This window comes from Sinohyriopsis cumingii, chromosome 1 (genome assembly GCF_028554795.1).
Source record: "Sinohyriopsis cumingii isolate HCF-2022 chromosome 1, ASM2855479v2, whole genome shotgun sequence".
Classification (NCBI taxonomy): Eukaryota; Metazoa; Mollusca; class Bivalvia; order Unionida; family Unionidae; genus Sinohyriopsis; species Sinohyriopsis cumingii.
In genome coordinates, this window is record NC_142961.1 from 52,252,048 (window position 1) to 52,748,026 (window position 495,979).

Here is a 495,979-nt window from a genome sequence, read left to right on the forward strand (position 1 = left end):
GCTGTAAATAACAAACTTCATGCAATCAAACCAGCTCTAGGAGAATGGACTCCTTCCTACAGAACCGTTCGTAGGGAGGAGGTAGTCATTGCAAGAATCCGAATTGGTCATACTTATATCACCCACACTCACATACTAAAAGGTGAAGACCCACCAGAGTGCGTTTCTTGCAATGAACCATTCACTGTCAAGCACTTTATGATAGAGTGCTTCGACCAACAACCTAGGCGCGATCGTTTTTACATTGTGCATGACATGAAAGAACTTTTTGATACTATAAACATCACTTATATTATAGAGTTCCTGAAAGCCGTAAATATTTACTCTAAACTCTGACTTTTATGCTATCACCTTGTGCAGTTTTATGCAATATATATACTGTCCCATTTTAATACATATTCATCTTTTTTACATCTCCCGTTGATCGGGAAGGTTTATTTTGCACCGTTACCATCTTACCGTTTTAATTTCAACCATTTGTTCTTTTATATCGCTGGTCGATATAGGACCTTTTATAAGCTTTAAAAGATTATTCAAATAACACTTTGGCGCTTAATAGCCTAACAGTGCTGATGCGCCGTTAGAAAACAATCAAATAATCAATCTTCTGTTAGTCAGATATCAAAACATTAGGGGTGAAATGAAACACCTGTGCCCCATATTGATATGATTCATGATACACAGCATGCGATATGATACATATCGATAAACATATGAACTTCATAGTTTTTCCATCTTTGGAAGGTAGGTAGTGCCCATTCATGTATGTTGACATTCAGGTCCTATTTCTTAAATGCAGACTACAGATAGAAATACAGTTATCACATAAAAATATGCAATTCTCATTGATGAAAAGATAACAGTACTTTCAAAGAGACTACCAGTATGTTGCAGTGAGTTCTATCCAATGTTTCAGGCAATTTAATGGTGGCTTCATTTAACTCTTTGTTTTGTACAACATGGATGATTTGAAAACATCTTATTACCAAATTTCATGTCTCAGTTAAACTTAGAAGATTTTACGATGTTATCTTCAAAACAGAAGAAATAATGCAATTTCCTCATGCAAAGAAAATCTCATCTAGAACAAATCCGGGCATGGGAATAAGGTTGAATGCCAACTAATCTATCACATTTTACTCCCTGCTGATGCAAAAGACTGCTACAGCCACAGGTACTTGCATTTGTTAGTGAAGAAGGAAAACTATTGACTCAGTCCTATTCTACAATTTTTGTTTAACTTACACAAGGTGATAAACTTGAACAGTTTGAAATTTACCCCATCGCTCATTCTATGCTAATTTCATTTTTTTCTATCAGCACCTTCATTCACTTGTTAAATATAAAAAAAAATGCGACATTCCAAATTTGTTCCTCATGTACAATTTAAGGAGAGATGAGGATTTTATCTTAAGGGAGACCTCCCCTTTTATCAAAGAAAAAAATAGGGGGAGGAAGAAACAGTTTTAGGTCAATATTTATCTAAACTTCAATATCTGTCTCTATCTTCATACTTCACTTTCTTATAGCTCTACTGAAATCAACATCTTTGACAGACATCTCTAGTTGTTTAAGCATTAATCTGTTAATTATTCCTGAGCATACTCTGCTCGTTTTCTTTGTATCACTATTGTTCTGTGCTTCTTTCTGAAGAGGCATATAGCTAGCTTTGTCAGCTTGACTATGTTGGGAAACTGATCTGTTATGCACAATTTTCCAGAGCTCACAGATATTATCTTTTGGATTCATCTGCACCAAAATAGGATTTTTCACTAACATAAACTTCTTTGTTAAATTGGTAGTTTACTGGCTACCATGCCAAATTCCTTATCTGCTCCATAATGCTGTATTACAGTATTTAGTCCATCAGTGCTTGTATAGACAGAGGTATTAAAATATCTTTACTTCTTAATTTAATTGTTTTAACCCTTATTTTATTCTGTTTATCTTAACCCTGATATGGATACATATATGTGCAGTGTCAAATTTTGAATTGCAGTGAACTTTAAAGTTGAATGCATTGAGCATTAAAATTTTATCGCATTTAAGCCAGAAAGTCTTTGTGAATCGTCACTTCGACCTTTCTTCGTTCATTTCCCCCCATGTCAGTGTAAACTTCAAATGGGCAGCATTCCAACTCAGTGAAATTGACCGGGGTATCTTAACATGGTCCTTAGAAAGTAAACATTTGAGCTACCAACTCTAACTGCTTGGTAGGAACCTATATTTGCTTATCATTTTTTGAAAGGGAAATTGTTATTTGATGAAAGGAATTATTTCTTTGGGAAAAATTAGGGACCACTGCCTACGATTGGGCAGAATAAATTAAGGCTTACACTTTAGAAGCAATCAGACTTTAACCCTTTCATCACTATGGACCGCTTTACTGGTTTGGGGCAGTGTTCTTCTCTAATGTTATATATACATTTTGGGGTACCTCTAATAACTTCCTTCTTGTAATGTAGATATTATATTTGGATTATTTTGTGAGTTTAGCTTGTATACAACTAGAAATATCGAACAAATTATGCACTTTTAATGAGTTTTCCGAATGGTGAAATTTGTATCCAAAATGGCGGAGTTATAAGAAAGATCAAATGAGAATGAAGTGTCAGATTTTGAATTATCAGAGGATTTTACCAGTTTTGACTTAGTAAAGTTGGATGAAAATGAGAGAAGGCATCTGGAGAGGCAATGAAATGCACTTGTAGATGACAATGAAGAGGACTATGAAGGTTTTGAACCGGAGGAAATGTATGCTTCATGTAATTTTGTTTGGACGAAGTTGGAAAACCAAAGAGATTTGTTTCATTTTTCTGAGAGAGTTGGACTCGCCCGAGTGTTGGATGGCTCCAAGAAAGCTTTGGAATATTTTCAAATATTCCATTCAGATGAAGTTTTTGGAAACATTGTCCGTCTAACGAATTTGAATGCGACGATCAAACGTGCCAGAGGCGATACAGGTGTGTGGACAGATCTCAAGGCATTTTATGGAATTTTAATTTCTACCTGTCAGATACCAGAAAGAAAGACTTGTGTTGCTACTGGAATTGTTCATGAGTACATCTAGGGTCAATTGAACAAGTTTTTTGAACTTTCTAAGTTTTCTATGAGGTAAATAGATAATTACTTGTATTTTATCTGTTGTGTTACCTGTTGGCACCTGTATTTTAACAGTTGTAATAGATATGCACATTTTAGTCGGTTAGTCATAAAATTTTATTTTTAACCTTGATTTTGACACCTAATCCAGCCAGATATCTTTAAAATTGGCAAAGTTAGGTTATTTCAAAATCTGCAAGTCATTTTGCTTTACAAATCCAAAGTTATTTAGTGTTGAGGACTCTATGCCCCCAAAGTTACTTAGTGATGAAAGGGTTGAAGTGATGACCATAGTTGAAATTCTTTAGTCTGAAAATTTCCTGGAAGAGGAAAAGTAATTGACTCCATGGGAAGCCTAAAGAGAATAGTGCTTTCCTCGTTAAACAAGAAAGGGATCAGGTGGCCGTCTTGTGAAATGAAAGACAGGTTTTAGTGCTAGAACGCACAAGTTCTGAAAGAGAACAACAGCAAAAAGGAACAGCTTTCTGGGAGAGAGATGGGACAGTCTGAAGACAGAAGTCTGAGGAAAAAGAAGGACAAGGTCAGAATAAAAGGACCAGGAAGTCCATGAAGGGACAAAGCATAGAGCTTAGGAAGGATGGATTAGGATGTTGATTTATGGTCAAGAGTGGAAGGTGATGCAAATCAATCATAGACATTGCGCTCTTTTCACCTCTCGTTATGAGGATGAAATAAATCCAAATTGGACACTCCTGTTAAATTCTATTGATATAATCTGACTTGAACTGGAACTGGCTTTATTAATTTGTTCTGATTAAATTTGTTATTTTTTTGTCAAAGGGAGCTCGTATTGCTTTATTTTTTCCCAGCATTCTCGCTCAGTTCTCTGTTGAAAATCTATTCTTCTTTCACTCCTGCCAGGCTATACTATCAAGGAACGTCATCCTCTAGATAACGCCAGCCAAATCCAATTAACCACCCCTCTTACTAAGAGGGAGACATTACAATATATATGGTTTTGTAGCATACGATCAGTTGGGCAAAATTCGTTTAATTGCACACCCTGACAGCATCTCTCCTTAAGTACTTGACATATCTAATGACTTTCCCATAAAGTCTCTCTCTCTTGCACTGCCAACACTTCCAGTTTGTCACACACAGAATAAGCTACATTGTATTTGATTGGTGGTTATTTTTTAACCTGGACCTGAACAAACAATAACCACAAATGAGAATTCAGTGTAACATATTTCACTGTGCAGCACACGGGTAGCTTAGCTTTCAGATTGATCAAAGGAGTCCAGATACAATTCAAAGTAGAAACTAAATGTGAAAGTGCTTATTATATGATGAATAAAGTACTTCATTATACATGTGGATCACATTTGGAATATATTGTACGGGTATATGCTGAACATACTTATAGGTTAAGATAATTAGCATGGAATGGGTGGGGGACATTTTTTGACCCATGTCACTTTGTGTGAACTTGTAGACAGTGAGTGGGTATTCTCAAATAGTCTTTTTCGTTTTTAATAATAAACATGAGTGCCTATGACTGCAAATGCTGTTTCAGATGGATTATAAATTTACAGAATAACAAAGGCAACTAATAAAAATTATTCCTGACTACTGAAGACTAAAATGACTTACATACGGTAAATATTGTCTCCATCTCTTGCATCAATATGTGTATTGTTTCAGCCAAAGTAATGATGCATCGATATATCTATGAATCGTTTCACCCCTACAAAACACGGTTGGCACTTAACTAGGATCTCAGAGAAATGCATAGCTGTTACAGTAGATTGACATATTTATTTTAGGTTTATTTACAAGAGGACACATTGCATTTATGACAATTACACTTAAAAGAAACTAAAAGATAGCACCAGAACACAGATTTCGGTTGATAATTTTTTAAAATTTGTATTTATTTATTAAAGTACTGCCTCCACTAGACATAAGTGACATTTTCATTAATCAAAATTTCCTTGAGTATTGTTAATTACATTGTACTTAGAAAGTCATTTGGAAAGAAAGTGTAACAAATTATGATTTCTTATTAAAAGTAGATATTTCAGAATGTTGATTAAAAATTCCAGGTCTTATCTACCATTTTTGACAATAAATGAGAGATACATCAAAGTTTCTGTCACCAATTTTGATCTTGATTTTCTTCAGGTTCAACAAATAAGGATACATTTTTGGGTATTTTCTGGTTTAAAGAATGGGATCCACCCTTAACCCATGTTATAAGCAGGTTTGCAAGTTATCAGAGCATGAGTTATCGAGGGAGTGGTTTATTAAGATGTAGAACAAGTAATATTTAATTTAATTTGAGTAATAGTGCCTACTTGACTATGCTGATATATATATTTAGTAAACAGTTGACGAGAAAAATCAAAACGGGATATTTTTGCTTTTTATTTCAATGATCAATAACAGTAAATTAATAAATAGCATATTTTGATTAAGTATTTCTTGTTCAATAATGGTGTAACAAAGCCATACAAAAATGCAAACTTTGGCTCGAAATGGACATTGTTTGCTATTTGTTGTTAAATAGCAACATGTGTTACGAAGTCAATTACAGCGTCAATGGTTGTCTGACACCATAATGGGCAGAGCATGTTATGTTGAAATTCTTTAATTTTCTTGGGCTGAATCTGTAATGAGCAGAGCCTGTTAATGGCCAACTCTGTTATGGGCCTCTCCAATTACCTACTCTTTTCATAAATAAGAGCAAGACAGTTCAAGCTATCAAAAAGAATCCTAAATCCAATAACAGCTGGGAAAATTAAATGGTCTGTCACTAAGAGGGACTTGGCTTCAGTTGATGTTCTTAAGAAAAGCAAATCAGTAGCCATTGTCAACACTGTTCTAAAATATTTACAAGAATTAGCATCAAACAAGGATGTAAGTTTTGGTGTCATTTAAACAAAGCCATCAGTCTTGAAGAAGCATAGCTAACATGACAAGGTTGTTTTTTACCCTTAGTTAAACTAAATTTACTGCTGAAATGAATAATAATGTTGGAAAATTTAATGATCATAAGACTGATGTGTATGTGTGTGTGTGTATGTTTTCTCTCTCTCTCGTGCGATTTGGCATACATTATACAGTGCTCAAGACTAACAGATCTTGGTATCCAGATTATTTCTGTTGTCAGTGATGTCAGTATCTGGTCGTAGACCAGCATAACTAATTGGATGGTTTGTTGTCTGTCTGTCTGTTAGAACAAGTTTGTCATTACTACTTATCTGAAACTATTTTAAGGATTGCCTTGAAACTTTATCAACACATTTATGCCCTTCTTCGCTAGCCAAGGTTCTGATAACCCTATCTACATCTTAACATATCGAGCAGATATATCTGAACTTCGAGTCTGTGAATTTGAACACCATTCCTACATGAATGAGACAAGGGGAGCACAAAACTTGAATGGACTGATAAATAAGCACTTTTACAGTGCTGGTCCATGTTTGCACAAATACCTTTCACTCAAACAGACATGTAATGGCTTTCCTCGGAGTCATAGTCATAGTTTGAATGTTAACCCTTTACCTCGTAGGTATATAACAAAGGATTGCAGGTGAGATAAAAGATGCATATATGCTTGTATGCCATCTTACCTGTAGTTCACTTATATTGCAGAATTTTGATGATACTGTTTCATCTTAGTCCAGTTATAGCAAGTGTACAGAGAGACAGTTGAAATTAACAAGCCCTTTTTCTGTTTTAGAATACTGCTGGCCTAGATGACTTTGATAGAATAAAGACCCTTGGAACAGGTTCATTTGGTAGAGTTATGTTGGTGCAACACAAAGCAAATAAGGAGTACTATGCCATGAAAATCTTAGACAAACAGAAGGTAAGTCATTTTTTTTATTGCTTTCCATCCTCAAAAGTAAAATTTGTAATGTGCACATAGCCATGCCCACTTCTAAAAAGATCATGGTCACTTCAAGGTAGAATATTATTCTGTGACTTGTATTCCTGTTTGGAGTACAACTTCTGAACCACTGAAGATATAGTGTAAAAGAAAACAGTTGCAGAAAATATGAAAATACAATCATTGCAGTCAAATCTGGATATTGACTCATCTTTGTTCTGTCTGGTTAAGCACTTAGTCTGGATGTGTGTTTTCATATTGGATTAAGCTGACGATGGTAATGAACCAGACTAACTGAGCAGTGAACACTTTCTTTAATCTACCTATATTGTTCAAAGAAAACACTATCCTGGACATGACTTCATTGCATGTTTTAGCATACAATCCTCTGAGAATGTCAAAAGGAAATGCATTGGAAGTGTAGAGGGACAATCAGCCTTGTGAAAAGTTGAAACATTTCAACAGTGGTCACCAAAAAATAAAAAAAGATTTTTCAGATAATTGGTTATATTTAGGATAAAGAAAGAAAGGCGACTTCAGCATTGCCCATGGCAGGCAAGGTGATTGTCACGGTAGTAGTCAGCTTAAATGGGGTTTCTAAGCCAAACCTCTATTTTGTATCAGGATGACTACATGATTACCCCCCTCCAAGGCTTCCCATATTAGTCTAAACAAAAACAAAAACAACTATTAATAACTAGCTGGGATTTGCAGGTCACATGTCTGAATGTTAAATGCCTATGTGCTATTAATAACTCACTGTGATTTTACAAAATAATAATTGTACATTTTGCAACAGATGCATTAAGATGGTCTTGTACACATGTAAGATCCTTAGCGTATGTTTGATTTCACAATGGAGGCTCTTTACGATTTTTGACACAACCACCTGTCGAAATATTTTCATACACTTCAGAGGAGACTTCATCATATCTGATATCTATTAAAACTGAGAATGAAAATGGAGGGTTAAAATGTGTTGGTAATTAAGTAATATCATTGACTTGATCACGAGATCTTCTGTTCCATCAATATAACTAACAACATAACATAACTGACCCAGTTTAAAATTTTTAAGTACTAGATGCTGCCTGAGAATCGCAAATGATGTTGCAAAACTCAAAAGACAGTGAATATCCGCTTGCCCTATATCTATGGTGGGTAGATTACAGTATCCAGCAATCAACTATTTGATATTTCTGTATCTTGCTTCTGTCAATAACTTTCCAGCTTCTTTTGTATTGTTTTTCAATGCATTTTTTTTTTAACTATTATGTATTTCATAGTCTTTATCAATAGTTGGTTCACAATTGCAATATGGTCAATCTTTTAATAAAATGTATCTCGTTTGACATCATCATATAACTAAGTTCTAGGCTAAGTTTCTGATAATCTGTTTAGTGCAGCATTAATACGTCATACTTTTCTTCATCACTGGTGAGAGAGTCTATCAAAACTAGATATGCTGTTGTTAGCAGGTTAGCGTCAGCATTGTTATCTACTATTTCCAGCGGCATCTTTTTATCATAATAGTCCATACTGAGTACATGAAATACTAGTCATTTAGCAAATGTGTCCTTGAGCTTATGATTTTTAAGAAACTTGTGTTTCTTTGTTTTAACTAGTTTGTCAAGCTGGTCATAAATCTTCTGTAGTCGCTCTTACTCCAGTTCCTTACCACCATGAAATTTTGTTTTTACAAGGTTAGATTTATCGTTAGTCAAAACATTTTCTTTATTTAGCTCAAGCAGTGTATTTCTCCGATATTTTTCATTTTTAATTGTTGCACCTCAGAGTCACTTACAGTACCGCTCCAGTGGCCTAGTGGTTAGAGCGTGTGCCTCAGATGCGGGAGGTCGTGGGTTCGATCCCCAGCCAAGTCTTACCAAAGACTTACAAAAACGTTTATAACAGCTGCCTCACTTGGCGCTCAGCATTATGAGGTTAGTGTTAGGATTGGTCGGCCTTGTGTCAGGATAATGTGACTAGGTGGGACATCATGGTGCATGTCTGCGGCATGATGCCCCTAGTGCTAGGCAGCACTACAAACTACCACACTGCAGACATCTTAGTGATGTGACTGAAAAATTGTTAAAGCTATGTTAACAATCCAAATCACACACACACACACACACAAAAATTTCACAGCACACTCAATTACAGAAATGTGCAACAGTAGATAGAAAGATAATGGGCCACAAAAATGTCAACCGCATTTGCCAGTTTTGATAACAGTTTTCAGTTCGATAATAAGCGTTTACTTACAGATTTCTCTACTGCAAAAAAGCGTAATGGCTGGCATGTATGCAGCAGCACAAACAGCTTTATACACTGTTCCACAGGGAATATGCTAATGTATTTTTCTTGTCAAAGATTTGTCCGGGTTATTTTCTGCTACTTGCAATGTAGGCAACAATATTTTCAATGACTTGTATAAATTTCATTTCTTGTGATAGGAATACATATTTGGTACCATTGTAAAGAAGACAAATTCATGTTTATGAAAATATTCTTATAAGCAAGTTTAGTCTCACACATGATTACACAGGTAAATCAAAAGGCAAGTTAAAGGTAAATTTCGCTGTATTCTCTATAAAATGTTGAATAAAAGTGTTTAATTAAAGAGTAATATGTGGTCTGTTTTTGATCCATTGTGGTGTTCTTACAAATCAGGACTTGAATAAATGTAATGTTATCTCAAAATTAAAGCAAATGCAAAGGTGTATTAATGGTATTTAAAAACTAGTATACAAGGTTTTATGTTCATTTCATTGGAAATAAATATGAAATAAAACATGGATTGACAGTGAACCAGATTAATTTAGCAAAAATCCACGACAGTTCCTTGGCAAACACATCAGTATGTTCTCAGTCCCATCTTTGTTGCTTTGTGCTATGGTCAAATCAGGTTCAACAGGTGCATAGAAAGATGACAGGTAGTGTACAATTCTGTGGTCCTTCCAATAAGATGCAAGTAATGGACCACACATGAGCCAGTCTGATGATCCTCTGGCTAGGTGTCTTGCTACTGCATTTGACAAGACTAAGTCCTTTGAATATTCCTTTCGATTTGCATGCACATGCTTGCCACAAAGGTAGGTATTTATGCAATAAAGGTAATCTGCTAACTGAGGACTGGTGCAAAACTTGTCAGTGTATATGACATAGCCTTTCATTTGCAAAGGTCTTGTTAGTTCAATAACTACTCTGGCTGCCAAACCTAGATTGCTGTTCACAAGAGTTCCATTTTTTTCAAGGTAGACATCAAAATTGTAGCAATATGCTGACACTGCTTCTGCAACTACCCATAACTTGATGCCAAACTTTACAGGTTTGTCTTTCATGTATTGTTTGATTCCAAGTCTACCGTTAAATGGTACCATAGCTTCATCCACAGATATTTCTCTGCTTAGAACATATTGACTTGAATTGCCAACATCAGTAGTCTAATATGAATCTTTATTTTGTGCAATTTGTCACCTTAATGATTTTGACTGGTATCATCACTGAGATGCAGGTAGCGTTTTACCTGGACAAACCTGTAATGTGACATAATTTCTCCGAAATTTGATCCAATAAGCCAGAATTTCTCACTTTTATACCAATACAGTTCATCTCTGTTGAATTTCATAACTTCCCATCAATATCAACAGGCCATAAAATGTCTTTATTTCTGAAAACTTGCCATCAGTCAAAACACCTTTGTCTTGATTTGGGTCAGTCTCTCGTGTCATGTGTGCATTAGGATTTGTAAATCTTGCTACTTCTGAAAACACATACTGGGATCGTCCTGGGCTTCGCCAATGTCGCAAATTGCGATTTTTTTTCCTTATTGGCGACAAAAATATCCCATCTGGCGATTTTTTTGGCGACATACCTTTTGGTTATTTAATTTGTACATACAATCATGGATTTGGACTGGATAAATTAAAAGGCAGATCGAAAGGAAGCCACAAACTTGACTAAGCAATGCATTGGTATCAATCTGTTACACAAACAATCCTTTGTTCTTATTGACAACCCCATCTTTACAGTGCATTGTTACATCATAATCTGGGGGCCCCGAGTGGCCGAGTGGTCTAAAGCGCTCTCCGTTACAGATCACTGCCATCTCACCTCTGTCTGCGTGGGTTCGAGTCCAGGATTCGGCCAATGTGGGTATGTGAGAAAGCTTGCCAGTAGCTTCTCGTGGGTCGGTGGTTCTTCTCGGGGTTTTCCCGGGTTCTTCCTCCACCATTAATACTGGCCGCCATGCATAGCCAATCGTGTGCTGAAAAATGGCGTTAAACCCCACAACAACAACAACATCATAATCTGCTTATGCTGACATCTGGGCTGAGTACTGTATGCTGCGATACAGTCAATCATGCTACCGCACTATACCTACAACTGACCGACTTCTGAAGATGCGAGTAGAACAGATACAATTAATTGAATGGCTAATCCTTCTGTTTTTTTTATACATATACCAATACAATAGTTTTGCTGAACCTTCATAGAAAACTGATAAGCTCTGAAGTACCGACAACTGTGTATAAATACAAAACAAATGGAAACAATCTAAATCACAATTACATCTGTCGCCAGTGCAGCATTTTACTCATTGATCTTTTCCTTTTGCCATCAGTCCTGTGTTATGGCTGCAGAGACTTAAACTCCGCAACAAAAAATAGCAAAAAAAAAAAAAAAAAGTTTTGCATAATTAATAATAATTATTTATTTCTCAAAATACAGGAGTGAAAGAATCCCTTAGTTGGGTGTGAATTTATGCTTATATATACGGTCCAATATTGCCAGGTGTTGACTCGTGTAAGTTTCATTCGTGGGAATGGAGATCCTATTTTTCTTGTCGAGAAAATTTATACAGCATTCAGTGATCATTCTTGGGATTTAGGAAGCAATTCGCTACAAGCTTTGTGAAGCTAGCCATAAAGGGGGGGGGGCTGCTGAGAGACTACTGGTGTCACCTGTCAGCACTGTACACTGTGAACGTGGATTCAGTAAGATGAACTTCATAAAAACTGACATCAGAAATAAGCTCTGCATCTCATCTCTCGAGAATTTAATGAGAATCAGCATGTACAGATGTGAAAAATTAGACTTTGAAACTGCATTCAACAAGTGGGCAGCCCTAAAATCGCGACGGATCTTCATGTAACACTTTGTAACATTTTGTTAATGCTTCTTGTAATTAAAATATTAACTAATCCATCTTTTGTCATTTTCATTGCCTGTTACATTAATAGACTAAATTAACACTTGGAAAAATGTACACTACTTTTTTTGGCGACACTTTTTGAAAATTGGCGACAAAATATTGAGGTTGGCGATTTTTTTGGCGACAGCTTTTTAAAAGCCAGGACCATCCCTGACATAGTTGCTATAAAATAGCTGAAAATATTCAAGAGGATTTCTTGATTCATCAAATACTCGTGTTGGACCTACACATTGGAAAATATGTAAATATTACGTTCCGATGGAGATTTTGTCCACTGACAAAATTCACTGTCTCGTATTCATAAGCAAGTTCAGAACCTTCAAATTTCTCATTGTCATCACTACTGCCAACATCACACCATTTTTGTTGTATATGTTCCCTCTCTTCTTGATTTATCTTTATAAGATCAAAATTGCCGATATTTTCAATTATTGCATCCCCAGATAATTCAGATTCATTATCAGACAAATCTGCCATTTTTGGATGTACTTAGGCTACTTCGAAGATTTCCATTTATAGATCAGAACCCCCCCCTTGTTGTAAAGAACCTATCTTAAAGTCCGAATGCATCCAAATAGTATGCAAATGAATCAGTGTATGAATTAAATATTACTATAGGGGAATCCCAGACATTGACCAATCAGAGAATTTATTGCCCAAACAAGACAGGTATGTGAGACGGGAATACTGGACTAGTGTTGAGTGGGAGTTATTGTTCCTGGACCGTTTTACTGGTCTTTAGTGTTGAAAGGGTTAATATCAGATTGGAATTTTGTGTGAATATTAGGTGTATTAATTTTGTGTGAAATATAAATATAGATTGTCAGTGAATTCAAGTAAAAAAATGCAGTAGTGAGCTTAAATGGTCATTTCTAAGCCAACCCTATTTTGTATGATGATGATGAATGATTCAGTGGTAGGTCCTTGACAGGTAATCAGCAATGAAATTGATGCTGTTCCCTCTGCAAAAGTTGTTTTCATATTTTATTTAGACTAACTAGGGGGACCTTGGAGTGGGGGGGTAATCATGCTGTTGTCCTAATACAAAATAAGGGTTTGGCTTAGAAACCCCATTTAAGCACACTACTGCGGTCATGTGAATTCCAGGAAACATAAAGATTATGTTGTAATGAAATCTAGGTTATTGACTCCTGGGATTTTGGACCACTGTGCTAGAAACTGAAATGGAGGTCATAAAAGGCAGGTGTATTATATACAAACCATCTGGTTGAGCATAACGCTGCAATTGCTAAACTATTTAGATGCATGTTTGGGTGGTTCATCAGTAGCTAACAATTATAAGTGTGGTAGTACGAAAAGTACTTCCATTGTATTACAACACTTAAGTCAGTTCAGGAAGATGCTGTCAAAAGTATTTAGTGATCGTTCAGTATAGCAAGTGATGTTAGCAATGATTCAAAGCCATACCCATTTGTTAGATAATTTGATTACACTGGGGGTTGTAAATGAAGCTTTTCTTTCAGTTCCAACATGTGTTATGAAATCACTACTGCAGAAAATATTTTCACATTATTAGATGATGATTTGGAAAAGATGTAAATAATTGAATAATTGTATTATATTTGAATCACACATTGCTTCAGTGATGACAGGTTGCAATAAAGGTGTTACATCACATAAATAGGTTGAGTAGATGTTCATTCCATTTGATATATTTAGCAAGTTAAAAGAAGGATGATATACTTCTCGTGAGCTTTTATGGCTTGTTAGTAGACACGTAATATTATTCGGCTAAAAGTGTGAATAGACAAAATGGAGCTGAATGGTGTTCATAATCTGGGGAAAAGAGCAGAAAAAAATATTGAAGCATAGTTTCTACAGTAAATTGTGTGTGTATGTGTGTGTGTGTCTGAGAGAGAGAGGTCTCATTAGAATTTTGGTGAAAACAGGAGTTCCATCAGCATGGTGCTGTAGGGGGGATGGGCCTGTCATAAAGGTGGCAGTGTTTATTTGGTCGAAAAAGTTAATTTGCATTAAAGTCTGTATGTAAATCTGATGTAGAAATTTAAAGCTAGATATTTGATTACAGTTTTCGATTTTCATTATGAAATTATTGATAAAGGTCCCTTCAGATAAAAAAGACACCCCTCCCCCCTTCCAATTTTGGCAGGGACATGAAGTCTGTGCTCTAATTCCTTCTGTAGATTGCTACTTCTACCACCCACAGACAGTTTAATGAATAAACGGAACTCCTCCATACCTTGTCATACACTGCAAAGACTTTGTAAGGAAGTTGATGCTTGAGTAGGCCAGCCAGTTTTCAGAGACAATTGATCATGAGTGAAACACTGACAGAACTACACATAACAAGAGTGCTGCAAATATTACACCAGACCCATCTTTTGACCTTTTCCACCATGTAATGATCTTGACCTGGAGTTAGAGTCTTGGAAGTGTATGAAAATTTGCATGCAAAATAATAAGTAAGCATTGCAAGCAAAGTTTTCCAGTAGTAGATGATGCCTTACCAACATGGTAGCATACTGATTGGACTTGTCGCAGTTTAATTGATGCGTATAGAGTCTAGGCATTATTATTGTCAATTTTGGATAATTCATTTTCACTTGTTCTGTTAACAACAGTATTTAATATTAACTCTTAAGTTTAAAATATTTTTATTGTAGGTTGGTTCTGCCTTTAGTTCTGTTTGCTTTGCACATTCAGCCTAAAGTTCAGGTGTTGTCTGATTCTACACAAGTCATGGTATATTTTCTCCAAGCTCAGATTTTGTCCATGTGTGGAACAGTAGTTAGATTGTTTTACAATAGCTGAGTTATTGAGTGACATGTTTTTATGCTGAAGACGTGTTTTTGTCACTCATAAATGGCTTAATCTATTTGTTTTTGGTGGCAGTATTGCATAGTATCAACAAGTATGTCTATACTGTTTGAAACTGAATTGGAATAAAAAGACTACTATGCATGATTTAGGTCTTCAATTTGCTAAACATTATTAACTGTTTAGACTAGAGCTGGCTTTACTGGTAATGCTGTATGACAGTATGTACCAGGGTAATTATACAGGGTTCCCACGCTACTGGGAAATTGGGAAAAAGTTGGGAGAAATGATAATTTTTTCCCCAAATGTAAAAAGTCCTTGAATTTCACAAATATTAATGAAAGTCGGGGAAAAACCTGGGAATTTTCCACCACCACTTGATGCTCGAAACAATCATGTAATTTAGTCGTAACTAACATTTATCAAGTTCTAACCAGAATATTCGAAGGGTGCAGTATGGATCATTTGGTTGCTTGCAATAAAAGAATATGCTGAGTCAATCCAGATGCCCAGTGGATTAGATTTGTCTAATAGACTTTTATTTTCAAAGTCTGCTTGATATCTGTATCTTTCCTTACTTGGAAGGTATGAAAACCAGTCTAGCATCACAAGAGGCCAACATGGTGGTGGCAAAGCGTAGCCGCTTACTGGATGGCCTAGCAAACTTTAAACGTTGTTAGATCGAGTGATGTATGCATGAAATCGATATGAAAATTACTTATTTTCTCAGAAATTGTGAGTATTAAAATTGTTATGTCTTTAATCTGCTGAAAGACAAGATAAAACTACGTCGTGGATGAAATGTAACCTGGTGCTTGTGATTTGCATTGCTAGTTGCATTAGTATGCAAATCTAACAACAATTATTTTCAAATGTTATAGAGAGAGAAATAAAATAAATATTAAATGAAAGTCTCGTACTGGTTGTAATAAAAAAGATAAAAAAAGAACACAAAATTCTCGATATTTTTATATTCTGAGAACAACTTATGGAGTTTTGTTGTATCACGTGACTACCATGTTGACATGTGCTCTCTGCTTGAGCAGACTGGCCAGATTGCTGGTTTTTAGAAAAAATGTCTGACTTTTTAATTTACTATAATTGAAATTTCTGTACAGCAACATTATAAAGGAGTTTGTTGTTGGTATCATGTGACTATTGGACTTCCGATGTTGTCATTTGAGATTTGTGAAGTCATGTGACTATTCATACAAATGGTGAGTACCGGGTCAGGTTTCATCTACGCCATAGTTTTGTCTTGTCTGTCAGCGGATTAACGACATAACAATTATATTACTTGCCATTTCCGAGAAAATAAATCTTTTTCCTATCAATTTCATGCACGTATGAGTTGATACAACATAAGTTTAAATTTTACATACTAGTATTTTTGATGTAGCAAGTCTGCCTGTACTCACTGAATATTTAATTTTTATAAACAGTGTAGTGGAATAAAATACAATGGTTGCATACAATTCTTTATTTTAGTGCTTTGAAAGAGAAAAAACTTTAAAAAATATATAATTAAATTAGTATATAGGTATTTGCATAAATCCCCCTTTGTTGTACCATCTACCAATTTCAAGAATGAAAATCTTTAAAGTGATAAAAAAATGCACAGAACTTTATCATTTCATTCACTGATTTTTAATTTCTAACCTGACTGTGGCTAGTTTCCATTCTAACATGGCGACATATTGCTTACACTATGGGTGAGTATTTTCTGCTGGATAATTCTGTAAATTGCCATAAGGTTATATCCCTTTGCGCACATGTAAATAAAAATTGTATAATCGGAAGCAGACAACATAGTATTGACCTTCTATGTACATGCATGTGTGAGTGTGTGTATGTGCAGTGTTTCCCTTTACGCACATTTGTGCGTCAGGGACGCACGCTGGAGAAAATTGACGCACACATTTTGTTACCGTGCATTTTTTTGATGCAAAGGATTTTCATAATATGATCATGATTTATTTAATACCCAATGCATTGGACGATGGCTGGCATCGTATATACTTCGCATATAGGCATTGACTGGTTCCCCGCTTTGTTTGCTCCCTGCCTTGCATTGCTCTATTCGTATAGCAAAGTGCAATGCAGGGAACATATAAAACAATGAACCAGACTAGCATAGGCAATGTTATGACGGAGTAGCTTCCCCTAATCTCGCAAGCTTCTCGCGATTTCCATTGAGCTCAGCAAGCTGTTCTTGATATTTAACATCAAGCCTCATTGCACTAGAAAGTGATCACCAGATTAAAACGTCATGCACTAAAAACATTAGCGAAGAAAGTGAAAGAAGCAGAACACAAAAGAGTAACTGTGGATCTGACTTTAATGAAAAATGGAGAAAATTATTCCCTTGACTGGAATATTCATTATGATTACCGGTGTGACTTCTGATCGCGTGATTGTAAAGACTGCAAAAGTGAATAATCCTTTCGTGACAGGATTTTAGAATTTTTAAAAATAGGCCCTTGTTCGCCATAAGATATCTGGAGAACACATTATAACCTAAGACATTATTTCACAACATAGAAATCAGTAAACTTGCAGAGACAAATGCATTATTTGGATTACAAAGTCAGTGGGTCATTGCAGATTTTGTTGGTTTTTAACTTTTACTGCAATAAAGGAAAGATCTTAAAGTTCAAGTGTAACTTATTAGAAAGAAGATGAATCAGTATCCTCCTTGATATTTGGATAAATGTGTTCTAGGACAAAGTACAATGAAACCTATGAAAGTACACATTTGATGAAAGGCAGTAAATTAACTCCCATTTGGTTAAAAAGATTTATTTGGCTTTTTGTATTAGCTTATATGTAATGTGTTGGGCTATAATATTGTTGAGGAGACTCTTAAAAGTATGACTTTAAAAGAAAAATGAACTAATACAATTATTCTTTGAATGGACAATGCATTTGTTTGTTAATTGTGCATGTTGGTGTATTTGTATGTTTAGAGAAAGAGAGAGAGAGAGTATGTTGTGCAAGTTGCAATATCCTATTTCAAGCTGAAAAAGTGCGACTCGTATGAAAATTTGTCAGTACATTTTTGACCCCCACATTTTTTATTTGACCCCCAGTTTTGACACCTAGTTTTTTTTTTGTACCCTCAATTTTACACCCCTGGGGGATACACTCTGTGTGTGTGAGAGATTTGGATTTTTAACATAGCTTTAAGAATTTTCGGTTATATCACTATGTTGTCTGCAGTGGGGCAGTTTACAGTGATGCCTAGCACTGGGGCATCATGTCGGAACATGTAGCATGATGTCCCACCCAGTCCCATTATCCGGACACCAGCCTAACCAGTCCTAACACTAATCTCTTAACTCATTCGGCCCCAGCACTGTTTTCACTATCTCTGCTGATATGCCTCAGAAGCACAAAGCTGTGTCTAGCTGCTTGTGCCCCCAAAGTTTTTACCTGTTTGAAAACGTCGTGCACATGCATTCACTCTTACCTTAATTTCTCTTCTTATATCCAAAAAAATCCACGAAATTTTCACCATTTATTTCAAATGAATTTGTCGACACATTGGTGTAATTTTTTCCCCGTTTGACAAAGTCTTTCACAACTTATTTATACAGTATTTACAAACTTATGTGCAACGTTTATCCGCAAGAACTCCGTCATCATCGCTGTCAGCATCATCATCTTCGGACGATTCAATCTCAGAAACTTCTATGTCCAAATCTAAATCTCACAAAATATTCAACTGCTGAACATATCTTTCCTCAGCTTGCTCAATAATTTCAAGATCAAACCCGAGAAACTCCACATTTTTGCTCTCATCAAAAATCACTCTTCCATCCGCCACCATTTACGATTTTTCACGAACAGAACACGTGTAGTTAAACCGCTCTCAAACTTTAGCCTTTTGCTTCTGAACAATTCACATTTCCACAAATGAAAGTAAAATCATTTCTGATTGGTTTAATAGTTGTTTAGTTCTTGGAATAAACCATTTCTAACCAATCAGAGACGTTGTATCTAACACACATTCATCGCGCCTGGAGTTGGGATCGGCCAATGAATGCAGAAACCGGATCACGCCTACAGACGGGATCGGGACCGAATGAGTTAATGCTGAGCACCAAGTGAGGCAGCTGTTCGTACCAATTTTGTAAGTCTTTTGTATGACTCGACCAGGGATCAAACCCACGCCCTCCAGCATCCGAGGCGGATGCTCTAACCACTAGGCCATCAGAGCGGTAGTTGTACATCTTCCCTTTTGCTGAAAATGGACTTCTTCAGGAAGTGGATGTCACCAGTGAGCAGAGTCGTCTTTTACACAGAAAATTTGCATTTGCACTGAAATGCACAAACAAAGACAGTATTTCGGCTACCCTGATCGTAATTAGATTTGAAATTATAAATCAAAGAACGAACAAAGTTTTGTGCTTTTTTGTCTCATTTATACTTTCAGTTTTTAAATGGGGGTTAGGGGTGTACAAACAAGCAGACCATAGTCCTTTGCCTCTCAGTCTTTTACTGTCTAGGCAGTTGAAACACAGGTGCTCGATGCAGGCTTAATATTAAAAGAAAAGCAATAACCTGAATTAAAATGATCAAAACAAGTGACCAAGTTTCGTCAGATTACCCCCATGAGCCATTGTGACAAAAGGACCCTGTCGATCATACTGTAAAAGAGGCAAGGTATTTATATTCCAAAACGTTTGTTCCACGCCTGACCTTTGATCTCCTTCTGCTGTTTCCATCTTTATTGGCACAGGACCATAATAGGGCTTGTTTTACTGTTGAGATAATTTTCTGTTCATCAAGCTATCATTGATTTTATTGTGTTGCACCAGACTGAAGTTATGAGCTCCACAGTGTACAAATTGCACGAAATTTTACAGTCAGGACACCGCCATGTATAGCCTATCGTGTGCTGAAAAATGGCATTAAACCCCACAACAACAACAACAACAACAACAACAGTCAGGACAAAGTTATGCTCACATGCAAACTGCTCTGTTAATGAGAGATGTGGTGTTTGGGTCTCTATGAAATATGATTGGCTCAAAAGGTAACATCATGAACCAAATCTGTTTTGTTTTGTCTTCAGGTTTTTCTTAACATTAAGCTTGCCCTGAGCACTTGTGTATTGATATACATGTACCAAAGTCAAAAAGTGCAGTGTACTATAAATAGAATACATGTTTACCTGTATGACCAGCACATAAACCTGCCTGTTAAATTTGTTATTGCATAGTACATGTGAAGTTTAACATTAGTTTTAACCATTTAAACTTTTTGGTACACGTCTATAATCAATATAAAGGTGCAAGAGTAAAATCTGAACTTTATATTTGTATAATTATTTTTCATTGAATTTTTTTTTAATATGCTTAAAAGTCTTGTTCATAGTTTAAGCCAGTGAAGATGACACAATGTGACCAACCATAGCTGACATTTCTCATCCTTGAAATGTACCAGTTTATTAACCAGTTTGGACAGAATTGAGACAAGCGAGAGCTGAATAGGGATAAGCGGGAGCAAAGCAAGAGAAACAAATATATATATATGTTGTTTTCATTCTCTTATTTGAATTTTGGCCTCTGTTTCCCAGTTTGCATTGATTTAAGCAAAACTTTATTTTTGGTTTGAAAATTTTCTGTGTTGTATGTATATTATAAACACATTTGGTATGTGTTTAAATCTATCACATTCATATGCAGTGTACTTTGGCCATATGACTCAACTCATTAACCCTTGAGGCAATCATCTCAGTGTTTCCCTGCAACATGCATGCAGAGAGATTACCTTGACTCGAGCAGTGTTAGCCTTACCAGTACCTGCATCTCAGGGAGTCACTGACAGCTCCTGACTTCCTGATTTTTACAGAGGGGGCTATTTGCAATAAGTTAGTTATTTTTTTACTTATATTCCTTCAGTTTGCTGAAATTTGTCATGTGTGTTCTCAGTAAAATTATGTACATACTGGTATAAATTTGATATGACATGAAGAAATAAAACTCAGCATAACAGTAAAAATGAAAGATTTAGTTACAGATTTGATTCTCTTGTCATTTATAATCCATAAAATCCATTATGAATTCAGTGAATAGTTCAACTTTCAACACATGAAATAATTTTATTAAGCATAGACAGAAATTCCATGTTGTATCATAGACAGAAATTGCACATCATATGACTTGCAACCTTTAACCTTGTGTGAAACCAGGAGACGGGGGCATACTTTTCTTTCCCTTTATGTACCTTTCTTAGAATTCTCCACTGAACATTTAAAATATAACAAAACATTTTGAGAAAACTCAAAATTATGTACATTCACGCTAACTAAATTCATTTTCCTAAACATTATTTACTATTTCTTCAAAAGATCTAGAAAATTCTCTATCATAGTCTAAATAATTTCTGGCGCTATCAAAATCATTTTTGTTTCTTCTCTTTTGTGCTGATGTGTTTCCTGTATCTATGTAAGCTTAAATTTGATTGGTTAAGATGCCTGCATAATGAGGAAATGGCTTCAAATCAACCGGTGGTTTGGACCACTTGTAGTATAGTCTAATACTGCCACACAGAAGCGATGCCCAAGATAGAAGCAAAGTAAAGTGCCACATTATGGCGGCACTGTGGAGATGATCGAGGTTGTTGTTGTTGTTGTTGTTGTTGTGGGGTTTAATGCCATTTTTTCAGCACACGATAGGCTATGTATGGCGGCCAGTATTAATGGTGGAGGAAGAACCCGGGAAAACCCTGGGAAGAACCACCGACCCACGAGAAGCTACTGGCAAGCTTTCTCACATACCCACATTGGCCGAATCCTAGACTCTAACCCACGCAGACAGAGGTGAGATGGCAGTGATCCGTATTGGAGGATGAGGGAGGTAAAGTATGACAAGTTATTGTGGTGGCAGGTGTTAATGAGCTAAAAAGAGAACAATGGAAGCTACACGTTGTAATGACTTTTAGCCAGGTAACTAGATTACAATATTTTAATTTCGGTTAGTAAAAATGTGTAATTAACTACCCTTAATCAAATTTTTTAAAATTTATTTACTGAAAGTGCACCATAAAATGGTACTTTAAAAATATTTCTAAAGTTTGAAACAAGCCCATAAGAGCAAATGCATTGGCTTTCAGATCATATTGTTCATTCTGATATCTTTGTTGCTGAATAAAGATTACCATAACTATTCATAGACAACACACTAAAGAATTAAAGCCAGAATATGAATGAACTAAAAACACTTCTTTCCAACTGAATTGACACAGCCAAGACATTAGTGCATCTAATTTTAGAAAGTTTTTTTTATGTAGCCACTGACGTTACAGCTTTGTCACAATGATCCATTGATAGGATTGCAAGTTTTAAGTTTTTATTATTTGTCTATCTGAAGTGATGTTAGGCATTGGTTAAATTGTATTTGCTTAGCTTTATTTCTTTGTATTTTCGCAAAAATGAGTCAGTGAACAACTTTGATCCTACAGCGCCACTTAAACTCCACAACATATTATTGTCCCATATGTTCCTGACCTACATAATTACTTTTTCAAGCTAAGTCATAAATAATGTATTTAGACTCTGCTTTCTATGAATTGTATATTTTGCTGAACATATTTGCCCAGTGGTTTATAAAAATAGACAATCTTATAAAGTGGTACTTTCCAGACACAGTGATATCTGCCATTATTGTCCCATGACAGGTTCACTTACAGTTCCAGACTGATTTTATGAAGAAAATAATATACACGTGATAGTTAAAATATTTATTTTGCCAATTCTATTCTTAAAACACAAATTGCTATTTACATACTTTTTTTTAAGTTTCAAAATCCAAATATATATATTTTTATCATCAAAGGATAACTTCAGAAATTAGGCAGTGATAGGCCTGTAGTTGCAGACTACTCGGGCAATGGTCAATGGTCAGACAGCTATCAAAACACATGCCTGTGAATGTTGAAGAGTTTGTTTGTCAGTGCAAATGATATCAACACCAACTTTTTGATGGCTTGAAGCCTACATTTTGCCTTGAGCTTTGACATAACATTAAAACTAATTTTGCTAAGGTGAGGGATCATCTAAAAAAACAATAATCATTCAGTGTACCTCTAAAATGTGACAAGGTGAAGTTCTTTTCACTTTTCTTATATAAGAAGGCATGGTTTACATTTTTTAGGAAACTTAGTTGCCCACTTTGCCGGGTAGCATGACCCCTGATTGCAATTTTATACGATATTTTAGAAAATCAGCCTTGGCTACATCAACATCAGAGTCTAAACGTATATCTAAGTAATTCTGCAGTATTAAGACACCCTCACATTTGTTTGCACCGCGAACACTGATTTTAAAAACAAAAGTATCAAGGTTTTAAAAAAAATGCATAAAACTTTGTCATATCATTCATCAATTTATAATTTTGAACATGAGTATTTCCTGGGTGCCCTAAACACTGTCAACTTATTGGTGTTTTGAAATCAGATGGGAGTTTTATTGCAAGACAGTCGCCATATTTGCACAGACGAGTCTGTATTTTCAAGCAACAGATGAGATGTAGTTCAATGTCTTTGATAATCTTAAAAACGCCATAAATTTTCAAGTTAATCTCTTTGAATACATGTATGCAAGAGTTCCTTCTCATTTGGTTTCAATTTTGAAAAAAAAAATATATTTAAAATAGACAGTGAACATATTGGATGCAGACAGAACAGTTTTAACTGGTATGGACTGTCCTAGAAACCAGTAAAGGACAATCGGCATGTTTACATTGAGAGCTTCCATTAGGTTTTAAATGACAGTAAGTTGACAGGGGTAGGGATACCTTGGTGAGAATCAGGTCAGAAATTATAAATTAATGAATGAATTGACAAGTATTGTATATTTTTTTTATATCCTTGATACTTTTTGTTTTTAAAATTTGTAGTGGGTACAGAGAAGAAACAACAGTGTGTGAATATTATAGACATCCAAACTCAAGGAAGTACTCAATGAAATCTGCAGCTGCCATTTTGGAGATTCAGGAATCAGAACCAGTTACTTTAAATAACACATTACAACAAGATCTTAAATAGCAACCATGTGATTTGATGTAATAGTCATTTATGTCAGTGCCTCTAGTATATGGCTTTATGAAAACCAGTTTAAAATAGCTGATGTTTACAGTAGGTGTGCAAACATGCTTCCGTATGGATGGTGCAGAGGCATCCAAACACTTGCATGTGAATTGAGTAGAGGTGTCCACTAGCACTTCCACAAGAAGGTGGTTGAGGTATTCAAAGGTGCTTACCTGAGGCAATGGGTTGAGAAGAAACCAGTGAATCATGATAATACAAATACTAAAATGACAGGAAATCCAGAACCGAAAATGGCACATTTTGTGGTACATTTGTATGTTACTTATAGTAACCTTTGCTATTTTGCCACAGCTTGTTCATTTTAATGTTTTTATATTAAATTTCACAAATATATGACTGCCACATTAATATGCAATATATAATGAATGTCCAGAAAAGCCACTGATTTGATATGCTGTTACACACACACACACACACACACAGTATTCTCAATAGATTTCAGAACTGAAGAGCTGTTTGACCCTGACAACAATTGCTCAAGAGTCAAAATGAAAATCTTGAGATTGAAAACTGAACTCGAAAGAGTTGTTTGTTTTTGAGTTATGATCTCACTGGTGGTATTGTTTGTTATTTGTGGAACAAACTGATGCTTAAGATTTCTTGTCTCCTATTGAAAAAAAGTGAAACGCTTATACAGCATTTTTTAACTGATGTTAAAGATTACTTTCAACTTGAAGAGATTGAACAGCTATTTCTTTGGAATCTGATGGTTGGAATGATCATCCCTGGCAGGTCATTTCTGAGACTGAAGAAAATATACTTATTGTGCCATTGTGATTAATTAATACTGTTACTTATATCTGATTTAATATATATATATATATATATATATATATATATATATATATATATATATATATATATATATATATATATATATATATTTTAAAAAATTTAATTGTCAGTTTAAAATTTCTATTTTCTTACATGCAATTGTAATGTAAATTTATTCACTAGAGATGATACTTTTTCAGAAAATTGCTTGACCTTGACAGTTAGTTTATAAACAACAGGTGTTGATCTAAATTCTGACCTGGATTCAGAATTAGTTAAAAAAAGTTCTTTTTTATTTTAAAATGATTGGTTGTTGTCAAGGTCATGATGGGACTAGGTTGGTTAAGAAGTAAACACTTTTTTTAATATTTTTATTCTGGGAATAAAATCATTGGTCTAATCAAGACCATATTCTGTGCATGTGATATAAATATGATCACCTGACTTTCCCTGCATTTGATTTCGCAGTTCTGGTTTTTCCATAACTATGCATTTGTTAGTTATAATAGTGATGTTTATAGAGAGATTTCTCAGTTTTGGGGCTTTTCATACTGATGTCAAGTTAATTTGTTTTAGCCAGATTTTGAGCAATAATTTTCTTCAGATCATTTGGATTTCAAAAAGATTTTGTCTTTATTCTCTGGAAATATTTTGTGGAGTGCTCACACATAAATTTTTGAAAGACATCACTTACAAATTTAATTTGGATTTCCAACACTGGAGTGCCATTATTTGTATTTCTACAAGTAACTGTAGATAAGCACAGTACTGACTACAGCATACGTCATCATCATCCATCTTGGATTTTACATCAGGATTCGAATTTGAAATTATTAGAACATTTATTACTTGGACTTTTGCAATTTAATTCATGGATTATTCTTAGATTAGTTTTGGATTAGATTCTTGAAACCTAAGTTCTTCTATTTTTCATTTTCACATAATTTTCTTGGAAAATAAATTATTTGTTAAATTTTAAAAAGTTTGTTGTTTTCACTCTTTCTGTGTTGCTGTTTATTTGAGCCTAAACACATAACAATACCAGCCAGTGTATGACAGTTCAATGAAGAAAGAAGAGGTTATATCACATAGTTCACTGCCAAGATTTTAAAAAAATGAAATAAAAATCCACAAATATATTTAGTTTCATTTACAAGATTATTGAATGGTGACCATTGATGGCAGCAATTGTAATTGTAAAGTTTCACACTTGCCAGGCTTTCTTGAGAATGGAGAATGTCTTCTTTCTAACAGCACAATAATGGCAATTATTAAACCACCATGCTCAGCCTGCAAGAAAGATCAAACTTCATTTTCTCTGTGGCTGGGGTTTTAAAGTTGCTGATTGCTCACCAATACTTCTTCAGTCCAGGTTCATCCAAAGAGACAGTTTCAGCATTGAACATGGATGTATTCCAGAGTTTCACATTTCTTAGTCTGGATGTGATTTTTTTTTGTATTGGGAGAAAGCTTATGTTTCAGCATTTTGATCTGAACTAAAACATGTATCAGTCATCCTTAAATGTTCCTTTATAAACATTTTGAACAGTGCAAGAACAATTCAATGATACAAAGCATCGGAGGTTTTCCAGTTCTTATTGAAAGACTTGAAAGCCTTCATGAGTCTCATTTGAGACATTTTATACTTAATACACCTTGTAAAACATCCTGCATTTGGCCTTCATCTCATCAGATCATAACAGTAAGGTTTAACAGCTTGCTGCATACATGTCAGCATTCATAACCTGATTACCACATAAACTGCATCAGTATTACATTTATGGTCTCTAGTATACTAGACAGGTTCCCACTGGTTACTGTAATCTGGAAAAAGTATGCACAAATATATAGACATGTCAGAATTTATGGAAATTTCTACTAGGTACCCGATCAAAGGGAAATTGTATTAAATGCGAACCTGAACTGCATTGATGTAGGTTCACACATGCCAACCCCCAAGAGAGGTATAAGTGTAATTTATTACTAATGTAAGTGGCAAAAAGTGTAAACTGAGCATAAAAAGAGCAATCTTTATATTACATGTCATAATTACAGACAACTTATGAAAAACATACGTATTTATTTTATTTAATGTACATTTATTTTTGCTTCTTGCCAGGATCTGCAGTTAAAATTTTTGTCACAAATTGGCTAAATCCATGTGGATTAGTAGTTAGTACAAGTGTATAGACAAAAAAAGAAATGGATAAATTATTTATGCAAAACACTCACTTTAAATAGTTTACATGTCTATAGTAACTTTAGTGAATATTCCTAAAGTCCACAAATGAAGTCTGTTGTATCCTCGACCTGTCATGGCACATCTCTTAACAACGGTATGGGGCAACATATTTTTAACAAAATCCCTTTCTGACATTTGTCACATATACAACATCGAGCAGTCACATTGATACAGTCCCTTTTTTATGATATCTGATGCCACTTATTTTCATTTTAGACTGGTCCACTATGTATGTAGTATCAAAATAGAATGAATCTGTGGCACGTGGTTTCCCATGTTTTCTTGGAACTGTTTTAAGTCAAATTAGTGTGAAAATTACCATTTTTAAACACTTACATTTTTATTAGCTTTTGTTTCATCGTTATTAAATAACAAAGATTTCCCTTATATTTAAATATTTCATTGAAAAATTTCACTCTGTATAGTTGTCCATTTTGTTCATTTTTTTCCTAACATGGTATAAGTGCATGTCACGGTAAGCAAGTTTTTGTGTTGCTTTTGCCATGATAAAAATATGTCTTGGGTTTCCCGCTAATAAAAAGAGAGTTCAATAAACAAACCTGTGAACAGCAGCACTGATTTGAACAACTAATACTTGCTCCAGGGCCACAAACTTGAGACAAATGGCATTAGTTAAACTGGACATTTAAATTGTGCTTTCTTTTATTTGTATTGTATAGTATGTATTTTAATTTTATTTTATCGAATAGTTCTTAATCACTACTTACTGTTGCTGTCAAGGAAAGGTATTGAGCTACCCTATTTACTATCATCAGGATCTCAAAACAAGTATGTTTAAGTTGCAAGAAAAATGGCATACGAACCACGGACATGCACGAAGTTAGGACGGTCTAGCTTTAAATATCAGCATTGATTCTTAAATAGGGCACGCAAGAAAGGAGTGAAATGTCCTCTCATGTATTATTATAATAGTACATGTATGCCAAGTCAATTGTAAGCAGCCATATGAGCCACTGTGATTATAAATAAATGCACACATGACATGAGCCTCAATCTGTACTCATTATTTTGTGTCTTGATCTGGACTAGGAATACTTTAAAAAAAGGGTAAATGGTTCTTCATTTTATTACCCATGTTATTATGAATAGGCGGGTATCAAAGTACTTGGGTACTCATTGGCATCTTTAAAAATATACTGGACCACTCCGGTGGCCTAGTGGTTAGAGCATCTGCCTCGGAAGCGAGAGGTCGCGGGTTCGAACCCCAGCAGAGTCATACCAAAGACTTACAAAAATGGTACTGACAACTGCCTCACTAGGAGCTCAGCATTAAGAGGTTAGTGTTAGGACTGGTCGGCCTGGTGTCAGGATAATGTGACTGGGTGGGACATCATGCTACATGTCTGTGGCATGATGCCCCAGTGCTAGACATCACTATGAACTGCCACGCTGCAGACATAGCGATATGACTGAAAAATTGTTAAAGCTATGTTAAAAATCCTAATCACACACATACATACACACAAATATAGATTTTTCTCGTCTTTAAAATTTTTAAAAAAAAAAGTGATAGATTGTAACTAGAAAATGGTATGTGCAGTACATACTTAAAATGTTATTTTTGCTGTACACCATGTAAATCACATGTATATTGATTAGTAATCAAACAAAGACAGCTATTTGATTAAAAAGTTGATTCCATCAAGTCATAATTGATACCCTCTTTTTCTATCATAAACATCAAAGATAATCTCAAATACTGTAACCTTGACTCATCTATGACCACCTAAGCATGACATCAGTCACCTGTTGGCTCTGCCCAACTCAGTGATTTGCATAGGGGCTGAAGGTGTAAGTAGTCTAGCAAATGTATGCTTGGTAGGAAATTATGCCAGAGACTAATCAAGGGTAATTAACACTGATGCTCAAGTCCAAATCAGCCTGGTCATAAAAACATATAGGTTTGAATTTCCATGCATTAGAAATGAGTAAAATTTAAATATCATGTGTGAAAATCTGAGGGTACATGTCTGTTGAGTTCTACACATATACATTCAGCTGGGGACATTCTTCACTTCCTCAAAATACTGCCCATTGAGTGAAATCACAGATGAACTGACTGAGAATGTGATATTTTAGGTATTAGAGCTGAAATGAATACTTTTTCCTTTTTTGAATATTAATCAGCTATACTACATGTATACATGTATTTGGATACAATTAGAATATTCACGAAAGCAAATGAAGCTATAAAATCTATAATTTATCCCCACTCTTTCTTGTTGTGGGGTGAAGGCCATTTTTCAGCACATGATACATGTTGTCTTCTTTTTTTGCAGGTTGTAAAATTAAAGCAAGTTGAACACACCCTGAATGAAAAGAGAATCTTGCAAGCCATCAATTTTCCATTTCTTGTTAGTTTAGAATATCATTTTAAGGTGAGTAGAGTTTGTTTTTCTTTTCTATTTACAAAATCAATGTGAATATTAGACCGGAGATTTCTGCTACTTGAAAATTAGATGATAATAGAGAGGGAAATCAGATGAGTCTTATAGACTATTATACAACTTATTCTACTTGTTGAAGGTTACATGTATTGTTTCTTAGCTATGTTTTTGAAAGGTCTGGTATTATTAAAGATTGGCCATTTATTTTTCAGGGGTGGAGGGCATCTTTAAACATATGCCCTCTACTGATTCTAAGATTTTCTTTTCAGCTGGGAAATTCTTTGTCTCAATTACTCAAGATAATCTGTTATTTCAAAAATAATATAATGGATATAATTGGTTTGTTTTATCATAACCAGAGGTCATGGACAAGAACTTACAAGATGGTCTTTTGTCTCTCGCCCAGCTTCTGTCCATCCTTTTACAATTATTCATTATTGCTCTTACTGCTAAACTGCTTGGAAGATTACCGTCAAATGTTGCACACACATTCATCCGAAGGTCTAGTTGGTCCTGAATGAAAATGGTGTTGCTGTGACAGCCAGTATAGCCACGATAGTATACTCCTCCTGAATGGATAGCCATCTTGAAAATAATGTTGCTGCAATTCCTGATCAACGGAAAGTTGTGCCAACATGAGGTTTTCACTGGAAGGCTTAAGGAAGTCCAGTTGGTCTCATTTGAAAGTGATTCTGTTCTGACCTCCAGTATGGCCACCCCAGTGGCTATCTTGAAATATCACATCTAAATTATGATGATTAGTTATATTGATTTGGGGGTATTCCCTAATATCTATTTGGCCCTGAATGAACATGGTGCTGATCTTGTATCTAATATGGCTACCATGGCAGCTGTCTTCAAAATGTTGTTATTGTTATTCCTCATGAACAGAAAGTCATGTCAATATGGTGTTTTCACCAGAAGATTTCCCCTATGATATCTAGTTCTAATGGAGGCATTCTGACCTCCAATAAGGCCATCAAGGTGGTCATTTAAAAAATCTAGGTAGTGCTTCTCCTTTTAGATGGATAGTTTAATTGGCATGGAGTTTTCACTGCAAGACTTATTGTAATGTTTATTCGGTCCTAAATAAAAATGGTGCTGATCTGATATCTATTATGGCCTCCAAAGCAGCCGTCTTGAAATTGTATTGGTACTCCTCATGAATGGATGGTCATATTCACAAGGGTTGTTAGCAAAATACCTCTAGTGATGTCCAAGTTTGTCCAAAATGAAAATGATGATGATCTTGTATCCAGACTGGCACCACAGTAGCTACTTTGAAATGCTTGTTATTGCTCAAAGCAGAAATGGTTTATCACTCAAACGTACGGTAATCACTTTGTCTTCTCAGTTGGAGGTGTATATACCTGATTCTACTGATCCTAACCTGTCTTTACTTGGTCTTCCTGAGGCGAAGTTTGATAGTCTTGCTTGCTTGCTTCCTGTCAGCTCTTGGGAGGCAGGGTGCTCTGGCAGTGTTAACGCTTAAGTCCAGAAACAATTCCTCACCAAGATGTAGTCAATCTGGTAGTGATGTTTTTTATCTGGACTGTGCAAAGTTCATCTTCTAGATAATTTTTGGGGGCCAAGGGTGTTTGTTATGACTAGGTTATTGTTGGTGACAATGTCCAGGAGCTAGAGTCCTCCCTCACTGGTCTCTTCATTACATTATGGACCACAGACTTCTCACCAGTCTGCCTGTGTATTTTCTCCTATCTTGGTGTTCCATTCTCTTGAACACCATTAATACTGGCCGCCATGTATAGCCTATCATGTGCTGAAAAATGGTGTTAAACCCTACAACAACAACAACAACAACAACAACAACAACAGTTTCTTGAATAACTAGAATATCCTTGGTCAATCCTCTGAAATATGGCCAAGTACATTCCAAAGTGACAATGTTTCTGGTTTTTTTTAAAAACCCACCCACACTGAATTTACACTTAAATGCAAACCACTAGCTTCGTCCTTAAGCAGTAATGGTATACCATTAGACCATTATCTGCTACTTAAAGTAACTGAGTCATAATCTCCACTCTCCAAAATGGCGGTCGCAGATTTCATTCAGTACTTACAAAGTTTTCATGATTTGAATCACAGCTATGAAGGATTCAATAACTTACGTAAAGGCCGTGATATTTATGTAGGCAGCAGTTAGTTTTCGTAAATGATCAAATTCAGATGACTTTGTGATGTAGACGCAGATGAAAAACTTCGAGTATGAGAAATGGCAGCTAGAGTTGGTCACACGGCCTCACTGACATGGCAGTGAACGAGTTCTCTCAAGATTTTAAAGCACAAAAAACAATTCTTCCGTGAAAAGTAATTACACAGCTATAACAATTGGACTTTACTCCTAAATTTCTCCACACATAATAGATGTGTACCAAAAATGTAAAATGGTTAAAACTGCTGTTAAACGTAACATACACTACATTGCTTAACAGTTAACAGGCAGGCCTATGCGTATGGAGTCGAATAGGTAACAGGTGTTCTATTTATAGCGCGCTGCACTTTGTAACTACACTAGAGGAAACAAAGTTTTTAGGTATTGTCATCAACAGAAAACTCACCTTTATTCCACACATAAAGAGCTTGAAAGCTAAATGCTTGAAATCTTGAGATCTACTTAAAGTAGTAACTCACACTGATTTTTTTGTTGTTGTTGTTCTAGGGTTTAACACCATTTTTCAGCACAAGATAGGCTATACATGGCGGCCAGTATAACTGGTGGAGGAAGAACCCTGGAAAACCCAGGGAAAAACCACCAACCCACGAGTAACTCACACTGACTGGGTGTTGATAGAAGAGTCATCCTCAATTTATAAAGAACTTTTATTTGATCCAAACTGGGCTATGGTTGTGTTGTTTATGGTTCAGCCAGAAAGTCATACTTATAGATGCTTGACCCATTTCACCACCAAAGAATAAGACTCGCTCTGTGAGCATTTAGGACATCCCCATGTGAAAGCAGTCTCATTGAAGTGAATGAGCTGCCTGCATCACATTGTGGGAAATGCTTTCAATACAGTATGCCAACAAATTAAGATTGAAACCTTTGAACCCTACTTTTTCAGCTGTATATCAACCCAAATACAAAAACATTATACCAAAACAAACCAAATGGCATACCTACCTACCTTTGGCATTAGAATACCATCCAGCCTAGGCAATACACAAATTCAACTTTCTAAAATCCAGAAGACATCCATTCCTGAAACACCTCTCTGGCTATTAAAACAACCAAAAGTACTTTTTACGCTACACAATTGAAAAAAGTCAGAGACAATCCATTCCATCTTCCACAACTCATATCATGAACTCTTCACTGAATATAATAAATTCACAAGAATTTATTCTGATGGGTCAGGATGAGGAAAAGGCTGCTGCAACCTTCGTTAGTGGAAATATACAACTAGACTTGGCTTTCCAGATGGTGCATCAGTTTTTTAAAAGCCAAAATTAGAGCAATAGACCTTGCCCTGAAATGCCAAAAGCAAACAATTTTAAACTACATCGCCTTCACCGATACACTATGTGTATTTGAATCACTACACAATAGGAAGCTAGAAAAGCCATTAATGACTGGTATGCTCATGAAACATTCTGAGCTGTGTACCTCCCACAATATAGTATATTGTTGGTTACACAGCCATGTCAATATTTGGGTTAATGAAAAAGCAGATTGCACTGCTAAAATGACCCTATCTCTTAAACCATTTGAATTTAAAATTGCATACACTTGATATTAAAATTAGTATTAAAAAGTCTTTACTTTGTAAGTGGCAGGCATCATGGAATGACGTAAATTATGTAATCAAACCAACCCTGGGCCACTAGGCTTCATCCTACAGAAACATTTGTAGGCATGAGGTAGTAATTTAACAGCTGAGCTAGGTCCTGATAATACTACATTGGAGTACGGCACCAGGGATGTGTATGCTTCTTATCAGCTGACTAAGGAGGGGGAGAATGGAGTAAACATGAACTCTTGATTTCTTTTCAGCCATAACACAAGATGATTAATTTATTAAGAAACATTGAATAAAGTAAGTTCATAACCATAAATGTCTTGTTGTTTTTGTACTATGCCAAAATACTATCATTGTCTTGAAGTACAGTATGGTATATGATAATTTCACATAAGGTTAGAGTGCACATTAACATTATACTATTATTCATTATATTATTACTTCTTCTGATGATTAAAAATTAATAAGATTTACCATATTTGGATTTAGTTGCAATAAAGTTTACTATTGAAGAAGAAAAAAAGTATGACTTGATTGTAATTGTGAAATGTAAACATCTGCAAGGAAAACACTTGCTTGACTTTACACTTTAACTATAGCATAATACTTATTTGAAGTGAATTGATATAGATGGAAGTAAATTGGCTGTCAAGTCCATGAGGAAAACACTCACAATGACTTAGAAAACTAGTAAATTATAAAATAGAAACATAACTTATGTTTTATAGATTGCTAGAATAATCAAATATTGTTGAATTGAATTTAGAATGTCAGGTCGTTGAGGAAAACACTCACAGTGACTTAGACATTCTGTTTCCCATAGAACTTTGTTGGACCTATAATTTAAGAAAAGGAATTATATATTTGTAATGTAGAGAAACATTTCTGTATGTCTTTAGCGTTATAAAACTAATTAAATAAAAATAAAGAAATAATAAAAGTATTGGTCTGTGAGGACAACTCCCACTTGACCATATAACTGAATTTGAAATAACAAATGATATAATAATATCTGGTTTGATTGTAAAAGTAAGTTAGAAATGACTAGAATGCATATAATTTGGAAAAGAGAAAGGAATTAAAAATTTAAAAAATAAATTCCTTAAATAAATTTTGATTTGTACTTCAATAAACTTTTACAAAAATTTGCTGTCCAAAATATAAAGTTACATAACTCTATAATACACTAAAAAAATATAAAAAAATTATTTAAAACAGCGCACAATAACTGTGATGTACCTAGTTTGGTTGCTGCTAGCTGACTGAACCCCCACAAGCAGCCCACAAAGCCTTATATACTCTGACAAAACCCACAACCAACAGAGCCCACAAAACCCACAATGCCCACAAAATAAGTTCCAACAAAACCCACAACTGACAGCCCACAAAACCCACAGTTCTAACAAAACCCACAATTTTTGTTGGAATATTCAAACAAGCATGAGCTACTATTACTTGTGTATATTTAGTCACTTTCACAATGATTATTTATTGAAATTACCAGCTTGATATTTTACACATTACTACATTGCGATTGTATTGCCCCAAGAAAAGAAAAAAAAATTAGTTTTGTATTTCACAGCACATACCGTGTTAAGCTGTCGCGCATAGCAATGGTTCGAAAACCGTGTTATGCACTCTTACAATATTACCGAGGTAGTCAACATGTGTATGTACCAAAGAAATAAAGAAGAGAAAAACCAAACTTAAATGCGATGATGTATACAATTGAAGTATCAGGGGCTATAAACACATTGAGTATGTATCATACAGTCATAAATGATTAACTAGAAATAGTCATTAATCATATTATTATGGATACCACCCACCAGCATGATACTCCCTGTTTTCGCTTACTCAAAACATGTAGACTATACCAACTAACTATTAATTGACGAAGTATGCAAAACAGAGGATCCTAGAAAATATTAATTTGAGCAATTCACTGGTAATGCACTGTTTTAAAAAAATTGAGACCAAATTGGGTGGCTTGTATGAATGTAAGCATGCACACCTCCCTAAATGCAGGTTATTACAATAATATAACCCACTCCTACATACTAAAAGGTGAAGACCCACCTGAGTGCATTTCTTACAATGAACCCATTCACCATGAAGTACTTCATGCCAGATTGTTCGATCTCAAAACCATACATGATCGTTACTACAATGTTGAACACATGAAGGGTCTTATTGATACAGTGTAAACGTGTCTTGCATCTTAAATTTCTTGAAAGAAGAAAATATTTATTCTAAAATAAAAAAGTATCTGCTATTGCTTTGAGTATTTTATTTAATATATGTAGTCATTCATCCTAAGTACAGTTTTTATATCTAATTATTCTTTGACACACACTATTTACATTCCCTGTTGATTGGAAATCTTTATATATTACCCTCACCATCTCATCTTTTTGCTTGTTGTTGTTTGCTTTTATTATCGCTGATCGATAATTAACCTTTTATCAGTTAAATAATGATGCATGTAACCTTTTTTATGGCACTAAATAGCTTTAGAGTGATGGAGTGCTGTAAAACCACAATCAGTCAGTCAGATTATATCTCAGTAAATGATTGCACAGACTGAAAACGGGCACAAATAATTATTTACCTAGTCTCCTTTATATACAAACTGTCACTGTACCTATGGTGGATAGTATAAATCCATCAAATTGTAAAAAGTATAGGGCTTGTTTTTAAATTTTAGTAAAGATCTTGGTTACCACTTACATGTATAATCATGACAAAAGACAGGTAGGCAAAAACTATCCCCAGTACACAATATAAATATGCATAACAAAATATGCATAGTGTCTGAGACCAAATAAATACTAATAGGTGGTGGTTTGTAGGGTTTAAAAACCTGATGATCATTATTTGCTTTGGAAAGGGAAGGGGGCATCAATCCCCAATGAGTTCCATATCCCCTAATTATTTAGAATTTTGAGCACTTGAAAAGTCAAAGCTCAGTGTGTGAGTGTGTGTGATTTAAATTTTTAAATGTAGCTTTAACAATTTTTTAGTCGTATCGCTACAATGTCTGTAGTGTGGCAGTTTAAAGTGATGTCTAGCACTGGGGCACCCAGTCACATTATCCTGACACCAGGCTGACCAGTCCTAACACTAACCTCTTAATGCTGAGTGCCTAGTGAGGCAGCTGCTGTTAGTACCATTTTTAGAAGTCTTTAGTTTGACTTGGCCAGGGTTTGAACCCACAACCTCCAGCATCTATGGCGGGCGCTCTAACCACTAGGCCACTGGAGCGGTGTCATTGTGACTAAAAGCATAAAAATAGTTTCCCTATAATGACATGAATTTCTGCATTACATATCTGGGTGAAACAATGGATGATTTGCAGTAAAAGTAGAAGCTTGCAGATTTTGGGCTCAAGGTTTGATGGTCGGGGTAGCTGACTGAAAGAAGAAAAAATTGTTTCTACATAGTAATTATATTGACCATATAATGTTATGACTATATGATCTTAAACTATGTAACAAAAAGAAGCAAAACCAACAAGAGTTGTAAAAAGTAACAAACAGATGCATGTAATTCCCTAGAATAAAAAGTGAAAACTTAATAGGAACTTAGAGTATTGTGAATTAAATCCCAAATAATCCTAATTGTTCTATCACAAATCCTGAAGTCGGTGAATGTTCCGAATGCATTCTGAATGTCCTGGTGCTATAATGATGTAATCCAGAATGTTTTTGAATGACTTGACATAATCCCAAAATACTGTTAATCCAGTTTGTGAGCACTTTAGTAATTTCAAGGAATGATAGAAATAATTATTCTAGAATATCTGTACACAACAGTAAATGACTGAACAGATTTATCTTAAACGTCATCAGCCATACTCCAACATTTTTCTTTTTACATCAGATTTGCATTACATGTTTAAAAGTAGTTATACTCACACATAAAGAATACAAAAATTATCAAGTGTAAAGAAGAAATAATAATTTAATTACTCGAAATAGAAGTATACATTGCTGTTACTTCCCCTTAGCTACAATTTCCCACCTATAGAGGATGCCAAACAGAAATGACGTACATTTATCCCAACAAGATGAAGTATGTGCTTCTTGTTGTCAAAAAGTAACACTTTAAACTATGGATAGGGAACATTTAGATGAAACTACTGAAAACTAATTTACTGTTCAGCCTTGTATCAATGTGTCTGCACGACGCACTAGATTGTATTGCTTTCAAAACTGTTCCATTGTTTCAATTTATTTTCAAAATTCCTGTTAATACAGGTAAAAAGGAATTAATGCTGGCTTCCCTATGTTAGCTGACTTTGTAATAAGATAATCTTTATATTTGATATCATGTTGGTAAGTTTAAGCAAGGGGTTTATTGCTCACTGCCAGTTGTGTTTATTCATCACCTGGACCTCTATTTGTTTGCCATATATAATCATAATTGATGTTTGCTGGGTAAATAGTATACACAGTAATAACTTGCATCCCTAATACTTTTGTTACCCATGTTAGTGAAAAGATTATCATTTGCACTCACAGTGAATGATTTTTTTTTGCGAGATATCGTCGTATAGTTAACCCGGATACAATACAATATTGGTCATTTTGCACCTTATAACTTATCATGTGTGATTGGCAGGTGCCTTCAAGCAATTGGGTGATATTCTCATCTCTTGTGTGATTTTGTTATCTGACATAAGCGATACATACTAAAGTAAGGATTTATAAGCCAGCTGGCATCCAATACATATACAGAGTTCGTGGATATATGTTTTTGTTAATAAATTTCGACTGATGAAATAAGGAAAAAATGATAACATTGCAAGGTTAGTTTCTTTCATCTTTCATTTTATTTTCAATTAAGTGTTTAACTATTTTATTGTACCATGTAGTGGCCACAATTCAACACAAATTTATTACTTTTCTGATTTGTTTGGAATAATGGAGCAAATATAATTGATGATGTTGACTAGTAATGACAAGCTTTCAGTTTACGTGTGCACACACAGACCTCAGCTTGAAGAGAAAAGAAACCAATAAAACTAATTAAGAGCTTCATATTGCAGCAACTAAACACTGACAAAATGCTTAGCATGATTCTCTCTCTCTCTCTCTCTCTCTCTCTCTCTCTCTCTCTCTCTCTCTCTCTCTCTCTCTCTCTCTTGTGTAATCGAGCATGTACTATATGCAGCAATGTTTCAACCTGAAGCCTAAAGTTAAATATATTTGTTATAATATCTCATGTAGAAAAATGCATACGTATTCTCTAGAATATTATCTGTTAAGTATTGATGTTTTATAAATCAATATTGATAATTTGATCAGAAGACTTAAATTGGGAATGTCGTTGTGCAGATGCATATATGTTTTTAAAAAAAAAAATGTATATGAATATTTTAATTAGAATGAGCAAGATCTGTCTGTGTTTTCTCTCGTATATATGTACTTTGCGAAGTATAATTATTTTCTTTTAAAGAATATCATAATAGTTTAGTTTAAATTTCTTCACTATTTTCCTAAAGCCTGTTCTAGTCTACAACCTGTAAAAATTGTCAGAAACATTGTGTCATATGTATATATTTATAGCATAGTATCTACTTGTTGTTTGAAGAAAAAGAATTTGTTCAGACTATTGTTATGTCTTTCTAGTTGGCAAGAATTTTCTTAATTTCGGCCTAATTTGGGCCAAATCGATTATAATCCAGCATAAATGGTACAACTTCCCCATCCCTCATCCTATGTGATCCCACAGCTTCAGTCCACTTTTTGTCTTCTGTTAAACAGGGTCTTTTGGAAAAGGAACCCTTTTTCCCATCATCACTCTTTTGGTTGTATCCATATGCAATGCAGTGAACCATATTTGCTGTATCAAAGAATGATTGTAAGATATATCACATAGACATTTACATGGGGAAATTAAACACTTGAATGGCTAGGTTGAAGAGAAGGGATAAATGTACATCATATCCGTTTTTGGCATGTGGAAACTACTGACTGTTTATGGAGATTGCAGAATAAATTTTTCAGCCGATTTTTAAATTAAACATTTGTATGGTGTGCATCCATAACAAATTTGTTTTTTATGACTATAATAATATCACAAATTTGTACAATATAGGTGGCTAGTGACCTTTAAGATAGGAATAATAATATTTGTTTACCTATACCTTGTATAAAATCCTAAGACACAACAAGATAAACAGGATATGGGTCATAAGTTTGCTTCCAGAACATTCTACGGTCAAATGACCATGTTTGCAAATTACCATTGTCTTCAAGTGCAATCTAGAAACATGGACACAAGTTAGCTACATATATCAAAACCTGTTTACAAATGACCATTACCTTAAACTACAATCTTACAACCTTGGATAAAAGTTAATCACACATTATAATATACATAACAATAACTAGACCAAACTTTGTGGATGACTTACAGTTTTGTAAGAGAAAATCTACTGATTTTGGGTTCAAAAGATCGAAGAACAATGCCACTGACTGAAAGAGGAAAAATACATGTGTCATATATATTGTACCTTGACCAGAGCTTGTGGAGGGCATGCATTTATGGTATGAAATAGGTCCATTCATTTGGGGTCAGAAGGTCAGTGGTCATGATCATCATGGCTTTGCTGCGAGAAAATCTTTGCCATAAAACTTGGGGCATGTTCATGGATGAAACTTGAGGAATATCTTGCACTTGGTAATAAAGAAATATATACTTTTTATGGTCTACAAGGTCAGCAGTCATGATCATGGTACGTGTACATGTAAGTCTTATTTGAGAATAACGGTTTCTGCACATTAGGCTTAAGTTGAATACCTTTGGCCAAAGGTTAATGTCACAGACATTTTGGCCATTAATCTCAAGAGTCGACCATGTCTTTCCAGTGCCTTCATGGAGGACTGTTATACATGTGGCAGGCATAAAATGTAATTCACAGCACTCTTGTTGACTACTTTTACAATAATCATTAGTATTTTTTTTTCTTTAATCTATGTTCATTTAGATATAAATGTTCCTCATTTTCTGTGACATTTTAAACTCACTCATGTATCAGTAAATTTTACTATTGCTTCTTTCATTTTCATTTTCACTTGGAATAGACCAGGTCAGGTAATAAATTCGTTTGGGCATGCAGGTCTTATGAGAACTTTTTTGACTGGACAAGTGATCTTAAAAATTAATGTCAGGCCCTGACTTGATATACATGTATGTTGTTTCAGATGTTTCCAAGGTTGGTATCAGAATAATTTAGCACTGGCTTTTGCACACACACACACGTACGCACACACGCATGCACAGGCACACACACACACACAAACACACACACACACGGTTGTGTGTGGGAAAACTTGATGTGTTAGCTTCTAGGTTATTTTAATAGAAAGTAGTTAAGGAATTGGTCTTCAGAGCTTATATTTCTCTTGAATCTTTGAAACATACACAATTCTAAGATAATTTAACAAACATTGCACAGGAAAAATTAACCCTTCCTCAATCAGAGCATTCTTTCAAAAATTATTTCTAGTTTTGATAAATTAATTACTCCCATGTGATAACCTCATATTTTTCAATTTCAGGATAATTCCAATTTGTACATGGTGTTAGAGTTTGTGACAGGTGGTGAAATGTTTTCACATTTGAGACGAATAGGTAGATTTAGGTAAGTACAGTATTGGAACTTCTGTTCATATTTTGTGCTGAAATGAGGGGGGAAAAAACTGGTAATTATAGAATAATACAGGGCTCGAAATTAGGATTTTTTCCACTAACCCACAGGATCACAAAAATAAAAGTTTTACTGATCCTGCGTAAATTTCTCTGATCCTGCTAAAATCATACAGAAGCCTTTTCCATTTTTAATTCAACATTTTTTTATTCATTAACATTAAATCAAAACAATAAAATCTGCATTTCACCACCAAGAATCACTAACAATGAAGTACATGTACATGCACACTTTTTGTATTTCTCAGAATACTTGGTAAAAATAAAAATGCAGAACATCACAGCCTCTCTCAAGTCATATTTCAGCTTCGTATCAGTTCTGGTAGTTAGTTTCTTTTGATAAAAGTTGCAATTGCAATCTTGCTTGTAATCTAATTTCTGCAGTTTTGGATGTGGCTGTGCACCTTGCAAAAAGCTTCCACATGTTTACAGTTGTTGCTGCACAATGTATTTAATATTTATTAAAACACATTGTTAGGTATAATTAAGGATTATGATGATGAGTTTGTGGATGTGACAATTCTGATTGGTCTATATTAGCCTGAGACTATATACATTTTGTTATTATCAGTAATCAGATTAGTGCATGAGGGCAGTACACCAATAGTGTTCCCTGTGCATGAAAACTGTTGACAACAATCATACAAATTTACTTGATGGGTGGAAAAAGTGGTTAAAAACCTATCCATTTGCACTGTGAGCAATTGTATGTTGTCAGGATTTTGGTAGGCACTGAATTAACATGCTAATCAGATCAATTAACAATTAAAGGAATTCTGTCTTGTGACCACTTAACTGTTGCTGCAGTGACCAGAGGTAACTTTCACTGCCATGCTGGATTAGTGCTGGCTGGATTTTAGTGATCCATAAGCAAAATCACAAACCTTGGTATTGTGGACTAGCATTAATTTCGGGCCCTGCTTTTACAGAAAGAATACATATTGATATAATTTTTTGCTTGAACATAAACATTTTGATAGATATTTTCTTTGTAACTGCAAATTATAATTTGTACCTTTGTCCATTATTTTTACATCATGTAGTTGAGACATGAACATGCTTATCGTGAATAGTGTACTAGGATGGTCATGGAATTTTATTATATGTTTATGTTCTTTACATATTTCATTTTGCTGACATTTTCTTGTTTTGTTATTTGTATTCCTTGATATACATCCTGTTAGTTGGTTCAATGTTGCACACCTATTTGACTCTAAATAGAAAATTCATAATTCTTTTACTAAGGAGATAAAGTTGATGCAACTGGGTTTTTTCAAGTGTCTGGAATATTATGCTATACACCTTTGGTTGTCTGCTGGTAAATTTTTCTCTAAAGGAATGTTCTCCAAATGGAAATGGTATCAGATTGCTATACATCTTTTTGAATCTCCTTTCCAAATGGATTGTGAAACTCCAGCTTTCTTAGTGGAAGGAGTCCAAGACTTCAGTCTTCAAAATCTCAGTGAGAATCCTGAAATGGTGATTCTAAGTGTTATATATATTTGATTTGCATTGTTTGTTCTTTTTTATTTATTTATTCATTATATGCTATGGATAATTGTATTTTGGACTTGAACTCATCCAAAATCAAGTTCATTTTCTACCTGACCTGAATCATTGATTTTCGTTTTACGAATATGTTTATCTTAATCTTAGTCCAGAACATCAGAAATTCCCCAATAAATGCTGGTTCTACCTGTTGTTTACCTCATTTTATATTACAGTTATATGAACGCACTTTCTAATTATAGCAAAGATTTTATCTTAAAACATTTGGAAACTTCAGAATGATATTTTCCATTAGGTAATAATTTGATTTTTTAAAAAGAATGTGATAATTGTGACCTGAGGTCCAGCAGAGGACTATATAATCTAGTTTAGTTTGAAATTATTCATTTTTGCTGTAAGTTCTGAGCAGAATCAGTTGCATTATTGTTATGTGTAGTATTTCTTTTGGGCTGGAATTTATATATTCAAATTTAATTCAAACTATTCTTCTCTGGAAATAGACTCAGTAATAACTTTATTGGAAATAGAGGCTTGAATTTACAGTGACATTCAAACAAGGATATATTCTTCAATTATATGATTGCGATTCATCAAAAGACTGTTGACACATAACCATGACAGGCCTGATCGCTCTGGTGGCCTAGTGGTTAGAGCATCTGCCTTGAATGCAGGAGGTCTTGGTTCATACCCTGGCCAAGTCATACCAGAGACTTTAAAAAAATGGCACTAACAGCTGCCTGGCTAGGTGCTCAGTATTAAGAGGTTAGTGTTATTAGGACTGATCTGTCTGGTGTCAGGATAATGTGACTGGGTCGGACATGATCCTTCATGTCTGTGGCGTGATACTTGTTGCTTCTCACTCTTTTCCATTACTTAGTTTTAGGCCATATTCATAACAGAAAATTGGACACTCGTCCCTGGGATAATTTAAAATACTTAGGAAAACTTTGTTTTTGAAATTTAAATTAACTTGTTCTGGAAATTTTGTATTATTTCACATAAATCTTGAGTGAATCCAACAAGGTGATACAATGTCATCTAAAGTGCAGAACTTGATTTTAAATCCTACCCATGAATGGTTTGACTTTTTGAAAAGGATGAATGACTTCAGCTTGCCAGAAAATATCATCTTCCTGAGGCAAAGGCTTCTTTTACAAAGTAAAAATAAAAATAATATTTTGGTCAAATAGTGGGCAGAAATGTTTTGATAAAAATGCTTTGGATTTGATTACTGAGTCTCTATCTGGCTTTTACTTAAAATTCATGGAATTTAAATTAAAATACAAAGAATGAAATAGTTAAGAAAGTTCAGTTTCAGAAAGAAGAATACAAATGCAGTTAAAGAAAGTAGAAAAACAAATACAGTTGGAGAAAGAGGAGAGAGAGACAAATGCAGTTTCAGAGAGAGGAAGGAGAAGACAATTACAATTGCAGAAAGAGGAGAGAGAGAAAGAGAAGATAGGTTAATGCAAATAAAGATGCAAAGAGAAAAGAAAAGAAAAAAAGAGAAATGCATATGCTGAGAGAAATAGAAATTTAGATTGAAGGAATTAGAGCCAGCAAGTGAAATGCATGTCCCCACTTTACATACAAGTTCAGGCTTTGATGGTATTAAAAATATTAGGTTAGTTCAGACTTTTAAGGGAAAATAAGTACATAACTATTTCCCTCTTTTAGAGAAAATTGCTGAAAATTTGAAACGGCCAGAAAACATTGGACTCTGTTATTACAAGGTGCACTTTTTGTCAAAGCTCATGATATCTACACTAATCTGTCAGCACAGCAAAGTGCTGAAGGGTTATGAGTTGGTGCCTGAGGCTTATCAACAGAAGTTTAAGAACTATAAAAAGAAACTGGAAAAACTCGTGTTAATTTGCAAGAGAAAAAGAACACTTATTTGATAGGTGGTGCCTAGTCAGAAAGTTGGTCAAGGTTAAGAAAATCTCTATTAGTTGAAGAGTTCAAGAATTGAGTTTCCAGTGTCCTTGATCTTTTTCTAGCTACAGGTACATTGGATTCATCTAATATACCAGCATGTGCTGATTTGTTGTAGAAGCTCTCAGAAGGCCTGTATTAGAAGGGATATACCCATTGGGTTACATTATACATTGACTGTGCCTGTGGAAGTTATTTACCAGGGACATCCTAAAATGCTTGTTTGGAGATATGGCAATAGCATCACATACATTGCACTTAAATTGAAATGCAGTAAATGCATATAATTGTGCTTGAATTGAAATGAGGTATGGGCATCCAGATGCACTTGTATGTGGGAAAGGGTTAAATTGTGCAAAGCAGTGAAGCTCAAGATTCTGCTTCCTTTGGCTTTGGACGGTTCTGCCTGTATGTGTTTAGCAACTTGGCAAGGCAGTTCAAGATTTGGAGATCTGCCCATTGTGAAGTAGGGGTTACATATGAATGTTTTTCTGCAGGATAGAAATATTTATATTTTTGGTTCATTTTTCACAGCAACCTGCAGTTTGACCATAAATGTCTCAAAGAGTTGCAAACTGTTAGGTATGAAGGCAGGTATACCTAGTAAAAATAGTGCCCCATAAGACCAGTTCTTTTTGTATTGTAATAAAATTCATGAATTTTAACATTCTGTATATACAGTCAAACCAGAAATTACTTGATAGGGTTTGAAGTTAGATGTGAAATGTGAGAGAAAACTAATCAATGCCAAATTGAAGGGAGGAGGTTCATAACCACCAGCGATCACAATCTAATTGGACATGTCACAATTGATCACATTGAATGTATTAAATTGAGGGCCTTTCAGTGCATCATGTATACCTTACCCTTTTTCTGGAATAGGAATGATTTGAATCTTTGTAAATGAATAGTACTTGCAGCTTTCTTTCTTACAAAACAAAAATATCTATGGTTCAGATTACTTTGTATCCAAAGCTTCACTGAGCAACTAATTGGAATAATTTTAACATTGTTTTGGAACAAAGTGAGTCATGTTTCCAGATGAATGAGTTCTGGATCATTGTGTGTGAAATACATTTTCTTGATGCAGATTGTCCTGGATTTAGGAATCATGCTTTAGTGGCCAAATTTTCTTTTTAGGGATCTTCTTTTCAAAAATATTTGGATTTTAAGGGACGTTGTCAGATTTCCAGTACTGAGACCCTTCATTTTAGCCCCATGATCATAAATTTTGAGACCTTATGGTGACCAGAGGACCCCATGTTCTGTATGCTAATGAAAAACCTTGTACTCTTGTTGTCATGTGAGTAATTTTTCTTAGCTATAGTACAACTGTAACACGATGAAGAGTGTTGGGATTGGATTTAGCAAAGACACTGATAGAAATTTTTTGAATAGATGTTTATTCACAGTGTAATTGAATGTTGAATAAATCTGATATCCTTATCATGTGCATATAGTTCAGCAGTGGGTTTAATAGAATGATGCATACAAAGTTTAACAGCTGATACAAGAAAATTATATCTTTCCTAAATGAAGCTGTAACTTAAGAGAGTAATCAAGTGAGAATCAACATATGGAACTTGTCAACATATATGACTGATACATGGATCTATCACCATGGATGATCAGGGGGCCCCGAGTAGCCAAGTGGTCTAAAGATCTCAACATTATGGGTCACTGCCATCTCACCTCTGCCTGCGTGGGTTCGAATCTCGGATTGAGCCAGTGTGGTTATGTGAGAAAGCTTGCCAGTAGCTTTTCATGGGTCAGTGGTTCCCGGGTTCTACTCCACTATTAATACTTACTGCCATGCATAGCCTATTGTGTGCTGAAAAATGGCGTTAAACCCTACAACAACAACCATGGATGATGAGTGTATAGAGAATTTATAAACAAATGTTAACATGCATCATTCAGTAACCAAGGATGATCGAAGTATAGGATTTATACACAAATATGAACAATGTATGATTTTCTTTTCACCGAGGGTCATCATTGTATAGAATTTAAAACAAAAATGATAATAATGTATTTTAATCCACAAGTAAGATGCATGTAATTACTCATTTTCACTCATATAATATTATTGAATTAATGATTTAACTCATACAGTAATATTAAATAATATTGATTCGAAAATGAAAGATAAGTATCGCGTAGCATCCAGTTAGTGATCATAATGTATTTCTGGTACCACAGCATGTCAAATGGTCAAATGGTCAGAGAGCCACCACTCATGGCCCACTCCTCCCATTCTGCTGAAGGATCCCATGAGAGCCTCCTTATTTCATTCAGACCAGTTGGTCTTGAAGCTTTGAAGCTTAGGTATCTCACTGTGAGTAACCCATTACCATCCTCCCAGCCAACTTCACCATTGTCCCCAGCACTCAGCCTACCTGAACCCCTTATTGTTATGCAACTCCCCTTAAAAAAAAAACTTCACAGCTAAAGATTGCTCTCATAGAGTGGACAGCTTCCAAACTAAACTTGTATTGGGATAAGACAATGAGAATTTACAAGTACCTTGGTTCTGGTGAAAATACATAGCCAGAGAACTTGAGGTAATTGGTTTTGTCACTGCAGGCACATTGCACATGTAGCAATCGGTAAACTGAAATCAGTGTTTTGAAATAGGAAAGCCTAAAAATAAACTACCCTTGAATTATGCTGTATGTGGCAAAGAAACCCAAGTGCATTTTTGTTCATATATAATGCATAAACATTTTGCTACACAATTCCATGATAACAGCTGTGATAACAAGTCATGAGTCATATATGGTGCAGTTTTGTACAAGTTTATATACTACTTTGAAAGTTGGTAATTTAACTCATTACCTCATGTAAGCCTCTGTTGGATGCCTCTAACCCATTCTCATGGAAGCATTATTAGATGCCTGTACCTGATTTATGTACAAGCATGATTTAATGCTTCTGCATTATCTGCATGGAAGAGTATTTGGATGACTAGAGTAAACATCAGCCAATTTTAACTGGTTTTCATAGTGCCACCTTTGGGGAAAACCCCTTATTAGATACTGCATTCATTGAGACGAATGACCATTATGCCACATCATGTGGTTACTGTTTAAGATCTAGTCATTCAGTGTATCTAACTGGGCTGAATTCTCCAGTCTCCAAAATGGAGGCCAAGCATTTCATTCAGTACTTTATTTAAGTTTGGATGATAAGAATCATGACTGAAAGCTTCAGTAAGTTGGATAGAGGCTCAGATGCTGATGTAAACAACACTTTTTTGTATAATTTATCAAATTTTGAGGATTTAGTGATTTAGACGTATACAAAGAGCTGGTAGATTTTGAGGTTGAGAAATGGTGGTTATGGTTGGTCACATGGGTTCACTGGCTCAGTGGTGAACAAGGACTGTCAAAATTTTAAAGCACATAACAGATTCTTCTGTGAAAAATAATTGTACAACTGTAAAGATAAGATTTTACTTTAAATTCTTTCTACAGATAATGTGTACCAAAAATGTAAAATGGCTTAAATTGATGTAGAAATTGACATATGCTACACTGCTATTAATTTAACAGGCAGGTATGGGTATGGAGTCAGATAGGTAGCAGGTGTTCTGTTTATAGCATAGTGCACTGTGTGACTTTGGTAGATGTATATTAGTCTGGTTCCCTGCTTAGTATGCTCCCTGCGTTGTACTCCGCTATACTAAGTCAGGCGAATGCCGACGCCTTACTGTCACGTGATCAAAATAAATGGCCTCACATGGAGAGATCTAATTAATCTAACCGTGGCACATCTATTCCTTTAATATTCTCTTTCCTAGCGACACAATATGAACTTTACTAGTACTTTTGATTTGAAGTATAGCAGTCGTTATCTTGTGTTCAAGCTTAACCACCAATTCGTCATATAATGTTTTTTACAAATATTTTTTACTAATAGCCGAAGATGAAGGAAAAGGGTACACACAACGATATTTTGATAATATTGCACATTTTACACTGTGTCATCTCAGATATTCCTTCTCCAATCGATTCCTTCATACATTTTACGTTGAAATTGATATGAGGTGATGTGTGACAGCCTAAATATAGCCAAAGATTAAGACGAAAATATCACACTCTTTTCTGAGGGGGTGAGGGTACCGATTGTTCTGCAAATATTGCACACTTCACACCATGTCATCTACAGTAGTCTAATTGCGATAAATTCCTTGATTAATTTAACATTGATATTGATATCTCGTTGTACATGACACCCCAGACATAGCCAGATTTTAGGATCGAAATAGCAACCCTATTCCACGAGGCGGTGAATATAAAGATATTTGGTCCAATAATGTACTTTCTGACTGCATCATGTAACAAAAATCATTTTCAATCAAACCCTTGATATGTTTCATGTCGGAATTGACGTAAGGCAACAGATGACAGCCTTCATTTGCCAAAGATATAAGACCAAAATACCATCTCTAAAATGTTCCATTTGCAATTGATTCCTTAAACAAAGTGGCTTATCAGCCGCCCAACCAACCCTCAGAACTGGGGGTTGGAGCTAAAATTACCATCAAACAACATTTTTGGGGGGAGGGGGCCCCATACTCAAGTTTGGGTGGATTGATGTTAGAATTTCTTTCTATGCCACTACTTGAACAATTTTACATTTATACTGATATATTATTTTACATAAATTATATTCATAATGTGTCATTAGGCAAGGCACACTACTTACCTCAAAAGGATACAAATTTAATGTGCTGCTGTGTTTTTTAATTAATTTTAAATTAATTAAATTTAATTAATTAATTAAACATACAATAATATTAAAGTTCTCATTTATACAAATGAATATTTAATTTATTTAACTTAACACCATGAAGATTTGATCCTAAATTTTGGCATGTACGTGTAGTTTTATTTAATCATTAGTGTTTTGCCCAGACAACCCACTCCAGACCCCTTCCCCCAACCACCCGCTTTCATTGAACAGATAGTATTTTGGTCTTAATCTTTGGCAAACGAAAGCTGCCATCTGTCGCCTTTAAACAATTTTGATGTAAAAGGTATCAAGAGATTCATTGCAAATGGAATCTTTTACAAATTACATGATGCAGTTGGAATGTACAATGTTGGACCAAATATCGTCATATTCACCCCCTCATGGAATAGGGTTGCTATTTTGATCATAATATTTGGATAAGTCTGAGATGTCATGTACAACGAGATATCAATATCTATGTTAAATTAACCAAGGAATTTATTTCAACTAGAATATTTTAGATGACATGGTGCGAAGTTTGCAATATTTGCAGAACAATTGGCACCCTCACCCCCTCGGAAAAGAGTGTGATAATTTCGTCTTAATCTTTGGTTATAGTTAGGCTGTCGTACATCACCTCATTTCAATTTCAACGTAAAATGTATGAAGGAATCGATTGGAGAAGGAATATCTGAGATGATGCTGTGTAAAATGTGCAATATTATCAAAATATCGTTGTGTGTACCCTTTTCCTTCATCTTCGGTTATTAGTAAAATTATTTGTAAAAAACATTATATGACAAATTGGTGGTTAAGCTTGAACACAAGATAACGACTGCTATGCTTCAAATCAAAAGTATTAGTAAAGTTCATATTGTTCAGTATAAAAGAGAATATTAAAGGAATAGATGTGCCATGGTTAGATTAATTAGATCTCTCCATGTGAGGCCATTTATTTTGATCACGTGACAATATGGCGTTGGCGTTCACCTGACTTAGTATAGCGGAGTGCAACGCAGGGAGCATACTAAGCAGGGAACCAGACTAGATGTATATCAACTGCCTACAGGGTCACAGACTCTGTGAAGTAAAGGATTAAAAGTACCCCACTCCTACCCCACCCACTCCAGATAACATGGGATTTCCACTAAAAGACTTCTTATGATGTCTAGTTGGTCCCAAATGAAAATGGTGCATATATGATGTCCACTATAGTGCCAGTGCAGTCATTTTGAAAATGTTCTTATTTGCTACTCATAGACATGGGGTTTTCATCTGAAGGCCTTTTATAATGTCTACTAGGTCCTAGATGAAAGTTGTGTGTGTGTGTGTGTGACTTGGATTTTTAATTTAGCTGTAACAATTTTATAGTCATATCGCTATGATGTCTAGCACTGGGGTATCATGCCGCATACACATAGCATGATGTTCCACCCAGTCATATTATCCTGACACCAGGCCAACCAATCGTAACACTAACCTCTTAATGCTGAGCGCCAAGTGAAGCAGCTGTTAGTACCATTTTTGTAAGTCTCTGATTTGACTCGGCCAGGGATCGAATCCACAACCTCCCGCATCCGAGGCAGATGGTCTAACCACTAGGCAACCGGAGCGGTGGTGCGAATCTGAGTCATTCTGACCACCACAGCAAACAGCTTGAAAATCTTGTTAATGCTTATTTCTCCTGAATGTAAGTCATATTATCATAGGGTTTTCGTTGGAAAACTGATGATGTTTAGTTGGGGTTAAATAAAAATTTTTCCCATCTGATATCCAATACGACTGCCATTGTGGCCATCTTGAAAATATTGACACTTTGCCTCATGGATGGAGAAGTCATATTGACATTGGGTTTTCACCAGAAGACTTGTGATGTCTTGTTGGTACTAAAGAAATAGATGCTGATCTAACAACCAGCATGGCTACCTGGCAACCATTAAAAACAATATCATGTTATTCCTGCTTCTCATAAACCAGCATCGGGTTTCACCAGAAGACTTTTTATGATGTATGGTTGATTCCAGCTGAAAATAATGCAGATCTGACATTCAGTATGACCACCACAGCAACTGTATTGACATGAAGTTGATGGTGCTTGCTTGGTCTTGAATAAAAATTATGCTGATCTGACATCCAATATGTCCATCATGGTGGCCATCTTGCAAATCTTGTTATTGCTATTCCTCCAGAATTGATGGTAATATTGACATAGGTTGTCACAAAAAGACTTGTAATATCAAGTTTATCTAGCTTGGCTGAAATGAACTTGGTGCCCAGCTGACATTCAGTATCTCTGCCACAATGAACATACTGAATACTTTGCTACTACCGGTAATTCTTAATAGCTCGTGCTGTTGGCATGGGATTTTCAGCCAGTGTCATCTAGTTGTGCCTAGTTTGTCTGATATGAAAATGGTGCAGATTTTGCAGCTAATTTGAAAATTCCCATTGAGGCACTCCAGTTTCTATTAGTACAAAGAAAATGAATTCCTCAACTTTTTATAGCGTTATATTACAGAAGAAAATCTGCTCTAAATAGGTGTGTAATTTGAACCATTTTCAACTTTTTCTTCTTATAGACATGTATTTTATTTGTCTCTCACAATAGCAAAGCTATTACATTTGTATGTGCAGTCATCATCAGGCATTGAAATACAGTCTTTATCAAATTTTCCCAGCTGTTAAACAAACTAATAGTGGCCATGTCGAAGAAGATTTAATTCATACAATATGATCAGAGAGCATTTGAACAAAAATGTTTTTCTAGATTATAAGTATGGTCTGTGTGATTTTAACTAGCTATTGGTTCCCTTTGGTGACTGCATAGACTAATCTGTGTCAAAGTTTATTTATATTCTTGTTCTGTTTTTTTTTTTTCTTCTTCAGTTTATTGTAGGATTAGTATAATTTTAACGCACCTGACAGCATTAATGGTGAACCACTCCCAAGGCACCTCCATATTGTGCTGAGCTACAGTACAGGTCACACAATTTTTCGTTTCTCTGTGCATCATGGTAGGGGTGGAGAGATCATTAAAGGGGTTTAAGAAAAAGTCCCTCCACCTTCTTTCATTGCACTCTGATTGAGCTGCTGTGACCCAGCAGGGCTCAGGAATCTTTTTTCAAGTACTCTTCACTGAGATGAGTGAGTTGCAAAAGATACTTGTCCCTGTCCTCGCTTTACTTAACAAGGTACACTGATCTACACTAACTTAATGAGAGCTTGATACTAAAATGGGCACAAATAATGACTATATTATGAGCATAGGCAGCAGGTTTCAAACCTTTCTAATAATTGGCCCCCTTGATAATAAATATATAAGATACAAGGTTTGTAACTCCAGAAATTGTAGTGTTACACCTAGCTTGCCATTCTTAATTTTGTTTTTCAGCTTTTCTGGTTCTAAATGAAAATGGTGCCATTTGTAGATCCAATATGGCTGCAATGTATAATGTTAGAAAGATAATGTTGTCACTACACCCCTGAATATGATCATTATGACAGGGTTTTCACCAAAGAAATTCTAATGATGTCTACTTTGTCCTCAATGAAAATGGTGCCAATCTGACAGCCAGTATATGTACTACATGACCTAATATGGAACTCTTCCTATCACTGTTGAATATCAGAAATGGTTTAAACACTCAAAAGTTAAAAGGAAGAAATGGTTTTATTTAGAATTCCTGAAAATTCTTTTTGTTCAATAAAGCGTCAGTCTTTTTTTTTTTTTTTTTTTTTTAAATACCTTTTAATAATCTACAGTAGGTTGTCATTTTAATGTGGTGAAGTATTGCTTTTCAGCAAGCACTTGCACATCTTTTAAGTTACATACAAAGGAAGGTATGAGCGGGGAAAAATCAACAGTTAATTTTCATCTCGTCAGACTGTTACATTTTGCAATGGTAATTTTTATCATTATGTAATTATATTTTTCTTACTGTCATTTTGTTATGTATATCTATGTTGTGTCTTTAACATTTGATCCATGAATGTGGATTGCAATGAGCTATAAATTGAAATTTGAGTTATATATTAGGCAAAATAAAATATGTGCCTTTCCTATCCTATTACGCTGGTTTTTAAAATTATAGTAGGTGTGTGTGTGTGTGTGTGATTTGGAGTTTTAACGTAGCTTTAACAGTTTTTCAGTCATATCACTATGATGTCTGCAGTGTGACAGTTTATAGTGATGTCTAGCACAGGGGCATCATGCCGCAGACATGTAGCATGTTGTCCCACCCAGTCACATCCTGACACCAGTCCTAACACTAACCTCTTAATGCTGAGCATCAAGCGAGGCAGCTGTTAGTACCATTTTTGTAAGTCTTTGATATGACTCGACTGGGGATCAAACTCATGACCTCCCATGCAGATGCTCTAACCACTAGGCCACCGGAGTGGTCATTATAGTAGGTAGTCTTGTTTGTTGGGGTTTTTTTGTAGTTTTTTTTAACATTATATATGTATTATAGTAATTAGTATGTATATATCTAATGTATACAAAGTGCTTCAAGTACTGAGAAAAACCGGCTCAGTTAGATGCACAAATCAATTATTTTTTAATTGGGTTGGGGGGGGGGAGCACTAAGGTTGGCAGTATAAAAATAAGACGGTTGACTGACTGGAAGCACACACATTTTTTCGCCTTATGACCTTCACAGGTTATTAAAAAGAAGAACATATTTACATTTTAATATTTTCTGATTGGATGAATGATTATTGTGACATATGTCATGTATTGTGAGTTATGTCACTGGGATGTATTGTGGCATTAAGTAGGAAAATATTGTGACGTAGAGCAGTAGGTTGTATATAAGGACTAAGAAATGGACAATTCATTCCCGTTTCCTATGCTCTAGTTTTAAAATCATTCTGCAGATGCATTTAATGTTGTGTTTAGATATAATTTGAGAAGACTCATTTAATTGGATTATTCATTTGAGTCGCAAAGTGTTCATTGAATTTGGACTAAAATATTGTTCTCAGATTATTGTGGATTTGTTCAGAGGCATTTTGTAAAATTCCATTGTGATACATCAAGACTGTTGACACTTGAGCATATTCTAGGATATTGGTATATGAACATATTCAGGACCTAAAATTCATTCAAACACTATTCTTTTTGGACATGTGATACACATTTTTAGGATTATTTTGGATTTATTTCACAATACTGCAAGTTTCCCTTGAATTTCTTTTTATAATTAGAAAATTATTTCTGTAGAATAACATTCACCAGTTGTCACAAAGTTTATGTGGTGTTGTTTATATAGGTGTGGTTTACTCTTTATGATCCCATTAAGCATACACTGATGAGTAATAGAGAGAGAGTGGGGTAGAGAGAGAGACCATGCAAGCATAGTTGGGCACTGGATTGTCTTTATTGTTGCTTGTAAAAAGAATTATTGACATTAGCATAATCTTATGTTTTGTGTTTAGGCTCAAATAAACAGTAACAAAGAAAGAGTGAAAACAACAAGCTTTGAAAAATGAAACAAATAATTTATTTCCCTGGAAAAATGGAGAGAAAAAAAGAACTTAACACATAAACCCCAGGAGCAGCCCTGAGTGGCCAAGTAGTCTAAAGCGCTCTCTGTTACAGATCACTGCCATCTCACCTCTGTCTGCGTGGTTTTGAGTCTCAGATTCAACCAATGTGGGTATGTGAGAAAGCTTGCCAGTAGCTTCTCGTGGGTCGGTGGTTCTTTTCGGGGTTTTCCCGGGTTCTTCCTCCACCATTAATACTGGCCGTCATGTATAGCCCATAGTGTGCTGAAAAGTGGCATTAAACCCTACAACAACAACAACAAAACCCCAGGTGACGAGTTTACATGGCAGGAGGTAGTAGCCTACTGCCGAGCTCTGTAGCATCAAGGTCATGTATGATACACTAAAGTGGGTGGTATTATAGAAAGGTAAACAGATCTAGATCTACAATGATACCAAATAATCTGGAATTTCTAGTTGCACTACAAAATAAAGAAGGAAAAACCTCATTTTTTGGACTTAATTTTTTTTCTACCCAAAATTTGGCTGTGGTCGGAATCCGATTTTGTGTCCGGATTTTAGACTTTTTGGTCTCAGATGTAAGGCAGACCAGTATGAACTGCAGACAGACAGATGAACCTTTGCAAAAAGTAGGATAAGATGGGCATTTGGAATAAAGAGTGGTCTCGATATGAAAATAATCGGTCTGTTAGGCAAACAAAAAGAGAAAAAAGAACTCCAACTTTTACCCTTCTGCTTGTGCGCAAGCCAAATAGCCAATGAAAAACAATATTTCTAACACAACTAGGCAGTATGTTATTGCAAGATCACCTGGAAGTTGGTGTTTTAGGATGTATTCAGAAATAGCTTTCAAAATGTGTTTCCTACTCTATTTTCAGACAAAAACGAAAAAAAACTCCAAGGGTTAACGTGTTACGGTTTTAAGAATCAAATCCAAAAGTAATCCAAGAATAATCCACAAATTAAATTTTAAAAGTCGTAGTAATGAAATGTTCCAATGAATTCAAATTCGAGCTCGAAGAAAAATCTAAAATGGAAGGCAATAAAGTTTACTGTAGTCAGTAAAGTACCAATGTGTTCTTTGTGAACCACAGAAAATAATACTTAGTGTTTGAATTCTGAATAAAATTTAAAGAAATATCTTTGTCCAAGAATTCTGTATGAGCACTCAAATATTTCCAGGAAAAAGGATTAATCTTTTAGAATCAAAATAATTTGAATAAAAATTAAAATGTAACTTGAAACTGGTAACAACAAAACACTTTCCAGTGTCCAAGGTAGAAGCACAAACTGAGAAATATCTCTAAACATCACTATTAAATCTAACTACGACACAATTTCAGAAAACCCAGATTTGTGAAATAGAGGCTGTTTACATATCTAAAATCGCGTATTCCCAGAATAACCTTGATAAAAACCAATCATTTTACTGAGAAGAAAATAAAAGTAGAAAGTTGTTTACTTGTCTCAGTGATTTCTGAATCAAAGTCGAGAACTAAGTAAAAAATAGAAACTGTTCTTATTGTTAGGGGTTTATGAAAAAAGTAAAGTCAGACTGAATTTTCTGAAAAAATGCCATCAAGTAAACAAGAGTGCATTACTTTGACATGTAAAGAAATGTAAAAATATTTTTTTAAACTTCAAACAATTAAATTCAATCAAATATAAATTAAATATACATAACAATAACAAGAACAATGCCAATGAAACACAAAATTTATGACAGATATTACTAAAGCAAGAATTTTTTGGTTAAAATTGTACATTATTGGAACCATAGGCAATTTTTTTATCATCAAATAATTGAGAATATTAAATGCAATTCTTTGATTGTTAAAAAGCCATATATATTAATTTGTTAAAATCTTTCTGTGCAAAAACTGGAATAAGCCAGGCTTGCAAGTCATAGGAAAATTTGAACGCAGAATAATAGAAATTGTATTAAAAGTATAGTTACCATATATACACAAATTGCTTTCAGTACCCCTCTGCAGAGCAGTCTCAGATGATGACACTATTTTAATATATATATATATATATATATAATTGTATGACTTACTAAACTCATAGGGACTTATAAAAAAAAGTTACTAACAGCTGCCTCGCTTGGCACTCAGTATTAAGCGGTTAGTGTTAGGACTGGTCATCCTGGTGTCAGGATAATGTGACTGGGTGGGACATCGTGCTAGATGTCTGTGGCATGATTCCTCAGGGGTATTCCTCACTATAAACTGCCATACTACAGACAATGTATGAGGGAAAAGTTGTTAAAGCTATGTTAATAAATGCCCCTCCCCCTTTGGAATATTAGGTAATTTATAGTAATTACAATTGTGGAGAGAGAGAGAGAGAGGGGTTGATGAGAAAGGACATGGGTTATGAGCGGTTTTGTAGGGTCATCTGCTCTTGTGTCCAAATGCAAAGCACCCTTCCTTAATTCTCTATGCAAGAAACATTAACAAAAATAAAATCTTTATGTTGACATGACCCACAGTACAATAGCTTAAATAGCTACACATCTTTAAATTAAAAAAGTGAACTAAAAAAGTAACTCAAATGTTGACTTAACACTAAGGAGAGAGAAAGTGAGAGTGATTAATTTTGATTTGGGTACCGAAGTCTATCTGGTGTTCACGAACATTGTATAATTTTAGGCCAAAACAAGGATATTTTTCCTTTGTTGAAAAAAAAAATCACAGGGAGAGATTAGTTTTGAAATCAGGACAATCTGCACACAATATTTCAGCAATAAATTGAATCCAGTTTATTTATCTGCTGTTAATTGCTGGGCTATTAATTGTGCTTTAAAATATGTCTCTCCAAGATGATTTTGCATAATAAAAATTCAATAATGTGTACCAAACCCACCTGCGATGGTGTTGTATAACACATGCCAGATGAGGCATGGTGGCAGTTTGCTAGGTACTTAATTCTACTGTAGTGTGGGGGGGATTAACTACACCAGCGATGGATGGAGGAACGAAAAATCATGCATTTTCTGTACATTTTACATTTTACATGCAAATACATGTGTGTGTAAATATATATGTATATATCATATACAGTACATGTATATGGGTCGTGAAGCATGAAATATCACCACAGGCAGTTTGACATCATCATACAGATGAACTTTAATGCATAGAATTGTTGCATGGCAAAATGTTAGTTTTATGCCCAGAGTGATGTTTTCTCATGACCTGGTGTGTTTGGGTGTGTGTATATATATATATATATATATGAGAGTCTGTTAATTAAATTTTTGCTGTCGGAGGTTGTCATCATCTTATTTTACTTCTCTACATGTTACTAAATGTATTTTCTTCATTAAGTTATGGGAAGGCTAGTGTCCAGGTTGGGTTGTTGCTGAGGTTCACAAATGCTTATAAGTATAATGGACCTTGAATTTATACCACCTGTTTAGAAAGAGTCCAACATATTGCTGAGTGAGAACCTTGATTATCTGCACTACCTTCGTCTGAATTATTGTTTTTTATGAATCACATGTATATCCCCATAAAATGCAAACATGATCCCCATAAAATGCAAACATGATGTATCCAAAGTCTGTTCAAACATTTTTGTCTACAGGTGTTTCAGGTGGGGTTTTAATAGATAGATGTTTCTATTGTATTGTTGTATTCACAGAATTTGCAGCTCATGAGGTAGGAGACCATGTTTGCAGTTTTACTTAAATTTCAATATTTTATGCATACATGTATATTTTTTTTCAGATATTCTCTGTGCTTGAAGATTTGGGATTGAAAGATCCATAAATTGCAGATTTTATACATTCTGACCAGAGTTTCTTGCATCAGTTTTCTTACTGTTTTCACCATGATCTTCATAGAGAAGAAATGATAAACTATTTACAAAATAGACTTATATGCTGGATGCTAATTTCTGGTCATAGTGTGTAAAGAAATGCCCTTATATGAGAGAAGTGATATTTGCTGTTAGTCATGAGTACCAGATACATACTGTTTTGTATAAGCATAATTCATATCCCGTGTCAGTCTAATTAAAATAATGCCTGAAGGGAGGATTGAAGAAAATTGATTAATTAATTAAATTTGCATTAGGTAATTTATAGTCTTGCACTAAATTTGTACATACAATGAAAGCTGTACAGTCTGTTATGATCGAGACTGAATTCTCCATCAGATTTAAAAAAAATAAAAAAAGCTGGAAATCAGATTTATGCAATAGAATAAAGTAAATGGTTCCCAAGAAAAATGCCTATTTGATAATCTGGATTATTGTATAACATAAGACTAAAGTACACAAGAAAATTTCTAGATTACAGTGAAAGGGGAGATGGATTTTATAAATTGATTCAAAGAATGCAATGAAATGATGACATGATAAGAAATTTAGAACTTATTTTATTTTTTGAGCTTTTCTGTACATGAAAAATGAAAGAAAGTATTAACTTGCAAAAAGACAAAATTGAATTAAAGCAAGGTAAAACCCCACTATTCATCAGAACCATGTTCCCACAGATTAAATTAAAAAATATACCATAAGCTTGTCTTTTGTTTATTCAGTTTGACATATTTTGGCAATTCCTTGCAGCATTAGGCTCACAAAGCTCATACTAACATAATATGGATATATTCCAGAAAGTAAGTCAAGGTAATATTTCCAAATAAAATTATGTTCTACTGGTCAAACATTTTGCACTTTCAGGTCACTTTTCTTTCAGCAGCAGAATGTTGTAATGAGTCAGATCTGTCAAATTGTCCAAAAAGTATTCCTTAGGTATTTATGGATTTCCAGTTAATAACAGCCATACCTATTAAGCCTAGATAATATCTTCATGTCCTGTCCTGCCTTCAGCATGGTTCAGTATGTGTGGAACATTGAAAAGTCCTGTTCTAACAGCATCACAGCATTACTCTGCACATTTACAAGTAATGCATTAATTACAGATTAGAAAGTGGCAGGAGCATGATCTCAGTAGATTTTCTACACTTGTTTGGATGATGCAACATTTAGAAAATAAAATGGGATTGCTTGGCAGAGAGGCACATAAGGGAAGCACATGACTAACATGCTTTATGATACAAGAATTGAAAAGAAAGAGCCACAGTTACACATTAAAATCCATATGACAGTTTTCTCTTGTTTGATATCAGCTATATTATAAGGTAGGGGACTCTAAGGTTGTTGGCAGAGAACACTTGGGGTACTAAATCATCTATCTTCAGAACCATGTTAGAATTCCTCATGACAATTGGTAAGTATGGGTATCATGACAACATTTCATGTCACTTGTAACAGTAGTCATTTGTCTGAGTATTATTTTGAGAGCAGAGTGTATTCTGTAAACACTGATAGGTCCTATGAATAGGAGTGACATTTTTTATTTCAAACTTTGGGAAAGTTTGACTTTTTTTAACAACTTGTTGAAAACTTTCTAGCCTTACTGATCTTAGACCAAACAGTGTACAGGATGGCCTGTTGTCCATTGTACATCATGTATCCAGCTGTTGGTTTGTTTTTGCTACTCCAAAACTACTTGGAGAATTGCCATCAAACTTTACACAGATGCTCATCATCACATTGACTGGTTGGACCTGAATGTAAATGGTGCTTGTCAGACATTCACTATGGCTGCCACAGTGACCTTCTTAAAAATCCTGTTATTGCTACTCATCCAGAATGAATAATCATATCAGCATGGGGTTTACACATAAAGATTCTTAAGATATCTTGTTGGATCTAAATGAAGACCTCCAATATGACCACTACAACATCTTTCTCAAAATTCTTGTTAAGTCTCCTCAGTGAAATTGACATTTCACCAGAAGACTTGTCATGATGTCTCATTGAACCTAAATGAAAAATGATGCCATTCTGAGATCCATTATGACCAACAGTGGCCATCTTGAAAATCTTGTTATGACTACACCTCCATTAAGGGATGGTCATATCAGCATGGGGTTTTCACTGAAAGATTCACAAATGCCTAATTTGGCTTTTATGAACATGGGGCTGATCTAATGTTAATTATGGCTGCCATAATAGCCATTTTGAAAATCTTGTTGCTACTCCTTCAGTATGGAATGTCTGTCAGCATTGGGTTTTCACCAGAATGCTTCATGTGATCTCTATATCATCCAGATTAAAAATGACGGCTTATTGCCTCTACAGAAGCTCTCCTGATAATCTTCTTAATGCTTCTCCTCCTGAATGGAATATCTCATCGACATGGGGTTACCGCTTTTAAGAAGACTTCTTATGATATCCAGCTGGTCCAAAGTGAAATTGTTTCTATGACCTCAAGTGGAAGGAATATGTCAGCTTCCTTGAGTGAACGGTCCTTGGGACTTCCGGTGGAGGCATATTATTGTACCAGCACCCAGTAGTGAGTCCTGCCATCTTGGTTTTCTTCTTACTTGAGTGTACCTCTGCTTTACTTGAAGGGTCACCATGTAATGTCCAAAGTGACAATCACAGTGTCTTACACCAGGTGCCGATTACAGAGCGCAAAGTGCCACTCACTGGGTACGGTAATTGGTATTGATCTACACTTTTCAGTAATCTTTTTCACTGAATGTCTAGGGCCATTGGATACCAATCTTTGGAATAGGGAATTGGTTTTGCCACCCCCCCCCCAACTATGTTTCAGTTGAATCCCACTGGGAAGCAGGCTTCAAGCTGTGATTACCTTTCCTGGGGAAGGGATCAGGTCACTTCTGTTCTTGCGATGTTCCTGTTTAACCCCTATGGAGCTGTCATATGGTAGACAGTTTGTATCTTGACACCATAGAGGACTTTGCCATGATTAAATTGATTGGTGGATGGTGGTGGTGGGGGTATGCCAGTGATCATCCTCAAGGAGAACTTGAATTCGCCACATACTGCATTGAGAGGAAACTGTCGGTTCCTTTCCCCAAGGATAGAAGAACAATGAGTTAGTCTTGTACTCCTTTCAATCATAAAGTCCCTTTTTTGAAGCATGGAGATGAGACCAAATAGCCCTATCATACCCTAAGAGGAAGATGCCTTCCTTTCTGTCTAGCTTCTGTTTCCAAAACCTTCACCAGGATGAAGATTCTGAAAGCAGCTCATTTAATTTCTTAGGGGTTTTCATCTGCCAGCACTTTGATGACTTGTCTGCTTAACTTTATCTCTTTTACCAGGGAACTGAAATGTGGCAACAAACTAGTTCCCAGAAGAAGGCTTTATATACATACTTTACAGTTCTTACATCTGCAAACTGGACACCTCACAATGACCCCTAGTTTGCTTGAACTTCTTTGGAGTCTAGAAATGTGGTCTGGTTAACTAGCATAAATCAAGGGTGCATCAGTCATATACAACATCGCCATGATAGGTCATTACAGACACCATGTCAGTTTTAATGTCTGTGGACATGTTAAGCTCAACATTAATTTGAACCATTTTGGCTTTGTTCTGTACATATGTGAAATCTATAGATATGTTTAAGGCTAAAATAAAATCTGTATAGATAACTAAAGAATTTTGTATATGCTTTAAAATCTTGAGAGAATTCATTTACTATGAAGCCGGTGAAACTGTGTGACCAACTAGCTGTAGCTGACCTATCTCAACCTCAATGAACCAGTTGTCTATGTATGTGTTTCTAAATTGCCCAGATTTTATAAGAGTAAAAAGTCTGTTGTTGTGGGGTTTAACGCATTTTTTCAGCACACGATAGGCTATACATAGCGGCCAGTATTAATGGTGGAGGAAGAACCAGGGAAAACCCCGGAAAGAACCACCGACCCACGAGAAGCTACTGGCAAGCTTTCTCATATACCCACATTGGTTGAATCCGAGACTCAAACTGGCGCAGACAGAGGTGAGATGGCAGTGATCCATAATGGAGAGCGTTTTGGACCACTTGGCCACTTGGGGTCCAGAAAAAAGTTTGTGTTGCCTGCTTTGATATCTAGTTGCTTTGAAAACGGTGACAATCATACATCCAACATAATTGCCACAACAGCTGTTTTAAAATCTTGCTGTCACTACTCCCTCTGAATGGATGGTCATATAGAAATTAATTGGGGTTTTCACCAAAAACTCGTAACAATATCCACGTGGTCCTCAATAAAACTGGCCTTGGTCTAAAGCGCTTGCCTTTATCGATCACTGACATCTCACCTCCGTCCGCATTGGTTCGAGTTGCTGGTTTGGCTAATTTGGGTATGTGAGAAAGTTGCTAGTACCTTCCTGGCAGTTGGAGGAATTAAGAAATAGCATAAAATTCAAATAGAAAACAGCTGCGCTCCTGAAAATCTTAGAATGATTTGAGGTCATACAAAGGAATGCTTGTACTAAACACGTGTACAGATACTAGTAAATAACTTTAAAAATATGACATTTTTGGTTTATAATCCAAATTTTTGTCTAATGTATTTGGTCTGAATAACTTCCACAACTTTCCATTTGGTCACTACATCAGCATAATACGCAACACGTGTCAAACATGGTTAATGGATCATAAATATAATTTTACTTTTAGTATTCAGATTTAATTTTGATATTAAGTTGTTTTATAAAAACAAAATTGTAGGAATTATTTTGTCACAAAAAATTAAAACATTAACATGCTGTTAATATCATTCATTTCTTAGCAATATTATTGAGAATATCCATACATTCCTTACTGACAGAAACTAATGAAGTACATGTACCAGTACATTGAAAAGTCTGATGGTACATACTACAGGAAAATAATGCTTTGGTAAACTGGTATTTCAGTAATGCCACATACCTCTGCATTACAGCTAGATCTTTTCTGATATGCAGTATTTCTCCATGATGAATCATGAGGGGTGGAGTGACTAGTGAATTTTGTCATAAATAGGAGATGGATCAACTTTCTTTTAGCTCATCTGGTGAACTTTTGGTATGGCAGTGGTCACCATTTCTATTTTCAACTTATTAACACATTAACTCCTAGCGACGACTTTACAGGGCGGGAGGTAGTAGCCTACTGCCGAGCTCTGTAGCGACATGGTTATGCATGATACACTAAAGTGGATGGTATTATAGAAAGGTAGACAGATGTAGCTCTACAATGATACCAAATAAACTGGAATATCTAGTTGCACTACAAAACACAGAATGAAAAACCTCATTTTTTGGACCCGACTTTTTTAACGCAAAATTCGCCCGTGGTCGGAATCCCATTTTTTGTCCGGATTTTAGACTTTTTGGTCTCAGATCTAAGGCAAACTGGTATGAACTGCAAACAGACAGCAGATGAGCCTTTGCAAAAAGTAGGATAAGATGGGCATTTGGAATAAAGAGTGGTCTCCATACAAAAAAAATGGCTCCGTTTAGCAAAAATAAAAAATAAAAAAATAAAAGTGCAACTTTTACCCTTCTGCTCATGCGGGAGTCAAATAGCCAACGAAAAATGATGTTTCTAACACAACTAGGCAGTATGTTATTAAAAGATGACTGGGGATTTGGTGTTTTCGAGTCTATTCAGAAATAGCTTTCAAAATGTGTTTCCTACTCGATTTTCAGGCAAAAATGTCAAAAAGCTCCAGGGGTTAATATGTTAAAATAACCTCAACTAATTTCAACCAAGCTTGGCATTGAGCAGCCTAGCTTGAAGGTCTTCCAGGCTTTTACAGATGATGCTGATCCATGTAAACATAGTTCCATTATTAAAATCCTTTACATTTACTAAGAAACCACTGAACAGACTTGAAAGAAAAGATACTGCTATAGCAGTATTTAAATTGTTTTAATAGTTATGCTTACCTGCTATCATATGTGGCTACTATTACAAGACTTCTTTTGAAAAACAACTAAAAAAACGTTAAAGGAAACACTGCTATAGGAGGATTTAAATAGTTTTACAAATTATGCCAATCTGAGGTAAGATGCAACAACTGTTATTAAAATGTGAAAAGCCTTTAAACGAGTTCTTCTCAAAAACTGCATAACCAAATTTGGCTAAATTTAATGCTGTTCCAATATCAGATATTTCTATGACTAATAAAAGAAAATCCGTTGAATGGCTTTTGAAAAACCATTCAGAAGTTACCAGATGTGACAATTTTATTGTTGCATTAGGACCCCAAAATTGTCTCTAAAGATTCTGATCTGCAATTTGTACATCAGATATTGTCACTGCTAATAAAAATAGGAAGCCATTATATAATATCCCAGAAATTTTACAGAATGATACACCAAGCATTCTGACATGAAAGTTTTAAAGCCATATGCAGTATGTATAATGGCCACCATTACTAAAATTAAAAGCTCCATTAAATGACAACCGAAAACACCAAATCCCCAGTGATATTTATAAAAAAAATACTGCCTAGTTGTGTTAGAGACATTATTTTTCATTGGCTACTTGGCTCGCGCACGAGCAGAAGGGTAAAAGTTGGAGTTCTTTTTTTTCTTTTTCTTTGCTAAATGGAGCCATTATTTTTGTATTGAGACCACTCTTGATACCAAATGCCTATGTTATCCTACTTTTTGCAAAGGTTCATCTGTCTGTTTGCAGTTCATACTGGTTTACCTTAGATCTGAGACCAAAAAGTCTAAAATCCGGAAACAAAATCGGATTCTGACCACGGGCGAATTTTGGGTAGACAAAAATAGGGTCCAAAAAATTATTTTTTTTAAATCTGTATTTTGTAGTGCAACTAGATATTCCAGATTATTTGGTATCATTGTAGAGCTACATCTGTCTACCTTTCTATAATACCACCCACTTTAGTGTATCATGTATGACCATGATGCTAGAGAGCTCGGCAGTAGGCTACTACCTCCTGCGACGTTAACTCGTCGCTAGGGGGTAATGTTTTAATGGTTATGAAAAGTTGATGGCAGTGTCACAGGACTAGCAGGATGAAAATTATTACTTGCCCAGAATTTTCATAAACCAATTTGATGCTGGATAAGGTTGTTTTTTTCTTCTAGTCACTGCTCCGTTGGCTTAGTGGTTAGAGTGTCAGCCTTGGATGCTGGAGGTCATAGGTTAAAATCCCAACCTAGTCATATCAAAGACTTATAAAAGTGGTACTAACAGCTGTCTCACTAGGCACTCAGCATTAAGAGGTTAGTGTTAGGACTAGTCGGCCTGGTGTCAGGATAATGTGACTGGGTAGGACATCATGATACATGGTCTGCAGCATGATGCCTCAGTGCCAGACATCACTATAAACTGCCACATTGCAGACATCATAGCAATATGACTGGAAAATTGTTAAAGCTACATTAAAAATCCAAACCACACACATCACACACATTTTTTTCTAGTCCTTTATTGACAAATTAGTTTTGGAAGAATGTAATAAATACAATGTAAAGGTTATTCAAATTTCATTTATGTTATAATGTAGGCAGTGATATAGGTTAATGTCTGTAAATTTCAGTCTTCAGCCTAGGTAAAATTGCCTTTGTTACATCTTACACAATGATTTTAGTGGAAAAATGAAAAAAGTATTGTGCCAAAATTGATTTTCTGCTTGAAATCTCTGTATGAAATAATGGTAGTCTCTGTCCTGGAGATCAATATCAACATAGCCGTTTACATTACAGATTCTTACTGTCATATCTTAATTTTGTTACATTGCTAATTGTACAGGTTAATGACTTGTTATCAACAAAATTAATGTTATTTTTAAACAGATTTCAAATTACAAAGTGTTAACAATAATCATGTTGAAGATGATTAAATTCAATCCTGTTTAGTAAAGGCAAAAAATATGGAGAGAGATATGTAGATATAATCAGTGACTTCAGTCTGTTTATTTGATCAGAATGCATAAAATAATTTTGAACAATTGTTACCATACCACACACACACATACATTGCATTATGACTATGATCTTGAAATAAGTAATAGAAAAGAGTGAGAAGCAACAAGCTTTGTAAAATTCAACAGTTTTTTTCCCTACAGTATAAAGTGAAAATGTAAAACAAAAAAACTTGCAGTATTGCAAATTAAATCCCAAATAATTCCTCGAATTATAGACACAAGCCCGAAAAATTAAAGTTCTGAATAAACTTTATTAGAAATCCAAATTAAATCCAACAGTGAAGGAGTTGATGTGCCTGTGTTGGTCCATATCTTGCTGATGTGCCAAAAGTCTTGTTGGATTGCAATAATACAATCCAAGAATTAAATCTTTATTTGAAATTTTACTTTAAATTCAGGTCTCTATTTCAGATAATGTTATTTTTGAAGAGCACTTTGTACTTCCAGAGAAGACTCACTAGAATAATTTGAATAAATAAAAAAACCCAGCCTAAATGAATTTATGAACACAACAATAATACAATTGATTCTGCTAAGATTTTAAAACACAACTAATTTTCAAATAAACAATATTAATATTTTAAACTAAAAGATGTAAAAAAGAAACCCCAAATAAGGGTCAAAAGTACATTGTTTTAGTAGGATCTTAGTTCTAATTAGAGGGTCCATCACCAAAATTGGAATAAAACATAGGACAATCATCACCAGTCTAGCTAAACAAAATACAGTGTTCTTAACTCTGCTTAATATAATGATCCTAACTTGGAGAGAGAAATAAATTGATTACAATATTGTCACTGATTTTAAAAAATGTCAGCTACTTGGTGCAATTTTATGTTATAAACAGTGAAATGAAATTTAAAAAAAAATAACACAAATTTTGAATAGACATAGCTATTTAAAATAATTTTAATAATTCTGCTAGCAAGGCAGGACTTCTGGTCAAAGGTCTCGCCTTTACAGATCATTCACATCTTGCCTCTGTTTGATAGGTGTTGAGTCTCAGTTAAGTTAATGTGGGTTTCTGAGAAATGTTGTCAGCAGTTTCCTGTGGATCATTAGTTCTTCCTGGACTCTTCCTCCACCAACTATGCTGGCTACCATGTATTGTCTATCATGTGTTGAAAAAAATGGCCTTAAACCTGCAAAACCAAGATAAACATTAATCCATTAAAAAATTCATTATCCTGTCAGTCAAATGGCTATCAAATGAGTCAGTGTCCAACTGGTTGAACTAATGTTGCAAAATGTAGATGGATTCATGTTGATCATCTTGCAGCTGATTGATTATGCACAAAGTTAAGTTGAAGATAGATTTAGACAGTATGATTTAATTGGTTCATGTTATCTTGTATTGATCATTCACATTGCTGCTTACATATTTCATTCAGAAATAGCCAAGCTTTTACCTCACAAATAAACATAATCATTGCAATGTAAAGACACCAGGGGAAAAAAAAGCAAATTATAAAAAAAAACACTTATTTGTTTTGTTTGGCTATTTTTTGTTGCCAAAATGAACCAGATGTATATGGACAGGAAAATGTAGCCAGCCAGGCAGAACAGTCATTCTGTACATGATTTTGGGCTGTTTTGAACACTGCATATTTTTCAGATGCAAGCACTTTTCTCACTGAAAGGAAATTCACATTTCATACTAATTGAAGGAAGGAATAATCTCATTGTGACTGCTGGTTGGCACCAGGAAAAGATAACAGCAATGCAATAAATAGGGGGTAAATAATACATAATTGAAATTACACACCTCCAACTCTCAAACTACATTTTGATGTGTTAATGAAAAGTAACACTTTCATAGTCAAAACTGGCTTTTGAAAAGAGTAATTAATACATTGTCTATCCATATTAATGACGCTGTACATTTTTACACTAGAATCTATCTGCTTCAGGCACAATGACTTGAAGCAAGATGTTTGATACCTAGGAACAAAACCAGATTTGGCTGAAAATCTATATAGTTATTCAGTTTAAGAAGATGGACATTTTTATACATGGCTTGACTTGTATGTCTTTCTATGTTTCTTCCATTTTTTCAGCATAAAATTCAGCTCTACATCAACTACTTAACATTTTTCTCTGCTTTCACAGCGAGCCACATTCCCGGTTTTATGCAGCACAAATAGTTTTGGCATTTGAATACCTCCATTTCTTAGATCTCATATACAGAGATCTTAAGCCAGAGAATTTACTAATAGACTCAACAGGTTACCTTAAAGTAAGTAGACATTGTCAGTAGATAGTAGTTTAATTATTTTCCTGAGTATCTCCCTTCCCCCCAAATTATATATATATATATATATATATATATATATATATATATATATATATATATATATATATATATATATATATATATATATATATATGTATGTATGTGTATATATATATATATATATATATATATATATATATATATATATATATATATATATATATATCTTCATTGAGATGTCATTTTATATGCAGAACTGATCAATAAATTGAATTACCAACTTTGGTTCTTTTCAATATTCATTGAGGAGGAAGAATTCTATTTTTAGTGATCTGACCTTAATTTCTCATTTTAAGTCTGAGATAAATTGGCTCTGCCCAATAGATATAGAATTTTTTCCACAAGAAAATTTGATTCTTCAAGGAATGTAAAAAGTTGCCTTTGATGAATTTTCAAAAAATGTGTTCCATATGCATTAATGCAGTATCAGTTTTTCATATAAAGTAACAATTCTGCTACATGTTATAACTTTGTTTTTTTTCTTTTCTTTTCTTTTGACAGCAAATTCAACCCTAGACTTTGTATCTTGAATCAATAGTGTAGGGTTGGATTTAAAAACATATTTTAATTAAGATATCTTAATTTTAAATTCCTTTTTACACCCTGTTTATTATGATTTTTTATGTTGTGCTTTTCTTGACAGCGAGCCACATTCCCGATTTTATGCAGCTCAAATTGTCTTGGTCTTGGAATACTTGCACCATTTGGATATAATGTACCGTGATTTAAAACCTGAGAATTTACTCCTTGATTCAGTGGGTTATCTCAAGGTATAGTGTGGTGTTGTCCTAGGTTTATGTTGCCACTAGCAACATTCTTCTATATCTTACTTGCTGTTGGTCCTGGGTACTAAGCTTTATATGTTCCTTGAGCAAATACTTCTGTTGCCTTTGGTAAGTGTTGTACAGAAAGACAAGAGAATGTAGACTTGAGTACAGAATCTGATAATAACTGTGTGCATCATTTTTCTTCATCTCTGTGACCTTTAGCAAGGTTATACATTCTTGTGTATATTCAGTATTAAATGCTTGGTAGCTACTTTGATATTGTTAAACATGAAATGGGGCTGGAAGGTTGTAGGTCAAAAACTGGAACTATGAGATACAAATGAAAGAATATTTCTAAAGTTGACCATTTAGGTAGCTTCTTTACCTATGTACACGTAATATATTAAAAAATCTTTTAAAGTGTGTAAAGATATTATTAGTCTAAAATACAGTGACTTTAATTCAAACGAATATTTAATAGAAAGAATGAAGCATAAGTAGATTAAAGTTATTATAAATGGACTTTATACTGTGTATATGAAACTTTAATTGTATCTCATACTCATATATTTATACAATTAACCCTTACAACCCAGGGGATCTGAAACTTGAAGTGATTTGCACATAAACTTTATGGAAACCTCTCTAAAAAATACCCCACCCTAGGGCAGTTATTTTATTAAATGCTTTTCAATGGAAGTCTTTTATGCAGTTGTTATATATTCAGTATCCAAAATTCAGCAATGTAAAACTTTGAACTTTACTATAATGTAAAAGTTAGCCTTTTTTAGAAAAAATGTTCGTTAGTATAAATATACTTAAAACTTATCTTTAAAAACTGATAAAATGGAATGTTGAAAGAAAATGATTTGGTCCATTCATGTTGACCCCATGAAGCAAACATGTCTACATTCATGGGGCAGTTAATACATAGATAGGTGCAGGGTCGCAAACGTAGGTCTTGTTAAATTTTAAATGATGAAGTCTTTAAATGTTGCATAGAATACAAACCACTTCATACAGATATCTATAAAAGTTCTGAATGTCTACATTCTCATGTTAAAGCTACACTCACTGTACATCACTGCCACTGTCTGCTCTAGCCATTTTTACCAGAGGTAGTGGGCTCCTGTTCTGTTTCTCCTCTCTATCTCTCCCATGTCAAAAACAATTGTACTTGATGTAAAATACTTTTTATCCTTCATATCTGTGCTTTTCTTTGTTATTGAGATCTTCATCAAGTACATAGCATTTGACAAAATGTACTGTTGGAACTAGCTCTTTCTCTTAGAACTTGGGGAAAATGTTACTAAATTTACCTATGTATAAGATGTGTCCAGTTGCAAATAACAGAGACCCAGATCATAATAACACAACAGGTCAGAGTCTGTGTTATTTGCTTGAAATATCAGTGGAATGAACTGCATGGACCCAGATGTTCTGGTACAGTATTGCTATTTCAGTTTTTGCATGTTATACACAGGTAAAAAATACATGTCCTGATTACTGGACTTTTATGAACATACACGCTTCTGCTGAGAATGCCAGTAAAATTAATGTTAAATTTAACTTCTAGCCATTTCTTTTGAGTGCCAAAAGATTTTTTAACTTTCAGAAAATAATCAAGATTAAAATAAACAAAAATACCAAATGGCTGAAGAGACTCAGTTTTCTCAGTTTTCTTTGACTCGGAAGGATGTAAACTTTTTTCTCTGAAATATTCATGAGATATCAGTAGAATAAATAATATTTGATAGTCTGTTTGTTGTCCTTTAACTGACAGTAAAATTCAGTTTTCTCCAAATTGTGATGTCCATACAATTCTAGCTAACTTTATATTTTATTCATTCTTGGAACTACTATTTATTTTTCCAGTATATAGTTCTGTCAGTTACAGGCAACACAGCATTCTGCATTAAAAATTGCATCATCTGTTATCTTTCCTTTTACTTTCTAAATCCTTTGCTTTTGTGGCAGAGCTAGTTCAACCATATACATGTATCTTACTAATGGTAAGCCTTGGTTTTAATGTAGATGCCATTGATCCAGATTTGTGGTTTTTCAATTAGAGTCCTACACTGTGATGCGGGATCCTTATAGCAATCACCTTTTCTGTCTGTTCACCAGTCTGTGTTTCCATATATCCACCCCATTCACACTTCTTGTAACCAGCACAGCTTTGGAATCCTTGCTCATAATTTGGATACCATTTCATAGGTAAATTGCTTATCACTTGCATATGTACCTTCTACATTATTTGTCAATTAAGGTCCTGTTTTGATGGAGTTTTGGTCTTTTTTTTATATGACCACCATGAGACAGCATATTATGTTAGTACAGTTGTGTCTGCACAACAGCTTAGGTTGAACACCATCTAGTCATACCAAACTTTGTGGATGGCTTGCACTTTGGTAAGGGAAAATGCTTTTGATCTTGGGCTCAGAAGTTTGAAGAATAAGATCACTGAATATAAGAACAAAATGGTTTCTGCACATTAACTCCACCCTGTATTATGAATAGCTTGCACTTGGGTAAGAAGGAATCTGTTGATTAAGAGGTTGAAAGTCAAAGATTAAGTTAACTGTGGCAGTGGGAATGAAAATTGCTCCCATGCATAAACATTAGTTCCACATCACCGGGCTGGACCAAACCTTGTGGTACTCTTGCACATGGGGTAAGGAAGAAGACTATTAATTTTGAGGTCAGAGTTTAAGGTTGCTATGACTGAACAAAGAAAAATGATTGTTGATTTGGTTGTTAAAAGTCAAGGTCACTGTCTGAAAGTAGAAAATTAGTTTCTGCCAAAAAAACTTCATTTTTTCTGCATGGAGGACTGTTTATTGTTCACAGTACACTTGTTCTATCAACATTACAGCTCTGCTGCAGGTCCTTGTAACCAGAATGTCAAAGAAACCATTCAAAATATGATGATTTATTTGGGTTTGTATACTGTCTCATAGTCCTAGATGTGCCTTTTATTGGTTTTGTTCCATCAGCTTCTTTTTGGACAGAGCTATGGTCCTTGACAGTTAACTTACTGTCTTCATATGTGATGTTGATTGTAACCAGCATAGTCAAGAACCATTCAGCACATTATGATTTGAACATTGTTTCATAGACTTTCATGGGCCTTGTATGGGGTTAGGATTGTTTAGAAGAGTTATGGCCCTTTGCATATTTAGCCTCCTGACTTTAGTTTCCATACAACTACTTGTAAATGATTTGCTGGATTTCAACCAAATGGAACATACAACCCTAGGGTGTTTGAGACCTTGAGTTGGACAATATTGAATGAGCTGGATTTTCAACATGGTTACATCATCATTTAGAAGAGTTATGGTTCCTGATTGCACACTGCCAAATATTTTCAGTTTAAGACCCCACCAAGCAAGAGCAGGTCTTTTTGCGATATTGAAACTAGCTGAAGCTTGCAATTAAGCCAGAAATCTTTGAATTTTGTTCCATTGTAAAGATGAACAATATTGATTCTGACATTGATTTTATCTTCATATAGCATGTCTGGGTCTATGGTGTTTGCAGAATTGCATGGTCTTGCAAATAAATATATAATGGTAATCGGGTATAATTTGTTGTTAATGATTGTGTTGAGTATGCTAAATCTAGCCGATTATTTTCCCTTGTGATGATAGGAAAGTGATTTGGCAATTCATTATTAGGAGTAGTAATTAGGGCTAATTTGCATCGAGATTACACATGGGGCTGCTTTTTTCCCCCGTTCATTATGATGGAGAAATTTCTCAGTATTCACTCTCTATTCAGCATGATCCATTCAGTAGATCATTGTTATTCCTTTTGGTTAGTTTTAAAGTAAATGCAAACCATAGCCCACGAGTCTAGTTAATGTTAACATTCTTATTGAATGTTACTGGAAGGAAAAAAAGGTCCTGAGTAATTACAAGTGTAAAAATTGAATCAACTGTTGTCATACATGTTGTGATGTAAAATTTATACTTGAAAAAAAAACAAAAAAACCTTCCATGTATTTTGTCTATTGTGTAAGCTTCAGTTGTCTTGCATGCATTCTTCAGTCGAAATATCTTAGAACTGATGTTATTAAGCAGCTCCATGAATGAGTTTCTACTACAAGTATGTTCTGTAGGTTTTAATTCAGTTGCAATAGGGAACTGTTTTATTGTAGTTTAGAAATCCTGGTTTTATTTATAATATATTTATCTTTACCATACTGCTTTACTTTATTTATTGTAAATTAAGCTGGTAATAACTGAAAATATGTCAATACAGTATTAATAAACACTGAAAATAAACTTTTGGCCATAAAAAGAATAAGAGTTCCTTTTCATATTAAAAAAGTGTCTCTTTATGGATTCATAAAGTGCAGTCAGAGTGACTAGAGCTACCACCTGCATCTACAGGAACCAGCTTTTTGTAAAAATCGGAGTCAAAAGAACCCATTAATTTGTACCTAAATATTGTAAGCACCTATTCATTAAGATGCTTCTAGCTGGTTCAGTGACTGGACTTTATGCCCAAGCTTGATTGTGCTATTAAGGAATGTTTTTTTTAAATGGTTTTATTTTTACAAGTAGTTAACTAATTTACTAATACATGTTGCTTGTTGTTTTGAAATCTTAACACTCATTCTTAACAAATAACCAGAACAAATATCTGTTTGAAATCCATGCATATTAATATTGTGTAGTGTATGCAGCACAATAGTTCCGATAAATGAAAATGAAAAAGTTTATAGAAATTTGTGTGAATTAATTGAACAATTATTATTTCCTTGTAATATGTAAGCATTCCATTTAGGCAAAGTGCATAATAAATGTTATGGAAAAGTTTATGTAGTAATTACTTGCATAGAAAGAACTTTTTGACTAATTCCAATGGATTATACAATCATGCCCATTCAGGACCATCATTTATAAAAGGGCAGTTCAGATGTGTTTAGAGATTTTTAAAAACTACAACTTTTATTAAAATTTTAATAATGCTGACTTGTACCCATAATATGTATTTTCATGAACACTGTGTATGTTTTGGTATTTTGGTAATGGTTTTAGTGGGGTATTGCAGGTTTAGATCTTTGTGTGAAAACTATGCAAATCAGATTTTTCACACAAATGTGATACTATTTAGAGCATGTATTACTTAGATGCATCTATGGTCAACATCATACGTACAGTCTACATGTATTGCTTCTGCATTGATATTGTGAATGCACTATACATGAATGTTGTTCATAACAAAGATTGGCTACAGAAGCAGGTGTTAATCATCTAACTAGTTCAGGTCAGACCATCATTTTAAAATATGCTGACTCTAAAGAAATTTCCTTGATATTATGTAAAGGGAAAGAGATAATTTTGTTGACCTGGACAAAATATCAAGTCAAGGTCAGTGTGAAACAGACAGTAATGTAAAATACACAAGTGGAAGAATTATCTTCCTATGTAAGTTTGTGGGGATCACTGGTCAGGCCATACATCCCGACTCTTGGATGAAATTGACAGAGGCTCCAATAAGCCATGAAGCCAACCATCTTCCTGGATCTCCAGTGCTGCTGGTATTTCTTCTCTTTCTTGTAAGTAACATGTATTTATGTATGTATGTAACTACAGTACCGTTGTGCCATACCAGAACCAAGCAGTATTTTAGAAAGTACTAAGAGATGACATGGGCGAATTTACAGAAACAGTTGTTGCCATGTTTCCAGTCAACAAAATCAGCATAAAGTCAAGAATTTTCTCTTGAACACTTAAAATCGATGTATCGAAACAATGTGTGGGCCTCTGCTAAAGAATGAACCAACAGGAAATTCTTCTGAATGATGTCTGTGTCCTACTTTGCCAGTACATAATCCAAAAGCTCAACATAGCCACTTGAGCCCAAAAGTATGTCATTACAAGCACCTATAAAGTGTCTGAAGTACCTCCAAAGGCACAATACAGTCTATGTCCGATGTCCAAAAAGCAGACAAGATCAATTATATGTGAAGCAGATTTAAGATTTTTAAACTACAATTTAGATGCACCAAAAGTATATATGCACATGAAGCAGAAAGAAGACATGTCATCTATAAAAAAGATTCTTGTCAGGTACAGTGCTCCCTATTGATTGTGCTAGCTGGATGGATATATTATTGTCTTACTTTAGTAGTTCCCAACCCCTTTTTGGCATTGACCCTAAAAAAAAATTCTGAGGTCATGACCCCATTTCCACATTTTGACAAGTTTTGCCACCCTCTAAAATAAAAATACTGGTGACCCTACAGAATGTCCTCACAAACCTGATATGGGTCACAACCTGGTGGTTGGGGACCACTGGTCTTGTATTCAAATAACAAAGTAAATTAGGATTACACAGAAAATTGGGAAACATTTAGTTACTGATATGCAATATACCATGTATTCCCTACTTAATGCCCCACGGCTTTGTTTTCCAAATGGAGAGCCTTTAGTAGAGTACAGTAATGAAAGCTAAATTTGTTCTTTTGATGTACATGCACATTTGCGGGTCATTCTACCACAGAATTCGGTCATTGTACATATCAGCACAGTTAAATGATCAATCGATGAACACATTTTCCTGGATACCTGATCAAAGGGAGATTGTTAGGCCTAACCTGAACACCAAGGACTTCTGAATTTGTGTTATACTACATCTTTTTAAATTGTCTATTCATGAAAAAGGGGATGGGCTTAGTTTTATATATATATATATATATATATATATATATATATATATATATATATATATATATATATAAAAAATGGAAAATGATAAGAATTTGTAATTACTCTGGTAAACTCTCGTGTAGCATTATTGTGATGGGGGGCGGATGGAACTTTTGAACCTTCCTTTGTAGTAGAATTCAGGATTGCAGGATTATTCAAAGCTTGTTGGAAGAAAAAAGATTAAGTGTATTTCACTGATGCATTGTGCAGGTAATTTTATCTTATTTACTGAAGGAATCTAACTGATACCATCTTTCCTCAAGGACAGCAGTTTAACCTAATGTTCTTTGAAGTTGATTGCTTCAGGTGATCAACTGTATGGTTGTAACCATTGTCTGGGTGACACTTTACATTGGTAATTTGATCATGTGAAAAAATTTTAATCAGGTATTTTCTTGTCTTGAAAGCTGTCACTCAGATGGAGAAAGATCAGTTTAAATAACTGCTGGACATAAATAATGTACATTGTGACGCCGCTATAACACGGTAGTTGGGAGCCATAGAACCCGACCGTGTTATAAGCAACCAGGTCAGTTCGCTGAAGAAAATGTTGCATGTGCCCCCAAAAAATTGCAAGGTGGGTGGGTAAGGTAATATATGCGGGTGGTAAAACCCCGGAAAGAACCACCAACCCAAGAGAAGCTACTGGCAAGCTTTCTCACATATCCACATTGGCCGAGCCCGAGACTCGAACCTGCGCAGATAGAGGTGAGATGGCAGTGATCCGTGACGGAGAGCGCTTTAGACCACTCGGCCACTCGGTGCCCCCACAGAGATTTAAAATAATCAGTAATTTTGTCACTGGTCATATAGGTCTGAATTCAGTGGAAAAACATAGCACAATCACACAACGAATGACGAAGCACATAATTTACTTTTCGGTACGTCCCAGGTCGGTAAAAGTTAGTTTGTGTTTTAATTCACCGTTGGTAGCGTTCGTAAGCATAAACTTTTGTCCCTGCAGAAAGGAAACTTTTATGGCACAGTTAACGTGTTGCAAAAATCCATCCGATTCCATTGCTTTTATTTAAGTTTGGTACTGACTTCCTTTGAAGAAAGGTTCTTTTTTTATTATTGAAGATTGTAGTCGGCTTTCTTTGATGAAGGGTGCATGCATTATTGAATTCACCGCTTAAAAACAGCTTTGGAGAACCAAACAAATGCCCATTTCTTATTGTGGTGGCAACATCAAATAATTGTATTGCATGATTGAGACAGCTGGTCTGGTCTGATGACAGGGATTATTACAGAAAATGTGAACGTTCTGAAGGATTTAATTCTGAGTGAGAAGAAGAGGAATTTTATTTACCATACACATACAAATGTCAGTCTGTGTAAAAATATTAATTGCTAGTGAGCGGCTGAAAATTCAACAAAAGTTAGATTACAAGATTATGCCTTGTCTGGTTGATCTCCATTACCAGAAATGTCAACAACAAAAAAAGTGGAAATTTCACAACATACAGTACTCATACTAGATGTCAAAATCTGCAGATTATGATATAACAATGCATTGTTTAGATGGTTTGTCATTATGGACAAAGAATTTGTTTATGTAATAATAGATAAATTTCAATGCATTTTATATCAAGTTTGCAGCTTTCTTTCATGGGGCCTCTGAATTTCTGCAAACCAAACCAATGGTTGTATATACAAGTTTAAACAGCCAACATTGTCGCCAGTAACAAAAAAGTCGCCAGATGGTATATTTTGCCACCAATAAGGAAAAAGAAATCCAAGTTTGTGACATTGGCAAAGCCCTCTGTGATTCGAAAATAAACTTTTTACACTTTATTTTTCATCCTTTTAGGAAGAAAAACTATTTTTTCGTGTACGAGAAAAATACATATAAAATTTCAGGAGCCACACCATGATTGTCATGTATTATTCGAACGCGATCTCTTCCCCAAAATGATAAACTTTTACAGGGTTTTTTATGGTACTTTTATGGAAAAAATTTCATGTACAAGAAAAATAAATGTATATGAAATTTCAGGAGCCACAGCATGACTGTTATATCCAAATTCATGTTATAACAGAGTGTGCTATAGTGGGGTCAGACTGTATCATCAAAATCAAAGCAGCTAAAAAGACCACATGAGAGCCAAAAGTAAAGATAAGCTATGTCGGTGTGAATTGGTCTTTGTACACGGCAGTTATTTTAAAATTCAGATTTCAGATTTTTCCAAGTTTGCAGTAACCCAGTTACTATAAAATAGGGCAGGTTATCAATTAGGCAGATGTGATGACATGTTTCATGACATTATGCCTAAAAAATATCCTTTGTGGGCAGTGTCTTAAACCCTATGGAGAAACTTAGTAATAGGTCTAAGTTACAGTATATAGAGTAAGATATGTTCTCAGGTGAAATTATGTTACAGGTTAAAATAAAGTTGTTCTGTTAAATAACTAAATGGTTGGTTACAATGTCAGCTCTTGTGCAAGTGGAAATCAGTAAATGTATATTCTTTATTTCAGTAACCTGGGCTACTGTCTGATAATACATACAAAAAGGTCACTGTATTGTAGTGCAATGCACATCTTACAGTAAAACTGTCAGACATTAAGTATAGGTTTTTGTCTAGCTGACAACTTATGTATTAACTGTGCAAAGATAATTCTGATCAGTTTTTGAGTAAACTTGCTAAATAGATTCATGTTATCAAGCTATTGGAAAGATTTGGTTTTGCACATTATTAATGAGATAAGCAAATATCAGATTGGCTGAGCATTCTGCCATGCTGAAGACTAAATTCCAGTTGGATTTTTTTTCTCCAACTTATTATTGACGTAGAAAGATCCTATAATTGTTAATATTGATTGAGAAATGGGGAGATTTTGTGAAGTCAGAGAGGCATTATTAACAAAATACTTTGCATCTGATTGGCTGAGGTTGTGATTTCTTTGGATCTTAAGACTAGATTTCTCATCCAGTTTTTAATCAGACATGGTAAATGAGTTTATATCAAGAGCTTTGATGAGTTAAATTAAGAACAAGAGCAGTGCTCAAATTTTTTATATTTCAGATACAATCCTAGGGCTTAGTGACTTAAAAAACAAAAATAAAACCTTGCCTGGACTCAAATTTCACTTGCCACTTGTCTGACATGGACACATCTTTTCACTTTAATGACACTGGTACTATGTTGAAGGGGCCCCAAGTGGCCGAGTGGTCTAAAGCGCTCACCGTTCCGGATCACTGCCATCTCACCTCTGCATGGGTTCGAGTCCAAGGCTCGGCTAGCGTGGGTAAGTGGGAAAGCCTGCCAGTAGCTTCTCGTGGATTGGTGGTTCTTCCCTGGGTTTTCCAGGGTTCTTCCTCCACCAGTTATACTGGCTGCCATGTATAGCCTATCTTGTGCTGAAAAATGGCGTTAAGCCCTACAAAAACAAACAAACAAACAAACAAACAAGCACCATTTTCATATCGGACAAACTAGGCACAACTAGATGACACTGGCTGAAAATCACATGCCAATAGCACGATCTATCTTGTGCTGTAAAATGGCGTTAAACCCTAGAACAACAACAACAACTATGTTGAAAATGAAGAAAAAATCTTTAAATTGACTAATTTTCTGTGTGTATTTGCCGCTGATAATAATGTACTTCGTGTTTTTGCCAGGTCCTCATGTAAAGCAGTACTCGATAGTTTTGTTTTCTAAATACTGCAAAAGTTAATTTGATAAAAAAAAAACTATAAATATATCAGTTCCATTAACATGAAAACCACTGAATTGGATGCTTCTGAGAAGTCAATTACCCATTAGCTTTGCCTAATTATAAAAAAGTTGCATAGGTTTTGATTAATATATTAAACCAATGGTACATTACTTAGTCTGTACAATCAGGGACAGATAATTGTTATTCATACAGTATAAGTGAGAACTAATTACATGTAACCAATGAAGTAAAGAGAACAGAAACGGTACTGTTTCCCTTTTGGTCATGTGCATAACTATGCAAATAGTTTATAGATTACAGTACTCGTGAGCAGACAATTTTCACATGGTGGAAGAACCAGCAAATGGAGCACCAGCAAGTAGCTGAATATCAATAATATACCAGTGTCATTCAAGAACATAAAAGGATAATGCCATGTACTGTTGGCATTCTCAGACAAATTAGGTAAAAAGAATTTAAAAGACCGAGAGGCTACTCACTTAGAATTTGGGAGGGACTTCATCTAGATTTAGAGGGTCTCCTGAGCATAAAGCTGTCACATTTTTTTTTTATTTGTGAAGAGACTATGAATAATAATTATACATTAATCTTTATAACGAATTTTGTATCAAGATATATTAAAATTGGTGAAATCAGTATGATACAGATTTGAGTTAGTTCATGAAGGTTGTGTTCATATGGTGATACATAAATCTGCTTCGTGAAATGATGAACTGTTATGCAAGTGAGGTGAGCAGTGCAGGCCTGCTTGGGTCTTTTTTTCATGTTTTTATTAGAAAAAAAACAGGTAAAATCTAGATTGCAGAAATTTTGAAACTAATGAAAGATAAATCAATATGGAACAATAAATGATGATAGTATTGTTTTTTGATATTTTATATATGATTTGATTAGAATTTTAATCTCTGTGTAAGTGCCTTGTACAAAATGAAAGAAATGTATGATGTATATGAAACACTAATATTGATCTTTGATAACTTATGGGCTTTTGATATTCTTTTTTTATTCCATCCATTACCATATGCTGCTTTTTAAAGCCCACCATTATTAATTTTAGGGTCAAAAGGTCAAAGGTTGAGGTCATTAATTGAAAGAAGAAAATTTATTTTCCATAAAGTGGCGTTCTCTGCCACAGACCTGACCAGACATGTGGATGGTTTGCAATTGGGGTAAGGAAGAAGCATATTGTTTTGGGAATCAAAAACTCAAATGTCAAGGTCTCTGTTACTGAAAGAATAAAAATGGTTTCTACACGTTAGTTCTACATCACATATTACTGCCAAACTTTGTGGATGGTTTACATTTGGGGTAAGCATAAAGCATATTGATATTGTGTCATAATGTCATGGGACAGTGTCCAAACATGAGAATCTTTATGGATTTCCCTGGTATCAGGGATTTGCCTCCTGATTAATGATTGAAAGCTGTTCTCAATTGGTACAAAATGAACAAAATTTAAGGATTTTTTAAAGGGGGATACATAGTGTCAGGCAAATATACTGACACATCAGAGAATGTTGAAATTTGCCATTCTCAGCCTTGCAAGGTAACTGGCTGAAAGAAGAACCATGGTGTCTGCACAATAGCATCAGTTGTAGAAAATAGACCTGGGCCAAATTGTGTGGATAGCTTGCACTTGGTATAAGGCATAAGCCTTTTGATTTTGGAGTCAAAGGTTGTCACCACTTCTGCACAGAAATGTAAGTTGACTCTATGGAGGACTATTAAAAATGGGGTGTTTGTATAATGTACCATTATTAATGTTCTTTTGAAATCTTGCAACAGATTATTAGATCTGTTTGTTCAGATTTGATAGGATTGATCATTGGACATGGAGTGTAAAATTTTGTAAGGGATGACTTCTTCAACAGCATTGTGGTTTCCAATTAACAGTGTGAAGATCCTGTTAGAACTATAGAAATAAACAGCTGGGTCAATTTTGATCACACATACTTTTCTGAATTTAATTGTCTGGGTTCAGTTCCTTAGCAAGTTTTGCTTTTAACCTGTTATGGCTGCTGTTTGTAAAAGTAGCACAACTTAAACTGTTTTCTCATGAAGATTTGTTGTTGTTGTTGTTGTTATTGTAGGGTTTGAAGCCATTTTTCAGCACAAGATAGGCTATACACGGTGGCCAATATAACTGGTAGAAGAAGAACCCTGGAAAACCCAGGGAAGAACTACCAACCCATGAGAAGCCACTGGCAAGCTTACTCACTTACCCACGTTAGCCAAGCCTGAGACTTGAACCCAGAGGTGAGATGGCAGTGATCCATAACAGTTAGCACTTTAGAACACACTGCCTTTTCATGAAGAGCTAAACTGTTTGTTACATGTGTCATATTTGATCTTTGAATTTTGATCTGGAAATCAACATCGGTAGTCATACTTAAAATAAGAAGAAGATGTGAATGCCAAGAATGGGTTTAATCAGTTGTGATAGTTTGACAAGGAACTTATTTGGATTGGATTTTAACTAGGATCTTGTCAGGTGATGAACCTTACATCTACTTTCAACCTATTATTATTCTTTATTTAACAAGGTGAATAATTTCCATGTGTAACTTGCTATATTCAGTCAGTCAATGCAATGTTTTCATATTGCAAGCAAATCATTTTGCTCATGCATTTGGCAGAACTTTTGATACTCTAGTAATGAACGTTTTCACCAGTAATCAGGAAGTATGCTTGCAGGTCTAGATGCAGTTTTGCTTTCAACCCAGAGTTTTTTTGTTGTTTTTTTTTTAAAGAAAAGAAGTAAAATGCTGATTTTCCAGCTCAATCAATATCATAGTTGGGTCTTTTAGGCATACTTCAGAAGTGAACATTATCATGTAGTTGTAATTATAAGCTGACTTTTATATTGATGTGAGAAGACTTGATTCCAACTACTTTGGTTACATCTACAGTACCAGTCAACATGGAATTTATACTTTTTATCCTAATCATAGTACAGGTTGTAGTAGCATAATTGTATTACAACATGGCTCAATTATAACCAGATTAGATGTAGCTAGGGCTAAATATGAAAATATAATATATATACAAGAGAGAGAGAGAGAGAGAGAGGGAGGGGCCTTTTGGCTTATGGCAGACTAAGGATAATCATAGAATTTATGAGTGATAAAATATTGGAAGCAGGAAAAATGTGGTGGGTTATTATTAGTTCTGTTGGCCATAAGTTGCACTTGGAATATGGATATAAATCATCAAAATCTTGCACAAGTTCAATAATGAGCATGCAGATTAATAAATGATCTTGCTTCTATCTTTAGTGGACTTGTGATCCAAGTTTTGTGGCTCCTTAGTGACACTGGAAAAGGTGGTATTATAGCCAGTAATGTGTTAAATTGCCTTTAAAAACCATTCAGCTAACCAATATCTCTCTTTGACCTTATAAATAGTCCATATTTTGGATCCAGTTTTGATCAATATTGGATTATATGCATATGTTGTTGAAGTCTTGAATGAATTTGATATTGCATATGATTGGCTGAGCTTGTTACAATGTTGGAGGCCAAGTTTCTGGTTGGATTTTGATAAAACCTGGAATATGTGCTATATCATTATACATTATGATTTTGGACAAATTTGATTTTGAGCAAGATCTGTGCATACTGATTAGGTGATTTGCAGCTGATTGGCTGGGTTTCTTGTGCCTGTGGAGTCCATATTTGTGATCTGATTTGATAAAATTTTAAATACAGGCTTATCAGATAAAGTTTTAATCAAACTTGGAATATCATCAAGATCTTGTGCAAGTTCAGCAATGAGGAAGATGCACACCAATTAATGAATTGAGCTTCCATCTGATTGACTAAGCTTGCTGCCACTATGGAAACCAGATTTCTCACCCCATTTTGATCAAACCTGAAATATTAGATCATGTCATATCAAGATCTTGGATGGGCATGGTAATGGGTGAAGTTCATGCATATTAATGTTGTAATCTTTATCTGATTGGCTGAACTTGTTACCACTTTGGAAGCCATATTTGTAACTGATTTTGATCAGACTTGGAATATATCCTAATAGTTTCAAAATCTTAATAGATAAGACCCCTACATATTTATGAGGTGATTTTATAAATAAGATCCCTTCATATTTATAAAGTGATTTTACATGTTTGTAAGAGCTTATTATGACTTGGGAAGCTACAGTTTTAATCTGATTTTGATCAGAAAAGTGGGATCCATGCAGATCATTAAGGTGACCTTGCATAGATGGTTGACCTACCACTCTTGCAACTATAGTTTTGATTTGTTAGGGAATTCTCATCCAGATCTAGCTGACTTCAAATACAAACAAAGGATTGTGTATATTAATTATGCCTTTATTTTTTTAAATTTTTTAAAATCACATTGTAGTAAAATAGGTCAAATAAAAATGGTAGCAAGTTTGAGAGATAGTTTCCATAGGATGTGTTCTTACAATGCTACAGTTACATCGTGCCTAGTGAAGTGGTCAACTGTTAACTTGTATAGAACTGATGAGTGATATCAGGCTCACATAGGTCTGTTTTTTATACAGCTTGTTAACATGTTAATATAGATCTCCCTTTTGTCTTACACCTTGTTTATCTTGCCCTTGCCCTACATCCATCTGGGAAAGCTGCAGTTACAGCCCCTTTTAACACATTAACCCTTGGCGACAAGTTTACATGGCAGGAGGTAGTAGCCTACTGCCGAGCTCTGTAGCGTCATGGTCATGTATGATCTACTAAAGATGGTGGTATTATAGAAAGGTAGACAGATGTAGCTCTACAATGATATCAAATAATCTGGAAGTTCTAGTAGCACTACAAAATACAGAGGGAAAAACCTCATTTTTTGGACCAGATTGTTTTTTTCACCCAAAATTCGCCCGTGGTCAGAATCTGATTTTGTGTCTGGATTTGAGACTTTTTGGTCTCAGATCTAAGGTTCTTTTTGCACAAAAAAAAAAAAGAACTCCAACTTTAACCCATTTGCTCAGGTGCGAGCCAAATAGCCAATGAAAAACAATGTTTCTAACACAACTGGGCATTAGGTTATTGGAAAATCACCTGGAAGTTGATGTATTAGGATGTATTCAGAAATAGTTTTCAAAATATGTTTCCTACTCGAATTTCAGGCGAAAACGGCAAAAACCTCCAGGGGTTAATGTGTTAAAAAGAATATACCAAGCACTGGTAAGTGAATTGTGCTTGTTTAGTCACAGACTGTAGACCTTTTAGATGGGCTTCAAATTTTTAGAAAGAATGCCATCATGGCTCAGAAGGAAGCTTTAAAGGTGTAGTTTTATGAAAAAGATTCTTGTTTAATTTTGGGAGCTCTTAAAAGGATAGTTTTATCATCATCTGGATGTATGTCTAATTTTATTTTGTTTATACTATTTGAAGCAGAACTTTTTAGAATTTACATTGCATCTTTGATTAATTGCATTAATTGGGAGATACACATTGAGTGTGGGTAATTGTTGGTCTGTGTAACTGAGAAGGCCTTTGCTGCAAGTCAAGCCCATACTAAAGTAAAATTCTCAACCAAAGTTTTAAAAAAGACCCAATTAAGTGGCAGCCTAGGTAGATTTAGGGTTCTCACCAAAGGACTTCTTTTGATGTCCAGTTAGTCATAAATTAACACAGTGCTAATCTGATACCCTGTATGCCTGCCACACAGTGTCCACCTGAAAACTCTTGTTATCCTTACATCTCCTGAGGATCTGATTAAAATCAGATCTCCACTGTCCTATGTGAAGATCTGACAATGACTGCTTATGGGTCATGTTCTGGTGACCTTTGAATTTGGCAATGGAAATGCAGCTTTCAAAAATCTAAAAGTGAATCAAATTGTTACACACATTCATGCTTTTCATCCACACTGCTCATTCTCCAAATGCAAAGATATAAGACTTCATCTGATTGGCTGATAAAATTAGCGATTACGGTAATAACATAGGTTGCCAGAACATGACCCCTGAACAGTCGCAAACAATCTTCATATTTAACATTGGAGATCAGATTTTAATCAGATTGCATCTCCTGAATGAATAGTTGCATCAATATGAAGTTTTCACTAAAATGCTTGTGATGTCTGTTAGGTCTTGAATGAAAATGGTGTTGATCTGACACCCAATATGTCCACCACAGCAGCCTTGTAGACAGTTTTTTATCATACCTCTTCCTGAACAGAAATACATTGACATGGGGTTTTCACCAAAAGACTTGATTGACATGGGGTTTTCACCAAAAGACTTACCATGATGTTTTCGTAGTCCTAGATGAATAATGTACTCACCTGGGCTCAAATATGGCTGCCACAGTGGCCAGCTTGAAAGTCTTGTTATCACTACTTCTCATGATTAAATGATCATATCATCCTGATGTTTTCATTAAAAGTCTTCTTATAATCTTTTGTTGTCCTTGGATTAAAATAGTGCTGATGTGATGTCCAACATATGACCATCTTGAAAATCTTGTTTTAGCTATTCCCCTGAAAGGCAAAGTCATTTAGACATAGGGGTTTCATCAGGGGAGTTCATATAGTGCTTGCTTGTCCAAAATGAAAATGACTAACCCTGAACATTTCCACCATGTTGTCATTTTTTAAAAATATTGTTATCTCTATTCCCAAATGGATGGCAATATCAACATGGGATTTTTGCCAGTAGACTTTTTTTTTAGATGTGAGATGAGTTGGTCTTAAATGAAAATGGTGCTAGATGTGCATACAATATGGCTGTGATGAAAATCTTTTTGGTACTACACCCCCTAAATGGATGATCTTTATGACATGGTTTTTTTATATCAAAAGACTTCTAATGATATCTTTTTTTTTCCTAGATGAAAATGATGCAAATCTGAAATCCATTATGTTTACCACAGCAGCTTATTTGAAAATCTTGTACCACTGGAGAATATCAGAGATGCCCACTTGACCATTAAAAGGAAGAAATGATCTTCTCATGAATTCCTGGAAATTCTTTTTGCTTAGTAGAATGTTGGTCCCTTCATAGGACTTTTGTTTATTGTTTTGCAAGCAAATTGAGATCTATTTCATCATTCATAATTGTTATATACATAACCTTTTTGACAGTATTATGCAGTGATCCTGTCTGTATTTCAAGCCATTAACTTGTTCAATTCTGCATGCTAAATTTGGTTCTATATATACAATTAACAAATCTATAGGATGACCAACAGATGGGCTAAGAAAAAACGTTACTGATTTTTATTTGAGAAAAAGTTAAGGTCAAAATCATTAACTGAAAGAAAGAAGAACAATAATTTCAGTACGATAACAGAAGTTCTACATTGCCTACCTAGACCAAATTTATGAAAGGCTTGGACTTGGGATAATAAGGGAGAATAATTTATGAGGTCAAAGGTAAAGTTCACTGACAGGAGAAAAATGATGGCTTGCACTTGGAGTGAGGGAGAAGCCCATAAATTTCTGCATCAAATGTCAAGGTCACTGTAACTCAGTGTTTCCTTTTACACTCATTTGTGCATCAGAGATCTGCAAATTTTTAATTTTCCTGCCAGTTTTGACACCATGGGGAGTTTTTACTCTCAATCTTGTACCCCTAGGGCATACACTGCTATAACTAAAGAGGAATGAAGGGTCTCTGCACAGTGACATTAGTTGCACATAACCAAACCTTGACACACCTTTTTCAGCAGTTTGTACTTGGTGTAAAGAAGAAATCTTTTGATCTTGGATGATATAGTGAATGGTCAAGATCATTGACTGGAGGAAGAAAAATGGTTTCTGCATAAAAATGTCAGTTCTTAACCATGTATGGTAATACAGTTTTGTTGATGACTTGTATGTTGTGAAAGAAAGAAGCATATTGCTATTATAGGGAAAAGTTGAAAGTTCAAGATCACTTTGAAAGAAGAAAATTGGCTTTTGCAAAAGTAGCTCTAGTTCTAGACCAGGTTCCTTGCCTAAAGGATTTTATGGGGACCCATACCTGTCGACTCTCATGCTGGGAGAAAAAAAATCCAAATTTTTGGGGTTGTTCCATACCTAGCGAACCACAACAAAAAATAAACCAGAACAAATTGTCTGCCATTAGTTTCACTAAAGAAACTTACACGAGTGAACACATGGCATTACTGTACCGTATATTCAAACTTAATTACCATCAATAAATTAAAATAAGGAATGAAGAAACGTACCATGCAGTTTATGTACCCTCAAAAACCTAATTCAGAATAAATATGTTATTTACTAAACAATGTTGAATGCCTTTCAAGTTGAGAATAAGGTAATAAAGTGAGATATAAAACGGGGGAAAAATAGTTGCCATATGAATGGTAGCTTCAGACTGCATATTTAGGCACCGCTAGTTGCAACAAACAAGGGAATAGTTTATTTGCCAATTCCTGGTGCTTACATAATACACACGGTAGAACATAGTTTCTTTGAATTACGTCCGAGGGCCAGTCCTTTTCACAAGATAATTGCAATAATAAGGATTCTGTTAAATTGGTCGTGCTAACTTTCTTGCATTTTTACTAAAGACTAGCCTTTTGATATTGTGAAGTTTGGCCACTGCTGACAAGAATATGCAAAGAGGGCAGATCCTGGGGCAAAATAAGGCACATCATAGGGAGAAACGGCATGTCCTTAGAGAATTTAAAATGTATTAGACCCGGAAGATTGGTTAATATTTAGTGAAAATGAGGATTAAAAAATGCAGTGAAAATCCTCTTGATTTTAGGTCCCAATCTCCCTATTTTGTTTATTCAGTCTCCCTAATTTGCTTTTGACAAGTCGACAGGTATCCCTGTGGAATGAAATGAACGCTGGTAGAAGAATGAGATGTAAATGAAAACAGTTAATAAAAGCAACATGATTATATGTTGTAAATGCCTATGTGTTCTTGGACATTTTGTATTCCAGATAATTTTGTGGTGCAGATAGGTACTGAAAACTAGTAAAACTAGCATTCAGTATTGAATAAACTGGGAATGATGGTGTAAATAAAAGTTTACTTTCTTCATTTGTATTACAGTAATAAGAATTCATTGGAGTCCCAGGAAGATCACTATAGAATTGAATCTTCTTGGAGTTCATTTCAGTTCCATCCATTGTTTGCATTGACAGTCATGGCACAAGTTGATAGTGTCTTAAAAGCAGTTTTGAGTTTTCAGCTTTTTCTTTAATCATCTGATTTCATGCTTGAGATCATGTGACTACTATTTCATAATTTACGATTAATGTAAGGTAAGGTCACCTTGCTCATAAGAAAAATAACAGTTCAAATTGTGACATAGTGCGAGCTAGTCAGATTTAATGTGAATGGTATTAGGTTAGCCTATTTTTTTATATCTTAACTCATAATACTCAAAAGATAGTAAGCCACAGTACATGTAATAGATGTTTGAGGAAGGAATTAAAAGCATTTTAAGTTCTGGCAGGATATTTTTTGTTCCATTGCTGAAAAACGAAAGTCAAAAGCTGTTTGACTTGCCCAAGGTGAGAATCAGCTGTTAGTCACGTGGTCAGAGGCCAGTTCAAAATGATGCAGATGGGAATGCCATCAGTAACGGCATGGAAAGAGAAAATCTGGCTAGTTTCTTTATAATAATGTCAGCCCAGGAGAAGAAACTTCAACAATGGCAGAGGCATGGTTTACACCAACAGATACATGCACCTGGTACAACCACATTGTACTCTGGGAAGAAAATATGTGTTGACTTGGCTGATCAGATTAGAATGCAATATGGTACAAGCAGAAAAGCTAGGAAATGGTGGAAGTACATGTACCTGTTTTCATTTTTATTTGACATATGCCTTTGTAATGCTGTCCAGATGATGAAATAGTCTCCAAACCTTCAGACAGTCACTTGGAGGGGAAGATATAAAAATTGGCGTCAGTTTGATATTTGAATGAATCATGGAAAGCTGTTCATTGCAGGCTGCAGGGGAATATGGAAGTGGTTACCTGTATCAGCTATAGATAGCAAAGTAACTACCACTGGCCAGTCAAATTTGAGAAGCGCGATAAATGCAGACTTTGCTTGCTCAGTGGTAGTGGACATGAAGTCTTTATAAAGTGTGAAATTTGCCAAAGTAAAACTTTGGTGAGTGTTTGAAATTTATTTCTCATTAAATTACATGGTTTGAATGAGACAACATTCATGTAGAAAATGTAGACAGCATGTGAACTAACTTGAGTTGCTTTCACTCATGCAGCTATTATAATGCACGGGGTCTCAGCCTAGCAACAGCTGCTAAGAGGCAGGCTTAGTAGCCAGGGTTCTCAGTATTTGGAAAAGGTAAAAGTATTTGTTCATGCAACTTGATTTTTAGTTGAAAGAAAAATCTTGCATCTATAATTTATATTGGAGAACTATATAGACCAGAAGAGTTTATGGGATCGTCTGTTGTCTATCATCCATCTGTCTTCAGTTAGTCTGATACCCTTCTGTCCATTAGCACAAGTTTGTTATTGCAACTTCTACTACACTACTTGGAGGATTGCCATGAAACTTTGCACACAAGTTTATCCCTTGGTTTAGTTGGTCCTGATTGTAAATGGTACCGATCTAATGTCCAATAATGCTACCACAACAGCAATCTTGAACATTTTGTAATTGCTACTTCTCAAGAATGGATGGTCATATCAACAGTATATTTCATGTCTAGATAATCTCAACTGAAAATTAGGCTGACCTGATGTTCAATATGGCCACCACAGCAGCTATCATAAAAATTTCATCACTACTACTTCTGAATTGATGGTAATATCAACATTGAGGTTTTACTAAAAGACTTCTCACTTATGTCTAGTTGGTCCTAATTGGTGCTGAGTTGACATCTAGTATGGCATGGTAGCCATCTTGTTATTGCTACTTTCATTGAATGGATTGTTATATCAAAATGGGGATTTTACTAAAAAAAATTTTCGTGATATTTGGTTGTCCCTGAATGAAAATGATGCCAATATGATGTCCAATATGGCCACCACTGCAGCCATCTTAACAATTTTTAATTGCTTCTCACAAGTGAATGATCATATCAGCATGAGGTTTCCACTTGAAGACTTCTTTTGAAGTCTAGTTGGTGCTAAATAAAAATGGTGCATATCTGATGTCCAATATGGCCACTGAGATGTCCATCTTGCTTGAAAATCTTTTCATCGCTATTCCTCCAGAATGGATAGTTGTATTAGCAAGGGTATTTCACAGAAAGACCTTTTATGATGTCTTACTGGTCCGAAATGAAAATGATGCCAATCTGACATCCAATATGGCTGCTACAATGGCTATCTTTAAAATTTTATCACAACTCTACTTGAACAGAAAGTGATGTTGATGTTGGTTTTGACCAGAAAATTTCTGATGCCCAGTTGATCTTGAATGGAAATGGCTCCAGTATGATTTTCGGTATGGCAGTGACATTAACCATCTTGGAAATCTTGTTTTTGCTACTCCTGAATGGAAAGTTATATCTTGAAAATATTGTTACATGTATCTCTACTTCCACTCCATGTGGCTGGCTTCACTATCAAACTTCTTATGATACTTAGTTGGCCCTAAATAGGTGCCAGTCTGACATCCAATATGACTGCCATGACAGCTGCCTTAACAATTCTGTACTCCCCTTCAGTTTTTGATAATTATGATCTGGGGTTTTTATCAAAGACTTATAATGATGTCTGATTTGTCCTAAATGAAAATGGTGCCAAGCTGTAATTGAATATATCTACCACACCAACTAATTCAAGAACTGTTATTGCTGCAGAATATCTGAGATGGTTTCAACACTTGACAGTTAAAGGAAGAAATGGTCTTCTTTTTGTCCATTAGTGGCACAGTCTTTTCGAAGGACTCTTTATTTATTAAAAGAGATGTCTTGCGTTTTACATGGAAGACTGATCATATACATATAAGTTTTTGTTATTCTTTAATTAACATTTGTCTGAGTGTGGTTTCTGCTTGGTTGTTCCAGGTTACAGATTTTGGCTTTGCCAAGCGTGTGAAAGGACGTACCTGGACATTGTGTGGTACGCCAGAATACCTGGCCCCAGAGATTATCCTCAGCAAGGTCAGTATTAGTTTCTCCCCCAGTGTAATTATGAGAACTAAAATTTACATGAAGTGATAATTACTTAATCCAGTGCAACCAAGTCTTTCTATGTTATCAGCAAATAATATGTAAGGTAATCTAAACATTCCAGTTAGCGAAGATGATTTTGATTTGTACAGCCTGCATGCCTTGAGAAAAGATAGTCATTTCAAAACAATAGCTGCAGTTGGAAGAGATGACTGCATTAACTTCCACATAGGTATCTGCCAGAAGTACAGTTCATTCTATCACCACAATAACAACATTACTAATCTATGCAGTCTGTAATCTTTACTTGGCAGGGCAGGAAGGATTTAAAAACTCTGCACAATGAATTGTGAAATTGTGTTGCCAGTGCTGCAAAATATAGTATAACCAAATTGCAACCATAGTAAATAATAAAAGATCAAAATACTATCTTATTTTGCTATTACATAAGTCCTCTACCAATCTTGTTTTTTTCAATGAGTAAATTCAATGAAATCAGAGTCTTTTGTTAAAGAAGTGGTTTGAAAGATGGAGACAATGCTGCCATTGCAGCACCTTAAAGTACCATCTTAAGTATTTGCTGATAAAGTCTCATAATTTACCATGGAAATTATAGTCATACCTTGCAAAAAGAAAATATAAAAATTTCATCATCTTTTCAGATTCCTTTTCCAAACTGAAAGCATTACAAATATTTAATTTGACAACCTTCTAATATCCTAAATCATACAGAATTTTTTTTTGCACTAAATATCTGTTAACAGTATTTGGCAATTTGATAAAAAGCAAGATCTTCGAATAATGGAGATCTTAAGACACCTCTTTGAGGTGATGCTCTCTTGAACTTTCGAATTGCCAATCATATTTTGATCTAAAATTTTTAAAAATGGAAAACTTATTCAGAACATATCATATTTAATGATAACTTGCATGTAATGCAGTACTTTATAGGATAGTTCACTAATTATTTGTGGACCTGGAATTCCATTGGTCAGTAAAACATTAACCTGTATTGTTGCCTGTCAGATGTACATAATATGTGGTAAGTTGATCTCGGTTTTAATCAGATTGAGGTATTTTGTTCTGTTTGGCTGCCTAGTTACATTGGTATTAAGTAGAGATATGCATTACTTCCATTATACCTGTTTAAATTGTGTTTTTTCTTCTGGTTGTTCGTACCATGATACTTTTTCACCGTACTTGTATTTTGGTAGTTTCTGTCAGTAAGGAATCAATGGAAAATCCCAAGCAATCTTGTTATGTATTTAATGACATTAATAGCATGTTTTCATTTTTCGTGACAAAATAATTACAAACAGTTGATTTGTAATTTTTTTAAAACCTGTATTTTTTGAATACTACAAATATAATTATAATTAATCACATGTTTGACAAGGGTCACACATGGTCAAATTTGATGCTGTAAAATGATATTCAGGCCAGATCCATCATTTTGAAAAATTGCGCATTTAAAAATTGTCATATTTATTTACTATCTTATGTTGAGGCCCTGAGTGGCCGTGTGGTCTAAAGTGCTCACCGTTATGGATCACTGCCATCTCACCTCTGTCTGCATGGGTTCGAGTCTTGGATTCAGCCAATGTGTGTATGTGAGAAAGCTTGCAAGTAGCTTCTCATGGGTTGGTGGTTCTTCCTGGGGTTTTCCCAGGTTCTTCCTCCACCATTAATACTGGCTGCCATATGTGTGGAAAATGGCGTTAAACCCCCACAACAACAACTATCATATGTTAATGTGTCAAGTACAGGTCAGGAGGCAGTTTTCTGTTTGAATTTTGCATAATTTCTCAGTTCCACCATATATTTTCTCTTTTATTCAGTGCATTTGTTTTATGTTTACTGGCCTTGTCTGATAAATATATTCCCCAAGTGTTGGCTCCCCACTAGGCTTCATTGTCACCACTTTCTTTTTCAACAAGCTCTACAATATCAGCATGTCTTTCACAGGGTGTCAGCATTAGTGTAAACTTAATCATCCCACTTTAGTTAATGTATTTAGATTAAATTTGTGACATTAGGGGAGAGAAATTCTAAATGAAACAGTTAGGAATTGAACCTAGTTCGTGTGCCTCATGGTCAGTTGCACATACCACCAGAACGGGGGTGTCAAACAAATGGCCCACCAGACTGATCCAAATGAAGTACATTAATATAAAATCTGGCCCACCACAGCAAATGAGTTTGACACCTGTACTAGACTAAAAGGTCTGGCTAGCTAGACTGGTTAGTAAATGATCTCGTATATCAAGGCCACTAGATAATTTGTACAACAGTTAATACATGCATAGCAAATTCATCTACTACAGTATGCTTTTTTATGCTATTTTATATACCCCAGGGAGCACTGGTCTTAGCCTGAACCATTCCATTTACGAAAAGTTATAAATATTTCTCCAAAATAATTGTTTAAACGATCAGAATGGTATTTTCAATACTGCATCTCGTGTGTTGATCACTCTGGTGGCCTAGTGGTTAGAGGGTCCACCTCGAATGCGGGAGGTCATGGGTTCGTTGCCTGGTCGAGTCATACCAAAGACTTACAAAAATGGTACTAACAGCTGCCTTGCTTGGCACTCAGCATTAAGAGGTTAGAGTTAGGACTGGTCGGCCTGGTGTCAGGATAATGTGACTGTGTGGAACATGATACTATCTGTCTGTGGCATGATGCCCCAGTGCTAGACATCACTGTAAATGGCCACACTGCAGACATCGTAGTGATATGACTGAATTTTTTTAAAGCTACATTAAAAATCCAAATCACACACATTCTCATGTGTGTTGTGGACATTGTGAATATCATGTTGATTCGTTTGCTTCTTTGAAGGTTTCTTTTTTTAATTCATAAACTCATCTAGATCATTCAGTTTATCATCTTTACTTTCAGTTAGATGAAACAGCTTTAGTTCATCCACAAACAAATCTAATCAAATGAAACCTAAAAGCATCTTCTACATAAGTGTGTATGTTTTGTTTACAAAGTAGTTCTAATACACTATACTATTTGCAGTAATAAAGTGTTCAGTATCACAAAATACTGAATGTTTCTTACAATATAAAGTTATTGGAGAAAAATATGTATATAATAATTATAATTAAAATAAAATATTGCATAGTATTCTTGAAGAATAATCTGTTGTTTTGCAGTGTACATAAAATGATCTTTCCTGGAATTTGTATTATACACATATGTATATTTTTGATTATGTGTGTGTGTGTCTGTTTACATGTATGTATATGGGTCCCCGAGTGGTCTAAAGTGCTCTTCATTACGGATCTCACCTCTGTCTGCGTGGGGTCAAGTCCAGGATTAGGCCAATGTGGGTATGTGAGAAAGCTTGCCAGTAGCTTCTCATGGGTTGGTGGTTCTTCCCAGGGTTTTCCCGGGTTCTTGGGTTCTTCCTCCGCCATTAATACTGGCCGCCATGCATAGCCTATCATGTGCTGAAAAATGGCGTTAAACCCCACCACCACAACAACAACAACATGTATGTATGATTGTGCAAACATTTGCCAGAGAAGAAAACACTGAGTATAATTCTCCACAGAAATTATCAAGATTTTTTTTGCTGCACTGTGATTGTTTACTAAAATTTCACTTTATGTGAAAAAGATAATACTACTTTAAACTGGTCTCTGGCCCCAGTAGTTTAATTATGGAAGTCGTCAAAAACAATATTGCTCCCTCCACACACACCACACCCTTCCCTTCAGCCAATGCAGTGCTTATTATTTTATCCCAACAGCTTTTTCAGCATAAAGGAGACATTCCAAATGTGTTTCACATGTAAATCAAGTATTTTGCTTATCATTTATTAAACATTTTTATGTGAAGTTTCTTTGTAGACTTGTATCTTGCCTACTTTTGTCGAATTTGAAAGCTACACTACTAGTGCCACACAGAAAAATATGTTCAACTCGGTTCTCATCAGTGGATATTTTTTGTTTCATTCCAGGGTGAACAATCACTAGTAATTTAGGTATCTTATTCGACATTCAGGAAATGTTGGCAAAACTACAGCAAAACTTGGTGTAAAAGTTGATCATTAATTGTTATGGAAAGTATGTAAACGGAGACGATGCCAGAGCATGCGAATCACAAAATTTGTACAAATTCGTTCACATGGAGCTGCGATGCACAAGAACTCCCACAAATTAATTGAAAGCCGCGCACATGAAAATGTACTCGGCACAATATAAAATTTTTCCTTAACCATTCACCGTTAAAGTGCTTTTCACTATGTTAGTCATGCCAATATATGTAGCGCTTGTAATGACATCAGTTTTTCAGGTAGGCAACTATTTACGCATATGGGCTTTTTTTGACAAGAACAGTTGTTAAGACAAAATTTGATTGCCACATTGTGCCTGGGAACAAGCATTATGTTGTGGTTTGAATCTCGTATCAACAAAGTTTTTCAAATGTGTGTTTACAATATGGGTTACCTAGGAAACCCTGAATTACTAACTCCCAGTGTGGTTCTTCGGACGGCGATTTCATTCTGCAGATACTTGCTGATGATAATTATAATGACAATAATTTTTAAAGTTATGACATCAAATTATTGGAGCTGGAAAAGTGTTAGTGGAGGAACCATTGGGTGATTTTTGAGCCAGAAAATGGAGTTAAATATGAGTCCGATGTACATACTGGGTGGACAAAAATTGATGGCATGCTGGTCAATCACCCATTCAGCAGATGTACAAAAGGGCAGAAATCCAAATTAAAATCCCAAAAATTTAAAAGTAGAATGTGGTTTTCATTTCTTTTCTCAAGACTGCTCCAGTGACCTAGTGGTTAGAGCACCTCAGGTGCAGGAGGTTGCGTGTTTGAACCCCAGCCAAATGATGTCAAAGACTTATAAAAATGGTACTAACAGCTATCTCGCTAGGCACTCAGCATTAAGAGGTTAGTGTTAGGACTGGTCGGCCTGGTGTCAGGATTATGTGACTGGGTGGGACATGATGCTACATGTCTGCAGCATGATGCACCAGTGCTAGACATCACTATAAACTGCCACACTACAGACATCATAGCAATGTGACTGAAAACTTGTTAGAACTGTTTAAAAGATCTAAATCAAACTCGCACATTTCTTTTCTCAAACAATTTAGCCCTGCAGGATCATGTGCTATAAAACCATATATTCCTATTGGGATTAATAGCAATTAAAGAAATAAGAATTTAGAGAAAAAAATGGAATTAAGAAGTAAAGATAATTATTTGATCAAAACACCTCTGTCAGGCAGCAAAAGTGAGTCCTGCATCTGATCAAATGAAGCAGCCTTAAATGGCCTAGAATGTTGAATGAAAATCAATGACAACAGGTAGTCTGTTTGAAAGTGTTTTTGTTATCTTGTCATGAACAAGATTTGCATCTAAATAGATGCTAAGGATATGCCTGTCTGTAATCTATATACTGGAAATGCTTCCAGTAAATCACATAAAAGGGCACCACCTACCACTGACAAACATTCTAAAGATGGAAAGACCACAAAGTTCTTGCGTGTATCAATCATGTATTGTATTGTGGGCTATGTTTTGTGAATTATATTGATATGTGGCACAGGTGTATCATTTTCATACCTATTGAATTCTCAGGGTACTCCTTTTGCTTTGTTGGCTTGCTATCTTGGTTCACATTTGTGAATGTCTAGGATAATTTATGGTAGTTCAATTGTTACTTACACAATAAGATTTTGAGCAGTGTTAGGTCAGTTGAAAAAAAATTGACCTGATACATGATCTTGATTGCTGACTCTTTAAGCTGGTAGCATTTGCATGCCCAACTTTTTTTTATTCCATTTTGTTTTATTATGCTTCCATTTTAAAATAAGGATTGTTTATGGATAATAATTAAACAAATTATTACATATAATATGTATATGAGATTAGATGTCACAGCACATGTACCATTGATAGCATCAAAAAATGAGTACAGTGGCACAAATAGAATGTTATTTATTCAATATAAAGAGCATTAAAATGAATGTGTGTAAGCATCACCAATAAAGCGTACAGAAAATATATCATCAAATTGACCTTTGGTTCGTTTAATGCACAATATGACAAGGATAATATATTTCAATCTTAAATTGAAGAGAGATAAATGGTGATAGGAAACAGTAATTCTTGATTAAATTTATTTTAGTATTTCTTTTAATTTTCTAAAATGAAGCTCAGATATTTGAATATTTCCTGAAGTGCTCTATTGCTGAACCTGGTATATATGGACTTGCAATATATTTCAACATTCACTAATGTAATCTTTGACAAGCAGAACTACCACACTGTTTATTTGTGCACTCTACAACTATCCGAAGGTCCATCAAGTAAATCAAGAGTGGATACAAGGCATGATAACTAATTATACAGAGACATTTAAATGATGGTAAAATGAATTATAAATATGTTTGGAAGGCCATGTTTGTTTGATAATGAAAACATTTTTTTTCAAACAGTCTTTTTAAATTGTTTGTAACTGAAAAACAAACCCATAAACATTGTTCTGTTCATGCATTTTCAGTCTTTTTAGACTTAGGAAAACTTAATACTGAAAGTAGCACCAAATTCATTAAGTGCAGATTTGGAAACATTTTTCGAGCACATGTGGATAAATAACAATGTAACTCACGTACATTTTGACAGGCAGTAGCTTGCATCAAGGATGGGTCTATTCTGATAAATACAAGTTTGATCACTAGGTGTTAAATGAACTTTCTGTAATATTTTCAGCTTGCAGAAAAAAAGCTGTTTTCAGTGAATACTATCTTATTCATATTTTGAATAAAAAATATCACCAGCAAGAAATGTGTAATTCATTTTTTGGGCTAGTAATTTACTGGCACATCAGAATTTTAACTTAAATAAATGCTAGCTTGATAGTGTCAGTTTCAAGCCCATTATCATCAGCATTTAGAAATGTTAAGTAATTTTTATTATGATAGTGTTTCAACTGGTTTACCATTACTCATACTGTTGGAGTTGAATTAGTTCCTCCAGATTTGCTGCTGTTGGCAAGGGGATTTGTATTGATAAGTAAACACCATATTTAAAAAGGCAATTATTTATTGTGAACTTTCAGAGCTGGGGTGAATGGTCTACCTAGAAATTATGCATACCTAATTTGGCAACCTCAATTTCACATGTATTGACACAGTTCAGTACACCTAACATAACAGATAGAAGAGATCAAGGTAGATTAGTTCTGTAACTAATTGAGTTACCTTCTCTAAATAAAGTCTTTATTACCCACTACCCTTCTGCACTTTGGGGCCCCCGCAGCTTGTGTAATTCAATATCAAGTCAGTATTGTCAGAGTGGGGGCTTTTTAGCTGATTAGTGTACACAAGTAATAGCAAGTTAGGTTGAGCATTGTACCAACTATATGTGGTTGTCTGAGCTCTATAGTAAAAGCAGATAACAATCCCTGGATGTTGATACATGACTACTTGCAAGAGTGAAATTGGCCCCTGTGATTAGACTAATGTATTCTCTGCCTAGGATTGTGGCTGCTCTTAAAGTCTGTAAACATTTCCAATGATTTATCATGGAGCTTTTAATCAAAGATTGCAGTGCTATAATATTCTCATACCCTTCCATTTGTTCGCACACACCCCTCCCTAACGATTTTATAATGAAAATCTTATGTCACTAGTTCAGGCTCGAATAAACAGTAACACAAGAAAGAGTGAAAACAACAAGCTTTTAAAAAGTATTTTATTTCCCTGGAAAAATTCTGTAAAAATGAAAAATATGAACTTAGTTTTATAGTATCAAATCCAAAAATAATCCGAGAATAAAATTTTAGTAGTCCTAATAACAAAATGTTCTACTGATTTCACGTTCAAATCCCTACAAAATATCCAAGATGGAAGATGATGATGTATGCTACAATCTGTTGTGTTGAAGTCTACAGTTCCTTGTAGAAATAAGAATTATCACTCCGGTTTCTGACAGCCGAATACATTTTTATAAAAAAAAAACTCTTTGTTCCACAATATTACATAAGCACACTTTACTGCATGGCAGTTTTAAAAATTTGTATTCAGTAACTGTTCAAGCTGTGGCATTGTTGTCAACATTTTTATATGGGTTTAGCTGAAGTTTTTCATTGCTTATATTTCCTAAATAATGGATTTTCTTCATACTTAGGATGAATTATTGTGAAGCTGAGACCAGTCTGCCACACGAAAACTAACCCCTTTTACTTTTGGTTGAAGTCACATTGAAAATTTGCTTTAAAATTATTTAATTTTTTTTTTCAATTTTTATTCTCGCAGTGTAACAAAGACATAAAAATGGCACTTAGAATTGGGAGGTTAGTGCTAGGACTGGTCAGCCTGGTAGGATAATGCAACTGGGTGGGACATGCCCCAGTGCTAGACATCACAATAAACTGCCACACTGCAGACATAGTGACATGACTCAAATTGTTAAAGCTACATTAAAAATCTAAATCACACACACACACACTTTCTAAATAAGCTCCTTTATTAGCCATAGTGAACATCTATGCTGAAAGCACCCCTGATGAGGAACACAATGCGGAAGTTATAGTGGGCATATCAAATTAAAAATGTTCATTATAATGCAACAGCTATGCTGACCGAATGCTACATTGCAAACTAAGTGCTCTAAACCTTTCTTCCTATTCCATGGATTTAATACATGTCTGAATTTACTTTCACAAGCTAAATATAGATCTGTGAAAATTTTAGTAAACATCTACCTGGGTACCTCTCTGTCTAAATGATATCTGGGCACCCAGATCAAAGGAAAATTGTATTAAATGTGTACAGCCTGAACTGCTTTATTGTAGGTTGACACTGGCATGAACAGTATGTAAAAGTGTACTTTTTTCAGTGGTCAAATTTTACAAGTCGGGGTGTGTTTTGCATGTCTCTCTATGAATGGGTGACTTGTCATTAGTGAGTCAAAGTTGCAATTTTGGAAAAATAAGTAAGCCCAACTGGATTGATAGATAGGAGGATAGGAAAATTAAGAACAAAACTGTACAAATATACTTTTATTATTGAATAGAATATGTCACAAATAAATTAATAACTTACAATTTGTTAAAATTCACTAAATTCACAATGCTTGACATTTTAAATCCATTAACATGATAAATTCAGTTACAGGTCACATGGTGGTATAAAAATAGTTAAGATTTATATGATTCACAATATCCCGAATATGTTAATTCCATGTGTCTCTTAAAATAAACAATGAAAACTTAGTTAAGTCCACATTTTTTTAGTTCACAGTTTCCTATAGATGTAACTTTATAATGTCATCCATTACAAAGTCAAAGAATTAATCCTGATTTTCTGTTAAAGTTTTGAAATCCTTCATTATCGTCTAGTAAATCATTGTTATCTAGACATCATAAATAATATCAGGCTCCCTTTCCTTAGCCTCACTATAATATATAAATGCTTATATAGAGACTGAGCTTGGGCTCTATAAATAACACTTTAATCAAATAGTTTCTGAAATATATTGAAGTTTGCCAATGAACACATCAGTTGTGTAGCAATATCAAATAACCACCCTGTTACTTGCCACTAAGCAAGTATAACTCGCTGCTCAGTCAGAGGGTTGTCATGTAGGAAAACAGCTTAGAGATTAAGCTAAAACATTTACGAAGAGGCAGAACTCTACTTGGCCCTGAACAAGTATATGTATTATTTATGCATCTTCATCAAAAGGATTGTCAACTTGAAAACAATGTGAGGGCTGCCTTTACAAGCCAGTGGTTTATGGGGCCACGTACACTGTTAGAAAACTTGTATACAGTAAATAGGTACCCCAATGGCTCATTTTATTTCCTGGGTTATTATAAATGGGTGGGTACCTGGGTACCTGTTCACAGCATATCAGTTGAGGAGTCACAGTGACACAGTAGTGAGGGGGCCTGACTGGTGCCTGAAATGGTTTGGGTTTGAATCCTACAATCCAGTCATCCAAGGATGGTTACATTGTTGTCTAAACATGTCAGTTATTCAGGTCTTAAACTTTTGAAAAAGAATCGCTGCTGTTTTGTAAGAATTGAAAACCAAAATACTTAAGCTTGCACTAGAAGATTATTTGCATATACATGATCTTTGAATTTGTCTTGGTTTTAAGGAAGTTTATGAAACTTCAGATGTGTTATCAAACTTATCAGAAAAATTAGCTAATATTATCAGTCACTTTAATGTTCATGGATATAAAATTTAAAATTTCAAGGTTTTGTTAGAAAATGCATATTTGTGGGTACTTAATTTCATGGAAATGTCATTAGAAAAAAATAAAAATATTGTGCAACAGTGTTAATTCAAAGATATACCATCATTTATTTCCATGCATTTCTGAGCAAATAGTACTTGGGATCAGTTGAATAAAAATGTAGAGATTGCATTTATTATTTGTGAAATGACCGATATTTGAATCAGACACAATAATTACTTTCACATTAATTTCTTCAGTATCAAGCAGTGCCTGAATGTAGATAATAGTCTGTCTGATCATATTTTGGATATTTGCATGAGTAAACAAGCATTAGCATTATTCAAGGATATGTGCTTTCAAATGCAAATTGTGACATCATTTTTTTTTTGTTGAACATTTTATGTTTTCACATTTCTCAAATGTTTCAAATATAATTGAATTACATAAATTTTATTGATTGTTATTATACATTATTATGACTCTATTGTCTTAGAATATGTAACAGAAAAGCTTTGTTAAATTCAACAAATAATTTATTTCCCTATAATACAGTGAAAATTTAAAAAAAAGGAACATAAGGTATTGTGAATCAAATCCCAAATAATCATAGAATTACAGATGCAAGTCTTAATGATTAAAGTTCTGAATAAACTTTATTGGAAATCCAGTGCTTGAAGTTTTGATGTGCCTGTGGTGACCCATGTAGTGCTGATGTACCAACAATCTTTTGTTGGATGACAATAATACTATCCAAAAATATATTGTTATTTGAAATTTTGCTATAAATTCAAGTCTTAATGCCCAAGAACATTATTTTTGATGAGCACTTTGTATTTCCAGTGAATAAATAATTTAATCCTTTACCTCATAGAGTGGGGCCCCAAGTGGTCTAAAGTGCTCTCCATTACAGATCACTGCCATCTCACCTCTGTCTGCGTGGGTTCAAGTCTAGGATTCGGCCAATATGGTATGTGAGAAAGCTTGCCAGTAGCTTCTCATGGGTCAGTGGTTCTTCCGGGGGGTTTATCTGGGTTCTTCCTCCACATTAATACTGACCACCATGCATAGCCTATTGTGTGCAGAAAAATGGCATTAAAACCCACAACAACAACAACCTCATAGAGTGTATGGTTTTTTAGCCCTTCGATATACATGTAGCAAAGTTACCCAGTGCAGTGTGCTGTAAATAGAACACCTGTTACCTATTCGACTCCATACACATAGGCCTACCTGTTAACTGTTAAGCAGTGTAGTGTGTGTAACGTTTAACAGCAATTTTAACTGTTTTACATTTTTTGTACACATATATTATGTATTGAAAGATATAAGGGTAAAATCTGATTGTTATAGCTGTATAATTATTTTTCACAGAAGATTTTTTTATTTGCTTTACAATCTTGAGAGAACTCGTTCACCATCAAGTCAATTGACCAACTGTCACTGACATTTCTGATACTCAAAATTTACAAGTTCTTTGTCTGCGACATCACTAAATCATCTGACTTTGATAATTTATAAAAACTAATTGCATCAATATCAGTTACTTTTCATAAGTTTTTGAAGATTTCATAGTTTTGATTCTAAGCATGAAAACTTGAGTAAGTACTGAACAAAATCCGCCACCTCCATTTTGGAGAGTGGAAAATATGACCCAGTTACTTCAAATAGCAGATTTCGACCAAAGATTAAACAGCAACCGCATCATCTGATGCAATGGTCATTCATGCCAATGAATGTAGTATCGAATGGGGGTTCTCCCTGAAGGTGGCACTATGAAATCCTGCTAAAAATGGCTGATGTTTACAGCAGGCATCAAAAAAGGCGCTTCCATGAGAATGGTGTAGAGGTGTCAAAAGGTGCTTGTATGCGAATCGGGTTGAGGCGTCAAAAGGTGCTTCCATGCAAATGAAGTAGAGGCGTCCAGAGGCGCTTGGATGAGGTAAAAGAATAAATAAGTAAAATCTCCAACCAGACTTCTGGACACAACAATAATACAATTAATTCTGCTCAGATCTTAAAGCACAAATGAATAATTTTTCTAGAAAAACAAGATTATATAATCCTCTACTTGACCTTGGGTCACTATTAGCAGTTTTTAAAAATAAGACTATTACCTAATGGAAAATAACCTTCAAGAAGGTTCCTAATGATTACAAAATAAAGTCTTGGTTATAATTAGAATATAAAATGTGGTAAACAATTTTCCTGACTCGGGCCAAGAAAATAATCATAATAGTTAATCCATGCTCATAGGAAATTATTTGCTTTGTATTGTTTATAGAATTTAAAAAAAAAAAATTCAGGTCTATTTGGAAAATGAACTTGAGTTTGGACAACATACAATAACGAAGTATATAAAAATATTAAAAAGATTAACAAACAATGCAATTTAAATATAAATAGAGGATCTCAAATGGTTAATAATTTAATATTGAATTTATCAAACTCATCCAACATACAATAATGAAGTATATAAAAAAATTAAAAAGACTAACAAACAATGCAGTTTAAATATAATAAATAGAGGATCTCACAAAAGGTGGACATTATTCAGCGAGTTTCATAAATTTAATATTAAATCATTACTCATATGAGATTCTTTTTATCACATAGTTGTTGTTTCATGGGAAATTATTGAGATGGAAAGAAGAACAAATAATTTTGTTCATTCTTACAGACATTGCACCTTTCATATGTTGTGCATAAAAAATAGTCCCAACCAATGTGAACTAGTATTGACGTTTGAAAGCAGATTATGCTTTTCTTACAACTACAAATCAAAGAACAAGCGTACTTCTGATTAAACAACATTTTGCACAGACAAAATCACTTTCAACACAGAATGCCCAATGCGCTTGATTTCACATTGTTTGATACACAACACTTAGATTACAGCTGAGGATCCATGATTACTTAATCTGTGGTGTCACTTTTACAACCAAACATTACACTGTAGCAATATTCATGTGGAAATGAGGTTTACTGGATGCAGAAATGAACAATTTTACTGGAATTTATTTGTGACCAGGTATTTGCATTCTTTGTTTTGGAACAGTAGACTTCAGAATATGTAAACAAATTTCATTTTTAACTCTGGATAAACTTCTATCAGTATGGAGACCGGTTTATGTCCACATTCTTCTGTGAACAGACATGAATTTATTTACTTCTGTAAGTTAACATTTAAACCAATGCTTGTATATATGGTGGATTCCATACTACAGATATACCACCTCCCTCTCCTGCAACTCTCACCCCACACAAGCAATACCAGTAGTTTTACTTGTTATTATTTTTGTGTTGTGGTTTTAGCCATTTTTCTGCTACTCCACTTGTTCTACTAGGATTGCCATGCAACTTTACACATACATTCATCCTGGGTCATGTTGATCCTAAATGAAAATGGTGTTGCTGAGACATGCATTATTGCCACCTTGGCAGCCATCTTGAAAATCTTGCTGTTGCTATTCCTTCTGAATGGATAGTCATCTCAGCATGGGGTTTTCACAAAAAGACTTCTTATAATATCTACTAGGTCCTAAATGAAAATAGTGCTAATCTGACAGCCAGTATAGCTGCCATGGCAACCAGCTAGAAAATCTTTTTATTGCTGCTACTCCAGAATGGAAAGCCATATCAACATGAAGTTTTCAGTGGAATACTTTGATGTCTAGTTGGTGGTAAATGAAGATGGAGCTTTATCTTGCTTCCAATATGGATACCACAGTGGCTTTCATGAAAATCCTGTTGTAGCTTTTCTTTCTGGATTGCTGATTATATTGACTTTTTGTAAGATACACTTGAACCTAAATGAAAATGGTGTTGGTCTGGCATTGAATATGGCTGCAATGGCAGCTATCTTGTAAATCTTGTTATTGTTGCTACTCCTCGACAGAAATTCGTATTGATGGGTTTTTCACTAGAACACATGTTACAATATCTAGTTGGTCTTTTATTAAAATGGTGCTGCTCATAGAATGATGGTCATATTGACATAGGGTTTTAACCACAAGACTTCTTAAGATGCTTACTTGGCCTTTAATGAAAACAGTGCTGATCTTATATTCAACATGGCCACTACAGCAGCATCTTCAAAATGTTATTACCATTCCTGAATGGCTGTCTTATTTGCATAGGGTTTTCATCAAAGGACATGTAATAATGTCTATAGTCTTGTTTGTTTGTATAAAAAAAATAACGATTTAAAAAACGAAAAGCACAAATGAAATAAAAGATGATCAGAACTTAATCAGTTCATTTATTGATTTATCATTTCAAACCTGATTATGCCCAGGGGGCCCTAACATTGCTTTCACTCCAAATGGAAGTTATCAGTGTAAAAGACAACCATTACTTCCAGTTCCTGGACAAGTCCATTTTCAGCAAAGGGGTGTATTTGCGACTACATATATATGTATATAGAAGGAAAATAGTATGTCGTCTGCTTTCCATATTTAGAATGTCAAATCAAGCAAAGGAAAAGAATGACAACTACAAATTTGCCTTTTCCCTGGATTTAACGAATCTTTGTTCATGTATATAAAGACATACAACCCTAAACTTTCAACGTTTTGGTAATTTACAGAATTATCCGGTAGTTACCAAAGAGGATTTGGATTTTTAACGTAGCTTTAAATATTTCTCAGTCTTATCGCTTTGATGTCTGCAGTTTTTTCAGTTTACAGTGATGTCTAGCACTGGGGCATCATGCCACAGACACGTAGCATGATGTCCCACGCAGTCACATTATCCTGACACCAGGCCGACCAGTCCTAACACTAGTCTTTTAATACTGAGCGCCTAGTGAGGCATATGTTAGTACCACTTTTGTAAGTCTTTGTTATGACTTGGCCGGTGATCGAACCCACCACCTCCCGCATCTGAGGTGGAAGCTCTAACCACTAGGCCACCGGAGCGGTCAGTTACCAAATAGGATGAAATACATCATAATGTTGTCTGAGGAAGGAGACTTACCCATAGTGTTCGCAGTATGACACCATGTTAATATGGAAAGTCTGTTAACCCTTTACCTCATAGAGCATAGTGACAAAGTGCAGCACGCTATAAATAGAACACCTGTTACCTAGCAGACCGCATCCGCATAGGCATGCCTGTGAATTGTTAAGCAATGTAGTGGTGTTACGTTTAACAGCAGTTTTAACCATTTTACGTTTAAGGTAGACATCTATTATATATGGAAAAATTGAAGAGTAAAGTCCGATTGTTATAGCTGTGTAATTATTTTTCACAGAAGAATATTTAATGTGCTTTAAAATCGAGAGAGAACTCATTCACCGTCATGTCAGTGAGGCCGCGTGACCGACCGTAACTGCCATTTCCCATACTCGAAATTTACACGTTTTTCGTCTGCGTCTACATCACTAAGTCATCTGAATTTGATAATCAATAAAAACTAATTGCTGCTTACATAAATATCATAGCCTTTACCAAAGTTATTGAATCTTTCGTGGTTGAGATTCTACTCGTGAAAACTTCGTAAGTACTGAATGAAATCCTGCCTGTGAACTGTTAAGCAGTTTAGTGTATGTTACGTTTAACAACAATTTTAAGCATTTTACATTTTTGGTACACATATATTATATGTGGAAAAATTTAAGAGTAATGTCTGATTGTTATAGCTGTGTAATTATTTTCCACAGAAGAAATTTTTTATGTGCTTCGAAATCTTGAGAGAACTCGTTCACCGTCATGTCAGTGAGGCCGCGTGACTAACCGTAGCTGCCATTTCCGATACTCGAAATTTACAAGGTTTTCGTGTGCGTCTATATCACTAAGTCATCTGAATTTGATAATTTATAAAAACTAATTGCTGCCTACATTAATATCAGAGCCTTTACCTAATTTATTGAATCTTTCTTGGTTGTTATTCTAATCTTGAAAACTTCGTACGTACTGAATGAAATCCGCAGCTGCCATTTTGTCGAGTGGAGATTACGACCCAGTTACTTTAAATAGCAGATATCGACCAGTGCATGAATAGCGACCACGTGATCTGACGTAATTGTCATTCGCAGAAATGAATGTAGTATGTAATAGGGGGGTTTTCCCCGAAGGTGGCGCTACGAAAACTATCTCAAAATGGCTGATGTTTACAGCAGGCGTCAAAAAGCGCTTCTATGTGAATCTTGCAGAGGCGTCAAAAGGCGCTTCCATGCGAATGGAGTAGAGGCGTCCAAAGACACTTGTATGAGGTAAAGGGTTAAGCATGAAAGGTGTGGAGGACTCTAGTGTTAGGGCCACTCTGGTCACAGTCAGGTTAGAAATTATAAATCAATGAATTGACTAATTTCTGGGCACATTTTATTGCATAAAAGATTCCTATTATTGAAATCAGTATGGGGGTACAAGCAAATGGCAAGGTATATTCAGACTATAGTTTGTCCTTAATGAAATCATGCAGATATTACATAAAATAAGGCTGTCAAAGTGGCCTCTTTAAAGTTCATGTTATTTCCTCAGAAATATCGGAGATGGTTTCAACATTAAGCAGTTAAAGAGAAGAAATAGTTAATTGAATTCATGGACATTTGTTTTGGCCAGCAGTATGTCAGTCTCTTTGGAGGGGCTCATGTTTTTATAATGGATCCTGTTAGCAAGTTGTCAAAGGAAAAGTGTATTACAATTGGTTGCCTCAAAATTTAAATCAAGAGATGCCAGCAAAAACGCAATATTTGGGTGATTGCAGAGGTTTTTCTTATTCTTCAGTAAGTGGAAATGTTCAATGCAGTGTCTTGTAAATATTTTGGCATCAATGCAAATTTGTTCCGGAGACTGATGAATGTAATTATTAATTGTAATTTTCACTGTTGCAAACCCATATACATACTTTAATAATATAAAACTACCAATATTTCTAAGATTTTCTTTTTTTCTATCTCTTGCACCATGATGAGTGCAACAGTTTATGGCACCATGCAGTCAATGTTTGCATCTGTATAGTTAGTGTGTTTGTCTCCTTGCCAACAGGTGCATGAAGTTGAGTGAATTAACAGTATCTGTTCATTTTAACCAGTGTCACAATCAGTTCATAAAGTGGTTAGTTTTTTCTTAGAAATTATTTGATGTATAAGCCCAATCTTTTTAATAAGTGTACCTAGATTTTTCAGCCATAATAAACAAAATGTTAGACTTTATACTCTCAGCATGTACAAATTTTACGATAAAATTGAAACATTTGTGACATGCTAACTCAGCTTTCTGACAGTTTAGTCAAAGTCTCAATTCTGTTTCTTTATGTACTGAAATGCAGATGATATGAAACGGTGTAAAGGGGGTGAGGTGTATTATTAAAGAATGTTTAAATTAATTATAGTACAGTATTTCATGATGGTTCAACATCTGTCTTTCAATCCCATTCATTAATGCCTAGAACATATAATGTTCCTTACCCAAGTATTCAGTAACCTGTCAGAATTTATACATTTCTGTGGTCTGAAAGATTGATCTGTTTAGACGTTTGTACTTTAATTACATGAGAGCAAAATAGGTCTTCTTTTCTTTTTGCATTTTCCCCTAAACATGATATTGTATATTCCAGGGATACAACAAGGCTGTTGACTGGTGGGCACTTGGAGTCCTGGTGTATGAAATGGCAGCTGGATATCCTCCATTCTTTGCTGACCAGCCCATCCAGATATATGAAAAGATTGTGTCTGGGAAGGTACGTTGTACTTGGATTTAGGGTGATCTTAATAAGGTGACTTTGAAGAAAGTGGTGAAATTGAAGTCCCCCAGCAATATTAGTAATTTACAATGTCATGCCCAGAACCTTTGGATTTCAGGTCTGGGCACAGATCCCAAAGTTTTATTAGCCAGCTAGTTAGAAATTGTGAATTTCTTCAGTTTCTGAAAGTACTTCTGGCAGATATGTTATGAAAGAATATTTTTGAATGTTGGCAGTCCAAGACATCCAGCTGGGAGTCCCAACCCATTAAATAGAAGCCCAACTAAAAAGCATAATAAATCTTCCAAACAGTATTATTTTGTATTTATAAGTGTAGTTTCTAATATGTGAGCAACAAATACATTATTTCAAGTGCCTAGTGTATATATATATATGTATAATAATAAAAAATATAAACTTCAATTATTTTGTAAATTTTCTTATGATAGTTCACAACATAGTCATAACACCAGGCATGAAGATCATTTAAATAACAGTAATAAAAAGAACCCAGAACAGTAATGAACAACATATTACTTCATTTTCTTTCTTTAATGGTCTTCATTTTTCAGTTTTCCATTGTCAAGATGTCTTGTATACATTATTGCTTGCTTAGATAAGTAGCACGAGTACTTCCACCAGCAAGTCTTGAGAGGAATTTAGTGGAATTCAGTCTTTCCCTAACTTCTCTCAAGACTTGATTAATTGATAGAACAAAGTGTCTTGTCCCAGAGGCTGTTCACATAATTAGTGTCAGGTGTTCAACTTTGTTCTTCTTCCATAGAAAACACAACTTTGCCTTATCTGAATCTAGTTTTCCATACTCTGCTAGGGTAGAGGCTGTGTTAAAGGGAAATTCCATTTCTTTTCTTTTTTAAAATTTCATTCTCATTTAGTTAAAATAGTCTTTCCTACTGAACAAACTCTCCCTTCATGGATTTACTGCACATACTATATACAGTGTTGCATGCAGGCTTTATGAGGTTCAAAACGGTCACGATACTCATTTAAATCCTGAATCTGTAAATGCCATTGACAAATACACTGGTTGAATTTCCAACCAGTGCCAGTTTGGATATTGTTTGCAATAACTAACTGCAGATTATCTTTTCTTTTCAGTAATTTTTTTATATGGACAATTATAAACCCAATATGGCTGAAACTTTTTCTCTCGTAGTTGTGTCATATTGGACATAAAAGTTGCCACAGTTTAACTTGAGTATCTTTGGAGAAATAATTACTTCCGACTTGGTAGCAGCCTTGTTTTATCCCTCCACATTCATGTGAGTTTTCCATTTTTGAATCTTCATTATTACCTTATTATTACTCATTTTATCCAAATAATAAAGATAACCTTTTCTGACAACTGCCTATAAAGTGATCACAGGATACATATGGATGTTTAAATGTAGAAACAGACAGCTCATCAGTTTGCATAAAAGTTTTACTTCAAACACACTACTGCATGTGGAGTTTCATCCCCTGTAAATTAATGAAAGAAAATTAAAGAATCATTGCTGTAATCTAATCAGTTCGGCTTCAGCTTCAGTACAGTACTGTATTTAGAGGGTTGCCTTGAAACTTGTTGCGCACATTCATCCCATGGTCTAGTTAGTCCTAGATGCAAATTTTGCAACTTTTACATCCAGTATATCTACCACAGCAACCAGCTTGAAAATCATATTGCTACTTCTCCTAAATGGATGGTCATATCAACATGGGGTTTTCACTAAAAGGCTTCTTATGATGTCTGATTGGTCCTATATGAAAATTATACTGATCCAACATCCAGTATAGCTGCAAAGACAGCCATTTTGAAAATCTTGTTATTGCTACTCCTTCTGCATGGATGGTCAATTCAAATTGGAGTTTTCACTCAAAGACTTATTATGATATCCAGTTGGTCTTAAATGAAAAGGGTGCTGATGTCCAATATGACCACCATTGCAGCCATCTTGAAAATCTGGTTATTGCTGTTCCACCTGAATGGAAAGTCCTATCTTGAAATTATTGTCTCTGTCTCTACTTCTCTCCAAATGGATGACTTTTATTAGCTTGGGGTTTTCACCACTAGATTCTTTAAGGTACCTGGTTGAGCCTAAATGAAAATGGTGTCAGTCATACATCCAATATGGTTGCCATGATGCCTGTCCTGAAGAGAACTATGTCACTACTCCCCCCAAAAACAAATCCCCCAAAACAACCCCATTATGATAGGTGTTTCATGTAGTCTAAATGAAGATGGTTTCAGTTACACATCCAAAATGGATATCATGGTGACTATCTTAAAATGTTGTTGAAACTACTACCTTTGAAGGGATGATCATTATGATGGGATTTTCACCTAAAGACTTCTAATGGTGCCTGTTTTGTCTTAAATGAAAATGGTGTCGTGCTAGAAACCAGAGCTATTAATTTGAAAAGTTTTTTTTATTGCTGAAGAATACAGAGATGGTTTCAACACTCTGCAGTTAAAAGGAAGAAACATTGTTATCTTGAATTCCTGCAAATCCATTTAACCCAGTAGAATTTCAGTCCCTTCAAGAGACTCGTTATTTCCTGATACTTCATAATCCCCTTCTTGGGTTTTCTTCATAATTCGGATGAGTCAATCTACATTCATTTTTGGACATTGGATGAAGTTCACAATCAAAGGGGTAGGTTGTTGATTGATAATACTCTCGCAGTTAATTGACCAACATTTTATAAACTTAAAATTACAAATTATTTTTATAAATTACTTAATATGACATAGGCATGTGCTCAGGGTGTCACATTTGGCTATACAGATGCCATTTTGTGCTAAAATTGGAGCTATATTTACAAACTTAAGTTGGTCCACATGTGACAACAAAATTTCTGTTTATATATAACATATATACATGAAACCTTCTTCTAAAATATTGTTTTGGTTGTTACATGGGTACCTTGTGAAAAAAGAAAATTTTAGTCCATTAGTGTTCATTGGTACCTTGCACATCTATGACTGTAAAGTATTAAGTATATCTAAACTGATGTTTCTGTTATAATGAATGTTTAAAAACATGTTAACATATACCATACAAGTCCACTGTAAAATGTATAAATATGGTGTACAGTGAAACAATGAAATAAACATTTAATTTTGTTCAATTGTAAATGGGCTGATATTCGTCAAAATGCAAACATGTCACCATATTTCTTCATCTGCAATGTCCTCAAAAACTACTAGAGCAATTGAGAACATGTTTTTCTCTTAGAAGACACTTTTCAAACCTATCAGACACATGAAAATTTCAAACTTATTCTTGTTTGCATTCCTTCTTAAGAGAAAGAAATTGAAGATGAACTGTGTTCTTAGCTTGCCTTTTATATTTCTTGCCATATGAGCCACACAATGCAGGTACAAAGTTTTTTTAAAAAATTAAATAAAGTGAAATTCAGATGTTGCTTGTCATTTGTATTTTTGTCTAATTGCATTTTGGGACATTCTGAATACTAGGACGAGTGTAGTTAAATACGAATGAGGTGCGTGAAGGAAGTCGACCCACAGCAACAACAGAAAGCAGCTTACGTTATCATTCATGCCAGCCATTACGCTTTTGGCATAATCATTACACTTTTTTCAGCGAATTATGTTTTATGTGAAAGGCTGCATATGGATTACACTTTTTTGCTGCATTAAAACAAATAAAAATATAGCAGTAAAAAGTCGTTTTTGTCATTGTATTAAAATCTATTACATGTAATTCCACTCTTATAAATTTGAGAATATTCTTAAAAAGATGATTGCTGTGTAAGAAGACTTCTCCTTTTTTGCGCTTTATAGCAAATGTATATGACCTCATTTCCAAGAAAACATAGGTTTCTTCAAAAGTTTACTTTGCCTAAATCTGCCTAACAGATTCATTTTGTTGTTAAGTTAGGTAGTGAATGAGTCTATATTTTATAGAAAATGGCACCAGATGCTAAGTGAAATGCTTTACGCTGTGGATGTTATGTGATGGAAAATGTCAGATCAGAAAAAGTGACAAATCAACACTGCTTTACAAACTTTAAAAGAAGAATATGCAAGTAATGTAATACAGATCCCTGAGCACCCGACCATGATCATTGCATAATTCCAGTTCACAATCATTCAGTGAAAGTTGTACATGTAGACTAGTTGAAGTAAATGCTGAATATAAATAATTTTTCAGTATATTCTGTGTTTGTATTCTTGTTCTGATCCATATGGATTTTGCTGTTTGTGACAAAAATTTCATTCATTTTGTAGACTATATTCTACATTACAGCCTTGTAATCCAGATGACAAAACTCTTCAGAGTATGACAAAATAATGTGAATCATAATACATAAAGCTATGAAAGAACTTGCATCAGCACTAAAAATGCAATATGTGTTAGAATTAGTATTCATTCGTTTCCCATTTGATGATCACTTCAGCACACAACTTTACAGTATGCTCTGCTGAAGACAAGATTTTGGTCTTCAATCTCAATCTCTCACATTCTCTCTCTCTCTCTCTCTCTCTCTCTCTCTCTCAATTTTTTTTTATAGAAATATATTTTAGGATCAATCAAAATCATAGGGAATATTTTTGTGTGGAATTATTAATGACATAAAGTAAGCTTTTCCCTCTAGCAGTACATATACAAAACTGCTTTCGTTTCTGATATTTTGAACATTTTAAATTACAAAACATAAGCATTAGGCTATTATTAATGCACAAAGTATATGCACTATATTTTTGTGGAAGCAGATCAAGAAATATATACGTTGACTTTCAGAAGTAATTCAGGCAAGATTTTGACAGCTATTCATGCTGAACATTTACATGAACGTTTTAAATGAAAATAGGTAATAAACGAAACCTAATGGAAATATACACATCATTTATAGATTGTTTCATAATGAAAATCGAGTTTTATAAGTCTTGTCATTGTTTTTTATGCACATTGCATGCAAATGCACAGGTTTTGATGTATATTGTTTGGCAATTTTTAGCCAACATATATATAAACTGTGAATGTAAGTACCACAACAGAGAAAAAACCAGAGGCTATTTAACTGTTATTTCCTTTATTAAATTGGTCTTGGATACAAATGAGATATATGTTTAAAGGAAGAGAGGCTTATTTTATCTATAAAAGTTACATCTAGGCTGAAATTGACTCCTAGAGTACCTACCCCTTTGTGCTAAGGTTTTGGTTTAGTTTTTTCATTTGCCTATATTTCCTAAATCTCCTGATGGATTGTCATATTTGTGTGTGTGCGTGTGCTTTGGACTTTTAACATAGCTTTAACAGTTTTTCAGTCATATCGCTTTGATGTCTGCAGTGTGACAGTTTATAGTGATGTCTAGCACTGGGGCATCATGCCGCAGACATGTAGCATGATGTCCCACCCAGTCAGTCTAACCACTAGGCCAGCAGAGCTAATACAATTCATTCTGCATTATACTTGCTGAACCTTCTGACATTTTGGGTGCGGAGTGACTCATTGTACACCAATGTTTTGATCATGAGCTTGACATGAGGCATTCTTGTTAGGTCAGTCACAGCTGTTTGCCTTGTCAAGTCCTTCCAAGACTTTTTTTTTGTATTGTTTTCTGCAGTAACTTTTGGTAGAGTAAAGGAAATATTGCTTAGGTTATTTTCTGTCTGATTCTTCTTGGACAGATGCATAATTTCATTTGGAAGCACAAACTGCATTATTATGGCTACAGAAATGTTATGTCCAAAATCTTAAACCTTGTGATAGACTGGTCCAGTGGCCTTGTGTTTAGAGCATCTGCCTTGGATGCGGTTAGGTCGTGGGTTTGATTCTCAGCCAAGTCATACCCAAGACTTAAAAATATGGTACTAACAGCTGCCTCACTTGGCACTCAGCATTAAGAGGTTAGTGTTAGGACTGGTCGGTCTGGTGTATGGATAATGTGACTGGGTGGGACATCATGCTACATGTCTGCAGTATGATGCCTCAGTGCTAGACACCACTATAAACTGTCACACTGCAGATATTGTAGCGATATGACTGAAATTTTTTTAATACTAAGTTAAAAATCCAAATCACACAAAATCACAAACCTTGTGATAGAACTTTATTACTGACCCATCCAGTATGCAGAAATAGTAAACACAAGATTTAGTACCAGTGTTCTAAAAGAAGCATTTTTGAATATTATTTTAATAGTAGTACATGGTCTTCTACATTTGCATTGCTTGCCTGTTTGATGCGATGTCCCCAGTCTAGGCTCAATATTCCCTCCAAGAAACAGTAATTAGAGGCCCAGAATTGAAAAGAATGTTATCCAAGTCTGATTCCTTAATCATAGCCTATATATGAAATATCGTTCTTCTTTTCCTTAGACAGCTATGTGAGTACATATATGCACCAGGATGCTCCAGAAATTTTTCCTTTGTTGCTGTCTTTAACAAGTATTTTGGCCAAACATATTCTTTTGCTGAAATTAAGTATTTTTCACTGTGCCCTACTTGATACTGGTGTCAGGGTAAGTATCACCTACCCTTTTCTGGCTCCCAGTTGTATTGTGCATGTAATTTTTCTGTTTCAGCATATTCATATGTTGGTAAAGTGTGGGCACAAGTATGTCCCTTGCGATATTCAATCTATCATGTACTAAATATACCTGCATGGTATGTTGTTCTTTTTGTTGCCTGTGAACAGATAAAGTGTGTGACTTTGCAGAAAGCAGCAGCACATATCACAAGAGAAAGGTCATTCTTCCTACTCTTCATCCCAGGATGGATGAATCCCTTAATTATCATGGTAGGATCACTTCTGGTTTTAAAGAAGTCTGCCCAGAGTGGAGCAGGAACCAGAAGCAATTCCCTGGTTCAGAGATTGCCTAAAGGCCTCTGGTCAGCTCATTCTGATGTCATCAGTGCCTGTTAGAGATAGATCCTTGGTTCCTTCCAAGGGTGGAAAAGTATTTGTGCCTGAAAGCTTGTTACACCTCCCTGAAAGGTATGAGTTTCTTCCTCTTGGAAAATTCTTGTTTGCCAGAATGATTTTTTTTGGTCAGATCTTCTCTGGTTTGATCTTTAAGCAGAGATGGACCTGCCAACCCTGACGATTTTGCTGTGAATTTCATGACTCTCGATAGTGATTCACGCTGCATGCAAAAAATCATGAATTCACGATCAACTAAAGTTGTGAATAAAATAAATTTTACCCCATTTAGTGTTAGTCAAAATAGCAGCAGTGGTCACTGGTACCCATAATGTTGGTGTGTTGCTAGTCGCGTTGTTAGTAGAAATATATCAAATTGTTACATTTTGCCCTGTAGCAAGCATTGTAAAGTATATAGTCTGAATTTGGAGCAGAAGTTTTACAAATAATCTTGAAGAAAGTCAGGCTCGAATTGATTTTTTTAAAAATGGCAGATGTACATACTCGTAGCAACTGTAATTTCTATTAAAACAAACACCCAATGAAGACAGCTTTTAAAGTGTAGGAATTTTTCAGATACTGAAAGATTAGCATTCATCATAATTTGCTTGAGTTCGCGCATTAGGAAGAACATTTCAAAATGGAGGTTACTGCCTCAGTCCAGAATACCATAAGGCCCTACAACTGGGCAGTCTCCATAGATTTGTAGAACATGTGCCTTCACATGCACCTCTTCATGCGTCACAGTAATGCTCTGGTTTTGTCTCTTTGACAAAATTTATCAATTTTGGGATCTTCTGTTTGGTCTTGCCTGTGCTCCAGAGTCTTTACCAGGGTGATGTGGTTAATAGGGGCCAAATTGAAGTCTTAAGGGATCTCCATCATCCATTATATGCATTGCACAGGCTAGAAGGCAATCCACTTCTGAAGTTTACAATGTAAAGTGGAGAATCTAATTTAGAAAGTGACGACTGAAAGGATACAGAAGCTACCATTCCATCTGATATGGGTGATCTAGTCACTCCAGGTCCCTGACTAGTTTCATTAGTATTGCAACTCGTAAGATGGAATTGATGTGGTTGATATATTTGTTCAACTAATCCAATTGAACAAAATGTTTCAACCACATCAGTTCCCTCTGATGAGTTACAGTAGTAACAAAACCAGTCACTGACCAGGGGTGACTAGATCCCCCCAGCAGATAGGTTTGCCTCCACATCCTTTAAGTCTTCACTTTCAATTTCAGTTAATATTTTATTGGAAGTGATACCAAACTGATAGATCCCAAAACCACAGAGAACCCGATGAATCTCTACAGAAGTGCATAAGCTTTAATATCTATCCTCCACAACTAATGATTAGACAGGATGTGAATACTATCCAAAAAAAAAGAAAGCTGGACATTACAGTGTCAAAACACTAACATGTGAAGCATTTGATACTAAGTGTCTATAAACTTTAACCTATCTGAACATGGTAAAAACTCTATTCTTTTTCAGATAATATAAATTTTCTAATTCGATACTAAGCTCTCTAGTAGCAATATTAATTGGAGAGATGGAGATTTTGATTGGATTTACCAATTACATACTCTACAGCTGTTAGGGATCAACATCTCTGTTTAAATGGGAGTCCAGGCTTTTTAAACTGAGAATCTAAATTAGTTTCTAAAGTAGGAAGTACGTTGATCCTAGCTGTCAGTCTTTAACTCCAGTAGCAGACTTTCTTCTTTGAGGAAATAGAATGTTCTGGATCAACCATTGAAGGCAATATGACAGATCTTTCTAACACTTTCAGGTTTTTAAGGGATTCTGCCATTGGTTCAGATCCACATCTTTTTCATAGGTATTTTGAGCTTCACAGACTGGTACCTCATTCATTATTGCCTAGTTAGAACCTTTTGTGGAACCTTTTGTGTGTTATGTGGCATTATGAAAACAATTTTATGAACCACTGAGTGAAGCTTCCTTTGAAAACTTTACCCTTAAGACAGTTTTCCTGCTTTTCTTAACTCATTTGGCCCAATCCCACCTAAACTTGTGATCTGTTTTCAGCATTCATTGACCAATCCTGCCTATGGTTGTGGTTTGTTTTCTTAATCAGTGGCTGATCCTTCCTACAATCATGGTGAATGGGTGGTATCAAAAAAGGTCTCTATTGGTTGCAGACTGGGTTTTTCCAAGAAACTGTTAATTTTAAACCAACCTGAAATGAGTTTACTTTTCTTTGTGTAAATTTCAACTATTTATAAGCTAAAGTTTTGAATTGAGAGCACTTTTACTACTTGCATTTCATTAAGGAAAAATAGGAAACAGTGGTAGAGTTCAAAGTGATATTAGAAGATTGTGAGAGCAAAAATGAAGAGTTTCTCAGGTTTGATTTAGAAAATATTGGGCAAGCAGAGCAATGATGTTTGGCAGTTGGATATTTGTACAAGATTTATATTTGGACATCAAAGTTTCTGAGACTGAACCATCAATCTAATGAAACACATAATTTTGTAGTTTATTAATAACTTATGAAAGACTTGGATAAGTAACACAAAAAAATACACGACTGTAGACAGATTTGTGTGGTACAATTGGGTAAAAATTTCATGGATTTTTCTTGGATATAAGAAGAGAAATTGAGTAAGAATGAATACACGTGTTTCAGGTTTACAAAATTTTTAATTAGTTAAAAACGGGGGCACAACCAGCTATAAACAGCTTAGTGATACTGGGCATAGCATCAGTGATGCTGATAATCGTGCTGGGTCTAAATTGAAGACATGGGGTTTGCTTTATACCTTGTCAATGGAAAAGTGTTGTTTACCATTCAATGGTAACTGTAATGGTTTTTCTTGTTTGCTAACCTTCTTTAATCCCTTTAGTAGTCCCTGTTCCTGCAGAGATTCACAGTATTAGTTGTATCTTCCACAAATGATCAAGATAGATTTCTTTGCCCATTTGTGATATTAAGACTTCATTTGACTTCATCAATAAATTTAAGGACAGATCTGAATCATCTGTTTTTCTTTCAAGAGTTCCTATAAGATTTCAGAATCCACCATTGCCAGTTCCACTGCCCTCTCTATCAAAAGAGCTTACCAGTCCCTCACTGAGCTGGATCTTTCTTGTATGAGGATTAAATCCCATGAGGCTAATGCTGCATCTTAGGCCTGTTTAAATCACTCCTGTTCTGATTACATCATGCAAGCTTCCTTCTGGTGATTGCACTGTACATTTTTATCCTTTTACCTTAAATCTTGGCCACACCAGAGCAAAGGCACATACTCGGTCGGTCCAACTGTTGTATGACCAAGTCATCTACTAGGCTTCAGTAGGAAAAGTTTTCTCTTTTTGGAGCCATCAGCCTCCCTCCAGATGACAAACTCTGTAAAGTAATAGTAGCTATTAAGTATTACAAAACTAACTTAGTTTTACTGACTTGGTCCCCAAACTACATATTTCTTAAACTATTTACAGTATTCATGATGTTCATAACATGTCGTTTGAGCACGTGAACAAGATTTTATTGCAATGCAGTGTTGCTTGGTTTTAATGTCACCATGAGATGTGCACTGTTTAACAAGACCTTATAATGCTAATAAATGCAAAAATGTATGCAATAAATTTGTACTGCAAACGTTTTGGTTTTGTGTATTTTAGGTACGATTCCCCTCCCACTTTAGCTCTGACTTGAAGGATCTATTGAGAAATCTGCTGCAAGTGGATCTGACAAAGAGATATGGCAACCTAAAGAATGGTGTCAATGATATCAAGAACCATAAATGGTTCTCCACCACAGACTGGATTGCTATCTACCAGAAGAAGGTTAGTTCACATTTTAGACACTTTTAAACTTTATATATTGTACATCAATTATACAGCATCTGACGATTTGAAACATGAACTTGGATGTGCTTAGTTGTTTGGCTACCTTATATGTGGAGGAGACTAGAAATAATGACTTGGAATGAGTGATGTTGCAAGATTTGCACACGTGACAGAACACTGAGGTCAACTTGTGTCACATTAGGAGATTTGCAAAATTTGGTAAGGAGTTTGACTTGAAACTGGGGGGATTGTCATCAGTCAGATTTTTAGCATTCAAATTGATGAAAATGACAGCTGTTGAACAAATTTCCTTTTTCTCTTTCAAAATACGCACATGATCTCATCACATCAGGCCTTTCATGCTGTCCTTATAAGTATGAACATTGTTAGCCTTTCATAGTAGATCATTACCAGGATAATAAAAAAAAAGTTATTGTTTCCTGCCTGTAGGCAGATTTTGGTTACTGACTGCATACCAGAAGTACATGAGAGTGGTACCTTTTGGATTGAATTTGGGAAGCTCTTTTTAAAATAAACTTTAATGGAGTGGCAGACTGCATATTCATGTCCTTCTGAACTTCATTTTGTCTGCTAAAATTCCTGTTTCTATCCATTATTTAATTTCATGTGATATTTTGGTTGTTTGAATTTGGGCATTTTAGCATTCAGAGATGCTTGCTTGCATATCTCTTCTAACTTTCAATACTGAAGCCAAACTGACCTGTTTATGCCACAAGCATTTAGTAAGGACTAATCCAACCATATTCCATTAAGGACTTTAATCCTTCCCAAATTACTTATTATTACACCTTATATAGGCCATCTTGACAAATTTTAAACATGTATGTTCTTCAAAATTTGTTAATGACTTGCATGTTTGGTAAGAAAGAAGCCTGTTGACCTGGAAAAGTCAAATGTTACGGTCACTAATTGCATGAAAAATCATTTCAACATAATATAACTTTCTAGATAGACCATGTACCTTGACCAGAGTTTATGGACATCTTGAACATTGTTCATCAAAGAAGCCTATTGATTTGGGAGTTAGAAATCATCTAGGCATAAAAAAACTTTCCAGTTTTGCACAAAAGGTGTTGATGAGGTGCTGATCTATTGTTCAGTATGGCTTTGTTACAGTAAACCTTTTAAATGACTTCTCAGAACAGATCAACTGACCTTGACAAAATTTCACTGAAAAGATTTTGGTGAAATTTGCAAAAATTAATATTTTCTGCCATCCAGTATAGCAGCCATTACGAAACAGAAATATAAACCATTAAGTGTCGGAAATTTTTATGGTAATCCAGATTTGTTGGTGAACACTTGCATTTCTTGAACAGAATGTCCTATCTGCATTGTGTGTTCACCAGCAGACTTCCATGGTTTCTGCTTGATATTAAATAAAAATCATGCTAATCTGATACTCAGTCCACAACAACAGCCATCTTGAAAATCTTGGCACTGCTCTGCTAAGATGGAAAGTCATAGAAGCATTTATTATTGAATAAAAGCAAAAGATTGCATATAGCAGAGCATAGGCGTCATTTTTCTTACGGTTCTCAATAGTTTTAGGATTTTTATTTTATTTTTGTGTTCAAGACTGTGAAAGTCATGTAATGTATAGCATAGAATGGTTTGCAGGTGAAATAGTATTCCAGGCAGCCCTTGTCTATTAATGGGAACTTGAAAATTCTTGCATATATGTTTCTACGGTTCATTTTTAGACATATATTGCAGGTGGAGGCACCATTCATACCAAAGTGCAAAGGACCTGGAGATGCCAGTAACTTTGATGACTATGAAGAGGAGCCACTCAGAATATCTTCAACAGAGAAATGTGCCAAAGAGTTTGCAGACTTTTAGAGATATTTTAAGTATAATTGTGTCATTAGTGGCATTGACAGACTGTGTAGCAAGTAATGGTGTCTGTTCTTTGATGAACAACAAGTTCTTGCAAAGTTGGAGGAGAATTGCAATGGAAAATGTTCTGATTCATTCATCAGTGACTCCTGGTCCAGTTTATAGGCAAGACCAGATTGTTTGCAGGTAGTATTGGTAGATAAATGTTCCGAAGAAATGTGTCATCCTCATCAATTTTGGTGCAATATGCAACAGGAGGCAATCACAAGCGCACAGAGGATACTGGATGTTAAGTACACAACAGCGGTTACTGCTTTTTTTTAAAAGAAAAAAACCCTACCCAAGATCTGTTGGCACTCTATCTTCTCAATAACCTGGCCACATTCATTTTACATTGACATCAAGTGCATGTATGTGTATATGGATTATAGTGGGAAAATCACTTTTTTTGTCAAGTGTGCTTTCCCTCTTAATTTTGATTGTCTTCATTCTTCCAGAGAGAAAAGTTTTATTATATCTTGAAAGGTTTAAATGGTAGATGTGATCAGTAGTAACATGACAAAGGAACAAAATATATATTTACTGTTGTCATTTTAGACTAGTCACAGCCATGTTCTCTTTAGCATTTTGTTTTATTGTTTTTGCAGTTCTTTTAAATTATAGTGGAAAGTAGCAGTTGTAAATGTTTAACAATCTTTTGTTTTACTAAGCATCAGATACTTTTAAAGACATGATAAGCAGTTTGTTATTTGCATTAATTTTACCCAAGTAATCAATAAGGTTTTTAGTTTTATACTGTAGCTCAAGAATGATGTTGCCACACACAAAGACCTTAATTTTTTAGTCTTAAAGTCTATGCATATTCCATTGAAGTTATGGCCTTGATCTTGCATTTTAACTGTATTCGCTTTTATTTGCTGAATGGTAAATTTTGCATACATGCAAATATAACTGTCAGAGAAATGAACAATAACATATTATCACCAGGAGGTCTTGATCTGCTGATGGTGAGAGCACATATCTGGCTTATGCTGCAAGTATTAGTACTCATTGTTATGGAGTACAAATGTCCAACTTAGTAGATATAAGGCTTTATACACAAAACCCAATGTCCATGAGATTTCCTGTAATCTTGATGGGTGTTCAGGTCTGATAAAAGGTTTTTAATATTGTGTACAAAGTTTCATCTTTCTGTATGAGTTTAACATTTAATTGGCTCTTGCCAGACATAACTGTCAGTTGTAGGTTCAGGATTTGCTGTTGTTTAAGTTTTAATGATATCTGCCATACTTCTGTAGTTATCTCTCAAACTAATTATCTTTTAAAAATGATTTTATGTTTCAGAAAAAAAAACTTTTTATTTTAACCTAAAAACAGCATTTTACTCCAGTTTTATTTTCAATTGAATCAGGTCCTGAAACAGGTGTTAAAGAATGAAAAAACTTGTTGCTAATATTATTTATCTTTTTAATTGGGCTAAATATTTTATTCATAATATGTTGTACTTGCTGACACATAGCCAACTCAATATAGTTAAAAAGCATATTCTGTGAGAGACTGATCTAATGATTATTGTACAAGCCTTGGGGTCAGTTGTCAGGTTTTGGCAAGTCCCTGAGATGAGCTTTCACACCTTTTATGTCATAAGATTTGTGACCATAGAGTCTTTTAACAGTTGGTAAACATAAAGTCCAAACAGTTGTATGGGATAATTATTGGAATCTTGTATCCAATGCCCTGCATGTCAAGTTATGGTAGGGTCATTTGAGTTAATGCCCTGCAAATATGGCCATTGTAGGATCTCTCTCTCTCTCTCTCTCTCTTTTTCTTCCTCTCTATTTAAAATTTCTAATGTGATTTATTTGAGAAGCTAGCACTGTTAGATATTGATGTTAATCTATCCCTCTAAACAAAGATCAAGTCTTATTATGAATCTTTGCTCCCAAGAGTTTCATTTTAAGGATTGCATAGCAAGTTCTTGTTATTCTAAGATCAGCCTATGTGATTTGGTATGTGTGAGTTCAGCCTTGAAACAATTATGCTTCTTTAGTGTTGGAAAATTTAAAAATTTATAAACCTTCTATGGTGCTATTCTTAGCAACCACCAAAAGAGCAGTACATCAGCATGATTTAGTTAATTCATGAGTGTTTTGAAGTGAGATCAAACTTAACCAGGTATATAGACTGTTGATGATCATTTTCGATTATTATGGTTTACACTTGCAATTTAATGGGTAACATTAGGAGTTGGCATTATTTGCCTGGTGCTAGAGTTAAAATTGTAGGATTGCTCATTTATGTTGAAATTCTTCACTTATTTTTATCCACTTCTTCAGTCCTATCAAAGATAGGTTGTTCTGTTTGAAGAATGTTTTTAATATAGCATTTTATTCAAGAGACTTGTACTTTAATATATCTATACATTTTTATTGCTGCTGTACAAGAAAATTTATATTAAGCACTTGTACACTGTGGTCACCTGGATATAAAAATAACTTTTAAGAATTTAATGATTTTGAACTAGTATGGCAAAATATATGGTATAACCCTGTGTCCATTGTGTGTCATTTGTGGTGTGTTTTGCATCCGTCAATATTGTTACCACTATATAGTCCATATTTCTGATATAATTTCAATAAAATTTGGAATATAGGTTTATATCAACAAAATCTGGGATGAATTCAGTCATGAGGAAGTTCCCTGTATATTGAGGTGATATTATATCTGATTGGCTAATCTTGTTTCCACTCTGTAGGCCATATTTCTGATCGGATTTTTATCAGACATGGTGTATATATGCTTATACCATTAAAACATGACGTGTTCAATAACAAGCAAGATTCACACATACTAATGAGGTTATCTTGCATCTGATTAGCTGAGCTTTTTACAATACAAGACTGTATTAATGGTCGTATTTTGATCATACATTGAATAAATGCTTATATCATTGAGATCTATGATGAATTTGATAATGAGCACGATCCTTGCATAGTGATGGTATGATTTTTGTATCTGATCGTCTTCGTCTGAGTTTGTTTACTCTGTGAAAGCTCTTATTTCTGATCTGATTTTGATAAAGCATGAAATGTGGCTTATATCATCAAGATCTTGAATTGGTTTAATAATGAGCAAGATCTACATATAATAATGGGTAATCTTGCATCTGATTTGATGAATTTCTTTTACTTTGGAGGCCAGATATCTGATGCAAATTTGTTCAGACTTGGAATATGTGCTTATAGATCTCGGACAAGCTCAGTAATGAGTGAGATCCATGTATACAAAAGAGGTGATCATGCATCTGATTCACTGAGCTTGTTACCACTCTGGAGGCCCGATTTGATCAAGCTTGTAATATATATTTATATCAAGATCTTGGACACGTTTGATAATGAACAAGATACGTGCATAATTAATGAGATGCATCCATTTGATCTTATGTGAGGTAATGGATTGTGCGGCCTACAGAATCACGTGGCATGACCTGTTTATCTATGAAAAACATTCAGTATTTGGCAACAATATCTTATACAAATTTGATAATGAGCAAGATATATGGGATTATTAATGAGGTGATCTTGCATCCAGTTGACTTTATGCAAGGTAATGGATTGCTATGCCTGCAGAATCACATGACATGACCTGTTTACCTCGGAAAAACATTAAGTATTCTGCAACAAATTTGTTTCAATTTCAGTGATTGGTTAATTAAAATTGATTCTTACTCATCTTGAAAATGTAAAATTACCAAGTTGCATAAATTAAACTGCAGTAGGCAATATTTGTATTTGTATTTCAAGTTTGTATGGTAATAATAAGCTGGGGTTTTTTTTCTTTCTTTAGTAAATCATTAAAGTCAAATTTAAAGCAGCCTACGAACATATTCATGGAAAAGGAAATTCATTTCACAAGATATTATTGACTTAGTTTAGTAATTTCTTGATAAATTATAACTCATTCTTTTTTTTAAAGGTTTAAATGAATTAAATATATATAACAGAAGTGTAAATAGTTGTTGTTTAGAAGTATACTGTCATACATAATATTTTTGAAGTTCAACTATGTTAATGAGATGGAATTTTGATCAGTTATGTGTGTTGATGTAAACATGTAAATACATGCTTAATATATCGGAAGATAAACATCTGAAACCTTTTTCTTGATATTTCTTAATGAATAATTACTATTTCATCTCCCACCCCTCCTTCAGATCAGTGACTTAAAGAGTCAATCATGTTTCTAAAGACTGAGATGAGGATGCATGAAATTTTGGGCAAACCAATATTAAAATGTAAATTTTTATATCTAAAATTATGCAATTTTGGGTTCAGAACTTCCTATAGAAAAAAATAAAAAGCACACAAAGCCCAGTGGTGACGTTAGGTCAATTGGCACATTTTATTGTCACTATGGAAGGCACATTTTTAACAAAAATCCAATTTAGATCAAACTTCAAATATAGGATTATATTCTCAAGATCTACGATGAATTAAATAATCAGTGAGATTGATGTATGTTACTGATAAAATTGTGCATCTGATTGGTTGAACTTGTTACCTTGTTTGGAGCCATGATTGTGATCTTATTTTGCTCAGAATTGGAAGGTGGGCTTATGTGATCAAGATCTTGTATTGTTTTGAAAGTCAGCAAAATACACATTAATCATTTTAATGAGGTAATTTTGCGTCAGATTGCCTTGGCTGCTTAACTCTCTTGAAGCGATATTTTTTATCTGATTTTGATCAGACTTGTATATTTTATGATCTTATGTTTGCAGGAGTTTAATAATGTGGAGGATTCATGCATATTAAATAGATGATCTTGCATTTGATTAACTTGACTTGTTACCACATGTGAAACTCAATTTCTGATCCAGGTTTGTTCAGACTTGATTAATAATCTTAAATCATAAAGATCTTGAATGAGCATCCATGCATATTTTGGGGTGAGATGTTGTATCTCATTGGTTGAGCTTGTCAACACTTGAGCATTTTAGTCTGGTCATAAGATTGTATCAAACATTGATAAATAAGTTGGTATCATCAAGATATAAAATATTTTTTATTATGAGCAAGATTTGCACATTGTGAGCTGATCTTGCTCTTGATTAACTGAACTTTCTACCACTTGGGACTGTACATCAAAGAATAAAAATTGGTTCTAAGTGAAAATGGTGCTGATTTGAAAATCTTCTTTTACCACTTCTTCTGGATGGATGATCATATTAACATTGGGGTTTTCACCAGAGGACTTCTTATGGTGTCTAATTGGTCTGAAATGATAAAGGAGCAATGGTAGCTTGGTGGTTAGTGTGTCGGACATGTGATCAGGTTGCTGCTGGTTTGAATCCTACCATCAGTGCCTTGGCACTTGTTGACCTACCTTTGTTGTTTTGCCATAAAACACCAAACCATAACATAAACAAGATAGTGCTGATCTGATGTCCAGTATAGCTTCCTTTGGTGGTCACCTTGAAAGTCTTGTTATTGCTCTAGAATATTATGATTCCAACCCTTCGCACTTAAAAAGAACACTCTTCACTCTGGCATCTGGAAATTCCTTTTGGCTATTAAAGTGTCAGTCTCTTTGAGAGATTCTTGTTTGATAAGGCATTTGTTTTGAAAAGGTAGGACAGAGAAATAGTTTTATCCAATTTATTTTCAGGTTCTATTAACCCTTGAAATTTCATCTTGCTTCAAGGTGTACAACTCAAAATTATGATCCATGAATGGTTATCATACATGCCAACCATTGTGCTTTGTTTTTACTAAATTGCATCTTATGCATAAATATATTCGAATTATGCGTTTTTGATATATCCCCCTCCTCAAAAAAATGTATTTGTTTTCTCATTTTTATTAACATCCCATTAATCCCACAGACAGAAAAGACAACTACTATCTATGACATAAGAGTACGTTTGTCCGTAGACTTACCTGCATTTTCCTAACAGTATTATGTTCTATTTATATCAGCTGCCCTATTTCCAAGAAACTGGCTAGTTCTACTTTCAAACTTTTAACCTTGGTTTCTGTTTATAGCAGCCATATGGCTTAGTTAGGAGAGAACAGACTGGTTTTCTAACTTGTAATCTTTGCTTGCAGATTCTTTGTTCTAATTTACATCTGGTACAGAACCAGTCTAGGTATTTGGCACTAAAAGTCAAGTTGGATTTATTCTAGTCGATGTGTGTGTTAGAGCAAAAATGTTTTTCAAATAATTTTACAGATGGATTAGAAAAGACGAAAAATCTATTCAAGGATGAATACATGAATTACGTATTACAGTTTTCCATTCTAAAGCAGCTTCACGCCCCTTGCAGGCTGTGTGGAAAGGATTTTAATATTGGTTATGGTGGTTAAACAAAGAAACCTTGAATTAGCTCATTTTAGTAACTACAATACTAAGGAAACTTCTTTTTTTTACAGCAGAACTAAATTGTGGACGCAAATTTTATAAATAAAGAGGCGTTACGTACTGAGTTCTTAATAGAACACGGACTACCCCTAGCGGTAGAAGACTACATTGGTCCTTTGTTCAAAGGTATATTTCCTGATTCCAAAGTTGGAGAAAATATGCATGTGCAAGAACAAAATCATCTAATATTGTTAGGTGTTTAGCAGAAGATACTTCACTTAAAATTGCAGAAGCCATGAAAATTGGCCATTTAGTATTGGAACAGACAGGAGTAGTGATTAGGACAAAAGTTGTATCCAGTCAGTCTATGTAAGAGACTTTGACAATGAAAAAGGCAAAGACAGAGTGCTCTTCCTTCATTACCAGAATTAACAGTAGATTCCACTGGAGAAAACAATTTTTTATTTGCTTGATACTGCTTTGAATAAATATAAGTTGGCAGAACTGTATGGGGTTTTCAGCTGATGCTGCACCAGTGATGACTGGAATTCATAAAGGAGTTGCATTTTATATTTTGAGAAATGTTTCCATCATTGTTCATATCAGGTTGTCTCTGTCCTATGATGCACCATGCTGCAGGAAAGGCTGCTGATAAATTAGAAGGAGAACTCCTGAAGTATCAAGTTGGCACTGTACCTGACAATGTACTTCATGCGGACAGAGTTGATTTTTTTTCCATCTTATTTCCCAGCTAAATGACCCAATAACTGGAAGATATAAATTTCCTCTTCTTTGTCAGGTTATGAAAGGTATATTGGTTCTTTACCATTCTAATGCTGACTGTGAGAGATTGTTCAGCATTAAGAAGAGTAAAACAGTTCAGATCCAGGCTCTGTTGTTGTTGTGTTTAACACCATTTTTTAGCACAAGATAGGCTATACATGGCGGCCAGTATTAATGGTGGAGGAAGAACCCGGGAAAACCCCAGAAAGAACCACCAACCCACAAGAAGCTACTGGCAAAGCTTTCTCACATACCAACATAGGCTGAACCCGCAACTTGAACCCATGCAGACAGAGGTGAGATGGCAGTGATCCGTAGCGGTGAGCGCTTTAGACCATTCAGCCACTCAGGGCCCCTCCAGGCTCTGTAACCCAGTACTTAGTGCTCTACTGGTGTGCAAAACATTTATAGTCTCAACTGGTACAAAGTGTTTTGAAATGCAATATGAGAGTCTGTTGCTTTTTAAAGCTCAAAGTGTTATATATGAAAACTTGAAGCAGTAGTTGATGTTAAAAGTCTAGAGGGATTTTAAAAAATCATTTTGTACATATGCTCATTGAATTTTTATCATGTTATATATGGATTACTCTTTTTTTCTGCTCGGATTACTCTTTTTGTCCACTTGGATTACACTTTTTCCTCACCAGGGGTTGGCATGTAAGGGTTATCTTGCTGTGTATGTCGGTTCTATTAAATTTATTTCATAGACCTGTATATTTGCTTGAGGTATGCAGTATGGCTTAAGCTTTCTTCAGATACCTCAAATTAGTCAAAAAAGGATGGTATAACAGTTTAAAAAACTAGCTACCATTTGTTCTTATTACAAGTCCATGGGTTTTCACAAAGGTCTTAGACTTAATGGTTTTCTTTCTTTGGATACTATCTTTAGTTTTCAGCAGGGGCCTATCATGAAAGTGTTCCAGAGATGCTGCTAGTGTGTGTGATTATTGTGTAAAATTTACACTTGGATAGAAGTGATGTGCAAGAGCTTCTGCAAGTTTGGTTAAAGTTGCACATATGACAATGTTCTCTGCACAGTATAGAAGTTTTATTTAACTGTTCCCCCTTAATGTGCTTGTCACGACATAAGTCATGTCGGTAGAGGTATCTTGGTGCTTGTCACGACATCTTTTTCTCAGTTTGGCAACTGTTTGCACATCTGGGTTCTTCAGCTTGATATGACTGGATGTTAAACTAAATTTGATCTTGCATCAAGGGAGTTGTACAGATGCATGTTTAATGTGGGCTACCTAGAAAACCTAAATTGTCTGATTCCTAATGGGGTTCATCATCAGATGCTTATTTTGTTTTGGCAAATACTGGCTGATCAGAAATTGTTACTGGAAATATCAGTGTGTGATTTTAAAATAGAAAATGATGTTGAATACAAGTTGAGTGTACATGTTGCATGTACAAAAATAGCATACTGGCCAAACAGCAACTCGCCACCCCATTTCCAGCGGTATTTAGAAATTAAATGGAGATAAACCAGAATACCAAGCCTAAGTCAAATACAATTTAAAAGTAGACTGTAATTTACATTTCTTTGCTTAAACAATTTTACCTCTACAGGATCTTTTGCTACAAAACTACACAGCCATAAAAGTGTCAACATAAACTAATAAATGAGAATCAGCAAGTGAAAATAATAAGTAAAGACATTTATTTGATCAAAACTACTTCTGTCTGAACAAGCAGTCTATGGCTTTGATGGACTTAAAGCCCTAATACAGCATTATGGAACAGGTGAGAAATCTGGCATCTTACAGCACTTATTCAAGAAAGTGACACTTTGGCAGAGCTTATGTTAGTGAAACTTCTTATTTTGGAGAAAAGTATACAAAATAATAATACCTGTGAGCTGTGGAAATTTTTACACAACAAGCTTAAAGAACAGTTTTAGAACTAGTTTAGGCTGGCTAACAACTATGTATGTATCCTTTTAGACAGCAGACTGTGAAAGTGGTGTTCTCAACACAGAGTAATATTTATACATAGATAAGGAACAGATTAATCTCATCAAAAATCAACAAATTAATGATTATACACCCAGAACATCTTTTAAAGATTTTGATTTCATTGGAGCTCTAAGAGAGTGATGTAGGAAGAGAGATGGATATTTAAATCTTAGGTAAATATGAACTACGGCTGTTTTCTCCTTCCCCTCCCCTTTTTTTAATACTACCTCTTTATTTTGGTGTTGAAAATGGAGCTCCCCACTTTAGATAAAAATCCTGGCAGCATTTCTGATGTTCTTTAAAATACTGCAGTTTTACTCTGTGACATGAATAATTTCATTTTTGTTTTCCATTATTTGAAGTTTTGATCATCGTGGAGATATTAACCAAGTTATCTTTCCATGCCATCAGTTTTGAGCTGGAATGTGTTACTCATTTGAATTTGATAAGTCTTCCCTGGAAATAAATTCATGGAATTGACAAATGGGCGAGGCTGTTCTATCAAAGAGATTTTGCCACAACTGAACATGGCAGCTAACCTATTGCATTAAAATTTACTGTAACCCACATTTCATGCTTTACTGACTTGGGTTCATCTTGAGCACTGTGCATACCAGAATCATCAAACTTGGTGATTGTATGCATTCCAGGTAGTACCACACCCTTGAAACTAAAGAAGATCAATGTGACCTACATTTAAAATTATATTGGCATATGTTTGATTTTGCATTTAGATCACGACCTCATTATCATATTAGCAATCCATCCCACTACATATTTTAAAAACAAAAAACATCAAGGATATAAAAAAAATTAACAAAATTTATTCATTTCATTCACTGATTTTTAAATTCTAACCTGATCATCTCCAAGGGGTCCCTAACACTGTCAAATTATTGGCGTTTCAATGCATATGGCAGCTGCCGATGTAAAGACACAAACAGACTGCTCGCTGTCCATTTCTGGTTTCTAGAATAGTCCATTTCCATAAAAACTGTTGTGTTTCTCCAATATATGTAATGTCTGCTTTAATATTTCTAAAACAAAACTGAACAAAGAAATGGGAGGAAGTCTTGTATACATATGTTCAAAGACATATATATCCAAAATTTATGGAATTATTGAGATTTTCAACAAAGTGAACTACATCACATCTGTTGCTTGAACAAATAGACTGGCCCGAGCAGATATAGTGACCATGTTGCTAAAGAAATTCCCTTTTGATTTGAAATGCCAACAAACTGACGGTTTTTGGGACTCCTGGTGTTGATCAGTTTAGAACTTGTAAATGATTTGACCAAGTTTTATGCATTTGTTTACATCCTTGATGCCATGTATTTAAAATTGGTTGGAGGGGGTACAAACAAACTGGATGGTTTGAGAAACTATGGTACTTCTGTATAATGCTGTTGTACCTTGAACCAAAATGTGATGATGCATCATGATTACTACAACTTTGTCTTAATCATTCCATTTATTGTTCATGATTGTATTGCATCTCTCTTAGTACTGCATCAGTATCAGCAATGGTCACTGTGACCTATTTTTCACATTACTCCTTAGAGTTTGCTTTTAAATTTAGCTCATGGCTACATCTTTATTTGACATACTACTGTATGTACATACAGTCCTCAAGCACTACTCCCTTTTCAGTAAGATGGCTTTATAACCCATATTGTATGAATCACTGACTTGGGTTCAGTTTTGTTCATTTCTTGGGCAATGCTGATACAGAATTGTGAAATTTGTGATGATGTGCATCTCTGTTACTACCACACCTTTGCAAAATAATGATCTGCTTATGAAATATATTTCATCTTTTGCTGGCTTATTGAGCAAATTTTTGCACTTAACTCGTGACCACACAAATTTCTTGGCATGTTATATGCATACTAAAATCATGACACTCAATGATGCATCTTGATATGTTTTACTTTTTTGACAACAGAGCTATCTTTGACAGATATATCGAACTTCAGTGGGTTTTTGTTTAAATTTGGTGTTAAAAGTTAATTTATTGGGTGCCATTTATGTTCCTGTCATGAAACTTGAGAAGTGGATGCATTTCTGTTACTACTACACTCTTAAATGGTCATTGTGACCTACATTTTATGATATGGGTTAAGTATTTGTTTATGACCACGTTGATTCATCCATGCTAGACATATGTATGTCCTAACCTAATCAGAACATTCTTTCCATCCAGTGCAGTTGGAAGAAAGAATAAATATGTTTATTCTATTGTAAACTTTCAATGTTAAATAAATATTGCATGTTATGATGTTACCCGTAGCAGGTTAACTGTATATTGTCAATAGAATGAATATAGGAATTAGATCAGTGGACATGCTGCATGCTTTCATCTGAGGCCTTATCTGTTCATAGAATAATTGATGCATGAAGTATTACTGTGCTGGTTGTCAATCCAAGGTTACTTGAAGTGTCTGACATTCACCCAGTAAAACGATTTCAGCTTCTAGGAGTAGACAATGATAATAACTTCTAAATTAATCAAAAAAAGAACATTATCGTTTTGTGTCATTTATGCCCTTTCAAATTAGATAGGTAGCTCAGTGCATGGGTGGTTGGATAGGGATAGGGAGATGATTTCACTTATACGTCAGCACAATACTGGCCATATAGTACTAATCAAAAGTTGTTGATATTTGATGAAACAGAGGCATAGTTGGTTTGCTACATGTATAAGATCTGTGCAAGTCTGTCTTTTCAGATAATGTTTTTTAAAATTTTTAGAATTAATAATAGTTGGCAGATTGTATGGAACCAAAATATAGTATATCCTTGACCTGCCTTTGTTCATTAATTTCAATTTGCATTATATTTTCAGAAGTTATCACTTTTGAAGGTATTCAGCAATATCTACTTACTTTATTCATCTTTAAAAATATTTGACATCCTTCAAAATCATTTGCTACTAGATTTTACCTAATTGCAGAGGTTTTGTTTTGTGCCACTGACATAAATGTTAGCAGATGCAAAATTGAATTATGTTAATTAGGTCAGTGTACTATTTATGGCAAGGTGTAGACATTATATAAATATGTATGTATAGTGATGATTATAAAAAATATTAAGATTGAAGATGTTGCATTTTGTAAAGTCTTTTTCAGGCAATTTCAAATTAATATTAAAAATTACTTGACACAATGACTTTTTTCATCTTTAAGATTCTCCTGTGAAGAATTCCTTACTATTTAGTTTTCCAATGAATTTATTGTATTCTAACATGATATAAGAAACATACATGATAGTAAGAAATACTTACACAGTTGTTTCTGTCTCAGAAATCGCTGACTTTGGTTTCTAATTAATCAAGATGTAAGCAATGCCAATGTGTGAACATTGGGCCTGGTTTGAACAGGTAACACACACTTAAGTGCTACATACTCCTAGGCAGATATGGCATTGGGTAAATTCTCATTTGCATTCTTTGATACAATTTCTATGAATAAAATTGAGGAACCTATTTACCGTTAAATCTAATTTCCTCAAATATTTCCTACTCATCACTTGCTGTCGTGAAACAAGCATAGGAGATTGTGAGAAACATGGTGCATGAATCAATGTCCGGAATGAAGTAAGGAAGGTCAATGATAGCAAACACCACCATCTATTTGCTTTTGTCAGGTGGTGGCCATGTTGAAACATACCATGAGGTCAAACAGATATTGGAAAAGCTTGGGTCTGTGGCAAAAATGACTGAAGACACAATGGCCTATGTTTATGCAAAATAACATTAATTTCACAATGTGCACAATTGTTGTCATTATTTGGCTGATAGACCAGACTACTTTTGTTTCACTCTTCTGAACTGATCTCTGCACTTATTAAAGAATGAGAAGCTCCCATTGACAATGGAATCAATTTCTGTTAGAAACATTGTTTAATTTTGCATGTGGTTTTCAAAAAGTATTACTGATTCACCTGGTCTATATTGTGATGGTTTCAGAATTTAATTGTAGCCAGTGGCAATAAACACTGTACACTGTAATTGCATAAATTTTATTTCTTAAGTTTGACCTTGCTAATATTTGGGTAATCATTGAAAAAAAAAAAAAAAATTGTATTAATGAGTTTCCAGAATTGTGACCACTGTTTAATAGCACTTGTGATCATGTGCTGTTTATTTTTATTTTTTTTTTCTTCATATAGATCAAGGTACTTTTCTTCATTTCATTTTGAAATTATAGGCTTATCTACTAACTGCTTGTGCTCCATGGCTTTGAGCTTATACTTTCTTGGTGTAAGGCGTCAAAAAAGGAAAGTTAGTTGACTAAAATTGTCTTGGTATGATTTATTTTCTCCAAACAAGACCTTAAATCTGATTAGTTTCTTTTATTTAATGAGCTTATTGCTGTGTTTTTTCTTAATGTGAGTGTTTTCTTTATTGATGCATTGGGCACATAATTAGTTGTTAAATATTAATCTTCTTCACATAGTATATAGGCATGTTGCAGACTGAAAGATTTTTATGCTTATTTGTATTTGTACACTATGAATTCTTTAATGCTAGATTTTTTTCCATTAAATCAGCTATTTTAAATCTGTTAAACTTTAGATCTGAATAAAGTAAAAAGTTAAGTGCATTGATTTTGTTTTACTTTTTCACTTTCATTTTGTAAAAATGGCAGTGATACCACATTTTATGGCCCCAAATCAGGATGCAAGAGTCCTAAACTAATTGTTACATGTTTAGGTTTGAATAAACAGTAACACAAGAAAGAGTGTAAACAACAAGCTTTGAAGAATATAACAAATTATTTCCCTGGAAAAATACTGTAAAAATGAAAAAATATGAGAACGTACAGTTTCCAGAATCAAATCCAAAAGTAATACAAGAATAATCCATGAATAAAATGTTTGAAGTCATAATATTGAAGTGTTCTAATGATTCCAAGTTCGAGTTCCGATGAAGAATCCAAGATAAAGGGCGATGACTTATGCTGTAGCCTGTTCTGTGTTGACATCTACAGTTCCTTGTAGAAAAAGAAAAGAATTAATCCTCCAGTCTTGGAAATCCAAATAAAATTTTCAAGAAAAGTCCCTTGTTCAAGAGTTCTGCATGAATACAATAATATTTCTAGAGAAACGAATTAATCTAATAGAGTCCAAATAACCTGAAGAAAAACTAACATATAACTAAAAAATCTTCAATACTTCAGTACTGGACACAACAGAAGAAAACAACTTGACATCAAATGTTTAAAAGCCCGGACTCTTTCTCTAAACATCACTATTAATACTAAGTATTTTTGCAATATCGGAAATGCCTAATTGCGAAATAAAGGATGATGTGATCATGTTTACATGTAAAAGTGACATAGCTCCTGTATGTCCTTGATAAGAACCAATCATTTTACTCCAAGAAAAAAGTTGTTTACTTGACCCTCAATCAAGGCCAGGAATTAAGCCAAAAAATAGAAACAAGTGTTTCTATAGTTAGATATTGAAGGAAAACTGGTCAAACTGAATTTTCTGGAAAATATCAAATTCCCGGTAAACAAAAATTACATTGACATGTAAAGAAAATAAAAGACTCCAACACCCACAAACAAATAAAATCAAACAACTTAAATATATATAACACTTCCCCCCATAAAGAAAAAGAAAGATTTATATGATAAAGTTTTCTTTTTACCATAGATTAAAGAAAAACTTAAGAACTCATATGAATTACAGTGTACGTGGAATAATACAATGGTATACACGAGGAAAGTGCGTCTTCTAGTAAATTATCTTTTCCTTTGATGTGCCTGATGTCAAGATTATATTCCTGTAACAACCAACTCCACCTTACAAGTCTTTGATTTTTATTTTTATCATGCTGATCAAAGTAAGGGGGTTGTGGCCACTAAACACAATAATCGAAGGAGCTGAATTAAGGTAGCATTCAAAATGTTGTAATGCCAATATCAAAGCCAAACATTCCTTCTCGATTGTTGAATAATTTCGTTGGTGCTTATTTAATTTCTTAGAAAAATAGTACACTGAATGATCAATACCATTTTCATCATTTTGAATCAAAACTGCTCCAACCCCAACATCAACAGACAATTTAAACGACTGGTTGAAATTTGGAGCTGTAAGAACTGGCACGCTTTTAAGTATGGCTTACAACTTATCAAAAGCCTCCTGACATTTTTCAGTCCAAAATTGAACTTGTTTTTCTTAATAAATTTGTCAGGGGTTCAGCAATTACAGAAAAAATAGAACAAAATTTTCGATAGTATTCGGGCATACCCAAAAATCGCCTCCGTTGCTTTTTATTTACAGGCAGAGGGAAAACAGAGATAGCCTTAACTCTAGCATCTACAGGTTTAACTTGTCCATGTCCCACGATATGTCTTAGAAAAGTTACACTAACATGGCAGAACTCACTTTAAGATAAATTGTCAAACATGCATTTGTGAGTCTGTCAAAGAATTTCCGAAATGTTGCTAAATGTTCTTTCCAGGTGTCATTGTAGATGATGACATCATCGACGTAAGCATCACAATTGTCTAGACCAGAGGTAATCATATTCATGAGACGTTGAAATGTACTTGGCTTTCCTTTCATCCTAAATAGCATTATTTTATATTGGTAAAGTGCATATAGAGTTTCAAATGCCGAAATTTCCTTTGCTTTTTCCGTTAGTGGAATTTGCCACAATCCTTTCAGAAGGTCAAATTTGGTGACATACTTGCCTTTCCCGACCTTATCAATACAGAATGGGAATGATTCTGTTTTGCCACACTATTCACCTTCCAATAACCAGTACGTATACGGAAAGTTTTATCTGGTTTTTGAACAAGTATGGATGATGAAACTCCAGGCACTTTTACTGGGCTCTAGAAAATCATTCTCCAGCAAATATTGAATTTTCTTTTTCAAGTATTCCTGTTTGAGAGGGTTCATTCTGTACGGTTGTTGTTTCACAGGTTTGGAATTTACAACTTCACCGTCGGGGGCCCCGAGTGGTCTATAGCGCTCACCGTTACGGATCACTGCCATCTCACCTCTGTCTGCGTGAGTTCGAGTCTCGGGCTCGTCTGATGTGGGTATGTGAGAAAGCTTGCCGGTAGCTTCTCGTGGGTCATTGGTTCTTTCCAGGGTTTTACCGGGTTCTTCCTCCATCATTAATACTAGCCGCCATGTATAGCCTATCTTGTGCTAAAAAATGGCGTTAAGCCACATTACAACAACAACTTAAAGGTCATAGAAAATTTTGTTGGTTCTTGTAGGAACATCTGGAATAAGTGCTCATATTCAAATAATAACTGTTTGAGTTCATTTCTTTATTGCTGTTGCAAATGTGAAAATTTCTGGTCCAGAGCTTTCATAATTTCTGAATTCCAAAGATTTGTCACTCCAATATCAGTAGAATCCGATGATATTCCTTCACATAAATCTTCACTGAGTGGGACAGGTACAACTAAATTAAGTGCATGTTTAACCTGGCTATCTCTTTCAATATACTGGTATTTATTTAGATCCCAGGAGCACTAATATTATAATTTAACTTATTCATTTTCTTCTAATCTTGTAAGGGCCGTAATATCTAATCTGAAGAAAACTGTGAAGAATGAGCAAGAGAGACAGAACTCCATTACTACCAGACTCAAAAGATCTCTCCACTGAAGTACTGTCAAACCATAATTTTACTTTTGACTTGAATTGCCGAATGCCAAATTAAAGCATAATAGGCTGGAAAGTTCCAGACCTAAAATTTGACCCGTGATCATATTGGACATAGTTGGGAAGGCCAATTTGAGCAAAAGACTTTATCATAGCTTCTACTATTATTTTAGATTTTATATTTCTCAAAGGAGTTGCCTCTGGAAACCTTGTTGACGCACACATAATGGTCAACAGGTATTGGTTACCTGACATGGTCTTAGGCAAGGGACCAACACAATCTACCATAATTCTACCAAATGGTTCGTCAAAGCAGAAATAGGTTGTAGAGTAGCCTTGGGAATTTTCTGATCTGGTTTTCGTACCATTTGACAGGTATGACAAGATCTACAGTATTTACTAACATCACTTTTGATTTTTGGCCAATGAAAGGGAGTTAAGATCTTGTGATAAGTTTTATTGATCCCTAAAAGACCAGCCAATGGAGTTTCATCGGCCAGACTAAGTATTTCCTGTCTGTAAGGTTTTGGAACTACAATTTGATAGTTCACTAACCATTCTTCATCAGCAGGTACCTCGGGAGGTCTCCATTTTCTCATAAGAATTCAATTTTTAATGAAATAACAGACAGGAACTTCAGTAGCTCCAGTTTCACTAATGGCCTTCTGAAACAAACAAGAGATCTCACGATCTTTTTCCTGTTCGACGACAAGTGATTGTCGTTTATCACCCTGATTAGAAGAAAGAGAAAGAGTCGTTAAAAGAGGATCACTGTGATCAATACCTTCCGACTGATCCAAACAAGGAGTGAAAGTGACCTCATCAAAAGCCTGACCAATACATTGTCAGCTAAAGGAATACATTCCTTATCAACATCGTTCTTAAGAGCATTCTTTGCCATAGCTCTGGTAACTACATAAGCTGGAAATAAATCAGGGAATTCTTTTTCAATTGGATCGACTTTCTGATCCAAGCAAGGCTTGTCATTTACAAGTGGATCAAACACAACGTTGTCTCCAGCTAGGTCGTTCCATAGTAATATATGAATGCCCTCAACGGGTAAAACATAGACTGTTCCGACTGTCACGGGTCCTGAGACTAAGTCTGATGACAAATGTACACAATGGAGAGGAACATTAACAAAGCCGCACTCTACTCCCTGAATAAGAACACTCTCATTAGAAGAAGACTTCTCAGAAAAAGGCAAAGTACCTGACAATAAAAGACTCTGAGAAGCTCATGTGTCCCTTAAAATATTATTAGGGATGGATAGGATTGGCCAAATCGCCCAAGAGTGTTATAGAACCCTTCGATATGAATGGTTCATAATTCTCCATAATAAAATCAGACTGGGGATTGTTAGACCCAACAAATGTATTGCTTTCAATACCTGACCTCTTTGAAATACGAGCATTGGGAATAGGTATGATGCTCGTCAAGATAAGACTTAATGTCACTGTGGACACAGTTTTTGAACTCTTCATGTAATATAAGTTGTCTGAGACTTTGATAATCTTGTTCAACTTTCTTGGCTAAGCACCACCTATCAAATAACTGCTCTATTTCTCTAGCAAATTCGACATGAGTTTGTCCAGCTCCTTTTCTAGGTCACTCATGATTTCCTGTCCAAGTTGAGGCAGTAGCGGTCATTACATGCTGAGCTGGAACTGATAGGGCTATGTATGCTCTCGCCTCTGGGATAGACAGTGTTTACAGCGGACTAGTTCATTTGCCTTTAATTTTATCTGCGATCTTATCCCTAATGGCTTTTTCAGCTGAAGATACCGCAGAGGTCGCTGATGATTTTGATGCTTCAAACGTGATGGGGGCTACTTTTCTGGCTAATCCTGGTAATGCTAAGATGATCTTGGAGAATAAAGTCGACAAAAACCCTCTTATGCTTTTTGTCATTGAAGAGAATCTCGTCTTTATATTACTGGACTACATGTTTTTACACACTGGAACTGTAGCAGGGTTAAATCTGTCTGAGGTGTGTATGATGTGCTAATATATTCCACACTGTGCTTATATCTGCCTGAACAAATCAAATTTGCCTGTCGCAAGTTACACTCGTCTCAGATGTAGATCAAACGTGACACATTCGTTATTAAAATCCACAGCTTGTCCGAACTGGTTGGTGATCGACATGGTCATGGCGGGAATGCTATGGGAATTATTTACCAGATAGTAAATCAGCGGAGAAGGCTGTACTGTCATTAACGCTTCAGGGAGTTTATTTAGAGAAACACTGTAAATGACACTGCTGGAACCACCATGGGTATCGTAAGATCACTCAGCGATCGATCAATGGATGACTAAACTTTTGTTGTTGCTGAAGTCCACCAGGGACTCTCACTCAGTGACCGCGGTGTTACCAGTATCGACTTCACTAGTAATCATTTGATGTTGTGTAAAACTGAGAATCGACCCGATGGAGTTATTCAAGTTACATAACCTCCTGCGAGTGTGATTTGAGTTTTGAATGTGCTGTAGTTTGTTTGGCTAAATTTTAATATTATTCGCGTTATGGTTGTTAGTGGTCATCAACCTCCGGATTTGAAACCGTACTGGAAAACGTTTTTGCAGCTCTTGTGATGAAAGCCATGAGAGAAATTGTGGTTCTTGTGATGAAAGCCATGAGAAAAATTGTGGCTTTTGTGATGAAAGCCATAAGAGAAATTTTTGCTCTTGTGATGAAAGCCATGAGAGAAATTGTAGCTGTGGTGATGAAAAGCCATGAGAGAAATTGTGACTCTTGTGATGAAAGCCATGAAAGAAATTATGGCTCTTGTGATGAAATCCATGAGAGCTAAGCTTATGTGATGGTCTGTCACCTTCTGCCTGTTGCCCATCTTGAGGCAGAAAACCTCTTACAGTCTTCATACAGCATTGGTTCATATGCTACTGTTTGTTATCACTACTCCCTCCTCTTCCACAGTGAGGACTGTTATGAAACCAAGACTTCAGGTCATGAAACTCAGCACAATAAATGAAACTTGCACTGAAGACTATAAAATTTGAAAACAAATTTAGTTTTGACACTGATAAAATAATGCAGATAGGATGAACAATACAAAGCTTATTTTAACATTTTCATGTTCATACCTAAGTTTTTGTCCACGTAAAAAGTCTGTTTTAGCATAGGTGAGACATAGGTATTGTTCAGTTTGCAACAACAGCTATATTGTTGTTGTAAGATATATTTAATATCTCCACTGAAGATTTAGCCTCAAAGCTTTAGATGAATAGCTGTTATATTTAGAAGCACTGCCTTTTCATATCCATGCCCTCATGCCCTACAGAAAATGTCAAGGTCATTTAGAATGTTAGCTATGTCCCAAACCATGTGAGAGACAGCTGTGATATTTGAACTGTGGAATTAATCAACACTGTATTTCAATACCCATGTACCTTACACATATCCCCCCCCCCAATCCTAAAAGAATGTCAAGGTCATTAAAAGTTAAGCATATCTAACAAGGGAGTAGGCAAGACAAAAAAAAATTTGGAAATTATCTCATTATCAAGATTATTATATCTGCAAATGGAATCCCAGAATTGTGCTGACACTAGAATGGTCAATCTGTCTTGAAGTGTAACATAGTCTTAATTAAGTCAAAGGAATGACAATAAACACTAAGGAAAATAAGGGTTAGTGTTATGTATATTTAATTTGTTAGTTTGTCTACTAGTTTTAATTTTTTTGTTAAATTTCATTATATGTTATTGTAATGTAATATTGTTTGCTGGACTTGACCTAGTCCAAAATGGAGTTCATTTCTGCTTGGCCTGATTGACTTTTTAAAAATTTCATTTATGTAAACAACTAAAAATAGCTTCATTATACTCTATGTGCATGAGCTCATTATATGAATATTATTCGGGTAAACAAGAAGTGGTAAATATGTTGATCAGGGTCAGAGTTTTTGGAGATTCCCATGTGAATTTAATATGTTATTGTGTTGTAAATAAACAAGGCCCATTAAGACCATTCTAGAAGGTTATTTTCCATTAGATAATGGTTGTTTTTATAAAATGCTAAAGTGACCTGGGGTCAAGTAGAGAACTATATTATCTTGTGACTGTGAAGATTTTATCAGTCATGCTTTAATACCTCGCACTTTAAGTTGTATTATGTTGTGACCAGTTTGGGCTGAATTCTATTTTCTTCAAATTATTAAATTTGAGTGATTATTTTCTCTGGAAATACAAAAGTGCTCTGACAAAATTCTTGGATCAAGACATTCATTAGAATTTATACTGAATTCAAACCTGGATTAATATTCATGTGATTCAACAAGAGACTGTAGACACATCAGCACTTTGCTGACCATAACAGACACATCATCGCTTTCAATTTTGGATCTCATTGGGACTTGAACTCAAGTTTCATTCAGGATTTTTATTACTAGGACTTGTGTTTTTTATTGGATTACAATTAGGATTTAATTCACAATACCGTTAAGTGTTTTTCCCGTCTCATTTTTCACTTTGTATTATAGGGGAAAAAATTATTTGTTAAATTGTACAAAGCTCGTTGTCTTCACTCTTTTCTGTCACTTATTCTAAGAGCATAGACTTGTAACAGAAAATTGGGCGCTCATCCTTGGTATACGAATTTTGCTAAAATATTTCAGAAAACTTTACATTTCCTTAGTTTTGGAATTGTAAATCCCAAGTATTATTTCACATTTCAAAACTCTTTAGTGAAATCAGCAAGCTTTTTACAATGTCATTAAAAGTAGAGATTTTTATTTCAAATCCTACCCTGGAGCAGTTAGAATCCTTGAAAAAAGATGAATGGCTTCAACTTGCCAGAAAATATGATCTTTCTGAGGCAAAAGCTTCTTTAACGGAGCAAGAAATAAAAAATATGTTGGTCCAATATTTGGTGGAAAATAATGTTTTGGATAAAAGTGCTTTGATTTTGATCAGTAAATTTGTATCAGACTTTAACATAAAAGTAAAGGAATAAGAATTAAAATACAAGATGGAATTAGAGTAAAGAAAGCTTGAACTTCAAAAAGATAAAGAGGAAAAACAAATGCAAATGCAACTGGAAAAAAGGAGAAACAACCGCAAATGCAATTAGATAAGGAGGAAAGAGAGAGAGGAAAATGTTATTGGAGAAAGAGGAGAGAGAGAAACAAATGCAGTTAGAGAAAGAAAAACAAATGCTGTTGGAGAAAGAGGGGAGAGAGAAACAAATGCAGTTTCAGAAAGAGGAGAAACAAATGCAGCTACAGAAAAAAAGACAAACAAATGCAAATTCAACTAGAATTGCAGAGACAAAGAGAAAAGAAAGAAAGGGAATATCAATTTAGATTAAGAGATTTACAGCTGGCAAGTGAAAAGCACGTTCCCACTTTACAAACAAATTCAAGTTTTGATGTTACTAAGAATATCAGGTTAGTGCCCCCTTTTGGAGAAAAAGTAGATAAATATTTTCATAATTTTGAAAAAAATTGCTGAAAATTCGAAATGGCCAAGGGAGCATTGGAATCTATTATTACAGAGTGCACTTTTTGGCAAGGCCGAGATATCTATGCATCCCTGTCAGTAGAGCAGAGTGCTGACTATAATCTGGTGAAGGAATGCATCTTAAAGGGATACGAGTTAGTCCTTGAGGCTTATCGGCAAAAATTCAGTAACTATTAAAAAGATGGACAAACTCATGTTGACTTTGCAAGAGAAAAATAGCAGTTATTTCATAGGTGGTGATTAGCTAAGAAAGTTGATCAAGGTTATGAAAATCTAAGACAACTCGTATCACTTGAGAGTTTAAGAACTGTGTCCATAGTGACATTAAGACTTATCTTGATGAGAATAAGGTTGAAACCTTGGAAAATGCTGCTCGTGCTGCTGATGAATATTCATTAGCTCATAAAGTTTCTTTTGTAAGCAAGTCTTCCACTCAGCAGTCTTCTGGTAAGAAAGTATTTCAGCCTATTATGATCCCTTCTAAATTTCAATCTGGCACAACGTTTAGAAATCAAGTTTCTAATAAGAATGATCAGAAATCATTATCTCTTCCAATGTGTACCTATTGTAAGAAGAAAGGACACATTGTTTCTGATCGCTACATATTGAAAACTAAGCATCAGGATCAAGACAGATCTATTCCAAATGCTCATATTTCTAATAGGTCAAGGTCATGTATTGAAAGCAATAAATTTGTTGGGTCTAATAAACCCCAGTCTGATTTTATTATGGAGAATTATGAACCATTCATTTCAAAGGATTCTGTATCACTCATGAGTGATTCAGCCAATCTCATCTCTATTCAAATTTTAAGGGACACAGGAGCTTCTCAGAGTCTTTTATTGTCAGGTACTTTGCCTTTTTCTGAGAAGTCTTCTTCTAATGAGAGTGTTCTTATTCAGGGAGTAGAGTGTGGTTTTGTTACTGCTCCTCTCCATTGTGTAAATTTGTCATCAGACTTAGTCTCAGGACCCATGACAGCTGGAACAGTGTTTTCTTTACCCATTGAAGGCATTCATTTATTACTAGGCAATGACTATCTGGAGACAAGGATGTGGTTAATCCACTTGTAACTGACAAGCCTTGTTTGGTTCAGAAAGTCTATCATATTAAAAAAGAATTCCCTAATTTATACCCAGCTTGTGCAGTTACTATAGCTATCACAAAGAAAGCTCTTGAGAATGATGTTGATCAGGAATGTATTCCTTTAACTGACACATGTATTGGTCAGGCTTTGATGAGGTCATTGTTACTCCTTGTTTGGATCATTTAGGGAATAAGAAAACTTATCACAAGATCTGGAATCACTTCTCATGGCCAAACATTAAAAGTGTTGTTTGTAAATACTGCAGATCTTGTCATACTTGTCAAATGGTAGGAAACCCCAATCAAAAGATACTTAAGGCTCATCTGCAACCTATTCCTGCATTTGATGAACCATTTAGCAGAATTATGGTAGACTGTGTTGGTCCCTTACCTATGACAAAGTCAGGCAACCAATATTTGTTGACCATAACGTATGCATCAACAAGGTTCCCAGAAGCAATTCCTTTGAGGAATATTAAAACTAAAACAAAAGTAAAAGCTTTGATAGTTGTTTTTACTCAGTTTGGCCTTCCCAAATCTGTCCTATCTGATCAAGTGCAAAATTTTATGTCTGGAATATTCCAGCAAGTTATGTACGAAGTAGGCACCCAACAATTCAAATATTCTATCACCCTGAGAGCTAAGGGGCTTTAGAAGGTTTTCAACAAACTCTGAAAAATATGATTCTGTTATGTTGTTTTGATACAGGTAAAAATTGGGATGAAGACATTAATTTACTTTTGTTTGCTGTAAGTGAGTCAGTTCAAGAATCTTTAGGATTCAGTCTCTTTGAACTAGTTTTTGGATATACTGTGCATGGACCACTTAAGTTGTTAAAAATGAAGATACTGAAATTAATCTTATCGATTATGTTTCCAATTTTAAGAATAAGTTGTCAAAGGCTTGTGAGGTTGCAAGAACTAATACGCACTCTACTCACTACTCAGTCAAAAATTAATTTAATGTATGATAAAAAATACCAAGGAAATGAGTTTTGAGCCTGTTGATAGAGTTCTGGCTTTCTTGACCTTACCACAAAGTCCTCTTCATGCCAAGTATTATGGTCCTTACACAGTTGAAAAGAAAGTAAATGAATTAAATACTATTATAAATACTCCTAGGAGGCGAAAACAAAAACTTTGCCACATAAATATGTTAAAGGAGTATGTTGAAATAGCCAGGTTAATCATGCAATTAATTTAGTTGTACCTGTCCCACTCAGTGAGGATTTAAGCGAAGGAATACAATCAAACTCTATTGATTTTGGAGTAACAAATCTTCGGAATTCAGAAATTATGAATAATCTGGACCAGAAACTTTCACATTTGCAACAACAAGAAAGGAATGAACTTAAACAATTATTACTTGAATATGAGCATTTATTTATTTCCAGATGTTCCAATAAGAACAAACAAAATCTACAATGACGTTGAAATTGTAAATTCCACACCTGTGAAACAACACACGTACTGGATAAAACCTCTCAAACAGGAATGCTTGTAAAAATAAATTCAGTATTTGCTGAAGAATGATTTCATAGAGCCCAGTAAAAGTGATTGGAGTTCACCATGTATACTTGTTCCAAAACCAGATAATACTTTCCGCATGTGCACTGATTATAGAAAGGTGAACAGTGTGACAAAAACAGATTCATTTCCATTACCAAGAATCGATTATTGCATTGATAAAATTGGAAATGCAAAGTATGTCACCAAATTTGACCTTCTGAAAGGATTTTGGCAAATTCCACAGACGGAAAGGGCAAAGGAAATTTCGGAATTCGTGACTGCAGATGGACTTTATCAATATAAAGCGATGCCATTTGGGATGAAAGGTTTGACAAGTACTTTTCAACGTTTAATGAACATGATTACATCTGGTCTATGCAATTGTGATGCTTACATCAACGATGTCTTCATCTGCAACCACACCTGGAAAGAACATTTAATGACGATTTGGAAATTCTTTGACAGACTTACTGATGCAAGTTTGACAATCAATTTATCCAGAAGTGAGGTCTGCCGTGCTAGTGTAACTTTTCTAGGACATATCGTGCGTCATGGACAAGCTAAACATATAGATGCTAAAGTCAAGGCTGTCTCCGAATTCCCTGTGCTTATCGGTGATGCAGTTTTTGGGTACGGCTGGACATTAATGAAAATATTATTCCAATTTTTCCATAACTGCTGAACCCGACAAATTTATTGAGCAAGAAAACAAAGTTTCATTGGACTAGAAAATGTCAGGAAGCTTTTGATAAGTTAAAGGCCATACTTAAGAGTGCACCAGTTCTTACAGCTCCAAAATTCAATCATTTAAATTATCTGTTGATGCAAGAGATGTTGGGTTTGGAGCAGTATTGATTCAAGAAGATAAAACTGGTGTTGATTATCCGGTGTGCTATTTTTCAAAGAAATTAAATAAGCACCAGAGAAATTATTCCACAATCGAGAAGGAATGTTTGGCTTTGATATTGGCATTACAACACTTTGAAGTTTACGTTAGTTTAGCTCCTTCTCCGATTATTGTGTTTAGTGATCACAAGCCCCTTACTTTCATTGGCAAGATGAAAAAAATCAGAGATTATTAAGGTAGATTTTGTTATTGCAGGAATATAATATTGACACCAGGCACATAAAGGAAGCAGACAATTTAATAGCAGATGCACTTTCACGTGTATAGAAATATATTATTTCATGTATACTTTGTGTCATTCATAAGATTTCATTTTATTTTTTTTTATCACGTGTATTTGACTAATTGTAAAAAAGAAAGCTTTAATGCATAAATCTTTCTTTTTCTTTGTGAAGGGAAGTGTTATATTTAATTTGATTGCCTGTTAGTTTTAATTTTTTATATATTTCATTACATGTTATAGTACTATAACATTATTTGCTGGACTTGACCTTGTCCAAAACTGAATTCATTTCTGCTTGACCTGATTGACTTTTTAATTTTTAAAAAATTTCATTATGTAAATAACTAAAAATAGCTTCATTATACTCTATGTATATGAGCTCATTAACTGAATTATTATTCAGGTAAACAAGAAGTGGTAAATATGTTGATCAGGGTCATAGTTGTTGGAGATTCCCATGTGAATTTAATAAGTTATTGTGTTGTAAGTAAACAAGGCTTATTAAGACCATTCTAGAAGGTTATTTTCCATTAGGTAATGGTTATTTTTATAAAATGCTAAAGTGACCGGAGGTCAAGTAGAGAACTATATTATCTTGTGACTGTGAAGATTTTATCAGTCATGCTTTAATGCCTAGCACTTTAGGTTGTATTATGTTGTGACCAGTTTGGGCTGAATTTTATTTTCTTCAGATTATTGAATTCAAGTGATTATTTTCTCTGGAAATACAAAAGTGCTCTGACAAAATTCTTGGATCAAGACATTCATTAGAATTTATACTGAATTCAAACCTGGAATAATATTTCTGTGATTCAACAAAAGACTGTTGACACATCAGCACTTCACTGACCATAACAGACACATCATCACCTTCAATTTCGGATCTCATTGGGACTTGAACTCAAGTTTCTTTCAGGACTTTTTATATCTAGGACTTGTTTTTAATACTTGGATCACAATTTGGATTTAATTCACAATACCGTTAAGTTTTTTTATCTTCTCATTTTTCACTTTGTATTATAGGGAAATAAATCATTTGTTAAGTTTACAAAGCTTGTTGTCTTCACTCTTTTCTGTTACTTATTCTAAGAGCATATGCTCATAACATATAGAATAAATAGGTGTCTGATGCAAGAGATTTGTTAATGCTTCTGCCAAAAATAAAACATAAGGTCCTTGAAAAAGATGTTGCAGCATTATGGCTAGTCAAAAATAGATTTACTTTCTGGAAGATTTACAGCCATGTTTGACATCAGACCAGCACAATCTCTATTAGGAACCAACTAAGTGTCTTAAGAAAAGTTTTGGTAAAATTGCTCCTATAATGTATTACTGAGTCAAGTAAGACCAGAATTTCACCAAGTACACTGTCATTGTAAGCTGCTTTTGCCATGGAAGATGGTTTATTAACTAGTATCCCTTTACAGTTTAAAGTTACAATTTAAAAAGCTTGTAAACTATGCAGCCAATAACTAAATGAATATTTCATTCTTCAAGACAGAATAGACAATTTTTCAACCAAGTTTTGTAGATTTACTTTTGTAAAGTCGAGATAATATATTCAGATAAGCGTTATGAAATTGAATATGAGTAACCTATATGTATTGTATTCCATTATCAATGTGTTTCATGCACATATAATCACAAACAAACAACCAGACATCAATTGCAACTTGATTCTCATCCAGTGTAGCTGAGTAGCTTCACCTGAGATTATTACTATCTTGTCAGATTGCAAATAAGCAAATGCGGTTTGTAATGGCTCAACTGTTGTTGGGAAGTGAAAATTTAGTTTGCACCTACAAGGGATTGATACAGCACAAATGTAAAACTGTTGTCTCACCTATCAATTTTGAAACATTCAGGAAAACCTTGCGCAGTATTAAAAAACTTGGTCATTTGTAATTAATGCCTGCATGATGTTATCTACAGTGATGCCGAGGCAAGTGACTTTACCTGTGAAAACCGTAGGCTTGAACACAGTAATTCAAAAAACATTAGCAGACAAGATTTTCATTCTTTTGCATATAGTAGTGAACACGCATAATATTATTCAGAAGATATGACAATATGGGATAGGTTCTTTAAGTTAAATGGTTTCTAAGTTACTTGGAAATAAAGAGTGTCAGGTGGGTACTTGATACAATGCTTGTGCTGAGTGCAGGTAATCCTTTTTACAACACTGTATCACTCCATACCATATTACAAGGATAGTATAAAATCACAATGACTGTACTTCAACTACAACCCTAAATAAAATTTTGAAATTTATTTTCACTGGATGCTGAGAACTTGTCAAGTACAGTAAAACCTTTCAAAAACAAAAACCCTAGGTACCCAAAATTTATTTCAGCTTTGAGAAATTTTTGGTTTACTGAGTTTATTGTAAAAGAGAAATAAAAGATATTTTGTAAGCGCTTGTGTAATGAGAGAGAAAGAGAGAGAGAGAGAGAGGGAGGAGGGGTGTAGAGAATCCAATGCGAGCATTTGTATATGTGTGTGCATGTGTTTAAGAATGCACAAAATTTATAAAGCTGTAAAAAAAATACAGAAACATTTAGTGAAGAATGCGCTGAACAATGTTTCTTCCAAAATTCACATCCTGTTACATAAATATAGCTGGGACACTGAAATACAGTCCTCATCACAAGGATAAAAATTAGTTTTGGTATTCAGAGCTTTTGGCTTACTGAAAGAAAGATAATAAAAACAAACAATTTGTGATAATGGGATACCGAGTTTTTGTTTTGAGGAGTTTCACTCTGTTACTTAATTGATATTCTTTAAAACTCAAAACCCGTCTCATCAAGGCCATGAAATGCTGTACAACTTTAGGACAAAATGAAGTCATTTGGGATATCACACTACTCAGGCACAATGTACTTGCTGTTAGGACAAAATGAAGTCGTTTGGGATATCACACTACTCAGGCACAACGTACTTGCTGTTAGGACAAAATGAAGTCATTTGGGATATCACACTACTCAGGCACAATATACTTGCTGTTAAGACAAAATGAAGTCGTTTGGGATATCACACTAATCTGGCACAATATACTTGCTGTTAAGACAAAATGAAGTCTTTTGGGATATCACACTACTCTGGCACAATATACTTGCTGTTAAGACAAAATGAAGTCGTTTGGGATATCACACTACTCTGGCACAATATACTTGCTGTTAAGACAAAATGAAGTCGTTTGGGATATCACACTACTCAGGCACAATGTACTTGCTGTTAGGACAAAATGAAGTCTTTTGGGATATCACACTACTCTGGCACAATATACTTGCTGTTAAGACAAAATGAAGTCGTTTGGGATATCACACTACTCTGGCACAATATACTTGCTGTTAAGACAAAATGAAGTCGTTTGGGATATCACACTACTCTGGCACAATATACTTGCTGTTAAGACAAAATGAAGTCGTTTGGGATATCACACTACTCAGGCACAATATACTTGCTGTTAGGACAAAATGAAGTCGTTTGGGATATCACACTACTCAGGCACAACGTACTTGCTGTTAGGACAAAATGAAGTCGTTTGGGATATCACACTACTCAGGCACAACGTACTTGCTGTTAGGACAAAATGAAGTCGTTTGGGATATCACACTACTCTGGCACAATATACTTGCTGTTAAGACAAAATGAAGTCGTTTGGGATATAACACTACTCTGGCACAATATACTTGCTGTTAAGACAAAATGAAGTCGTTTGGGATATCACACTACTCAGGCACAATATACTTGCTGTTAAGACAAAATGAAGTCGTTTGGGATATCACACTACTCAGGCACAATATACTTGCTGTTAGGACAAAATGAAGTCGTTTGGGATATCACACTACTCAGGCACAATATACTTGCTGTTAAGACAAAATGAAGTCATTTGGGATATCACACTACTCTGGCACAATATACTTGCTGTTAGGACAAAATGAAGTCGTTTGGGATATCACACTACTCAGGCACAATATACTTGCTGTTAAGACAAAATGAAGTCGTTTGGGATATCACACTACTCAGGCACAATATACTTGCTGTTAGGACAAAATGAAGTCATTTGGGATATCACACTACTCAGGCACAATCTACTTGCTGTTAAGACAAAATGAAGTCGTTTGGGATATCACACTACTCAGGCACAATATACTTGCTGTTAGGACAAAATGAAGTCGTTTGGGATATCACACTACTCAGGCACAATGTACTTGCTGTTAGGACAAAATGAAGTCGTTTGGGATATCACACTACTCAGGCACAATATACTTGCTGTTAGGACAAAATGAAGTCGTTTGGGATATCACACTACTCAGGCAGAATGTACTTGCTGTTAGGACAAAATGAAGTCGTTTGGGATATCACACTACTCAGGCACAATATACTTGCTGTTAAGACAAAATGAAGTCATTTGGGATATCACACTACTCAGGCACAATATACTTGCTGTTAAGACAAAATTAAGTCATTTGGGATATCACACTACTCAGGCACAATGTACTTGCTGTTAGGACAAAATGAAGTCGTTTGGGATATCACACTACTCAGGCACAATATACTTGCTGTTAAGACAAAATGAAGTCATTTGGGATATCACACTACTCAGGCACAATGTACTTGCTGTTAGGACAAAATGAAGTCGTTTGGGATATCACACTACTCAGGCACAATATACTTGCTGTTAGGACAAAATGAAGTCGTTTGGGATATCACACTACTCAGGCAGAATGTACTTGCTGTTAGGACAAAATGAAGTCGTTTGGGATATCACACTACTCAGGCACAATATACTTGCTGTTAAGACAAAATGAAGTCGTTTGGGATATCACACTACTCTGGCACAATATACTTGCTGTTAAGACAAAATGAAGTCATTTGGGATATCACACTACTCAGGCACAATATACTTGCTGTTAAGACAAAATGAAGTCATTTGGGATATCACACTACTCAGGCACAATGTACTTGCTGTTAGGACAAAATGAAGTCGTTTGGGATATCACACTACTCAGGCACAATATACTTGCTGTTAAGACAAAATGAAGTCATTTGGGATATCACACTACTCAGGCACAATGTACTTGCTGTTAGGACAAAATGAAGTCGTTTGGGATATCACACTACTCAGGCACAATATACTTGCTGTTAGGACAAAATGAAGTCGTTTGGGATATCACACTCCTCAGGCAGAATGTACTTGCTGTTAGGACAAAATGAAGTCGTTTGGGATATCACACTACTCAGGCACAATATACTTGCTGTTAAGACAAAATGAAGTCGTTTGGGATATCACACTACTCAGGCACAATGTACTTGCTGTTAGGACAAAATGAAGTCGTTTGGGATATCACACTACTCTGGCACAATTTACTTGCTGTTAGGACAAAATGAAGTCATTTGGGATATCACACTACTCAGGCACAATGTACTTGCTATTAGGACAAAATGAAGTCGTTTGGGATATCACACTACTCTGGCACAATATACTTGCTGTTAAGACAAAATGAAGTCGTTTGGGATATCACACTACTCTGGCACAATGGACTTGCTGTTAGGACAAAATGAAGTCATTTGGGATATCACACTACTCAGGCACAATGTACTTGCTGTTAAGACAAAATGAAGTCATTTGGGATATCACACTACTCAGGCACAATGTACTTGCTGTTAAGACAAAATGAAGTCATTTGGGATATCACACTACTCAGGCACAATGTACTTGCTGTTAGGACAAAATGAAGTCGTTTGGGATATCACACTACTCAGGCACAATATACTTGCTGTTAAGATAAAATGAAGTCGTTTGGGATATCACACTACTCAGGCACAATATACTTGCTGTTAGGAGAAAATGAAGTCGTTTGGGATATCACACTACTCAGGCACAATATACTTGCTGTTAGGAGAAAATTAAGTCGTTTGGGATATCACACTACTCAGGCACAATGTACTTGCTGTTAGGAGAAAATGAAGTCGTTTGGGATATCACACTACTCTGGCACAATATACTTGCTGTTAAGACAAAATGAAGTCGTTTAGGATATCACACTACTCTGGCACAATATACTTGCTGTTAGGACAAAATGAAGTCGTTTGGGATATCACACTACTCTGGCACAATATACTTGCTGTTAAGACAAAATGAAGTCGTTTGGGATATCACACTACTCAGGCACAATGTACTTGCTGTTAGGACAAAATGAAGTCGTTTGGGATATCACACTACTCTGGCACAATATACTTGCTGTTAAGACAAAATGAAGTCGTTTGGGATATCACACTACTCAGGCACAATATACTTGCTGTTAAGACAAAATGAAGTCGTTTGGGATATCACACTACTCAGGCACAATATGCTTGCTGTTAAGACAAAATGAAGTCGTTTGGGATATCACACTACTCAGGCACAATATACTTGCTGTTAAGACAAAATGAAGTCATTTGGGATATCACACTACTCAGGCACAATCTACTTGCTGTTAAGACAAAATGAAGTCATTTGGGATATCACACTACTCAGGCACAATGTACTTGCTGTTAGGACAAAATGAAGTCGTTTGGGATATCACACTACTCAGGCACAATATACTTGCTGTTAAGACAAAATGAAGTCATTTGGGATATCACACTACTCAGGCACAATGTACTTGCTGTTAGGACAAAATGAAGTCGTTTGGGATATCACACTACTCAGGCACAATATACTTGCTGTTAGGACAAAATGAAGTCGTTTGGGATATCACACTACTCAGGCAGAATGTACTTGCTGTTAGGACAAAATGAAGTCGTTTGGGATATCACACTACTCTGGCACAATATACTTGCTGTTAGGATAAAATGAAGTCGTTTGGGATATCACACTACTCAGGCACAATATACTTGCTGTTAAGACAAAATGAAGTCATTTGGGATATCACACTACTCAGGCACAATATACTTGCTGTTAAGACAAAATGAAGTCATTTGGGATATCACACTACTCAGGCACAATGTACTTGCTGTTAGGACAAAATGAAGTCGTTTGGGATATCACACTACTCAGGCACAATATACTTACTGTCAGGACAAAATGAAGTCGTTTGGGATATCACACTACTCAGGCAGAATGTACTTGCTGTTAGGACAAAATGAAGTCGTTTGGGATATCACACTACTCAGGCAGAATGTACTTGCTGTTAGGACAAAATGAAGTCGTTTGGGATATCACACTACTCAGGCAGAATGTACTTGCTGTTAGGACAAAATGAAGTCGTTTGGGATATCACACTACTCAGGCACAATATACTTGCTGTTAAGACAAAATGAAGTCGTTTGGGATATCACACTACTCTGGCACAATATACTTGCTGTTAGGACAAAATGAAGTCGTTTGGGATATCACACTACTCAGGCACAATGTACTTGCTGTTAGGACAAAATGAAGTCGTTTGGGATATCACACTACTCAGGCACAATATACTTGCTGTTAGGACAAAATGAAGTCGTTTGGGATATCACACTACTCAGGCACAATATACTTGCTGTTAGGACAAAATGAAGTCGTTTGGGATATCACACTACTCAGGCACAATGTACTTGCTGTTAGGACAAAATGAAGTCGTTTGGGATATCACACTACTCAGGCACAATATACTTGCTGTTAAGACAAAATGAAGTCGTTTGGGATATCACACTACTCAGGCAGAATATACTTGCTGTTAGGACAAAATGAAGTCGTTTGGGATATCACACTACTCAGGCACAATATACTTGCTGTTAGGACAAAATGAAGTCGTTTGGAATATCACACTACTCAGGCAGAATGTACTTGCTGTTAGGACAAAATGAAGTCATTTGGGATATCACACTACTCAGGCACAATATACTTGCTGTTAGGACAAAATGAAGTCGTTTGGGATATCACACTACTCAGGCACAATATACTTGCTGTTAAGACAAAATGGAGTCGTTTGGGATATCACACTACTCAGGCACAATATACTTGCTGTTAGGACAAAATGAAGTCGTTTGGGATATCACACTACTCAGGCACAATATACTTGCTGTTAAGACAAAATGGAGTCGTTTGGGATATCACACTACTCAGGCACAATATACTTGCTGTTAAGACAAAATGAAGTCGTTTGGGATATCACACTGCTCAGGCACAATATACTTGCTGTTAGGACAAAATGAAGTCGTTTGGGATATCACACTACTCAGGCACAATATACTTGCTGTTAAGACAAAATGAAGTCATTTGGGATATCACACTACTCAGGCACAATATACTTGCTGTTAAGACAAAATGAAGTCGTTTGGGATATCACACTACTCAGGCACAATGTACTTGCTGTTAGGACAAAATGAAGTCGTTTGGGATATCACACTACTCAGGCACAATATACTTGCTGTTAAGACAAAATGAAGTCATTTGGGATATCACACTACTCAGGCAGAATATACTTGCTGTTAGGACAAAATGAAGTCGTTTGGGATATCACACTACTCAGGCACAATATACTTGCTGTTAGGACAAAATGAAGTCGTTTGGGATATCACACTACTCAGGCAGAATGTACTTGCTGTTAGGACAAAATGAAGTCGTTTGGGATATCACACTACTCAGGCACAATATACTTGCTGTTAGGACAAAATGAAGTCGTTTGGGATATCACACTACTCAGGCACAATATACTTGCTGTTAAGACAAAATGAAGTCGTTTGGGATATCACACTACTCTGGCACAATGTACTTGCTGTTAAGACAAAATGAAGTCGTTTGGGATATCACACTACTCAGGCACAATATACTTGCTGTTAAGACAAAATGAAGTCGTTTGGGATATCACACTACTCAGGCACAATATACTTGCTGTTAAGACAAAATGAAGTCATTTGGGATATCACACTACTCAGGCACAATATACTTGCTGTTAAGAGAAAATGAAGTCGTTTGGGATATCACACTACTCAGGCACAATGTACTTGCTGTTAGGACAAAATGAAGTCGTTTGGGATATCACACTACTCAGGCACAATATACTTGCTGTTAAGACAAAATGAAGTCATTTGGGATATCACACTACTCAGGCAGAATATACTTGCTGTTAGGACAAAATGAAGTCGTTTGGGATATCACACTACTCAGGCACAATGTACTTGCTGTTAGGACAAAATGAAGTCGTTTGGGATATCACACTACTCAGGCACAATATACTTGCTGTTAGGACAAAATGAAGTCGTTTGGGATATCACACTACTCAGGCACAATATACTTGCTGTTAGGACAAAATGAAGTCGTTTGGGATATCACACTACTCTGGCACAATGTACTTGCTGTTAAGACAAAATGAAGTCGTTTGGGATATCACACTACTCAGGCACAATATACTTGCTGTTAAGACAAAATGAAGTCGTTTGGGATATCACACTACTCTGGCACAATATACTTGCTGTTAGGACAAAATGAAGTCGTTTGGGATATCACACTACTCAGGCACAATATACTTGCTGTTAAGACAAAATGAAGTCATTTGGGATATCACACTAGTATGGCACAATATACTTGCTGCTCGGCTTGTGGGTCTTGTAACAGGTGATGTACTTTGACCAATGAAAATACATGAAACTTTTCAGTGCTGTGGTTAATCATGTTGCATCTTGTGTAAGCTTGATACATAAGATACTGCATTTTCAAATGTTAAAATAGTTGTTTTTTATTTATCAATGTCTGCCTTTTAAATGAAGTTCAATATATCCTGGGCCTGCATGTGAAGTCCACGATCAAAGCATTGCTGAAATTTTTTAAACCAAAACCATAATAGTGACAATGAAACTGAAAAGTGACTGCTGTCTTGCTTTCCATTAATGTGGCCTGACATAAGGTTAAGTACTTCTGAATCTAAAATTCATTATATAAGCCCTAATAATCATAGATAACTAGGAAAGATAAATATACAATAGAAACAACTGTTACGTATATTTAATTATATCTGATTTAATACATATTTATTTCAATTTAATTGTTTGTCAGTTTCAAATGTTTATTATTGTTCATTACATGCTATTGTAGTGTAAATTTATTCACTAGAGATACTTTTCCAGAAAATAATTTGACCTTGACTGTTCATTGTGTAAACAACGAGGTGTTGATCTAGATCCTGACCTTGATTCAAAATTAGTAGCAACCACGTAAATAAGTTATATTTTTATTTTAAAATGATTGGTTGTTGTTGAGATCATGATGGGACTTCATGTTTAAGACGTAAACAATTTTTTATATTTTTTATTTCTTAGAGCAAAAATGATTGGTTTTCATCAGGGCCACACTGGGAATATGTGATCTTTAAGAAATACATAATTTCAATGAGGTTCTGGAACATGATCATGTGACTCCCATTTTGCATTTTAGAATACAATATAACCTTTGTTTTGGAGAGATATTCTGAGTAGTAGGAATCGGGTCACAATTAATACTTCCAGTTCAGTAACCACAAATGTAGTTCTAGTCTATTTTTAGAACATTTTTTCCTCTCTCATTTTGATGGTGACAGAAGAGCTTTATTTATGCATTTTTGGTAGGGATTTAAAGGTAACTGTTTATTCTTGATAATATGAGCTCAGGGTGTTGTTGTCTGTATGTATTTTGGCGACAGTGCACAGTGAGTAATAAGGCCTTGGTGATGATCCAGAAGTGAAATCTGTGTTCTGTTTACATGCTGCTATGTTGACAGTCCAGCATCTCAAAAAAAAGCAGGTCAACCTTTGAAAAGAACTTTACTTTTGAAGGTATTTTAGATTAACATATGATTTGCATTGATTATCACACAGTGGAAAGGTCAGCACTGAGAAAAAAATGTAGTGAACATATAGTAAAATTAATTGTGTTCTATGTCCTGTCAGGGCAGTATTGGAGTAAAGTTTAAATTGGTATAAAATATTTATTATTAAAGATAGACACATGAAATTTGAATATGTTATGTATATTGACTTTGAAAATATAAAAATGAAATTAAAATTAAAAAAATACTTTTATTTTAAAAATTTAATAAAATTTAAAAAAAAATAAAAAAATAAAATAAATTCCCCCTAAAATGCACATATATAATATTTTTGGGAATGATATTAAATGTTATCAGCTTGTATATATTCCTACACCATATACAAGCTCCAATGTTGGATATTTGTCACATTTTGTCAGAGAAAATATCTTTGTAAGTCAAAATGAGACCTTCATTTAAAATACACAAAGACAAAATTATAATTTGTATTGGCCATTCAGACTAAATATTAGGGGTCCAAGCAGTTAATTTATGTGTTTATGATGGGGTCACTTCCTGAGTAAAACACATCTGCTTGTATAGCCTTCAGAATTGTTTATAAACATAGTTATAAGGTATTTAGTGAGAGGACAGCAATGAAAACTTCATACTAGAACCTACTCAAGTTCTCTACTAAATCATTTGAAACTGATAATGAAATACAGGTCAAAGGAATAAAATATGCTTTCCCCAGGTATATTTACCCTTGGATGTAAGAAAACAGCAAAATGATGCAAGTTGAACACAAAATGCATTCCATTTTATTGTTCAGTTTGGTTAAGATAATGATTGGTGTAGTTTGGCATTGTGGCCTATATGATGTTATGGGAATTCTAATGATCAATCTTGCTTTATGCATTAAGTACTAATAATATTTGTTAACTGACACTTTAAAGATTACATAAGAAATATTCACACAGATTATTTGAATTTAACTTTGTACAACTGATCTTAACATGGTTACGTATCCCACAAAAACAAATATCTGTACATTTTAGAATGTTTGGGATCAAACGTTCACATTCAATGCTTCATATAGGCTGACATTGTACCTATAGTGAATATGTGAGGCACATTTCTGGCTGTATGCACTGAAAATATCCCAAAATGTTATTTTCATCATGAATATTCCTATGTATGGTAACATATTTCAATTTAGTACTCTGACAGAGTGCGGTATTGAAGCATCAGCTGATATCCGATTCCATTGAATCAATGAGCTTAATAATTGATAACCAACACTCTTAAAAATACACTATAAATGTTCAAACAGATCATTTTAATTATGTTTGCACATTTGATCTTAACAAGTACATTGTATATGTCCCACATATGCAAATTTCCATCCTTGTTTACAAGTTTTGGGGATCAGAATTTCACATTTAGTTGATAATATAGATGGTACCGATAGTTGATCTGTGTGACCACATTTGGTTGTATTCACTTGCAATATCCAACATTGTTATTTCCCTCATGAATAAGATTGTTATAGTAATATATTCTAATTTAGTACATTGTCACTTGACTTTCCTGTATACTGGTATGTACTAATGTTTGCATCAATGATCAAACCTCACCGCCCCAACATTGCCTTAAACTTTATGATACATAGTCTACCTGATTAATTATTTAACCTGTAAATGGCTAAATATGCTTTTAGAAACCTCATTTATTTTTAAGAAGAATTTATCACTTTAATACATAGCCATTGCTTCACACTTCTGAGTGTCACTCTGTCAAGTATACTATTTTTCCCCATGCTTGCAACCTTAATGTTATTTTGAAATCACCATATCTAACACATTTTAACTTCATTTACCTAGATCTTACTGTTTTCTAAAATTAGGTGAAACATATTGTATCTTTTCAGGTCTAGCCTGGTATCTGGAACAAAGTGTAAGAGTTGGATCAGCTTGGAAGCTCTCCAGTAGTCCGGTGGTGATAGCAAGGTTTCATAAGGGCATGTGAAGTGTACTGCCATAGGTGACCAAGATTAGTTCATATCACCACATTGATATATAGCACCTTAAAGACATGGCTTAGGTCTTCACCAGAGAGATCAGCACCATTTTTCAGTAAGGTAGAACCTCCCTAGAAACTATTTTCCTATCCCATTATCACCTTTTGTAGTTATCGACATTGAAATGGAATGCATTTTTGCTATAAAACATGGTAGTGGTCCCATCAGAACTTAAAATCTGAATGTGATATTAGTTATGGAAACAACTGCTTAAGTACCTGACACAATAAATGTGGAACATAGCACCTGTCATTGTTTCTTTAGTGTGTACACCTATATGCATCTGGACAGGCGTATTGCGGTTTGCTGCCAAAATCACTATGAGCTATGTTGCTTCACTACCCCTGGGAAAAATGTTAACAGTTGTACAGACCCAAACTACCATTTGTTTTAAATACCATTCATTAGTCAACTCTTCTGTCTAAAATTTGTCAAACTGTGTTTCAAAACTTGTATGAAAATTTAAGTTTTCAATAAAATTTAATTTTTACAATTTATATGTTTATTTAAATTGCCATTAAAATTTAATTTATCAATATTTGTAACTCTCAAACAAATTTTCAGACAGCTTTTATCTTGTATTACAATTAGGTTTTTACTGCATTGAAAAATTCCTATAATTAAGGAAGATATAGCAAATTTAGTTTAGGTTTTTCAAGACCACTTGGACCAAAACTTGCACCCCGTGGAAAACCTGAACTACATACTTTCTGACAGGTGTCACATGTTTTGTTTGCAAGGAAATTCAAAAAGACTTCATGTATAAAGTTGAAATAGGTATAGCATGCAAATGTAAAAGTTTGACTAAAATTGGCGTAAAACATGGGGCCTGTCAGGAATCGGGTCACAATTAATACTTCCAGTTCAGTAACCACAAATGTAGTTCAAATCTATTTTTAGAACATTTTTTTCCTCTCTCATTTGGTGGTGATAGAAGAGTTTTATTTATGCATTTTTGGTAGGGATTTAAAGGTAACTGTTTATTCTTGATAATATGAGCTCAGGGTGTTGTTGTCTGTGTGTATTTCGGCGACAGTGCACAGTGAGTAATAAGGCCTTGGTGATGATTCGGAAGTGAAATCTGTGTTTTGTTTACATGCTGCTATGTTGACAGTCCAGCATCTCAAAAAAGAGAAGGTCAACCTTTGACAAGAACTTCACCGTGAAGTCATCTTTGAAGGTATTTTAGATTAACATATGATTTGCATTGATTGTCACACAGTGGAAAGGTCAGCACTGAGAAACAAATGTAGAGAACATATAGTAAAATTAATTGTGTTCTATGTCCAGTAGCTTGGCTTTTTCTTCACACTGGAAGGTGTATGTTGTGCTGTTTGAAGTTATTTCAAATTACTTGGATTCAAAAGGATTAATTCTTTTTTTCCTGGAAAATACGTGTGTTCATGTAATATTCTTAATCAAAGACAGTTCTTATAAAAAATTTATTCAGATTTCCAAAACCGGAGTGATAATTCTTGTTTCTACAAGGAACTGTAGACTTCAACACTACAGGTTACAGCATACATCATCGTCTTCCATCTTGGAATCTTTGTCGGGATTCGAATTTGAAATCAGTGGAACATTTTGTTATTAAGACTACTAAAATTTTATTTGTAGAATATTCTTAAAATCATAAGTTCATATTTTTTCATTTTTACAGATTTTTTCCAGGGAAATAAAATTATTATATTTTTTTCAAAGCTTGTTGTCTTCACTCTTTCTTGTGTTACTGTTTATTCGAGCATAAACACACAAGACAACTTGTTACCCTTCAATGGCAAAAGACAACCGATATAATGACTGGCAGGCAACAGGTAAAGACATGGTGAAGGAATCTACTGTATCCACCTGTGTACCGAATACAACCAACTGCAAGCAGCTTAGACGCCAAAGTGTGTGTACTGTTTGTTCTATGATTTTAAGCAACATGTAAACCCTGATCTACTACTGTATTATGGGATGGCAAATCTTAGTCAACACTGTTTATAACTGGATGCAGGAAACACAAGTATCAACCCAATTTTACATTACATTCTGCAATTTTGGATAAACGCAACTGTTGACAGAATCAATTAAGCAGATTTTATAAAAAAAATGAACCATTTAAATTGCTGCATAACAAGTGTAACCTTAAAAGGAATCATATATTAAAGCAACGGGAAATTAAATGGAATTACATAAACAACAAACTTCATGAAAAATGATGCTTGAATGTCGTATCTTAATATGTTACTACAGTGGTCATGTGGTGGTCTTTGTCATTATACATGAAATTTCTAAGGGATTTATATTTATGCCAATTTCAAAGACAGTTATTACAACCATTTCAGCAATCTCAGTCTTATAGTATCAGTCTTTTTGGTCTAACCCACCATACAGTATAATCCAGAGTTGTTCCCTGTATTTAATGCATCTATTTTACCAATGGGGCTATGTGCTTCCATTGTGACATCATTTACATTTGGTTATTACTGCACATATTATAAATGCCAATCAAACATGCACTTTACATATTCTAACATATTTCTGATGAAAAATGATGCATGTAATAGACAAGAAAAAGAACTTTCCGATGCATAATACTAGATAAGGAAGTCAAACCTTTGGGTAGCAAGATTTGTACCAGGGGCTCAGCAAACCTCATACCCGACACAGATTTTGTCCCCTCAGGTTAGATTTTCCTATCCTGCCCATATACTTTATATGCTTGCATACAAGTGAGAATCAACTTCTAATTACATTAACCCAGAACTGGCATCACACAATCTGTTGGTAGAGCCTGATCTATGCAGTTTGTTGGGAGTAATAATAAAAACATACAACAAAAAAGCTAGATCTCCTGCATCATTTTCATCAGGGTTTCTCTTGTTTGCAATTGGACTTGACTTGCATGTTAATATATATGGTACATGAAGGAGATTAAATTCATTCACTGGTTTCTCACTAAAATTTAAAATATAGTTAAATTTCAGCCCTCAATGTAATCTGAAGCAACATTTAAGCTCTTATATCTGTCATAAACTATTAATCTTCAGAAATTACTGCACATGATTTTCTTGATAAACTGCAACATGCAAGTCCTAAATGAAATCCCAGAACTGGGGCCCAGAGTGGCCAAGTGGTCTAAAGCACCCTCCATCACGGATCACCGCCAGCTCACCTCTATCTGTGTAGGTTCGAGTCTCGGGCTTGGCCAATGTGGATATGTGAGAAAGCTTGCCGGTAGCTTCTTGTGGGTCGGTGGTTCTTTCCAGGGTTTTCCCAGGTTCTTCCTTCACCATTAATACTGGCCGCCATGTATAGCCTATCTTGTGCTAAAAAATGGCATTAAACCCTATAACAACAACAACAAATCCCAGAACCTGTACATATCCTAAATGAAATCCTAGTACTTGTATAAGTCCTAAATTAAATCCCAGTACTTGTACAAATTCTAAATGAAATCCTAGTACAGGTACAAGTCCTAAATGAAATCCCAGTACTTGCACAAGTCCTATATGAAATCCTATTACTTGTACAAGTCCTCAATGAAATCCCAGTACTTGCACAAGTCCTCAGTGAATTCCCAATACTTGTACAAGTCCTAACTTAAATCCCAGTATTTGTACAAGTCCTAAATGAAATTCAAGTACATTAATAAGTCCTATATGAAATCCTAGTACTTGTACAAGTCTTAAATGAAATCCAAGTACTCTTACAAGTTGTAAATTAAATCCTAGTACATGTACAAGTCCTAAATGAAATCCCAGTACTTGTACAAGTCCTAAATGAAATCCAGACAAATCCTCTGGAAATAAAAATCTCTGTTATTGTGTCCTTTTATAGAAACTTTAATTGCAAAGTAAAATGTTCAGGGTTTCACGCTTTGATCAAATTTGCTGGACTGATTTAAGGAATAATACTTTTAATTTCTGAATCAAGCCATAAACCACTCCCAGTACCATTTATTTTATTTGCTGTTATGGTGATATGTAACGTCTCATACACTTCATACATGACCTATAGGATACTTGTCAGTATTTTTATTTATACAAGAAATCTGCCAACTTGTTAGCATTTTTTGGTAATATCGAAATATACAATTTAGCACAAGACATCTCACTGGGTGTTTCCACAAGAGCTTAATAATAGTAAAAAAAAACAATGTCATTTCTTCAATAGGTAAAAAAATTTGCAGTTCCATTTTGAACCAGCACTTGAATTAATCTCTTTAAAGATTCAACTGTTCTACAAGCCTTCAGTAGGAAGTTCTTCAATAAATGCAACTCTGACAGACTGGAGCAATTACAAAACTTTTGTTTCTTTTTATCATTTCTAATGAAGCAAAGTCAAACTTTCTAACTTAGATCACCTTTTATCTTTATCTTCCATAAGAACGTTTGGTACATACTATCTTCGCATACTACTATAAGCTTGGTTCATTTAACAGCATGTTTACCTGACTGCATCCTTTCAAGAAATGAAAGTACTTTTCTGGACCCAAATCATTTATGCCTTCATTACAGAAAGTTACTGTGAAATTGATCTTTTACAATGCAAATACACGTACAGTACAAATGTTCATCCTTGATATCTTGCAATGCACCTTTTTTCAACAAGATAGATATAAATACATAGCATGGACAATAAAGGGAAATTACTCTTATAATATGCACTTTATTTTTTTTCTATAAGTACACTATTTGTTTCCATCATAAAAAATTGTACATTTACATAAATGTTTTTCATAGGCATTAAAACCAAGGTAGACCAAGGTAAGTGTATATGAATGTGCAGAGTTCTACATATTTCAAATATACAATGAGGGATGTGTATCCGAGATCTACATTGCTAAATTTGTATCCTGAATATTAAAGAAGTGACAATGTTGCTCCTACTTCATTTAAATACCAACATAGCCATATCAATGCAGTCATTTCATTTAAGACTGCAAATTTTTCAATAAAAAATACCCCAGCAAAAAATGTATAATATTTTTATGTATCTTTCGTTCATATGTCCATTTATGTTACTTGAACACTGTGTGATTATCTTAAAGAGTTATCTTTTTCTTGTCATTTGTTGATCCTGATTGGCACACTTCTATTGCACTCCTACTGATCTCCTTAAGTTTGTGTAATAATTAAAACTAATACCCTTATCATCCTTTCTTTCCATTTAAAACTATCACATCCATGTTCTTTAGAATATTTGTTAATTAATATATCCATTCCATTTTGCCTGAACTCTAAACAATCCTCTTAATAGTGAAATTGCTTTCCCTCAGGTTGTGCATTTTCCATTGATGTGTCATGAGTTTTCCATTTTCTGTTGTTCTCTTTCCTCTTGGGTACTTTGTCCTTCTTCTGGTGGACCATGACTGCTGTCTCGTCCCTGCCCCTCCTCTTCCAATTGCCCATGCCCCTCTGGGCTTTCCTCCACTCTTTCACTCCCTGAATCTGGGTTGCTGTTTGTATCCATCTCTGCATTAACTGCCTCCAACTCACTAAGTATGGCTGTAGCCTCTGCCAAGGTATCCTGAAGCAAAATCAATATTCTAGCATCAAAGTTAAAAATGGCAGTTAAAACCCTTCTGTTGAAATCACACAAGAGATCAAATTTAACTCTGTGTTTCATAGTATTTTTCTTTTAAGATCTGATTTGGTGATAAAACTGTACAGACTAAAAGAAAAGGAATTCAGACTATCAAAATAAAGACAAAAATAAAACAAGTTGAAAGTGGAGGTAGATACTGTCTACAAGTAAATTTTTGTAGTGTTATGAGTGTTATGTATTTTAATTTGTATTGTGTGTTGGCTTTTGTGCATATATATATATATATATATATATATATATATATATATATATATATATATATATATATATATATATAATTCATATTGTGTGATTGACTTGTATGACATTTTTAATAACTAATGTCATCATGTAAAGTAATTTTTTTTAACCAAGGTCAGAATGCTAGATATAGCCTTGATTCTATTTTAGAATTTTCAAGAAATGAATTTTGTTTACCGCTGGATGAAATTTCATTTAAAATTACTGTTATACTGGTTCTTTTTTTTTTATAGTAGGGTTGTTATAACAAGTTCTATATCTTCACATCAGTCTTAGTCGAATCAAATTTATTTGTGCTTCAGTTAATATTTGAGAGCATTTATTTATTTAGATTATGCATTGGAATGAAAAGATGCCCTTTGACTTTAGGACTTAATCGCTATTTTGAGATTATTGTGAATTCATTTAGAGACATTTTGGATTATATCATTGTGATACATCAAGACTGTTAGCACATCAACACTACTGAATGCCACACCACCAATTCTCTTTACTTTTGGCCTTGTGACAGAACTTTTAGAACTACTGGGGATTTAATTCACAATAGTGTAAGTTCTGTTTAAATTTTCACTTTGCATCGTATGGAAATAAATTCTTGATTGAATTTTACAAAACAATTGGTTTTGGCTCTTTTCTGTTACTTAGTTAAAGACCATAGAGTCATAAAAGTAGCAATGTATAATATCAATTACTGTACATGACAGTATACCTCTATAATTTTCTTTAGTTTAGCTGGTCAGTACCTTTTAATTTATCAATAAGTGCATCTAATTGAGATTGATGAACCAGGTTCAATTCCTAACTGCTGTTATAAGTTATTACATTTAGGGGTCCTGAAGAAAGAATGGGTTTCAACTGCTCTGCAGTGAGTCAGGGTGACATTGAAGTATGAACGTCTAAGTAGTGTGGATCAGTATAACAGTTAAGGTACATTAAACCAATAACTAACCAGCCTAGACTTTTTAGTTTAACACTATGTGTCTGACTGCGAGACTGATGATATGGGTTTGATTACCAATAAGGACAGATTTTTTATCCAGTTGTGTTATATATAAATCCAGCAACTTACTACTCCTGAGAGATATTAAAAAACAATAAATTTGAATTACCTGGCCCTTTTTTGTGAATGCATGTTCTTCTGAAGAGATGGAGGCTATTCCTGAAGAATGGTCACTGTGGTTTCAATGATTCATAGAATGGAATTAACGAATATCTGACCTTGTGTGTTTTATGTTATATGTTTAAGACAAGAAATTATTATTGGGGTAAATTACATGAGGTTTAAGCTAATCATAATTATTATACACAATGCACATTAAACTAGAAGGGTTAGTGCCCTTTCATTTATATAGGGGGAGCTCTCCACTTTGGGGGTGCATGGTCTCTCCATATGATCACACTGAATAAAGCTAGTCTCATTCAACCAGACTCTTGCATGACTTCATGACATTTATATTGAGCAAGAGTCTGGGAACGATCTGTACAAATAAATATTACTGTTAGGTGTCACTCATTTCTTTTACCTTGCTTCTTTTTTTTTGTCTGAAGAAAAATCAATAAAACACATTGCATAATCCATCAACACTATCTTTGCAATATATTTTAACATAATTGTTATGTACTGCAGAAATGGTAGATTGGCTCAAAGTGGGAGATTCATGTGCCTTTATGTACTCTATCAGGGTATGATAATTTGCATGATTTTTGTATGTCAATACCGATTACACCTAACAGCTGCACAGGTCTGCTGTCAAATAATGCAATGGCAGATCTGGGGATTTGCAGTAGGACTTGACATAAAAGTGAATACAGATGGCAGTTATTTCTGGCATACTGATCGATTTTGATACAAACTGTCATCCAAAGAACCCCTACTACAGATGTTAGACTATTCAGTTTAAGTCGGAAAGTTAGCATTTGGAGTTGAATTCTTACATCTGTAGCCAACACGATAATAATGTATGCCAACAGCAAAAGTAGATGGACACAACAAAGTAAATAACTTTATATTTCTAATGTTAAGTCCATGTTTGATGATGTATGATAAGCCAACCCCAAATTTTCAAATCTGACCATTGCCATCAACATTACAAAACACATTACCCCATGTGCTTATTCATATGTACATTTCCCAAAGGACATAAATCTCCTTTAATTCCTAATTTGTAACTAAAATTTCAAGCTTTCCTAACTTATAAAATTTCCAAACTTTTCCCAGGCTTTCTTGAAAACAGAAAATTTTCCTGACTTTGTCCTGAACCATTAACAAAATGTCAAAATTGTGTATTTTAGTGATCTAAGCTTTCATTATGAATGCTGACAAACCAATCAGTGACTTGACCAGATTTTTGGTAAGGTTTTTTTCAAGTGTAACAATCACTTCTATGGACCTCAACTGGATTATCACTTGAGGATGGTCTCACAGTCATGTGCAAATCTGGTTGAATGAAGGATATCTGAAAGTTTTCTTTGAGACTGATTTAATTCATTAAGTTACCAAGACATGAGACATGCAGAGTTCTCTCTGAGACTGATCTAATTCATTAAGTTACCAAGACATGAGACATGCAGAGTTCTCTTTGAGACTGATCTAATCCAATAAGTTACCAAGACATGAGACATGCAGAGTTCTCTCTGAAACTGATCTACTTCGTATAGTTACCAAGACATCAGAGATGCAGAGTTCTCTCTGAGACTGAGCTAATCCATTAAGTTACCAAGACATAAGACATGCAGTTCTCTCTGAGATAGATTTATGCTAAGTGCTACTGAGACAGATGTAATAATTACCTGTGCACTGACAGTCCTCTGAAAGGACTTCCTACTGGAGTCTTCATTAGAGAGAGTGGTTGCTGTACTTGAGCTCCAGTAGCTGTACTCTGACATCTGAAATAGGACACCATTTCAATAACAAATACAGCAAGTATGTTTCTGATTATACAGAGAGGGGATTAGAAATGCATATATATACCTGAAAGTCTATTTAACTATCAATTGTCCAGACTGAAATGTTTATATGATAAAAGTAACACATTCTCTTTTATATCTAGAAAAGAATCGATTATGCTTTCTGTACAATATTTGTAATACGTTTTTTTGGCAAAACTGTATAAAGAACTTCTATAAGAAACAAAGGAATAAAAATGTCATTATGACTAGGAAGGTTTGTATTTATGGCATGTATCCAAAAACCACTGAGACAGCTCATTTTTCTATCTGCATTACTCTTCTACTTGCTACTGCCATTTCAAACACACACAAATAAGAGGTGAGACTTACCTTTTTCTTGAGCCAGTTGACTGCCCACTGCCATTTTGACTTGGTTTGTTGGAGGTAGTCTTTGACAACTGGACACTTGTTGGCCAGATTGACTAAGAACTTGATGCATCCATATGATCTCTTGCTGTCCTGCACATGGTTCAATCTTACAACAGCTGGGAAAAAGAAAATAGTGAGGATTATCATCATGCAAAATTGACAAATCTGATAAATTGTCCTCTCAGCTTGGGGAACAATAATTGGGGTATATTCTCTTTAATAGTCTATGGTATTTTCTTTTCAATACTCTGTGTTATATTCCTTTTAAAAGTCTACAGTTTGTTCATGATATCCAGGGACAAAGTTTGTTTTTCTTTTGGTTTAGACCCTGTCAATTTCACATAAAGCTGCATCTACCTGTAGTGTAAGCCTTAATCTAATTAGCTTTGTAATATCACTTCACAGTAAAAGTAATCAGATATTCCACACTCAATTAGAACTGATACACACCAACAGTTGGTTTATGTTATACATTCACTAGAGTTTATGTTCCATGGGAAAAATACTCTCAGGGCAGTCTTTACTCCCCTTCCTAGCTGTACTGATGTCTTGTATTTAATAAATAGTGTAGAATGCCTTCTGCAGTTATTCTTCAATAACAAATAACATTACATAGCCTTAGCTCAAATCAAACCTTCACACTGTAACTCATGGATGGAAAGACCATTTGGAACCGGAATTATATGACACCTTATAATCAACAACAGATGTGCTATTCACATTTATTACCAGTGTATTGATATTAAAAACACCGTACTAAATTTGTAGGTGGATTTAAGGCAGATTTCAGATGGGATTTTTAAGTGCTTTCTGCCTAAACCAAATTGCTCACTTAGATGAATTTTAAGTGGAATTCAGCTGGATTCAGGGAGGAGCTTTAGGCAAAATATGCAAATTAGTTGTCCTAATATTCTGCTTGAATAGTAAGATTTCCGCCTGAAATAAAAATCCACCTGAAATCCTGTAAAAAAAATTCCAGGCAGACTTTAGGCAGATTTCAGATGTGTTTCCTAAGCATTTTCTGCCTAACCATAAACTTAAAGAAGCTTAGGTGAATCTCAAGCAGATTCGTTGTAGTAAGATTCTGCTTAAACAACAAATTCCATCTAAGATTTCCACCTGAAATAAAATTCTACCTGGAAAAAAACCCACCTGAAATTTCCACCCGAAATAAATATCCGCCTAAGGTTTCTGTCTAAAAAAAAAGCTGCCTAAAATGTCTACATAAATATCATCCAATAAATAATCTGCTTCAGATTTCTATTAAACTGCCAAATGATTCTTAGACATTATTGGGAATCAATGATAAAAATTCACAATAATTTTTTTAATGGATCATAAATTTTATTTTGACAGACATTATCAAATAAGATTTAGGTTTTTCTTGTCCTCATTTTCTTTTCTTGCATAAAACCTAATCCATGATGGCATCATTCAAGTCTTTTTCATTTCTCTGAAAGTCTGTTGAGATTTCACAAATATTGACCAAAACTTTCATTGAAATGTTGGCAAGATCTCACTAACATTTCACTGAAATAACTGTGAGATTTCGAAAAACTTCTGACCAAAACTTTCACCAAAATTCTGGTGAGGTTTCACAAAAATTTTGGCCAAAACTTTCACTTAACTTTTGGTGAGATCCCTAACATTTCCCTGAAAGTTTTGTGAAAATTTACTAAAACTTTGGTGAGATTTCACTAAAGTTTTGATCATTACATAGTATTTTACTGAAGTTTCAGTAATTTTTCAGACATTTCAAAAGGTTTCAACTAAATAATGGATATAAATTAAACAGGATTTTATTAACCAAGGTGATATTTCAGTGTACATGAAACAAAATTATACTGATGTTTAGTGTTGTTCCGATTATTGATTATAATCGATCATCAGTTGGTTGATCAAACTGATATGATAATTGATTGTGAAACTCCATAATCGATTGTGTGTTGAGAGAGACTACTTATTTTTAATTGCATGCAAAACACAAAGGTTAATAAAACTCCTGTATAAATGGTAAGCTAACTTGGGCTTAAAATCCACTAAAGTTCTGAATTATTTATTCCCTTTACAACTTACAAATATAAAACCATACCATATTTCTTAGATGCAAACCTTCATAATTAGAAACATGGTCATAATCAAGCTGTTAAATTGTCAAGTTAATAAATTCAAACAAATTCTGATGATTGGCTTCAGTTTAAATGTAAAGCCATTTGTAGTATTTGCAAATAATGACAAACAAGAAAACCATGTCCTTCTATACTTTGAATTATAGACACATCACATGAATGAAATGGTTTTGTGGGATTGCAACAGTATTGCAATTACATATGACTAATCAACCATAAAAATTTGCTAACATTTAAGTTGGAAAACCAAAAATAATACAATTAAATGTTTTTACTGTTTTTATCAGGTAAAAGTGTACATGTCATTAAAAAAGAATACTCCTGCAAATTTATTAATAGTTTGAACTCTTGAGCAAAGATATAACTGTATAACAAACAAAAACTAAATTTGCTCTTAGTAACCAATTATAATCAATCATCAGATGGTTCAGTGAAAACATTTATTGATTATGAAATTCTGACCGATTCCCATCACTACAGATGTTGTAATTATATGACATCCAAGGCAAGAGATATGGTTAGTAATAATAACAATAATATAAATAAAAAAGACCTTACTTAGAGAAGGTAACTCAAATAGTTACAGAACTAATCTACCTTGAATTATTCTATCTGTTATCAGTTTGGGTCCCTCCTGTGATCTAAGTGAGGTGCCCGTCAAAAAGAAAAATCTAATCTGCTGAGAAAACTTTGGTGCACTGATGAAATACAGAAATATATTTTCAAGATGATGAAAGACTAGCAAATTATTAATATTTCTCCTTCTGCATGTTCCTACCCCTAATGAAGATCACCTACTTATCATACATCTACTGCAAACTTTGTGTTCAAAGCAAAGTACAAAACTCCCTTGATAAATTGAGCCCTTATACCTTGCAAACCTGTCATAATGTCGGGTCAGTCATGGATATTATTTCTTTTACTAGAAAGTACCCCAAAAACTGAACCTTATTTACTGAAAATGAAGAAAATCATGAGTAAAATTGGTAACTGAAACCTTGATATATTGTTTGTTTTATCATCTAAAATGGTTGAGATGACCTGGAAATATGAATCAACATTATGAAACTATCAATATTTAATAAGTCATGTATTTTGTTAAAAATTGCTTTCCAAAAAACATCTTAGAACACAGTAAATAATAGCATTCAACAAAATATTGTTCAATGAAAATGGCACTAGCACCTTGTCAAGGCAGCAGTTTTATAAATAAATACCAATTTAAGTTTTCTAATCAAGTGAAATTTGCATATTAGTTGTATCTTTTAGTTTTGGTTTAAGTGCAACGATCATAAATACAATGTGCCCTGTTGTATTCAAACGTGAAATATATCAATCTATCAAAACAACTATGTCTGCAAGTGTTTCTATGAGAACCTAATTAAGTGCCGATGATGTTTTGATACCTGATTACCACGTTAATTCTGTTTTTTGTATCAAATAAAGGGGGTGGAGTACATGAAAAGTTAAAAGACAAGCAAATCCAACCTGCATAAGAGCTAGCGGCCCTGGTCGAGTGTCAGGTCTACTCATTTCAAGTGATCAGTCGAACACTGTTACAACATTTCTGGTGAACGTAATATAATTAAACTACCTTAAATTAGCAAACTTATTCACAAATGTGATCAAAAATTGAAAAACAATTAGGCAAAAAGAATACTTGATGAAATAAAATTATGGTTCACACCTAAGTTTTATTAATGAGAAGCTTGTTTCAGAGTTTGATGAAAACTTGTAATACCTGAACTGGTACTTGGAAAATTCCTCACAGTTGAGAAGAAGTTTCACTATTACTCTACTTGCAATGAAATCATGACATCATTACTAATAGAACAATACAAAAATGAGGATGCTCGCATAGTGGGGTGGTCGGAAGTGTGTTTAAGTAATGTGACTGGGTAAGTATGCTTTCTCCTTTGAATACATTCCCCAATCACATTACATTAGGAGAATAAATCGTAGGTGGAGGGGTAGGTAAGCATCCTACCCTACCTCGGGTATCCTTCCAGGGAAGAATGGCTGAATTCCCCATGGGAACGATAACCCGTTCTCCTAACTACATAAGCAACACATCTTGGGGTCACTTGACCTGTGACCCTAACATACAGTTAAAAAGATTATTATTGAAATCTTACCTACAAAAAATTCACCAGCCAATTGAGTGAAGCGAACAGGCTGTGTTGATTGATTGATCCAGTTGGGTCTGGTGGCCATCTTTGCTGCCACCACTGGACCCACAAGATTCCAGGTTGCCTCTGAGATGCCAAATCTCTGAAATGGAGGCTTGAGAAGGTTGGCTCTGCCTGCCAGCCAAGAGCTTCAATTATATCTCAGGTTGGAATGTTGCATTCGAATGAGAGGCTCACAGAGATTGCTACAAAACTTTGGGGCAGTAACATACATGAAGCTACTCTGATCTGGTGAGATGTCAAAGTACACCAGGCAAATGACCCACTTCAGCCCTGAAGAATGGGCTTTAAGGGAGATATCCTGTGTTCTGTCTCACACCAAAAGGAAGAAGCATTTGTGCCTGCCATGGCTTGTCTCTGTACACTTTTAAGTTAGTGCTTGAAAGTGCGAACAGGATCTTGCATTGCTGCTGTTCTTGACCTGGCTATGGAGGACAGAAAGCAAGTGATGACTGCTTGACTACCGCCAGTCAGTAACCTATTTTAGGCTATGAAGCCCAATGGTGTCATGCGAACCACAGAACCCTCTGATCTGATCTGAAGGGAATTCGGGTCGACATAAAGGGAAAGTTCTCTTTGCCTGCATGCAGAAGCTAAAGCTATCAGAAAACAAGATCTGTATAGTGACTTTAGCGCAGATTCGGATTTGTTAAGAACTCCATACCCAGATGGCGCTTTAGATCTGACCATGTGTTTTTGTAGGATGCTGCCCAGGTACACTGTTGTTGCTGTAGATGACATTGGCCTGAACAGGGAGAATGATGCAATCCACAGTTTGAGTGAAAACACAGGGGCTGATGTTGAGGCCAAAGGAAAACTGGTAAATTAATAAATGATGTGGCGGTAAGTGAAACAAAGAAAGTTGCGAGAGATGGGGTGGGTAGGTATGTGAAAGTATGCATCTATGAGACTATTCTCGCCCTAACTGATGGACAGGCAAAATGACCTCACCGTCTCCATTTTGAATTGAGGATACTCCAGTTGATGGTGGGCCTCAACCTGCTTTTTACATTTCGAAAAAGAAACAGCCTTGAGTAAAACGCTGGGGATTGTGGCCTTTGCACAATTTCCCATGATTTTTTTTGTTGATGAGGGACCTTTTCTCCTGTTGTTTAAAGGTATCCATCTCCTGATCTGATGGTGTATTCGTGAAGAGAAAAGAGGGGATTGTTGATGAATGAAACCCAAAGCCCCTCCAAATGACCTGGATCAGCCACCCCCTCCTCTGTCTGAATGACTAGGAAGGTCCAGTGAGCTCAGAAATCGGTTTCATACTGCCACTGTACAATTAATTCCTTGATACTGATGTTGGTGCATGTGTGACTAAGGAGATTCCCTGTCTTGAGGCCATTGAAGATCCTTTCACAATGACGAGGACTGAGTGGTTCCAAACACCAGTGTGGGTTGAGCAGTGAAGTGGAGGGGCAGTTCTTGAGCTGCCTGTCACAGATCTTTCTCTATTATTCCTCCAAGGCAACACTGACCCAAACAGGGTTGTCTGGAAAGGGAGGGCATGATAAGGTAGGAGCGATGTGGATCACAAACATGCAACAGGTGATATCAAGAGTAGGCTGGCCGAAGCCATCAACGAGTTGGCCATGGTATGGTGAGCAGACCTGGTCATTGGCTCTAGCAATCCTGCCAATTGCCTCCCAAGTGTGGCTGTTACCAGGTGTATGTGACAATATTCCTAACCAGCTCTGATGACCATGGATTAGATTTGTCCACCCTAAAAAACAGATGAGTGCACTTATGAACCACTACTAGATTCTAGTCTGTCGCCATAAGTCTGTCTCTTTCCCCTCAATGAGATCTACCAATTCTTAAGAGCAGTGGTAAGGTGAGAGCATTCAGGAATATCCAATACTGGAAATAAGAAAATGTCCTAGACAGAGGGGTTTGAAAGCTAACTTTAGTCACTTCCATGGTTGATCTGAAAGAGTACCGTTGCACACACTGTGCACTGAGGCCTACTTGCAGTGCTAAAGAAAACATACCAGGTGGTACTGAGACTCAATTCAATCCTCAGTAAAACATCCCTAGTTCTCCCTTGTGGACAAGCAGTGAACATATGGAAGTCGGGCACTGCGGTAATGCTGACTGGTTTGCCTGACAATTGGTCAGCCTGGAAGCAGGTGGTATAGAAGACGGTCTGGCTATACCTGGTACTGGCTGCTACAAAGGCCTGGCTGGACAGATATATTTCTCACTGAAATCTCTGTTATAGAAAGAGCATTTCACTGACAGTATGGTTGATGGACACATCTGTTACTAAGATTCCCAAAATTGTTGGCTGTTCTGATCTGAAAGACTAGATGGCTGGTGATGGTGAAGTTCTAATATGCATTAGATCCAATGGATTGGGCGTGAATGGTGTGTGGTTGGACTGGATGCTGGCGGTATACAAATGGTCTGGCAATCATTGGTACCGGCCGCATGAAAGGCCTGGCTGAATGCACAGATTTATCACTTAAATCTCCGATATAGTAATGATAAGATGCTGATGGCATCGCTAGATGGATGGGTCTATCACTAAGATGCCCATATTAACTATTTGGCTGGACCATTTCAATGAAAAGGTCCCCATGCTGGGACGGCTGGACTGCTGGTGTTGACTGGATGGTTGGCAATGCCAGGATGGCCATTGACTGTTGGATGGATCTGGCTGCAACCCTATGTGCCTGGACTAACACCGGATGCACCTATGGCCTGGCTGAATGGACAGATTTCTCAATGAAATTTCCAGTATAGTAATGATAAGATGCTGATGGCATCGCTAGATGGATGGGTCTATCACTAAGATCCCCATAAGAACTATTTGGTTGGACCATTTCAATGAAAAGCCCACCATGCTGCGATGGCTGGACTGCTGGTGTCAGCTGGATGCTGGTGATGTCAGGACAGCCAGTAATGGTATGGCAGTATTAAGAGTTCGATCCAACAGATCTGGTATGAACCCCATGCACTTACAGGCCCGAAGGCCATGCTTGGAGATGCAGGGGGTACTTTATACCTTGTGGGCTGCCTAAAATTGGGGAATATTCCCCAATGAGTCTGTATCACCAAAATCGAACCATGGGTTAACTGCCCTGATTTATTCTGTCTTTCCTTCCCTTTAATGATAAACAGATGATCGCTGTGAATGTGCATTTTATGTGTATAGTAAACATTCCTCCTGAAACGACACAAGAGAAAATAAAGTATAGATTAACAAATTAGTATATGACTAACTAGCTAATAACATAAATTGCCAATCACTAATTACCTAAAATGGAAGCACAGACTTCCACTGACTATGTATTACAGATGCTGCATATCAGTGTGTGTGTGATTAAGATTTTTATTGTAGCTTTAACAATTTTTCAGTCATATCACTATGATGCCTGCAGGGTGGCAGTTTATAGTGATGTCTAGCACTGGGGCATCATGCTGAAGACATGTAGCATGATGTCCCACTCAGTCATATTATCCTGACACCAGGCCAACCAGTCCTAACACTAACCTCTTAATGCTGAGCGCCAAGTGAGGCAGCTGTTAGTACCATTTCTGTTAAGTCTTTGGTATGACTCAACCGGGGATCAAACCCATAACCTCCTGCATCCGAGGCAGACACTCTTACCAATAGGCCACCGGAGCGGTTGCTGCAAATCAGAAACAATGTATACGTAATACAAACAAAACAAGAATCATGTTAGACTTCCATGTTCTGAAGTTGCATATAAATCATTTAAATTGACATTCTGCTGAAATGACACAAAAAACACAAACTAAAACAGAAACTAGTAATGTGTTGAAATTACTAGGTCACCAAAACAGTCGTAACTGAGAGATCAGTTAAAGTGTCATAACAGAAACCTATGTCCCTGCTATAAACTTATGCACAATGCTTAGGTAATAATTAAGCCATAATTCCATCAGAATAGCATGAATATGAATAAACTAAGCATAAATATCAAGCAGCACCTAATAATTTCACTAATATAAGCTCTATAAAGGATGGAGTAAGCAAATAAAATCAAAGGTATGCTAACTCATAATGACCTTCTATAAGGTCAATGATAGTGTGGTGGGACAGTGGTCTTACAATATGAAGTCCCGTCAAGTGACAAATCACTCAAAAATTGGCAGATATTGTAAAATAAAGCATACAACCTGCAGGAAATCAATAAACCCACATAATCCAAAATGAATGTTGGATTGCTCATAGGAACATAAAAAGGGTTAGATTGTCAGAAGATAAATTGTATGACATGCAGTCTGAAAAGCAGCAAAACTAAAAAACTGCCAACACCTGGTGGTATCAAGGAGAGGTAATGGGCAGGAGTTATTGCCCTTTGTCTATTGATATAGATAGTGAAAGGATTTTTCGTTAGTTGGGCTGGATTCATGAGGAAGAAGGCTAATATTCCTAATGTAATGTGATTGAGGAATGTATTTGAAGGAGAGACGGGTTGATACATGAACATGTTCAACAAGTCAAATGAAATGAACTGACCTGACACATGAAAGTGTTCAAAAAGTTAAAATAAATGAGTTGTCTTGACACATGACTGTTAAACTAGTCAAATGAAATGAGTTGACTTGGCACATGGCTGTTCAATTAATCACATGAAATGAGAGACTTGACAAATGACTGACCTTTAGCTCTTACAAAGGTAGGATTTATGTGCCTTTTAACTTGTAAAAACTTCTAACTATATTACTTGATTTGATACAAATGATATAATTACATGAAAATACAAAGCAGGTCTACATGGGGTACTTGAAAAGTTTTGAATATTTGGTTATAAAAAATTTTGTGTAAAATTTTTAATGATGACTGAAAAAAATAACACTATAAAATGATCAGCAGTTTTATGTTCGGCACACCGGACACCTCAAGATAAGTGTGTGTGACAAGTAAAATTTAGGACCCCTACAGTATTTGACAACTGATATCAAGGCCTACATGGTTTATGTTTAGGGATATAATTCTCTGCATATCCGACAATTTCGTCATTTTTAAGATGGCCATGAATCCATGGAAAATAACAAACATTCCATAAAACTGTTGTTTGCAACTCAAGTGCCAGAAGTGGCTGCTGTGAAGGAAGCAACTGAGGAAGATCTAAATATACAGCAGAAAATATTTCTATTTTCATGAGTATTAATTCATTAGCCATTTATTCATCTGAAGCTCAGAAGGTTTGTGCAAGTTGGCACCCACATTTGTTGACGGCTGATCCAAAACACAATCAGGTTGAAATCACCAAATACTACTCCACACATATGAAAAGAACGAGTAGAGATGTTTGAAAGAAATTTTCACACTGATGAAATGTAGATTTACTCTTTTGAATCAGACTCAAGAGAAAATAACAAATCTGACATCAAAGAAAACAAGCAGAGACATATTGCTGCCAAAGTTTGTGTTGTAGTTGTTGTAGGGTTTAACGCCATTTCTCAGCACACAATAGGCTATACATGGTCAGTATTAATGGTGGAGGAAGAACCCGGGAAAACCCCGGAAAGAACCACCGACCCACGAGAAGCTACTAGCAAGCTTTCTCACATACCCACATTAGCCAAATCCAAGACTCGAACCCATGCAGACAGAGGGGAGATGGCAGTGATCCGTAACGAAGATTTCTTTAGACCACTCGGAAAGGTTGTGTAACACTACTGAACCACCAGACAATGTACCAATACTCAAGGTATCCTTTTACTCCATGACACTGATTTATGGCTGAATCTTGTTATCAAGGATTTGTAGAGAAGGATTTGAAAGTGCAGTTTATGATGTATGAACATACTAACAGGTGAATATAAAATGGCACTTAGTAATTGGATAAGCAGACTGTAGAGGTGCATGGAGAGTACTCTGAAGGGATATACTGGTGTACTGTTGACCAATTAAGTGCTTTGTACTGTAGTGCATTAATATTTAGTACATTTAAATACCATTTGTACTTTAAAATTCATTGTAACAATGCCCATTCTTCTTCAAAGCAAAAATAAATAACAGCATTAATTATGTTCTCATGAAAATGCTTGCAGGCAGTGCTTGGATTGTGAATTGAAACTTTACATCTGAATACAAAACGGGACACCACATTTATGATGACTGCACTGAAACTAAGCATAAAATGAAAACTACAACATGCAAATTTCACTTTGGTGAAAGCTTAGCTGTGTAGTATTATTATTCATATCTTACAATATTTTTAACTACACAAACGATATAGAGAAAGCTAACCCGATGTTTACAGTCAGTAGAGATTAAATCTGTCTGCTGCTGAAGTCCTTAGCATGAGGACAAAAGCTTCAGGTTAGTTTTTTCTATACTGTTTGTGTATGTGACTGAAAAGTTAAAAACATTGTCAAAATATGCAAATTTCACTTTAAAAGACTATTTTCATCAACTGATATTTTGCTTTATATTATTTACAGAGAATGAGCTTTTGTTTAAAATAAAATTGAACAAAATGCATGATTTCCTATTAAAAATTGTACATTTGACATGTGACATGACAATATTGCCTTTATCACTTTTGTCATCAATTTTTTTTCACTTTCAGCACATAGGTGCCTATTGCTTTTACACTTCACTTCCTATTTAAAAGAGTGCAATCCAAACTTTACTGGATCACAAGTTATCTGGGTGTGCTAAAGAAAAGAAAATTTTGGCCAAACAAAACTTATCAGATTAGTTGGATGATTTTATCAGTGCATTTAACACATACTCGTTATATCATTGTCACGTGCCTCCTAAGGTATTATTTCTAACACCATAGAAAGATGGACAATTAAAAATTTAGATAGCTCCAAGCCTCTAGTCAGCAATGCCGATGGTCAAGGTATATAAAAGACTCAAGGTGAAAGGTATAACAATTTAATAAATATCAACATATTCAACTATTTCAAAGACAATTTCTCAACTGTAATTCTTTCGACCAATACAAACAATGACCTAATCACAGATGCCAATTACTATCCTCATATTAAATTAAAGTCTTAAGAGAGTTTGTTTCCTTTCAGTGTTGATTCTGTTACTAATCTGTCTGCCTCTTTTTTCTCTCCTTTGGTACTTCCAGTACTCTCAACTCTGTGCTCTCTTTGCACTTAAAGAACTCTCTTTCACACTTCCTTCTAGTAATATAACTCCACTTATGTCACAATAGACCTCCCATGTGTTCTCAACGTGTCTTTCTTCTCTCCAAATCACATGTGTCGCCTATCGCTCCCACCTGAAAAGCTTCCTGTGAAATTAGAAGGGAAGTATAATCTTGTCTCCATGCTCTAATCTCAGAAGAATGAACCACACTCTCATAGACCTATCATCAGAATAATGGTGAATAAATTATCAGGTCAACTCACACATTCACATCTAAATATTCCATACACGCATGGTTCTAAAATAAATGTGCTATAATAATTACAATATTATCAAGGACTTCTGATACATACATACATACATACACATACCTAATTGTTAACTTCTCGATATTGTAAACTCTCATCATCAACAATAATCATACGCATTTCCTACCCTACCAATTATAACGACACATAAAATATACTAATACCTAATTTTATGTGCCTAAGTGACAATGACTAACCCTGCATAATTCATGATCTCTCTCTATATATATCCATACATTAATAAAGCAAGAACAAAGTTCTAACACAGTTTAATAATAAATTCAGTTATGCATTATGATGCATCTTAGTAAATTACACAATCCAACAATCTACATTTGTTAATCTTACATGTCAATAATTTGCTAAACAATGAAGATTCCATTTCTAATAAATAAAAAGGTACGTAATAAAGCATCAATCTTACAAACCTAGTTAGAAGAGTAAGGCAAATTCAGGCAAAGATATATTACCTCAGAAGCCTTTTGTTCCAAATCCAAACAAGAATTTCACAAGAATTCCTTCCTGCCCTTTTTTGAGTGCACTTATGCTCTCGGAGTACATCTAACGGCTCTCAACTTCGTTGTAATCTTCTACTTACGAGAGTCACATCTGTACTAATTTTCCAAACTGAATGTAGACGAAATAGTGTCTTGATTGCGCGGGAAACTCTGCCCTAAAGTTGAATCTCTCGGTTTCAACTGGCTACAGCCCAGTCTCTTTGAAAACTGCCCTAGGGTAATTTCTCACTTACCAGTCACTCTGAATTACCAGTCATGGCGTCCCTGACTGAGTGCAAACAAACAAAGGCATCTCTACTCAAAGAATTCCTTTTGAATTTAACAGCAAACAGTTCATTGCATAATGGTTATACAACAGACAGGCAGTTTCTATGTCCAGAATTGGGTTTATAGTCGTAACCTTACATAATACATATTAACATATCCAGGTCTCTCACTACAAAGTAACTATAAGAAAATATGTGTATAAATGAAGCCTGAACATCAGCAAATTTTTCCCACAACATGACAATCATGCTGAGGCAGTGGGATGTAAGTCCCTTTCCCAAGGGCACACAGACTGACCTGGGAGGGTATTGAACCCCTGACCCTTGCATTGTGTCTGATGCTCTACCAACTTAACTTCTATGGCTCCCAAGTGAAATGTATAATCAAAGAATAATGGAATCTACAAACTGTGGAACTGTGAGCGTGATCAACTTTATATCCTAATAAGCAGAGAGCAGCAAGTCCTGAACCAGTCATGTGGATACTTTTTAATGAAATAAGTCCCATATTTTAATATTTTGTGAATTTACTCAGAAAAACAAGTTAGAACACTTGATTTTCAAAGTATATTCTATAACATAAAGTTCTGACATACTTAATTATGGTGATATATAAACTATACCCAGTAATCCCTCAAACATAAAATATATTCCCATATATCTAATACATGTTTCAAAACTAAACCCAGCAAACACTGAGACACGTATATAAACTATACCCATTATCAATGAAACACCTACATAAACTATAAAATGTACATAACATACACCCATTAATCCCTGAAACATGTCCATACCCTGCATCAATTAATCCCTGAAACATGTCCATACCCTGCATCAATTAATCCCTGAAACATGTCCATACCCTGCATCAATTAATCCCTGAAACATGTCCATACCCTGCATCAATTAATCCCTGAAACATGTCCATACCCTGCATCAATTAATCCCGGAAACATGTCCATACCCTGCATCAATTAATCCCGGAAACATGTCCATACCCTGCATCAATTAATCCCGGAAACATGTCCATACCCTGCATCAATTAATCCTGGAAACATGTCCATACCCTGCATCAATTAATCCCTGAAACATGTCCATACCCTGCATCAATTAATCCCTGAAACATGTCCATACCCTGCATCAATTAATCCCTGAAACATGTCCATGCCCTGCATCAATTAATCCCTGAAACATGTCCATACCCTGCATCAATTAATCCCTGAAACATGTCCACAACCTGCATCAATTAATCCCTGAAACATGTCCATACCCTGCATCAATTAATCCCTGAAACATGTCCATACCCTGCATCAATTAATCCCTGAAGCATGTCCATACCCTGCATCAATTAATCCCTGAAGCATGTACATAACCTGCATCAATTAATCCCTGAAACATGTCCATACCCTGCATCAATTAATCCCTGAAACATGTCCATACCCTGCATCAATTAATCCCTGAAACATGTCCATACCCTGCATCAATTAATCCCTGAAGCATGTACATAACCTGCATCAATTAATCCCTGAAACATGTCCATACCCTGCATCAATTAATCCCTGAAGCATGTACATAACCTGCATCAATTAATCCCTGAAACATGTCCATACCCTGCATCAATTAATCCCTGAAGCATGTACATAACCTGCATCAATTAATCCCTGAAACATGTCCATACCCTGCATCAATTAATCCCTGAAGCATGTACATAACCTGCATCAATTAATCCCGGAAACATGTCCATACCCTGCATCAATTAATCCCGGAAACATGTCCATAACCTGCATCAATTAATCCCTGAAACATGTCCATACCCTGCATCAATTAATCCCTGAAACATGTCCATACCCTGCATCAATTAATCCCTGAAACATGTCCATACCCTGCATCAATTAATCCCTGAAGCATGTACATAACCTGCATCAATTAATCCCTGAAACATGTCCATACCCTGCATCAATTAATCCCTGAAGCATGTACATAACCTGCATCAATTAATCCCTGAAACATGTCCATACCCTGCATCAATTAATCCCTGAAGCATGTACATAACCTGCACTCATTAATCCTTGAAACATGTACATACCCTGCATCAATTAATCCCTGAAGCATGTACATAACCTGCATCAATTAATTCCTGAAACATGTCCATACCCTGCATCAATTAATCCCTGAAACATGTACATACCCTGCATCAATTAATCCCTGAAGCATGTACATAACCTGCATCAATTAATCCCTGAAACATGTCCATACCCTGCATCAATTAATCCCTGAAACATGTCCATAACCTGCATCAATTAATCCCTGAAACATGTCCATACCCTGCATCAATTAATCCCTGAAACATGTCCATACCCTGCATCAATTAATCCCTGAAACATGTCCATACCCTGCATCAATTAATCCCTGAAACATGTCCATACCCTGCATCAATTAATCCCTGAAGCATGTACATAACCTGCATCAATTAATCCCTGAAACATGTCCATACCCTGCATCAATTAATCCCTGAAACATGTCCATACCCTGCATCAATTAATCCCTGAAGCATGTACATAACCTGCACTCATTAATCCCTGAAACATGTACATAACCTGCACCCATTAATCCCTGAAGCATGTACATAACCTGCACTCATTAATCCCTGAAACATGTCCACAACCTGCACCTATTAATCCTGAAACATGCATTGTACAGAACCAGCACCCATTAATCCCTGAAACATGTCCATACCCTGCATCAATTAATCCCTGAAACAAGCCCATAACCTGCACCCATTAATCCCTGAAGCATGTACATAACCTGCATCAATCATGGTTCCCACATTTTTCTAAAGAAAAATTTCCAGGTCATTTCCAGGACGAAATTAATTTTTTCAACGTTTACATATGACCATTACTGAATGGAATTAAAGAACATTTTAGATTATAAAACATGCATTTTCTAAATCTAAAAATGTTTCCCTTTCAACAGTCTCCGAAACATTGAAGTCAGAAAAGATGACCATGTACAAAACCACAAAATGTATCACATGAAACAAGTTTGATTATATTCCTATAAATTGGCATGTAAAGTCATTTCAATTCACAGAATAAAATTCCAACTTTACTTTGCTGACCTGCATTATGTTGTCAAGTGGGAACAACATAAAGAACATAAATTAGTTTTGTTTCCTTTCAAACCTTTAATTCTAGAGAATTCTAAAGCAATAAATATATATATATATATATATATATATATATATATATATATATATATATATATATATATATATATATATATATATATATATATTTGTCTTATACAAAGTAAACATTTCCTATTACAGTATAAAAAAACAACAAACGCAAAGAATTAGAATATTGTCTTGTAACAAAAAGAGTTTAACCCTGAATTTATCTGTGCCAATAAAATCCCAAACAAGATATTTCATTTTTCAAACAACCTAATCTCCTTAAGACAATCTAGTTAAAAATCCGTCAGGATTGATTTAAATTTTGACAACATGACCTTCAAAATTATATATTGTTGTATAAACAAGGACTGAATTTTCTGTAAAATCAACTTGTCTTCTTGTAATTCGTCAAACCAGTCCCCAAACCTTTACTAATACAAGGGCTTGTATCGGTTTTTAATATATAATACAAGGGACGACAATATCTCATTTCAGCTCTGAGATTCAACATTTTGGACAACAAATTTGGCTTAAAACGAATAGCAGTTTGTTTTCTAATCCGGATTTCCTCCGAATATTCCCACCCCATATTTCACATTTGGACATTTATGCTGGGGTAAGGGGTCATTCCAATTGCATATTGAAAATTTGGAATTTGTTGCCACTGTGAGGTATTGGCATATGGTAGTCACTTACCATCGGGCCATGCAAATTTAAACATATTTTATATCAACTCATACCTCCATTAAATCTAAAGGAAAATGATTTATTTTCTCAGAAATAGCAAGTATTATAATTGTTATGTCTTTAATTTGCTGACAGACTAGATGAAACGATGGCATAGATGAAACCTGACCGGGTACTTGCCATTTACTAGTCACATGACTTCATAAATCTCAAACGATGCCATCAAAAGTCCAATAGTCACGTGATATCAACAAGATGCTCCTTTTTAATGTTGTACAGAAATTCAATTATATTAAATGAAAGTCAGATACCTTTTGTAAAAACCAGAAAGAACATATAATTCTCAACATATTTATTTTGGGAACAATGATAAGAAGTTTGTCGCTGTTGCAGCAATCTGGCCAGTCTGATTCATCAAGCACAGAGCACATGTCAACATGGTAATCATGTGATACAACAAGACTCTGTAAGTTGTTCTCGGAATAAATATGGAGAATTTTGTGTTCGTTCATATTTGTATTTTTATTACAACCAGTATATGACTTTCATTTAATGTTTTTTTATATTTTTTCTCTACAACATTTGAAAATGTGGGTTGTGAAATTTGTATACTCATGCGACTAGCAATGCAAATATCAGGTCACATTTCATCAACGCTGTAGTTTTATTTTGTCTTGCAGCAGATTAAAGATATAACGATTTTAATGCTCGCAATTTCTGAGAAAATCAGTAATTTTCATATCGATTTCATGCATGTATAACTTGATTTAACAACATTTAAGTTTGCTAGGATATCCGGTAAGTGGCTATGCTTTGCCACCACCATGTTGGCCTCTTATGATGCTAGACTGGTTTTCATCCCTTCGATGTAAGGAAAGATATGGATATCGAGCTGACTGAGAATAAAAGTCTACTAGATGAATCTAATCCACTGAGTGTATAGACTGACTCAGCATATATGTTTATTGCAAGCACCCAAATGATTCATACTGCACCCTTTGAATATTTTGGTTATAACTCGATAAATTTAACTCATGATCAGTTTAGTTATGACTCAATTATGTGATTGTTTCGGGCGTCAAGTGGTGGCAGAAAATTCCTGTTTTTTCCCCAACTTTCACCAATATTTGCGAAATTCAAGGACATTCATGGATGGAAAAAAAAAAAAAAATTCTCCCTACTTTCCCCCCGATTTCCCGGTAGCGTGGGAACCCTGATTAAATTAATCCCTGAAACATGTCCATAACTTGCACCCATTAATCCCTGAAGCATGTACATAACCTGCACTCATTAATCCCTGAAACACAAATATGAAATGTACATCAATTATACCCAGTAATCCCTCAAAAATGAATGTCAACTATACAAAAAATCAAATAAACAGATATATGAACAACATTCAATAATGCCTAAATTTTTTTTAATAAACTATACCCTGTAATTCCTATAATCTGTACCCCAATACCCCTGAAACATGTACATGAATTACACACATCAGCCCCTCAAATATGTAGATAAACAATACCCAGTAGTCCTTCAAACTGTTGTCCATTATCATCAACATGACCATCAATAATCAGTTGTAATCTCTTGAGCTGGAGGGAGTCTTCCAGAGTCTGAAATGTAGCAGAGTTCAGTTTGTCAAATAATAAAACAGTGTTACTCATGTGCATGCAGAGTAAAGCAATATGTTTCGGTCAAACAAATATAGCAATCCACATATAAGATCCAATTCTTAATTCAATAAAACCCATTTTAACTTGATTGCATGCAATAAATATCATTATCCTCAGAGTTATACGTATTTTCATGATTAAACTTTGCTTATCATCTGTTTATTTCACCTCTGTTATATGGGTTTTCACAGATCTCATGGTACATCCATGTTTGTCAAAATGAATATGTTTATATCAACATAGCACAGTATTGTGGGAACAAACGTCTGATAGTACATCATGTTCTGTCAAAATGTAATTATTTATATCAACATTGCACATTATTATTGTGATTTTTTAACTACTGAATATATAAACTGATTTTTTAATTACTGAGTATAAACTGATTTTTTAACTACTGAGTATATAAAGCGATGAACTATCTTATTCGTCATTAAGAAACCTCATCTTGGCATACATTTTATATTGAACTAAAGCTTCTCCTTCAAGTTTGCTTTTTTTGGAACAATATAACCAGGACAACAATTACTGTGGGCTGGTACAGTGATATTTGGACCACAAAATATGCTATGTGTTTCTGTCCCATGGTTAAGCTGTGTATATTTCCTGGCCCAGTAATACTGATTTAAAGCAAATGTGTTGGCTGTATGAAGTGATGTGTGACCCATCTCAGTGTTTGAAATGTCAATGTATCATTCTCCAGCCTCTAGGTGCAAGTGAGGTTCCAGTGGATTCTTTGGTGGATGGAAAGAATACAGCGTATGGGATCATTCCTTCTGTTATGATCTATTTTAGAATGAAATTGGGTGACTTCATGTTCATTTATATGAACATGGGTCCATAACTTCATGTGTGTTACATGAATGCTGTGGTAACAAAAATATAATTAAACATGTCCTTTTGTTGAACAGAGCATCATCATAAATTGATAGCTGTTCTGTGAACAGTATAACTTCATAAATTCATACTGGTGTGAGCCATGTAGTTTCATACATTCATACCAGTTCTGTGAACAGTATAATTTCATAAATTCAAATCTGTACTGTGAACAGTATACTCTTGTAAATTCATATAAGTTCTGTGAACAACATAGCTTCAGAATTTCATGTTGTCAGAAAAGTCAAACAATTTTGTGTCCATTATGTAAACACAGTTTATAGCTATCAAACTGAACTGAATAGTTTCATATCTGTTATTATGAACTCAACAGTTTCATATCTGTCAACATGAACCGAATAATTTCATATGTCAATATGAATGGAATAATTCTAGTCTGTTACAAATAAAGCTAAAAGTTTTGTAGCACACATTTTAATCTAGGTATAATCCTCAACAGCCATTACCTTAAACATCTTTCTTGAACTTTTGGAGATAAATCAGGGCTTCTAGCTGACATTATTTATTTTTAGTTAATATTCAGTTTTATCTTGATACAAGCATTAATATACAATTTTTATAAAAAAGAAAAAACATTTGTCTGGTGTTCGAATTGATATTACAAGCATTTAAGTCATCAAGATATACTGGTGTTCAAATTTACAAGTATTTCAGTCATCAAGATATACTGGTGTTCAACTTGACATTAAAAATGTTTCAGTCAATAAGATATATCAGTGTTCAAATTTACATTACAAACATTTCAAAGATATACTGGTGCCTGGTGTTCAAATTTACATTAGAAGCATTTCAGTCATAAAGATATACTGGTGTTCAAACTGACACCACAATGTTTCAGTCATCAAGATATACTGGTGTTAAAATTTACATTATAAGCATTTCAGTCATCAAGATATACTGGTTTTCAAATTGAATTACAAGCATTTAATTCATCAAGATATACTGGTGTTTAAATTTACATAAAAGTGTTTCAGTCATCAAGATATACCGGTGTTCAAATTTACATTACAAGCATTTCAGCCATCAAAATATACTGGTGTTCAAACTGACATTACAAGCATTTCAGTCATCAAGATATACCGGTGTTCAAATTGACATTATAAGCATTTCAGTCAAAGATATACTGGTGCCTGGTGTTCAAATTTACATTAGAAGCATTTCAGTCATCAAGATATACTGGTGTTCAAAATGATATTACAAGTGTTTCAGTCATCAAGATATACCTGAATTCAAATTTAAACTACAAGCATTTCAGTCATCAAGATATACTGGTTTTCAAACTGACATTACAAGCATATCAGTTATCAAAATATACTGGTGTTCAAATTTATATTACAAGTGTTTCATTCATCAAGATATACCAGTGTTCAAATTTACATTACAAGCATTGCAGTCATCAAGCTATTCTGGAGTTCAAATTGACATTACAAGCATTTCAGTCATCAAGATATACTGGTGTTCAAACTGACATTACAAGCATTTCAGTCATCAAGATATAGTGGTGTTCAAATTGATATAACAAGCATTTCAGTCATCAAGATATACTGGTGTTCAAATTGACATTACAAGCATTTCAGTCATCAATATATATTGGTATTCAACTTGACATTACAAGCATTTCAGTCATCAAGATATATTGGTATTCAACTTGACATTACAAGCATTTCAGTCATCAAGATATACTAGTGCTCAAATTGACATTATTAAGTATTTCAGTCAAATATATACTGGTGTCTAGTGTTCAAATTTACATTACAAGTATTTCAGTCAACAAGATATAGTGGTGTTCAAAATGATATTACAAGTGTTTCAGTCATCAAGATACCAGTGTTCAAATTTATATAGGCAGACACTCTAACTACTAGGCTACCGGAGCGGTCTATGTTCAAACTGACATTACAAGCATTTCAATGATCAAAGATCAAGATATTCTGGTGTTCAAACTGACATTACAAGTGTTTCAGTCATCAAGATATACTGGTGTTCAAACTGTGGTTCACCTGCATAAATTTTATCTGACCACAAAATAAAAATCTGATGGAGGTGATCATAATGGCGTAATCTGAGTTTAAAAACTGTAATGATTCATCCATATCTAAAATGGTTGGCATCCATACATATTACAGAAAGCTTACCAAGAGATCAGTTAGTATAGAGAAGATGGGCTTCAGTTCATTGGATGGAGCATTCATGTACTGCAGCTGAAATAAAAATCATACAATGAATTCATAAAAATTGGGAGGTAATCAACAATTCATGCATGGAAAAATTAATACAAGTTGATACACCTGGTAAAAGAATCATATATGAAAAACTAGTTAACATATTTATTGGTATTTGTATTGTATGGTAATTTGCTTTTAGAATCCTTCTGAAGTACAAACATCTTATTCGAAAATTTAAGTTATCATGAAAGCAAGTGAGTAAAAGGTTAAGCAATTTACTACATGTACTCAAAAAGCTACAAGTTGATTCTCTTTATTCCAGCACTCATTTTACAAGTCTTGTTTATGCTATAAATTCAGCTGATTTTTATATAAAGTACTCTTCTCACTGCCCATATAATTTGTGTGCATATTAAAATTATAATTTTGCCTGAATATCCTGTCTGGAAAATTATTTTAAAAATTGTTATTATGATGTGCCCAGCATGTTCAATGCTGGTTGGAAGTGTGCTAGGTAAACAAAGTTGCATTATATTACTGCATGTACACAAGGAACATGTACATGATAATGTTTTGGTGTTTTCTTTTACAAATAAAGAATACTGGCTGATGTTCTAGTATATTTATTGTTTTTGTTCACAGATATACTGCAAATGGAGACAAGTATGAACAAAGATCAAGTTGTGTTAGATGTTCATTTCCAACTGAATTATCTTTCTCAAAAAGCAAATTTTTAAGTAAATTATGTTTCTCTGAGAATACCTACCCAATCACATAGGAATACTAGCCTGCTACCTTGCAAATTCAGCCGTACTAAAAGATGAAAATTTGTCTTTTTCTGTTGATATCAATAGACAAAGGGTAATAACTCTTGCTCAATAGCTCCCCTTGATACCAACAGGAGTTGCCAGTTTTTAGCTGAGTGAGATACTAATGAGAATTCTCGTATGGCGGGGTGGATAGGAGGGATTTTAATGTAATGTGATTGGATAAGTATACTCAGAGAAACATAATTTACTTAAAACTTTACGTTCTCCTTCAAATACCTTTTCCAATTACAATACATAGGGGGAATAAGTTAAAGGAGGCTGGAATGTTGAGCATCCGACCTCTACCTTGGGTATCCTTCTAGGGAAGAATGGTTGAATTCCCCCAAGCAAATGATAACCTATTCTCCTAACTACATGAGCAACACAGCCTGGGGTCATTTTTGACCTCTGACCCTAACATATGGTTAAGAAATGATTACCGTATTTGCCAGCTATAAGTAGATGCTGAGTACAAGATGAGGCCAGATCAACACCTCAGATTGTGTTTTTCACTTCATTCCACATAGCATTGTGAATTTTATCCTACTTGTAAGTCACTAACCTTTCCAGTCAGGATCATTAAACGTAACTAAAAGTACCTAATTTATTTCACAGGAAGTATATTAAACATATTATGTACTTTTAGCTACATATATTGATGCTGACCCGAAAATTTAAAGATAGGATAAAACTTGCGATGTTGTGTGGAATTAAATTATAATAACTTCTGCATTCATGAATATTAAAAGTATCACTGTATACTATTTCAGATTACCAGCAATAGGGAAATTGCATCATTAATACTAAAATGCATTTTCTGGGGATGGGGGGTGGGGGTGGGGATGAGAGATACAAAGAGAAGGATGCATATGTATTCCATCACATTTTTCTTTTTGCACCTCAGGATCAAAATCAAATATGGTCCAATATATGAGAGAGAGAGAGAGACAGAGAGAGAGAGAGAGAGAGAGAGAGAGAGGAGTGAGAGAGAGAGAGAGAGGAGTGAGAGAACTCTGCTCTTTGTGGAATTTATGTTCTTTTTTTAAAAACTTATCCCCCCCCCCCTTGCTGAAGCCTTTGTCAAAGAGAGAAAACATTAATAAATTAAAGAGTAAACATAAACTATGAAAATACATACCATACTCCTTCTGGGTTTAAAAAGACAATAGTTGTATCCATATAGTCTCTATTAGGTTAAATCCCAAGAATGACCATTTTGTATGCTAATTTTCTTTTCAAGTATAATGACTTCTCTATTCTCAACAATTAACATTTTGTTTCAAGTGCATGTACTCTTCTTGTACTTAGGCGACAACTGTTTTTGATGTTTGCTCATGCTAGATGTATTTGAAATTGCTGTCTGTTCTGTCGGCAAGTTAAAAAATGTCACTGGCTGAGAAATTTACAATAGTAACCACCTGGCATTTCCTTAACCTATATGGTATGGTATTCATAATACCCATGGGTAGCCTCACTTACCTATTAGTAGCCTCGCTAATCTGATCTGGTCTGCATAATCTTGACTTCAAACAGGTGTTATCTTGGAATGACTGAATACAGCTGTAGCATATTTAATTATCATGTAAACGCCACTACAAATCCATTTGATTGTTGTAATAATGGAAGTGGAAACAAAAATTAGAAGGAATCACTTAACTAGTGGTATTAATTGATAATGGAATATGGTACTGCACTTGTACACAAGTAAAATCAGTCATCAGGTAAGTGAACAAGATTTACAATCGTCAAGACATCTGTCTGTCTGTTTGTCTCTCTCTCAATGGGGCATATGGATTATTTGATCATTAGGTGCAAGATGAAAATTGTGATGGAATATGTCTTTGTCATGGTTATTCATCTTCTAACTTGTAAATTCTAATGCACATATATGTAATTAAATTTAAACTATGTATATTACAAACAATTATTTTCCATACGAAAGATATGATAAAGCAGTTCGGATGACATAATCCATATATAAGTCGATTCAGAGTATAAGATGAAGCTAAGATTTTCTGGCCAAAAAAGTATTGTCTTATAGGCCAGCAAATATGGTATTGAAATCTTACCCACACAATTTCACCAGTGAATTGAACAAAGCGAACAGGCTTTGTTGATTGATCCAGTTGGATCTAGTAGCCATCTTTGCTGCCACCACTGGATCCACCAGATTCTAGGTTGCCGCTGTGATGCCAAATCTCTGGTGAGACGTCAGAATACACCAAATGTATGATGACCCACTTCAGCCACAAAGAAAGGGCATGAAGTGTGATATCCTGGATTCTGGCTCATACCAGAAGGAAGAAACATTTGCGCAAGCCATGACTTGACTCTCTGCGCTTCATGTTAGGATCTTGCATGGCTGCTGTTCTTGACCTGGCTATGGAAGAGAGCAAGCAAGTCACAACTGTTTGATTACCAACAGACAGTAACCTATCGGGCTAAGAAACCCGATAGTATCATGAGAACTACTGAACAATTCGATCTGAACTGAAGAGACTTTGGGTCAACATAAGGGGCATGCAGCTCTGCAGAAGCTAAAGCTATCAGGAAACATAATCTGTATGATAGTAACTATAGCAAAGTTTAGGCTAGAGGTTCCAATGGATTTGAATCGAGCCATCTTAAAACCCAGGATTGGTTCCATTTGGTGTTGGTCAATAATGACGTTGGTCGAATGAGACCAATGTTATCTAAAAGATCCTATATGATTATAATGTGCCCAAAAACATGTTTGCCATGATGCTGGAATGTGTCTAATATCATGGGGTGGTAACCTTTGGTAGTGATTGGAGCCTGTTTCTTCTCAGAGAGCCAGATGCCATGAAAATGCACAAATCTGAATGAAGACCAACTGATGGGGAGATCATTCCGTGTCAAGGATGTGACCAACTCTAGACTGATTTGCATGGTGATATGGAGATAGTACCTACAGAGAAAATGCCAAATCAGAACACGCAGGTTGAGTGAGTTGGTGCCTCCCTGCTTGGAAAGATAGGTCACCAGCAAAGTTGTCGGACCTACTGAGGTCCATTATCACCTCAGAGTCGAGAAATGAAAGGTAATGATGACAGCCTTAATTTCTTGGATGCTGAAGTGTAGAGGCTATTCCCCGGGTTCCCGGGTGTCTCTGATGGTAGTGTAGGTTAGCAACAGTTGAATACCCCCACTGTGTGCACTGGCGGAAGTACCTACCATTATTTCTGCTTGGGGTTTCTCCAGTGGGATTCCAATGGTCAGCCTACCTGGACTGCCACACTGACGTGGGAATGGTCGAATCTTGGGCATGAGCATGACTGTTTGATTTAGGAGACATAAAACGGGGCATAAAATGGGTCACTAATGTGCTGGCAAGGTCCGCATGAAGAGATGGCCAAGCGGGCTCAAGTCCGCTACTGTATTTAATAAACCTGGGAAATGCAAGAACTCTCCCACTGAAATCCAAGTCTTGTAGGAAACACACCAACAAGTTCAATGATTCTGGTAATGTGAACACAAGGGAGCTGCACCAGATTCTGATTGGTTTAAAACTCCATAACTAGATGGACGAGGTTCTGGGATGGATGGAGGTCTGACTTTTCCAGTTCACTATAAAACTTAGATGAAACTGAAGAAAAAGAAGATTGTTCCTGCCTTGCAGTAGGATAGAACTTACCATGTGTTTCTGTAGGATGCTGCCCAGGCATGCAGCAGTCAATGTAGATGATGAATAGGGTCATCTGTAAAGGCCGGGTATGATAAGGTATGAGCGACATGTGTTGCACACATGCGACATGTCATATCAAAAGTAGATTGGCTGAACCCATTAAAGAATTGGCCATGGTATGATGAACAGCCTTGCTCACTGACCCTAGCAATCTGGGCCCAAGCGTGACTATTGCTGTCTGTCTGCAATGACATCCTGAACCAGCTCTGACAGGCATGAAATAGATTTGTCCTCTCTATTAAACAGACGCACATACATATGAACAGCTACTAGATTCTTGTCAAGTGCCAGGAGATTGATTTTGAATGCATCTGTTGTCATAACTAGATCTACTAATTCGTTTCAGTAACGGTAAGGGTGGGGGCTTCTGAGGCTGTTGTTGTTGTTGTAGGGTTTAACGCCATTTTTCAGCACATGATAGGCTACACATGGCAGCCAGTATTAATGGTGGAGGAAGAACCCGGGATAAGCCCGGAAAGAACTACTGACCCACGACAAGCTACTGGCAAGCTTTCTCACAAACCCACATTGGCTGAATCCAAGACTCGAACCTACACAGACAGAGGTGAGATGGCAGTGATCCGTAATGGAGAGAGCTTTAGACCACACCTTAAAAATAGAAAAATTTTCCTCATTGGCAGCTTGAAGCTAACTTGAGTCCATTCCATGGAAGGATAGTGGATTTGAAGGAGTTACATTGCACTCACTGTGTGTTGAGGCCCAAATGGGTCTACTTGCAGCCCTAGAGAAGACATACCAGGTGGTATGAAGACTTGATTCCATCCCCAGTAAAACATAACTAGTTCTCCCTTGTGGACAAGTAGTGAATATACGGAAGTCAAGCACTGCTGGCATGTTTGCTAGCGAATGGTTGGCCGGGAAGCTGGCAGAATAGAAGATGGTCTAGCTATTTTCAGTACCAGCTGCATCAGAAGCCTGGCTGGACAGAAAGATTTCTCACTGAAATCTCCAGTATAATAATGATATGTTGACAGCATGGCTAGACAGATGGGTCTGTCACTAAGATACCTGTATCAACTATTGGCTAAGACCATTTAAATGAAAAGGTTCCCATGCTGGGACTGTCAACTGGAATGCCAGGGTCACCTGTATGATTGGCGATTTTGGTGATGGCTGGATGGCCCGTATTAAGAGTTGGATCCAACAGATCTGGCACGAACCCCATGCGCCTGGACTTACAGGCTCAAAGGCCATGCTCAGACACGCGGGAGGACTTATGCTTTATGCCTCATGCGCTGCCTAAAATTGGGAATACTCCCCAATGAGTTGGTATAGACAACTACGAACTGTCTTTCCCTTGCTTCAATGTCGAAAGGACAAAAGCTGTTAAGGTGCATTTCATGCATATAGTAAACTTTCCTCCTGAAATGACACAAGAAGAGAAAACAAAGCACAGATTAGCAAATCAGTATGTGACTACCCAGCTAATAGCATAAATTGTCAAATCAGTTGTTGTTGTTGTTGTTGTTGTAGGGTTTAACGCCATTTTTCAGCACACGATCAGCTATACATGGCGGCCAGTATTAATGGTGGAGGAAGAACCTGGGAAAACCCTAGAAAGAACCATCGACCCACGAGAAGCTACTGGCAAGCTTTCTCACATACCCACACTGGCGGAATCCGAGTTGTCAAATCGGTATATTACTAATTATAAAAATGGAAGCCCCGACTTCTACCGACTACATTTTATAGACGATGTGTATCAGAAACATTCTGTACCTAGTATAAAGAAAACAAGAGTCATAGTAGACCTTCATGCTTTTAAATTGCTTATAAATCATTTAAATTGACATTCTGCTGAAATGACACAAAAAAACCCCCCAAAAAACAAAACCATGAACTAAAGCAGAAACTAGTAATGTGTTGAAATTACTAGGTTCCTAAAACACTATCACTAACAGAGCAGTGAAAGTGTCATAACAGAAACCTATGGCCCTGTTACAAACTTATGCACAATGCTTAGTTAATAATTAAGCCATAATTCTATCAAAACAGGATGAAATATGAATAAACTAAGCATAATTATCAAGCAGCACTTCAGAATTTTGCTAATAAGAGCTCTGTAAAAGACGGGGTATGCAAATAAAATCAAAGGTATGCTAACTCATGACCTTGTATAAGGTCAATGATAGCATGGTGGGATGGTGGTTTTACAAGCTGTAGTCCTGACAAGTGAGAAATCACTAAAAATTACCAGAAATTGTCAGAAATTGTAATATAATGCATACAACCTGGAGTAGATCAATAAATCGAAAATGAAGGTTGGATGGGCCCATAGGAACACAAAAGGGCTGGATTGTTGGAGGATGAATTGTATGACGTATAGTTTGTACAGCAGCGAAGCTAAAAACTGGTGACAACTGTTGGTATCAAGGGGAGGTAATGGGCAAAAGTTGTTGCCCTTTGTCTATTGATATAGTCAGGGAAAGAAAATTTTGTCTTTTAGTAGGGCTGGATTTGTGAGGTAGCAGGCTAATATTTCTAATGTAATGTGATTGGGGAACATATTTGAAGGAGAAAGAGTGTCATCCCCTTTGCACATGTGTTCATGGAGTCAAAACAGTGGTGATGGTAAACAGACCCAATAGGTGTCAGTCCTGAAAATATGATGGCCTCTGCATAGGCAATGAAGTCAAGTTTGATTCTTATTGTAGTATAAACTGAAAGTAAAATAACTTTGGCACTTTCCACATACTAGTCCATTAAAGGTGACAGTGGTGTTAATATGTCGATCCTTCTGATAAATAACAAACTTCAGATCTTTGACTTTCATGGCTAGTGGCAAGATGAAAAATAAAAAGCTGGTAGGGCCAGGTAAAGTCAGGTTATGATTAGGATAATCACAGCAGTTTCAAGGTCTGATTGTTATCTATTCAATCACCTGTTTTTGACTATGGATAAAACATTTAGTTCACATTCCAAGTCAAAGTTTTTGTTTTTGTCCAATTAATCACCATACTTGGGGTCAAGAAATGTTAAATACTACTGACAATTATTGCAAATTTTTGAAAATATGGTCATGGGGATTGGTGAGTCTAGGTTTTAATTAATCATGGTATGTTGCATTTTTGGCACACTGACTCCGTTTGTAAAACTTGTAAATATTATCAAATTACATTACAGCCAAACCCACTTATATCTACCTCAGTTATCTTGAGAACCCGTGTATGCTGAGCATGTTGGTCTGGTCCGCAAAAAAATCCTTCTTTGTTATGCAAATTTTTTCCCACTTTATCTCAACCCCAGTAAAGTCGATAACCCTGTTATGTCGAGCATAAGTTTTGGTCCAAAGTAACATGTGGACCTGCTTAATTTGATGAAATGCAACTTTTACTGTCCATCTCAGAGAAATTTTAGAAGAAATGATCTGGCCTTTCCACTACCTCATACTGGCAAGGATGGAAAAAAAATCACTACAAGACCAAATTTTACTGGTACAAATGCTAATCAACCAATCTCATCAATGCATGGTTCATCACTTGCATAGAATGGAGATAATTATTTTGCAAACAATTCTTTAGAGTAAGGAAACTGAATGAATGCATTTCTGATCTTTACAGAAGCTGCATTCATAATGGCCATTATCACATGTCAACACCACGACAATATAGTTCCGCCCACACAGTATCACAAATTTGATCATATCCGTAACTCGGAAAATTATCAGGTTAACATCATTAAATGTACCTAACAATACCATTTGTTTTACACAATATATTTCAAACGAATTCAGTAATAGTTAAATTTTCCATGTTTGGTGGGAGTGTAAGCCTTCAACTTCAGCATGGATAGATCACGTGACACAACAATCTATAAACAGAAAACCGCAAAATTCCAAACCATGCTGGTTCCCCCACACACCTGTTTATTAATTTGTTTTGAAGAGTAAATAAAAGCACCAGTGGCATTATAAAAAAATCCATAGCACCCATATCTTTTTTTTTTAAAACTGTCGATCACTGTGCCATGATTACATATTCTTCAACACAAACGGAATGAAGCAGAAAGTGACTGATAGGAGTAACATCTGTGAAACAGAAAGAGGAATGCTTTCATTTGTATTGTTTTTATCTTGAATATCAAAGTCTTGCAATCCATCAAAGAGATAAGCCAACTCTCCTTCTGGTGCTGTGTACATGTCGATGGTCACTGATCAAAGTCAGGAAGAATATAGGACTACACCTGTATAAATGGAATAAGTTGACTTCTAACTGTATGAATGGAATAAGTTGGCTTTTTACAACATTTGATGTTGAGACAGTTAACTTTAAAGACTTGAAACACATTTTATAGCTTGTTGGTACATGAATAACGACAGCCTCATCTTTCTCCAGTACATATACCGGTGTAAAGGAACCTATGACGATCAACATAAATGGTTGATTTTCACGCACAATATTGGTCAGTTACATTCTGCTGCTAGTCACAAGTCAACACTCACAAGAGAATACTTTAGTCCTACATGTATATGTACATAAATTGGCCTAGATTTTGGACAGCATGAGATAATCATTGTCCTGCTGAGGCTACTAAAGGGATGAGGCTATTCACAGGGAAATAAAAACAACTTTAAACCACTGATATTGTTGCAGTAACTTAAGTGTCGTAAAAATGTTTGACTTGTTACTTGATCTCATTTAAAAGACCTCCAATCTTCTTTTTTCTGCAACCAGGCATGACTGACTTATTATTTTGATTGTGCATTAGAAATGCCATTTGTTATTAGAAACAAAACTCCTCATTTTTGGTACTTTAGATGCATAATCATTGTTCTGCAGTAGATTTCTCAACTAAACCCTGATATTTTGGGACCCGGTTATGACGATGATTTTATATTTGGCTGTATTAACTATTAACGTGTTTTGTCAAACTATCTTACATTATTTAATACATGCATTACATATGATGTTATGATGTCAAGAAAGGTAAAGGATAAATCACTGAGCAATGAAACTGTACTGCAAAGTAAAATCATTATGTGACTATCAAATCTACTAAAAACCTGATGGTCAGAACCTATATTCTGAGTCCAGTGTACTGTAAACATGATGGACAGAATTTATATGCCAAGTCCAGCCTACTGAAAACATGATGGACAGAACATTTATGCTGTGTCAAGTCTACTGAAAACATGATGGAAAGAACCTATATGCCAAGTCCACGATCATTACATTGCCATAAAATGTGAGAATGTTGGAGAAAGACTTGCCTTACCTTCATAATGATTCATTTCAAATTTGAACAAACTCCATGAGTAGGTTTAGGAAACGATGCAAATGAAATAACTTAAACCAAAGTTATTGCTCCTGCTGCCACTGGAACAAAGTGAACTTGGGGGAAAAAATCCGGGATTTTCATTACGTGATAAACAGGACATAAGAAATGTGTTCATTTCAAAGATTAAATAATTATCATTTCAAAGATTTCTTTTCCTTGTCCCTCTGGCACGTTGGTGAGTTTATATAGGTGTTTATGTCAGTCCTTGTCACACTGTGTTGTTGGTAAATTGATATAGGTGTTTATGTCAGTCCTTGTCACTTTGGAATGTTGGTACATTTATACATGTGTTTATGCAGTCCTTGTCACTTTGGCATATTGGTACGTTTATAGAGGTTGTTTATGTCAGTCCTTGTCACTCTGGCATATTGGTACGTTTATACAGGTGTTTATGTCAGTCCTTGTCACTCTGGCATATTGGTACGTTTATACAGGTGTTTATGTCAGTCCTTGTCACTCTGGCATATTTGTATGTTTATACAGGTGTTTATGTCAGTCCTTGTCACTCTGGCATATTTGTATGTTTATACTGGTATTTATGTCAGTCCTTGTCACTATGGCATATTGGTATGTTTATACAGGTGTTTATGTCAGTCCTTGTCACTCTGGAATGTTGGTAAGTTTATATGGGTGTTTATGTCAGTCCTTGTCACTCTGGCATATTGGTACATTTATACAGGTGCTTATGTCAGACCTTGTCACTCTGGCATTTTGGTATGTTTATAGAGGTTGTTTATGTCAGTCCTTGTCACTCTGGCATATTGGTACGTTTATACAGGTGTTTATGTCAGTCCTTGTCACTCTGGCATATTGGTACGTTTATACAGGTGTTTATGTCAGTCCTTGTCACTTAGGCATATTGGTATGTTTATACAGGTGTTTATGTCAGTCCTTGTCACTCTGGCATATTGGTACATTTATACAGGTGTTTATGTCAGTCCTTGTCACTTTGGCATATTGGTACGTTTATACAGGTGTTTATGTCAGTCCTTGTCACTCTGGCGTATTGGTACGTTTATACAGGTGTTTATGTCAGTCCTTGTCACTTAGGCATATTGGTATGTTTATACAGGTGTTTATGTCAGTCCTTGTCACTCTGGCATATTGGTACATTTATACAGGTGTTTATGTCAGTCCTTGTCACTTTGGCATATTGGTACGTTTATACAGGTGTTTATGTCAGTCCTTGTCACTTAGGCGTATTGGTACGTTTATAAAGGTGTTTATGTCAGTCCTTGTCACTTAGGCATATTGGTATGTTTATACAGGTGTTTATGTCAGTCCTTGTCACTCTGGCATATTGGTACGTTTATACAGGTGTTTATGTCAGTCCTTGTCACTTTGGCATATTGGTACGTTTATACAGGTGTTTATGTCAGTCCTTGTCACTTTGGCATACTGGTACGTTTATACAGGTGTTTATGTCAGTCCTTGTCACTCTGGCGTATTGGTACATTTATACAGGTGTTTATGTCAGTCCTTGTCACTTTGGCATATTGGTACGTTTATACAGGTGTTTATGTCAGTCCTTGTCACTTTGGCATATTGGTACGTTTATACAGGTGTTTATGTCAGTCCTTGTCACTCTGGCATATTGGTACGTTTATACAGGTGTTTATGTCAATCTCTTAAATCTGTATAAATTTACAGTAGCCTGAAATGTAAAATGGTTTGTATTTGTGTTTAGCTGATTTGCTTATCCAATTTGGTACATTTTTATCCAATATGAAGAGCTTTTGATCTGTAGTATTTGTCATTCAAGTATTTGTATCAATTTTTATGAAATTATGGATCTTGTTTTGATGTTTTACCTCTATGCATATAGGAGGCATCCAAAATCTGCAATGAAAAGGCAGCCTTTTCAAAGGGATCATTTCTCAAGATGAGGACAGGATGATAAATAATATCATTTTGGGCAAGATGACCTCTGACCTGGGTTGGCCTCCATTTAGATGTATATCATAAAATGGGGACAACAGTACTGTTTCAGTTAGATCAACCTGTCCCTGATTTGGACCTGGTCATTTACATGAGCATCCGAGTCCAACTTACCATCAGCTGTTTGATCAGGGTTGTGCTAAAGGTGTCATTACAGAAGCTACAGTATAACAACATATCACAGATAGACTGCAGTGGGCTGCCAGTCTCACGAATTGCGTGGACAACCTGCAATAGAGAAAATTTTATTTACAGTACATGTGTCAAAGACAACTACATATAAGAATACAATCAATATCAAAGAATGCTTTCAGTAATTCTGATGAAAATCCAAGGATAATTTCCCTCTGATTGAGAACATCTGTCTAATGGGTACACAGCTACTTTTGGACCTTATGTTCATTCTAACTGACTGCTGATTCAGGTTACCGTTTTTCATGTTATTTTTCGTACACGAAAAAATAAATATTAATTTCAGTGTACGAAAAATTATAAGTAAAATAAATAATTATCATTTGGTGATACTGACCATGTACGAAAAATAAAGGAATCGTACCTGAACAAGTTCTATGGAACACATGCTACTCAACAACCTAACGGTACAAACATACAAAGTTAACATATATTTTCTGTCTCAAGAATCTAATTACAATGAAAATAAAAGTACTCAAAGATTTTTGTTGTTATTGGTGAACAAGAGAGACAGAGACAAAGAGAGAGAGAGAGAGAGGGGATTATGTCTCAGTGTGCAATCTCATCTGCATTTAGAGCATATGTAGCCATTATGTTGTGTAATGTTGGCAAAATGATTAAGATGGTTTGAACATGTATTAGTTACGGGTATTATTTATTGGTAAATTGTACATAACAATACAAGTCCACATTGCCATTAAATTAATTGCAACTTGTATTTTTACAGCAACAATTATCTTCTTTATCAAAATGCAATAAAAATTAAATAACTTGAAATCACATCTTAGTTAATACGCGTCTGTGTGAGAGGTAGAGATAGATGAAACAAAATTTTGTCAGTGTACAAGACTGTATTTATTCAGGGTGGTTTTTATCTGCAGCGTTTGCAAAGAGAAAACAAAAGACTGATGATTGTGATAATCTTCATGTATTATGACCCTACTATATTCCATTGTCAATAAACACCACTAAATCAACAATTCATTCTTGTTTTAATTACAATGTACATTGTCTCAACAACCACATGGCTACGCAGTGTTATTAACACGGTAATTAAATATGCTGAGTGCTTTGGGTTATTCCAGTTGAAACCAGATTGAGTGCAAGAATCGACAGAAGAGGTCAAATCAGTGAGGCTGCCAGTAAGGAAATGAGCCTCTCTTTAGGGATGCTATTGAAGCCGTTGTCCCTAAAAAGACAAGCGATCATACACATTACTTGTCATTTGAACTCACCAATAAAGATAATTGTGGGATATATCATAGATTTGCAATAAAATGTTGATTATATCCAAGTCAAAACAGAACACTTACTTAAAAGATAGTATATGTATATATACGAATACATTCAACTGAGTCCGTGACTTTCATATTTACGACAGAAATTGACTAAGTTTTTATATTTTATATTTGTATGATTATACTGAAACAATAAGACTAGTTGACCTATGGTCTGTGGTCTTCACTCTGGCATGTACTGAGATGTAATTTCTGTTGAATAAGAAAACATTAAAGGTCTTCCAAACTCATTTTAAAATGCATGTGGTGTTTTGTTATGGTGACGGACTTAATAAGGAAAACTAATTAACGGTAATATTTAAAAGTATGGTCTATGAAGTCCTTTGTCCATCTGTTAATAAACACCAGTTGATACTGCAATGGCAATAAGAGAGCTTATGCACATGGGCACCTGCAGAACTGTTTGCAGGGGGGAGGATTCAGTCAGTCACGGTCAGGAGAGTTAGTATAGTAAGCAGTCTGGAACTAAAGCTAATATTTGCTAAGTGTTTTGAACAGAATCTTGTGACACATTTTCAGCTTCATTTGCATGATTTAACTTGTCTGAATATATATATATATATATATATATATATATATATATATATATATATATATATATATATATATATATATATTTGCAGTACGATTTGGGGGGGGGCCATGTGACCCCTTTGACTTATGCTGCGGGCACAAATGCTTATGCATAAATATTTGTATTTTCTCACCAACTATTATCTAATTTTTGTAAAAACAAAATGGCAACATGCTATTTTCGATCTTTTTTGCAAACGTAAATCTTCTTAGTAGAAATTTTGTGTCCGATAATTTAATGGATTTTTTCAAAAATACAAAGTGATATGTATGAAAAATTATTAAACATTTAATTAATTATTATTTTGATAACTTGGTTGTGTACGAAAAATTACTGGGTACAAAAGATACATGAAATACGGTAAGTTACCTTGTCATGGATTTCTGCAAGTTTTAAACTTCTCACAGAAGACTGACTTTTGTGCACCTGTTGGGATTTCTGTGAGATTCTGTAATATTTAGGACCTCACCACTTAAGCCAAAAGTGAAAATATAACACAGTTATCAGATTATGTTGGCACCTTATAACACAGTTATCAGATTATGTTGGCACCTTATAACAGTTATCAGAATATGTTGGCACCTTATATATAACACACAGTTATCAGATTATGTTGGCACCTTATAACACAGTTATCAGATTATGTTGGCACCTTATAACAGTTATCAGAATATGTTGGCACCTTATATATAACACACAGTTATCAGATTATATTGGCACCTTATAACACAGTTATCAGATTATGTTGGCACCTTATAACAGTTATCAGATTATGTTGGCACCTTATAACACAGTTATCAGATTATGTTGGCACCTTATAACACAGTTATCAGATTATGTTGGCACCTAATATATATAACACAGTTACCAGATTATGTTGGCACCTTTTATATAACAGTTATCAGACTATGTTGGCACCTTATAACACAGTTATCAGATTATGTTGGCACCTTATTACACAGTTTTCAGATTATGTTGGCACCTTATATATAACACACAGTTATCAGGTTATGTTGGCACCTCATGAAACACAGTTATCAGATTATGTTGGCATCTTATAACACATGTGTAACAAATGCACAGAAGACCAGTTTAAGACATTAAACAAGTTGGCTGACTCAAACCTAGTACAATTGAATGAGGAGAATAATTCATGATGCCATATTTTCTATATGTCTTCTGATACTTTCTAGATACCAAATTATTTTGCAGAAATAATTTGTTGTGCCTTATAGTTATCACATATAGTTTAAATAGAGTATGTATTCATGCACTGACACTTTTATGCAAAACTTTAATTCCACAATGGTAAGATAGTACAGACGGTCTAATGACACTTTTGGAAAGTGGAGGGATCATTTATCATTGGAAACAGCCTTGACAAGTTATATGTATGAATGAACTGTTGCCTACTGAGAGAAGCACATTTCATTAGATCAATGACATAATGACTAGCATTTGTTTAAAACTAAATCATACAACTGTTGAGAAAAATATAAATTGTGAAAATATAAGACTAAAAGAAGACTATGTCTTTAATAGTTGTTGTTGTTGTGGGGTTTAACACCATTTTTCAGCACATGATAGGCTATGCATGGCGGCCAGTATTAATGGTGGAGGAAGAACCCGGGAAGAACCACCGACCCACGAGAAGCTACTGGCAAGCTTTCTCACATACCCACAAGCAGACAGAGGTGAGATGGCAGTGATCCATAATGGAGAGCGCTTTAGACCATTCCGGGCCCCATGTCTTTAATAGAATGGTTAAATTAGAGTATTTTCAAATGTGTACAAATTTCATTGTGCATAATGCTAAAACAGTCAGGTATCAGGAAATTAGTTTCAGTGGATAATAATCTATTTTTACCCCAAAAAATAATCCAGCTTCAAAACAGGTCATTATGTGTTTTATATATCATTATAAATTTTTAAGTATTGGAATGTAACTTAGTTTACTATTATAAGTTATGGTACTGGACCACACAAATTGACATCGGTTCATAGGTTCCATTAGTAATACTGGACCACACATCTAGCACTGGTTCATTGTTTCCATTAGTAATACATACATTCCAACTTCCCAAGAGGTATTAGTGTAATTACTGTGATTATAAGTGCAATTATTGTTATTATAAGTGGCAAAAAAGAATAATTTGTGCATAAAATGTGTAATATCTATATTACATGCCTGAATTACAGCACGTATTAATAAGATGCATTTTTAATACTAAGCTGGTTCTCCAGCTGGTCAAAATTCTCATCACAAGGGACAAAGTCCATATGGATTACAAGCACAAAATATAGTGAAATATTATTTATATTCAGCACTCATTAACTATTCTACATGGGTAAATTTCGCTGAGTGATAGTGAACTGGAAATCTGCAATTAGGTCAGGTGCTCAGAGTGCTGTATTAGATTACTCTTGTATAATTTGTTTGAAGAAACCGTCTGTTTTCTTGGAAGTGGGTCATATACACTTGCTATAAATAGCAAATAAGGAAAACTACTCAGCTATTCTTAAGCAGCAGTCACTGTTTTAAGAATATTCTCAAGTTTATATGAGAGGGATTAAGATGATAATAAAAATGAAGAAACAAAACCCCCAACTTTTTATTGCTTTATTTTGATTTTACTTTTAATGACCAAAAACATATAATCCATAGTCATTCCTGTGGAAAACGTAATTTAATCGAAAAAGAGTAATGATTAAGCCAAAAGCATAATGGCTGGCATGTGTGGTAATAGTGGACCACACAAACTGGCATTGGTTTGTTAATTCCATTAGTAATACTGGTAATACTGGACCACACAAATTGGCACTGGTTTGTTAATTCAATTAGTAATACTGGTAATGCTGGACCACACAAATTGGCATTGGTTTGTTAATTCAGTTAGTAATACTGGTAATACTGGACCACACAAACTGGCATTGGTTTGTTAATTCTATTAGTAATACTGGACCACACAAATTGGCAATGGTTCATTGCTTCCATTAGTAATATCTGTGGTTGACCTTATACTCTTAGCTTACTAATAAAATTGACTATTGCTTTAGCTATCAGGAAAATTATATTCATGATTCATCCTGTCATATCTATTTTCATTTTGTTTTAAAAAATTAATGACAAACTCCAAGACCAATCTGAGTGATGCCAATTTTCAGAGGTGGTAGATGATGGCTGAGAGTTTCTTTTGATTTGGTGTTTTATGGTACAGCAACACAAGGAGGTTATTGAGTTCAGAGACAATGACACACAAAACAGTAGGTGACCCTGGCTGATCCCATGGTAGGATTCAGACTTATACCCTTTTGGTCTCGAGTTCAGTATGCTAAAAGGTAAGCAACCATGAGACATCTCTTACAACATGCTGGATGGTGTCACAAACCTATTTTATATCCCAAGTCAACAAGTGGGGGATAATGTAATGAGATTAAGACATGGTGGATTTTTTTGCTTCACATGTGAAGTTGTGCTATTCAAGATGTCTGCAGTTTCCAATGAACTAAAACAAGCAGCACACAACAAGTAATGTTGATTTTAATTTATTAATGTACTGGTTAAGTGTGATTACTTTATGACTTATTGGATTGCCTTATATTGTATGTGTAGATGGTTAGGATTGTATTTTGCACATTTCTTTGTTTTCAGACAGATGAAATGAATTGGAATGTTTTAGGATAGAAAAAAAGTACGAAACTACTTTTTTAAAGTTGAATTAAGGTCATATGTGCCCAAATGACAACTTTTGTACTTTCTGTAACCTAGCAAGAACCTACAGCAGGGGTTTCAAACATGAACCAAGCCATATTTCTGTGCCCCTCAAAATGATTGGTGTCACAAGGTGTCATGAGAGACAACAAAGGTGGTGCAGCACTTGGGCCATCAAAAATACCCTCATGCAGCCCTCGGGGTGGTTTGAGTTTGAGACCCCTGATCTAAAGAATGCATGTGAAGTCTTGGCTGTGCACCAAATTTGCATCTCTGACAGGCACCCATGCAATATCCAATTAAAATCTGAGGGCACTAGAGTCTATAAATACGTGTCTGAAGTCCCTCTCCCTCCACTAATTCTGAAATTCTCCTTACAAAGTATGCACATTTTATGATGCAAATATTCTGCTTTTGCTAAATTTGCAAAAATCTTTTGATAAATAGGGGTGCTATGATATACCCAAAACAGTATTGTGATATACCAAACCCATATTGCAATATGTATTGCAATACAGTAACACTTAATGAAAACATACTAAGCTCAATAACATTTACTACTTGAAAAATACAACATATCTAAGTGATGTTACCTTGTAAGACTTCAAATGGTAGTTGAGGTAATAAACATACACCTCTGCCACGATAAATTGCACACAACAGGGTCAACAATTATAGACTGCACTATAAGTAAGGGCGTGAGCTATTGAGGGGCCTCCAAAAAAACAAACAATTCCGCTTATATATCGAGAAAACTGTGGGTGTGTGTGTAGGGAAATGGGCTGTTGAATGAATCCTCTTTTTACAATCATGTCGATAGTAATTGTTAATAACACGCTTTTTCTAATAAAATTGTTTGTTATTCTGTATAAACATTTATTTTCAAAATTTCCAACATGTAAAAGATCGTTCCAACTGGTTTCAACAACCAACACGTGTACGCGAAAACATGTGTATTATGTCACTGCTTTTTGATTTGTTGATTAGTCTGGTTCTCAGAGTGGCATTAAATAGTATACTAGTAAGTCGGGAGTCAAAGTAGTCGGAAACTAGACTGTCTGTTGATATACCACCAAACAAGTTTCCTTTTTTTTAAAAACTACAGACATTTATTTTGTAAGACAAATGCCTACATCAAAACCCAATTTTTGTAATGTTCAATTTGTACAATATTGATTTTATGATTTCATTGAAAGTAATAGTGAAACTTCTTATCATCCTTGAGGATATCTCTAAGTGCCAGTTCAGAAATTCTCAGAAAATTGCTTGCCCACAATGATCCCTATCTGTGAAAACAAGCTCTTTATTTTATGACGTATTTGTTTTGCTTGGTTGCCTTGCTATCTTTGATCACAGTTATGAAAGAGTCAGTTAATTTAAGGTAGTTTATGTTACATACACAATAAAATTTTAATAGTGTTCGATTGATCAAATGAAGTGAGTTCAATCGACATACGACTGGGGCCTCTATATTTTATGTATGTAGGATTTGCGACCGGGGCCGCTAGATTTTAAGTATGTAGGATTTGCATGTCTTTTAACTTTTTTTTACATTCCACCTCCTTTACTTAATTCAAAAGACATAATTAACGTGATAGGGCCTAATAAAAAGGAGGCCAGCTGTTAATTTGTTGCAGCAATACAACAAATACTGCCACAAGTCAGTTATCAAAACACAGTCGGCACTTAAATAGGTTCTCAGAGAAATGCTTGCGGACATAGCTGTTACAGTAGATTAAAAAATTTTATGTTTAAATACACATTGCATTTATGATGATTACGCTTCAGTGAAACTAAAAGATAGAATTAAAATACAAATTTCACTTAATAAAAATCATTTAATTGGCATTTAAATATTAATATGCCTACACTAGGCATAAGTGAGTTTCATTGATTGAAATTTCCTTGAATATCTTTAATTACGGTGTACTAAAAATGTCGTTTGGAAAGAAGATGTAACCAATTATATGACTTCTTATCAAAAGCTTATAATTTCAAAATGTTAATTAAAGTTTCCAGGTCATATCTACTGTTTTTGTCCATAAAACGAGCAATATATCAACGTTTCAGTTACCAATTCTTATTGTGATTTTTTTCAAGTTCAAGAAATAGGGACAAATGGGATCCACGCCTGACCCCGCATTATAAGCGGGTTTGTGAGTTATCAGGGTGCAAGTTATCGAGGGACCGGTGTATTAAATTAACATAAAGGTGAAAGAAGTCTACAAACACCTAAAAACAGTTAAATTATCAGCAAATAAAAATCTCACTGCCATTTCTAGTCAGTCTAAGTTTTAAAATTCCCAAGCTGTACATTTTGCTTTTTTTTTGCTGGGAATAATTTCAAAATCCATTTTATGGAAGAAATTTCTGAAAATTAAAAATTCAGGTCTACACACCTGTCAAGTAATTTGAAAAATTGATGTTAATTGATATTTGGAGAAAAGAAAAGGAAGTTAACGTAATATAAGCACTTTGATCTTGCCAACCATGCATGTCACATAAAAAAACCTAATTTGCAACCACTTTTTGTTTAAATGTTTTGCTTACTTTTTATTCTCTGAAGCTAAAATATCAATCATAACAGCAGATGTTGCAAAAATAGGTTATTTTAGAGGAATTTATATATTTGTATTTACGAACATGTTCATTTAGTGTCGTTTCGAACAGGACATAAATAAGACAAAGTGAAGATTGAAAATTACTATTTATAATTGGAAAATTATCCCCTGTCTTGACTTGTCACCCCCCCCCAATCAATCCCTCATCCCCACCCCAATAAACTTTGTCTGAATAATGGTATCATGCACCTCATTTTACATTCTCTTGTAATCTCGTGCAAAGCATGCATCTAGGAAAAAAGAAAATATGGTTTTTGAATTAAATTGGAAAAATTGTATGGTATACATAGATTTGTTGGAGGAGAGCAAGACTATGAACAAATTACAGTAAAGAAAACTATTGTGGTATGTATTGCCAGAACAGCAAACCACAATATATCGATATATTGTTGCACCCCTAGAAATAGAGTCCCAACTTATAGTAATTAAAATTATAAATATGAAGCTGATCTTATGCTCTTTTATGTTTGTATTTCATTTACTGACCTCTCTGAGATATTGGACAGACTTTGTATTATGTTTTGTATAATTTACTGACCTCTCTGAGATATCAGACAGACTTTGTATCATGTTTTGTAAAATTTACTGACCTCCCTGAGGTACTGGACAGACTTTGTATTATGTCTTGTATCACTTACTGACCTCCCTGAGGTATTGGACAGACTTTGTATTATGTTTTGTATAATTTACTGACCTCCCTGAGGTATCGGACAGACTCTGCACCAAAAACATAGTTCTCCATATCTGTAGACATCTTTAGGTAAGTTTGAGGGATGACCATTTGGGGCTTTTTCACTGGGTATGATCCAACATCTAAAATTAAAAAGCTAAAAGGTACATGGATGGATACATTTCCATTAAAGTTATACAGAAAACTGAAAGGTACATGGAAGGATACATTCCCATTCAAGTTATACAATAAGGTAAAAGGTACATGGATTGATAAAAGTTGTATAAAAAGGTACATGGATGGATACATTTCCACCAAAGTTATATTAAAAGCTAAAAGGTACATGGATGGATACATTTTCATCCAAGTTATACAGAAATAACCATGTGTATCCTTCTTTGCTGAAATGATAATGATAAGCAACAAACATGTGCCCCTAAACTTCCAAGATAATCTGATAATGTAAAGGAATACATTTTAGGGTTATCTAGAATCTGTTTCAGCTCCAACTTGTTCAGTACAAGAAGTGGAAAAAGGAATCACTCTCAGTAAGTTTGATGTAGTTTTCAATTAATGTTGGCAGAGTTCCTACATTCTTCAGGGTTAAAATATTATTAAAATTTTGACAACTTTTTGGGGTCTTTGGTCTACAATTGAACTTTTTAATTATACTACTTGAAACAGATGTACCTAAGGACTGTTGATCAAAATGCTCACATAAATATACCAGTACCCAATCTAGGCTATCCCACTATATATGTCCATGTTCAAAATATACCCAATCTAGGCTATCCCACCATAATGTCCATGTATGAAATATATCCAATCTAGGCTATCACTATCCCACCCCTATGTCCATGAGGAAATATACCCAATCTAGGCTATCCCACCATAATGTCCATGTAGGAAATACAGTAGTCCCCCTCTTGAACAGACCCCTGACCAGTGGCCACTCGCTTCTTACATCCAGAATCTCTTGGTATGGATGAGTTTGTATTCGAAAGTACCCCTCGAGAACGGCCATGTCTCTAACATGACCAGCGGCCAGCATATGATTACAAAAATGTAAAATGTTCCCCTCATAAGTGGCCACTTTTTTCTTTAATTGTATCCAGAACCAATAATTAATTCATATCGTGACGTAATATAAGTAATCCAATTATCTCTATCATCGATACATGTCTCCCAATATCATGCTTCCGTTACTGAAAGAAGTTTTGACTAAAGTACATGTAACACTAAGATTAATATTATATCATTGTCTATAAAAGCCAACGTTTACAGGAAATGGGCTCAACAATGTTATGATAGGGTTTTGGGTTTCACACATCTGAGTTCTTCTCTCTGATGATTACAACCGGACATAACTGTCAAGATCCTAACAGGGTCAACATAGGTTAAAAATGGATTTTGTACATTAACACATACATAGAGAACTTAACCTTGAACAAAACAGAGTACCAGACAAAGACCGAAAGTTCACATGACAACACATTTATCACTTCCATTAAGAAGAAGGCATTTCATCCATTCGACAAAAGTTTCATCTGCATAATTAAATCGCATACAGTTAGCAACGTCCAAATAAATCATTACTAAACATTAACATGTCATCACGTAAACGGAGACATATTATTTGAGAAGAAAGTCAGTTATTCTACTCAACAACATTGGGTGAGTGGGGAGGGTAGACTTGCCTAACAATTATTTGTAGAAAAGACTTGAATAAAACAATTTTATGTTGAAAAGACTCGAATAAATGTTGTAACTAATAAGGATTTTATTCATCAAAAGTGGGAAAATGGAGCAAGTGGAAAAAGAATTATATATGTACCAAGATTTAAATGATGTTTTTGAATGGTTTTGTGCATGACAACAATACTCGCTCGCATATCACGCTTACGCCAAGAATAGAACTATTACTGTATATTCAGTTGAAATAAATCTATTATTATAACAAGAAGAACCTTTTAATAATTAATGTTACTTTTAAATGAAGAAATTAAATGAACTGAAGTATGTTCCTTTCTTACTACGTACATTACATATACTTTTCACAAAAAATTGAGTCCCCTTCTGGAAAGGCCACCTGTCTTATAAGGCCACTTTCCCGGTGCAGAAGGGGTAGCCATATAAGAGGAGGACCACTGTTTACCCAATCCCAACCCATGTCCATGATGGAAATGAGTACATGGATGCCAAAGTGATCACAATCTCAAGCTTCTGACAAGGCAGGCACAAGAAAAAATATTGGGGAAAAAAGTCAGTGAACAATGGGCACATTTTCAGATAATGAACATCATATGTACCAAGTTTCAAAGAAATTCTGCAAAAAGAGGTCAGAGTGGGCCTGTAATCCCTCATTATGCTGTCAACTGCCTAACAGCCAATGCTTGCCTAGTAGGATGCTTTCTGTTGAAATTTCTTCCAATGTTGTTGACTGCTTATGTTACGAAAACAGTTGTTTCAAGGTTTCTTTAAGTATTCTGTGTTCAAACATATTTTATCAAACATCAGCATAATTTGTCATAAGCAGATAGGCACAATGGCAGGACACCTTTTGTCAGAGTAAGTCAATTTTCTGTTCAGCATTTTATTTAAAGATATAGTTGTGTGAATATGTTTCTACTTTTAAATGAACAAGCCGTATCTAGTGGAGCAGCATCATTCATACAAGTCTGAATGGTGTTCAGTTCTACTAACTTTTTAGAATTCATGCAACAAATTTTCCATTTTTAGTAATGCTAGACATATTTAATTTCAAACTGGCCAATATTTGTATAAAATTTGAATGCCATGAATACCAGAATGCTGTCAAATTTTGTCAAATTCTGCCAAGTGGTTTCTCTAAAGAATTCTTTTATACATCTTTTCTATTCTGAATAATGATGGGTAAGCATCATTTGTAAAAATTTGAAAGATCTTCATGTTTATGTGCTTTCTGTCAAATTTTGCCTAATTCTATTCCAAGGTTTTGAAGAAGTTTTTTAAAAGGTTTTCTATTTTTCGTAATAGTGCTTTCCTTAAAATATATACGAATTCTGTTCAGCAGATTACTTTTTGTAATGGCAATCGCACTTTTTATGGCAAATCTGTATAATTTGCAAAAAATTGAAAAACCTTAATGCCAAGTTAGGATGTAACAGGTCTGGCAGGTTTTTGTCAGCAAGTTGAAAAAATAGTACTTGCCAAAGGATGGACAGTTTTTAAATTTTTTGTAAAGGCAGCCATATTTATGCCAGATCAGCATCATTTGTAAAATCTTGAATGGTTTTCTTTCAAATATGACCTAAATCTGTTCAGCATTTTTTGACAAGTTGTTTAAAGGGCTTCCTAATTAGGGCTATTTTAAGGCTATTAGCATAGCCTGAAAAGCCTTAACATCAGGATGCATTGGGCCAAGTTGGTGTGAAATTGGTGTATAGGTTTTTGAGAAGATGTTGAAGCAAAATGTTGACAAACAAAGGAAGATGAAGAGTCATACCATAAGCTTAGTAGGCCTTTTGACCAGGTGACACCAGGCCTTATGACCAGGTGACATCAGGCCTTTGACCAGGTGACACAAGGCCTTCTGACCAGGTGACATTATGCCTTATGACCAGGGGAGCCAGAAATTGCAAGACTAGTTGCAGACACAAAATTGTTATCGATGCACAGACAGATGATAGACACATGAGGAGATAAACAGACAGAAGTATGACAGGCTCTGTAAAGTACCTTCAGTCCTGAAACTTGACACATCACAGTTTAGTAACAGGGTAGCCAGTGTTGTGTGAAGGTTTGCAAAATCTCTTGACTGAATAGAGCTCCATCTGCGTACGTTAGCTTCCTGTGTAATAGAATAATGTATAACCTCTAAGACAGGTAAGGATCTAAAGCTAACATGGTTTTAGTGATAAACAAATTCTGAAGTCCAAAATTTTTAAAAATATGTAATATTTGCATATTTCACACTTTTATACATTCTAAATAGCATGGCCATTTCAGGTTTCATGCTTCCAAATGACAATACAGATGTGGAAAGATAATTTTCTATCCTAAGAAAAATTAAACATGATTTTTGGTGAAGTTTGAACAACAGTATCATTCAGTCTTTGATGAACACAAATATGAAATTGAATAACACATCACCTTTAATACTCCACCCCATTAAACTATTGAGATCAACTAAGACTGCATCTATTTAAGACTGTATTCCTCTGTCCACTGGACCTTAAAAGACAGAAACTTAGTGTATTTTTTAAACAAGTGTATGTCTTATGTGGTGAGTGCGCATATGCTTCTTATGATATTTGACGATGCTAAATCTATACACTATATTATGTTTGATACAGGGATTGATGCCAAATCCCAAGAATACTTCAGTTACTACTGACGCAGGGCACATGCTCTCTAAAACAATGCATCTCACAGAGTCTGGGAGGGTGTATGTGGATTATATTTAGGTAAGTATTATTGGTAAAGACATAATTTTCTATATACAATCTTACAATATATACAATCAAATTCAGTCCATCCTTCCATTACCTCTTTGAGACTGAATTTGTCAGGAAGGATAGACTGAATTTGATTAAGAAATATTATTACATATGACCAAATATTTTGAAATATCAACATTTAATAACAAATAAGAACAAAATACTAGTGACAATTTTAAGCATATCAATTACAGTAATACCTTGAACATTCGCGAGGTTAGGTTCCAGAACCAGTCACGGATCAGAAGGAATCGCGAATGTTTGGTACGAGTCACTAAAAATGCTAATAAATGCTTATTTCTAGGGTTTAAACCCTAAATATGACCCAAATCATGCTCCCAAAGCACTTTAATTTCACTTAAAAGTTAGCTTAATACATTACCCTTAAAAAGAGAAATAAATGGTTGACGTAAAAATAGAGTACAGTATCGCCTAATGGGTATTTGCCACACTAGCGCATTTACAGTACGGTACATGTATACATGTACTAATATTACCCCTATACTAATTCATTGGCTGCCGTTTTCTTTTGCACTCACAGTAAGGTAAAACCAAGTAACGAATGGGACTGTAAACTTAATGACTGACGTTTTCTTTGTCATTGTCAGGAAGGTAAACTAGGTAAACTTCATATGTCACAGAAGTCATATAATGAAGGTACAATTCAATAAAATAAAGAAAACATGTAGGTAGAGGGTACCAATGAAAATTTCGCGAATCCATGAATTCGCGAATCCAGAAACGCGAATGCACGAGGTATTACTGTATCCAAATTATGAATGAATTAGAACCTGAATAGCGGACTGGATAGCTATCTATGCTGCTTTCATATTGCAACTGTTTATGGCTTTTTAAATATTTGATCATTTTTTTCTTTCTTTAGATATGCCTTGGATTTAGCATTTTCTTGTTTCTCCCTCATATATACATTATAACTTGATGGCTGCATATATAACAGAACTATGACTGTACTCAACTCTTATGCTTACATGTATGGCCTGATTATGTTTTTTCTTTTTCAATAAAGTCGTGTTCTGTTCTATTTCATTCAGCAGCATTACAATATTTTTTAAATGCTTTAATCTGGTTAGTGCTTAGCGACAAGTGAACTGAAGAAATATAGCAAACCCTCAAATCCAATGAAACCCAATTTAACTTGGAACATAGCTGCCAACCCCAGAGTACAAAAATACTGTCTGCTTATGACAAAAATGCTGATCTTCAGGAACACTGATTTTTGAAACTTTAATGAATAGGTAACTGTTTACAACATCTACAACCATTAGTAAAGTAGGGCAATAAGTTAATTATTTAATGTCTAAATGCATGTGTTGTACTCTTGCATCTTCGAGTAAGTCATCAGGCACAGGTTGTTAATAGCAGACTTTTCCATGCCTTGTTTTTTCAATCATTGTCAGTTCCAATGTTCTATCTTTCACTGACAATCTGAATTCTAAATCAATTTTTTTTACTGAACTAAAAATCCTCTCACAATCAGCATTAGCGTGTGATAAAGAATGAAGTCAAAGAAAAAATAACTCAGACAATGGTAAAGAAAGTCTCCAAATGAATTCTTCATTTTGACATCAGAATCCACTGTGTGCAAAATAAATTACCAGCATCACACCCGACTGAAAGAGGAAGGCTCCTTTCTAAAAGAAATTTAGTAAAAAGAACTTCCAAATCAAATTACATCAAAGTTCTCTCTGGTATTTATAAACATTTTCATTTCAGGCTGTACTGATGATGATGAAACAGCAAGCTGATGTTTATTAGCTTTTTCTTTCTGTTTTTTTGTCATGGGCTCCACCATCCCCAATAGCAAAATCACAATTACACAATTTTCTTAATGCAAAGCTTTTTCCTTTTCTGGATGGTTTCACAAATTTAAACATGATGGCATAACTGTCCTTCCAGTTCTGTTTTCTCTTCTTTGTTGAAGAAAATTCTGAATCTTCTGCTTCCCTTTTCGACATGACCAGAAGTTGATTTAACGAAGATGAAATTCAGTAATAGTGTCAAATACTTTGCACAATCCAATATTGTTGTTAAAGACTGGCATGGTAGCCTCGATTTTGAATAAACCAATCACATTTTTGAAGTCTATATCCCTATATATATGCAATACATTTTCTAGAGGAATGAAACCAGGTGCCTGTTCTAAATAAAAAATTGCAAGGAAACTTTTATTTAATTTTTTTATGAAAACAAGGATTTTTAACATTAAAATATGGGACAAATACAGGAAAAACGGAACACTTGGCAGCTATGTTGTAATGCTTTTTCTCTTTTCTGCAACTTTTGATCATGAAACAGTTAACTGTCGCAGTATCTAAACAGCATATACACGATGATGTCCATATCATACTTATTCGCTTGTATTGCCTTGACATTTGTGAAAAGTCTAATTATCAAACAAAGTGTGCTGACTGAGAATTATTCAAAAGGGTCTCAATATCAAAGGAAATTTCAGCTGACAAGATAATTTTACATTATGCAATCTATTTTTTTGCAAACATATGAAACAAAATGAATCTAAAACCAGCTATGCCTATTTATATCATACAAAGAAATAGTATTTACTGCTATACAGAACATAAACAGTAAATGTCTGAACCTCAATGTGTTTGGCTCGCTTTAATTAGGGTATTTCAGGTTTTACATCTACTCATGATAACATGAGAGATTCTGGGTATCTGGAGCAATAGTCCCCAGAAGTTGAGGTGGGCATGCACACTGAGTGGATAGGAGAGTTCCAATTCAATGGGAGTAACTTTGTTCCTGAAAAAGCCCATTACATAAATTATGGGTACTTGAATTCATGGACTGAATAAGAAATCCTACTATTTCCACAGAAGAATCACCGTCTGTTGGGTCTTTAAATTTGTGGTCTGTAGCAACCATGAAATCCATTAAAAATGTTAACTGAAAAATAGTAACTTCACAGTGAATACTGGTAGATCCAAAAGTGTCTAAATCATCCAAGATCCATCCACAGGGAAAAGATCAAACTTCAAAAACTAAACTAGTACCAATTATACCCCATGGTTTCAAATCTCTATCTATCAGGCAAGATAACATAAACCATACCTTTTTCTTCAAAATGCATAGCGGTAAAAAAAATGCCCTTAAAGAATCAATCTGATTAGAACTATTTATGCTCCAAAGTGCATGCAGAATCTGTGCATGTGAAAAGGAGAAAATTATCACTCACCTGATCTCTGGCAAAATTACCAAGCAGAAAAACGGCAAGTCTTTTGAAACCATTTAGTTTGAACATGTGTATACAGGCCTTAGTTCCCTGTAATGAGGAAAAGAATGTGTACAACAATAACATGAACAGCTATTTATAAGTACCTATTTCTACATTAAATATTTGAAAGTTTTATTAGTTTTACCTCCCAAATGCATCTGCAACTCAGGGTCTATGTTGTTAATTCTACTAGTTACTCCTAACAAACTGCATAAAACCCAGATCTGCCTGCACATTATGTGACAGCAACTCTGGGTCTCTGCAGTTTGTAGATGGTGTTTACTAAGAAGCAAGTACATATATTCACTTAAGGATGATAAATGTGCTTGTAAAAGAAATTATGCCAACATGAACTTTCAACAAACAGCAGTCACGAATCTCCTAACAAATGAATAGATACTGTGCACAATTATTTTCTTCTAAAGGTAGTTTCAATTAAAGTCTTTAAGAATAACAAAAACTACTGTTTGAACACCTTCACTGGTAATACAAAATTATTTTAAAAAAACTGATATTTAAAAAAAACCAATCTCATTCAATGGTTAAAGCAATCTATTTAATAAATTCTCATGTAAAGTAAATAGTGATCATTATTATCTGTATTTATTTCAAATTAACTAAATTATCAAATGTTCAATATAATTTATTCTTATTATCAATACATTTACCATATTCTTACAAGTTACAGACTATCTTTTATCTAGTTGAATAAATACAGCAATCCTTTGGATATCTTCACTTCTGAACACACTATTGTATTATTTACAATGTAAAACAAAAGGTGACTTACCAATTGAACATAACTCTTTTGAACCAGGAAGTAAAGGTGTGTGATTTGGATTGTTAATGTAGCTTTAGCAATTTTTCAGTCATACTGCTACAATGTCATGTAGCATGATGTCTCACCCAGTCACATTATCCTGACACTGGGTCAAGCAGTCCTAACACTAACCTCCCAATGCTGAGTGCCAAGCAAGGCAGCTGTTACTACCATTTTTTATGTCTTTGGTATGTCTCAGCTGGGGATCAAACCCATGACCTCCTGCATCCGAGGCAGACATTCTAACCACTAGACCACTGGAGAGGTCTGGAAGTAAAGGTGACTTACCAACTGAACAAAACTCTTTAGAACCAGGAAGTAAAGGTGACTTACCAATTGAACATAACGCTTTAGAACCAGGAAGTAAAGGTGACTTACCAATTGAACATAACTTTTTAGAACCAGGAAGTAAAGGTGACTTACCAATTGAACATAACTCTTTAGAACCAGGAAGTAATGGTGACTTACCAATTGAACATAACGCTTTAGAACCAGGAAGTAATGGTGACTTACCAATTGAACATAACTCTTTAGAACCAGGAAGTAAAGGTGACTTACCAATTGAACATAACTCTTTAGAACCAGGAAGTACTGCACGCTCTGCTTACACTGATCAATCACTTCCTTGTTCAGAAGTAGCAACAGGTTTTCCAAAATTGTATCAAGAGATTTGTGAATCTGAAAAGGAATAATATTTTAAAAGAAAAAGGAAAGAGTTTTTTTTAACTTAGGAGAAACTAGAAATACGACTTTGGATGCCATAAAACACCCCACCCCCACCCATGCAACTGTGCTTGAAACAGTGGTGAAAGGAAACAAGAACAATGAGTCTCACAAAATGTATGAATATGCAAAACTTCAATTAAAATGAATGATTTATAACTCTAAAAAGAAAAAGTGGAATCAATGATTACATAGCTCATCTTGGTAAAGCTTTTATTAGTCTCCAGTAGCACAAAACAAGTTCATACTAAAGTGATCTTGACAATGTAATGTTGACCACCTTTCAAATTAAAGCTTTTCTTTATTTTCTTTACATTTCAACTTTTAATCTTTTCAATATTTTAAACACACTTTTAATTGTACTATATAGCCAATATTGTGCTGACATACATACATATATGCATACATGTATACAAGCATACATACATACATACATACATGCATACATACATACATCCATATATGATTACATGCATGCATGCATACTTACATACATACAATCATATTTACATACATACATATATGCATGCATGCATACATGTATACAAGCATACATACATACATGCATACATGATTAAATGCATGCATACTTACATACAATCATACATACATACATATATGCATGCATGCATACTTACATACATACATACAATCATACATACATACATACAATCCCACATACATACATCCATACATGCATGCATGCATGCATACTTACATACAATCATACATACATGCATACATACATGCATGCATACATACAATCATACATACATATATGCATACATACATACATACATACATGCATGCATGCATACTTACATACATACAATCATACATACATACATACATGCATACATACATACATACATGATTACATGCATGCATACTTACATATACAATCATACATACATACAATCATACATACATACATGCTTACATGCATGCATACTTACATACATACAATTGTACATGCATGCATGCATACATGCATGTATACATACATACAATCATACATACATATATGCATACATACATACATGCATGCATACTTACATAAATACATACATGCATACATACATCCATACATGATTACATGCATGCATGCATGCATACTTACATACATACAATCATACATACATACACACATGCATGCATGCATACATGCATGCATACTTACATACATACAATCATACAAACTTACATACATATATGCATACATACATACACGCTTACATGCATGCATACTTACATACATACAATCATACATACATACATGCATGCATACATGATTACATGCATGCATGCATACTTACATACATACAATCATACATACATACATACATACATGCATGCATGCATCCTTACATACATACACACATACATACATGCATGCATACTTACATACATACAATCATACATACATACATACCTACCTACATGCATGCATGCATACATACATGCATACATACATACTTACATACATACTTACATACATACACACATACATACATACATACATGCATACATACATACCTGCATACATACATACATACATGCATACATACATACTTACATGCATGCATGCATACATACATACATACATACTTACATGCATGCATGCATGCATGCATACAAACATACGTGCATACATACATACATGCATACATAGACATACATACATACATGCATACATACATACATGCATACATATATGCATACATACATACTTACATGCATGCATGCATACATACATGCATGCATACATACATACATGCATACATACATACATGCATACATACGTACATGCATACATACATACATGCATACATACATACATGCATACATACATACATGCATACATACGTACATACATACATACATGCATACATACATGCATACATACATACATGCATACATACGTACATGCATACATACATACATGCATACATACATACATGCATACATATATGCATACATACATACTTACATGCATGCATGCATACATACATGCATGCATGCATACATACATACATACATGCATACATACATACATGCATACATACATACATACATACATAATCTGATGTATCTCTTTTTTAAGAGGAAATAAAGTCAGTCAGTTAGTCAGTCAGTCATACATGCATACATAGACATCCATACATACATACATACATACATGCATGCATGCATACATACATGCATACATACATACTTGCATACATACATAAATACTTACATACATACATACACACACATACATACATACATACATACATGCATACATACATGCATACATACATACATGCATACATACTTGCATACATACTTACATACATACATACATGCATACATACATGCATACATACTTGCATACATACATACATGCATACATACATACATACATGCATACATACATACATACATACATACATACATACATACATACATGCATGCATGCATGCATGCATGCATGCATACATACATGCATACATACATACATACATACATACATACATACATACATACATATATACATACATACACATAAGGTTACATGTGCATCCTATGGCCTATGGGCCATATCTGGACTGTGACCTGATTAATCAGGTCACACTTACATCATATGAAACACTATGAGTTTTTGAAAAACAACAGAGTAATTTTGCTTAAAAATTATTTTCTTAAACAAGAGTCCAAAGATTACTAAGCCAGTAAAAGTGAAATATAGGCCACAGTGAACTTCTTGTTTAGATGGGTGTGGTACTTATAGAGATGTAAACAATCATCTAAATCAATGATTCTGTGTGTGTGTGTGTCTGAGTTTTTCAGTCATATTGCTACGATGTCTGCAGTGTGGCTGTTTAGAGTGATGTCTAGCACTGAGACATCATGCTGCATACATGCAGATCATGTCCAACCCTGTCAAATTATCATGACACCAGGTCAACCAGTCCTAACATTAACCTCTAAATCCTGAGTGCTGAACTGTTAGTACCATTTGTTTAAAAAGTCTCTGGTATGACTCTGCTGGGGTTCAAACCCACAACCTCCTGTATCCTAGGCAGATGCTCTAACCACTAGGTCACCAGAGTGGGCAGAAATATAGGTTAGATTGACCTACTTTTGTGATGAAAGCGTAGTACTCATATATAAATTTAACCAAAGCCAGTAAAATGTGAAATGTTGGTAACAGTGACCTTCTTTTGTTGTAAAAATTTGATACAAATATAGATGTAAACAATCAACTAGTTTGATAATTTTTGTCTGTAAATAGAAAACATATACACATTTTTGCAAGCATACATATATAGCATTTTCCAAAAGTTGCATATTACTCAATGCAATGCTTGAACTGGAATTGTGACACTTGACATGTCACATTGAGACTCTTACCTTCTGCAAAATATGTGTGGCATCTGTATACTTACAGGTAATCCTGAATGGGTTGTTAAGAAACAGCAGAATAATCTCTCTAAAATTTTGGCCATGGTCAATCTCACATCTCTGTTGGGGCAGTCCAGTAAAAATGGTCTATGACATGAGAAAATGAAGTTGTTACTACCACTGCTTAATTGTCCCAACACACCATAAATCATGCAAAAATTATCAGTGATATTGTCATTGACATGGCTACAGTGTCACCAACACAATATAAATCATGTAAAACTCATGAGTGATATTGTCATTGACATGGCTACAGTGTCTCCAACACAATATAAATCATGTAAAAATCATCAGTGATATTGTCATTGATATGGCTACAGTGTCCCTGCACAATATAAATCATGTAAAACTCCTAAGTGATATTGTCATTGACATGGCTACAGTGTCCCCAACACAATATAAATCATGTAAAACTCCTGAGTGATACTGTCATTGACAGGTCCCCAACACAACATAAATCATGTAAAACTCATAAGAGATATTGTCACTGACATGGCTACAGTGTCCCCAACACTATATAAATCATGCAAAACTCCTGAGTGATATTGTCATTGACAAGTCCCCAACACAATATAAATCATGTAAAACTCATAAGTGATATTGTCACTGACATGGCTACAGTGTCCCCAACACAATATAAATCATGTAAAAATCATCAGTGATATTGTCATTGACATGGCTACAGTGTCACCAACACAGTATAAATCATGTAAAACTCCTGAGTGATATTGTCACTGATATGGCTACAGTGTCCCCAACACAATATAAATCATGTAAAAATCATCAGTGTAAAAGATTTATATCAATATTATATAAGTCTACAGAATATGAAAAGAATCTATAAAACAAAGGAACTAATTCCACCAACAGAAGTGTATTATTGCTTCAAATAAAATAGAGACAAAACTCTCATAAAAATCTTGAAAATCTTAATGTTGAATAAGATGCGATGCTAAACAACAGCCATCAGAGGAATGATGATCATGTCCACCCAAAATGACTGTAGATATTATAGATGTACAATTAAAACTTGTACAATTTTACATCCATCCAACTTGATCACCAAGATAGGGTGATGCCCTTCCTCAAATGCACCGTAAGTATTAAGCTGATAAAAACTGATAAGAAATTTGAATAAAGAAAACTAAAATGTGGAACCCAAAACTACAAGTTTAACTCATGTGACCTTGACCTTTGACCTCAGGGCTCAAGAATTAACAGGAAGTTGCCTCTACCCATGTGCAGACCACCAATGAGCTGAAAATTGGATGCAAAAACTTGACTTACTGCCATGATTACTGATTCTTCAATCAAAACAGAATGAAGCAGGAAGTGACTGATGGGAGTTACATCAATGAAACTAAGAGGAATGCTTTCATTTGAATTGTTTTATCTTGAAGTTCAACAGAGTATCAAAGCCTTGCAATCCATCAAACTGACATACCAACTCGCCTAAGTGCAGTAGTCACTTTTATAAACTTTTTAAAGCTGAACATATGTACAATTTCATACCCTTTCAATTTCCAGCTAATAAAGTGGACATTATTTACTGGTCAACTGACTGCATCTAATATCACTGCCATGCCCAGCAAACATGTTGGCGGCTTTCATTTTTTGATGTTTATTAAACTGTGAGAATCTTTTATCAACCACTGCTGCTTGGTTGTGTATACAGTTAAAAAAGAAATACATGTTGGCTATTGTTTAAGCAACGATTGTATACAGAATTAACTGAAGACAATCACAAAGACGACTTACTGGATTTACTTATGGATCAGTAATAAGTAACATTTCTGATAATGTTTATTATGGCACAACACTTCAAGAACCTGGTGAAATTGTTAAATTTCAGAAGCTAAGCCACGATTGTATTATATTGAAATTCATATGTGACCTCTTCCCCCAAATAATAATAAACATTTTACACACTATTTCTTGTACTTAAAAATAAATAGTTCTTCCCAGTACGAGAAAAATACACATACAGGTATTTGAAATTTCAGGAACCATGCCACGATTGTATTATATTTGAATCAATATGCGATCTCTTCCCCAAAAATGATAATAAAATTTTTTTATACACTATTTCACGTATTTCGAACAAAAAAATATTTTGTCATGTGCGAACGAATATATGAAATTTCGGAAGCCATGCCACAACCGCGTTATATCCAAATTCGCGCAATCGTGGGGCACTTTATGGCAGGGTTGCACTGTAGTTATAAAGGATTTTCAAGATGGCAATTGTGGCAGCTATATACTGTATGTAAGATTGGAACCATTTTAAATTTAGGACCAACTAGATATCATTATAAGCATTGTGATGAAAACCATATGCTGATGTGGCCATCCATTCAGGAGAAGTAGTATTAAGATTTTCAAGATGGCTGTCACGGTCAGCACCATATCTCATCAGGACCAACTAGACATCTTAAGAAGTCTTTTTGTAAATATCTAATGTTGATATGACCATTGAAGAGTAGCAATAAGATGATTTTTAAGATGACCATCATTGTGTCTACTTAGGAGATTAGATCACTTTTGATTTGATTTAGGTGCAGCTTGACATCACAAAAAGTCTTCTGGTGAAATGCCCCTTTTAATGTCTTGCCATTCAGAATGAGTAGTGATAAGATTTTCCGATTTGGCACCATTTGTTTCAATAACCAGTTAGACATGCTAAAAACCTTTAAATAAAAAACTCATGTTGACAAGAATATATCTTTAGAAGTAGCAACAAGATTTTCAAGATGGCTGCTGTGGAGGCCATACTGGATGGTACCCTTTTCATGTGGGGTCAATCATACCTTGGGATGAAAACGTGTGTGTGGGAAGTTTTATGACAATCCTCCAAGTAGTTTAGGAGAAGCAGTGATAGAAGTATGAATGACAGATGATGGACAACAAACAAGCCAACCCATTAGATATTCTGTCTATGACCAATAGAACTAAAAAGCAGCAAGTTTTATTTCTACACATGTATACTGATATAAAAAATATAAAAGAAAGAAATCTTAAAACACTTTTCATGAACTGTGTCAGCAAATGGTATATTTTGGTTCACATATTGTAGATATTCAGCTATGACTGCTATAATCATCAGGACAGAGTTTTTACTGAAACAACCTCAAATATCAAGATGACTATAATTGCTATACTCACCAAGACTGAGGTTTACATTACTGAATCATCTCAAATACTAAATATGTCTATGCTGTAATCATCAGGACTGAATTTTTACAGGAATACCTCAAATAACAAGATGACTATGACTGCTATAACATCAGGACTGAGCTTTTACTGGAACACCTCAAGTACCAAATACCAAGATGACTAGAACTGCTGTAATCATCAGGACTGAGTTATTACATTACTGGAGTACCTCAAAAACAAAATAACAAGATGACTACGACTGCTATAACAGCATGACTGTGCCTTTACTGGAACACCTCAAATACCAAATACCAAGATGACTATGCTATAATCATGAGGACTGAGTTTCTACAGGAACAACTCAAATACCAAGGTAACTGTGACTGCTATAATCATCAGGACTGAGTTTTTACTGGAACACCTCAAATATCAAGATGTAAAAACTATGTATGTCAGGCTGATGATAACAATTCTTCCTGGAAACATAGTGATCAGTTGATAGTGTGCTGGACTGTAGACCAAAAGAGTATGGGTTTGGAACCATCCTGAGTTTGTTGCCAATATTGTGTCCCTTGAAAAGACACTCAATACCTGCCACATCATGATTAAATCTTCCATCTGCTGACGGGCCATTAAAGACATATCAATTAATCAGTCAAATTTACCTGATAAATCCAGAGCCCTCCTCACTGGCTAAGTACTCTAACAACCAAAGACAGGCTTCCTTACAGTGTGTAAGGATGGTTTCTATCACCTCCACCCATTCATCCAGCTCAGGTCTGTAAATATATAAAAGAAATACAACCATTTAACAAAAGTAGGAACAATCTGTTAAGTCTAATAACTGATGCCATGAACAAGTGACTAGTAGTGAATGTGGTAAGCTTATTATAAGCTGTTCTCTTTTTGATTTTAATTGTATATGCAAAACAATAATACATGCACCAGTCAATTTCTTTTTCATTGTAAATTATGGAATAAATCATTCTACTGACTGACATTAACAACCAATGCTCAAATATATATATATATATATATATATATATATATATATATATATATATATATATATATATATATATATATATATATATATATTTATATATTTATATATATAAAACAAGACTGAATACACATCTTATACAAATATTTATATATTATAAACACAACATGTAATTGTTTGTTTCTTTTTATAAGTTAAATGCCACTGTTTGGCACATGATAAGCTATACATGGTGGCCAGAATATATTGTGGACAAAGAACAGGGTGGGGGGAACCACCAACCCACTGGCTTCTCACACACCCACATTGGCTGAGCCCAAGGCTCAAGCCTATGCAGAGAGAGGTCAATGCCAATGACCTGTGAAAGAGAGCATGTTAGGCAACTTGGCCACCCAGAAACCCGAATCTGTAATTGAAAACAATTTCATATGTAGTAGCTACCATTTTTCCTCTGATCATAGAAGTGTAAGGGGAGGATAGTAAGATTTGCTCCTTACCTGTGTATTCAGAAAAGTAAACCATAACAAAAATTTTGTTTGTGTGGATAATGAAAAATAGATCTGTTTAAGATATACAGTATTATGTGCCTTTAATGTCTGTCAATCAGTGGTTTTGTCTTTTGACTTGCACTAATCTACATGTAAGCTACAGTGCACATGAATATTATTGGGAAGTAAAATAATTAGAAGTTGCAGTTCAAAAGAAAATACCACAACACAATCAGCAGTTCTTTATTTTGTAGAAAATAGAAACTTGAAACAGATTTTTATTTCACTTGCATCTCAAAAATCACAATTATCATCTTGAAAGAAAGGTAAACACTCTAAAGTTGCTGCCTTGAAAGTTTAAACCCCTTAAAATGTGGCTAAATTAGAATAATTATGGATGCAAGGAAAAACATTCCTCTGACATTACAGTCATTATTCTTGGGTTGTTTCAGCTTTCAACTGATTTCTTGATGGTATGATATTTTTCTTCTTTTTCCCTCCATTGTAAAATCCAGTTCTTTGTTGGAAGTTTCACACTGGTTAACTTTTGTCTCCGTTTCTTCACTAGGGTCATCATATTTGCAGTGATTTTCATCCTTTTCATAAGAATAATAATGTAATAAACTGGGGTAAAAAAAATATGTTATCATTGATGACAACTGATTTTACAGTTATCAAAGTGATCCATTAAGTTAGTCCAGTTTCTTGAGATGAAATGTAGCTTTCTTTATCTTAACATTTAACAAGCTCACAACTCTCTGTGTCTTGGGTGCTGCTCGATGATGAGTGGACATGCTGTGTCTAGGGAACTCTTTGATCATAAGATGTGGACATGATGTGTCCAGGGAACTATCTGATCATAAGATGTGGACATGCTGTGTCCAGGGAACTGCCTGACCATGACATATGGATGCATTCTGGCTAGGGAACTGCTTGATCATGAGATATGGACTTAGTGCATCTTGGGTACCACTTGATCATGAAATATGGACTCAATGTGTCTAGGGAGCTGCTTGATCATGAGTCAAGGACTCAATATGTCTGGGAAACTGCATGATCATGAGATCTGGACTCAATGTATCTAGGGAACTGCAAGATCATGAGATCTGGACTCAATGTGTCTAGGGAACTGCAAGATCATGAGACCTGGACTCACTGTGTCTTGGGAGCTGCATGATCACGAGTCAAGGACTCAGTATGTCTGGGGAACTGCTAGATCATGAGTCAAGGACTCAATATGTCTGGGGAACTGCTAGATCATGAGTCAAGGACTCAATATGTCTGGGGAACTGCTAGATCATGAGTCAAGGACTCACTGTGTCTAGGAAACTGCTAGATAATGAAATATGCTTCATATTAGCATGTTCAAAGGGAAATTGCTTGATCATGAGATTTGGACTCACTGTGTCTAGGGCAATGCTTGATCGCGAGATTTGGGCTCACTGTGTCTAGGAAAATGCTAGATCATGAGTCAAGGACTCAATATGTCTGGGGAACTGCTTGATCATGAGATTTGGACTCAATGTGTCTAGGGAACTGCTTGATCATGAGAAATGGAACATGTTAGCTATTCTTACTGCTGCCTCTCCACACCAGAGCTGCTAACCCTGATAAGACTGTCTCAGTAAGGCAGGTAATTTATTTCCATAACGTTGACCAGTTTTCAGTAAGGTGTAACAAAATGTTATAAACTGCTATTGTAAAGCTGGAAAATGTATTTAAAAGTCTGATAATCAAAACATGCAGTGATAGTAACCATTATGTTCAATTGAAAAGTTTTTAAAGTACACGTAGACATTATTTACAAATAGTACAGTTGCAAAAACTTCAGTCCCAAACCCTATGGAGCTCCATGGCTTGTAGTTATCTCTCAACATGATGTAATTCTTGGAATTTTTTCCATTTCATATGATGACGGCAAACAATAACTATGTGCAAGGTATTTTGAAAAATGCATTTTCAGGGTGTAATATTAACTTCTTTGGATTTATCATGGTCTCATTATTAAATATTTATATTTTTTTTCCTCCATAAATCCTAAGATATTACACCAGGAGCTGTCCAAAAATTGAAATCTAAAAATAACTGCTGGTCAAAATTTTAGACTTTTGGAGATCAACAGTTTTTGCCTCAACAAAGGGGAATTTGCAAAAATGTAAAATGGAAACATTTTTTAATATACCTTAAACTAAATAAATGCCAAGATATTAATAAATTTATAAAAGTAAATTTAAAAAAATCAAAAATACAAAAAGCATGTTACTATCCATGTTTCAATTTCATGGATATTTCTTCCAAAATGCTCAGGAACAAATTATGAATTGGGATCACACTTAACAATACTTTGTCAAGACAATGAAGGGATAAGTCACATTTATAAGAATGTAGAAATGGTACTGAAAATCGCCGAAGTAGCAGTCCAAAAGTTTATATCTCTTAAGCTGGTGATCAATCCTATTAAAATCATGTATCACATGTTTGAAAAGTTATGAATTTGTTATATGGTGTGCTGATTTTGTTCAAAAAGTTGACATTAATTTGCAGTGTAACATATTTTCAAGCTGTTAAAATCACGTCACTAAGTATCTGTACTACTTCCATTGTGCTGGTAATGCATCTTCTTGTTTGGACTACATGCCTGATTCACTTAATTCAAACTTCAATTCAGGCAATCCGCATCAGCTAAAATTTTAAAAAATATCTTAAAAAATGGCAAAGTCATTGCTCTTTCTATAAATGTATGTGTAGATTATGTATTTGGTTGAATAAGAGGATACGATGCAATTTAATATTTCACCATGCCTTTACTAATCTTGAAATGTGTGCTAATGTGCTAAAATTAAAATAATGCGAGATACACAAGATTTTTTTTTTGTTACTTGACATAAAAGACAATAATTCCATCCAAGACATTATCATTTTAACACAGGGTGTGGTGCAGAAAAGGACCTGTTTTGATCACCGTGTCTAATGTTAATTTTCAAAAGCATATTAGAATTATCCCCGCTTTGCTTGCACAAAGCTACAATCAAACCTCCCATCACAAGACATACTCAAATTGACACGTGATGTGCAATAAACATAATTGTGTCCTGTCCTGCTTTTATTCACAAGAATCTGAATATTCCTTTTTTTTGTTTGTTCTGATTATTAACACTTTTTAAGAGGCTTATTTTCCATTTCATCTTCAACATGCATCGCTTGCTGGATGCCAATTTTTAAAAATTCTATAATCAAGTTAGTTTGATGATACAAATGCTTTGCATGAAAAATGTGCAGTTTAAAGTATCTGCAGTACTGCTGTAAAGTTAGTCTGGATCCCTGACTAATTCCACTATTCTAATATGAAATCTGGATCCAAATCAAACACGGATGAACCAGTTATCCTGATTTTCTGACAGCACTCATTTTTCAGTAGTTTTGCTTGTATTCCGTAAGGTGCGTATTTTACGGGTAACTTTCATTAGATTTACAGCAAAACTGTAACATTTGGTAGGTCTGCTTCACACCCCAAATTAACCCATGTGATAATTTTGGGTTTATCAAAGCAGTTTCATGGCCTGATGACAGACTACTCAATGCTGGTTTTTGAATATGGATTAAACATTCCTTAGTTGGCATTCCAAAAAATTTTTTTATTTTATATTGCCTTTAAAGCATTTGGTTGGTGTGGAAGTGTTTTGTTCTACTGAAAATTGTTAAAAGTTTTGAACATATGGTGTCCAGAAAAACAAAAGGTCCAATATTTAAAGGCAATTATGGTTACATAAATATATAACACAATTACTCTGCACATTAGGAACATGGTTTTATATGTCAGGTGGTCACTAGGCTTGCTCGACTTTAAAGTCTGGTTTAACTGTTCTTATTACTGACAAAGTCCGATCAAAAACAATACATACTGCTCCAAATGGATTCATCATAAACTAGTTTCACAGAATTATTTTTTCAGTAAGTAATAACACGATTCTGGTGGAATGGATGAAACCTCCTTGACAAATTTCAACCCATCTGTCATTACATATCAGTTAATTTATACTGTAAATTTGTATGGACAACAGACCAGTACAGTGTATTATCACAGGCTACATAAAATGTATATTCAATTCCCAAATACCACTAGCCCATTTTAATATGCAGTGCACAGTATCAGTTCTCAAAATCTGAATGGAGTATGTGCTCTAAATGTTATGTGTAGGATGGTAGGTCAAATGAACTCATTAAATATTAATTTCATTTTTGTTCTGTGTTTGCAGATACCTTGTTTTGATCTTGGTTCTGAAATAGGTATTGAAGAGGAACTTGATTCCCAGCTGGATAGACCATACACTCATCTCAGAGTATTGTGGGCAGGTCACCTGATTCTACAGGTAAAAAAACAAAAGAAGTCACACAAGGTATGATTTTAACATAAGAGGTTTTCAAATGTACATAAATCAATACCAATAAACTACTAATGTAAAATAATGGAAATCAAATTCATTTAAGGTTTGATCTGTATAAAGCTGATTGAAATATAATAATACTTCATAGAGTAATGTTGAACAAACGCATGTCATTGGGTCAGACAATCTGGAAAAACTCTTGAATATGATCTGGTGAAATGAGAAATTTGAAACCATTTCAAGGTCTTAAGGATATCAAGCTGAAAGTTTAAATGAGCTGAAAGTAGTTAGGAGGATAGGCAGCCTGTTGGGGATGAGGTGTGTGGGACAGGGAATAATGACCGCAAGTGATGTCATGAGGAAATGGGGCTAAGAGAAGATATAACAGACAGGAAAATTGAAACAAAATGTAGAAATTGGCAGGAGGCTCTAGGGAAAAGCCATTTAAACATATATGAAATAAAAATATTTTAAGAAAAAAAATGCAGGTTTTACAGAGATTTATTTAACATATTTTGTAAACTAAAATTAGTTACTAAAATTACACTTTCCAAAGAGTGATCTGCCTTTTTCCTAAATGTATTTATAATTATTCACCAAGATAGCAATCTAGTATGCTAGTCTTTTCTAGTAATTTAAATCCTCACTCTAACTAGTTCCATTTAAACTTACTTTGTACATCTTTTTCCATTTTCTTTAAGTGAAGATTGTCCTTCCTATCAAGTACTTTCACCATTTCTAGCTATAATCAATCAGCAATTGAACTAGAATCAACTCTTCAGAGCCATTTTTTCAAACACTGTCATGTTACAGTAAATGCATGCAGCAGCTGAATCTTTTGGTCAATGTAGGAATATTATCTAACCAATGAGCACTTTTAAGAAAAAAGACCCAAACCCAATCATTAAGGTCAATTTCATCAGATCATTCATAAGTGCTTCAACCAATCAAAAAGTGTTAAATTTTTCTTTGTGAACTTGATCAACACGGGTTTAGGTTTTACTTACAAGCAGCTTGTAATCTATGATGGTGCTCTTTATGTCCTACAACTTCCAGTTGCCAATTATCATCTCAAATTTATCCAATATCAACAGAAGTGAATTTGCACTAAAATCATACAATTTTGTGCCTGTATGTACCTTTCACAAAAACCAAATAAGGCGGCTAATGAGCTACCATGGGCTTACAGGTGGCAAAGCTCCAGTAAATGATGTCATGTAATGTTGGAAATTTAACTCATTCATGGTCTCATCTATAACAAAATCCAGATCGCAAATCTGACTGAAAACCAACATACCTTGAACAAATTATTTTACAAATACCAAAGTAAGAAAGTCAGGCAATCAGGGGACATAACTTATGTAAATGATAGCAAGGAACACTGTAAATGAAATTCACTCAAGGTCCCATCAATATGAACCTGCATATCAAACATCGATGAAATCCAACAATCTTCAGTAAAGTTATGGTACAGAAACAATGGGCAAACTGGGGCCTTAACCCCACCCCAATTATGATAAATAACTCTAAACTGAACTCTTATGAGGTCATAAATATAAAGCTGCATACCAGTTCTGACTATGATGCCACAATTCCCAGTAACTTTATCTTGCAGCAACAAAATTGATGACAGACATATATGTATGCATGGACAGAGAAGATGACTGTCATCAGGCTCCACGGACTTCATCAAGAATGGCATTGATGAGAGACATATGTATGCGTGGACAGAGAAGATGACTGTCATCAGGCTCCACTGACTTCATCAAGAATGATACTGATGACAGACATGCATGTATGCATGGACAGAGAGACTTCATCAAGAATGACATTGATGACAGACATATGTGTGGACAGAGAAGATGACTGTCATCAGGCTCCACTGACTTCATCAAGAATGGCATTGATGACAGACATATATGTATGCATGGACAGAGAAGGTGACTCATCAGGCTCCACTGACTTCATCAAGAATGATACTGATGACAGACATGCATGTATGCATGGACAGAGAAGATGACTGTCATCAGGCTCCACTGACTTCATCAAGAATGATACTGATGACAGACATGCATGTATGCATGGACAGAGAAGATGACTGTCATCAGGCTCCACTGACTTCATCAAGAATGACATTGATGACAGACATATGTGTGGACAGAGAAGATGACTGTCATCAGGCACCACTGACTTCATCAAGAATGACATTGATGACAGACATATGTATGCATGGACAGAGAAGATGACTGTCATCACGCTCGACTTACTTCATCAAGAATGACATGAATTATATTTCTAAGATGTGAGTAATTTGCAACTGTATATAATTTTGTAAAATCATGGACCTTTGGGGTAATCATGGACCTTTGGGGTAATGTTGTGTACCCGGTACAAGAACTCAAAGGTCAGTATTATCAACATTAAGGCATTCACAACTAAGTAAAAAAACTGTGACAGCATCACAGATGAATCCAGAAAGAGTGATACCTATGTCCTGACTATGCTAATTTAAAGAGAAAATAAACAAAAGTTTTTAAATAATGGCAATTATTTAGAAATTCAAAACTTGTGCACTATTTGGTCTTTTTATACATTTAATTTAAAATAAGCATTTATTTAGATTTCCCTAAATGTTTTTCAGCTGTGCTAAAAAAAATGTTGCAGACTTTTATTTAAGTCAAATATCATCCATTATGATAATTAGAAATTCATTAATGTTTAAATTTCATTGGTCAAATACAACTTGAGATGGCACCAATTTAAATGACAATTTCCATTCAGGGTTAGTTGTCAAAAATTATTTTGACATTAAAAAAGTTCACAATAACAGCCAAAATGTTGTGTGTTATAGCTGACCATTTAAAAAGAAATGATTCATTGGCAGAGTAAATATTTTTGTCTGAAGTTCATGTGTAGGTGTAGTAAGACTAAAGATCAGCTTATGATTCTTTTTAATATTCAGTTCTTGCTATAGATGACAGCATGAGAATGTTCTTAAGTGCACTTCCACTTTCTATGTTTTTGATAAATCTTTTGTAATATTTACTAGTCATTATTTAATTATCTGATGTGATTCATCTGTAACTGAAGTATTTTCAAAATAAATTTAAGAAACATTTTTTATTTTATGTTAAGCAGTGAATTACTTGATTTTCTAATTAAAATAATATTGATATTTCACTGTAGTGAAAAAATAACAATATTTTTTCACTACAGAAACTACTTTTTTTTGCTCAGAACATACTTACCTCCCTTTGATTTTCTATCAGTGAACTACTTTTTCCTATGCACAAGTCATTGTCATTATTAATAATCCCTGTATGTTATCCTTGAAACTTGTAGTTTGTTATTCTGGAAATATCAGTTAATTTTTATCAATATGATGTGGAACTAATTTTGTGCGCAGGTACACATAGCACAGCATAACATGTATGATAAACAGCTGACATTACTGTAAGAAATCTGCTAATTCACTGTGTCACAAACTTTAGGTAGCCAACGTATGTGAGCATAAAATAAAAATACATTTCATATCGTGGGTGAAAAACTCTAGCATTTTCACTCGTGGCTTTGCCACTTGTGACAATGCTGAGTTTTTCATCCACTCGATGAAATATATCCATTATTCACTCATTTCAAGCAAATATCCTCTATATTTTCAGTTTCTGAACATTCATGGATAAATGTAACCAACAAAAATTTAAACTTACAGAATTTCTTGCAACATGGTTCTTGACAAACTTGAAATACTCTTGATTGTACACATCACGGTTCTTGACGAATGTCAAATTTTCTGCATGGATCAATCGCTGAATGCTTGCTGGCATTTTCTCCATGAAGATTCCCCTCCGTTCTCCTTTATGAACTAACTCTGTAAGCTCCATCAAGCTGTCTGAATCTAGTCGACTCCTCCTGGATAGAAAATGATACTACTTGGTAAAATTAAGCACAAGTCTAGCTGATTCCTAGTATATAATAATGCACAATTCTTTTTGATAAAATTAAGTTCTAATCTAGCTGACAATTCCTTGACAAAATGTGATCCATGCGGAAAAAAGTCTAACCTAAATGACTCAAGCTACCTAAAGGACTCCAGCTACCTAAATGACTCCACCTACCTAAATCCTACCTAAATGACTCCACCTACCTAAATGACTCCACCTACATATCTGCTTGACAAAATTAAGCTCTAATCTAGCCAACTCCTCCTAGCTAACGAGTGTCATGAATGGCATATTATACACCCGATAATGCTCTATGCAGATTCTGAAACTTCTGTAAAGAAACCACTTTTCTTCTTTCAGTCAGTGACCTCGACATCTTGATCACAGGACCAATAGGGTTATTATTTTCCCCATGTGCAAGCCATTAACAAAGCTTTATCCAGGTATGTGATGTAGAACTATTGTTTTTTTCTGGAAACTATTTTTATTTGTTCAGTGACAGTAACCATAACAACTGACCTTTTTTTTAGGACTCTATGGTCTTAAACAGAGTAATAGAAAGGAGTGAAAACCATCAAGTTTTGTACAATTTAACAACTAATTTACTTCCCAATTATACAAAGTGAAAGTGTTAAAATAACTTACAGTCCTAAAAGTTCTATCACAAGTCCAAAAGTAAGGAGAAAAGGGGTAAAACAATTCATTGATATATCAATGCCTCAATACTTTTGCTGTAATGATACACACATATTGATACAAAAGATGGAGAATTGACACAAAACAATATTTACCTTATGCAAGTTATTTTAATTTTCAGCAGTCATGAATAATTATTATTAGTTTGGCTTCATGTTATTATTTAAATTTAGAATTCACCTGAAACATGATTTGCAGTTGCAGGCACTCATTTTTATTAGTAAAAACTAAAGAAACTATTGAGAATACTTACCTGCCATGTAAAAAAAGTAACACAAAGTGACATGGTTTGTAATCTGCCCCCCCCCCATCCATTGCTAATTATGTTAACCCAGTAGCATGTTCAGCAATGTGTTCCACATGTATAATTAAGTACTTTGCTCATCATTTAATAACCACTTTTAGGCTAAGTTCTACGTTGAATTGTATCTTGTCTACTTTGGTTGATTTGAAAGCTACACTACCAGTGTGTCACATGGTGAAATATGTTACACTGAACTCTCATTGGTGGTTATTGCTTGTTCCAGTCAAGGTTAAACAGTAACCAACTATCAGAAATTAATGTAGCTTATTCCCTGTGTAACAAACAAGTAGTATTGGCAAAGGAACACAGAAACTTTGTGCAAAAGTCATTAATTGATATGTAATGTACTTAAAGATGCAGTCAGGGAGATCAATTACTAAATTTGATTGCAAAATTGTGCCCTGGAATAAGCATTATGGCATTGTTTGAAAATGATTCTAAATTTAAGCAAGACACGAAACTGGTTATAAGATATTTTCAAAGTGTTCATGCCATGCAAAATATGACATAATCCACAATATACTTGAATAAATTCATGATAATTCCAAAATACTGAATTCGTCCTAATAGCATTAATCAGCACTTAGTAATTTTAATGAATAATTTAAATAAATCCTCTCAAATATTAACTGAAACACAACTTAAATTGATTCCACTAAGACCAATGTTAAGATGTGGAATTCTGAAGTAAACACCTTCATATACCTCTCCTCCTGACCTACGTCGCAATAATCATTTTCTGAAAATACTGTAGTGTCATCATAATAAAAATTTTCATCAAATTTATAAACAAGGTCTGGTCACTGTTAAGTTTTAGCAAGCATGGGAAAGTGCAGGTAGACCATGTTTTTCCCACGGGAACACCAGTGTCCTGAATTCAGATCCAAGTAAACATGTTTACCTCCTAATTATAATAATATTAAAACAAAATCTAAAATCATCGACAAATATTATCTATGTAATATGTTACTGACAAAATAACAAGACATTAGTCAGGTAGGCCCTAAACTCAAGTACTGACTAAGGTCAGTCACACAGAATAGATATAAATAACATATAACCATGGAGAAAAGCCAACATACAATACAAATTAAATACACATAACACTTTAAACCCTGAATCAACCCAGTCCTTCCTTACCCCAATTCATCTTTAAAGTTTGGTAACTGGTTATGATGGAGAAGTTTATAGTGCAGAACCAATCTGGCCTCTTTCAGACACATGACCATGATCTTCTGACTCTAAAATCAATACAGTTCTTCCTTAGCCTAAGTGCTAGTGGAGAACTCAAGTTACTGTGCTGAATTCAATAGGTTTTGTTGCTGTCACAATGACCTTTGACATTTTGATGCCCGACTTGACAGCGTTCTTTGTTACCATAAGGACAAGTTATCTGCAAAGACTGGCAACTTTAGACAATTGAGAACTTGAGTCAATGTGCAAATATTATTTTCTTCTTTCAGTCACAGTGACCATGAACTAAGACCTTTGACAACAAAGTCAACAAGGGTATTTTTTACTCCAAGAACAAGCTATCCACAAAGCTTGGTAACTCTACATTGTGGACATCTCAAGTTACTGTGTGGAAATGAAGTTGCTAACAGACATATGGACAGAAGGAACTGGCATCATGATGTAAACTTCACTCTATGATGGGCATACAAAATGTATTTTGCTTCATAAAATTCAGTTCTAATGAACTGACTTCAATGGTGATCTGTCTGATAAATTAAGTTCTAATCAATTGACTCCAATGGTGATCTGTTTGATAAATTAAGTTCTAACAGCTGACTCCAATGGTGATCTGTTTGATAAAATTAAGTTCTAATCAATTGACTCCAATGGTGATCTGTTTGATAAATTAAGTTCTAATCAAATGACTCCAATGGTGATCTGTTTGATAAAATTAAGTTTTAATCAACTGAATTCAATGGTGATCGGTTTGTTAATTTAAGTTCTAATCAATTAACTCCAATGGTAATATATTTGATAAAATTAAGTTCTAATTGACTGAATTCAATGGTGATCGGTTTGATACAAATTAAGTTCTAATAAATTGACCTTTACCTTTACAGAACCTATAAGACTTCTTTAGCTTCTTCATTCTTAGGTTGAACACTTTCAATTATACAGATACATGAAAATTTTTATATCTGAATTTAAAGTTTTAACCTTGCTTCTGAGATTTGTGCCTTGAAAGAAAGTTTTGAAAATACAGTGCTCATAAATTTCCATATTTGATACTTACTTACCAATTAAACAGTTAATTTCAGAATGGCTTTATACATTGTTTACAATGAGAATCATCCATGCCAAATTGGCTTGACTGACTTTCAGAATTATGCAGCTTGACAGGCATATAGCAAGCTCCCTGAACATAACTCTTGATGGATGCTTGTCACATCTCCATGTAAAACAGGTCAATGGAGATCAGATTTTACTCAAATTGCAAACTTCATGACTTAAACGTTCTGACTTATATGTACATTTAAAAGCAGATTTTATCAAACAAATCTGATTGGTTCTTATACGTTATCAGGTTCTAATAAATTTAACAAATGTTATATTACTATATTAACACTAAGAATCTTACAAACAAGTTGCTCAGTACAAACCCATTTACAGGCAGCTTTTTTGTGATTAGCTTGCTCTTTTTGGATGACAAGGGAGTTTTTGATTCTTCCATTCTCTCATAGAACAACATGTAGCCATTCCAGTACCGTTGTCGTTCTTCTGGATATGAATTTGCTGCAAAAGAACAGAAAACAATCAAATAATGTACATAGGGTGAGATTAAAATTTTAAAAAATGAACATATATTCTTTTGGCATTATATTTACAGCACTCATGTTAATATGTTAAAATGCCATTCACATTAGACTTTGCTAGATTAAAGAGATGGACACTGTAAGAAAAAGTGAACATGCTGTTATTCTCTCTCTCTCAATTAAGACCACAGCAGAGATGAGACCTTGCAGCATGAATACCATCTGGCCATTCTCTCTACCAGATCCCTGTCATGAATTCTACTTCTACGGTAGTACATGAAAAACTAACAGAAGCTTCCACTTATTGCAGGCAGCTCCACTGCCAGCAGGTGGTCATTAATGCTAACAACACAGCAGGTGGTCATTAATGCTAACAACACAGCTGGTGGTCATTAATGCTAACAACACAGCAGGTGGTCATTAATGCTAACACCACAGCTGGTGGTCATTAATGCTAATAACACAGCTGGTGGTCATTAATGCTAACAACACAGCTGGTGGTCATTAATGCTAACAACACAGCAGGTGGTCATTAATGCTAACACCACAGCTGGTGGTCATTAATGCTAACAGCACAGCTGGTGGTCATTAATGCTAACACCACAGCTGGTGGTCATTAATGCTAACAACACAGCAGGTGGTCATTAATGCTAACAACACAGCTGGTGGTCATTAATGCTAACAACACAGCAGGTGGTCATTAATGTTAACAACACAGCAGGTGGTCATTAATGCTAACAACACAGCTGGTGGTCATTAATGCTAACAACACAGCAGGTGGTCATTAATGCTAACAACACAGCAGGTGGTCATTAATGCTAACAACACAGCAGGTGGTCATTAATGCTAACAACACAGCTGGTGGTCATTAATGCTAACAACACAGCAGGTGGTCATTAATGCTAACAACACAGCAGGTGGTCATTAATGCTAACAACACAGCAGGTGGTCATTAATGCTAACAACACAGCTGGTGGTCATTAATGCTAACAACACAGCAGGTGGTCATTAATGTTAACAACACAGCAGGTGGTCATTAATGCTAACAACACAGCTGGTGGTCATTAATGCTAACAACACAGCAGGTGGTCATTAATGCTAACAACACAGCAGGTGGTCATTAATGCTAACAACACAGCAGGTGGTCATTAATGCTAACAACACAGCTGGTGGTCATTAATGCTAACAACACAGCAGGTGGTCATTAATGCTAACACCACAGCTGGTGGTCATTAATGCTAACAACACAGCTGGTGGTCATTAATGCTAACACCACAGCTGGTGGTCATTAATGCTAACAACACAGCAGGTGGTCATTAATGCTAACAACACAGCTGGTGGTCATTAATGCTAACAACACAGCAGGTGGTCATTAATGCTAACAACACAGCAGGTGGTCATTAATGCTAACAACACAGCAGGTGGTCATTAATGCTAACAACACAGCTGGTGGTCGTACATTAAAAAACAGCAAATTTACTTGGTTTTGCCAAAAACTCTGAAAGTTCAAGTTTGTCATAATAGCTTTGGATGTAACTAAAGGTAGCATATATTTAGCTAATATTTTACTTCTGGCTTGAAAAGAAACACCATCCAGCACGAACATGTAATAGTTGAGCAACAATTGGTGGATCTGTGCTTGCTGGCTTGCACCTTCTCTCTCTCCTCAATCCCTTCCCCCAAATCCCTAAACGAACTACCTACAGCACCAGTTGATATGCTTTGTTTTTGTTGATTATAATGGTACTTTCAACGTATTATTGGCTGTATCAAACTTAGGAAATGGAAACTAAGTGCCATTCCCAAAGACACAGCGAAGCTGCTGAGCTAGGCTGTCCAGGGCAGGTATTGAACACATGACCCCTGGATTATGAGCCTATCCAGGGTAGGTATTGAACACATGACCCCTGGATTATGAGCCTGTCCAGGGCAGGTATTGAACACATGACCCCTGGATTATGAGCCTGTCCAGGGTAGGTATTAAACACATGACCCCTGGATTATAAGCCTGTCCAGGTCAGGTATTGAACACATGACCCCTGGATTATTAGCCTGTCCAGGGTAGGTATTGAACACATGACCCCTGGATTATGAGCCTGTCCAGGGCAGGTATTGAACACATGACCCCTGGATTATGAGCCTGTCCAAGGCAGGTATTGAACACATGATCCCTGGATTATAAGCCTGTTCAGGGTAGGTATTGAACACATGACCCCTGGATTATGAGCCTGTCCAGGGCAGGTATTGAACACAACCCATGTTTATTGACAGATGAGGTTGATGGATAGCTGGAGAAATATACACAGGGTATCAAAATATCCCCCTGCTCGTTTGCACAGTGTTGCCAAAAATAAGGTCCATTCAAACAATCACTTTTTAGTGAAATAAGCTGGATTTAAAATTGAGTTCAGTATTATCAGTATTTACAAGTGAATTAAGGTATTTAATATCTCATTAGAGACATCCAGGAAAAGCAAATCTTTATTCTGTGAATAGGATTGTGATTTTGAGGGATTCACAAAGGAGGCTGTTGAAGGGGTTGAAGCTGTGCTATGGGGACATTTCAACTCATTTGATGCACTAGATCAAAACTGATGAAGATGGCCCCACTATTGAAAGTAAAACTGCAGACATTGTCCAGTTCTTCAAAGATGACCAACAGAAAAACTTAGATCCAGATCAACACGAAGTAGAATGTACTACTGATTGAGACCAGGAAGACCAGCTGGAAATACCCTATGCTGTTTACATTCGAAAATAACTGATGTGGCTAAAAAGCCAGGAAATTGAGCTCTTGAAAATTATACATTTGACAAAATATCACAAACTTTGCTTTAACAAACAAACAAGAATGAACAGGTTCACAAACAACATAAAATCACAAAATACTTCCAGCAGAGAATACATATCATGTGAGTGAAGAGCACCTAATCTATTTGGATTAGTACTTTTTGTGAACAAATGTGTTTTGGACATAACTGGATTTTAATTGGATTATATATAAGTAAGTTTGTTAATTTGTTGTCTTCTTACATTCTGTATTCTGGAATTGCTAAAAGCATGCTGTACATGATGTGATATCACTCAGTTGCTAATTATCACATGTAATTAATATTTTTAATGAATGACAAAAATGACTTGACATTACTCAGTGCGCTTGTTACAGATAGACGGTCACTTATTTAATTGCAATATGGGTGTAGAAGTGGTAAATATGTGACCTTGAGTTCTTAATTATAAAAGAATGAAGATTTTAATGTCAAGATGCACTGGCCTCAAGTGCAACCTAAATTTAATCCTTCACTGTTACTCATGACCTGATCTACCATATGTACAACAATATGGGTTGAAAGAAATCAACCTGAAGCTTGGTATATTTTTTTTTACTTCTTAAAACATTATTATTATTGGACACAAATGTATAAATACCATGCTATGAAAAAAAACCCCCACTAATTTACATAAACTATTACTGTACACTTGACTGGCATCTTGTTAACTTGCACACACCCCCAACACACACAAGTATACTTATAATTTTCAATCATTTTCGCCTTACCACTATACCACTAGGTGTTAACATTATTAGTGCTCAGTAATAATATCACCTGAAAAGACGGTTTGGACTAGGCATTGGGAAAATATGAAAAATCTATACATGTGCATTTCATTCCCAATCCAAAATGCACGCTTACCACATGCTTATAACCTGCGAGATAACTGAAATCACAAAGTTATCATGTTGGTGAGTAAACTCAAGAGTGTGTTGTATTTTGCCAGTTTGCCGGGACTGTAGATTGGCGGTAGCGTTCTGTTTCACTTTTACGATTTAAATACATCAAAAAATGACTTTATAATGTTGCTTCACCCAATGATCGAGATGATTAACTCATTAGATTTTTATTATTTATTGCTGTGCTTGCCAAACTACAGTAATCGATGCAGTGCTTCAGTTATCGACAATAGGGTTATGAGATTATAAAATTACACGCATGCTTGTGAATCACGTTACCGTTTTTCTAAGGGTCTTTTTTTCCTCTTGCATATCAAATTCAACAATTGTTCAGAGGTTGTTACATTTAATTCTTTTCAGTCTCAAAGAAGATGGCAGTTATTTTATTTCAAAATGTCTTCAGGTACCTAATCAGTTTTGTCTGATTTTTTTTGTTTAAAGCTTTTCATTTCAGTGGATGATACCTGAATCACACCAGAAGCAGAGGAGGATGCAGAATTTTATTCTGAAGATTTTGTTTAGAAGAGGTTGTTCAGAGTAATTCAAATGGCAAAGATTCTTGTTTTTCACCTAATAGTTTATCATTTTGACAGATGAGATAGGGAACCTAACCATCTGACACCATCCTCCCCCAAATTAATTTCTATGTGGAAGTAAATTAGTAAAACATTTCCAAAGCCATAAAGAGTTTCCTCACACAGACCACATTCATATGCTTTTATTTTTTTATCTGATTAAATATTATTAACTGATTTGATGACTATATTCTTTTCTTTCTATGTGTCAGTAAGATCTCATGCTAATTAATGTACACCATATATTAACATTTTCATTTTAATATTTGATATTACTCATACTTTTCACACATCAAGAGCTAGAAAAATGGAGGCATGTGACCATGCATAGAATAATTTAATCAATGTCAAATCAGTTCTTTTGATGCAGATAGCTAGGTCAACTTTGTTTGCAAGCTTGCAGTTGGTAAGCTTGCATGGTTTCAAATCTAAGCTTGTGCAAGGTTCTATTGCAAGCTTGCTGCAATCTTAAAAATAAGCTTGCAAATTTTGGTCTGGTAGCTAACAGTTAATGAAATAAAAAGAAACAATTATCTCATCCATAAACAGAATCATTTATTCAGAGACAAAAGTCAATGGCTTAATTCAAAGAAGACATAATAAGATGAACTCTATAAACAAGGTGTGTAAACTGGTTGCACCTACTTGAACAGACAGCTTGGTGTGTGGGATGTAAGCAGTCTAACACTGGGGGGGAAGCCATAAACATCACAAGTCTTTAACACTATCAATAAAATCCTAGAAATGATTCTCACTAGCTTGTTTAATGGACAAAGACCTTTTACACTTACAGGTAATACGGATTAACTCTAAGGACAAACAATATATGCAACCACTACCTTAACTTTGGCTATACAATTACATCTTCAACACTACAGTGCAGTTCGTGACATGTGCAATAGCTTGGTTTACCATCTATAATAATATGTCACTATCTATTTGACTTGCCAAATTTACTAACCAGTAGCCATACACCTTCCCTCTTTTTATATTTCATTTATTTTTGTTTTGATCAGAACAATCTTTACTTTTCAAGCAGTCATTGCCACAAATTAATACATAAAGGTCAGTGGTGTATGTCTCTATTCTCACAATATGGTTGTTTACAGGGCTGGATAGACTGGTCCCTTCCTTTACTTTTACATAGGGCCAGTATCTATGTAAGGCTGGGTACCAGTCTAAGTACTGGAACAATCTACATGTATTTTAGTCTGGTTTACAATCAAAACTATAAAACACTCTAGGCATACATAAAAATTAAGACATTGGAAGCCAGTCTGTGTTTTTAGAATGGTATAAGTGGCCATTGTTACAAGGCTTAAATCAGAAGTCATTTATCCCCGTTTCTATGATGCAGTTATTTATATCAGTGATGAAATGCATATTTTCCCCAAGATGTCATGGTCACAGTCAACTTCAGCAGGTGGTTGCTCACAACAGAGCGTTTATATAATAAAATCAATCCATGCATTGTGAGTGTGGTCATAAATGACAGGTGGTTGCTCATAGCAGGTTTGTACTGTAAAATAATATTTCAGCTCATACACCAGCTAATAACAGATACAGTGCTTCCTCTATATAACATATCCACAAAAGTGATCCATGCTATAATTGAGACCATCTTATTTTGAGGCAATTTACGATAAAGATGTATCATAATAATGCTATTTAATGATGTAAATCCACATTAAAATTGCTTCTCATTAGATAAGAGCTGAAATTAAGTGAAGTAACATTAATAAATCAAAACTGACCTAATTTAACGAAACCATAACTCATTTAATAATGATTTGGATTTTTATTCTTTTCTGACATGCTGAAGTTAGACAATAGCTTTCAACAGCAACTACAATAAGCTTGCTGGTATCTCCATTAACATTGTCCCAGCTCCATCACTATGATCAACCTGTATTTGCTGAACAAAGTCTGCATCCAAAGATGAACCATGCTGGGACTCCACCATTTTGGATCTTCTAGATAGCTTGTATTATAAACGTGCATTTGTAAAACTTCCTTGATGCAAGGTTTAAACTATGATGAAATGCTTGTTACAAGATACAATGTGCCAATCAAATTTAGTTTAAAACTCATTCGTGTCAAGCTGAAAAACCAGATATGTAAACAGTTATGAAAAATTACACATTGCAAGAAGTGCTAGAATATTTCTACCGGCTTGACTTATTTCACAACAAGCACTTTAAAAATAAATGGCTGAATAAAATGTTATATTGTGCAGAGTACATTTCATATGTGTGACTTGAGTAGGGTTCTTGCTCATCGCCAGTTTCCAAGTGTGCATTCATACAACTTTTGCATGAATGACGTCTTGCACCCTTGGAGCATCTCTGCAGCACTGCCTACTAAACTGCAGAATCAGCCTGTGCACTGTTTCTGTTCTTTTTTGTGAAAATGCAGCAAACGACAGCATGTTCTCATTTAGTGGCAGTGTTTTTGTGCAGACAATAACAGCAGCCAATATGCTTATATGACTTCAGTTAATCGTACATAGTCACATCTTTTCTTGTGATCAGTCACGGGCTTGAAAATTCTGTGACTTCTGATACACGCTGTACTCAACATTCACTCTGCAATGGCCAACTTGTACTGTGATCAATCCAAATCCATAGTACAAGAAGAATGGTGATACAGTGATGGACTTTGGGGTGATGGACTACCGTTCATGGTATAAAAAGAATGGTGATATACTGACAGGCTTTAGGGTGAGAGACTACTATACATGGTATAAATAGGACAATTATATACTATGGGGTTTTACAGTGAAGGTCTTCTGTACCTGGTATAAAAAAAGATGGGGATTTACTGAAGGGTTTTATGGTGAGAGACAACAGTACTTGATATAAAAAGGATGGTTATATACCAAGGGACAGGTAAAGGAGAACTGTACTTACACTGATCATAGACCTTTGCTTTGTAAGTTCCTCCAAAACACTCAGACTCAAGACTAGTGTCATTCATCTCAAATTCCTCAACAATAGTGTCATTGAATCGGAACCACTTTCCCTTGTTTGGATTGTTCAACACTGTGCCACTAAAAAGATTATTGGTAAGTGATAAATTAAATATTAAAAATAAAAAGCAGTGATGGACAAACTAGAAGTATGTTCAAGTAACATTAATGCCCCACCATCATACCTGAAAACTGACAAAAACACAAAACTTAGCCTGATGAACATACAGACGCACAGACAGTCAAGGGGCATACATATGATTCTACCAGTGGTAGGCCCTCTAATGCACATACCATTTTAAAGCTGAATTCTCCTGCTCTTGAAAATTAAAGGACACTTTGCATTTTTATGTATTATATCCATACATTACAAAAAGTCAGAACCAGTCAAAGGTGGTCAGTGATGGCTTGTAATTCTCTGATTCAGAATTGGCCAACTGTTGGTGTAGGTGTGATAAAAATGAGACTGATCTGTGTGTTTTGAATTTTTTTGTCATGTTGAATTGTTATAGATTTTTAAGCCATTTTAAGAGGAAAATTTAATGGGAAACTCTTATGTTTTTTTTTTGTGTGGTCAATTTTTGTCCAAAAACTGAAATGTGTAATGCTAATAAACCATTGGCTAACAAATATATGTTAAGATAGTACATGGGGGAAGAAATGATATCTCCAAACATGATCACATTGGGAAATCTGGACTATGAAACTATTAAGAGCCTGTTAAATATGGAACTTAATAATCACAATGAATGTCATCAATATACACCAGGTTTTGAACTATTGAAAGACACTAAAAATGCCTGTGAATTTTATTTTTAAAAATATCTGCAGTGAAATATAAGTTATGCAACTCATCAATTTTCATTTACTTGACAATACCCTGACTTGTATTAAGTGAGCATTATTGTAACATTGCCATCAGCATCTCGTTCATGTTTATAATTTACTGTTTTATTATACTATGAAGATAATAATATCATGTCAAAAATCCCTGCCATATTAATTGGGAGACAACCCCCCTCCCCTCAAGGAAACAAGAAAGGCATACAAGTAAACAATGAGAGTGACTTTTTTTTCGCTTTATGAACTACAATGCAATTTCTCTTTTAAAAACCAACGAAAAGATGGAATGGGATATACTGTTTAAGAAGGGTGACTGAGGGAGGTAAAATATTAGTGGAAAACTGCATGTGAGATAATTACCACAAAGTTAGGAGACCTACAGTACATGCATCATGTTGTATGGAAAATTCACCTTCCCATGTTGGACCTTAATTCTTGACATGCCACTGTGTCCATCATGGACAGGACATAGTGACTGTCATGGATTTTCCATGTCATGGCTTGTAGTAGATGGATTAAGTTTTATTGCCACAGCAAGATCATTATGCCATTGTGGAACTTTCTTGTCAGCTCAGCTGTAGCACACGTGAAAATGTACAGTTGTACACGGTACTGTTTAATATTCAAAAACTCGCCCACTAAAATGCAATTACGTAATGTGTTTTGTCAGAGATGAAGATTTCTAAGCAAAGAATGCTGAAACTATATAGGTGTTTCACAAAATATATAAAGTTTAATTATAGTAATTTTAAAATGAGAGAGAGAGAGAGAGAGTATCTGCTTTTAAACAAACAAAAGGAACAAGAAATCACACATACATATATTAGCAGGCTTCATTCTGCCAGTGACTTTTAAACTGTTTGCATAACATAGTTTCCTTAAAATATTCCCACATGATGAAATAAACACAGCACAATCCAATATGCAACTAATGCAAGTCCAGCCTGTTCAGCACTTGCAACCCAAATATACATGTCCATACAACACATTTTCTCAGGAACTTGATGTGTTTCCTTTTACCATTAACCTACTGTTTTTACACAGGCTCTATGGATTGCTGGTTTGGTCATCTGATAAGCTTACATGTATTATTACAAAATGGACAGGCAAAAGTGATGAAAAAGTGTAATCACTTAAATAGTTTCAGTAGGAGATAAAATTCTATATATATTTTCAATCTACATGACAATTACTGTAGCTGCATTTAATTTCTCATGGACGTCCATCATATTATCATCTTTTGCAACTCAATGGAAATGCCTACTATTATGCAAACTTAGTTGTGAAATAGGTATATGTGGTAGATTACTGTATTTACTGTACAATTAATAGCCTCCATGTCTATTTTGTAAAGCTTACTAATCTAAGTGTAATTTCTTTTTGTTCATACCTATTTTTCCCCTTTGTAAAACTTCTACTCTATTATGCATAAGCAGAACACACATGATATCTATCAATAATGCTTTATCTATCACCCAAAATAGCTAAACCACTTGTTTGCCAAAGTTATAAAATCTCCAATTACAATGACCGTTATTAATGTGGCTTCTTATTTTTCACAGCTTTAAACAGGTATCGCTTGCAAAACTTAGTTTACTCCATACTGGATGTGGATGAGGTTTGGCTTCAAAGGTTGTAAATCCCTAACTTTTCCTGTTATCTTGAATCATATCTATTACTTCTAAGGTTGTAAATCCCTAACTTTTCCTGTTATCTTGAATCATATCTATTACTTCTAAGGTTGTAAATCCCTAACTTTTCCTGTTATCTTGAATTATATCTATTACTTCTAAGGTCATTGTGAATGTTATTGCAGTAATGCTCACTCATGTGACTTTCCGTCGTTTAAAATTCTGAGGCATTTAGTTTGTACATATTATTTATGACCAGATTTTACAACAGATGAGAAAATGAGAAGCAAACTACTAACAGGTTAACGATGCAGTTTATTATACAAATTTCTCCAGTACATCCATCATCTTTTGGCTACTATTATGCACTTGTTTTGGACTTTAATGGCGCTTTAACAATTTGAGTCATATCGCTATGTCTGCAGTGTGGCAGTTGATACTGATGTCTAGCACTGGGGCTTCATGCCACAGACAAGTAACATCTTGCCCCACCCAGTCACATTATCCTCACACCAGGCCAACCATGTAAAAAAACTAACCTCTTAAGCACCAAGTGAGGCAGCTGCTAGTACCATTTTATAAGTCTATGGTATGACTTGGCCAGGATTAGAACCCGTAACCTCCCACATCTTAGGTGGACGATATAACCATTTATGTCACTGGAGCAATGAACAATTATGCAAACTTTGTTGTGAAATGGGTATCTGAGGTTGCAGTTGTGAGGTTTAATGCCATTTTTCAGCACACGATAGGCTATACATGGCGGCCAGTATTAATGGTGGAGGAAGAACCTGGGAAAACACTCAGTACTTATTTCCTCTTGTGCTTGTAATGCTCTATTTCTAATGGTATACGAGAAAAATGCAAGTATTAAAAACATCAAGGAAGGATTTAATGCAAAAAGGGCTAAACTTATACTGGGGGAGGAGATTATGTCCTATCTTTCATTTTTTTTTTTGGGGGGGGGGAGATTTTGTCCTGGGGTATTTTGTCTGTGGGTGGATTTTGTATGTACCTGCTTTAACCTGTATGGTGTTAGGTATCAGCTGAATATATATCTATGTATGTCAATAATGCCTTCTAAATTGCCTGTAATGGATAAGCCATGTGTTTCCCAAGGCTATAAAATCTCTAATTGCACTTAATATGTGGCTTCATAATTTTCACGGCTTTAAACAGGTCTGTATGTGTGTGATTTGGAATTTTAACATAGCTTTAACAAGTTTTCAGTCCTATCGCTACAATGTCTGCAGTGTGGCAGTTTATAATGATGTCTAGCACTGGGGCATCATGCAGCAGTCATGTAGCATGATGTCCCACCCTGTCACATTATTCTGACACCAGGCTGACCAATCCTAACACTAACATCTTAATGCTGAGTGCCAAGCGAGGCAGCTGTTAAAACCATTTTTGTAAGTCTTTGGTATGACTCAGCCAGGGTTCAAACCCATGACATCCTGCAGCAGAGGCAAGCACTCTGACCACGAGGCCATCGGTGTGGTCAAGTAGGTGGTAACATTTTTCATACAATCACTTGGTTTATGACATGAACAGCAATTGAGAGCACATCCTTGAATACCGTGAGGACGAATTTGGAGCATTTAAAAATGATTACTAATATCTTCTTTGTCTCAAAGTGTTTTATTTTGTTACAGCAAGAAACATTTTCATTCAACAGTGCTTATTTTAAAATAATGAAGCATGACATTGACCAGTAGGTCACTTGTCATAATTTAAGCACTATTTGCTTATTATGCTAAGGAGTGGAGAGGCTAAGAGACAGAGAAAGAGGGGATAGGATATAGTTTGAAACAAATATACTTGTTCGGATTTCAGAAATGAAAGAGCAAAGTCTAGACATGCATCAAGGCCATTACACTCTTTTCAAAACTGAAGTTAAACACTAACTGTACATGATACTATGAGAACTTAACACCAAATGCATTTCTCTATCCAAATTTTTTTCACAAACTAATATCATTTTAACAGCATTTCCCTTTGCGCACATTTGTGTGTCAGAGATGCACACTGGAGATGGCTGATGCACACATTTTGTTGTTATGCATATTCTTGATGCAAAGGATCTGCATAATGCAATCAGGATTTATTCAATATTGAATGCTTAGAATGAGGGATGGCATCATGTACGCTTCGAGCATAGGCATTGATATGACGGAGTAACTTCCCCTAATCTTGCGAGCTCTCGTGTGATTTCCATCAGCTCAGCAACGTGTCATCCAGACAAACTAACCTTATTGCTTGTCTGACTAGAAAATGATCTCCAGATGAAAATGGCATGCACTCAGAATCAGTAGCCAAGAAAGTGAAAGAAGCAGTACACAGTGGAGTAACCATGAATCTAACTTTAATGAAGAAAGGAGAAAATAATTCCCTTGACTAGAATATGGCACATCCTTTGGAATTATGAGTGAAATTCTGATCGTGTGATTGTGAAGACTGCAAAAGTGAATAATCCTTTCATGACAGGGTTTAAGAATTTTCAAAAATCAGCTCTTGTTTGCCACAAGATATTTGGAGAACATATTATCATTGAAGGCATTCTTTCACAACAAAGAAATAAGTAAACTTGCATAGACAGATGTGCTATTTGGATTACAAAGTCAGGGGGTCACTGAAGATTTTGTTGGTTTGTAACTCTGCTGCAATAAGAGAAAGATTTAAGAATTTAAGTGTATCTTACTAATAAGAAGACGAATCATTAGCCTCTTTGATTTTTGGATAAATGCAGTTTTGGACAAAGCATAATAAAACCAATGAAAGTACACATTTTATGACAGGCAGTAAATTAACTGCCATTTGGTTAAAAAGATTTATTTGGGTTTTTGTATTGGCTTATATATGCGTTATGTAATGTGCTAGTTTATAATATTACTACAAAAAAATAGAGACTGTTAAAAGTACGACCATAAACTAAAAGGAAAATGAACTAATAAAATTAATCTATGAATAGAAAATGCATTTATTTCTTAAACGTGCATTTGCTTATTTGTATTTTTTAGAGAGAGATAGAGAGTATGTAGTGCAAGTTGAAATTTCCTATTTCAAGCTGACAAAAGTATGGGTCAGATGAAAATTTGTCAGTACATTGTTTACTCCCACATTTTTCATTTGACCACAAGTTCTGACACCAATTTTACACCCCTGGGAGATACACTGGTTCTAAGGTGTATAGTGCTGCAATATTTTCATTCAACAGTTAATGTACATTTTGAAACATCAAAGCATGACATTGAACAGTAGCTTGGACAAAGTAGGAACTGTTCTGACAAAATGATGTTGACTTGAGACAGGAAGCTGCAGTAGCAGGTGTAGCAACTGACTTCAAAGTAAGAATGTCACTTCTCAGCTAGTATGTGGTGATGCGTGTAGATTTGTGTAAAAAGTCAGGACAGAACGAAACTGTTTTTTAAAAACTGAAATCACTTTGTTCATGATATAAATGGCTACTGATAGATGCAACAGTCAATACAGTGTACACAATTCTGCTCATTAAAAAAAAATGTGCACTCTCTCATAAACAATGTTATAATCAACGATTAAGGGTAAAAGTACTGCAAAACCCTTTTGTAGCAAAGCTCATGTATCTTTTTTATTTTTATACACGATGAAACATTATTCCTGAAGAACAAATGTTAGAATGTGTTAAGATATGCATGTCATAATGTTCAAGTGTCCTTGATTATATATGTCTGATATAAAATAGTACGGTATTTGTTTGTAATCACTTTTCAAAATTTATAATAGTGCTTTCAATAATTTCTTTAAAAAAGGTCTTGGAAATAGTATGGAAATAAAAGACAAACTACGACAGATTAATTGATAATGCCACACAAAATGTTACCACTGCATAATTTGTACAGGTGAAGGTATGAAATTCAAACCTGCTTGGGTCAGGTCTACAGTGTCAGGGTTTTTCCCAACTGTTTGTTTCATGAGTTGACTTGCAGAGTGAATACAATGAATTGCAGAGGTGTGCAATAAAACCTACTATGGTTGCAATAAAATCTGTGACAGACATCCATTAAATTGAGTGAATTTTCACTAGTCTGGCTGGAAAATCCACCAGACTGAGTGGACTTCCACTACTCATAGTGGGCACTTAATCCCCTGCCTCTCTGTTAATGTCCATCAGACTAAGTGGGCAATCCATAAAACACAATGCATGTACTGTAACAATCTTAGTATACGATAATAAATATGTGCAATGAAACACTCCAAATGCAGATTAATACAATGAATAAATTGGATTTATGTTAAATAACTCATGTATAATTAAGGAAAATGTTTAATATTTTTTCTGAAATTGTTTAGTAAAAACCACAAGTTAAAGATTGTTATGTATGTATGTATGTATGTATGCATGTATGTATGTATGTATGTCTGTCTGTATGTATATATGTATGTACGTATGGTATGTATGTATGTGTGTGTGTGTATGTGTGTATGTATGTATGTATGTATGTATGTATGTATGTATGTGTGTGTGTGTGTGTGTGTGTATCTGTATGTGTGCATGTATGTATCTGTATGTAGTTTAATAGTACATTAGCACAATCATGGCTATACAGTAAAGAGAAAGTTCAAGTATGCAAAAAAAGCACAAAACAAAAACAAAGATAAATAAGGGTAAAATCCTAAAAATATAAATTGCAATTTGTTTTTCTATAAACTGCACCCTTTAAAAATTTCTCAGAGCTTTTCAGCTCAGACATGATAATGGGATGCATTCCACAGAGACTACTTCCATTGGTCAGATCTTACAACACTGGTGAGTATATTGGGCCAATTCCACATACACACAGTCACTGTGTGATATTTAGCCTTACTACTTAAAGATCTGAATTACACAACTTTTTTTAAACTTACCGTCTTTCTTTAATGAAAGAATAGTAATGTCCAGCATTGGCTTGACCACTATGAACCACAACACCAACAAGTTCATAGTTTATTGGCTTGTGGTCTGGATAAGAGGTGATGACTATATCAGGGGGCCTGCTGTCTCCTGCTGCTCCTGCATTACCTCCCACTCCTTTAGCTTGTTCATCCTCTGAGGATAAATCCTGTTCCATTGTACCATTCATATTTGCACTTTCACATCGAGCCATGCCCTCCGCTGTATATGGTTCCATGTCCAGTATCCAAGGAAACTAAAATGTAATACTGCTATATACATTTAATTTGCTTTGTTTTTTTGTCAGTTGTTTTTTTTTTATTTTTAAAACTTCATTATATGCTATGGGTAATGTGTGTGCATGTGCGTGTGTGTGTGTGTGTGATTCAGATTTTTAATGTTGCTTTAAAAAAAAAATTCAGCTATATCACTATGATTTCTAGAGTGTGGCAGTTTATAGTGAAAACTGGCAATGAAGCCTCATGCTGCAGACATGTAGCATCACGTTCCACCCAGTTACATTATCCTGACACCAGGCCAACCAGTCCTAACACTAACCTCGTAATGCTGAGCACCAAGTGGGGCAGCTGCTAGTACACTTTTTATAAGTCTTTGATATGACTTGGCTGTGGCTCGAACCTGTGACCTCCCATATCCTAGGCAGATGCTCAAATCACTTTAACCATGGGAGTGGTTGTTATGTAAAATTTGATCTTGTCTAAGATCAGTGACAGTTATATAAACAATATTTGATTAGAATTATTATCTTAAGACGAGTCAAACGTGTACATGATGTATGTCATATGCTTTATTGTCAAAGACCTAATTGTTTTAGAACAATGAATATTTGACCCTCATCTGAGTTTTCTTTCAGGTCTTAGTATTTTTAATATAAATCTTATTTACTAGAAAATTAGTCATTTGTGTGATAACATCTGAGCAAAATCAAGTATATTATTGTTGTGCACTAATTTGATTTTGGTGAAATTATTTAATTCAAAGTATTCTTCACTGGAAACACAAAGTGCTCAAAATTAATAATCCTGGACACAGAGACTTGGATTTATAGTGAAATTCAAATAAGGACATATTTTTGTATTGTACGATTGTGATCCAAGAAAAGACTGTTGACACATTGCCACAACAGAAGCCATTGCAGGCACACCAACACTTCCAGTGATGGATTTATTTTGGAATACCACTAAAATTTATTCAGAACTTTAATCATTAGGACTTCTAGGATTATAATAAATTATTTGTTGTATTTACAAAGCTTGTTGCTTCTCACTCTTTATATTACTTAAAGAGCATAAAGTAGTAAAAATACATACTTCTAACATAAAAACATCATGAATATATAATAATTACTCATTTATCAAAATCAATAAATTACTTTGATGATGGTGGAAATATTGTTTCAAGCTTCATGTTGAAACAGAATAGTATATTGAAACTTTGAACCAATCTGAAAATTTCTGAGCATTATTTATAATTGCTACATGTATCACTGTCTGAATTAGCTTTGGTTTCACCATCATGATGGAACCATTTCTTTCTAAGCATGATAAAACCTAAATGGAATCTTAAGGAATGGAGGGTATCTTTCAACATATATTTTCTATGCAATAACTTTATTTCAGTGCTGTAAAAAGATCTTGTGGAAAAAATGTAAAATTACTGAGAGTCAATTTACTGAGTGAAGTTTGAAACAATTTCATGTTCAGGATACACATCTACAAGTTAAGGGCTGGCTAATTAGCAAAATCTTATAGAGATTATATTGAAATGGTGGTCTTATTTATTCATTATAATGGTGCTTCAGCCAATCAAGGGCCTCAACTAGTATCATGTAACAAAAGAGTCTTGGGTGTGTGAGAAAGCTTGCTAGTAGCTTCTTGTGCATCTGTTGTTCTTCCCGGTACTTTTTTTGGGGTTCTTCCTCAACTAGATATACTGGCCACCATGTATATGCTGAAAAATCATGTTAAACAATAAACAACAACTGAGAGTTTCAGTTCAGTGCAGCTTAAGTGATTATAAAATTGTGTCTATCACAATGTAGAAATTTATCCATTTGGGTTCAATGTATCATTTCACATTATCTTCAACCATAGACCAACATAAAGTTATATTTATAGACATAAGGTGGGGAGTATAAGTCATTAGAATAGTATGTTATTTATTGGATTTAATGGCATTTCAGCACATTACTGGCCATAAAGTGCCAAATAATAGTTAAGTTCTAAAAAAAAATGCAAAGATAAGAGATTAATAGAAGAAATTTTAGGATGATAAAATCCTCACAAATAAATGTATACACAGCCAGCAAGAGAAAAGGTCAAGATCTTAAAAGATAAAAGAAAAGAAAAATAAATCCTTAAAATAAACAGTCAAAATATGTTATATAAACCATATTTGTCAAAAAGATTTTCTCAGCTGGTATGTCTAAATAAAGACCCTTTAAACCACTAAATAAAGACCCTTTTACTCAGTTGAGGGAACATAAAAAAAATGTCTCACCTGGTGTAAGTCAATACATTTTACAAGAATGTAATCCCCTGTCAGTGAATCATGGTAGGGTATGCAATCTGGTCAAGGTTCTCACTTCAGAAGGTATGAACAAGTCATGTAAGTGTGTCCTATACAAGCTAAACACATCATGAGTCAGGTGTGTCCAATACAAGCTATACACATCATGAGTCAGATAAGTGTGTCCTATACAAGCTATATACATCATGAGTCAGGTATGTGTGTCTAATTCAAGCTATACACATCATGAGTCAGGTATGTGTCCTATACAAGCTATACATATCACGAGTCAGGTATGTATGTCCTATACAAGGTAAACACATCACGAGTCAGGTATGTATGTCCTATACAAGGTATACACATCATGAGTCAGGTATGTATGTCTTTTACAAGCTATACACATCATGAGTCTGGTATGTATGTCTTCAACAAGCTATACACATCACGAGTCAGGAATGTATCTCTTCTACAAGCTATACACACCATGAGTAAGGTATGTATGTCTTCAACAAGCTATACACATCACGAGTCAGGAATGTATCTCTTCTACAAGCTATACACATCATGAGTCAGGCATGTATGTCTTCAACAAGCTATACACATCATGAGTAAGGTATGTATGTCTTCAACAAGCTATACACACCATGAGTCAGGCATGTATGTCTTTTACAAGGTATACACATCATGAGTCAGGTATGTATGTCTTCTACAAGCTATACACACCATGAGTCAGGCATGTATGTCTTTTACAAGGTATACACATCATGAGTCAGGTATGTATGTCTTCTACAAGCTATACACACCATGAGTCAGGCATGTATGTCTTTTACAAGGTATACACATCATGAGTCAGGTATGTATGTCCTATACAAGCTATACACACCATGAGTCAGGCATGTATGTCTTTTACAAGGTATACACATCATGAGTCAGGTATGTATGTCTTCTACAAGCTATACACATCATGAGTAAGGTATGTATGTCTTCAACAAGCTATACACATCATGGGTCAGATATATATGTCTTTTACAAGCTATACATATCACTAGTCAGGTATGAGTGTCCAACACAAGCTCAGCAAAATATCACCTCTTGTTTTTTATGTGGATTGCCACTCTCCATTGATGGGTGGTTGGTGTTACGAAGGCTGTTCTGGAGGTTTCATGCCACATATTTTGTCAAGTATATAGAAAATGCTAATTTACACAATGTGCAAGGCAGTCATAGGTGTTTTACCTGCTCTTTCATTACCCTTAATATCTTCTGTAACAAGACATCAAACATTACAAAATGCTTGTTCCAGACTATCAGTAAATCATGTTTCTCTAAGATCATGAATATAAATGGGTTGTCATGGTTAAAGTATTGCAAATCTTTCATGTGGAATGGAAATCCAAAATGATGGTGAAATTTCTTGTTTGAGAGGTTTCCATGTCGTTCAAAGATTTCAGTATGGCTATAATTTTATGTGGTAAGAACAGAGACTTTTTATGTCAATATGTCCCATTCTGTAATAGCATTAAAACTGTCAAAGGGTACCCAGGTACTCGCCCATTCATAATTACATTGGTAATAATATCATACATGCCAACCCCTGGCGAGGAGAAAGTGTAATCCAAGTGGATAAAAAGAGTAATCCAAGCAGAAAAACAGTAATCCACATATAACATGATTAAAATTCAATGAGCATATGTACAAAACTATTTATTTACTGCTTCAAGTTTTCGTATATAACACTTTGAGCTTTAAAAAGCAACAGACTCTCATACTGCATTTCAAACAGTTTGTACCAGCTGTCTCATAGTCTCTATGAATGTTCTGCGCATCAGTGGAGCACTAAGTGCCGAGTTACAGAGCCTGGATCTGAATTCAGTTTTACTTTTGTAAACAATACTGAATAATCTCTCACAGTCAGCATTAGAATGGTAAAGAACCAATATTCCTTTCATAATCTGACAAAGAGGAAATGTATAACTTCCAGTTATTGGGTCTTTTAGCTGGGAAATAAGATGAAAAAAATCAAATCTGTCCACGTTAAATACATTGTCAGGTAGAATGCCAACTTGATACTTCAGGAGTTCTTCTAATTTATCAGCAGCCTTTCATGTAGCATGGTGCATCGTATGACAGAGACGACCTGATATGAACCATGATGCTGACATTTTTGAAAATACAGAATGCAACTCCTTTATGAATTCCAGTCATCACTGATGCAGTATCAGCTGAAAACCCCATACAGTTCTGCCAACTTATATTTATTCAAAGCATTATCAGGCAAATAGACAAATGTTTTCTCCAGTGGAATCTACTGTTAATTATGGTAATGAAAGAAGAGCACTCTGACCTTGCCCTTTTCGTTGTCGAGGTCTCTTACACAGACTGGCTACGATGTTTTGTCATAATCACTACTCCTGTCTGTTGCAATACTAAACATCCCAATTTTCATGGCTTTTGCAATTTTAAGCGAAGTATCTTCTGCTAAACACCTAACAATAGGTTGCACATGCCTGTTCCCACATATTGAGGCACAAACTTGAGATATATAGTAATGATCTAAAATAGATGCATGAAAACAATACATAACTTTCAAAAACCCTAAGACACCACCTAAACAATACTGATTTTGGCACCATTGCAAATGCTACATGTATCTCACCATTTACAGGTGGGACAGTGAATTCTGCTTAAAACACATCCTGCAAAATAACTTACCTTGAAATAATCATCAAACTTAAGGGCTCTATTAGCTTCCCAGTCATACCCAAACCTCTTCAACTGAATGCACAAGTGTGGTGGTATGGTTTTGATGCACATTCTTTTGATGGTGTTCCTCTGAAGGAAAAAACAAAGTGACAGCAAACACTAATTTCTACTATTATAATAACTGTGTGAAACCACACACTTATTAATCAAAATTCATTACTATTGCATACTCATGTACCAAAACTATTATAAACTGATATGTATTTGACCACTTTTAGCTCAACCAATTAAAATAATTGAAATCTGAAAAGTACAGCTATCATATTCACTGCACCTCTGCAGTCCTGGGTTTCATCATTATTTCTGACATGTGCAGGGGGTATGTTATTGTTCATCCAAGGTCAGGGATTTCGTCCGCTTTTAAGACCACATCCACCCACATCTAAGTGGATTTTGTCCACTTTTAAGACCACATCCACCCACATCTAAGTGGATTTCATCCACTTTTAAGACCACATCCACCCAAATCTAAGTCATCAAGAGCATGGCCCATAAATTTTAAGATCTTCTGTAACTGACATAAAATAAAGTTTTAACTTAAAACAAGGTATTTACTTGTATACACAACTCCCCTCACCAACTTAAAATAAGTGACAATATAAATACAGTTATGGAAAAATATACAAATGTTACTCAAGCATAAAAATTGGGACACCATATAGTTTTGGTATAGTTGTGTTACTTTCTCTGACCTGGATCCACAAAATCAATTTTCATGAGTGGCCCATGATACTAAAGATGTAATGAACCAAAAGCTGAAAATACAAAAGGCAGTCAGGCCACAGTGAACTTCCGTTGATATGTTTTAAGTACTTTCCTTATAGGGTATCCACATATTTTATGAGAGTGGATGACATTAAGTCCAAGATATTGACAGTGTAACATACTGATAGCTAACAAATAATAAAGTCACTTTAGTAAGGAACTTAAATCACAGGTACTGAATTTTGGGAATTGTCGAGTAACTCTACTTAAATTTCATAAATGTTTGTGGCATAGGGTCCAAGATATTACGCATTTAAGAACAAATAGATCACAGCACAAAAGTCACTAAAGTGTGAATGGTCACAGTCACCTAATTTTGATATGGTGTGATTGTGAGTGTAGGTGAAATGGGTTCCAAGATATTAAATGTGTAACAGCAAATACAAAGTCAATCCAAAATCAACACTGAGTCACACTGACCCAGCTATGGAATGGTTGAATTACTAATGCTCTTTCTGTAATGTATCCACATACAAAAGTTTATAGGCACAGTAGTTTAAGATATGGTGGGTATAATAAATGAACATCTGAAAAGACAAAAGTCACTCACTCATGAAAACTAGGCCAGTGACCTAGTTTGTGTATATGTGAGTTAATCTCCCTGAGAGTCATTTACATTAATATTCATGCAAGTGAAATAAGGTCCAAGATACTGACAATTAACAGAAGACTGAAAAAATATTGGAAACTCGAGGAAGTAATTGGTTCACATTGACCTAGTTGTGTTACTCTTTGTCTTCATGGGTGTATTTGAAATCATTCAAGATAATGAGGGTGTAACAAATTGAGCACTGAAATATAAAAGTTCTTCAAACTTGAATTTGGGTCACAGTGACCTAGTTTATGTATGGTTAAGTTACTTTTGTTCAGATGTATGAATGTAAAATATTTCAAGAGTGTAGGTGAAACAGGGTTAAACAAAAATTTGGTTACAGTAACCTAGTATTGCTATGGTTGAATTCCTGTCTTTGAGATGCATCCATGTATTCATAGTGTAGGTGAATAGGCTCCAAGATACTGAGGGTGGAACGAATGATGAATATACAAAAGTCATTCAGTGTGAACTTGGGTCACAGTGAGCTAGTGTTGCTATGGTTGCATTACTTTTGTCAAGATGTATCAATATACCAATTTTTAATACAGTCCAAAATACTAATGGAGTAGCAAATGAACAGCTGAAACTATTAAAGTCACTCAAATATTGCATATTTAGTCACAGTGACCTCATTCTGGTATGACTGATTTACTCTTGGATGCATCCACATACCAAAGTGCAAGTGAAAATAAGTCTCAAATCTTAAGGGTATAATGAACAAATGAACAAACACAAACAAATGGGCAAACTGTTATATCCCTTTCCATCTTTGTTGGTAAGGGAATTACAAGTAATTTCATTAAAAAAAATTCCTTTGCTAAATTGTCATTTGTATTGGATACAATGTCTTAAAAAAAAAAATGGCTGAAGACCATGATTTTGTGTTGTAATGAGACTGCATTAAAAATGTCAGTACCTTTTCCTCACATTTCTCACAGTAATATGCATTATCTCCCTCAAGTAACTCTCCCTTTACAAACTGATCCAGAGAATCTTGCAATGTGGCATTCTTCACTGTCAAGTTCAAGGCAAGGAATGCTTCCTCTCTTTCATACCTTGAACAGAACAAAACAGATAATCAATTTCACTGCATGCAAAAACAAGGAATGTGTCCATACAATATAGTGAACTGAAGACTGCTTGCTTCATGTCAAACAAGTTTCTTAAACTTTTGTCATCAAATGTAAGCAAGAGGTCCAAGTGGGTCTTGCTTCTGCTCATGTGGCTTCACTAAGCAGGCTTATGTAGTGTTGTAAGAACACATGCTATATAAACTATCTCCCACACTTTATATCATGTCAGCTTCAAGAGTGGTAACAAGCTCTACCCAATCAGATGCAACATCATCTTATCAACATTAACTAGCAAGTTGGACTGATGTTGCAAATCTGGCTATTTAATTCCAAGTGGGACTGATATTGCAAATCTGGCTTATTTAATTCAAAGTAGGACTGATTTTGAAAATCTGGCTTACTTAATTCAAAGTGGGACTGACATTGCAAATCTGGCTTATTTAATTCAAAGTAGGACTGATTTTGAAAATCTGGCTTATTTAATTCAAAGTGGGACTGATACTGCAAATCTGGCTTATTTAATTCAAAGTGGGACTGATATTGTAAATCTGGCTTATTTAATTCCAAGTAGGACTGATTTTGAAAATCTGGCTTATTTAATTCAAAGTGGGACTGATTTTGAAAATTTGGCTTATTTAATTCAAAGTGGGACTGATACTGTAAATCTGGCTTATTTAATTCAAAGTGGGACTGATATTGCAAATATGGCTTATTTAATTCAAAGTAGGACTGATTTTGAAAATCTGGCTTATTTAATTCAAAGTGGGACTGATACTGCAAATATGGCTTATTTAATTCAAAGTAGGACTGATTTTGAAAATCTGGCTTATTTAATTCAAAGTGGCACTGATAATACAAATCTGGCTTATTTAATTCAAAGTGGGACTGATATTGCAAATCTGGCTTACTTAATTCAAAGTGGGACTGATATTGCAAATCTGGCTTATTTAATTCAAAGTGGGACTGATATTGCAAATCTGGCTTATTTAATTCAAAGTGGGAAAGATATTGCAAATCTGGCTTATTTAATTCCAAGTAAACCATTTCCCTAACAAGACTTACGTATTACTGTAAGAATATAGCCTATGTAAATTATCTCCCAAACTTTATATCATGCTGAACTATATTACTATATACTGACAAAAACTATTTATTGAGATAAAGGCATAATTAATATGATCTTGAAGATAAACCCAACAGAACAAAAATATGGCTTTAAGTAACAAGCTCTAGCCAACCAGAAGCACAATTACGTTATTAACACATGCTAAATGAGCTTTCTTTTGAAACTGCCCTAGATCGTGATGATATAAGCCCATATTTGATAAAAAATACTGGATCCGAGGTTTGGATCCCAATGTGGTAGTAAATCCAGCCATTCACATGCATGATCACATCATAAATATGCATGGATCTTACAAATTATTATGAGACAACCTGCATGATCTATGGATTGTTGGGGCAATTTTGGTAATTTATTAACTTGGGATTTTTGAGATTATTCTCCTACTCCTATGGTATTATAAATGGGAAATGTATTTGAACAAGATATACTGAATCATGGTAAACAAAAATGTCAAATTTTCTTTTATTTATGGCAAATAAATGAAATAAATTTTTAAAAATATGACTGAAAAAGCATTAAAGTTTGTAAGTGTATGAATTTTTAGCTTGCACTAATTTTCTTAATGTTTCCTGTGTTTTGCTTATGTTAAAAGAACGACAGTAAATATCCACACATCAGACTTGACCGTTGGACCAATCCTTTAATTATGCATACCTGGTCAACAGCGTCTTATTGGTCCCGAAGCAAAGAGTCAGAAACTATATTTTCAGACTGTGTAGTGCCAGAGAAACAAAGAGAAATACCCAAATTTTATCGAAATCACTGATGTAACAGTCATTTTTCCACCACCTAACATGGTAAGGTCTCAAAAATTCTAATAATTTGATGTAGCTGTGACGTTTAAGACAACAGCTGCAAAGTTACTAAGCAGGCACAGATAGCAAGCAAGTTTCACCGCCCTATCTCAAAGGGCATTGGTGGAAAAGCACAGAAAAAGGGTAAAAATATTCATCAGTGACCTTGACCATGAAGATAATCTGTACTCCCTGATATAAAATATAAAATTTGATATAAAAGATGTAATTAGTATGATAATGCAGGTCTGCTTTTAACTGAATGTAACATCTGCATGCCCTGGCAGCATCTCTGATGCATCAGTTCATAAATGTATATACTACAGTATCAGTGAAACAATTCTGAATGCATAATCTTAACGCTGATTCTCATGCAGCCACCACCAATGCCATCAGTCATATGATACCAATGTTTTGCCCATGGTCCATGGCTTTCCCAACTGGCAGTGAATTACGGGAAAAAATACCCACCAGTGGGCTTAAACAACATCATCTCACAATTCTTTTCTATACTTCATCAATTAACTCTACCTCAGACATATTTATCAATTAACTGCATTATATTATAGTAATACATTCAGTCAATGCTATCGGTTTTTGTACAGAATATACAAATTGAGAACTGTAAAAGACATTAATACATGTAGCATGTGTCTTACCTGTGTGGGCATTCCTTGCAGATCTTCTGATCAGAAAAAATACCCTGAAACATTTTCTTAAAAATTTCTTCTTTCCCTTTGTTCTGTAATACAAATGAAATGGATAAATAGACAGTGTAAAATGTATTTACAACTATCAATCAATTATTGCTTATGAGTAATCTTGGTGGATCACTGGCCAGTAATAGGATAAGTCATCTGACAGTCTCTAAATCTCTACCATTTATTTGTCTGAGTACTAAATGATGGAAATCTGATTATGACTGGAGGTAATTTTCACTGCCACAACGGATTAGTGACTGCTGGGTTTTACTGATCTACTGGCAACATCATTAACCATGAGATAGCACATCAGCGTTAATTAAGGTGAACATTTTCATAGAAATCACAGGAAAAATTGTAACAGTAAACAACTCTGCTTTTAATATGGAATTCAGGGTGGGAAAGCATTACTTATACCTCATATTGCACTGTCAGGTTGCATGAATGAACCCATATACCTGCTCTTCTTTCAAAAACTACTTTAAATATTACTTGCACATGTGTGTTGTAGCTGTAAAAATAAAATGAACAGTTCTGAATTTTCACAAGTTACCATTCAAAAAGCAAATGAATCGGATGTTCTTACAGTGTGAAATGACTCCTTATATATTTGCCTTTAAAATATCACTTATAATTCTCTTGTGAAATAAACGGTACTAAAAGTAGAAACGTGTTCATGCAGCATGCATGCCCAACCATAGTGTTTTAAAACTGACCTAAATTTAAAGTTTAACCAGATGGGTGGACAGAGTTAACATTGACAGGCATAAAAAAATGCAGCCTAGAAATGTATTCATGGACACATAACCAAAGTTTCTGAAAACTTGTCTAAAATCCAAAATTTAACCAGATGGGTGAACAAAAGTTATGTTGTGAAGCATGGAAAAAATAAAAATGTGTTCATGGAACATGGATGCCCCACCACAATGCCTGAAATGACCTTAATGCAAAACTTGACCAGGATGGGACAAACAGATTGACATACAAACAGACTGTTAGACAGACAAGGGCAACATTATTATGCCCCTACAAATTTCATGGTGGGGCATACAATTCCACACAATGCTATATCCCATCTAGCCTGTCAATGTATGATCTATAAGCCCTGAGTAGTCATTAGAAAATTAAAAGTAGGTGACTGTGACCTTCTTTGAAGGGTGTGAATGATAGTCCCCAACATGAATATAGCCATTTGATCTGCTGACTAGTGTGAAAAGGGGCTTTTGACCTACTGACCTCTTGGGTCCACTTTCACCCATCCTTGCCTCTACCCCCATGACACATTAAGCCTCTATGTGACTGCTGCACATTAAGCTTGCCTGTGGGAGTGTTTGCACGCCCACCCACGTGACATTAGTGATCCAGTTATGGGGTCTCAATTCTTGTCCAGATGTCAGTGTCCCGAGAGCTCCAGTGGGGATAAAACAGCAGCCTTTCACACTACTCTGTTGTGACTGTATACAGTAAAAACCCGCAGAGGAATGTACTACTTCAGGTAAGCATATGGTAGTATCAATATATACACACAGCTAATGTGTTTTTGATCAATAAGCAGTTGTCTGTGTGAAGATTATTTGGTTTTCTCTGTCTGTACTGAGACTATGAGCCAGGGCAATGAATGAATATACTGTGTTTCAATCAATCGTGCCTACAGAGAGGCTTGTATTGATTTTTCTTTACTGTAATACTACACAGTTTCTATAGCATGTCTTGATTTTGTACTGACAAAGAGAGACATATATTAGTTAAGTTGTGAATATTGTATTAAAAAATGCTATCAGTAGCTTATATACCAATGTTAAAAAGTAGCAAAGCTATTTATTTACAAACTATACTGAAGGAATTTATGGTAGTTTCAAACTGTGGCATAAAACTGCCAAATGATTAGAATATAAAAAATATGACAAAATGCGATCCCTGTATCATCTCAATGCATCATATGGGTTTATCAAAGAAGCACAAAAGATGTAGAACACAGTCTCCAAAATAAATCTTGAAGACATTGATGAGTTACCTTTGAATTGGAAGTACATAAATTGGGGCAGATTTTTTGAGGCAAATGAAACTAAAAAGAATCTTCAGAATATTGTGCATGATAGAGTATACCCTAAAAGAAACGGAACTCACTCTGAATCAAGTGAACATTTTGATGAGGTTAGTGACAAAGATGTTCAAGAGCTGGCTAATTAAACAAATGCTTTTGGGCCATAAGTATAAGAATGCTAAAAATACAGGGAGTGGAAATACCAAAGACCAAGATTTATGCCAAAATACTATAAAGGAATAGTAGTCAAGCCACCCACCCGAGAAAAGAAATTTTTGTATGAAGTAATATACAACGTTACTGAGTTGCAGCAGTGTGAGCACCAAGAACAATTTGCAGGAGCTGTTGCTAAAAGCAATGAAGCAAAATATCTCCAAGATATTTAAATGCATTCCAGAAAATTTTATGTTAATGTATACCAGTACATAGACTTTTATACATCCTGAGTTGGTATAATACTCAGTGATGGGTCATTTGAGCTTGTCTGGTCTGGAATCAAGATGGGTACAATTTTATCTGACTTCTGATAACAAACAATGAGGTACTTTATTTGAGAATACTAGTCTAAAAACTTTGATTTACCATATATTGTGATATTATGATGTTTTCTATCTGCCCTGCCTTAACAACATTGCAGCAGAGGAGACAGTAAGGGGGTGACAGACACATCTGCACTCTGAGCAAGGTTGTTTCAAATAGATACACTTGTGCATATGTATAGGAAGCTCCATGGCATTGGGATGCAACAAGTGCAAAGCTGTATGCTTCTTTTTAAATATGAACTCTGTGGCAGTACATGTCATTATCAGTAGTTTAAGATACACACATAAATATTATGTGATGGTCTAGGGATCTGACCCTGCCTTAAATCTGGCATCGGAGTTAAATCATGTAATCAACTTTATCAGCCTTGTGGATCTGTTCATGAGTACTATAAAGGGCACAGAAACAAATCAAAACTACAAACACCTGTGGCTGCCCATGCACAAACAGATATACAAACAAAACACAATAAAACAGAAACAGATGAAATAATCACTAGGAATAAAGTGATTGCAGTTTCTGATCCTGACAAAATAACATGTTAAAAAAAGCCACTGACAAAATTTCCAATTTAGAAAAGCCACTTTACCCTTCCCTTAGTATAAGCATGCCTACTGTGCCACAGCTAAAACAGCTTGCATGGCAGCATGGAATATACATACTAAGTCGTATGAGAAAAGCAGAACCATATTTGTAACTGAATCAATAGCTATCACCACCACCAGTTACCACTGCCACTGCAGCAGCAACAATAACAGCAACAATCACCAACAAAAAAACAACAGTAAAATAACTAAAACAATTTGCTCATAAGCAAACTATCCAAACACCCAGAGGTGTGAGAAAAGCTGACATCCTTGCAGCAGCAGATGAATATGAACAATACCATCATCATCTTGCCTTTGCTTTTGCTACTGAAGCAGCTGAGTATGTTCCTGCAAAATCCCAACAATCATAAGTACCAGAATTCAAATTTGAAAAGCATAGTGGCAAGTTGGAAAATCGTGTGGAAATTATTTCGCCCACATACAAAAGCAAAGATGCTCAGCAGCTATTGATAAATATGATTCATGGAATCATAACGATGTTACAAAACTTTGGTCTCACAGGGGTCAAAGCAGACATTGTTCGTTAGTGCCCACAGTTATGCCACATAGTACTGACAAGGACTGATTTAAAACTACTGCATCGTGTATTCACAGTGGTGCCCACATAATCCTGAAGTACAAGGACCTCAGCACTATCATTGATGAAATTGGCAGAGGCACTGAAAAATGCCAAAAACATGAGAAATATACCAATGCAGGATTGGGATGGACTCTTGACAGACGTTAGCAAGTCGAGGTTCATCTCTCACTGTATCAGCCGTTTCATGGATCCAGTTACATACCAACACCAGATTGGGTACCACTTAGGTCAGTTATAAATGTAAAAAACGTTGATAATCATCATTATGAATGGGCAATTTTCTCAGTGCTATATCTATCTAGTGATCACCAAGACGTGCCTCAAAAATATCAGCAACACTTGGGTGAACTCAACTTTGATGATAAATAATTTCCTGTGCAGGTTACCAAAGGCACACTGGACAAATCTGAAACACTTAACCCAGGTATCGCTGTTAATATGTTCAGTTATGACAATGGCTTTTATCCACTGGCATTATCCCCTATGGACAGAATGGTCCAAATCTCAAATTGATTTGTTGTTACTGAGTGAAATAAAGAAAATCAGAATCAATACTGAACTACATATGGATAAAGAATCTTGCTGTGTGCTTAACCAGCACAGCAAATACAAGTGTAAAAAATATTTATGCAGACACTGCATGCATGTATTTATGACTCAGCAACTGCTCACCAGTCATGACTTTTACTGTGGTGGTTTCAGTGAAAAATCACAATGCACAATTATGCCTGAGCCTTGTAAAATCAGTAAAATTTACTGCAGTACAACAAAAGATGAAAGTCCTGTATATCATCTATGCAGATTCTGAATGTTTGAATGGTTCAGCAGAAAGCTCTGCTTTCAAAGATGCTAACAAAGACACAAATATACCTGATCCTGATCAATCAGTGCATGTCACTAAACAAATTGCATGCAGGTTTTGTTATGTAGTAGTACGATGTGAAGGCAAAACAGAGACACCAATCCTTCATTGGGTCCAGAGTGCCAGGTTTTGTTATGTAGTTGTTCAGACCTATATGACCCATGACAAAATTATTGAACATTGATTTGCATGGAATTAAAGAAAATCAATTATGTATAGTTGCAATGGTGCAGTTCAAAGAGGAATTTGATTCAGTGTTTGACATGGGAGTGCCCGTGTTAGTGGATTGAAGCTAGAGCGATTCCCAGCTAGAGACTGCAACCAATTAAAAACAGAATTGCAAGTACAAGCCACAACCATGTTTTTCCTTCTCTGTACTCATATTCAGCACTTTACTGTACTGACAGAGAAGCATAGATATCTCGGGATTTGCCAAAGCTTTCTTGGACATTTCGAATTTTCAGCATTTGTTTTTCAAAATAAAGACAATATTTGATCTACTTCTTTTTCTCTAAAAGTGGGCACTAACCTAATATTCTTAGTAACATCAAAACTTGAATTTGTATGTAAAGTCGGGATGTGCTTTTCACTTGCCAACTCTAATTCTTTTAATCTAAATTGAAATTCTCTTTCTCTTTCTGCATTTGCATTTGTTTTTCTTCTTTCTGCAACTGCATTTGTCTCTCTCTCTCTTCTTTCTCCAAATGCATTTTCCTCTCTTTCCTCTTTATCTCATTGCATTTGCATTTGGTTTTCCTCTTTCTCCAATTGCATTTTCCTCTCTCTTTCCTCTTTAATTGCATTTGCTTCACCTCTTTATCTAATTGCATTTGTTTTTCTTCTTTCTCATTCATAAGCTCAAGCTTTCTTAACTCAAATTCCATCCTGTATTTTAATTTTAATTCCTTTACTTCTACGTTAGAGTCTGATACAGACTTACTAATCAAATCCAAAGCACTTTTATCCAAAACACTCTTTTCCACCAAATACTGGACCAAATTATTTTTTATTTCTTGCTTCATTAAAGAAGCTTTTGCCTCAGAAAGATCATATTTTCTGACAATCTAAAGCAATTCATCTTTCTTCAAAGCCTAACTGTTCCTGGGTAGGATTTGAAATAAAGATTTCCACTTTAGATGACGTTGTAAAAAGCTTGTTGATTTCACTAAAGATAAAATGTGAAATAACACCTGAAATATTTTAGCAAAATTTGTATCCCAGACAAGCACCCAATTTTCTGTTGGGTCTATGCTCTTAAAATAAGTAACAGAAAAGAGTGAAAGACAACAAGCTTTGTAAAATTTAACAAAAAATGTATTTCCCTAGAATACAAAGTGAAAATGAGAAAAAAACCTTATGGAATTGCAAATTAAATCCCAAAATAATCCAAGAATTACAGATGCAAGATCTAATAATTTACAGTCCTGAATACAACTCAGTACAAGTGTCGAAGAAATCCAAAACTGAAGTGATGATGTTTCTGTTATAGCTTATTGAGTGTTGATGTGTCAACAGTCTTTTGTTGAATCACAGTAATACAATTCCATGTTTGAATTCAGTATAAATTCCAGTGAATGTCTCTATCCAAGAATTTTATCAGAGCACTTTTGTATTTCCAGAGAAAATAATCACTTTAATTCAATAATTTGAAGAAAATAAAATTCAGCCCAACTGGTCACAACATAATCCAACTTGAATGCGCTAGATGTTAAAGCATCAATGACCAAGTCCTCACAATTACAAGACTATATAGTTCTCTACTTGACCATAGGTCCCAATTAGCATTTTCTAAAGAAAAACCATTACCTAACGCAAAATAACCTTCTAGAATGATCCTGATGTTTACAAAGCAATAACCTGGTTTATGTACAATTCACTTAAGAAACTCCAAAACTCTGACCCAAATAAACATATTTACCTCTTCTATTACTAATGATCCTGATATTAAGCCCATACAAAATGAGAATACTTTAGCTATGTATTAGTCATTTACAATGAATAAAAGTCAATCAAGTCAAGCAGAAATGAACTCAATTTTGGACAAGGTCAAGTCCTGCATACATTGTTACATTACAATAGCATGTAATAAAATACATTTTTTATTTAACCTAACAAACAAACAATTAAATGAAATATACATAATATTATGCAGTTGCCACTCCTCACAGTGCATGTGGATATCACGATATGTGGTTCTACAAAGACCGACATCAAAGCATGATACCTGGTCTGCAGATTTCCAGCAAGACTTTAGCACATTGTACTCCACTTATTACTTTTCACTGGAACACTTGGAGCTGTTGAGACAGTCGGTCATTGACATTTATTTTCTTGCACTTGTAGAAACCTGCTTGTGCTAATTATAAATGCTATGCTGTGATACTTTCTGACAAGACACTGTTATTGGAGGTTGCTGATGGCCAAATGAGAGTGAGTAATGCATCTGTGGAAATTTAATTTAAATTCATAATTAAACCTGCTATGTATTTTATTAATAACGTCTCATCATGAAGCAAAAGACGGCCTTATTGAAAATCTACTTGTGAAAACTAAATGCAATAAAAAAGGTGGGGTCACACGAAAACTTTCTCCAGCAAAATTAACTGGAAATATCCCTGCATGGTTGACCCAAACACAGCTCGCTCAGCTTAATGCAGCCAAACATAATAACACATAAGTAATGCTAAAATTATCCAAGTCAGTGGTGCCACAAATGCAACACACTGGTGAAAAATTTCCATTCCATGCAGAAATTACAGCATTGTTGGTAGTAGCAGCCCAGGAGCTACAAAGTTGTGGTTCTAGTGGCAGTTGGAACTGCATCTGGGATGGTACTGAAAAAGGAGTTTGGCAGTCACAAAAAAATGGATGAGCTCTTTAATTACCAGGCATGAGTCATTGAATACCCTCAGGACTTCTCCTTTTGGACACAACAGGGAGAAGTGGACATGAAGCAAGATATGTAATATATATATATATATATATATATATATATATATATATATATATATATATATATATATAGTGTATAAGATTATATTTCTGTCACTGTATATAAGTAATGGAATTAATTGTGGAATTTACCAATGGGCTGTTGGACCAATTGGCAGCAGATGTTAACATCAATAAAAATTCTGCTCCACTTTTCGAGGAATATCTGCATCAATGTGATGTTACCAAACCCACATATGAACTGTCATATAATTCTGTTAAAGGTCAAGCAGAAATTGCCATTTGGAATCACCCTGATGTACCACAACCAACTTGAGGCTAGCATAGAATCATTGTGTATGCACATGAAAATATTGAAGTGTTAACTGCAGCAGCAGCTGCAAAAGCACTCTGGGATTGTTTTGGCAATGGCAAAGTGGCATTCACCAATGTATCCACTCCAGTTACCAACAAATAATTTAATCCAACATTGTCTCAACTGGGAAAAGAAAGACTGCTTATCAACAAGGATACACTTGTTCGGGTCACAGTTACTGGACAAAGACAATCATTAGATGTAAAAGGTTCTGGCATAAACAGTGTCTTTTTTAATGAAAGGGGTGCCAAACCACTCGAACATACAATCGCTGTATTTTGTGTTTAAGTATTCCTGAAGCAGATTTTTTTTTATTTATAACTGCATGAAAATTGTGTCAGTAAAAAAGAATAAAAGATTAGAAGTGCATGTGATGATGAGACCCAGGCAAGGTCTGCCTGTCATGCAATTAAAACATGTGATTGTATTATTAATAGAATAACTATGACATACCCTCAGTCTTAACCATCCTGAAGAAATAATCCAACCAGAACAACAGCAGCAAAATGAAATTACCAAGAGAACCGTGCTGATCTGATTGTGGAATCAAAACAAGTGTGTTTGGTCATAGATGCTATTTGTGGGCTTGCTGCAGCAGCAACTGTGGTCTTGGTGTGACTGGAATCACAACCACATCAACCATTTTAGGTGCACCAACCTGTATGATCCTCGAAGCTATATTGATAGTAACTGGTGTCTCTGGCGGTCCTGATAAATTAATTTCCATGTGATGGCTTTCCAAAATAAGTGTACACTCCAAATTGCTTGTGGCCACACAAATCAGCCTCAATATGATCAGTAAATTGTACTTTGTTACAACTGAGATAAAATAATCAGTGCAGATGAGTTGTAAACAGTTCTGGCAGAAATGGAAAATCACTGACAGTTACAAGCACATATAAGAAACAACATGGATTTACAGACACAGAAAACCAAATAATCTTCATGCAGACAAATATCTAATGATTAAAAGCACTTTAGCCCATAGTGCACCTTTATCGCTACCGTAGGCTTGCCTGAAGTGGTACATTCCTATGCATGATTTTCTTTTCTAAAATAGCAACACAGTAGTGTGAAAGGCTGATGTTCTGGACTCACTGAAGCTCTTGGGACACTGACATCTGGACAAGACTCTATCCCCCATGACTGGATCACTCACTTCATGTGGGTGGGGGTGCAAACACCCCCGCGGGACAAAGGTAACATGCAACAGTCACACAAGGGCTGAATATGTCATAGGGGTAGTGGCAAGGACTGGTGAGAGTGTACCCAAAGAGGCCAGTTGGGCAAAAGCTCTACTTTCACACTACTACTGTATATGCAACAGTGTCAAGAAATGTAGTTGAAATGTAAAATCTTTACAAAATTACCAAATCATATATATTAGGTATTAGTTACCTACTTTTGCTAGCACTGATTAGTACTTCTCCATTTAATGTCATGGAAGATTGTATGTGCCTGTTTTGGAGGAATGGTGCAGCATTCTGACTTTTATTCAACACTGATGCATGTGGCCTTAACACTGATAATGAAAACAATCAAAATGCTGACAGGAAAGTGATACATAAGTCTTAAGACTGAAAACAAAACATATTATACATATTATAAGATAAAGACCTTCATATGTTCATCCATCTGATCAACAAGTGCCTGGAAGAAGTCAAATGCATCCTGTTGCTCCCTGATGTTGACTATCTGCCCCCACAGCTGGAAAACCCTCCAGAATTTCTCAGGCTCATAGTACTGCAAGTGGCTGTCCATTAAGTGACCAAATATTGTCTGCAGCTGGTAAAACACGCTAAAGAAACAACAAAAAGGTCCATATCACGTACCCAGTATACAATGGTCTAAAAGGCAAATGCAGTAATAAGGCATGTGCCTTAAGTTGAAATATGTATATGTAGATATAATTTCCATTTATTTGGTAGAATTTGGAGTTATTTGACATGTATAACTGTGTTTCTACTTTGAGTCACTTCAGCTGCACAAAGATATAGTACTGGCATCTTGTGAATGGATGTGAAGGTGCTAATGCTAGGACTCTATCCATCTCAGCTTGTTTGATATGATGATGCTGTTTTGTAAAGTTTTTTTATACTTTAGTAAGAGCTAGCCATACTTGAAACTTATCATTTGTAGGTTTTCCAACTAGTTACAATGGAAGCTACATCACTGCCTGCAGAACCACCCCAACCAACTTTAACAGAGCATATCGTAAGAAATATTCATACCAAGTTTGACCTAAACTGGCATGGCTGTTCTGCTGAAGAAGTTAAAGTGAGTTTTTTTTTTTTACATAATCATTAGTAATTTCCCATACTCAGAGCATAAACATCTTAAGAATTCAAAATTTTCTGCAATATCACACTGCCTTCATCTGCGACAAATGTTGCTCATGTGAATTATAATGGTCACGTGATATGAGGAGACTGGTGTAGATGGGTGGTAATTTAAGCCCCTCATCCCTGTTTTCCATGTGGGTGCTATGGAAGCCATACAACTGCTATGGGATCCAACCAGGAAACAGCTTTGAAAGAGTATATCCTAATGAACATTCCTAGCAAAGTTAATTGAAACTGGCTTAGTTATTCTACAGAAGTCAAAATAGGTTTTCCAAAAGACTGCTATGGAAACCACCGTGCTGCTAAGATATCTATTCCAAGAACACATTTAGCATGTTCTATTTAACATTCCAACCAAGTCCAAGGCTGAGTCATTCGGGACTACAAGTCAAAAATATAGTTTTTTGGGTGGGTGGGTGGGTGGTAAAATGAATTTTGATTATGTAATGCTTACCTGCTATTATTGTATCAATGTATCTTTTCCCAGCAATAGTCCTCAGTTTAAGGTGATTATTCCCTCCACCACTTATTAATTGGAGGTCAGAATTAAAAATAACTTGATCGCAGTCTAATAACTTAGTCAACTTCTGACAATTATAATATCAGCCTTCTTCAACTTAGACCGAGAGTAATAGGATAACAGAGCAGGAAGGGAGGAGGGAATTTGGCAATGATAGGAGGTAAGTGTTATGCAATTAGAATTAGTTTTATTCCCTGAAAACTACATTTTAACAGCATTTTTACATTACCTGCTATTACTGTGTTGGTGAATCTACTATCCCAGTGGGACACCAAATGACCCAAGTTAACGTGTCAAAGTGAACTTTACTGTCAGTATGGAGAACTACCGAAGACTGGAAGATGGCTTGACCTGTTGTGTTGATAAAACTGAGCCCAATGCATAAATGCCCTCACTCTGGTGTGCCACTGACTGAAGGTAAATTATAAGATGGTGGATTAACAACACCCAACATTCAGCAATAGCTATGACCTTGCGTGCTCTGATTTTCATGAAAGATCTCTTTCAAAGAAAGATTGACCAGATCTTAACATGTCTGGACAATACACCTCAAGAAAGAGATGGTTTTGGCACTTTATTTTCTCAGCTGAGTTGGGCTATGGGTGAACACCTAGCCTGAACAAGGGGAATTAATATGTAAGAGTTTCTTCCCATTGTATATATTATATACAGATTGAGAGACATTCCTTTGTCTTCCAGTGAGGGCTTGATTCAGCAGCAGCAGAGAGTAATTTCCTAATATTAATGTGATTGGGTAATGCATTTGAAGGTGAAACATAATTTTCATAGTTGTTATACCACAGTGTGCCATAAAAGTTTGTTATATATATATATATATATATATATATATATATATATATATATATATATATATATATATATATAAGTCTAACTGCTGAAATACCAATTTTGAGGTGGCATGAATATATCTTACTGTTCTTCATCATTGTTTTCCTCTTCATCTATACACAGGATTGACTCTGGGATGTTGGGCATCATATATAGCTGTTGGATTACAGAATTCATGTAACAGGTGGCCCCTCCATTCTTCAAGCCCACATAGCCACATGAGGCACGCCCATCCACTGGAGGCAGGTACTGGAAACAAGAAGCCCAAAAGGGTATTTACTTCTCATATGAACTAAGGTTTGCAGTCCATACACAGCTGTTTTGAACCCCCCAAAAAATACATTTTTACCAGCTGCTCCTATTAATCATTTTAATATTTCACAAACTGAACACGACATCAAAAATAAATGTGATCTTTTTGCTGTCTGCCTCCAATCCCCTTCCAAACTGTATATGGAATTTTCAAACTTTCTGGGCACATAACTTGAACCTGAGCTCCAAACTTAAAACTCAAATACCTGTGTAAAAGTTAGGAGCCAAAAATTCTAAATTTCACAGTATTCTGGATAAAGTAGAAGAATACCAAAACTTGCATACTATGAGTTAATTCAAGTTACCAGCTCAATGAATTTGGAACTATAAGGCCTGGCCTGCATCAATAAGCATATGTAAACACTCACCTCCCACTCATTAGCACTGTCAGGATTTGGAAGGTGATGCATCTGTAAAAGCTGTTTGCAGATATCGGATAGATTGGTCACACTACCATATGCCAACTCTGTCAAAAGCTCATATGCTGCCACCCGGGACTCAGCAGAATTACACCTGTAATATTAAGTGACCATTTTTTATCTCACGATTTTATCAGTATGAATTTAATGAAGAATTACAATAAAACCTTCAAATTAAGACAAGCCAGAGGAATGAGGAAAGTAGTTTTAATTTGGGGGTGGGCTCATTTCAAAGGCCATGTCTAAAGATGTTGATGGCTTGAGGTGGTCACCATAAAGAATTCTTATGAACATTTTATAATGGTTATTCATTTGTTTTGATTATAAAGCACTCATATCCTGACTCACCAGACTACTTCCCTTTCTCTAATTGGCTTGCCTTTGATGAAGAATGACACCACATAATGGTGGATTAACTACATAATGATGGATTAACTACATGTCAATAGGCTGCCATGCATAAGTTTCTTATCTCATGCACGCTGTTTGCGTTATGGCTCAATGCTAATAGCTGGGAAGTGCTCGATCCCTGCTGGGACTGAAAACTGTGGGTTGCTGTTTTGAATTGGGGGTTTGAAAGATTAAATTACATGTAATACATCAAAATTCAAAACTCTGAAAAAGTGGTTGCAATAGGGTGGTTGTGTCTTATTTTCAGATGGTTGGAAGATGAGATTTACAGCCTATCTGTTCAATGAAATTTGACCAATAACTGTAACAATTAATACCAGGTCATTGTGATAGCCTGTGTTACAGATTGTGGACAAATTGCCACTAACCTTTCATATGCAAGCTCTCGAACGAAACTAAGTACTACAGAGGTCAAAAGCGAGTGGTTCCACTGCATTTACCCCATCTTTACAATATGATGAGAAACTGAGAAAGGAACTAATAAAACTATCAGACAAAACAAAAACTCTGAACTGTTTGCCATTACAGCTCAAGCCACTTAAGCAAAGAAGCTAACTACAGTGGTCACGCTAATGAACAGCCCCCTTGACCAGCGGCCACCCACCATTTATGGCCAGAATCCCTTGGCACCACAGAGTTTATGTTCAAAAGTATCCCTCAAGAAAGGCCACCCCACTAACGCAACCAGCAGCCACCATATTAGTGCACAAATGTAAAATTTCTCCTCACAAGTGGCAACATCTTATTATTAATTTGTCCAGAACCAATATTTAATTACAGTGAGGTAAATAATCTGATTATCTTTCCTGATGTATGTTTGCGGACGTCACGTTTTCATTACTGAAAGAAGTGTTGGCTCAAGTACATGTACCACTAAGGTTATTATTATATCATTATTATTATATCATGAATGCTGATGTTTGCATGATATGGGGTCAGCAGTGTTTTGATAAAGCTTTGGTTTTCACACAGCGATCTTTTTTCTTTATTGATGATTATGACTGGACATTTTTAATTGTCAAGCATGCTTTAGGGCAAGGCGAAATAGGCAACCGCCTTGGGCCCTACACTTTCAGGAAATCAACTCCACAATGCAATTTTTTTTGCTTGGGACCAAGCTCTTTGCTTTTGCTGCCTTGGGCCCCGCACATCCTAGGGACGGGCCTGTTGTCAAGATCATAACATGGGCAGATAGAAATGGGATCAGCAGAGTTTTGATAGAGCTTTGGGCTGTACACAGCAGATTTTATTTTTAAATTGACAATTATAACTGATGTAATTGTCAAGATCATAACATGGTCAGATATGCTAAAAATAGATTTTGTGGATTAATACACACACACAAACACACACACACACACACAAAAACAATTATTATTTTAAAAAAAGGGGTACCAGATACAGACTGAAAAATCATGTGACAGTTCATGTATCACTTTCTGTATAATAAGGCATTTCGTTTACAAATGTTTTGTCTGCAAAATTAAATTGCAGTGTTGTACGAGTAGCCACAAATGAATAAATCATTGCAAAATTTTAACATATCATCATGTAAACAAAGAAATATTATTTTAGAAGAAATATAAAAGTTATTTGGCTTGATGGCAATGGGGAGAGTTCAAATGCAGAAAAATGTATGTTGGGAACACTCAAATAAACAACAGCACAAAAAATAAGGAGAACTTTCTGTAGCAGTGGGAAAATGGAGTAAATGGAAAAGAGAATTATTTTAAATACAAAACAGCATATAAAAGACAAGAACATTTTAATAATTAATGCTACTTTTAAACAAAGACAGTAGCTGCTTCAAGTTATATTTAGCTTTCCTACTCTATATCCATATACATACTGTTGCTGTTGTTGGGTTTTAACGCCATTTTTCAGCACACGATAGGCTATGCATAGCGCCAGTATTAATGGTGGAGGAAGAACCAGGGAAAACCCTGGGAAGAACCACCGACCCACGAGAAGCTACTGGCAAGCTTTCTCACATGCCCACATTGGCTGAATCCGAGACTCGAACCCACGCCGACAGAGGTGAGATGGCAGTGATCCGTAACGGAGAGCGCTTTAGACCACTCGGCCACTTGGGGCCCCTTCCATATACATACACATCTCACAAATGTAGTCCCCCTCTGGAAAGGCCACCTGTCTTATAAAACCACTTTCCCGGTGCAGAAGGGGTGGCTGTATATGAGGGGGACCACTGTACTATAGGTTCAGATTGAATGTAGCATTTCTCTCTGCCACAGTATGAAGTAGACAGCATGTCCCTATGTAAAATTCAGCAGGAAAATCAAACACACAAAATTATTTTCAGTTATTTTTAATGCTAGTGTTAAATATTTTAATTCATGCCACTTGTTCAGGGCTGTTCCATTAAAAACATACATGGGACCCGGGGGGATGGCAGTTTAAAAAAAAAATATATACCAAGGTAGTTTGGTTTCAAAATTGTTTCTGTCCCTGGTTGTTTATTCAATAAAATCACCTCTATAGGTGGTTGAAATAACTAGTTTTGAAGGTCTGCCTAAAAGTGCAAGCTAAATGTAATCAAAAACTTCAACTTCACAAATCCAGTCATCAAATTCATATTTATTTTATTTATTTCAGTGAAAAGTACTGGTGTCAGTCAAGAGTATCTGTATTTCAATCACTTGTATTGGGTGTATACTATAAAAAGTTCTCATTGGTCAGCTATAAATAGGTCGTGGAAAGCATAGCACATGCATTTTTACTAATTAAAAAGAAAGTGAAAATCTGTGTCATTATTTCCTTAACTATAAGGAAAACTAGCAGATGTCTGAATAAATCTCATTACAAGTTGAAAGTATAAATTCAGTGGCCACATTAATTTTGGTCTTGTGAGATGTGGTTTGCATCATTCTGATCTAATATAATGTGCACTGCTAAAAGAACTGATTGTAGCCAGATAGTGACAGTAATGGTGGTTTGCACATGTTTTCATACCTGGAAGATGTCATTATTTTGGTTGAGAAAGCACATCATAGAGAAATAATGTGACTGACTTAGAGGTAAGTTCTGTTATTTGTTCAAAAAGCTTATCAAAAAGCGGTAAAAAATAAGTGAAATTCCATTAATTCATCAACTGCAAGCATGGTTTCCATAAAAACGTTTCTGTTGGTCCAAAACAACACTTCTCTTCTTCCAATTAACACAAGATTATTGACATGCACAGAATTGGTGATGGGGCAGATTTAGTGTTAGTTACCTTGAGTTAATTGGTTGATGGGGTGTTGACCAATTTTCTTTTCTTGCTTCTTATTTCAAAGGTTTTTTTCTTCTTTTCTTCCAACAGAAAAATATTCCTGTGTGTAAGCAATGGAGCCTCTATTGGAGATTTTAACTCCAACATGCAATCATTCCAAATTCAGTTTCAGCAGAGGATTCTGATGTTTTGGAATACAGCTTCATAAAATTTGATTATTTAATGGTTATTTGAAGGAAAATAAAATTGATGATGCTTTACAGTTGGAATGGAGGTAGTGCAGAGCATAATAACATTGGCATTACCATAGTATGGTATGTGTGATTGATTGATTGATGCTTTAAAGTTGGTATGCAAGCAGTGCACAGCAAAATAACATTGGCATTACCATAGTATGGTATGTGTGTATTATTGATGATGCTTTAAAGTTGGTATACAAGCAGTGCACAGCATAATAACATTGGCATTACCATTGTATGTGTGAATGGTTGACAATGCTTTAAAGCTGGCATGGAAGCAGTGCAGAATATAATAACACTGGCATTACCATTGTACGTGTGTATCATTGATGATGCTGTAAAGTTGGCATGGAAGCAGTGTACAGCATAATAACACTGGCATTACCATTGTATGTGTGTATCACTGATGATGCTTTAAAGATGGTATGGAAGCAGTGCACAGCATAATAACATTGGCATTACCATTGTATGTGTGAATGGTTGACAATGCTTTAAAGCTGGTATGGAAGCAGTGCAGAGTATAATAACATTGGCATTACCATTGTATGTGTGTATCATTGATGATGCTTTAAAGTTGGTATGGAAGCAGTGCACAGCATAATAACATTGGCATTATTATTGTATGTGTGTATCATTGATGATGCTTTAAAGTTGGAATGGAAGCAGTGTACAGTATAATAACATTGGCATTACCATTGTATGTGTGAATGGTTGACGATGCTTTAAAGCTGGCATGGAAGCAGTGCAGAGTATAATAACATTGGCATTACCATTGTATGTGTGAATGGTTGACGATACTTTAAAGTTGGTATGGAAGCAGTGCAGAGCATAATAACACTGGCATTATCATTGTATGTGTGTATCATTGATGATGCTTTAAAGTTGGTATGGAAGCAGTGCACAGCATAATAACATTGGTATTACTGTTGTACACTTGTTTGAAGTGTAATATGTGATACTTTAAATTAACTAGTTTCATTGATTCAGTTGCATTATTTATGTTTAATTACAGCAACTGTTTAAAATAAAGTTTGGAACTATTGTAATAACTGGCAATATATGGAAAGGAAGTTAAAGTTTAAGAAGAAAATTAAGAAACTTACCTTGAAGCCAATGAGTTGGTGATTAATAGATTATTATTCACTCAATTTTACAATTATTTCTACATTGAAATGACACTATCCATACATAAATAAAATGGAACTTTTGGGTGATCTATGTGAAAATGTGCTGGGGGTTTCTTTACTGATGCTTTAGTTTCTTAATAGGCAAGTTATAATAACAGTTCTTGTTGTGGTGGTGGTCATAAACATGCAAGTAGTTAGTAACAACATGGTCAGTTGCGGCTTTCATACAAGTGAATTCTTGTTACAACTTTCTACTTAGTATCCTGCTGTCTCATTTTCTCCGTAAAATTTAAGCACAATAATAAAATTGTAGCAGGTTGAATTAAATATTGTTGCCTCATATGTTTAGATTTTCTCTATGTCAGGTTCTAAACCTTTGGACAGTACACCAATGTTTTGGTATGTTTATAATCTCCAAAATAAACATAGCATATTGCTGCTTTACATGCCATTTTTATTCACGTGAATAATGTACATAATGAAAGCACTAGAGGACATTTTGAGGTGATACGTGTTAGTTTCACTGTGATTCTTATGTTGGCTTTGGAATAAACTTTGTTTTGTTAGGGTCTGCCCATTTAGTATGTACACATGGAAGAGGAGGTAGTTTTAAGTTTGCATATGTTTGCATGGCGGAGGGGGAAATAAGACCAAGTAGTACATACACACCTAATGACATAAACTTTATTATAGCTACAATAAAACCTATTTGCCATAGCCAAAAACAAAGAACTTATAGTATCTGCACACCTTTCAATTTGTTTGTACCCCCCTTACCAATTTTAAAAATAAAAAACAAGGAAATAAATTATAAATAGGTGCAGTGTTGGTCAATGAGAGGGCAGTCATCCATCCAGCACAATGCAATTCCTTATTAAACAGGTGTGATCATGGCCAAGTAAGCTGCACAAGAACAGAGAGAATTTTCCTCCATTTCAGCTTTTTATAGTAAATATATGAATGATAAATTGTGAGTAACAAGACCAGCTTCTATGTCCTTATCTGCTTTCCAGGATGATGCGTAATGCATGACTAAAACTGTTCTCTGCAGGCAATATTTGCAATATAGTTTTAAAAAAAGGAAGAAATGAAAAAGAAGAACTATTGTACATATTTGATCAAAGAGATGTAACTCCAAAATTTATGGAATATGATTATAAAACACAGAGAATAATTGCATCGGTTGCTTGAAAACAGAGACTTGTTCATGCAAATATGTGTTAGAAAAGAAACTTGATTTTATTCAAAATGTGAACACACTGACAGTGTTTGAAGGAGGGTACTATGCAAAAGCATACATACCCACTTGGGGGGGGGGTTAGAAAAAAGTACACTATGCAACGGGGGGAGGGGGTTGAAAAATTACTGGGTACATACTAAATGGACAGCCCCTTACCTTACCTGGAATAACAGCAATGATAAATAGTTTCAGAGTATTTTTGCTTTTCTTCTTTAATTTAAAGATTGCAACAGCTGCACAAAAATTTTATTTTTAGAAAATTATTTTACAATTTATTTTATTTTAGATAGTACAAATTGTTACTGTCAGGAAGTGAATAGGAATTTTGCCCCATTTTTAAAAATATAAATTTAATAATGGGTAATCCCATGTAGTTTCTCAAGATCAATGAATTGATTTTCATGGGGAACAGAAAGAACATAATTGGAACAGAGATATTTAATCAATGGTTGTGACTTCACACTAAGTTGTTCTATCTCTAGTACACATACATATCCATAGTATATGCACACACACACCACTTGAGCTGAAGTTAAAATTCCTTTTATTCCCCCCCTCCAGTCAATGTAGACATCGACATTCTATTTCAATGCCAAGGTGCTATATCACTAAATAACAGGTGCAATATACACCAAAACACACCACTTGTGCATTATATGGTTTCAGTACTCAGCAGAGAAGTACAAGAAATATTTTTATCATAGATTCCTGGACATTTTTATTGGTCAGTAGAGTGTGTATCTGTTTGAAAGACTTTGTTATTAAATTTTCAAAATAGAGCTACTTCTTCTGTCATAGCCAAGATGACATTTTATTGCTTTTTTCTAGACAGAAATCCATGACATACTACTGTTGTATCCAGTAACACCTGTGTTGGACCAGTTGGTACCATTAGTAAAAACATCAACTTCTATTTATTTTGACAATAAGATACAGAACCGAACTTATGTTTACTGAGGAAGAAAATGCCATCAATGCAAGTCCCACTCTTAACAATGGCCACCAAGCAGTGTTCAAAACTTGATGCAGAATGGAGTAATCCAGAAAGTAGCCAACAGGTACAAAGTCAAACAGTGGTTGTTTTATTTAGATGATGATAACAAATATGTACAAAATATCATTACATTTTCTTCTGAAGGATTTCCTGTTAAAAATTCTACAATAAAATATTGGTACACCTCTACCTCGATAACTCATGCACAACGGGGTCCACAAACATAGACCACACTATAAGCAAGGCACGAGTTACCAAGGGACCTCCAAAAATTGGAGAAAAAAATTCACTTTGACAGCGAGAAAACCATGGGGGAAGGGGCGTTAGGGAACTGGGCTATTTATTGACTGAATCCTCATTTTATAATCAAGTCAATAATAATTTGTAATAATGCACTTTTTCTAATGAAGATGATTGTTATTCTGTTTAAATAACATTGATTTTCAAATTGTCCAACATATGAAAGATCGTTCCATCTGGTTGCAACAACCGTCATGTGTACAAGAAAAATCTGTGTATTATATCACTGCTTTTGTTTTCTTGATGAGTCTGGTTCCCGTAGTGGCCTTTAATATTATCCTGCCAAATCGTGAGTCACATTGCAGGGAACTAGACTAACTGTTGATACACTACCAAACATGATTCCTTTTTTTCAAAAACAAGCGACATTTATTTCATTAGACAATTGTCTACATTGAAACTTTCTGCACTGTTCAATTAGTACAATATTGATGTCGTGACTTCATTGGAAGTAATAATGAAACTTGTTATCATCCTTGAGGATATCTCTATGTGCCAGTTCAAGAATTCTCTGAAAGTCTCTTGCCCACAATGGTTCGTATCTGTGATATCAAGCTCTTTAATTTACGAAGTATTCATTTCGCTTGGCTGCCTTGTTATCTTTCATCACAGTTATGAAAGAGTCGGTTAATTTAAGGTAGTTCTTGCTACATACACAATAACATCTGTAAGTGTTCGATTGATCAAAGGAAGTGAGTTCACCCGACATAAGACCAGGACAGCTAGATTTTAAGTTTGTTGGATATTCGTGCCTTTTAACTTTTCTTTTATTCCACCTCCTTTATTTTATTTAAAAAACATAATTAACATGATATTACAAAGAAGTCCATCTTTTAATTCAGTGCAACAATACAACAAATACTTCCGGAAGTCGGTTATCAAAACATGGTTGGCACTTAACTAGGTTCTCAGAGAAATGCTCGCGGACATAGCTGTTATGGTAGATTGATGCATTTTACGTTTAATTTCAAGAGGACACATTGCATTTATGACGATTACACTTAAAAGGAACTAAAAGAAAGAAGTAGAACACAAATTTCAATTGATAAAAAATTATTTAATTTGTGTTTATTTATTAAAGTACTGCCTCCACTCTGCGTAAGTGTCATTTTCATTGATCAAAATTTCTTTACATATTGTTAATTGCAGTGTACTAGCAATGTTTATTTGAAAGAAAATGTAAAAAAATGTATGACCTATTTTTAAATTTGATATTTCATAGTGTTCATTACAACTTCCAGGTCCTATCTACCGTTTTCAATGATAAAACAAGCGATTCATCAAAGTTTCCATTACCAAGTTTGATCACGATTTTCTTCAAGTTCAACAAATAGGGATCAATTTTTGGGGTATTTTCTGGTATAAAAAATGGGATCCATGCCTTACCCCGCATTATAAGTGGGTTTGCAAGTTATCAGGAAGCAAGTTATCGAGGGAATGGTGTATGTGTATGTGTATCTGGACAAAATAATACAAAGGTCTGGACAGAGTTTCATCCAACAGCAAGTAGTTTTAAAAGCCATTCAACTTGCACATTGACACATTATGTGACATGTAGATAAAATACAATTAAGAGTGGGTTATTTGACACATACTGTAGTATCTCCTTCTATTCTACTGAAATGTGGGGTAAAATTTTAGTATCATGACATGAAACAGTTACAACACTGGTAACCATTATAGAGTACTGTCTGATTATGTTCAGGATTTAAGTATGTAAATGTTTAGAGGTTGTCTCATATATTTCCAATTTTTAATAGTGCTTAACAGTACATTTCTTATATATTTTTGTACGGGTATCTACCTCTGTGAGTTCAAGGCATTATGTGGTTGTTGTTGTAGAGTTTGACGCCATTTTTCAGCACACGATAGGCTATACATGGTGGCCAGTATTAATGGTGGAGGAAGAACCAGGGAAAACCCCGGAAAGAACCAGCGACCTTCGAGAAGCTACTGGCAAGCTTTCTCACATACCCACACTGGCTGAATCCGAGACCTGAACCTACGCAGAGGTGAGATGGCAGTGATCCGTAAAGATCTCTCTTTGAATTCAGAAGATGTAAAATGTTAAAAGAAAAAGTTTTACTGGTTTTATTCTGTTAACTTTGTTTTAGCTGTTTAAAGTACCAGAGTACATGTTCAGAGCTGAAAGCTTGCCATTTATATATGCCATTTTTATAGATGTTTTATGGAATTTAGACTGAGCATTTGTAATTTGTACTCGTAAATGTCATACATATAACTGAAGTCCCACCATATCAATTGTCCTGAGGATTCTGTTTTTAAAATCACAAATTTGCTGCCAAGAGCCTGTTGCTATGATATAGGTACATACCCTTGTATTTGTGATCAGTAAGAAGACAAATGTGTAAGTAGATACAACAGACAGTATCAACACTGCTTGCTAGCTTTGTTTCAGATGGAGTTGTCATGAACAAAATACTCAGTTCAAAGTATGTTGGTTAACTTCACAGGGTTTCAGATTACACATGGACATGCATATTCTTGACAAACTTGACAACTTTTTTAAGGGAAGTTTGGAAATTTTTTTGTCTTTATCCTGTTATTTGTATTTATGTAAAAATGACCTTTATTTTCAATATGTCCAACTGTGGAGAGTTGTTGTTGTTGTTATAGGGTTTAACGCCATTTTTCAGCACAAGATAGGCTATACATGGCGGCCAGTATTAATGGTGGAGGAAGAACCGGGAAAACCCCGGAAAGAACCACCGACCCACGAGAAGCTACCGGCAAGCTTTCTCACATATCCACATTTGCCGAGCCTTGGAAACTGTGGAGAGAATCGTTAACATTATTCCAACTCATATACACAATTTTGTGGATGGTTGTACTCACCTCCTCCGAGAAAAAAAATATATTGGTGGGTAATTTTAACATTATACAAATTCTATCAGTGGGGCCTTAAAGGCCCTAATAACATAATAGGTTGGGTAGGCAAATTCAAAACTGCCTTCCCTGGTCTCACATATGTTTTAATGGAACAGCCTTCAGGTAATGAGAATTTGGACCAATTTAAAATGCTCTGTAGTGATAAGGTCAGTGAAGACAATCCTTAGAAGTTGTAAATTTAGTGTCTGACAAAGGCAAAAGCTGAAACACTCAAACCAATTGCTTATTATGATATATACATACCCTAAATGTTACATTATCCTTAAGCACAAGTTCAGCATTCTCCATGTATCAAAATCAGACTTACTTAGGATTGAATTCTGACAGGTTATCAAGGTTTCCTCCATTCAAACTGTCCATCATTAACTTGGAAGCTGGGAACAAGAAGTCATGAAGCAAATCATACACCAGCATCTTGCCTAAAAGGATGAAATTTATAATGACTGTGATAAGTATTTACCTGAAAGGATGATTATTTAAAATGATGGTGATCAGTATTTACCTGAAAGGATGAAGTTTATAATGACTGTGATCAGTATTTATCTGAAATGATGAAATTAATAATGATGGTGATCAGTATTTACCTGAAAGGATGAAATTTATAATGATGATCAGTATTTACCTGAAAGGATGAAGTTTATAATGACTGTGATCAGTATTTACCTGAAAGGATGAACTTTATAATGACAGTAATCAGTATTAACCTGAAAGGATGAAATATATAATGATGGTGATCAGTATTTACCTGAAAGGATGAAATTTATAATGATGATCAGTATTTACCTGAAAGGATGAAATCAATAATGATGGTGATCAGTATTTACCTGAAAGGATGATTATTTATAATGATTGTGATCAGTATTTACCTGAAAGGATGATTATTTATAATGATGGTGATCAGTATTTACCTGAAAGGATGAAGTTTATAATGACTGTGATCAGTATTTACCTGAAAGGATGAAATTAATAATGATGATGATCAGTATTTACCTGAAAGGATGAAATTTACAATGATGATCAGTATTTACCTGAAAGGATGATTATTTATAATGAAGGTGATCAGTATTTACCTGAAAGAATGATTAGTTATAATGATGGTGATAAATACTTCTTGAAAAAGAACCTTTAGATTGGATTACTACTGATTTTGAAGATGTTAGTGTCTGCAACTGATTTTTTCTTCCAGGTCTCTGAGTTAATAGGTATCCTGACTATTTTCTGAAAACTGCCTTCCTCAAGTGTCAGTGAAATTTCTAGAATTTATCAAAATGGTGCCATCTTAAACTTTAAAAAAGGATCAAACCTGCAAACAATTGAGTCAATTAATGCAGGACTTTAAAAAAATCAAATAAAATTCTTCAAAACCCTGTGGTATTGTACTATATTTACTGCAACTTAAAAAATATGACATGACTATTTAAGTTTTTACTTACCAAAGGAATAGTACCATACAATGAAATCTTCATGATTCTTTAATGTCTTTGGGACAAAAATCATACTTGAGAAACAATTTGTTTCTAATATTTTCACAAGGACACAGAATTATTATTCAGTTTTCTGTTTCTTGTATCTAATCCCTCAAAATTTAAAATGTCTTTTCTGTCGAAGTTTACAATTTTTTAATTTTGCATCTCTTTTTACAAAACTCTTTCTACTTTGAATATTCTTCTCTTCTTTCTGTTTCCATGAGAGCACAGCTGGAGAAAATTCAAAATCTTCGATAGGCCATCCTTCATTTTTTTATGCTGATCAGGTATTCAATGACTTGTCCTTTAGCGTAATTCCTGAAACATTTAGCCTAGCCTAGATCAGGTCTGATATAACGTCTCTGTGATATGTCAATAACTTTAATAAAAGCTTGGTATAGGATACATTTGATGTAATTTTCTTACCTAGTGACCATTCCATATGAAAGTTGCCACTATTTATGATGCTTTTACTTATACATGTCCTTTCTGGCTTCATAGAATTCAACATGTATTTCATGTTCCTTCTTGCCAAACTCTTCCTCTGCTCTTCAAACAAAACATCAAGTACTTCATTCCAAGAATAATGAAAGCTGTCAAAGCATCAGTTGCTTCATTGGGAAATTTGTCATCAATATTTTTCAAACATTTTCTTGCATAATGAAATTTTGAGCGCTGTTTCTTTAGTCAACTGTTCAACACCCTCTACTAGGTAAAGCTTATGTAACTTTGAATTTGATTTCTTTAACTGTATCAAAACTGCCTTTTTTGATGACCATCTTGTCCATAAATATTCTGTTGTTGCAAGTGTTTCTTTCTTGGGTAGTTTGATTCTGTCTTTTAAATCTGCAAAACTTGGATTCATTGTTGCAATAGCAATATATATCTTGCTTCTGCAATATGATAAACATCGATCCATTGATGGAAGAACATCCATTAACATGCACAAAATGGTTAGAAATCTGGAGTCAGCTCATCATCATCATCATCATCATCAGTCCCACAAACTGGTAAACTGTTGGGGCACTGCACAAGACTGATTAACCAGCTTCCTCCATTCCTCTTGATTTTCCATTTTTCTCAGTGAGTTGCTTAATGTCAAGCCTGTCCACTCTCGAATGTTATCTTCTCACCTCTTTCTTTGCCTGCCTCTCTTTCTTCTTCCTTGTACAGTGCCTTGCAGGATTGTCTTGGCAAGTCCTGATGATTGTGAGATATGCCCATACCACTGCAGGATTGTCTTGGCAAGTCCTGATGATTGTGAGATATGCCCATACCACTGCAGGATTGTCTTGACAAGTCCTGATGATCGTGAGACACACCCATACCACTGCAGGATTGTCTTGGCAAGTCCTGATGATTGTGAGACACACCCATACCACTACAGGATTGTCTTGGCATGTCCTGATGACTGTGAGACAAGCCAGGTTTATGTAGTCGGCTAGCTGCTCTAACAATTACTTTTTTCCTTTTGCTTTTTGATACAAGTCACTAAGGATGCATATGATTTAGGAATTACCAACACTGCCATAGATAAGGCAATCCAACTGATCTTCTGCCTCTTTACAATGTCTAGAACAGGGAGACAAATGTGGGAACTTTGTTGTTCCACCTTGTCATGACTAATTCTACCACTGGACGACTCCATATGCAGCAGACTAGGTGGAAGATTGATGGTGAAACTACTCCATGTGCAGCAGTTGACCTGTCCTTGATAATGAAATGGCCAGAACACTAAGCCTGCCTTGGATATGTCAGATTTGTGTATTCATCTGATTATGGGCACATCAACGAAGGTACTCCATGTCAAAATTCCTTTGATTTTTATTTTTCCTCCTTGTTCCAGTAGGTAAGCCACCAAAGCTGACTGTGAAATCCCGCTACTAAATACTCCATTTTGGAATTGAGACAGGAAGTATTTAAGTTCTGTTAAGACAACTATCTGGTGATCACTACTCTGATAGCGGGTGCAAAGAGAGGAAGCCATCTGCAAAGGGCCATGGTATATGAGGTCTGTTACTGTGCTGAATAGGACAAGGAGTTCAAAAAATCCCTCACATAATGAACTGCTTGGAAGAGGTCTTTTTGCACAGTACTATCAATGCATTTGGGAGGAAAGATAAACCAGACTGATATCAGTTAGGAACTCAATAAGAACAAAATAATGAGATGGAACATAGCCTGACTTCTCCACAATGACTGTTCACCCATAAATAATAATGAGGTAATAAAGATTGTTAATGGAGTGAACCAAAAGTGAACTTACCAAATGTATCTGCAGAATGTTGTCAAGGTACACCTCCACATTCATAAGATGGGCAATGGGGAAAGCCCAAGGGCCGAGAATGAGGCTGAATGGGAGTATATTGAATTGACACACTACTCCACAATTTAGCCTAAAGAAGGTATTTGCATGATGTTATGTGAATTGGGATATGGAAATATGCATCATATAGGTCAACATTTATTGTGCATTCATTGCATCAAGGGATAAGTGGAATTTGTGAATGAAATTCTGTAACAAGGAACAGCCTGGAAGAGAAACCCAAAGTAACTTTCTATTTTCATCTGTAATGTGTCTGCCTTCATGGGTTCAAATGGAGTGGCTATTATGAAGGGGAACAATTAAAGTGGAGGAGGATGGGTTAAAGAGATCCCAATAAGGGTTGTCGGAGGGCAGTAGGAGTAGCAAATTGGTGCATATTAGCAGCAGCTTTGGAAGAGTAAAAACAAATTTGTTTTCTCTCATCCTTTTGTGGCTGCCTGAGATAAATAGTGGGGTTTGACTGCCTATTGCTCACTTAGCCTCTAAAAGTCAACCACGGTTAATGATAAACCCTGCAATTCTTCTGCATCTGTCTTCCTTTCTCTGAAACAGTTCTTGATGTGGATGTGCTGGGAAAGTAGTCTGAATGGATAATTCCTGCACAGCCCATTTTCCTACCTCAAAAATTGTCCTCAGAAAAAAGGGGAAAAACAAAAGGGACGGGTGAAGGGTCTTTGCATAATTTCTCTTCAAGAAGAAGACCAGAAGAGAGTTTCCTTTCTCATGATACCAAAATTAGGACATTTATCATTGTGTGGTGAGCCTCTCTACTGAAGACCTTGGCAATCCAGCTGACAGCATTGCAAAAGTGATCATTTTTACCCTTCTCTGCTAAACAGTAAATAGTCATGGAAGCTAAACAAAGGAGGAATGAAGCGAAAACCATATTCCTTACAGACTTTGACATGGCACTGAACACTTGCATTCATGCCAACCATTATGCTTCTGGCATAATCATTATGCCTTTTTTCACTAAATTATGCCTTATGCATAAATGTATTTGGATTACGCGTTTTCGGTATGTCCACCTCCAAAAACAATTAATAATTTGTTTTCTTATTTTTATTAACATCCCAATGATCTTTCAGACTGTATTCTAGACAGGACGGTTTCTACGTAACTACGACATAAGAGTATGCCTGTCCATAGCCTTGCATGCACTTTCCTAACAGTATTATGTTCTGTTTATAGCAGCTGCCCTATTTCCATTAAACATGCTGGTTTCAACTTTCAAACTTTTGACCTCAGTTTCTATTTATAGCAGCTGTATGGCTTAGTTAGGAGAGCACAGACTGGTTTTCTAATTTTTCATCTTTGCTTGCAGATTATTTGTTCTAATTCATTTCTGATACAGAACCATTCTGTAGGTATTTGACGCTACAAGTCAAATCAGATTTATTCTAGTAGATGCATGTGTTAGAGCAAAGATGTTTTTCAAACAATTTCATTGATGGATTAGAAAAAGATGAAAAATCAATTCAAAGATGAATACATGAATTACACAATACAGTGTTCCATTCTAGGGCAGCTTCACGCCCACTGCAGGCTGTGTGGAAAGGATTTTAATATTGGTCATGATGGAAAAACAAAGAAACCTTATAGCTTGTTTTACTAACTCCAATACTTAGGTAACTTGTAAATTCTTTTTTAAAACAGAACTAATAAATGCAGAGGCGTTATTTACTGAGTTCTTAATAGAACAAGGACTACCCCTAGCAGTAGAAGACTATGTTGGTCATTTATTCAAACGGATGTTTTCTGATTCCAAAATTGCAGAAAATATGCCTGTGAAAGAATAAAATCATCTAATATTGTTAGGTGTTTAGCAGAAGATAATTCACTTAAAACTGCAGAAGCCACGAAAATTTGGCTGTTTAGTATTGCAACAGACAGGAGCAGTGATTATGACAAAAAGTTGTACCCAGTCTGTGTAAGAGACTTTGACAACAAAATCGGGCAAAGTCAGAGTGCTCTTCTTTCATTACCAGAATTAACAGTAGATTCCACTGGAGAAAACAATTTTTTATTTACTTGATAATGCTTTGAATAAACTTAAGTTGGCAGTACTGTATGGGGTTTTCAGCTGATAATGCATCAGTGATGACTGGAATTCATAAGGAGTTGCATTCTATATTTTGAAAAATGTCTCCAGTGTACATATCAGATTGTCCCTGTCATATGATGCACCTTGCTGCAGGAAAGGCTGCTGATAAATTAGAAGGAGAACTCCTGAAGTATCAAGTTTGCATTCTACCTGACAATGTACTTCATGCACAGAGTTGATGTTCAGTGGCACCTATATTCTCAGCTAAAAGATCCAATAACAGGAAGATATATATTTCCTCTTCTCTGTCAGGTTATGAAAGGAATATTGGTTCTTTACCATTCTAATGCTGACTGTGAGAGATTGTTCAATACTGTTAACAAAAATAAAACTGCATTCAGATCCAGGCTCTGTAACCCAGCACTTAGTACTCTACTGATGTGCAAAACATTCATAATATCAGCTGGTACAAAATGTTTTGATATGCAGTATGAGAGAATGTTGCTTTTTAAAGCTCAAAGTGCTATATATGAAAATGTGAAGCAGTAATTGATATTAGAAGACCAGAAGGGGTAAATAAATCATTTTGTATATATGCTCATTGAATTTTATTATATGTAGATTACACTTTTTCTGCTTGGATTACTCTTTTTGTCCACTTGGATTACACTTTTTCCAAGCCAGATGTTGGCATGTATAGAGATGCATCTGTGCATCTCAAATAAAACTGGTCAGTGATTTTGAGTTAAAGTGAACACTTGGTATATCTTGGTCAGTGTTAATATCAAAAACTAAATATGCAATGTTCAATTATGTGAACTTGCATTCCCAAGGTAACCAAATAATTTTTAAAAAACAGCCTGCAAACAATGCAAAGGTAAATAATGGCATTACTGATTGAATTACATGGACATTAAAGAACTGGTTACAGAACATGATTCCTTATGTTAACATGATCATGTAATGTATTTGATAGAAAAATATGATGTTTGGTATGTCAAATCAGTCTCCATGTTTAAATACTTTATCATGAGCAAACGACTAGAAACCCAGCCAAACATAAGACTATTTTGTATGATAATATAATAAATTATTGCAATCAATCCCTATAGCCATATATTCTTAAATAGGGTTCTGTTTTATAATAACATTATGAAATCAAATTTGTACTAAACCCAGCAAGATAGAAATCCTAGCACATTAGGGTGCAAAATTTTGGCACACAGTAATATTACACCAAAATATCAGTTGAATAACACAACCAATGTGGAAATTAGGCAACCTTTAAAATTCTGACACAAAATCTCAACATTGTTGCAAATGATTCATGATGTCATCATTGTCATTAGTACCAATATCCAAGTATCATTCTTAAAACAATATGCAAGTATTATGCTGAGAGTTGTAATGAATTAACTGATGGTTTTAAAATATTAAACTTACTTAACATCTATTTACTTTCGTTATCTTTCTACAACAAAGAAGCAGGCTAGTAGCTGATGTCTTTCTTCATTACAAAATATTAGATAACAAAAAAATAAATTAAGAAAACACAGTTTCCATATTGCTTGTAGTATCTTAGGAGAACTACTACTACCTTGCAAATCCACATTCCCAGATAAAACTTTGAGCTAAAAGGAGCTAAAAGTTATCTGCCTACCTAGGTGGTGGTCGGGCAGAGTGATCTCCCATTGATATAGGGATTGGCAGCTAAACCCATGAATATCTCAGTTGTTACTGGAGCATAGGAAGCACACTCTCAATACGGACATAACTGCAGGGAGGCTGTATGTGTCTTTTGATTGGGTAAGTATTTGCAATGAAATATATTACAAGCAAAAATTAGATTTTTTAAAATATATTACCCAATCATAATACCTTAGGAGAAGAGGTGAGAGGTGGAGGGAGGTACATCCCATCATCCTGAGATGCCATCTCCAGTCTCTTAAGGTATGTGAGACAGCTTCTAGGTATCCCAACTTTCCCTCATGCAAATCCATCAAAATTGTGAAGCTACATCTGAAAAAGCTGTTGAAAGAACTGGAAACATGACCTGTTGCAAGAACTGGAAACATGACCTTTTGCACCATGACTATAGGTCCCACCAGACTGAGTTGAGCCCTTTGGGATGAATGATATCTGAGGTAAAAACTGGAGAATATGGACTAAGATCCAACTGCATGGATAATATCAGTTAGTGAAGAGTTCCTGTCAAAGGCAATGATTCTGGTAATCGCTCCAAACTTGTGAGCTGAAATGCGTGACAAATTCATCTGATTTGGAGTTATTTCTCTAAAACAGTGAGAATATCCTACTTAATCCAGGATGAATGGGTCTGAGTGTTTATATCATCCTGTTCTTGTCTGACAGGTAAAAATAGGCGTGATCTCTCTCATTGAAATGGCTTGGTCTTTTTAAGATTCCACTTCCAGGCTCACACTTCCAGGTTCATACTGGATCCTAAAAAGTGGCCGTGAGTGGAGTATCCAGAGTAGACAATGATTTCAGTACAAAGGTCCGGTTACCCATAGATGGAAGCCTGTTCTTGGCAATGAATGAGGGAACCATCATACGTGAAACTGTAATTCAGGTCCCCTGATAGGGCATGTATTTTACCGATTCTGCCTGCTGTTGCTAATGTGAAAATGAAGCGGGTCTTTTATTGTTGGTTTTCTGAAACGTTTTTGTATCAATGGCGTGGTTAAGGAACGGGAAAATTCACCTTCTTAGTGGCTTGTTTGTGTACTTCGCTGATTGAGCTGTTAAAAAGTAGATTAGAAGATAATAGCTGTGATCATGGCTTGGCCTTATGATGATCCTTTTGGAATCTGGAAGCGGGGAGCACAGCATCACAACTGAATTAAGAGTCCCTTCTACTGTACTAAGGGCTGACAAAATTGAGGTGCCAGGTACTAGGCTTGGCATCATAAATGGAGAATGCAGTGAGGCCACATGTAGGTTAGACTGGTCTCCATAATTGCCTGTATACACCAGGTTCAACAGAGTGGATGACAGATTGGTTTGTATGAACTTATTGTGTTAAGGTCTTTGTCAATGAAGACCCCTTGTCGTAGGCCTAGGCTGGTTGAAACGGAAATAGGCCATGTTAGTAGAGAGGAAGTCATCAGAGTTATAATACTGGGATGTGTTATGGGATGTTTGATCCACATGACCAGTCTGTGTATCGGTGGAGCGAAAGGATACTTTGTTTTGTTCATCTGTTCACCGTTTATCATCAAGAGCTGTAGATTAGAGGTGACAAGGCTTAAAGGTATCGCCAGCAATGTGTGTGTGTGATTTGGATTTTTAACATAGCTTTAACAATGTTTCAGTCATATCACTACGATGTCTGCAGTGTTGCAGTTTATAGTGATGTCTAGCAGTGGGCATCATGCTGCAGACATGTAGCATGATGTCCCACCCAGTCACATTATCCTGACACCAGGCCAACCAGTCCTAACACTAACCTCTAAATGCTGAGCGCCAAGCGAGGCAGCTGTTAGTACCATTTTTGCAAGCCTTTGGTTTCACTCGGGTGGGGATCGAACCCACGACCTCCCGTCTCAGAGGCAGACACTCTAACCACTAGGCCACCAGAGTAGTACTGCCAGCAATGAGGACTCTTGTGAGGACATAGGCACCCAGGGCTGTATATATCATATAGGTTTCTGGCATTTTGCAACTCGAGAGCCCTCTGTCGATTTATCTTCCTTTAATGCCAAAGAGTTCCCATACAGAGGACATGTCAGCATGTAGGATTGTAGTGTCTTCGTCCTTAGTTGTATATTTGTTGACTTTGCCCATGGTCTAATCTGTTGGACAAGTAAAGCAGAACATATACAACTGTTGTAGCTCTTTTTATTGAACATAAAGATGGTGCAGAGCTATGCCTTATAGCGTTACCTAGAAAATAGCAGACAAAGGTAATTCATCATACTACCTGTGAGAGGTTCAAGAGCAACCTGTATAAATTTAATGTAATGAAATGTGGTGTCTGGACACTAAATGTATTAGCTGTGAAAACTCACCTTTATACACACATTAAGAGTTTTCTACAGGTTGCAAGGGCTTGCATGTTAACATAATTAAATGTACAGTCAAACTTATATGTGAAGCTGCACAGGCTACCTGTATAAGTACCCAAGTACAATTAATGTGTAAAGAGGGCAAAAATTTAAAAGGTCCACCAACTTCTATCAACAATGATTCTGGCTTTTGCGAGCTCTCTTGTGGTTAAAGCCTGATTCTCAGCATGAGCAGAAGTAGAAACCGAGATAGTCATGAGTTTTGCCACCAATCCCTATATCTAGGGGAGATCACCACCTAGGTGGGCCCATAACTTTTAGCTCTTTTTCGCTAATAGTTACATCTGGGAGGGCTTGCGTTACAAGGTAGTAGTAGTTCTCCTAAGATATTACAACTGGGTAACATATTTAAAGAAGAAAGAATCACCACCTAGGTGGGCCCATAACTTTTAGCTCTTTTTTTGCAAATAGTTACATCTGGGAGGGCTTGCGTTACAAGGTAGTAGTAGTTCTCCTAAGATATTACAACTGGGTAACATATTTAAAGAAGAAAGAATCCATACATCTGCATAAATTCTGACACATTATTAAAGATCCGTTTTCAATCAACAAGTGAAGACAATTTTGGAACTATAAATAACATATTTTAATACCAACCAAACTCCTCCTTGTTCACATTTTCACAAGTGAAGAGTGTTCTGATTAACTTGAGATGGCCTGCCAGCAAACAATTATCTGTATCTTTCAGCTCTTGATGGGTTGAAGGAACAAAGTTGGTCAGCCAGTTGATCTCGTCTTCCAACATTGAGTGGACATCCACCTGGAGATGCCGTTGATCTATGACTAAAAAAAAATACAGTATTTATTTATGGATCAATGTATGCAAATGTGTGTGTGTGTGTGAACAGAAAAAAGCATGACAGCACAACAATGGTCATTTGGTGGCAACGAAAAGTTCTAAAAGTAAAAAGATAAAGAATTGCCAAAGAAAAATAACAGTAAGATAAAGCCTTCCAAAAATAATTATAAACATGTCATTCTACAAGATAAATGATAAAAGGTAAAGATGTTAAAATACTGTAAAATGTGTATAAAATAGAAGGTAAAAAAAATACAAAATCCTTAAAATATATGGTCAAAACTTCTTCATGAAGACATTCAACAAGTTCACATTTTATCTCACTGTTGATTTGCACCATCAGACTGTCATGAACTCAGGCTAAGGTTCACCCTACAGGAGACATACATAAGTCAGGCATGTGTGTCATATACATGACCAGCACAATATCATTTCATCCTTGCATTTTGTTCTGTATAAGGACTCAAAATCTCCAATGATGGGTTGGAGTTTTCAAGACTTGTTTGTAGAGTTCATTCTACCTATTTTACCAAGTGCTATAAAACATACCAATTTATATAATATCTGAATTTAGTTTATGGAGTCTTCAAAGAAGAAACAGGTGTCTTTAGGGCAGCTTTGACTGCTTTATCTGCCCTTTCATCACCCTAATGTGACAATGCAACCAAAGTTACAGAACACTTCCAGATTGTAGGAGCAAATCATGTTCCTATTAGATTTGGGATATTAATGGGTTGTCAAATTTTAGGTTTTGTGTAAATGCAATTTCTGCTATAAAAATAGAGGCATTTTTTGGCAACTGGCTTGAGATGGTGAGATTGAGTGACCCAAGCACAGCTCCAATCTTGTCTCCCTATTTAGAACCATCTGCATTAAGAATTTTTGGCCACAATATGAGGTTCTGATTTCAATGAATTTACTCTGAAAAACAAGAGACTTGTTTGAGGACTTTCTGAATTGCCGAAGATCAAATATTATCTAGGTTTATTTTCTTTTAAAACCAAGGTTATTTGGGTACATAGTATTTAGCAGTAATACTCAGATTATTTGCCTCTTCTATATGAGGATAAATCTGTATGCCAAACGGTATAATGAAAATTGGTTTTCTCACATACAATGCTTGGTATTCAGGGCAAAGAAGACAGCATGTGTGGAACTGTTTTGTTATTTAATGAAAAGTCCATTTTATGTTAACCTGTCTTTAAACTTGTTTTAATCAGATGATAGTGATCTTAAAACTCGATAGAGGCACTAGTACCAAATTATTTTAATTATCAGCTACTAATGCAGTGGAAATGCACACTGCTCTCCATGTATGTAACTCCAGGTAGGGGTTGAGAGGGTGTGTCCATATTATGATCAGGTTAGTATTCTTGAATATAAATATTTTACTTCAAAACCTGATTTCTTTTTCAAATACATTACCCAATCACAAAACAGTAGGAGAATAGATACAAGCTGGAAGGAGTTACATTCCCTAATTCCATAGTTGGCCTTGGCTCAGGTCTTCTAATTATGTGAAGCTTGAAGTATTGTACAAGCAGCACATTAGGTTTGCAAAACTGAAATGAGCATATACGGTTTGAGAGAAAATGTTCACCCCTGTAAACTCAGAAGAAATAGAATAACCTGCATGATTGCAAAGCTGCTGAGTAATCCATCATTTCTGACCTCGATTCCATGGCCTGAATGATGTCAGTCAGTCAGGAGCTGGCTGTGCTTGAATACTCATTAGCTGACATGAGTATGAAATTCATTGGGTATTGGGCGAGTTCCTTGTTAACTGAACAGATAACCTGACAAATCCATGACAAAAAAGTCTTGGTGGAAATATGGTAATCCTCCCATGAAAAAAATAACAAGCAGAATCTCCTGCTTCTACTCAGCTCAGTTGGGTCCTACTGACAAACTTGGGGAAAAAAAGGTCCAACCAAAGAAGACAGCATCTCAAAACAAAGAACTGATTTCCCATGAGCTGAAGCCTATTCCAAGCTTTCATGAAAGAAACCAAGCTTTTGTGGTATAACTGCTGAAAGGTTGGGTTAACCAATAAGGTGTGAATTTCACTGAATCTGCCAATGTGACTAGGAAGTAGGTATTATACAAAAGGAGAGTCAGTGAGGCTTTAGACAATAGTTCAAAGGATACCTTGTTCAACCATATCAGAACTCACAGCAGCTTCTATTTCAGACAATGCACCAGGGTCTTTGGTTGAGACAAGTTGAAGTTGAATAGAAAGTCTGAGGTCTTTGTTATAATCTATGCCCTTCACTTCCATGGTGGCAAAATGTGTCTGGAATCATTGAATGATAGCCCTTGATTGTGATTTTAGCTAACTTCTGCTCAAAAACAAAGGAAGGAATTTAAACATTACTGAAGCTTTTAAATTTTGTTTGCACCATTGGGTGGAAAGTCTCAATTTCTTCTCATGGACATTCAGAGTATTTGGTGTTCTCAGCAACCACTTGTTTGGAGAACTGTTTCTTTCTGAGGTATTGTTTAGTACAAACCAGGCATGCATGTTCAGCAATAGCAAACTCTGTACATTTGGTGGTTTAAGTTGGAGAAAGAAGGCTAGGTTCCAGGAGTTGATCTATGAGTTTTTCAACTTGAAAGGAGCAATCATACTTAACCTGCACTTGGATTCCCATGCTTTCTGAAGAACTTTAGTAATCAGAAAGGTTGTACTTCTCCTGGCATTCACTTCAAGTGTCATCAAATGTTGGAGGTGAGTAATGGGTGGCCTGGAATGAGTAACAGCCATAGACAGTACTGGGTTACTAAGGTGTGATGGTGCTGGGTCGGGTGATGGACCTGTCTACTGCCAATCTGTGATGCTTTTATAGGTCTGGAACCGGATATTGTGGGAAACTTATTTCGCAAATCTGGTGCCAGTTGTGCTGAATGTTGAGAGAGAACTATGGATGAAAACTGCATGACTGGGTTGTTGTTCATCCTTTGAGTCTGAACATGACAATGACATCAATAACTGGGTGGTTTCTGAGTACAAGAATGGCTGATAAGGCCAATTTGTGCTCTGAACTGTCTGTAGCATACTGGACAGGAGATGTTTTTTTGGGGAGGCAGCCTGTGTGAAAACCTGTGTCTGGGACCCTGTCCTGTCATCTTATCCTCAGGCAATCCAAGTGAAACAGCTTCTTGGTATGGCATCTGGACACCATCTGGGTTTCACATGCATACAGCATAGTTGGCATGCAATTGCTTTATAAACATTCCCTTTTGTCTCCAGGCTGATGCCTCTGCATTCCCAAACACATGCACATAGTCTGACAAAGGCCACATTGCTGTAGCAATTCTGGCAGTGTCCTCAGATTGAAGAACATGCCATCCATCATTTTAGTATTTTCATAGTGATTGAAGGCATCAGTAAACATGACAGAGAAAATAATACTAAAGTGGACAGAGTCCAGCAAACAGCCTTGCTTGATTTCACTGGTGACTGGGAATGGTTCAGATGACAGTATCATTCACAACATAAGTGAACATGCCATCATGGAATTGCTGAACCATTACAATGAATTTTTCTGGGAAACAAAATTTTGCAAATTTTCCAGAGGCCCCTACAACTGGTTGTGTCAATGGCTTTTGTCTAGCCAATGAATGTTATATACAGTGTTATGTATATTTGATTTAATTTAATTATTTGTTTGTTAGTTTTAATTTTTTTATATTCCATTACATGCTATTGTAATGTAACTTTATTTACTGGATTTGACATTGTCCCGAAATTCAGTTCAGTTCTGTTTGACCTGACTGTTATTGTGTTTGTGATTGATTAGGATTTGTAACGTAGCTTTAACAATTTTTCAGTCATATCACTAGGCTGTCTGCAGTGTGGCAGTTTATAGTGATGTCTAGCACTGGGGCATCATGCTGCAGACATGTAGCATCATGGCCTATCTAGTCACATTATCCTGACACCAGGCTGACCAGTCCTAACACTAACCTCTTAATGCTTAGCGCCTAGAGAGGCAGATGTTAGTACCATTTTTTGAAGTGTTTGGTATGACTGCCAGGGTTCGAACCCACGATGATGAAGTATCATCTTCTAAAACATGCCTTTTGTAGTTGATATTTCTTATTCAGTAGTCTCCATATGGCAGCATCTTTCTCATCAACTCAGTCTGGATGCAGCCAAGTACAGACTCTCTGCAGGATGAACAGATTTCCATGAGTTCACATCAACCGTTTCTAGTTGGCTGTAAAGTTCCTCCAAAATATGCCTGTTTTACATTCTCCTTTTTCAATTTCTATACATTGATCTTTGGGGGCACTTTTCTTTGGGCAATTTGTGTGCTTTCCGATATGCTGTAAGTTAATGGCAAACCCCAACACCAGCATCACACTGCTCTCTTTCACTCCATCAACTCCAGAAGGTGTAACTTAGCTCAGTTACCCTTCCTCAGCTAGCAAGTTTAACTTACAGCTTGATGTTGAATCTGGCCAGTTCTCAGTCAACTACAGCTGTTCTTCTGCCCGGAGTATATGCTGATGTTACTGTCCATTAGTCTAAGCGAGTTGTGACACTTTTGTCTTCTTGTAAGAATTTTGGCTGCTAAGGTGGGATCCCTTTCAGCTGCAGCAAGCTGAATTTTGTTACAGTGAAGCAGGTAATGGTCAGGGCACGTTTTTTCCACTTTCAAATGGTAAAGAAGGTATGTTGCAAAAAGGGGTTGCTGAATTCCACTGCAGCTTTGGTCCAGTGAAAAGTGACCGGGGTTGCTGAAATCCACTGCAGCTTTGGTCCAGTGAAAAGTGACCCGGGTTGCTGAAATCTACTGCAGCTTTGGTCCAGTGAAAAGTGACCCTATGCCCTGAGCCACCTAAGTACAGATCTGCAGCTACAGCTCCAAGTGTATACAAATCTGCTGCTTTGACATTGCCACATGACTTGAAATGTATCTAGTGGGGTAGAGGAATAATGCAATGATTTGGGTATGAGTTTGATTTAAGTTTGGGAAAGTTATCCAGAGTCACTCTCCCTCTCTCATCCAGACCCATTTGAATTCATTGGCATGACAATGTCCAGATGTCTGGAGACAAGTATGGATGCAGTGGATGGCCATTTGGTACTACCACATGTCCAGATGTCTGGAGACAAGTACGGATGCAGTGTATGGCCATTTGGTACTACCACACATGACAATATCCAGATGTCTGGAGACAAGTATGGATGCAGTGGATGGCCATTTGGTACTACCACACATGACAATATCCAGATGTCTGGAGACAAGTATGGATGCAGTGGATGGCCATTTGGTACTACCACACATGACAATATCCAGATGTCTGGAGACAAGTATGGATGCAGTAGATGGCCATTTGGTACTACCACACATGACAATATCCAGATGTCTGGAGACAAGTATGGATGCAGTGGATGGCCATTTGGTACTACCACACATGACAATATCCAGATGTCTGGAGACAAGTATGGATGCAGTGGATGACCATTTGGTACTACTACACATCACAATATCCAGATTGAGATAGCATCAACAGCAATAATGATAGTGTCCACATCATTGTGGAAGTGCTTCTTGGCTCCCCCACTAGCCCAGGTTAATTGTCTGAATGTTACTGCTGCCCATCTCTGCCGATCGATTTCAAACAAATATCACAATTGTGGCCAAAATGAACTCCCTTACAGCTAATACAAGTGGGGTGATTATCACCAGCCAATTGGAATTTATTACAGACCCCATACATAATCCTACCAATTGTTACCTGAAATTAGAGATAGCAAAACAATGGCAAATTGTTCAATCATTCAAACATTATGCCACAGTTAAAGTGAGGTGGATACCAGGAATGAAGATCAATGTCATGAATGATCTTATTACTGGATATAACTTACAAAAAAAAGGGTTGAGTACTGAAATGGAATGCAAGTACAACTGACCATTAGGGCTGGCAACAAAGATGGCACTGATCAGCTTCTTGTATGACAAAGTAGACATATGACGTGCATTTCCAAAACTTAAACTAAGGTCTGAAAATTGACAGAAGTGACATCTCCCACCAGACTTAAACGGAGAAGTGAAAAAATCAAAACAGAATTAGGAAGAAAAACACACTAAAAATGACCTTAAACAAACAAATTCAGTTGGAAATCCAAAGTCTGGAGATAATAAATGTTCAGGGGCGATAACTCTTCTAAATTATGAGACAGAATGTTCGAAATCACATCATTCAAGGGTGCATCAATATGAAGGTGAATTACAACTATGGCTGAAATCCAGCTTTCCTTAATAAAGTCATGGCACGAAAAGGAAAGTCAATCAGTGGTCACAGCTATTATAAATGATTTTTAAAATGCTGGAAATCAAACTTGTTGAAGGTCGTATCTATATGAAGCAGCATGCCTCATTTTGGTTGAAATCCAACAAAGCTAGTAAAAGCTGTGGATAATGTCTCTACCAGTCTTGGAGGACTGGATGTTTGAGTTAGTGGGTATTATCACAATGTATTATGACTATGTAACCTATCTGAAGAAGACAACAATATCATAGCGATATGACTGAAAAATTGTTAAAGCTATGTTAAAAATCCAAATTACACATACACACACACACACAAATATCCTAGGATTTTATGGCTACCCACAACAGCATCGCATACATAGACCATGGTATTTACACACTGCTTGTGAAGGACTGGACAAAGAAACAACCAAAATACTTGCTAGTGTCATTATACATGAAAATTCCTACATTACCTCTACATAACTACAGCAAACATTCTACTAACCTGACAGTTTCTCCAATAATTTGCACCTGAGATCAAAATACTGTGAACACTGGTTTAAAAGCCTGGAAAAAAACAAAAACAAGACTACATACAATGCCTTTGAATATTCCAAGACTTGGCCACTAAAATGCATTAACATTATGGTCTTGAGCAAAAAAGGTCCACCACCACCCCAAAAAAGAATACACAAAAGTACAAGAAAGTCGATAAAAGAATATCTTTGACTTTTATTCAACCAGTAACTTTACAATCATTTGTTTTGAATGTTCCCCACAAAAAGAAATACACATACCAATATCCAAGATAGGAACGAACTAAATTCATTAATTTGTGGTGGGGTTTGGGGAATATGCAGTTCTAAAATAATTAAATAACCTGATACTTGGGCCTATATAATTTCAGATCTTGTATTCTAAGCAAAGTGCCTGTCATGCTTGCCATAAAAAAAAACTTCTAATTTGCCTGAGAAAACTCCAATTGCACTGCCAAAATGCAGTTTTATTTTCAAGTTGTTCAAAGACTAGTAAATTATTAATATGTATCCCTTGTATGTTCCTTACCCATATAAAGATTGTCTATTTACTGTACTTCTCTATAAATCTTTAACCTTTGTGTACAAAGTGAAGCATGTTACCCATGAATGGGGAACAGATTACCTGCATTACCAATAATAAATGCTCACTTGGCTTTAACATATATGTGGCTCTGCTAGCAGTAGTGCTCACTAGCCTTTAACATACATGTAGCTCTACTGGCAGTAGTGCTCACTAGCCTTTAACATACATGTAGCTCTACTGGCAGTAGTGCTCACTTGGCTTTAATACTCTGCCAGCAGTAGTGCTCACTTGGCTTTAACATACATGTGGCTCTACCCACAGTAGTGCTCACCTGGCTTTAACATACATGTGGCTCTACCCACAGTAGTGCCCCCTTGGCTTTAACATACACAAGGCTCTGCTGGCAGTAGTGCTCACTTGGCTTTAACATACATGTGGCTCTACCCACAGTAGTGCTCCCTTGGCTTTAACATACATGAGGCTCTGCTGGCAGTAGTGCTCACTTGGCTTTAACATACATGTGTCTCTACCCACAGTAGTGCTCTTTGGCTTTAACATACACAAGGTTCTGCTGGCAGTAGTGCTCACTTGGCTTGAACATACATGTGTCTCTACCCACAGCAATGCTCTTTGGCTTTAACATACATGTGTCTCTACCAGTAGTAGTGCCCACTTGGCTTCAATATACATGTCTCTACACACTGTAGTGCTCCCTTGGCTTTAACATATGTGGCTCTACTTGCAGTAGTACCACTTGGCTTTAACACACACATAGCTCTACTGGCAGTAGTGCTCACTCGGCTTTAATACTCTGCCAGCATTAGTGCTCACTTGGCTTGAACATACATGTGTCTCTACCCACAGCAATGCTCTTTGGCTTTAACATACATGTGTCTCTACCAGTAGTAGTGCCCACTTGGCTTCAATATACATGTCTCTACACACAGTAGTGCTCCCTTGGCTTTAACATATGTGGCTCTACTTGCAGTAGTACCACTTGGCTTGAACAAACACATAGCTCTACTGGCAATAGTGCTCACTCAGCTTTAATACTCTGCCAGCATTAGTGCTCACTTGGCTTTAACATACATGTGGCTCTTCCCACAGTAGTGCTCTTTGGCTTTAACATACATGTGGCTCAACTGGTTGTAGGACAAAAATATCATTTATAAGGCCATTAACTGCTACATGGTCACTTTATCTCCTTAACAAATGGAGGTAGTGATGTGCTGGGAGGGTATTCAAGTCAGAAGACCCCTTACTTTCTTTAATAAAGAAGCCAGAGAATTCAGATGAAGAAGGAATATGAAGTGCTGCTTGATTCTGCAAGATTCCAGCTTTCAGCCGACCATGAATTACAAAATGTATGCTCAGCTAACATGGGTACGTGAGAAAGCTTGCCAGTAGCTTCTCATGGGTTGGTGGTTCTTCCCAGGGTTTCCCAGGGTTCTTCCTCCACCAGTTATACTGGCTGCCATATATAGCCTATCTTGTGCTAAAAAATGGTGTTAAACCCTACAACAACTACAACAACAAAATGTATGATTATTTCTTGTACATTTGGAATATTTAATACAGTCCAGATGAATGTCCCAAGACAACTTATTGTAGCCACACTTTCCCACAGACTGTATTGACATTATTCCTTTATATAGTACATGAATTAAAATATTTATAATGTGATGCATAACTCACCTTGTTTGTATGTACCACATATGGACTGCACCAGTTTTCTCTATAGATCTAGTAACCAGTAGTATAAATTTACCAGTCTTTTTTTCCATGTAAGAAAAAGTGTTCTGTGTTTGATACAACTTTTATTGAATAAAGGAAGTATACATACATACTATAGGAATGTGAAAAAATTCAATGCATTGAATCAAATATCTAGTAGAGACACCACATACAACATACATTTGTAGTTCCTGTAGTGTCAATCAATAACTGAAGAACACGCATCAAATGAGCAAGCTGTTGTTACTCCTTGCATACAATGACTTACTGGTACCTAGACATAAAATGATTTACATGATTTACAGAATGCAGCACCATTAGAGATAAATTATTGTAGAAGCCAGGCTGCAATTGCAATTAAGAACACTGCTACAGGCAAATTTTGTGACGTGAACTGGCACATGTCTGATGACAAGATGAGTTTCATGAGGAATTGCATCATACTGACAATTCTTCACTCTAAGGGAGATGTATGCACATCAACTGGATGGTGTGCTTTTTCAGCACGAAAAAGAAAGCTAAACAATAACTATGGGTTAGCTATTGCTGCTATTATGCAAATCCCTTTGTTAATGACATTAATGGTTATTTACTGAGTGCAGCTGTTAATACAGTTTACACAATTAGGTCCATTTTAACTGTTATTTTCTCTTAAAAACAATGCTATTTTTGAAAGTTTACAGATAATGTTATAATAGAAGATGTTCTAGCATAGCCAGCATATCTTTGCTAATCTAGAATACCTTTTTATTCTTACTGAATAAGCTTTAGGGAAAACTATGACATACATGTCTTTATGTCCCATGTACTTCATCATACACTCGAGGTATGAACAGTACGGTGTTTGTAATCTCATTTTTCTATTTGTATACTGCTTTCAATAATTTGTAATCTCATTTTTCTATTTGTATACTGCTTTCAATAATTTGTTCAAAGTGAGTCGTGGAAATAGTATCAAAATTAAAGGGAAGCTATGACAAATTCATAACCAGTACAACAATTACTTATCATTTACTGAGAAATAACAAAGAAGCTTAAGCTGAACAGAACACAAATTTCTGCAGGTGTTGTGTATATGCTAATAGGTACATGGACATGTAGTCAATCAAGAGGGATGTACTTGTAGCTAGGTAACAAGTATGATGTATGCTCTATAACTTTGGGCAGGGGGTGCTCAAAAAATGTAAAACATTTTTTCTTTCTTTCTTCTACAATACACATTTTCATCTCCACATGAGCCAGGCCACTGCTAAATACAAGAAATGTTACTACTCTATACTATGTACTGGGAATGGTATGACTGACTTCTGTCACAGTGGGTATTATGGTTCCAATTATGATTTCTCCAATTTGTTAGTTTAGAATATCAACTAATGAGATAAATGCATGAAAATCAGGGAGGGGTGCCATAAAACCCACTACAGCTGCAATAAAATCTGTGCTGGAATTCCACCAAATCGAACAGACATCTTCTATGCTAAATGGTTATTCAGTCATTCACACTCTGAAGTGGTCATCCACCATCCATAGTGGATATAATTATTCAACAATCCATAACCCGCAATGCATCTCATGTATGTCTGGCACCATTCTCATCTAGGACCAACTAGTTATCAGAGTGATAAGATTCTCAACATGGACATTACAGTGTTCATATCCAAGGTGAAATCGTCATTTTCATTTTGGACCAAAAAGACATAATTAGAATTTTGGTAAAAACAAAATGTCCATATGATTTTCTGTTCAGGAGGAATAGTGATAACAAGATTTTTAAGATGACTGCTGTGGCCGTTAAATTGGGTGTCCTAGTGACAGTCAAATTGGGTGTCCTAGTGGCAGTCAAATTGGGTGTACTTGTGGCAGTCAAATTTAGTGTCCTAGTGGCACATTTTCTTTAGGGCCACAAGACCCCTTCTAATGAATGTGCATGTAAAGTTTCATGTCAATCATCCAAGTAACAGTGATGACATACTTGTGCTGATGGATACAATGAATGAACAAGTGACAGATGGAGAATGGGTGGATGACAGACAACAGATCATCCCATGTACTATTCCGGTCTATGACCAATAGAGGTTTAAATAAAAAACACAATAAAAAGAAAAGTGTTCATGGAAGACAGATACCCCACCACAGTCCCTGAAATGACCTAACTGCAAAATCTTTACCAAGGTGCGAGGAATGTATGATTTGGTGTTTAATGGCAGATCATTTCATGAAAGATTATAATGCAGAGGCAATGTTATCGGACTCAAACTTGCGACCTCTTATTTGCAAGACTTGCATGCTGACTAGAGAATGAGCATGGTTCCCAAGATGGAGGTAAAAATGTATGGACTGACAAGGATAACACTATCACAGAAGGACATTTTAAAAAATGAAATAAGAGGAGCTTTGAATTAATCTGTGCTGGTGTTTTCCAGAATAGAAATAGACTGAATTCACAATCTAAAATCTTTTCTCAATTATATGACATCCACTTTTACAACAATCACTTTTATACTATGCAATCAATGGCAATGGTTTTTTAAAAGTCATTCATAATTTAAATTAATTCAACATACAATGTTTTAAGATGTCTGAATGGCAATGATTTGTGCTCCATAAAAATGATTAGCCTGTAGGTGGATTTCAGCGGAGAGATGATAACTTTTGCAGGCAGGAATCTTCAAAAGGGTGTTTGGAGGAAATTAGCTTAAACTGAAATAAACTGACCCAACATACTATTGAGAAAAAAAGAAGAAAATGAATCATATAGTAAATCGTTACACGACTGGACCAGATTTATCTGGTTTGTCAAGTGCAGTTTGACTACAGCAGCCATATTACTTAAACACTGGATTTGCTGTAGCTGTTGGAATGCAATTTTTTTTTTTTAAGAAATGTCTTTACATAGGTAAATTGTATCATATTTATGTACTCAGTGCTTGATGATTTTAATTTAACTGATTACTTAGCCTGAAGCTCTATGCCCATGCTACAAACTTCCAGCCTAAATTATTGTTAGTTATATTCTGTATTGTAACAGTATTTACCTTTGACTAGCACCCCTGGTTGAAGTAGATGAGACCCAAAAGGGCAGATAAGCCTTAAGAAGTACTTGTAAGAGGAATTGATGAGGATTCTGTTGGTGGGTACCTGCCCCCTCCATCAGAGAAACTTCTGTTTGGCTCAGAAGATAGAACTGGTCTAATGCTGCATTGCGTATGTCAGCCTGTGAACAGCCGACTAGGATGTCAATTATGAAGTCACTCACACAAGGTAAGGAGTAAAAGGTTGCTGAAAAAAATATTCATGATATGGTTAGAAAAGATACAAGATGACAATCAGTTAGATATGATACAATTCCAGAAGATAAAATATGAAGGTCAATTAGATATGATACATTTTGAGAAGATAAAATATGACAATCAGTTAGATATGATACAATTCAAGAAGATAAAATATGAAGGTCAATTAGATATGATAAATTTTGAGAAGATAAAATATGACGGTTAATTAGATATGATACAGTCTGAGAAGATAAAACATGAAGGTCAATTAAATATGATACAGTTAGAGATTGTACAACATGACGGGTAAATTAAATATGATACAGTTAGAGATTGTACAAGGTGAAGGTCAATTAAATATGATACAGTTAGAGATTGTACAACATGATGGTCAATTAAATATGATACAGTTAAAGATTGTACAACATGACGAGTCAATTAAATATGATACAGTTAGAGATTGCACAACATGACGAGTCAATTAAATATGATACAGTTAGAGATTGTACAACATGACGGTCAATTAAATATGATACAGTTAGAGAATGTACAACATGAAGGTCAATTAAATATGATACAGTTAGAGATTGTACAACATAAAGGTCAATTAAATATGATACAGCTTAAGAAGATGAAACAGGAAGCTCAATGAGATATGATATTCATGAATAAAGTAATATGGTGAAATTATTTTTCTTTTTTATATTAAATTTTCATATGTAACTTTGACCCACACAATGATCTGTTTGATACACATTGTGAAAAAGAGGGAGAGAGAGGAAGGTTAGAGAAATCATACCTGTGTCAACTGCATGAGAATTGTGTCTTACAGTAAAACAATACACATAAATAAAAAGATTCACAATTTTCAAGAGGAAAAAACCCCAAGGTCAATTCTACTAAACAATACAAGGCCATCCATATGTGTGCACATTATCTTTTTAAAAGCACTGATGCTGAAAGTATAACTGTAAAGCTTAATGATTTTCCATTCTGAATTTAATCTTTATTTGCTCTCCCTCTCAGCATATGTACATTAGCTTTTCTCACATGACACATATGAATGAGTGGATGTTGATGTTTGTGTATTGATCTTCATCTTACCTTGTGGTGGGACCCAAAGTTTGTGTCGAGAGTAAACATAAGTAATGTTATAGAAAGTGAAGTATGTTTGGAGGTAAGACTGTATGGAGGTCTGTACATGAAATTTTCTTACTGGTGTATGTAGTCTAAGAATAATATACTTATAACAAAAGTAAATGGATTGTTTGTGCCAAGGTAGGTCTTACTGGTGTATGTAATCTAAGAATAATCTACTTATAACTGAAATGTACACAGACTGTTTGTGTCAAGGCAGGTCTTAATGGTGTATGTAATCTAAGAATAATCTACTTATAATTGAAATGTACATATTGTTTGTGTCGAGGCTGCATTTTAACATAGGAACAACTATATACTGCAAGAAAATAGTATATTTTTTTTTAGACCATCTGTTCTAGAGTAGTAGCTGTTTCAAGATCTGACAAATCTTGGGAGATCACATTGGTATCCATTTGATATAGGACCAACTACTTACAGTCATAAGAGTTTTACTGAACACCCCATGTCAATATGACAATCCCTTAAAAAGGACTAATGACAAAAAAACAACCAATGTCAATATGATTATCTCTTAAAATGGACTAATGACAACAAGAACACCCCATGTCAATATGACGATCCCTTAAAAAGGACTAATGCCAACAAAAAAAACCCATATCAATATGATCCCTTAAAAAGAAGTAATGACAACAAGAACACCCAATGTCAGTATAATGATCCCTTAAAAAGGACTAATGACAACAAGAACACCTCCATGTCAATATGATGATCCCTTAAAAAAGACTAATGACAGCAAGAACACCACGTCAATATGACAATCCCTTAAAAAGGACTAATGACAACAAGAACACCCCATGTCAATATGACCCCTTAAAAAAGACTAATGACAACAAGCACACCCCATATCAATATGATCCCTTAAAAAGAAATAATGACAAGAACACCCAATGTCAATATGATGATCCCTTAAAAAGAAGTAATGACAACAAGAACACCCAATGTCAATATGATGATCCCTTAAAAAGAAGTAATGACAACAAAAACACCCAATGTCAATATGATGATACCATAAAAAGGACTAATGACAACCATATTTTCAAGATAGCCACCATGTGCATCATGCTGAAGGTTTGATCAGCATTGTGTTTGTTTAGGATCAACAAGGTATCATAATAAGCCTTACATGAGAACTTTTTGTTATTATCACCATCTGTTTAGATCAAGTAGCTAAAGCAAAATTTTCAAGATGGTTATCATGGCAGCCACACTAATCCAAAAACACAGTCTGCACTATAAATGATGGCGCAAGTTACCATGGGACCTCCAAAAAATTTAGTGATCAATCCCTGTTGGACATCCAGCAAACCAAAGGAATTGGTGGGATGATGAGTAATTGTACTGTTTAATGGCTGGTAACTTGTTTTATAATCATGTCGAGAATACTTGTCAATGAAGCACTTTTTCTAATGAAGTTATTTGTTATTCAGCATAAAAACATTTATTTTCATGATGCCCAACATATTAAAGATCGTTAATATTATTTCAACCAGTTTCAAACAACATTCATGTGTACATGAGAACATTTGTGTATTATGTCATTGCTTTTAGTTGTTGTTGATTAGTCTGGTTTCCTGCATCATAAATGGATACAAAGTTCGAAGCAGGGAAGTAAGGACCAGACAAACTTGTTCTTTGACAAAGTATTCATTTTGATTGGTGGCCTTGCTATCTTTGATTTGATCACATTTATGAATGAGTAGGTTAATTTATGGTAGCTTAATCAATTATGTACACAATAATATATATATAACTGTGTTCGATTGATCAACCGACATGTGTTCAACCGATTTATGATTTGGGTCACTAGATCTTATGCATGTAGGATTTAATGTGATAATACAAAGAAGGCCAGTGTTTAGTTCAGTGCAACCACACAAAAATACTTCCCTAAGTCAGATATCAAAACACGGTTGGCACTTAATTAAGTTTTCAGCAAAACACTTGCAGACATATCTGTTACGATCAACTGGCGCATTAGCAGCAGAGGGGACGGACAGACCGAAACTAACTTTTTAAACAAAAACCCTTTATGAAACTATTCTTCGATTTTGACGAAATAAACCCTTCTATTCAGAATACAAAACAAAAAAAAAATGTCCCCCGAAAACTTGAAGAGTTGCCAGGGACAAACTCGTTGAATTTCCGCTGGCAACTTGGTTTACTTCAATAAATCTGAAACAGTTTCCGTGGCGGGGTCGTCATTGAAAAATCCATGGTCGGTCCAGCCCCCTCTGCTGCTCTACGAAATGAGTTTCCAAGAAAACATTTTTATGTCGCAAATAGTGTATCAAGGCCGACGCGGTATCGTGTACGCGGGTCGTGTAAATTTATTGTCACAAATCCGTGATGTTTTCTTTGAGCGTGACTAAAGAAATTCTTAAATTTATTTAAATCCATATCGCCACCACACCAGGTTTGATGAATATTTCTCAGCGTATGAACATCAACTCCATTAAACACAGCAAGAAGATTACAGTTATCCCTGATTACTTTTGGTATTTGTGTGTAACGTTGAGTAACATAAATGACATCAGTGTTTTTGTGACGACCCCGGGAAAATATTCTTGCAGGATTTTTTTGCTTGTCCAGCATCACATCATCATACACTACTAGGTTATTTATTTCCCCGTTAAGGTCTTCAACGCTGGGAGCTTCTTCAATATCAGTTATAAATTCAACAACATCCTCGCCGTCTTCACTCAGCGCTTTTGCACTCTCATTAAAATCTTTTATAACATCATAACAACGTTGATCATCTACAGATGGTGCTACCAAATACAGCTTATCCCACTTCATCCACTTCATTATCATGTTCAGTAGCAGTTGCGTTTTACCCGATCCTGACGGTCCTATGATGATCATTCTGATAGAATTTGGTAGCACGGAATTATGCTTGACTGGCTCCTTTCTTCGCGTCGCAGAAAAATCAGTGATCTCCATTTGTATATAAGGAATAATAATTATGGATTTATATTGTGTGAAGTGTAAGGCACGAACCCCTACAAACGACATAACAACCATTACAACAAAAAATAACAGACAAGCACTTTCTGGTAAGTGTGCGCGATGTGGCACAAAAAAATTTAGATTTCAAAAAAAAAGTCTGACAAAGTCAGCGGAGGTGACATTGCAGCAACCCTCGGACGACTTCCAGGTACCCCTTGGGCTAAGTATCCCGGAGAAAAGCATCTCCCAGGATACAATTACTGCGGTCCAGGGACCCGACTAGATATCAGACTTGATGAACAGTCTAAACCAAAACCGGGAGAGTATCCGATAAACGCTATCGACGCAGCGTGTCACATACATGATGTTGCTTATCGAAGTAAAGATCTACAAGACAGGCATATCGCGGATGTGAAATTAATTCATGCACTAAGCGCCATAAAAAATAAATCATTTAAGGAGTCACTCGCTAATTGGTTAGTAAGATCAGCGATGAAATCTAAATTAGCATTAGGCGCTGGATAATTAAATAAAAATGCAAGCGATTTATTATTCCCCAATCGGATACTGGAGAGGTAACTCAGCAATTAATAAACTCGCCAACGCGGCATCAGTAACACGCGAGGTTGCTAAAAAATGGCTGTCAAAACAAGCAATATGGCAAATCTACTTACCACCACCTCGACAAATCAACTTTGCACATTTTGATGTTAGTACCCCCAATGAAGTTCATCAGGCTGACATACTATTCCTGCCTCATGATACTGTCCGTAGAAAAACATATAAATACGCGCTAACAGTAGTTGATGTTGCTAGTAGATACAAAGAAGCAGAACCGTTAGCGACTAAAACAGCTGCTGAAGTTGCCTCTGCGTTTAAACGAATTTATCAGCGAGGACCTCTAAGCTGGCCCCGATTATTACAAGTTGATCCTGGTAAAGAATTTCAGGGCGCGGTATCATCACTGACAAAGCAGCATAACGTTGTTATACGACGAGGGCATACTGAAATTCATCGGGATCAGGCAATTGTTGAGCGATTTAATAGAACACTCGCTGAGAGATTATTCGGATACCAGTACGCGAGGGAATTCATTTACGATACGAGATCTCGTGAATGGGTTGCAAGACTGCCAAACATGATAGCCGCGCTGAATAATGAAATTACCAGAACAACAAACATGAGACCTGTAAATGCAATCACAAAAAAATATATACCCCCCGTCAGTGAACGCGGACATGTTTCAACGCAGCTAGGTACGCTAGCGTCCCCACTGCTGGGTAATGTCACCGTTAGGTATTTATACGAACCCGGCGAACTCGAAGGAGGAAAAAAAAGGGCAACTGATCCTATATGGAGCGTTACAACACACAGGATATCTAGCATAACCAGATCAACTGGGAGAAACGCAATCTACAGATTAGATTCAACTGCTCCTCAGCGTGGATTTACACGCGAGCAACTTCAGGTGATTCCCACGGATACACAATTACCACCCCGATCACTGAAGTGATCCACACTTAAATAACTGCAGCAGCACCTCTGCGTCGATTACACTCAAGACAGGTCAGCATTACATTTTCACGCGTATGACCGCGATTACTATCTATTCTATCTACGGTAAATTGCCTTGGATTATTTTTCGAATACTGCCACAGCAATAAACAATTACAACTCGCGCAGTGATTATTCTGCTGTTGTTGTAATTGTATAATAAATGCTTCGTCGAGATCAAACTCGTTACCATTTTTTTTGTCGCTCTGTTTGTAACCGGCTAATTTCTTTCTTATTGTATCATCAGCGATTGATCTGTTGATGCTGTCATTGACAACATCATCTAATACAATTCTTTGTAACTGAGCTATCCTTCTTACTCTTGACACGGCTAAATAAACTAAATTTGACCACTCGATGCGATCATCAACAATCCAAACTGTTGTATCTGAAATAGTTAGTCCCTGCGAACTGTGGATGGTCATAGCGTATCCTAGCGTCCACGGGGATTTGCTCATTTTCAGTGCCTGTTCAACAGCATCAACATCAACTGTGACAATATCATTTAATACTAAATTCTGTTTCTCCGGACCCGACGCAGATACGCGCGTTGGAATATCAACATCAATATTCTGCAATCGCGTATCAGCTGGTCTATAACACAACGGCACGCCCAACATGGGAAATTTCTTCTGATGTAACTGAAATAACCGCTGCTGAAGTGTGTCCCTGACTATCTTTCTACTTGCCACAATTAAATCACCTGGTTTCCACGTTTCCCAAAAGTCGCTCAGCGAAGTCTCTGGAATTATTTCACGCATTATCTCACACTGGACTTTATTGGTTTGTAGCCTGATCAGTGTCTTAAACTCTTTCAGCGTTTCATCGAGTGCTCTAACATCGTTAGTTATTTCCTCATAATAATCCACAAAAGTTTTCAGCCACTCGTGTGGAGATTCACCTGTAAATGGCGGTGGTTGACCATGATCGCCGCACATCACCACTGCGGTATTTTTCTTTAGCAACCAATCCAGAAACTGTTTTAATATATCTAACGGCACAGTGTCTATCTCATCCCAGATGATTTTCTCGGGAATATATTTCGTTCCCATTCGTTCAGGTGTCCACGTGCCGCCGCTGTATTTGAAAAAACTGTGATACGTGCACGCGTTAACATCCCGTTGTCTCATCTCCCTGGCAAGTCTGTGTGTGGGAGTCAGCACGACCAAGTCAGAACCGCGAAATAATTCAATCGCCCGAGTTGTTTTACCAGAACCACCAGGGCCGTTTAGATAAACTGTTTTGTGTCTTGTAACAGGATCGTGCACCGGCGGAGACAACGAAACCGTCGAAGACATTTCTGCGCTGCGATACTCATCCACGATTTCAACGTCAGCTGATTCACAATATCCCTGTAACATTTCATTCTTTATTCTCCACGAGCCCCACGATGGATCATCCGATATAACATTATCCAACACCGCTAAGTGTTTTTTATCGATATAAAATGAATCCGTTGCAACTCTCACTGCGACAACAGGGAATCTATTAATCATCGACAACAAATTTATGGATACATAAGCTAGCATCGAAGATCTCAAATGTGTGTACTGAGATGATTCTCCGTCGATATAACTAAAAACAGTCCCTAGTTTTTCCCCGTTTGACAGAAACACATCTTCGCGGTTACAGAACATGTTGTTCGTGGCTGCATCAGCGACAACAAGATCCAATTCAGTCTTGTCCATGATTAATCGACTGTGATGTTGTTTATGATCATACGCTCCACCTTGAGTGAATTTCCCTATTATTCTTCGTCCTAGATCTTTTGCTGTGCTTTCGTCATTTCTGAGTTTGTTTTTAAGTACTTCAGGAGCTTCCTTGATGATAGCGTCGATAGAAGTTTCTGGATGTTCTCGTGACCAATCTTCGATGACTTCTTCTAACGTAACCGGCGTTGGAGTTGGCAACCAAACTTCGGTTTGACGACAATAACATATAATCGCTTCGCTGACCGTCAGTGACAACAGTATTCGACTGTCAAGCATGTATCGCAATAACACTATCGGTGCCCATCGCTTCTCAACGAAATGTCTGCCAAACCAAACATAACACACAGGATGTAAATCCTTAGCGAATTTAAACGACGACACACAAGCAAATCCGGTCAGGTCAAAATCAGGCAATGGTCCGTTTACAGCAACTCTTGTCATCGAGTTTGTAACGTGGCCAAACCGTTTAAAATATTCGCTGCATTCTCCACGCCCAAGGAAACTTCCTGGATAACACGCCGTCATGTCCACGGATATCATACCGCGGTGATCATACTGAGTATTCCACAAACCGCCGTGTCCGTATTCGACACAGCTCTGCTGGATATCCCCAAGGAAACTTTTCGGAGTTGGTCTCCATGAATTTCGTTCCCGGGCTACATGCGCGACAACACCCGGGACAGTAAAACAGTGTGTCAGTAACGTATCAGTGTTGCCCGCATGATATTTTTCTGCGAGTTTTTTCATTTCCTGCTGTAACGCCGTTGTTCTGTATATTTCCCCGTCGGGTCTCACAAACTGATCATATTCTCCATCTTCACTACTTCTGAATAACCACACAGACACTGGATCGGTTTTACTTATCTGATAAATAAAATCAAACATACCCGTGGAGTGCCTTGCACTCTCCCCGCTAGCGGTTCCCATGCTCGGCAATTCCGGATAATACTTCACAACACGGTCTCGCGGGAAGATCCTAACCGAGTCAGTCCAGGCGTGACTGTTATGATCGATAATAGTTATTGGTGTTCCACGGGAATTGTATTTACACGTATACAATACCGTACCGGTTAACGATGAAACCGTTATAGGAAATTTTAGTAATCGCTCTAGCTCAGCAACATCATTTATTGACGCTCCTTTATCCGCTACGTGTGTCGCCCACGCTGTTATTTTAGTTTGTCTTAGCGGTGTTAGGCCGTTTCCTCGCATTGCATTTTTAAAATGTTCCATTACTCGCTCAGCTACACAATTCATCTTTGACTCTGTCAACGGCGACACCTTCATCGGTTTGAGTTTATCAACGCGTGGTTTCTTCATCGGATAAATTCCATAAATGACTGCGGTCACAGGATACGCTCTGGCATAATATGGTATATCAATCCCAACAAGTACTCCCGGGTTTGAGTCTTTACTTAACAGAACGGTTTTTCCACGAACGCCTCTGGCATCAAGAACAGGGTCTAGTTTGTCTCTGATAATCCACTTTCCGTCGTCGACTCCAACAATAAATTTTATCCGTATGAAATATCTTCTATCGTCGAGATACCCAATTATGTTACGCGCGATTGTATCGTTCATGGTAGCATCAATGATACGGCCACGAGAAATGCCCGCATCGGGGATAATTTTATACGAAGACCACGTGTGTGCGGCACCATCACGACGAAACTCTTCTTTGGCGTTCTTGATAACACCAATTACCGTTGCTAACTCTCTTCGTCGTGGATCAGCGGTTAACCGGTCAAGATCGAATCGAGAACCTGATACGGGTTTTATTCTGGATAGTCTTTCAAATTCCTCCATATTATAATTAAGACAAGTATTTAAATAGACAAAAATATTATATATAATGAACGGAAACTCAAAGAGTTTCTCATGCAAGTGGATTAAACTAAATTCATCAGCGCCGTGTAGCAGACGTTGCAGAGGCGAATACTGTGGACAACATGCTCAACAGGTCCGCGGTGGGAGTCTAGGACCGATACCGTGTATCAGATGCGGCATTGGAGTACGAGGAAAAACGCAATTATGTTCAGCGTGTGGTGGAAAACGCTATCGAGAACTAAAACGGTATTATGATAAAAAAAATCCAGACTCGAACACTCTCTCGGAGCGTGATTACATAAATAAGTTTTCAGACAAATTATGAATTAGACAAATGATTTGCTTATAGTATAATGAATCAAGAATTCGTCCCCGAACAGGAATTTGTTCCACATCCAACTATTCCAAATTATGAGGCAAACCGAGATGGCATAGTACGACACTGCACGCGAAGACGACCAGTTGGTGGAGTTAATAATAATGGTTATTTAAGATTTACTGCCACGTGCTCAAAGAGGTATTTATGTCATCGTTTCGTCTATGAATGTTTCTTTGGAGTGATCCCTAAGGGGTTTGTCATTGATCACATTAACGGTAACATACTTGATAACTCCATAAACAATCTTCGCATGGTCACTCAGAGCAAGAACTGCCTACTGGGTAACACAGGGCGTTGTAAAACAGTTGCAAGAAGAGTTATTAAATCTATAAACGCAATTACAGGTGAAGAAATGATATTTCAATCAATGGCCGCAGCCGGTAGGTATTTCGGTATTTGTCCACCTGTTGTACAGCGTGTCGCAACCGGGATCTACAAAACAGCATTTTCCAAGAAGCTCAAACAGAAGATTTCATTCTGTTATAACTCCGCCGATGTTGTAACCCCCCCAAAAATAAACGGTAACATGAAGGTCTAATATTAGACCAGGAAAAAAAAACAAAGCATCGTCGGAAAGTCTTCGATGAGAAATGCAAAGCATCGTTGGAAACGCTAGCGTTTCTCTGTGGCGATGCTTTGCATCGCTCATGCAAAGAATTTCCACGCATTTAAAAATATGAAAATATATAATAATATGAATCACGAAAATATAAATACCATACTTGTTGAAATTAAAGAATTACAACAGCGAGGTTTTAATATTTTACTAGACACTGAAACAATTATGTCAGATTTTGAATCCCTGAATGAGCTATCACGGTCCGGGAAGAACAATCTCCCTGCGTGTTATAGGTTCATTAAAAATATACAGAATCACGTTTACAAATCACTTGCGTCGATAACGTCCAATCAGGTATCTGAATTTATTCCACTGTGCGTTGCAGTTGAGAAGATCAGGCTTGAATTGTCATCCGAGTATGAGACTCGAAAATTAATTAACACCAGGGTGAGACTGTTAAAAGGGTTTATAAAGAATCTAAGCGTGGTGAACCACGTCGACGCGGAAATGCCTACGAATACTAGTATTTGTGACGCCCAAGTATAAATACCACCGCGTGTGACCCACACCAGGGAATTATATTCCGCATGTGTAAAGCACATCGGGGGATGAATTCCCGGTAAAAAAAAAGTGTATTATTTTTTTTTGCCCGAGCGATGCTAGCATCGCCAATTTCAGATTTTGGAAATGTTTTACATTTTCAGGATTAACTCGAGCGCGGGCGCATCAATACAACAATGAGAATAGTTCATAATCTGTTCTCGTTGACACCAAGCTGTGATCATATGATTTTGCTGTAGCTCTGTTAATTGCGACGGAGTTAACAAGAAGTCTTCGTCGCCATACACGTCAACGATTATTTTAACGGGGAAATACTGTCCCGAGAAACTCTTTGAGTTTCCAAATGCGGTTTTTATTGCCTCGTAAAGAATTTGCTTATCATGAATATGAACTCGTGCGTGAATGTATTCACACATTATATACAACCGTTTTTTTTAAATGCGCGCCTGCGTGCTAAGCACTCGCACGAGAAACTCTTCGATGAGAAATGCTTTGCATGAGCGATGCTAGCATGAGAAGTCCCTTGGACTTCCAGAGAAACTCTTTGAGGAGAAATGCTTTGCATTTCCAACGATAACTTATGAACCACCTGGCGATGCTAGCATCGCTCGGAGAGCATTTTAGGATTTCACCAGTAAGTTCACGGAGACAGTCTCGCCACGCAGGTCCAACAAATTCCCCCGTTGGTCGGTGAGTTTAAAATTTATCGTTGACAACCACGGATTATTACACCGCAGATAGACCACATTGATTGGTTCTTGCACAATCAGAAAACCGGGGGGGTCTTTTGGTGTGAACGTGTACAGGATAAACCCCTGTTGGGCCGTCGTTGTGTCAGCGCTAGCGCTGCCAGCGCTGTAGCTACCGTCGATGACGTCACATACAAGATTGACCGCGATAACATCTGTGATATTTACGATCCCCGGTGAGATGTGTCTGCCATCGGATGCTATACTGTTGTCGTGTCTTAAAATAACAGGTTGTGGTTTTGTTCGTGTGTACGTGGCAGAAATATCTTCGAAAGATTCCGCGATGAGATCCTGGACTGATTTTCTCAGCGTGTGCGCGTTATATCCAGGAAGTTTAAAATCTAAAATATCCTTCACGGGAATACCAAATCGGGCTGCAAACTCCGATCTTTTTTGGTTTCCGTAATCGCCCTTGAGATTCAGTAGATACTGAATTATTTTTAGATTTATAATTTCCATCGCGGATGCGAGTTTGTTTAGTTTTTCTATGGCTGTGATAATTTTATTGCGAGAACTGCTTGTAGAAACGCTAGCGTTTCCAGTTCCAGGACTTGTTAAATCAGAAATATAATCCTGAAAATATACTCGCAACAGTTCTAGCTGTTGTTTATGTGCTTGTTTGATCGGATTAAAAAAATGAGCTTCTATATCCTCTATAAGGTATTGACGGTATTCCCCCCCCGTGAAAGCTGCCTCTATATCAAAGGGGGGATCTGATTTTGCAAACCAGGCTTCTCCTGATTGTAATTGATCTGAAAATAATAAATAATTGCCGTACACGAGGTCGTGTAGTTCTTGTTTATCGGTCATAAAATCCGATTTTTTAGGTTTTGGTGGACCCGGTTCGACCTCGGGTCGTTTTTGTGGCCATCCTAATACGGCCCTGATTGAGCTGCTATAAATATCCACGGCGTATCCCGGTGTTGAGATTTCAATGACCGTAGACAGCGTTGGTTCGTGCGCGGTCACAGATATTTTGGCTTCCTTGCCGGTGATTTGTTTTATTTGGCGTTGTATCTCATTGTTGATTTCTTCGATCTGATAACTCCCAGTGGGTAGCGTAATTGTATCCCAGTCGAATTCGTCAGAGTCGGCTTTGGTTTTCCACGAAAACACAAACGAATTATTTGGCTGCTGACCACCAAATGATGCCGCTCTGACATTAGGCCAGCTGTGATATGCACTGAGCTTTGCTAATGCGATTTCACTCACACGAATTGGAGTTCGAAAATTAATACCGAATTCTGGTGTCGTCGAGGACACTGAGATCATTGTGGTCCTTACCGGTGTTGTGTTTGTGACTATTTGCTGAAGCAGTTCTTGTGACATTATTTATTTGTTTAGTTTTCAAATAGTCATTGTACGCATCTGACATTAGTTTGAATTCAGAATCTGATATCAACGCAGCATCGCTACTTTGCACGTCTAACGATGATGATATCAGCGATGATAATTTCTGATATGCGGTCGTGGCTGTATTTAATTTTGTCGTGTAATCGTGTAATTTTGTGTTAGCACACGAGGATATTTTTTTTGCTATGATGCCGAAAACTCCTGCCGTGGTTGTGGTCGCACAAACAGAGATCGTGGCAGCGACTACTGCTGTTACCGGAGTGACCGCTGATAGTATTACTCCCGCGGATGCAACAACGGCAGATACTGAATAAACCATAATGTCTAACACTGTTATGCGTCTGCGGTATTTTTTTACCTTTCGACTGGTTACTTCGATGACAGTTTTTAACTCAGATTGCCACTCACGGACTTGATTATATCGATATTGTTGAGCATCTGGAAATGTTTCGGATTTCAACGTTGACATTTATTTAAAAATCGCTGCCGATTTTCAATTACGCGGTCACCAACTCAGGCGTTGCAGCGACGAATTCCAAACACCACCAGTAAGATGTCGCGGTTAATTTCTTGTCTGCGGCTTCAAGCATAAATGTTTCCTCGGTTCCGCTGTTTAGTATTATAGTTACAACCCCGGAATACTTATCGGTGGAATGTCTCCAGGGAAACGTTGTGAAGATTTCAAATTTAGCGGCTGAAAACACAGACAACCTGTACACGCCAGTGACCGTTGCTGTGTATTTGATAGTGTTATTTTGTCGGGACCATGTTGCGAATCCCGATGATACCGTGAATACGATGTTGGTGATATGCCCGGGAGTAACTCCAGTGGGAACTTTAATCAAACTGGTTTTGTTAACGATCTCAGGAATTCCCGATACGATATCCTGCTGTGTTTGTTTGATCGTGCTGATGTCGGTCTTTACATCAGCGAGTTTCACATCGACGTCTGGGGGAGTTCCAAAGAACTTATCCACGGTCTCATCAGTTTTTGCGAAGTTTCTTTGGAGTCTTTTAAACCCGTTTACGTGAACATCATACTCTGACCGCAGCGTATTTAGTTTACCGTTGATGATGTCCACGTATTGTTTGTTTGACGCATCCTGGTCGGATTCGGGATTCGCTAACGCGGTTATTTTGTTGCCGCTCATGCTGAGTTCGCCGGTCATTACGTCGCCGGATTTTATTACTCTGTCGATGATTAGGCCAGCAACGAGTTGGTACTGCGTGTCGACGTATTGTTTATTTGCGGCATCTTCGAGACCTTCCGGATTTTTTAGAACGGTTATTTTGTTGCCGTTCATGCTGAGTTCGCCGGTCATTACGTCGCCGGCTTTTTTCACGCACTTGTCAACACCTTTATCAATACTGTCTTTGATGCTTGCGATTGATATGTTCGAGTCCTTGATCCGGCCGCCATCACTAAATGCAACGAAGTTATCCTTGGTAGCTCCAAGAACTCTGCGAATTATATCATTCCACTTAATGTTGCTCGTTCTTAGTTTTCCCTGCTTGTCCTGAAAAATAGCAACTTCATCTGGGTCAACTCCAGCTATATTCAAAAGATTATCGACTTCATCTCGGGTCGCATATTTTGAGAGATCAGCATCTGTGCTTGGTTTACCTCTTCGTGTGAAAGGTCTTCCGTAAATATCCACCATTATTCTTATTGCTGTTTTTCAAATGCGAGCATGAAAATGCTAAGCATTTCTCGATGCGGTATATTCATACACTACTCGATGCGGAGGAGTTGCTGGATTTCTTGAGATTGCATCAAGAACATTTAAAACCTCGTTCCCACAAATGGGCGGATCAATTAATGTTTGTGTTGGTAGCGTCGACTGCCACACTGGAACATTAAAAAATCTGCTGTTGAGAGTGCGAGGCACTCCGCGGACATACCTGAGAAACTCAGTTGGCGGTGCTAAACCGTACGAATCGAAATAGATAATTCCACGTGGATCGATCGCGTAAGCAACCCAGTGAGTTCCAGGACCGTCTTTGTTGTCGAGATTGATAATGCCAGTTTCTGGATTATTCGGTTGTTGCGGTAATTGATCTCGCATAAATACTCCTCTGAAATGTTTTATACGCAATCGCTTAACTGCATCGAGTAAATCAAAATTAGAAGCTGGAAGCTTCAACATCGGGGACACTTTGTGTTTCAGCGTTAGAATTTTTTTGGATACCATGATGCGGGAGTTCCCGGTAGTCTTAGCCCTGATCCGCGAGCGGATCTCCCCTTTTTTTTGTATCCTTTTCCCGTTGCCTTTTTTAGTGCCATTCCAGCTGCAGTTCCAACTGCACCGAGTGCTGCGGCTTTTGCTACGGCTGGTGCTGCCGCGGCAATCAACGCCGGTATTGCTGCGAGAAGAGGAAATATTCCACCGGTTTTAGTCATGTCCTTGATAGCTGCAGCAGAGAAATCAAGTCGGACACCGGTTTTTGCTGTTAGTGCCTTATTAAAATGTTTAAGCTGAGTATTAGTCAACGACAATTTGTTTGGACCACCAGTAATCTGATCTCGTTTTAGTGTTATTGATGTCCCGCACGTGCTTGCGTTCTTTGATTGCAATTTCTTCGTTTGACCGGAAGTCAAGGTGACATTAACATGACTGTATGACATTATATCCTAAGTTTGATTTTAATTGCGTTACATATTCTCGATTGGAGCGTCGATGACCCTCATTCGTCCGCCAACACCTTCAAGCAGCATTGCTTTATCGGAGAGTATGACAGCGATCGCTCTAAAACCAGCAGGCGGGCCGGCGGGAAACTCACCTACACGAGCTTTGAAGTGTATATCAACGACAGATTGTTTTGTTAGATCCAAATGTTCCAGCGAAAAGTAATAAATCGGATACAGCGTTGTAAAATCCAGTTGTGATATCTGCAACCCGGTATCAATATTTTGATCACGTCCCATAAATGTCATCAAACGATGATACGCCCGTGCAACTTCATTTCGCTCATAATTTATTAATATATCCTCGGACGGTTCCTGATGCCCGTTTATCCGCAGCGAAACCTCAGAGACATTAAGTTTGTCAAATATCATATGACTCTGTAGTTGGGAAGTCAACCTCGCATTTTGCTGGAGTGCAACAAAAATATGTCGCGGCGCTGATATTCCCTGTTGTGATGCTATGTGCCACGTAAACTGCCCGAGACCGGCACCTTGAATGGAATCTGTTGTTGTTGTTAACCACGATATCAGTGATTTACCGCCTGTGTCCATGAAAGAGAGTAATCGTTGCTCTTCAGTGATCGATGGGGACATCACTGGCATCCACAAAGCAAGCTTGAATAATATTACTTTACCGCCAGCAACACCGTCTTCTCGCCAGATAGCGTCAACGTCATCACTTTTTCGGTTAAGTACAACTGTATGATTGGCTCCAAAAATAACCTTTCTGACATGTCTGCAAAATCCAAAGATGTGAGACAGTGGAATTGCGCATGAAAATCTCCTACGTTCACCTGATAACATTAATTTACGTGTAGCAAAACCTAAATTGTAATCTGGACTAGGCCTTAATATTGGAAATGCAGCACCTGGTCTGGCCGGAAATCCAGCCGGTTGCGGGTCCGTAGCAGTGCCTTGTGCTGTTTGTACTTGAATAGTAGATCTGTGTTCAGGATGATCAGAATTATCCTTAGCGAACATCATAGTCGGACCAGCTGATCTAGTGTAATCATCTGAGTATCTCGCTAATCCCAGGATTGTTGTAGCAACGTCGACATTATCCTGAATTATTTCAATTTCTCTTCCGTCAATGCTGTATGAAGCACTTTTGAACAGCGCCATGATACCGTTATTAACAAAACCAACTCGAACATTTTCTCCGTATGCTGTATTAGCGACAACATCTGTTACAAGTTCACCCGTGACTTCAAGAAATGCTTCAGCGGGCAGGAAATATCTACTTGTATCCTGGACTCGTAATTCAATTCGTCCGCGTTGATTAGGTACTGTTGCCTCATAAGAATAATACTGATAATCGCGCACGGACTCATCTTTTAGTGTTGGTGCATCCATGTCGAACGCTGGATCAGATATAGGTTTGAACATTATATAAAATTATTGTCTTCTAAAACGAAATCCGCTTCCTGATATCAGGCTTGTATTTATTTGTTCGGGTGTTTGGGTTACAAGCTCTGCAAGTTTTTGATTGGCAGCCTGATTTATTACTTTACTGACGTCCGCGGGCATAAGTTCAGTACTGGCCAGTTTCACCGGTGGCGGTTTTTTTGATCTACGAGTTAACCGTAACAGTCTATCCTTGATTGACGCGAATGCCTTCCCGGCGAGATCACCAACAGATCCAAGGGCTTTATCCTTGACAACATCAATAGCTTTCATCGACAATTGTTTTGCAATCGGTAACACCTTAGGGGCTATTCTTGAAAACAAACCAGTAACTGTATCACCGAGACCATCTCCGTAGGTTGCTCTGTAGACTGGTAATCGCGAGTTCACTACGCGGACTGGTAACACACTAGCGTGTCTAGGTTGAGAATTGTGCACGATCATTTTATTTAATTATTGTTTCTCTAACTAAATTTATTAGTCGCTGTAGTAACCATCCGCAAGTTCATCAATGAGTCCCCGGTAAACGCCAATATCCATAATACCACGCTGAAATAGTCTCTGACAGATATCTGCGGCCTCGTTTATAATTTCCGGAGAGTTGTTTCCGGCACGTCTTCCTCCGATGAGAACTTCTAGCCGAGACACATCGTTGATGACGCTATCAGGACAGATGTGGTTATTATATCCGTGACCGGTGTAACCTTTTCCCATTTTCTTTAGTTTTTCTCTTGTTCTAACAAATTCATTAAATACAAATTCTCTCCTTTTTTCTGCCTTTTCTAATTTAGTGTAAGCATGCTTATCACTCATTCCCTTTAATTTTTTTATTTCCTCGTTTAAATTTTTTAATTCATTTTTTAATTCATCTAGTTCCTCTTTCAGTATTTCCTCTTCTGATATATCGGGGGGAATGGGCGACGAAACAGGAGTGGAAAAATCATTATCGTCATCGGGAGCGCTAGCGCCCATTTGTTCAGGTGATAAAAATTCAGGCACTGGATCGGGCAGTGTCATTGCGGGGTCTGTTTTTAGAGCTGGTGGTTTCTTCGCCTGTATTCTTGCCTGCCTTTTCATTTCCATTTCCCGTATTTTTGCCTTCCTTTCTTCCTCCTTTGCCTTCATTCGTTTGTCTCTTAGTTCCTTATTAACCCCAATTACGCCAGTTTTTATAAAATTATAGGTATCATCAGTGCTAGATATTCGAGGAATGTCTCGGTTTACTTTATAAACATAATCCCGCCACTCACCCTGGGTCATACCCAAGTCAGCTCCTGGTTTTAGAAAATCCTGCCGGTTAGGATAATTTACGACAATCCAAGTAGAAAATTTCCTAAGCTCATCTACGTTAGTAAGCGGAATATTTTTTATTTCAGTAATACCATCTTCGGTAAATTTATCAATAAACGTTTTCTTAGCAACTGTCACTACTCCGGCGGCACCTGGATCAACTACAACACCTGCATCTGCCTCTTGCTGTTTAAGTTCTTCTATTGCTTGAAGTAACCCTCGTTTTGTTTTGGTAGGGTCAGCAGGATCAGTTTTTCCCATAATTGCAGTTTTAACTTCACCAGTAGCTGCTGTAATAGGCTTAAATAATTCCTCCGCAGATGTTGCAAACTCAACTCGCGATTCTTGTCTTGCTCGTAATTTTTCTTTAACGGAATCATGGACCGGAATAAATTTTTTAATCGCGGCTAGTCGTTGTCGTGCCAATCTAGTTGTGAGTGCTTCTCCGATATTTGCCATTATTTGATAACCTGCGATTTAATTATCGGGCACGGATTTGTGACAATAAATTTACACGACCCGCGTACACGATACCGCGTCGGCCTTGATACACTATTTGCGACATAAAAATGTTTTCTTGGAAACTCATTTCGTAGAGCAGCAGAGGGGGCTGGACCGACCATGGATTTTTCAATGACGACCCCGCCACGGAAACTGTTTCAGATTTATTGAAGTAAACCAAGTTGCCAGCAGAAATTCAACGAGTTTGTCCCTGGCAACTCTTCAAGTTTTCGGGGGACATTTTTTTTTTGTTTTGTATTCTGAATAGAAGGGTTTATTTCGTCAAAATCGAAGAATAGTTTCATAAAGGGTTTTTGTTTAAAAAGTTAGTTTCGGTCTGTCCGTCCCCTCTGCTGCTGCATTTTATGTTCGAATACAAGAGGGCACATTGCATTTATGATGAATACACTTAAACCCAACTAAACAGAGAACTAAACCACAATTTTTGCTTGATGAAAAATTATTTAATTTATATTTATTAAATTAATGTTTCCAGCAGGTGTTAGTTACATTTTCATTGACCAAAATTTTGTTGAATATCGTTATTTACGGTGTACTAAGAAGGTCAGTTGGAAAGAACATGTAACAAAATATATGACTTCTCATTAAAAGTAAATAATTTTATAATATTGATTAAAATTTCCAGGTCCAATCTACCATTTTCACAGATAAAAAGAGTGATATATCAATGTTTCATTTACCAGTTTTGATCACAATTTTCTTAAAGTTCGACAAATAGAGCTAATATTTTTTGTATTTTCTAGTTTAAAAAATGGTGTGCACGCCTGACCCTGTGTTATAAGTGGGTTTGCGAGTTATCATGGCACGAGTTAACAAGGGAGTGGTGTACATTTAAAAAGAATTCTTTTTTTTGTGAAAACATCATGTTGTTACTATTTTCCATTCAGGAATAAAAAGATTTTCAAGTTGGCCACCATTTACATTTAGGAACAACTAAATATTAGAAGCAAATTCTTCGTGAAACCCATGCCAATATGATCATCTTTTCAGAGGAAGTAGTTGTAAGAGGGTTTTCAAAATAGCAACCATGTTGGAAATATGCAAGGTCTGACTGGTATTAATCTCACTTAGGACAAACTAGACTAAAAAAGAGAAGTATTTTAATGAAAACCCTACATGGTTATGGCTATCTATTCAGGAAAGCAGCTATAAGAAAATTTTCATGATGGCCACTACAGAATCCAGAACTGATGTCAGACTGGCAGGTTTTTCATATAGGACCAACTATGCATCATAAGAAGATTTTTAGTAAATTTTTTTATACAAAATTCACTACAGCCATCATTTAGTTCAAGTAGCTACAAGAGTTTCAATACAACAATTATGCTGGACATATTGTATTCAAGTTCAACATTATATTTCAGTATAAACCAACCAGGCAAAATAAGTCTTTGGTGAAAACTCCATGTAAGTTGTGGCTAGGTATCAACTAGGTATCATAATAAGCCTTATATGAGAACCCTTTGTTGTTATGACCATCTGTTTAGATCAAGTAGTTATGGACCAATGCTAGTGAACACTTTTTCCAATGAGATGATGTCATCTCAAAACAATGCAATCAATATAATAAAACTATATATATAGAAGCATTGTTTAATTACAGCATTTTAGAGACTTAAAATCTGAATGAATTAGCAAAGATATAAATATCAAATTTGGGTTGTAATGCTTTTTGTAAACACTACACAGCTAAAATGTATTTGCTTTATACATGCACACAGGAGCTGTCAAACCAAAAATAATAGTAATCCTGTGCGACTGAGTAATATTCAAATAAATTTCTAAACATAATATCATTCCAGTAATTTAATTTTAATAATACCATAGGTCAATCTTTTCACCTGTAAGTTTGACATCAAACATATAACAAAGCATTCATAAAATGGTAGCTACAAATTTAAAAGTTTAACCATATATACAATTATCTAGAACTGCCCTTCTGGGTCATCAGTATTTATTTTATAATCTTTTATCACTTAATTTTGAATGAATAAAATTTGAGCAAGGACTAGTTTTCTCTCAGATTTCAAAAAATTTGCATGCACTATTATTTTATAGTAAATATACTTGAACTATTTTGCAATGCTTATCATAAATGCCACAGAATGTCAATTATAGTCAAGTACCTATAATTACAGCACTGTATTTATAATCACAGTCATTACCTATAATTACATAATGTATCTATAATTACAGTATTTTTCATATAATTTTACAGTACAGCACCTATACTTACAGTACAGTACCTATAATTATACTTGTGTACCAATAATTATGGTACAGTATATATAAATACAGTACAATACCTATAAATACGGGGCCCCAAGTGGCCAAGTGGTCTAAAGCGCTCACTGTTACAGATCACTGCCATCTCACCTTTGTGTGGGTTTAAGTCTGGGGCTCGGCCAATGTGGGTATGTGAAAAAGCTTGACAGTAGCTTCTCATGGGTCAGTGGTTCTTTCCAGGGTTTTCCTGGATTCTTCCTTCACCATTTATACTGGCTGCCATGTATAACCTATCTTGTGCTGAAAAATGGCATTAAACCCTTCAACAACAATAAACTATAAATACAGTAGCATACCCATAATTACAGTACCATACCTATAATTATAGTATAGTATCTATAAGTACAATACCTATAATTACAGTCATGTATCAATAATTACAGTACAGTACCTATAATTACAGTACAGTATCTATAATCAAAGTACTGTACCTGTAATTAGAGTCCTGCACCTGTAATTACAGTACAATACATATAATTACAATACTGTACCTATAATTACAGTACAGTACATACTTATATATATTTAATTTGCATTGCTTGTTTGTTAGTTTTTTTTAATTAGTTCATTACATGCTCCTGTAATGTAATATTTTATATGTCCAAAACTGAGTTAATTTTCTGCTTGACCTGAAGTGACTTTTTCCTTTTTTCCTGTAAACAACTAACACATAGCTACATTATTCTCTACGTGTATGGGTTTAAAATCAAAATTATTATTAACAGAAGTAAATATGTTTATCTGGGTCAAGGTTTGGGTTTTGGAATTTCCTTAGTGTAATTGACATAGTGCTGGTTTCTAATAATAACTAATATTTTTATTTTGTAATCATCAGGATCATTTTATAAGGTTATTTTCCATTAGGTAATAGTTTGGTTTTTTTTAATAGAAAATTCTAACTGTGCAAGAGGTCAAGTAGAGAACTATATATTCTTGTAACTGAGAGGAATTTTCATTTGTGCTTTTAAGTTCTAGTACAATCAAGTTGTACTGTAAATTGTGTCCAGTATTATTTTGGGCTGGAATCTATTTTCTTCTCTGGAAACACAAAAGTGCTATGATAAAATTCTTGGATAGAGACATTCACTCTCCAAGCTACCACAGATACATCACCTTCAGTTGTGGGTTTAATTTGGACTTTTATTTAATTCTATTCAGGACTTTAAATTATGACGACTTGTGTCTGTGATTCTAGGCTTATTCAGGGATTTAATTCGCAATACTGTATGTTCTTCTTTTTTCATTTTCACTTTGTATTCAAGGGAAATAAATTATCTGTTGAATTTTACAAAGCTTGTTGCTTTTCACTCTTTTCTGTTGCTTATTTTAAGAGTACAGACTTGTAACAACATTTAATTACAATACTGTACCTTTAATTACAGTACAGTATCTAATTCTAATCCTGTACCTATATTTACAACACTGTGCCTATAATTACAGTACAGTACCTATAAGTTCACTTCGTAGCTGGAGACAAGTGACAAGGATTTCCAATGCTTCCTTGGCTATGTTGCAATCCTTGGTGGATATGACCTGCTGCTGTACACAGACTCCACCATGGAGACTCTGAGTATCACTCTCACTCCCAGTACTCCCAGTGCTGCCTGCAATATGATTAATTACACTACTTTAAAAATAAATATTATCTAATGGTCAAGAAAGTACTCTGATCCCTGTGTAATCTGCAATAGACATTCACTCCCAGTACTCTGAGTATTCCATGGAATGTAATATATAGAATTTTATATTCATATTCATTAAAAATACAATTAAGAATTGAATATAATAATATATAGCATTTGCTGTTTGCATTTTGTATCACAAAAGTGTAATAAATCTAATATCTAACAAATATGAATCAACATTTCGTCAAATAGCATAGAGTTTGCATAGCTTAAGAAATTTGCTATACAAAGTTGCTAGGTGCTAGTTTATACTAAATCACAATGTAACATTACATACATAGTTCAATGATATGGTACTAATAAATGTTGATTTAAGAGTAACATATTTTCTTCATGTTTTACAGACCTGAGGCAAAATAATGTATCATAATTGTTTCAGACATACACATTATTCTTCAAAAAGGTTGCAAATTTGTCACAAAAATAATCTGAATGGGATAGATATATCTGATAATAACCCAGACCCTATACTATCCAGGACTACTCTGATAATAACCTTAACCCTATACTAACATGTACTTTGATAATAACCATAACTCTATACTAACATGTACTCTGATAATAACCATAACTCTATACTAACATGTACTCTGATAATAACCTTAACCCTATACTAACATGTACTCTGATAATAACCTTAACCCTATACTAACATGTACTCTGATAATAACCTTAACACTATACTAACATTTACTCTGATAATAACCCTAACTCTATACTAACATGTACTCTGATAATAACCTTAACCCTATACCAACATGTACTCTGATAATAACCTTAACCCTTTACTAACATGTACTCTAATAATAACCTTAACCCTATACTAACATGTACTCTGATAATAACCGTAACCCTATTCTAACATGTACTCTGATAATAACCTTAACCTATACTAACATGTAATCTGATAATAACCTTAACCCTTTACTAACATGTACTCTAATAATAACCTTAACCTATACTAACATGTAATCTGATAATAACCTTAACCCTATACTAACATGTACTCTGATAATAACCTTAACCCTATACTACATGTACTCTGATAACAACCCTAACCATATACTAGCCTGTACTACTTTGCCGACTCCTTTTTCCACAGCTATAGACAACCGTATTCTCCCTAACAGGCTGAGCAAAACTAAGGAGATGGAGTTTTCCTGCTGCTGCTGCCCATGCTACTCTCATAAAACATGATACAGTCTCTGTGAAATCATGCACTCCCATTGTCTGTAAGAAGAAAATAATTTAACTTATTTCCATATAAATTTCTTAAATGTAAGGAGTAACTGTGAAGATGTGCTTTTCATCTGCTGCCACCCGATTCACCATGATGGCCATGGTCTCTGTAGTCATATACACACTACCATTTTGTGTTCCAGTCATTAATTTATGAAACAACAGTCTTGTGTGGGAGAATTTGAGGATGTTGATGATCTTTGTGCTATCACAAATTGTGTGGTAAGATGGACACAGACAAGAAACTATTATGCCCATTCTAAACATATAGTGGAACAAGTCTTGAAAGACACCTCATCTGCCAAAAAATAATGGCTTGGTTTCTCATAACAATTCACTAGGGAACCCTGGTGGCTGAGTGGTCTAAGGAGCTTGTCTTTTCTGATACTCACATATCTCACCTCTGTTCGCATTGGTAAAAGTCTCAGGCTAGGCTAATGTGGGTAAATAATTAAGCTTCCTGTGGGTTGGTGGTTCTTCCCAGTGCATTCCTGAGTTCTTCCTCCACCAGATATACTGGATGCCATATATAGCTTGTCATGTGCTGAAAAATGGCACTATACCAATAAAAACAAACAAGCAAACAAGTCATTATGTTATATAATCAGTAAATCTATGCACTGAGGTTCTGGTTTCTGAAGACAGGTGGTCTCTCACAGCAGTGGTCTTTCAAGACATGTTTTACTGTATAAGAGAATTTTGTTGAAGATTGTCAAAAATATAATTTTCTATTGTATTACATGACCAATTTCATTATAATATCACAATGCCATCAAAGTTTTAAATGTTAGCAATGCCTAGTGGCAACAACACTTCAAGAAATACTGTAATAACCTGCATATAGGGAGTGAAATATACATGCATGTATATGGTAAACACTATTCATACAATCCGTCCAATTCAGTCTCAATGTCTGAATCTGAATCAGCCAGTTATGGGATAAATCTGAATGTGTACAGTGCAGGGCCAGTTATGGGATAAATCTGAATGTGTATAGTGCAGGACTGGTTATGGCATAAATTTGTACTGAAAGAGAGAGAGCCAACTAGAAAGTTAGTAGTATTGTTAAAGAGCTGTCTTGAAGCTCTCCACTGATTGTGTGCACACAACTGTCACTCAGATGATTCCAGTCCAACTATTATTTGAAACTAGTTTTTTTTTACAATGTTTATACTTTCAAAATTTGGAAAAGATCTGGCTTTAATCTAGCATTTTTGTCTTAATGGTTTTAAAAATATATTTGGTGATAGAGCCAGCACTAACCCCTCAATTACTTTAGAGAGATATGTCAAACAAATCCTACAATGCCTGTCTTGGAGCGCTGGTGGACCCAGGTCAGTTAACATTTTGGTGACGCATATTGCTTCTCTGATTTTGTAGTCTACAGATATAAATCTTGCTGCCTGGTATTGAACCTTCTCGATTCTATCAACATCCTTATTGTAGTACAGATCCCAGACAACACAATCATATTCTAACACTGATCTAACTAGATAGTCAGTTTGTCTACATGTCTGCAGACAGTGTATGAGGTTTCTTTTTAGAAATGCTAGTGTAGTGTTTGCTTTCTTGGTTTAGCGCATTATCAATGAATTGCTCAAATGAGATGACATTACTATTTTCTATGATCTTCTGTTTGTTTACTTTGTCGATTAATTGTTAGCTGGTATAGTCTACATGTTTTGAGTTAGCAAAAACTAGGAAGTATCAATGTCGGCCCAAGGCATCCTTGATAATCTGATTAATGACTATTTCTAGTTAACTGTTTAAGAGTAGACTGTACAATACATACTCAATGCGTTTATAGCCCCTGTTGTTTAATTTGCATACACCACTGCATTTAAGTTTGGTTTTCTCTTCTTTATTTCTTTGGCACATACACATGTTGACTGCCATGTCATGTGGTCTGTCTCAGTAATATTTAAGAGTGCTGCAAAATACAAAACTGACTGGGGTAATATAATCGCAATGTAGCAATGTGTAAAATTTCAAGTTGGTAATTTCTATAAATAATCATTGTGAAAATTGACTAACTATACACAGGCAATACTAGCTCATGCTTGTTGGAATATTCCAACAAAAATTGTGGGTTTTGTGCGTTTTCTTAGAACTTGGTTTTGTGGGTTTTGTTGGATTCGTTGGTTTCGTGGGCTCTGTTGGTTGTGGGTTTTGTTAGTATATAAGGCATTGTGGGGTGCTTGTGGGGGGATCAGTCAGCTAGAAGCAATCAAGCTTGGCACATCACAGTTATTGTGAGTTTTATATTTATTTTTTATTTTTATTTTGTTTTGTTTTGTTTAGTTTATTATAGAGTTATGGAACTTTAGACAATATTTTGGACAGAAATTTTTTATTTTAGAGTTCATTTAAGACAAAAAAATATTTATTTAAGGAATTTTTCTTTCTTTTCTCTCTTCTAAATTATATGCATTCAAGTCATTTCTAATTTATTTTTACAAGCAAACTTGATATTGTTTTATCATTTGTTATTTGAAACTCAGTTATATGGTCAAGTGAGTGTTGTCCTCACAGACCAATACTTTTATTTATTTATTTATTTATTTAGTTTTATGAAGATAAAGGTATACAGAGAAGTTTCTTTACACTATAAATATATAGTTCCTTTTCTTAAATTATAGATCCAAAATGTTCTTAGGGAAATAGAATGTCCAAGTCATTGTGAGCATTTTCCTCACCGACTTGACATTCTAAATTCAATTCAACAATACTAGATGAATCTAGCAATCTATAAAAAAATGTTATTTATGTTTCTATTTTATAATTTACTAGTTGTCTACATCATTGTAAGTGTTTTCCTCACTGACTTGACAATCAATTTAATTCCATTTATATCAATTCAATTCAAATAAGTATTATGCTATAGTTGAAGTGTCAAGTCAAGCAAGTGTTTTCCTTGCAGATGTTTACATTTCACAATTACAATCAAGTCATATTTTCTTCTTCTATAGTAAACTTTATTGCAACTAAATCCAAATATGGTAAATCTTATTAATTTTTAATCATCAAAAGAAGTAATAATATAATGAACTAACAGTATAATGCTAATGTGCACCCTAACCTTGTGTGAAATTATCATATACCATACCATACTGTACCTCAAGACAATTATAGTATAGTGCTAATGTATACCCTGACCTTGTGTGAAATTACCATATACCATACTGTACCTCAAGACAATTATAGTATAGTGCTAATGTATACCATGACCATGTGTGAAATTATCATATACCATACTGTACCTCAAGACAATTATAGTATAGTGCTAATGTATACCACGACCTTGTGTGAAATTATCATATACCATACTGTACCTCAAGACAATTATAGTATAGTGCTAATGTGCACCCTGGCCTTGTGTGAAATTACCATATACCATACTGTACCTCAAGACAATTATAGTATAGTGCTAATGTATACCCTGGCCTTGTGCGAAATTACCATATACCATACTGTACCTCAAGACAATGATAGTATAGTGCTAATGTATACCCTGACCTTGTGTGAAATTACCATATACCATACTGTACCTCAAGACAATTATAGTATAGTGCTAATGTATACCACAACCTTGTGTGAAATTATCATATACCATACTGTACCTCAAGACAATTATAGTATTGTGCTAATGTATACCCTGACCTTGTGTGAAATTACCATACACCATACTGTACCTCAAGACAATGATAGTATAGTGCTAATGTATACCCTGACCTTGTGTGAAATTACCATATACCATACTGTACCTCAAGACAATTATAGTATAGTGCTAATGTATACCACGACCTTGTGTGAAATTATCATATACCATACTGTACCTCAAGACAATTATAGTATAGTGCTAATGTATACCCTAACCTTGTGTGAAATTACCATACACCATACTGTACCTCAAGACAATTATAGTATAGTGCTAATGTATACCATGACCTTGTGTGAAATTATCATATACCATACTGTACCTCAAGACAATTATAGTATAGTGCTAATGTATACCACGACCTTGTGTGAAATTATCATATACCATACTGTATAATCAAGTCATATTTTCTTCTTCTATAGTAAACTTTATTTCAACTAAATCCAAATATGGTAAATCTTATTAATTTTCAATCATCAATAAAAGTAATAATATAATGAATGAATAGTGTAGTGATAATGTGTACCCTGACCTTGTGTGAAATAATTATATAATATACTGTACTTCAAAACAATTATAGTATAGTGTTAATGTATACCCTGACCTTGTGTGAAATTATCATACACCATACTGTACCTCAAGACAATTATAGTATAGTGCTAATGTGTACCCTAACCTTGTGTGAGATTGTTATATACCAAACTGTACCTCAAAACAATGATAGTATTCTGGCATTGTATACAAACAACAAGACTGTCATGGTTGTGAACTCTGACTTTATTAAATGTTTCTTAATAAATGAATCATCTTGTGTTATGGTTGAAAAGAAATCAAGAGTTCAAGTTTACTCCATTCTCCCCTCCTTATTCAGTTCACAAGAAGCATACTCATCCCTGGTGCCGTACTCCAAAGTAGTATTATCAGGACCTAGCTTGCCCATTACAACACTAAGTAAATAAAGTCTTGTCATGTGAAATTCATGTTTCACTTTTATCTTTTAATTCAGTTTCAGTGTAATCATAAACGTTATGTGCCCTCTTGTACTCAAACATGAAAAATGTCAATCAACTGTCGCAGCAATGCCGGGAAGCATTTGTGTATTTAGAACCTAAATAAGTGCCCACTGTGTTTTTATCTCTGGTTTGCATTAAGTGTTTGTTGCATTTGTACAATCAGTGAAATGTAGACCTATTTGTACTAGACATTAATTCTTTTGTATCCAATCAAGCAAATTAAAAGGCATGCAAATTCTATCTGCATAAGAGCTAGAGCTCATTTCAAACTGAGCAATCGAACACTATTTAAACATTATTATGTAATATAATTAAATTATCTACAGATAACATTAATCAGTGGTTTATCCCAGTCATTCACAAATGTGATCAAGGATGGCAGTTAAGTCAAGCAAAATGTATGTTTTCATAGGTTTCATTATGTAGAGTCATTTCCAAAGTTTACAGTGAACTTAAAATTCCTAAACTGGCACTCAGATATTTGCTCAAGGAGAAGCAGACATTTTGCTATTGCTTGCAATAATATTATACTAACTGAACAATAAAAATAGGAGTTTCAACAGTATTGTTCTACAAATAAATCTCTTTTTTTAATTAAAAAAATAAGAATCCTGCTGTTTTTCTGAATCAACAATAACACCAATATCATATTTACCATACATCATATACAAAAGGATAAAAACTGGTCTTCGTTTTTTTAATTACATTTATTTTTATATAGCCGACAATTTTCATGTCTTGGCCCCTTTTCACTTCAAATCTCAAAGATATCCTATGTTTTGCAAAGGTTCTTCTGTCTGCATGCAGTTCAAACTGGTCTGCTCTAGATCAAAGGGCAACAAGTCTAAAATCTGTATAAAAATTAAAGTTACAAAACTGGTATTTTTGGCCTAAGATAAAATCTGATTTCAGATATTATGTTTATTCCACTTTATTTTTAAACATGACTAGAAAGTCTATATAATTCGGTATCATTAAAGGACTACATCTTTCTCCTTTTCTGTAATACCTCAAATTTTAATGTATAAAGATGCCAATGGGTACCCAGGTACTTGCCCATTGACAATAACCAAGGTAATACAATAGACAACCAGTGCCTGTTAAAAAAAGTTTCCACTTTCAGATTGATACACAGAATAACAATTACACTAATATCAGTGTTGCAGTTCGAGGCTCGAGTCATGTGCACATTTATTCATCATTACATGGGCTTGTACCATTGGTTACAATTTACCTGTCATACATATACTATATACTGTAATAATACAAGGGAGGACACTTCTCTCCTTTCTCAAGCAACCAATCTGAGAATTAATGCTGATATTTGAAGCTAGATTTTGCATAATATAATAAATTTGGTATCAATGCTTAGCTCAGGCATTCAACCATGTATGCCTGTCCAAAGTCTGGCTGCTATCATGCCTTCAATGAATGCCAGACCATTTTCCCATGCTACCCCTCAACACTGCCATGATCGCTCCCACTTAAGTGCAAGTGCAACTCGCTGAATGGAATACTGCCCTCTCATTGGCCAAAGGAAAATGACATACTAAACAAATTTACAACTTATTTTTGTATTATCATATAGTACATATATGACTGATCGTAAAATTGGAAACGAGCTGAGCCACTGTGTTCATCGTTAGACTTCCATCTACTTTCCTTATTTTCTTTTTATAGTATCCACATCAAACAGTTACAAGAAAATAGAAAAGTTTCTTGAATGGGAAACCACGTGTCGCAAATTCATTCTATTTTGATACCACATACTTAGCGGACCAGTCTAAATTGATAATAAATGGTGCTAGATATCATAATAAAAGGACTGATGGATGTTACATGACTGAAAAATGTTAGAGGAGAGGGAATTTTGTTAAACTTAAAAACATGCTGCATCTGAAAAAGGACAAATCAACAGCAATTTAAAATTTATGAAATACGAATTTGAAAGTGATGTAATACAAGTCAATTTTTTGTAGAAATTATGACTATTCACAAAAGTTACTGTAGACATGCAGACTAGTTAAAGTAAGTGTTATGTACAAACAATTTATGAATTTCTTTTGTGTCTATATTTTTGTACTAACTTCTAATACACATAGACTTAGTCGATCTGTGACAAAAATTTTAACTGCAGATCCCGGTAACAAAATTAAATGTACGTTTTTCATACAGTTTTTGGTAATTATGGCCTGAAATGTTGAAGGGATATTTATTGTTGAGACAGTCTGCAATGGTGATGGGATATTTATTGTTGAGACACTCTGAAACAGTGAAGGGACATTTATTGCTGAGACACAGTTTGAGCTGGTAGAAGGGATTATATTTATTCTTGACACATAATCTGAACTGCTAAAATGGATATTTATTGTTGACACACAGTTTCAGCTGGTAAAAGGGATACCTGATGTTAACATGGTGGTAAAGGGATATCTGCAAAAATGACCACACAAAAAACAGCCTAAAATTATACATTTTTCTTGTTCCCTTATAACACACTTGACAAAGTTTGAACATCAGATATTGTTGAAATGTAATTTTGAATACCTCCCATAGACAGCAATGACGTATACATAACACTGATGCCCTCAACTGATTTTAATGGATGTGACTGCCAGAAATCTTTAAAATTTATAAATCAGATAATTTTCTGGAATATGGTGTAAAAAGTGTATCAACAAATGTACATTACTGACCTCTACAGCATGCCTGCCAGCTTTCCTATTTTCTGCAGCCCAGGAATCTGTTATGCTGATACTGGGTACAGAGTGGGGAGTGGCTCCTGCTGCTGGTGCTGAGGCTGAGAATGGAGTCTTGGGTTCTTCTGTGATGGATGGAGTATAGGTCACATCCCCTGTCACTGTCTGACCACATAAAAGAAACCTGGAAAAACCAGAAACCTTTTCTACTGAGACTGATTTACCTCCATACAGAGGATAACAAGTTGCTGACACAAAGCCATATAATTGGTGTTAAAATGCTCCTTGAATAAATTATTACTTACCAAAATTAATCCAAATATAAACTGATCATACTTTACCACAATGCCCTTGCAGACTTGTGACATATTTTGTTCCTGACAATGATACTAATTCTCAATAAACATCTACATAAAACTGAGAAAAAAAATTATATCATGAGTGTCGAGTAGGGATGAAACAATACAACCTGCCATGTAAAATATGATTCATGATACAAATCCTATGATATATGATATATTATCTATATACATATCAAATTTCATGGTCTTTTAATCTACAGAAGTTGTCAATGGTAAGGTGGTGCTATATTTTATGTACTGACATATTGTTTGTATTTCTAGTCAGCAGATCACAGACATACACTTCATGCATTCATACACCATTCTCATCTTTGACAATGTATAAAAAGTAGTTCCAAACAGACTAACAGTTAGGTTTCAATGATTTGTATTCAACCTTTCAGACCATTTCAGGCTGCTCCATTTGATCAGGTGCAGGACTCATCTTGGTCACACCCTTTGTTTTGCACAGAATGAATGTTTTAAAACATCTTATTACCAATTTCATGTCTCTACTTAAATTTATAAGTCAATACAGTGCTATCTTCAAAACAAAAGAAATAATTCAATCTCCTTGTGGAAAGGAAATCTTATCTAGAACAAGTTTCAATGTGGGAGTGGAGATGACAAACAACCAAATCTTTCATGTTCTACTTCTGCAGATGCAAAACACGGACTTTTTTCACATACACTAATTTCTGCCAGTGAAAAAAGAAATTGTTGACAACACCTATTCCGATACTACAAATTAAAAAGGTGATTATAACTTGCACATTTCAGAATCTGGCCCCTTGCCGATTCTGTACTAATTTTTTAAAAAATCCTGTAGCATGTTCAGTATCAGAATTAAGGGAGACATGACAAACTTGTTCCCCGCATTTAAATATCATTTAATAGCCATTTTTGTGCAAAGTTTGCTTTGTATCTAAATGGACCTAGTTTGTGCAAAGTTCCCCTGTTGCATTGTATCTAAATGGACCTAGTTTGTGCAAAGTTTCCCTGTTGCATTGTATCTAAATGGACCTAGTTTGTGCAAAGTTTCCCTGTTGCATTGCATCTAAATGGACCTAGTTTGTGCAAAGTTTCCCTGTTGCTTTGCATCTAAATCAAAACCTAATTTGTTTGCCAACATTTACAGTGTGTTACACAGTGAATACACAGAGTTCTGGAATTTTTTCATTATGCTGATCCATGTTATTAGTGGCTGAATGGATAAAATAATCAGAATGGAATTTGTGGGGTTGGGACTTTGGGGTACATTTAAAGCAGTGCTAGGTTGGTGGCAACTGCTCTAACCTCTGCAGCCAGAGTGTATAAATGTTCATTGAGCTGGGGTTATTTCCCTATATGCTGAGTGAATAACCTCATTACTCCAGGACATGATATTCTCTTCCGATTAATATTCCCGTCCTTCTATGACAGTTCTGTGGGTACTAATGTATCACCTGAAAGCTCAGACTGGGTCTTGTAGGTGGCCTTTAGATGATGTGTCCAGAGGAGACAGAGGGTTTGTGACAAAAGTTTAGCTACCCACTATAGAGAGATGGTTCTCAGCAATGAAAGAGAATGTCGTCGTGAATAAGACTGACTTGTCTTGTCTGAATATGCATGTAAATCGGGTCTGCTGGTACAGCATGTATTTTGAGAGTTCTGCCTGCAGTTGCTAATGCCATGAGGATGCAGGTCCTGTAGGAAAGGAGCGCCAAAGCTGCCACTGAAGATGGTTCAAAAGGTGTCTTATCCAACCAGGTTTATACCCAAGATAGGTTCCCCTTTGGTCGTAGGGTTAATGTTTTTGGCCATGTAAACACAAAGTTGGTGAGTAGGTCGGATAAGTCCTGGGTTTGTCCAATATCCTCTCTCCAATGATGATGAAAAGTGTGAGCGATTGTGGAGTGTTAACCTTGGATTGTACTCGTTGCTAACTTGCTCTCTTTGAAGAGCCAGAGGAGGAAGTTAGCTATCTGCATTATCAATGCCTGAAGAGGTAAGATATGTGCGTTTGCTCCATTGATTTCAGATACTTTTGGAGTGGAGGGCCATTGCGCCTGAGTGATTTACTCCATTAGTGGTTGCGAAAATGTTGAAGTTTGAAGACCTGTTTGAGATGATCTAGATGTGCACATTTGGGGCTCCGCACAAGGATGAAACAACTACCATTGCGGTTATATGAGCAGATGAAGGAAAACCCGAATTTTGCAAGATGCAAGATTGATGGAGTGGTTAATCCACAACTCTTCCTGATGGAGTGGTGTGATGAAGATAAGGCTACAGGCTGACTGCCTTGGTTTCTGTATCACTTTGGAATGAGAGGTGTTGGGAGAATTGGTGTATGAGTTCATGTTGGTCCAATCCAATGATAGTGTCCAGAGCCCAAGCTGTTGGGTCCAGGATGTGAGAGACAAAGGATGTGGTTTTTGGCATTCCCTATTGTTACAAACAGCCCACCAATGGTCGGTCCCATTGGGTACAGATCTGACTGAGAACCAAGGGATGGAGAGACCATTAATTCTGTGCTAGTAGATTGTGCTGTAACGAAGGGTTGGTCAGTGCATTTAAGAGTCCTGGGATATGGTGAACCTGTATCGCTTGTTGATGACAACACTACTTCAAAAGGTCCTACACCATGATGCAAATATCTGGGGATTTGGGTCCTCCTTGTTGTTGAATATAAATCACCACTGCAAGATTGAGTTCCTCCTTGTTATTTGAGTTAAGTCCCACATCATGATGCAAAGGTCTGGGGATTGGGGTCCTCCTTGTTGCTACAGATAAATAAACTTTGTAGGATTGAGATAATCCTTGTTGTTTAGATATGTCACCACTGTAGAGTTGTCAGACAGAATGAGAACTCCCTTGCCATCTAAATATTCTTGCCCCCAATGAAAGGCTTTCACAATGGCCATCATCTCCAAAATTATTGATATGAAGAAGTCATTCCTAGGGAATGCATGCACCACTGGTGTCCTGAAATGACGGTAGTGGGCAGGCTCTCCAGCCTTTCATACTTGCATCAATACAGACTGTAATCTTGAGCAGGTGGATGCAGAGATGCATACCAGCCATGAGCCCAGTTAGGTTGCTCCCAATTCTGCCGATGGTGCCTCAACTGGGTGCAGATGTTGAGAGGATGGTCCAATGGGCAAACAAAATGAGTCCATTCGTGTAGATAAAAAAAAAAACAGTAGAAATGCAGTAGGAGACCTAGGACCATGATGTCCGCTGCCACGTTGAGCAATTCTTTGTGGATAGAATTCCTTGAAAGTAAGGTGCTACTATGGGTTGTTTCAGTGCCTGATCCTAAGGGAGACAAAATATGGTGGCAATGTATTGAAGTCCATACCTAGGTGAACGAATTGTTGAAATGCTACTAGGTTGGATTTTTCCTTGTTGATGAAAGTCCAGATTGGTAACAAAGGCTATCATGACTGGTTAGAACTAACTCGCTGATGTTTATGTTATCCAGGTAATTTGATGTTGCTGCCACAGAAATGGTCCAGACATGTGCCATTACTGGATTCGTCAGGTAAGGGAAGACCCCAGGGCTGATCTTGAGCCTCAACTGTGATGCTGTGAATTGATATACGATGTTGTAGGTGAACTGCAGAAATGTCCTGAAAGTCTTATGAATAGAGACATGAAGATATGTGCCATTTAACCCACAGTGATGGCAAAGTCTCCCTCATAGATATTTTTCAAACTGCACTGTGGCATTTCCAGTGGGAACCAAGTGGCATGGATAAATGGATTGAATGTGCTTTAGGCTGATGAACATACATAGAGAGTCGTTTCCCACTGGGACCAAGAAAAAGATGTGGAACAAATGATAGAACCATCTTGGTGCTATGTCCACATGGTATGCAACTGTTGGGGCTTTGATAGGATGACTTTCAGAGGTTCATGTCCTATGAGTGTCCCTTGAGTCCTTTTGTTGATTCCCCCTACTATAACTGTATCGATGCTATGGTTGTGGAAGGAAGGGAATTGTGTCTCCTTGATGGCTTGTTAGCGTACTTCATCCATCAGGACATTAAACATCAAGTAGAAGATAAAGGCCATGCACTTAGCTTGAGACTGACTCCCATGCATGCCCTGAGGTATTCCAAGTGGAAGAAGATAAGCTATAAGCCATGCATGCCCTGAGGTATTCTGAGTGGGAGAGGATAAGCTATAAGCCATGCATGCCCTGAGGTATTCTGAGTGGGAGAGGATAAGCTATAAACCATGCATGCCCTGAGGTATTCTGAGTAGGAGACGATAAGCTAAAAGCCATGCATGCCCTGAGGTATTCTGAGTGGGAGAGGATAAGCTATAAGCCATGCATGCCCTGAGGTATTCTGAGCGGGACAGGATAAGCTATAAGCCATGCATGCCCTGAGGTATTCAGAGTGGGAGAGGATAAGCTATGTGCTGTCAGTTTGAAGATAGCCAGAGAGAACAAAGTCCAACAACAAAGTGACAGTAATGATATTACTCACCAACTGTGCAGTGTCAACAAAGGCCATCCACTCCATACATATGAGTGTGGCTATGCCATCCCAAAAATGGCGAAATCACTGTCAATGCAGGGGTTCTGAATTAAAAACTGTTTGGACTACAAATGTTAGAACTGCCGACAAACTGATGATATAGGTGGGCCAGAAAGTATGTAACTCTCCCAGACTACGAACATAACTAAAGTCAGAAACTTCTGTTCGTTGTAAGATCAACAGATGCTGGAGCACTGGTGCATGTTGTTGATGAAGTCGTCGGAGGACAAAACCCCGGGGGTAGAAAAATGTCCTCAGTGGAGGTTCAGAAGGAAGAATCCTCCCTCATGTAGGGTAGAATAGATGATGGTACTAACAGAATAAGTAATATCATCTTGGTTGTGTGGAGTGAGGCTAAGGTTTCCTGTAATGCATGAGACTTACCTGGGGAGGAGAGACAAGGTCTGTTGCTCACTAAACTCATAGAAAGCTCTGATTTAGAAACCACGACTTCAAGACAGTCGCTGAGTAAAGAGGCTCTTCTACTGACAAAGTGTAGAGAAATTGTGAAGTGACATCTGAATGAATATCACAAGGTGGTATGAGTTAAAATGGTCCCTGCACGTATGCAAAAGTCAGGTTCGACGTACTGGAAGCCCAGGCTGTTATTGATTGAGCCTGTAATATTGATCCTTCATGATCCCTAGTATATGGCCTAGGCTGGTCACAATGGAAATAGGCCATCAGTGTGAGGAGGATATCATTAGGATCATCAGTTGGGACAGGTTATGGCATATTTTATTAACGTAATTTGTCTGTATGTCTACTGAATGAGAGGGAGCTGTTTGTTCGCTCTGTCCCATTCTGTAGGAGGAATCATTGTACATCAGATTACTACACACGGTGCTGGCAAGTTTTCAGTAATTACATTGTGATACTTTTATTATAATTCTGTGCCTTATCATTTTTTAATTGTCTGTGTGTGATAAATTTGTTTACTTTTCATTATTTATTTTTATTTTTCCTATGTATATGTTGTATGTCTTCTTCTTTTTCTTCTGGTGATTCATTTAGTCATCATCAAATCTGATTAAAGTACAATAACAAACGGAGATGTAACTTTGACATTTCTCCCATATACCCACAACAAGTATTACAGTTACCTTAAAAAGGTGATAGCAGATGATTTCAGTTATAATGCTTACCTGTAGGTAAGGTCATTTACAGCCTGTACAGGTAGATTCACTGAAGCATGGTGTTCCAAGGCTAAACTTGCTAAGAAAAAAGAACTCACTTTTATATACAAGAAGGGACAGAATTATACATATATAAAGAGTTCTTCTGAGCATAAAGACATATGCACATGTAAATAATGTAGCCGAACCTAACTTATGAAGTCACATAGGCTACAAGTGCAAGCGATTAAGTCCTCCATAAATATGATCTCAAGATTTTGCATATGAAAGACATGACTCAATTGTCGCCTATAGAAACATGCATGTGCAGTAGGTGACCTGTACTTGTCTAACCAGAACGAAAGAAATACAGAAATGCACCAGAGTGTCTACATTACACACAAAAAACCTTTGCATAAAAGAGAACTGAAGCACCATTATACAGACGTACACAGTAGGTGCGACAAAATCCATTATAAGGCAATAGTTGTAGGGATAAAGACCCAGAGCCTGCTTGTACAAGTAAATACATTAAAGTTGGCGCCTGGATGCTACGAAAGCCTTGGATAGAAACTCGCCAATATGTACCCGTTTGTAAAGAAATTACACATACATAGGAGCTATATGAGCACTAGAGACTTGCACATACAAAATAAATATAGCACAAACTGTGAAGTCGCTTTGGCTTCATGTGCATGTACCTAAATGTGTGACGATGACAAAGTGTGGCAACTTGTAAAGGCAGAACTTTGTTGTTATAGAAAGAGAGAAAAAGCTGGAAATATAGATGGGAGTATACTTCCATTAGAAGTGAAAAACTCATCCAACTTGTAGTGGTATATCTTCCAAGCAGCTTCTGGCTTTTGTGAGCTCTCTCATGACGAGAGAGTGCTTCTTGGCATGATCAGAAGTAATAACTGGGATATTCTTACACTCTGCTACAAAGGCTTATATGCAAGGGGAGATCACTCTGCCTGACTTCCCCATAGGTCAGCAGACAACTTTTAGCTCCATTTAGCTAAATGTAGTATCTAGGAGGGCTGGATTTGCAAGACAGTGGTAGTTCTCCTAGGGTATTATGATGGAGTAACATATTCGAAGGATAAACACTGGAATGTCAACACTGCACCTTAACACTGATGAGGATAACACTAGAAATGAGATATCTATGTCTTGCTATTAACAGGAAATCAAATCTGCTTTAATAGACAATACTGATACAAGTCCCTGTTCAGTCTGTTAAACTGTACCTTGCCAGCTGAAGGCAAATGGAATAGCATCCCTGTCTAATCTCATAGATTGTGTCCTGTGGTAGTGCTTCAGGCTGTAGCACATTGACCACAACTGACAAGCCCCCTGCATTCAGGAACTCCTCAAAAAATGTCTGAGTACTGGACCGAGTCACAGTGTCTTGGGATGTTGGCACAAGTTTACTGCTTAAGACCTGAAATAAATGAGAATAAACATGCATTTAGCATGAATCCTGACCTAATTGATACCTGAATTTAACAGACTGTAGTTCACTGTTGACAACTTTTCATGGTGATACTCCTAACTTAATATCCTAATGCTGTTCATGAAAACAATATAGTACACTGCCTTACTGCGACACCACCTTATAAGTATACTAGGATACATGTAACTGTATTACCACTAAATGAAACTGGATCCATGAATATCCTTGTCTTATACCAACAGCTATGCTATAACGAAATGCCTTATAATGTGCTGTATGTATTATATATGTATTATTTTCAGTCAATTTATCATGTACACACATATGTATTATTTTGAGTCAATTTATCACGTACAGGCATATGTATTATTTTGAGTCAATTTATCACGTGCAGACATGTATCATTTTGAGTCAATTTATCATGTACAGACATATTTATTATTTTGAGTCAATTTATCATGTACAGACATCAATTATTTTCAGTAAATAGGCATCTGTTTATAATGAACAGACACTGTATTATTTTCAATAAAAAGACATCTGTTTATAATGGAAAAATTGAGTTGGTCACTCACCTGTCTGCTGTATTCAAATTTTGCCCTACTTGCACTAATCTTGTTAGTCTTGTTACAAAGTTAACTCCAGCATTAAACAACAAGAATAAGAGAGAGAAAGAAATGTGGATGAAAAACAAGATTAAACAGCATTTTCTTGAAGGTAATTGGTTATAAGCCCTAGTATAGAAGTTCCATGTATGGGGTAAAATAACCAATTTATTAAATGTTTATTCACAGTGTACAAGTATATGAAATTTGTATATGTCAATGAAACATACATTTTTAACAATATGTGCATCTTCCTATCTTTTCAACTGTATTACATACAAATTGTAAATACATGTATACAGCATATACAAAATTTGTCACTTGTGTAGAATCAATCCTTGTGCATCTTTCCATGATCAAAAGGGCAAATCATAAACAAAGTAGATATTTTTTTTAATTTGCTTTTGTCTCTTTGTGTACTCAATGAATAATATTATTGCTTTTTCAATCTTAAACATTTCTCTTTTCAGCATCGAGCTTTTAAAAAAGGAGCAAATATTCCTATACCCCAGCTTAAATATTACTGTGTGATAAATGATCAAGAATTTTCACTCAAAGTAACAGCTGTGTACGAAGAGCAAATACTTAATAATGATGCTTGAGCTCACCTCCATGTTGTAGAGAACTCTAAATGCTGACATGTCTGGTGCAGAGGCATCAAACAGGTTGCTGAGGACTTCCTGCGGAGACTGAGGAGGGCTTGGAGAGGGGGCAATTTTTCTGGGACTTGCTCTTGGACTCAGATCCTCATTGGATGATGAATGTTTCAAGACCTATCAAAGTGGAAATGTTATCCTACTATGAAACCTACATAGTAACAGACTCCGGCAAAAATTGATTTAGTCTGGAATTTCATCTCAACTAAATATGGATTGAATTTTCTCAAACATTCAATAAGAAATTGCCACTAACATGGCCACTGTCCTCTGCCATCTGCCAAAAGTCAATCATACTTGGCAAAGTATGACAAATTGTAATTTATTTATTTCCTGAAATTGATATAAACAAATGTTTTACTAATATACATCTTTGCTAGCCAAGGATCATTGATCCACTAAATTTCACACAAACTACTGGTAACTGATATGGCATCTAACACATTCCTCTATCAGAAAGAAAATGATCCTAACAGATTTCTTGTGACACATACCTATGATGACAGTTGGAAATAATTACAGCAGACTTCACAGTCAATAAAACACATTACAAATAAAATTCTCCAATTTAACATTGCACACACAGGTTTTTCTTTTGAGTAAAGACATGTGGACATTAAAGACGTCAGCAAACTGAATCCCAAACAAGTTACATAATTAGTTCTCTCATTGGTCAATTGATTTCCTTTGTACCAGCATTAACTCTATCATCCACAAGAAGCAACTTGTTCAAAACACTGATCTAGCAACATGTGGCAAGGGTCAATGTGGAATGAAGTGAATCAACCACCCTTTGCTACTGTCCATGGCTAATATTCCAGTTGGCTGGAATGCGATGAAGCCAGGAATACCAAAATCGGTCAAAAGGATGATAAGAATCTTGAACGAAACAAAGCTATCTCAACACTTTCTTCAATATTAATATATTTTTTATTCATTTAGTTAAAGAAGTATCCTTCAACTTTACCCAACTGCAGCATTCCCGGCTTCCATCATATTCCAGCTAAATGAAATGTAGGCCAACGAAACTTCAAACAGGTCCATTTCTTTTGTCCGAATTTGAATTTATTTGAGAAAAGACATTAGAGTAAGTAAAGTCTGACTAAAACATTATGACTTTACTTTGTTGAAAAGCACTGTTATTGGCTGCCAGTTGTGTAAGATTTTCTGAAAAATGGACTTTCATTATGATGTTAGTCAACATCAAAACACATTATACAGCACTGATATTTAGGCAGTATGACCTAGATGCCAAAAACATAAATATCAGCATCGAGGTCTTACATGTAGGACCAGGTGAGAACAAGCAAAATCTCCATCTTCTGATCAGTTCAGTCAACAAATAGTATCACTTCAGACTCCTGATAGGGTCCTGGACATTCCCTTGGGACAAATGGGACAAAGACAGTGGTTTCAAGACAAAGAACTAGCCCCCACCACCAACAAATGAGCGGGAACCTGTTCTCTCAATGAAAGCAGGATCTGTCATGAGAGAAAATGAACCTATCTGGTGGAACAACAGATTATTTAAAGTCAACCGTGTAGATAGTTTGGGTCGACTGACAAGATATGTGTCATACTGATTCTTCCTGTCGTAATTAAAGTCACTAAGAGCCAAGTCTTGTATAAGAGATAAGTCATAGAGTCTCTGGATAGTGGTTCAACGGGTGTCTCAAACTACCATGTCAAAATCAAAACAAGATTCCATTTTTGTACAAAGGGTCAAGGGTCTTGGTTGCAACAAGTCAAAATTCGCAAGAAGGTTGGGGAAGTATTTATTCTAGCCAAAACCCTGTCTTCCATGAGGACAAAATATATCTGAGATTATAAAATAGTAGCCCCTGAGTGTGATGGGAACTAACGTCTTATTTAAAGATTATAGGAAGTTATCTATATATGGTATTGAGGCTTTGAAGGGAATGATTTGTTTCTGCTGTACAATTTTCAGATGCTTTTTTTTATTTTAAGAAATAACTGCTATAAGTGGTTTGGGGAGAGGTTCTTCCATCAGTCAAGACAGGGCCTCATATTGTCCAAAACTATGATGCTGGGGTCTGGTAGGCAAAATGTTAGCAGCCACTGAGACTGGAGGGTGATCTATTAAAGTCTCATCAGCTAGCAGCATAAAGTGCGAGGGTTCACTGCTGCACTGACAGGACCCAAGAGGTAAAGACATTCACAGACAAAGAATAAACTCTCTAAGTTATGAACCTCAAGCGACCTTCTAAAAATATTGCTGATATGGGTTTAACGCCATTTTTCAGCACATGACAGGCTATAAATGGCAGTATGTATATTTGGTGGAGGAAGAACCCAGAAAAACTCTGACATACCCACATTGGCTGAAACTATGTGGACATAGGTGAGATGTCAGTGATCTATCAAGAAAAGCGCTTTAGACAACTCAGCCACACAGGGTCCTCTGAAAAAATGTAATGAATAATGGTCATGGAATGAGATAATCCTTATTGACAAGGAATCCAACATTAAAAGTGAAACTGAGGATTTCATGTCATGCTAGGTGTTATATGCTTCTGGCTTATAAGGTCTCCCTCCAAAACAGCATTGGAAACTGATCTTGGGGTTAGTGTTACTATACTCTGGTGACTCAAAGTTTTGGTTGATATAGCTTTGATTTAGAAAAGGCCTGAAGTAAGATTCTGGTGATGTTTTGTAAAGCACACTTTTCATGAGAGTGTTTATTTCTAGCAAAAGCCATGGGTATACAGAGCAGGGCCTCTCCCTTTCTGGATTAAACGCTGGTAGGATAAGAACTGACCTTCCCAATTCACTAGAAACCTAGCTGAAAGGGAAGGGGGAGGTTGATTACTGCCCTTCATCAGTGATAACTAATCATGTGTTTGTGTAGGATGTTAATGACACAGCTGATTGTCTTTTTGAATTCCCATGACTGAACATTAAGGTCAAATGGGAGCACATAGAATCGATATGCAGTTTCTTAGAAGCCAAACTGATGAACCTGCATAAAGCCAGGTAAAAATATGCATCAGTTAAATCTCAACTGGCAGAAAATTCAGCCCTTTGCCAGAAAGCCTTACTGATCACACTATCACCATTCTGTACTGTAGCACTGCTGTACTTATTCAGCCAGCTGAAATCTCTGACCAGACTATTCTTCCTATTTGTTTTGGGTACTAGAAAAACCCGTGAATATAACCCTAGACAGTTTAGCTTGCAAAATCCCTCAACCTCACACATGTATAGTAGAGAGTAGATCACTTTTGATAAAATTCTCAACTTATCTGGATCAGATGGAATGTCCATGAAGGAAAGTGAAAATTAAAGAGGAGAAAGACAGATACATGAGTCCAAAACCCCTTGGAAACGACTTTGATCACCCATTCATATTGTGGAAAAGGGTTCATTCAAGCCAACCATAAAGTAAGGATTCTGGTGCCTAAAGGCAGGTTGTCAGGGTGGCAGATCACTGGTCATTGTTGTGAGGCTTGGGGAAAAAAAACAGATCATCAAGGGTTGATATTGTACTCCATTCACCCAGACTCATTAAGCCCGAGGGCCAAACTCGGACATGTGAGAGGACTACTGGGATCCCACAGAACTGGTGGACAATCTCCTGTCCACTCCAAGCCTGTATTGAAGAGACATGATTTAAGGGATAGAAATTCCCCGAAACCAGCAATGTTTTCTGTCCTATTCTCTGAATTACTGACTCTAACAGTGTCTGGGTGAGTGCGGCATTGGCATCTCCAATTCAAGATGGCCAGTTGTAACTGGTTGCATGATCTTTTCTTGGGGGACTATCATAGTGTCCCACACAAAACTAGTATCTGACAACATCCTTAAATGAAGACTCAAAATGTTGTTTTGGTCAACATTAACATTATCTTCTCTCTCTACTTTTCAAAGTCTTTTTCAGAACTGTGGATCATATTTCCATTGACTATTTAATAGACACTGGACACTGAAGCTGATGAACATATAGTTAAGCAAGGCATGTATCATGTGTAAATCTTTGTTTACTTATTTAAATCTTGTGCACTTCAAATGTTTGGTGGCATTTTACCTGGGCATGCATTATCAATGGTTAGGTGTGAAAAAAAAGCATTCAAAATGCCACTGTGGTGGTCACATTGCATGACTGAGTGGCACCATTTTTGTTTAGGACCAGCTAGATTCTTAAATGAATGTGTGTGCAAAATTTTATGGCAATCCTCCAAGTAGTTTTGCAGGATTAGTGACAACAAACTTGTTGTAATGGATGGACAGGTGACAGACAACAGACAAAAGGCCATTACATAAAGCTCTTCTTTAATGACCAGTAGAGCTAATAACAACCTACACATTTTTACAATAACAATAAGTGTACTTAGAAATAAAAAAGTTACAAGTTAAATAACTGCATATGTGTAAGACAATAAAAAATCAGTACCGTGTTGGAACTGTAAAATTTTCACTTAATGATTGATCAAAATACAAAAATAATGATGCCAACATGTAGCAAATACATTAATAATCAATAGGTAGGTAGGTAATTTTCTTGGATACTGAGATGCAATGGTGTGCAATGCTGATTGTACTGTAACAAGAACTTGAACTAGCAAATATCTGGTGGATAGGTGGCCACCTAGTGGTGATGGGTTGGTAAGTTTTTCCATGTCCCTTTCCCTATATTGTATAACAGACTGATAAAACAAAATCATCATCTGTACAGGAAGGCTGGATTTGAGAGGTAGCTGATTTTATTTTGTAATGTTAATGTGATTGGGAAACATATTTGCCCGAGAAAACAATTATTGTATATGTGCAAATATTTGGTTTGGTGGGGGGGGGGATAAGTCATTCAGAGCCAATTGGTCTTTGGATTTAATATTAAAAGTCTGAAATTAATCAAGGCTCAAAAGTAAGCCCACCTTAAATGTAACTTTACCAAATCTTACAGAAGTTTTCATTCAAAAATAAACCACCTCATATTTTTTATTAATACATCTTTTCTCCACAGACATAACATTTTACAATTCTGAGTTCTATTTTAGGGATTTCCAATTTAACAAGGAACTGATTTATAAGACAGGGATTGCAGATCTAAGGAGGAACTGACTTATAAGACAATATATTCTTATGGGATGTTCACATTATCCTGACACCAAGCTGACCAGTCCTAAAACTAACCTCTTAATGCTGAGCACCTAACAAGGCAAGCAGCAGAGGGGGCGAATCGGACATTTTGTCCAATCGTTATTTTGCTTAATTATTACTTTCTGCAACTCAACGATCTAGTGTCGTCAGCGCCTGGTAAAAAAAAAACGACGACGTCGTTGGGGGATCGTCGCGTCGTCATTTGGTTTAATTAACACCTTCTGCGCGCCGATCCCCAGCGTCGTCAGCGTCCGGTAAGCACGTCGACGACCGCGTCGATGTCATTGCCCCCTCTGCTGCTAAGAAGTTATTTACAATGAAAATTATTTACAACTAACCGAATATTTGGTCAAGTCCGATACGATATCGTGTCCGAGGATCATGTAAATTTATCGTTATGAATCCATGTGGGGTCGACTGAGCATGACTAAAAAAGTTTCGAAAAACATTAAAGTCCATGTCACCGCCGCACCATGTCTGCCAAATATTTCGTAGCGTGTGTGTATCAACGCCGTTGAATACAGCAAGAATATTGCAGTTATCTCTGATTACTTTTGGAATCTGAGTGTATCGTTGAGTGACATATATCACGTCAGTGTTTTTATGCCTGCCTCTGGAAAATATCCTAGCTGGGTTTTTTTGATTGTCTAACATAACATCATCGTACACGACTAGATTGTTAACGTCGCCATCAATATCATCAATACCCGGTGCATCATTGATATCCGTAATAAACTCAATAACATTTTTTTTAGCGATCGCTGATGCATTCTCGTTGAAATCTTTCAACACCTCGTAGCATCGTTGATCATCTACGCTAGGAGCAACCAAATACAACTTATCCCACTTCATCCATCTCATTATTAAATTGAGTAACAATTGCGTCTTGCCGGATCCAGATGGTCCGATGATAATCATCCGGATCGAGTTTGGTAACGCTGCAACATGCTTAACTGGTTCTCTTGTTTTAGTCGCCGAAAAATCAATTATATTCATATCTCTATACATAAATTATGGATCTATATTGTGTGAAGTGTAGAGTACGTACTGGCACAAATGATATGACAACCGCTACAACAAGAAATAACAGATCGGCGCTTACTGGCAAGTGTGTACAATGCGGTACAAAGAAATTTAGATTTATTTCTATTAGACCCGGAGATGTTTTAAAAAAAAGCGAGGAGGTGACATCGCAGCCAAATTGGCAAAACTCCCCGGAACACCGTGGGCAAAGTATCCAGGAGAAAAACACCTCCCAGGATATAACTACTGTGGCCCCGGAACACGATTAGATATCAGACTCGATGATCAAAATCAGCCCAAACCCGGTGAGTATCCAATAAACGCTATCGATAAGGCGTGTCATGCTCATGATGTTGCTTACAAAAGTAGCGATCTGCAACAGCGTCATATCGCGGATGTAAAATTAATTCACGCATTAAATGCTATTCCTGATAAATCCGTCAAAGAAAAATTGGCCTCATGGTTGGTAAAATCGGCTATGAAAGGTAAATTAATGGTGGGCGCTGGTAATTAATAACAACATGGAATCCATTTATTATTCTCCGAGAGGATACTGGAAGGGGAAGGCTGCAATTGGTAAGCTTGCAAGCGCTGCAAAGGTAACAAAGGCCACTGCGGCTAATTGGTTATCCAAACAGGCTATATGGCAAATCTATCTACCACCGCCTAAACAAATCAACTTCTCGCGCTTTGATGTCAGCGTACCTAATGAAGTTCATCAGGCTGATATACTATTTTTGCCGCATGACAACGGTTACAAATACGCGCTAACCGTAGTTGATGTTGCGAGTCGATACAAACAAGCGGAGCCGTTAAAAACAAAGTCAGCAACTGAAGTAGCCGCTGCGTTTGAAAGAATTTATCGAAGAGGCCCTCTGCGCTGGCCAAATCTATTACAAGTTGATCCCGGTAGTGAATTTCGCGGCGCTGTTTTATCAACGCTGAAACATCATAGCGTCGCGATACGACGAGGTCATACTGCGCTACATCGTGATCAGGCAATTGTTGAACGATTCAATCGGACTCTCGCTGAACGGTTATTTGGATATCAATACGCGAAGGAATTCATCCAAGAAAAACGATCTCGTGAATGGGTTAAAAGGTTGCCAGGCGTAATTGCAGCGTTAAATAACGAGATTACCCGAGCAATCAACATGAAGCCCAGCGACGCGATTAAATACGAGTATATACCCGGAAAATCAAAAATAAATAGCGTTTCCAAGCCGATTCTTGGCGATGTCACTGTTAGATATCTATATGAACCAGGAGAGCTTGAAGGCGGTAAAAAAAGAGCTACTGATCCTATTTGGAGTGTTACCACACATAACATATCAACGATAACACGATCAACTGGTAGACCACCGATCTATAGACTGGATTCAACTGCTCCTCAGCGCGGATTTACACGCGAGCAACTACAAGTGATACCTAACGATACTCAATTACCCCCACGTGGTCTTAACTAGCGCCGTTGCGTCTATTGCACTCAAGACAGGTCAACCTCACATTGTTTTTGACATGACCGAGACTGTTATCGATCCTATCCACGGTAAATTGGCGAGTGTCTTTATCCGAATAACGCCAACTCATTATACAATTGCAACTCGCGCAGTGATTATTCTGTTGTTGTCGTAACGCAATTATTAATTCGGCATCAATATCAAAACGCCGCTGTTTTTTTTTATCCTGTTGGCGGTAACCCGAGAGTTTTCTATCAATGACGCTTGCATCGATGACTCCGTCACTGGCTTCGTCACTGACTCCGTCAATAACAATTCTTCGAAGCTGATTTATCCTTCGTACTCGGGACACTGCAAGATAGACTAGATTCGACCATTCGATGCGATTATCAACCATCCAAACAATTGTGTCCGTGATGGTTAGTCCCTGCGAGGAATGTATTGTTGTTGCGTATCCTAGCGTCCACGGGGATTTATCAGCACGTAGCGCGTCCTCGACGACGCTGATATCAACGAGCACGATATCATTCAGCACGAGAATTTGTTTTTTTGTCCCTGACGCTGTCGGGGCTGGAATTTCAACTTCAATGTTCTGCCGCCGTGTGTCCGCGGGTCTATAACATAACGGCACTGGGCGCGTTGGAAACTTTTCCTTATGCAACGCAAACAACCTCCGCTGAAGTGTGTCTCTGACTATCTTTCTGCTCGCTACAATTAAATCGTTTGGTCTCCATGTTTCCCAGAATTCATTTAACGGCGTTTCCGGAATCACCTCGCGAATTATTTCACATTGAATTCTATCCGGCTGTAATCTGATTAGTTTTTTAACCTCGCGCAGTTGTTCATCAAGTGCTCGGTAATCAGTATCGGTTTCTTCATAATAGTCCACGAACCCGCTCAACCAATCATGTGGACCCTCGCCGACAAATGGTGGTGGTTGGCCATGGTCCCCACACATGATTACCGCTGTATTCGCGCGCAGCAACCACTCAAGAAACATTTGTAAAGTATCTAACGAAACAGTACATATCTCATCCCAGATGATAATGTCGGGAATAAATTTTTCCCCCATTCGATCAGGAGTCCACTCACCGCCGCTGTATCGAAAAAAGCTGTGATAAGTAACGGCGTCAACATTTCGTTGTTTTATCTCTCGCGCTAGTCTATGGGTCGGTGTAAGCACGATCATACTTGCCCGCGTTCGAAATAATTCAATTGCCCGAGTCGTCTTTCCTGACCCGCCACAGCCGCTTAAATAAACTGTTTTGTGTCTACAAATTGGATCAGAACACGATGGTGCATTAGACCATTCTGATAAATTATTACCGCGTAGGTAATTGTTCTCAACGATGACATTTGCTGACGGGGAATAATCGCGTCGTATTTCTTCTTTAATTCTCCATGTACCCCAACTCTCGTCCGGACTAGTAAACTCGGTTACGTTTTTCTTATACGCTACGTCTATATAAAACGAATCAACGGCTACTCTAACCGCGGTATCGGGGAATCTATTTATCATCGAGAATAAATTGATAGCGGCGTAACCCAGCATAGACGCCCTCAAATGTGGATACGCGGGGCTGTCTCCATCGCTGTAGGAAACAACTGTACCCAACTTTGTTCCATTGGACAAGAAAGCTGTTTTGCAGTTCACGTATCTATTTTTCGCCACTGCGTCCTTGATTACGAAATCATATTCTGCGTCATCTATAATCAGCCGTGAGCAATATCGTTTGTAATCGCAGTTTTTTCCACCTTGTGTAAACTTACCAATTATTCTTCTACCGAGATCTTTTGCCTCGTGGTTTCGTTGGTTGAATATCCTCCTGGACCATTCGATGATATATTCCTCGTCGGCATCAATGTGTTTTCTGGATTCATCAATTATGCTATCTAGACGCTCTGGTTCTGGTAACCAGACTTCAGTCTGCGCCCGGTATGATATAATCGCGTCACTGACAATCAACGAAACTAGCATGCTACAATCAATCATATACCGTAGCAGCGCTATTGGCAACCACTTCTTTTCAGCTATGTGTCTACCGATCCAAATATAGCAACAGCGATGGAGTCCTGCCGCGAATTCAAATGATACTATGCGAGCGAATCCGGTTAAATCAAAATCAGGCAGTGGTCCATTAATAGCAACACGAGTCATTTCATGTCTGGGGTGTCCAAATCGTTTGAAATACTCAGCGGCGGATCCATACCCGAGAAAACTCGCTGGATAACAGGCAACCATATCAACCGAGATCATAGCGTCGCGGTTGTATCCAGTGTTCCATAATCCACCGTGATAATACTCCAAACAACTGGATTGTACATCTGGTAAAAATTCCTTGCGCGTTGGTCTCCACGCATTTTTCCTTGCTGCAACATGAGCTACAACCGATGGAATCGTAAAACAATTTGTTAGCAGTTGTTCATCATGCTCCACAAATTCCATGGCGGTTTTTTTCATCCTGTTGTGAAATGCTTCAGTGCGATATAATTCACCGTTTGGCCTTACAAACTGATCAAAGGTATCCGCATCGTTTTCAGCGCTGCGAAGTAACCACACTGATACAGGGTCGTTTTTACACAAGTAGGCAATAGCATCAAATAGTTTCCTCTCCGCGAGAAAACCATCCCTGGAGAATTGTTCTCCTAAAAATTCTTCGGGTATATACTTTACTGTTCTATCCCGTGGAAATATTGTGATCGCGGGCGTCCATGCGTGTTCGTTATGATCAATAATTTTGATTGGGGCTCCCTTCGATTTATACTTTGATTCGTATAATACTTCACCGGTTATCGTTGTAACGGTTATTGGAAATCTCAGCGATGTTTCTAATCTCGCTATGTCGCTGATGGTCGCTCCACGCTCTTTTACGGTTAGTTCCCACTGGTTGATTTTGCTACGTCGTAAATCAGTCAATTTGTTTCCTCGACACGCATTTGTAAAATGCTCTATTATTCGTTCTGCTACACAATTTATCCCCGTTGACTGTTTCATCGGTTTCAGTTTTCCGATATCAGGTTTCTTATTTAACGGGTATATTCCATAAACAACTGCTGTTTCAGGATACGCTCGTTCATAGTATGGTCTGTCAATTCCGGTTAACAACCCCGGCTTGGAGTCGCGGCTGACAATGACTGTTTTCTTGTCGCTGAGAACCGGTTCAAATTTATCACGTATGATCCAATCGCCTGATTTCACCCGGATAATGAATTTTACTCTGAAGAAATATCTTTTACCGTCAAGTTGTGATATTATCGTTGCTGCGCGGTTGTCGTTCATGGTAGCATCAACAATGCCATCAATTCGAAATGTTGACCAACTGTGAGATGCGCCATCACGCTTGAATTCATTGATACAATCGCGTATTTTATTCAACAGGGTTTTATCGTTTATTAACGCTTTTGGTGTGTCCTTGAGGACTCTATCGAGATTGAATTTAATATTTTTCCGGGGCTTAATTGCTGCCAATCTCTCAAACTCATCCATATAATTAAAACAAGTATTTAAATGAAAGAATATAGTATAATGAATCACTGCAAATGGTTGATGATTGGGTCGACAACCCCGTGCAATAAATCATGTAGAGGTGAATTCTGCGGATACCATTTACAAAGCGTTCGTAATGGTTCTCTTGGCCCCCTCCCGTGCTTGGTTTGTCACGTCGGTGTAAGAGGAAAATCGCAGTTGTGTATTAATTGTGGCGGAAAGCGATACAGGGAACTAAAACGCTATTATGACAAGCGAATTAAAAACGCCGTCATTGACCCCACCGCCGATTTCGTCATTAAAACCCCCCAAGACTACGTTGAAAGATTCATAATTAAACCAAATAATAAATTAGACAAGTAGTATTATTATACAAATGGACCAAGAATTTCAGCCGCATCCCCTGGTCGTCAATTACGAGGCGTCTCGCGACGGCATTGTTAGAAATCGTAGACTGAAGAAACCAGTTGGCACCGTAAATAATCACGGGTATTTGATGTTTACTGCTGGAGGGAAAAAATATCTCTGTCACAGAATCATCTATGAATGTTTCCACGGATTAATCGAGAATGGACTTGTGATTGATCATATTAATAGTAATAAGACTGATAATTCTCTTACAAACCTGCAAACTGTCTCTCAGAGTGAAAATAGTAAAAAAGGCCAAACCGGTAAATACCCAAAGAAAGCAAAACCCGTAAGGTCATTTGATACAACAACTCACGAGGAAAAAATATTTCAGTCGATGAATGAAGCAGGAAAATATTTTGACATTTGTATCACCTCAATACGATTTGTTGCAGAACGAGTATATCAAACAGCAATCTCAAAAAAGACCGGGTATAGAATTCGATTTTCATATGTAGATACGAAGTCACCAGCGCCATAGGCGCTGACAAGGCCACCGGCGCTGACAATAAATTGTCCGTTCCGGAAGAAAACAAAGTATGAACACCTCGGAATTGATACACGGGGTTTCATTTTTTTTATTTAAAAACAAGATGTTTTATAAGAATAATGAATATCGAAGACATCAATAATATATTAACTGAGATTTCAAAATTAAAAAATCAAGGAATTGAATTATCTGATGGTCTCGACAGTGAAAAAATATTATCCGATTATGAGATTATTAACGAACAGTCGAAACGGGGGCGTTTTACCCTGGCCCGCGAGTACTTTTTTATAAAACGATTGCAACATACGATTAATGAAAACTTGTACCACAATGACGCAAATGCATTCATTGGACTATTCACTGCCGTTGAAATAATACGAAAAAAACTCGGACGTGTTTATGAACGACGCCGGGAGATTTCTAGTAAAATCAAAAACATTAGAAGGATTATAGACGAAAACTCCGGCGAGAAATTAGAAATTGCTTCGCAATTGCAATAATGGTAGGCGAATCACTTACTACTCGGCTAGCCAGAGAGCGACTAGCAGCGCTTAAAAAGTTCATACCGTTACGAGACAGGGTCCGAGAACAACTTCAAACGCGGCAACAAATGCAAACTGATTTTACTGTTGGAAGCGAACAACTGTTTGCCCCGGTAACTAAAGCGACCAAAGATGTTACGGCGGCAACTGTACCCGTTCTTGGTGCGCTTGAAAAGATAGCGGCTCAGACCGAACAAACAAAAAGGTCTTTAGAAACACTCCCTGCGAAAATAGCGGCTGCTACAACACGGAGGCCACCACCACTCGCTATAACCGAACCACAAGAACCTTATGTTACAATGGCCGACGAGGAAGAACTAGGCGCCACCGCAAGAGAACCAGAAGAAGAAATACCGGAAGAAGAAATACCGGAAGAAGAAATACCAGAAGAAGAAAAAGAGAGGAATATACCCCGTAATGTACTTAAGAAGAGCACAATAGATCAAATTAGAGACCTCAGGGACAGGAGGAAAGAATTAATTGATTTTACTGCCTCCAATTTTGCTAAGAGCATACGAGATAAGGAGCATATCAATAGCGGTTACAAGAAAAGTATAAAGTCGTTAAAGGATTGGACAAGAATAGTGTATTTAGCGAGTAAACACGAGAATGCATTACTACGTGGTGATGGCCCCGATTACGACGCATTCCACAATAAAGTAAAAAGTAGAATACCAAAAAAAGGAAAAGGATACTCTGTTGGTAAAGAATCCTACGGCGTTACCTGTCCTAACAGTGTTCTCAGTGATATATCACGGCTAGAGGTACTAATCGGAGGAAAACGAGCCGGAAATAACTCTCCGGAAATAATCAATGAGGCCGCTGATATTTGCAAGCGGTTATTTACGGGTGGTATTATGGACATTAATGCATATCGAACGCTCATAGACGAACTCGTGGATGATTAATTGGAAAACTGGTGTTTTTAATAAGGATGATCATACACTACAACCATGATAAACCAGTACTCGTCTACGTGGTAAACTCGCGATTGCCTGTTTACCGCGCGTGGTACGGAGATGGTCTCGGTAGCACCATTGCGGGGTTATTTACAAGAATGGCTCCAAAAGTAGCGCCGTTAGCCAAACAATTAGGAATGAAGGCTATTGATGTTATTCGTGATAAGGGAATCAGCGCTATTGGAGATGTTGCCGGAAAGGCGCTTTCAGCCGCGCGGGACAAACTAATGTCGTTGGTGAAATCCAGGAGAAAAAAACAGAAACCACCGGTAATGCCATCAACGACAGTGATGCCTGCAAATGTCAGTAAAGTAATAAATAACGCCGTGGAAGAAAAACTAGAGTCGTTGGCGACGACTCAGTCGTTGGCGACTTCGCCATCCGCCGATGCGGCAACCAACGCGCTCATGAACGCGATAGCGGGGAGTGGTTTAAATTCGAAGAATTTACGACGGAAAAATCGCAATTGAAAATATCAACATGATAAATAATAGAATGTTTGCGCGAACCGCTGATCCCGCGTTTGATATGGATACCCCAGTGCGCAGGGATGATTCTGTCCGTGATTATCAATATTATTCTTATTATGCAGCGCAACCTGACCTACGATCGCGAATTGAACTTCAAGTCCAAGATACCAGTAAATACTTTCTGCCGTGTGAAGCGTTTATCGAAATCGAGGGAGAACTCGTGACAAATGCCGCCGATAATGCACCGTACGCAGATGACCATCGTGTTCGAGTTGGCTTCGTCAACAACGGTATCATGGCGTTATTTGAGAGCGCCAGATATCTTATTGACGGGCGAGAAATTGAATCAATAGAACGCGAGGTTGATGTTGCAACAACGATAATTGGGTTGGCGAGATACTCGGATGATTATACAAGATCGGCGGGCCCATCTATGATGTTTTCGAAGGACACCACCAATAACGCTGACCATATTCAGTACATCAACGTGCTGGCGGAAAGAGATACCGCAACTGACCCACAGGCTGAAGCAGCCAATCCAGACCGCAGAGCAAGACCAGGTGCTAATTTTAATATTATAAAAAGCACCAACAATGATTACAATCTAGGATTCGCAGCACGAGTAGGAATGTTGCAAGGACCACGCCGACAGTTTTCATGCGCGATTCCACTCCATCACATATTTGGATTCTGCAGAAATGTCAGAAAAGTTGTCTATGGGGCTAAGCATACAATCGCGCTGACGCGAAGGGGCGATGATAACAATGCAATATGGCGTGCTGCTGGCGTCGCTGCCGGTAAAGTCGTTTTAACTAAAATGGCATTGTGGATGCCGGTGCTGACTCCATCAGTTACCACGGAAGCACGATTGTTAGCATTTATGGAACAGGGAGGGAAATCGTTGTTGAGTTGGCTAGCGGTAACAACTGATGCTAAAGAGGATAACGTCGCCGATACGTTTACATGGCACTTGGCATCAAAACAAGGCGTTTCGGCCCCACGTCATATATTTATAGCGCTACAGAATAGGGAACGATTGGGCAGTCAAGAACACAGCCATATGATATTTGATCAATTAGGAGTCAGGGATGTTTCGCTGAGAATAAACGGACAACAGGAACCATCCGAGGATATACAGCTTAATTACGGCGACAACCATATCGCACGTGTGTATCATCGATTGCTGTCGTATATGGGTCGTGATCAAAACGTCGACACTGGTTTGCAAATATCACAACTTGATTTTAAAAACCTGTATCCGATTTATTATTTTTCGCTGGAACATCTTGATTTAACGAGACAATCCGTCGTTGATATACACTTCAGAGCTCGTATAGCCCCAGCTGGTGTTAATTACAGAGCGGTTGCTGTCATTCTCAGCGATAAATCAATGCTGCTAGAAGGCGTTGGTGGACGAATGAGAATCGTTGATGCGCCAGTGGAAAACATGTAATTGAAAGCACAAAACGCGTTTACAATAAAATGTCGTATAGTGTCGTCAGTGTAGAGTTGACTGATGGTCAAGTCAAGAAATTACGATCAAAGTCGGCTAAGCAATGCGGGATCACAATAACGCTGAAGCCGTCACAGATGGCGGGTGGTAATCATAAGATATCGTTGACGGCGCGTCAAATAAAACATTTCAATGATGCGATGAAGAATAAAAAGGGTGTTCAAATAGATTTTTCAGCCGCAGCGATTAAAAACATGGAAAAGACCGGTGGGATATTTCCGCTGTTAGCCGCGATTCCGGCATTGATTGCCGCGGCCGCACCAGCAGTGGCTAAGGCGGCAGCGTTAGGAGCCGTTGGTACCGCGGCGGGGATGGCATTGAAGAAGGCAACCGGGAAAGGCTACAAAAAAAAACGACCCGTGGCCGGAAAGGGTCTAAGACTACCGGGAACCCCGTATTCATGGTACTCGGGAAAGGGTCTAAGACTACCAGGAACCGTTTATTGACTCGGGAGTCAATGACTCCCATGTCTAATTTTGATTTAATAGGCGCCGCAAACGCGCTAGCGATAAAAAACTTAAGAGGTGTTTTTATGAGGGATCAATTACCGGCGGCCCCAAGGAATACTGAAACAGGCATAATTAACCTCGATGGGTCCTCCGGAGCGGGAACTCATTGGGTTGCGTACGCGATTGATCCGCGTGCAATCGTCTATTTTGATTCATACGGGTTAGCCCCACCAAACGAATTCATGCGGTATATCCGGGCGTGTTCAGCCCGGGTTTTTTATTCCACGCTGCCAACACAGCGATTAAGTGACCCACCGATATGTGGCCGTGAGGTATTGAACGTACTCGCGGCGATTTCATCATCGCGGAAACCACCTCATGTGGTTGTAAACGAATACACTAGTGGGAAATTTAGAGACAATTACATTAGATAATAATGATTGATATTTGGGGACGACCGGTTTCGGCGCTGAAAGAATCCACGGAAACAGCCGCCACCGATGACATAAAAAAACTAATTGAGGATGAAATCGCTGATACGTTGAACTTAACCAGTGTTGACCCAGATGAAATAGTTGTATTTCAAGACCGCCAGGGTAAATTGAAATCCGGTAATGTGTCGCTGAATGACGTTTTAACACGACAGCGTGACGCCGCCGAGGGCACTATCGCGCTGTATACCGGCGACGGACGACTCAAACCGGGTGAACATATATCGGCGGTAACATTAGTCAAAGACGGTTTTATAAGGTTGGATAGATCGGTGACCGAACTTGACGCGCAGGTGAAAAAATCTGCCACCGAGGTGAAAAAATCTATCACCGATATACAACTCACTACCGCTAGTTTTTTCGGGACCCCGGCGGTAACCGAACCAAATCTTGCAGCAATAATGGGTGCTATTTTGGATTTTGCAACGCTGTCGGGCCAATTTGTCTCGTTACGGAAAAATATTAACAGGATCGATGACAACTTTGATAAATTCTTTGGTAAAAAAAATACCAAGCCGGATGAGATTACAATAACTATAAATGATATCACTGCGTATGGACAGGAAATAAAAACAATCAAAACTGATGTTGCAACAAACAAAAAGAGTGTAGACGCGCATGAACGGGAAATAGAAATAATCGGCGCTAATGTTGCAACGATCATAAATAATGTAGACTCGCATGGACGGGAAATAGAAATAATCAAAACTGATGTTACAACGATCATAAATAATATGGACACGCATACACAGGAAATAGGAACAATCAAAACTGATATTGAAGCGAACAAAAAAAATATAGACGCGTATTGGCGGGGAATAGGATTAATTAAAACTGATGTTGCAGCGAACAAAAAAGGTATAGACGTGCATACATATGAAATAGGAACAATCAAACTTGATGTTGCAGCAAACAAAAAAAGTATGACCGAGAATACACGGGAAATAGAAACAATCAAAACTAATGTTGCAGCGAACAAAAAAGATGTGGACACGCATATACAGGAAATAGGAACGATTAAAACTGATGTTGAAGCGATTAAAGACGGACTACCGAGAGTAGCAGAGCAATTCGAAAAAATAAAAATCCCTCATGAGAACATCATCAACACAGTATACACAATTCGGCATGGATCATTCGATTGGACTCCTACACAGAATACAGTAAATATCACCGCAACTGTTAAGGGCATTTATCGATTGACACTGGTTTCAATGATGCAGTTTAATATATTATCGTCGAGTTCATCCGGGTTTAACAATACAATATCAACAATTATAGACAAGAACGCAACTGAACAGTTTACAATTTATGCCGTTGATAGAAATCTAGCCCGGGCAAACATTACATGGTATGTGGAATTTGCAGCGAATCTAAGTAATTAAAAACACTAGCTCTTTTAAAATAAAAATGACCACCAAGGAAATTGAATCAGAGGTATCACCGACGTCACATCAATATCGATTCGATACCGCAAAAGAATTTTCCGCGAACTTGAAAACGCTTTCCGAACAATACCGTGCAAAAATAAAAAAATACCGCCGAAAAATAACCGCCATCGACGCGGTCGTGTACTCGGTGTCGGGTATAGTAGCTGGCGCCGGTGTTATTTTATCCACGGTGACCACGATAACCCCGATCGCTGTTCCAATCGCTGTCTCCGCAATGACAACAGTTGCTGGAGTTGCCAACGCAATCACTAGGAAGATATCATCGTGTTTTCAGAAAAAACTCAACGAGTATACAGTAAAACATCAAATAGTATCCGACGCATACTCGAAATTATCCGGGTTGATCTCGTTATCGATTGATAATTTGTTCGTATCCGATGTTGAATTCTCCACGATGGTCCAGTTATATAGCTCCGCGATGTCAAAAATCGAGGATTTTCAACTGGAAGCCGAAACCACCTGGTTGTTAAAATTAGACACTAAAAACAACGAATAATAATAATGTCGCTGAACCCCGAAGGGTCTCAATTACTTCAGCGGATCGCGGAGAACACCACTCCGGTACAAACAAATATGATATCGATAACATCAACGAAACCCGAATTCAGTGTAAACTTTCCATCACCGGTTCCAGTAAAGGAAATAGCGCTGGCAAAATTGCGAGTATATCACAGTTGGCCTAATATCCGAGCGGACGCATTTAACGGACAACAACCTAATAACTCGCTGGTTTTTGCACGGACAAATAAACCCGATGGGACCCCAGACTGGGAGGAGGTTACAATACCAACTGGGTCATACCAAATAGAGCAAATCAATAAAGAATTTCAACGCAGGATAAAATCGATCACAGGAAAGGAATCAAAAATCGCTATTACGGTTCATGAACCGACGTTATCGTCGACGATTGAAATAAGCACACCGGGGTATATGGTTGATATTTATAACAGTTCAATAAGAACCATACTAGGATGGCCTGAGAATCCACCCGCGGACACCCCCCCATCAACTATCCTCAGACACGATAACGGAGATGGTGGTAGGCATATTGCTCCATACAACGTAAATATCGCATCAGTGATAGCGATCAATCTAGTGTGTGATGTTATCGAAGGGAGTTATCAGGTGGATACCAAGCAATCAAATCAGGCTCAACAGGGGTATATCCTTTATTCGTTTTCACCAACAGCCCCTCCGGGATTTTTGATCATTGAGAGTCCGATTAATCCGGTCTATATGCGATGCCATGATCGGTTTTTAACGAGAATTAATTTCAGACTTACCGATCAGTCAAATAACCTAATTGATCTGCAAGAGGAGGAGTTAGTGATCACTCTGTTTGTAAGATCATAGCAGCAGAGGGGGCGATGACATCGACGCGGTCGTCGATGTGCTTACCGGACGCTGACGACGCTGGGGATCGACGCGCAGAAGGTGTTAATTAAACCAAATGACGATTGGACGATCCCCCAACGACGTCGTCGTTTTTTTTTTACCAGGCGCTGACGACACTAGATCGTTGAGTTGCAGAAAGTAATAATTAAGCAAAATAACGATTGGACAAAATGTCCGATTCGCCCCCTCTGCTGCTAGGCAGCTGTTGGTACCATTTGTATAAGTCTTTATAGCATGACTCAGCCAAGGTTTAAACCGGCGATCTACCACACCTGAGGCGAATGCTCTATCTGCTAGGCCACCAGAGCGGTACCATATGCATTTATGTAATTAGTAAAGCTGGTAATATGTAATCAAAATTAATATCATCCTTCTCTCACTATTTTTCAAATTCTTGTGTAGAATGTGTAAACCTACAAAAAAGCAGTTCAGGTTCACATTTAATAAAATTTCCCTTTGATGGGGCACCTGGGTAACCAATTGTTAGGATCAATGGGTACCCAGTAGATATTTCCTAAAATTATATATATATATATATATATATATATATATATATATATATACAGTATGTGTATATATATATATACAGTAATACCTCATGCATTCGCATTTCTGGATTCGCAAATTCACGGATTCGCGAAATTTTCATTGGTACCCTCTACGTACATGTTTTCTTTATTTTATTGAATTGTACCTTCGTTATATGACTTCTGTGACATATGAAGTTTACCTAGTTTACCTTCCTGACAATGACAAAGAAAACGTCAGTCATTAAGTTTACAGTCCCATTCGTTACTTGGTTTTACCTTACTGTGAGTGCAAAAGAAAACGGCAGCCAATGAATTAGTATAGGGGTAATATTAGTATACATGTATTGTACTGTAAATGCGCTAGTGTGGCAAATACCCATTAGGCGATATTATACTCTATTTTTACGTCAACCATTTATTTCTCTTTTTAAGGGTAATGTATTAAGCTAACTTTTAAATGAAATTAAAGTGCTTTGGGAGCATGATTTGGGTCATATTTAGGGTTTAAACCCTAGAAATAAGCATTTATTAGCATTTTTTGTGACTCATACCAAACATTCGCAATTCCTCCTGATCCGCGACTGGTTCTGGAACCTAACCTCGCGAATGTTCGAGGTATTACTGTATATATATGCCTAGTTAAGAAATTTCAAACCATACCACATAAAGATGTTCAATCAATGAATAGAAAGGAATAACAGCCAGAAGGCAGAATCAGAATGAGGTAAACGAGTCATACAAGGAACAACAGCATAGTCCTATGAACCTAGTTCAAGTCTTAAAAAGGTTATTTTTTTCTTCTGTGGGGGTATCACACACATGCATGCATGTGCACACACACACACACACACACACACACATTTTTGCTATCAAATTATTGGATAGCCTGAAAACAACCAATTTTCAGTATAGCTGGCTTATTTTCAATATGGACAGATTATTTTCTGCACAAGCAGCTTTTTTTAAAAAGGGCTTTATTTTCCGTAAGGGTAGCCTATTTTCAGTATGGGCAGTTTAGTTTTGGCATTTGTGGCTTATTTTCAGCAAAGTGTTTTCCTTTTCTTTTCTGTAAGGGTGGCCTATTTTCAGTATGGGTAGTTTAGTTTTGGTACGTGTGGCTTATTTTCGAGACGGACTGTTTATTTTCCATAAGGGTAGCTTATTTTCACTATGGCTAGCTTAGTTCTGGTATTTGTGACTTATTTTCGGGTCAATTTGTTTATTTTCTGTAAGGGTAGCCTATTTTCAGTATGGGCATTTTTTCTCCATGCTTTGCTCATTTCCACATATATACTTATTGTAGGATTTTACAGTATATTTTTCTGCAGAACGAGTGATTCTCAAAAGGCTGTGGATTTTAACAATAAACCCAACAAGAATTACTGATGAGTAAAATAAGCTATTACTTTATATTGTTTTTTTATATATATACTAAAATATGATCCTTTGTAGGTCAGTACTCACTTTGCTGGTGATAGAATCAAGAGCTTCAGATATGGCCGGGTCAGTAGGGATCAGCATCAACAACTTTCTAACTCTTGTGGTGATCCTGAAAATACCAATGGGAAAAGTGGACAAATGTTGTGTGCATGTACATGTGTGTTTGTGTGTGTGTGTTTTGTGTTTGTGTGTAGATAAAATCATTGATGAAAAATACTAACCCAATTAATGACCAACATGACAGATAATCTACACATCAAAACCTCTTCTGCCAATGACAAGAGAAAAAAATCCATGTGCTTCCAATTCTTATGGTGCATTATCATCAAGTAACTGTAAAATATTACAGTACATTTAAGTGGGACCAATCAGGAATGTTTTATGCTCACGATTTTCATAGAGTAAGATGCAATCATTTAATACGTATACTAATAGGTGTTGGTTCTAATGGTCAGTATTGCTGTCAATATGAGTTTCTGTTACATTTATCTAATCTTCTGTTGAAAAATTGAAATGCCCAAAATTTGTTGTGTTCGATATTATGTAAAAGTCTATCTGTTGATCTACTGCTAGCTAGCCTTCAAATGAAGCCTACAAGGTATTCAACAGGTTTGTCTCTAATTTTCCATTCATTTTATTTTCATTTTTTTCTTCATTTGTACAGACTTGATCTGCCAGTAAGCGAGTGCTTACGGAATATCTCCCTCTGCTTGAATATAAAGCGTAAGCAAAAAATTTTAAAAAATGAGAAATACCGTTAAAAGTAATAATGTCATCTGACAAAGACAAATCTCACATGCAAATCATCATCATACAAATACATAACAAGTTTCCTGAAGATCTCAACCAGACAAGAATGTGATAGATGGACTCAATTTTCGAGACACTTGACAGAATTAAAGAATGAATCAATCTGATAACTGGAAAATCATTGGTTATTATCATTACATTTAGCTGACCTATGACTGCAAGCTTCTTCTAACCTCTGCTGTACAAGGGAAGAAAAGGCAGTCAAATCTTATTTTCACTCAAGTATATTAACTGGTGCTATATAAAAAATTTAAATACTATTGTGGAATATTATCTTCATTTTCCCTTTTCTAGTTTTACTAAACTGGGTTTACATTTATTTATGATACAGTGGCCAACATATTCAACTCACAAGTTCTTGTAGTCTCAGTTTTATGCAATGGCACATATTACTCTAATTCTGGATATAGTCTGCTTGGTCTACATAATCAAGAGTTCAAATAATGGCATTCTACATTTAACAAATTCCTGAACCATTCTAAGCAATTGGACTCCACTAACTATTTAGGGCAAAGATGTAGGAGTCCAGTTCATTGTAATTTAACAACTGTATTTTATGGAACATATATTTTTGGCCATGATCAGCTTCTACAGAAAAAGAAGTTGAAAGTGGCAACATTGCTTCAGAAACTGAATAGTCTGACCTTTGGCAATATAAAACTGCGAATGATATATTAGTCATGCTACAATTCTATATGCAGATACTGGCTCTGATAAAACTCCATCTAATAAAAGAGTTGTATTATCAGCCACTAGTTTAATCCCTCAGAACCTGAGGACAAATTAATAGAGTAAACCAGTGCAATGCAGGGATGGTACTCCCTTTGTGGAGTAAGTTCATTTAACACAATTCATTACCTGGGTCTTGCACAAAAACAAATTAGTATTGTTAAGCAGTCTACTCATCAACAAAATTTGAATGACATGAATGAACCGAATCAAAAAGCTTGCAAAAAGTGATTGATCAATACAGTACCTACTATGGTCTTTTTCCATGCCAAGGGTTATGCTGTCAGTAAAATGTCTTCACCACTTGAGCAGTGTCCAATTAAGGAAGGGATATTCATTATGTGATTGAAACGTTATAGCTGGAAAACTGTTGTCCAGTGTATGAAACTGGCTGATGTGAGATGCAAAACTAGCATCATTAAGAAAAGGAAACAAATGAACATGAAATCTGAGTTATCTGAAACTGTGTTCAGCAATGACTGTGGCAAAGGGTAACTTTAATCCATGAAAAAGCTGCAAAAATATCTAAGTTATTAGGAGCACAGGATGAAGCATTGGATCAAAATGTGTTGTGCCCAAGGCTGATTTGTATCTGGAACATCAATGCACAAAATGTAAGACTGATTCTATTTTTAAAAGTCAGTTGAAACACCTGGCACATCTGCATCAAACACTGAAGATGATGAATCAGGTTTGACTCATTGCCTGCAAACAGTCTGATCAAAAACTCCACAGGTTACTATTTTGAAAACTAATGTCTCAGAAAATTCATAACTAACCTTATTACCTAAGGGAACACACCCATGTTTACCATGATTTTATGTGATTTGATGATCAAGTATTGTATAGGCAATAAGATGTCAGTGTACAATTTGATTCTTGGATCAGCTGAGAAAGTAAATATTGGCAAATTGACTGTGATAACATACAGAAAATCACCTTCCATCTGCCAGTTGAATACATGTTCTTACGTTACATGTTTAGGCTCGAATAAACAGTAACACAAGAAGGAGTGAAAACAACTAAAGAAACACCTTTATGTACCATTGTTTAGAAGCCCGACTGAGATTATTTCTCTAAAATGATGGTTTAAAACTTGAATTTTTATGCAAAACAGATGCCCGGATAAGGATCAAGTGATCATGTTTACATATAAAAAATCACATAGCCCCTGTATGTCCTTGATAAGAACCAATCATTTTACTCCGAGAAAAAAGTTGTTTACTTCACTAAAAACTATTCACAAGTCAAGGGTCATGTATTCAACACAGCCTCGATCACAACCTTATTATTCCCACAATAAAAAAAATATTTAAAAAAACTTGTTGACGTGACTGTTACTAATTTTGAATTAAAGTCAAGAACCGGGTCAGCCTTATGTGTTTACTAAAATAAACAGTCACGGTCAAACTATTTTCTGGAAAAGTATCGAGTTCCTAATAAACAGAACTACATTATTTTGACATATAATGAAATTAAAAAATAAAAAAAGATTTTAAAACTTACAAACAATTAAATCAGACATAAATTAAATCAAATATACATAACAATGTACAAGAAGGGCAAAACATTTGGTTTATAATCTTTATTCACAAAATAATACCACCTACCTGAACCTTTGTTTCCTAGAACTTGAGAAATCTTGTTTGAATACTTGCATACTTTTAGTGATTAGTACAAAACAGTTGTTCTTAGACTGGTGTCATGAACAACAAATCTCTTCAAATCAACTTCTTTGAGATATTTTTAGTGGTGGGACAGAAAATGTCCAAGAATACTTTGTACCTACAGGGTGCTGAAGACTCTGTTAAGATATACTAGGTACTAGCATTGATGCCTGTGAAAAAACTAGTATGTTTTCTTCACAGCAGAAAGCAGAGACTTTCTTTTTGAAAACATTCCAAACACACTTGTGATGAAGGTAAATGAAATGTCCATCGTGGATATAAAAATGGAAACATAATGGCTGGAGATGTAATACCAGTGATCAGCTGTTATTACCAGGACCAGAGTATTAATGGCAATAAATTAAGTGCAATGAAATTATCTATTGTCTAGATTTATTACTCATTTGGATACAGCCAAGAGTTACTGGCCCCTGCCAATCCCAAATTTTGTATCCAAGAATTCAAACATATTGCTGAATCTAACTTTTGACAATAACATTTCTCACTCCATTTAGTTAGTGAAGTATGCTATCCAGATTCAGCATGTGGTAGCAAACAGAACTTCAACAAACACAATGGCCATTCCAGTTGACAAACTGATGGACATGCATTTGATGCACTACTAGTAGTGGTGCAGCAATGGCTTGAAAAAAGGTTTTGTGCAGGTTGGTAGTTAGTTTCCTTCCTCAACATATTGATGCGGACATGATGAAGGATGATTCAGGCAAAGAAAACACTGTTCCTTCTCAGGATCAATGAAGAAATTGTCTGTTACAGTCCCACCAAAGAATTTGCCCTCATGTACAGTTACATCAGAGACCTTATTGAATATAATAAATCCCTTCAAATTTCAGAGAGTTTCCTGTCTAAAGAAAGATTCAGGTTGCTGAATGCTTCCCTGAAATGATCAAGAGTGGTGTATTGAGATGGATCTACTTCTTAAAATGGACTTTGGCAGAATGCATATTCATGTCCCTTTGGATTTGATTCCAACACAATGATGTTCCTGTTTCAACTCATTACTTAACTTTATGTGATATTTCAGTCATTCAGCTTTTAGTGCTTAGTACTGGGAAATAACACATGAATAGATATAATGACAAACTTGTAATACCAAAGCCAAACCAACCGGTTTTTTGCCACTTGAGCTTTAAAGTAATGACTACTCCAGCCATATTCCATTAATGACTTTAATCCTTTCCAAATAATCAATCTGGACAAACTGTAAAAACTGACATCAAACCAACACGCTCACTGAATCTAAATAATGTTGTTTATGCTGCCTGACTGGCCATATCAGACATCATATTGGCACCATTTTAGGACCAATTAGACATCATAAGAAGTCTTTTGGTGAATCTCCCGACCACTTAAGAGGAGTAGCAATTACATGATTTTCAAGATGGCCACTGTGGTGGCATTATTTGATATCCAGAAGGAACCATTTTTTTAAAAAGTTTAATATAATATTATTAGAAGTCTTGCTGTGAAAATCCAATGCTGATATGACTTTCCATTCAGGAGGAAGATGATAAAATTTTCAAGATGGTTGCTGTGGGAACTATTTGGACAAAAGATGAGCATCATTTGCACTCAGGGCTAACTGGACATGATAAGAAGTCTTTTACTGAAAATTCCATGCTGTTATGACCACCATTTCAGGAAGAGTACTGATAAGATTTTTCCAGATGACTGCTGTGATGGCCAAGCTGCATGTCTGAGCAGCACCTTTTTCATTTAGGACCAATTAGACCGGAGATGAATGTGTATGTAAAGCTGCATGGTAATCCTCCAAGTATTTTAGAAGTAGTGATAACAACTGGATAGACAGAAGTCTGAGAACAGACAAAGGACAACAGACTATCCCATCCCATTAGCTCTTCTGGTCTGTAACCAGTACAGCTAATTAGCAAAATCAAAGTACAGCAATTACCTCTAGGCACAACTGAAATTAATATTCACAAGTAACAAAACTAAGACATTTTCATGTAAAGAAAGAAGCACTGGTAAGTCATTTTTAATCAAGAACAGAATACAGCTTGATTACTTATTAAATCAAACTCCTGTTTATTTTAGAACACCAACATTTTGGTACTTGAAGAAAAGTGAGAAATAGTAACATGACAATTATATCGGAAATCATATTATAATGAAGTATGTTATACTGAGGTCTCAATGTAACTGAGGTCTCAATGTAACATAGCTTCTTTTATTGTTTGTAGTTAAGACAGTTTGGAATGATTCATCAAAAGCTTCAAACGACTTTTCTATCACTCCATTTTCTTTCTGTTTTATTATAAACTCAATTTGTTTTGTTACAGCCCTTAGCATGAACATCTGTCTTGTTGGAATGCATCTCATGCTTCTTTTCATTGCCTTAAATGACAATTCTAAAAAAAATGAATGTTTTTGGATTTTTAACATAGCTTTAATAATTTGAGTCATATTGCAACAATGTCTGCAGTCTAAATAAGTATCTAAATTTTTTAATTTAGAAAGAAACAAATAAAACAAAAAACAATGGTATTTCTGGATCATGATTCTAGAATTCTGACTATAGAATCAAAACCCAAAGATGAAATGCCTTGACCTACACAAGCTACAAGGAATCATTTATGTGAAGCTGGAATTTAAACTTAATGCAAAAGTGAAATAGGTACAAATTATTGTCCTTACTTCGGCTCCTCTAGGTCTGCTAATTGGTACAACATATCAAACACTTCCCCACCAGCAGCCATTACTACTCCTGGCAAAGTCTTCTCCTACAATCAGGAAAGATATTGGAAAGTTTTAAAAATGAAGAAGCAGAACTGAGAAAGTGTATTAATTTATGCATAAAAGCTCATAAGTGTGTTCTTTAATAAGAAATAATGTCTGTATTAATGACACATACGATACAAAATTACCTCCAAAGCACATAATTGTATTCATATCAAGTAATATTCATCTGTATTGCATACTATCACTGCACATTAACTGATACAATGCCATATTAGAACTAGAGTACTAGGAATGGCATACCATCATTGCACATCATCAACTGATACAATGCCTGATTAGTAGAACTAGAGTACTGGGAATGGCATACTATCATTGCACATCATCAACTGATACAATGCCTGATTAGTAGAACTAGTGTACTTGGAATGGCATACCATCATTGCACATCATCAACTGATACAATGCCTGATTAGTAGAACTAGTGTACTTGGAATGGCATACCATCATTGCACATCATCAACTGATACAATGCCTGATTAGTAGAACTAGTGTACTTGGAATGGCATACCATCATTGCACATCATCAACTGATACAATGCCTGATTAGTAGAACTAGTGTACTTGGAATGGCATACCATCATTGCACATCATCAACTGATACAATGCCTGATTAGTAGAACTAGTGTACTTGGAATGGCATACCATCACTGCACATCATCAACTGATACAATGCCATATTAGAACTAGAGTACTTGGAATGGCATACCATCACTGCACATCAACTGATACAATGCCATATTAGAACTAGAGTACTTGGAATGGCATACCATCACTGCACATCATCAACTGATACAATGCCTGATTAGTAGAACTAGAGTACTGAGAATGGCATACCATCACTGCACATCATCAACTGATACAATGCCTGATTAGTAGAACTAGAGTACTTGGAATGGCATACCATCATTGCACATCATCAACTGATACAATGCCTGATTAGTAGAACTAGATTACTGGGAATTGCATGTCATCATTGAAAATCAACTGATACAATGCCTGATTAGTAGAACTAGATTACTTGGAATGGCATACCATCATTGCACATCATCAACTGATACAATGCCTGATTAGTAGAACTAGATTACTGGGAATGGCATACCATCATTACACATCACCAACTGATACAATGCCTGATTAGTAGAACTAGAGTACTGGGAATGGCATACTATCATTGCACATCATCAACTGATACAATGCCTGATTAGTAGAACTAGAGTACTGGGAATGGCATACCATCACTGCACATCAACTGATACAATGCCATATTAGAACTAGAGTACTTGGAATGGCATACCATCATTGCACATCATCAACTGATATAATGCCTGATTAGTAGAACTAGAGTACTGGGAATGGCATACCATCACTGCACATCAACTGATACAATGCCTGATTAGTAGAACTAGAGTACTGGGAATGGCATACCATCATTGCACATCATTAACTGATACAATGCCTGATTAGTAGAACTAGAGTACTGGGAATGGCATACCATCATTGCACATCATCAACTGATACAATGCCTGATTAGTAGAACTAGATTACTGGGAATGGCATACCATCATTGCACATCACCAACTGATACAATGCCTGATTAGTACTAGAGTACTGGGAATGGCATACTATCATTGCACATCATCAACTGATACAATGCCTGATTAGTAGAACTAGAGTACTGGGAATGGCATACCATCACTGCACATCAACTGATACAATGCCATATTAGAACTAGAGTACTTGGAATGGCATACCATCATTGCACATCATCAACTGATACAATGCCTGATTAGTAGAACTAGAGTACTGGGAATGGCATACCATCACTGCACATCAACTGATACAATGCCTGATTAGTAGAACTAGAGTACTGGGAATGGCATACCATCATTGCACATCATTAACTGATACAATGCCTGATTAGTAGAACTAGAGTACTGGGAATGGCATACCATCATTGCACATCATCAACTGATACAATGCCTGATTAGTAGAACTAGATTACTGGGAATGGCATACCATCATTGCACATCACCAACTGATACAATGCCTGATTAGTAGAACTAGAGTACTGGGAATGGCATACTATCATTGCACATCATCAACTGATACAATGCCTGATTAGTAGAACTAGAGTACTGGGAATGGCATACCATCACTGCACATCAACTGATACAATGCCATATTAGAACCAGAGTACTTGGAATGGCATACCATCATTGCACATCATCAACTGATACAATGCCTGATTAGTAGAACTAGAGTACTGGGAATGGCATACCATCATTGCACATCACCAACTGATACAATGCCTGATTAGTAGAACTAGAGTACTGGGAATGGCATACTATCATTGCACATCATCAACTGATACAATGCCTGATTAGTAGAACTAGAGTACTGGGAATGGCATACTATCATTGCACATCATCAACTGATACAATGCCTGATTAGTAGAACTAGAGTACTGGGAATGGCATACCATCACTGCACATCAACTGATACAATGCCATATTAGAACTAGAGTACTTGGAATGGCATACCATCATTGCACATCATCAACTGATACAATGCCTGATTAGTTGAACTAGATTACTGGGAATGGCATACCATCATTGCACATCACCAACTGATACAATGCCTGATTAGTAGAACTAGAGTACTGGGAATGGCATACTATCATTGCACATCATCAACTGATACAATGCCTGATTAATAGAACTAGATTACTGGGAATGGCATACCATCACTGCACATCAACTGATACAATGCCTGATTAGTAGAACTAGATTACTGGGAATGGCATACCATCATTGCACATCATCAACTGATATAATGCCTGATTAGTAGAACTAGAGTACTGGGAATGGCATACCATCACTGCACATCAACTGATACAATGCCTGATTAGTAGAACTAGAGTACTGGGAATGGCATACCATCATTGCACATCATTAACCGATACAATGCCTGATTAGTAGAACTAGAGTACTGGGAATGGCATACCATCATTGCACATCAACTGATACAATGCCTGATTAGTTGAACTAGATTACTAGGAATGGCATGCCATCATTGAACATCATCAACTGATACAGTGCTTGTTTAGTAGAACTAGAGTACTGGGAATGGCATATTTTACTCCTGTGTATTCCAGTCCTCTATATTGATAACTGAAATTTAATGCTTAAATAATTTATCTCCTTACACTTATTGCGACTTTGATCTCTATCCATTCTACCTCAATATTAATAGGCTTCTTTTGTACTCAAAGTACAAGCTCTACAATATTTGATACAGGTCCGAGGTGTAGAACTAATGTTATGTGGAAACTATTTTTCTTTCCGTCACTGTGACCTTTCACCTTTAAACCCAAAATCAATAGAGTCCTTCCTCACCACAAGTGCAAGCCATCTACAATGTTTGGTAACCACAGATGCTGATTTTATCTATAAAATTTCCTGACTATGCTGAAAGACACCATGCCTTCACTATATTAAAACAAGTGACATGGCCCTAAATCATGTTTCAATAGATGTATTTTTGTACATCCACTGTAACATTCTTTCACAAAATACATATACATGTGCTTTTGATAACATTAACAGATAAATTGTGATATATCATGTATTTCAAATACTGCAAAGTATCTCACTGGTTTGGCTGGATCACATGAACTTGTTTTAAGACTGGAAACAATTTATTATTGTTGTAAACTTCAGTCAGTTGATTCAGCCCATGTGGGTATGTGAGAAAGCTTGCCAGTAGCTTCTCATGGGTTGTTTTTTTTTCCCCAGGTTCTTCCTCCACCCTTAATACTGGCCACCATGCATAGCCTATCATGTGCTGAAAAATGGCATTAAACCCCACCAAAACAACAACAACATCAGTCAGTTAAACTGGCAATTTCTCCAAATGATTTATCAGGAACTAGGCAGTCAAACAATTCAGTTTTTACTGTATCTTGTTATTTTTGTGTATTCGTCTCCATTTGTGTTCCAGTAAACTTACTTGGGACCCAATGAAGGGCACTTCCAAGGTAGATTAGTCACCTGTAAATGCAACTTAAATTTAGCATCATTTTCATATAAACTGTTAGAGTACTGAGATCACTCTATCCACAGTTCCTACACTTTTAAAAAAAGAGTTCCATGTTTTTCCTAGAAGAAATTCATATCATTTAAGGTTCACATGTTACCATTATTGAACGTTAATTAAAAAACACTCTCCCATAACATCTGAAATAGACATATATTTATATACTAACCCACAAGATATCTAATTTGAATTTACAAGCATCTTTTTGAAACTCATATAAATTTCAATGTAACTCGTTGGAATTTACAAAATAAAAATGTTAATTAACTCTGCTTTTGTAAAGGGCTGTTTTAAATCCACTAGTGCAGGTGTCATGGAAGTTTTTTTTCCATTCATTCATCCTTGAAAGAATATACTCATCTGTGTCATCACTTGACTCCACACAGTACACTTATCACTACACTATTTATGCTCTTACTAAAAAACCACTAGCGCCTGATGCAGGTTTGACACTAAGGTTTTTAAGTGTTTCCAAAGTCTGCTTTCTTTGTGACAGGTTCTGGACTAACAATTAGGAGTAACTAATTGATCATTTTCAAGTAAGTTGCAAAGTGTTCCTTAAAATAACCAATTTTTACATGGCAAGAATGAGAGAACAAGTGATTTTCCTGAGCCCTTTTATATCTGGTTGATGTCCTAACAGCTACTTTTAATGTAATCTAACTATGGATGGCATATTTAATGCAGTCATCGTCAAGGACACCCAGAACATGGGATTCTAGATTGTAATTTTCCCCAACAGTCAGTAGATATCTACTTAATAAGCAAGGCCCGATAATAAAATTAACTGCAAAGGCGAATTGGAGTTGTCAAAGGTTACTTAACAATGCGAATGACTAAATAATCAGCAAAGATTTATCACATTTTTGCTAAATCAACAAATAAAAAGGGGAACTGGGGTAGATAAGCTTTATTATTTTTCTCTGACATTTACTGAGATCACATATTGCCGATGTACTTGCACAGTGTGATACTTGGCAGAATGGTTTTCTCCAACACATATGAAAATTTGCCAATATGGTGCAGACTAAGAAGTAACCAGTCTACCAGATCAATTTGATTGCCCAAGAGCTTGGAATGACTATACAAATACGCTGAGGGCAAGCACCCAAAGCATCCATACAGCAATTAAATCTCAGCTGACTTGAACTTACAATCAGTTTGATTATGATTCAATTAAGTACTTTTTTGTGTTAAGTGACTGCTGATGAATCACCCTGATTATTTTGGACACTTTCGTCAATATTTGCAAAATGTAAGGGCTTTCCCAGTCGAGAATGAACTTCCTCCTCTTGACTTTTTCCCATTTTCCCATTATCATAGGAACCCTGTCTGGCATATATATATATATATATATTTTTTTTTAAAAGTCCTTCTTGGGGTACCATGTATGCTTAAATCAAAAAGCACAAAGTGTGAACATATAAGTTACCTGTTCGAGATCAAAGGTCTGTTTAGAGCTTGGGGTTGGCATGGGCTGAAATAAAAGCAAAGTCACTGTTTTACTGGTTACAAGACATTACTTATCAAGCATCAGTACCACTTCAACATATCTGATTTTATTTTTAAAAGGCACTTAAGTTTTCAATATGTGGGTAGAATCTAAATCTTGTTTTCAACTTGATATATTCATATCCTTCTAGTCATTTCAATGATAGCAAGGCTATACAGTGTTGTTCATTTGACTTCACAATTTCTCCTTCCATGATGCAAGCACTTTAAAATGTCCAGTAAGGGAACACTGGCAATATAAATGAATTTTTACATGAAGCTAAATCAATAAGTACTGGCATTTAAGTTGGTTGGTTACTGATTTTCAAAATGAAAAGCATCTAGGGTATACAAAATGAACAAAATTAAGTCATTGCACTCATCAATTTTTCATTTCTAACTTAACTGTCTCCATGTGGTGACTAACACTGTCATCTTGTTCACATTTCAAACATAATAATAATAATAATAATAATTAATAATAATAATAATAATGTGGACTTAGTACTGTGCCTAATCTTTTGAAGCTCTATCAACTTTACAATATTACATAACAAAAAAAAACATACAAGATTACAAAAAAACAAACATAAAATTAAACAAAAACATGATGACAATAATTAAGTCTTTTAAGTCTGTTCTTGCAGTCAAAATGGATGAATTTTATGATCTCTCTTAGTGTCCTTGCATCTAAGATCTATGGGCAAAATGTAATATGTTGTAAACAACCAGACAGACTGCTTACTGTCCTTTTAAAGTTTCTAGAACAGTCCATTTTCAGAAAAAATTCATCTGCCTTCAATATTTGCAATATCAAGTTTAATGGTTTTTTTTATTTTTTAAAGTGAACAAAAGAAAAAAGTGTAATCTTCTATTACATACATGTATTCTAAAAGATGTAACTCCCAAATTTAAGGAATTATTCAGAGCTTTTTGAATACATCAAACCACATCCTATACGTTATCTGAAAAAAAAACAGACTCTCCCACACAATCATTGCACTGTGTTAGAAAAGAAATTCCCATTTGGTTTGAACCATAATGAACATTCACCTATTGTATCTTTGCTTCAGCTGTAACATCCATCACTGTCAGCTGTATGCTGGTTAATTTATTAGCTACATACATTTCAACATGTATCAAGTAGTTATAGGCATCTATCTTCAGTTACACTTTCAGCAAAAAAATCAATCTTTCAATGACAAACAACTATTGATATTAAGAAAAGGGTTTGCATGTGCTTTACTTTTAACAGATCTTCATTGCACAAGTTGCATTTACTATCAAACTGCAAGTACATTGGTTGACTTGCAAGCTTTTACAAAACAGTTGGGACCAATCTGACGCAATTGATACAGGGCCTGAAAATTTCACTTTTGTCTCACTGGGCCAGAACCACTAGAACCCACAGTTGCCTAGGTTCGAATTAGCCAAAGACCAGACCAACCAAAAAGTCTGACATGCAAATATTTACCATAATGAAAGACAGGAAAAATAAAAAAATCAATGCAAATCAGAATTCAGACAGCTACTTTCTTGCTTATTCAGTCACATAAATATTTTACTAACCATAACATTTTTAAAATTTTTAGATCACATGATCATTTCATCTTTTGTTGGATCCTCTTTGAATCTCAATAATGAAGTTAACTAAAACTTGATCTAAATGTTTCACACAAAAAAAATCAAATACCCAAACAAAATAGCACATTTTCCATTCAAAGCTAGTTTAGTGAAACAGATGGGAAAACACAAATAAAATCAATCTGTATGTAGTCATTAGCCCCAAAAGAAACAATTCACTTGGCAGAGAGTATGATTTTTCTCTGACTTTTCACATGCCCATTTTAAATATTTTAACATTTTTGCTGTTAAAATATCAAAAATGGGGTAAGGAAGGTAAGAGAAAACTCAGACTACTTGAAAAATTACATAATCTTGCATAATCTGAATAGATCATCCAAAGTCTGGTATAATCTGACTAGATCATCCCAAGTCCGAGATAATCTGACAGTCACTCCAAGTCTGACATGTGTTTCAGTGCTGAACTTTTAGATTTTTATTAATTTTGAGGATCCAAATATGTGGCAAGGCAAGTATTTTGGCTAATATGTAATGTACCCAAAAAAGGATCAATGTGACAGCTCTGTCTGCCATCCTTAACATTTCATGGACAACTTTATTTGATAAACTGATTGTGAGCAAATAATTTTTTCAATGATGAATGATTTGAAAACTGTCAAACCATCCCAGCTATACTTGCATGTAGATGATGACTGATTTGAAAAATTGTCAAACAATACCAGCTATACTTACAATCAGATGATGATTGATTTGTAAAATTGTCAAACCATCTCAGCTATACTTGCAAGCAGATGATGACTGATTTGTAAAACCATCAAAAACCATGCCTGCTATACTCACATGCAGATAATGGGATATGACAGTGAAACGTATCTGCCAAATCCACTCCTTTATAATCCCCACCAAGCTGCAATCATTGTAGACTACATATCTGCTCATGTATAATGTTCTGGCAGATCAGAGGTCTACACTATTCACTTCCAATCACAAGTAAAATATCAAAGCAAACTCTAATCTGCTAACATATTAATATGTCCACAGTTGAGTATGCATTATGCACTTGTAAGTTACCGTACCTCCTTAGAGGGTGTTGAAGAAGTGGACGAGGAGACAAGTCGGACTTGCACCATCTGATTGTCCTCAAAGTCCAACTGGTGTAGAAGCTTCTGGTCTTTGCTGGGGCCCAGCTGTAATAAAACAGTGTTACAATTAATGTTCTTGAAAGAAAATATATATTACCAAAATAATGCAAACCAGAAGAACTGTATTCAGCCACTGTCAGCAGATCAGAATAAAAAACAGGTTCATGTCCAATCATCTCGTCCTGCAGTTGGAATGAAAATTAAAAGTCCCCTACATGCAACAATTAACTCATTATCTCTTCTTATTAACAATGAAATATTTTCCACTAAGCATGACTTATGACATCAAATTTATTACTTTAATGATCAGTTCATGCTCAATGTCAAATCTTACAAAATAAATGCAAATTTTATCTGTGAAAAACTTTTCCAACAATAATTTAACTGCCCACTTTTTATAACTTTGACAAGGCAGGTTCACAATTACATGACTGCCTCCTGTCTCTGCCAGATTTATTGCAATTACAAGATAGCATCCACTCCCAACTTGGGGTTTATCATTAGAGAAATACCATATTTCTGAATCATGACTTTTAATAATATTTTAAGCAAGCCAAAATATAATTAACATTTGACTTTTTAAGAAAATTCTGTCCAGCATTGTACAAAACAAACATAACCATCTTCAATATTAACATTATCAATAATAATAATAATAATAACCATCCTTGTCATTATCACAACCACAAGCATCATGAATATTTTTGTGAATGAAACTTTTTTGAGCAAATTAAGTGTATTTTATTTCAATATATTCAAATAAAGTATAGCTGTTGTTGCGGTTCTTGTATATATTTTTGTTGTGTTTGCATCGCTGTGTTGTATCTTGTTTTTCTTTTATCTTACTACTGTTGTTGTTCTCTAAATTTCTTATTTCTGTCCCTATTCAATAATGATGCCCATATAGATATGTGTAATTCTTGTAGTAGGAGTTTTGATACCCACATGGTTCTTATACAAAGCACCATTACATGATGTCATTTGCACAATACACATGCCTGCACATTTGACGTGTGTGTTATGTGATTTGGATTTGTAATGTAGCTTTAACAATTTTTCAGTCATATTGCTATAATGTCTGCAGTGTGGCAGTTGATAGTGATGTCTAGCACTGGGCATCATGCTGCAGACATGTAGCATGATGTCCCACCCAGTCACATTATCCTGACACCAGGCCCACCAGTTCTAACACTAGCTATTAATGATGAGTGCCAAGTGAGGCAGCTGTTAGTACTATTTTTATAAGTCTTTGGTATGACTTGGCCAGGGTTTGAACCCGCGACCCAATGCGTCCAAGGCGGACACTCTAACCACTGGAAAGGTCACTGCATAGGATATTAACCATGGGTGTAAATCTAAATTCTGATTATCTTAAGTGTACATTCATCAACACCACAACATATGCAACTAGACTGATGCCAAGCAAACACACAGACAAGTATAGGTGGAAGGACGAAGTTTGCACAAGTCATAAAAATGCATTACAGGAAATATTCGCTTAAGGTACTACCCTTTATCTCAACAGCTGATGTCGAAAGAGGTGCTACAGTTGGGGGAAAGGGTGAAGAACTGCAAAAAAAACCTGCATACAAATCAAATTTGTAAGAGGTAACCTGTTGTTAGTGAGTAGGATTTACACTAAGAGAAAATAAAGCATTAAAAATTGTGACTAAATGTGGACAAAAACCTTTATCTAATGACAACTTATCTTTGTGTAGTACAATGCATAATGCATTAAGTACTGTACACAGTTCAACACAAATGCTGGTCCGCTGGCCAGAGGCTACCAGATTTTCATAAGGACCACCACTTTCCTAAAGGTGGGTGGTCTGTCAGGCCTGCTATTTTAATTGTGGATATAAAAAATATATTTATTCCATGTTTTATGATCGTATAAATCTTTCTTTTAATTGTAAATTTGTCAATCACTGCAAAAATCAAAAGCAAAATGAAGTCAAACAAAGATCATGCATATGCCGTTTAATCCAAATTATCGTTGTCATCGATGCTATCATCAGGGCTATTGTCAATACTTGTAGGGTCAGAACAGGGCCATATCAATTCATACATGCCATCCATTTTGCTTTTGGCATAATAGTTACACTTTTTCCCCCACCAAATTACATTTTCTGTAAAACTACATACAGATTATGCTTTTTTGCTACATTAAAAAATAAAATAAAATAGAGCAATAAAAATTGCTTTGTCATTTTATTATTATCTCTTTAATTCCACACATAAATTTAAAAAGGTGACTGCTGCGTAAGAAAATCATACATGTATTTTCCTTATTTGATATTAATAGCAACTAAATAGGACCCATTTTGAAAAAAAACCCACCATGGTTTCTTTGCCTAACATTCATTTTATTAATCATGTAGTTAGTTAGTGAACCAATGTTTTTAAAGGAAATGGCACCAGATGTTAAGCGAAATGCTTTATAGCGTGAGTTATGGATGTTATATGTTGTTGTTGTTGTTGTTGTGAGGTTTAACGCCATTTTTCAGCACACAATAGGCTATATATGGCGGCCAGTATTAATGGTGGAGGAAGAACCCGGGAAATCCCCGGAAAGAACCACCGACCCTCGAGAAGCTACTGGCAAGCTTTCTCACATATCCACATTGGCCGAATCCGAGACTCAAACCCATGCAGACAGAGGTGAGATGGCAGTGATCCGTAACGGAGAGGACTTACGACCACTCGGCCACTCTATGGATGTTATATAATGGAAATGTTAGAGCAGATGGATCTTTTCAAACTTCTAAACATGTCATATCAGAAAAAGTGACAAATCAACACTGCTTTACAAACTTTAAAGGAAGAATATAAGTGTAACGTAATACATCACTCTGAGCACCTGACCGTGATCACTGCAGAATTCCAGTTCAAGATCATTCAGTGAAAGTTACACATGTAGACTAGTTGAAGTGAGTGTTGAACATTTTTAAAAATTTCAGTATATTTTGTGCTTGTATTCTGGTTTTAATCTATATGAATTTTGCCCTTTGTGACAAGAATTTTTACCAGCTGCATAACCAGGTTAGTTGTAAAATTGTGTCTTTCTCATTCGTGCTGTAATTCTGGCATGTAATATATAGATTACACTTGTTATGCCCAAATTATACTTTTTTGCCACTTATAATAGCAATAATAATTACTTATATCTCTTGGGGGTTGGCATGAATGTATTATTTCCTTCAGTCAGTTTTTGTCAGTTACTAGTGATGGCTCCATTGATATGTCTAACAATGAGGCAAAAATTGTATGTGCTCTTTTGAGTGCAAGGTAAATGTTATTAACTTTCTTTATATACTACTGAATTTAAACTATTAAACCAAAAATTTAAAATATTAAGATAGAAATCAAAATTTAGATCCATTCCATCTATAATATCGTAAATTTTTAAACACCAATTTAACTTTAGATTAGTTCTAGTTTATTTAATATTGTTAATTCGATGTTTTAGTATCTATTCTAAGGTTTAAACTCCCTTTACTGGCATAGAAAATGTACCCAAGGTAGAAAATTAAACCAACAGTCACGCTACAGCGAGTCTTATGTCAGAAGTTTCTGGGAATGAATGGATGAAAAAGATTGTTGCAATTGGAATGGATGGCGCATCAGTGATGTTGCTGCTGCTGCTGCTGCTGATGATGATGATTTGATGATGATAATAAATACCACACACAAGATTTGTCAGCATTACAAAACAAAGCATATAAACTGTTGGCAAATTAAATGTAAACTGTAATAAAATAACAACCTTGTATGCGTGTTTTATTTTATTGTATAGGTTACACATATTTTCAGTAAGTATAACCGTAAACAAAATGGATCTTCTATCAGTCATGAGGACCTCCCATTTTCAAAAGCAGAAGACCTGCGGGCTTCCTACTTAAAAAAAGTTAAGTGTCAAACCCTGCTGTATATGCATATGAAAAATCCATGAATTTGAGTATAGGTCACGTGTTAGAATATTCATGCATCAATCACATCCCATCAGAAAACACAAATAACATAAAAGATATAGTAGTCCTCGTTTGATCTATATCCCATAGACAACAAACATGTGTCACTAAAACATTCACTATGATATTCAATGTTACCCTCAGCATTTAGACATATATTGTTGTTTACACGCTGCATGTACATCTACTTAAATTGGCCTAGATTTTGGTCTGCCTTAGACAAACCTCAACTTGCTGAGGATACCTATGGGATGAGGCTATTGATAGAGAAATTAAAACATGTGAACAAAATAAAAAATTTCACAATCACCTTCACTATAAGTCCCACCTTTAACTTGATGCCAGATATATAGTTTCAAGAGAATGTTAATTTAATTTGCATTTTACACAACTGTTGATAGCTATCATAAAGTTACCTTTTACCTGTAAAAACTTAAACATGTAACAAACACTTAGGAAAATGCAACAATCGATCAGATTCTATTGCATTTATTCAAGCTTGATGCTGATTTCGAATGATGGGGGCGGGTTTGCTTTTTATTGAAGATTGTAGCTGGCTTGTTCTGATGATTGGTGCATGTGTTATTGAAGCTGCCATGAAAGGTCAACTTTGGAGGACCAAACAAAAGCCTTTTTGCGATAGCAGTGGAAACATCAAATGCAGAACAAAGTATGGGTCAGAACTAGCAGCTTGTCAATATAAACAATTACAAAATGAAGGATTTGTTCAATTTGGGACCTAGGGCTTCTGTTGACATACATATTTATTTTATATCTCAACATCAACATAAGCATGTCAAATTTGGTAAGAACAATAGACCATGGGCCTGGGACTTTACATTTTCATCAACATAAGTGGCTTGTCAACATGTTGATTTATCAACAAACAAGTATGATGATAAGTAAGAAAGTGCCCAGTTCCACCCAGCAGTCCGAATAACCCTGACCCCACTCTAGCAGTATTATTTATGTGACGTGGTATTTTGCTTTGTCTCTATAAATTTGTGTCCCTCAGATTTGTAGGACATGGTTATGCAGCTTCTCCTGCCCTTGGAATCCTAGAGGTAGCAGTAAACTTAATTCCATTTCCTGGGATGCCTGATTATTTGAAAATGAAAAAAAAAATGCCTGGAGATATTGTGTTCAAAGTCATAAATTAATTTGGTACAAACCAATTTCTCATGTGCCACAATCTGAATGTTTTCTGGGGTCTGTCTCAATCTATATGAGATCTTGACTCTCACACCTCCAAGGGTCTCATTGCTGTGACACTGGAAAAACAATGATATACATGTATTTCAATTCATAATATGTGGTAGCAGTGAATATTTACTAGATTGTACTTTAAAGTTTTAGGTTTCATAAAAATGCAGCTGATACCTGTTTTACCAAATAAACCATAATTTGAGGCTGTCTCCTATTTTAATCTAAACAATATTTTGACACAGTTTGGTGTGCTTTTATTGCTATTTAGTAAAACTGTGTTGTTGATAGAATTTCCCTTTGTGAAAGTTTATAACCATATATTAGCATCAGAAATAGAAATTACAAATTCTTTTTTCTTTATATATTTTTGCATTAAGTCTCAGCCAGCTGCCCTTTCTTTTACAAGTTCTCATCTGACTGGCAAAGAAATGAATGAAACAAAGGTCAAATTTGCCCCTGTTAGAAAATAATGTCTGCGTACATATTTTGGCCATATACAAATCAGATATAGAGAAAAAAAATCACCAGAAGCATAAACTCTTGTTTTGGAGTTTCAGATGTGACAAACAGGTTGATCTGGTAACCCTGGAAAGAGGCCCCATGAGGCAGTATGGTTCGTGGACTGGTGTGAGTTTCTTCTACTGAAAGTACATACTGGTCAGCTATCCACAGCAACCGTTCTATGTTCAACTGCTTCTGGGATCTAAAGTTATAATAATATTGTTTATAACAAGAGTAAAAGATATATCATATGCCAGCCACCAGGTAAATAGTATAATTATACTTCTTTTAAACAATAACCCTCTTTCAAAGGTTGGTTAGAACATTATTGGTTAGAACATGTTTTAACAGTTAGATCACAACATGTACTGAACTTGTAACCCTCTTTCATTGGTTTGTTAGAACATGTTTTAACAGTTACATCACAACATGTACTGGACTTGTAACCCTCTTTCGTTGGATGGTTAGAATATATTTCAAAAGTTAGTTCACAACATGTACTGGACTTGTAACCCTCTTTCATTAGTTGGTTAGAATGTGTTTTAACAGTTACATCACAACATGTACTGGACTTGTAACCCTCTTTTATTGGTTGGTTAGAATATATTTTAACAGTTAGATCACAATATGTACTGGACCTGTAACCCTCTTTCATTAGTTGGTTAGAATGTATTTTAACAGTTACATCACAACATGTACTGGACTTGTAACCCCCTTTTATTGGTTGGTTAGAATGTATTTTAACAGTTACATCACAACATGTACTGGACTTGTAACCCTCTTTTATTGGTTGGTTAGAATGTATTTTAACATTTACACCACAACATGTACAGGACTTGTAACCCTCTTTCATAGGTTGGTCAGAACTTGTTTTAAGTTATATCACAACATGTGCTGGACTTGTAACCCTCTTTTCAATTGTTGATGCGAAAAAAATTTAACAGTTATTTTGTTATCTCATTATTTTTTATAAAAAGTTACCCCCAAATTAGGCATCTATTTGCTAAGCATTAATAACAATCCAATTAAACTTGTTAAATTATATCCTGATACATTTCATTGTCAAAAATAGTGCTAAGTGCAAAGAAACTGGAATCAACATCATGACATTTGCAACTTTTGTTATGACATCAAATCTTTTTTATTATTTTTTTAAAAAGAAAATTCTCTGAAATATGTAAACATCAATATATAATGAAATAATGATCCTAATGCTTACTGATAGCAACTCCTAAAAAAATAATACAAATTAAACAAGTCTTGTAAAGTGATATTCATTAGTCAGTTTTATCTTTTAATCAGTTTCAGGGTAATGGCAATATTCACAAATGTGATGTACCCTTTTCTTTTCAAATTTTAAAAGTTGATTGTGCAGATATGATTGGCAGGCCTTTTGACCTTTGTTATTCTTATCTCTTTATTAGATTTGATACAACTATTCTTTGCATTGTTACAAGTCTATGCTCTTAAAATGAGTAACAGAAAAAAGTGAAGACAACAAGCTTTGAAAAAATTAACATATATTTTATTTCCCATGAATAAAGTGAAAAAATAAGAAGAAAAAACTTATGGTATTGTGAATTAAATCCAAATTGTAATCCAAGAATTAAAAAACAAGTCCCATTAATGAAAAGTTCTAAGTGAATCACAGTTCAAATCCCAATGAAAATCCAAGATGGAAGGCAATGACGTAGGCAACAGTCAGTGTTGTAATGGTGTATCAACAGTCTCTTGTTGAATCACAGAAAATATTGTTACAGTTTTTGAATTCTGTATAAATTTTTGTAAATGTCCATGTCCAAGAATATATTTAGAGCACCAGTATTTCCAGGGAAAACAATCACTTGAAATTCAGTAATTTGAACGAAACAAAAATTCAGCCCTAACCTGGACACAACATAAAACAACTTGACTTTGCAAGTGTTAAGGCATGACTGATAGAATTCTTATCATAACTTCAGTTATAAGACTAACTAAATCGCAAAACAGATTCTCGGATGGGGATCAAAAGTTCATACTTCTGGAAAAATAGAAGTTTGTTTACAAATTAACACATGCATCACATCACATAGTCCAGGTATGACTCTGACTCAACTAAATGATTCTTACTCTAAGACAGAATTAAAAAAAAACAAAAAAATGTTGTTTACCAAAACTGTCACTGATTTTAAGGTCAGCAACTACATACAATGTTTCTATTATTAGGTATTTGCATCAATAAATGTAAAAAAAAAATCAATCAAGTCAAACAGAACTGAACTTAATTCTGAGAAAAAAATCAAGTCCAGTAAACAATATTACATTACAATAGCATGGAATTGAATAAAACAAAAATTAAATCTAACAAACAAATAATTAAATTATATATACATAACAGCATGACTTGAACAGCAAAACCATAAAATTACTAATTTTATAAAAATTTCACACTAGCATGCATATATGTTAGATTCTATTTAAATTTCACACCGGTATGCATACACGTAAGTTTCTACTGAAATTTCACACTAGTATGAATACATGTTAGGTTCCATTTGAATTTCAAGCTGGTAGGTATATATATTATATTCTACTGAAATTTAACTCTAGTATACATACATGTTAAATTCCATTTAAATTTCACACCAGCATACATAAATGTTATACTCCACTAGTGTGCATACATGTTAGATTCTATTGAAATTACAAGGGGCCCCAAATGGCCGAGTGGTCTAAAGCACTCACCATTACAGATCACTGTGATCTCATCTCTGTCTGCGTGGGTTCAAGTCTCAGATTCGACTAATGTGGTTTTGTGAGAAAGCTTGCCAATAGCTTCTCATGGGTTGGTGGTTCTTTCCGGTGTTTTCCCGGGTTCTTCCTCCACCATTTATACTGGCCGCCATGTATAGCCTATCTTGTGCTGAAAAATGGTGTTAAACCCTACAACAACAACTGAAATTTCACACCAGTGTGCATAAATTTTACACCAGTATGCATACATGTTAGATTCTACTGAAATTTCACACTAGTATGCATAAATGTTAGATTCTACTGAAATTTTACATGTTAGATTCTATTTAAATTTCACACCAGTATGCAGACATGTTAGATTCTAGTTAAATTTCACACCAGTATGCATACATGTTAGATTCTATTTAAATTTCACACTAGTATGCATAGATGTTAGATTTTACTGAAATTTCACTCTAATATGCATGCATTTTAGATTCTATTTAAATTTCACCCTAATATGCATACATGTTAGATCATGGGCCTCAAACACGTGGTCCACAGGCTGCATGCAGCCTGCCAAGCAGTATCTGTAACCCACAAAATGATTGGCGTCACAAGTTTCATGCAAGATAACAAAGGTAGTGCAGCCCTTGGGCCATCAAAAATGCTTTCATGTGGCCCTCAGGGTGGTTTGAGTTTGAGACCCCTATATAAGATTCTACTGAAATTTCACTCTAGTATACATACATGTTATATTCTATTTCTTTCATCCTGACAACCACTAAAGTGTTTGGTTGTATGACTGAAATTACGTTTTTGTGCCTTCGAAGTTACACATTAAGCATCATATTATACACCAGCTGTTAAACATATATATATTTTTTATGGCTTTATTATCCTAGTATTTCAAAAACTTTGCCATCTATATCAGAACATCCAGCCATCTGTCCATCCATATGTCCAAAGCTTGTCATTGGCATGGAGATAATTAAACGAATTAATTTACCTGCTTTAGAATGAAAGGTTACAATTTAGTTGGGAATGTTGAAAATGTAGTTTGATTTATGAAATTCCATGCCAATTATAAAAGAAATGTTTCAGTGGCTGTTTATGAAAATGAGTCCTAGCCTAAAATAGATATTATCACACTAAGTTTCCCCTTATTCTTTTTTAGCTATGATATGTTTTTCTGAGGAAAAGAAAAAAGAGGCTACATACTTGGTTGGTGGTGGTATATTTGCCACCTCTGGTACGATGGAAGCAGTTAAAGTTTTTGTGGCACTTGATATGGCCCTGGCAACAACTGTGCCTACTACACCAAGCATGGCAGCCTGAAATAAAACATAGTGAACCCACATTATACAATGTAACTAACCCTGCTATCCTTTAATAAAGAGTTAAACTAACACTGATATCAGTAACCCTTCAATATGGAGTAACTAGCCTTCCTGAAACAAATGTCAGTATTGATTGAATGATTGATATTTTATCGCACACCAGCACTGCAAGGCAATATAGTGCCACAAAATATGGTCATGTGACAAATAATTCCTGTATGAAAAGTGGTTCATGAGCAATAAAAAGACAAAACAAAACAAGATTGTGAAGGAAATATATAATGGTTTCCAATCAATGGGTAATGTAAATGTTATGTATAAAGAGTAATATGATAATAACAGATATTTAGGGTGATTGACAGAACAGGTTATTTAAAAATATAAAAGAAAAAACTGCAACATTTTAGGCACCACATACTGGTGTATATGGATATAATAGTTTGCAAGAATAAACACTTCTCTTCAAGCAAATGCTCCTTTGGACAGAAATCATTATGCTGAAGTTGAAATTACTGTTTAGCACTTTTACCAAATACAAGTGCAGTACAATATCAGAGACTATATTAATATGAAAAGATCTACAAGTGAATGTACCTTAGTACTGGATATTTTTCTATTTGTCTATAACTATTAGGATTTGGACATTATCACTGAGATGGAATACGTATTATTAAGGGTTCTAATAGAATGATAAAGAAAATATTATACATGTGAGCTGCCTTTATATTGTTATTTTAATCCACAGACATAATACAAATGAATTTTAAATGTCATTATATTGTTTCATTATGCATGCAAAGAAAAGAATCTCAATATGAATTACATTTGTGTGAGAAAAAAAGCATGATATTCAGGAGAGAAAGTTCTTTTTAAATTATCCAAATCTCAAAGCTTAAATCTTATGCCATAGGGGATATTTTCTTGCATCAGTGCTCATGTACATCTGATGTGAGCTTAATAAGAATTCCACAACAAGTACGCATTTCCATGCATCAAAGTTGTTCAGGGGTAAGAAATGGGTCAGTTCTTATTGCAAATAATGTTTTGGGGTGGGACGGGATTTGAGAATACTTATTCGATCACAAACACATTAGGAATAAACTACCTCTGCATTCAAATGGATAAATGGGAATATGAAAGTATTCAATGGGAACACTTGGACTGATTGATAACTTGTCCCTATTCCCAAACATCCTTATCAGCTATGTTATCACCATTCTGAACCAATGCGTGGCTATGTACTTGTTGAGCTGGTTAAGGTCTATAACTGGTTGGAGCTTTTTGTTAGCTTTCAGCACCAACAGAAGTCCAGACTAGAAACCCAGAGTTGGGCTGGCCAAAAATCTCTACTGCCTGCTTGAAAAATAAAGAGTATATCTTGTTCAGTAAAACCTCAGGACAAGTCAGAACCTCTGTCATAGAGCAGAAAGCGAAAGTGGGGGGGGGGTGTTGTTGTTGACTGAAATATAAAGCCCCTTCAAAACAATTTGGACATACCATTTCTTTTTGGAGAAAAAAAATCAATTAACATATGATGCAAATGATGAAGCCTGGTGCATACAGCAGTGTTTCTACCAGGTTCAAGAAGAAATGGATCAAATAGCCACCATTATTTGATCAACCTCATATGTATGAGATATATACAAAGTCTATTTTACCTGCTATTTGCACAGAAAGCTGCAAAATAAAGTTCTTTAAGATTTTCCTGTCTGATGCCTCTGACTTTATTCTAACAGCACAGGTGAAGTTGAGGATTATAATTTTTTTGCCTCTCCAAAATTACAGCCATCAGTTTTTGCAAAGTTCGGCTTTCTAGCCTTCTTAAGGGAGAATTAATGTTTTTCTACTTTGCTTTCATTATTTTAGAATCCAATTCATCTGATGTTTCATTTGTTGTTTTACTTTCATCTTGACATCCGTTGATTTTACCAACTGGCTGAGACCAACTGACTGAACTAATAGGCAAGTAACACAGTGTTGGTGAAATGGATGGATGGGCAGATAGCTAGTTGACCATTCAGAGGGACTGGTTGTACAAATCTCTGTAACATGCTGTAAAGGACAGAATGTTCAGCTACTTTGCAGTTTGACTTGTCAAAACAATCAACTTATGAAGAATGGCGGTATGCTGGTGGCTGGTCTGGCTGGCTGGAAGTCAAAACAGTGGATGACTGGCAGAAACAATGGTGATGTCACCACAAAACTCAATTAATCTGGATCTGCAGAAACTATGGCTTTGCTCAGGCCAGAGGCTTTATTCCCACTGGGCTGACAAAAAGTGGGAGAAAATTCTCCTGTCCATTTTAAAGAGATGTATGTATATATGTAGTAGCTTTTAATGGCACATAAGCACAAAAATGGCTTTATGGTGCCAAATACAAGTTAAAAAAGTATAAGAATATTTGCACACAAAAAATGCAGGAAAACAAATACTTTCTAAATATACATAAACATGATATACTATAATATAAAAGATAAAAGGTAAAGATGTTAAAATAGTGTAAAATGTACATAAAGCAAACGATAAAAGTAACAAATAAAACAAAAATCCTTAAAATATAGGTCAAAATTGTTTTATAATCCAAATTCACTCAAAAAGTCTAAAATTTTCTCAAGTGGTACATGATCATAAAATTTCCTGATTGAGTTCACATAAAAATAACTTCAGAGTGAAAGTTGATATACACTTGTAGACACTGACATGGTATGCACTCTGGTCAAGGTTCAACCTTCTGAAGGTATGCACAAGTCAGGTAGGTGTGTCCTTTATGGGACTTCATTTCTGCAGGGATACCAATCTGCAATCATGGGTTTCATATACAAGGCTTGTTTGTGGGATTTTCATTCCACATATTTAACTAAGTGTATAGAACAAGCAGATTCCAAAGTAGAAAAATAAGATGATCTGCAATTTCATGGTGCTTCAATGGTAGTCCCCTCTTCACCTCGAGTGACAGATGCCAACAGTCAAGTTAGACGAGTCTTCACAGGGGAAGGGGTCAGTAAGGCATCCCCATCTCCCCACTAAGCTCATTACTGGTGCCATCCTAGCATGTAAACTAAGGACACCACTGAAGGATACTAGTCATACAGATCCCATATCCACAGAGAGCCCAGTGAATCTCTATTGAAATTGATCAATACTTCCATCCAGTTCTTCCATTGCCAGTGATTAGAAGAGATGTCAACAGCAACAAAAAGAGAAAACTGGATAACCTGGCTTCAGAACGCCAACAAGTCATGCATCTGCTACTACCAAACAACTTTACATTTTGTGCATTTAGTCATCATTTATTGACTAAAATGGCATGAAAAAAATCATTAATTAGAAGCAATAAAAACCAGAAAAGGTACAAACTACAGTAAGGAAGAAACAAAATCAACCTTATGCATAAATAAATACATTTTCTGTGTTAAATAAAGACATAAAAATCAAGTACTGATAATACCAAGTGATTTTCTTACTCAAGGTTATAGCACAATTTCAAACAACTCTGAAAAATTAATCTTGTTAGTGACTGTGAAAATGCATGCATATGCATGCATGAGATAGAATTAGAGATCGAAAAAATGTATGTGGTTTTCTTAGTTTTAGGTGACCGACATAAGGAAGAATGGATTGAATATGCTTCTTTGGTAGATGACTAACCCTCCTGAAATAAAGTAACATTATTCCTCTGCATAAAACTAACAGACTACACTGATGTATAGGACATGCATTTTCAAGACATAAAATATCTCATTTAAAGGCCATGTTTCAGTTATTAACGTTTATTATTATACTTTAATAGGTGAAGAAATAGAGGATCTCAAATTGGTAATAATTTAATACTGAATTTATGAAACAAGTTGAATAATGTCCAGTCCAGTTTTTGAGAGCCTTTCCAAGCAAAAGCTGGACATTATTCAACAAGTTTCATAAATATTAAATAATTACCCATCTGAGATTCTGTTTATCACTTAGGTTTTATTTTAATTGAAATAGTTTGGAGAAAAAGATGAAGGAATAATGTCATTCATTCATTCTCAAATGCTGCACCTTTCATTTGTTGCAGATAAAAAATATTCACAGATGCAGTTTTATAACCATTAACATTTAAAAGTAGATTTTTATTTTATAAATTATATATCAACAGACAAAATCATTTTTCGACACAGAATGTCTAAAGCGTGCGATGCCACATAGTTTGACACAGGTTAGGATGGCTGACCCATGTTAACACTAAAGTGTGTCAGTTTCATAACCAAATTTCCTGCTGTTAAGATATTCATGTGAATGGATGATTACTGGATGCAGATATTCCAGATCTGTGACTGGATATTTGCATTATTTGATTTGGAACAGTAGACTACAGTAGACATACGCAAGTTTAATTAGAGTCAGAATTGCATCATATAAGAAACATGAGATCATTTGAGCTATTTTACCAAGTAAAAATGCTGTGATTATATAATGTCTTGTCAGTTGGGAGACTGGTTTATGTCTACAACATTCTTCTGTGAAAAGAGGTGAGTTCATTTACTCCAAGAAGTTATCATTTAAGCCACTCTTGTATATAGGGTGGATTCCATGTTACAGGTGTACTGCCCACCCCTCCTTCCAACATCAGCTACCTAATGAACAATACCCTAATTGTTCTTGTTTGTCGTTTAATGCCATTTTTTAATGCATGTTATGCAATAAATGGCGTAATGAGCCCCTGTGGGGTAAATTGACCATAATAAGCCATACATGACCTTTTTACATCAATTCCCTTTTGGCAATCAATTCAAAAAATGGTTGACAAAATGTTAATAGTAATAGTACAAACAAAAAGTTCTGTAAGGCAAGGTAAAGATACTGTCATAATATAGACAAAACCAAGGTAGATTCTGGATAGACAGACTTTGTGACTATAGAGATAATGTCATTATAAGGACTAAACCAAGGTTTATTCTGGATGGATGGACTCTGTGACTGTAGAGATACTGTCCTTATGAAAACTAAATCAATGTAGATTCTGGATGGACATATTTTGTGACTGGAGAAATACTGTCCTTAAAAGACAAAACCATGCTTGATGCTGGATGGGTAGACATTGTGACTGATGTATCTTCCAATTTGTGTTATTTGTTAAAGGAAGGATTGTATGACTAATATACTTCACTCTTGATTTTATCATGAAACAACTATATTAAATACTCCTTAGTAAATGAAAGAAATATATAAGATGCATAACAACTAATTATCTTATACTGATCAGACACAAAAGTAAATGAAAAAGCTTACCTCTAGTCTTGTCTTGCACTCTGTGATGAACTTTTTATGTAGACTTAAAGGATCCTGGAATTTTCAAAAGACATTAATGACAGAGGACATTACTGAAAGTCACATGTCAGTACAATTTAATTTTCTTGATAGGTTAAAGACATCAATTAACATCTTTTCATATAGTGTTTGTTTGATACTTATCTTGTATCTTTTCCTTTCTACTGAAGACCTTCTAAATTATTTATTTACACACATATCTAACAAGTAGATGAGTAAAAATTAGATATCAAAGTAAAATGATTTAAAGAAAGAAATTTTACATAGAAGTACAGTGATACCCCTCTTATACAGCCACCTCTTCTGCACTGGGAAAATGGCCTTATAAGACAGGTGGTTTTTCCAGAGAGGGACTACATTTTTTGTGAGAAGTATATGTAATACATGTAGTAAGAAAGCCACATACCTCTTATATGGCCACCTCTTCCACACGGGAAAATGGCCTTATAAGACAGGTGGTCTTTCCAGAGAGGGACTAAATTTTTTGTGAGAAGTATATGTAATACATGTAGTAAGAATGCCACATACTTCAAAGCATTTAATATCTTCATTTAAAAGTAACATTCATTATCAAAAAGTTCTGCTTGTCTTAAGAACAGACTTATTTCAAATGAACTTAGATTAACAGTTCTTATTCTTGATGTAAGCGTGAAATACGAGTGGGGTATTGTTGTCATTCACATTGCCAAACCATTCAAAAACGTCATTTAAATCTTGGTACATACATAATTCTCTTTCTTTTTGCTCCATTTTACCACAGCTGCTGAATAATCTTCTTATCACTTACAACGTTGTTTATTAAAGTCATTTCAACATAAATTATTTGGCAAGTCCCCCCCCTCATGTTGTTGAGTCAAATAACTTTGACTTATGAAGTAATAAGTATCCATTATGTGATAACACATACAGTTTTGTAATAATTTATTCCTATGTTGCTAACTGTACAGTAATGTGATTTAATTAAGCAGACAAACCTTTTACAGAGCAGATGAAATGCCTTCTTATAAAGCAAGTTATACATGTACCGTCATATGATTTTTTTGGTCTTTGACTGGTACCCTGTTTTGTTCAGGTTAATTTCTCTGTGTGTTAATTTACAAAATCTATATTTAGCCTATGTTGACCACGTTATGATCTTGACAATTACATCTGGTTGTAATCATCAAAGAGAAGAACTCAATACCTGTATGAAGCCCAAAACTCTATCAGAACATTGTTGAACCAATTTCCTGTAAACGTTGGCTTTTATAGATGATATAATATTAACCTTATCAGTACATGTACATTAGCCAATACTTCTTTTAGTAATGAAAACCTGACATCGGGAGACTGGTATCGGTAGAGATAATCAGATTACTTAACTTACCACATGAATGAATTATCGGTTCTGGACACATTTAAAATAAAATGCAGCTGCTTGTGAGGGGAACACATTTTACATTTCTGTATTAATATGCTCGCTGCTGGTTACCTTAGAGGGGTGGCCATTCCTGAGGGGTACTTTTGAACATAAACACATCAGTGCCAAGGGAATCTGGCTGTAAAAACCTGGTGGCCACTGGTCAGGGGTCCCATTCAAGAGGGGGACCACTGTATTGTTAAAAATGCATACAGGCCATTTTGTATACTGTACTCATTTAATAAAAGTAACATAAAATCAAAACTATTTGATTGTTTGCATAATACAAAATGCAGAATAGTTTTAATGCATTATGGATCCATAATAAGAAAAAACAATTTCATACAAAACATTAAAAGATGAAGATGATGTTAACGATGAGGATACAAATGGGTTAGAAGGATTCCAAATCATAAAACAATTTACTTTTTACAAAAGAAGAATTACACATTCAATTAAACTATTTTTGTAAATAAACATGATAACAAATTACCTTCTTTAGCCTGGATGCAAGGCTTGTATAGGACATACTGAGCAGTAACTGGATGGCATTATTTGCAATAGACTCATCTTGTGTATTCAAACAGAGCTCCCAAAGAAAATCCAGCCCTAACAGTTCACTCTTCTCTGCTACCTGTCAGTTTCAAACAAGAAAATGTTGGCAATTACAATAAAAGATAGTTATCACTGTGAATTCTTTTTTTTTTATTTACTGAAGTACCAAGGTTTGTGATTTTGTGGTAGCAGCAAACCACAAATTTAAAGACCAAACAAACATCAGTTCTTTTCTGGAATATCAATTTTTACAAAAATTTTGTTTCTGAGAGAATATTTACATGATAATATGATGCTAGGAAATAGGCTTCATTACATCTCGAATCCAGCCCACCTGGAATATCGAATATTTCACCTTTCATGTCTATATGCCATAAGACAAAGGGAAGAAACTCTTATCTATTACTTCCTCTTACCATTGCTAGGATGTACTTTACCAGTTTGAGCCAAGTAATATATCAACGAGAATGCTCACATTTTTCAGGGAGATGTGGTACGATCTAAAAGTGTCTGAGAAACACAATCTACTCAAAATGTATGTACTCCATTGAATACATTCCACATTAAGTTATGGTAATCGGTAACTGAGAAAGAAATGCATATGCATCCTATATCTACCATGGATACTCTTGAATTAAGAAAATCACATTTAAAGGATATTATGTCATCATAACATTGAGATAGCACAGTGGATGGTCATGTAGTACTGGATGTTGATAAATGGAAAACAAGAAAAAAATGTTTTCATACACAGAAAAAAATCCACAAAAATTATGCAAAAGCAACAAACCCATGCCTGCTAGGAGGCTGTGCCAACAGAGCATGGTGGTCATCTGGGCCACAGCCATGGACTAACAAAATTCAATTCTCACCTCAGTGACATACTCTGATAAAAATACTCAAGATGAGCGCCTGTGCATTTTACTATATTCAGGTTAAACATTGCATTCAAATGTGAGATCACTGAGATTCATCAAATCTCAAGAGCTGAAATCTTCATGAGGTGTATCTGATTTTATTATATTTCAGAATCCACCAAGAGTATTACCCACTTTAGTCATGATGCTAGTGCTTGGGTGGGCTATATCCCCTTTCTAGCCTTAACCAGAACAGAAAGACATTGTCTATCTTCATTACCTGTGCCATCCTTTTCAAGTGATGCTTGAGAGCATGAACAAGGTTTTGCATCACTACTGCTCTAAAATTATTGATGAAGAGAGAGCAGATGACCACCTTCTGGTCACCACTGATGGCAACTGGTTTTAGCAATGACCACACAACCATCTGATCTGAACCTAAAATAATTCAGGATAACTGAAAGGGCATGCAGCTCACTCACACTGCACTAAGAAGCTAGTACTATCACAAAGCAAGTCTTATAAGAAGCTGCTTTACAGGGTTCTGTCTAAGGACTTATCTGAGCCATGCCATGTCAAAATCCATGAAAGATTCCACTTAGGAAACAATCAGTCCCAAAAACCTGCCACTTCCCCATATAAGCCTTCAATGTGAAGGAGTTTTTCATTGTGAAATTCTCTCCATGACTTAAGGTTTAAATTCCTTTCTACCAAAGTCTCTCCTGACAAGAACCAGGTATGAAGGAGAACTCTGTACAGGAGACAGCACATTTAATTGTTTTCATAAAGGCCCATGGGATACAACTGAGGCCAAAAGACCGAGTGCAAAATTAGTAAACTGTTCCTTGGAAGGTTGTACAAATTGAATTGGCAGGAACATGCAAAAATGCATTGGTCAGGTGAATACGATCACAAATTCTTCTTTCTTGTTTGCAATGTTTTTCCATTTTGAACTTCTGTGCAAATATGTATCTATTGAGCATGCTGAGATCTATCACCAGTCTGAGTTTGCCATTGGCAATGGATACCAAAAAAAACTTTGAATAAAACACCTTAGAGTTCAGTTTGTGAACACTCCTCCATCCACTTGGCAAGTAAAGAAATGACCTCCTAATTCAGAATTTCTGTCTGCATGGGATCTGTTGACATTTCTGTCATAGAAAGAGGACATGAAAGGGGAGACGGCTAGATAAATAAAATCCAAAGCCCCTCTGAAACTACTTGGATCACACATTTGTTCTGTGAAAAAAAGGTTGATCCAAATTTATGACAATGTACACGTGGTGTTGTTAAGTCAGTGGCTATTGTGGGAAGACATGGGGAAGGAATAACCTGACCATGACTGAGGAGTCTTTTGCCATCTGAAACTGGACTGAGGCCAAGCCTATGCTTATGGAGTGCAATGTGGCACCGATCTCTCTGCCTACAATCATCTCTTGTGGCAGAGAATGTGGGGGTCGAAAAGGTGGTGGATGGGGTAAGGAATGCTAAAGAGGCAACTCTTTCACTGCCAACTTTCTCACCTCCTCTATTTGGCATATAAATGGCAGCAAACCAAAAGGCAAAAGGTCTAGTGCCAAAGAGTGATAAGGCTTCGGAGATGCAGAATAAGAAGTCTCATATTAAAACAGGATTTTAAAAAAGCCATAACAGCAATGGCCACTGAATGATGTACTAGCCTATTTATCACTCTGGCTATACAGGTCATCAATTCCCACTCATGCTATTTCCTGTTTTTCCCCAAGGCAATAAATCACCAATGATATCAAGTTCCGCATTGATGATGTTCCCCATATTCCACACAAGTTTTGAAATCGCATCAAAATGCCTGGTGATCAACCTATAAGCATTGCCATAAATGTGTACCACCATATATACATGGATGTATGGTAAATACACAGATAATGTGATTGGGTAATGTATTAAACAGAGAAATAAAGGAATCTGGTGCCTACAGGCAGGCTGTTGGTGAGTGGTCTGGAAGGCATGTCACTAGTGGTAATTGGTAGGCTTCGGTAAAAGAGAAACCTTGCTTCCTATTCCCCATGTTAAATAACCCAAGAAAATGTGGGACCTGTTGCAACCTGAAATTAAATGGAGATCAGAACAACTGATGTTGGACAGTGTTCAGCCTTCTCTCTTTTTGCCAGTGATTGTCCCTCTGTCCCTGTTTTGCTGTTGATACTGATGTGGGCTAAACACAAAAGTGGCCAAATAAGTTAAAAAGGGAGTACTTGTGCTGCCTGCTTCTTTATATCATCAGTTCTACCTCTAAACAACAATGATGTATCCAAGTACGCTAATCAGAGAGCCAAAGAATGATGTGGCTTCAGTGAAAATAAGTGGAGAATGGAGTCTTGCTCACACAATCCAAATTCACTGAAGCCTACAGGGTGTTTATCATAGATGTATAGCACTGTTAAGTGCCGATGCAATATGAGCTGTGGACTCCCATGCATGATCACTACCTGATGTTCAATACAAAAAAATTGCCAGCAATGCCAGATCAAGCTCAGAACAGGTGGCCACCCTGTTCTGCACCAGCTTGGGGATGGAGTGTATAACCTGTCGAACTACCTTATGAAACAGCAGGGTTTATATGTTCAATGATGCAATTATTTATATCCATGCCTGGCAAGTCAGTACTGTATATTTGCGAGAGTGTGCATTAGTTGCAGGATAAGAATGATACTTGTAAGTGGTAACTGATTTTCTGAAGAATAAAACTTTCATTCCCTGGGTCCTGAATCTTGTCCAACAGGCAACAGGAAATCTCTTAGACTTTTGTTTGCTATAATGCAAAAGATGAAAGGTAAGATGTTCATACTCATCCTCCTTGTCTAATAAAGCCATAACCTCATATGAGTAAGATAATTAATTCAGGTTATCCCCACATATTCACTATGGGAGCTGTCCTCATTTGGGAATTGCTTCCATGTCCACACAAGTTATATCTAGTGCACAAACAAGGAAAATCTTTGTCCCTGTTGCATCATGGTAGGTACCCATCATATATACCATTAGTAACAGGTCTGCTGGTTGATGATTTGTCTTGCAAGTATGAATTTTTATCAGTGGTTTGAAACAGCACTGCACAGACAGTTGTGTGGTTGGCTTGGTGGCTGGCTGGAAAGAAAAACTGGCAGATGGCTGGCTAGTGAGATGAATAAAATTGGCAGAAAAAATGGATGGACCTATTTGATGGACCTAGTATGACTGCTCATAACCTGAATGGCTGCCTGGTATGCAATTCAATGGACCCCTGGTCAAATGGTACGGCTGACTATACAGCATGTAAAGACTACAGATCACTGAGGTTGGTATTATACCCGATGCACCCAAAGTTACAGGTCCAAAGGTCATAATCAGATATGCAGGAGGGATGGGGGGGGGGCTTGTGTCCAATGGAGGAAATATTCACATCAACTCCAAGCCACTACTAGAGATATGCTATGAACAGCAGGACAGAAATTCCCTTATGCCAGCAACTGCATCATCTCCTATACAAGTCTCTGCATCTGAAACTTAAGCAGCATCTGAGATGGGTGCAGCACTGGCATCCCTGAAATGTACTGCTCCTACAACTCTAGCTTTCAAGAAAGAACACTTGTAGTGGGTAGTGAAAATATTGTCTTTGTTGGCCATCACATCTTTAACCACCACACTTGCTACTGATATTGTCTTCAGGTGAAAGTTCAAGATGTTACTGTCCACAGATCTTGACTTCACTTATTTCTCTTTACTCTTCAAGCTTTTGAATGGAACTGTGAACTTTGCCCTCTCTGACCATTTGTCCAGACACTGCATGGTGAAGCAAATGAATGTTTGGCACAGGTGAGGTATATACCATGCGTATTCTTGCTGATTTAGATCTCCTGCACTTCAAATATTTCCTAATCATATTTTACCTAAAATGACAAGAATGACCAAAACACCTAACATAAAATAACAACACATACGTGTTCTTATTATATGCTCATTTTTGTCTCCATTAACTTTACATTGTCAGAATCATGCAGTATATTAAGATACTGAACACTCTGATATTGCAAGCATGTTCATGACACATGTGCCTAAAAATACGATAGTGTATTAGGAACTACAATGTAAACAAACCATGTACACTCATGTAGTAGACACTTTAGGTTTTGGTTGATTAGATATGTTTGTGAACGAACTAAACAAGCTGTTTTGTCCATTTGAAAGTATAGGTGATAAAGTTAACAATGTGGATGAGTTCACTGAGTCTCAAATGAAACTTTCAAACAAGCGCGAATGAAAGTGATATTAACGATGTCTATAACGTAAGAAATGCAGTAACTGAAAATACAATTCTGATAATATAAACAGTTATTTAGGAGAAATGTTTGTAACTGGCTGAATGGACTGTCACACTGCAGTTGCTTTGCAATATTCCAAGTTAACATTTTTGATACAACGTTTCGGATTTAGGCTAACAATAGACACCATACATGTCATAACACAGCCGGGGTCCCAACAACATACAAGTGACATGGCATAAACATATCTTCTTTAGCTGGAAATAATGGCAAAAATATACTTAAATTTTTGCATCTTGAATTTCCTCACACACATACTTTAATTAGTTCTGAAAATCCGAATTACATGAGCTATGTCACGGGTTCTAAACCTTGATTAAACACCTTCAAACAGTACCTTAATTCTGGCTACATTTCCAACTACAATAACGTTCAACTTACTGCACTCAAAATGAAATGAACATGATATTCCATAGCATCTTTTTAAAATTTCAATTGAAAGAGTTCATATTTTTCCCATATTATGATTCCAAACATTCAATGAAAGAAAACCACATGCAGTGAATCAAGACACGTCCCTCCCTGCTCAAATCACATGTACTTCATGTGGAACTGACACAGCTAAATCCAGTCCATAATCAGTGGAATTTAGTAGAGTCAACAAAAAGAACCAAAATCCAATTATTATAGACTAACTGGAAAAGCTGATGCAATGCATTCACAATGACTATAAATTTAAATTTTAAGTAGACCAAAATAACAATTCTTTTTTTAAACTAATGTTGAGTGTAAGACAAAATTCAAAAGTTGCTGGACAGTGCTATGTGCACATCAATATTGTTATTGTTTATTGATGAATTTACAATTGTGTATTTAATTTGGATTACAGCATAAATTCAATTACTTTGTTTTTTGTAGTGCATTTTTTATTATTAAGCCTTAGGTAGAACAACATACTGAGTATATAATAACAAGGTTACTGCATTGGTATTGGAAAAGATGAACTCCTTTTTTTGGAATAATACTGCACTCTCAAAGGTGGTGCAGTATTATTATATAAAAAAAACTCATTCATATTTTCCCATACAAACCTATAAATATATTACAACAGAAAATAACCATCCATAAATGTAAATATATTATAACAAAGAGAATAACAACCCATAATGTGTCCATACATTATAACAGAAAATAACAATCCATAAGTGTTCATATATTACAACAATAATGCTCATTACTAAAGAAGCAAAAATACAGGCAGTGTTTGTTAATCAAGCAACCATCAGCAAGCACAAACAATCTATGCCGGAGTACAAGGTCATAAAAAAGTCCATATACTGAGAAGAATTCACACCAATATTGACCAATAAGTGGCAAATACATACACAGAGAATACTATACAGAACCTTCTAGATGGATGAGTAGAAATAATTCTGATTTTCATGGATATAAAGAGGCAATGCTGATCATACTACAGTAAATATTTAAACTGGTATACATCTAGTTGATGGGTACCCACCTTGTGGTGGTAAATGAAGGTAATAGTTAAAAAGTTCCTCCCTTTCTCCATAGACCAATCTGGTGGCCTATAAAAATGTCAATGGGTACTCTCATGCCTGCCCATTCATAATTACCCAGGTAATAAAATTAGCTAGCCAGGTACCTATTTAGCTTATGTAAAAACAAAAACAATTTGAAAAAATTTATATATAAAAAAATTGTTTCCATGTTCAGATCAAAGATTATATCTGGTAACATCAGAAGCAAGACACCAAACAACGAGAACAGTTCGAGGCTCATGTCTACTAATCTTATACTATCAATGTGTGCGACCATTTGGCTATCTACATCGAACAGTTTCCTTATTTTTTATTTATAGTAACTGTACATGACACATTTCCAAGAAAACATGGGCTTCTTGAATTTCAAACCATGTGTCACAGATTTATTATAGTTTGATACACACTTATGTAGCAGAACAATCTATATTGAAATGTGCTTTATCGATGTGACTTGTGGATGCTATATGACTGAAAAATGTTAGAGGAGAGGGATTTTGTTAAACTGAAGAACAAATCAATAGTGCTTTAAAAATTCTGAAAGAGGATTTATCAGTGATGTAATACAGCATTCAGAATTTGTGGACCTTTGAGCAAAAGTTAGACTAATTAAAGTGAATGTAGAGTATAAATAATTTATCATTTAGTTTTATGTCTGTATTCTCATACTAATCCACATAGATTTAGCTGATTTATGACAAGAATTTTAACTAAATGCAGATCCAATTATGTAGCAGGAATAAATGTAAGTTTTTCATATTGTTTTCTGTAATTATGGTACGTAATATATAGATCAAGCTCAGACTGCAATAATTACACTTATACCTCTCAGGGTGTTGGCACGTATGAACTTAACAACAAAGCAAGCAGTTCAGGTCCACAGTTAATATAATTTCCCTTTGATTGGATACCCAGGTAACCAGTCATTAGGATTGTCAGGTACCTGGTTGATCTTTTCTAAAGTTTTGACATCTCTATTGGCCTAAGTGGTTAGACAATTCACCTCGGATGCAAGAGGTCATGGGTTTGAACCCTGGCCAAGTCATCCCAAAGACTTATAAAAATGGTACAAGCAGATGCCTTGCTTGGCACTCAGCATTAATTAAAAGGTAATGTTAGGACTGGTTGGCCAGGTGTCAGGATAATGTTACTGGGTGGAACATGATGCTACATGTCTGTAGCATGATGCCCCAGTGCTAGACATCACTATAAACTGCCATACTGCAGACATTGTAGCGATATGACTAAACTTGTTAAAGCTACATTAAAAATCTAAATCACACACACACGCACACCTTTCTCTATCTGGTACATAAATGGGAAAAATTCATCTTTCCAGGAGGGCTTGATTTGAAAGAAAGCAGAATTTATTTCTTAATATTAATGTGATCAGGGAATGTATCTGAAAGAGAAACATGTTTCGAAACACAAGACGCAGAGGTAAATGATTGTACATACGGTCAAAGTCAAATGAGCTATAAGGACAAATTCTAAGTTAATCACCATAAGAATGAATGGCAATTTCCAATTGGTTAATACATAGGATGATGTCACTGATCAAATTATGGATATAAACAAACACATCAAAGTGATCCTGAAACGTAAGTTTAGTACACAATGTTAAGGAAAAGAATCATCAGTATTCCTCCAATCAACTGAACTTAAAACAGTCAAAATTTGTAATGAACTTTATCAATTTTAGAAAGGTGGTGTGTGTGTGTGTGTGTGTAAATGTGGAATAGCCGCTCACTATATAAAGTTGGATGAACTATGAAAAATATAGCATGAAATGATAGTGAAATGGAGTTTAAGTCCATACCATTTGTCCATTTGCATCTTTCTTCAATCTATGGTCATTTCTATTCACAGTTTCAAAATAGGTCTTAAAACACTGAAATCCTGTAAAGAAATAAGGTACATTAGATTTTATACAGTCACCAGAAGTATTTATAAAAAAGAATTTCTGAAAAAAAGTCTTGAATTTATTTTCATAGAAGATCATAATATCAATTCATTTTAACACCAAAACATCCTGCTAGAAACAGTTAAAGGACTATTAATAACTGAATAAAAACACCAACAAATATAAACATTAACTAAAAATGCCAACGGGTACCCAGGTACTTGCCCATTGGTAATAACCGATGTAATAAAATAAACAGCTGGGTACCCATTAAAAAAAGTTTTCCAAGTTCAGATCAAGACACAAAATCACGATTACACACATAAGCCTCAAACTGTAATCATTATTATGTGTCTCAATCTGAACTTGGAATACTTTTTTTTAAAACAGGTACCCAGTTGTTCATTTTATTACCCGGGTTATTATTAACGGGTGGGTACCCGAGTACCTGGGTACGCATTGGCATCTTTAGTGGAGATGCAACTGTTATTTTTCAGGTTTTCAATATTCAATCTTTTATGTTTGACACATGACAAGTCTGCATATGACAAGCCGTCAATCTTGACTAAGTTGCTGCTTTATCAGTAACTGTCTCACTAAATACTTCAAATACAGGAAACCCATTCTTAATTTCCATTCCCTCTTGTCATATGCAAGTAGGCAAAGATTTGGTATGGCTAATCCATGATCTATGATGTCCCTGGGTTCTTTTGAATCATTTACTACTCTCCACCCTTAAAGATCGAGTCAATGGAGCCAAGGACAACATATATTATAAAGTGTTAGGATTTTTGGTATACTCGACAAAAATTTATAAAATTATAAAACATTAACTAAAAATGTGAAATTCAGCCATGTGATAGCTTACCCTTTTCACTGAGCTTTGATGAGTCAAGTCGGAGGAGTTCTTTCAAAAACAACTGACTCTGTGTTTCGTTATCCAAGTCCATAATGCCTGAATTGAACCACTCATAGCAGGTCTGTCAATAAGAGGCATTGTTTGATATGAAGTAAATGATCAATTCGTGTAATATAACAAGATTTTTCACAGAATTAAGAATCAAACTATCATAAAACAACATCTTTACACACTTAAGTATCTCAGATTATATGGTCAGACAGACAAATAATAATGTGAGACTAAAAAATGTAAATAAACTATCTTTTACTGATGAAAAAATAAAGTCAATTCTCCACTGATTCTCATCTTCAAACAACTACATTAGCAACCTTCAATAAGCAATGAGAAACAGTAAGAAGAGTTGGGATGTAGGAAAATTTTATTCCATACAAATCTGATCTAGAAACATACTTTTGTGACATAATAATTGGTTTCATGGCTTCTCAGTAATCATAATCTTTAGCACATTTTGCCTGAATAGCTCAATGATAACTCTCCATTTGCATTTTTGCAATACTTGGTTTTATCCCCAGTTTTAACATATGCAAAGGTAACTGGTCACTAATATGATTATCTAGTTTTCTCAGAAACTACATTACACAAATATTCTGAACTGTCAAAAGTATCTTGGTTCCCATACCAGACTATTGTGCTGGCATCTAAGCAGATTTCGGCAGTTGCTTCTACAGTGGTATGCCAGCCCAAAGTCAATAAAGGTCTGCAACATGATCATTTGATCCACAAAGTCAATAAAGGTCTGCAACATGATCATTTGATCCACAAAGTCAACAAAGGTCTGCAACATGATCATATGATCCACAAAGTCAACAAAGGTCAGCAGCATGATCATTTGATCCACAAAGTCAATAAAAGTCTGCAACATGATCATTTGATCCACAAAGTCAATAAAGGTCAGCAGCATGATCATTTGATCCACAAAGTCAATAAAAGTCTGCAACATGATCATTTGATCCACAAAGTCAATAAAGGTCTGCAACATGATCATTTGATCCACAAAGACAATAAAGGTCAGCAGCATGATCATTTGATCCACAAAGTCAATAAAGGTCAGCAGCACGATCATTTGATCCACAAAGTCAATAAAAGTCTGCAACATGATCATTTGATCCACAAAGCAAAAAATCAGCTGCCACTGGGGCAGAAGGATTGTCTGCAGAAGTCTCAAGAACATGTGTCCCAAAGTGACATTCACATGTTGAAATGTCATTCTCTAAGCAAATGATAGATGCCATCATGATGATTTCCCAACACCATGTAAGGAACATTCACGTTACAAAGGTGTTGAAATCTATGCACAAATTAAATTAAATGATTGCAGACACTGCAACAACACATTTAACTTCAGGCACTCACCATGTGTTACCAACTATGTACCAGGATCAGTACCTGGCATCCGGTAATGTGGTGTTGCCACATAGATAGTACCAGTCCACTGTATTTCCATGGGTTTAAATATGCTTTTATGCTAGTCATACAAGTCTGTGGTAACACAAGGTTGCAAGAAGCTATACGAATGTTGGCTGTTGAATGATGCTCTGCTCTATTACTTACCTTGATAATGTGAGGTACAGACTCCCATGCATGCTCATTGCCTTATTTGTTTTGTAAGATGAAAAACTGCTAATGATGCCAAGTCAAATATTGATGATGTGGCCAACATATTCCACACCAGTCTAGAAGTCACATCAAAAATAGGGTGATCAAGTTGTGGAGTTTACACCTTTACTTCTGCAATGCGGAGAACATCTATAATGTATGCGTCTAAATGAGTGTGGTACCAGCATAATGAAAAAACACCTGGTAATTGTGTTTCTAACAAAAACGCCTTTGAAGTCCCAGGGTCCCAGACTGACTGAGGGATAATCAGAGATTTCATGTTCTTTTTTATTGGGGGGTGGGGGTCAACTGCAGTAGAAGAAGGGTGTTCATCCTCATTCTCAACATCTACAGTGGCCTTGACCTTATATGCCTGACTCACATATGGCAGTAGTGGGCACTCAGATAGTGACAAGATCCAATAAATTTCCTCAATCACAGCTTTAAAGCTATACTCGATCTGCTCTATCACACTATCAGTGTTAGGGAACAGATTGAGGATTTCCCCATACTCACTATGGGTTGTCCTTATCTGGTATTGCATCATATCTGCATAAGTAGCTGCATGAAAGTATTGATGCCATAAAAAAAAAGTCCTGGGTATTACACTGTATTTCTCCAATGGAAACACTAACAACATCAAGCTTTCCACTTAGTCTGCTGGTCAGGCAACCAACATGGTATGTGCTGCTGGGTTAAATGATTGGATGAATGGGTGAAATGTTAGCTCCATGGTTAACTGGAGGGCAAAATGGATGGACCAGTTATACCAGTGGCTATATGGGTCTTTATAGAATGGGATGGCTGACCAGCATGCATCCTATCCTGCTGATACAACTTACCTCTGATCACTATTTGTATGAATGGCCAGACAAACAGCTGGACTTGTTTGTTGGCAACCAGAATGTTGGAAGGCAGCAACAATGGCTGACAGAACATGTCAGTGAGGTCAGTCTTGAACCCCAGATATCCAGACTTACAGGAATAAAGGCCATATGTTGGTATGCATTGGGCAACAATCGTGCTGTCAACAATTGGGATAAAAATCTCACATCAATTCCAAATCTGTATTGGAAAGCTGTGGCAGACAAGAGGGATAGAAACTCCTCCTGAGGCTATCAGCTGCAAAGTCATCTAGAAACTCTGGATGTTGCTATCCAATGACTTGGACTTCACCCATCACACCTATCTTTTTCAAACTTTTACACAGCATCATTGACAATGTAATTTCTTATAATTATTTTATCTAGTAAACATTAGGAATCTTCTTGAAGGTTTTTTTCCATTAAGTAATAGTCTTTAATTTTTTAGAAAATGCTAACAGTGACCCAAAGTCAAGTAGTGGATTATATAATCTTGTTTTTCTAGAAAAATTATTAATTTGTGCTTTAAGATCTGAGCAGAATTAATTATATTATTGTTGTGTCAACTAATTCATGTGGATTGGAATTTTACTTATTCAAATTATTTATTCACTGGAAATACAAAGTGTTCATCAAATATAACATTCTTAGAAATAGAGACCTCAATTTACAGTGAAATTTCAAGTAAGGATATATTCTTGGACCATATTCCTGTTGGTACATCACCGCTACATGGGTCATCACAGGCACATCAACACTTCCAGCATTGGATTTAATTTGGCTTTCCACTAAAGTTTATTCAGAACTTTAATCATTAGGACTTGTGTATGTAATTCTAGATTACTTGGGATTTAATTTCCAATACCATAGGTTTCTTATTTTTACATTTTCACTTTGTATTCTAGGGGAAAAGATTAATTGTTGAATTTTACAGAGCTTTCTATTATTTATTTTAAGACCACAGAGTCATATAAATTTAAGTGAATTTTGTATATGTGAGGCATGTGTCATGATTGTCCCCACCGACTTTAAACTTCTTGTATTTAGCACATTTTGTTCTCCACTGTATACCTGAAATGACAATGACAAAAACAGGAAATAACAGTCAAAAAAATTCAACAAAATCAGAAACCTAACACATGAGAAATTCAACCAGTGTTTGCACTTAAAAACATACAAACAGCATTTATTACTGACACAATGTATGACTTACCAGCTCAGAAAAACAAAGGCCATAACTGCCAAAAATATGAATAAATATCACTATAAAATAATATCAGATCACAAAGAAGGTTACCCATGATCTGCATAAATCCTAAATAACTGTACCACACTTTTTAATCGATGATTTTGTACTGCAACAAAAGTTTAAACTAGTAAATAACTGGTATACAGGAAGTGGTGGAAAGAGAATGAAATATGGACGAGTTTCTTTTCTTTGCCTATATGTGATACAGACTGGAACGATGACATTTTTCATCTTTCCGGGAGAGCTGGACTTGAGCGGTAATTAATTTATTTTTCAAATGTTAATGTGATTGGGGAATTTATTTGATGGAGAAATATAGATAAAGCAAAAGCAAACTTTCCTGGTGAAAATGATCACAACAGAATTGCTCTATAGATGAAATGTGTTTGAGTCTAGGTCTTAAACTATGTAACAGAAAAAAGTAAAACCAAAAAGTTGTGTAATATTAGCAAATAATTTATTCTGAGTTACAAAGTGAAACTTTAAGAGATACTTACAGTATCCCATTAGATTACACCCCATAAAATTCTAAATGTCATATTACAAATCCAAAATATAGAATGTTCCAAATGAATTCCAATATTCTTTAATATCCTAATGTACCACAAGGATACAATAGAGAACGTTTTTGAATCACTTCTTAATAAACCCCAAAGAAATGATTTAATCCAAAAAGTAAAGAAACTTTGTAATTCCAATAAATAATTTAAATAAATAATACCTCTCAAATTATGTCTGAACACAACTGTAAATGATTCTTAATTCTGATCATAAACAGGAATGAATAATTGTTTACCAAAACTCTATATATTCAAATACCCACTTGACCTATGACACAATAAACGGTTCTGGAAAACCAATTTTTTTTATTATGGAAAAATTCCACTAACTCATGGCGTTCAATTCCAGCAAACATCTTGATTACCACTTAAAACCATGACAAAAGTTAGGTAAGCATAAATCCCATTCACAACCCTCAATCACAATTGTCAGGAATGCAAAAACTCTATCCAAAACCCTTAATCACGGGCAGAAATCAAGCATACAATATAAATTCAATATCCATAACAAATAGCATGTGTGCATTCATCATCTCCACGGCCTCAAGAATGAACCTACTTCCTAGCACAGTGAAAGTAATAAATGATGAATATACAGAATTTGGCACCAATCCCTGTATCCAAAGGAACACCACTCTCCTCCAACTTCCAACATGGCAAACAGGTGCTCGAAAAAAAAAGCCAGAGGGGATGATTTGCAAGGTGGTCAATATAATACTAATGCATTATGATCGGGTAAAATATCTGAAGAATAAAATAGGTTTTCCCCTTAATTGGGCTGTTTTCAGGACAGTGATGATTGTTGCTGTCAAGCTGCTGTTGTGGGCAAAATGACTACTGTTGATCTTGGTCTGAGCTGTTCACAGCTGGACACATGTAATACTCCAACAACTTCTACAGTACACAAACTGACACTGAACAGTAACATAATTACTGTTCAGTAACTTCCACTCTACAGTAATATAATGTCTTTACATATATTTTCTAATGTGCAATAATATAACTACTGCACACTAATTCCTACTGTACAGTGATATGACTATAAAACTAAATTTGCACAATAATGGCTAAATTTACCTCTCTGTCCCATTCACATGCCTCTGTGCTAGCTACAAGTGTGCTCCAGATCTCTTTTGCTCGATTCCATGGCAAATAAAGCACTCCCTCTTGAAGTACATATTGTAGGAAGGATAGGTGGTGATTCACATACTGAAATTATGGGACAGGCAGGAAATACAAATATACAATGTGAAAGTGCTGTCAATATGGAGGAATTGATGACAGAAATTTTAAGTGTTTAATTTGCACCTAATTGCTTCTAATATGTTCCTCAAAACCAAGAAGTTTACATGTACCCCACATGTCTACACTCAATAACACATCAATTTACTTAAGATTCTAAAGATGCAGAAATTACAAATATTTAAGTGCTATTCTTTTTTCAATCTTGCTATCATCTACTGTTTTCTTCAATAAGTCTCAACACCCCCCTTTAACTGCATGCATTAAACAACTTAATAGTAAAATGCGCATTTGTGGAACTTGCTTTCTTTGAAATGGAGTCTCATATATCATCAACACATCCTCAAAGACATAAGACTGGCAGTCACCAGTGACTTTCCATGGCAAAGCATTCAATTTACTGGCAACAAAAGATTACTGTAAGATTTCAATTAACAAATTTAATGTTTATAATAAAAATATCATTCAAAATTTTTATCCCCTTTGGCAATTTCAGTGAGAGTTAGCAACAGAACACTGGCCTATCTCTAAAATTATGAATTATTAGCAATAAAACTCAATACATAGGTGGACAAGTTTCTTTTCCTGTCCCTATGCAATTAAATGCACCTAATATCTCACTTCACAGCTGATCTTTTACAATTTGTTGTTAATATTGTCAGGATGGTGTATCAAGATGAGTGTTCAGCTACTGATCATAGCTGAATATACTTTTACTACAGCCAATGAAAATGAATCTTACAAGACCATGTTGTGTGTTCCCATGTCATATGTTTAATCTGCACATTAGAGTAGATTATGTCCTCAATAAACTTAAATAAGATATCATTTTTTGGCATCTAGGGAAGGATGTAACTCAGTCAACTCAATAATGTAATTAAAAAAATATTCTGATATCAATGGAAGGTCAGAATAAAATCACAATGTTTTAGACTGACATATTAAATTTTATTCTGAAAGTCAATCAGCCCAAAAAGTGCCAATGACAATGTAAACAGTGCAAAATTGGAAGCTTAAAGGGGGTCTTTTCAAAATCTTATTCTTCTCAACAAAGACTGACCCTCTGGATAGGATTACCCCAAACACAAAAGTGTAAATGATTATCTCTAATATTATCACCTGATACATGAGCAAACATTAGTGGTTGTGAGTACAAGACTGGACACTTTCTCAAAGTGCTCTCAGACTAGTTTTGAAAAAGCCTTAAAGAGGGTTACAAAACACACTGTGTCTTTATAATAGCAAAAATTAAGTTATTAATGTTCCATTCAAATTAAGTAAATATAGTTCAATTCAACATTTCCACTACTTGGTTACTCTTTCAAGAATGAGTTACTATGACCTTATTTCAACCAAAGAAATTTTTATATCAATTAACTGAATGTCAGTGATCATGATTGATTAATCACAAAGACTAATTGACTGTCCCTTGTGTAAAAAACTTTCAGTTATCCAGACAAGTTATTATTCCAATGAAATCCCCTTCTCCTGACAGGATTAATGTTAAACATATCATAATTTTCTATATTAACATCATCTGATAAATTTGGAAAGAATGGTCACTTAAAAAGTCACTTGATAGCTGTGGCCTTTCAATCATATTCGACTGCATGAAAATTTAATTTTACCGATGGACTTACCTCTGAATGTGGGTATCGAGTATCAACCAGTGTATCAGGTCCAAAGGTACCTGTTTCACCCACTACTGTGACAGCCTGCTTGTGACATTTGACCAAACTCTGGCTGACCAGTTTGATAATGTCACAGTTCTTGTTGAGATCATGTAAGATACCCTATGATGAGAAACAAAAATCATCAAACTACATTGAGGTAGGAAGATCATGAACAAAGTATCAATATTTCTTTCTTTCACACCAGTTTTGTCCAATTTGTTCATCATTGTTTGCAATCAATGATAAATGTCCTTTCAATCATTTTATTCCATTAATGACCCAGCTAAATAATGTAACATCATCATTTAGATTAACCTCTCTAAAAAGCTTAAATTTGTTTATCATGGTAATAAGTCATTATGAGTTACAGAAAAAGGTAAAGAATAAATTACTAGGAAAAAATATGATACTAATGCTAAATATCACAACTTCACTTTGAATCATTTATAATAAATCCATAAATTTTGCCACATTTCACCAGCTCTGTTTTAGTCACTCTGGATCTGGGCCCATTGGCACCCTTGATAAGAAAATTTGTACCAAAGGTATAAAAATAGCAACTTTTTTATGTTGAACAATTAATACAAAATCAATTTGTAATATATCAGTGTCCCTTTCCAGGTCAAACCCTGATAATAAGATACATTTAACAAACAAAATAATCATTGACATTCAAAGACCTAGGTGAAATATCAATGACTTTCAAGGCCTTGAATTGAGGTGTTCTTTCTCAATGACTTTTTCAATGACTTTTAATGACCGTGCAGACCCTGACTGTCAATTTGAAAATAAAGTGAGTGCTGCCTTTACGAGCAATGACAGAAAACTTGTATATGGCAAACAGGAACGCTATGGCTTATTTTATAACCTGTGTTATTATCAACAGGAAGGTACCCAAGTTTCCAGATACCCATTGGCATCTTTACTTGCTTGAAGCTGTAGAATAATCTAGTGACTCTAACATGAATAGTGACAATTTTAAAAACCTTGTCTTAGTTGAAACTGTAGAATAATCTAGTAACTCTAACATGAATAGTGACAATTTTAAAAACCTTGTCTTACTTGAAACTGTAGAATAATCTAGTGACTCTAACATGAATAGTGACAATTTTAAAAACTTTGTCTTACTCGGTGAATGTAGAATAGTGACAATTTTATAAACCTTGTCTTGCTTGGTGAATGTAGAATAGTGACATTTTAAATACCTTGTCTTGCTTGGTGAATGTAGAATAGTGACATTTTAAATACCTTGTCTTGCTTGAAACTGTGCTTCAAAATGTTCTTGCTTAGTTGATGTAACTGCTTCAGGGTAGGAAGGACACAGGCTCCCTGAAAAAAAAAGTAAACATTTTTTTCAGAACATTGCTTGGGCATAAAAAAAAAGTCTTGTGCAAAGATGCTGCAAGTATTGGATTGCATACATGCCATCCCCACCCATCCCAAGACATATTAAGCTTAATTATTGCTATTATAAGAGGCAACAAAGTGTAATTTGAGCATAAAAAGTGTGATCTCTATAACACATGCCAGAATTACTGCATGAATGAAAATGATACATTTATGTTTGCAACTAACCTAGTTCTGCAGCTGGTCAAAATTCTTGTTAAAAAGGGCCATATCCATATGGATTTGATCCAAAATACAAACCCCAATTATGATGAAAAATTATTTGCATTCAGCACCCACTTTAACTCACACCATAAAGTGTTTTGCTTAAAATGTGGCACCATTTTCTTTAAAAGTATAGACTGGTCTGCTAACTACCTGCTCAATATAATTAATTTGTGAGGCAAAGTTCAAATTTAAAGAAACCCTTCTGTTTTCTTAGAAATGGGTCATATAATTGCTATAAATAGCAAATGAGGGAAGTACTCTTACACTATTCTTATACAGTAATCTTTTTAAGAATATTCTCAAATTTATATGATTAGAATTAAAGAGGTTGTAATGTAAATGACAAAAACAACTTTTTATTGCTTTATTTTTTATTGTACCAAGAAAGTGTAATCCATATACAGACCAGCGTAAATCGTAACTTGGTGAAAAAAGCAAATCGATTACCCAAAAGCGTAGTGGTTGGCACGTATGAGATTGTTCCAATGTTTTAATACAAATTTTAGCCCCATCTCCATCACTTCTCTCAAGCCACCAAATATCTTTGCTACTGATTGGTGGTTGATATACAGAATCTGCTCTACACATACATTATGCCTTTTTCTGATTCCCATATGCAGTGTCTTCTTTGAAAACTTAATATCTGCATACAACTCAAAGGTTTAGTAAACATTGTGCATGGAAGCAAGGTCAAGGAATTTAAAAAATTTGTAAGATTTATTTTATGAAAAACAAAGTACATTTTTTAAACAAAATTTGGGATATATATAAGCATTACCTTCTTAATATCTTCTACACACTTGGACACATACTGCCTCTTGACCTGGTCCTTGACAGCATAGGAGTCATTCAAAATGCCCAAGTGTTCATCCAGTGCCTGTTCTATCAAGTCAGTGGAAAGAACCGGCAAGTGTGCCAGGTCCCATAGCAAATTTAACACCTGAAACATTTATAATGTAGCATAAATAGAAAGTAAATATATAGAATGCCAATGCCTGATCAACAAGGTGAATGGAGAGGGCAAACTGAGTAAGCATGCCAATTTTCTGTTGTAAATGGGGTACTGTGATATATATAACTGTTCATGAACATAAGAGTCAAATATAAGAACATGTTCACTAAACAGGAATCGCTTAACACAGTATATGAAAACTATTGAAAAAGAAATCCTTTAACAGGGGCTATGAATCAAACAATGGAATATTTAATAATGCTGAACATCAAACAGTTAGCAACAAGACTTTTGAGCATAAAATGCTATCTTAATATTACAATACTAAGCAAAATTCTTTAAATCATAATATGACTGAATATGAAATATAATATAGCAGAAGTCTTTTGATTTTCTAAGCCAATAATATGTTGTACCAGAGAGATGCTTACAATTATCTAGACTGACATTTCAAGCATGAACTAAGCCTGAGAAATAACACCAAACTGAATCAAAGTCAATGAAGCATGAAATATGGATCAGTGACCCACCTTTGTGACGAGGATGTATTTCTCATCAAAATACATCCCCTCATTAAGTCTAAATGATTCCAGGCTTAACAGTATGTATACAGGGTGCCATAAAGAAAGCTAAACATAAAACCATGAATGTATATTGATGTACACAGTTGGTCCCCTTAGTCTCCAATTGGGGGGTGGGTGTGTAAGTGCAAAGAAATCAACTCCAAACATGCCTAGAACCAAGTAAGTGGGGGGATGTTTGGGATTTTTAACATAGCTTTTAAAAAAATTCAGCCATATTGCCACAACAGAACCAAGTAAGAAAGGGTGGCTGAGATGCAGTGAGGCTATATATATATATGCATATGCTTCTATGTGTGAATGCTAACAGTAGGGTAGTACAATAGCTCTTCTCAAGAATAAGCTAACAAAAAAAAAATGTTATCAAGTCTCATAATTTATCATAAAACTTAATACATTTGCAAAAACTACTACTACAAAAGACAGCTGTTGTCTTCATCATCATCATCATCAAACCTAGAAATACTAATTTTTCTAGTAAAATGTTTCATCATAAATACTTACTCAATCATAATACTTTAGGAGAACTACTACCAACTCGCAAATCCAGCTCTCCCTGATAAAACTTTTAGCTAAAAAGTGCTACAAGTTATCTGCCCACCCTAAAGGGCAGTCAAGCAGAGTGATCCCCCCTGATATTGGGATTGGTGGCAAAACCCATGAAAATCTCAGTTACTAATGGGGTGTATGGCACACTCTATGGATGTTACTGCAGGAAGAAAGGGAGAGTGTATGTTTTATATGACTGGGTAAGTATTCACAAAGATACATATATTATGGGGAAAAAATTGTTTTCATTTATAAATTCATTACAAAATCCTAATACCTTAGGAGAATATTTAAGAGATGAAGGGAGGTACATCCCTTTATCTCAGAGAAGCCATCTCCTGTCTCCTAAGGTATGTGAGACAACTTCTAGGTAACCTGACTGAAGAAGACTCCATCTGTCAGGGAGCAGCTTCAAAAGGGGAAAATTTTCCCTCTTGCAAATCTTGCAGAAGTCATGAAGCTGCATCTTTTGAGCTGTCGAATGACCTGGAAACACGAGCTGTTGTGACATGGCTAAAGGTCCCATCAGATCGAGTTGAGCCTTTTGGGATGAAGGATCTCTGAGGTAAAAACTGGAGAAAGTGGGCTCGGTATGGATAATATCAAAGAACAATTCCAGTCAATGGTGATGCTTCTGGCAACTGCATTAACCTTTTGAGTCAAAATGCATAACAATTCTATCTGTGTTAATTTTTTATATGCAGAGCAAATAACCCATTTAATCCAGGAAGAATGGGTCTGTGCGGTTATATCATCCCTGTCCTTGTCTGAGAGGCAAAAATAGGCATGATCTCTCAATGCAACAGCTCAGTCATTTAAAGATACCAATTTAAGGATATCCCAATAGGGCATATATGTCACCAATTCTGTCTGCTGCTGCTAATATGACAAGGAAGCAGGTCTTAATATGAAAGGTGAGTCAAAGATGCCCATGAAAGTGGTTCAAAAGGTGTTTTCTTCAGCCAGGTTCTACCTGAACCCAGTACAACATTTTTGGCAGCATTTAATCAAAGTTGGTGAAGAGGTAGGATAAATCTTTGGTTTGTCTGTTATCCTCTCTTCCATGATGATGGAAGGTGTCAGCAATTGAAGAGTGGTAACCTTTCATTGTGCATGACGCAAACATTTTCTCATTGTAAAATCAGAGCAGAAAGTTAGCTATTTCAGATGCAGATGCCTAAAGTAGTAGAATGTGTTTTTGTGTATGGCATTGTGTAAAAATTTCCATCTGCTGTCATACACTTGCAGGTGGAGGGCCTTCTTGCTTGAGCAATTCTCTCCATGAATGGTTGTGAAACAACTGACATCATAGTTTTATGAGTAGATGAGAGAAATTCTCTATTTCCATAGAATTTCCACTGTTCATTGATGCATAACTTATCCATCAGAGTGGTATAAAGAGGATGAGGCAACACTTCACTTTTCTTGCTTTGCATCACCTTTGGGATAAGAGGTATTGGAGGATAGAGGTGTATGTGTCCAGGTCATTCCAATATATGGACAGTGTATTGCCTGCCAAGGCTTTTGGATCTGGGATTGGCGAGACAAAGGTTTGGAGCTTTGTATTCCACCTTGTTGCAAACAGGTTCATCAATGGCTGGTCCCAACGGGTGTATATCTGAATGAAACCATGGGGCGGAGGGACTATTCCATTGGAATAAGCTGAAAGTTCTGGGACAATGAATCTGATATTGCATCTAGACATCCAGGAATATGATGGTCTTGGATTTTTCTTTTTGGTACCACTTAAGAAAGTACCAGTATGCAAAGGTCTGGGAACTTGGTTCCTCCTTGTTGTTTGAGATAATTCACCACTGAAGAGCTATCGGACAGAATGAGGATTCCATTTCCAGTTAAAGTTCCTGCCATCAGTGAAAGGCTTTCAAAATGGCCTTCATCTTGAGGATATTGATATGTAGATGCCAGTTCTGGACAGAATGGCTTCCTAAATGGCGGTAGTAGGCTGTCTGTACTTACATTTACAGACTGTGATCTCTGTCAGTTGTACTTGGACAGGTATACCTGCTTTGATTCAAGTTAGGTCATTCCAAGTCTGAAGGTGGCACCTCACGTTTGTGTACATGGGGAGTGGTTGGTCCAGTGGGCAAACATTTGGCTTACTTTGGGATTTAAAAAATCTGAAGCTGAAATAGTGATTTCCAATCAGTCACTGGTCAAAGAGTATTTGTTACTGACCAAGGGTTGAGAGAAATAAGAGGTGGCAACTGTCAGAGGGTGAGATACTAAGCTCAACACTGTATATAGAGAGAGTGTAGTGAGACCATATCTGGGTTAGACTGGTCTCCATCATTGCCTGTATACACCAGGTTCGACAAAACAGATGATTGATTTCTGAGAACTTATTATGTTGAGGTCTTTGTCTCTGAAGATCCCTTGTAGTAGGCCTAGGCCTGTCAAAATGGATATATGCCATGTTTGTTGGGATGATGTCGCCAGAGTCATAATGTTGGAACATGTTATGGGATGTTTGATCCATGTGGCTGGTCCGTGTTTCACTGGAGTGAAAGGATATTTTGTTTTGTTCATTTGCTTACTGTTTATCCTAAAGAGCTGTAGAGTGGAACCCTGAGGAGGTAAGGTCTAAAGGTATAGCCAGCAATGAGGAGTTCTGTGATGGTGACGTGTGTGCTGGGTCTGTCACTGATCGTGTAAAGTCTGACATTTTATAACTGGAGAGCCTTTTTTTATTTCTCTCCATTATCTGCCAAAAATTCCAGCACTGAGGACATGTCAGCATGCAGGCTTATCGTGTCTTTGATCTTAGTCACGAGTATCTGCACTCTGACCATGGTCTATCTGACAAATAGGCAGTGATACATATTTGCGAGCCACGAGAATGACTTTACTCAGTATCTGTACGTATATAAACCTGTTGAGCTCTGCACCTGTCTCTTATTATTGAACAGAAAGTTGGTGCAGAACTGTGTTTTATGTCTTTTTTGAAGTTTCTTGTGAGGAGAGTGGAAGTAGTAACTGGGATAGTCATGGGTTTTGCCACCAATTCCTAACTCAAGGAAAGATCACTCTGCCCAAATGCGACCCAGGTGGGAGATAACTTGCATCTCTTTTAAACGGTAAGTTTTATCTGGGAGGGCTGGATTTGTAAGGCAGAAGTAGTTCTCCTAATGTATTATGATTGGGTAACATATTTATACAAGAAATGCTTAATTATTGCATTTATGTTGTTTAATACTAAAAATCTGGTTGATCTAAGCTATCTTCACTGGCTCATGTATATGTCAGTGTGTTGACTTATGAGTGTGTAAAATTTTCTTGCCACATGTATATGTCAGTGTGTTGACATATGAGTGTGTAAAATGTTCTTGCCACATGTATGTCAGTGTGTTGACTTATGAGTGTGTAAAATGTTCTTGCCACATGTATATGTCAGTGTGTTGACTTATGAGTGTGTAAAATGTTCTTGCAACATATATATGTCAGTGTGTTGACTTATGAGTGTGTAAAATGTTCTTGCCACATATATGTCAGTGTGTTGACTTATGAGTGTGTAAAATATTCTTGTCACATGTATATGTCAGTGTGCTGACTTATGAGGGTGTAAAATGTTCTTGTCACATGTATATGTCAGTGTGTTGACTTGACATGACAGTACTTGATGGGCTGTAACATGACATGACAAGACAGTACTTTGATGGACTGTGACATGACATGACAGTACTTGATGGGCTGTGACATGACATGATAGGACAGTACTTGGTGGACTGTGACATGACATGAAAGTACTTGATGGGCTGTGAGATGATATGACAGTACTTGATAGGTTGTGTCATAACATGACAGGACAGTAATAGGCTGTGACATGACATAATAGGAATAGAGCAGATGGTTAGTGCTTGATGGACTATGACAAGACATAACAGGTCAGTTCTTGATGGGCTGTGGCATGATATGACTGGATAGGATGGAAAAACTCAGGTGGAAATGGGAAAACACTATATGCTCCTGCTTGTAAATTACCTGAGATGTTGTTTTGGCCACTTTGGAATCTCTGCCAATCTTTCCTATTAAGCTTAGAAGCTTCTCCCTCATTTTATCATTGTCTTCTTGCCAGTTCTGAAATTATATAGTGGAGACCACTGGTTAAAAGAGAATGTGAATATTTACAGTTTCTTGAGAGAGAAAAAAAAGACAATTTAGACAGTATCCAAAAAATTTCAATTTGTATCTCCACAACACAAAGTAAAAACTGAATATTAGTATCTGCAATATTATACAAAGAAACCTATCATGCAGACTATCTTTACATTTTACTTGTATTTTGTCAGCTTAAAACAATATCAAACAATAAGTGTGTGATTTAGATTTTAACATAGCTTTACCAATTTTTCAGTCTTATTGCACAATACCTACATGTCCCACCCAATCATATCTTCCTGACACCAGGCCTACCAGTCCTAACACTACCCTCTTAATGCTAAACACCAAGCAAGGCAGCTGCTAGTACCAAATTTTATAATTCTTTGGTATGCTGGTGTTCAAACCTCTGACCTCCCACATCCAAGGCAGATGCTCTAACCACTTTGGCCACTGGAGTTGTATTTTAAACAATGAAAACTGTTATGCAGGCTGTCTTTTCATCTGACTTGTATTTTGTCAGCCTAATACAATATTACACAATGAAAACTGTCATGCAGGCTATCTTTTCATCTGATTTATACTTTGCCAGCTTAGTACAAAATTATACAATGAAAACTGTCATGCAAACTATCTTTTCATTTGACTTGTATTTTGTCACTTTAATACAATATTACACAGTGAAAACTGCCATGCAGGTTATCTTATCTTTTCATTAGACTTTTATTTTGTCAGCTTAATACAATATTACACAATAAAAACTGTCATGCACACTATCTTTCCATATGACTTGTATTCTGTCAGCTTAATACAATATTACACAATAAAAACTGTAATGGAGACTATCTTTTCATTTGACTTGCATTTTGTCAGTTTAATACAATATTACACAATGAAAACTGTCATGCAGATTTTCTTTTCATTTGGCTTGTATTTTGTCAGCTTAAAACAATATCAAACAATAAGTGTGTGTGATTTAGATTTTAACATAGCTTTACCAATTTTTCAGTCTTATCACTACAATATCTGCAGTGTGGCAGTTTCTAGTGATGTCTAGCACTGAAGCATCATGCCCAAGACATGTAACATGTCCCACCCAATCATATCATCCTGACACCAGGCCTACCAGTCCTAACACTACCCTCTTAATGCTGAACACCAAGCAAGGCAGCTGCTAGAACCAATTTTATAATTCTTTGGTACGCCGTGGGTTCAAACCTGCGACCTCCCACATCCAAGGCAGATGCTCTAACCACTTTGGCCACTGAAGCGGTATATTAAACAATGAAAACTGACATGCAAACTATCCATCTTCTCAGCTGACTTGTATTTTGTCAGCTTAATACAATATTATACAATGAAAACTGTCATGCAGACTATCTTTTCATCTGACTTGTATTCTGTCAGCTTAATACAATATTACGCAATGAAAACTGTCATGCAGACTATATTTTCATCTGACTTGTATTTTGTCAGCTTAATACAATTATACACAATGAAAACTGTCATGCAGTCTATCTCTTCATCTGACTTGTACAGTCAGCTTATTACAATATTACACAATGAAAACTCATGCAGACTATCTTTTCATCTGACTTTTATTTTGTCAGCTTAATACAATATTACACAATGAAAACTGTCATGCTGGCTATCTTTTCATTTGACTTTTATTTTGTCAGCTTAATACAATATTACACAATGAAAACTGTCATGTAGACTATTTTTCATTTGACTTTCATTTTGTCAGCTTAATACAATATTACACAATGAAAACTGTCATACAGGCTATCTTTTCATTTGACTTTCATTTTGTCAGCTTAATACAGTATTACACAATGAAAACTGTCATGTAGACTATTTTTCATTTGACTTTCATTTTGTCAGCTTAATACAATATTACACAATGAAAACTGTCATGCAGGCTACCTATCTTTTCATTTGACTTGTATTTTGTCAGCTCAATACACTATTAAGCACTATACAACTTACCTTCTGAATCAGCAAAACCAGATGTTCCAGTTGATTGGGGTCAAACTTAACAGCTGCAGCAGCAATAATTGAGTGGATGTTCTCAATGACATTGTTGGTTTGTCCGTTCTGCAAGAATTAATGTCTTTATTTTAAATACTTCACAAAAATGTAGTTTTTTGGTGGGGGGCTCATACTAATTTTGATTATGTTTACTTGCTATTACTGAATCGCTATATCTTTTATTGGTACTAGTTATGAGTCCAATTAAATTATTAAAAAATGTTTCCCCAAGCATGTGTCCCCGAGATGTTGTTGTTGTTGTGGGGTTTAACGCCATTTTTCAGCAAACGATAGGCTATGAATGGCAGCCAGTATGAATGGTGGAGGAAGAACCCAGGAAAAGCCCAGGAAGAACCACCAACCCACAAGAAGCGACTGGCAAGCTTTCTCACATACCCACATTATGTGTCCCCCAGATGTGTGAGATGCAAGAATTAGGTATCCCTGCCATCATTATGCTCAAAATAATACACTTCTCAATCACACTGCTTTCTTTTACTGGTACATAATACAAGCATGATACTAAAATGACTCAAAAAACATGAAAATATCATGTTCTAATACAAAGATCTTTAGATAAACATGTAATAAGAAACAAGGTTTGTAACTAGAGAAATTGCAGTTGCACACATGGCCTTTAATTTCTTAGTGGTATTCATTTATACAGTAAAAATTGTCAGTAATTTAAGTGTCATAATTTTCTTTTTCATAGAGCTATCACTTTTCTTCAAGAGTTCAATATAGGAACAGTTCAAAGAAAATGTAAATGTAAAATCTGATGATTTGTGTCAGGTCAGGCATTGTTACACTTGCCCCAGATCACCAGAATTTTCAAGACTGCATTTTATTAATATATTGTCATGCCAAAGTAGACACCAGCAGATACTTACATAAGTATGTAATTACTATTTGCAATAAAAATGTCAGTAATGCATCTGAACGAAAAATCTCAACAGTCTGAATTACCACCAACTTTTATACTAAGTGACCCATTCTGGTCAAGCCTATATTCTAAAGAGCAACACATGGATGTCATAAAAAGGATCTTTGCTGACTGACCAAAAGAACTGGAACATTTTTTGGTCATTTCCCCAACTAAAATATGACCAATCAGCTGTTGCATCAACCTTCTCTGCTTTATAAATAGATTACAACAAGTTGGTGGGAATCAGCTGAGACATTGAAAATACTTCTGTTATGTACATTTGATTTAATTTATATTTAATTTAATTTAATTGTCTCTACGTTTTAAAATCTTTTTATTTTTAATTTCTTATCATGTCAGAGTAATGTAATTTTGTTTCCTAGGAATTTGACATTTTCCAGAAATTAATTTGACCTGACTGTTCAGTTGAAAACACCTAAAAGTAGAACCTAGTTCCTGGCCTTGATTGAGAACCAAGTTAACAACTTCATTTTTTTAATTCATTCTTAATGTGTGAATGAAAATAGTGAAATTGAGGCTATACTGGTATATGTGACCTTAGACATGTAAATACCTTCTAAACTGTTCTGGAATGTGATCACGTGACCCTCATACAGGTATCTACTTTGCGCATTATTTGACTGTATAATCTTTGTCTATAGAGAAACCAGTCAATTTTGGGCTTTTAACTTTACACTGGAAAGTGTTTGTTTGTGACCAGTTTGGAGTTACATTTTAATTTTGTATTAAAATTATTTGATTTCTAAAAGATTAATTCTTTTTCTGGAAATATTTGAGTGCTCATATAGAATTCTTGGACAAAGACATTTATTTAATTTTATCTGGAAATTAAAACACCAGAATATTGTTTGTGGATCAACAAAGAACTGGTAGACACATCCATAAAATAAAGACTACAGTATGTGTCATCACCTTCCATTTGGAATTTTTCATCAGAACTCGAACTTGAATTCATTAGAACATTTCATTACTAGGAACTTCTAAAATTTAATTTGTGGATTATTCTTGGATTATTTTTGGGATTTGTTTCCTTAAAACCATAAGTTCTTATGTTTTCATTTTCAAATTGTTTGTTTCCAGAAAAATAAATTATTTGTTAAATTTTTCAAAGCTTGATGTTTTCACTCTTTCTTTTGTTACTGTTTATTAGAACCTAAACACGCCACATAAGACTTCGTATTTAAGTTGGCAACATTTTTCTTGTGAAAAGGACTCACATGCTTATACAAATATCTGTGGGCATATACCCTCCGATAGGAATGTATCAATAATGCTTCCCTTGGGCTTTCAAACTACCTCATCTAGTGAACAACAGGCAAATGGGAGGTTTGATGTGACGCTGTTTATGAGACTGATGGGCCTTGTCTGATGGAAAAATGTAGAAGGACCCAAAGGGCTTTCAGGATAATGATAGAATGAGATAGACTAAATTATATCAACCACACATTTCTTGTTGTCTTTCATACCCTTCAAATAAAGTAAACAATAATGCCTTAAAAAGAAAATTATCCCTTTAAGAATTTCTGTTAAAGAGTTATTTTATTTTGATACAGACATTTTTTGTCAAATTCTTTTCAATTTTCAATGTAATTCTAACTTTTCTGGCATCCAAATTCCAACTGAAAGAACAATCTTATAAAAAAAAAGTAATAAATGCCACTGACATTTTGAGCAGAGAGGCTGGTTACTTGGTCATGTGATGAGAAAAAACTGGATATAATCCTTAATAATGATTGCACCTTAATGTAAGAGGCTACTTTAAAATTCTGATTTGTGATTATGTTACATATTTAAATGCAAACACAATTCTGATGGAAGTGAAAATTGTCAATCTCAAGTGTACCACTCTGGTGATCTAGTGGTTAGAGCATCTGCCTCAGATGCAGGAGGTCATGGGTTCGATCCCCAGCCGAGTCATATCAAAGACTTAAAAAATGTTACTAACAGCTGCCTTGCTTGGCACTCAGCATTAAGAGGTAAGTGTTAGGACTGCTTGACCTGGTGTTAGGATAATGTGATTGGGTGGGACATCATGCTACATGTCTGCGGCATGATGTCCCAGTGCTAGACATCACTATAAACTGCCACAATGCAGACATCATAGCGATATGACTGACAAAATTATTAAAGCGACATTAAAAATCCAAATCACACACTCACACAATCTCAAGTAGTTAGTACCAACAGAGGATATTTGCTTGAAATGAGTGAATAATGAATATCTTTCATCAAGTGGGTACAAAAATTGGTATTTTCACCCCACAGATGAAATATGTTATTCACTTGTAGCAAGCAATTTTTCTTTGTATTTTATGGACAAACATATTGGCTGGTAAGATATACTGTGTACAAGATTAAAGTATAAGATTTCTTACTCAATCCTAGGTGACGTCCATGATTTACAGTTTATGTTCTGCTGTGTTGGTGATTATTCATACATACAATGTTTGTGTGTATGTGATTTTGAATTTAAAATAGCTTTAACAATTTTTCAGTCATATTGCTACAATGTCTGCAGTGTGGCAGTTTATTGTGATGTCTAGCACTGGGGCATCATGCCGCAGACATATAGCATCAGTTCAATTATCCTGACACCAGGCCAACACTAACCTCTCAATCCCGAGCACCATTTTATAAGTCTTTGGTATGACACAGCCAGGATTCAAACCTGTTACCTCCTACATCCGAGGTGAACACTCTAACCACTTAGGCCTCCAGAGCAGTCAACAGAAAATATAAACAGTTACATAATTTCCTTCCCAATTCAAAGTAAAATAGCACATTAAGAAAAAAATCACACCTTGTTGGATCTGAACTCAAACCATCTTTAACAGGAGGCAGCCATCTTTACTACTTGACCATGTAAGCATCGAAGAATTTCACAGTTACCTTGTTATCATAATTTCCTCCAGTGAATTATCACAATTATTTGACTTGTAAAATCTAGTATCTCACTGCCAAGCATAAAAAAAAATTATTTATTACAGGAATGCATACTATAACCAGTGACCAATTTTGGCTGTGTTAAAAACATCTGCAGTTTAGGTTGATTTTCATTCTGAGTTTTGTTTTAGTTTGGGTTTTAATTACTAAGAAAGTAAGAACACTAAACATTTAAGGAATGTGTGATTAAAAAATGCATTATTTAGCAAAAACATTTGGTTTTCTGACACAGACTTTCATACCAACATTCAAATTTGTTCAAATGTCAACAACGTCAAACACATAATATTCCACTGAAAATTTTGCTGATAGCACACAATAAAAATCCATGTAGAAAAATAAAGTTATGAATATTGATGAATCAGATGACATATAATACAAAACCATGTAGGAAAATTATATCTACAATACTGAAGTCAAACATTTTTTCTGCAAATGTGTTGTATTCTGAACTTGTGATGTGTAAAGGAACTATATCACCACTGGCTAATTAAACAGTGTAAATATCTGATGGAACATTATCCCAAAGGCTAATCAAGCAGTGTAAATGCATTAAGGAAGTTTATCCCAAAGACTAATCAAGGGTCTAAATACTTTAAGTAACTGTATCCCAAAGACAAATTAAACAGAGTAAATGTATGATGCAACTGTATCCCAAAGACTAATCAAGCAGTGTAAATGCATTAAGGAACTGTATCCCAAAGACTAATCAAGCACTGTAAATGCATTATGGGTCTGTATCCCAAAGACTAATCAAGCAGTGTAAATGCATTACAAACTGTATCCCAAAGACTAATAAAGCAATGTAAATGCATTAAGGGACTGTATCCCAAAGACTAATCAAGCAGTGTAAATGCATTAAGGAACTGTATTCCAAAGACTAATCAAGCAGTGTAAATGCATTAATGAACTGTATCCCAAATACTAATCAAGCAGTGTAAATGCATTAAGGAACTGTATCCCAAAGACAAATCAAGCAGTGTAAATGCATTAAGGAACTGTATCCCAAAGACTAATAAAGCAGTGTAAATTTATTATAGAAATTTATGAACAAAGACAAATCAAATAGTGTAAATACTTTATGGAACTGTATCCCAAAGGCAAATCAAGCAGTGTAAATGCATTACAAACTGTATCCCAAAGACTAATCAAGTAGTGTAAATGTATCAAGGAACTGTACCCCAAAGACTAATAAAGCAGTGTAAATGCATCAAGGGTCTGTATCCCAAAGACTAATCAAGCAGTGTAAATGCATTACAAACTGTATCCCGAAGACTAATCAAGTAGAGTAAATGCATTAAGGAACTGTATCCCAAAGACTAATCAAGCAGTGTAAATGCATTACAAACTGTATCCCAAAGACTAATCAAGTAGTGTAAATGCATTAAGGAACTGTATCCCAAAGACTAATCAAGCAGTGTAAATGCATTACAAACTGTATCCCAAAGACTAATCAAGCAGTGTAAATGCATTAAGGAACTGTATCCCAAAGACTAATCAAGCAGTGTAAATGCATTACAAACTGTATCCCAAAGACTAATCAAGCAGTGTAAATGCATTAATGAACTGTATCCCAAAGACTAATCAAGCAGTGTAAATGCATCAAGGGTCTGTATCCCAAAGACAAATCAAGCAGTGTAAATGCATTAATGAACTGTATCCCAAAGACTAATAAAGCAGTTTAAATTTATTATAGAAATTTACGAACAAAGACAAATCAAATAGTGTAAATACTTTATGGAACTGTATCCCAAAGACAAATCAAGCAGTGTAAATGCATTACAAACTGTATCCCAAAGACTATTCAAGTAGTGTAAATGTATTAAGGAACTGTATCACCAAAGACTAATAAAAAAAACTATAATTCTTGCTATTAAACTTGCTATCAGCTGGCAAACAATCATAGAGCTTAGAAAACCCCAACTAATCAATACTATTACAGAATTCTCATTAAAATCAGTTTTCCTACTGAATTTTTTTATTATTCAAAAACATGTTCAACTGTATGGAAAGGATTTCACAAACTTTATATGAAAATGTTAAGCTGTCAAGAAGTAATTTTGTACATGTAAGACAGCATTAGTGAAAATTAATAATCTACAGGTTAAAAAATATTTGCAAATGATGTGATGAAACATGACAGTTTAGTTTTCCAATCCATCAAGAGTTCATCTAAAGTAAATAAATATGTGCAACTATTTACTTATCAAGAAAGGAGTCAAAATGAGATTTTGCCATTTTGGCATTAAATTTACAATGACTGACTGACAACATGTGGCAGACAAATGAACTTTTCAAGTAATCTTTTTATTTTTAAAAAAAGTAAAGCATTCTATTAAACCTTTCCCTATCTTAAAAACTGCACAGTAACTTAATGTTATACAACTTTCTAAATTTTGGACATAAAACTTTCAACCAAATTTTATGTAAAATTACAAATACAGTGCCACTGTTGATATATAACCCTACAAATGTAATTTCACTGATGGAAACAACCCTATAAATACAATGCCACTGATGAAGATAACCGTACAAAGGTAATACCACTGTTGTCACTGATGAAGATAACCATACAAAGGTAATACCACTGTTGTCACTGATGGAGATATCACTACAAAGGTAATACCACTGTTGTCACTGATGAATATAACCATACAAAGGTAATACCACTGTTGTCACTGATGGAGATAACACTGCAAAGGTAATACCACTGTTGTCACTGATGGAGATATCACTACAAAGGTAATACCACTGTTGTCACTGATGGAGATAACCGTACAAAGGTAATACCAGTGTTGTCACTGAAATAAAGTGATATGCATGTTTCCAAATATCCTTATCAAACCAAACCAAACTTTGTAAAAGGAAAAATGATATGTGCAAAGAAGTAAAGACATGACATACTTGTAGCTTCCAGATCATGGAGAGTTCATCTAGCGACAGCTCTGTCCCCAAGAAGTCCACGATGCCTTTAATTTTATCACAGTATTGTGCCTGATCAATATTGCCTGCAATTCAAGCAGAATTTGAATATATAATAATAATAAATTCGGTACGCTTCACTTTGTCTTTATATCATTGCTAATTGATACTGTGCTGAACTATGAGACCTGTTCATACCCCAGATATGTTTACCAAACAGAAGTCTTTCATAATAATTGATACTTTGGCAATTTACTGAACTACGCAAACCTATTTACCACCCAAGATCTGTTTACCAAACAGAAGTCTTTCCTATTAATTGATACTTTGGCAATTTACTAAACTACGCCAAACCTATTTACCACCCAAGATCTGTTTACCAAACAGAAGTCTATCATGTTAACTGATATGTGAGCACTTTACTACCCCTACCACAGAACTGCTTATGAAACAGAATTGTATCATGATAATTAATACTTTTTTGCACTTTACTGAAGTATTCCAAAACTGTTTACCACCCCAGAAAAGTTTAACAAACAAGTCAATCATGCTATCTGATACTTTGGAACTTTACTGAACTACATCAGACCTGTTTACCACCCAAGATATTTTTAACCAAATTCCTGTCATGCTAATGGGTAATATGATACTCAACTGATCTACACCAGACCTGTTTAATTGTTTACTGAACATAAGTCTATCAGTAGCCTACCCAAGTCCTGGCTGTAACTTTATGCATCTGCCTGAAGTCTGTCATCCAAAATGATATGATTGACAAGGGCCATAAATCTGTCCAAAAATAGCACCAAAAAGAGGGCACAAGAACACATAACAAACAATCAAGGTGTAAACTTTCTGCCAGTTGCATACAAATATGTTGAATAGTTCTTAAGCTATGCTAATTATACGATGAATTGCTGTATAAGGAACATAACTCTGTCCAAAATAATTTGGTTCGTGGTTTAACATTATTTTTCTGCACATGTACGCTCTACATGGCAGCCAGTATATTTAGTGAAGGAAGAAGAACCCAGGAAACCCCCGGAAAAACTACCAATCCATGGGAAGCTACTGGCAAGCTTTCTCATATACCCATATTTGGCCCAGCCAAGACTCAAACCCAAGAAGAGAGCGGTTAGATGCGAGTTTTCTGTAAAGGTGAGTGCTTTAGATCATATGGTCACACAAGGTCGATTCTAAATGAAGTAGACAAGACTAAACCCATGAAAGGAACATGTAATGGTGGCACTAAATAGTTCTAAATGGTTGGCCATGGGGTAAAATTGTAATACTTGTGATATGGATAAATTAACCCATAGTATCTCCATCAATATTAGCAAAAGTGTCTGCCAAGAATAGGAAACGCATACTAAAAATTTCTCCATTCTTTTATGAGCATACAAATATATACATGTTGATGGTTGAACCAGAACATACGGCAGTGTCAATTTTCATCTAACATGGTGCATATAGGCACATGAATCTTATCCAATACCATTCAGTGTTATGCAAGTCCATACATTAGAATACGTTGAATAGTTCTTGAGCAGCATCTCATGTGAATACATCAAGGCAAGTGTCAACGGGACATGACAAAACTGTCCAAGAAGTACATCTGGTTCTATAATACAATGTTCATACCAAATTGCAGAAATTATCTTGAATGATTCATGAACTACTAGCTACAAGTAAAATCCCATGTGGAGATATAAAAGTTAACTGTCATGGGCAAGAACCCTATATCCACATGATGAGATAAAACAAAACATATATCCCCATGATGAGATAAAACAAAACTCTATATCCCCATGATGAGATAAAACAAAACCATATATCCCCATGATGAGATAAAACAAAACTCTATATACTCATGATAAGATAAAACAAAACATATATCCCCATGATGAGATAAAACAAAACCCTATATCCCCATGATGAGATAAAACAAAACCACATATCCCCATGATGAGATAAAACAAAACCCTATATTCCCATGATGAGATAAAACAAAACCATTAAAAGACACAGCTAAGTCTGTGATAAGGTGTTCATAATCAACTGCATCAGAGAATGATGAATAGTTTTTGATCTGTGACAGTTATAAACAACATCTCATGTGAAGATATGAAGTTAATTGTAAAGGCCTATAACTATCCAAAATGAAGCTGACAAGAGAAAAACACATAATAAGATATATCTAGGTCATACAAAACTGAATCAGAATAAGTTAAATGGTTTTTGAGATGTGTCAGTTACAAGCGATGTCCCATGTGAAAATACAAAGTTTTCAATGTTATAACTATCCAAAATGAAGTCGACAAAATAAAAGCTTTAGAAGGCACATTTAGGTCTATTTGACAATGTACACACCTAACTGCATTTAGAATATGTTGTAGAATATGCTGGTCTGCTGTAATGGAGATTTAAAACTGATGAAAAAAGGGGCAATAACTCTGATGAACTAGACCTGAAAATAAGTAACCTTTAAAAATGGCACGTCTACATCTAAGAGGCAGTTCACCACCAAATGGTATCCGATTATGTGTACAGATTGCTAAACTTTTGGTGGTTAAAACAAGTATTAATGGGTAGAGAGACTGATGGATGTAATTACTACAAATGTTCATACAGCTCAATGCAGGACACATAATACATAAAAGTCTTCATTCTCCATGTCAAATATACTGAAATCCCATTATAACAATAATATATAACATACTATTTGTTATGTTGTACACTGCATTGTGCCTTATTGTCTCTGATAAGAGTATTAATCACCCTATATGATGTTATCTGGATGTAAGAATAAATTGGGATGGGGAGGGGGTCACCTTGCTATCATTATTTCCAGCAATTATTGTCACCTTGTATTTCCCATTACATCTGTACATAGCCAAAGTAATCATGTCTATGTGCATGTATTTAACACTTTTTCTCCCACAATAAGACCAGGTGGCCAGCCCAAAAATGTGGACAAAATATAGGTTGTAGACTTCTTAAAAAAAATATCTGCCATAAATTGTTGAAAATGAAGGGTAAACTTATGGTCTAGTGTGAGCCTATCAATGGATAAATATGGTATTGAAGAAACTCTGTGTGTGTGTGTGTGTGTGTGTGTGTGTGTGTGTGTGCATGATTGATTTAGATTTTTAATGTAGCTTTAACAATTTTTCAGCCGTATCATTATGATGTCTACAAGAAATTTTGTTTTATCAGCACAACACATATCATTGCTGAACAAAGAAATAGCAGAATTCAGGTTCTTAAAGAAAGCTGACCTTCTAAGGCTATTGAAAGGACTTTGTTCTTAACCATCCAATCCTGAATCTTCTCTGAACCAATGGCTGTCTTGACACGAGGAAATTTTGTACTTGTCGCATCTTCAATTAGCTTAGTGACCTATAATAAACGAAATTTATAAATTATGGACCAAAGTATACTGTACAGTGTAAATCATAATAAAACACACAAACATACTAAAATTAAGCAAAGGAGAACAAAGTAACAATTGACAACAACAAGCTCTAATTTGTATTTATTAACATTAGCTGGGGCAGCACCTGCTCAGCTGCCAAAGCATCTAACTCATAATTCAAGGGTTACAAATTCAGTTTAATCTTATGCTAACATAGTCTGTGTCTTGATATGTCCTTGGGAAAGGCACTTAGCTCCCATTTCCTCAGCTGGATAGCCAATAATGTTTTACAAGTGACACTCAAACCACACAAAAATAATAATATTAGAAACTTGCTATAATAAAGTGCTCATGAGTTGGACAGGTTACCTTTTCCTACGTATTTGTCATCAAAATTAACACAACCTACAATATTGTGACATTTCTATAAATAGATCTGACTTGACTGAGATCTTGTTAATCTCTTTTATTTCATGTATCTCTTGCAAAAATGTACACCCCTACTTGACTAAACTATGCTATATGCACATGCATTACAAATTATACCAGGACTGTCCTGATAATACAATTTGTCTCCTAATATATCTTAGCTATGATGTAAAAACAAAAAGTTCCTTGAAACAATTTGATATCAGTGTTGATAAATGAAGTCATATAAAGGATTTTTCAGCATTAAAACATTGTTAATGTATTTTGAACTGCTATATATCTGTTAATATTCATATCTGCATTAAATAAACTGCACTAAAACTCTGACAGTTATTTTCAAAATGTAAATTTTAATACTCAAAGGGCATCTGTGGGGAGAGAAAATTTGGATATCTAGGGCTGCACGTTGTTACATATATTTAATCTGTATTGTGTGATTGACTTTTGTCCATAACTGAGGGTAGGAGTTTGTTTAGATTATTATTGTTGGTAGGTAAACATGTTAATTTGAATTTGAGTTCAGGACATTATCTTTCCCCTTGGGAATTCCTTGTCTGCCTGATGTCTGTCATGTTCTTTTCTGAAGTTTTAGTAATAGGCCTGATCTTGTTTGTAACTTTAAGTGTTCTGGAAATAAACTTGTGACACTCATCCTGATCCTTTTATTGTGTCTTAGGTTTTTAAATTATGTTTGTTTACGTCAGAACTATTAATCCCTATCTTAACATCTGAAATGGAATCAGTCTTTTAGTCTGTTCAGTTAATTTTTTAGATGATTTTATTTAAATTATTCACTGGAATTACAAAGTGTCCATTAATGCTTTCAGACTAAATCACTATTTTGGGGATTACTGTTAATTCATTTAGAGACATTTTGGATAATATCACTGTCATACAGCAGGAGTGTTAGTACATCAACACTGTTCCAGACTACTGGTGCAACAGTACATTCAAGATAAGAATTCATTCAGAACACTACTGGAATTAATTTTTAATAATCTGTACTTTTGGACTTGTGATAGAACTTTTCTGACTATTTGGAATTTAATTCACAATACTGTATGTTCCTTTTAATTTTCACTTTGTATTGTAGGGAAATAAATTATTTGTTGAATTCTTACTATGCTTATTTGTTTTCATCCCTACCATCTTGACTAATTGAGCTAACAATTACATAGATGATGGATGCTGAACAACAGGCCATTTGCTAAGCTATTCTGGTCTATAACCAGTACAGCAAAAAACTAAAACAGAATTATACTATTACCTTGAATATATTACAAAGAAATTGAAAACATACATTTTGTCCAGCATTATGCATTAAAATCCACAAAAATTCATACTGGTTGACATTTTAAATCCATTTTTATTTAAAATACCATTTAATTTTCTTCAAATGCCTGTCACTACCCTCACCAGTCAAATACTGTTTTCTCTCAAAATGCCAAATTCGTGTTCTGTAGTACAGTTGTTGTATATCTGCAAAGTCCATAACTTTCAACTTGAATATGCCATTTTAAGCATTACATTAATTTTGATCTATTCACGACGTATGATTGCTCAATGACAGTACACTGATGGCAACATTTATGTGGATAGTGAATTGGGCTTCCCCAAGTGACACTAAAATTATACAGTCTGTGGAATCTGGCCACAACTAAACAGGTGCCAAGTGTGTGGTGTGATCACATCAAATGAACTGCAAAAAACAATTAAATGAATATGGGACTCTAGTGGGGCAATGAACATGTGACAAATCAAAACTCAGTCAACGAGCTGTCAACTGTGGAAAAAAAATTTGGAGACTGCCTTTACAAGCTAGGCCAGGGTCTGAAAATTACAGTGGTCTGGAGTCCAGGACTAACCATTTTAAGCCACATATCTGTCATATATTACCAGCTGCAGCCCACTGGACCGTAAGCATTTCTTAAATCTTCCTATAAACTGAATACAATGTGCTACTTAATCCTTAATTCATGAAAAAAAAGGAGTCAAATTAGCACAATGATGCGTGTGGAAGTCAGGCATTTGATACTGATGGTATAACATCATCTGCAGCATTAACTAATTTGAATTTCTACTAATTAACTAATTTGAATTTCTACCCATTATCTGTTTTGTCTAATGAGTAGACGATGAGTCCTGTTTACCTATGATATGTTCACAGACCACCACTAAATTTTGTATCAAACATGGACTCTTCAATATATCCAGGACCAACGTGGCAGATTCCATGTACACAGATCACCATTTATCAGCATGTATTGACTGATCGATTGGTATTGCTCTGTATGTTGATACTAATCAAGTTGAAATTGTTCATGTGAGAAACACTTTGGTAATCCTATCTACATTTCAAGATCCTTCCATGAACAATCACTGAGCTACAGAAATGCTGAGATGAAGGAAACAAGGAAATAGCCAAACTAAAACAGTCTCTCTCTCTCTATCTACACACACACAAAGTAAATATCACCAAAAACAACTAGAAAAGCCCATAGTATTTATTAAATGATTTCAAGCAAATACAGACTTTGTGTCCCCTACCAAAGAATGCTATCCTAAAGAACCTTACAAATCAGAATAAATCTTAAAATTGACAGTGATATTAATGCCATAAGGGCCACACACCTTTATTGTCTGCAAAAATTAAAAAATGTCTGAATTATAAACTGCTCTAATATGTGATTTAACCTACATTAAAAGTGCACTCATCAAACATATAACATACAATGGGAATGAATAATATTTTTGCTGTGATCTCATAGATAACATAGAAGGACTCTGGGTTTGAATCTCAGGATCAGCCAATGTGGGTATGTGAGAAAGCTACCAGTACCTTCCTGTGGGTCAGTGCTTCTTACTGGGGTTTTCCCCAGGTTATTCCTCTACCGGTTATACTTGCCACCATTAACAGCCTATCTTTATTTATAAATGGGCATTCAACCCAAAACAGCAACAACAAATATTTCTAAAACAAACAGCTCTTTCTTATCAAAGAAAAATGTGTTTTGGTGAGTGAATTACTTTCTCTTATCAAAAAAGAGTGTGTTGGATGAGTGAATAACTTTTTCTTATCAAATAAGTGTGTTGGTGAGTGAATCACTTTCTCTTATCAAAGAAAAGTGAGGATTGGTGGGTGAATTACTTTATCTTACCAAAGAAAAGTGTGTTGGTGAGTGAATTACTTTCCATATAACACAATGACTGAAATAACACCAATTATCTTTAACAGAAACAATGCACAATCTTTTGGGCAGTTATTAAAGATTTATTAAAGTCTTGTACACCCTTCTGTTATACATTATTAAAACTGTGTAATCAATTTTCTTTTACATTACTTTATATTAGATATTTGTCAAAATTGAATAACTCTTATGTCCAATCTCTCCAAGAAATCCTAGCAGCACTTAAGTAGCAAGTGACATCATGTAAAATTTACATCATTCAAATCTGATTAGCAAATACGATAATACACAAATGAACATCCTTAGAGCTTACCTCCTTAAGGGAATTCATCTTGGCATTAAAGTGTGGGGATTTCAGCATCCTGAGGGCTATATCCAGGCGTAAGTCATCCAGGGCTTTAATGTCTGTTGACCACATGTGAATACAGAGGAGCTTCATAGAAGCCAAGAGATCTGACACACTGCCAACTTTCTGTAAATAAAGAGAGCAAGAATCCATGGAGAACAATGTGCTATTAAACAGGCTAAAATAACATAGATCAATATCAGATTTCATGGTGACTTTACATTCATCGTCAAGATTATCCATAAAAACTGGTACCCAACAAATCACAGCATTAAAGAGACCTTAACCAAGACTCCCAAAAATTTAATGTAGCCACTTGTCCTGCAGATCAAGTGACTTGGAACTTTTACTTGTCCTAAATAAAATTTCTACTTGTGCTACACCCATGTATAATTCTGAAGACTAAAAACTCAAACTTAATCTATGACATCTTTATCAATCATTTGGCAAGTCCTCTACATTAAGACTTTTAATGTCTTTTCCTGTTCTACACATTGAATGTGTCTATGACTTGTGTCATGAAATATGAACAACTGCTTCTAAATGCACACTTTTAACCCACAAGTAAGCATGATACTGAGTATAATAATGATGGCTATTCGTAACAAACTTAACTATTATGTAATCATGGAGACAAACCTCTGACAAATATTCCCCATTCATAAGACTCTTCAAGCTACTTGATGATTCCCCCTATTTTATTTTCCATCATAACCAAGGATTAAAAGAAAACAATGAGAAAACCAAAACCCATGTGGAATAGGCAAATCAAACTATATCTGAGGCAGGTACTCCGAAATCTTCATTTCTATCCTTGGTGGAATTTTCTTATCCCACACCAACACAAAAGCAGATTCTCTTATTCCCACATTCCTATATGGGTATGGTCAAGTTTTCCAGTGTAGAACACTCGTCTGAGGATATCTCTATCTTTCATTACATGACTGTTGGTTTCCATCACTTTATCTTCCACAGCAAGCACAATGCATACAAAGTAGATAATTCTTCATGAATTACCACCATCACTTAGCTGGGTTTTTTTCACAATAATAAATATGAACATTAATAGCAACACATTAAGATCCAAAGACATGCTGTTGATGAAGTTAATTTCCCATTAACAAGACATTTGACACTGCAAAATGTACAGCATTGGTATAGAATTTCAAGCTTGAAATCCCACTGTTGTAACTGGTCTTTTTTTTAATTCATATTCTCATTATTATTTAAGAAAGGCAAATCAATTATAGGTCAAAGCTGAATCAAAGACTATTTTTTGTTGTTGTCTCAATTGATCTTGTGGACAGGAATAGACTAGTCTATATTTCTTTTAAAACTTTTTTTATTGTGTAAATTATGTGCGGGACACAAACTTGATCTTAGCAGTCTAAACCACTGCTCTTTCAATGCTGCAGACATGTAGCATGATTTCCCACCCTGTCACATTATCCTGACACCAGGCCGACCAGTCCTAAAACTAACCTCTTAATGCTGAGCAACAAGTGAGCAGCTGTTAGCACCATCTTTGTAAGTCTTTGGTATGACTCGGTTGGGGATCGAACCCATGAGCTCCTGCATCCGCATCAAATTCATAATTTATCTGATCTTAAATTTAAGAAGTGTGCGGATGTTCGACCATGTACATTTCGTAATTTATGTTATGCACACCGTGTTTATATAACTATAAAACATTCTTCTTGGTCAGCTAAAAATAGATCGGGAAAGCCAACCACATGACGCTGCACTTGTAGTTTAACTAATCATAAACAAAGTGAAAATCTGTCTTTATTTTCTTAACCATGATGAAAACTAGCAGGTTTTTTAATAAATCTCCTTACAAAATGAAGCTTTAAATTCTGCGGCCACATTAATTTTAGTCTCGTGAGACTTGGGTTGCATCATTCGGATCCAATACAATGCGCGCTGCAAAAAGAACAGAATGTAGCCAGATTGTGACAGTAATGGTGGTGAGACTTGTCTTCGACCATGATATTTGGTTGAGAAAGCACAGCCTAGAAAAATAATTGACTGCCTTAGAGGTAAGTTCTGTTATTTTTTCAGCAAGTTAATCAAAAGGTGGTAAAAGACATGTGAAAATCCATTTATTCAATTATTACGAACGTTGCTGTAAGACACTCATTTCTAAAGGTCAAAAACCTCATGTACATTTCTTCATCCAGTTAACTCAAGATGACCAATACGCACAGAATCGGCAAGGGGTGGGGGTAGATTTCACGTTAGTTACCTTGTGTTAATTGGTTAAAGGAATGTTTACTGGTTTTCATTTTTTTTTGTGGCCAACACAACAACTGCTTGTGTATAATGGAATCTCCATTGGAGATTTTAATTCCAACATGCAGTCATTCCAAGTACAGCTCCAATAGATAATTCCAATGTTTTGGTTTACAGTTTAAATTCTTTTGGACTATTTAATGGTTATCACAGGAGAAATCAGACTGATGATGCTTTAAAGTTGGAACGAATTAAGCAGTGCAGAGCATTATAACAATGACACTTTACCATTGTATGTGTGTATGAAGCATCTTATGCGACACTTTACCATTGTATGTGTGTATGAAGCATCTTATGTGACACTTTACCATCGTATGTGTGTATGAAGCATCTTATGCGACACTTTACCATTGTATGTGTGTATGAAGCATCTTATGTGACACTTTACCATCGTATGTGTGTATGAAGCATCCTATGCGACACTTTACCATCGTATGTGTGTACGAAGCATCTTATGCAACACTTTACCATCGTATGTATGTGACACTTTAAACAAAATGGTTGGACTCAGTTGCATTAATTTTGTTTAATTACTGTGACACTTGAAAGAAATAGTGGAACTATTGTAACAAGTGGCAATATATGGAAAGAAGGTTAATGTTATGGAACAAAAATAAGAAAATTATCTTGAAATCAATGAGTTGGTGAGTAACAGATCATTGTTTGACAAATCTTCTAGTTATTTCTGCATAGAAATGATACTATGCATACCTGATTAAAAGTAACTTTGTTTGATCCAAGTCAAAATGTGTTGGGGTTTTTCATTGATGCTTCAGATTCTTAATAGGTACCGGTTGTTATTTTCATTGGTGGTGGTCATATCCATGCAAGTATTCAGTAATAATGTCTTACTTGTGGCTTGTTAACAATTAAATGATTATTACAACCTTCTGCTTTTGTATCCTGCCATTTCATTTTCTCCACAAAATTTAAGTACATTGATATCATAGTAGGTGAATTAAATATTGTTGACTTTATATTTATATTTTGTTTATGTGCATGTCAAGTTGCTTAACATTTGATCAGTTCATCATCTCCAAAATATACATAGCATGTAATATAACTGCTGCTTTTCATTCCATGCCTACTTTTTATTCACTAGAATAATTTACATAATGAATGCACCAGGGGTCTTTTTGAGTTCACATACGTTTCGGCATGAATCTTATGTTGGCTTTGGATTAAACACTGTTTTGTTAGGAACTGTCCCATTTGTACGTATATGGGAGGTTGGGTTTGAAGTCTGAATATCTGTGCATATCTGTGCATAGGGGTGGGGTTAAGACCAAGTAGCATATACACACCTAATGATCATAACTTTACTAAAGCTACAACAAAACCTATTTTCCATAGCCAACAACAAACAAGCTATAGTATTTTCACACCTTCCAGTTTGTTTGTACCCCCTTACCAATTTTAAAAATGAAAAGCATCAAGGAAAGAAGTATAAAGAAGAAGGTAGCCATTGTAGAAAAACTGTATGCATGTCATGTTTTGCAATATTCACCTAGGCATGTTAAATACTATTTTTCTGCAGCCCAAACAACTTTTATAAGCACCAGTCATCACTCAAATGTGCCAGTTTTTTTTACTCTCAGCCAGAAATGCACATACTTAACAGCACTTAATGTTGCAACAAAATTTCCAATTAACATGCTGACCAGAAATGTTAACTCTGACAGCCAAATTTAGGTTTATATTTTATATTGGAACACTTTGGCTATCTATAGTCTGGCAACAGGCCCAGGCCTTGTACACTATCACTAACATACACTATAGTCTGGCAATGGGCCCAGCCCTTGTACATTTTGACTAACATAACGTAATGATCGACTTGGAGCTGGTCTGCTGGAGACAGTCCTACAGAAATGCACATCAAATTTCGAACAATAATCCTGAATACAATATTTACCAAAGTAACATAACAATTTATAACTTTAATTACAGGTATATATAAACATCACTTCTTCCATGACTTTCTAACATAACAAGCATCCTCATGTACCAATCTGATTAAAATCAGATCTCCACTGTCCTACACAAAGATCTGACAGTGACAGCTTAGGGGTAATGTTCTGGTGACCTTTTAATTTGCCAATGGAGATTCAATTTTCAAAAATTTGAAAGTAAATCAAAACATTCTGCACAGATTGATGCCCTTCAGCAGTAATGCGCAGTCTCCCAAACATGAAAATAAAGACTTCATCTGAGAAGTTGATAAAATTAACGACTATGGTAACACCACAGGTCAACAGAACATGACACCTAAGCTGTGACTGTCAGATCTTCATGTAAGACAGTGAAGATCTGATTTTAATCAGATTACTTCATGTACATATTTTTGTAAAATAGGAAAAGTTATCAGCTTTAAATTTTGTAAACATTTTGGTTCACAGAAAGCACAGAGCAGAAGACAGTTGGATAAAATAAACAATTTTGTTGTGATATTCAAAAGGTAAAGACATTTTTACGTTCTTGGATAAAGTGGGTTTATTTTTTGTTTAAAAGGTTCTAGTTTAATTTCCATGACCAAATTCAAAAGGCTTTGTTATAATGTTTTTTGTTCCCAAGTTTAATTGGTTATGAGTTTGATTTGTGTGGTCCCCATCTGTTTTGGTAGGGAAAAGAAAATCGAACCTTCTGAGTTTACATTTTTGCCAGGAACTTTACAAGCCTTACCCCTGACAATAATTTTATCCAATTCCACTGGATTTTCACAGTAATCAAAATAAAGAGATCTAACAGTATGCATGCTTATTTTATGGATTTATTACTTATTTTACTTGATTAATAATACCTTTTCCTTAAAATCCTTCTCCTCCAAATTTTGTACAAACTTGATAGATTTCTCCATTCCTTGACTCAACATTACACGCACCAGGTCAGGATTCAAAAACTCTGCACACATTCCAAATGGTCTGAGCAAAGCAGCTATGGACTGAAATACAGAAAACTCACTAAACAACCAACCCAAATCCTTAATTCTGAGACTTATCTAAATGGATCACTGTAAAGTGCAGAAGTCAACATCATAAACTTATCTATATAGATCACCGTAAAGTGTAGAAATCTTGGTTATAAAAGTATGTAAATGGACCACTGTAAAGTATATAAGTAAATGGACCACTGTAAAGTGTAGAAATCTAGCTCATAAACTTATTTAAATGGACCACTGTAGAATGCAGAAATCAACATTATAAACTCATCTGAATGGACCACTGTATAGTGCAGAAATAAATGGACCACTGTAAAGTGTAGAAATCTAGATTATAAGTTATCGGAATGAACCACTGTAAAGTATAGAGATCGACATTATAAACTTACCTGCCTGGACCATTGTTAAGTAAAGAAAGTTAGATTATAAATCCTGACAAGGTCATAACATAAACATGTTTTACAAGTTGCCACTAATATGTACTAACAAAACTTGGTATTATAAACTCCTTACTGTTGTCGCATGGGTACTGAACCAATTACCCTTACATTACGAGTCTGATGGTATGGTAGATCAGTGTCATCTGGTTGATAACTGGATAACTTGAGTTATTGTGAAGAAACAAAACAGAGAACCAAAAGCTGAATGTCATCAAATGATACACTTTCCATCATGACAGGCATATACAAACTTGAATCAACTCTTAACCAAGATTTGAAATAATACTGATCTTGCCTGTGGCTCAGAAAGAGGGTAGGAATACATAAATTTTAAAGATCAGTGCTAACTGATTCTACATTCTCAGTAGGACTGATATCTATCACAGGGGTTGGCCCTTAAGAAATATTAAAAACCAGAAAATCTTTAACCAAGATTATCAAATGATTGGGACCATTCCTATGGTCAGATGGCAGGCTAGGTTATATGCATATGAAAGGGCAGGGTTTCTTATTTATTTACTTCAATTCTGAAAGCTGTCCTTATCAGGAGTCTGACCTTAAAGACAAACTTCAACCCAAACCTTAACCAATGCTGAAACAGCAACAGCAATACCTTTACATACCTGGAATACCTTTACATCACCTTTGCTAAAGCAGGTGAGACAATAATATATAACAATCAATTTGTTCTAACTTTGCCACATTTGACAAATTTTAGAGAAAAATACAATTAAATACACATTCAAAAGTTCGTTTTTAAAATTTTAATAGAATCGTTTTTTTCTGCTTAAATAAAATGATGATATTCTACAGAGTAGAGGAGGCATATATGACGATACTTACAGGTGCATCAAGGTCATCATTCTCTAAAGTTTTCTTCAAATGATTAAATCCACCTTTAATGGCAAACTGTTCAAAATAAAAATGTATAATTACTTTACAGTATGACAAGTAATTACTACTTTACAGTATGACAAGTATTATTACTATACAGTATGACAAGTATTATTACTATACAGTATGACAAGTATTATTACTTTACAGTATGACAAGTATAATTAATTTACTCTATGACAAGTATTATTACTTTACAGTATGACAAGTATTATTACTTTACAGTATGACAAGTAATTATGAATATGAAGTGTTGCACAAGAAAGGTATGAATAAATAAATTTCCTCACTTGCTATATTATGAGAAGATCAATGTCTGCTCAAACATTATGACCCTGACTAAAAATAAATGGTTTTAGCAAGTGTATTGAGGAATCAAGTGCCTTTGCTCCATAAAGAAATGTTTTAAATATGAGAAATACATGAGAGGGTTAAGGAAAAATCCCAAGCAAAACTTCTGACACCATGTCCATTATCAAAACAGTACAGTTCTTACTCTACAAAATGCATTCCAAATTAAACATATATGATCATATGGCCATGTTGGTTGTTGTTGTTGGGTTTAACGCCATTTTTCAGCACACGATAGGCTATACATGGCAGCCAGTATTAATGGTGGTGGAAGAACCAGGGTAATACTACAGAACTTCTAATGTCATGAAGATATGTTATCTACTTTGAAACTTTCCTCTTTTTGTTTACCCTTACATGTCCCTGTAAAGGTAAGTCCACAAGTTGAAAGAAATTAGAGGTATAAAAGAAAAAAAAAAAAAAAAAAACATATACATGTGTGTACATACACACACACAAATATATATATATATATATATATATATATATATATACACACACATAAACACACACAAATATATATATATATATCTATATATATATATATATATATATATATATATATATATATATATATATATATATATATATATATATATATATATTCACTCTACATACCCTGTTTATCAAGTTGGTAAGCCATCCATACGGATGCTGCTGTGGAAAATAAAAAGAGTATAAAATTAAAACCAGTTGTGAGAATTTGACAAAAAATGTCAATAAAATTTAAGTCATAACAAAAATAATTAAATTAAAAATATTTAAGTGTATGCAACAAATCAAAATATTCACTACCTTATTTTCTGAAACTAAAATCGTAATCTGCTCGATTTCCCCAAATTTTCAAGACTTGAAGATGCTACCTCATTTTACCCAAACTGTCCAAGACCTTCAAAGACCGTAACAACCCTATAAATATAAACTGCAGTTGCACCTGAATTTCAGTGCCCTGTGCATTTTCCACCAATGCCATGAAAATTAAGTTCCCTCCCAGTATTAGCACCTGTCCAGTACAATATTTATGCTTAAAAGACCATCACAGTATGAACTGGAGAATTTGACACTAAATAATTCACTCACTTTATTATATACACTTGCAGGCCCTACTGCAAAAGGCTGTCCACCTTCAAATTTGTCCTCCCAGGCAGTGCGGTCCTCTCTGGTTCTATTCTTATAGTGATATTCTGTCTCAGGATTAAATGCCTAGAAAGAGAAAATACTCTTACTAAATTATTTTTGTCATTTGTCATTCAGTCACTGTTTTCTACATTACCTGGAGGAAAAAACTCCTCATATGAAATGCCAGATGTTTTTAAATTCAAATCGGAAAGATCTGAACTGAATCAATCAACAATTGCATCACTCACCTCTATGAAGCTTTTAGCGGTCTCCAGTAGCCACTGAAAACATTAATTATCATGCAGAACATAACTTTTAAAGTGATCTTGATAACGAAATGGCAGCCATGTTTCTAAGTAAAGTTTATTCTGCAACTGTTTCCTTACCTTCTAACTTTTAATCTTTTTATATTCAAAATCTGAAAATGTTTAACCGGCACTACATAGCCAGTATTGTGCTGACTTACCACTGAATCAACTAACCAACCAAAGAGCCTTCCTACCCAACTATCCAACCACCAACCTATCTGCTTACCCGACATAAAAGACCAAACAATATTTATAAAAAAATATTTTCTATGATATCAACACAGGGGTATTATGAACTACATTGTTCCCATGCTTTTCTAAAGATAAATTTCCTGGTCATTTCCAAGATGAAATTAATTTTTTCACGACTCACATATGACCATAACTGAATGGAATTAAAGAACATTTTAGATTGTAAAACATGCATTTTCTAAATCTAAAGATGTTTCTCAGAAAAGATGATCATGTACAAAACCACAAAATGTATCAAACAAAACAAGTTTGATTATATTCATATAGATTGGCATGTAAAGTCATTTCAATGTACAGAATAAAAATTCTAACATTATTTTCCTGACCTGCATTATGTTGCCAAGGGGGAACAAGTTAATGAACATAAATTATTTTGTTTTCTTTCAAACCTTTAATACTAAAGAATTATATATATATATATATATATATATATATATATATATATTAAAATCTTGTCTTGCAACAGAAAGAGTTTAACCCTAAATTTATCCGTGCCAGTAAAATCCCACACTTGATTTTGCAAACAACATAATCTCCTTCAGACGATCTGGTTAAAAATCAATCATTTCAAAACATTTTCAAACGGGTTGAATTAAATTTTGAAAAACAACCTTCAAAATTATATACTGTTGTATAAACAAGGTCTGAATATTCTGTAGAATCAACTTGTCTTTTTGTAATTTGTTAAACCAATCCCCATCTAGTTTTTTAATATATAATACAGGGTACAACAATTTCTCTTTTCAGCTCTGAGATTCAACAATTTGGATTACAAATTTGGCTTAAAAAGAATAGCAGTCCGTTTTCTAATATGGGTTTCCTCCAAATATTCCCATCCCATTTTTCATATTTGGACATTTAGGTTAGGGTGTCGGGTCATTGGAAATGCGTATAAAAAATCTGGAACTGCCACCACTGTGAGTAGAACATATGGTAGTCGCTTTATTTATATCGACTTAAACCTTCATCTAACCGTTAGAAAATGGTTTATTTTCTCAGAAATGGCAAGTATTATAAACGTTATATCTTTAATCTGCTGACAGACTAGATGAAACTATGAAATAGATGAAACCTGACCCTGTACTCACCATTTGCATTACTAGTCACATGACTTCACAAATCTCAAACGACGACATGGAAGTCCAATAGTCACGTGATATCAACAACAAACTCCTTTTCAATGGTGTTGTACAGATATTCAATTATATTAAATGAAAGTCAGATACTTTTTTTTTTTTAAAACCCAGCAATCTGGCCAGTCTGATTTATAAAGCGGAGAGCACATGTCAACATGGTATTCACATGATACAACAAAACTCCAGAAGCTGTTCTCAGAATATATAAATATGGAGAATTTTGTGTTCTTTCGTTTTTGTATTTTTATTACAACCAGAATACAACTTTCATTTAAAATATTTTCTTCTCTAAAACTTTTGAAAATGTGGGTTGTTAGATTTGTGTACTCATGCGACTAGCAATGCAAATCGAAAGTACCAGGTAATATTTCATCAACGCCATAGGTTTATCTTATCTTTCAGCAGATTAAAGACATAATGATTTTAATACTCACAATTTCTGAGAAAATAAGTGATTTTCATATCGATTTCATGCATGTATCACTCGATCTAACAATGTTTAAGTTTGCTCGTCCATCCGGTAAGCGACTACGCTTTGCCATGATCGTGTTGGCCTATTGTGATGCTAGACTGGTTTTCATACCTTCTATCGAAAGATATGGATATCAAGCTGAGTTTGAAAATAAAAGTCTACTAGACGAATTTAATCCAATGAGCATCTGGATTGACTCAGCATATATGTTTCTTGCAAGCACCCAAATGATCCATACTGCATCCTCAGAATATTCTGGTTAGAACTCGATAAATTTAACTCTCAATCAGTTTAGTTATAACTCAATTACGTCATTGTTTCGGGTGTCAAGTGGAAGAAGACAATTCTCAGGTTTCCCACAACTTTCATCAATATTTGCGAAATTCAAGGACTTTTCACGGTAAGGAAAAAATTATCATTTCTCCTGACTTCCCAGTAGCATGGGAACCCTGGAACTAATATAAAAAAGTACGATTTATGTTATTTTGGTATTATTCTTTTTAAAATCATTATTTATAAAAACTGCTTCAGAAGTGATTCACACTTCCATCCTTAGAAACCATCTTTGGGATTGAATGTCACATGCATTGAGTAACTGAGGAGTTACTGGCAGTATTATAAGCATAGTTCATACATCAATAATTAACTTAATTAGCCACAAAATGAAAAGTATGTTGCAAGCAGTCACCTCACCAACCCATGTGCAATAATGCTTTAACCAGCTGAGGGTAACCTATCACAATTTATTACATACTCATTTATCTTATAACTGATAACTTATATTGTTCCAACTGTACTTTTATATAATACACATAGACTGGAACTATTTTGATGTTTTATATGGATTTCCAAGTATATTTTTGTATCGTACACCATGATTGGAACTATTTTGGTGTTGAATACAGATTTTCCAAGTGTATTTTTGTAACATACAGAGTGGAACTAGTCTGGTGTTTATATGGATGTTCCAACTGTATTTTTGTATTATAAACAGATTGTAACTGTATGGATGTTCCAACTGTATTTTTATATCATACACACAGATTGGAATTGTATGGATGTTCCAACTGTATTTTTATATCATACACACAGATTGGAATTGTATGGATGTTCCAACTGTATTTTTATATCATACACACAGATTGGAACTGTATGGATGTTCCAATTGTATTTTTATATCATACACACAGACTGGAACTGTATGGATGTTCCAACTGTATTTTTATATCATACACACAGACTGGAACTGTATGGATGTTCCAACTGTATTTTTATATCATGCACACAGATTGGAATTGTATGGATGTTCCAACTGTATTTTTATATCATGCACACAGATTGGAACTGTATGGATGTTCCAACTGTATTTTTATATCATGCACACAGATTGGAATTGTATGGATGTTCCAACTGTATTTTTATATCATACACACAGATTGGAACTGTATGGATGTTCCAACTGTATTTTTATATCATGCACACAGATTGGAATTGTACGGATGTTCCAACTGTATTTTTATATCATACACACAGATTGGAATTGTATGGATGTTCCAACTGTATTTTTATATCATACACACAGATTGGAATTGTATGGATGTTCCAACTGTATTTTTATATCATACACACAGATTGGAATTGTATGGATGTTCCAACTGTATTTTTATATCATACACACAGATTGGAATTGTATGGATGTTCCAACTGTATTTTTATATCATACACACAGACTGGAACTGTCTGTGTTCTCACTGATGTCCAGGTCTTGATATTCTGTTTTGACACAAACTAAATTCTTCCAAGTCATAATCTGAATTAAATTTGTATAGATAACAATCAGCTCCAAATTCCATCTACATTTTATCATGAAAAATATCTGGAAAGTGTGAAAAAGAGGGTATTAATAAATGCAAAAATACATCTGTTCTGTTCAGACTAATGGGAAAAAGTTCATTTAATGTAGCATATGAACATCTCAGCCTAACAAACTCAAAATAAAACAGTGCAATATCAAACTCATTCTTTCCACCAATTCAGAACAAAGTCCATATGTCCTTTTGCATAGTCAATAATATGGACTGTTTATTACTGATTCAACATTACTTACTCCAATTTTCAACTGTACTGGTCAGAAAGAATCTCCTTATTATGTTTGGATGAATACAGCATATTAGCAAAGTATATCACAGAGTGTAACATTTATAGAGATGTAGCAAATTATAAAGTTTCTGGACAGTTACACAAACTGCACCCAACAAGTGAACTTTAAACACAAACTTTATAAACAGTCACTGATGCTTCAAATATAAGTCACAAAGTAAGTAATGAAGATGCAACAATACACCAAGTTGAATAATTACTGGTAAGATAGTATGGACTTAAGATGCCCAAAACTCCTATGGGCATTAGCTAAATTCAAAGCCAAATTATGCCTGAGAAACAAACACATCAAGCACAAAATTTAACTCCAGTCAATGAAGCAAACAATATGGGCCTTAATGACCGTCTACTGAAATAAAGGTGAAGTGCTCATTCAGATGCATCCCCTCAACAAGTTTTATGATTTTAGATTGGATAGTATATACACAGCATGTGCTCATGAGCTAAATGCAGAGACATAACCTAAGCCAGTAAAATGTGAAATATAGGTTACAAAAGCTTTTGTGTGGGTGTGGTACTAAATGAGATGTGTGTGTGTGTGTGTGTGTGTGTGTGTGTGTGTGTGTGTGTTAATATACTAGCTTTATGATTAGTTTAATCACAGTAAAAATGAGTCACATTACTCTCTTTTAAGATGAGGAAGTAATACTCATCAAGACACATCCTTTAACCAAGTTGTATCATTCCTGGTATAACAGTATCATACAGTTGGTACCAAAGTACTAACATGGTCGTATGCCAGTAAAATATTATGAAATGCAAGTCATGGTAATCTTTTCTTGTAACTTTGTGGCACTGATAAAAATTAACACAGCCATAAAATTATGAAATAAAAAGAAACAGTTATCTCATCCAGAAACAGAATCATTTACTCAGAGACAAAAGTCAATGACTTAATTCAAAGAAGACATACGGGGATTAACTATATAAATAAAGTGTGCAACCCGGTTGCACCAACTCAAACAGACAACAGCGTGGTGACTGGGATGTAATCACTAACATCTGGGGGGGGGGGGGGGCGGGGAACCAACAAATATCACAAGTCTTTAACATTATCAGTCGAATCCCTCAAATGATTCTCACTTGCTGGTTTAATAGATAAGACCTTATTCACCCCCCAGGCAATACGGATTAACTCTAAAGACAAACAATATATGTGACCACTACATTAATTTGGGCACTACAATGGTAAATTCACGACATGTATATTAGACTGGTTAACAGACTGTACCATCTGTCACTATATACAAACCGGGTAGCCAGAATCCTTTTTTGTTTTTGTTTTTTGATTTCTTGGTTTTTTATGCATGTTTCTTATCAGAACAATCTTTACTATTCAAGTGATCAATGTTACAAATGATTACATAAAGGTCAGCAGTGTTCTTGCAATACGGACGGTCGTTCAGAGTTTGATATGGCCAGGAACCAGACTAAGTGCTGGCATACTCTGCAGGTACCTTTAGTCTGGTTTACAATAGAAAATATGAAACACTACATGCATACCTACAAAATTTCAGATACCAGAAGGCAGCATATTTCTTTGTTTTGTTGTTTAGAACATCATTGAACTGAATAAAGATCAATGGATTTTATCCCCGTTTTTGCAATTGTGGTCATTCATAGCAGTGTCGAAATGCATATTCTGCCATGACATCATGGTCACTGGTCGTATTCAGCAGGTGTTCGCTCATGACAGAGCATTTATATAACAAAATCAATCAATGGTCAGAAATGACAGGTGGTCACTCATAGCAGTCTTTACTGTATCATATTCCTCAAGATGGCATTGACCTCTGGCAAAATAGATGGTTTCAAATTTTGTGGCATACAATATTAACAACCCAACTAATAAGACTGCTTCCCTATTTTGAAGAAAAAAAGTAAATGAACTGAAATTAAAGCAACACCACCTGGAAAATATTAATCAACAATGAGAAAAGAACTAAACAGAAAAAGATTACCTTGTTACTGACATAGCAAAACAATGGAAAATAATAAACTGAATTCATGGAAATAACCAAAGACACATATTTCCTTTAAACACTGATGCTTTTTGCTTTTGTACATGGGATAATGCCAGAGACTCCAGGACTTTAAACATACTGCGTTTTGCTCATGTACATGCTTGAACTGATATTCCAGCAGATATCATGCAGAAGTTTGGAATATTTAATTGCACTGTCAAAAGAATCTATGCCTAAATACACTATAACTTGTGAGGCATCAAATTCAAGTACCTTCGAAAGGGAAAACTAGTTCCTTGCTAAGACATCAATTTCACACAAAAAAGGACATATTGAATAATGGTGTGAAATGATTCAGAAGTTGTAGTGTCAAACCATGATGTTCTACAGAACAAATATTCAGAACAATGTGCAATTTCCAGATAACATCAACTAGTTCCCATTCAGATCATACATGCTAAAGGTAGAATTAATTTTAGCATTCTTAATTTCCTCATATGCCTAGTTTTTACTATCCATCAAAAACATCTCTGTAAATTTACGCATGGGAGATATTAAATCTGCCAGTTGTACATGGTACTTAACTCAAAGGTTTCTAAGAGTGTCCCTTGCTGTGTTGTTTTACAAATTTCAAAACTCCATACTAAGTCTTTGTTCTATCACATCAATGCATGCATGTTTTAGCAACTACCGCAATTCATGTTTCTGTGTAGAATATGAAGTGTAACAAGAGTCCTTCAAAGGGATTGACACTCTAAAGAAAAATTTCCAGACTTCAACATATCACCATTTCTTCCTACTAACTCTTTAAGTGTTGAAACCATCTCTGATATTCTTCTGCACAAGATTTTCAAACTGGCCGATGTGATAAACATTCTGGATATCAGATTGGCACCATTGTCATTTAGGACAAAGTGAACATCATAAGAAGTCTTTTCGTGAAAACCCAATGTCATAATGAACATCTATCATGAGAAATAGTGCAAGTAAACAATACTGCAACCTTTCTTGGCAGATCATAAAAATAAAATCTTACAATCTTACTTTATATAAAGCCAAATAATCTTGACAGTCATGATTAGTCCAGCAAGAAATATCAGGCAATGTGCTCAAAGAAATTTCCATACATTTAGTTGTGATCTACCTGGTCAACAGAAGTACTGAGGATTTACTGCAATAATCTCAATGCAAAATTATTTTATTCAAGCCCTATATGAATTAACCATGGCCAGCAAATTTACCAAATGAATGCTGAAGCCAAGCCCCTACCAGATCTGCCAGCAAATCTATGATTGCAAAAAATGAATGCTACTGTTGTTGTTATTATCACATTTTTCATAGTATTCAACATCTTTGATATTATTATAATTATTATTAGTATAATTATTATTATTTCAATTATTATAGACTGACCATGGCTAGAACATCCATCAGGATAATATGTACAGGCAAATGCTGCAGTCGAGCCACCACTAAGTCTATCAACAGTTGTAACATGCTGAAAATCCCCTCCTGGATTTCTGTATTCCACTTGTGAACTGCTGAGGCAGTCATCAACTACAATGAGAAATAGCACGTAAATTTGTTAGTAAATTATGTTTCTCTATGAACACTTACCCAATCCCATTAGTGTAAAGAAATAAGTTCTGCTACCTCTTGAACCCTTACCGTCACCAAATGACTACCCATCAAGATGAGGCTATTACATATTGCAGGGAGGTGTGGGAGGGTTTAATAGCAATGGCTGGATTCCCTTTATGAAGGATACTGGTGGTAAGACAGCAAGACAGATGAAAGGTGATATACTTTTCTTATTAATCACAAACTTTTAAATGCTAAAATACAAATGTTGTGTTAGCTATTCTCCATATGCTAGACAGGACAGACCAGAGCAACATAATTTATTCCAGTCATCATTAAAAAACTGGCTAAGGAAGTTTGAATACCGAAGAGTCAGTCACAACATCCATGTTTTAGTACAAACCTTTTGAAAAGCCTCTTGCATGCACCGATCTACAAATCGTGTACAATTTTCATCCCCATCTGACAAACCTGAAAAAAGCAAACACCATGAATAAAATATTATTGTTCTATAAATAAGAGAAAATTCTATCTTCAGACTGTCTACTTTACTAACTACTGTAGAACTATACTAATGTGCAATTACAGTGTATGATACTAATAAATAGTTATACTTGGACTACATGATTTCCATCACATATCTTATGATAACAAACTTTCTAATCCATCTAGAATAATGAACTTTTGATCCTCATATGGGGTTTTGGTTTGCATCTTAGTTTGTCATATAAATGATGTTTTTTGTTTTAAATCTGTTATTTGTACTTTAAGATCTTGGCAGAATCAATTGTATTATGTTGTGTCAAGTAATTCATTTGGGTTGGAATTTATATTTTCAAATTATTTAATTCAAGTTATTTTCCCCTGGAAATAGAGAGTGCTCATAAAAAATAATACTCTTGGAAAGAGCCACTCACTTGGATATGTAGTGAATTCAAATATGGAGTTACATTAGTGCGATTCAACAAAAGACTGTTGGTACAAGACCATGATATAGGCCACCAGTCACATCAACACCTTCAGCATTGGATTCAATTTGGATTTCCTTTCAAGTTTGTGCAGAAATTTAATTGTTAGGATATGTGTCCGTAATTCTAGGATTATTTGGGATTTAATTCACAATACTATAAGTTCCTTTTAACATATTCATTTAACATTTTCATTTTGTATTCTAGGAAAATAAATTGTTGAATTTTACAAAGCTTGTTGCTTTCCACTCTTTTCTGTTACTTATTTTAAGAGCGTAGACTCATAACAATATATATACTTTACTATCATGGGCATGGGAAAAAAGCACAAAAATAAATCATATCCCTGACATTAAGTAACTTCTCTACTTCTCTTTAGAAAATTTTTATTTTTATTTCCACCTGTAGTGACTAGTGACCTGTATAAATGAGTCTCTCTCTTGCTCTTTCTCCCCCTCTCTCTCTCTGCGACTAAAACAAACCTGAAAACATTCCAATTTAACTGGAATAAGTATTCTGATATATATTTTTGGTCAATATTATCCCCATACTAAAAGCACAGTGATGATATGGTAGCATTACAACCATATGTGCTTCCCATTATGATTTTACATAATGTTTCATGTTTTTTTTCTGATTTGCACAACTGCATTAGTAAGAAAAAAGATTAACATATTATCCCACTCAATTTGAGTGAGTGCTCTACCAACAATGATTGGTATTAACAGCTCTACCAACAATGATTGGTATTAACAGCTCTACCAACAATGATTGGTATTAACAGCTCTACCAACAATGATTGGTATTAACAGCTCTACCAACAATGATTGGTATTAACAGCTGTAGCAGAAACTCCATAGATAGCAACGTAATTTCTGACATTTACAACCATCAAATCAGCACCAAAACTGACAACGTAGCATAAAAGTTCTCGAAATTACACGTAAAGATAAATTTATGTGGAAATTGTGAATCACATGAAAAGATGAATTTATGTGGGAATTGATAGTCATATGCACACATTATTTAATGTGGGAACTGGCAAACACATAATAAAAACAGGATTACACTGTTGATTAAACTGCAGGTAGTTTTTGTGTACAAAATAATAGACTATATATTAGTAATTATAAAGTGTTGGTGTCATTTTCTTGTTTTTACAATCTACCTGGCAAAGATCTGACTACAGACTGGAGAGTAAATGGACCAATCTCTGAGAATTAACTAATTCCATCTAGTTGGCAAAGTTTCAGCCAGCACTGAGACAGAAAAATCTCATTAATATGTGGCCCAAAATGATATCTGTAGTAGCATTGAGAAAGCCTAAAAGGTAAATAATTCCCAGAATGAAATTTGACTCCATGAAGACAATCTTTAGGGCAAGTACCTGAAGGCAAACTCGATTTAGAAAGGTTCTGAACCACATGAAATGCTGGGATGGGGTAAAATCTGATTTGTCCATGTTGATAAAGTATTCTGAGCTGAAGAAAGAGAGGAACAATGAATTTCATATCTAAGTATAACAAGATGTCTGCAGTGTGACAGTTTATAGTGATGTCTAGCACTGGGGCATCATGTCGCAGACATGTAGCATGTCACGCTCAGTCACATTATCCTGACACCAGGCCAATCAGTCCCTAACACTAACCTCTTGATTCTGAGTGCCCACTGAGGCATCTGTTGGTACCATTATTTTAAGTCTTTGGTATGACTCGGCCATAGTTTGAACCTGCGACCTCCTGCATCTAAGGCAGACGCTCTAACCACTATGCCACCAGAGTGATCTAGGGAATTTAGATAAAAAGGAAGGGCCCAGAACTGGTACTTGGTGTTTCTGAAAGCAAACCATAGCAATATCCAGGAAGACCTATGAATGGGAATATAAAGATAAAACCTCCAAAAGGTCCAAGCTTCCCTCTTGGATTGCATTAAGGAAATATCAGTTCCAAAGGAAATAATTTATAATCAAGGAAGGTTAAGGAATGAGATCTGAAGGCCTATAAGAAAACTTCCAAGACCATAGGGTCCTCAGGGCAGAGATGTTCCCACTCTGTGACGAAATGGTTCGATCTTCCCCCAACTAGCATATCAGAATATGGCAGCACAGACACGGAAAACTTATCTGCAGACAGAGACTAGCAGGTTTAAAAACTGGGCCAGAATTGGTCCTTCTCTCCATGCTTCTTATTGTCACTTACCGGTACTCTGGTAATCTATGTCATTGCCAAGAATAAGAGGTAGAGGATAGTGTCCCAATCATGGATTCCCTTTTTCCCTGTTCCCTCTTTTGAAATGAATATTGGGCACTGGATTGCTCAACTTATGTACTGTTTGCCTACTTAGCAGCCTGTTTCCTGATCTCTCTGTGCCAATAGAACAGGTTCTAAGGGCTCCCTTGTAGTGATTTCTGAGCATTTATCTCTGCAAGTTGAAGGCTGACAAAGCAACTCTAGTACTTGAAAGTGAGTGCTAAACTGCTCTGCTTAGCAGAAGGGCTATGTTTAAGACTGACTCCCAAGGGTGTGTGTCAAATGTGGGAACCAGGCTAAGCTCTTTTTGTTGAAATATTGCCATGGAAACCAGATCAAGCATAAAACCAATAGCTGTGATATTGGCAGCTAGTTGTTTCGTGCCTTGGAAGGGGATTGGTCCATGCCTATGGAAGACTTCAACATTCCCAGCCCTGCAATTTCTCTATTGATAACTGAGACCTCCATATGGAAAATCAGCAAATAAGCTTTTTAAAAGACAGGAGTCAAGTTGGATAAAATTCATCAGTGTGAGAAGAAGGGCCTGTTGATGACTGTGTTTTGTAGTTGCCTCTCAAAACATTACAAGATGCCAGCAACTTAGCCAGACTTCAGCCATTATTTGAATGAAGGATTTCCTTTTTTGGACTAAAATGTGATGTAATAATTCTAAAGGAGAACATTAATGGAGCACATACCAAGGTCTGAACAATATCAACTTGAACCAGAGGAGTAAGTGTCCAATGTTATTACAAGAATGAAGAGTCATGGCAGTGTATGGGTAACATTTATGCTGGAGTTTAGGGGTGGGGGAAGAGGTGACAACCTTGCGAGCCTCAGGTGAATGCAACATCAAGAACTTTACTACCAAGTTGTCATCTGCAGTAAGACTGACAGCATCTACATCCTCTGCTGGACCATTTTCTAGCTTTCTCACTGGCCTAAGACAATTATGTAATTTAAACCCCCTGGCATCTGTCTACTGACCATGGTGTACATAATTTATAAGTTGGATCTCAAAATGCCATCCCAGACAGGTAATGCAATTTAGGTAATATTTTCTAACAGCTTACTCTTACTGAAAGCCCCACATCTAATCCCACCCATTATTGACATTAATAAGAAAGAACAAAACAATAACATATAAAGCAAAATCAGCAAAGAATTGACATAATCTAATAGTGAAGTGCACAGTAAGAAATCAAATAAATGCTTCAGTCAATGAAAAAAATTCTAACTACAGAGAAAAAAGTTATAATTTACTTCAAATAAAATCTAGTAAGACTGAGTACTGCCACAGAGTGAGTACTGCATCATATAACTAATACTGTGCTAATGTGCTACAGAGATCTCAGAAATGCTAAATTACGCATATTTGGATGCCAATTTTTGATCTGGGATGCAGAAAATCACTGAGGTGGGAGTCCTCCATACACATGTAATAGGTGTGCGACAAAATTCAAAGACTTGCCAGTCCTGCTTCAGCCACCTGCTTTGTGGGAAAATGTGTTAATCAATTAGCTGTGCTGATATTTACAATGACAGAATTCAGTGACTGAAAGACCCCTTGATGTACATACATGTTGCCATTATAAGAGTACATCAAAAAGAACATGATGCAATAGCTGGGCGGCTAGTTCAAAGGCTTTGACTGGCAAATGGGTGGGGAAATGTACTTATATTTACAGTGATTGAATTCAGAGTCAGAAAGACCCAGAGATGTACATGTGGTCTTTTATAAAAGTACATCAAATAAACAACTATAGCTTTCGTTATTGTGTTCATTTCCGAATGTATCGGAATAAGTAGTGCACGTGACCTCAGAATCAAGACATGTTGAGACTTAGACAAAATGCCATTCGTAAATTTGGATATGTATTTTGGGGTTAAACGGCAGACTTACAAAGATTCTAACGATATTCAGAAGAGTGCTAAAGCAGCTACAATTGATAGTTCGGATAGGACAGTAGCTAAGTGTAAGAAAGTGTGTGATGCCTAGCTTAGTACTTGGAATAAGTCCGTCCTTGGATTAACAAATTCAGTATCACTCTGATGGATGAACAAGAGCTAATTAAGAGGTACACTGACTGACCATACTTTTTGGGGTTTTTTGTGTTGTAGCGAAATGTATTCATTAAGACATCAGTAGCTAGGCCTAGTTTTGATATCAATTATGTTGACAAACTCTTGCCCAATAACAAGCATATGTTTTGATAGCTGATTGACCATTAACCCTTTTCCGAGTAAGGTAGCAACTATCAATTTCCTGCATGATATCCTTTGATGATAAAACATACAAACATGTGTTTTAAGATTAGAATCGGTGATCTGGATATATATTAACTGCCTCATGTACACTATTTCATCATAAAATTAGTTTGAAACTGTAAGTAAACCAGTAGGCCTAATGGGAAATAATGGCAGACTTCGCTAAGTCTGGGATGAAACAGTTTATTGGATTGTCTGTTTTCGTAAATCATTGGGCAAATATTTTCAGAAAAAATATACAAATCATTGAAAGCAAAGCCAAGGTATTATTTTATTAAAGATTTAACTTTAAAATGCAAATTATGTAGGTCAGAAACATATGGACAAAGCTATGTTGTGGAATTTGCGAGATGTGCTTTAAGGTCTGTTTTCCGACTTGACACATATTTGCGAAAATACAAGAAAAGAACAGCAAATCAGATACTATTTAACTATTGCCTAAAATTACTATAAGGATGTAGACAAATAAATAAACCATAAATTTGCAATCCTGTCAATGGACTGTTGCAATGAAGCTATATTAAAGTGAGTGATTACATTACAAAAACCTCTCCATCTAAAAACAGTTGCACTCAAGTTTGTGCTGATTGTGTAGGAAAGAAGGGACTGCAACTTTTGATGGTGGGATTCCCATTTTTACCAAAATGGGAGTCCTGGACTCCTAGTTTTAAAATCCTAGCAAGACCACTGGTGCTATTAAACCCTAATACATGCAAACAAGAGCTAAAGTACTGCTTACTGAAATAGAGAATTAACATGGCACCATACTGCTTACTGTATGATGAAATAAACAGATGGAAAATATCAGACTACAAGACTACGATGAATTTTATTCAGCTTTAGTCAATAAATCTGTCTCAAGAAAGTATACATTTGTAAAATAACAGTAGGAGGAAGTTCACAACCATCAATGCAAATAGGTTACCTTTTCCTTTATAAGCAGTGAAAAAGAACATACGGGACAGAAAATATGTCCTCTGTCCATGAAGTGATATTTTTTACATTTTCTAAATGATAATTACATACTGGTTTTCTTTCAGGATTCCTAAAACTGTCCTTATTTCTGGACAATTAAATCTATGAGTGTTATCTGAGGCATGTTTAAGTGTACCTGCTTCTGCCAATCTTGTTGCTGCAATCAGGCATTTCCCAAGTGATTCTTCACGCTTATAAGGTATGGACCAATGCTCTGCAAACACTCTCCCTTCCAGTTCATACAAGTTTGTGACAGGGAACTCATAGGGATTCTCATCTTCTCCATGTCCCTCGCCCTCTCCAGGATTTTCTAACATCACTTCATCCACCTTCTGCTAAAGAAAATAATTATCTTGTCATTATTAATCAAATATAAACTGTTCTAGATTTACATCCTAGTCTTATATAAAATGATGTAGCTTTATATCCTGGTCTTATATAAAATGATGCACCTTTACATCCAGGTCTTAAATAAAATGATGTAACTTTACATCCTGGTCTTGTATAAAATGATGTAGCTTTACATCCCGGTCTTAAATAAAATGATGTAGCTTTATATCCCGGTCTTATATAAAATGATGTAGCTTTATATCCTGGTCTTATATAAAATGATGTAGCTTTACATCCCGGTCTTAAATAAAATGATGTAGCTTTATATCCCGGTCTTATATAAAATGATGTAGCTTTATATCCTGGTCTTGTATAAAATGATGTAGCTTTACATCCCAGTCTTAAATAAAATGATGTAGCTTTATATCCCGGTCTTATATAAAATGATGCACCTTTACATCCCGGTCTTAAATAAAATGATGTAGCTTTATATCCTGGTCTTAAATAAAATGATGTAGCTTTATATCGTGGTCTTATATAAAATGATGTAGCTTTACATCCTGGTCTTATATAAAATGATGCACCTTTACATCCAGGTCTTAAATAAAATGATGTAGCTTTATATCCCGGTCTTATATAAAATGATGTAGCTTTATATCCTGGTCTTATATAAAATGATGTAGCTTTACATCCCGGTCTTAAATAAAATGATGTAGCTTTATATCCCGGTCTTATATAAAATGATGTAGCTTTATATCCTGGTCTTGTATAAAATGATGTAGCTTTACATCCCTGTCTTAAATAAAATGATGTAGCTTTATATCCCGGTCTTATATAAAATGATGCACCTTTACATCCCGGTCTTAAATAAAATGATGTAGCTTTATATCCCGGTCTTAAATAAAATGATGTAGCTTTATATCATGGTCTTATATAAAATGATGTAGCTTTACATCCTGGTCTTATATAAAATGATGCACCTTTACATCCAGGTCTTAAATAAAATGATGTAGCTTTACATCCTGGTCTTATATGAAAAGATGTAGCTTTATATCCTGGTCTTATATAAAATGATGCACCTTTACATCCAGGTCTTAAATAAAATGATGTAGCTTTACATCCTGGTCTTATATAAAATGATGTAGCTTTACATCCCGGTCTTAAATAAAATGATGTAGCTTTATATCCCGGTCTTATATAAAATGATGTAGCTTTATATCCTGGTCTTATATAAAATGATGTACCTTTATATCCCAGTCATATAAATTGATGTAGCTTTATATCCTGGTCTTATATAAAATGATATACCTTTATATCCCAGTCTTAAATAAAATGATGTAGCTTTACATCCCGGTCTTAAATAAAATGATGCGGCTTTACATCCCAGTCTTATATAAAATGATGTACCTTTATATCCCAGTCATATAAAACGATGTAGCTTTATATCCCGGTCTTATATAAAAAGATGCACCTTTACATCCCGGTCTTAAATAAAATGATGTAGCTTTATATCCTGGTCTTATATAAAATGATGTAGCTTTATATCCTGGTCTTATATAAAATGATGTACCTTTATATCCCAGTCATATAAAATGATGTAGCTTTATATCCTGGTCTTATATAAAATGATATACCTTTATATCCCAGTCTTAAATAAAATGATGTAGCTTTACATCCCGGTCTTAAATAAAATGATGCGGCTTTATATCCTGGTCTTGTATAAAATGATGTAGCTTTACATCCTGGTCTTAAATAAAATGATGTAGCTTTATATCCCGGTCTTGTATAAAATGATGTAGCTTTACATACCAGTGTTATATAAAATGATGTATCTTTATATCCCAGTCTTACATTAACTCAGGGGTCAAGCTACCAAGTGAAGTGGGTGACTAAGTAGCCTAAAAAGTGTAAACTTCGCCTTCTTCTGTTAGGAAAGCGAAAACAACTTCACCCTGTGATTTCTTTTTGAGGAACATTGAATGACCATCCCTTTTGAGATGTTCCCTCGCCTTGGCCAAGTTAGTTCCAGTGTTATGTTATATTATATATAGCTCAAAGCGAAATGTACACTTCAAGCCATAAAACAGTAGGTGTTGATTTCAATTACGCTGACAAACAAACCTGCACATTCACAGGCAGGTGTTTTGATAGCTGACTGACCATTAACCACTTCCTGAGTAAGATAGCAACTATTATTACCCGATTTCCGCAAGTTATCATTTGATGATAAAAACATATAAACTTGTGCCTTTAAACTTAAATTCATGTAAATAGTACTCTGAGTTTAAAGAATAGAATCATTTTAACTGCTGCATGTACTTTATTTTCTTGATAAAAATCTGTTTCAAACCATATTGGTGAACATCAGTGTTCTGGAAAGTACAGTTTTATTAGAATGTCTCTTTTCATAAAGCACTGGGCAAATATATTCAGGAAACTTTCCAATTTGTAAGAAAGCAGACACTAGATATTACGCTATTACAGATTTACATATAAAATGCAATTATGTAGGTCATAAATATATGGGACAATGCTATGTTGTGGAATTCGATGAGACGCTGTAAGGTCAAGGCTGTATTCCGAGTTTACTAATTTTTGTGAAAATATGAAGGAAAAAACCCAACAAAACACCAAAGCAAATACTATCTAACCAATGCCTAATGTTATACCAAGTATGTAGACAATAAAATCTTACATTTGCAATCCTATCAATGGACAATTGTAACGAAGATATAAAGTGAGTGGTTATGTTAAGAAAACCAAATTTTCTAAAAATAGATGCACTTGCATGTTGGCTGTGTCGATTCAGTTTTTAAAAAAGGGTTTAGTTCATTCATATACTGACTTTAATTCTTCAGTGTGTTGTCTATAAACAGGCATGGTAAAATTTTATCAGCAACCAAGAAATTAAGACGAACAGTATGATCTGGAAGATTTGTGCATTTTCTGTCATGTACATGGTGCAGGGGTTGTTTCAAACAAGTTTACATCTTTTCAAATGCCATTTTATAATGAACTTTCAGAAGTAAAACGAAGTAAAAAAATCTTGATTAAGAGTAGTTAATTAAGCTGCAGCATTTGTATTATATTGCAATCACAATCCTGTAATCTAGTTACTCAGTTATAATTCATTACAATGTATAGCTTCTGCTGTTCTCATTTTAAGTCATATTGCCAAGATAAACTAAATATGAATATGATACCGTAGTTCTTAAATATGCACCAAATCTGTTTATTATATAAATAGAACTCAAAATATTTTCTACTTGAAAAAAATGTTTTGCTTAAAACCAATGTAAAATGCAAATATGCATACTGGGAAATAGATAGGATAATTCAAATAAGAAAATGAAAACAACAAACACATACACATTTTGCGTGTATCACTTTGCTCCCACTTCTTCCTGTTCTGTCCAAAAGGAAAAGTCACTTCTCCCTAAATATCAAGTCTAGCATGACCCCTGAAACTGATGTAGCTTTATATCCCAATCTTATATAAAATGACTGAAAGAAAGCATGGCAACTGATTTCCTGTTTCCTAGTATTTCACAACTGCTGCAGGTCAGGGGTTCAAATCCCGGTTGAGGCATACCAAAGACTTATAAAAATGGTACTAACAACTGCCTCACTTGGAGCTCAGCATTAAGAGGTTAGTGTTAGGACTGGTCAGCCTGGTTTCAGGATAATGTGACTGGGTGGGACGTCATGCTACATGTCTGCGGCATGATGCCCCACTGCTAGACATCACTATAAACTGCCACAGTGCAGACATTGCAGCAAATTGTTCAAGCTACATTAAAAATCCACATCACAAACACACAAACAAATTTCATAACTGCTGATGCTAGTCACAAACAGAAAGCTAAATATAACCTGTGTTATATTTACAGAGGTTTCTGACACTAAGGGTATTCCTATGTGATGAGCATCCGCTTGAAACATGTAAATAAATCTCGTAAAAGTGAAATATGGTACATAAAGTGCTCATTGAATAGTCAATTTCTGCATTTTAAGTGTTTTCGTCTAAAGTGATGTGATAGTGATGTTTTCACAACTAGCCATCACGAATGCACATCATCATTGACAACTTGTATAGTTATGGGGACGGATTCAAAAGGAATTTTGTACAAAGTAGGAGAAACAATAATTTCCAAGTAAGTTTCTGTTTGCTATGCAATTATACTACAAGTATCTTTTGAGATGCCCCCACTGCTTGCTGTGACAACCAAGCAGTTGACTACACTAATGGAGACACAAGTTACGCCATGGCTATTATTTCTGCATAGGCATTAATGCTGATTCCATATATCTGAACTTTATTTTAATCATGTTTGAATAAACATAACATTTTTCTTTAACAAAATTTCTAAACAAAGATTATTGATTATGCAGTTTCAAGTATGCATCCAGTAAGAACACAAGGCAAAACAAAGTTCCTCACTTAATATTCCAATATCAATCATTGTTTGCTCTTCTTTTTGTGTCCACTCACATGCCTACTTCCATTAGAGCCAATATTCACCTTGAAATCAACAACATGCATCTAAACAGTCTCTGACATGCCGATAAACAATTTCAGAACACTTATTTCTTTCCATTTATCTATTTGCCAAACAAAAAGTATGCATTGGTCTCAAGCAATAATCAAGTAAGCAACACATGATAAACACTGATGGCAGGTGCTACATTTCCTGGCCAGTCATCATTAGAGACAAGTGCTTTTTATTTCCAAACATGTGTCAAAGAAATCGCACAATATTAATAACAACCATCACACAGAGACCTTAAAATCAGCATCAAAACAATCACATGCTGGCTGCTTAGAGTTGAAAATCTCTGTACACATTGTGTTCCCAACCTGTGCATTGCTAGGTTAGGACTTGGCAATCACTGAATCTCATGTTTTCTTCTTACAAAATATAACTTATGTTAAAATTTCAGTATTTATTTCCTATTTGTCAAAACTTGCTTTAGATAATAAATACTGAAAATATCATGTCATGAGAAATGACCATGACATTGACATGAAGGAAATAAGAGACTCACATTATGTTGTGTGAAAAAAAGAAATAAAAGAAGAAAGAACTACAGCAGTTATCTAACTGGATAATGCAATACATATAAACATAAAATACAGGTTCTGATATATTTAGTGTTGCAAGCTTGCAGAGACTAAACAGGCATAACAAAATGCATTATTAGCTGAACACACTCACTCCCTCCAAGTACTTTGCAAACTTGAGTTTACCTTGGACACTGGGCAAGTGAATTTTTAAAGCCCCAATTACAATTATATTATGATGTATCATGATTCTTTGCTTTCTTTATGATGATAATAATATCAAAAAAAAGATATCATCATTATGTATGCTTTTCCATGAACATTTGTGTTTATAATGCTGTTCATATTATCCTGTTTCATGTGAAGCTTGCAATAAAAAACCATACATGCAGCTGAATTTTTTCTTCTTCTTGTTTTTATCACTTACTGTTTCAATTCTGACAACATCAGCATGTAATTCTTAAACTGGAATATCAGAAAGTCTGCCTTTACTCTGTGTGTGTGCATGTGTGTGTGTGTGTGTGTGTGTGTGTGTATGGAAAATTCAGATCCATGTTCACTAATGCCATCAGTACAAAGGGGGGGGGGTCTAATCATATTACTTTAGCAATTCCCAAAAATTATGATACATTAAAGATTAAACAACTGACATTGTTGAATCAATATAATAAAAGCTATTAAAACAAATCTACAAAAAGGTTTTAAAAGAAATGTCGATGAGTATGGATAAGGGATGGGGAAATACTAATAATACAGACAAATGATTAAATGTTTATAAAGCATAACATCACTGAAGGTGTGAGAGCGCTTTAAGTACCCAAAAGTCTCTGTCTGATACAAAATTTGCATGTGAAATTATGTTTATAAATATGGCAGCATTTAAGATTGGTGGTGAACAGTATATCAAAAGAAATTTATTATACAAAAAGTTTGGTTTTAACACTGAGCAAATAAATACATAATGCTTTCTTAAATACTTTATCACTGAAGATATTGTGAAGCAGAATCCCTCCTCTTATGTCCCACACCATCGTTTTCCAAACAGTTATGGAAAATATGCACAAAGTGAGCTTTCTATTCTTTCCTGATTTTCCCGAAAATAAACATGGTTTAATGATCGGAACTTTTATACTCGATATTATAGCTTTGAATCTATTACATGCAACTCCAAGATTAAAAGTAGGAACCCTCTGAGCATGATATGGAATAGTTTACAAGGTTGATATTTTGTCCGTTCTTTGTCTGAATCTGGCTGTCTCCAAATCAATGTGACATCAACAGGTTTCTGGTCTTTGTTCTCAGTGTCAGTATAAATATGTTGAGAATTAAGTATCCTTTTGTGTTTTTTAAAGCAAACATTGCATGACTTTCACTTAATATTTTTTTTGTAAAACAACATTGTTAATGGGTTTATTTTTTATATAATATGATTACTGAAACTCAACTGTCATGGTCTTGTCGGTTGCAAGATTTGTGTAATCATGTGACTAGCAATGCAAATGACTATTACCAGTTCAAATTTCATTAATCCTGTAGGTTTTATTTCATCCGTCATCAGATTAAAGATAGAACACAATTTTGGGGAAAATAAATTATCTTCCTATTGATTTCATGCAGGTATGAACCAAAGTAAGGCAATATAAATTTGCTAGGCCTCCTATTAAGAGGCTACCATTTGGAGGAAATTCCCAACTTTTCCTATGGCAACTGGCTCAAACCCCTCACCCCAACATCAATATCAAAATATCTCAAACTGGGTGGGAAAGGTCAGAGAAAACTAACTAAGCTCAAATGTACAAGGCCATGTTAGCAATGGTGATAAGGTTACAAAATTACCAAAGTTGGCCAATGTGGGTATATGAGAAAGCTTGCCAGTAGCTTCTCGTGGGTCAGTGGTTCTTTCTGGGGATTTCCCATGTTCTTCCTCCACCATTAATAATGTATAGCCTATCATGTGCTGAAAAATGGCGTTTAACCCCACAATATGAACCTGAAACTTTGATTACTAGTTCCCATGTCAACCGACATCGGAACACAATATACAAGCCCATTATTTGGGTAATAAGACATAGCACTAAAACAAAAATAACATGTGCTATGTCTTACATTGTAGAACTAGCATCAAAGTAGATATTACAGTAGTATAGTCACTTGCAATTGAAGTATGCTTCTTTAAAGAGACCAAGAAAAACACAATGCTGATGAATGTAATTATCTTTGTTTCACTAAACTTAACCATCCTTTAACCAACTCTGGCATTCCTTCAACCAACTGAAATATATGTCAATTGAACTTGAAAACACATTCATTTGCTTGCATCAAAATTGATTCTATCAGGAATAACATACATCAAAGTAGAATCTGACTAAAGCAATCAGACTTTAATCTGTGCAAAAGTGTCAATAAGGGTTGCCAAGTGTGTGAGATATTCCTCAAAATTTTGCCTCTAGTTATGCTCTTAGTTGACTGGGGAACACGCTACACAATGCCATTTATTTGGCCTAAACAACATAATTAGTGTGAACATTTTATGTATACTGATAGTATAACTAAAGTGACCAGATTCTAAGCACAAGGGCAAGTATCGTTGCTTAAAATTTACTTGTTATCCATCTACTATATAATAACTACAAGGGAGGATACTTCTCTCCTTGCTCGTGCAACCTATTTAAGAATAAACGCTGATATTTCAAGCTACGCTTTGCGTTGCTTAACAAATTGGTACCAATATTTAGCACAGGCATTTGACTGTGTATCTCTAGCAAAAGTCTGACTTAATATCATGTCTTTAAGGAATGCCAAATCATTTTCCCACAGTACCATTAGACATGGTCCTGATAGCGCCCGCTTAATATGCAAGAACAATGCCCTGAATGGAATACTACCTTCTCACTGACCAACTGAAAATAAGTATAAATAAATAAAGGTTGTCATTTTCCTTTAACCAATGCGAGGACAGTATTCCATTCAGCGCTTTGTTCTTGCATAATAAGCAGGCGCGATCAGGACCATGCCAAACGGTACCGTGGGAAAATGATTTGGCATTCCTTAAAGATATGATATTAAGTCAAACTTTTGATAGGGTTACACAGTCGAATGCCTGAGACAAATATCAGTACCAAATGTATTAATCTACGCAAAGCATAGCTTGAAATATCAGCGTTTATTCTTAAATAGGTCGCGCGAGCAAGGAGAGAAGTGTCATCCCTTGTAGTTATTATATAGTACATGTATGACAGGTCAATTTTAAGCAACGATACCAGTCCCTGTGATTCTAAGCTGACAACTATATCAGATAATCTTGAAATATGACCTTCATTTCCCTTGCAAAGTACATGACACTGAGTATTAAGTCAGTACAACACTGACCGTCTACCAGTGTTACATCCTCACCTCAGATTCCACAACTTCATCGTACGATGGTGGCAAGGAAGGCCCATACACCGGACCCTGAGTGTTTTTTGGGTGGATATCTTTCATTTCTATATCTATATCGTCCAAAGTATCGAATGAAGTTACAGGATGGTCGTTTGTAAGGATAGCAACAGCATCATTGACGTCATTTTTTGCTGCTCGAAGCGCCTTTCTCACATCGAGTTCACTCGGAAAACCCATGCTTAATAAGTATTGCACATGGTCTTCATCAATCTCCATGTCTGAAAATCAATATATTGTTCTTGAAATTAACTCCAAGCTATGCCATAATTGAAACTATATTTTAAAAAAGTCAGGAAATTGCACATATTCTCTTGTTGGTCAATATAAGTAGTGAAAGTTGAGCATGTTCCGCCATTTTGACCTATTTAAAGGGAAGAGTTTCCAAGGACAGATAACTCCGTATTAACGTGCACAAAATCTCGTGAAGAAAAAAAACAAACTATATATATATATATATATATATATATATATATATATATATATATATATATATATATATATATATATAGTGAAATTCAAAATCAAACGAATCTCATAATAATAAATAAAAGGCTGTGGTTATGCCTTTGAGGTATTTGCGGAAAATATTTCGAGGTTAACATTTGATCGTACACAGATATGAAAGGATTTCTGGATTGTAAATTGTAGTCAGGTTTATTCTCATGATTCGAATATTTTATAAGGATTCTTTGTGTGAGTAAAATTTACAACAGAATGTGCCAGCATTGAAGTTGCCTCGAAGTCTTACGTGTGAACTACGATTCCCTTTTCACTAGTTATGATACAGATTTAACCGTTCTCAGCGTTCTTGCAATGCTTGCTTGTTTAGGGACTTCTTATTGTTGACATAGGTCTTTCAAAATCGTTAATTGTTTACATAGATACCTCTACTTAATGTCATTTTCTTATAAAAATAAATAGGGAACTGTCATACTTACAAATTTCACAATCACTTCAATTTTTCGTTAACTGTAATTTTACTCGGATTCAAGCGTGTACACACATATTCCTTATGATCTGAAAAATTGTGTTATATCAATCACGGAATTAAAATTTCATAACATGTGTATTATGCCAGAACTTTTATGTACAAATACTTTTCGCGAAAACAAGTACTTATGCAAAAGACAGTTAACAAACCAGTTTCAATTAGTACGGTCAAATATTATATTTATGGTGGAGATGATGGACATAGGTTGATATTGAATGAAAGCGAAAACTTTCAAAGAAGTTTCATCTTTAGTGTATTAAAATCTACCACGTGCCTAACGGAACATGACTAGTGTGTCGAAGGTCAAAACCGAGTATTCTTTAAATGTTCTTAAAATATGTTGCTTTAACTCAAACGATAACAAGATAATTTGATTTCAGCCCATGAAATTAGAAAATCATTATATATCTCTACTTCCATTTGTTCATGTGTCTGCTTATTGACGGATCTTTTTGGTTCTGAAAGAATGATAAAGATGGTTGAAATTTAAATGTTTTACTTGATGAAAAAAAGGGGAAAAGTCACTGTAACGTCGCCCTCAGAGTAAGAGGGGTGGTTAATTGGGTTTGGCTGGCGTTATCCAGAGGATGACTTCCCTCGATATTATAGTCCGGCGGGAGCGAAAGCAGAATGTAATTTCAACAGAGAACTGAGCGATAATACTGGGAGGAAGTAAACTAATACGAGCCCCCTTTTGACAAGAAAACAACAAATTTAATCAGAACAAATTAATACCGGCAATTCCAATTCAAGTTAGATTATATAAGTATAATTTAACGGGTGTGTCCAATTTGGATTTATTTCATCATCATAACGAGAGGTGAAAAGAGCGCAATGTCCACGATTGACTGCGTCACCTTCCTGTCTGACCGTATATCAACGTCTCCTAATTCATCCTTTCTAAGCTCTATGTTCTGCCCCTTCGTGGACTTCCTGGTCCTTTATTCTGACCTCGTCCTTCTTTCTTTCTTTTCTCCGTACTCTTGTCTTCGGACTGTCTCGTCTTTCTCTCAGAAAGCTGTTCCTTAAAGGATAGATATACCCCATAATTCTATATACGCACTATTTAGAGGTACATACAATTCACTTACGTTGTTCAGAGTAAGTTGCTATCCATACACCGCGCAAATTCTGACTTAGTACGGTAGGGCATTTACCTCGCTTCCAATGGCAAGTCTACCAAATATTACCGTATTATTTACATATGCTACTACATGTTCGATTACTATTGCTTGAAATTCATAAGAAATGTAACTCACGGCATTCTTTAACTACAAGATTATCCAAGCATTACAAAATGAGATATAATTAGATAATTATTGTTAACTCACGATGATCTGTATCGTCCTAACAACAAAGGAAGTTATTTCAAATAACTATATGAAATCCTACACATGTGAACATTTGGGTCGCATGCAATCAATTCTACCAATGAACTAATAAACGTATAATTAAAAGGTAAATGACATAACAATTCAAGCAACAACGCTTTCCATGAAATTGAATAAAATAAATTGCATAATAACTCTAGCATCAACACATTCCATGAAATTGAATAAAATAAATAACATATCAACTCTAGCATTAACACATTTCCATGAATTGAATAAACGATACATAATATGGAAACCTAGTCATAGCAAACACATTTACATAAAACAAACAATCAAATAATATAATATTACGTGAAACTAATATTGCATACCTTGTCGCTGTTTTTTTCTTCTCTTTTTTTTTCTTTCTTCAGGACTTGTGCGTGCTAGCACTAAACATACCTTTCTTTTTACACGACGACCACCTGGTCCCTTTCTTGTTTCACGAGGAAAGCACTAATGTTTTTATGCTTCCCACGGAGTAAACTAAGTTTCCTCTTCTAGGAAATTTTCAGACTAAGGAATTTCGACTAGGGTCGTCACTCTAAAGTCAGATTGCTCTAAAGTGTACACCCTAAATTATTTTACCCAATAGCAGACGGTGATCCCTAATCTTTCCCAAGGAAATAATTCCTTTCATCACATTTAGACAGCTTAGAATCTGTGAATGACAGTGCGTGACAATTTCCCTTTGAAAATAAGATAAGTTGACATCGGTTCCTACCAAGCGGTTAGGGTTGTAAGCTCAAATGTTTACTTTCTAAGGACCGTTTTAAGATACCCCGGTCAATTTCACTGGGTGGGAATTCTGTCCCTTTGAAGTTTACACTGACCTGGGGGGGGGGGGGGTGAACGAAGAAATGTCGAAGTGACTCTTCACAAAGACTTTTCAGGCTTAAATGCGGTAAGATTTTAATGCTCAATGCATTCAACTTTAAAATATTCCGTAATTCAAAATTCGACACTTCACATAAGCCCCTCTTTAAGAGTAAAATCAGGGATTTCGGTCTCCGAATTTTGAAGCTCTATTTCCAGTTATTGTTTACACGTCCTGAAGTGACCCCTTCATCTCAGAATCAATTAGTCTACTCAGACAATCTGCTCCTACATTGGCGCTTCCCTTAATGTAACGCAATTGAACTTGATATTGCTGAAGAAATAATGTCCATCTCATTAAACGTCCATTTGTCAATTTAGCTTGGGCCAAATAAGCAAGTGGTTGGTGGTCAGTTTCCAGAATAAACTTTCGCCCATACAGATAGAGCAGGAATTTAGAGATTCCAAAGATAATAGCTAGGCAGAATAATTACGCTCTGCTGGCAATAACTTTCTGCTACCATAAACAACCGGAAATAAGTTTCCATCGTGTTCCTGCAGTAAAACTGCACCAAGACCCCTGTCTGAAGCGTCAGTACGTAAGACAAAGTCCTTTGTCACGTCCGGTAGTCTCACTACGGCGTCTGACGTCAACATATCCTTCAACATTTGGAATGCTCTCTCACAAGCGTCTGTCCAAATAACCTTCGTCGGAGCCTTCTTCCGTGTCAAGTCAGTCAACGGGCTAGCAATAGCGCTGAAGTTTGCGACATACCTACGATAATAATCTGCAAGTCCTAAAGAAGATCGCACTTCTGTCTCCATAGTCGGACGTGCGGTGCTCCGAAGTTGATCGACTTTTTACTGTTTGGTGTTAATGTATCTTCACTGAGCGTGTGTCCTAGATGTGTCAGTCTCCGAAATCCGATGTGACATTTAGACGGTCGGGTAGTGATCCCTGTCTAAGTCGTTCCAGAACTTTTCTCAGTAAGACCATGTGTTATTCCCAAGTAGGTGTCACCAATAATAAATCGTCCATGAAATTTGAAACTCCGGTCCGTCTTAAAGGTTCTAGCAGTTTCCTCATCATTCGGGTGAAAATGCTGGGTGCATTCTGGACCTCGAACGGCATGACTACTCATTGGTATGTCCCATCTGGGGTTGCAAAGGCAAGTCTTGGACGGTCTTCCATACGAGCTGGAATTTGCCAATATCCCTTGGACAAGTCTATTTTAGAGAAATATTTGGCGTTGGTTACTCCGGCGAATATGGACTTGTCGACACAAAAGCGGTGATCACCATACTTCTTCTATACCAAAACAACCAGTGAACCATATGCAGATTCAGTTGGTTCAATGACCCTTAAGTCAAGCACAGTTCTAATTTCGTCCCATACAGTTTCTAACTTCGCATGAGGTAGTGGATAGGGTTTCAGTTTCACAGGCGTTTCATCCAGCAGCTTCAAACTGAACTCTTCCAAATCCGTCATGCCTAGTCTTCCTGTCAAGACGCTTGAGTAGTCGTGGAGTATCTCCTCCACCTCTTCACGTTGTTCTGACGTTAACGTTACCTCAAGGACGACGTCGAAGTAGGTTTCAACCCTCGTCAAAGGACAACTAGGAAGTACTTCAGCCACTCCTCTGTTGTCGTCGGGTTCTTCAGTCACAACTGTAGCAACCACGAACTCGGTGTCTCCCTTTCACGATAGCTTTTAAGAAGATTAACGTGGTACAACTTCTCTTTATCTCATACCCGGACACGATAATTCTGTCCACACTTCTTTTCCGTTACAACGAACGATCCCCTCCAGGATACTTGGAGTTTGTTGTCCTCCAATGGTAACAACAACAACACCTTGTCACCCACTTCAAACTTCCGTTCCTTCACCTTCTTGCTGTAGTACTTGGCTTGACGTCCCCGTGCGTTACAGATATTCTTCTGGGCCAAGTTGCGAACTTCCTCCAGTTTGTTACAGAGATCAACAACATACTGATACCTTTATCGTACTTCTTCGGATGCCTTTTCATTCGTCCACAGCTGTTTCAATACAGCCATGGGTCCTCTCACTGTCCTCCCATAAACTAGTTCGAAAGCTTGGGGGTACTTCATGGTACCCGAAAAGTATCGCGGGAAGGTATCGATCCCAGTCCTTGGGTCGACCTTCGCACAAGTTCTTCAGAGCTTGCTTCAACGTCCCATTAAAACGCCCTACTAGACCATTGCACTCTGGGTGATACGGGGTAGTAGTCAGGTGCCTAATGGAAAGTAACCGGTTCATTTCTTCCATCACCTGGCTAACAAACTGCGTCCCTTGGTCAGTTAGTATCTCTTCAGGAACACCAACTCTGGACCAAACTCCTAACAAAGCCTCGGCCACCGTAACTGAATCAATGTTCTTCAACATCACGGCCTCCGGGTATTGGGTAGTATAATCGACAATCGTTAACACCTAACGATTACCACTTTCCGACTCAGGCTTTATCGGACTTATCAAGACCATCGCCACCCTCGAGAAAGGTTTATCAATCAAAGGGGTGGTTCCTAGTGGTACTGGGCGATGTGAGGTCTTAGGTGCCACCCGCTGACACCTGTCACACGACAGACAAAACCTCCTCACATCACCATACACACCTGGCCAACAGAATTCCCTCACTAACCTATCTCTCGTCTTTTCCACGACTATGTGACTGCCACGTAAACTCTCATGTGCTAGCCTAAGCACTTCTTCTCTCTTGGATCGAGGTACAATCACTTACTTATACCTCTCGGATCCCTTCCGGGCGTATCGATACAAGATACCCCGTTTCAGCACGAACTCTACCTCACCGTCTGGCAAGTTCCGTACGGACTCCTCCTTTGCATACCCGGGTATCCTCTTAAGGGTAGAATCTTCCTCCTGAAGTCTCCTTAATTCACCAGGTAGAAAATTATCTATGGGCGAAGTTGATGGGTTTAGTCGTTTAGAAAAACCTTCAGTAAAATACTTTGATTGCAAATAATTTTAGTATCAGTTTGTAAAATTTTATTCTGGATTAATGGTAACATATTCGGCATTTAATTCCAAACTGCGGAAATTACATAATTGTGTGAAGTTGATTGACTATGGCGCACATTATATTTACGTGTATTTTATTTTGTATCTGGACCTGCGGCCTAATTTACTGAACAAAGTACATTATTATTATTATTATTATTATTATTATTATTATTATGTTTTTCATTACCCTAGTTGCAAGCTATTTGAAAATTTACGAAATTGTAGATGTTGGAGAACTCTAAATACTGTTCAAAAATGAAAGACGGATTATATTTATCACAATACACTGCTTACAATGGACTTATATAATTGGCGATGTCACTGTATTAATAGTGTGAATAGGAATATCACACTGTCACCTTTTGTTTTATTGACCTTTGACCTTGAAGCCTACAAATTGATAAGGTTTTGCATCTACTCAAGAACCAACCCACCTTTTGAGGTTTCATTAAAAAAAAATACAAACGAAACACTGATCGTTGGTATCACTACAATATCACATTTGATCAGAGGAATAATTAAAATTTGTTTTATAATTGTCAACAATAATATGTCTTGGTCAGAAACATGCACATTACAAACATTTCTCACAGAACAAGAGGACCAAGTGGTTCTGATATTGTTCGTCTTGCTTATGTCATTTAACAATTAACCAATTCACCAAGCACACGCATGTAAAAATAGAACCTGGGTAAACTATTTCGCAAACTTGTATCATGTTGATTGATCTATTTTGCTATATCCTGATAAAAGTTAGTTTTAAAGATAATTTCGTATTTGAGAAGCACAGTTTCTTGCTTATAATCGAATGCATACAAGATCTTGATGGTATGAACTCATTTGTTGAGTTTTATAGGAACTGTAATACAATATAGACTCTAGATCGGTAACAAGATTAGCCAATCAGATACAAGGTATTTCATTATTATGTACCGATCTCACTAATGAAATAGAAAAGCAAACTTCGACTGGAATTTGGTAAATAGAGTGCTAACAAGCTCAACCAATCAAATGCAAAACTACCTAAATAATATTTTGAATCGTGCTCCTAAGTAAACTCTTCCAGCGCCTTGACAATGTAAAACTGTTTATCAAGTTTGATCGAAGTCGGATAAGAAATAATATTGCAAGATTGCTATTGCTGACAAACTCAGCCAATCCGATGTAAGATCACATCAAATAATGTTTTTACCAAGTTTGCTTAAATTCCGTTGTAAAATATTATAAATATTTCATAATTATCTACATATATCTCGGTAGTAATAAAAATTATCTACATCTTGACGATACTAGGCTATTTATCAGGTTGTATTAAACTCGGATCATAAATATTATGTCGCAAGAGGTGGAAAGTAGTCAGTCATATGCAAGGTCGCCTCACCAATATGCACAGAACTTACATATTGGGAAATTTGCTATGATCTTGACGATTTAAGCATTCATTCAAAATTTAGTGAAACTCGGATCACAATTACATCATCGATATTGTGTCTCGCTCAGTATTGAATCCATGCAAGATCCTAATAAGCCCATATTTCGAGCTAGATCAAACTCGAATCAGAAATATGGCTTCAAGAATAGCAATAACTCCTTCAATCAGATTCAAGATCACCCTATGAATATGCATGCATCTCACTCATTATCAAACTGGTCCAAGATTTTGATATAGGGATATATTCCAAGTCAGTTAAAATCAGATCAGAAATATGGCTTCCATGGAGATATCAAACTCAGCCAATCAGATTGAAGGTCACCTGATTAGTACGAGTGACTCTGGCTCACTATCGAAGATCTTAAATATATAAACACATATTCCAAGTTTCGTCAAAATAGAACCATGAATAAGGCTGCCAGCATGGTAACAACGTTAGCCAATCATACGTAGGATTGCTTCATAAGTATGCATTTATTTCTCTCATTATTGAATCCATTCAAGATTAGGAAATAGAGACATCACAGGAGCAACAAGCTCAGTCAATAAAATCCAGGGTCATATAATTAGCACGCGTGAATTTCGCTTATTATGGAACTGGTCCAATAATTTTAAGATACGAGTTCCAAGTTTTATCAAATCGGATCAGAAATGTATTTCCTACATGAACCTATCAGCTTCAATGTCACCTCATTAATATGCATGAATCCAGCTTATTATCAAACTCGTCTCGGATTTTGATGACACAAAACTATATTCCAAAATCTGACTGAAATTGGAGATTTAAAAAAAATAGTGACTCCAGACTGATAACAAGTTCGTGTTTTGATACAAGGCCATGTTAACCGTCAGCGTCCGCTTGCATGTTCATCCATGCCCCAGATTACCCTTGATGTTAACTTTCTTACCTTCTTGTTATTTCAGTATTACTTCATCCGACCCTATTCGGGTTTGAAAAATTACTTTAATTTTCATTTCCTACACCGATGTGAAAAAAATAATTCATTGTTGTCGTTGTTTTGTTTGTTTGTTATTGTTGTTGCTTTTTTAAAAAAAAATATAAACTGTTTATGCATTTACGTCTCTTTTGATTTAATTATAGCAAATTTACTTTTCTCTGTCTTACTGGGAATTTGAACCCTTTGAATTATATCATTTCTATTTAACGTCATTGCAATATATGCTTACTGATTAAAACTTCATTATTATTCATTAGAATATTTTGTTTATTATTGTTTGTTTTTAATCAATCATTTCAGACAATAATTACTCTAATATTTATGAAAGTCGGACTTTTCGGACAAAGATATATCACACTCTTTATAGAAAGTGATGTTCTCTGGTTTTTGTTGGATAAGAAGAAGATTATGACGACGATGGTGTGCACCACATATAACTCTCGATCGATCGATCGATTAAATCGAACCGATAGGAGTGAGTTCTGTTATGTATGTGCGTATATTATTAATCCTGATGTCATTTAAAGTTCAATTTCATGAATATTATGTTATTTGGAGCAAAATAATTAATTAAGTATTTGCCTTGAACCATTGCCGTATTTATTTTGCAAATATGACGGAATTACCGTGGTACCTGGGTAAACTTTAATAATTCCAAAAGTGAAGAGAGCTATCTGTAAATATGCGTATAACAATTTTTCTCTAGTGATTAAAATTGACTGTGTATCACTAATGTTATGGCAAACCAATAGGCAGATATTCACTAGCGGTCCATCAGGTGGTTGTATTTGTTAATTTATTTTCTTTCTTTCTTCGTTTCTTCAGCCTGGTCTATCCATTAACACTAACAGAAACGTCGTACTAACTTCTACCTTTCTTACTTGACATAGTTCATGCGATTTACAAATAACATGATCTCGAGTGATTGCAATCACTTATTCTCATCACACGTTAATATTTCTCTCAAAGAACTGCATACATACTGTGTTCACTATTGACTTGCAGCAGTACAAAAACAGCAACATTTGTACCGATTTGTTCTGTATGTAGAATATAATGACAATTTCAGTATTTATTCTAACTTGTTGATTGATTTACTAATTAATTGATTGATTGATTGGTACGCACCAACACTCAAGGGTTGTATTGTGCCGAGGGTACTAGAGTAAAGAGTTTTGTAGAACGAGTGGAACGGACATCCAGTATGTATGAGCACTTTTCAATATTTTTTCATTTCTTTAAACAAATACAATAATCACAATTTTTAATTTTTTCTCTTTTCTTTAGCAAACCAAAACATGTTTAAATACAAAAATCATACAGCTAAGGACAGACAATATACTGAAATTAACGTGTCTCGTACGTGTCCAAGGAAATCCATACATCTAATTTGCGACTATAATTTTGTACTTTATGAAAAATATCATCAAGGAAACAAGATGAAAGCTCGTGAAATGTTTGCATTATGACATAGCTACAAGTCTGTGTAAAAGTAGATTAACATATTTCCTTTCTCCCAACTAAAAATCTTGATGAGAATGATAATGCAGCAAATGCAACGACTATTCCTTTTACGTTATGATTGCGAAGTAAAATGGTTTGAACAAAATAAATGTAAATAATGTAAAGTTAGTGGTATCTATAGTTAAGTTTTTTAATTGACATGGACAACACGTAGAATGATCATGATGATTTAGAATGATCACGAACATGCTTATATAATTTAGAGTGATCACGAACATGTTTATATGCTGTAGAGTGATCAACAACCTGTTTATATGCTTTAAAGTGATAATCAACCTGTTTATATGATTTCGAGTGATCACCAATATGCTTATATAATTTAGAGTGATCACCAACATGTTTATATGATTTAAAGTGATTACCAGTATGTTTATATGATTTAGAGTGATCACCAATATGTTTATATGCTGTAGAGTGATCACCAACATTCAATATGCTTTAAAGTGATAACCAACCTGTTTATATTATTTCGAGTGATCAATATGCGGTGTTGGCCTGGAAGCTGAACTTGATTTAAAATTAGTAAACAAAGTTCTATTTTATCTTGAAATGATTGGTTGTTGTCAAGGTCATGATGGGACTACGTGGGTTAAGAAGTAAGCACATTTCTTTTAGTATTCTGGGAATAAAATCATTGGTCTAATCAAGGCCATATTCTGTGTACGTGATATAAACATGATCACGTGACCCCCCTCTGATTTCGCAACTTGGGGGAATTTCGAAGTTGCGTCTTATGATACAATATAACCTTTGTTTGAGAGAGAGAGAGAGGGAGAGAGAGCAGTTTTGGGGGCTTTTCACACTGATGTCAAGTTAATTTGTTGTAGCCAGATCTTGAGCTTTAATTTTCTTCACATCATTTGGATTTCGAAAGGATTAATTCTTTATTCTTTGGAAATATTTTGAGGAGTACTTACACAGAAATGTTGGAAAGACATTGCTTACAAATTTAATTTGGATTTCTAACACCGGAGTGCCATTATTTGTATTTCTACAAAGAACTGTAGATAAGCACAGTACTGACTACAGCATACTTGATCGTCATCCATCTTGGATTTTTCATCAGGATTCGAACTTGAAATTATTAGAACATTTATTACATGGACTTTAGCAATTTAATTAATGGATTACTCTTAGATTATTTTTGGATTTGATTCTTGAAACCGTAAGTTCTTTTCCTTTTTAATTTGTACAGAATTTTCCAGGAAAATAAATTGTTTGTTAAATTTTAAAAAGCTTGTTGTTTTTACTCTTTCTGTGTTACTGTTTATTCGAGCCTAAACACTTAACAGCTTATATAATTTAGAGTGATCACCAACACGTTTATATGATTTAAAGTGATTACCAGTACGTTTATACGGTTGAAAGTGATAACAACATGTTTATAGATTTAGAGTGATCAACAACATGTTTATGTGATTTAGCGTGATCACCAATATGTGTAAACAATTTAGAATGATCGAAGTCGAATAAGAAATACAAGTATGTCTATTTGATTCCAATGACGGTTTTGTCACAAGTTGGAAGATATTATGAACATTTCTCTGAAAGTTGGAAAGCGTTACAATATTGTTTAAATAACCATCCAAGCTAGGTGAGTGGATAACACATAGTAATTACAATTTCAAATTTACGGTGTATAACTTTGATCACAAATCTAAGTGTATTCATGTTTGTTTTTTATTTCTTATTTTGAACTTTTGAACTTTTCGATTTTTTGTCCGTTTCGGGTCGTGACTTTTAGATCCCATCTCCAGGATATCAACTGGACGGTACGAAAACGAATAAAACCGATTCACGGATTGAATGCAAAATTAGCAGCATTCGCACTCGACTGAACAGAAAAATGGCATTCGACCGATGAAATTACGCGTTGTATTGCATTCGATCTATCGACAAGATACACCAGGCGGTATTTCTTTGTGTCACGGTCAAGATCGAATGAAGTACAACTCGGCCGAATACGGGTTATCACGTGTTGCCTACTAAAAGGAAATTGTTTTGGCATTGTTTCTATGAGTTCTTTTATGTGGAGGCAAGGGTAAGAAAAATGAAATAAGTAGCCAATATGAAAAGGAGCTTAGCATCTATACTTGAAACAGGCCGAGACTTAAGTCTGAATTTCTACACAGAGCGAGAGCGGGTTGGGAGCGGGAGGGGCTTATCTAGTAATTTGGCACCAACAAAGAAATATAAAATATCTCCAACCTCTTGCAGAGTCCACGTACACAAAAAGCACACGATATAATTGAAGCTCTGAGTCGTGTCAAATGGTATTTATGAGTTGAAGAAACCGAAATCTCGGGTTGCTAGTATTAAAGATATAGTGTACTAGTGTCAATGCTGATACGTAGGCATGTTATGTACTAATTTGGTACGGCAACCTTAATAGATAAGTCACGACGTACACATGTGACATGTTCGAGATAACATTCAGGAAAGCTTCTTGGTAAGAATAGGACTGTAGTAAGTATCACTTTTTCATATAAGAAATCAGTTGCTTTGAGATAGGTAAGTACATAGATAAGCATATATATACAAGAATCTTTGCTGTCATATATACAGGTCTTTTTAAGTTAAGACAACATTCAAGTGATAAAAAATTTCACAAATTAATTCTGCTTTAACAGATATTTTGTCCATATAAGTATTTCGCTGTAAGTTCCATTTTAATATAGTTCACATAAAACTATTTTCAGAGAAGGCCTTTTGATGTGAAGCAACTCTCCAGGGCAAGATGACGTCGACTTGTAAGAGTATCTTATAATTTTTACTCTCTTTTAAAGCACGCGTCATAAGATACATACTGTATAGTAATAATACTTTAAAGAAAAAAGACAAAACTAAAACCAAGACGATATATTTAGTGATTTAGATTTAAGTATATTTTAGAAACTAATAAAGTAAAGCGTGACTTTGTTATTCTGTGTAAAAGACACCATAAGAACTGCTTCAATATAAATCAATCTTTTAGTGATTAGTAGAGCACATTTTGTGAATTGTAGACAAATTAGTAACTTACTGAATTAACACTGCAAATTATAACCATAATAGGGGTATTGCATTCAGTTAATGACTCACTACAAGACCAATACAAAATGCCCAAAAATTACATTGCTCTTGAATGTATAGATCAGATATACTATGAAGACAATCGGCTAAGCTAGTCTTAAAGGAAGCACATGGAATGCTGAAATATCGCCTGAAATGAAACAGGTGTTTTTACTAGAGGTGCGCGCTATTGCCCGCATACCGGTGTACCGCAGTATTTTTTCCGTACCACAGTACTTTTCCCCTATACTTCAGTAGTTTCCGTAAGTAAGGAATGTACGGAAATTCTCGAGTAATCTTGTTAGGAATTATGTGATATTACCAGCTTGCTTTCATTTTACATAACAAAACAACCGTAACAAATATTTGTTTTAATAAAATAAAGTTGTGTTTTGTGAGAAATTAATATTAAATATTACAAATATAATTATATTGATGAGCCTTTTATGATCAGTTTGACAAATGTCATGTACGCCAACTGGCTGGCCAAATGGCTTGTGTTGAATGATATTTGGGCCAAATCCCAATTATCAGAACCTGGGGGTGGGGTGCAGATGTCATTTGTTAGCTACTTAGTATGTTTAATATGTAAAGTCAATATACTGCTTTGTAAGACTGCGAATTATCCTTTGATTTTCAGGACAGCAATTGTTGTTTCTGTTTAAAATTTAAGTAATTCTTCAAGTCACTAAATATATTTTCAGTTGTTGAGTCAATGTGCTTTATCATTTCTGAGACTCTCTGATAATTATCTTGCCCGGGTGTTGACATCCAACTTAACAGTTTCCCTCTTATTATTTCAATAATATAGCTAATAAATTTCAGGTTTCAGTGTCAGCACTTGCTATTCTTTTCAAGAACAACTCTGATGACAGAACAATTTCTTTTGCAGTGTATCAGATATAGTGAAAACTTAATCATCTCGTTTTAGATACAGATTTTTAGATGACAACTTATGTAACAATTAACACAGGCACAGTGTAGTCATCGATTATAATTGTTATGTATATTTAATTTGCATTGTTTGATAGTTAGGTTGTTTTATTTAAAATTGCATATATGCTATTGTAATGTAACATTGTATATCGGACCTAACCGTGTCCAAAATCAAGTTTATTTTATACCTGACCTGAATTATTGATTTTTTAAATTTTTTAGTATATAAACAACTAATACATAGCTAAATCATTCCCTGTGTGTATGGGTTTAATATCAGGATCATTATTAATAGAAGTAAATATCTTTATTTCGGTCTTGGTCAAAGTTATTGGAATTCCCCTACAATTTACCTGGCGAACCTGACATTGCCCGGGTTATATATTACAATTTTAATTGTAGATTTCTAATTATAACTAAGATTTTATATTGTAAAGATTATGAATCTTCTAGAAGGTTATTTTCCATTGGATAATGTTTTTGGTTTTTTAGAAGTTACTGATTGTGACCTGATGTCAAGTAGAAGACTGTATACTCTTGTTACTGGAAAAAAATTCATTCGTGCTTAAAATCTAGCAGAATCAATTTGTATTATTGTTGTGTCCAGAAGTTCTATTGGATTGGAAATTTATCTTTAAAAATTATTTAGTTCAAATGATTATTTTTTCTGGAAAAATAGAGGGGTAGAACTATCTCACGGTGTTTCAACAAAAGGCTGTTGGTACAACAACACAATACAGACTGTCACAGGCACACCAACACCTCCAGCTTTGGATATCATTTGGATTTATACTATTGTTCATTCAGAACTTTAAATTATTAGAACTTGTGCCTGTAATTCTAGAATTATTCTGAGATTTGATTCGCATTAAAGTAAGTTTTATTTTAATTTATTTTCACTTTATATTAATGGGAAATATATTATTTGTTGAAATTTATTAAGCTTGTTGCTTTTCGCTCTTCTCTGTTACTTATTTTAAGAGCATTGACCCGTAATATAATGTACTAATCATTCAATTTTCGGACGGTGGTTGCTGCGATTTTCTTATGAACTGAGCTATCTTCTTTTATCGCAAAATAATTAATTTTATTTAAAATAATAAAATAGCTATAACTTGGTGATATTTTGCTATAAATCAACCTACGATATCTTGTTCCAGCTTTTAACCGACGTAAATTTAAAATAAAATCTCAGTTCCTGCACCAGAACATAACATATTCTGTTGTACGTATCGCGGTATAATACCTAGGTATACCACAGTTAACAATGTTTCGTGGTACCCAGCTCTAGTTATTACAGCAACAGTAACTGACAAGCGCAACGCATAGAAAAAGAATTGACAATTTATTGTTGCCGTCGATGATGTACATTGTGAAATTGTTTCTATGAGCGATTTTAACATCTGAGTTTTGTTTCAAACATCAAACATCTATCGTGTATTCGTTGTTACCATTGTAGTCATTCCTTCTGTGTTTATTTCCATGATATTTAATAGAAACCATTATGATTTAAGATATTTCTTGGTTTATTTGTTATTCGTCAAGTAAACGATATTGTTTCTCAGTTCATCAGAATTTTGTAAATCTCAAGAGCACTTCCTGTAGTAAATGTTTCAATTTCTTCCATTGTTTACAACGCATATTCTTTAATTTCTTTAAGTACTGGATATCTGTATTTTTCCTGATTGCCTTTGTTGAATCTATCTTGCACTCGCTAATGATGATTATAATAAAGTCATTGCTGTTGATTTCATTGACATGATCAATTTGCTTATCATGTCTTCAATCCCGCTGAACTTATTAATGGCAGAAATCCGTAATTTCGTCATGCTTTAAACTTGTATTCTAAATATTTATTTACCTGGAACTTGTTGCAGGAAAACTAATAATGCTGCGCCAAGCCGTTCAAGAGCCAAAAGAACAATTACACCAGTAGCTATTCCTGCAGAAACTAACCCATCATATAATGTTCCCATACCACGTGATATTAAATTCTTTCTAAGCCATTCCCACTTCTAAATTTTGTATGGTGCTTCGTATTTCTTTTTCTTACATCTTAAGTGTTCGATCTCTTTAACCCAACCATGTTCAACCCAGTTAATGTTTGCAGTCTAAAATTATGAACTTTATGTATCGGTAATGTATATTAGGGAGGTGTTTTATCCATGACACTTATTTATTTGTATATTAACGAAATTGATGGCCTTTACCTTGCCTTAGGAATGTTAATGGGTTTACTTTTGAATTTAGAAATCCGGTCCTTAGAATCAGAGGTACTCATGAATTGAGTAACACTTCATCGTTTAAAAGTCAATCTGTTGACCGTTATTAAACTGTAAACTTACTTTAATAAGCTGGAATAATTAGCTTTACAAATTCTTGAATATCAATCAATTCTAAACTTCAGTAGCTTTTCCAAAATGCAATTGCAAGAGCAGAGTCTAACTTTGCATGGTAAAGTGTGTTTATCCTGTTTTGTTTAAATTGACGTTTGTCACAAAGTATATGTTTAAATATGTCAAAACATATTACAACGTCAGTTTTATCTTTTAATCTTTGCATTAAAAGTTTGCAAGATAAAAATATATATTGACTAAGTGAAAATGGAATAAATAATTTTATATGATCTCATTATATATGCTCAACACCTTTTGTCATCTGAAAAAAGTATTTAGGCACACGCTGTGTACAGCAATGAGAGCAAGGTTATGTGCAGTATGGTAAGCAGAGTTAATAAGGTTGCATGTTTTGCTAGCCCTCTGCCAGTAAATCAAATTCACGATATTTATAATCTGACAAAAGTAAACTATTTCTGGATTTGGTTTGTACAAAGAGCAAGCTTTGCCATTGTATTCAAGCAAAGACATGTAAAGCTGAAGCTAGTAGTCTCGTATGTTTGTTAATTTTGTTTGTCTCTAACAAATGTTTTGTACAGGTTTTTCCATTTCTTCAGCTTTAAAAGCAGAAACAACATTGCCTTTGGAAAAACAAATAAGGTACCCAAACAGCGACTCCACCACCTATCAAATAATTCATCGTGCTGTATTAAACTTGTATAGTTCCTTTCATCATGAAGCATTAAGTTTTGCACAGTCTTCGACATTTTAGATTATTTTCTTGTTATATCTTTGAACGTTTATCTTTGTTTTCTTAAACTCATGTGAATATTTTGTTATGTTGTCTGCAAATGTAAAGCCTGTATAGATATTTCGGCGTTTATGAAGCAACATTTTCAGCAGTTTTGCGAACCTTGTTTTCTTTGATCTTCACGGTCTTCGATTTGAAAAGCAACGAAAGTTGAAAAATGGACTCTACATAATTTCCAAATATTAAGTATTTATTTATAAGTCAATCAGCAAAGAAATCAGAAAAGAAACAGTATGATCAAATAGAGCTATTTAGCAAACGTTGAAAATTAGAAATCACAATTAGTTGAACTTCTAGCTCCTTTGGAGAGAAGATTATCACAGACAGTGTTTAAAAGATTATTACGAAGTTAAACAAATTGTCAGAAAGAAAGAAACAGCTATGTAACGACAAGAGTGTGACAATGTCTCCCATATACATTGCAATAGGCTGTATTATCTGTAGTTCAGTCTACTGATAACACCGAGAAAGGTCAATTTCTGGTAGTGGAGAAGGTATTGATCCATAGGAGGCATGACAAAACTGAAAAAGGCATAATAAAAATAGGTAATTGCTTGTTTGATTTAGTGAAAAGTACCATTCAAATTGCTTGGAATAATTTATATGCAACAAGCTGCTTTCTTAGGAGAATAACCAATTGTTTCTCTCCTTTCTAAACATGCTATTTTACTTGCAATGCCGTTGTTTGTATGTTTTTGTGGGCTCTTGTTGTTGTATATGTGATCAAAGACAAGCACATGGCTTCAAAGGGATACAAATGGGCGAATCTAATTACTATTGATGAATCTTGCTCTTCTCCTGCGCAGTAGGCCAAAAATCACAAACTATTTCAGCAAGTACACTATAACAACTATGACCACCATTATCATCAACATAGATGATCGATTTTTTAATGGACAGTATTTTTTTCTTGGTATTTCAAAATTGGACCTTATCACACGTACGCTTCGTTGCGCAACTTCATGATTGTCACGTATCATCTGAAGGATCGACAGGTAGATATTAAGATAGGACCGTCATATATATAATCCATCTCCTCCACATATCCTTTGCTCACTTTGCCTTTATGTTTATACTGTTATATTTTTTTTCTAATGTCGCGTATTCTTTGTTTGCCCGTGGAATAGCTTTTTAAACTGTATCTGTATTAATAATAGGGTTTAATTTAAATTTAAACGAATATTAGTGTTATATCCAATAATACTACCCATTTTTAAAACACCCCAGATTTACCAAAACATACTTTCGCCACCAGCAGCATAATCTAATTTCACGTATGATTTTGGTATATAGTCATGGAATTTGTCATAATGTCTTCATCTGAGTCGAATTATACTTGCCAAATATCAATAGCTTCATTGCCATTTCAGCACTGTGTGCTACTCTGTGATAACATTTTGTAGCTTCATTGCCATTTCAGCACTGTGTGCTACTCTGTGATAACATTTTGATCTTATGCACACTTTATATCTCCGGAATGAACGTTTGCCATTTCCCTTATCAGTTTTTCTCTGTTGCAATTGCTTAAATGCAATACCGATTAACCGTTCATTATTTTAGTCCTTGGTATTTAATTTTTTTCCAACTTTGCATGTCCTATTCTTTATATAGCACTAAGAATTGATGGTAAAAGA

The 495,979-nt window shown here is 35.5% G+C and overlaps 3 protein-coding genes across 15 annotated transcripts in view; 2 read left to right on the forward strand and 1 right to left on the reverse strand.

The window, feature by feature from the left end:
• The window catches only part of LOC149806869 (cAMP-dependent protein kinase catalytic subunit beta), a 489,283-nt gene extending 353,140 nt beyond the window's left edge, over positions 1 to 136,143 (forward strand). For 7 of the 8 annotated variants that reach the window (XM_089958918.1, XM_089958928.1, XM_089958958.1 and 4 more), the window contains 8 exons: positions 6,809 to 6,937; positions 29,406 to 29,504; positions 40,840 to 40,922; positions 69,375 to 69,501; positions 91,844 to 91,939; positions 109,738 to 109,860; positions 120,408 to 120,572; positions 122,313 to 136,143. In XM_089958918.1, the coding sequence (XP_089815044.1) occupies positions 6,809 to 6,937; positions 29,406 to 29,504; positions 40,840 to 40,922; positions 69,375 to 69,501; positions 91,844 to 91,939; positions 109,738 to 109,860; positions 120,408 to 120,572; positions 122,313 to 122,438 (948 nt within the window). In that variant the 3' untranslated portion in view covers positions 122,439 to 136,143. Of the gene's footprint in view, positions 1 to 6,808; positions 6,938 to 29,405; positions 29,505 to 40,839; positions 40,923 to 68,547; positions 68,675 to 69,374; positions 69,502 to 91,843; positions 91,940 to 109,737; positions 109,861 to 120,407; positions 120,573 to 122,312 lie in introns of all 8 variants that reach the window. The other variant, XM_089958910.1, reaches the window with a different exon arrangement.
• A 29,700-nt stretch (positions 136,144 to 165,843) lies between these two features.
• On the reverse strand, positions 165,844 to 477,434 carry LOC149806871 (ubiquitin carboxyl-terminal hydrolase 24-like). Of its 5 annotated transcripts, none has more exons than XM_089959015.1 (60): positions 477,035 to 477,434; positions 468,386 to 468,581; positions 462,193 to 462,260; positions 461,622 to 461,765; positions 453,878 to 454,000; positions 453,416 to 453,451; positions 452,396 to 452,461; positions 450,975 to 451,115; positions 445,853 to 446,011; positions 441,786 to 441,906; positions 438,490 to 438,593; positions 431,655 to 431,762; positions 429,549 to 429,644; positions 424,246 to 424,407; positions 423,102 to 423,182; positions 421,821 to 421,973; positions 420,016 to 420,147; positions 414,617 to 414,728; positions 413,665 to 413,744; positions 405,088 to 405,228; positions 403,157 to 403,210; positions 397,769 to 397,881; positions 393,860 to 394,037; positions 393,301 to 393,399; positions 388,092 to 388,202; positions 385,373 to 385,417; positions 379,741 to 379,826; positions 373,883 to 373,967; positions 352,585 to 352,749; positions 351,166 to 351,359; positions 343,928 to 344,114; positions 336,392 to 336,551; positions 335,085 to 335,240; positions 312,411 to 312,654; positions 307,085 to 307,146; positions 300,112 to 300,297; positions 289,901 to 290,012; positions 279,093 to 279,237; positions 278,498 to 278,661; positions 276,319 to 276,499; positions 266,716 to 266,798; positions 263,980 to 264,118; positions 261,653 to 261,772; positions 256,387 to 256,667; positions 248,967 to 249,106; positions 241,597 to 241,729; positions 237,748 to 237,949; positions 233,913 to 234,016; positions 228,827 to 228,940; positions 224,993 to 225,095; positions 221,397 to 221,516; positions 219,980 to 220,066; positions 216,005 to 216,116; positions 212,312 to 212,430; positions 203,335 to 203,448; positions 191,440 to 191,505; positions 188,257 to 188,347; positions 170,322 to 170,476; positions 169,833 to 169,928; positions 165,844 to 166,724 (listed from the first exon to the last, which is right to left on the reverse strand). In XM_089959015.1, the coding sequence occupies exons 1-60, from the start codon at positions 477,293 to 477,295 to the stop codon at positions 166,497 to 166,499; spliced, it is 7,818 nt and encodes a 2,605-aa protein (XP_089815141.1). In that variant the 5' UTR covers positions 477,296 to 477,434; the 3' UTR covers positions 165,844 to 166,496. The 5 variants fall into 5 exon arrangements, with proteins under 5 accessions (XP_089815141.1, XP_089815131.1, XP_089815122.1 ...); XM_089959005.1 differs by having other exon boundaries at positions 453,416 to 453,454; XM_089958996.1 differs by having other exon boundaries at positions 468,386 to 468,584.
• A 12,203-nt stretch (positions 477,435 to 489,637) lies between these two features.
• Positions 489,638 to 495,979, forward strand: part of LOC149806872 (uncharacterized) — a 38,722-nt gene continuing 32,380 nt past the window's right edge. Inside the window, exons 1-2 of one of the 2 annotated variants that reach the window (XM_089931281.1) lie at positions 489,638 to 489,722; positions 489,911 to 489,961. In XM_089931281.1, the coding sequence (XP_089787407.1) occupies positions 489,949 to 489,961 (13 nt within the window). In that variant the 5' untranslated portion in view covers positions 489,638 to 489,722; positions 489,911 to 489,948. The remainder of the gene's footprint in view (positions 489,723 to 489,910; positions 489,962 to 495,979) is intronic. The other variant, XM_089931282.1, reaches the window with a different exon arrangement.

Excerpts from the sequence above, each read along its gene's own strand:
- LOC149806871 (XM_089958977.1), bottom strand. The coding sequence starts at position 477,295 with ATGGAGATTGATGAAGACCATGTGCAATACTTATTAAGCATGGGTTTT. Across the intron at positions 452,462-453,415 it reads TTACCAACTTGATAAACAGG|TTTGCCATTAAAGGTGGATT; the intron begins GTATGTAGAGTG and ends TATTTTGAACAG. Across the intron at positions 414,729-420,015 it reads CATGTGAATGGGACAGAGAG|ACCTGCTATGAGTGGTTCAA; the intron begins GTAAATTTAGCC and ends TCTTATTGACAG.